This window comes from Python bivittatus, unplaced genomic scaffold (assembly GCF_059951505.1).
Source record: "Python bivittatus isolate LINGU-HERP-01145 unplaced genomic scaffold, Pbiv_v1 ctg000690_np1212, whole genome shotgun sequence".
Classification (NCBI taxonomy): domain Eukaryota; kingdom Metazoa; phylum Chordata; class Lepidosauria; order Squamata; family Pythonidae; genus Python; species Python bivittatus.
Genome location: NW_028277096.1, coordinates 11,135,806 through 11,681,106, shown reverse-complemented (window position 1 = coordinate 11,681,106; position 545,301 = coordinate 11,135,806). Strand labels below are relative to the sequence as shown.

General features: G+C 40.1%; 2 protein-coding genes across 6 annotated transcripts; both read right to left on the bottom strand.

The window, feature by feature from the left end:
- Positions 1–9,024: 9,024 nt before the first annotated feature.
- SH2B2 (SH2B adaptor protein 2) lies at positions 9,025–72,409 on the bottom strand. Of its 4 annotated transcripts, none has more exons than XM_025174138.2 (10): positions 71,576–72,409; positions 63,003–63,148; positions 40,249–41,133; positions 31,522–31,623; positions 27,391–27,482; positions 24,715–24,887; positions 24,123–24,302; positions 20,196–20,389; positions 17,192–17,363; positions 9,025–13,458 (listed from the first exon to the last, which is right to left on the bottom strand). In XM_025174138.2, the coding sequence occupies exons 3-10, from the start codon at positions 41,104–41,106 to the stop codon at positions 13,142–13,144; spliced, it is 2,088 nt and encodes a 695-aa protein (XP_025029906.1). In that variant the 5' UTR covers positions 41,107–41,133; positions 63,003–63,148; positions 71,576–72,409; the 3' UTR covers positions 9,025–13,141. The 4 variants fall into 4 exon arrangements, with proteins under 4 accessions (XP_025029906.1, XP_007421837.1, XP_088008405.1 ...); XM_007421775.3 differs by having other exon boundaries at positions 24,715–24,809; XM_088152279.1 differs by lacking the exon at positions 71,576–72,409 and adding an exon at positions 67,909–68,004.
- Positions 72,410–104,917: 32,508 nt separating this feature from the next.
- Positions 104,918–422,203, bottom strand: CUX1 (cut like homeobox 1). 2 transcript variants are annotated; one of them, XM_007421772.4, is made up of 24 exons: positions 421,982–422,203; positions 355,878–355,988; positions 289,182–289,229; positions 277,671–277,749; positions 264,346–264,483; positions 261,681–261,804; positions 259,897–259,973; positions 258,496–258,562; positions 232,634–232,682; positions 228,958–229,062; positions 226,222–226,410; positions 223,456–223,514; positions 221,136–221,184; positions 219,540–219,639; positions 217,769–218,440; positions 213,840–213,905; positions 208,248–208,349; positions 205,113–205,942; positions 203,204–203,369; positions 200,124–200,180; positions 170,068–170,370; positions 159,760–159,948; positions 152,416–152,680; positions 147,264–149,984 (listed from the first exon to the last, which is right to left on the bottom strand). In XM_007421772.4, exons 1-24 carry the CDS (start codon positions 422,042–422,044, stop codon positions 149,279–149,281), a joined length of 4,614 nt encoding a protein of 1,537 aa, XP_007421834.1. In that variant the 5' UTR covers positions 422,045–422,203; the 3' UTR covers positions 147,264–149,278. The 2 variants fall into 2 exon arrangements, with proteins under 2 accessions (XP_007421836.1, XP_007421834.1); XM_007421774.4 differs by lacking the exons at positions 147,264–149,984; positions 152,416–152,680; positions 159,760–159,948; ... (5 more) ...; positions 213,840–213,905; positions 217,769–218,440 and adding exons at positions 104,918–107,060; positions 107,685–107,749; positions 111,393–111,473; ... (4 more) ...; positions 120,102–120,168; positions 120,567–120,703 and having other exon boundaries at positions 421,982–422,144.
- Between the last annotated feature and the right edge of the window lie 123,098 nt (positions 422,204–545,301).

The following is a 545,301-nucleotide window of genomic DNA, read 5'->3' as shown; positions in this document are numbered from 1 at the left end:
AGTATTAAAGAAATAAGCTGGGTGGGAAAGGAGGAGATGCAACGTATTTTAAGGGTGTCTGTCTTTTCCCAGTCTAATCAATGTCTTTTATTGTTTGATTTGTTGCTTTCTGATGCATCACATATATTGAATGTATGTATCATTTGTTTCTGTACCCTATATAAAGACTTGACACACACACACCCCACTTAATAAAATGCTTTTCACAATGCCTGACATACTTGTAGTTTCAATAGAAGAGAATATGTGTAGCTCAGGGTTGAACTGTGGAGTCCTTGGGAGTTCTCTGAGCTTGGTTGTTTTCTTGCAAATGTTTTGTTACCAGGCTAGGTAACACCTTCAGTGCTAGAATGGGATGGGGTTTGCTCTCTGTTTATATACTGTGGCGTTACCTGCCAGTGTTGGTGGGGGTGGGGGTTTTGTTTTGTTTTGTCCCCCCCCCAATAGTTCCTTAATTGGGGTATTGTTTACTGCTTGCTTGTATGTTTGGTGATAATCTTGATGTTAATCTCTGCCTATTTGGGTGATGATTGCTGGTGAGGAGATGTTCTGGTCTTTTGTTTTCCTTTCTATTGTCTCTTGAATAGTGTGTAGATGTTGTTTATATCTATATGCCTGTTGATGGCTTCCTTGTCTGAGTACCAGACTTCCAGGAATTCCTTTGCATTTTTGGATTTAGCTTGGTCTAAGATGCTGACAGTTCCCCAGTTGAAACTATGGTTAAGTCTGTCCATGTGTTGTGAGATTAAGGAGTTTTCATTGTGTCTTCTGACTGCTAGTTGGTGTTCATGGATGCCTCTGCCAGCCTTCTGCCTGTCTGTCTTACATGGTGTTTTTTACAGTCCTTACACTGTATGCTGTTGTTGACTCCTGTTTTTTCTTCTTGGGCTACTGGGTCTTTTGGTTTGCTTAAGATGTTTTGGAGGGCTTTAGTTGGTTTGTGTGCTAAGAGATGCTATGTGGTTGTAATAGTCTGTTGGTAGTTTCTGAGACATTTCTGATGTATGGGTGATACAGTGGGGCAAAAAAGTATTTAGTCAGCCACCAATTGTGCAAGTTCTCCCACTTAAAAAGATGAGAGAGGCCTGTAATTTTCATCATAGGTATACCTCAACTATGAGAGACAAAATGGGGGAAAAAATACAGAAAATCACATTGTCTGATTTTTAAAGAATTTATTTGCAAATCATGGTGGAAAATAAGTATTTGGTCACCTACAAACAAGCAAGTTGTCTGGCTCTCACAGACCTGTAACTACTTCTTTAAGAGGCTTCTCTGTCCTCCACTCGTTACCTGTAGTAATGGCACCTGTTTGACCTTGTTGTCAGTATAAAAGACCCCTGTCCACAACCTCAAACAGTCACACTCCAAACTCCATTATGGTCAAGACCAAAGAGCTGTCAAAGGACACCAGAAACAAAATTGTAGACCTGCACCAGGCTGGGAAGACTGAATCTGCAATAGGCAAGCAGCTTGGTGTGAAGAAATCAACTGTGGGAGCAATAATTAGAAAATGGAAGACATACAAGACCACTGATAATCTCCCTCGATCTGGGGCTCCATGCAAGATCTCACCCCGTGGGGTCAAAATGATCACAAGAATGGTGAGCAAAAATCCCAGAACCACATGGGGGGACCTAGTGAATGACCTGCAGAGAGCTGGGACCAAAGTAACAAAGGCTACCATCAGTAACACACTACGCTGCCAGGGACTCACATCCTGCAGTGCCAGACATGTCCCCCCTGCTTAAGCCAGTACATGTCCGGGCCCGTCTGAAGTTTGCTAGAGAGCATTTGGATGATCCAGAAGAGGATTGGGAGAATGTCATATGGTCAGATGAAACCAAAGTAGAATGTTTTGGTCTAAACTCAACTCGTCATGTTTGGAGGAGAGAGAATGCTGAGTTGCATCCAAAGAACACCATACCTACTGTGAAGCATGGGGGTGGAAACATCATGCTTTGGGGCTGTTTTTCTGCAAAGGGACTAGGACGACTGATCCGTGTAAAGGAAAGAATGAATGGGGCCATGTATCATGAGATTTTGAGTGAACACCTCCTTCCATCAGCAAGGGCATTGAAGATGAAACGTGGCTGGGTCTTTCAGCATGACAATGATCCCAAACACACCGCCCGGGCAACAAAGGAGTGGCTTCGTAAGAAGCATTTCAAGGTCCTGGAGTGGCCTAGCCAGTCTCCAGATCTCAACCCCATGGAAAACCTTTGGAGGGAGTTGAAAGTCCGTGTTGCCCAGCGACAGCCCCAAAACATCACTGCTCTAGAGGAGATCTGCATGGAGGAATGGGCCAAAATACCAGCAACAGTGTGTGAAAACCTTGTGAAGACTTACAGAAAACGTTTGACCTCTGTCATTGCCAACAAATGATATATAACAAAGTATTGAGATGAACTTTTGATATTGACCAAATACTTATTTTCCACCATGATTTGCAAATAAATTCTTTAAAAATCAGACAATGTGATTTTTCTGGATTTTTTCCCCCATTTTGTCTCTCATAGTTGAGGTATACCTATGATGAAAATTACAGGCCTCTCTCATCTTTTTAAGTGGGAGAACTTGCACAATTGGTGGCTGACTAAATACTTTTTTGCCCCACTGTATATACTTGTAGTTTGTATTGTCCTGCGGGGAGGTGAAAAAGCCACTTTGCAAATGTATTGAGCGTTTCTCTCTCAAATTCAGGGACTAGATTCTTTCCAGCTCCATGCCACTCAGGTGCCTCAGTTTTAAAGGCAACAATGCCAAAAAGAACCCAAAATAACAGAACACAACACTTCACACGATTCCATCTGTATGACTCCAGTACTGAACCCCAAACTGATAAGTATCCAAATGAATTAGCAGAAGAACATTGCAGTTGCTCAAAGCAAGCCACCAACTTTCTAGCTCCCTACCTGCAACACTTCTCTTTCTTTTAGATTTTTTAATCCCACCTTTATTTTTTTTGTATAAATAACTCAAGGCAGCGAACATACCTAATACTCCTTCCTCCTCCTATTTTCCTCACAACAACAACAACCTTGAGGTGAGTTGGGCTGAGAGAGAGGGACTGGCCCAAGGTCACCCAGCCAGCTTTCATGCCTAAAGTGGGACTAACACTCACAGTCTCCTGCTTTCTAGCCTGGTGCCTTAACCACTAGGCCAAACTGGCTCTCTTTTTTAATAATTTTTATTAAAGAAATCTTTAACAGAATAAAAAAATACAATTTTTTTAATTGAAAAGAAAAAGAATAGGTTATTCAACAGTCTGACTGAATAACCTATTCTAATCAACAGTTTGCTGATTAGATTGACTATTGAATATTTTTCATAATTCGGTTACTGTTTAAGGATGAGAAAGGGGATGAAGGGGGCTTTTTAAAGTAATATTAGAGAAGGTGTTGAATTACTCTTAATGCATATACTTATTTGGAGGGAGGGGGAAGTTGTCTTTTATATTTCTCTTTTTCTCTTTCTTTTTTTTCTTTTTGTTTGTAGGTCTTTTAGTTTTGTATTAGTTTATATATATATATATATATATATATATAAACTTTAATAAAAATATATATTAAAAAAAGAGAAAAAGAATAGGGAAAAGTAATTAGAAAGTGAAAAAGAAATAAAGCAAAAGTAACAAAAATAAAGAAAAAGAAAAAAGAAAAAATAATAAAGAAGTCGCTTCCAATCTTCTTAACAACAGTTATAAGTACATTTATATTTTACCCTCTCTAAGGCTACATCTTAATTTCCTTCTTTCCATAATCTACGCTTTCTAATCACCAAAGCATAAATCACTAGTTTAATTCTTTCTTTTTTCAGCAAAAAGTCCATAGGAGTTTCCAGTCACTAATATATGTAGTCATTGATCTTTCTCTAAGCAAAACCTACCTCCAACACTTCGCAATGATGGTTAGAACGTGGGCTTGTGGGATCTTCCACTGATGTCGTCGTGGAAATTGGTGCAAACACATACTTAGAATTTAAACATTCCAACCTCAGGCAAATATTTTGATTTCCAAGACTGACTGGGACTCACAGTCCTGCACAAACCCCCACACATGGCAACTCCAAGCTTTCTTAATATCAGCAGTATAATGTCAGGAAATAGTGAGATTAATTTTGCTGATACTTTTGTAAAATCATTGGGATCCTTGTTATTTTGCTGACATTTACTTACAGACCTACCTTACTAGTTGTTCAGTTGCTTTATTTTATTCACAGAATTTTCCTGGAGATGGTTAATATCTTCATTTGTAATTCTGTGTTTTCCCACCATTGCCTGAGAATTTCAACTGCTGATGCCAAAGGAGTAAAGGGCCCTTTCTCCCCCACTGCCAAGTGAATCTTATTTCAATGCTGTCCAGGATAGGATCTTCCGCCATATTGAAGAAGACAAGTTTAGGGGATACAACCCTTCCAGCAGAGCAAAACTTGTCAGGTAGTGAGACATTGGAGAGACACTTGAGAAGGTGCAAATGCTGCTTCCTCCCATTATCTGCCACCTTGTCACTCTAGGCAATGGCAGGGCTGGTTCTACTGTACTGTTAAAGAGGGACAGACAGAATATGTCTTTTTATTACAAGCGTTAGGATTGTCTGAAAGTACATAATTTGAACAATCCCATTTTTCCCCATGAGATGGCACTAGTGCAGTTCTAAAATATTCAGCAGTGTTAATTATTTTAATTAGATTGAATATATGTTCTAAGAACTTTCCCTTTATTTTATGACCTTTTAGATCAGAAGAACAACCACAGTGCAAGACTATCCATTTCTTAATGCAAATGCCTCTTTTCCAAAAGTAGTATATTATAATTAAGGCTAGAGAAATATCAGGAGTCTGGGAGCACCTTTTCTGACTAACAAATCTTATTAAAAAGCATAAGCTCATGAAAGCTTTTAGTTTGTGAATTATAAGAGGAGCTACCAGACCCCTTGTGATTTTTTGCTGCCATAGACTAACACAGCTATCCTCCGATAATAGAGAATAAGAGATAGGAGAATACAGTAATTTAAGTCCCATCTCAGTTTCAGTGCTGACAGTATAAAACCTTTCCCCCTCCTAATTTAGTTAATCAGAAATTATTATAATTTTAGAAGTTTTTATTCTGTTGTTTATGAAAACAACTGGAGAAGAGGGAGGCATGTGCACAAGTTATGCTGATAAAGTACAGTAGCTGCCACACTAAATATTTCCAATAATTTCCAAGAGAATTGAATCAAAATTAACAGATCTGAATAAAAATTAATAAAGGTTCTTGTGAAAGTGTCCATAACTGTACCATATTTTTTCTTTCCTGGAACTGTAATTACCATAATCCTGAATTAAACAATGGCCAAATTAGTTTTTTATAAGTATTGTACATTACTATAAGAGAATATATTCACACTTATTGTTTAGGGAATTGTGTATGTTTTATGCCTATGTATCAATTTTTTTCAGAAGATTAGCAAGATATTTTTGTTTTTGTTAATGTTAAATTTTAAATATTCTTATCTATATTTAGACATTTCCATCTGTGTCTGATTGTTACTCTTAATTTTAATTCTTTCTGCATTAATGAAATTTCCATCAGAGTTGAGTAAACAAAACTAGGGTTTTAATTTACTAACATTGTAGTGGAAGCCCACTTGACAGAGAGGCTTTATGGTCCTCTTTCAGTTATTTTTCACTATAGCTATAAAATCTACATTGCTGAGAACCTGAGTTTGCATTTCAAAGGCACACTTCCGCTTTTCTGTAAGTGAATAATTAAAGGCTTACATGAGTGCCTTTCAAAAATTCTGAAGCAAACCTTTTTTAAAAAAGTTTTGCTTATGCAGTGAAATAATCTCTGATAACATCCCTGGCTACTTTACTAACCCTGCTCTTAGCATTTATGCAATGAGCATGAACTTCTGAAGAAGGAAAATTTACATACATTGGTTTCTGTGTGCTTAGACTTCTCATTGTGCAGGGTTTCACAGCAAATAGAAATCTTTGCATGCAAGCTTCTCTCCAGGCATATACTTCCAATTTACACTATTAGCTGAAATGGTATAGATATGGCTAGAAAGTAAGACATTCTTTTTGCAATCCTCTATCCATTTTTCTGACTGCTAACTGCTTTGTCTAATGAAGTTTCTGTTGTTGTTGTAGTCACATCACTTTGCTGATTCATATTTGATTTGGAATTAACTATTACTCCAGATCTCTTTCAGAAATAATGTTGCTCAATTAATGTCCCCCATTTTATATCTGGGCATTTGATTTCTGAGTCCTAATTGAAAAATGCATTTTATTTTAAGCCCTTTCAAAATTGCTATTACTGTTTTCTTCCCTTTTTTGTCATTTGCAAATTTGATTAGCATTTCCTCCATCCATTGAAGAATAGAGGGCCCAGGGTGAACCCTGTGACACCCTACCTGATAACACATTATGGTTTGATGACAGAGTATTCATGAAAACTCAGTATGATCTTCAAGCTAAACATATACCCATTTCTCATTAGATTGTTAATTATATTATAATGGGATATTTTGTCAAATGTTTTATTGAATTAAAGAAATATTATGTCAAGAGTATTTCCACAATCTACTAAAAAAATTACCTGATCAAAAATATGAGATGAGGTTAGTCTACCAAGATTTGTTTTTGACAATTTCTCTTGACATCCAGTTAACACCACATTTGTTTCAGTGCTTGCAGACCTTTATGAACTGTTCTAGGTATTGGTGTGGACTGTAGTTCTTCAAGTTAAGGCATTTCATCTTCCTCTAATCATTTGGTATTTACCTAAGATTTCTCAAGGATAATACATAACATTTTGGCTACTCCATGTGGATAATCTTTCAGTATCCTAGGATACAACGACTGGAAATTTAAAGTCCAGGTTATTACCTGACCATGTTTCTGTCAGCCTCAGTCTTAATTTCTGCCGTGTCATCCTTTTCACAACTGCCTTGTGGAAACTTTCAGAGAAGAGAGAGACAAAATAGGTGCCAACATTTCTAATTGGAACTGTTTGCAATTGTATTACAGGTAGTCCTTAACTTATGAACACAACAGGGACCAGAAAATTCATCATTAAGCAGTGCAGTCGTTAAGTGAGGCATCATTTTAATGAAATTTAAGTGACTGCATCCAATTTAATGAAACTTTTTTTGCAGCGGTCATTAAGTGAATCACCGTGATTAAGTGAATCATGCAGTTCCCCATTGATTTTGCTTGTCAGAAGCTGGCTGGGAAGGTTGCAAATGGTGATCACGTGACCCCGGGACACTGCAACTGCCATAAATACATGCCAGTTGCCAAGTGCCCAGATTTTGATCACCTGACTGCTGGGACACTGTGATGGTCTTAAGTGCGAGGACCGGTCATAAGTCACTTTTTTCAGTGCCATCATAACTTTGAACAGTCGTTAAATGAATGGTTGTAAGTCAAGGAGTACCTGTATTGGTGTTTCTTTTTTTAGGAATTCCCATCTAATTCTGAACACCTTATCCTATTAGATTCTCCTACCATATGCTCCAAGTTTATGAAAATCTGTTTTCTTGAAGTCCATGATATATGTTCAACTACACCCAGCTTTGGTTTGTCTTAAGATCAAGAATTCCCACATTACTTGATAACTTTCCTGTGTTCCTGCTACTTCCACTTCTTTAACCAATTTTTTCTCTTTTGGTTAAAAGGATAGTTGATCCTCTTATACCTTCCATCTTCTAAAGGACAAAATGGTTAGGAAGACAATTAAGAAAATTTCTGGAAGGAATGCTCGGCAGTTTGTCGTCTAACAGATTTTGAGATGAAGTTCCCCAAGACTACTACCTCATATCTTTTTGAAGGAACTAGAGTTTGCTTTTGGAAAACATCAACATTTTCTCTGGTGGAGTGGATGCCCACAAACACCAATATTATTTTTATCTGTTCCTCCGTTTTTAAAATCCATGTATTTTTCTCCAATTTAGTGGAGACTTGTCCTGACCCTTAGGCAGCCGCCTCAGGTGATGGGTACCAAGGTGCACAGCCACACCCTCTTCTTGAGCTAGGAGGTGCTGTTTGTCATAACTGAACAACTGCTAATGTGAAAGGAGACAGGTAGGCAACCAGCTACGTTCATGCACTTCTTAAAGCATCATGTAAATGATTACACTGCTGTACTGATGGGGTTCATATTGGTCCACTACTGCTTTATTTCAACATCTAGTTCAGTGGGACAGCAAGCAGTCACTAGGCAAAATTATGAGCAAATGATGGCCAAGTCAGAGGACAGATCTGGCTATCTGCAAGTTAGCATATTGTCCTCAGGTACAGTAAAGGACAGTATCCAGTTCCAGTACTAAAGAATCAGATGCTAATCTGATTGGGAACAGGAGGCACTGATTTTGTTCCCACAAATTGGCTACCAAGGTTAACTAATAGTTTACTCAATTTTCTATGTGCACATAATACATTCAGTCAGACTGTCACACAGGTTTGGTTTGTAAAACATGCTGTATTTGACTAGTTTGTGGTTTAGTGAGTCATGTGAACACACGTTATCTTGGTCCGTTTCAAGTGGCAAATAGTCTTGGCATAGTTCTGTGTAGGGCTTCTGGATCTGATTCATCTATCTATGCCTGAACTATAGGCCACAACTTTCACCATTGCCATTGGACATGGTGTGTGAGGATGAATGTTATTACACTGGACTACACAATTCAAAAAGAATGTTATAAATGTTCCTTATCAGACCTTTTAAATACTTTAATCTTAGAAATAAGATTTCAAAAATAGTAAAACTTTACAAATAACAATTTTTCAACATGTTCTGCAGATCTCCACAATACTCATAGAAAAACATCCTTACCATTGCCTCCCTTGTTCCTGCACACTACTACTGAATTAGAGTTTCCAAGATTACTAAACCAGCCTAAACTATGATGTAATTATGTGTCCTGTAATGTCCATTTACATTTTTATAGTATTTTCAATGCACTCAAGTGTTTAAAGACTTCATTTTCAACTCCCCCCCCAAAAAAAGGAAAAAAGAAAAAAGCTGAACCATTATTTTTCCAGATCCTTTACAAGTTTGTAAATAAAATTTATTCTACTGCACATTAAAACTTTTTCACAGTTTTTAAAAAATTGTATTTACAAATTAACATTCAGTTTGCAGCTTTTGGAGCCCTTTCCCCCCATTGTTTCAATTGGCACAGAAAAAATTAAAATGATAAAATTCTGTAACTTTCTTGTTACCTGGTTAATACCACCAAATGATTCTTCATTATGGAGAACATAGATGTTTGGTACGAGCCTCAATAACATCACGTGTGTCATGAGATCATCACACAAATGACATGAATAATGTAATCACGGTGTCTATGAAGGTAATCATTGCTTCCTTGAGCACACATTTATTTAATGAAAAAAGAATCTGAAAAGTAAGCCTGTGTTCAAAAATTTCCCTTGTGTTATATCATGTTCCATGTATGAGTCTATAATACTTTTATTTAGAGGGAAAAATATGGGTTTTGCTCTGAAAATCATGACAGCATTTTTTCAGTATTGTGTTGCTCAAGAAGCATCATTTGTCTTTATCAGTTTCTTTAAAAGAGACATACACTTACCCATCCATGCATTCTAACTGCTCATAGCAAATAATTTTTTCCAAGTTTCCTTATGAAGCCAAAAGCTAAGAAACAGAGAATAGTGTCCAAAATAAAATGAATTTGGTTTATTTTAGGCCAGAGTTGCAGAACCTATAGCCTTCCAGATACTACTGAATTAAAATTCCTAACATCCTTCACTGTCTGATTTCATGCCAGATTCAGCAATAAATCTCAGCTCTCCAAATACTTAACCCCATTCTCAGGAACCTGCTAACAACTGAAGCTCACAAACTAGATTGGTTGCTTTATTACAGACAAGAAACAAACCATATATATGAAGCTCTGCCTATGGCAGAACACAAAATCAAGCACTCTCCCTTTCTTTCTCTCTGCCTACTTCTAGCTCTAGGCCTTTTCTTTCTGTCTTCCACTTTGAGCATGGAAACTATCTTCTCAATGTTTAGATTATTTTGTATAGTTTCAGAAATGTTGGTTCCTGCCCTGCCAGCTTCAGCCCTTATACTCACTATTGACAATGCTGGCTTAGAGATGCTGGGAGTTATAAATTAGCAACACCTGGAAAGACTGGGTTCCCCACTTTTGTTTCGGATTTTAAGTTGTTGCTTTGTTTGATTAAACAATCATTTTAATAATACCTAACTTAATTAAATGCTCAACAGTCATCACCTGATAACTAACAATTTTGTACCATTTAAAATAAATCTTTATTAATCCTTAAATCATCCGAAAATTTATTTCAACACAGTCTCTTTATTGGAACTGTTAATCTAACATTGATAATAAAGTTTAAAGTAATATTAATATTTTAGTATTTTTTTTCTTTTTCTGATTCAATCCCTTTTTCTTTTTCTCCTTTATTTCATATTTAATTCAATACCAGCTCTGTTACACTCTGCAAAAATCTTGATTTATTATTGGTTTATAACCCAAGAATTAGATATTAGTCATAGCTCGGGGGGAAGAAGAATAAAGCAGAAAAAAGTGAATTCCAAGCATTACCACATTGTTCTTTCACATTAAATCTGGATAACCCAGCAATTCTGGTTTATTGTTACATAAAAATGCTTTCACAGATGTATAGGAACCTTATTTTTTTGTAGCAATTTATTCCTTTCACCTAGAATTTTTTTAACATTATTTTTTTTACAATTACTTTTATTTAATTAATTAATTAAAGGATGTATAAGGGTGCCCAACTCATGATGGGCAGCATACAAATGTAAAACCAATCTGAAAAAACCCACAACATACATATATAGCCATGGCTGTATGCTTTGAACTTACGGTAATGCTTTAAATATCCAAATTGATCTAAGGTACTGTATTATGGAGGTTCACCAGATATTTTTTATACTGGAAAATTGAGGCGTGGTCCCAGGGTGAAACTCTGGGCAGTTCACAACACCTCTGCAAAAGCAATGAGCCTGCAACTAACACATGTATGTCTGGGCACATCTATTTTTTTATCTCTAGTCATTTGCCAATGACAACTCTGCTTGAGCATTCAGGGCATAACGTCACTAGCTTTGTAATTAGGTCTAGCAGCCTTAGGCTGCATCTCTTCCATCTTTAACTTGTGAACTACTAACAGTGGCTTAGTCTGCAGTCCATAAGATCTACTGAATATAGTACTTAGCCAAAATGGGTAGCATTGCACTAGTTGTGTTTTGAATTTAATACAGTACTGTGGTTTGATTTGAATTTCAGTGTTAAGCACAGGTCTTAGGACAGCATAGTGATTTCCTCCCCATCACCAATCTCTAATCCCTTGCAACTCAGTGGATTCACAGCTATTCTGGTTTATATGTATTTTATAAAATAATAACGGCTATTATTTCAGATTAAATTTTGCTTGCTTTCAACTTTCTTTACTAGTACTTTAGTGACTTTGATATTGAAGTGTTGTCTTAATACAGAACTATGTAATCATTTTAATGTAAATCAATAAGGAAAATTCTGCAAACTAGCCAACTACAGATTTATTGGAAAATGGCTACATTTTTCTATCTCTTTGTTACAAGCAAGTTTTATTTTCTTAGATTAAGTGATGGAATACACTATATCAGAGGTTTCCAAAATATCTAAAATATCAAATAAAACTTTTCCTAGGGCTCTCAGTTCACAGAATTCCAGTGCTCCATGCCACTACTTACTTTGAAGAATATATTTCAAAGTTTTTTTATGTAAACTCAGACTTTTTTTTCAGTTCAAAGGATATTTAGGGGTTCTTCTTTAATTGAAACAATTGCCATTTCATTGAGGAAGGAGTGGTAATGCCAAATTAAAATTAAAAGGCAACATTATGCACTTACTAATATTATATTTTTCTTCAAATCACATGGAAAATCCAATAATGAAAGCTACTCAAATTAAGTTGAAACTAAATGCTTTCCAAAAATAGAGGATTTACTAAAAGGAAGTTACATGTCACAAATGAGAAGCTGCCCATTCTCAATATGGTTGTAACAAAGATTCATTCTTGTAAATCATATTTAATGCAAATGCTAGATAGCTATCAGCAAATAGAAACTTATAAACCAACTTTCAGAACATGTGGTGTTACATCCACTAATTGATTGTATCTGTCCAAAAATAAAATCTGCACCAACTGTAAAGCTGGAAGCCTTCAGATCCTCTTTCTACCAATCAATATTAATTGGAATTAGTTTGGTGGAAAAAGCATTGTGACATGTCTTGTGAAGCACAGTGGTACAAAATAAGAACAGCTAAACTATCTGAAGTGGAGTCAAGATACTGACTGTGGTCCATCAACACTGAAAGGCAATAGTTGGTGCTGATTTTTGGAGAGGTGTGACATTTCATACATTTGGGCTGGATGGACCTGTGTTCTCACAGCAAGTTAGGCAGCTTCTTATGTATGCAACTTACATAACTGCACTCCAGACACTTACCATTTTGTTTCCAAGGATGTAAAATATGGGGTGAGTGTACAGTTAAAAGATGAACAAATAAATCAATTTACAGGGAGGATGCATACAAAACATCACTTTGCTAGTGTTTCCAGCATTGGCCTCTAAGTACAAACCTTGACATTGCTGATTAAAGGGCAATATGAACTTTTAGCAACAATCAGCTACTAGATTGCCCAGCTTCAATTCACTTTTTAAATTACCACTTCCTGATTCTAACTTTCTGATTTCATCCAAATCAGACAGCCAGGATAGAAACAAACAGGCATAATAACCTCACTCCATAGAGATGCAGATTTTTCTCCATAATTCTGGATTGTGCTCCTGGACCCAAAAAGAAAGTAAAAGAGAAAGATTGTGTTTCACTCTGAAGTTCTGTAGCTGTGTGAAGTCTACCACCACTGTACCTCCTCAGGAACAGAAAGAACTATCTTTACTTTCTACTGTGAAAGAATGCAAGGAGGTATTATACACATATTCACAGGCCTGGAGAAAAGCAATAATAAATGCAATATGGAAGTAGCCAACAAGGAGGTGACCTCAACAAGCTTCTCAATTCTCTTCTCCAAAACTACTGATCCAAATGAGAGGGATGCACTGAAAACCACTCAATCAGCAAAGTCAGTAGAAAGAGTATTGGTTTTCAACTGCTCTGGTTCTGTTGCGTGAACCTTCACTTTCATGGTAATCTTCTGTGCCAACAGCAGCCGAATCGAACAACCGCTCTGTGCTGTTACTTCGGCTTCGGGCACTCAGGGTCCCTTCCATCCTATGGTAAAGTGAATGGCTGGCTGAGGAAGAAGAGGAAGATGTAGTGCCCTCTGATGGAGATGCTGGCTGAAAAGTGACTGGAACAAAGCTGGAAAAATAATGTTGAGACTGGAGGTCATTTCTGCAAGCGGGCTGCTGGGAAGCCACAGCTGGAGATGGGGTGAGCTCTGAATGGAAGAAGAAAGAAAAAGGCTGCTGAAACTAGTAGAAACATCAGCTTTCTGTGCTATGAAGATTCCAACTACCATATACTTTCCCAAAATTTCCTACCAACTGCATTTTCATATGAGTTGTTTCATTTATTTCTGTTGGTTTTAATACTATGGTTTCTTTTCTAATGTCACCTTGCATTTATTTATTTACACAGGTTTTAATAAGTTTCCCACTTCTTAAAACTCAATAATCTAAAATCAAGTTTAATAGAAATTTAACTTAAATTTAAATGTAAGTGAAGACTCTAACATTCTTTAAGCAAGAACACAATTGTTTGCTGGGTTTACCCCCAGCATAGCATCAAGTAAATCAAGGATGCTAAATTAGCAATAATTGTTCTTGTTTCTTTCCATCCAGAATGGGATTTCATTGTAATATTAAAACCTAAAAGTGAAATAAAACATTTGAATTAGATGCCAACAAAAAAGTGAAACTAGAATTAGATACCAATGAAATACAAAGCAGCAATCAAGTTTATTAAAATTGGGATAAATTGCTGTTGTGTTTTGAGTATCAATGGTTTGATATACTGTAGTATGCAGAATCTATACCCGTCAAGGCTTTTAATGCCTACCAAGCCCCCTTCTGCCACCATTTTTAGTGAAGTAAATTAAAATTAAAGTTAATTTTTAAATTGGCTAAGGTTGGAAAAGTGAAGGAAGGAGGGACCCATTAAAAGTGGGTGGAGTTATTTATTTATACCATGTTTATAAATTACTCCAATCATTTAAGATTCTGTATGACAAACAAGGATAAAACCACAAAACACAACAAATAAAATAGTCCACAATACAATAAATAAGAATACCTTAGATGCCCACAATGAACTAGGGAAGAAAGCACACTGGAGTAGTAGAGCTGTAATAGCCTTGCAAAATTCAAAGAAGAAAGGGGCCAGACACAGGGGAAGGATGTCAAGCGTGGAAGCTGCCCAGAATGCCTGCTGCCCAGCCCGTACACAACTTCATGCAGGGATGGATCCTCAGCTGGCCCTCAGATGTTCAAACTGGATGAGCGGATTTGATCCTGGCAAGGCAGTGCCTGATATACCCTGGTACTACACTGCATAGGGCTTTATAGGTGATAACCAGCAGTTTGAACCAGGCCAAAAAACAACTAGCAACCAACGCAGTGGCCTTAGAATTAGCGTATTCTGCAATGGAAGAGTTGTTCTACCAGGAGTCTGACAACCCCATTCTGTATCAGCTGCAGCTTCCAAATTGTCTCCAAAGGCAATCCCACAGCGAGTATGTTACAGTAAACCAACCAAGGGGTTATCCCAGCATGTGTTGATTCTTAACTAGAAAAATGTTAAAATATGGATGTAGTCTGCTTATGGAGTAACTGTATGACTTGTTTAACAAGCGTGTGAAGACTGCATCTGTGCCTGACAATTAGAGGAAGGTCATTGTTTTCTTTACAAAGGAAAAATAAGAAGTGAAATGCAAAATTTAGTTTGGAGGATTAGTTTGTTCAGCATGCTTATGAAAGTGTTTGGTAGAATTCTAAATGAAAGGACATGAGAGATGGCAGTGAATAAAATGTGAAAAGTGTTAGGCATGGGCCATGCAGATCAGATTTTTGCTCCACTAACGCTTAACGTTACTGTTAAGTATATGCGTGTGAGAAAAAAGGTTTACTGAAACATCATTTAGAGAAAGTGTATGATGAAGTGGAACAGCTTGCCTCCTGGAGTTGTGGGTGCTCCATCGCTGGAGGTTTTCAAGAAAAGATTGGCTAACCATTTGTCCAAGATGGTAATGAAGACTCCTGCCTTGGGCAGGGAGTTGGACTAGAAGACCTCCAAGGTGCCTTCCAATCCTATGATTCTATAAGTGAGTACGCTTAAATTATAGGATTTTTTTTGTTGTTTTTTATCCAGCCTTTATTTTTATAAAAAACTCAAGGTGGCAAACATATTAATACTCCTTCCTCCTCCTATTTTCCCCACAACAAGGTGAGGTGAGTTGGGCTGTTTTGTGCAAATATGAGTAGAAAGTTGTTTGTTGAACGCTACAAAAATGCTATATGATTAAAATAAAGCATTTGTGAGTAAATGGACCATTTAACAAATGGTTCAACAATGAGTATAGTAAGACAAGGATGTTTAATGCATACAGTATATGGATAAATGTATAAGAAATGCTTGTGATGACATTAGAAGTATACTGCCTAAGCATATGAATATGTATTTTTGTAAGCAAATAATGCTATGTTGTTGGCTGAAAACAGAACAATTCGCTACAAATGTTGCATATATTGCATGATGCAACAAGGAATATGGATCTCAAAGTTAACATACTAAAAACAAGATAGTTGTATTTGATGGAGAAAATGAAGTGAGCAATTGCAGGTTGTACATATGTGGGGAAACATTAGAATGATTAAATAAAATTTTGCCTGTGTAGAATGAGTAAATGGAAAAATTTTAAGATGGGCAAATATGGATAGAAAAATTATGGGTAGTATATGGTCTATTACCCAGAATGGCTATTTGTCAAAAGAAGTTAAAATGGTTATGTATAAAATGTGCTTTTGCCCACTTTGTTATATGGCAGTGGGAGATGAATTATATCAGGAGGAACTTAACATTTTAATGCAGTACAATTAGATTACAGGTGGTCCTTGTTTAATGACCATTCAGTGACCGTTCAAACTTATGTCAATGCTGAACGAGTGGTGGGTACGACTGGTCCTTGGAGTTCTGGCCATTGTAGCGTCCTGCAGTCACGTGATCACAATTTGCGACCTTCCCTGCTGGCTTCCCACAAGGGAAGCCAACAGGAAGTTGGAAGTCATAGTCACATGAGGTCTTCGTTTAACAACCCACGCAGTCCTCACTTTATGACAGCAACTGAGGCTGCCAGAATTGCTGTTGCTAAGTGGCACAGTCATGTGACATTGTAGTTTACAACTGCGTCACTTAGTGACGGTAATTCTGGTCCCAATTGTTGTTGTTAACCAAGAACTATCTGTACTTAAGAGATAGCACAAATAAGTTATTAAGATAGGGTCCAAGAATGTATTTTTGTATTCATGATGAATGAATACAAAATGAAGTACAGTACTACAGAAGTACTTTGAAGCGGTATGGCCATATAGAGAATAAAGGAGGACTGAACTACAAAACACGTATGAAAGAAGAATAAATGGGTCAAAGGAAGGAAACACCAAGAAAGTAATATTAGATGAAGTTGATGAAAGACTCAGAAAGAGAGAGCTAAGACATTTAAAAAACAAAAAACAATATATAAACTGTGTATGAGCATGGAAAATGCAACAATGGTTTGCAAGGACTAAAAGGATGGAGATGTATAGCAAATGGTGTAGATTTAGTTTCTTTGCCTCTTACGTTCTGCATTAACTTCTTTTGCCAGTTATTTCCCACTATTTTTCTGAACTCTGCATAATGCTTCTTACCCTGGAAGTGAATACCAGGATGGATATGAATGGGTGTGTGTATGCATGCATGCTGTGAAATAGGTCCAAATAATATTTATACAGCCTTTTTGAATATATCTTTACTTAGTAAAACCTACATTTCCATTCTCTGATTAGGTCTGGGTTTTTGTTTTTTGTTTTTTTGCACATGAACATGCCTCAAGTATTGTTTAAGTATTGCTTGGTTTTTGTTCTTTGCTTTGCCCAGTTACAAAGTAAAACTGCAAGTACGAGAACTTAACCCACCTGGCAATGGACTCTGGGCCATTACATAGCTGCGGAGGGTTATGTCAGCAGAACCACCTGACTCCAGAGGGATGGGGTGCATATGAAAATGCCGCAGCATATCAAAAATGCTCTGGAACCAAAGATGTTGGACGTGACATTGACCATTTTCATTTAAGGACAAACGCAGGTGCTGAAAGGAGAATTAATTATTTTTATTGACTAGTTACCACAGTCCCCATTTAAGAACTATTTTAACACATGAATTACCTGACACAGATGCCCCCAAACAATATCTTTGCAGCAGTTTGATCTGTTTTTCCCTTACCATTTCCTTTCTTACATAATCATAAAGTTGGAGTATTTAGGCTATCAAATTTAACTCCTACACAATGCAGGAGTGAAACTTTCCAGACAGATGGCTATTCAGCCTCTGCTTGAACGTATCCTGTAAATGGGATCCTTCTTTCCTCTCAAACTGATTCCACTGTTAAACTGTTCTTATTGTTAGGAATTTTTTTAATGTTAAACAGGAATGTGCCTTCCTGTAAGTTAATGCTCATATTCCATTGTTTTGCACTTGGGATGCTAGAGTAGAGGTCATGGACTATTCAGGCCATCATATTCCTTTCAATCCTATTTTCTCAAAGCTAGAAATATACTGAGTAGGCTCAATCTCTCACTGTACAATTTAGTTTCCAATCCTCTGATCATTTGTCTGAATTATTCTTAGTGTTGTGGACACAAATGGGCATAATACTCAAGGTCGCATGTGACTAATGCAGCATAAAGTGGAACTATTAATTCCCATGATTAGGAGACAATACTTCTGTTGGTTCAGCCTCACTTGCCTTTGCCTTTTTAGCAGCCATGTCATACTACTGACTTGTATTCAGTTTGTCATCAGCTACTAGTCCAGTATCTTTTTTACACGTATTGCCAAGGCAGGTATCCTTCATTCTATACCTGTGAATTTGATTTTTTTTTCATAAGCAAAGATCATTGCATCTATCTCTTCTAAAGTTCATTCTATTATCTTCAGCCCATTTCTCCAACCTATTAAGAGATTCTGAGTTTTGTTTATGCCTTCTTAGATATCAGTTTTCCAATTTGAGGTCATTTACAGATCTAATGAGCATTTCCTTTAGCTCAACTATTCTAGGAATTAATAAAAATGTTGAAGAGTACTGGGCCCAAGGCCAAAATCCATAGCAGTCAGCTTGATAGCTCCCTCCATTTTGATAAGACACATTCAGAGACAGTGCCACTATGGAGGGAATCTGGGTATGAGCTTATGTACTCCATTCCTTTCTGCCTCTTTTTAGTGATTAAAAAGACACAGAGCTGCTTGAGAACTTCTCTTTTCATGGAACTTCTCAAGGACTTTGAAAACAGTTTCAGCCTGCCTCCGCATTTTAGTTGTCTAGATCAGCTGTATGGGTTAAGGTGCTAGTATAACATCCTTGCCTCCTCATGACTCAGTTATATGTGTAATGTGAACAAAGCTTTTAAATACAATTTTCAAGCCTTTAACCCATGCTTAACTTTGTCACATGCCAGCTATGAGACTGTTAATCCATCCATCCATCCCTCTCTCTCTCTCTCTCTCTCCCCCCCCCCATCTAGCCTCCTTCCACAATCTTTGTTGCTTCCATAGGTTTACTAAGTCCACTCCCAAAGGTCACCCACTGGTCATTTACAGTTCCCTTCCTCAATACTCCAAGCAGAGAATGCTTGTTTTCTTTCAGCTCTGACTAGTGTTCCAGCCTCCAGGTGCATTCTTCTCTTCTTTTCCTTTCTGAAAAATGCTATGGGCTCATGTGACTCCCAAAGGCATTCTGGGCAAAAGAAAAGCAGAGAAGCTGGATGTCGACTGCTTTCCAATCCAAGAGTTAAAACAAAATAAAGAAATGCAGTCTTTTTTAGTTTAGGGAGGGATAGAGAGACTTGGGTGGCATTAAAGGAGGACCTGGAGGCATTACTGTATGTATAGGAACCATATCACCAACTGCAGGTATGAAGTAATACAGTTTACTTTCTTCCAATCAACTCCTATAGACAAGTGCAGCAGGTAAAGATAATTTCATCTGCTTCTCTGTATTGCATCCAGTTGTGTCAGCACCTTCCAATGCAGAGATGTGAACAGAACAATGTGGCAATCTATTGCATCTCTCCATGCAGTACAGTACACTCAGAATTGTGACTCAGGTAGTTACATAGGGGGCAATAATAATTATAAGCTAGAAGTAAATCTTTGTGAGTAGCATGGCAACAGCTTGTTTCCAGTTTTAGCTAAGAGAAATAAAAGGTGTCACAGCAAGCAGAAGATTGGCAGACACAGATCCAATATGTTGGATCAGAAGAATGAACCTGTTTACAGTACCAATCAAAGAACAGACACCAAATGTATAAAGGGCTGCTATTTTAAAACATTTTTTAAAAATTCCAGATGGCAGCAAAAGAAAAGAACAAGAGAAAACCCTGTGTTGATCTATTTATGTCATATTTCTGGCATATGGATACAAAAACTGCCGCACTGTATCTGTTCCGTGCAGACACAAACGCATAATCTCCAACAGTTGTTGCCAGAGCACAGGATCAAACTCCACTGTATTTTTAAAACAAATTCTGTCATTCCTACCATCTCCCCTTTCCTGTTCAAATGAGTAAGCTACACAAACCTGGTTCCCACATTCCATTAAGCTGGGTTTACAGAATACATTAAGCCAAAATCAAACAAGCCATGATGTGTGAGCTTAGTGTCCTGAAATACTGCCAATTTTCTTTCAATTGGCAGTCATGAAACATTGCACCCAGGCCAAGGTGGTTTCTAAGGCTTTTTACTTATTATTTTATAACTATATTCAGCCTTGCTGCCATGTTCCACTAAGGCCCTCTGACCAGATGACCTAATTTTCAAGGTAGATTAAAAACTAAGGGAAACCTGCCCCTATACCTCCTATGGTTTCACTTTAAATATTAGAAGAAAATAAGAGTTATCCATTCATAAATAAAGATCACTTGCCTTGGCTTTTCCCTGGAAGTTAAAGGTCAGCACATATTCACCGGGCCGGGTTTCACTCTGCCGAATGACAAACAATCCATGGCTTTTGGCTCCACCAAAGAGAACTAGCTGGGCTGCTTTGACCCGTGATAGCGTCCCATGGAACCAAGGGAACTCCATGAGATTGATTTCTGTTTCCAGCTCACTTTCGTCTCCTGTCACAGTAGGGAAATAGGAACAGTAGAACACAAAAGCTGAATGCCCTACATTCAGCACAGCATTACATTCACTGCAATGCCATCTGGATGGATGCTTGGGTAGAGGATGCAGGAGAAATTACTGAAGGCTCTTCCACTTACAAAGACCAATATACGGTTGCACCTAAATGCTCTTTCAGCAAAGAGATATGGCTAATGCTATCTCTTCGGTGAATCAAATGTATCTGTAAATACATTACAGTGCATACTTTTCTACTTCTCAGCTCAAATTATTTAGACATATACTTAAAAGCCGTAGTGTACAAATCAGTGCACTTTATATCTGGGAGAGCTAATTGAGAGAGCTAGTAGGAGTTTGGTTGTGAAATTCAGCAGGAGGAAGAGGGGAAAGAAACCAAAGAACTGTTTTCTTAGGGGCTGTGTGCTCAGTTGTGTGGAATGAAAAGATTATCTCCTGCATAACTGCTAATGGCAAAGATATGTCCGGAGAGCTGTTGATGGCTCATGGGGGGGACTGAGTGAATGCTTCATACAAGTCACTCAACAAGCAGAGGCTGCTGCTGAATGAATATAAGGCAGACCATTTTCAAACAGTGAACAAATAGGGAAAGCTAACAGGAGTTTGGCAGGGGAACTTAAGAGGAATCTCCCTAACATATTTTTCCCTAAGTGGTCAGTAGGTATTCAGCTAACCTAAGACTGGAACAAGAAGAAATAAAAAACCTGTAGTCTTTAAGAAACAGAAATGAAGAGGATTGGACACACTCCACAATTATGACCTTCATTCTTGAAATATGTGTGTCTAAAAACAATGTGTTATACATATGCAGCAAGTACAAACTTGCAGCTGTGCATGAATAAAAAGCACAGCAATTGGCAACACTTAGTGGCAACACTTCAGCTCATAAAAAAGGACAAAAATTTATTAGCCTAGTAAAGATTACAATGAGAACTGACAGAGGAAACATCCCTCTGTAAGTAAAACAACTGAATAAAGGAACAAAATGGGAGTAACAACTAGAAATACATCTTCTGTGCCACTGAAAGTCAAAAATAGCTTTGAGGCCTTTGTAGAAAAAACAGGTTTTAAGTCTTCAATGGCAGAAGAAGAGATACTATTGAATAGAGGGCGTATTTGTGTAACTGTGCCCTGCAAGAAGAGAGTCTTTGTAGTTGGTAATTTACAACTACATTGAACAAACCTGCTGACTGATCTTATCAGCTCATAGAAGGCACTGTCAGCCAGAATCAGAGATTAACTGTAATGGAATAACTTCTAAGTCTTATCAATTCTACTGACAATTATCTTTTCCTGCAACTTGGGTCTGAGTTTTCTGAACAAAGGACTGCTGGCAGGAGATGTTGCACCTCATGAAGACTTGGCAGATGGTGTTGTCCAAAGCACATTAAACTTGATTAAGAGGGATTTAAACTGACTCTTGTGGGGATTGAAGATACAAGTCCTGAAGTAAGGACTTTGGATAATGATTTTTGCACTGTAAAAAAGAAGTGGGAGTATTCCCTATTAAACCATTCAGTGAAAACTCAGAAGGAATATTGGCTCATAAACATCATCAGTTTCAGTGTCTGTACATTGTTACCATATGGGAAATAAGATGAGCCTAAACTCATAGTACAGGAAGTAAAAATGATTTAACATATATAACTGAGAATCAGAGTACAAGTGGTCCCGGGTTAAGAACGCCCGGTTTAAGGATGACCCATAACTAAGAATGGAGCCTACTATAGCAAAATTCAAGTTAAATACACAATGATTCGAGTTAAATACACAATGCAAATTCATTACACAATATTACTTACACAGTACAGTATTATACAATAATACTGTTCTGGCTTACATACAAATTCAACTTAAGGACAGACCTTGGGAACGGAAGTCATTCTTAAACTGGGGACTACCCGTATAGCAATTGAAGGACAAAATTCATTTAAAAGGAATCAGTATTCCAATTCGCAGTGCTAATGAAATGCTAACAGATAAGAAAGGTGAAACTACTGAATTCTTACTGGGGCTCAGTCTTCTCCAGCATGAGGTTATAAATAATTGTGAAGGAGCAGGATCAAAAACTGAGACTGATAAACCTTTGCACATTATCTCTGAGAAATCTTGGAGAATGGGTGAAATGCCAGATGATTGGAGGAGGGCAAGTTTTCTGTTTTCAAAAAGAGAGAAAAAAGAGAATCCAGGGAACTACAGAGCACTCACAAACCTAGGAAAGCACTAGACCAAATAATAAATGATTAAACTTTAAGCACCTGAAGAAACAAAGCTGTGCTTACCAGAAGATAGCATGGACTTGTCAAAAACAAGTCCTTATTACACTAGCTGTATCTCATATTTTATTACACAACTTCCTTATTAGGTTGTGGGAATGCTAGGGATGAAATATATCTTGATTTCAGGAAGGCACCTGACAAAGATATTCTTCCGAGCAAGTCAATTCAGCATGGGTTGGATGGCATGTCTATAAGATGTTTCTACAACTCATTCAAAAACTAGTAAGTGTCATCAACAGTTCTTCATCTTCAGACGAAGAAAGTATAGAATAGGATGCCACAAGATTAACTTCTGGGGCTTGTACTCTTCAGCATTTTTATTAATGACTAGAATGAAAAGATGGAGAGAATGCTTATCAGATTTGAAGATGACACAAAATTGGGTAAGATAACTGATACAACTGAAGACAAAAATAAAATGCAAATAAACTTTCTAGCAGTATGGGAAGCTCAATAGTGGAATCAATTGCTCAAAGAGATGATGAAATTCTCTTCACTGGGTATCATCTTGTGGAGGCTTCAGAGCTCTCAGGCTTCACACCAGGCATGGGTGTAAATCTCAGCTCTCCAGATATTTAACCCTTTATTGTAGACTTGAGTTACTTGGCAAAAGGCTGTCATATTGACTAGAGAAGACTTGTCTCTTCATTACTGACAAGAATTAAGTCAGATACACACAGAATATTTATCTACTGAAGTACATAGAAATTATGCTTATATAAGGGTCTGTACTCCAGGATTTACATTCTTGACTTTTTCCTCCTACCATCTTGGCTGTTCTCTTGATAGCCTTGGAAGGTATCTAATCTATGCTGACAATGTTTCTCTCTAGCCTGAGAATCATAGGTTCCTATATTACAACTTTATTCATTACAAAAGCCAACTTGTCGATATGTTTTTATTTCATTTTATATTTTTTTACTGTATAGAGCAGAGGTTGGACTTGATGGTTTAAATAAGCCTGCCCAACCTTATGATTCTGTCATGCTAGACTGTTTGCCCATATAGCTCATTATTACTACCTAGTCTCACTTAGCAGCTCGTTCAGGATTTCTAGCTGTTCCTAGCCATTTGTCATAAATAATTGGAACAACTCTGAAATTGCTAAGAATGTGAGAAAAGAATGGGTGTTGATAACAAAATGTAACTTTTAGCAAAATTGTTAATTGTTGACACACATGATTCAATACTTTGTGGTGTACACAGTGCTAGCAATACAGAAGGAAGGAAGGAAGGAAGGAAGGAAGGAAGGAAGGAAGGAAGGAAGGAAGGAAGGAAGGAAGGAAGGAAGGAAGGAAGGAAGGAAGGAAGGAAGGGGAGGAGGAGGAAACAACATGCTTTTTGGATGGGAGAATGAACAGCTGATCTTTTCTAAGCTGTGAAAAAAATAAAATTCTAGCTCCAGATCATCAGAGGAGCAGAATTACAATACCTGCTGTGTGACTGCTGTTGGCTGGAGACTCCAGTGTCTGCAAAAAGTTCTCTAGTGGCACATGTGCTCTATATTCCCCTGCAGAGATCCTGCCATGTGGTGCTGTGACAATTGTGGCAGCATTTGATATGCTATCTGAGGCAGTCGAGCCAGCACATCTATCCTGACACCGGGTCACATCTGCAAGACAATTTTATTTTCTTTTTTTAAAAAATGCATGCTGCTTTTCAAAATCACATTTTTCTATGACAGATGACTTACAGGCTCAAGGCTCCCAATTGCCTCAGATCATTATTTCTTTCATTACATTTTTTAAAGGTACTGTTTCAGATCCTTGAGTTACCTGTTTAAGCCAGGGATAATAGGACAAAAGAAAAGTTTATGGATGCCCCAGGCTCTTTCATATCACCTGCATTCTGCTACAATAAAAATTAGTACCTCTGGTTGGAGACTGGCAAAGTTCAAACAAAACTTTTTGCTATGGTGGGTACCTAAAAATTAAACTTTTACCAAAATCAGTGTTTAAACAAAATAACAGAAGTATGATCTAATTTTTAAGAGAACCCTTTTTTTAAAAAAAAAATCTTATTACCATCAGCCAGGAACTCACAGCTACAAGATGACACTCTGCTGGGCAGGCATGCTCCTTGGGTGCAGGAAGAGAGTTCAATGTCATCACCACTGTCCCTGGAAAGAAGAGAAGAGTGGGCATTTGGACAGGGGGTGATGCTGCACCAGTGAGTTTCTGCAGCTGTATGCTGAGCACTGGAAGGAAGGGTAGAGCAGAGGAGGGGATGCAAAGTTATCATTCACCAATTAGAGAGGATTCCCATAAAACATATATTTTTAAAATCTTACTAAAGATCCAGAGATGGTAACCTTTTTACCCGGAATACTGCTACATCTGTTCAGAGTGATGGGAAAGCTTTCCTTTGTCTACTCACTTTCACTTGCTCACTCATCTTCACCCCATAAATTAGGACTGTGAGAGGGGAGACTGACTCTTCCCTACCCTTCCCAAACCTGGAGAAATATTATCCTGGTTTATATGTATGGTGACTATTATAATGGCAGGAGGACTTAATGCTTACCCAGTCTGTGGGGAGACCTGGGCAGCATGGAAAAGGGGGGAGTAGAGCAGTTAAAAATGTGCACTTGCTACTCATTTCCTTCCTAAAAATGTGTGCTTGCCACTCATTTCCTTCCCTTGCTGACTCTTATAGAAAGCTAAAATAGAGATCTGACAATATCTATAGATTCAAAGCATTTTTCTCCCCTTTGGGAAGGCTGGGAGAAATAGAAGTTTATAGGTAGTCATGAGTATAGAGGCTCTCCCCTATCATTTGTCCCTAGCAGTTGGCAACACAAGATAGAATACCTTTGGACACTGAGGTTCTAATCCTTACTATCATGGCTAATAAGAGCCCTGCTGAGTTGGAACAAAAGTTTATTTAATTTGTCATTCTGTTTCTCCAAATAGTCGACCACATGGTTACAGGAGAAAACATCCTTTAGATCATGGATGGGCCATCTCTGGCCCCAGAACTCTAGTGAATTTCAACTCTTCTTACTGCAGAGCCTCCTCTGACTATAACTACTGAAAACTGATGCCACAATTCCCCACCCATTCGGAGACAGCAAACAAATGAATACTATAGTATATAGGTACACTTTAAAAGGTAGCATAACACTGTGACAAAGAAAACTCCCAATGGGCACAAACAGAAGGGAAAAAATACTGGCAATTTTCAGTATAGAATACTGTAAATCAACTAGAATTCAGAGATCAGCTTCTTCAGAGGCTTGGTAAGAGCAGAAAGGGCTACCTGCTGTCTCTCTGTATGAAAACATTGTACGTTTGCCTTTCAGCCAATCAACACAGGGTTTGTGTCATTGCATCAGATAATCATTATTGATTGAAACTACAGTAGAACTGCCTACAGCTTGTAGTTTCTAGAAAAAGCTTTCTTCTTCTAGAGGAGACTATTGTCCATTGTAACCATTACTTAACCTGATCCTTTTATTTTTGTTAAATGTGAATTGAATGTGAGAACTTCTGTATAGAAAGCACATACTTTAGGGCTACCAGATCTAGGCTGTAAATCTGGACAATGGCTAGATGGCTGAGAAGAGAGTTTCCTGTAATTCTCTGCTGCCTTCTAGTGGCTGTGCAAAGTTTTGCAGCACAGATATGGTGGCCCTAGTAGACTTGACTAGTTCAGAACTGTAGCATTCACAACAGAGAGGGAGGGGCTCACCAAAAGCTAATCACCCCAACTTTTACACAGCTGAAGGAAGCAGTAGGTACCATTCTATTTGCATGTATGCATGCGTGTGTGTATATATAATCTTTGCACCTTTTGATTTCATTTTTTTAAAAAATAAACATCAAGTTAAATGGTCAGCTGGAAAATGTCCAAGAAAAATCCCATTGTTAATATTTTGAGGAAGTTTCTGCACCCAATAAAGTCTGACAAAGCAAAAATGCTAGCTAGCTATAACCTAGCTATAACCTGGTCCACTTGCCCAGAGAAAAGATAACATGGAGTGGTAAAGAACATAATGGGAGCTAATAAGAGTACTAAGAAGATATCTCAACATCTTCTTAGTACTGCTAAATGACTATTTTGTGACTGCCATACCCACCAGTGTCCATTCTGCAAATAGGAAGGCCCTCTATGAAAGCCATTTTGTGGTCACACCTGTTGTACCTTCTCAACATTTCAAAATGTGCCCAATGGCCGAAAAAGGTTTCTACTCTTGTTCTACGTGCTTACCTTTTCTAAAAAGGAATTTAGATTTACAAAAGAGAATAAATACTTAAATATCCCCAGCGTACCCAAAAAACAGCACCCATTTAAAATGGATAGTAAAAGGTTTGCTAAATACTCAACAGTCACCAAAAGTAAGGCTTCTTCAATCTGGGAGAAAAGTTTGCAGAAGAAGGAGCTAGACAAGTGCATTTTTGTTCGACAAATTCATCACAGAGTGACAGCAGTGCACAAAAAGATCCAGTCTTTTCAGTACTCAGTGCCCACTTGCCAAGTCTTCCAAGGTAGTAACTAAGAGCAATGGCTCTGACACCCTTCTTAAAACCCAGATAAATGTAAGCAATACCGAAGACAACCTGATCAGAAGATCCAAGGAAATCCTTGGGTAGCAGGTTGCTACTGATCTGTGAGATATTCTATTTTCCACACTGAGCTATTCTAGCAATTCAGGGACACTTGTTAAGCATGCTGAATATCAGGTCACCATGTCATCTTACCCAGGATCTATGCAGTCTTGTATGTCCGCCACCCAGGAATGTTTCTGCAACGAATCAATTGTTTCAAGGATATATTCAGCACCATTTTCTACCTAGATGGAAAACGTATACATTTATGAACATACCAACATTACAGAAAGCCATTGTTTTGGATACTTTGTGAGCAACAGAAAGGTAGCATAAAATTAGAATCCTAGCTCCCAAATTCTTGATTCTGTAGCAAAAGGGATTTTTGATACCTCCTTTCCATCCAGTCTGGTATAAAATCTATTACCAGCTCAAGCATGATGAGATAACAGAAGGGCTACCAGATCTGTGCTGAATAACTCCCGACAATCGCTAGGTGACAGTAAAGAAATGCAGAAAATGGTAACTCTTTTCTGTCATCTATCCATTTCCAAAATCTCGGTCTTTAGTTCAGAATCTCTCTGTCTCTTTTTAAGAACATGGCAATTGTTTTGCTGGGTTGGGCTCAACCTGAGCTCACATATAGACCTAACATTACTACATTTCTGTTCAGATTGTATTCAAAGTAACATACAACCATCCATGTTCATTGCAGAATGACACCATGGGAGAGGCTGGGATATGAGGTAGGTCACCTATCCTAGATCATTCAGTGAACTTTATTGGATTTGAATCTGGGGCTGCCTGGTCCTGTTTTAAAACTATCTGCCACCATATTGCCTAAAACAGTATCTCTCAACCTCAGCAATTCAGTTGAAGACTACACATCTTAAAGTAGATAGGGTTGAGAAACACTGCAAATGGAGGAACACTTGTGAAAGCCCCATAATGCTAGTAATTCCTTGCAAACAGAAAGGCAGCTAGCAGGCAAACAAGTATGTTAAATACTTGTAGTGCCAACTTTCTTTTTACGGGGTGCTCTTCTTCAGACTTAGAGAGGATTTACAACTGAACCTGGAGATGTTAGCATAGCTAATATGTGGCTACCAGATATAGGCTGCAAAAATACAATCACCGGATGGGTGAATGGGTTATAGTTTTAAATATTTATTTATTCATTCATCATATTTATATAGCTGCCCATCTCACACAAGGTGACTCTGGGCGGCGTACAACAATTAAAAAAATAAATACATAAAAACAATTACACATAAAAAACTGTAAAAACACACAAAACAGCAGGGGATAAAATTAATAAGGGAGCCATCGTAAAATCTCCCGGGTCCCCTGGGAGCCCCAGGCCTGATCACATAGCCAGGTCTTGAGGGACTTGTGAAATGTTGAGAGGGATGGAGCTAATTTCACTTCTGATACCTCTTTGTTTCCTTGTCATGATCACCCAGATTTTTGCAACCCAGATATGGTGGCCCTAGCTAAGAGCCACCGGGAACCATCTATTAACTTGTCCATTCCTTTTACTAGAGGAGGGAGATTCAGCACTCTTCTGTTAAAGTCAAACTTTATCCACTGTTTTCTGTTGTAAACTTGCTGTATGTGTGAACAGAACAAAAAGGTGAAAAGCATTTTGTAGCAGTGATGTCCTCAAGTTAATTAATACATCAGCTCCAGAAGTACTGCTTGCTTGGATCAGTGACAGTGCTAATTACTACTGAGAGCTGAATTAACTGATACTGTTTGTCCTTTACAACTTTGCAGAATTAAAAGCAAATAAATCACCAGCCCAGGAACTGGATCTGCAGTGAAATCAATATCTCTTTCCCCACATGCCCAATCTGGCTCCCCCTCACCTATTTTATGATAATAATACAAATTACATAAAAAATGTTACGTTTGACTTTGAATTTTAGCAGACTAAAAGTCAAATCAATTCATAAAAGGTGCAGAGGAGGAAAGACTGACTTTTCAGTCAACAAAAAACCTGATAGGCAAGTATGTTCACCACCTTGAGTTAGTCAGAAAGATAGACAGACAGACAGACATAAAATGTGGGATAAAAATAATAACAACAACAACAACAACAATAGCAGCCAAATCCAGTCTCAGCATCTGGCTGACTGTGTGACTAATAATAATAATAATAATTATTATTAAATAAATAAATATTTATTAAATTAATATTAAATATTATTAATATTAAATAAATATTATTATTATTATTATTATTATTATTATTATTATTATTATTATTTTATCTTGTACTAGATCAACCTTCCCCAATCTTTAGATATGTTGGAACAAGAGTTCCCAAAATTCCTGGCCAGCAAGAAACACAGACTGGGAATTATGGAAGGTGTAATTCCAACATATTTGGAGGGCACAGCTTGGGGAAGGCTCTGCCTTTATTTCTATGAACCCCAGACAATTCAGAGAGCCAGCATGTTTTTTGAGAAGCTCCTGAAACAGAAAAAGAAATTAAATTAAATCCAGCACCCAGAGATTTCTACAGACAAAGCAAACACCAAGGTTCTTGCTCCTCACAAAAGCCCCTTTTATTCTCCCTGAATTGGGAACTGGAGCTTGGATGGAAGTTTGTTGATTTGTCAGAAAACCGCTCAGGCAGCAGCTAGGCCAGTTGCCATGGCAACAGCCACGGCCACAGGGCATCCTTTCAGTCCAGTTAATTCAGGGCTTATACAGCAATGCTGCAATTTTAATGAAAAGGGGAAAGGAAAGCTCATTAAAATACATAAAATAGAAGGGCGAGAGCTGGGCAAATGCTTGAAAACAGCTCTGCACTTCCTGTTTTTAAAACTGAGTACTATTGTGATCTAGGCATAGAGGTTCTTGCTCTGATACAAAGCTCACAGCCTGAATGCATCTCTCTCTCTCTCTCTCTCTCTCTCTCTCTCTCTCACACACACACACACACACACAGAAGCTTTATTACTACAAAAGCCAAAAGCCTTGTGGCAAGTTAAGGTTATCACAGTCTATGCTTTTGTGGCTATAGCCCGCTTCATCATAAGCGTTAAACGGACTACAGCCTATGGAAATGATGCTATACGTGTATTTTTAACTGAAAACTTTATCTTGTTTTCATTGCAATGAATATGACTCCCTTCCTGAAACCCTAGCCTTGAACACTGTTGCAAAGATAAGATGTTCTGAGTTCCTTTGAGGCAAGGGAGGGCAAAATAAAGAGAAATAAAGGAGAGGCAAGCAAAGCAACAAAGAAGGAAAATTCTGTGAATGCATTACATTTGGTGGTCATCTATAGAAGGGTTCCTCAACCTCAGCAACTTTAAGATGGGAGGACTTCAACTCCCTGAATTCCCCAGCCAGCTGGCTGGGGAATTCTGGGAGTTGAAGTCCTCCCATCTTAAAGTTGCTGAGGTTGAGGAACCCTAATCTATAGTTTTTCCAAATATAAGCCCACAGACTCTATTGTGTATTCAGCAGCTCCATGCAAGCACAACGAAGTAAAGACAATACAAGTGAGAAGACAACTCAGAAATCTCAGAGTTCTTTTTATTTCTAGTCCTAGGTTGAGAAGCATGGGCAATTTCTTCTTCAGGAGGGGCTGGAGCAAAGGACTTACAGGAAGGGCATCCCAAGACTGGATTTTTATGCTGAAAGTGGACTACAGTACCTATAAACCAATGCTCCTTCTGACACAGCACACACTCCGAAGAAAACTATTCTATGGGAAAGAAACCTCTTTGCAGCAAAAGGAAGAGTGGGGACATTCACGGTTGAATGGTAGTGGCAAGATCCATTCCATGATCTGGGTTTAGGTTCTGCTGAACCATGGCTGATAGGAAACTGCTTGGCAGAACGTCCAGAACCCAATGATCTGTTCTAGATTCAAAACCAAACATTCTTCCCGTTTCATCACACTCCTATTTTATTCCCCTGCTTTACAGCCCTTCAGTTTGCTGGAATTGTATACTCCTTATTCAGACTTTGTCCTATACTTGGTCTTCGTTATCAATCCACTCTGCAGGAAGATGAAACAGTGCTTTCAAAAGACCCACAATTAAAAATCAGCCATCATGACAGTTCCCGATATGAGCCACTGGACCTACAGCAACGTTACTGGGGCATATGAAGAAAGCTCAGCTTTTGCACAGGGTTTTTTAATCTCACCAGACCTAAGTCGACCAAGATCTCCAAGATGCTCCTGCTACTTGTTTGTAGAATGGGTCATTTGGAACACATGGAACACACATATTCTGAGATGCTTTGCAGGCCACGCTGCCTTACCTTCAGCACAAAGGTGTTGTCCTTGTCTGGCATCTCCAACGGCATGGTTGTGCGGACCTCAATAATAGCAGAGAGAGGTATGCTGACCTTTGCTTTGGAAGCCTGAAAGGCCAAACAGATACCAAGAGATTTAAAGAAAACCTAATGACAAAAACTAAAAGTTTGCTCTGAAGCATACCAAGGCAGTTAAAAAGAATGCAAATTTTATACTGGCCTGTGCCATTATTAAAACATATCACTTCCCTTGTGCTTTCCAGTAACTCCAAATGCTTTTAATTAAAAACATGGTATCCAGTGGGAAATAGAAGTTAATATATTTAATTTTCATATCTCAGCACAGTGTTGTATTATGGCTTCAGCATCCACCTTCCCTAATTTTCTTTCTTTCAAAAATAAAATCTTGATGTGGATAAACAGAATGTAATTACTTTCAATTTCTATTTTAAAAATAATAATTAAAGCAGAGCGAGCTATGAAAGAGCCAAAGAAAGCTAAAGTTAAAGGGTTTGATAAAGACAAGAAAGCTGCTGTTATAAATAAAATGGCTCAGATGGTGCACTTCCCGGTAGATTATACGCACAAATGAATTCCACGTCAAGCTCTTTGAATAATACACTTTTTAAAACAAAAGGTATGTAGATTGCGAGTCCACGACACAAAAGGGTTGAAGAGATTGGAGCCAAAGAACCTCAGAAGGCACAAGCAGATCTTTTATTCTTGCAAGTAGGGAGATCTTCTCAATGGGAATTTCCAAAAGGATACAAATAAAGGCAAAATATTTATCCAGTCTAAACAGGAAGTGATATTGCCATATTATTCAGTATCCTAGCGGTAACTTGTAACCGTTAATAATTGTTTATAGCAGTTATGATTGCTCACTTAATTGTTTCTCTGTTCCCATGCTCAAAATAACTATGTTTCTTAATGCTGGAAATTGCCAGTTAAGCCAAATCAGCAGATCAGTTAATTAGGCCAGAGATGAAGGCCTAAGAAAAAAGGGGATAGCATTCACTAAACTTTATTCTAGTTCAACAATTTCCCCCCTTTTCTGCTTTTTAACTCAACCTGCTTGAATGAGAAACTCTATAATCCACTCTTGCAGAATTGATACAATAAGGTAATTAATACAGTAAATGGAATTCTAAAATATATTAACGCTTCTAAAATACTGAAGTTTTCTGTGTTGTTCATACTGGAATATGGCGTACACTACATCATACTTCATGCTATTTCTCCACAGGAAGAATACAACACATCCCATTTCACAGAAACAAGTGCAGGAGTAGATCTTAATCTGGGGAGGAGTATGGAGATAGCCTTGAATAAGGTAGAGGTAGTCCTCGACTTACAACTACAATAGGGACCAGAAAATTCATTGTTAAGCAGTGCGGTCATTAAATGAGGCATCACGTGACCGCACCCAATTTTACATTTTTTGTAGTGGTCGTTAAGCGAATCACTGTGGTTAAGTGAATCATGTGGTCATTAAGCGAATCATGCGGTCATCAAGCAAATCACACGGTTCCCCATTGATTTTGCTTGTTGGAAGCCAGCTGGGAAGGTTGCAAATGGTGATCATGTGACCCCAGGACACTGCAACTGTTGTAAATACATGCCAGTTGCCAAGTGCCCGAATTCTGATCACATGACTGCAGAGAAGCTGCAATGGTAAGTCACTTTTTTCAGCACTGTCATGAATAGTCCTAAGTTAAGAACTACTTGTATGTGGCAGCTACTAGAAAAATAGGAACTTAGCTCGGGAAAACAGGAAGGCATGGGGAAAAAAAACTCAGGATTGTCCCACCTCAACTCTCTTTAATGTAAGAGAGAGGGAAGAGGAAACATGATCATATTTCAAGATTCTGTTGTTGTAGCCTACATCAATAAAATAGAGTTCTAGTATTTCCTGTGGTGTTGATTTCCTATCCTGGTCTACCTCAAAGGATTGATATAATCTGCGCTAGGGCTTAATCCTTGACATCTACTTTTTTTAAAAATATATTCGATCAGTACAATTCAGCATGTCCTTTAAACAGGGGCAAGCTGCATTCTTAGCAGTGAGTTACTAGAGGAAAAGTCCCCACATCATACCAAAGCAGAGGTGAGAACATTTTTGTGGCCAGGGATAAATGATTTTATATTTTATATTGTATTCAGGGCCACAGGGCCCAGCCATAATGTAATGATATCTTTTTAGTAAGCAAAGATAGGAACTATTTTCCCCCAAACTGTTTCTGGTGAATTAAGTCTAATGGAAACTTAACACACCTACTGTAACTGACTTCCTGGCCAAAGGTGGCAGGAAATTGCGTGCCTTGAATGGTGCAATGTGGAGAAGTGGAGGCAAGGAGAAGAACAGCGCTGCCTCCTTCTGCATCAGAAGAGAAGCATCTGTGTGATGACAGTTGCTTGTTAGGGAAGAGTTTTTAATGGGGTAACTTCTCTGTGATGGTCTCCTAACTTTGGGATTCTCTCCTGAGAGAAATAAAAGTGGTGTTGACCTCATAATCTTTCTGGGACCACTGAGATTTATACATTCACCCACACATTTTAAAAGCAATTTCTTTCATCTGCTCTGCTGGATTTAAATTGTTTCCACACTGTTTATTGGTTTTATTCATATTTACTCTATAATTCTCTACTATCTATGAAAATGCAGGGCAGTGTAAGGACATATTTATACAGACTTATTTTCTAGAATAAATTAAACATTATCCTGAACCTGCCTGAAGAAACCACTCTTTCCAACTACAACTTGGCCTTTCTTGGGGAGTAAGGAAAGGCTCAGAAGGGGAGGGAATGGAAACAAGATCTCTTGCTTGTTTGGTGCCATAAAAGGAGTTCACCTGAATGGGATTTTCCATGCACCCTTGTCCGGTATGCTCATACTTGCAAATTCCCCTTGGCTCAATTTTCAGAGATCACCACGGCACGAAGAAGGCGCTCATATAAGACTGTTGAGTTCAGCATTTCTATCCACTCACCCAGGCTGCAACCCTCAAACTGCTTACGATATGTTTCACACTCAGCTGCTTGGACAGCTGGCCTAGCAAGAGTTTTGCAAATCCAAAAAGGAAGCGCACTTCACAGCTCAGTGGCATCAAAGCCCTCCAGTCGTAGGGTTGTTCCTCTATACCCACAGTTGGCAAGTGCATGACAGAAAAGGAACAGAAACAACTCTGGAACATAGGAAGCTTCTTTCAAGCAAGTCATGCTACCGAGTCAACTTTTATGGGAGGGAGACCTTTGGCAACTGCCCTGATAACACCTGTGTAACTCAACATGCATTCTAGACTGACTGGCAACATGAGCCTTTCTTGACATCTTTAACACATAGGGCCTTGACCTTGGAAACTGCTGGCGTGCAACATTCTGTGTTTCACATTTGTTCATTTGCTTCTAAGCGAGAAGCACCAATGTGAGGTGGGATGGTGGTTTATTTGCAGTAACACTCCCGTAGTTTCCCAAAGCTCCAGATATTCCCAACCCTTCCACTTAGGGTCCACAGTACACAACTATTGTGAGAGCACTCTTCTTTTTCTGTCAACAAGAAAATGTACCTCATCCCTTTAGTCACAGAGATTTCTAAGGCAGATTTACTGTGGAGCAGAGATGCGTCAAATGCGTCAGTAAAAGACCCTTGCTGAAATGATAGGAGCTGGATCACTGGCTTAAAGGCATTTGCGGTGGATCAGAGGAAGGGAAGATGCATAGTTATCCCAATGACTAATAACACCAGAATGAGGAGGAAAGGAAGGAGACAATACTTCAACAGGTATTGTACCCTGCCATTCCAAGGATGATCTTTCTATACTTTCCAGTTTTTAAAATATTTTAAAAATATCTCTCATCCTCTATTCTTTTTTTCATTGCATCCTACATCTCTGTAATTCTTTTCTCCATTTTTGGAGGACCCCGAGCACCAGTTGTTCAGCAAACAAAAGTGAGTGGGGAAAGCCAGTATAATGAAATCCAGAAATATTCGGGATTATATTTTCACTTGTTAGCTTTACTGCAGTTTTTACTGCAACCTTCATTCATCTGATCGTTTCAAATACTAACCATGGTTTGAATGAGCCATGTTACATGCATGGGGGCTAGAAAAATTGACCCCCGTGCCCCCTTCCAAAGTTGCCTACCAATCTTTGCAATTTTCATAAGAAATCTCAGTATCTGAAAGAAAGGGTATAGACTGAGTTGCTTTTTCACCATTTAACTGGCCAACAGTATCATCAAAATAGAAAATTCAATATAACCAATAAAACCCAAGTAACAACAATAATGACAAACTGGAAAGAACAATAGTAACAAACAAACAACAACTATCCAGAATTAATATTAATTAATAATGTGAAATCAATACTAAGCACTGCTGTGTGGATTGTCCTATTGAGGATGCTATCCAGCCAGGTTTTCTCCCAAGATGCTTTCTCATTTATTTAAAGTATTTGTACATAATTACAGAAAATCCAAATTAGTTTACAATAATCATAAAAACAGCATGTAAAAGCAATTAGAAAGTAAAGCCAAAGAAAGATACTTTATTCTCATGCAAGTTTTAAGAGAAATTAAAAGCTGGGAAAGGCTAACATAAAAAGGCCAATTTTTAAAATACACTTTAATGAAGTCAGTGTTGAGGTTTGGTGTACCACAGAGCAAAAGCCACTGCACAGACTGAGATCCACCACAGATCCTCCACAGATCTCCGTTTCACTAAATAGCCATTTGTACTACTGGCATCAGGGCTTCCTGGGAAATTCCTAGATGCCTACAAGGCTGATTTGATTCAAGGCTTTTTTACGGTAATGTGATCCCTAACTCTTTAGAGCTCTGCATACTAAACCCACACCATGAATCTGTCTTGGTAACAGACTGGCAACCAGTGCAGATCTTTTAGAACAAATGCAATATGTATACAATAAGATGCTCCAGAAAATAACTTAGCCCCAGCATTCTGCACCAATTGTAGATTCTGGAGCAGTCCCCAAAACAGCTCCAAATGCAGAAATGTCATTTTATCAATGCATGAATCACAATGGCCAAACTATCCACAAATAGGTACTGCAGTCTACTTTGATAGTAACTGCTCCTAACCACAGGTGATCTAAGGGTTCAGTAACAAGGATGGATCTTAGAGCACCCCCAAACTGTGGACCTGTTCCTTCAAAAACAATGCAGTCTCATTCAGAGCAGGCAATTCCTCCAGTTCTTGAATCTAGAAACACTACTAGATTCAGCTTCAGCTTACTGACCATCATCCACTCCACTACTCTATTTATGCATCGCTTTAAGTTAGCTTCTCCTGTTTCAGATATTGGGTGGGCTTTACTGCAGATCATAATTTCATTTTGATTGAAATTTTGATTCATACCATGCTGTTCATTGCTCCTGTTATTTGTAATCTGCGTGGAGGTCAGTGGTTATTTTCAGGTTTTTAAATTATATAGTATATGGTATATTCAGTTACCTTCATATATTCATTGAAAAACTGCAGTTTTATCACGCTTGTAAATCCCTTATTTATTCACATGATTCTTTTCTTTTTCCTTTTTGGGGGAGGAGGGTTCCCCTTCCAGTTATATATCTTTTTTTAAAAAAAGTTTAATAAAATAAATCTCTCTCTCTCTCTCTCTCAGAGAAAAAGAACATGGCAGTATTTTAATTCAGTGATATTTGTAATTTACTAGCTTATGGTTCCCAAGAACCTTGAATCCCAATCTGCTTAGTATCAATTTATATTGCTAGAATACACTGTACCTTTCCCAATCCTCAGAGCAGACACTCAGAGGAAAAGTGCCTTATAAGGCATGTAAAAGAGAACAATTTTGAGAGAAGATGCCACAAGGGGAAAAGGGAAGAATAAACAAGGTATTTTATCAATCATCATTTCCCAAACCTTTAAAAAGAAACAATCAATTAAGAAGGTAGAATGTGTATATAGACACATTGCTATGCAAGAATGCAATCACTCACGCCCTGGTCAACTTACAATTGAACTATTGCAATTTGCTCTACATGGGGCTGTCCTTGAAGACCATCCAGAAGCTAAGCTGGTTCAAAATGCAGCAACACGAGCAATCACAGGCACCTCACACTATGCCCATTTGGCACCGCTGCTATACAAGCTGCATTGGCTGCCAGTTAACTTCTGGGTGCAATTCAAGGGGCTGGTTGTTACCTATAAAGCTCTTCAAGGCATAGGGCCTGGTTACCTGAGGGGCCACCTATCTTCAATTGTTTCTGCCCACCTGGTACATTTGGGCAGAGTGGGTGCACTCCAGGTCCCCTAGATTAAACACTGTCATCATGTAGGACCAAAAAAATGTGCCTTCTCTGTCACAGCCCTGCCCTCTGGAACAGTATCCCCCCAGAGATACAGATGGCGTCCACGTTCCTGGGGTTCCAGAAAACCCTTCAGACCTGGCTTTGTTCCCAGGCCTAGGATTAATGTATTTGTGAGGGCCCTGACATATTTTTATTGTTATGGTTGTTTTTAGTCTGGGCAGTCACATTCTATTTTATGTTTTTATGCTTTTAACTGTTTAAACAGTGTTATTATGATTTTGTAAGCCGTCCAGAGTATACTGTAATGGGCGGCCATAACAAATTCAAATTCATTCATAAGTAAATAACACAAGGAATGCAAAGATAAAATAGGAGAATATTCAACAGAAGCACCACATGGGTAAATCTGGGAAATGGCTAGAATAAGTTTGCTTTTATATGCCAGCTTCCAATGGTCTGGCCACTGCATAATGAAAAAAAGTCATATTCTATATTAAAGCACTTGCTTTGCACACTCAAAGTCCCGAACTTAATGCTTCTATAATAATAAGAATTTCGGGCAGCAAAGCTGAAGAAAACTTTTGCCTTATGCTTTGGAGAGCTACAAGTACTGCAGCAGATATTACTAGGTTGAATGCATCAAATAACCTACTCACAAATACAGTACCTCAGGTTGTCCCAAGAAATGGTAGAGTCTAAGTTTTACATGCAGAAGATCCCAGGTGGACCCCACTAGAAATGCTAATGGAAATTATTTAGATCAGGGAAGTTGCTAATTCACTTCTTGCCAGAAATAGCCTGGAGAGCCACCTAGTCAATATTGTGCTTGATGGACCCATAATCTGATTCAGTACATATAATTACACAGAAACAAGGAAGATGTATTTGAAAGTAAAAAACAATCATTTGATCATTGTAGGAATGAGCCTAGGGGAGCCCTGAGCTCATATGTTCTCTACTCCCCTCTCCTCCTCCAAAGCCACTGCAAGGAAGAGATGGAACAATTTTGCTTGCAACTTAGGAATCTGCTTTGCTTCATTTCATTTTGTTCTTGAGAGCTACAGTCATCTTTTCTGCCAACAGATAGCAGACTGTTTAATCTTTTCCAACCTGGTGACCTCCAGATGGATTAGTACTACAGCCCCAGAATTTCTAGCAAGCATGATCAAATGCTGGTGGGGAATTCTGGAGGTTGTGTGGAAAGCACCTGAATGGAGAAGACTTGGTGCAGTGAAGTCTCAACTGTGGTTTTCTAAAAAAATTAGCTTTACCAACCAGGTTAAGATTCAGATGCAACATTAAATTGCTAATAAAAGAGGTTATCCCATCCTGACCATATATCCCATACAAGCCATATATAACTGCAGTGAAACATGAAAATAAAGCAGATTCAGAATTGCTACAGAGAAACTGAGGAAAAAAATAACCACTACTCCATTTTACCATGAAAGAAGTATTCAGCTATCATCCAGGATCTGCACAAAGTATCCATATGGCTCGCAAAAAAATCAACATTAATCATCTCATGAAGCTCAAGACCTCTCAGGTTCCACTCTGCACTATTTTTGAACGCTGACATCTGGAAGAGCTGCACGCCAAAGCAGCTTGAGAAGGAAGCATCTGATACAGCTCTTACTAATTTCATGGACAACAAACTGGAAGTTGCCAAGACTATGCAGGGCTCCAAAGAGCAAAGGCTGGCATTATCGATCACAGAACAGTCAAGTCATCCAAGAATCTTACGGGTGCTGAAATAATGAACAACTAAATTAAGAGTGCTCAGATGGAGGTACTAGATATAGAATGGCTGAGATGTGAGTAGCTACCTGGTCCCCTGCAGAATAAATATATCATCTGAGCCACAGAGATCAAGGCCTACTTAATTTTAATCATGGGAATAGCAAAACATTTCCCCACAACCTGATTTTTAAAGTAAAGGATAGAAGAAAAAAAAATGGCAAAGATTGCCCACATGTTAATATTACATTACAACTCTTATTTCTATCATTCATACTTCAGCTACATTATATCAGGAATACCCTGGAAGTTGGGATGCCTTTGAAAAGTTATCCAAAGTGATAGTTGATTCAGAACATGTCCCTCAGCTGTTGAACAAGTGCCTCTAAGCACACACATATCATGTAACAGTAGATTTCACATCTGTATATCCATGACATGAGGCACTTTACCATCAACTTAATTCCTGACTTAGGTATGCGCAAGCCTTACATATGTTGAAACAGTAGTTTATATTCCTGCAGATATCAGATAAAAGGAACTCCTGAACCTCACTTCTCAATGGAAGTTGACCACATGAAGGAGTGTTTGATTCTCCACTGTTCTGTACATTTTAATCAGCTGGCTTCTCTATGACTACCAGCAAAAAACCGAGTAACTAGAAAAACTACATGAGAAGAAACTTTCAGTAATGAAGATTGTTACCTTAGGAGGAACGTAGAACTCTAGAAGGAACCTTTCCCCCTCTATCTTTATTGCTTTCCTTAGCAGCAAACGGCACTTTTGCCACTGAGAGCTACCCACACAGTTTGTATCATCAGCAACCATGTAGCGGAGGGTTCCCTCTCTCTGAATGTCCACTAAATCCACTTTAGAAGATTGCCCCTTTGAAAGCCAGAGCTTGTGGGTCCATTTCTCTCTGGAATCACTATGTTCTTTGCTACCAGGAGGACAGTGTTCCCTGTCAGACTGTTTGTTTTGCATGGCTTCTGCGCCTGGCTCTGGAGAAGACCGCCGATGCCACATCTCCTTCATGCCATCCACCACACACAAGCTCATGTTCCTCAGAGAAAAACCTTTCTTGAATTTTGTCTTAGAGGTACTGTGAACAGAGACATCTTCTGAGCTTCGGGACTGGCCATAGGAGGAGACTTTTCTTGCCTGAACCTGTTGAGTTTGACTTAAATACCTGGTGGAGGTGAGTGTGTGGTCCATACTATCTAGAGATTCCACGGAAGTCTGTTCTTTCCTTGGCAAGAGATCCCGTCCATAAGGCATGTGGCAGTTCTGAAGGCCCACAAATGGCACAATGTTATATTTAGTAGGGGAGTTGGATACAAACACCCTGTTGACCTCGAGGCTGAAGATGTCCAAGAAATTTGCTGCAAAATGATGAGAGAAGGAGGTCTCTGCCCCAGGGGTGTCGTAGTGGGGATTTTCCTTCAGGAATTGGCAGAACTTCTGAGCAAAGTCCACTGCAGCAGCCTGGGCATGGAGCTCACAGAATTCCCTCCAGTCAGGAAGCTGGGAGGGAGGTTCTTGACAAAGGGCATCACCATTCATGACTGTTCCATTCCACCTACGACCAAGCTGCCAAGAGAAAGATGGTGAGAGATAGATAGACAAGCTCTAACCACCCACTCATTCTCAACTACAAAATAATCTGATTTGTTGCAAGGGCTACTGGTTTGTCATGATGTTCAAACCCAGTTTGTACTGGACTACTTCAGAAGAAGTGGGACCTGGAGTAGGAACAGGAGCCATAAGAGTAGTAGTGATTAAAGCTCTCAACAAATTCAGGAAAAACATTAAATAGCCTTTTTAAGGTGTCTAAAATCAATTACACTGGCAAAATACCTTCCCTCTTTCTCTCTCAATTTTTAAAATGGTATTTTTAAAAAATCTACTGTCCAATTAAGTTCCAGCACTTTTAATCCAGCCTTCCCCAGTCTGATGCCCTCCACCTGACTTGCGGGCACAATTCCTGGAATTCTTAGCCAAAACATACCCCGTATATCATTTGGGAATTGGAATTGGGCTTGAAAATCTTAGTTTCTCAGTTTACAGTGGGGCAAAAAAGTATTTAGTCAGCCACCAATTGTGCAAGTTCTCCCACTTAAAAAGATGAGAGAGGCCTGTAATTTTCATCACAGGTATACCTCAACTATGAGAGACAAAATGGGGGAAAAAATCCAGAAAATCACATTGTCTGATTTTTAAAGAATTTATTTGCAAATCATGGTGGAAAATAAGTATTTGGTCACCTACAAACAAGCAAGATGTCTGGCTCTCACAGACCTGTAACTACTTCTTTAAGAGGCTCCCCTGTCCTCCACTCGTTACCTGTAGTAATGGCACCTGTTTGACCTTGTTATCAGTATAAAAGACACCTGTCCACAACCTCAAACAGTCACACTCCGAACTCCACTATGGCCAAGATGAAAGAGTTGTTGAAGGACACCAGAAGCAAAATTGTAGACTTGCACCAGGCTGGGAAGACTGAATCTGCAATAGGCAAGCAGCTTGGTGTGAAGAAATCAACTGTGGGAGCAATAATTAGAAAATGGAAGACATACAAGACCACTGATAATCTCCCTTGATCTGGGGCTCCATGCAAGATCTCACCCTGTGGGGTCAAAATGATCACAAGAATGGTGAGCAAAAATCCCAGAACCACATGGCGGGACCTAGTGAATGACCTGCAGAGAGCTGGGACCAAAGTAACAAAGGCTACCATCAGTAACACACTATGCTGCCAGGGACTCAAATCCTGCAGTGCCAGATGTGTCCCCCTGCTTAAGCCAGTACATGTCTGGGCCTGTCTGAAGTTTGCTAGAGAGCATTTGGATGATCCAGAAGAGGATTGGGAGAATGTCATATGGTCAGATGAAACCAAAGTAGAACGTTTTGGTCTAAACTCAACTCGTCGTGTTTGGAGGAGAGAGAATGCTGAGTTGCATCCAAAGAACACCATACCTAGTGTGAAGCATGGGGGTGGAAACATCATGCTTTGGGGCTGTTTTTCTGCAAAGGGACCAGGACGACTGATCCGTGTAAAGGAAAAAATGAATGGGGCCATGTATCGTGAGATTTTGAGTGAACACCTCCTTCCATCAGCAAGGGCACTGAAGATGAAATGTGGCTGGGTCTTTCAGCATGACAATGATCCCAAACACACCGCCCGGGCAACAAAGGAGTGGCTTCGTAAGAAGCATTTCAAGGTCCTGGAGTGGCCTAGCCAGTCTCCAGATCTGAACCCCATGGAAAACCTTTGGAGGGAGTTGAAAGTCCGTGTTGCCCAGCGACAGCCCCAAAACATCACTGCTCTAGAGGAGATCTGCATGGAGGAATGGGCCAAAATACCAGCAACAGTGTGTGAAAACCTTGTAAAGACTTACAGAAAACGTTTGACCTCTGTCATTGCCAACAAATGATATATAACAAAGTATTGAGATGAACTTTTGATATTGACCAAATACTTATTTTCCACCATGATTTGCAAATAAATTCTTTAAAAATCAGACAATGTGATTTTCTGGATTCCCCCCCCCATTTTGTCTCTCATAGTTGAGGTATACCTATGATGAAAATTACAGGCCTCTCTCATCTTTTTAAGTGGGAGAACATGCACAATTGGTGGCTGACTAAATACTTTTTTGCCCCACTGTATTTAGCCAACTGATTCAGATATTGCAAATTAACACCAACCAAAGCAAAGGGATCAGGATGCAGAGTCTGCAAATGGCATTTTGTTGCAATCCTGAATCCTCCAAGATCATAGTGCTGAAACCTAATGCCAAACTGCTATATTCAATTGCCCAAATTGTAATAGGAAATGAAAGGAAATGGGTAAACAGCTAAATAGACCTACAAATATTAAAAATACTACTACCAACTTTTGAAAAAAGCATGAAAAACTGGGCCAAGCATTCTGGCCTGTTGCCATGGCAATATTACTACCTCGTCTCCATGTATGTCTTCGGCATGAAAAAAGTGATTTCAAAAAGGCTGCAAAAACACTGCCTGCCTTTGAGGCATACACACATAAACGCACTCACATGAACATTAAATCACCAACTATGCTTTCCTAATGTCTCTTTTTAACCAAAACACAATGCTGAAAGAGAAGAAAACCTTCTCATCCCTCCAAGGACATTCACACCGAAATTCACCTCCCTTCCCTGGCTCTGAGGTGGCCTGTTTCCTGTGTGTTCCTGGAGGACGTGTCCTTCTTATGAAGCTTCCATCTCACTGCCTGCCTGTTGCCAAGGCAGGCTGGAGCTGGATCAAGATGACCCATTTCTGCTAAGGCTGCTGGACAAAAACAACCTCCTGGAAGCCTTGTCCCCTCAGATCATGGGAATATTGACGTGTGGAATACCTTCCACAAGTCAGTCTTCCCACTGGGAAACTCCCTTGTCATCCCCATTTCATTCTTCTGCCTGCCTATCAGCCTCTCTCCCCTCCAGCAGCACTGGAAACAACACACTTTCCTCCCATTTTGAGCTCCGCCAAATATTTAATAAATTTATATGGCCACCCATCTCGTATACCTGATTGGGTGGCTAACAATTAAAAACAGAATAAAAACACAAGCAAAATTGTAAATAACATAAAATAGCAGCCAACAACACTCACAACATGCCACAATCAGTATAGGCAAGTAATAGACCAATGACAGTACAGTATCAGCAGGAGAATGGGCCAGTGATGGCCCTTTCACCTTGTCAAATGGTACAGTCTCCTTTCTATGCTTTCAAGAAGGAAGAAAGCTCTGAAGGCAACATAGCCCTAGTTTCTGGGAATGGAATGGTGATTTTAGTGAAAGCAAAATCCTTTTTCCCCTCCATGGATGCGTGGGAATGGAGATTGTTGGGTGTTTCAGCTACACGGACAAACGTGCTAATGTTTGTCTTTAGGAATGAGACTTATGAACTGTTTGGGTGCATTCAAACCCTGCCTGTCATTTGCCTGGTTTGGGTTAGTAAGCGGGATTGTAGTTTATTACCCCTGGATTATTTGCATTACATGCAAACCATGACTTAGCACAAGGGGTGGACCCAGCCAACCTTGAAGCATTTGGTATATATTCCAAGTATTTGGGAAGAGGAATGACTGTAATGAAGGCAAGACCACCCTGAACTGTCAAGCCAAGATCGGGTGTAGGAGCATAACGGAACAGGGAGGAACCTGACTGATCCACTTGAGTCACCTGACACCTGCAACATCATCCTCTAATTGTCACCAGCAATGGAAGTGCTCTCACGCTAGCAGGTTCACACCAAGCTGCTAACAGAGGCATAGAGAGTTAGTGAATCCAGCTTATGGATAATATGTGTTTATTCTGTTAATCATTTACTCTGTAGGGTATCTTGGCTAGTTTAAATCAGGTTTCCTTTATTTCGTAAGTTCCTTTGACTTATGCAGAAATAAATTGCAATTTAAATATTTTTACACAGAGAAGAAGAGCACCAGGATGAGCCATCTTATACAAGATACAGTGAAGATAATTTTTCATCCTGGCACTACTGCAAGGTATTTTAATAAAATCAACGTTGCAGCAACTTTTAAGTCGTCTTTTTAGTTCAACCCTGAAACAGGCTCTAGTTTCTGGCCTATGGTCATTTACCATTTCAAAGTATGACAGACAGCATGCAAATTTGGGTTATTATTTGGTGATTCTAGAATAGTTAGGCTGGTCCTGGGTTGGGAGGGGAAGAGATACAGGACAAGGCAGAGACAGACCTCTTGGGGGTGGAGAAGCAACAGGACTGAGCACATGCATATAAAAATCTCTATACAGTATTTATATTTAACCTCTGATAAATTCCCCAACAATGACTGTGTGATGCCTTCATAGCCATAAACCAGGGTAAATTAAGAACAAACCATAGTTATTAAATCAGAATCTGGGCCTGGGTCCAGGTCCCAATTACACAGTAAGCAAAAAACAATATGACTTCATAGACCACAGAAACACTTCGTGAGCTTTGCTTTAAGTTAGTGTGATGGATGATCCCATCTATTATGGCTTAGTGTAATTTGTGTGTGAGATCCAGGTGACTATAGCATATCCAACAAATCATGGTTTAAAAATCTTGCCCTAGCATTGTGTATGTCTCCAGTCACATCTTCCTTGCATGGCTAAATGTGTAATGCATATTGATAGACTATTGTTATCTGTACCCCAAGACTTCGGATTACTCTCACAAACCAATTGGGTTTAACCCTAAAGAAAAACAATAATCCAAGCAAAGGTTTGGAGAAAATGTTGGCCAAGAATTGCTGAAGAACTGTAATAATTATGGGTTCTCACTACCTAGTATATGATAAATTAACTGATGTACATGCATGACTGTATCGCCGAGAGGGAGAGTCAATCTCCCACCCACCAGCATTTGTCGTATTTGCATATTTATTGCAGGGCTGTAAATTTTAGCTGCACTTTAAAAAATTACCATTGCTGCTTTGCCTATTACATGGAACTAAAGTTGTCAACAGAATAGCATTTAAGGTGTCTACTATTTTGATGAACTAGAGGAGTATTTGTGCCAACTGAATACCAAGTTTGCAATCAAGAATTGAATCTCTTGGATAAAAGGGAAAACGTTTGGCTACTTTAATTGGAGTTAAATTAGGCTATTTTTATTAGCACTATATTTGCTGTTATATCAATTTGTTCATGGCGGTTCGTTGTGCTTTTGTACATAGTTTAATGCAGCTTAAATCCTGCATCCCCCCACCCCACAAGCAGAAACTACCCTTTCATGTGAAATTTGAAAGTGAGATTCAAGAGGTGACGATCAGCTACTGACAGTTGCAGGGAGGTCTGCATACTTCCTTTCTTTTAGAGACAATGCTATCTCAAGCATTAAAACCATCCACTTTCAGTATCAGCTTCTTTATTGCATGGAATTGTTCAGAAACCTTCTAAACTGCAAAGCTCACAGGGTCTCGGTGCCAGAAAAGTATTTCTGTTTTGACCGAGGATAACCTTCCAAGCTGACAGGGCATAAAAGCTTATAGAGAAGCTACAAGATATAAATGTAGGTTAGAGGATGGAGGAGGAGGAGGAAAAGGGAAAGCTTCCATTTAAAGTTCAGAATGCCCAGCTGAATAGTGGAACCCACTGATATTTTGCTGGCACAATCAACAACCAAGAAGCTGTTGCTGCCTTTTTTAGCTGGCTGGCTCCACCACTCAGACACAGACATCGTTTGACAAGTTGCCCAGCCACATTTATGCAGCTGTGAAAAAAGGATCCTGGCTATGACTTCCTCAGACAAGCCACAGATTTCTATCTGTTTAATTTTTGGATTTCGGTGTGATCCCACAACCCTGCCTGCTGTTCACATCCAGACTGGTATTCAGAGCTGAGCTGCCTCCAAGGCAGCATGGCTGCTCTATTTAACCATGACGACTAATTTGCCCATCTCCAACCTTTGCTGGCCCAGCCAATTATTCAGTTTTGCTTCACTGGTTCTTAGATAACGTTGCTCTCGTATTCTGTCTGCGTGTTCTTTCTTCTCTCATTCTAGCAGCGGTTATGAAGTTAGAGCACAAAGGGGGCCACTTATATCTTGGATTCCCACTGGGCCCGTGGATCTCTCCTTTGGCACCCGTCACACTCTGTGTCCCATCTGACATTTTTTATTAAAACAAAAGCCTTTAATTAAAAAAATAGGGGAAGATGACATGCTTGTCAAGCAAAGTGCCAGCCTTCAATATTGTTATTTCTAAGACTGTCTTTGGAAACTAAATGGCACTCATAAATCCTCTTTCAGAAAGTAAACATGATGAATTGCTGTCCCCCACTGCTTCTTTTAGAAGTATGCTCACCTACTCAGAAAAGGAATGAAAGTAAGCAGAGCTAGTAGACAGACCTTTGGGGAACTGAGGAGATTAGCATAGGTAAATGAGTGTTTTTCAACTGATGGTAGCCTCATGGTAGCCATTCCAGGCAGAGACTTTCCCCATAAACCATTTTGCACAATTGTCTATAATACTGTGCACTCTCAATAGTCTCCAAGTGTGCACACTAGTTCTTCAAATTTGGGGATCAATGAATCTGCCTCCCTAATGAATGCATGAAGCTTAATTGAAACATTTCTGAGACACAGCAGCCTCTGCCTGAATCTATCCAGAGGCGAGAACTTCCCTAGGTAATGGGATACCCTGACAGCTAAGTTCATTTGCAAGATCTCTATTCTGTGTTTCACTGACCATCAATGAGAGAATCAGTAATGGCAGAAGAGCTCTTTCCTGACCACATAGATCTAGAGCTCCAAGCAGTCTTGGCTCAAGGATAATGGAATCCAACTCCATGGTCTGGAGCACATCCACAGACATGTTCCAAGGTCTTCATCTTCAATGGGTGATAAATTTTATTCCTGAGATGCCAGGGACTGAATGCAGGACCTTTTGCATTCCAAGCATGTTCACTTCCATCACGTTATGGCATCGGACACCTATTCCAGAATACAGTTTCAGCTATGACTGGAAAAACCTATAATGGAGACAGATATTGCTTATTTCTGTAGAGGACCACAGAGTTGACCTTGAAGAAGGAATGCAAAGACCATCAGCCAAACATGAATTAACCCTGGGAAGACAAGACAGCATGAGAAAAAAACTTAAGGTTGCCCTGCCTTGACTCTCTTCGGTTTAAGAGGGAGGGAAGAGGAAACACTGTCAGCCTTGCAAGATTCTGTTACTACAACCTATATGAATAAAGTTCCAATATTTCATGTGGAGTCTATTTCCTAACCTGGCCTTCCTTGAAGGGGTGACATCAGTCTTGAAAGCTTCACTACTCTCTATTCAGAGAGCCAGAGAACCTTGCCTTTGGTTGTAGTGATGGCAGCTGACATTTTGCACTCCTTCTCCAAGGTCATCTCTGTGGGTTCTTTACTATTTTCTATCTCTGGTACAGCTAAGAGCTATGCTTAACCAGATCAGTTAAAGACTTGGCGGGTGTATTTGCACAACATGCTAAGTATGATTAGTATTATTTTGGATTCTTTTTTTAAAAACCTTTAGCATGCTGTGTGTGAACCCAGCTTGTTTACTTATAGTCTGATGTTTTGGGCAAACACAGAAAATAGGTTAACTCAATAACTAGGTTAAATGTATTCTGTGAAAATAAGTGGATAATCAGAATACGCCTGAGAAATTAATCTTTGCAAATTCCTCTACAAACTGATCTGACCCGCACCTTCTATATTAACCTGAGAATCAGAATATAGTTTGCTACCGGATTTCAAATGTTCATGGCTGAAATAATAAAATGATATTTCATAAACAGACATGTGCATGCATGACCGTGTGTATGCAAATGTCCATGTGTGCATGCACGCACATACAGAAACTTACTGGAATGGACTTACAGACCAATATCTACTGAAGTAATTTAAAAACAAAATTCAATTCACCCAGAACTAATAGGAGTTGGTGATATTTAACCTCTGTGAATATGGTTGTTCCGAAGTCATTCAGTTTTGCCATTTTTATTGGAAAAATATGCTCCCTTTTTCATGAATTTGTTATGCCTGGCTCTTGTATGAGAAAATGGCTATTTGATCTCCCAAAAGGTCCAACTGAGATTGCGGTAACAGACTCTGTGGCCCACCCGAACTTTCAGCACTACAACTCCCAGTCTCCTTGGTCACGCTGGCTGAAGCTGTTAGGAGTTGTAGTTCACCAACATGTGGGGGGCTGATTCTTCACTTGCTTCAGGAAACCCTGGTTGCTCCTCTATTTGTTCTCCAACATCTAGCATTCAGTGGAGTTAAGGATGAACCTTATTCTTTTGCTGCAGTTGAACTTTATAGTTTTATAGTTTCATTTGTTTTTATTTATCATTCGTTTCCCAGGGTCAAATGATTAAAGCAGTACAGGATTATACAATAATAAATGCATAAATAAATTGTGGTATCTATACTCTGCCATCTCTCTGAGATCTCAAAGTGACTTACACTGGGACTTTCCTAATTCTATGTGAGGTTGGCAGGGCTAAGAGAGAGACGCTGACTAAGGTCGCTTTATAAGTCCATGGCCTGCACCAGTCTTCCCATCACACAATAATAAAAATAGACACAGCTTCCACCACTGTGTCCATAAGCATCTACTTCATCCTCCCATTGCTGAACTACTTCCCTCACGTGCTCATATCTTTTACTCCCCTTCCCTCTCCTGCGGTTGCCGGAACTAAATGAGAATGACAGGCAAACTCTTCCTTGTCGGATTGATTCTCTATCAGATGAGACACAGCTAACTGGCCAGGTCATAAGGCTTTGGAAATCAACTGCCTCTTCCAGTATAATACAGAATATCTTTCCATCCTTCACTGGGTTTTCCCTTCCCATAGCGCAAGAGTGACGGGTTTCCTTGCTGGATGGTTTCATCTACTTGAAACTCATCACTCGGATGACTGATCTTAGAGCAATGGACTGAAGCATTAAACATATTGTACAGCCACCCATTTCCTGCATACAAAAAACCAAGGCTTCTAGCAAGCCAAGATTCTTGCAAATCACTTTTAAACAGAGCTCTGCTTTGGGGTGGGGTGGGGTGGGGTGGGGAAAAATATAAGCAAGGATCAACATTTCACACCAAGGCAATGCACCAGCGTCTGAATTCTTTTGCACAGAAAGTGGCCCTCTATGGAAGAGACAAAGTGGTACTGCCAACTAGAATTCCTGAGCTTCTGAGGCTTGCCCGTGTATTTTTATTTCAGTCAAGAACGATGAGGACTAGAATTCAGTTTGAGCAGTTCTGATTTATCTTGTTTTGAACAGCAAATTTACAAAAACTGGAATCTGACCCAAAACTCCTGAAGGGTTGGCACGCCTGGCAGATGGATGGCAAAAACCATCTCAAGGGGGAAGTGGGCACAGCACAGAGTTTCTTAACTGATCAGAGCAGCAAGTGATCTTCAACATTTTATTAAAGGCATGAAATTAATGCAAGATCTATACTTGCATATTGGTGTTAGGCTGTTCCCCTAAAGCTCTGGTGTTCTAATACCCTCCAGATAGCCTGCAAAAAAAGCATAAAAACTCCTCCTGGTTATTGTAGGATGTACCATCCTTGTCCACCAAACTGTTTCCTTCATGGTGGAGAACAGAGGAGGGATCACCTAGTGTCCTATTTTCCATCTCTAATCTGTTACTGTTATGCGCACAGAAGAATTGAAGCTACCACAGACCACTCCCTTTGAGAATGTCCGTGCTAATTACTCACAGCGTTGTTTCCAATGGCTCTGGAAAATTCTCTGTGTGTGATATATAGATTAAGTAGATTATTAAATTATATTAAATTATTATATGTACTCAATCCTCTGCCCTTTTATCTCTTTCTTGTTGTTCATGTTTCTCTCTCTGCTTTGGTCCCATTTTTGTCAGTTAACCTCTCTGATGTTTGCTGAAGTTTAACGAATGAATATCAAGCTATATTATTTTTTGCTAGCTGAATGGACGGCACGTGTGCTTGCTCTGATTTGAGTGTAGGAGTTGACTCCTGGGTGCAATCGAAACTGGGAATTATGCCCAATAATTTTCCAACTATGATTTGTTGCTGTGGGATTCAACAACGATGCAGCGCTTCTGAAGCTGGAAGTTCTAACTATCATACCCAATAGTTAGTGGCAGACCTTTCCTTCATAGATGTGCTTAATGTGGAGATAACTTCTTGCAGCCCCAGGAATTTGCCAAATGTGCTATCACAAAATAGCTTCTATTAAGTTGCCCATTCATAAAATGGTTGTCAGAGGAAGCAGGTCCGTTCAGAAAACTCTCATTTATCCAAAGGCAAACGGCTGAAATTGTTCCTAACCGCACTTTTTAACCCCCCAGAATGCTCCTTGCCATCCTAGCCTTTTCTGAGCACATGGCTATGCCACCCAACGGGCACTGGATTTCACTCTTCCTTTTTATCTTCTAAAAAAAATGCTTTTGGAGACTGTGTGAGGTCTAAGGGCATCCTTAAAGATAAAAGTAATGGCAGAGAGACTGGAATTCTGCTTTGAAATGTGAACATGCCAGCTTCCCTTCGTTTTTAATTAAATACACTTCACAAATTAAAGTCAAGTGCAGGGGCATTTGTGGGGGAGGTCGAAAAAATCAAGAGGGTGGCTGTGACCACCTGATCCAAGCCCCACATCACTCTCACACACACCCAGTTATGGGGGGGGGGGAATTCTTTCCCCCTTTCTTGAAACTCTCAGTGTTCAAGACTGTACAGAAGCCACAAGCAACTAAAGTGCAGTGGAGCACTTTTTCACACACCCCCCAAGTAAAACACATGAAATTCTGCCCCTCCAGTAACACTACTGCCAGATCCCTGATACCCGTGGCAGATGAAAACATTTAAAAGTTGGCCCCCGCCCCCCAACACTCCCTACCCCTGCTGTAAACAGTCTTTTCTGAATGAGTTTATATAATATTTCAAAACCTAAACCTAGATTAACAGAGAGAGAAGGTGGGGGGGAGAGAGAGGGAGAGAGAAAATGCTATGCTGATAGAACATCATATACCCAAACTATATTATGGCTCAGCATGATGGCCTGGTTCATGCAACTTGCTAAACCAATGGCTGGGTTCCCATAACTCAGACTACCGTTTTAGCCTATCCAACGGGATGCAACCCCAGCAATTATTCTGAGTCCTAAGAAATCTTCCCTCCTGCCACAGCTAAAGATTTGAAGAACTCTAATTGTGCAATCTGCAAAATGGTGTCCAAGGATACCAATGGTCCATAACCTCTCCTTTGATGCCATTCAGGTACCCTGCCCCAGCAGATTTGTTACATTAAAACACATTTTAATTTTTATAAAATGGGAAGCTGGTTTGCTGCAAATCAAAGTGTTAGCCTCTAGCCTCCTTTTCCTTTCCAATAATTTATCTGGACCCCATAAGTTTTCTTAGAAAGGGAAAATGGTTGGGCACATGCCCCCAAAAGGTCAAAGGTAAGCAGAGATCGTAGCTGCCATCATCTTGCTTCAATAGGGATGGCAGGGAGCATTCTGATAGGTTCATGCTTTGTAAGGCCCGCCTCCTCAGCCATCTTGTGAGAGCACCCACAATATATCTAGAATATATATAGAATTCTAAATGGCCTCTCCAAATGGGGGTCTCTGCTCTAACCTGTCTGATTCCATCACTGTTTTAAAGGAAAAGAAATTCATATTCTTATTTCATTTCTCCAGCCTGCAAAGGATTCAGGGCAACGTAGTAGTTACAGTGTTAAATTAATACTGGGAAGACCCTAGAAAATGACTGGGGGATTTGGGGCCCAGCCACTCTCTCTCAGCCAGATATATCTTATGGGGCTATAATAGCAAGCTAAACCCTGGAGAATGTAGTACCATGTTCCGTTGCTCAAGTTTCTGGAGGAAAAGAGGATGTAATCACATAAATAAAATGAGAGAGAGAAAACTGAACTGGCAAATATTACACTGCTTGGGGAAAAAGCAGATCTGATTTGCTGAGCAGCAGAAAGTAACACAATAATGGAGGATGGTATTAAGTCATCTTGGCATGCGAATATTAGGAAACTCTCATCACAGAATTCTTTTGTCACTCATAAAAATTCAAAGACCCTTTAAACTGGGAAGAGGAAACATAGATAAAGATAATTTGTGATACATCCCTTGTCCAAATGAAGCCCTTTCCAACACAAATCCTAACCAGCAGCCCAATTTTGGCTAGGAAAATTAGAAAGAAAGAGCTGGTTCCAGAGAAGCAAGAATTGCCAGGAAAAAAGCTTTTCAATTCCAAGAACAGCATTTAATTGAGAAGAAGGAGAGATAATGACAGGATCTCTTACTCCAATGGAAGAAGATTTCAGTTTTACACAAAAATGGAGGAATGACAACCAAGGGCTTCAATGAAGAGTCACAATGGGATTGCTTTTCAGTTACAAGAAAAGCAAGGCTTTGTTTCTTTTCTTTTCTTTTCTTTTTTAAAAAGCCAGTAAAAGGGAATTGTTGAGACTCAGAGCCTGTCAGTTCACATCTCAGCATTCAGGGAATTTTACAAGAGTTTCATCTATTAAAGAGGAGAGAGATACAAGGCGGCACTAAATGGCACCACAAGATGATTGGCTTACAGTCCAGCGCAAAGCAGTGCCAGTAAGAAAAACAGAAAACTCTAGTGTCAATTTTGGTGTTTTTTCTAGCAGTCCCTCAAATACACACCAAAACCTATAGACAATCCGTTTCAGTAAAAATCAAAATGCAAAGATTAGCTGGAAGTTTAGTCTCCTCTCCTTTTCATTCTGTTGAGTATAAACGTTGCAAAAATTCAGGGCTAAATTCTCTCTTTCCACAGGGATAGTTTGGACCAGTGTTTCTCAACCTTGGCCGCTTGAAGATGTGTGGACCTCAACTCCCAAAATTCCCCAGCCAGCACTGGCTGGCTGGGGAATTTTGGGAGTTGAAGTCCACACATCTTCAAGCGGCCAAGGTTGAGAAACACTGGTTTGGACATTTAGAAGAGCGGAATCCTGCTACCGCTGGCTAAATCTCACTCCAGTCTAGTCTTCTGCTGCTACATGGCCAACGAAAGGGAAAAAGGAAGCTCAATTCACCGCTGTGTGGTCCAGACAAGCAAGAGGCATTTAGTACAACCTTCTTGGTACATGGAAGTACAGATTTAACTGTCATAGTCCTTTTTTGTTTTTTTTCAATTGAGGATCAGAATTCTAAAAGCAAGAGAAAAAAAAACATTCAAGACATTTAAAAACCATTAAACCTACTAGAACCACCATCCTTTCCAAAACCACATAATTTTACTCTTGTTCAACCTAGGACGTTTCCAGGAATTTGTGAGGGTGACAGGAAATAATCCTGCAACCTTCTTTGGAAGAGTGGAGCAACATCTCAACAAAGGTTGCAGTCCTCATGTATCCCCTTAGAGTATTTATTTAGGAGAATTATGAGGCCCATGCAAAGGTCAGAATAAAATATATATTGTTGTTTCAAGAACAGCAACTCTCCAACTCCTCAAGAACAGGTCTGTTCAGTTCCAAGCTTAGGCTTAGAGGTGGCTTCAGTGGTAGACAGCCCTCATCATATTTCCCCTTTGAAGGTGCTAAGGTAAGGTATTGAAAGAGGCAAGGATAAAGCTATGCAGTGTGGCACACAGAGACAAGAGCTTTCTATCAAATCTCAACTTATGAAACCCAGGGTTCATGCTCAACAGCTTTTTGTTTATCTGTATTACAGATATTTGTTCTTTATTTTCTTCTATGTGGTCACCAGAAGTTGAAAATGACTTGATGGCTTATACAGTAATCATCGTCATTTTCTTCTTTTGCCCTATCAAATCCCAGCACCACCAAAAACTTGAATAGCCATGCTGTTGAGAGTCTTCCAGGATGCCTTTCTCCAGGTACAGTTACCTGGAAAAATCAAAGCAAGTAAAAACCCACTGGTGAGAAATCAAGTCCACATATCCGAACCTATGTCTCCAATTTGCAATGCTTCTAAGAATCTGGATTCTGGCTCTCAGAAATCTAGACAGAACAATTCTCAGCAAGTACCATTTTTAAGCATATATACTTGAAAACCATACAGCATCAAGTCTAAGGCCCACTTAAAAGATGCATCCTCTTCTCTGAATGTCTCCAACTTCAAAGCCATCTTTGCATAACCTGTGGCATTGGATTCCCCAGATTAAGTGTCATGCAAAAAAAATGGTAGTCTGGGCTCTGACCAAAATTTGCTAATTTTGACAGATGACTCAGAGCTCTGCTATAAAGAGAGAGGAAGAATCAGCTGTTGATGCCAAACATCACTGTGTCAACTCTGATCATGTCTGATACTTCTCTTTCCTTGCCTTTTTTGCAATTGCAAGAAAAAGCCTTCTTTGCCTTTTCTTGCAATTTTGCCTTGTTATGGAGATGCCCAGTCCATAGATGGTTTTCTGTTCCTTTTTTTTTTTTTTGTCCCCTGCTTCCCAAGCTAAGAAGGAAAAAAAAAAAAACCCAAGAGGGAGAAGAAGCCAGAGAAGGGAGTAAAGAATTGGGCAAAAAGAATGTGAGCAAATAGTGCCTTTTTGAGCAGCCATTTCGGCTGAATTAAGGCCTGTTGCCATAGTTTTATCAAAGAAATTTGCAACACCTGCCTTTTCCAACCACCATCTTTGGTCTGCTTCTAGTCAGTCATCTCTTGGACTTATACCAAACTGGCCAACCAAGAAATCCTTGTGTGTTTCAAGTTCTAATCAAGAAGCATGCTAATAAGATGGGCAGAACTTTTGCTGCAATAGTTCTCAATGCGGCCTCCTAAACAGAATGATGGTCCTCTGTCACAAAAGCACCCATCAAGGGTCCCCAATAACTTACTCAACAGCATGACAATTGATTGATGAAACAGTCATTTCATTCGAAGCACTGGAACAAGTTCTGGCCTCCCTTGAGAGCCACATTTACACTACACAAATGCAACGATCGCTGGCCCCTTTGGGGATAAATTAGATGCCTAACTGAAATGTGACGCCAGGGCCAACTTTTTGCTCAATGCATTATGGATCACTTTGACAGGGACCAGCAACATAAGCCTGCAAATACCAAGGTGTTCCCAGAACCACTAGGAAGGACAGTGAGATTTATCAGTTCAGATTTTGGTATTCTCACATGAGTCCTTGTGAAATGTTGGTGTCCCATGTGAAACCACACCATAACAAAAGGATTTGGGCCATTCATTTTTAAAAAGCAAAAATGGACACCAAATATTTGAAAAGGTTGCCAACTCCTGGCCTAAACAACCACTGCTGTGTCACTGGAGTAATGAAAGTGGCCATCCCCACCCAAAGAAACAGAAAAACTGCTTGTGTGCAGTTATTTATGTATCAGTTTGCAATGCACATTAGAAACTCTCCAGTTTCACTTTTCCTAATCTGGGGTCCTGCTGGATGTATTGGTTTGATTTAAACTAGCATCTGCTGCTTCTTTTTAACCTCAAGATTGTCCCTACACCATTGGGCATGTGAGGAGATATATAATCCTCAGATAAAAAGGCAATAAAATAAAATAAAACTAGTATACCTATTAAGATAAAACCAGAGGGGAGAACATTCATCATAATGCAGAATAGGGCATTAAAATCACTAAACATTCAGTGGAATAATATAGTCCATTGCCTATTTCAAACATAATAAGTTAGGGCAATAAACAAGTAATCATAAAAGATAACACAGGTTTGTTTGGTAAGTATTTGGTATAGTATTAAGGTTACTTGCTTATTGGGGATTTTATTGTCAATAGCTGTACCAGGTATTTGTTGTGTAAATACCTTAAGTGAACCCTTAAAATCTTTTCTAGTTTTCTGTGGTGATAATGACTCTTCATAGCATGCCATTTCTAGTCCCCTGAGCGTCCTCACTGCCTATCCCTGCATCTGGTCCAGTTTTTCTGACTCCTTGTTGAAGTGTGGTACCCAAAACTGGACACAAAAATCAGTCTAGGAAATGTTATTAAAACGGTTTAAATTGAAGTAGGGTTTAAACTGATGTGGGGGAAAAGGAGGGGAAGATAAGATGGTTATGCATTTGCCTTTTAATAAAAAATTGTTAGTCTGGATAGGTGCTACCAGATTCCTTCAGATTTTTGGATGCCACAAACTAATATGGCTCTCCTCCTACAATGTTTACAATATTCAAAGTGGGATATTATTGGGGGGGGGAATTATGACAGAATCATTTCCACTGTGGGGCCCAAAGTCTAGATGGACTCAGGCATACGATCTAGTAGGGCCCTTCTTCTATTTGTATCTTTCAGCCCAATGTACTTTAGTCCAAACCAAGAAATCATATAAACATCCAGACAAAATCGCCACACCCTTTCAGATTAAGCAGAATTGTGTAAACAGTAGAAAAGGCATAAGAAATCGTAAGCTAATAAAATTAAAGGCATGAGACAGGTGGAAAGGAGAGGACAGGAGAGGACAGGAGAGGAGAGGAAATCTAACCACGTGTAGTTTACACCAACACCATTCAAAATACCTCCCCACACCTTTTGATCCTTGCAAACTGTCCTTGTTTCCAACCCAACCGTAGGCTGGGGTGCCTTTTCTTCTCTAAACTTCTCAGCACTCTACAGCCTCCTGAATCAGCAGCTTCCTCTCACCTTTTACTCTTCCTTTGTGCATCTGTTTTGCAAATCAATCCACATTGTTCTCTCCATATGACCAAACCACCTCAAAGTACTACTTCTGCATTAAGTCACTTCTGTTTGTATTCAATTCACATTCCTTCAGTACCCATTCATTCCTGACCCTACTGCTACTTGTTCTACCACACACATTAACCCATTCACTTAAATGTAATTTAAATTACATTTATGTTTTTCACTTCTGTGTAACACAGCAGAAGCATGCTCTTAAACACAGCCATTTAGGCTTCTTTCAACAAAAAATTATTTCTTGCAAAAGGCCATATACTACCACTGCTTTTTCCATTTACAGGTATACCTCGGAAATATTGCGGGTTCAGTTCCAGGCCACCGCAATAAAGCGAATATCGCAATAAAGCGAGTCATACGAATGTTTTGGTTTCCCAGTGCACGTAAAAGTTATGTAGTCTACTAAGTGTGCAACAGCATTATGTTGAAAAAAATGTACATACTTAATTAAAAACACTTTATTGCTAAAAAAGCTAATCATCATCTGATTAATAATAATGAAAAAGTTTGAAATATTGCGAGAATTACCAAAAAGTGACACAGAGACACAAAGTGAGCAAATGTTATTGGAAACATGGCGCTGACAGACTTGCTTGGCGCAGGGTCGCTACAAACCTTCAATTTGTAAAAAAACACAATATCTGTGAAGTGCAATAAAACGAGGTATGCCTGTACAGGTTTTTCCATCCATTTTCCCAACTTTAGTACGCAGTCTACCAAGGTACACAAATTCATCTATTTGCTCTAGTTTTTCACTGTTTATGTAGAACTTCCAATTGTTCACTCCATTTTCCTGACAAACAGACAAACAAACAAACAGCAAAAGCCTTGGTCTTTGATACATTAATTTTCAAATTCATATAGCACACTGCATCGTGCAGGCTAAAATTTGCAGCTAGTCATTCAGATTCTCACCCATCAAGACAGCATCATCTACATACAAAAATACAGCAATATTCATGCCTCTGACTGACGCACCTCTAACCTCATCAAAAGCACACTTTATATATATTTATCCATAACAATAGATAAATTGTTATGTAATTCATTTACCAACCAAGCAGATATTATACATCTTTGTCTAGCCCCCTTCTCAGTGTTGAAGCATTATTCAAGTGTAACACAGATAGTCCTTGACTTATGATGGCAACTGGAACCAGAATTTCCATTGCTAAGCGATGCAGTTGTAAAGCGCGACCGCATCACTTAGCGATAGCAATTCCTGCACTCCGAATCCACGATCATTAGGTGAGGCAATTTCCTGATGGCTTCTCACAACCAAGTCAGAGGGAAGCTGGCAGGAAGTTGCAAGTCCCAGGCGGCTCGTAAGCAGGCCAGCAGGCAGGTAAGTGGCTGTTGCCAGGTAGGGAAGGGAGCGAGGGAGGCATGGAAGGGCTCAGGGAGGGTGCACGGGGGTCCGAAGGAGGTGCAGTAAGGCTGGGGAGGGTGTGCAGGGGTGCACAGGTGGGGGAGACTTACCCTAGCAACTTGTAATCTTCCCTACTGGCTTCCCCACTGACTTTCTGGGGAACCCGATAGGGAAGGTCACAAATGGCGATCATGTGATCACAGGGTGATGCAACTGGTCATAAGTGTGAGCTGGTTGCCAAGCAGCCAGATCACAATCAAGTGACCATGGGGGTGCTGGGATGCCCGGAACTCCAAGGACCGGTCATAACCACCATTCGTTCAGCACCGTCATAACTTTGAACGGCCACTGAACGAATGATTGTAAGTCAAGGACTACCTGTAGTTGAACAACTATTCCCTCTGTAGTTTTTGCATTTGCTCTTGCTACCTTTCTTTACTGGAGAACAATAACATAATTCCTCCAATTGTCAGGCACAGGTGCAGTCTTCACACACAAATGTCGTTGCACAGCTGCTAATTCAACAAATCACATCGTCACTTAAATTTATCTCCTATTATACCATCCTCACCTTCAGATTTACTATTTTTCAACATTTCATAATATTTATGAGTTCCTTTTCATACATATTTTCATCAGCATTAACAATTACATCATTCCATTCAATTCCACTCTTTTACATATCACTCTCTTAAAAATTACTCTTCTCAGCATTCTCTCACTTCAGCTTCATCCCAAATAATTTCATTATTTTCATTCCATACACTCTGCTGGAGGCTTCTTGTTTAACATCTTCACCACTTCCAAAATAATTCCTTGTTGCTAAGAAAATCACTCTCTATTTTCTGTCTTTTAATCTTAAATGTTCCTTGCTCTTTTGACATTGTTTGCCAATATATTTTTCCCTACACACATTATACAACACTTTTCTCTTCTCATTCTCTTATACGTGTTTTTTTCCCTTCTCCACAACTTTTTTCATTTCATCATTAGACCAGGCACACTTTTGCATACCTCCTACTGGCACAATTCCAAACATTTCTGTGGGCTCTGTAACATACTTCATTCTACTTTGTTCCAAGCAGCTCCCACATTCTCTTTCCTTACATCCACTTTCTGCTCATTTTGTTGAGAGAGTAATCCATTTCCTAACATTTTTTTTCTAGGACACACATCGTCACTTCCTACAGTTGTTCTACTCTCATTCTAGTTTAAGCATCATATCAAATCAAATTTATTATTACAATCAAGGATTAATGTAAGAAAGAAAATAAAACCAGAAAGATAAAATTAATATTTATAAAACTAAAATTAATTAATTAAAATTAAAATTAATAAAATGAACCCAGATTGGCAAATTTGTCACATTTACACTAACTGTTGCCATGTTTTCACTGTAGCCACACAGGATTTGGCTACTGTGTTGGTGATAGTATGGCTGGAGTCTGAAAGAAGATTAGTATACTATTCTTCTGTCCTTCCTAGGAGATGCTGCAGCAGAAATAGTAGGTTATTTTTCTGCAGATCCCTACAGAACTGTAACAAAACAATACCTATTGTATGGTTTCTATTTCCACAAAGTGCCATGAGCAGATGCATTCCGTCAGTGTGGTTTGTGTAAAGTAGTAATGCTAAAGGAAGCACGTTGCGCCTGGCTCTAAAAAAATAATTCCTCAACCTGGGGAAGGTTAATCTGTAGATAACTTGCAAATTGCCAAGTGGCTTTCACTATGAGAGTTCTGCTGTTCCAGGAGAGGGTACCGCCTGGTACGGGTAGTCTTTGCTGACTGCCTCATTTAATGACCATTCAAAGTTACAACAGTGTTTAAAAAAAAAAACAGCCGTGTAACCAAATCTCACATTTACAGCTGTCACAGCATCCCACACTCACATGATCACCATTTGGGTGCTTCACAACCAGCTTCTGACAAACAGAGGCAATGGAGAAGCTGGCAGTAAAATCACAAGTCACTGTCACGTGATGTTTTGCTTAATGACCACAGTGATTTGCTAAATGGCCAAATGGGAAGTGACGTTGTAAGCCCATCATGGTCACATGATTTTCCACTTAATGACTGTGGCACTTAGTGATGGAGTTGCTGGTCCCAACTGTGGTCACTAAGCGAGGACTACCTGTATTCAATATCATCCAGTCTTTTGAAAGACTGTGTTTTTTGGCCTGGTCAAAAGTGAAAGATAGAACTGAGTCTCCTGGAAACCTGGAGCACCTCAATCTCTGATTCCTTGCTAATATCCATGGTGAGGGGTATATTCTAGTTTCTTTTACTTTTTTCTTTTTCTTTCATGTTCATTTTTATGGGGATCCACTCTGGACACTAACAAATAATGGTCTGTCTCACATTCAGAATTTCTCATCACCCTGGTATCCATCCCAAATTCTCTCTGCCTTTCATCATAAACAATCAAATCAATCACACTTTTCAATTAATTCCTTTTCCATGCAGATGCTTGCTTAAACTATGTACCAGAAATAAATCATTTTCTAAGCAGCCACTCACCAGTCACTATTCAGAAAGACCTATGTAGGATTTTTTTTTTTTTTAAATGGATTTCAAAACGGATGAAAAGTGAAGTGGTCAGAAGTTGAAGAAGAAGTACCGGGGACAGAACTAGGAAGCTTTGCATGGCTGGATTTATAAATTGCTAGTGCTACCAGGTTTGGGCTGCAAAAATCTGAATAATCATCAGAAGACAGGAAAGACTTCTTTGGTTCTCTTTGTTCCCATCTAGTGGTCATCCAAATTTTTTCAATCCAGATATGGTAGCTCTAGATACTGTACAAAGCCATAGTTTGTTTAATAAGCTACAATGGCCTGAATTTGTTTAGAACAGGGTTCCTCAACCGTGGCGACTTGAAGATGTGTGGACTTCAACTCCCAGAATTCCCCAGCCAGCATGGCTGGCTGGGGAATTCTGGGAGTTGAAGTCCACACATCTTCAAGTCGCCAAGGTTGAGGAACCCTGGTTTAGAACACTAAGCCATAAGTCAGATACGGCAACCCAGAGTCTGCTTGTTCCTCTCCAGCACCCCCTTTTCAGCCCCCTGAGCACCTTTAGATACAGAAGAGCTAATTTTAGGTGGGGGAGGCGGGGTTGGCATATATAAGAGGATTAAAAAGCAAAATGCATGGCTTAAAAAGACACATTTCATTGCTTGGAAAATCCCAACTCACAAAAAAAGCAGGACAATTCCTTGTATTTTATGTTTAGGATTTTATACCGGTGTTTTAAGCTTCAACCACAGACAGAAGACAGAAATTCCACTCTGCCCATTTGAGGGGTAACCAAGCCCGTGCCCCCAGCAGACGCTGGAAGGCCAAAAAGATCAAAGTGGGGTCCCTGAGTGCCAAAAAACTTATCCACACCTGCCATACTTAATACCCAAACTACATCACATTGAGAGAGGCTTTCTCTATTATGCGATATGGTCTTTGGAGTTCTCTTCACTTTACCATCCACAAAATACAACTTTGAGGCTCATCCTGAAGATTTACCTCTTTACCCAAGCCTGCCCTCTGTAACTATTATGGGTCTTTTCCCTCTCCTTTCCCCTCACCTTTTAATGCATGCGTGCTTACAGTATATTTATCATTTGACATTTATTTTCATGCCATTGTTGTACTTTAATGATTTTCATCTCGTAAACGGCTCTGAAATGATTGCACGGGAAGCATTACAACAATATATTAAATGAATAAACCATGGCCTGCAAGCCACAATGGCAGTTCATACAACCGCTCAGTCCAAACCACACTGTTTCCACCTTCCCAACTTGTGTGAAATCAGCCCCAAGCACTAGTCTACCGTCCAGCTCCCAATTTGTGCGGAGTCTCAGCTTATGTTGTAAAACACCAAGCATGCTAAGTGATCTTTATTAATAGCCACTTACTTGGATGGTCACCAGTCTTACTACAGCAGGTTTGATTTCCAAGCATTTATGCTTTGAACTTCAGGTTGAGCAGAATTAAAAATACAAGCGACATTTATCTCTGGCCATGCCATGCCGGATCCGCACATCTCCTTGCTGAAAAACAGCTTTAAAAAGAAAAGGAGAAAGATGCCTAAGAAACAATCCACAGAATGTAACATAAACAGGGCATCCGTCTGGCTGTCCATGATCATTCCTGTTAAAGGCAGTTGTTAAGGTCCTGCTTTTTCATTCCATCTCCCCCGACCAAAACACCCCACTGCTTAATGTGAGTATTATGACTTCCCATTCAACTGCTTACTCTCCCATCCACCCACTAAAATCAAGTTTTGACTTCCTGCCCAGACTGGCTAAAGGGTTTGTCTGTCATTCAAGGTTTAGAAAACATTTGTCCAGAGAAGCAATAAAACCCACTCAGATTGTTTCTCTATTGCCCTATTAGGAATGGGTCCAGCTGTGTAGTAAGTAATAATGGTCCCCAAACCAGACAATTTTCTCGTCTTCCTCCTCCCTCTATTTTTTCCCCCAGCAAGAGAAAAAGAAAAAGCAGCAAAAACAGGAAATTTGCATCCAGTGCACATCAAGTCTGTTAGACCACGCAAACACAACCTGACTTCTGAACGAGAGTGTGCAAATTTATTTATAGATGCCTATGATGTTAATGGACTTTCACATGGCCTAGAAACGTGAAATTTGATACAAAAGGAGCTACACTGAGATCACTAGAGAACGCTAAAAATAAGGCCATTTCCCATTTTTGTTCTCCTGGGCTTTTCAAGTCTTTGATTTTAAAACCCCAGTTTTTATCCCACTGGTTGCCTTTCCCGTGCATTTTAGTTCATTTATGTTGATGCTACAACTACTTATTTTATCACAGTGAGCAGCTCAGAAAATAAGTTTCCTGGGCATCCAATATAAATACTGTAAAAAAAAAAAAGTGTAAGCTTTGTTAGGGAAAAGAGAAGATGTAAACCTTCAGACAGATTTTGTCCTTTCAGCCCACCAAAAAGCTAAAAATCAGAATATGCATAGATTGAAAACTAATTACTAGAAACAGGCAGGCCTTAAGCATGACATTTATCTTGCAACAGGAGAGAGAACTCTTGGGCCCAGCAGAATAAATCTCAACAAAGCCGCTTGTAAAACTGTGGAACTTTTGTGACTTTGGAGCATCTCACTCATAAGCAGGGCACAGGGGACAGACTGATTCAACTAACAGAGGGGAACAGATCCTGTTTTACTTCCTAGCAATTAACACTGTTATATTAAAAAAATAAATAAAGTAAACCCATCTAAAGCTGCACTCCCTTGTAACTACATCAACAATTCAGTTTCATCAATACTTCAGGGATTGAGCCCCACTTCCTCTTACCTTCACACTTAAGGGATAGCCTTATAATGCCCTGGGTGAGAATACACCCCCATCCTTGTGTCTCACCAACACATCTTTTTGAGATAAATTGGAACATATTCTTAAATGCATCATCTTTGTACAAAACCAGCTTTGCAAGGGGGCTTTCTCAGGGACTAGCTACTCTTCAACTTTGAATTCTGTTACCTTGTTAACTTGCAAAGTCTACATATCTTCTAGGAGCAATGAATACATTTTTATTCAAATCAGCTTTGGACCCAGGGGAAGGCACAGTTGTCTATGGAGGTTGATCCAACTTAAGTCCACAGTAGTCTAGAAATCCAGTCAATGAAGTGTGATAAAACTGATATTTAGCAGCATGGTAAATGTAAATCTATCACTCTTCAGAAAAAAATCTCTGGTATCTCACATTTGGTCTCCGCTGTGGGCAGAAACACAAGGGAGAAAGGATATGTGCAACACTGAGAAACTTTAGGGAAATATAATCCTGCCATTGCATCATGTTATAGATGCACTGCCTTAATGGAATCCAAGTAGGAAATTCAATTACATTAAACATGTAAAATGCAAGATTACACTAATTAACAGCAATGTAACAAACAGCAAATTAAACAAGGCACATTGTAGGACTCTGAAAGATCTCAGGGAGCATGGACACACACCCATGCAAAGGGTTAATCCCTTCCAAGGGTGTCATGCCACAGTATTCCTATTGCATCAGTCCATTGATTTAACTCCAACACCGCTCCTCTGTTTGGAAGCTCTTAGGCTACACCGTTTCTGAAGCATCACCCCCTTGGCTTGCCTGGCCCCTGTTATGAGCTACAAGGTAGCCAATGAGATTTTGTTTCTAACTGTTCAAAGCAGGGGTGCAAGCCTCTGCTCACTCCAATAGCCTACAGAAGTTGCCACCTTGATGTATTGCTTAATGAGCTAGCAGGGGAAATTATGAGATATATTTAATTACTTGGCATTTAATTTTAATTACATGCATACTTAAATTTTTGCACTGCACATTTCTGCCCTCAGCACGCCAATCAATGTGGCTTTTGGTCCAAAAGAAGGCTATTCAAGATTAAAGGATTCAACATGACACTTAGAATGTATATATTCTAATTCTAAGTTTTGCATGCATGCCCCCAGATCCATTTTTGCAGCCCCCTAGATCCTCCAGTATTGTGCTCCTGAAATCTAGGAGCACAAGTTTCACTGTTTTGGGTCTGTCTCCTGCATGCTGCAGCTGTTACAGGGTGAGTTTTTAAAATGCTGATGTACAAAGTTATATCCAAACGTAATTGTATGACAGGTGTTTTTAAAACCATGGTTTATTGAATAAGCCACAGTGGCCTTGTTTACACATACCACTAAGCTTTAATGGGAAGGATCTACATATCATACTAAGCCCAAACAAATCACATTATGGCTTAGCGTAATAAGCAAATCAGATGACTGTTACAAGTCATATCTAATTCAAAGGGTAGCATTTTTTTTCACCTACTAAGGGCTGGATTCCAATAGAAGAGGTTCCTTTTTGCTAGTAGTGGTTGCCAATATCTTCATGGAACTCCAAAAATCATCATTATCTGGGTTAACAAAGGAAAACAATCCATGCTTGGCAGTTTCCATCAAACATTACCATTAGTGCCTCCAATGTAGACTGGATCACCCACTACTTTAAGTACCACCAGCTCAAGAAAGACCATTCTACAGCACAGATGAATTGCAGGAGAGCTTGGCCATATATAGCTTAACACAAGAAGAGACCTGCTGAACGAGGCCAAAAGCCTGTTAGCCTGTCCTTCTGTGTTACACAGTGTTATCTCCAGATCTTTGAGAAATTTGCACATTCTGGATTCCTCCCCTACCACTGATGGATCCAGGCTTCTGTTTCCTACTTGAGAGGACATTCCACTAAATGAATGACCCGCTCTGAATTACAACCCAGGGTTATTTCTGAGCTGCATAAATCCTTTGAAAGTGGGGCTTCAGAATGTGAGAAAAGGTAGTTTTCTTGAGGCTTCATGGTTGCTTTAGAAGTGGCTCCTGAATACAGCCCTATTGACAGTAGTATGGGAATATCCGAGAAGACATCTGATCAGATAGTTCAAGATTAATTTTTATTTCCTTCCTTGGAAGCTACTTACTTTCCTAAAAAAAACTTGTTGGGTATAACCGTCTTATCTTTAAGCAGTTGGCAGAAAGTAAAGACCAGATCCCAGAGAGGTCCCAGGGAATTGCTTTGTAATAAATATTCTCCAAGATTAAAGCCGCTGGTAAGATGAGAAAACTAAGCCTATGTTCAGTCTTGTCTTGTTCTTAAAAATGCAGCTGACAATTTCTGACTTCCCTCTATTAAATTCTTTAATAAATAGATTTAATTTGATCCTAAAGTTGATTTGGTCCTTGTTCCCAGTCTGATATCTTTCCTATATGAAAGACTGATGGATGCGTCTGGTTCTTAAGGGGAAAAGAAAAGAAAAGCACTGGAAAAGGTGCGTGATCTTCTCTTTGTACAACTCTTAGCACTGCCTTCCGATGTGCCCAGGCTGTGAGGTTTATTAATTGCTGTAAATGACACACAGGATGGCACTGTATTTATCTCTGAAATGTGATAGGGGGTCTCTGGCCACCTGTCCTACCGCACATGCCTTAGTGCGTAGGGTTTTTCATACGGTGTTCTGACAGCAGGTTGTAGCTTTCTACAAGAACTTGATGGAGTTTCATGAGATATTAAGGGGGGGGGGAATCTTCATTCAGGCACAGCCAATTTTCTGTCACTGGAGCTTTACCTCTTGTTCAGGGCTTCCAGGAACTTTTTTTTTCCTTCACTAAAAGATTGCACAGCCTGAAAACCCTGCCTTTGCTGATTACACCCCCCTCCATTTCTTTTCGGCCCCATTGCACTTGTCCCACAGCCTCAATCTGTACAAATATCCAGAAGTAAGGTGTTAAATAGAGAAAGCTGCAGTATTTTCTTACTTGGGGCTGTGCTTGCCTACCTCAGAAAGGTAGGCGGCAGCATCAGGAAGGTGAAAGAGCCCTTTAGGGAATAATAGCCAACCCTGAAAGCAATTTAGATCTTTAGCCGCTGTTCCCTTATGTCTACCCCTGGTGGGGGCCTTAAATTTTCTATGAAAATGGTCTTTCAGTAAAACCACACCTCTAGAACCTCTAGAAAAGAAGGGGGGTCACAAGTGGGTAACAAAATTAAAACGAGCGTCAGAAGAATCCTGACATGCACAACTCATAATCTGACCTGGAGGGACACAGGATTAAAGTACCTGTATTTATGCAATCATGAGGAGACCTAAGTTGAGGAATATGAGTATGTTATGTTCTCTCTTCTGTTGCATTTCTTTTGATTGTTCCCCAATGTAATCTAAAATACTACACCACTTATTATCCTCTGCTCTTCTTGCTGACACTGCCAAATCATTAGGCTGGTCTAATATAAAATCTTCTATTCATTGTATGATGGTAGAAAAGGGGATTTACCTGATCTGCATTGCTGATGCTTGTATGAGGAACCAGGACAGTGATGGCAAACATCTTGGCTCGGCGTATCAAAAATTCAGAAAATGCTTGACTTGACTCTGCTGGCACGTCACCCCCCCCCCCCGCCGCTGCCCAAACAAAAGAGAAACAATTCTTTACATATTCATTTATTTGAAAAAAATACAGTCCAATCACGTGTGGTGCTATGGATTATATAAAGAAACGTCAAATAATTACAAAAATGAAAGACAAGTAAAACAAACTCAGTTTCTTTGGTAACTCAAACAGGGAGAATAGTTGGGTGTTGGTGAATGCTGGCATGCCACCCAAAATTTTGTGGCGTGCCGCCTTTGACACGCATGTCATAGGTTCGCCATCACTGAACTAGGAGTTTGGGCTCTTCCAGTTGCACCAAACTGACCCATGGTACAGCAGCAACATAGACTCAGGACCCCAAGAAGCAGTGGTGCCTGGGGGCTTAACCTCCCCCATATTGGCTGGGGAATTCTGGGAATTGCAGTCTTAACATATTGGGAGGACGCTGTGTTGGGGAAGAGTGCTATGGACTTTTCAATGGTGATACAGAAATTGAAAACCACTTTATTATTAGATTACTGCATTATCTAGTTAGTTACAAAACTTACAACCCTTTTTGCTGATGTAAGATTTTGCTGATGTAAGATCTAAGATGCAACTACTTAGATTTTTAGAAAACATGAGTTTTCTTGCACGCTGCCTTTTTTGTTTCCTGCTTTTAAGAATGGATGTCATGTGTTATACAGTGTAATGGTTTATGGGTTTACTGCTACTCTATGAACCACCTTCATTTATTTATTTTTATTTACTGCTATGAACCACCTCTGGACTCTTTGGAGAAGACCCTGATGCTGGGAAAGACTGAAGGCCAAAGGAGAAGGGGACAGCAGAGGATGAGATGGTTAGATAGCATCACTGAAGCAATGAGCATGAAACTGAGCAAACTCAGGGAGGCAGTGGAGGACAGGCACGATATGGTTCATGGGGTCACGAAGAGTCAGACACGGCTTAACGACTGAACAACAACAAAGGAAAGCATCAGGCAACAAGACTTGCAGAGTGGGGGAACATGTAAGAGGAGAGCTGTGTTAGTATAAGACAGTGTTTCTCAACCTTAGCAACTCTAAGATGTGTGGACTTCAATTCCCAGGATTCCCCAGCCAGCCATGGGAGTTGAAGTCCACACATCTTAAAGTTGCTAAGGTTGAGAAACACTGGTCTAGGATGGCAAAAAAGGAGTGTGGTGACACCTTTTCCAACTAACATAGCGTGGCTAGAGTGATGTAGGATTTAAATTAGGGTGAAGGTTTGCGGGAACCAATCTCAGAAAATCCAGTGAGGCAGTGAAGGACAGGAAGGCCTAGCGCAATATGGTTCATGGGGTCACGAAGAGTCGGACACGACTGAACGACTGAACAACAACAACATGAACCACCTTGAGAGTTTTGGCATCACAGACATGCAATTAATACATTAATAAAACACACATACCTTTTCCAATTTCTGCTTGGTCCTTTTTTTTTTTTTTTAATATAATACAAAAGGCAAACCACTTGCCAACAGGGATCAATATTTTCTCAAATGAGGATCAATGATCCATCCACAATATGCAACAAACATTGATCCTGAAGTCAAGCCCAACTTTTTTCCCACTAGGCAATCCCGAGGCTACTATAGTTCAGAAAAAGGAGGACAAGCTGTGCATTCTTAATTTCCCACTGCCGAACCACCATCTCTCCAGGTTTAAGGGACAGAAAATCCTGTTTCTTTTACACACCGCAGTTGGCTTCTTTAGCTAGAGTAGAATTAAAGCATTTTATTTCCATGTAGATCCTAAGTAGCATAACCAAAGATAACAGATCTGGGAATGCATCAACAGAATCCAACTCAGTTCTTAAAGTGGCTAATTTTACCCCTATCCTAGCAGAATCCCTGAATGTGGCTTTTCCCTCTAAAGGAAGTCACGATTCCTTTCTGGGGAGGAAAAGAAATCTCTGTGCATGGGCTTAGGGTTCTACAGTGACATCCACCTTGGACGGAAGATGTTTGCATGCAGAGCACATAAGGAGACGCACGCACGCACGCACACACACACGGTCTTTACAATGCACAATGCACTGTCGTGCACATACCAGCCAATCATATCGATGGGCCTTTTGCTAGGAAATAAATAATGCAGCAAGGTGTGGGTTGAAAAGCAGGGAGGTGGGAAGGCAAAGGAAAAGATCAGGAGATGTTGCTGTCTCTGAATAAAGGGGTTCCCTGCATCAGATCAGAGCATAAAATACGCCCAGGACAGCAGATACCTACAAGGAGGGGGCCAAGCCATTTTGCTGTTTCAGGCAGAGAAATGAATATTGTTTCCTTCCTAGGCAAGATGCAAAGCAAGGCAAATTCTTTTAGCACCTGAGGCAGAAAATCCCACCAGTACCTCTCTGGCAATTAAAATAATCCAATAAAATTAGATCATCCCCAGCCTGGTGTCCCTTCACGACACCCCTCGCCAGTTGTCTGAAGCAGCCAGCTCACTCCATCTAGCCACACCACCCTTGTCAGCAGCACAGCACGTGGCTTGGGCGAGTCATTAATAAGGAAGCCCATTGATTAAAAAGGAAGGCGGGGTGGAAATGTGCAGCCCATCCGGAACCATTCACAACCTCCATGCAGCCAAAGAATCATCTATGAGTCAGGCGGCTACTGAGATGGGAGAAATGCAATTTCTGAAGCCTGGTTCACATCCAACGCCTGCCTTTGGCACAGGTGTAGGCACAGTGGAAGGCCGAAGAGGGACCCCCCCCCAAGTTTCCCTTCCTGGCATTTTTGCATATAATTATGAATGGACAAAGGTGTCCCAGGATCCCCGATATCATTAAGAGAGGGTTTCTCTCAAGAATTGCCAGATTCACAGAATATTCCATCTTCCCACCAGGAAGATGGAAATGTTGATCTAGCTAAGTGTGTGTGTGTGTGTATCCATGTGTGTGTGTAAGGGATCCTAATGCTAAGTGAAAGGGAGGGGTGCGAATCTCCCCCTCACCCCCACAGAGGTAAATACTTGCTGTTCAAACGCAAAGAGGTGGGGGAACCAGCAATAAATTACAGGCAAAAATAAGAACACCTTTCCCCCCAAAATATCTGGCTTAACTACCACCTACACTCGCATGCTGGCAGCATCCGCTCTGAACCTTCAAAAATGAAGAGAACAAGGCAAATGGGTAAGCCGAAAGGAGGATGGAAATGTGCAGGGCGGGGGGAGCCTGGGACCCCCCGCCCAAGAGCTTCACAAGGCAGCCACGCAACACACCCGCGTATCTGTTAAGGCTACGAGGCTCAACGCCGGGGAGGGAGCGAAGCCCCGTTCGCTTTTCCGCGGGGTTCCCTTCCCCGCCGGTGCAAAGCTTCTACTACGGACGTTACAATCGGAACAGGTCAGCGGGAGAAGAAAGAAGGGAGCCCGCTGCTCTTCAGCCCGGACACGCGTCCCCGGCGCCCCCGACCACCCGCCCCCTTTGCAAAATGCGAACTCGAGGCAACAGCGGGGGGAGAGAGGCGGATTCTGCCGCTGCACCGGAGGCGAGGGGGCGAGGAGGGGGGAAAGCGGGGGGCCGGAGAGGACGGGCGCAGCGCTCACCGGGCTCGGAGTGGCATGGAAGGGGGGCTCCCGGCTCGGTCCTCCCCCAGCGGCCTCTGAGTCAGGGCGGAAGGACGGAAGAAAGGCGGCTGGAGAGACTGGCGAGGCAGCCGCGCGAAGCGCTCCGAGCGCCCGGCGGCAGCAGCAGCAGCGGCGGCGGCGGCAGCGCAAAAGGGGCGCCCCCGCCGCCTTCCAGCCTCCCTCCGTCTCCTCCCACTCGCTCTGCTAAAGAGGGTTTAAAGGGACCGGCGGGCGGCGAAAGAGAAAGAAGTCACGTGACGAGCCCGCCGCTGCTCTGGCTCCGGGGCCGCGTGCCTTCTTGGTGCAAGCGGGTCCTCTGAGCGTCTGCAGAGTGCCGGCTTCCTTAGCCGCGCGAGGCCGTCCTTCCTTTCTTAAGCGGCTTCAAACGCGCAGGTTCTTCCTCGCTACGACTGAGTTGGACGGAGCTTCTGTACTACGTCGAGGCTGCCCAGACCGCGAGAAAGTAGTCTGTACTGTATCTCCCCCGCCCGGCTCTGCCCTCTGGTGGCCGTCCGGATTTTTGCATCCTCGATCCGGTAGCTTTAATGCATACCGCCTCAAGATCCTGGAGGAAAGGGGTCATGGGAATCTGACAAAGAAATACCTGTACAGCTGCAGGCATATGGGTGCAAATGGTTTAATCCTGAAGTGTGGATTGGAGTGAGTTTCTCCTTTTCCAGAGGCAGCGTGGAAAACTTTGAACCACTCAGCCCGGTTACCTCCTTGGCCACAGTGACTGTCCCGGCTTCTGGGAGCCGTGGAGTGCTTGGGGTTCTCTGAGCTTGGTGGTTTTCTTGCAGACGTTTCATTACCCGGCCGGACAACATCTTCAGCGCTAGAAGGGAGTGGGGTTTGCTCTCTGTTTATATACAGTAGCTTGCCCTGCCAGTGTTGGGGGGGGGTGTTGTTTTCCCCTTGCTGGTTCCTCGATTAGGCTGTTGTTTACTGCCTGTCTGTCTGAGTTGGTAGTTCCTTGATTAGGGTATTGTTTACTGCTTGATTCAAACAATCAAGCAGTAAACAAAAGCCTAATCGAGAAACCAGCAAGGGGAAAACAACACCCCCCCCCCAACACTGGCAGGGCAAGCTACTGTATATAAACAGAGAGCAAACCCCACTCCCTTCTAGCGCTGAAGATGTTGCCTAGCCGGGTAATGAAAAGTCTGCAAGAAAACCACCAAGCTCAGAGAACCCCAAGAACTCCACAGTTCAACCCTGAGCTACACATATTCTCTTTTGGGAGATGGGCCATTGCTGCTGTTTTTGGAGATCAAGAAGACTCTCACTCCACTGATCTAGAGAAGCCTCAATCTGACCTCCTGTTTCTTGTCAACATCCCCATTCCAAATTTGTCATTTCTGATGATTCCTTCCTGTCTCCTTGCTGACAACTCGAGGAAACCTGATCTACTCTCTGTTTAGGAGGCGGAAGTGACCGAGGAAAGCCAGGCTTGTCCAACAGATGGTTTGCTTCCTACACCCACATATAGGTTGATACTCCTTTTTTGTGACGCAGAGATAATTTCCAAAAGCACAGTAAAGGGAATTGCCATCCGCTGGCCACACATTGGCCAACAAATTAAGTGTTCATAATACACAATCTTGTTATGGAATTAACCCTTTTTTCTGGATTTGTATAATATATTGAAATACAGTAGAATCCGTTGGAGTTGGGTGGCTAATACAGTACATTTAAATAAACTAATTAATTAACCTACAGGGCTGAGTTCACACAACCTGTTGAGCTAAAAGCAATCAGGGTTGAAACCGAACCAGCTTAGTATTTTACATGAACGCAGATGCAAATCTCACGGATCTGGTTAAGAAAGCTGTGTGAACACAGGTGTTAAGCAGATGTTACCCCTCTCTCAGGAACTGAGGTACCAAAGATTGTACTGTATTGGGAGAAAATGTGTTGAAAGTGTCTTTCATATGATCCACCTTCATGGTGCAGAACATGCTTTGCCAACCTAGTGTCCTCAAAATATATTGGGTGTCAATTCCCAGAATCCCTGGCAGCATAACTGGCCATGTTGAGTAGAGATCTAATACTTCTGGAGAACACCAGATTATGGAAGACTGGCACAAGAATTCCCAACCCCATCCCAAAGGATAATAGTGAAATAAATGTGCCCAGGATAAACCTGCATAACTGTACGTAAAGTGAAAAAGTAGATAACTCCAGATCTCCTGTGACCACATTTCCCCCCTAAAACTTATGCATTTAATGTTAACAGTTGTAGCTCCTTCTTCAGCAGGACTTCAACAGTGAAAAGTAGCTGATCATAGTGTAGATGGGTGGAAGTCAAGAAGGGGATGGGAGACTGCATTAAAAGCCCTGGTGGGGGATGAATAATCTGGACATAATCTTCCACATTAGGGAAATACTAGCCTACTCTAATCTAGTTCTGGCTGTTCTGACTGAGAGCAATGCTGCAGAATCTAAAGCAGGACATTTTCTCCATTTGATTCCTGTTTCTTTTAACTTGGAGGAGGCAAGGATTAGAAGGCAGAAGACTTCCTTACAAATTACAGGTTTGAATACAGGTAGTCCTCGCTTAACGAGGGTAATTGGGACTGGCAACTCCATCACTAAGTGACATGGTTGTAAAGCGTGATGTCGTGACCATGCCAACTTATGACAGCAGTTGTGGCAGTTCCAGTTGCTGCTGTTAGGCGAATCCTGTGTGGTCGCAGCATCCTGCAGTCACACGATCACCATTTGTGACCTCCTGTTGGCTTCCCAATTGACTTTGCTTGATGGAAGCCAGCAGTGAAGATTGCAAATGGCAATCGTGTGATCATGGGACACTGCAATGGTGTAATTGTGAGCTGGTTGCCAGGTGCCTGAATAATAATCATGTAACCACAGGGATGCTGTGACCACTGCAAGTATGAGGAACGGTCGTAAGTCTCCTTCTTCAGTCCCATTGTAACTTCGAATGGTTACTGAACGAGTGATCGCTGAACGAGGACTATCTGTAGCAAGGAATTCCTTGGACCTGAATGCTGAACCCTAAACTGTAACTTGCTAAATAGGGTTCATAGTCAGAAACCACATGGCAGCAGCTGTCCAAGAATTGGTTAAATAATGCAGACCATCTGAAGCAGATGTTGGTTGTAAATCATGAGGACTAACCCTAACCCTAACTATTTTGATTGTTATAATTAATAAATAGTCATCATACTATGTTGAACCAATCAAAGCCTTTGTAGAGGTAGTCCTTGTTTAGCAAACACAATTGGGACTGGAAACTCGGTTGTTAAGTGAAGCAGTCGCTAAGTGAAACATCACAATTTTATGATCTTACTTCAGCTTTCCTTTGCTTTACCGATCTGCAAAGGTTGTAAATGTGAGGATTGGTCACAAAGTTACTTTTTCATCACCGTCGTAACTGTGAATGGTCGCTAAATGAGGCAGTCACTGAATGAGTACTACCTGTACCTTAGTTGTTATTTTAATAGAGAGATACTCCCACAAATTCAGTTGTCAGTCTTCTGGGGAAGATATTGTTAAAAGTTTGCAATATTTGGCATTTTCAGTCCTATACCTAATGTTAATTCAGTACATTTTACTGGCATATCAAGTTTTCAAATATTTAACAAGCAGGCAGTCCTTGACTTATGACTATTCGTTCAGCGACCGTTCAAAGTTACGAAGGTGCTGAATGAATGGTGGTTACAACTGGTCCTTGGGGTTATGGCTGTCCCAGCACTCCCGTGGTCATATGATCATGATCTGGGCACTTGGCAACCCGTTCACACGTATAACTGGTTGGCAAGCGCCCCATGATCACATGACTGCCATTTGCAGCCTTCCCTGCTGGCTTCCCCAGAAAGTCAATGGGGAAGTTGGGAGGGAAGGTTGCAAGTCACTAGGGTAAGTCTCTCCCACCCACACACTCTCCCCAGCCCCTCTGCGCTCACACCACGCTGCCCACTCAAGCACCCCATGCACCCTCCCTGACCCACATGGCGCCTCCCGTGCACTTCTTTGCGGATCTCCCCACAACCCTATACCCCTCACGCACCCCTTCCCTCCCCCACCTGGCAGCAGCCACTTACCTGCCTGCCAGCCTGGGACTTGCAACTTCCTGCCAGCTTCCCCACTGACTTTGGTTGTGGGAAGCCAGCAGGAAATTGTCTCACTTAACAACCATGGGATTCAGTTAACAACGGCAACTGGGATTGCAGGGATTGCCATCGCTAAGCGATGCAGTTGCGCTTTACAACCGCATTGCTTAGCAGTGGAAATTCTGTTCTTCATTGTGTCGTAAGTTGAGGATTACCTGTAAGACAGTGTTGTCCAAACTTGGGCACTTTAAGATGAGTGGACTTCAACTCCCAGAATTCCCCAGCCAGCTTTAAGATGAGTGGACTTCAACTCCTAGAATCCCCCAGCCAGCTGGCTGGGGAATTCTGGGAGTTGAAGTCTACTCATCTTAAAGTGCCCAAGTTTGGACAACACTGCTGTAAGAGGATGGTCCGTAACATTCAAGATTAGAATCTGTTGCCTCTTTAGTTATGTTACTTTCAGTGGCATTCACAATGGTAGTCAAAAAAGTCAAGGTGGCAGTCACAACTGTGAGATCAAAGCCCCTCCCTTTTTTACACATAAAGGGGTAGGGACTTCGACCACACAGTCCTGGGTGCCATCTTGACTTTTTTGACCCCTTCATCCTGCCCATGCCCCAACTATTTTCCAAAACTGTTGAGCTTTTTCACATTATCACCACAAGTAATAAAAGTTCCCAGTTCTCATTTATACACTCATCGGGATGGCACAAAAAGGATCCTTAGGGAAACTGGTCCAAACAGCAAGCGAACTCTGATCGCAAAATATCGGCTTCCTGAATTTATCAGACTTCAGTGCTTTCCGCGGCCCCGCAGAAAGGCAGTCAATACAAGGGCAGAAAAATCCTTAATGAAATCTCAGGCTAAGAGCCTATTGATCGTCCAGCTCTTCTCTTTAAAAATGTATATGAATGGGAAAGGAATGTTTGTATGTGCACGGAGGGAGGGGAGGGCAGTAGCTGAGCAGGGGAAGTCTGATCAATGGCTCGGTGCAGCAAACGCAGACGGTACTTTGCTCAGAGGAAGATGCACGATTCAGGAAAATGCTCCTTGGAATAAGTAAAAGCAAAAGCAAAAAGCCACCTAGAATCGTTACAATAGACAGCATACAAATGTTGGCAAATAAAGATATAAAGCTATGGAATAACCACCCCTTGAAGAGAGCTGTTGTCCTTTTGCAGCAATTTGAGGTGACTGAAAATGTCAATATTGGCTATCCATCACTTAAAAGTGCATTTGATAGAAAGGATAAGTATGAACTGTAACTCATGTTCTCCTAACAGGACCATTCCTTTTCTGGACTTTCAGCTAACATCCATTCGGTGGCTGCTGATCATACTCATAAGGTTAGCTTATATACAGGTAGTCCTCATTTAGTGACCACAATTGGGACAGGCAACTTGGTCGTTAAGTGAAGCAGTCACTAAGTGAAACCATGACTGTGTTTAGGATCTTACTTCAGCTTTCCTTTGCTTTACTGACCTGCGAAGGTTGTAAATGCGGGGACTGATTGTAAAGTGTAATGGTATGTGGGAAAGCCCTTTGGGGACTGGGCAAAGAGACGCTGCCAAGGGTCAGATAAGAGACAGCATGGCCTGCAAGTGGATAGCGGACGGGGCAAGAGGCTCAGAAGAGACCCTCCCTAGTTTCTTGCTCTGCCCACTCTCCAGTTGCAGGCCATGTTGTCTCTTATCTGACCGTTCCCTTGGCAGCGTCTCTTAGCCTAGTCTCCCAAGGGCTTTCTACATACCATTACATAAAGTTACTTCTTCATCACCATCATAACTGCGAATGGTCGCTAAACGAGTCAGTCACTAAACGAGGATCACCTGTATTACTGTTCTGTGTTCTGGTTCCCCATTGTTGGCGTTTTGTTTCACCAGTGTGCTACCATCAATCTTTAGGCTTCCTGTGGGCATGATTGTGCATCCCCCCTGATATTCAGTGTCTTCATTTTGGATGAATTTCTGTTAGCCCTTGAATTTGCTAGTCAGGCAAAGAAAAAAAAATAATAATATTGGGATACGTTAAAGAAAAGATATCTGGCCAGCTGATGTCAGCCATGGCTAGCTTTGACAAAGCTTCAGAAAAGTTTGCTTAGATCAGTCTTCTTCAATCTACTCTGTCCTCCCCCACGCCTCAATGGGCTAGTTGGAAATTAATGGAATTTAAAACTAGCATATCCAGAGAGCATTGGGGTGGGAGAAGACTCCTCCAGGGACATTGTGCTGTTAAAAACACTTGCAATCAAAATATTTTTGCTGAAAAATTATAGATAAAGGCCTCCTCCCCAATTAAGCCTGGGTACTTTTATCCATCACTCAGTTGATCCACCCCTTAACTTTGCTGCCAGAGGGGAGTCCATTGGAGGTGGATGTCATGACACACGCTCATCTTTGCTGTTCTGTGGAATGGAGCCGATATATTTATTTTCCTGCTACTAAGGGCATACTAAGGGCTGTTGCCTTTGTAGCAGGAAGATGGTGAATTTGTATATGTCTTCAGTGGAGTAATGGAGCCATGAGTCGGTTCAGTGTTTCAACGTATGTCTCCTTCTTTGGTTACAGAGCTGGAATAGCAATTCCCCAGGAGCTGGTAATTCTTAGAAGCTGAAATACTATTGGAGATACTTCCTGCTCTCCAGGAACTAGCAAGTTTGCCACCTTGTCCGCCAAATGTACTAGCTGAATCTTTTGTGCATCTGATAGAAAAGATTCTGGTCCCAAGGCTCTGAATTGTTGTTTTAATGACAACAGATTCACACAGCTACCCCCTGACTCACCACCCATTTTTTTCTTTGGGGAAGACACATGCAGAGAGTCATGGTCGCAGGAGATGGGTGGCTACATAAATATGATAGATAAATAAATAAATAATAAATAAATCAGGAGGCAGGGAAAGAGGCCACCCACAAATTCTGTAGAGTTGCAGCAGAAAACACCAACTTTGCTTCAGTCTCAAATCAACTGTCCAGTAGCAATGCATGGCTGTGAGAGCTGGACCATAAAGAAGGCTGAGTGCCAAAGAATTGATGCCTTTGAACTGTGATGCTGGAGAAGACTCTTAAGAGTCCCCTGGATTGCTAGGAGGTCAAACCAGTTAGTCTTAAAGGAAATCAACCCTGATTGCTCATTGGAAGGATTGATACTGAAACTCAAGCTCAGATACTTTGGTCACCTAATGCGAAGAGAGGACTCTTTGAAGAAGACCCTGATGCTGGGAAAGATTGAAGGCCAAAGGAGAAGGGGACAGCAGAGGATGAGATGGTTAGATAGCATCACTGAAGCAATGAGCATGAAACTGAGCAAACTCAGGGAGGCAGTGAAGGACAGGAAGGCCTGGCGCGATATGGTTCATGGAGTCACGAAGAGTCGGACACGACTTAATGACTGAGCAACAGCAAAGGAAAGCATCAGGCAACAAGACTTGCAGAGTGGGGGAACATTGTAAGAGGAGAGCTGTGTTAGTATAACACAGTGTTTTTCAACTTAGCAACTTTAAGATGTGTGGACTTCAACTCCCAGAATTCCCCAGCCAGCCATGCTGGCTGGGGAATTCTGGGAGTTGAAGTCCACACATCTTAAAGTTGCTAAGGTTGAGAAACACTGGTCTAGGATGGCAAAAAAGGAGTGTGGTAACACCTTTTCCAACTAACATAGTGTGGCTAGAGTGATGTAGGATTTAAATTAGGGTGAAGGTTTGGGGGAACCAATCTCAGAAAATCTAGTGAGGCAGTGAAGGACAGGAAGGCCTGGTGCGATATGGTTCATGGGGTCACGAAGAGTCGGACACGACTGAACGACTGAACGACAACAACAAATCAACTATCAGAGACGAAAGGAAAAAAAAATCAGCTACAAAAACTGGATGAGGCCTTAAGATCACACCACGCCAGAGCCGGTTCCGAATCAGAGCGAAGCTCTCCATTGTTTCTCAGACTTGAAACTTCCACCAATGAACAGACTGGTTCGTCAATAGATGAAGTGAATTTCATCCCACATTGAAAAGGTTATCTTAAAAAAAAAAAGGCGCATTCGATCTAAAAAGAGGGGGAAACATTTAATGTTTATGTAGATAGTTTTAAAAGGACCAAAATCTCACTAAAGAGTGGGCACGCTTTTGAATTCTCCAAAATCTTAACCGGGTAAGGTGTTTAAAAAGCCTGGGGCTGTGAAAACTCCAAAGCTTAATCCAGATGTTTTCAACGGTGACGCTTGTCTTTTAAAGTCAGTCCAACCTAAAATTCAGGGACATGAAATAAAGGCTGCCTCCTCCCCCACCCCCCAGTTCTGAAAAAAACAAAAGCTGCTAGTCCTCAATTTCCCTCCTGCTACAGGCAAAGCTTACAGACTCACTTACCTATTTGTTTATGTCTTTCATCCGCTCACAGAACTAAATATTCTTTTTTCTAATTTCCTTCCTGTTTCTCTGGCCAGCAAACTTTCACGATGGGCTAGTGGTAATTGCAGCCTCAAGCACCTTTCTTCTTTCTCCAAATTGCAATTTGCAAAACCAAAAGGTCAACATGTTATTGCAAACATGTTTATGCAAACTGCGCTGCATTTGTAGAACTGAAATGGCAAAACCTCAGGTTTTCTTGGTCGAAAACACTGGGTTTTTTTCTTTTCTTTTTGGGGCACAGTGCATTCATAACACCTTCAGAAAAGTCAAGCTAGAGTGGTTGGAGATCGCAGGAGTTGGAGCCAATCTAAGTGGAGAAGTTCAGGCTAGGGCAGTGTTTCTCAACCTTGGCAACTTTAAGACGTGTGAATTTCAACTCCCAGAATTCCCCAGCCAGCCATGCTGACTGGGGAATTCTGGGAGCTGAAATCCACACGTCTTAAAGTTGCCAAGGTTGAGGAACCCTGGGCTAAGGAATGCCATTCCAGATACTCTGAGGAACCAACTGAATACTGATCATAATGTTAGGTATACACAGGATCAAAACTCAAAGGAAAATATAGGGGCAAAGGAAGGACAGACAGTAAACAGGAGAATCCTTTATACGGATGCATGGAATAGAGCTTGCCAATATTCTGAACTCAAACAAGGAGCCCTTGCAGACCCGGTCACTGCAAAGCTGAGTGGCGTCTGATAATCAGCGTTGAACTGTACATAATGACGCCTCGGTGCATTACCCGACGGGGCGGAAAACAGCTTTTGGCAAATGACCCCAAATTTCCCACACTCCCCCCAGCAGCACAAAGCACAAGAAATAGGAGGGTGGAATGAGGTAATCTCAGTTTCCGCTTACAAAAGTAAACAGTTTGTTCAACTTCATCTCACTGTTGTTTTTTTTTTCCTTTTTCCTTTTTTGGCAAACACACAAGATTCAGATTTCGGCTGGGTCTCTGTCCCTGTGATTGTCCTGGGCTGAATTCAGCCCCTGGCAAGCTCCTTGCCTAAAAACTGCACTCGATGGGCATTTTACCTTTATGGCAGTGCCACCGGTCCATGTAGACAAAGGCAAAGAAAGGAAGCTGAACGCCGGGGCTGAATTACTGGAGGGTGTGTGCGCGTTGTGGCCAAAGCAGGCTTGTTCCCTTATCGTTCATGATGGAGATGGGGTTCAGCTCAACCTGGGTTGGCGTGGCAGCTTTCCCACAGAACCCCCTCCTCCTATAATTGGACAGAGAGGCAGAGCAAAAAAGGATTTGGTTGGGATCAGTCACTTTTCCCCAGCCCAGTATAATATGCCATCTAGCCTGGGGTGAGGAGGGGGATCATCAACTGCGGGGTTGGCTAGTCCCTTAGTGGCCTGGCATTGCTGCCTTGAACCACTGGCCTCCTGGATTTTTTCCCTTTTATTTTAATGAAAGTGTATTGTTATAGGTTTCAATTGTATATTTATTTATTGTTTTAACGTGTTGTGAGCTGCCCAGAGTCCCCCATTGGGGGGAGATGGGCAGGGGGACAAATCTAATGAAAGAAAGAAAGAAAGAAAGAAAGAAAGAAAGAAAGAAAGAAAGAAAGAAAGAAAGAAAGAAAGAAAGAAAGAAAGAAAGAAAGATTGACTGCCAAAGCATGAGAGGAGCAACGCGGTTCCTCTGAGTGACCCACTTACTCAGGTTTGGTCTCAGGGGTTGGTATCTGTGGGCGACCCCTGCAGAGACCTGTGTTTCATGGGGGGGGGGGCACTGTTCCCTTTCCTCCCCTTTCTCTTCTCTCTGTACATGTAAAGGACATATGAATCCCAGAGAGAGTTAATGGTGAACTTCAAAAACGCTGAATATGTCTGTAACTAGTAAGCTTAATCATATGCAGAAGTTATTCAAACAAATACAGAATAGTAGCTCATTCTGCTTTAATCAGAATGTTAAATATCAGTGCTGATCAATCTGATACTCTTATGTCTTATACTGGTGATCAGGTCTTCTAAATACAGCATCTATAAGGGAAATGTGTATGGGCCTGAGTGATTGAGGAGCCAGAAACTTACAAATTTTGCTTTTTCAAAAAGAAGGAAGACGCTCCAATTCTCTTGCAGCCTCTTTATTCGACTTTGGCGTGCCTACGTACTTTGAAGGACAGCCTCCTCACCAAAAGGAGAACTGCATCATCCCTCGCAACTGAAACTGAAAGAGAAAGAAAGAGAGAGATCCGGAAATACTGTAATAATATTCAGTTTTAAATCAAAGCACAGTACATTTCAGCAAGGGTGCTTGTAGAGTATGGTTAAAAAAAAGCATCAAGATGGCAACCATCACACTGGGGTGGATATGTGACGCACATACGAAACAGGTGGAGCTTCAACTGCAGGGTTGTAGCTGCCATCTTGACTTTTTTGACCACACCCTGCAGATACTCTTGCATTTCAGTGTTCTCTAGATGGGTTGGACTACAATCTCCACAAAGTGTACCTGACATGGCTGGTTGGGACAGACTAAAATATCAGATTGTGGAGAGCTGCTCTAGGCCAAGGAGGTTCCAGGGAGTTGGAAGCTGATGCTCCTCTCAAAAGACACTGGTGGAGTTATGAGAAACCTGTGGGCATCTTCCATATGACAGCTCCCAGTTGTCTTAGATATTGGCTCTACGTTCCAGCAATCTGGGGCTCAATCCCTGCAATTTGGACTGCAATGTCTGAAGTTGGCTGAAGAAACAGCCAGGAGCAGCTTGGGAGAGAAGCAGCTTAGACTGCAGCATGGAATCACTCTAGAGCGGTGTTATCCAAACTTGGCCACTTTAAGATGAGTGGACTTCAACTCCCAGAATTCCCCAGCCAGCATGGCTGGCTGGGGAATTCTGGGAGTTGAAGTCCACTCATCTTAAAGTGGCCAGGTTTGGACAACACTGCTCTAGACGTTCCTCAGTCACCAATATTCTCTCCAAATGTGATGGCACTTCCTCTAGAGGATGCTATTTAAGCTTTCTGTCCAAAGAGAGCCCAAAATATTCTGTTGCACCCTCTCTTAGGGTGCTTTGCTCTGCAGTTTTAAGAAACTCAAATAATGAAGCATAATGTTGAGCGTTGGAGATTTCATCCCAAGTTTTATTAAAAGCCTTTTATATTCTACAATCACGTCCATTCTTAGATCAAGAAGTTTTATTTTTTTCCCAGTTTTTAACCCTTTCAGAACAATAAAATGCTTGCTTTAAGAATATGAAGGTGTTTTTTTTTAAAAGGTTAGATTGTATTTATCTTACGTATACATAATCCGAAATACATTTTAATGAATTAAATGAGTTAAATCAGAGTTACTTAAACTTTTTGCTCTCAGGAGCCCTTCCCACTTTTTAAAATTATGGAGGACCCCAAAAGAGCTTTTGTTTGTATAGGTTATACAGTATTTATCAATATTTACCATAGTGAAAATTAAAATTGACACATTTTAGAATATTTATTTATTGAAACATGTAAAAATAATAATATTAAACCCATTCGATATTAACATAAATAAAACATTTTTCATGAAAAAAACACTATATTTTTTAACAAATAAAAGTAATAATGAGAAGAGTGACATTGTTTTAAATTTTTGCAAATATATTCAATATCTGGCAAATAATTTTGATTTCACAGATCCCTGAGAGGGTCTTGGGGAATCCCTAAGGGTCCTCGGACCACACTTTAAGAAAACTGAATTAAATGAATTAAATTCCAAGTAAATGTGCATAGAACCATTGCCTTCTGTTGCACCTCTGTGTACAGTTACTTAAGAATAATTTCAGTCTTCCACTGAAGTTAGTGGACTTTTTTTTTTAGTAAGCATTCATAAAATCAAGTTGCAGATTGCTTTGAAACAATCACATGCCCACACCTTTGAATGTAACCAATTCTCAGTGAGATGGTAAAGGCCTACAACATTCTTCACTGGGTAGGAATTTTACACATTTAATTAAATGCAGGACAATCTAGTTTCAATTCTAAGGTAGTCCTCGGGTTACAACAGCAATTGGGACCAGAATTTCCATCACTAAGCAACATGGTCATAAAGCGCGACATCATGCGACCACCTTGCTTAGCGATGGAAAATTCCAGCAGTGCCAGTTGCCAGCATTAAATGAGGACTGCACGGGTCATTAAGCGAGGACCTCACATGATCGCAACGTCCAACTTCCTGCTGGCTTCCCCATTGACTTTGCTTGTGGGAATACGGCAGGGAACGTCACAAATTGCGATCATGTGACTGATGTTGTGACAGCCAGAACTACAAGGACCCCTTATAAGTACCATTCATTCAACACTGTTGTAACTTTGAACAGTCGCTGAACGAATGGTCATAAACCAAGGACTACCTGTACATGCTTTTGTGGGCAACCCAGAGAGCATTAAAACACCCTAGTGCTAGATTGGGAGAAACTTGGCAAAAAAGAGGCATTCAAAATGATACAGAGGCCTACATATGTTGTCCACTGACCAAAAAAGAAAAAAAAAGTAGTAGTTTGGGAAGTATTTTTATCTGCCAAAATTTATTAGCAGAGATATTTTAGGTAACTGTTTCCAGGAGTCTAATTCAACTTAAGGAGGCTTTATTTTATCACTACTTGGTAATGATGATTTATTTCTCCCCAAAAACTGAAGTTAAAGGCAAAATAACAAGATCCACTTGCAAAATTGGCAAGCATGGATATTGATTTCAGTGTGATTTATCCGAAGCATTTCTTTCAGCTGGACCAGTTTCAGGATGCTTAGTAAACTGCCACCTAACAGGACTGTTGTGAAGAAAAACTGACTCCCCCCCCCCCCCCCAATGTCTATTGCAACCTTTCTCAGCTTAGTGTCTTCCTAATGACTTTGGGTGACAGCTGCAAATAACCTTATAGACCTTGCTACCATACTCTTTAGCATGGGGAGATGGGAGATGCTAGACTACAGGGCACGTTTTGTGTCTGGCTCCACGCATTCAGCTCAGCCACAGCTTTTCCTGCAGGCGTTAGCTTGGACAAATAAGCTCAACTCACCTCTTGAGCTAATTGTTGTTATCAGAAAGCAGTTCCTTGTATCAACAGGAGTTCTATGAAAGGCTAGGTTCTTGCAAATACTTCATATACAAGCCTACAGTAGGCATTATTTTATTTCATTTTCCATTTTCTAAGTCTATATAAATGTAAACCTCAAACCTAACCCTAAATGCATTGGAACACCTGCCTTTTTAAAAGATCCAGATCTAATAACAGCTGTTCATTTCATCTCTTTTCCTTGTTCATTTTACCCACGTCTGGTGCAAAATTATTTCTTTGCTTGTTTGACTGTCTTCCTTTCTGCTTTATTTACAGTGACAGCAGACAGACTTCTATGCTTTTGACACCAAATCAATCAAATCAAAACAAAACAAATCTGATTGGGAAAGTGTCTCCTTAAGACTGCAATGTGCAAAAGCGATTGCTTGGGGCCTGGTGCAGTATCCGTTTAATGCAGGGATCAACAGACTTGATTTGCTTGCTGGAAAAAAAGCGGAGGGAAAGCATCGTGGTGGATCAGACCAAGCCTTCAAGAGTTCCTGAGGCTGAACTCTGAACTGTCCTGAGGCTGAATTTCTGAGTGGACTGTCTGCAGAGTGCATGAAGGCAAAATGCTGTCAGTGTGCAGAGCTACAAGAAATTTTCCAAAATGTTGAAATCAAAATCGGAATATCACTTTGTAGCGAATGGCTCTGATGGGCTGTTTTCAAAAATTATATTGACAATTTTCTTTCCATTTTTCTTTGCCAGCATCCTTTTTTAAAAAAATGGTCCTCTTTGTCAGTGGCAAAGAGGCAAATATCAGTAGACAGAGCTGTACAATCTCAGTGCCAAATGAAGTCACTGAAAAAAGAAAGAAAAAGAAAAGCAAAAACTTCTTTAGGACTGTTCATAAGTGAAAACGGGGTAGAAAATACAAACAAAAGTTCTTGAAGTCTAGAAACTTCCTTGAGAAGAATTATGGAGTTAACTTAGAGAATGCTCTATCATAGACATAGTGTATTGGTGACTATCAGCTGAAGTGTATTTTTAAAAGGCATTTTCTGTCAGTGATTGTGGCCATTTTCAAAGACAATATGCCATTGGCTACTAGTTTCATAATGGATGGGAGGAATGACAGCATTTGTCTGGCCACAGATGGAAAAAAAGATGATTAAGTAGATTAAGCTTTCTGACTGACTCACTGGTGCTTTTGTTCCTATTTGTGGAAATAGCCCATTTTTCTCCCATGTACAATAGATTCCTATGAAGAACTGGGATACCTTAGTTAAAATGGAACTTGGGACATTTAATTCTGTTAGGAGATTTCTGTCCCATTTCAAAGGAGGTGAGCAGACAGCTGTAACAGGGCTGGTAGGGAAGCAGTGCAAGATGCAGATTTTGGAAACAGAGAAAGGAAATGTAATGGCTCAACCTCCAATAGGTTATGACTATAACTCCAATGGGAACAAATGAATAGAAAGTTGTCCAAGGATCTTCTCGAGTGTGTGGAACATGGGGGCCACTAGATGTCGGCCTGCAACTATTATCATCCTCAACCCCCGATAGCAGTTGTAGTCCAACACGTAGAGGCTCCATTACTCCTTGAGGGGCAGGATGGATGTTGATCTTGGGATGGGTAGAAAATCTACACTTTTGAGTTGGCAAAACTCAACAGATCACTGAACCTTGGACCTCTTTCTCTGGAATGTTGAGGTCAGGTAGCAGATCAACTGACTGGAGGGGCTTATAATGAAGCATAGTTTGTACTCTACAAACTTTTCTTCAAGTGAGGAAAAGGATAATCAGATGGCAAAACTTTTATTGGGTTCTACCACACAATTGAAGGAATCATTTAAATATTCCCCAGTGGAGAAACAGACACACACTTACTAAGCTGACATAACATACCGCTGCAGGGAAGTTCCTTCTGTATCTGGAGGAAAATGCAACTTTCCTCTATTTATAAAGGATATGGTCCAGAAAATGCTTTACCACCAGGTCTTTTCTAATTACTGGAAAAACCTCCAATAATAAGGTAATCCCGGTGTCCTTTGGTGATTGTATCTTTTTGTGCCTTTTCATCTGATCTCACATAACACTTTTTTTCTCTTCACTTGCCATTGATTATGGCTCATAATATTACGTTTTCTCAGCTCAGAAATCAACTGTGGATTCCCATGCAGAGGTGTTGTTCCTGAAGTTTGATTCCTATTCTTTCACAGAATCAGAACTGAACAAAGCCATTGGCCATATCCAACCTTTTGCTCAGTTGAGGGATCCAAATCAAAATCAAGAAAGGGATGTCCAGCCTGTTCTTCAACACATACGGTGAAGGCAAATCCACCATCTCCCTCAGGAATTGGTTCCAGTGTCAAAATACTCTTACCATTCATAATGTTCAGTTGTGAGCTCATGCCCTGTAACTAAGGTTATTCCATGTCCTGCACTCTAGGATGATAGGACAGGTCTTGCTGTTCTTCTGTGTGCCCTCTTCAGGTACTTGAAAAATGCTATCAGATCCTTCTTCAATTAAAGGGTTGTCAATCCATGGCTGATGTGGGTCTTCCAGGCTGTGTGGCCGTGTTCTGGAAGTTTTGGTTCCTAATGTTAGGAACCAAAACTTCCAGAACACAGCCACACAACCCGGAAGACCCACATCAGCCATCGTATTCCGGCCGTGAAAGCCTTCGACAATACATAGGTTGTCAATCCAGTTTGACAATTTGGGGGGCTCTTCCTGTGCTTCTTCCTGAAGGGTGCCAAGCTGGGTTCTGATGCTGAACATGGGTGCCTGCTCGAGAAAGCCTGTATGTTGCACCTCCTGTGCATCTTCTTGCAGGAGGACAATGCCTCATGACAGGAGTCCAGCACACAGTGACATTTGGAGAAATCATAGATTCATTAGGTTGCAAAAAGGCTTTCAGACTCTTTACAGCTCACTGTGGGATGGTGGAGGGGAAGAGAGAATAACCATTGTAGCCATTCTTGTATGCTTGCTTTTAGGGACAAGAGAGAGGACAGTAACAGATTGATGAATTATCATTAGAACAGGCTGTTACCTCATAGAGGAAACACTCCTATCCTCACGTTTTCTTCTCAAGGCTTAACACCCCCAGGTCCCTTAGCCTCTCTTCCTAAAACTTAATTTCCAGTTCCTTGATCATCCTTGTTATCTTTGATGCATCTGTTCCAGTTTCTCTGAACCTTTCTGAAAATGCTGAGCCAGAACTGAATAGAGTGTTCCAGGGCTTGGTGGCTGACTAGGGCAAATACAGTGGAAAGACTACATCTCATGATTTGAAAACTATACCTCTACTGATTCAGCCTAAAATTACTATCCCAAGATCTTTCTCACAATTACTATGATCAAATCTGCTACCGTAAAAAGTAAACATTTGATTTTTTTTTCCTTTGACAGTGAAGAACTTTGTGTTGTCTCTCTTAAATTTAACTCTGTTGTTTTTAGCCTATTTCTATCAAACCATTTTGATTTTTTAAAATCTTATACATTATTATTCATCCTTTTTTCTGTAATCTGCAGATGCGGGAAACATTCCTTCCCCCTCTTCATTCAAGTCATTCACATAAATGTCAAAGAATAGTGTTCCTCTTTCTTCCACTTATCTAAGTGGACTCACCACTACGACCATGTTTAACTCCTTAGATTTCTGTGCAGATGCGGCTATTTTAACATGGATTGCAATGTCTCCTCTAATTAAGAAAGAAGTCCTGGCTTTCCCATAAATACCTTTCTTTTTCTGTTATGCCACATTCATATGCTGGAATTATCAATAGAAATATAACAAGCTGCCTTGTACCCCATCATCATGTTTGGCGACTGATTTCAGGGTTGTTTCCTTCATTTATCAATGATGCTCCAAAATCTAGGTTAGATAGTATCCTTTCTTACCATTTGCTTTCTGAGATCCTTTCAACCCAGGACCAACTTCATGGGAAGCGTTGTTCTGTTACTCAGCCGTGAACTTGGGGGCTACAACCTTTGGATTCTGCAAAGACCAAAAAGACAAGTGGCTCAGCTTTGTGCAACCTTCATTCCTGTACATGATACATGCAACAAAGGTTTGTTTAAACCTTTTTCTGCTAGGATAAGAGTCATATTCTCAGTCTTTAACCATTTCCACTATACTGTCTAATTAATTGTTGACAACTCTTTAACTGCCACAGTATCATCGTCGTGACCCAAGCTGCTCCCCAGCCGCTCGTGCTGATTGAAATCAAATGGTGGTGAAATTTTAGGCCACCCTTCCATTGTTATCTTGTAAAGCAGTGTTTCTTAAACTTTTTTCTCTCAGGACCCCTTCCCACTTTTAAAAATTACAGAAGACCCCAAAAGAGCCTTTTATCAATATTTGCCATATTAAAAATTAAAATTGACACATTCCCTGCTGCTATGGCTTCTCATGATTGTTCCATGGGATTTTAATGTTGTATTATTTTTCAACATAGGCTGGCTAATCATTTTGATTTTGCAGATGCCTGAGAGGGTCTCGAGGGACCCCCAGGGGTCCTCGGACCACACTTTGAGAAATACTGTCATAAAACACAGTATTATGAAAGAGTAACAAAGCAGTTTCCCCACAGTCAGACCTGTCATCCAGGCCACGGCAATACAGAACGGGAGGTGTAAAACTCCACTGAGAGTTATTCCCAGGGCCAATCTGGATGCCTTCCCTTAATTAAAAGGGTCACTTGTGTGGCAAGTGACAGTTACATAGAACTGCCTGGCAGCGTTAATGGGAGGCTGGTGAGGCAGCCCCATTCAGTCAGGGAGGGAGATCCAGAAAGGGGAAAAAAGACAAACGTGTAACAACCCCCAACAGAGAAATCTGAGCTGCTGTAACAGTCTACAAATCAATAGTTGCAAATTCTCCCCAATGATACCACCAGATAATTTTGCGTGCTGGTCCTCTTTCAACAGCTGAGCAACCAAGACAGCTGATTCTTGCCTGTTACTGTGTGAGCAAGTAAAGCACATGGCAAGCGGGAAGGGGGAGGGAGAGGGGGTTTAAGCAGCCTCCTTCCCCCTCCCCCCCACAGCAGCCGAGTAAAGTGTCCCAAGTGATGCTTCTGGCATTGTCTTTCTGGACGCAACTTTCGTTTGTTGCTGCATGTGTACTGTGGCTGGGCTTACACATCGGGCTAAGCCACGTTTAATTATGGCCTGATAAATAAGTCACAATAGCTAAGTTCATACATCTTTCTAAGCCAGTGTTTTTCGACCTTGTCGACTTCACCTCCCAGAATCCCCAGCCAGCATGCCAAGGTTGAGAAACACTGAGCTAGGCCCCGGTAGGATATCTGGGCTGCAAAATGCTGAATGTCCAATAGGTGGAAGCAAATGTCAGAGGTTGTGCTGCCATCTAGTGGTCACCCAGCATTTTGCAGCCCAGAGATGGTAGGCCTGCCTATGCTTCCACAAGGCTTAATCACCCCCTTCCTTTCTTAAGGCCCCAGAATATGAACAAGAAAAAACGAACAGGTGAGCAAGTTGGCCCTGCCCACTTTGGCGAGGCTGTGACCTCATTGGTTACGCCTCCTGCGGTTCCCCAGATAGAGTGCAAAGGGGATGTGGGGCTGGAACCACAGTACAGTACAGTAGTGCATTGTGTCACCCCACACCCTCAAGGAGCACAAAATGATCCCCTCTTCATCCCCAAAGCTACCACTCCTCTTCTACAGAGCCAGACCAATCTGACTGGAAGCAGCTTTTGAGAGGCTCAGGCCTAGGGTCATCGGGGGGGAGGTGTCAAAAAAGTCAAGATGGCATTGGCAACCACATGATAATAAAGCAAAGAAAAAGGGTACTAAGTTTTAAAAGCTTCTTACAATTCTTCTTGGCATCTAAAGGAAACTAAACTGCTCTTGAAAGGGACAGGACCTCAACCACAGGGTCATGGCTGTCATCTTGACTTCTGAGCATCCCCCCACCAATGGACACTCTGTTCAGGTAGAAGAGAAAGAGCCTCCTCGAACATCCAATAACCGGAGGAGCATCTGAGCCATATGGCGCAACTACCTCAAAGCAAAATGTGAACCGTCCACCACCAAGTTACAGACGTTCCCCAGTCCTCGTGGGTGGTGGATGTTGAACACCTGTCATCACAGCTTCTCTTGGCCACAACTGCACTGAGGTCTCCTGTTGTCTCGCCGCCATCTTTCTGCGGTTGGCGTGTGGTTTGCCCTGACTGGCAGGAGTGTGTTTATGGGAACGAAGAGCTCCAGTTTCCACACTATGTGGTTCATTTACTCCTAACCGCCTTCATGAGAACAGATTTTTGGGAGCAGCGAGGGAAGTGGGAGAATCGTTCAGTCCTCGCCAAGCTGAAAAATCTGCCAGATCCATCTCCAGGGAAACGTAGTAAATAACAAGCAGGGAAAAACTGTTCCATATGGCGAGGCAGCTTTGACTTTCTGTTTGCCATCCAATGTCAAACCCAACAGGGAAAAAATTATTTTTGTGCAGAGATTGCCAATTGATGCTTTCCAGGACAGTAGCACGTTCTTCCAGTTGCAGGCCAAATACTATTTGTTGTAAGGGAATTGTTCCAGAGTTCTATTTTCCCTCTTCACAGTTGAGAAGCCAGTCCAGAAGTCCTATCATTTGAAGTAACTGAGCAAAACTCCAAATTGATATATTCAGATACTGTCCAGTCGCATGCACACACTCGTGACAAATTGTTGCACTGCAGAGGGCTCCCGGGCCAGCCAAGGCACCCCTTCCATTTGCCTGTCTTTTCCCTCTCACTCACCGTTAGTCAGCAGATCACACAATGGAGTAAAATCGGTTGGTTGTTAGTTCAGCCTAATTTGTTTTTGCTGCAACAGATTAACATGGCTGCCCTTCTGAAACCGGAGGGTTTCGGGCATCTCATTTGTCCTCCTTTAAATCTGTGGAAAACATTCTGTAAATTTTGGGAACTTCCATGAGCCTGCTGATATTGGCCTTGGGCAGGGCAGCACGTGGCCTTTGAAAGTAGTTCCTTAGAATAGGGAAATAGAAAAAGAATGAGATCCTGACATTTAAAGAAATTACGGTCAGCCCAAGCTGGTGTAAACAAGTGACAAACCATAGGGCTGTTAGGCCATCATTGAGCCATCGCATCCCTTGTGATCTCCTGCTGCCCTTCTTTGGAACCAGTTGAGTTGCTCCTCAGCTTCCTGCATCTGGCAACTGCCGATCATTGTCTACCACTCAAAAAATTTTCTTCACTTTGCCCTGTAATAGAGCTGACCCTATGTTAGTCCTCTCTAGGCTTAAGACTAGGAGATACTTAACTTTCTCAAGGAGTGACGGGATGCCAAACTGGTCCTGAGGGGCCTTCTCAGTAAAGGAGTTTTTTTATAGGTTAGTTGACTCCGTGTCTCACTTAGCATAGGTGGAATTCTTTGCGGGTTCTGCTTCCTGCTTAACTGTCTCCAGACTTTTGTCCTAGTTGTGTTTTTTAAAGTAACCTGGATCAAAGTAGTGCATGGAGCCTTCTTCAACCTGATGCCTCCCCCTCCCCGTCCTGGCATAACTGGAAGGAAAGCACCAAATTGGGGAAGATAGATTTCCATGTCTCTATCTACCTTGAGGAAGCCGAGTCACTCCTACATGGTACATTTTCTATATAGGAGGCGTGAGATTTACTAAGCAATTGCTTTTTAAAAAAACTTCTGCAATGTCTTTTTCTGGAAGATTTGCAGCCTTGCCTTATATAAAATAACAGATATCATAATTGTATAAGGGGGAGAAGGAGAGAGATTTTTTTCTTCTTCTTTCCCATCTCCTTCTATTCCCTACTACTATTTTGTCAATAGTAATTACAATTGATAAGAAAAACAATCTATCTATGTGGTCGCTAAGAGTCAACCCTGACTTGATGGCACATAATCAATAAAAAAAATTACAGTTGAGCAATAATCAAATTTGGAAACCCCTGAGTACTGGAGAGCACATAGGACCTTTTAAGCTTTTCCCAAATTTAATTAACAAAATTAACTGGCTCCAGGCCACTGCCCTTTCTCTTCACGTGCTCATGGCTTACATGGCCAGCTAAATGGCCTTTGGAAGAGCATAGCCCCCCTGACCCTGTTGGCCTTTCTCAAAAATCTTCTCCCAGGCATCGGGCCAGAAGAACCAGCCTGAAATGGTTGGAATGTGAATATGACTGTGGTTTGGCCTTGGTTATGCTATATTTTTTGTTGCTGTTTTTATGTTTGTTGATTCCTTTTGTCCTTGGTTTTAAGTCTATGTTAGCTGCCTAGGGTCACAATTGGTGCCTATGGAAATTGTCCAAACAGATAAATAAATACATTCTTTTCTAGGGCCTTCATGGTGCTGGTGGTTGAGGATTAAGCTGGGCCCTTAACACTTTGCCCCAGAAGGTGAAAGGAATCTTCCAATAAACAGAAGAAAAAGGGCACTCAATTTTGAAAGCTTCTTACAGTTCTTGGCATCTGAAGGAGATTAAACTGGTCTTAAAGGATGCTTTCCAGCAAAGGACTCTTCAGTTTTAGCTGTGCAGAGTAGAGGAAGATCCTGGAGGTGGGGGAGAGCAGGACTGGCTCCTCCTGAGGTCCAGTGTTTCCTCTGGACCACAGCAAATTCCAGGGTCCTTAGCAGGGTAAGGCAAGAAGCAGTGCAGATTCCCTTGCGTTAAGGTTCAGAGGAGGTCCAGGTCCAATGGAGAACAAAGAAGAGATCTGGAATGGAATCCCTCAACACCACTAAGCCATACTCTGGTATGCCTGCTTGTGATTTAGCTTTTGTATAATCCTTCCCAACCGTGTTTCCTTCAGTAAAATCTGGTCAAAGAATCATTGGCTTAGTATGTGGGTGCCTGTTGTAAGCCTTCTGGAGTTGAACTGCATCTCCCAGCATCCCTCACTATTGACCTTTCTAGCCAGGGTGCTGAGAGTTGTAGTTCAGCCACAATTGGAATGCAGATGGAGTGGACCCAGCCTTGGTCTGACTCTACCCCAAGAGGCACATGGGGGCAAAGCAGTTAAATTCAAGAGTGGAGGGTCAGCTGATCCATTACTGCCACTTGCTCTTGACCCAAGCAAGAAGTCAGAGGATGGGAAGCTGCTCCTTCATGGAGAAATAAGCTAATCTCATGACACAGAGACATGGGGAAGCCAGAGGCAGCCTATGTTCATTCAATGGGAATAAATCATTAGATGGGCACGTAAGTGGATGAAATATAAAATGGTTCTCAGTTATGGGTGAAAAGAAAGGGAAGGAAAAAGAAAAAAAAGCTATTAAAGAATTTCTTTCTGAGCTGATCATGATGGGCAGGTTCAGAGGATTTTTTCGAACCAATCATGCTATATTCAGACCTAGTTCACCCAACACATGAAATCATAATGTGATTTCTTTGGTTTTAATAGGAAGTATTATATAATTCCAACCATTTGAGTTTGTAAACCATGAGTAAGTTAGTAAATCTTGTGAAACTAGCCAATTATAGTTTTTGGTCTTAACCTATGGTTAAGCAAACCATAAATTATTACAATGTGTGACCCTGATCCCACTCTCCCCATATGGTCCATTGGGGCCTGGTGATCTGTGGGCTGTTTTGGAGTGGAAGAAATGTAACCTTTCTGCCTGACTGCAAGAACAAAACGTTGGTGTGTTAATGGTACGTGTTTGTGTGTGCATTTGTGTGATTGAATGTGCATTGTGGTGTCACATTCTCTGGTGAGAACATTAGACCAACCCCGTTGGGTCTGATTGGAGAGCAATTTTGTCTAGGACTCTGTTTCTACAAGTGACTGTCCAGAAGGTCCAATCACTCCTACAGACTACCTTTACACATTTAGGCAGTTTGTTAAAACACACTACAATTGGCTGGATTCATACAACATATTGAGCTCTGAATCATGATTTAGAATGAATATAAATATTATATGATCTAGAATAAATCTAATAATAATTTACAAATTGCAGTTGTTAAGTTCATATAATACATTAAGCCCACACCAAACTGGATTATGGTTTAGTTTATTGTGTAAATCAGACTAAGAACAATCCTACAAAAACTGGTATTACTGTAGGCTGAGTTCAAATGTTGTGCTAAGCAACCATATGGTTGTCTGTGGCTTAACACATTCCATGAGCCCAGGAGCATGTTGTTATTAATGTCAAGGAGGAGGAAACAGAAATTGGTGTCTTGAAAAACTAAAATATTAGCTCTCGTCCTACAACCCTGCTAAGCCAAAAGCCGCTCTCTTGTTTGCAGCTGACCAGGTTGTGCAAAGCCAGGCAGGGTCCTTTCAATGCAGAGTCTGTAATTTCACATCTTTTATGAGCCAGCCAGTGTCTTCCATAAAGCAAGGTTTGGCAAATCACAGTTGAATATAGTGGGCGAATACAGCTTGAAAATACAGACTAAATCAGGAGGGAGGGGGAGAAAGAGCAGGGCCCATTTCAAGAGAGGTCAGCCGATGACATAGTCTTCCTTTTCTTTGTTTGCCGTTACCTCAAAATAACAAGGGCAATCATCATCATCTTGTTTAAGTAATATGAAGAAGAATGCATCTTAGGGTTAAACAGAGCAGCCTTCTTTTGCTTGTGAAGCTTGGAAAGCATGAATCATGCCTTTCCCAGACCGGTTAGCAGAACCTGAGGTTCTGGTGGCAGAAAAGAGAGGGCAAAGAATAGTTCATTGCTCCTGGGGGGTTTTGAAAGGAACTCTCCCCACCCTCGTCCTACGCCCAGCACCGCAATGGTGGTGCCGTGATTAAAATAGCCCCATCGCTGGCTGAACGCATGAACTTCCTCCCCCTCCAGCCTCGTCTGAAAAATGCAGCGCAATTCAGAGTTTTAAATGGGTTCTTAAAGCCACAAATGGATCCTCCCACCAGTCCCAGGGAGCTGAAGCGATCAATGGCATTCAAATATAGCTGAATGATACCAGGACAAGCACTTAAAAAGAGGAGGGCAAAGTCACTTCCAGACCACTGGCACTTGCCAGGAAAGGCTCTCGACATAAATAGCGGCAGCCCGGTTGACAAGGGGAAACAAAAACCCCTCTCTAAGAGATTTATTTGGAGCATCAGGTGGCCTTTGGTAAATTCAGGAACTGCAGGATATATTTCTGCAAACCTGAAGCATTTGAGAAACTGTTTTCCCCCCTTTGTCTTCTTCCCTTTTTTCTTTATTTGCAACTCTCGGTGGCTAACGACAAATTCAGACCGAAGAACAGCAAAACCAATCAAATTAATTAAAAAAGAAGAAGAAATGGCAACCACAATCAATATAACACATGCTAAGATCCAGATAAATCCTTCCTTCTTACAATCAATAATGAACCCAAACAACAGACGGATCCACCAACAGAGCTCACCTAAACCCCCCAGCCAAAATGCCTCAGTGAACAACTGGGTCTTTAGCACCTTAGGAAGGGCCCACAAGATCGGGGCCATCTGGATTTCAGGGGGGAGGCTTTTCACAGGACAGGGGCTGCAACACACAACACAAAGCAAGGCTCTGGATCCCACCTGCAAGCTCAAGGTGACGCTTGGAAGGGAACATGCAGCACAAACGGCGTTTTTCATATCCAGGTAATATGAGTAGTCTTGTCTTTGGGGGCAGTGAAAACAATGCCTTTCCTATGAACTTCCAGACAGGAGAACAAAGGTAACTCTTCTGGTAACAGGTACTATATAGCACACTGACCAGTGTTTTGGCATTTAAAAGTAACCCTGTGAATTAGATTAATTCATCTGCTGAGTGTTCATTTGAGGCATCCCTCTGTTGGGTCTCAAAGGCCTGCCATGGTCTCAGGTGGTTCCCTGGGGACCACCTCATCCAGAGTCACATTTGAAATCCTGTGATAGCCATCCCGCTGGTCACTGGAATCGTCCCCTGGAGCATTAAGTTGTGTCTGGGTATGACCTCTATTTGGAGTGTTGGAAAATGAAGGATGGGAGCTATCACAGCCTCCTGCTGGCTGATGGGACTGGTCCGGGGCAGCATGGGAAGGGCTAACCCCTTTCTGAAGCAGCTGTTCTGGCTGAAGTTCTAGTTGCTCTACTTGATGAAGCTGATTGGAGAATGTCTGTAACCAGCCTGATATTGATTTTGTTGCTTTGGAGTTTCTGGCTCATTGACAGGAGGAACAGGTGCATTCATGTGCAATACCATCTGCGTGGACTGGGATGGAGCTGCATGGACGTTAATTTTGCTGCTACGCAAAGGCGCCCTGAAATACCTGAGGCTGGGATGCAGCTGGAAGAGGCGATGGTATTGATGTCTGATCTGTTATGTTGATGGTATTGAAGCCTGAGGTGCTTCCCACACCCCATCCCTTCTGTGGGCTGAGATGTCTCTTATCTGATTGTTGTCCTGGCTGTGGCTCTTCCTCTTCCCGTTGCTCAAAGGTATTCCCACAGACCATTACACAAGCACATACATAAGTAATATACAAAAGTTTATGCATAATGGGAGAGGCGAAATGCTGACTTAGAAACCAGGAGAACTGTGAGTTCTAATCTTCTCAGGCATAAAAGCTCAGTTGGGCAATTTTGGGCCACTTGCTCTCTCTCAGCCCAACCCACCTCACAGGGGTTTTGTTGTGGGGAAAATGGGAGCAGGAATATTAGGTATGTTCGCCGCCTTGAGTTGACCAAAGTATGCATAAAAAAAAGTGGGATAAAAATATAACAACAACAACAATGGCATATGCAATGGGCAGATTCAAACAGTAAGAATTGTATTATAATGATAAACACAGATGCTAGGGATCCTGGGAAAAAAAGCAATTTCTGAGGAATGGTGGGAGGCTCTGGCATGTTTACATGTCAAAGACAATTATCTGAAAGGCTGGCATGTAGAAGATAAGGCAGATTGTTCAGACGTGTTCCAGGAGACAGGACAAGAAATTGGGTTTAAATGATAGGGATGTAGATTTTGATCACATATCAGGACAAATGTTCTAACAGTAAGAGCTGTGACACCATGGAATAGACTGCCCTTGGGAGAGTGGGGGATTTTCTACCCTGGAGGTCTTTAAACAGAGGCTGGGTGGTGATGGTTAGTTGCACAGGTTAGGATAGAGGTAGGGGGTGGTCTAGATCAGTGTTTCTCAACCTTGGCAACTTTAAGATGTGTGGACTTCAATTCCCAGAATGGCTGGCTGGGGAATTCTGGGAGTTGAAGCCCACACTTCTTTTATATGACAGCATCAAGTGGAGGTTTGTCAGAACTTCAGTGAGGTGTGAAAATAACTTTCCAGTTGAGTCCAAAGAGAAACTAAATTTGAAATGACTTATTCTGAACAGCAACTGCAACTAAGATTAGTGGAGTCCTTGGTGCTCTCTGAGCTTGGTTGTTTGCTTGCAGACATTTCATCACCCAACTAGGTAACATCATCAGTGTTAGTGTGTGGGGTTTGCTCCCTGTTTATAAACAGTAATTTGCCCTGCCAGTGTTGGTGGGGGTGTGGTTTTCTCCTTGGTAGTTCCTTGATTTAGGTATTGTTTTCTGCTTGTTTGTCTGGTATCAATCCCTGGTTATCTGGGTGTTGGCTCCTAGAAAGGATGTGTTCTGGTCTTTTTGTTTCCTTCTTAGCTTTTTTATTGTCTCGTTTGAATGGTGCATAAATATGGCTTATTTCTATGTCTGTTGATGGCTGATTTGTCTGAATGACAAGCTTCCAGGAATTCCCTAGGATTAATACCCCAAATAAACCAGAAATTGTGGTTTATTCTACCTTTCTTATCAGTAATTTTAATTATTTTTCACAGATACTTTGACATAAATATAACCAAGAAGAAGGCACATGATTAATAATGCTTTTTTAGTATTGTTTTAATGCTGGATGTATTTGTGTTTTAGATATATTTATAGTTTTTAATGTTTTTTGTAAGTCACCCAGAGTCCCCTATTGTGGGGGAGATGGGTGGGGGAGAAATCCAACAAATAAATAAAATAATAAATAAATCACCTGTGATTTAGGAATAGAAAAAATAATATAAATCAAGTACGGTCTAGTGGTTATGGCATTAGGCTAGGACCTCAAGACAGCCACATTCAAATCCATCATCAATCATGGAAGCTCAACGGGTTACTTTCAGTAAGTCACTCTCTCTCTCTCTCCCAGCCAAAATAAACAGGTTTGTTGTGGGGAAAAATCTGAAGAAGAAATGTTATGCATGCTGCCTTGAACTTCTGGTGGAAAGATAGAAAATAAATATAATGAGGATGGATGGATGGATGGATGGATGGATGGATGGATGGATGGATGGATGAACAAATCAAGCAACCAGTCAATCCAAAATATAAAACTTTTGGGAAATGCCAAGTAAATCAAAGCTCACTTCAAAACCTGCCACAGGACCATATCAAAGGCTTTTTTCCCCATCCAAAGAAATTATAGGCATTGGATCTTATTTACTGTGAGTTAAAACAGAAATTTCAATGAAAAATCTGATCCTGTCAGAAGCTCAGTGGCTCAGAATCTAGCCTGGGCTGGATGCACAGGTGGTGGAAGAATCCAACATCTTGGATTACAGGGGTGTCTGTGGGGCAGGCCAAAATCTCCAAGATGGCAGGTGTCAGGTCATGATCAAAGCCCTGTTCCTTGGTTGAGGCTGTGCTTGTCATCTTGCCCATTTCTTGAATACCTCTGCCTAAAATTTAGGGGCCAAAGAAACTGTTAAGATCTCAGTGTTTGCATTTATCAAAGAACTAGGCCGTATAATAGCAGTGATGTCAGCCTCACTAAGAATAAAAAGGCAGGGATTTATCTGAAAATTCACTGTAATCTTCAAGTCAAATAGGAGATGAACAATAGATGTTTTGCAGCAAACAACTACCAAACCATCAGGACCAGGAGTCTTCACCAGTTTTATAGTTTTAATTGCAGTGACAATTTCTTGAAATGAAAGACGGGAAGTAAGAGTATTTATTTATTTATTTATTTATTTGCAAGGTTCATTTCGGTCTCTTGCCAGTGCTGACCGTCCTTTGTTTTTAAGACTAATGTTTGTGTTCTTTAATTCTGCCAGTTTGACTGGAATAACTGTCTCTGCACAGGCAATTTATTTTATATGCTTCCTTGGCTCTTAATTTTGGGTCCTTATTAGAGGACAGCTGTACACAGGACAATCCAGGGGTTCAAGTTCCATCCTTTGAGGACAGATCCCTTTTCCAGAGTTCTCATTTTCTGTTTGTAAGGACTAAATAACCAAACTGTATACATCTAGTAACCTGCACAGGAACAAGATTACTATCCAGCTAAGCAAAAATGGTAAGTCAGCTCTAGTTCCCAATCAATACATTTATTAAAGAATCAAGGAGTCAGAAATGCCAGTTGCAGTTTAAAATTACCTAAGACAAAACAGCTGTTACTAACTAAAACTTATCAGCCTTCGCTAGCTAAACTTATCAGAACCTTACTCTTTTATTTATCCTTACTGAGGTTTCCTTGGATCTCCCCAGCATGATCCTATCTTTAACCTTTGCATCCTCCTGAAGACAAAGCAGGTTCACAAATGGGGGTTTCTAGGTGTGTGTGTAGCTTCCAGGAAAGAACATTCAGACTGGCCAATCAATACCCTGGATGCGATCAGGTGCTGATTCCCCCAGCATAAAACTGAGTCACTGGAATATCAGCTTGGAATGTAGATTCAGGTAGGATGTGGTATAAACTTGATTAGACATGGCTATGTCACTTGTTCAGAGGATTAGTCTAACAAGTAGAGTATGGTTTCTGGATCCATCACAGAGCTGTAGGAGGCTCCAGCAGCAGCAGATTTTGTAGCATAGGTCCATAAGTAGTGAGAGCTGGAGAATCCATAAATCTGGCTCTGTCACATAAATAGATCTAAGACTCCTGATCTGTTGCTACATCACAGTTAGCTGAAGATATTACAAAAACGTTATGCTGTTTGGAGTATAGGTTCATAAGATTGTCACATATACTTAGGGACAAGAGTTCCAGTTTCATAGGTGACTTCTACCCAAAAGGCCAGCTCCAACCAAGGTTGTATTCAGTATCAGAGGATTTGCTTTGTTTGTTGAAAGTTTTAGATTGCCCATCTGTAATAAAAAATCAACTCTGATACCAAGTGTGCAAAAAGCATTTATTGGCGATCATAGAGATGTGCTCCTAATCTTATTAGACTGGATGGCTGGGGATTCTAAGGAATGAAGACCAACACTTGGTTGCAAAAAGCTGATCTATATAACTTGGGGTTCGGGTAAATATACGATAATTTCATAAGCACCACTAGACTGTAGGAGATGCCAAAAGTTGCAAATGATATAATTTGCATGATTTCCTTTCCACCCCCAGGTATCTCTTCTTATGAGAGGTGGCATCCATCTGATTTTCTGGTTGGCACAGAAATATTGCTTCTGAAGTTTTGTACGTAGCATCAGCCTATGGGGGACAAGGAGGAGGACTAAAATTAGCTTTCATGCCTATCTTAAGACTGGCCACTTCCTGAACATCTTAAAAGAGAAGCTCCTGCAAAGACAACTGAGTTCTTATAATATCGTTGGGATCCTAGATTTGGTCTCCAGTGCTGAACTTTCAGTTAAGTTCATAATTAATGCAAACGTTGCCGTTCTAACTTCTCCAAATACATTGTGGACACAGCATGTTGGAGTTCCCCGAAATTCTGATCAGATGATCATTTGGAGGAATCGTCTTATGTGAGCTGATAAGAGGAACAAGAATAGTTCTCCCTCTGTGTTCTCATATAGTACTGTTTTGTTTTGGGCTGGGCTAGAGTGGGGTGGAATGGAGAGTTACAGCTTTTGAACTATAGTCCCCTTCCTTGGAACTGCCCTCCTTTAGTCGTTCATTTGTTGATGAACGGTCTGTTATATGCAGTCCTATTTTTGGAGACCTGAGGGAGGGGGAGGAATTGGCAGAATGAAACAATTGCAGCCCCAACCTTGCCCGTGTGAGTATGTGAGTTGGCAGGTAATGGCTCCTTTGAGTTGAACTTGACTCCTGGTGAGTGACTTCATGGATAGCTCTATACAAGTTTCTTGGCAACAGCGAGGAAGTGGTTTGCCAGCATCTTCTTTTAGGATGTTTTTGGCTTCCCAGTTTATCCTGCAGCCCTGAGATTCTCGAGAGGTCTCCTTTCCAAGTACTAACCAAGTTTGGTCCTGCTTTGCTTGTAAGCCCAGAGAAATCAGCAAGAAGCTACCAAGAATTAACAGAACGCTTGCACCACTATATAAACTTTTCCTTTTAGCAGGACTGGCTTTTCTCCCTTGTTGATAATAACCTGAGGTTTACTAATGAATGAACATCGACTTTAATTACATGGCAGTTTCTATTCCTGTATCTGAAGGCAGTTTGCCCGTGGTCATATTGCCACATGCAATTTACAAGCTAATTTCATGTGGGCCTAGGGCTAATCTCCACCAGCCTCTCTGAAACTGAAAGCGCTCTGAGAGGCCCTTGCGGTGCGCTGCTTGGGAGATGAGGAGGAGGAAGGGGGTGTCAGAAGGAGGAAAGCAGTAGTGGAAAGAGAAGGAGCGTTTCCACCCATCCTTTCCATTCACCTCACTTGTTCCTTGCTTAGGTCCTGTCCATTATATGTCCTGTTGGAGAGACTAGGCAGGCCTCCATAAACTATAGGGTGCAGACTAATTACCAGCACACCAACTTTATTAATCCCTTCTTATTTTGAGTAGTGAACCCCTTCTATTTTGCTATTTTAAAAATGCTCAGGAAAAAAAAAAAAGCATAGGCATGGAAACGAATTAAGACAGGCTCCAGGATTACGATACCGGACCTGCAAAATAGGGATTTCCTATTAAATTCTGGAAGGGTAGGCTTTTGCTGAGCAGACCTATGGTAGCAGTTGCCAGATAATTTTGAGCTTTTGGAAGTTGGCTTCCAGCTGTTGGAGAAAAGCCACCGAAATGGGTTACAGTGTGGCAGTCGGAAGTCAGCTTCATAGGACTCATTTTAGAGCAGCATAATTTAAACAGGCCGTTGAGTTCACTCTAGCTGGCCGTGATTGAACATCCAGTTTGCTAAAAGGATCTTCATTTTTCTTCAAAATCTTGCAGCAAAGGGGCAGTTTAATGCTTAAAACAGTGTTTCTCAACCTTGGCAAGTTTAAGACGTGTGGACTTCAACTCCCAGAATTCCCCAGCCAGCACGGCTCAATTCCCCACATGGCTTTGGAGCTTACAGGGTGACTTTGGACTAGCCACTCCTCTAGCCTAGCGTACCTTCAGAGTTGTTATTGGGAGGATAAAATTAGGGGAGATCCCTCCCTCCCTGTAAGCTGCTTTGAGCTCTCAAGACAAGAAAAAAACAGGATATAAACGCAATAACTATAATAACAAGTTAATAAAACAGAAAACCACAGCCCAGCTCTTATTTCCGATAGCCATCTAATGGCTGAGACACTTGTTGAAAAGTTATGCAGCAAGAGGAAATGGGAGGATGAGATGTTTCAGTTAAGAGGAAGATCTATCCTGGCAAAAAATAGCTGCATTTTGCTCTGGCATCGTAGAGTTTCCAGTCCTGCGGATGTCAGCTCTGTTCCTAGGTCTGTTTTGCGTCAGTGTAGCTGCCGAAATACGTAATTCCATCTTGAGCCGCTTCTCCAAACTGCCCTGACTTTTGGCTTGCAAGGGAAACAGAAACAAACAGAAAATTCCCCCTCTTTTTCTTAAGTTTATATTAGAGGCTGGCCAAGAGTTTGACTTTGCAGGAGGAGAAGGCACGAGGAAGGGGAAGAGGGGCTTTGTAGCACAGCATCCTGTGCCCAGACGGTAGTCAGTCCCTATCATTGGATGCAAGTATCTGGTACCCGGTGCATATCCATGGAGGTTCCGTGATTACATGCACTGCATTAAGAAGATAGGGGCCTTACTGGGTGATCAGAGCTGCATCCAGGGATGTCTGCAGGGTGTGGTCAAAAAACGCTCTGCCTCAGATGCACCGTTGGAGCTTGGACTTCAACTCCCAGAATTCCTTCCATGGCAGCCCTAGGTAGAGCCTATTGCAACAGTCCAGTTGGGAAGTGGCTAAGGCCTGAGTGACTGTGAGCGGCGCCTCCCAATCTAGGGACAGGCACACAAGATGTATTTGTGCAAAGGGTCCTCTGGCCACCTGCTGCTCTTCAAACAGGAGCTGCGAGTCCAAGAAGACCCCCAAATTGTGCACCAGCTCTGTCAGAGAACATAATCCCACCCAGAGGTATTGATGGGAGATTTCTAGTTACAGGAGACCCTAAAGCCCAGAGCCTCTCAGTCTAGTCAGGACTGAACCCAAGGCCGTTCAACCACATCTGGGCACTGAGAACGCACCGCGATGGCCTTGATGGCCAGGGGCAAAGATGTATAACGGAAGTTGAAGTCTATCCATCTTAAAGTTGCTGAGAGTGAGAAACACGGCTCTGGAGGCACCGCTTGCTGTAGCAAAAAAATGATGCCAGGCTGGTTAACCCAGTGTTTCTCAACCTTGGCCACTTTAAGATATGTGGACTTCAACTCCCAGAATTCCCCAGCCAGCCATGCTGGCTGGGGAATTCTGGGAGTTGAAGTCCACATATCTTAAAGTGGCCAAGGTTGAGAAACACTGGGTTAAACAGTCCTGCCCATGTTTTGTTCAAACTCCCCACCCCACCCTGCCAAAAACATGGCTGAATTTGCACCACCCCATCTGAATCTAACACGGGGCTAGAATATCATTTCTCCAGCCATGGGCTTACCAATCAGTCCACCTTCTGTACATCATCTGACATTCCTAAATGGTGCAGATGTTCCCAACACACACAAGAAGCTCAACTTTTCGTTCAGTGTTTTTTTTTTTTCCTTTGGGGGACTGGAAAGAGATTTGCTCTGGAGAAAAAAAAAATCATTCACAATGTATTTTATGCAGGTGAAGCAATTTATTCATCATTGGAAGAGAAGAGAAAAAGCAGGGTCTTTTCCAGTCAGCACTAACCTCCCTTGACTGCAAAATTCAACCCTAACTGTGAACGTTCAGAAGTTCCTGGACTTTTCAGAAGACTACACGGTCGGTGCGCCTGGGAGAACAGACCATCTCTCCTTCAAGGGACACGATCCGTCTCCTAATTCTGCACTGTGCCCTGCTACATTGCCCCACCCTATTGATTAAGGAGCAGGAAAGGCATTCTGCAACAGAAACTTCCTGCCTCCACGCAAAAGGAAGAATATTTACTACAGCACTTCCAAAGCTGATAAGCCGTCTTTTCTCAATGTTTGTTTTTCCACTTCAGCTGGAGCCTTGAACAAAACGAGTTGTTGTTCTATAGACGCCGCCGTAGCACGCGGCGGAGTCACAGAGCTCCGGCCCCTCTCTTGTTCACACGTGATTAATGGCTGCATTATTCAGCCCCAAACTGGCCAAGGAGACCGTAGCAACTGGCTGGAGCTTCTCCGGTCGTTCACAATGCAGGAATATATAAATCACAAGAGAATTAACAAAGAATATAGGCTGTACATTTTTTTGAAGAGCATTTTCTTTTTTGGCTAAACAGACAGCATCTCTGTCGCTGTTGGTGGGTATTGTCTCCTTTCGTTAGAAGGGATTTCTTTACTTTAGAAATGCTGCCCTTGCAGAGATATTTATTTCAGAATTGCAGAATTTCACACCAGAGGTCCAACCTGGGAGGGAGCTGGGAAGTCTATAGAACAACAGTTGCATTGTGTTTCCTGATCTGCCAAACCATCATGAGAAGATGGGGAAAAGAGCTGTTAAAGGCACCCATAGGGGGAGTCAAAAAAGTCAAGATGGAAGCTATGACCTCATGATCCAAATCCTGCTTCTTTCAAAAGGGATGGGGTTTTGATCTTGCCATCTTGGTTTTTTTGACCCCCCCCTCCAAACACATCCCTGGAGCTGTGTGCGCACACCATTTCATTCCTCCTGTCATGTGTCTGGATGATTAGATTTCCTTGCTGGATAAAATCCTTTTTTTTTTTTTTTGAGCCACCCCGCATGATTAGTGCAATTGTCACAAAGCATGCTGCAAGCTATGATCATACTCTGGAAGTCTCCCTGGTTCAGAAAAGTTATGCAAACCACTATCCGTTTGGGTGTCACAGGGATGTGATTTTAGAAACCAGGACCTGTTCATTCAACTAGGCAGATGAGGGAGAAGGGAGGAGATCGAAGGATGAATCAGTGACGCTGCACAATATTTGATTCTTTCGACGATCTTAGAAAAATGCTCTAATGGACAAGTTTTAAGAAATCAATCAAATCCCCCAGTTGAGACACCTCAAACTCCAACTCCCTGGGTTTTACTCCAATTGATCAATTCACAAAGTAAAGATAGTAAGCCTCCCAGGCTATCTAGATATTAATTTCCCCAAGGAGCGCCTGCAGCTGTTTATGTGGGCAATCCAGAATGTCAGAGTTTTGATTGCCATGTGAAACAAATGTGTCTTGTAGGCAGAGCCAAAATCTACTGGGATAGTGAATGTCTGAATCCATCTGTTGAAGCTGGAGACCACTGAGCAAAGTTCAAGGACATTCCCACTCTCTAGATCAGGGGTGGACAACTTTATCATCCAAGCATCACTATCCTTGCCCTCTCCAGAGAACAGCAGGGGATGTGGTAGCAACCTTGCTAAAATTGTGGCCCTTTTATGTTTTCTTCATTCAAATGGATGTGTTTGGTTGGCCAGAAATTTAAAGGATTTACTTTGAGTGTTATTTTGCCTGGAAAACAAAACATCCTGCCACTGAAATGGGCAATTTACTATCGAATGTTGTTGGTACAATTTTGGATGAATAATGGCCAGGGGGTGGGGGACAAATATGGACTTAGAGGTCATGGGATGCAAGGTGTTTAGCTCTAGATATTCAATGGTTTTGAGTCTATCAACAACATTCTTGTAGGAGAAGAAGAGAAGGACAAGATTGAAAGCAGAGCAGCTCTGGGAATGGGGGTAGGTTTGGTCCTGTCCTGCGGGGCTCCGCCTTTACTTCCAGATTTTCCCATTCTCTCCATTCTCATGGAACTTGTGCAGGTGGTCAGCGTACCTGGAAGAAACAGGTTAAAGTTCGGATCAGCGCATTTACTACATCATGACACCAAGATTTATAGCACCTTTTCATGGACTGAAGGGATTTAAGGCAATTCGCCCAGTTAAGTAACCAGGTAGAAGATAGTGTCATGTTCTGCCTTCCAGTGAACCCTGAACATGTTGCTGAATTGGTTCTGCTTTGGATCCCGGCTCAGGGCACTCCCAAAGGGTGTGTGGCATGGCCCTCTTCCAGCACCTTGAGCTCCTGAACCGTAGATCCAAAGCAGAACCCAAAGGGGAAATCGATAAAGCAAACTTAGCTTTTGATGCTTAGGCTGCGTGCCAAAAAAAAAGGAAATGTAAAAATAAATAAAGAAAACATCTTATCTCTGTATCCCCGTTCACATCACTCCTGGGTGGGAAATCAGAGCAGCCCCTGTGCTTGGCTGACTCCGCGAGGCACGAGATTGTGGGGAGTACAGAAAAGTTCTCGGGGCAGTCACTCCTTGCAAAGTGCCCAGTTGACGTGCTGCACCCCCTTCTTCAAAAGAAAAGGCAGCTTTTGCCAGAGCAGCTGGCTTTAAAAATGTACGCCGTGTGCCGGCTCCAGTCTGCCTGGGATGATTCTTTTGGCACCTACTTTTTAGCACAATAGGCGGAACAGTCTCTTCCCACGCTCTCGCTCCAAGCTATTTTGTAGAGAACCTGGAGAAGCAAAGAGAGTCCATTAATTGTTTGTGATGACTGGGAGTTTTGCAGTTGCTTTACTATGTCTTCTGATTGGTTCTCATTTAAATGTGGACTTCCCTGGGTCTGCACTGCCATGGAGGTTGGGGAAATACGCCCTCGGGGTCCTCAGCTGCCTTTCCTGGTTGCTGCAGAGATCCTTTGACCTTCTACTTCAGTTCTTGGATCAGGAAAAATAAAAGCAAAATAATCAAGAACAAAGCAGCGGCATGCACACTGGATAGCACCATCAGACTTGGGTGCTGGAGATTGCACATCTGTCTACATCTGTCAAATTTACAACCTGCCTTTCCTTTGTAATGCTCCTTCCTGTAGTTCTCTCTCAGTAATGGTCCTGTGAAGTAGGTTGGGCTGGGAACTTGCCTGGTTAAGGGTAGACCCGAGCATCTCAGCACTGCAGCACACTGGAATCTCTCAGGTAATACCCCACATTAAAAGGAAACACCCAGCACATGTTTAGCATTGCTGTTCTGGGGTCATATTTTGCAGAACGGCAGTTTATGCCCCGTATCAACTACTCTAGACAACCCGTGGGGTGAATTAAGGTTTAACAGCTTTTCTCTGCCTGGTGCCCTTCACGTGCTAGGTAGGAATGATGGGAGGTGTAGTCTATCAAGCTGGCTGGGAAAATGGAACTAGACAGCTGGGATGATGGAAGGCCTCACTAGTGTAAAGAAGGATGAAATAAGAAGAGGACAGGGTCAGCCCTGGCCTCTAAAATCAGTATAAACAACTTGTAAAAATGACTGCAATGTAGCCAGAAAGCCAAATTTCACATAATCTGTGTGTCTGTACATGAGAATTTGCTTCTTCATTTTTATAATATTTCTGATTTTTAAAGAAATATTTTGGGTGCTCAATAATTATTTATTTTCCTCTAGGAGCTCAAGGTGGCTCACATGAATATTTCCCTTCATCGTACAAGTAGTCCTCGACTTATGACCACAGTTGAGACCGGAATTTCCATCGCTAAATACTGTGGTCATAAAGCAAGATGTCACATGACCACATCACTTAGCGACAGCAATCCCGGCACTCCCCACGGCTGTCATTAAACGAATTCCACCAGTCGTTAGTCAAGGATGCGCCCCAATCCAAGCCATTCCGAGCTTGGTCCCTCCCAGTCCCAAGCCCTAGTAAGGTAAGGGACTGCCTCCAATTCCCCCCACCCACTTATCTCCCCCCCCGCCCTTTTGGCTGCCCTGCACTCTGCCTTGCGGGCAGCAAGCAGCCTCAGAACCGCACAGTTCTGGGCCTGCTCCCCATGCCCTGAGAACCCCAGCTGCTCCAGCCTTGTCCCAGCCGCAGTCACCCTCCCCATCTTGCACTCTGAGACCCCTGATGCCCTGCACTCCACCACCCCAGCTGACCTTCGCCATCTTCTTGCTCCTGCTGCTGATCAGATGTGCCTGGCCTGGCGGCTGGGCCGGACTGGGACTGGGCTTCGCGCTGTGTTGTGGTTCAGGGGCTGTTTTTTACTTTTTTTTCCCTTTTGCAGTGTGAAGCACCCCTGTGGCCGTAAGTGCAGGTGGGCTGCCAAGTACCTGAATTTTGATCATGTGACTGTGAGAACACGGCAACGGCCATAACTTCAGGGACCGGCCTTAAGTCCCTTCATTGGTTGTAAGTTGAGGACTACCTGTAGCGCTCTACTTTAAGACCAGTAGAACCACATTCAAAGCTGGCCAAATATTTTGAACCAGACAGTCACCCTCTTTCAAGTCACTTATTTCACAGGGTTGTTGAGAGGATGAAGTGGAGGGAGGGGAAAGGAGGAGAAGGGGAAGAAAGTAAATACAGTGCCCTGAATTCCTTGAAGAAAAGACAGATAAAAGTGAAAAAACACCAACATTAATACTTTAATATAGTGTAAAAGAGCCAGTGTGGCCTAGGGCTTATGATGTTGGACTAGAATTTTGTCTATCCCAAGCCATGGGGTGTCTTTGGACTAGCCACACTCAGCACCTGCCTCTAGTCCAACAGTCAGCTTTTCCTCTTCTATTCTTAAAACAGGTAGAGCTGTCAGTGTTTAGAATTCAGGATTAGGTGATGCAGCGTAAAGCAAAAAATAAAAATAAAAGTGACCAAGACCAAACGAAGCCCAAACAAACCCTTGCAATGAGGTCTTATACCTCAAGTTTTCATGATCTTTTTCCATTTTGGACTCCAGCCTATAAACTGCCTGGATCACTTAAGAAGACTGTAATACGTTCAGGGGCGTCCACTTTGCGGCTGAAGATGACTCAGTCCAAATCCACTGCAGGTGGTAGAAAGCCGGCCGGCTCCTTGAACTGAACTCTGAAACTGGCCACTGCCAGTGAACTGGCACATGGGAAAATGGCATGTTCAACCCTTCAGTCTGGTTGCTGTTATTTGGCCTTAAGGAATGTTTCTAGCTGTCTTCTAGGGAAGCCCAGCACAACCAGCCTTTTCTGGACTGCAACATGGGGAGAAGGGTGGGATTCCCTTCTAGGACTGAGAGTAGGCCCCACCTTTATGCCTGAAGCTTTCTGTCCAAGATCAGGCACTCAGCAAGGCTCTCTTTGCAGCAATGGGTGCTTGTGGCTCAGAGGTGAAGTAGGGCTGAAACGTTTAGCGGAGCAATCTGAATGTGTGTGTGTGCGTTTTTAGAGCAGCGTTTCTCAACCTTGGCCAGTTTAAGAAGGGGAATCCTGAGAGTGGAAGTCCACATGTCTTAAAGTTGCCAAGGCTGAGAAACACTGTTTAAGAGCAAGATAAAGGAAAAAGGTGGCGCTGTTTAATCAGTAGAGGCATACTTTTAAAAGTGAAATTTGGGAAACTTGCTTAAGCTATGCATTTAATATATCATACATGTGAATAGTCTTCTTGCATTTATTAAAGAGGAATCTTAATTTGTATTATTGCTGCTTTTGAGTTTAGCAAGTTAGTTTTCGGGGTGGGGAGAATGGCTAGGCTAGGAAAAGTAAAGGCCGTTTTCTCTTTAACCCTGCTGTACCCGTGGCTGATTCTTCTTGCAGATCAGCTACTCTCAGCCTACCCCTCTCCAACTTTTTGGGACAATTCTCATTCAGTATGGCCAATCATTAGGGATGAAGAAACGTCTCAATAAGTGAAATTATTCTATGGTTATGGTGTTCATTTCTTCATCTTTAGGACTATGTTAATCTTTACTTGATAGAACAGGACCTGCAGTGAATCCACTTTGAATGCCATCATTGCAGGAAAAGGAGTCATCAACAAATCGGACTTGGCCAGAAACCACTGTGTGTGGTGTGGAGTCTCTTAAAAAAGGCATTTCCCATCTTCTAAGGGAGAATGCCTCTTTTAAGACAAAGCCTGCTGTAAAGCAAAGAAAAAGCAAAGAATTCTGGGAGTTGAAGTCCACACATCTTCAAGTTGCTGAGGTTGAGAAACATGGGTTTAGAGGACCAGGCATTTCCCTTAACTAAGCCCCAGCATCAGTTCCTTTCCTGTTGTTAAATATTTATTTTTATTTTTTATTTATTAACAAATTTGTATTAAATTATTAAATATGGTACTCTCAGCAGCAGCAGTGGGAGCCACTCCCATAACAGCTTGCAAATGGTAGACTGATGACTGGAGGAAGGAACACACTTACCAGAAAAACGAGGCAGTGCAAAAAGAGCGTGTAGAAGAATGCAACAGTGCGAGCCATCTTGTTGGAAAGGACAAGTCTTCCCTGCAGGGGCAATAAAAAGGATGACAGAGGCTCTTAGGGTTATGCATACCTGGAACCTTTGGAAAAAAAACCAATTCTGCACCAGTTTATTTCCCTGGCCAATTTATGATGCCCTTCGTAAACCTGGGATTTCTTCTAAGTTTGCTAATGGAAGGAGGTCCTGAATTTTGACTGCCAGCTGTTGGAAAAAATCTTCCTTCTGAGATTTCTGGAGATATGAAGGGTGAAAAACTTCATAATAATAATAAAAACTATATATATTCCTCACTGAACAATCACAATTGGGATTGGAATTTAGGTTGCTAAGCAATGCGGTCATTAAGCAAATTATCGTGACTGGACCCGATTTTATGACTGTTCTGCAGTGGTCACTAAGTGAATTACGTTCATTAAGTGAATCACATGGTCATTAAGCAAATCACCACAGTCGTTAAGTGAATCATGCGGTGCCCCATTGATTTTCTTGCTGGAAGCTGGTTGGGAAGGTTGCAAATGGTGATTATGTGACCTTGGGATGTTGCAACTATTGTGAGCTGATTGCCAAGTGCCCTGATCACGATCACGTGACCATGGGGGTGCTGCAATGGTCATAACTTTGGGCACCGGTTGTAAGTCACTTTTTTTAGCGATGTTGTAACTTCCAACTGTTGCTAAATGAATGGTTGTTAAGCAAGGACTACCTGTATATATATAATTCTATAACTAATAATAAATAAATAAATAAAATAATAATAATAATAATAATAATAATAATAAGATTTAACTGTGGTTGAAAAGAAGAAAGTGTGGATAATTCATGTGGCAATACCAAGGGATAGTAGAATAGAAGGCAAAGAATTGGAGAAGATCACAAAGTATAAAGATCTAAACATCAAAGTTGAAATATTATGGCACAAACTGGCAGTGGTGGTCCCAGTGGTTATTGGCACACTGGGTACCATTCCAAAAAACCTTGGACGGAGCTTAGAAAACCTGCATATTGACAAAATTTCCATCTGTCAATGACAAAAGGCAACACTGCTTTGATCTGCACATATACTACATTGACATCCTAGGTTCTTGGGAAGAACTCAATGCAAACGAAGGCCAATACCAGCTAAAGAACTGGCAGCTGTGATTTCACGTTGTTGTATATAATAGTAGTAGTAATAACAATAATAATATTATATTAAATTTATATGCCGCTCGACTCCCAGCAACTCTGGGCAGTGTACAATTGCTAAAATGTTTAAAAAAGCTGATGGGGATCAGATGCAGGGGGACCTGCCCATTGCAAGGCTGAAGGAGCAGGGATCCGACTCCAGAAAACACAGCTACACGAAAAGGTGTGATTGCTGGTGCTTAGCCCAAACTTCCTGGAGCATCTCTTTCTCCCCCCCCCCCCTTTACCTTTCTTACTCAGAAAGAGCTCCTGGTCTGGGGAACTGTGAGGCAAGATCTCCCTGAGAAGCCCATCTGATCTGCTGGCAGGGCAGCCCTAGACATCCTATGTTCCCTCCTTGCTCTCCCGCGCCCTGCAGGACCTGCCTATGTGCACCGGAGCTGCAAAGGTGCTAACAAGGTCCTGTCAGTCTTGACTGGGTGAGGCCGGGCAGGTGTCCCTTCTGTGTGAGGAATGCACAGTTGCTTGCAGCCATTACGGGATGCCTTTATATGCACCCAGGAGTGTGGCTGGAGTGTGTCATATCTTGGCTACCCTCTCTCAGAAGGCTTGCAGGAGAGGCTGGAGAAAGTGTTCCCCAGGTTCCCCAAACCATATGGAAGGATGCTGGTCTGAACAGGCTTAACCTGCTCCAGCACAGCTGCCTTTAACTTCCCTCCTGAGGGGTCCAGAGACGCATATGCCACATCAGGGTTAAGTGAACGAGAGCCTCCTGAAGTAACAGAGTTTCCTAGTTTTGCAAGACATAGTCAATACTAAAGTAAGTGCAGGCTGGGCTGGTATAACACTCTAAGTTAAAAAGCAATTGTCTAGTTTTTAGGTTGTAAAAATATAGCCATAATGTGGAAGGAGACACCATCTAATCCAGGTTGCTGTGAGATGCAGGATATCTCAGCCTAAGCACCCATCTACGTAACATTTCATTTTTAAATTGCCAGGAACATTTTTCCTAAAGTCAAACTGAACATCCCCCCACTCATCCCTCTAACTTAAGCCCTTTTGTCTTTCCCTGGAGGGCAGCTACCTTTTTCTACATGGGGGCCTCTCAGGAATTTGAGAGATGCTCTCTGTCTCCTTCCCCCTCCTGCTCCAGCCTTCTCTTTCCCAGGCTACACGTATCTTGGATTAAGAGTGGGAAATCTCTCCCCCTCCCATGGACATTCTGGGGAGGCACAAATGAATGGGGCTAAGAACCCATCCGGGCCCTATTACAGGGTGTGCATGAAGATTTTCCCTTCTCTCCACCGTGCCGCTTTCTACTCCCTCTCGGACTGCTGGTGGGGAAGAGGGAAGCCTTGCTCCCCCCTTCCTGCTGCTTTGACATTGCTGCTTCTCCAGTGCAAACGTAATGGGAAAACAGTGATGGGTCTTCTGCTCCCACCCTCAGTTGCTGGCTAAACAGCTGACCAGCAGGGAGAAGCCAGAATAGCTTTTGGCGGGACCAGCCGGCTGAAAAAACCACAGGGTAGAGTACAACGGAAGGAAAAGGGAAGAAGATCTCCTGCTGGTCCCATCGTTCAGATTGACTGGTTGCACAAATAGATTTCAGCAGTTTGATTTACCAGGCTCAGGGTGGCTTTATCCCATGGGCTGAGACTCTGGTACTTCCTCTGACGTTCCTGCAAATAAAAAAGTCACACGGCAGAGATAAAACCACTGGTTCTCCCAAGAAAGGAGCAGAAAATCAGCAATCCCAGCCAGTGAATTAATTCCAGTTCTAATCTCTCTGGTGCTGAAATGCAAAAAGATGCTGGTTCAGTTCCTTACTTGGCCTTAAATCCTCTGAGTACTTAGGGGAAGTAGGTCATATCGTACAGCCTCAGTTTGCCACTGGTAAAATGGGAATGCTGTTGCCATCTTTCACAGGGCTACTAGTCAAGGTGAAGAAGATTATTTTATCAGAGGCACCAAGTCCCATTGAAGAAACAGCTCAAATCAAGTACCATGCCATGAACAATGCTAAAATTATCATTTTACGCAGACCTGCTAGAAGCCCAGTTTGGCAAGTTCCACCAGAACCTGGCAGAAGCATTTGAGAACAACCAAAAGAAGCCTTTGCTGCTATGTAATGCTGGAGAATTATTATTATGATTTCTGCACTGTCCATTCTACTAAAAAGGTCCCTGCCCCTCCCCCTTTGGAAAGGTCTTCAGAGACCCCTACCTTTCGACTGAAAGAGGTGAATGGGTCCAGGCGTTCCTCGTATTGGGAAGAGTAACGTGATTCTGTGTCATCGCTGCCAGCCCCCTGGAAGAGAGCCCGTTCGGTTTGTAAGTGATGTTCAGTCCCTGATGACTTGCATGGATGAAAATGGTCAGTACAGAAGTAACACTGAGCAATTGTCTCCCTTCAAACATGAAAACTCAGCACAAGAGAAGTGGGGTTGCTTATGTAGCCAAAATGGGCTAGGTAGATGTCAAGTTGGAGCATAGGCTCAAACAATGGAATCCATTGGGATATTGAGTTCAGGCCCCCACATAGTGCAGGAGTCCAAATTAAGCCTCCCTCACAAATGACTATTCAGCCTCTGCTTGGACACAGCCAGTGAAGGGGAGCCCAACTGCCTCTGTGGGCAACTGGCTGCACCACTGAATTTATCTCAGGGAGGTTTTTCTAACATCAGTTGGAATCTGCCTGCCTGTAACTTAAATCCATCATTCTGCTTCCTGTGCTCAGAATGAGACACCAAGTCTTGACCTTCTCTGTGTCAGCCTTACAGGTTTTTGAAAAGCGTTATCCTATCCCCTCTCTGTTCTCAAAGTTAAATATTCATTCATTTATTTATGAAATTCATAAGGCCGCCCAACTCAGAATTTACGCAAAGATCAAAAACAATCCAAACAAAAAATCATATAAACCCCACTTAACAAACCACAATTGTCCACAAGTACATAACCAAGGCTGGGAATAACAAGCACTCACTCTCCCAGCAGGATGGGCTCAGTGAACATCCCGGCCTGACGGATGGGAGAGAAGCCGGACTTAAACAAGGGAAACTCTGGTAGGGGTTCTAACTGGATGATGGGGCAAGCAAAAGACACAATGGGACAAGTGGACAATAGAAGTCTTCTGCAGGAACAGCCTTGCAGGAAGAAGAAATAGGGAGAGAGCTGCTTAATCATTTTCAATTTAATTGGTGTGTGTGTGTGAATGTGTGTGTGCAGAGAGAAGGGATATAACTGGACTGAATCGGATCAAATTAGTGGTAGTGGGTCAAACTTTTTGCAGACTTAAGGTACTCAATTTGTCCCTTCAAACTTTCCCCTGGGGAGAAAAAATCAGTCCATTTTGCACCTTAGAGATTGCACAAAAAGGGCCAAAACATTTCCCCCCTGTCCTCTCCAAGGGCCATGGAAAATGGGGGCAGCCTGTAGGCCATGCAGTGTCCCTCCACTATTTTGGCCAATGGGACACTGAGAGCTACTCCTGAAACAAACTATCCTGGCATCAAAGAATCTTGGCAAAAAGCAGGCCAGCAAGTTATCATTGTGATGCTGGTATTCCCAAGGAAAGCAATTTGTTCTCTTTTTTCCTTCTCAGCTGCTGTTTGCTGTCTTGACAAGAGATTCTTGGATTTCTACAGCTCACCAGGGTACTTGGGAAGGAGAAGAGCTCTCTCTTCTGGAGGCAAGCGGGAGACACAGAAGAGAAGGCAGGGCAAAGACACAGCAGGCAAATTGGGCTTTGTGGGAAATCAAGCTTGCTTCTTCAGACAAATGCATGATTTTGATTCAGATTTACACAGCGCCTTCTCTCAGAGGTCCAGGATTAAACAACAGATCAAAAATGAAATCAGAACCAAAGAAAATGCTTCCAACTTCCCTTAATCTATCGCTGTCCAGATGTATTCTGATTGGAAGAATCTAAGGCCAACACATCTGGAGGGGACTTGACTGGGGGAGAATGCATATGAATGCCTGTATGGCTCTTGGAAATAGGATTCACTAGTGGTATGATCCTTTTCACTGGAGGGCTTCAAACAGAGGTTGGACAGCCATCTGTGCAAAATGGTTTATCAGATCCTACACCAAGCAGGGCATTGGACTAGATGACTTAGGAGGTATCTTCCCATTCTACAGTCTTACGAGCAGCACTGGGCTCAGTAGACTTATGGCTGTGAAGTGAGGAGAAGAGGATCATACCACTAGTGAATCCTATTTCCAAAAGCCATATGTAAATCCATATGCATCCTCCTCCAATCAAGTTCCCTCCAGATGTGTTGGTCTTAGAACCTCCCAATCAGAATACATCTGGACAGTAGTCTTTCCATGCCAAAAGTAAAGAACCTGGCTCAATAGCTGAGGGAGAGCCAGGCAGTTGCTTCAACAGAGACACGAAGTGCCTTGTTCAACAACCGATTACTACATGCTGCAAGGCCTCACTCCATAGAAAACATTTCAGTAATCTAAATGTGAGCTAATCTTCCTTACTTGTATCACAACAGGTCATGGGGGTGGAAAGGCAAACCCCCAGAGCAGATTAAGCTGGAGGGCCACTCAAGCAGGCATGTGGAATAATACACAGAGCTCTGTATGGCAAAGAATTAAGGTGGAATGGATCATTTTGCAAACACAGACCCAGCTATCTGAAGCTAGTCCTTCTGCCCTGCACACTCACCCGGCCGGGGTAGCTTTGCAAGAACTTAATTTTTTCGTAAAGTTTGATGTTGTCAGCTCGCAGGTTGTCCAGCTCGCTCTGCAGTGCTTGCATTGTGTGCTGCATCAGACGGTTCTCCTGACGCAAAAGAAGATAAAGGGTCAAAATCAAACCTGGACGCTCGAAGCCCAGCACTGAGCCAGCGCTCAACACAGGCATTCCATAATAATCACATGGAAGAAATGATGTTCTGAAATAACAATAATAGCAATAATTTATATAAGGTTCCTCAATGTTCACTTTGTCCAAATGTTTACAACATAGCTACCTCTCGCTTGAAGCTATTTGGCGAGTTCATAGTACTGTAATGCTTAGATCTGAACTAAGGACTTCCCTGAATTTCTTAGCCATTTCACTGAACAAACTTTCCATTCATGGACTTCTCCATTTTAAAGGGGAGAAGGCAGCATGACGAAGAGGCAGATTCAGTTGCCTCTAATCGGTAAGCCAGCACTGATCTGACTCAGGTTAACGTGGCTTCTTGTACTCATTCTGCAGATGAGTTGAATCCAGAAGGAAGGCAAAATTAAAAGAAGACTAGACAGGCTTACATCAAGGAAGGTATGAAAAAGATACTCAGCTTATGTCAAGTTTTTGCTCATACGTGGTATCTAATAAAACTGAATCTTTGACCGTCTTGATGTTGCTAGCTTAATGTGTTACAGCTGACATCTGTGGTTTTATTAAGCAGATTTTATACTGTAGCTTAGTATAGCAAATGAACAGGCCTGTGTGTTCATATGAAAAATGACACATGGAAAAAAGAATGAATTTGTTGATTCTGGCCCTGCATACAGCTGGCTCCTGGCTCTTGGATGGGCACCTTCCCGAATCTCTCCATTCCAGATCTAGATGTAAGAAAACTCCATTGTCTCTTACCGCTTCCAGCTCATGGTTCCGGGCTCGGAAACGCTCCCTTTGGCTGGAGATGATAGACAGCAGAGAATCCACCTGACCTTCTGGAATCTGGGTGCTTGGAGATGATGGGTGGCCTGGAAAACAGATTGCGGTTAGAGATGGAGAAGATGGAGATGGAGATGGAGATGGGGAAGAGGCCCAGGCTCGTGGAGCACTGAAGAAATGTTCTGCCTGCGAAACGCATTCCAGGGCCGGTGGAGCTCAGGGAAGGACTTGTGGCAAATGAAGATGGATGCTGCCACTTCTCTTGCTACAGGCTGACATCATTGTATTTGGGCAAAAACTTCCCTGGTTGATAATGATAAGTTGCAAAATGCAACAGCTAAAATGGAAGTGAACATTAAAAGCTTTAAAAACATAAGGACAAGTGGGGGGCTGAGGGTGGGGAAGCTGCCTACTGGTTAAGCCTCGTTCCAGTAAACGCTGCTGACTATAAGCTTGCCAATGGTGGCACATTAAACCTGGTACAGGTAGTCCTCAAGTTACGATGGCAATTGGGATTGGAATTTCTGTTGCTTAGCAATGCGGTCATAAAGCGTGATGCCAGGTGACTGCATCACTTAGCGATGGCAATCCCTGCAGTCCCCGTTGCCGCAGTTAAGTGAGGATTGCGGGTTGTTAAGTGAGCACCTCCTTGCAACTTCCTGCTGGCTTCCCACAACCAAAGTCAGTGGGGAAGCCGGCAGGAAGTTGCAAGTCCCAGTCAGCTCACAAGCAGGCCAGAAGGCAGGTAAGTGGCTGTTGCCGGGTGGGGGAGGATGCACACGTGGCTGGGGAGGTGCAGCGTGAGCACAGAGCAGCTGGGGGAGGGTGCATGGGTGGGGAAGACTTGCCCAAGCAACTTGCAACTTCCCTGATGGCTTCCCCATTGACTTTGCTTGTGGGAAACTGGCAGGGAAGGTTGCAAATCTTGATCACATGACCGCAGGACGCGGCAAATGTTGTAAGTGTGAGCCGATTGCCAAGTACCCAGATTGTGATCACATGACTGTGAAGGTGCTGGGATGGCCAGAACTTTGAGGACCGGTCATAACTACCACTTGTTCAGCACCATAGTAACTTGGAACAGTCACTGAAAAAGTGGTCATTAACCGAGGACTACCTGTAGTCCCAAATTGGCAGATCTTGCTTTCTTTAGACTCCAGAGAGCTTGGTGAGGCTAGACTTGTGGGGAATTAAAATAAAGTTGCTAAAAATGATGCACAAGATTATCCTTTGGATTAGATACCAACTGCAGGGAGTGAAGATTCTTCTGTCCCCTGATAAGCTAACATGTTGCCCTGTTTTATACTGATTTTTCATGTTGGAAATGATGATAGGAAGGCAATATCTTTAAAATAAATATATTCAGAATGGAATATACCGTGATATACTACTCCAAGGCCAAAAATATTTAACCTTTTTAGAACCTGGGTACAAATACAGAGTCTTGTGCAATGGTACCAGTGACCCTGCCAAAGCTCCTCATTTATTTGTAAATAAATACATTTCTGTATTTACGTCTATAAAAATCCCCTGCTTCTCTCCGACGACCTCATGCATCTCATGAGATGTTAGCAATCTGATTTCACAATCCTGTATCTGATCACCAAATTCTTGTGCAATTTAGCAACCTCACAAAATTCTTGTCAATGTTTTCAGTTCGCAGTAACAAAAGCAATGTATGTTTAACCTGATCTTGATGAGAGTTGCCTTGGAGGCTGCCTAGAAATGCCGTTCCCCACAAGGACATATAAGCGCCGCCCCCATGCCTTGGCCCAAAGCTCTGGTTCAGAAAGAGAGCTTTAGTGGATGCAAAGCTAGACACCAAGGAGTGGGATGTAGAAGGGCATCTAGTCTTACTCAGAGTCAGAGGCGATGGAGATAACTGCTCATGCAAGGTACACACTTACCATAGAAAAGTGCTGTTGCTTCTTTAATGGGCTCAGGAACAGTCTCCAAGTTTTGAATGGCAGCACCCTTTAGAAGACAGAGAGAAGAAAATAAATGAATGAGCAGGTGAAGAATCCCTTCTTCGCAGCATATAATTCACGACTGCATTGGTGACCAGAAGTTGAAGCCAGTAACCTTTTTGCTCCAGGCTCCTCCGCTAAGCTTCTCTTTTGCATCTGGCTTTGAACTGGGTGTTAACATCTGCTACGTCCATCGAAGGAAAGGCTGACGTTCTTGCTAATCAAAGTATTTCCTCCCGAATGACAATGGTAGGTATTCTGATAAAGACTGGGGCCAGGTTGGGAGCCAAACAGCAAATCTGGGTCACTGTGGATTATTCTGAAAAAAGCCACTTGCTCTAGTTTTACAGATGACATCTCATCTGGCTGTCTTTGCCATAAGCCAGCAGGATCTTCTCCACTCACCTCAGCATCTGGACGGTGCATTGCAGACAGCGACTGGATGGTGCTGAGATCATGTTCCAGCTTTGCAATCAGTTCTTTCTGGTCGGCGACTGCAGAGACAGCTTCGGTGAACTGGATCTGCAAGTCGGTGCAGCGGCCTGTTGGGAGAAGAGCGAGATGCTTTTATTGTTGCAAATTATCCCAGAGAAGCATTGAGAACATCCCACCTTTGGATGGCATTTCTGTGTTTCAAAGCAGCCAAACTGGATAAGGCAACAAGATGGAGAGAAGTGAAACGAACATGATAAAGCTGACCTCTTGAGATATTACCTGGCTCCCCCCAAATGGGCAGAGAAACAGAAGTGCAGAATAACCTGACCAACAAACTATTTGTACAAATGAACATACTGTACAGTAAGAAAGCAAGGGAAGGGCCTGTTCCTTACATAATGTTCTCCATGCAAAATAAACTTGTTTCAAAATTTAGAAGAGGAGAGCATTAGAACACGTGATTCCCCACCGGAGCATGAAGCACTATTATCCAGGAGCCGCCTGCTCTTGCATCGGTGGTATTACAGATTTTTGGTTTGCTTGCTTTTGTTTGGTACCTTCAAGTCAGTCTTGACTCCTGTCAACTGTCTGGACCGGTCCCTACAGTTTTCTTGGCAAGATTTTTGAAAGTGGTTTGCCACTGACTTCTTCCTAGAGCTGAGAGAGAGGGACTGGCCCAAAGTCACCCTGCTGGCTTCATGGTCTCCCAGTTTCTAGCCTGGCCTTAACCACCACACCAAGTTGGCTCTCACTATTAGGGAACAGATACTCACATGACAATGAAGTGGATTTTTCATAACCTTATTTAACAGAGAGCGTTCCATTGGAGTCTTATCTTTACCCAATGCTTATCTTTATTCAAGGCTATCATGTCACTGATAGGATCAGAACTGGGAAATCCACTATGACATATACTGCAACATTGGAGTGAAGAGTAAGGCGTAATGAAGGAGTATGTAATAAAAAGACAGGTTTAGCAAGCCAACCAACATTTTTCCCTTAACGCTCTGCACTCCCCCCCCCCGCCCCGGAAAAGCAACCAACAAATTAAGGAGAGTTGAGTTTCCATGAAAAAGTGAAACGGCCTCGAACACAACCTGGAAAAGCCCAAGTGAAGATACCAGGGCCAAGGGAAGAACAAAAACGTTCTATATCACCCCATATTGTATGATTTGCTTTCCTTTTCACTCCATATTTCTTTTTATTACCCTCTAATAGCCTTGTCTTCTACTGACCTTGATGCATGTGCACCTGTTGTCCTAGACTTACATTGTTTATCTCAACCTTATTGCTATAATGAACAGATGTATAACTTTCAAAAGGGAGGGTGAGTTGACAAATGCCAAGAAAAGATGCAGTAATATATAACAAAACCTAAAACAAATATAAAGCACAACACACCAAATGTATCAATAGACAAGAAATACATGCAAGCAGCAAATAACTGGAAATTTTCCAGACTTCCAACCCAAGATTGGCCCTGATGGGTCTTAATATTGAGAGAAAGCTAGTCTCTCCATCTAATTCAGATGAGTTTATCTGTTGGAAATACATCCTTAAGAAAAACCTGAGGAAAATTCCAGAGAGAGTTTCTTGATCCACATCTGGAGAAGTTACTGCTAACACTATGTGGGGTAGCATAAGCCTTAACCGCTTTGTCTGAGCACACGCGCAGTCCCCTACCCTTAATACCCGAGTAATTTCAAATGGACAGCCATCTGCTTCAGACTGCATGGCTTGAGGCGATCAGAGATGCAGTCTTCTTTTCTCTTGTGCTCAGCCTTTGCAGACATTAAGCAATGTCTGCATGCAAAACACACGGAGAGCTGCGTTTGCAGCTGTGATCCTCCTGACAGCTAAACTTCCCCCCAGAGTCCAAGACACAATCTGTAGCTTTGTAGCATTCATGTGCAAGAAATGGCAAGATGGTATAGTGGCGTGATCCACCTTTCCCTGGTACCTTAAAAACTCTGTATTATTCTATATCACCCCATATTGTATGATTTGCTTTCCTTTTCACTCCATATTTCTTTTTATTACCCTCTAATAGCCTTGTCTTCTACTGACCTTGATGCATGTGCACCTGTTGTCCTAGACTTACATTGTTTATCTCAACCTTATTGCTATAATGAACAGATGTATAACTTTCAAAAGGGAGGGTGAGTTGACAAATGCCAAGAAAAGATGTCTCCCCTGGAATGTTCTTAGCAGGCATCTCCAGATGTTAGATTAGATCACCCTCCCTCACATATGAAAAACTATTTAATCAAGAGACGCCAGGGTGAGATTGGGAACTTCAGTGTAGACCTAACTAGGAAGGTGCTATGTTAACTGGCACAAGAAAGTGGTTTGTCCACAATTTTCTTTGGAGTTCCTGATTGTAGAAAAGATGTTTAGGTATACCTTCTTTTGAAATTTATATCACTTTAATGAACTTTTGGGCTCTTTGCTCTACGAGTGTGTTTACTGTCTTTAATTCTAAAAGAACCTACTGGCACCCAACTGGCTATTAAGTGGTAGAACAAGCTTTCATATAAGCAAGTGGCTCAGTATAGAACCAAACTTCATGGGACCCTTTATAGATCATCTTAGCCATTGATTTTTCCAACCTGCACAAGTTACCTGCTCTCATCTGACATAGGGCACTCGCCAGACCTATTGGTTCTCCCTGTGGCCCTTGGAATGTATGTTCTGGGACTTTCCCCTGTTGTGACAGTGCATCGCAGGGACAACTTGAGCCCAGAGGTCTCTTGGCCTGCTGCTCTTCTCTCCTTCCTGGTACTGAGTAGTCATGTCTCTTCTAGTTTCCAACTCACAGGAAGTAATAGTTGCCTTCTAATCTGTATTGGTCAGACCCCACCTCAAGCACTGCATCTTGTTCTGGGTACTGCATATGAAGAAAAAGTTAGAGAAACTGGAACAGGTCCAAAGAAGGGCAAGGAGAATGATCAGAGAACTGGAATCCAACTCTTACAAGAGAAGACTGGGAACTGTGCATGTTTATCATAAAGTGAAAACAACCAAGGAGAAACCTGATGGCACTTTTCAAGTATCTGAAGGGATGTTACACAGAAACGAATCAAGACATGTCTCTCTATGGTCCTAGACAGCCTGGCAACATTCTTATATTTATAGGAAGGCAGATTTAAACTGAATGTTAGGAAAATGCTAAATGGAAATAAGGACTGAGTGAGATGGTGAGCTCTTCTTCATGAGATGTTTTCACAGCTGGGTTTGTCATCCGTCTTTCAAGAATGCTTTAATTTGAATTCCTGCTCTGCTTTTGGTGGCCTAGGTAGCCCTTTCCACCTCAAGGATTCTATGATTCTCTGGGTTTGCAAGCAGGGACCAAAGTGAGAGATAGAGTAATGCCTTCCCATTACTTTCTACAGCCTTTTCCAAGGATCCATTGGGTCTATAGCAGAAGGTCTACTCAACCAGAAACTCCAAGGGCTCCTGCAGCCCCTAAAAGCAGCCCCCTAGGAAACTCCAAAAGTTGTTACAATTAACATTGTCACATCTAATGTGAAGATGGAAATAAATGCATGACCAACATATTCCATGGTAATGTATTCAATGCTTTTTATTTGAATTAAGCTTAAAATATAATAGAAGTTAAATCAGTCATGGTTTTTTTGTCCCTGCCCTGCTCACTTAACTCTGAAGCACACCCTCTGTGACATGCCACTCAACGGAAAGGGTAGCTCTCAGCCAGGAAAACATTCAGTTTTGCCCTAGAGCAGTATTTCTCAACCTTGGCAATTTTAAGATGTGTGGACTTCAACTCTCAGAATTCCCCAGCCAGCCATGCTGGCTGGGGAATTCTGGGAGTTCAAGTCCAGATATCTTAAAGTTCCCAAGGTTGAGAAACACTGCCTTAGAGGAAGAAGGCAAGGGAATAAGCAGGGACCCTTGGAAATGGTGGTCTAACCTGAGAGCAACCTGCCTGAGGGCTCCTCAACTTGAACCTGTCCCATGAAGACATTTCTAAGCAGCTTTTGAGCAGCAGCAATTTTTTTTTGAGGTGGAGCTTGAAGGCAAGTGAGCCAGGAAAAGACTCAATCGATCAGTCAAATGCCAACCAAGGGCTTTGCTCTGCTTTCTCTTTGTTGCCTTGAGATGCTTCATCCCTGAAATGCCTCCCCACTCTCACTTTGGGGAGGATTGCTCTAGTAAGGTGAGGAGGGGAACTTAACTGGCAGAGATGCTGCAAACTTTCTCCAGCAGCCCCTCCAGAGCAACCACACTGGTTGAGATGGAGCAGGGGACAGGGACTCGCTTCACCTTTTATTGAGGAAGATGGTTTCTGGATACATGTGAGGCTGTCACCAGAGTAGATGGGTCAAACTTTTTGGTCTGGGTTTTTTTTTTTTAATGTACTTTCAATTTCGGAAGACAATTTAATGCACCTGTTTTACCCTTCACAAAAGGGTTACAAGAAATCATGGCATTTTGGGCAATTTTGCTGCTAGATTTTAGTGGCACAGTCTGGAAATGCCCCAGACTGCAAAAATAAGGCTAGGAAGCCATGTGCCACCCATAGCTTGCTTACCCCAATGTCACTATTTTCCCCTTCTTCCTCCATGTGACCCATTCTACTTGAAGAACAGTCTGGTCTAAAACTATTTAAAAACAAAACCCAACCATAAGAAAGGAAGCAATGAAGATCATTAAAGTTGCCTGATTTTAATGATCTGTCAGCCCTTGGATATCTGGCCAGCATTTTCTACAATGCTGACATGTATTATCATTCCATTTAAATAATAGCCATTATTCCTTCATTCGTATGTGTGCACCTAAACTGCAACCTTTATGCAAATTCTCTCCTTTTCAACATCAGCTGAGCAGCTATAAAGCCAGCCCTGCTGTCAGCCTTTAACAACAATGTGGGGTATCCCAAATGGACGATTCAATGTGTCTTTTACAGGTTTGGAAGGGAACAATACATTTTGCTTCAGTTGCCCAATTAGGTACCCAACACCATAATTTGGGAGAGTGACAGGCTGCCAGGTGCTGGGGACCATCCTTTCAACGTAGCATCTGGTAAGCGTTGCATTGGGGGGCTTTTCCTTGGATAACTTGGAAATACACCTTACCAGCTGTCTACCATGTTTCCAGATCTTACAGATAAGGGACTGCCCTTAGCATGTGTGGACAGGGCAGTGGCAGTAGTTGGGGTGGTAAGGCTAGAGTGGGGCGGGGGGAGGGGCCTTGTCAGATGCTGGACCAAAGCTGGGATTTTCTGCATCTTCCCAACTTGGGCATGTGTGGTGGTGGCCCTTTGCTAAGCCCATTTCTGGGCTTATCTTGTGATTTTTCAGTTGCCTACTCAAAGTGGCAGGCATCCAAGCTATCCATGTTCAACAAAGATGAATGGTGCCATGAGCAGTAAAAGAGGTTTGGGGCTGCTTGTAACTCTTGAGACTCAAGTTGCCCACCCCCTCCTATCAAGTCTCATTTGGGGGAGGGGGCTTCCTCTAGTCTGATCAAAACTGCCAGATGGTTCAGCCCTAGAGTGGAACTTTTCTGTCTCTCTTCCAGATAACAGATGTGCAGCACATGGTTTCGAGGCAGAGCCTTGCTTGGCTGTGGTGCCAGAAAGCGAAGTGGCCTTGCAGCGGCCTTGCAGTCCAGACCTCTTTTCTGTTTGCTTTTAAATGAATTAAATGAATTAAATTTTAAATGAATTAAATTTTAATTTTAATTCATCAGGGTTTTAAAAGATTGGGCTGCATTTTAACGTAGTTTTAACCCAGCTGCTGCTTTTAAATCTTTTTGTGTGTGTCATATTTTGAATTATGCTATCTTGCTACATATTGTCTGGCACTGTAACACAAAGGTGTTTCCAAGCATATTTCAAAAAAAGAAAGATGGAACGACACTTAAATAAACACTGGAGGCAGATGGGACAGAACAATTTCCATTCTGCAGTTCTTAAGAGCTGGAAAACAACGGTCATAAGAAAGTACGTATAGCTTGTATTTCCCATCCTGGCCCAGATATTTAACTCTGTTCTTCGATGGGTCACCCTTTCCTGAATGAAGCTGACATGATAAACATAATCCTAACACTGGTTGATCCCTGTAATGAAGAATAGCAGGTGCTATAGACAAACAACAAAGGAGCACCATTGTCTTCACAGCCTTCTTGGGGTCTCATGGAGATATCTGGGTGGCTGTGGCTCAGTATAGAAGAGTGGATGAAATGGAATCTTATTTTAATCTACATTTAATATTTGAAAATTATCCGTGTCCAAAAATCTTGTTGGCTGTAACAAGATTTTTTGAGCAGGTTGGGTGTGGAATAGGTTTTCTCAGCTATAGCTCCGGTTTTGATTCCTACAAATAAATAAAGCAGAGTTTTGCTTCATTCACTTCTATGGATTTTTTATAGAAATGGATCAGAAAGCAAGAAATGTAGGAACCCTGAGACAACTGTCTCTCCAGCCCAGAACCGAGTCAGTAGGGCAGGGGTTCTCAAGGAAAAAATGACAGGGAATGTGGTCCCTCTTTGGAGTAGCTATCACACATGCATCATGTTGAGCAAGGTCTGATCCAGAAAAGCAACTCTGAAGTTTTGAGTAGAGCTCCCACTGAATTGAAGTTAGTCTGTTATAAGACATATAGCAAAACCAGCCATTCTGCAGGGAAAAATCACTGTTGGTTTTCCGATAATGTATGCCTTTTGTGTGTCATCAGGTTATCTTATAAAACCTCAGCCAGCAGTAATCATCTTAGGAAAAAGACACACTCTTTACTTCAAACCCAGAAATTAATTTGTATCATGGGTTTAAGTCCCTCCTCTGGGGGGAAGGAGAGAGGGGCTGTGCAGCACTTCAGAGAGCACATGGGTAGTGACAGTTGGCAATTTCTAGATCAAATGGGTCCTGGAAGCAGATGCACCTGACTTAAGGTGCTACTGACAGGTCCCACAGGTCCTCCCTATGCACTCCAAAGGACTTTTTCCCTGTTGAATCCAAAGTGCTGTCCAGCCCTAGAAGACGAAGGACCTCTTGCAGGTATCATAATCAGAGGTGTACAAAATATTTTGAATTGGAATCATCAGGTTAATGTCCTCTTGAATGTCCTCTTTCAAGAGTGGAACTGCTCCTGTCCCTTTTGAAGTGCTGAAAGCTTGGGTGGAGGAGTTCCAAATTTGAAATTGTTCCCATTCAAAACATTTTGCACACCTCTAGTTGTATTGGTGGGAACTGAGTCTCCACCCGACCACTGGGTATGGAGGCCAGCTGTGCCTGGCCTGGCAGGACTTTGTCTTGCCACTCTTTTCGATTCTGCACAGAACGGCTTTCCCTGTAGGATTCATCACCTGTAGCAGACCCTCAGAGGACACCAATTACTTTCAGTTTTTATATGTACTGCAGTGGAAAAAAATTAAATTCTTCTCTCCAATTAAAAGAAACTATTGCTTTAATTTATCATATTTCATCACTTGAGATAAGCAAATATTCAGTTCATGCTACAATCCCAGTTAGACTTACCTGTGGAGGCCAGAGAACATAGTAATTACTTCTAAGAAAACATGGCTTTGTTTGCAATGTTTAGCTCATCGTCCATACAAGTAGTCAGCAATCTAAAAAATCTATATTAAATAACAGCAGTATTTCTACAATTGGGAGCAGAAAGAACCCACAGGAAATAACGAAAGTGGAACTTATTGGCTTTTGTGAAAGGCTTCATGCATGCTGCTGTTTTGATGCTGGCACTTCACCTGGCTTAGAGGGAAGCATGTGTTTTGGGATCTTGAGTGCAACAGAGAGGGGAAAGCACGCAGAGTGGTCCTGCGTGGCTTCTTGCAATGACCTTTGCTTGTGGTACAGCCTGACGACCAACACAAGGCAGAGATACGCTGCAGCAGATGAAATGTAGTGCGCCACAGAGCAGACTTAAACTGGTTGCACAAAAGACTTACAAAGGAATTTGTGCAAACACAGTCAATTCTCTAGATTTGGGTTTGTTTGTTTGTTTGTTTGTTTATTTATTTATTTATTAAATTTCTATGTCGCCCATCTCCCCAGTGGGTGACTCTGGGCGGCTCACAATAAAAGTAAAAGCCACAAACAGTTAAAAAATAAATACCCCCATTCATTAATTAAAATCAATCAATTAATTAAAAAGTCAAACTACAGAAACAAGCCCTATACATAAAAACTAAAAATCATTCAAGATGACAGGGGAGTAACATCAATTATCCCACAAGCCACTTCCACTGGTGTGAGCCCCTATGCGGCCCTCAGGCCATCTGGCATAGCCAGGATTTCACCCTCTTCCTGAAGGCCACGAGAGCGGGGGCACAACGCACCTCGGGAGGTAGGTTGTTCCACAGAGCAGGGGCCACGGCAGAAAAGGCCCTCTTCCTAGTCGAAATTCCTAGACAAGTGGAGTCTGCAACATGCCCCTTCTGCCGGACCGAGTGGGGCAGGCTGATATAACAGGGGCGAGGCGGTTCCTCAGATAACCTGGTCCTGTGCCATGAAGGGCTTTAAAGGTGATGACCAACACCTTGAATTGGACCCAGAAGCAAACTGGCAACAATGCAGCTCACGTAACAGTGGTGTTATATGGGCCCCCTGGGGGCATTCAGACCTGTCTGCGCTTCTGCATTCTGCACCAGCGGAAGCTTCTGGATACTTTTCAAGGGTAGCCCCATGTACAGCACATTGCAGTAATCCAACCGGGAAGTGTCCAGGGCTTGAGTGACCATGCGGAGGGCCTCCCAATCAAGGAAGGGGCGTAACTGATGCACAACACAAAGTTGTGCAAAAGCCCTCCTAGCCACGACTGCCACCTGCTTTTTGAACAGGAGTCGTGAGTCCAGGAGGACCCCCAGATTACGCACCGGGTCTGTCTGGGGTAACGTGGCCCCATCAAGAACCAAAGATGATAAACTCCTAGATCTTGAGGCTCCCTGTATCCACAGCCACTCTTTCTTACCAGGGTTCAGTTGAAGCCTGTTGTCCCCCATCCAGGCCCCTACAGCCTCCAGGCACCGTGAAAGGGTAGCTATAGCATCACTTAGGTCACCCGGGATGGAGATATATAATTGAGTATCATCAGCATACTGATGATACCTCATCCCATGGTGCTGGATGATCTCACCCAACGGTTTCATGTAGATGTTAAATAGGAGCAGTGAGAGCACCGAACCCTGAGGTCCCCCACAAAGTAGGGGCTGTGGGTTGGACCTCTCACTCCCTATCAACACTGATTGGGTTCAGCCTTGGAGAAAGGAGCTGAACCAGCACAAGACCGTGCCACCCAGCCCCAACTTCTGCAGCTGACCCAAAAGGATACCATGGTTGATGGTATCAAAAGCCGCCAAGAGGTCAAGAAGAGCAAGGATGTATGCACTACCTCCATCCCGTGCTTGCCAGAGATCATCTAAAAGTGCGACCAATGCTGTTTCTGTCCCATAACCGGGCCTGAAACCTGACTGATAGTGGTCCAGATAATCTGTTTCCTCCAAGATTCTCTGAATCTGCTGCTTGACCACCTTTTCCACCACCTTTCCTAAAAAGGGAAGGTGGGAAACTGGACGAAAATTGTCCAGAAGGGTGGGATTTAGCAATGGTTTCTTGAGGAGGGGGCGGACCAAAGCCTCCTTAAAAGGCTTTGGAAACACCCTCTCCCACAAGGATTATTTCTGTTATGCAGCATTCTCCTGTTTTGCTTTATCAACCAAGCCAAACTGCACTTTCAGATGCTTGCAGTTATACATGGATGTAGATGCTTGCAGAAGGTCTTACCAGATACAATTCATCCTCCCCAGTTGGGGCTTATCAAAAATTTCAGGCATCAGACAGTACGGTTATTAATTGATATACTGGATATAGCCAAGGATGGAATGGACTCTGCTGTGTTTTTAACGAGATGGGCAGTGACAAATTTGATAAAAATAAAATAAAATATCTTTAGACACAGAAAAAGCCTTTGATTTGGCACGGATTGAATTCTTAAAGCAAGTGATGATTAGATATTAGATATTGTCCAGTGGTTTGAGATTTATTATCTGTATCCCTACGCCAGAGTTATATCAAATCAAATGATTTCAGACTCTTTTGAGTTACAATGTGGTACTCTGCAGGGCTGCCCACTTTCACCCGTGCTAGTTAATTTGATCCCTGAACCTTTCACCACCATAGTAAGGCAATCTTTAGATATTAAGGGTATTACATTAGCAGGATGTGACTGTAGATTTTTGTATGATGATATTTTGCCAATTCTGGATCAGTACTCTACCTCTTTGCCTAATTTTATAAAGGTAGTACAATATTTTGGAATGTATTCGGGTTACAAGATAAATTGGGGTAAGTCTTATTTACTTTCCTTGGGCTCTAACATATCAATACAGCTATGGAAAGAGTTGGGTTTTTTAAAATTTCTACTGATTATATTAAATATCTGGGACTTTATATATAATATAATCAGAAATAAATTTTTAAAAAAACCTCTTTCCATTAAGTATCTGGGGCTTTATATAGAGACCCAGTTTGTCTAGTGGTTAAGGCTCCGGGCTAGAAACCAGGAGACTGTGAGTTCTAGTCCTTAGACATTCGGTTGATCTGAAAAGAAGCGGATCCTGCACACGCGGGAAAAACACTAGGAAGAAAAAAAATCTGGGGCTTTATATCCCCCAAAATATTTCTAAATATGTGGAAATAAATGTTGAAACTTTTAGAACGGGTTGAACTGGATGTTAATAGATGGGATAAAATTCCTTTAAGGTTGTGCGGTAAAATTAGTATTACAGGTAGTTCTTGTTTAACGCAGTTACAATAGTGATGAAAAAGTAACTTTGCAACCAGTCCTCACATTTACAATCTTAGCAGGTCTGTAAAACAAAGGAAAGCTGAAGTAACATCATAAAATAGTGATTTTTGATTTCTGGGGAAGAATGGCGGATAAAAGACGGCTCCTCATAAAGCACAGCCGGTGACTGTGGCTAAGAACAGGGAGCCGATGAGTAGATCAGCTCCTCGACCCTCTCTGGACAAAGAGAGGATGAGAGATCTCTGAAGCTGCACTCCATACAGTTGCTTCTCATGAGGAGACTAAAAGGCAGTGGTCTCTAGAGGGTGGGAGAACGGGGAGCCGAGGGGATTTGCCATGCTTGCTCCAGCTGCAGTCGGAGCCTTCCAAAGGACACTAAGTTTGCACTTCCTTTGCTAATCGCTTTTGGAAATGCCTATTAACTGATTTAAAGAAGTTAGACACCCTCAAAATGAGAAGGCTAGAAACACAGGGTGAATGCCTTCCATCCTTAATATAAGAAAATGAAACTGTTTCTTTAAAAGCTTTAAGAATTCAAAATAAGCAGCAAAAAGCAGGACAAAGTTTTGACTACAGAAAATTTTAAATGAATTAAGGGCTCAGAAAATATTGGAATATTTGATTTTGAATATTAAGACTTTGAAATTAATTTTAAAGAATAAATAATTCTTTAAAAAATAAAAAAAGAAATTTCTTTTCATGGGAAAGAAAAATTATTTTTGATATTGGAGATATAACAAGATAAGCAACTTATAATGGCATTCAGAGACGTTTTTGAGGAATTGCATTGGGACCATGAATCAATAGTGTCAGCTGTGTTGTGCGTTCGTAGGAACAGTCTGTTCCCAGAAGAAGCTGTTGGAGAAAAAGATTTGCAACAAAATTTATCTGAGATCAATGTGAGAAGAATTTGTCATTTGACATACCAAAAACAACAACAACAACAAAACCCAGATGAGATTTTAAAAATTAAGAAGGAAATAAAAATGCCAATCCTAGAGAGCAATTGGAATAATTTCTTCTTGCCGGACTTACAAAAGAGGCTCGTTAAAGTTTTGAAGAAATTTGAGTCAGGGATCAATAATCATCTGAATGGATTAAAGAGCAAGATTGTTTTATGCAAAAGGAAGGAACACAAAGTTGGTTTATTTGAGCAGGGTTAAAATGACACATTATTTTGGATGTTTTTGGGATTTGGTGACATCTGGACTGGAAACATGTTTTGTATTGGATTTGCTTACAGTTAACATGGTATTTAAACCTTTTTCCCTACAGTCACTTTATCTGACAGCACCTAAATTGGCTTGTATCTAATTGTCCTTTCACTTAAAGTAAGGGATCTTTGTGAGCTTCTTCTCTTTAAAGGAGAAATTGTCTCTCTTTGTCCTTAAATTTCAGTCTTTTGTTCATACTAAGATACTGGGACCACTTTATTCCTTTTAAATGTGGATTTGCTTATAGTTGAGTGTTGAGATATCAAATGATGAGTTTTACATTTGTTAATTAATGTTATTATTTTAGGGCTTTGTTTGGACTTATGACCGAAGGCAACGTTACTTATTTGATTTGCCTATAGTTAAGTTATACGATGAAGAGTATTATATCTGCTAATTAAGAGGAGGTGAAGAGATAGTGAAATTGTTTCTACTTGTTGTGATGAGGATGGGAAGTCACTTTCTTAGTTTTTTCCCTCTATTTTTCTTTCTTTTTTGTTTTCTTGCACCTTTTATTCTATTCATTTTTCTTTTTTAGTTTGTATTTTTACTATTGTAATTAAAACTTTTAATAATAATAGAAAATCATTTTTCACTTAGCGACTGCTTCAGTTAACAACCAAATTGCCAGTCCCAATTGTGGTAGCTGAATGAGGACTACCTGTATTAAAATGAATAGTGTCCTTTGTTTGATTTATGTTCTTAGAGGTATTCCTATGCTGATGTCAAATAAAGATCTCCCTTGGATAGATAAGTTCTTTAGGAAATTTATTTGGGATAGTGGACTGCTAAGGTTTCCCTTAGCTTAATTGAGACTACCATTTGAGGAAGATGGCTTTAATTTAGCTGATTTCCAAAAATATAATTGAGTCAATATTTTATCAGGGACCTGCATATGTAATGAAATTATAGTTGAATATTACCCTTTATGGGCTATGCTGGGAAGTTACTATCTATTTCCTTTGTGATCATGGCAAGTGCTTGGAAAAACATAGTAGAAAAGGTGGAGTGTGTGCAGTGAAAAATCTTTGGGTCTTATTGGGATGTAGATTGAGTTTTGATAATGAGACTCATGAATATTTAACTCTTTGGAAAAATTCTTTAAAAATTGTTAAATTGTTCTATTGGAAAGTTTGGGTGGAAGCTGGGATTATTACTTTAAATCAACTGTTACGTAACAACTGTTTTAAGGATTCTCCTGATTTCAAACTGAATTTGGTCTTCCCAATTCCCAATGGTGGAGGGAGCATCAACTTAAGCACGTGCTAATGTATCACCATGGACTAGATGCTTTGGCCGCCTCAGGCACCTGAGTTGTTCTCTTACTTGATGGAATCCATGACAGAATTAAAACCTATAAAATATCTCTATCAAAAGCTTAAGAATATTTTCAAAGTGAACCTTTCTGGGATATTTCAAACAAGGACTAAAGAACTAGAATCTTCAATAAAGCCTCATCAATGGATTCATGTCCTTAAAAATAATAAAAAGGTATCAACAGACCCGAGATTAAAGTTGATTCATAAAAAAATTGTATTTAGGGTGTACTGGACTCCCCAAAGAATGTATCTGAAAGGATGGACATCAGATTTTCTATGTTAAGGATGAGGGTTCACTGATGCATATGATATGGTCATGTGATCATCTGGTATCTTTTTGGGATAGTGTATTAATGTACATAAGCAGATTAATAGGAAAATCTTTAAATGATAAAGATGCTAACGTAAGTTTAAACTACAGGTAGTCCTCGCTATCCAACCACAATAGGGACCGAAATTTAGGTCACCAAGCGACTTGTTAAGCAAACTGGAGCTGATTTTACTACTTTTATGATGGTTGTTAAATGAATCACTGTGGTCATTAAGCAAATCACATGGTTGTTAAGTGAATCCACCTTCCCCAATGGACATTTTTTGGCAGAATTCACTTAATGACTACAGTGATTCGCTTAACAACCATCATAAAAAAAGGTCACAAATCACGATCACGTGACCACAGCGGTTATAAAGCACTTTTCCCAAGGCCATTGTAACTCTGGACCACTGTTAAACAAATGGTTCTTAAGTGAGGACTACCTGTATATACCAATGCTTTGGAAGCTGTTTATCAGGAATTATGGCTGTATTGAGCATGGGGGGGGGGTGATTAAAAGAATAATATTGAGAAATTGGAAATGTTATATTATTCCAGATGTCAAAGAATACTTGTTGGAAATGTGTGATCTATCTGTTTTAGAAAAGGCAGTATTTTCTACTAATTAAAGGATGCAGCAATATGTATTATTATGGCAGAGATTTTGTGACACTTTACAATAATATTTGGCTACTGAATAAATACAGTAGTGCATTTATTAATAAACCAGTGACTATTGATAAGTACAAAATATAAAGTATATATTTTTTCTCTGTCTTTTCTTTCTTATTTTGCATTTTTAGTTTGTTTGGGGTTGTCTCTTTTCTAATTTTTTTAAAAAATGTTTAAAGGTGGCTTTGCTAATTGCGTATATATAAAATTTTTAGAAAAATAAAAATAATGAAAATAAAACATTATCTTCATACATAAAATAGGTGTAGATTAGTTTAACGTCTGAACATGATGGTTCTCCAAATATTGCAGACCAAAGTTCATATGAAGAGCATTCGACAGTGTACAACATCAAACATCTGAATTAGACTGCAAAACTACAAAATTGTAAAACCATGGAATTAAAATGTAAGCCGCCCCACCAACAAATGTTTGCTGCTTTTGAGTTCAGCCTGTCCAAGGAAGACAACCCAGACATCACTGTGTTTGTATAAAAGATATTTACTTCAATTATCACACCTAGGGTGCTAGTGAATAATAATAATAATAATAATAACAATAATAATAATACATCATGTGAGTTTCGTACAGTGATATTGCTTCTCCATATCATATAGGGACTGTTGTACAGTGCTGAGAACATACATTGGCTAACCCAGGCTGGGAAAAACATCACTTCCCGCCAAAGGAAGGAGTTTTCTCCTGCTCTGTCAATGCCAGCCATATAAAACTTTTCTCTCTCTCTCTTTTTTTTTAATAAACTTCTGAACAAGAAATAAAATGTTACAAAAGATGAAATCACAGCAACACAACAGGGCAGCTTCTCTCAAAGCTACGTGTACAAAAAAAAAAAAGGCTTTTTTTTTGGTCAACTGGGTCTTTGTGAGGGTATTTCATTAAAATTGGTGATTCTGAATATAAGAAACGAGCTTCTAAAAACACCTAAGACTTAGTGCGTTACAGGAAAAAAATAATATATATATATCTATTTATATTTATATATATATATATATTTATAAAATACTGCTAAAAATGTTGGACACCACAAGTACACGGGGATAAAATGGAGCTTATCAATATTTTTTTTTAAAAAAGAAAATATTCTCAGGAAAAAAAATACACCTTTTTTTGTGTTTCGAGTTCATTTTTGTGCTGTGTTAGTAGTCAGGGCAAGTCCAAAGATTAGCCCAGTAAAATGGCAAGTAGTTATTGCACAAATGCAAAAAAAATAAAAATAAAAATAAAATAAAATTAAAAAAAATTCTTCAGAGCATAATTAAATGGTAAAATCTTAGGCACCGCCCTCCCCCAATTCAACAGGGTTGGAATATGCAAGACTTTCCAACTGGATTGTGCTCTTGTCATTCTCCATTCATATATATATATATATATATATATATATATATATATATATATGAATATGAAAAATACGAAAAAGGACTTTGGGGAAACAAACGAAAAATAAGCAAGGTTGCCATTTACTTTGGAATTAAAGGCCAGATCTGCACATATGACATTCCTCAGAGGTCTGTTCAGAGTAGAATACACAGTGCCTGTTTTTTTGGGGGGGGGAGGGGGAAGATCGGCAGAAAACGGCTTTTAAAATTGGAAATGCATAGACTATTCAGAGAGAAATTTTAAAAAATCTTCAACAATAAAATCTTTCTTTCTTAAAAAGTTTCTTTCCTCCAGCCCTCATCATTTTCTCTGGGTTCCAACGGCCCGACCGGGTGCGGACGAGGTGGGTGGGTGGGTGGGTGGCTTTTCCGTTGGAAGGCCGAGCGCCGGCCCTCCAGAAATGGAGGGCTGCAGCAGAAGCTTCAGGCGGACGATGATGCCCCAAAGGCTAAGTGCTAGCTTACTTCTCACTTTCAGAGCAGTGCCATGCCCCCTCTCAGAACATGATGGCATCTTACAGGCGTGCCTACCTCTGTCACATAAATGGATCTTTATTATTTACTTTTTTTTTAAACAAGGAATTTTCAACCCTTTTTTTCTTTTTGCATAAGCTGCTCTCTCTTTTCAGTATTGCCCTCGCACAGAAGAGTTCCGCACCGTACCACTCATTTGTCCCTTATTCTAACAATTCAATCTCTTTTCCTTCAAAAAAGAAAAAGTTCTCACCTTCCCCACACACATCATTGTAAATGTGCAAAGAGGGCTCATGGCCAGCGAATCATTAGGCAGAGTGGTGCACGTAGCACCATTAAAGGATAAAGCATGAAACTACTATGGTGAGAAGGGAGACACATACACATCTGCTTTAAGAGCTATTATTATTTCTGAGTTATTTTTGCTTCTAAGTTTAAGTCCTGCCACCTCCTCCCTCCATCCCTATCCAGAGGATAATTTCCTAACAAATCCCAAAGCAGGGTGAGGTGCAGCCTTGAAGATCCTTCAGTCAGCATCTCAGTCCACTTTGGGAACTATGTTGAACGTTGCTGTGCACAAGCATAGGCATCCATGTGTCCTCCAGATGCTTTGGATTTCAATTCCCATCAGCCCTGATTGCACACACAATGACAAGCAATTGTGAGAACTGTAGCCCCCCAACATTGGAGGGCATTAGGTTGCTTGTCATTGCTGTACCATACAAGGTCTAGCTCCGAGTCAACAATTAGTAGATGCAGAACTCTTAAAAACAAGAGAAGAAAGCCAGTAGGAGATGTCACTCAATGAACACAACTAACATAGTATGGTCCATGCTGCCAGACAACCCATAGTGAGTATCATGGGGATTCTCAAAAGTCATGCAAAAAAGGAAGCTTGCAAACTCAGGGTGGCAACCACACAGAGGTTAAGAGCAACCTTGGTAGAGGAAAGCCATCTTTCAGAAGAAAGTATTTCTTGCAATCTCAATACACTTTGGGAAAGGGAAAAATGCCTGTTCATGGATTCACTCCATAGGCTCAAGGAGGCTGAGAGCCCTTCATACATCTCATAAGTCTGCCTTGGACTCCTGAGCATTCGTGCTCCCATTGCTCTGTCCTTCTAAACTCTTCAGCTCAAAATATCTTTAAATAAACTTTTTGTTTGTTTTAAAAATACATATTTACAAACAACCCAGATATACAACAGTATATGGGTCTTGACTGAAGCTCATGTCCACAGTTCATTTGCCATTTATGCAGCTGAACATATTTAGATGAGAGTGTCTGCAGTGCCTTTGCCAAGAACTTTAGGGGCAAAAGAACAGCTTCACTACTGACAGGAAAGGGCCAGTGCTTTACGTAAACGCGTGCTTAACAGACAGTTGAATAAAAAACAAATCACTTATAAGTGCTGAGTGGGACAGGAAAGCTGAGCCATTCGCTTTAAGAAGTCCCAGTTAAACTGGAATGAGCTTCTCTTGAGTACCCCAATTTGAAAGACCCAGGAGTTGAAGTTAATACTTTGGTAGACAGAGAGGGTTACCCTCTGGACGTGGATGATTACCAGGCTGCTGCCAGTTTACACAACTGTATTTATCTAGCAATGCTATTGCTTCAGGAAAAAGAATTCTGCAATGCGCGGCTGCAGTACCCCAAAATATCTGTGTGAGTGGAAGAGGGCTAGCAAATTATAATTTAGTCATCACCACTCTAAGTGCCTCTCTCATCTATTGACTGGAGCTCTGTGAAGGGCTTAGAGTCTAGAAGTGAAAGAGAATGGATGCAAAGCATTTATGGAGTGGAAATGAAGTTACGGTGTGCAAGTAAATAAACTAGAAACCCTTCCTGTTTTGTCAAGAATGTCTAAAAAAGTTTGCCTGTAAGTCTGGAACAGACTGAAATAGGAGGAAGATTTGACAAGCTAAAGGGTCAAGAGGAGAAGAGCACAAGAGGCAACTGTAAAGTCAAGCATCTTTGCCCCACAGGTGGTGGGCATGTGCCTGACCCTAGTTTTTAATTACAAAGGGCCATATAATGCCCCAATGGACATATATTCAAAACGGCTGGGAAGGAAAGTCTAAAGCAAACATACGTATTACGAACATGTTATTTTCTCTCAAAGAAATCAATGGTAAATGGTCATGGCAAGATCCTTCTTTTGGCCATCATGTGCCAAACAACAGTTGGTTTACACTTTAGCATGCCCAGGATTAAGTTGTTAGCCTCCCTTACTTCTGAAGAACAAGGGGACAAGTTCAGTCAGTTAACATTTATTCATATTATAGGCAATTCTATCATTTAAATTTTTGCAGGGATAAAAACAAGGGATGCTGATTCCAGCTCAGCTCTTCTAGAGTTACACAGAGGAAGTAGGATGTATCTTGAATCTAATGTTCAAATTAGCCAATGCAAGCCTTTGATCTCTGGAAATCACAGATTCTTTCTTTTCTTTTGAGAGAGAAAGAGATGATCTAGGCACCTGGTTTCATTACTCTTTTACAAGCAATACAAGGATGGATTACTGATTTGAGGATTTAGAACAGGGGCCCTTCAGATGTTCTTGGGACTCTGATCTCCATCAAGCCCAAAGAACATGACTAAGACAGAATGCTCAATGGTCAAGGATTATGTGCAGTAAGGTACAGCAATATCTGAAAAAGGTTCAATCAATATTCCTGCAGTTTTTCAATTGATTATCTAGTATGTCAATTCACCAACAAGTTGTAACTGTCATTAGGACTGTCTAGAACAGCCCTCCCAATATCTTTCTGGTTGAAGACTATGGGGCATAGCAATAGGGTACAAGCTGGTCTAGGAAAGCAGCAGGACAATCCCACAAAAACATGCGGTTACTTCAAGGATTTGCAGAGTGATCCTATGTTGTGCCCTGGAGCACATTTCTGCCTTTGAATCCAAGAGCTGCACAGTCAAAAGGAACATTAAAGATTGTCATAGTCCTATCAGATCCTTGAACATGGTGTTTCTTTCTTAGGATAAAGGAAGAGTAGTATAGTTTCTTTTGATTTAGTCAATGCATTAATTTATTACTTAGCACAATGTATCAGTTTATCACATTCTGCCTAAACCATTAGCTATGTTCAGTGCATTTGGGGAGGTATTTTTTTAAGATCTCAGAACCCTTTGATGGCTACTAGGTTCACTGAGGGCTGAAACTCAATGTTTTGCCAGGTGCTCTGATCACAAGCCTTCAAATGAACAATTTTGCTGTGTAAGAATTATATTGCTGTCTTATTTATGTTTACTTATTAGTTAGCCCCACTGAATTCAGTGGGGCTTACTCTTGGATAAGTGACACAACACTGTACTTTTAGAGCCCCTTATTCAGTTTCCCATATTGGCCAACCAGGTGTCTCTATCCACAAATTAATTGGATATGCAGCTGGAATTTAACCAAGATGGATTATACATCTTTACAGCACAGCAAGGCCAATAAAAGAAAGATGTCATGCAAACAAGTAATATACAAAAACCATCTATGATGCAAACAAAACAACCCAAAATAAATTGCTGTGTTAAGACACCCATACCTAGTCATTCTATATTGTATCATCATACACCAAACCTATTTCCACTGGAGTGAAAATCAAGCTATTGAGAAGTCTTTTGAATTTGCATCCTATTTACAGAGAGACTTCCTGGTGGCTGTAGATACCATTTTTCACCACAAAGAAAATGAGGCAGCAATCAATTTATGTTGAGGATCTTATTTTCCCTGAACCTGATTTGTATTTTGCACGTGACAAAGAATTGTGGGTCCTTAGAAAAGAGGCAATCCTCAGCTGGTTTATGTCATCACCAATTAATTGCATGAAAATGCCACAGTACCTAGGAATTGTCTCAGAAAGCTTTTTGTCATTAATCCTAGATGGGTGAGACTTTCAAAATTCATTCTGCCTTGTTTCAGGAGATTGTTTCCACGCATCTTTTTTTTTTTTTTTAAAAAGAACAAGGGATTAGTGATGGACGCACCACAAAGCAGCAGAAAACAGGAAGTTGGGGGGAAAAAAGGAGAAAAACAATAATCATAATCATAATTAAAAAGGTTAAAGAGTTATACTATTCTGCTAGTATAGCAGATACAGAGGTAGTCCAAGGAAGCAATCTGCTCCCTGATTGGGACAATTGCTACAATCCAGCTCTGCCAGATATTCAGTGCACCTGAGCTTGAGCAGCCTCACACACCCTGGACCCCCTCAACGTGTGCTAGGAGGATCCCTCCTGATGTTGGCTTGGAATTCTGGGATTTGTAGTCCTCATGCACCACACACCTGCAGGAACGCCTAGTTGGAAAAGGCTGACCCAGGAGTACTCAATAAAGCCCAAGAGACAGTGGGCTCATTTCAAAGTCTGAGCAGGAGGAAAAAAAAAATAGCATCTATGAGTGCTTGTACATCAGTAGTTCAAGGATTGTTACAGATCTTATGTCCCTGCTTGTTGGAGGTTGCTTCTATAAGCATTTCACTTTTGAACTTGTCTATAGTGCTCTGTTGTAAAATGTAGAACACCTTTTACAATGTAGAGCACACCTGCTCTATTAATGGAAGACACCTTTCCACATGGATCCAACTCAGTCTGGTTGGCTTTGCTATCTGGAATTGGGCTGAACACTACCATTAGTAGATGTTTGTCCAAGACTGTACCCAGCAGTCAGTGGGGAGATTGGATCTTGGGGTATAATCCCCATTCTTGAATAGCTGTCTTTTTATTGCTATCTTTTCACTCTTGAACTACACCTACACCAATATAATGAAAAAGCACACACACATTGTTCATTAGAAAGAAAGTCCTTTGACAAATTATATTTATGTTTTGTTTCCTTCCCTTGGAAAGTATGGTACCTGCAAGTCCAAATACATATTGGAGTGGGAATGCAAGGGGAGAAGAAAGAAAGGATCGATGGAAGAATTCACCTCCAAAAGCCATTCCCAGCTCGGTGTCCTCCAGATGTTGGGTTACAGTTCTCATCCTACTTGGGGAGCATTCAGTTGAGGAAGGTGGATTCAGACAAAAGTAAGCATTGCATGTATGTGTGGAAATCACATTTCAAAAAAGGATGATTCCATGGTATTAATGGCACTGTTTCATAAAGAAAAGAACCTGAGCACAAACAGTTCAGCCCTGAATGAACCTGGCCTCTTTGGCCTCACAGACAGAAGTGATCCTCGATTGTAGTCAAACAGTACTCGTCACTGCCTGCAGCAGGAGCCAAATGTTTAAAACAAATCTTAGAAAATTAAACAACTTTGAGAGTTTTTGTAATGATTTATCAGCAAATTAACTGCCAAAGTTTCTCTCTATTTTGGGCTGAATTAGGCATCTGCCAAGCAAAGAGAGTGTTGGTATTATTTTGCTAACACTTTTTGGTGGGTGGAAAGGGTTGCTTCATCTAACCGAATTAACACTAAACATTTGCCTCTGAATCTGCTTTCACAGAAAGTCGGATTTATTGTTCACTCTGTTACTTTCAAAAGCCTGTACTAAGGGAACCAAGGAATGGAACCAGGGAATCCCCTTTACAACACAACAGCAGCCAACTGCAATTTTCTAAGGCATGATGACTTTCACAACAGGGGCGTACATGAAGGCCTTGCTCCATATTTAAGCAGCCTTCTCCAACACAGTACCTTCCAGATATGTTAGAGTTGCAGTTAGCAGTCCTAACACGTCAGGAACACACCAAGCTGGGGAACACTGATCTTGAATTGCCGAGACACTTTAACCGCAGTATCTGAACTTCTGCTCAACCCATGTTCTAGAACTGTTCTTTCATGTGGTTTCCTCAGTTCTTATTTTGAGCTGCATATTTAAGGATTTACTTTAAACTATTCTTACATCCAAACACACCACAATGTTTAAAATAACAGTGCTCTGCTACCTGTCAAAACCACAAATTATTGCCTTATTTTAAATAACAGGATTTCTACATGCTGAAATAGCAAACTGAAATTTAATACTGGTAGTTTCTTTTGTAAAGGTTCTTTTACTTGGGTGACACTGTGGCACCACTGGCTTTTCCAAGCCACAGCCTAGAGAAACATCGTGACTGGCAGACTTTGTACTAGGGCTCCTACATACGGACTACAAAAATCCAGATGGCAGCAGAGACACAAAATCTCTCTTTTGTTTTTATCTAGTGGTTAACCGCCTGGAGTTTTTGCAGTCCAGATTTGGTAGCAGTAGTTTGTAGGTGAGATTTCCCAACTTAGTAGTTCAATTTATTTGGATAATTCTGTACAAATAAGATACTGCTTTCCAGCACCGTCCTTCATATTCTCCACAATCAAACACATAGGCTGTGCCTGCCCAACATTTACTATAACTTAACTGTGTTTTATAGAATTAACCCAATTTTGGAGACTTGCATAACACACAGAACTATAAACCAAATCCATGGAGTGTTTTCATACAACACGCTAGACTAAAATGTGGTTGATAAGTTTCTGGTTCAACACATCATGCAAACATAGCCATTGTATGTGATGTCTTCCTCTGCTAAGTTTAATGATTAAAAGAACAAGCTGAAGTGTCTCCTTGTGAGACAGCTTGACCTCTCAAGACTGCAAGCTAGTTTCCTTCCTTCTTCAGATAAATGCATTTATGTCAACTACTCTGACACCAGAGAGCATAGGAAGAACTCAAATTATCCCAAGGGGGGCTCTGATACTCCTGTGCCAATTTAATTGTAGGTTCAATTCAATGCAGGTTACTTTTGCTAAAACCAGCACAGGGTCAAGTTGCAATTTTCCCTTTTCAAATTCACTCCAAGAAATCCAAAGCTGCTGTTGCTGCTTCTACTCAAGGCTGCCTAATGCTGCATTGCAATACACCCTCTGCAAAGGGAAATTCTGCGGTAGAAATGGAGCAATGTGGAAACAAAAGGATTCCTTTCCAGAGTACCTAGCTCAATGGCAGTGTTGAGAGGAAGGTTGCTCAGCCGTTCTCCTTGCTACTCGAAGGCTGAAAAGCAGCTGAAAAAAACATCTGTCTTTGGGATAGGAAAGCTGCGGTCCTCTGGCTATTCCAGCTGTTGTCAGCTCCAGCCCACATAGGCAAAGTGAAGGATGTGTCATCTACTCACAACTGCTCTAGGCCTGACTGAAGCCTTGGGCAGATTTGAAAGAGGGCTGTGAAATTAATACAAATCTCTAAGGGGGCTCAGAGGAAATGATTACTGTGAGTAGCAGTCTCCAAACTACCTATGGCAGAAGTATGACTGCACATCAGCCATGGAATGACAGCGTGTTGCTGAGGATTCTGGGTATTGTCTGGGAAAGAGCACTGGCTTAAGTTGGGGGCTAGGCAGGCTTGCAGCTTTTCATTGAATGGAGAGTAAATGCGCTGCAGGATAGGTAGATGGGGTGAGCTGCTTGTTCAGAGAAACCTGCCTGACATTATTGACGTTCTCGTCAGAGTCCTCAGTAAAAGAAGAGTTTCCTGGACCAATCTGAAAAACTCTCTGCCTGTGTGCATCCATATGTGTGGAAGATAGATGGATACACACCAAGAATCTTCAAACACACAGAAAGAGATTGCACATTGTGCTAAGCCATGGATTGTTTCAAAACGGTCTGCTGAATCAACTGCCACTGGCTAGGTTTGCACAAATAAAATAAGCCAAAAACACCCCCCCCCCGAACCAATCAACATAATAACTTAACTTGTGAGCCAGGCTGCAGAAAGTCTACCGTTAGAAATAACAGTCACCCTATCCACTGATTAAAAGTGTATATGTGTGTGGAGGGGAAGAGTGGTTTACACTGCAAGTGGGCTAACACCCCCAGTCTCCTCAGTGGATTGTGGACCAAGTGGGCAGTGAGGCTACAGTGAGCAATGGACCAAGCAGCCAAGTACAAAGCCTTCCTCAGTGGCTAACAAGGGAAGACTGTAGAAGGGCCTGGCCAGTTGCTCTATATAGAGTAAATCTTCAGCCAATTATTCTGACTGGGTGATGTACTTGTGCAATTTAAGGGATGGAATCAGGAAATATACATCTACAGAACAGGTGCTCCCTTGTTAACTATAGTTCTCTTGTTCTAGGCATAGGATAGCCTCCCACCATCCAATGAACTCAAGATGCATTGGGACTACAACTCATAGAACCGCTAGTCAACAGCTAAAGACCACCAGGATTGGGAGACACATCTTTTCAGAAAGACACAAAGAAAACCCCCAAATGGTACCCCATTCTCCAAAATCTCCTGGCCCTCAGTCAGAAAACATAGCATCAGGCAAGCTGCCAGGACTTTGTACATTCACTCTGTATGACAGAAATCTCCAATGGCAGAACGGCAGTCGTTTTTCACAGTGGTGAAAGAAATAGGGGTTTGTAATCTTGATACAGCAATTTTACTGCTGGCGAAGAATGGGGGTAGATCTACCCATAGAAAGTAGAGCTCAGCCATACCAGGCCTAGATGGTAATCAAACTGGTAAGACCAACATTGGGGTAACTAATGGCACCCTTATTTGTAAAGTATGGATTTTTGAGAAATATTGGCCACCCTGGTTTTCTCAATTATAGCCTCTTCCTTCAGATTGAGAAGAGAAACGATCAAGAGAACCAGAATATTATTAAAGTGCCAAATTAATAAAATCTCAAGAAACTTCCTGAATTGAATGTGCAGCTGTGGGCCGAGCAGTACCATCTTCATTTGATCTAACTGGCTTCAACTCTGCAAAGACTATTTGTTGCAACAAACCACATGTTCTTGAGTAGGCTTTTCCCTTGGGGACGAATAAAACAGTACCACTCTGCAGGAAGTACGGCCCACCTTGAAGGGAAGGGGTAAATCTGAATTTGTAATTTGTTTGCTAAAATCCAAGCATATCTGGATGGGAAAGCACATGAAAGACAAGTAAGAGTATATATTTTTTTCAAGGCACTTAAATATTGCTTATTAGGGCAAATGGCAGAACCCCAAGTGCTAGGCTGCCCTGTGTCACATTAGTGATATGTCTCCATGATTTATGGAGAGGAGGCACCCAAGGATGGTGATCGTATGAAATTGAGGGAGGTCTTAACTACAATGGCTGACTGAACCGAACACACTGGAAGGTATTTAGGAGGAAGACCATAAACCAGAACAGGATATTGCTCCATTGTGTAAAGAAATATACAGACACCGGAAGGCAAGAAACAATTCCTGTGCTTGCTGAAAAGCTAAAGCCTAACGGAAGTGAAGAAAGGCAAGAGTTTTTAAACGTGGTCCGAAAATGAAGAGCTGCTTCCAGTTTTGGAAAGGAAGTGGGAATTTCTCATCTTATGTGGAAGGCAGGCCTTTAGTTTGAAGCCACATCACATGTTCTAATTGAGTGTGCGGGGACCCAATGGGCAGCAGCTATCATACGAACTTTCTAAGCCAATCTTCCAGAAAGAAAGGTCATGCCGAAGCCAGAAAGAAACACCCTCAGCAGCAGGCCTTAAGTTCTCAAGGTGCTCTAAAGCAGCATTTCTCAACCTGGGCAACCTGAAGATGGGTGGACTTCGACTCCCAGAATTCCCCAGCCAGCCATGCTGGCTGGGGAATTCTGGGAGTCGAAGTCCACCCATCTTCAAGTTGCCCAGGTTGAGAAATGCTGCTCTAAAGGGAAAGTGTCACTGTCCCGTTGCTGATTCTCAAACCAACACTGCCCCTAACCTTGCCTTTATTTTTGTAGATTTGCACCCTCAGGTCGTCATGGAATGAAATAAGAGCTCTTTGTGCATCTTAAACATAAAATTTCATACCCCCCAAATAGCCAGGAAACCATAAAATTAATAGCAAGAAGTGGAAAAAGCAAACCTGCCTTCCAGCCTCCTAGAGCTTTTGTTCTGGACCATGAAAAGGCATTTTTTGTTGTTGTTGCTGTTAAAGCTACTGAACTCTTAATTTTGTGAAGACTTGAAATAAGTGCTGCTGTTGCATATTGAAGACATGGTAAAAACCTAATTTCATTTTTTTAAATAAAGAAAAAAAAATATGCAGGGAAGGTGATTTCACATTTTACAGTACCCTCCCCTCCCCAAAACAGACTTAGTGACCAATTAATACAACTACATTGAGGTGTAATATTGGGAATATATCTTTAAGTCAGAATATCTCTTCCCCACCCCCTCCCCCAATATCATAAAGTAAATATTAATTAGAACATAAGTCATGAATGCACCATTAAAGTGTCATCAAAAGATGTTGACCTAAGAAGTTTTCCATGATACACAATACGGTCCAAAAAAAAAAAAAAAATCTGTCAATAATATACAGTTTGACAACTACATCTTGTAAATTAAACCCAATACTGCCGGCAGTCTATCCCTCTAAAGAATATTTGCCCCTTTTGTCCTTTCCTAGTAATCAGATAATAAAATACAGCACCTATAAATAAGCCAAAAAAAAATTATATTTTTATATATATATATATATATATATATATATATATATATATATATAAAATAAAATAAAATAAAATAAAATAAAAAATCGAAGTCATCTATTGTTAGTTTTAAAGATATGGCAATAAAGGAGTCTAAATCAGCAAATTTGTAGAAGCCATAACTGATAAAACAGCTTATTGAAAAAAGGTGGCAGTAATGCACTCTATGCGTGCACAAGTACGTAAGAAAATACCAACGTATAAAATTGCACACATGCACACACACACACGCACACTCATTCCTCCATACACCTCTATGCTCACACATATACACATAGACAACAGGAGGAGCTAGAGACAATTTGGAAAATCGATTCTGTACGTTGATCGGCCTTGTGGCTGTCATAAAATAACAGGAACAGTTGAAATTTGGGAGAAGAGCAACAGTTTCCGTGTCCACTTTGGTTAGCAATTCTGTAGTTTAACATTATGATAATCAAGGGCTATGTACTTTTCCTCCAGACCCACCCTCTTTCAGTACAGAAATATATATAAAATCTCCCCCCACAATTAAAAGTTATAGAAACCAGTACTTGCCATGGGACCATAGGTAATCATTAAATCGTTGCTTAAGGGTGCTCAAAAGAGGCTGAAACAGTTGCTGTTATTCTCCATGGTAGGTGAGACCAGAATAGCACAAGGGCTGATGAAGTGCCACCGCCAAATCAGATTGTACTAAAGGAGCCTGCCCCAGTGTACTATTGTCCTACCAAACGTTGCCAGCTAGAAATGATGGAAACTCATCTTGTTGGGTAAGGCTGTTCTAATGGCTTCTCACTGTACCACCACACCCTTTTTGAAACTGATGCCAGGTGAACACTTCCATCTTTCTTGCCAACCAATTCCTCCCCCCCTCAAAAAACCCCCAAAAAACACCACATGGTATTTTGTGTAGCCATATTATCATTATGCCACCCACCTGATTGCCTGGGGTGCGTTAAGGACTGCTTCCAGGCGCCCATGTAATTTTTTTTTCCTTTCAAAAAGCTGGTGGTTCTTTTCTTATAGGTCACAAATGATTAATGTAGCATGTGCAATCAGGTGGGCTGAGGACTAGTAACTTGTATGGACTTGTTGGCAAGGCTGGCATAATGCAATTCAATCTGAACCGATCAAGTACATCCCTCTTCCAAGCTGTCTCCCACACCTCCCAGAATGAGGTCTGATCCGCGTGCTCTGTGGTTAGAGGTTAAAAAGCAGATTATAAAATACCTAGATTTCAGAATTTTTCTTCTTTTTTCTGTCCTGATTTGGCCTAAAATGGAGTGTATTAAACAAATTCCAGCCGACAAAGAGACTAGAATCAGTTAAAGCTATGAAACAATGTGCACTACAAGTCAATTTTCTATTCCACTTTACAAGAAAAACACTGAAGTCAGCTACCACAAATTAAGATGTTTTCCTGATGTGTCTTTTTTTTTTTTTGTCTGTTTAAAAAATACATGGAGTAAATGCGTTTTTTAAACCCCAAGTTTCAAACAATACTCTTTCTTGAAAATATTTAGGAATTCAAACTAGTGTGTTTAGAGTCGGGTTGACTGTGCAATCTCTTAGTGGCAACTGAAGAGCTACAAAACAACTTTTTTTTTTTAATCTCAAAAAATCTCCCCTCCCATCTTTTTGTTTTCCTGGTTAAAGAAGATAATAGTGTATTATTATCACTCTGTTTAGCCATTAGATGGCTGATAAAAAGCCCCCCTTTTAAATATGTGGGTTTAATTTTTTTTTTCTTGTTTGTATATATATATATTTGTTTTAAAGCCCACACCAAAGAGGAGGGCAGAAGGCAAAAGCTGTATGAGTTTTTTTTTTCTTCCCCAGAAACTGTGGAAATCACTTTAGGGCAATTAATAGAAACACTTCAGGGTACAAAAAGCTGGACACGTTTCAGTTTTCTTCCTTGAAAACACAAACATAGAACTGGGCTTAAACACTCCTTTTGTTCTCTATATGCACCTTGGCCTATGGCATTTTTTGCCCCGTGGCCTGCAGGGCGGTAAGTGCGGGACACAATAGAAACCAACAGAGGTCCAAGTTTTAACTTCCCCAGCTCCGTGGAGCGGGGTGAGCTTAATCTCAAAACTCCCATTCAACGGGCTCCTCTCGACTTGCAGCCTTCTCCAAACGGTGGATTATACTGTTCAAATTTGCTGCCTTCTTTTTCCTCAAGGTGTTGTCCCGTGTGTTCTTGGAGCACGCTGCCTCAGAAAAGCTGAACAAGCTCTTGAGTGAGTTGGATTTCTGAGAGCTGGTGGCTAGCGTGGAACTGGTACTTGGCACAATGGGAACTTTCTCCACACTTTCTCCCCTGGGCTTGCAGGAGCTCTGCCCCGCAAGGACTGAGGTAGAGGCATCTTCTTCTGGAGCACAGTTGGGCCTGGTCTCCAGAGTTTCTCCTGAATGTTGAGAGCTCAGTGGAGAACCCTGACGCGGTGCTTTGAGCCTTCCCTCGTCATCTGTGTCTTCCAGGCTCTCCATTCCCAACTGGAATGTCTCCGTTTTCTCCGAAGATCCGGCGTCTCGCAGTGCCTCTTCCCCTGCTTCGAAAGCTGACGCTGCTCGCCCTCCCTGAGACTTCATGGTTGCATTGCTGTACTCATCTGCTTCCAGGCTGCCTTGTTTTGTGTCGGGTGGGCCTTCTGTGTCCACCCCATCACAACTATCTCCTTCAGAGCTGTGAACTGCCCGGCTGCTTCTAGCTGAAGGAGAGTCACTCGACCCAGCCTGGCTCTGGCCTCCAGCTTGGATTTCTTCAATAAACAGCTCTCGACGAATACGTGACCTAAAAGAAGAAACATGCGAGAAAGGAGGGTCACCGCTGGTTGCAGTTGAGGTGATACAATAGTTGCACCTAGCACTTCCTCCAGGGAAATCAAATGGGTGTATCTTGGACAATTCCATGATCATTACAGAGGTTGCTTAGGCTGAGAGGAAGACGGGCAACCTTTCTGGCTGAGGGTGCCACTAGGCTTTTGGAGTAAAGTCAGGACAAAAGCTAAATTGGAATTAATTTGAACTGAATTTATTTATTACAGTTAATATCATAACTTCTCCATATATTTAGTAACTCCCTGATTCTGTCACATTAAAAGTTACAGTTTAATAGAGACTGCATGCAACCTTGAGGACAACAAGGTTGTACATCCTGGAGTTAAGAGACTGTATTAAGCAAGCTTAGAGATTCATGCCTCAGTGTAGAGTCTGAAATAAAATTTCACTAAAGAAACTTTAATTAAAATCATACAGATCATTACAGAGCAATGTTGTCATTCTCCTTGGAATATCCAGTGTACGATGCTATAAGGCTCTGAAAAATTCAGCATCCTATTCCACATTCCAGGAGTAGAAAGGAAATGCTTCAGACTAGCTTAAGAGAGCAGACAGAGCAGAAGTAAGAGCCAGTATATTCACTGCCTCTCTTGGAATACTGTCTGCCTTTCTTCTACCACATCATTCCTCCCCTTTTTCCACTGTCTATTATTGGAAAACGTGTCTGGAAGATAGGTTGGCGGCAGAGAGAGATTTTCTGAGATCAGTTTTTCCCTTCCAAAGTCCAATCTTGCCCTCTTTCTGATCCCAAAAGGAGACTTCCAAATTGTCCTATCATCTTGGGGAGAGCTTCCCAGATACCTGAGTCCTACAGCCTAAGTCAGCGTAAGTTGAGATTTAAATTGCATTTTCTCATATGCAATATATGGCATATGAGGAAGAAAAACCCAATCTTATTCAAAGAGCAAACTTTCTTTTAACGATTTCAGCTGCCATGCAGTGAGTTAGAAAGGGATTTTTCTTTCTAACTCAGGAGGACATGCCTCTCACTATTTGTAGGTTTTATAAGTATGCTTTTTAAAACAAAGCCTTATACAGCTATTTAACAGTGAAGTCCTATTATGTACTTGAGGCTTTTTGATCAAAATGGTCTATTCACTACAGATAGTCCTCAACTTATGACGGCAATTGGGACCAGAATTTCCATTGCTAGATGATGCGGTTGTAAAGTGTGCCTGCAGTCCCAGTTGCTGTCATTAACTGAATTCCACAGCTGTTAGGGAGGCAACTTCCTGCTGGTTTCCCACAACCAAAGTCAGCAGGAAGTTACAAGTCCCAGGCCTGCAGGCAGGTAAGTGGTTGCTGCTGGGTGGGGGAGAGAGCAAGGGGGTGTGCGGAGTTGTGGGGGAGGGTTGGGGAAAGTGCAAGGGGGTACACAAGAGGTGGTGTGTGGGTTGGGGAGAGCGCACGAGGGTGTGCGAGAAGTGCTGCATGGGTTGGGGTTGGTGTGTGAGTGGCCAGTGTGCCACGAGCGCAGAGGGGCTAGGGGAGGGTGCACACATGGGGGAGACTTACCCCAGTGACTTGCAACCTTTCCTGCTGGTTTCCCCATTGACTTTCTGGGTAAGCCAGCAGGGAAGGTTGCAAATGGTGATCACATTTGCGGGGCGCATGACAACTGGTCGTAAGTGCAAATGGGTTGCCAAGCACCCAGATCATAATCATGTGACCACGGGGATGCTGGGATGGCTAGAGCTCCAAGGACCAGTCATAGCCACCATTTGTTCAGCACCACTGTAACTTGGAATGGTCGCTGATCGAATGGTCATAGGTCGAGGACTACCTGTACACGGCTTCTGTTAGATATAGACCAAGCTACACAGCCTTGTAATTTGATAATTTAAAATAACACATTCACTTCTTCTCAAAGGAAAAAAAGTGTGTCCCTTAACATAGGGGCATTGTCTTTTTGTCAAGGTGGACATGGCATGCCACAAAACTTTCATTTTCTAGAAGGTAGACACTGAGGATGCTCTCCTTCTCCCACTGCAGCTGATCTTTCTCTTTTTCCTGGAAAGGTGGGCAGACTTACAAACAAAGCACTAGGCTGCAACTACATATTTGATTTTTTTTTTAGAAAAAGAATGCTTAGAACCCCAAAGCATTTCTGTAAATAAATATGTTAGAAACTGGTGCTTTGCTTTGCAGTGTGCTACGTTCCTATTTAACTTTCTTCTGGGTTAAAATGATGTTTTATTTTTCTTAAAAGTCAGGAGCATTGAGCAGCCTGGCAGGAAGGTACACTAGTGGCCACAAGCATGAGACTGAAAACTCAGCTGTAGCAAAGCGACTCCCATTCCAAGGGGCTTTTTTCGAGGAAAAGGACAAAAAGGTTGCTGGTTCTGCACTAAAACAGAAAACTGGAAAAACTCGGAGCTACCTACCTATAATTGTGGAACCAATTAATGACGGTGCTGGTCTTCAAGTTGAGCTGTGTGGCAAGTTCCTCAATAGTTTTTGGTGATGGGTATGGCTTTTGCTGATAGGCTCGTTTCAGAGCTTCTTTCTCTTCTGGAGCCAAGACAACCCGTGGCTTCTTGAGCTGATGCTGTGGTTGTGGACTGGCCCCCTGACTGTAATCTATTCCAGTGGATGATGATTCTGAAGGCTGGCTGTCACTGACTGAGCTGTGCCGCCGTTTCATGTATGCTGGAAAACAAAGGAAGCCATGCTGTTGGTCAGAGACAAAAGCAGCGAATGGGGAAAGCTGGTCCTTAGTGAAAAGAAGGTTTTGTAAGCCTATGAGGCATCTGAAGTCTGCTTAAAACTGGTTTATTTAGCCAGATCACATCTATTGAGATGTGTTTCATGCACCAGATGTTTCTAGCCATCCTGTAAGGTATTGTGTGGAATCTGAAATGTGCTCAGAAGCTGATAACCAGGATCATATCTCACAGATCAAATCAGAGTGGGTAGAAGATCAGTATCTCCTGGAAGATCTTTGGGTGAATAGCAAAAGACAGCTGCCCCCTAACAGTTTAACATTTGCAGCGATACTCTCTTTCCGCATTTAAGTATTGAAACAATGTTTGGCTTCATCAACCTGTACGAAGGGTTGTGATCTTCTGCCTACTTCTGGCTTAGTCCACAGGAGGCCAGGCAGGTTGGCCTAAGGCAATTAATCTCCTTCAAAGCTAGGCAAGTTGACTATGTATTGTGTGAGTTACAAATCTAACTTATCTGAAAAACATCTGATTGAAGGAAAATGCTTTAAGAAAAGGGGTGCTTTCTATACTGGAATTCCAGTCTGAGAGAGCCAACTGGTCATCTGGCATGCCTCAAGAGAAATCAGGATATACCAGCCCCCATGAAAGCCCTTGTAACTGAGCCAGATTTGTCTACCTACTGCTTCTGTTCCCTGATTGATGCTTCAGCTTGCAATCCTTTGTGCCCCTGGCTTTGCATCTGCTTCTACCTTTCAGTCCTCTTTTGTTACTTTGGAACTCAGCGCTCAGCCTGATTTAGACTTTGGATGGCTCCTGGACCTTTGCCTGAGGATTCAGATGCCTGATCTGCAGCCCATCTCAGACCGCATTTATTGGTCCTGCAGCTAGCCCAAGGTCCCATCTATCCTACCTGAGATGTTGGAGGCCATATTGGAGGATTTCTGCTGGCAAAGCATCTATTTCTTTGTTATAGCTCCTCCTGTAAACATGAGTATCCTTGAACTGCCATTTCTGCCAACCATAAGCAAGCTACCTCCTTTCTCTAGAGAGAACGCAGGGGACCCTGCTTTTCATTTGTATTTACTGTTAAAGACTGCAAAGCCCTTGAAACTTCATTTTACAGCAGCAATTATGTCCTGTATAACTATGCCCCAGGTAATTTAATATTATTAAATTAATTAATAAGTTAAATCAAATAATTTAAATAATAAAGCTTAACTTTAGTAAAGATGACTACAAACCCTGCACATATATCACACACAAAAATGGGGCTACCCTTGAAGACCACCCAGAAGCTTCAACTGGTCCAGAATGAAGTGGTGGGGGCAGTGAAGTCACTGCTTCACAAGCGACACTGGTTGCTGGTATGCTTTTAGGTGCATTTCAAGGTGATGGCTATCACCTATAGAGCTCTAGATGGCACAGGTTATTTGAGAGACTTCCTATCTCCCACTGTTTCTGCCTGTCTGGTAAGAGCTGGCAGAGTTAGCACTCTCCAGTCCTTTTGATTAAACAATGTCATCCTTTGGGACCCAAGAAGCATGCATTCTCTGTCACGCCACCTGCTCTTTGGAACGAGATCCTCCCTACAGATTTGTATGGCTCCCACCCTGATGGCATTCTGGAAGGCCTTGAAAACCTGGCTGTTCTTCCAGGCCTTGGAACAGAGTAGATGTGATCTGCTTGCTGGATGGGCTTTTTTTGGATTTAGTGTGTGCTTTTTAGACTGATGTTGTTTTTCTGTATTTCATCTTATACATTATATTTGGTATATTGTTTTTTTTTTAATTGTGAGCCGCATAGAATTGTGTTGGAGTCAGACGATGTCTAAATCTAATTAAATAAATAAATTTGGGTGCCCTTCATTTTTGTGTAAAATGCAAACAGGACTGTGAAAAGGGAGGACCAAAGATAATATAACACATGAATTATCTTGATTATGTTCTCATTGCTCAAATCTAAGGTCCTGAAAGACTGGGAATCAGGAAAAGTGAATCCAAGTTCTAATAGCAATGGGAGTGTTTACAAAGAATAAGGATTTGAAAAACACATGCTTATGACCTGCACTGGGAATTCATGATTCTAACATAGGGACTAAGAATTAGGAAAAAGTGTCTGAATCAGTTCAAGCCATGCAGAAAACCTGACGAAAGAGGGAAGGAAACACCTTAGCACATCATGAATGTTGGGCTATAGATTTCTAGGATTACAGAAAATTAGGATGACTCTTTCTGCTAGATCTGAGGACTTTAGATCTGGAAATGCATTGTTTCAGAGACAACTTTATTAGATACAGTATTGCCCTGAGACTACATTTGGCAGAATGCAACATGAAATTGTTAAGTTGTCTTATGCCTTTGATACAAGAAGCTAGAGGCCTCCTTGGCTGACCAATGTCCTAATTCGTTTAATATGTATGCTATATGAAGGCATGTCTGAGTAAGATGTAACCCCCAGGGCCATCTCACCAGTGTTACTGTAACAGAGAAGGGTGTCAAGCCAGTCCACATATTGGCCCCACTCTTATTCAACTTCCATATTAAGTCCATGGTGGGCTACCTGCACAACATGGATGTTCATTCCCCAAAACTTGCTGGAAGGCACATTTCTGTTCTACTCTATGCAGACAATGCAGCAATACTTTTAAGAACACCTGTTGGCCTTAAGAGCACGAGGGCACTAGCACAGTACTGCAAGGAAGACTGGCTAGGACTCAATTATCAGAAAACTAAAGTCATGGCATTTGCCAAAAGGCCCAATAGCCACTCCTGAAGCTTAGATGGCCATAAGATAAAGTAGGCCTCCTGTTTCAAGTACCTGTGGTAGTTCTTCATTCTGCCAGTAGTAGAAAAGCCCATGGGGACCACATTACTGAAAATGCACGGAATTCATCTGACTTTAAATAAGACAAGAGGTGGCCACTACATACCCACAGATCTCAAATTATTTGAAATGAAGTTGTTAACTTCTCGATGGTGCTCAGCTCAACCCCTTCTCCAATTTTGTGCTGTTAGGACTTGTACAGTCCACATTTCTAAGAGCAGCTCTTTAAGGCCCTAATGCTACCTTGAGACTGAAGACAAGCTTTATGAAAGTAGTGGCTGGAGTGTGGGTGACCCTATTCAATTATTGGCTTAGAGTATTCTTCTTTCCCCTTGGCCTTGTCCCATTAATCAGGAGCAATGATTTTCAATTCACATGTGAAGAGGCAATGGCAACTAATATGTCATCCTTGGGTTTCCCTCCAGGTGTCCTACTTAGCATGGGGATGATCAGATCAAAGCACTTATTAAACAACTTATAACGGACACAGAGCACCAGTTTCTTGCCAGTGAATCCAACTTTCTTGCCAGTGAATCCAACAGATGCTCTGCCTCCCCCATGGCATACTTAACTAAACTCAAAGTACCTAATCACAGAAGGGCTCTACTCTGGCATGATGTCATGCCCTCTCCTCAGCTGTCCTAGAAGACAGATACAGGAAAATTCTGTACTTGGAGTGACAGTGCCCTCGTGACTCTGGACACATAAAAAACAAGACAGCATGTGCTTCTCTAGTGGCTGTACTACAGAGACATTGACACTAGGCTCATCTTACCATTACAATTTTACACCACCTTGTTTCTTTCAGATACTAACTCTACTACAACACACAATGTGGCCAGATTCTGGGCATCAGTGCTCAACATTCATTGGATGAATTGTGCTTGGGGCTCAACTTTATAAACTAGATTTAATGCTTACCTAGTTTGCCATATTAGGGTGCTTTGTCACTTAATAGATATAATTTTCCACATACTAATGTTTTATGCTCCCCCACATCCATCTAATGCTCCTATATCTTTTTAAATTCTCGCTTTTTATATATACTTTTAGTTTATAATTTATTCTTCTTTTATATCTTCTAGCTTTTTATAATTCTAGATTTTACACACACACATGCAACACCTACCTGGATCTTTTATGCTTCTTTTTAATGACTGTACCCCCCCCCCCGCCCCATATGCTGGTCTATGACTGTAATAAAGATTTGACTGATTGGTTTTTGGTGAACCAGGAGATGTATTCCCCACTACCGATTCTTCTGCTTGTTAAATATTTTGAACAAGTTGTTTGAAGAGTTATCAGCATTTAGGATCACAAGAGGGCGCTTGGAGCCTGTGGAATTTCTGAGTCTGCCATCCTGAATTTAAAGTTGGAGATGCCTGCTTTGATGACTTACAAGAAGGGTTGGAAACGTACACCCCTGTAGCTGTTATTAATTTCCAGTAGTGTTAGCCGGGGGTGGGGGGAGTGGGAGGTTTCTATTTCAGAAATATATAGAAGTCCACAGGTTCTCCATCCCTGCAATTCAGCAATTAACGTTCACAAAATGTGACATGGGCTTCCTTGGAAGGATTGAAGCTTCTCCTAGAGATCACACAGATTGGGTCAGCTTTACACAGGGTCCTTGTCCTACAATCTGTGTACGTGGTGAAATCGTTTTTGAAAACTTTATGAGCATCTATTACAACCTGCCCCAATCTAATATCCTCCTGATATTAGAGACATGATAAATGTGGAAAATGATAAAAGTCAGTTTTTCTCCTGGTCTAATAGGCTCTTCTATGGAAATGAAATGTTACTAAAGAAGACAATAAAAGACAACATTTCAGATATGATGGTCAGATATTTTAAGAGGGGACTGAACTAATTCAAAGACAATTAGGTTATTGGTGGCTATTAGTCTTGATGGTTGTTTGTTCTCCCCTGAATCAGAAGCAACATTGGGCAGAGGCCAATCTGGTGACTGGGGCTACATCTTGCTAGGTTATCTGGGACTCATTTTGGCCTGTGAAATCTGAGTAAGTGGATAGGGTGCTCTCTCCGATATGTTAGTAGCTGTTTGTGGGACACATCCATGCCTCCTTGGCTCCTATGTGGGAGTGGGGGTAACTGGTACATGACGAACTGGATCCAGGAGGTTACCAGTGCTTATTCTGGGAAGAAGTTGTGCCTGTATCCTTAAAAGAGGCTGTGGTGCACCATTCCTTAAGAGCCTCTCTATCTATTCTTGACAACCACCTGGTCTCTAATCTCTCCTTTTTAGGAAGAGGAAAACTTCCTGGAAGACTACAGAGTACCATAGAGGAAGCAAATCATCTGGTCCATTTTCAGTCAGGGTTCAAGGCCTGGACATAGGACAGAGATGACATTAGTTTTATTTATTTATTTGAATTTATTAGCCACCCAACTCCAAAGGACTCTTGTTGATGACCTTTGTCAGGATTTGGCTAGAGGTAGTGTGCCATTCATGGTCTTCTGAGACCTCTCGGCAATCTTCAGGACCACTGAACATTTCTCCTTCTGCATTGCCTATGAGGGTTGGGAACTGAAAGGGCTGTTTTACAGTGTTTCTGCTCCTTCCTTAACAAGCAGTTCCAGCTGGTAGTGGAAGAGAGACTGGCTCAATGATTGCCTTGTAGGTGCTGCAGGGTTCAGCTCTTTTCCTCCTGCTGTTTAATATCTACATAAACTCACTGTGAGAGTTCTTTCATTAGTCTGGGGTACAATATCATTTGAATGTTGATCATATCCAATTATGTATCACTACTCCAGTCTGCATAGGATATGCTGTTGATGTCTCAGTATCTGAAGGCTATTGGGTGTGGATGGGACAAAGCAGGTTGAAGATAAGACATAGCAAGATGGAGTTATTGTTTCTACATCAAGGCTGTCAAACTATTTCAACACTACTTCTTAATATGTGGTACTGCCTCGGAAGAATCATGTAAGTAACCTGGACTGATGGCTACTGCTGCATGGGCAGGTGGTGGCCATAGCCACCAGGTAGAGGGGTTCTTTCTCCAGTTCTGGCTGGTGTACCATTTGCAGCCCTACCTAGAACAGGAGGAGATTGTGATAGTGACTCACACTCTCATCACTATGTACTTGGATTATTGCATGTGTTCTACATGGGGTTGCCATTAAAACCATTCTGAACCGGCTAGATCAGAATGCAGTGGCCTACTTGTTGCCTTAAGCACTTTACACCAGTGGTTCAGGCCCTGCAGTGGCTTGCTATTGGCTTCTACGTGCAATTCAAATGGTAGCTTTTGTCTATAAAACCCTACAGAGGTTGGTTCTGAGATATCTACAGGACCATCTTCTCCAACTGGAATTGAAATATCCACTTCGTGCAGCCTGGGATAAACTGTTTGCAATTCTCCAGTTTGAGAAGACAGTTAAGGCTTGCAAGCATGGCTTTTTTAGTGGCCAACCCTAGGTTGTGGAACCGCCTCCTAATGGATCCCATATAACTAGCTTTCTGGAAGCTGCTAAAAACCAAATTGTTTCAGAAGGCTTACGGTGATTGAGATGACACCTGCAAATTATAGTTTATTTTTTTATTTAATTATTGGAGTTATATCCCATCTTTTGCTCAGTAGCTTGAAGTGGTGTATAATTATGACTTATTTAATGTATTTACCATGCATGTTTTTATATTCTGCAATTGTATATATTCGTTGTAAAAAGTCTAGCTGATTGCAGTAGGCACACACTTAACAAATAAACAAACATTTATTTATTTATTGGATTTATAACCACCATTTACTCCGGAGTTCCTGAGTTCTGTGATATAGAGGTTTGCTTTTTCAGCTATTCTTTCTTTCCAACTTTTTGTCTTGGAGAATTCTTAGATAAAATGGGACGACCAACTGAGTTTAGATGTTTCTACTATATCATTGGCTGGTGGGGTTAGTTTAATCTCATGCACAAATATGTGTGCTTTTGACTAAATATAACCTTCCTGGGTCATATTAACCACTTCCTTCCAAACACACTAATCTTTTCACTAATCTGTTAAACATTTTATTAATTCATTTATTTGGATATCTAAGGCAACCCAACTGAACAGCAACTATGGGTGGCCCACAAGCTGTGGAAACTCCATGACCCAAAAGGTTATGCTCTTGACCAGTAATATTTGAAACATAGTGAAAAAATTTTTCAATAAAGTGAGAGTCCTCCTGGGCTGGACATCAATCCCCTCCCTTCTCCTGTAGAAGTGACAGAAGTTACCTTTCTTCTCCATGCGCTTCATGTCCATCAGCTTCTCCACGTTGTTTGGGTCATTGAGCCACAGCTGCATGCGCACAAATGGCTCCCGGCCCTTCAAGCTCAGTTTGTGCCAGGGCTTTGGGCGAGCAAGTAGGTCTGAGACTGAGCCTTGTGTCAGCCCCAGGATTGTCTCCCCAAACAAACGTTGACCTGCAAAGAAATACAAATGTCAAGTTATTTGTATCAAGGAAAAAACCCAAGATAAAGAGAAACAAGATTTTTAAGAATCTGCACACAAGAGATGAAGGAAGAACAATACACTTGAAGACCAGAAGACAGTTTGGTTGTTTGGGCTTTTCTTAAAAAGAGGGACACAACCCCCTTTTTAAGAAACAGCAAACAATTTATATGGAGATGCCTAATTCCTTTGGCCACTAGAGAGCTACTTGACTATCTATACTGAAGAGGAAGACTGATCACAGCTTTAGATGCTCTTCATATAAAAGGCCCAGAATTTGGCAGACAAATTCATCACAGAGTGGGGTTATAATAAAATGCTTCTGTTTTATGTAGTAACTATGAAAAAAAATTAGCTTGCTCCTTAGGTCATGATACAAGGAAAGCCATGACTCAGAAGCTCTTATTCTTTGAAAAATCATTTCAGATGCTGAGTCAGTTCTACAACACATGAAACAAAGAACAGACATTCCAGCAAAGGGTATCTGAATGGCAAGTATCTTGCAATAACAAAGAATGTCAGAGCTATACCTCAAACAGGTATTCATCAAAATAGGTGGTGAGCCCAAACTTTTCTACTTTTGCTATCAGCATTCCAAATCCAGGTGTATAGTATTTGAATTTCTGTACAATGAGAACCAGTCTGGTGTAGTGGTTAAGATACCAGGCTAGAGACTGGGAGACTGTGAGTTCTAGTCTTGCCTTAGGTACAAAGCCAGCTGGGTGACCCTGGGCCAGTCACTCTCTCTCAACTCTAGGAAGGAGGCAATGGCAAGCCACATCTGAAATCTTGCCAAGGAACTGCAGGGATATGTCCAGGCAGTCACCAGGAGTCAAGACTGTCTTGAAGGCCCAAAAAACCAAACCAAACCAAACCAAACCCCACAATGACCTAGCATTAGACAGATACTCTCATACCATTTTTTCCTGAACTGTACTCTTTCTTATGTGATAAAGTCAAATGATGACTGATGCTTTTCATTAAAGAGAGTTTATAAAGTGATCTCATGAATGCAGACATGCAGATAATAGTAAAAAAAAAAAAAAAAAGTGGGTTAGGATAGCACTGTACCGCAATCCAAATCAGCTATGATTAAAATCAGAATTAATGAGATGTTTTAAAGACTCCAGCAATGAAGTGGGATATAAATCCTAGTGGGAATTTTAAAAAAAATCCTTTTGATTCTGGAGTTCTTGAAGTGATTTATAGAAAATGAAGTTGAGGGAAGAAATGTATAATGCCTTTTGAGGGTAGAAAGGCCTGCTCCCAAGGATTTATGCCAGGGTGATATAGTTGTTAAGAGCTGGATTAGGACTAGGGAGACCCAGATTTTAGCCCTGGAAGCTCCTGGGGTGTCATGGGGCCAGCCACTCTCTCTCTCAACCCAATCTCCCTCAAAAGGTTGTTATGCTATGTTTGCTGCCTTGAATGAAAGAAAGGTGGGATATAAATCTAGTAAGTAGATAAAAACATTCTGAGATTTCATATTGCCTGCCAATCACAGGAGCTGATGCAGCACACATGTTGTGCCCAAAGCAGGGCATCTCTTCACACAATCCCAACCAATCGATCATGGTTAAGACAGCCGCAAGACTTCAAGGCTGCAGCTTCAAACCCACCAGTCCAAATGAATTACACCCAAATGCAAGCCCATAAGCAAATGTAAAAGAATGGCCCTCCCTCCAATTTCCACGAACGTCTAATTATCTGGATAATTTTGTCCTTCCCCCAGGGTTGCAGTTTTCATGGGCAAAATGACAGGATTGATTCTCCCAGCTGTGCGCACTTCCTGCTGTTCAAGGTTGAGGACCTTACAATGGAGATAATGGAAACAAAGACTAGCAGCAGACTGAAACAATTTCCAACCTGTATTTCCCTAGTCAGCTCTTGCCATTCAGCACAGCAGATGCTCAAACCGTACTGTGGTCAGGCTCCATAAGAGTGCCATTCCATTAAGCTAATCGAAACCATTCAAACAATGATCCTGGCATACCCCTGCCCCCTGCTCAGCCGCTGGCACGCCAGAGCCTTCTGGAGGGCAAGCAAATAACAACAGCTGTGAGTGTTTTTAAACTCCAAGAGCAAGTGAACTTTAGCCATCAGGGATGGAAAGTTTTCAGTAATTTTATTGATCTTGGCCTTCACAGAAACCTTCTTAATGAATGATGCTGCTTTAAGTCTAATGCTCAGTTCACACAATACCTGAACCTGTGGAAACTTAAAAGACTACTCCTCCCTGCAATTTGATGTTAATTATACAAATTGTGAAGGTTCCTAATTCCAGGCTTTCTAGGATGCTCTGGTTTATCTTTGCAGCAGTGCCTGAGAGGACAAGTATGAAAACACATCTGTCTCCCCTGTTCTCCTTCCATCCCATAAATGACATTTGTGCAGCAACTTTTTTTGCAATAGGAAATAATTTCCTTGGGCTGATTTTATTTTAGCAACCATTGTCTTACTGGAAACATGTACTGGATACCACATAGCCATCTTGCCCAACCCACCATCCTCCAGATATGCTGAGACTATAATTGGATAGGCATTCTGGAAGCCCAACCCATCTGCCAAGATGGCAAAGGCAATGGAATCTACTCACCAAAGCTCCATTAGAATAACAGAAGCACAGAACTGAAAGAGCCAGTTTGGTGCAGTGGTTAAAGGCACCAGGCTGGAAACCAGGAGACTGTGGGTTCGAGTCTTTTGACCCAAAGCCAGCTGGCTGACCTAAGGCCAGTCACTCTCTCTCAGCCCTACAAAGGAGGCAATGGTAAACCACTTCCAAAATTATTGCCAAGAAAGCTTCATGATTTGTCCACGTAGTTGCAAGGAGTCAAGACTGACTTGAGGGCACAGACACAAAACAAACTCTGGAAGGTCCTCTTTAAGCCAGCAAGCCCAACCCCCTGCTGCCTGCAGAAATCCAAATCAAACCATCTCAAATAAGTGACTGTCCAGCCTCTGCTTGAACACATTCAGGAAAGAGGAATCCACCACCATTGGCTCCACTTACTTATCTGTCATATTTTTAATACTATTTCCTATGAAAACCCATCTCAAAGCAGGTTCCAAGCTGTTATGGTGTTACATGCCAAAAGCCAACTCCTGAACCTGGCTCAAAGGCTGATGGGTAGCTGGGGTGGTCACTTCAGTAGCAAAATAACATGTGCATGATTGATGCCCAGCCCAGCAAGATGGCTGTCACACTCTACACCACTAATACAATAATCAAAAGCCTTTCCTGCTACTGGATCCCTGCAACTAGCACCCTGCTTCTCCATCTGTAGTCTCTCTCTAGCCATCATGGCCTATAGCTGAAAACTGCCTCCCCACACCCCCTACAGTTTCCTTTAACTGACTATGGCCCTTGATTTTAAAAGAGATCCTTACCTGGTGATTCATTGGTTGGTTTCAATATTTTATATTGAAATTATATTTATATTTATGTATTTAGCAATTTACTTATTATTTAATCATTAATTAATTTATATTGAATAAAATATTCTATTTGTTATTGGCTCCTATTGTTTAACAGAGGCTTTTTTAGTTTCTTGTTTAAAAAGCTGTACTGCATAGTTGATTGTCATACTGACTTGTTTATCTGTTGTGGATGGGGGAATGCTTTAAAAACATTCAAAAATCTATTAATTAATAAAGAGAGGCATATCAGCAAATTGATACATTAAGTACTATTTATTGTTAGAAGAAGCCATGATGATTCAAGAACTGGTCTGCTGCCAACATAATATGTTTTGAAGAGCTGCTCTCCCTTAACCTTTTACTTGGAGGCCCTTTCATCAATGGGGTTTCCCATCCTTGGACATGCAGCAAAGGGGTTTTCATTGGAGGCTTTCCAACAGTCTCCATGGGGACTGATGCCCTCTCAGACATTTTTTTTCCACCTGGCAGAGACTTTTCCATTTTGCTAATCTTTTTGACTTTAGATAAACTGCTCCTTCTGGCTGATGCTGCTTTTACAGAGGTAGTTTTTTAAAAGATGTACTGCATTTTGATGTATTCAGCCTTGTTCTTGGACTGAACTCTTTATGTCTGAGTTAAACTTACAATGATATATTGAACAGAAAAGTGGGGGATTGGGGTTATATCAAATATTCCCATTTCAAATGCATTCACTTTCATTTCCAATTCAAGCCCAATGAGCCCACATCTGTCTGCAGAAATGCATGACAGCAGTTTCTGAGCTTTCTAAGCAACCTTTCCTTAACAAACATGTTGAACTATTCTTGGATAAAAAGGTCTCTGTACAAAGAAGAGGAGGGGTGGGGGGTGGGGAGAAGAAACTTTCTATTTGTCCTATGGAGCTCACAGTATTTTTTCTTCTACATCTGAGCAGTGGAACAAATACAGATGAAAAGCTGGGAATTCAGTGGAGTTTTCTCTAGCTGTAACTGAAGCAAGGAGGAGGAAATTTGTCTCAGTGAAGGAAAACAAGAGCTGTGGCAAGAGGCTTCTAACCTAGGCTTTGAATTTAAGCAGGGGAATTACATCTCAGTATGCTAGATTACTATTGTTAATAAAAGAGATGCTGGATATCTATAAATGTAGTTGAGAACTTGAAACCCCCCCCACCTCAAATTTCATGAAAAAATAGGACCTGGATGTGATTATTTCACCTTGGTAACTGCTTGTGTTCAGTCATCCACACACACACACACACAATTCAAAGAGACAATTATTAGCAACATCTATAGATCTGAAAATTGCTTTTGATCCCACTAGCAGTGAGCTTTTATGGCCGCAGTTATCTAAAACTATCTATGTCTTCTATTTTTATCTTGTCAGAGCACTTTATTCTAACATGGAGGTCAGCAACACAGTTTCTGAAGATGCCAGCATGCCCACCAGTTCATACTTTGGCAATCACTATGCAATTTTCTTTTCATGCAAGTGATATTTCCACTGACCTGCATAAGGGAAAAAAACCCTTCCTCCTCGGACCTATCACTTCAGGAGACCTTCTAGAAGAGGCCTTTAGTTCTCCCTCCAGCTGATCCTCAAAAGGGGATTTCCCCCCCCCCTTGAATTTAAGCTGATGGAAAATTTCTCTATGGACTTGCATTGCAAAAGGGCGACTTCCTTGGCCAGAAAGTGGCAGAAGGGAGGATGGAAATGCATCTCCTTCCAAGACTCCATTGCTGCTAAAAGTTATGAGTTGTTAACACTGGAACTACTTAGTCCATTTGCTATAGGATACTTATTAAAAAAAAAAACATGAAATGTACTCTACAATTTTGAGAAGAAATGGAGAGTGTTATTAGCCAATCTGTGCACCAGACTTTATAAAACAATTATACTACAGAAGTTCGACTATTACTATAATTTTTTTTTTTGTATTTTTAATAGCCACGTGTACACTCTTGAAACCAATATCACAGCCTTTTATACTTAGGACTGAATTTGGCTTGCTTGGATTTATTCATCATCTTCACTACTTTTTGTAGATCTACCAAAATATTAGTAATATATTTGCTATGTTTTCCAATTAACGTTCTTGACTTAGAGTTAAAACAATAACTGGCATGATCCTAAACAGAGAAATTGGGAACTGATATGTGTACAGAATGGCATAGAAATTTGTGAATTATTACACTTATTTTAGGGGTGCAATAATAATAATAATAATAATAATAATAATAATAATAATAATAATGAGGAGGAGGAGGAGGAGGAGGAGGAGGAGGAGGAGGAGGAAAAGGAACTGAGTAGCATCACTAATCCTTCGTGTACGAAGGCATCTCATCTTGAGCAGACTCATTGGTCCACTAGCTCTGCGGCGGGCAATGTCTGCTAGGGATTCAGGGAAATTGCAGCAGCCTTTTCTATCACTGGCAGCCTTTGATGTGGAACCTCTGCGATTATTTAATATATTACCTTCTGCAGGGATCTCAGCAGTGGCCCAATTTGTACTATGCAAACAGCAATGGAACAAATGTATTTGCAATTATTATTTTGGGGATTAATCTGATTATTGGTGAGAAAACCATTAGGGTGCAAACGTCACACAAAGGCTAGAGGAATGAGAAAGAGGAGGAAGGGGATTTTGCTAATCACAGTGTCACTTAGCATGTGACATGCTTGCAATTATTTTCATGTTAAAACTCTAAATGCTAGTGATATTGGCTAAGATAGAGACAACAAGGGGCCATGAAACAGAGGTTAACTCCACCTCTAGAAAATCTAGAGATTTTGCAAACAGGGGGCACAAAGGAAATGCTGATACAGAGTTCTACACCTAATGCAAGGTTTGGGTACTTTCTGTAATGTCAGCCACATAAAAACAAAAATCATGGCACAGGGGAACTAAAGGTTTATGTAAAATAACATTAAGAACAAGTGTCAATCATTTATTGGTGACTGGAAACCTCTTATGGACTTTTTGTGTAAAAATGAAAAAAAATGAACTTGTGATTTATGGTTTTGATGATTAGACAGGATAGATTATAGAAAGAAGTAACTTTAGAGAGAGGTTAAAATATAATTGTACTTATAACTGCTGTGAAGAATATTGGAAACCACTGCTTTGTATCTTTTTTCTTTCTTTTCTATTTTTAACTTGCTTTCTTTTCTTGCACTTTTTGCTTTCTCTTTGCTTTCTTTTTCTCTTTTCTTCTTTACTTTATATTAGTTTGTATTAGTTTTTATCTTCTTTTTTAAAAATTTTAATAAAAATTATATATTCTTCCTGGAGTACAAGAGGACAAAGAATCAGGGGCCTTGGTTTTCTGTACACTCTGAAACACGCTGAGAAATATAACTTATGTGAAGTCCAGAGTAGATTTTGGAGAAGCCAAAGATGAATTTTCATTACAAATAAATAATTTTATATTCATTTCTAGCCTTCATGGACAGAAAGAAAAAAAACTGAAAAAAAAATTAAGGTAGCATCTGCTAGAATTACTGCAATTAGAAAGATTCTGGACAGTGAATGGGGGTGGGGGCAGAAATGATCTTTTTTACAACTCCCTGGTACTATCTGTCACCCACCAACAGGTACGGTCCCCTTTTTACAAATTTCATTTCTTGCTAGTTTGCAATTTAGAGTATCTCTTCTATTGTATATGGCACTGTCTTAAATTGTTAACATACCACCAAATGTTTTAATGGTTTTGTACCCTTCAACTCTGCAGCCTCAGTCAACTGGATGTATTTGTAGTTTACTCTGCTTACAGGGAACCTTTGACTTTTGGCTTTTCTGATTGCAGAATTACATACAATTAACTGGGATTCTTGCATGTAGCATGAAGTGATAATGCAAAGAAAAACCTACAGTCCCTTGTCTATAAGAACACCTTTTAACTGGGGACCACGTGATGTTGCACCAACATCATGGGATACTCAATCATATAATAAAAGTGAGCAGCTCTGCCATTCTAACAGCTTTCCATGTGCATGCATGTATATACACACCTACAATTATATTAAAAAATGTAAGCTGAATGTCAGAAAGTCAAATCTTTGGAGGCAAATTATAAAAGCATTTCAACTGCAGAGGAAAAAGCAAGCTTCTGAAATAACCTAACAGAAAAAAGGGATATCTAAAGAAGAGCCCAATTTCTGCATCCACTCTGGAATACTTTTTGATGATAATGAATTCACTGGACCCAATTTACACCTGCATTTGGCACTCTCACAGCAACCACACTTATGTTAACAGAATATCTGTAAGTAATATGGGTTGGTTAAATAGAGCCTGATATATTCAGAAATACTTAGATTTGCGGAAAGAAAAAATATAAATGTACTTTGGAACATGTATATGCAATTGATACCGAGTTTGTTCTCATCTCTTTGATCTCAGGAATTATAAGAATCATGGGGAAGATCACATTAATTGGGAAATTCCCACATTCAGGTTTATTCATCCTTAAGATGCTTTATTCATGTTTTATTCCCTCTTAATAAACAATGGTAAAATGTTACAGGTCCCTAACAGTTACTGTTTTTCTCTTCACCATAATGACCCCAACACTGAGGCAAGTTTAATAGTATGAGTTAACCATGACAAATAATGATTTTGTCAGGGAATGCTGGGTATTTCCCCTCAATATTTCTAGGATGATATGATCTGTTCTCTAGATGATGGCTGGTTAGAAATCCATTCTTAAATAATCCACTAATAAGTAAATTATCCTCTAGACTAGAGAAGCCTAATGTATTTATAAAAGTTGTTTGCTCATTCTGCACACTAACTTGATATTAGGCTATTCTAGTAAAATATGGATGACTAAACAACATGCAATTGCTGCTGTAAGAATTTACCAACATATGAATGCATACCATATAGATATAGTACCAATCAAGACTGGTTGGTCTGGAAGAAGCAGTGATGAATAAATCCACATAATTCAACCATGATATATTATACCCGGCTCTGAGAAGTTACCACATCATTTAGTTATCTGATTTTAATTACAGTTACTTTGGTCTCTCTGGGAATGGCACTGCTTACATTCTGGACAGCAGCACTGATCCCACAATCAGTGAATAAAGCTTCCATTAATGTATCTCATAAAACATGCCTCTAAGAACACATCTCAAATATCACCATATAAAGGATGGGGAGACTCTGGTGGAAACATATGCGGCATGCTGATGCCTGCAGAATCCACTGCGTCATTCCGTGCAGATGAAGTCTTAGGTCTTCATCTGGGTAAAACAAGCTGCTTTGATCTACATCTCCAGAAAGCTCCCAGCTTTCACACACTATTATACTCTTGGACATTTCACAATTTTACATTATTAAAACCTGCATAAATTGTTATTGAGAAATGACTGTTCCCAGGTTGATTTGGGATCTTTCTCTCTCTCTCTCTCTCTCTCTCAACTTACATGGCCAATGGAATATTCTCAAACAACGTTCTTCCATTTTTTCAAACCTAGAAATAACTCTTAATCAACTGGAAGCTGATATCAGTCACTAAAGGTTTGTTGCATGGGATGTGCACATCTTTTTTTCTACCTGTCTTTTTAGAAGACAAAACTCCAAAGTGGGTGATAGTAATGCAGGAACAATCCACCTGAGGCTGGGGTTTGACCCATTTTTGGCTTCTCTAATCCATCGCAATTAAAAGAGAGGAAAGAGAGAGTGTGCAACCCTGAATAATTGATTTTTTAAAATTTCCTTTGCAATAATCTTGGCATTTGGGAGGGCAGTTCTCTCAGGCTGAGGCCAGTGCTTTGTCTTCTTCTTTTGGGATGGAATGCAGGGAATGCAGAGGTTCAACAATTTCTGGGGAAGTGAACGGGTGAAGAATGAGAAAAATAAATCTAGCTAGTGTGAGGTTGGCTAGAGGGAAATGTGGGAAAATGACAGGTGGATTTGAATCTTTTGATTGTCTGTCTATCATTTATCTAGCCACCCCCTGAGCCAGTCTGGTGTAGTGGTGAAGGCACCAGGCTAGAAACTGGGAGACTGTGAGTTCTAATCTCACCTTAGGCTCGAAGCCAACTGGGGGACCTTGGTTCAGTCACTCTTTCTCAGCCCTAAGAAGAAGGCAATGGCAAACCATTTCTGAAAAACCTTACCAAGAAAACTGCAGGGACTAGTTCAGGCAGTTGCCAGGAGCCAAAAACTGTCTTGAAGGCGCAAAACAAAACAAAAACAAAAAACCACCTCTGCAAGCTTGCTGTGGCCCTGCTGCATCTATCCCCATCATCCATCCATCCATTTATGTACCTGACCATTAAATAAACTTGTGATAAAACTTAATTCTTAGTCAAGTCGTGTGATTCCTTGAAAAAGCAGCTGCAACAAAGTTTCTAAATGATGAGCACTTGGAATTAGTACCTACTGCAAGAAAGTCACTCATCATATGCGGAATGCGAAGATTGGGTGCACTGTACAAAGACCTGGGTCACTGAACAAATTTTGCACAAACCCTATTAATTATCTATATGCAAAGTATCCTCTGATTCGCTAAATAATTGCCATTGTGACTTTGTTCAGAATTAGCTATCTGACCTGGCTTTAAACATATTCCTGTTAGCAATGCAAGTGGAAAAAACAACATTTAAAACCCTTTTTCTATAACAATCAGAAATAGAAGAGAGAGAGAGAGAGAGAGAGAGGTTACCTAGGTTGTTGTCTGTGAGCACCTCCTTAACCCGCTTGGTGATGCCGTAGGTATCCAGTTCTGGCGACATGGCGACCAATTCCTGAATGCTGAGGGATGAATGGCCAGAGAGAGGCAATGGGGTTGTGCAGTGGGAATCTGAAGTAGATGCCTCGCTCGACTCCTGCAGCTTGCCTTCCTTACTGGTTTCAATGGCCGGACAGGGCTGCTGGACTAGTTCTGTCAAGCTTTTCACAGAGTCGCTGGAACTCATTGGGGAATCAGGAGCAGGACTGCAACTGGCAGAGGTCTTTGGGGTGCTTTCTGAAAATCAGCAGAGGGAAAGAGAAGGGAGAAACTTACTTTTAACAAAATAGTCCCTCATCCAGGTCTTGCTCCCAGACCCCTTGTTATTTACATAAAACCAAACAATTGCTGATGCTTGAAATGTACTCTTAACCTCTTCCCCTGTATCGGAAGTTTGTTTCCCCAATGTTTTCTCTCGTACAGCCCTTTCCTCGCACGCTATAATTTATTGTAAGATGCAGTATCTGCTCTTTGAGGTGTGTGAATGCAAGAAGTAACAGTAATAATAACAACAAAACCAAAAGCCAATGCTTTAAAGGGACACATGCAGCAATTCATGTAAAAATATACAACTTTTCAGAGTTAAAACCACCATGTCTAGCCAAGGGCTGCCTATATGTATCTGGCATCAACTCTTGAAGGCTCCAATACAGACTGGATCTAGAATGTTTTGCATGCAAAATCTATGGGCCCTTACCAATAATTTTTCCGTGGAAAATGTTTCAGGATTGTTATGCTGTATACAATAGACCTCACAGAGTATATCAGTAGTGTGATGCAAAGAAACATTTTTGAAGCCCAAGGATTTCATATTATTTACATACCAGGACTGAAGAGGAACATTCTGTTTTTCTAATTCAATAACTTTGCTTTAATATATTTAAAATATTTAAATGTATAATTCCAAAAAGAAAGATAAAGGAAAAAAGAAAAAAATTAAATCCATGCTGCATTTCATCTTCACAGATGAAGATGAAATGCAGATGAGATCCTTACCCGGCTGCCCCCACCAAATGAAGCAAAGCAGACAGCAACTAGAAAAAAGGGCTTTTTAGTAGCAGTGCCCTATTTACTGAATGGTTCATCTGCACTGCACTGGGTGAACATTTCATAATCTCCCAGAATATTATTTTGTTGATTTTAGTTGCTGTATATGGCAATGATGGTTTTTGATATGTAGACTATATTGGTTTATATTTTTATAACAGGTTTGTACATTTCTGGGGAACCGTGATTGTTGGATCAATTAAGAATTGCAGTAAGCAGATAGATTTAGATTTGCTGTTCTAAACTTTTTTTAAACTTAAATTACCAACGTTTTAGAAAAAAATATTTGTTACTTCTCTACTTCCTAAGTGTCTTTGTAAACATTAATAAGTTTCAGGTAATAACATGATGATTAAAAAGGTCTGGTCCATTCATTGATTCATTTATTGAGATATAAAGTCATCTCAACCACAGAAATAATTTCTTTTTTAAATTCCAAAAGGGAAATTTGGTTAGTGTTTTGCAGCAGATACAATAATTAATAAAATTGAATAAATTAAACTATTCTTTAATTGGTTAAGGTGCCCTAAGATTGTTATTTTCTGGAAAACACCATTTTTCAGCAAGCCCATTGAATGTGGAAAAAAAAAGGAGTATTTAGTGTCTTTTTACAAATCATAAAGTATCTGTAACAGAAGTGAATTTTTCTGTTCTGGGATAAAGCAAGAAATTCTACATTGCAAAAATGTTTATCTCGTTCTCCCCTGCTCCTGATAATATTTATCAGAATATAACTCATGTTCTGGTGTTCCTGTATCAAACATTTCTTGGTCCTTCTTACATCAGTAGTAATGTGCAGAAGGGGAAGGAGACAAACATAAAATAATGCACAAGAACATGGCCTACGTACTATGCAAGAAGCACTGAGATAATATTTCACTGACAACCTTCAGTCTCTTAATAAAAACAATCCAAAATTACCTGTTAATTTTAATGAATCAACCAGTGAATTAATAGTAGTCTTAATTACAAACTAAAACATTTTAGGCTGTATACAAAACAAACTAACAAAGCCTTTGACTTAAGCCCTAGAATTCTTTGGTTTTCTGTCAAGACAAAGAATTGCTCCCACTTACTGTGAGCAGACTCCACATATTTTAACTGCTATATGGCAGGCGGTTTTTTATCTAGTTTGTAGACAAGCTTAAAATGAAACAATATATTGCTTAATCAATCAATAATCTTTGGTCAATATACAAAAATGTGTCAAGATATTAATTTCTGACAGATTAGCAAGAAAAATGGTGTAGGAGATAGGAAAGTAATCAGGAAAATAATTTCTCATTAAGTAATCTGAGAGTGCTTTTCCCCTTTTTTGTTTACTAATAAAATATATTTATATGGGTTTTTTTTTTTAAAGTACACAGAGCTCTCAGGACAAACTGGCTGTCTGTTTTTTGAAAAGAACTATCATGGCAAATTTTCAGCTCATCTTAAACTGTGCTGATAATAAAGATATGATATTGTATATTCAAATGCTGTGATGTGTCTATACCTACAAAGGTCAGAATCATACAAGCCATGGTATTCCCTGTGACGCTCTATGGAAGTGAAAGTTGGACTTTGAAGAAGCAAGATAGGAAGAATATTGACACTTTTGAACTTTGGTGTTGGAGAAGACTCCTGAGAATACCATGGATAGCCAAGAAAACAAATCAATGGATCATCAACCAAATCAACCCAGAGTTCTCATTTGAGGCACAAATGACCAGGTCAGTTATCCTACTTTGGACACATTATGCAAAGACCGAACTCTCTGGAAAAGGCTATAATGCTGGGAAAGGTGGAAGGAGGGAGAAGAAGACGATGACCAGCAGCAAAGTGGATAGACTCAGTTATAGTGGTGATGAGTACACCATTGGGAAACTTGAAGAAATAGGTTAGGGATAGATTGTCATGGAGAAAATCTATCTATGTGGTCGCTAGGAGTCAAAAACGGAGTCAAAAACGACTTGATGGCACATAATCAATCACAAGAAAAATATTGCATGCATAATATTGTATTGTTATTATTACTATTCAATTTTGCATTTCAGTACAAATTGAGTCTGGCTATCTCAAGAAGTAATAATGAAGATTAATACACGCCTCTCCCTGAAGCAGTCTTCCACTAAATGGATCATACTAAATGTCTCGGACTATAATCCCCATCAGTGCCCCAGCCATCATAGACACTGGCCTCAAACTTCTCAAGAGATTCTGGTTAAGGACCCCTGCCCAGAGATCTAAAGGTTGACAGGAATGGGGCACAAATGTTTCTAGTCTAATACTGGCTGTGTCTTTACTGAACAAAAAGAACAGAGTGTTCATCCACTTCTTTTCCATGCATTGGCTTGATTTCCTGGCACGCTACCGGGGCTGAGAACAACACTGCTATAATTTGTGAGTGGCATTTGATTCCTCTGAGCTGCAGATTGCAAGTAAACCTGATGGAAGTGGAGTGTGGGGAAGGGCTTTGGATTTCTTTGTGCAGTTCATATTTGCTTTGGCTTGTTAGCCTTCTGTATTGGACTGAGTGAGCTCCAATAGCAGAGATGTTGCTCTATCTTGTCTATTCTCAGCAGCATCTGGTGGGATATGGGCAGGTAACAAAATATAATATACCAAAATAAATGACTAAACCTCTGCTCATCCTCAGTCAAGTATTTGCTTAAATAAGAACTTCTCATAATGCTGCCAAAGGACACAAAGAGTTACTTTGCTGTTTTTTTCCCCCCTTCTTCACCCAACATGTGGAATAATATTTACTTTGGGGAAAAGAAATGTGAATGGAGCAGAAACTCCAGATGTAAACTTCAGGAAATTGATACACATGCCAAGCAAAGTATTGGCAACTAAATACTGACAAGCTGGCTTTGTGCTAACTGCTGGAATTAAAAATCAAAACTGCAATTTTCATGTTCTATTTTTGAGATCTGTAGATATGAAACCCCAAAATAAAACCATGTATGCACACATACATATATTCTGGAGCCTCCACATGTGGCAACTGACTTGTGAATTTCACTCTAGTTGTTGAGTTCCATGCAACTTCAATCACAGGATGAACTTGTGAAACGAATGCCTTTAAAATGTGTTGCATGAGCTGGCCCTTAGAAAGCTTGCCCATATGTTACTTTTCCAATGAGGAATATGTCTGAACCTTACATTATTTTTAAAATTGTCTAGAAATAGTGACTATGAGAGACAGATGGCTCCCCCCTCCCCATTCTTGGTAGGTACAGCAATAATTTTAATACAGCAGGCAATCAACAGCACTTTCCCCCAATTTGGCACCCCCCAAATGTATTGGGGGCACCTGACTGGTTCTGAGGTTTGTGATCCAACACATGGCAGCTACAGTCCATGGAAGGCTGGGATATATCCTGAGCAGAAATGGATAAATCCTCAAGAGAGATGTGGCTTTCAAAAATGTTGGCTATGGCCCTAGAGTTCAGTGGCATAAATAAGGCAGAGGCAGCAGCTAACTTGGGCTCTCATCTGGATCTTCAATCTTTTTTTTAACCAAACAAACCTGGTTGAGGTCTGGTTGTGGGCTGACATGTACCTGTAGAGGAATCTAGCTATCTGCCCTAGAATGGCACAATGGGTAGCAAATGGAACAATAGGCAAAAGTGTGGGTGGGCATGGCAGAATAGGATGACCATTAGAGGCAGCAAAGAAATACAGAAAATTCCAACTCTTTGCTACCATATAGTAATTGTCTGATTCCTGCACCCCAAATCTGGTAGGACTAGTACTTAAGCAACTTCCCTCTCCATTTCTATTCTTCTTCCTCAAAGGCAGCTTGAATGTGCACTCCTAGGAACCAGAACAGGTCTACTCTCTCAAATATAGCCACACACTTTAACTAATGTTGGGATGGAGGCCCATCTGAAGCTTTGTTTTGGAGCCTAGAGAATTTAACTTACACCCTTGGTAAAACCCCTCCAAAAACTGTCTCCAAATTAATTTTTAAAGTGACTGAATGATTAAAAATTAGAAATGTCCATAAAACGTGTTTTGTTTTGCACATAGAAAAAAATACATTGTTCTACAAGGGTTTGGCCAAACTGGTTCTGGGCAGGTCATAGCTAGTCAAACTGAAACCTAGAAGCTCCGGGTTGTTCTAGGTTTCAGCCAAGACAAATTTTTGCCCAGTGTCTTCCCTTCCTTTCCCCTCTACCCCTAAATTCAAACATGGCATAACCAAACTGGCCAACATTTGCCTCTCTCCCCCCAAATTCCCCAACACCTTATATTTTCTTCTCCTCCCTGCTACCGTATACCTCGTATCACTGCCAGCTTTCCCTTTTCTTTGTTGCCTCCCATTCTGAAATGCCTGTGCTTGGAACATGCATGCTCTGGGTCATGCTTAGATCAAACATACAAGGTATGGATCGAAACAATGTTTTGGTCTGGGTGCATGGAATGCATAACTTGACTGTTCTGTGCATTGATTGGGCCAAGCACAGAAAGTCTGCACATTCTTATTAAATATACAGAAGATAATTGCATTTAATCAATTTAATATAATTGTATCTACATTTAATTTAAATTGAATCAAGTTTAATTTTTATCCTGGGAACACCCGTCATTTTGTCCTGACAACCTTGCAATTTTTTTCACAGGGTGGACCCCTAGCACTCCAACCAAAATGCAGTACTCTCTCTGAAAAAACACTAGACATTCCAGGTAATTGCAGGTGATGAGGCCAGATCAAAACTGAGCAGCCCACCACACCAGATCTGCTCTTGCTTTGAGAAACCTGATGAAGACTTTTTATTTCATCAAAAACCTGTCCTGTGTTAAAATTGATAGTCTACTATGCTGCTGTTACTGCCAAGTTTTCATAACAGTACTTCCAGAGGGGGGAAAAAACAACAACCAATGCAATACAGACAACGACAAACTAAATCAACCTTAAGAGGAGGAAACCTGCTCCTTAAGGGGAAGAAACCTATATTACCCCCCACCAAATTCATGTATCCCTTCATAGGGAAGTCATGCATGAACTGATTTTAAAGAATGGAATATATATAACTAATATGACGTGCTGAATATTTTATAGATGCAGCGTATATTTTGTCAAAACCAAAAGGTATGAGATGCTGTTAGTTATTCTTGACTCTATTACCAGGCTGACCTCTATGAAGCCCAGCACCCTAACTGGGTTTTCAGCCTTCAGAAATCCTTCTACCTAAGAATATCTGGTGAGGAATACTTACAAAGCTGCTTTTGAACCCAAAAGACCATAGTGAACATCCTGTTCAGGCATGGTACAAAGAGTGTCAGGCAAGGCATTTTTCAGGACAGCTTCTTAACCCTTACAGACATTCCAACTTAGGACTCAGGAATACAGTTTAAAAAACACAAATCTGAGCACAACCTCTTTAGTCACTATTCCATAGGAAGAGCCCTGGTAGATTAGTCCAAAGACCAAGCTGTCGCAGCGTCCAACGTCTTCCTTCCACCATAACCAAGCAAATGCTTTGAGGAACCAAGAACTGGACATGAGGGCAACAGCTTTTTCTTGCCACTGATTCCCTAGGAACAGTTACTGAGAAAGAACTTGTGATTATTTGCCCTCAAGATTTAATTGTCCATGTATCTACACTACCCAATCATCCTACTTTAAAACCATTTTTGCTTGTTTTCATCATCAACTGTAGTGGAGAAAACAAACCTAACTAAGAAAATGGAGGTTGTACCCTTTTCCTCCCTGCCCTTTGGACATGACCAGGGTCAAACCCAGTTCATCTCTTTGCCTAATCTTCTCAGACCCAAATTGACCCTCCCTGCCCCCAGACAAAGCCCCTGCAATCCCATCTAAACCAAAGAATAGAAGCCTCCTCACCAGCTCACAGTATAGCCCAAAGACAGCCCTAATAAGGGAATTGCAACACAGAGAATCCCAACCTTCCATCCTCTATCAGCTGATGAGCTCAACATTCCATCTCCTTTAACATGGACTTCCTCAGCTCTGCTGCCCTCCTGAAAAGCCCATTTTACCTAACAATAGAACTAACCCCAGGTACATTGATAAGGACCTGCTAGCTTCCCCAAACTAGCCAGCCAATCAGATCCCTAGGATTTCCCATCATATTGCCTTCAACTTCTATACAAATATTTGCTTTCCCATTGTTCAGGATCCCTCTTTCTTGTAGAGAAGGCACTCAACAATCATTGCAATAACCATAGCTCTTCTCCTCACTGTTGTGCTTCTTCTTTGGACTGAATCCATGATAAACACTTGTGACAGCAAATCCATTATTTGACTCAGCCTTCCCTAAGCTGGGCCCTTTCAGATGCAGAGCACATCTATGAACACCAACTAGCAGTCAGAAGACATGATGAAATCTCCTTAATCTCACAACACATGGACAGGCTCAACTACAGTTTCAACTGTGACCAAGCCAAATCCAAAAATGTTAGGGAATTCCTGGAACCTTGACATTCAGACAAATCAGCCATCAAAAGACAGAGAGATAAACCACATTTACACACCATTCAAGAGAGACAACAAAAAACCCAAGAAGGAAATACAAAGACTAGAACACATCCCTCCAGCAGCCAACACTCAGATAAGCAGAGATCAACACCAGGCAAACAGTCAGGCAGAAAACAATACCCTAATCAAGGAACCACCAAGGAGGAAACCACAGCTCCCCCAAAACTGGCAGGGCAAGCTACTATATATAAACAGGCAGCAAACCCTCACTCACACTGATGATGTTACCTAGTTGGGTAATGAAACATCCACAAACAAAGCTTAGAGAGCACTTTCAGATGCGTTTTGCACTATAGGTCCTAGAATTCTAATATGATGATGATAACAATGAAGATAAGGATGTGCCATCACGTTGGTCTTAACTCCTAACAACTGCATACACAAATTTAATCCAGAATAAACTGCCCTCAACCTGGCCTTTTAGGTCTCTCAATGGTGCATTCATTGTTGTTGTATTTGAGTCCACCCACCTTGCTTGCTAGGTGCATACTCTTTTTCTCTTTCCTTCCACTATTTCCAGCATTATGGACTTCTCAAAGGAGCTGAGTCTTTGCAAAATGTCCACAATACGATCATTTGAGCCTGGTTATTTGTGTCTTGAGTAACAACTCTGGACTGATTTGTTCTATGTTCCATTGTGTGTGTGTTTGTGTGGGTTGTATTCATACTATTCTCAAGAGTTTTCTTCAATACCAAAGTTCAGAATTATTAATACTCTTTCTGTCCTGCTTCTTCAAAGTCCAGATTCCCTCAGTTGATTGCAGTACCTGTTGTCATTAGCTTGGTCTTCTTCATATTTAATCTTACTCCTATTTGCTGACTGTGCTCCTTAACTTTCATTACTAGAAATTGAAACATGCAGATCATTTGCATTTTCAATTATCAGAATAGTGTATTCAGCATTACATAGATTATGATATTTCTTCCTCCAGTTTTAAAACCATGCTTGTCTTCTTCCAATCCAGATTTCCTCAATATATATTCAGCATATAGGGTAATTAAATAAGGAGAGAGTATCCAGCATTGCGTCTCTCCTTTGCTGACTTCAAGCCAGCCTGTTTCACCTTATTGTGTCTAGACTGGAGCTTCATGTCCAGTATACAGGTTTCAGATAAGGATAATAAGATGTTCTGGGATTTCCATTTTCCTAAGGACATTCAACAGCTTGATATGGTCAAGGAAACTGAAGGCCTTTCTATAATTGATGACACATATTTACTTCTTTTGGTATTCTTTGGCTTTCCCAATTATTCAGCATTCATCAGCCTTTTCTAAAACCAGCTTGAACATCAAACATTTCCCTTTCCATGTAGGGCTATAACCTTGTTGGATGATCCTAAGCATTAATTTGCTGAATGTGAAAATAAGAATATTGTACAATAATCTCTTAAGTTTCCTTTCTTTTCTACTGGCACGAAGGCTGACCTCTTCCAATCTATTGGTCACTATGTTGTTCTCCAGATTTGCTGTGTTGTTTCCCAGATTTGCAGATAATTTAGTTAGAACCCTTACTGATTCTTCTGTTGCTTGCCACACTCCTTTGATTTTTGTAGCCTTAACACTTGGTACTGACCAGCGTGCTGACCTAACTTCATCTTCCAGTATCAGAGGTTCTTGTAAACAGGGAATATCTTCTTAAGGGTTCTTGGATGGTGACATCCCTACTGTACAGAATTTCAGTACACTTCTTCCACCTTCATTTGATCTTCTCTGAATCAGTTACTATCTGTCCACTGGCATCCTTTAGCATAGCAATTCGAGGTTAAAACCTCCTTCTAAGATCCTTTGGAACACTGTCCTTTTTTTTCCTGTGTCTGTTTCCATCCTCAATGTTGTTATGGATGTCATTGTAATACTCCTTGTCTCTTCTAAAAGCTCTCTGAAACACTTTGTTCAGTTCCTTCCTGAGATCTTTCTCTTTCACTTCTCTTCCTGGTAATTTCTACTGTTTGTTTGACATCCAGTTAGTTTTGTTTCTTTGTTGGCAGTCTCCCTTCACATTTATCCTTAACAACATCTTTCATTTCATTCTACAGTTCCTCTGATTTCCCATCAACGAGGTTTTCAAAGCTATTCCTGATGTTCTCCTGCAGTACATTTTGAGGCTACACTCAAGACCATATTGTGGAAATTAGCAGAGTTCTTCTACTTTAGCTTTTCTTCGAACTTGCACATGTATACTTCATATATGTTTCACAGTCACTGGCCACATCTGCGAGCTCTTCCACCTTCTTGTACCAATAATATAGTCAAATTTGATTTCTGTGTGTTCCATCTGGTTCCATCTGATGTTCATATATATGTAGGTTTTGTTTAGGTTGTTTGAATAATGTGTTAGCAATGAAGAAAACACTTGCTTGTCAGAAACTGCTAAGTATTCTGCTTCATTTCTGTTTCCTAGGCCATATAATCAATCTACGTTTTCCTCTTTACTATTTCCAAGTTTGGCATTCCAGTCTCCAACTACAAGCAGCACATCTTGCTTGCATGTTCCGTCAGTAGAATTCTAAGATTGCACAACTGTAATTGCACACATTTGGAGAACGCCAACAAGAGGAGGATTGATTTAGACTATATGTTGAGTGAAGGATTTTCTTGCATCTCCAGGGGACCTCTTTCTAATCAGCATCATGTTCTGCAACTGCTAGTATTATAAGAAAGGGCAGTTGAGTGTAGGGGGATGGTTACTTCTTCTCTTTAACTATTTTCTCCAGCATACATACCATGGCCCAACTTCTTTATTTTATTTCTAAGAGGGCAAAGTTCTCGGCAAATCCTGGGATTAAGAATGTGGTAGGTAAAAAAGACTGAGAAGTATGGTAATAAAGCTACTAAAAGATTTGCATTGCTATTTAAAAATAGCAAATTATATTTAGAAAAGGTGTCTTGACATTCCCATAAGATTATTCTTAACTCAAGTAATTGCATTTTTTTTCTTCTTTAAATAGCCTATGAAAGATGCAAAGGAGATATCCTTCTTTTTCCTCTAAGCCATTGAAGTCCATATGTAATCTGCAGGGCAATAAGAATGCCACAGATCTAATTTCTTTTCTCTGCTTAGCTTCAGTTCGCTGTGCAGCTGCATCCAAAGCCCAACAAATGTTATTTCTGTATTGGAAGCAGTGAACCAGTGGTACTGTAAATTTGCCTTGATGCACCCATGCGAAGGACCAACTTGGCAGATCATCCATCTTGTTCACTGTACACTGTCAGGGATGGCATGAATTCCATACATGATAAACAGATTTTTTCCTCAGATCCTCGTCCTTTAACCCACTGCAAGGTCAAAATGATGGCTGCCTGATAAATAAAGCTGCATGCTTCTGGTTCAAATGTCCCCCACAATTTCATCCTCTATGCACGGTTATTTTGTAAAACAAACACACAAACACAAAGCACAGCTGCTACGAATCTTCCATACTCTTGCCGTTACTGTACAAACCCCATTGAGCAAACAATACTGCTAGTGGTGCTACAGAAACACGAGGAGGAGGACTGGGACACAGAGGAGAGAAAAATAAGTCAGATTACAAAGAAAGCATCCACCATAATTGCCACTTTTCAGCCTGGGTTTGTAAAATCCACAGGCAACACAACAATCTGCCTATTGCTGATTTATTTATTTATTTTTACATTACTTGGCTTTATTTCGTAAAGTCCCTGCATCAGGATGGAATGTCTACATAAAAACACTTTTTCCCCTCTTAAAGAATGTAAACATATTATTTGGAAAAAGACTGATGGAATCAATCTTCTGGGGGAAGAGAGGGATTGTGAGTTGCAAAGAAGCCGGGGGAGGGGGGACTAGAAGCTGAAAGCAGGCAGGAGCAAGCAGAGAAAAAGCACCCACAGAACGGCAGGGTGGCATAATCCAGCCCTAGGCAAGTGCAAAGCCTACTGGAATACAAAAGTACCTCTAAACGATGCTGGAATGACATCAAAGAAAGGAGGTGACGGAGCTCGTAATGCTCAGCCAATGTGATGCCAAAGGTCAGGCCTAGCCAGGCATGCAAATGTTAATACACTCCGTGCTCATTTCACACACAAAAAAATGATAATAAAAATGTTGCATTAAATCTCAAACTTGATTGGCAATTTTTCTTATGGCTTTTGGTACATCCAGGTGTTCACAGAGGATGTACAGTAGTCTTTTATATTTGGAAACCTCTATTCATTATAATTCAGTTTCTAAAAACAAAGGAAGGATCTAAAAAAGTGATGGTTCACTAGAGTGCAAATGTGTTAAATTTGAAGTACTGTAGGTCTGGCTGGAAAATGTCTTGATAACACCTTGGAAAATTTGGTTTTTGACTACCCACAGTAGTCACTGTGGAAGGCAGGCTGCAGTTCAACACATGTGAGTTCTTTTTACCCAGAATTCTTGCCTAGAAAGAACTAGGTGGGCGCTTCACTGGAAATATGTAAATAGCAGATAAGAAGTAAGATCGAGCCAAAAGCATCTTCCTGCCCAAATGGAGCTGCAATGTTTAACATGATGTTTGGGTGAACTGGTTCACCCCTTTTATGGAGCAGGGTAGCTAAAGGCTTACTCAGATGAGAGGGGAACCTTCTCTATTATTATCTTTGGAAAATGCTAAGAAATATTTTCTTTCCTTGCAAAATGCTATCTATAGTAGACCTGGATTTGCAGAATCCCTTGTCTTCTCCTGGTACAGGTCCGATATTTTTAAAAAGCCAGAGTGGTATTTTTAACAAGTTAAGAAATGATCTGCTGCCACTGCATGCCCCCATTCTTGCCATATTCTCTCCACCCCCCAAATTAAATGAACCTCTTTGCTACCTATTTTCTGTAATTTGCCATCCATGAATGCTACAAGAGATATGCAACCATTGTCCAAGCAATTCTAAGTATTTATTGTACAGATCTCTTGCTTTTCCGTGTTCTGCTATGGTTTAATTACATAACGAAAACAAATCAGGTGCTCTGTATCAGATGACCTGAATCAGTCCAATTTGCCCTCTCAGGGTCATAAGTAAGATTGCCTAGTAAAATGATCAATACTTATTTGTTCAGGTTAAAGGCTGCTACAAAAAAGGCAGTACATGAAATGATGAACTATAAATCAAACAAAGCAGAGGAGAGAAAAAAAATTAAAAACCTGAACATTGAAGACCTGACTGGTTCATTTGAATGACTACGTGAATTCTGTCTTTACTGCTTCCCAGCACTCCATCTCCCAGCATTGCAGCCCCAAGAGATGGGGTTTTCTAACATCTCCATTCTGCCATCCTTGGTTCAGGGGTATCCTAGTTCCCAAGGAAAGCAAAACCCTCCTCTCCTTTGAGTCTATAGATGTTTCTCTTTCCTTCCTCCAAGCCAATTCATTTGTTGTCCTTTGAAGCACTTCCCAAACTGCCCATCCTCTGCAAGGTATGGTAGCTCTATGGGTTGATCTTCCCTTTGTTCATGAGTACTTGAATGCTAAATTAAAATTCTCTAACAGAGTGGATGCTGGACATTGTCTCATCCTGACGACATTTTTAAAGTATTCTGTGATCTAAATCCACCTGGGGGCCATGTCTAATCTTTGGTTTTAAAGCAATCAATAATTGCTCAATGAAGAGGGCTTCTTTAGATAATTTACCTTCTTCATTTAAATTGTATTTCTAATAATAGGTTATTAGGTATACAGGTAACATACAGGTAACATTAAGTATACAGGTAATATCCCACATACCTACCTTACTTAACATACAGCTGTTTTACTATATCTTTATTTCACTTTCAAAGGGGACTTCATATTTTGTTAACACAATTCTGGGGGATTCTTAGACTTCCCATCTACAATTTATTTTTGAATCACCTCAACATCTGCCTCATTCCCCAATCTCATGGAAATTACAGAGATCCTAATGGGTGTTTTAGGTTTTGTGCTATCAGCTTTGAAGTTCTTTGGGATTAATTCTACTTCTATATTTGCCATGACGCCCCTCTATTAAAGACTCCATTAATATTAAGGAAAAAAATGAAGATATTTTAAACACCCAGTAATCTTTCCTCCAGAACACCTTTACAGAGAATGGTAAAATAATTCGTAAGATAAAAGTAGAAATATACACAGACAATTGCCATGCTTTACAGAAAAACATTACCAAAAAAAATCAAGTCTGAAAAATGAAACTGAATATTCTACATTCCTGGAACAAATATATGCCTCACCACAACAGTGTTGAACAGGCTCAGGAGTGCAGTCCAGCCATAACAGAGGCTTTTCAGGGTACATTTGCCCAACACCCATCACTCAGTTCACTTGACAAGACAAAGAGGCCAGATGTAATGATTAGAAAAGAGCAGTGGATGGAAACCAAAGGGTAGAGGCTGGAAAATGATAACAGCAGGAAAGTTGCAGTACAAAGATCTGTTGCTACAGCTAAGCAACAAAGAGGCAGATTTTTTTTTGCCAATGACATATATCTATATCTATGATGGGTACCAGCAGCTTTAAGTTTAGAAGTAATGAGGATGTATGTATCACACGTTAGCTGAGTAATGTCCTAAAATGCGTAAAACAAATAGTTCTCTGGATGAGTCTGCACGAAAAGAAATTGCTCATACAAGTATGACCCATGATTGTTTCATTTAAAAAAATTTGACTACATGTGGGGAGCCATCTGCATAAGAAAGCCGCAAGGGTCTTTCAAGCAACACAGAAATGCTACCATGAATAAATGGACTGCATGATCCTCACTTTCTTTCAGTTAAACCTCAGTGTTCTCAAAATTCTCGGCTAACAGAAATGGGAAGCTTAAGATGCAACTTGATAATCAAGTTCCTCCTTCAGAACATAATGGTTTTAATTACTAGCGGATGTGTCATTTTCTTCCTGTCTTTACAGTATCTCAATGGTTGAGCACATGATAAGCAGACAAGAACTCTCACATTTAATTCAGGGCATTTTCAGTTAAAAAAGAATTAGGGGGGCATCTACATAAAAGTTTGACACTGCAATATCTGATTCACTCTTGAGGCACTCAACAGTCTCCCTAAGTTATCTTCTGGAGGTTGTTTTCCTAAACATTCCATTTTCTCCAAGACTGATTTTAATGAAGGCTCTTTTGGAAACCGTAGTTTACATGAGCTACTGAAAAGGGTATGCTTTGATTTATGATATTATGATTTGCTTGTGAAATGATCACAAGTCCAGCTACATGGAGACATGTCATGGGGACAGAGCAGATGTAGCCCACTGTTGAATGCAATGGAAGAGTATGGCTGAGAGGAGAAATCCTTTCATCTAATGGGAAGGGTGCTATTAAGGCTTAATTTTAACGAGTTGCTAAGGAAACAAATGTTCTGCTCTGAATTGTCCTGGGGAAAGGATCTGCAACCAAAAAGTAGAGATATGTTTTATTATGTATTTACTGGAGTTATTTCCCCACTGTGCACCAATGAAGAAGCCAAATGAATGAAGAAGCAAAGCTGCAGACAGTCATAAATGTGGAGGTTAGCATGCAGTTATGGACTTAAAAAAAAAAAGCAATTTGAGGCAACAGCAATTGAATCATGCTACAATTTAGGCAAAATATATTTCCTTTGCAAGCCAAAAAAAAAAAAAAAAAAGCCTGAGAACTTTTTGTCCGTATTTATAAATGAACTGATCTAAACAACATTTTGCTGACTATATGGAAATTAGAACATAATTATCTTTTGAGCTTTTTTTTTTCTTTTCCAGAGGAAAAAATAAATTCAGCTATTGGTTCAAAAATGGCATGCAAAAATGTATACATATAAAAGAAAGATGCATACAATAATGAGCATGTCAAGAAATTCTGCACTGAAAAATAAATGTGCTATAGCATGATTCTACCCTTCGAGTCCAGATGGTGGCTTGCCTGCCCCCTTAGTGACAGTAGGAGATAGCTTTTCTCCCCAGTAACAGCTAACCCCTCTCTACCCACAGAACAGAGAAAGTTTCTAGATTATATATAAGTGGAAAAGGCTTTCTTAAGATCACTAAAGTAATGTTTCCTCACTCTTTATTTTTTACAGATCCCCAGAGACAGTAATGTGTTGGGAATCTGGAGCATTGCATTCTTAACACTTCAGAAGGGTGCAAGCATAGAAAAGGGTAGAAAACATTAAAACAATATTCCCTCCTTCTAAATATTTCAAACACAAAATGCTGGGAGAAAAAAGGTCTACAAAATCTACCTCCTTACTCTTCCTTCTTCTCAAAACAACATATAGATAACTGCCACATTCCCTATTAACTAGAGCAGTAAAAAGCAGAGCTACTGCAATTTATCAAAAACTGCCTATACTTGATATGATCCACTATTTAAATTCCAGGGAACAACACTCAATTTCCAGTAATAATAACCCAAATTCCATTTAGTGTTCATTTGAGCAGTCAGGATAAAGTCATTTCTTATTATCTTCCCACTGTGTAAAAAATAGCTTGAAGGTACGAAGTCAGCAAGCATTTTCACCAAAAAGTAATTATCAGGAGTGACATTTTTACTGCTGGCGTGCCATAAGGCGAGCCATGTATTTGGAAGGACAACTTGCTGAAGCAAAATGACAGGCAGTGCCGTGACATTCCAGCAAACCCCAGACAGTATTTTCCTGGCGGTTGGGTTTGATGGACCACTTCTCATTAAGTCCAGGGTCTAGGCTTCAGGTTCATGCCAACCTAGTCAAATCCAAGAATAATGTATAAATTAACACTGGAGGGTGGGAAGGACTGACTGGAGAGGGCAAGCAGCTGTTCAGAATGGTACCAGAAAGGTTCCAAACTCTGGCTATTGCTTCAGACAGAACTCAGGGGTGAAAAACAAGGAAGTAAAAAAAAAAAAAAAAAATTAAAATGGCATCTGTGATTGGGCAGTTGTGGCCATCTTGACTTTGGATGACCCATGGATGCCCCTGACTCAGAAACACAAGTTGAGCCATTATTTGTCAGCCCTTCAAGGTAGACCACACTAGGAAACCAAAGTCATGCAGACCAATACTACTTTTATTATAAAGTTATTGTAATAGAATCTTGCAAGTCTGAATATGCTTCCCCCCCTTCCTTTATCTTTGTGAGAACTAGGGGGGTCTTGTTTGAGATGTTTTCTCAGGTTACAGTTCTGCTCCGGACTCAGATTCCTTGTATCTGGCCACTGTCTTGGTAGTGGCTCTTCCTTCTGTCCCTCAAGGTTATTCCTTCTTCCCATTACAGTATCTTAAAGGTAAGGGGAGAAATCTAAGTGGCACAGCAATGGTTTGCCAATGTTTTCCTATGTGCACTTGATGGCCTGTCAAGGAGCCTTGACATGGCTGCCATGGAACCCCTCTGTGTCTGCAAAATGGTGGGTGGCATATCCTAAGTTGCACATGCACTTCGGAATCCAGGCTTATTACTATCACATAAAAAATTGGAGAGTGGAACCTAAAACATACCCAATATGGCTGTGTGTGGCAGGGAAAAGGCGTCAGTGGCAGACAAAAAAGTCTTGTGGAGAGGGCATCTGCCTTTACTGGACTTCCAGTGTCCCCAGAGCATAGCTGGAAAAGTACTAAGTGAGAAGGTGGGAAGCACTCTGGCAGGAATGCTGCCTTTTTCTGAAAAGTCAAATGAGTCAAGTTAAGGGACTGTGAGGGAAGATGGAGAAAAAATGTGTTAATGTACGTGTGTTTGTGTGTGTAAGGGCGGGGGAGAGATTATCAGTGTGGAGAACCCAGGACTGTACCATCTTTTTGCTATGTTATAGTTAAGATTTACTTAATGCAAAACAATGGGTAAGCGTAACGTCTCAAGCAGAACTGATAGGCAGCAACTAAATCTGTTAGGATCTGTCCCATTCACAGATGTTTGACTATTTTCTGAAAGTTCCTCTCTCTGTATTTGAAATATTCTTGCTATCTGACCAAAGCCTAGCCAGAACAAATCTTAGCCTACTTTGCCTCACTGGGTTGTTTTGAGAATACAGTATGAAGTCAGTGTACAAACTCAATGAAAGAATAAAAAAAGATAATATTACAGAATTGTGGAGTTAAAACAGATCCTACAGATGACATAGTCCAGCCCTCTGGTGCACAAGAAAATCAAATAAACCAGCTTTGAGAGGTAGCTGCCCAGCTCTTCTTGTAGACTGCTCCACTACTGTACAGATCTCACTGTAAGGAGGCTTTTCCTTACATTTAAACAAAATCTAGGTAGCTGCAACTTGTGCCCACTATTTCTGGTCCTAGTTTTGGTGGCAATGGAAAATAATTCCTGACAACCTTCAGTTACGGGACCCTTTTATGTACCTGAACATGGATATCCTATTTCCCCTCAGTGTTTGTTTGTTTGTTTCTTTATATTTCAAATTTAGATACCGCCCACCTCACAAAAAAGTGACTCTGGTGTTCCCCTCAGTGCTCAAGGCTGAACATCCTAAGTTCCTTCAATCTGTCCTCATACAGCATGTCCTCAAGGCTCTGAACCCTCCTATTCTAACATGTCAATTTTCTTCTGGAAATGTGTTCCTCAGAATTGTACACAGTAATAAAAGTTTTTTTAAAATCTATTCTGACATGTTTCACTCAGTGTGCGGGATGTCAAGTATTATTTTTTAACGACCATTTTGGGAGGACAGGAGAGCCTAAGTCCAGACGCTGTTCTGACTATAAGTTTTTGTATTCTTGATTTTTAATGTAATATATTGTTCTGTCATATGCTGTGAGCCAAGAGTCTACTCATGATTGTGGGATATAAATGTGATTGATTAATAGATATATAAATAAAATTTCCAGTTGCATGGCTTAAGCCAAGTGTCACAGCAGAGCTATGCTCATATCTTGCCACACTCTCCATCAAAATAATGGGCATCAAAAACTAGAGAAAAATTTCTACTGGTGGGACTCCATGAGTTGGAAAGAGCCATCCAAGGTATATAGACCAGCCTCCCCTGCTTGATACAAGATATCTAGATTCAGAGTTAGAGAACCCTCCCAGATGGCTGCCTTGTTTCTGCTTGGGAAAAAAAAATCTCTAGTAGGCTACCATCCTCTGAATTAACTGGTTTCATTATCAAACCAGTAGGAAGTTTCTCCAAAGTTCATCCCAAATCTATCTTTCAGGAATGTAAGCCCATAAAATGTAGTCCTGTCTCCAGAATGAACAAAGAACAAGATTCTACCTCCTCTAGGGGAGGATCCTATAAGTGGTTAAGTGTGGCTTCATCTCCCACCCAGTTCTATCTTCAGCCTTTCTTCACAGGACCTCCTAATAATATTCACACCTTCCTCTGGACACAGATTTGTCTACATTCTTCTAAGGGGCATGAATACCAACCAAGTTATTTCTGAATACTACAGCCCTCTATTCTGCTAAAAATCCCATTACTGACTTCTTTATAACTATTAACTTATCTAGTCTAGCATAATGTAATGTCCTACCTCCCCATTGGAGAGAAGATTTTACAACGAAAGGGCATTCTCATACACTCCCTGGCCACCTCAAAACCAAATGCACAGAACATGGCATCGGAAGGTCCCCTTAAGAATTTCCCCCAAATTCTCTTCTTTTTTCAAAGAAAAATTTAAAGCAAATTCACTTTTCTCAAATGGAATGAAAACTGTTAAAACTACACAGTGTAGTTCAGCGTACTTTTTTTTTCCTAAAAAAAAATTTAAAAAGCTCCCAAGTTCTCAAACAGAATCCTTTATCCAGTCCTGCAATTTGGGATTATTTAACTGGAGATGTTGGGGATTGAACCCGGAATCTGCTGCATTCAAGACAAATGCTCAGCCAGCACAGATTCTGTTCCTCCCACTTCTAGCGTTACACCCATTTTAGCTGAATGTCTAACACTTTACCACAGGACAGTGGAGTTAACGGAGTGATCTGGCTTTGTAACATTCCATGAAGTACTTGCCTTCTGGCTTCTGAGACACGGTGTTAGTTCCACAGTCTTCCCAATAGCCTAACAGATGTTCTGATACATTATTTTACACATGCTCACAGAGACACTATCCTTGCTTTCCTGAAATTGTGAAATTTGTGATTTAAAAAAAAAAAAATCTGTTGAGAGAGGGTACTTAAATGTAGGACAGTCGGTAAAAAGTAATTTATCATCTTCCTGCTTCGGTAGGCACACTACCAGCCAACTCTCTTTCCACATTCATCATGCAATCAGCCCATTATTTGCATATTAATCAGGCAGTGGACCATGAATGAACAGCATCTCAGCCAACTGCTGCACCATCTCAGGAGGAAGGCTCAGTAATTATCATAGATCAGTGTTATGATGTGGTAATTGATTATAACATCTTTCAGTTGTCCCTGGGGAGTCCCAGTGCTAGCCTAGCTCAGGGCCCAAATTTCTACATGGATATTCTCCCCCTCTCTCTCTTTCTCCCATTAAGAAAGAGAAGGACAACTGTCTTCTTTTGCTTTCCCCCTGCCTTTCCATGGGCCCCCTCCCCAACACTGGTAATTAGTGTACGTTTTAAACTTTATTTTAAATAAATCAAGGTTGAGAGGGTGGCAGAAAATTAATTCTCTCAGAACAGATTATCAAAACATAATGAGAAATTCTGCAAACTGCAGTGAAACCAATGGGAGGCCATGCAAGCCGGTTTACATCAGATAACTTCCCAGTAAATCACTGTTAAAGCTATTTATTATTTATATAGCACCTAAAGTTTCCAGGCACTGTACAAAGATTTAAAAAACAAGCAGGGCCATGTTGACAATTTTATAATCTAATTATAGGCATGAGAGGAAGGGGTGGGGGTCGGAGGAAGGCACGACAACAGTAAAGAATACAGAACAAGGCTGATACAGGACCCTCCAGTCTAGACTCCTGTTTCCTATTGTAGTTATAGTTCCTGTGGGACTGAATTTAACCCAAAGGAACACAACCCTGAATTTAAGACAAGCCTTCCCCCCCCACCCCGGTTCAAAAGGAAAGAAAAATTATCCAGGATCCCTCACCTCTTTACATTACTAGATTCTTATTACCTTTAAGACAACCTTCCCATTTTAATGTGGGGGAAAAATCTATTTTTAGATAGAGTAGTTAACAGACTTTAGATCTTAAAGATGTAACCATTTTGGCTATAGTACCTGATAGCTTTATCCTTTATGAATTGATGAAAGATGCTCTTTCAAAGCATCTAAATGGAGACCAGCCAGGAAGCTTCACCATTTACCTGTGTATTGGGAAAAGAACCCTTTCACTGGGTTTTGATATAATGAGAGACAGACAATAAGACCTATATAATGTACTACTTGTTTTGACAGTAAACCATTGTTAAGTTTCTGAGACAATCAGTATTTCTAATGGAGCTGATTAGGGCTACCATATCTAACCTGCTAAACAAACAAACAAACAAATAAATAAAATAATAAAATTAAATATAAAAATTAAAATTAAAAAAAATCCAGATAATCATTAGATGGCAGCAAACAGCTGGAGTTCTCTGCATGTTTGCTGTTATCTAATGGTCATTGAGATTTCTGCAGGACAGATGTAACAGTCCTATAAAGAGGAAAACTTTTTCACCCATGAAATTGGATCACTTGCTGCTTGTTTTCCTAGAAGTAAAAAAACCCCACAAATGTTTAATTCAGTCTTTTGCAGTGTTGGGTAGGCAAGTTGGTTGGAAATTCTGAGACATTTAGCCCAGCACATTTAGAAGTCACCACGTTGAGCAAGGCTGGTTCTAACTGCTGGTTCCTAATGAGGAAGGTGCTCTAAATTTTTAACAACTTTTACTCCCTTTTTCATTTACATGATACTTTTGTGGAGATGAATTAGCACAATAAGTAAAGATGGCTACACCTCACAATTTATATGAACAGGTTGTGTTAACAGGTCTTTGCAACAGTTAACATGACAGGATGTTCTTATCTACAATCCCAGTGAAATCAGTGATGATCTGCTACTGGATGTTGACATCTGGTCACTCTCCACCTTCCTACATTGGCTTACTGAATATGCCCTTCCCGTCCTTGCCTCCCAACATAAAATAAAATAAAACCCTGCAAGCTCTGAGGATAGTAATTGCAAAGTTTTTGTACAAAAGGCAGTTTTCACTGCTTTATTTAGGTACCAACTGACAGACTAATTCTTGTCCCTTCAGCAAAAGGGCAAACGCAACATCTGCCAGTTGATTGGCACTATTTTTAGGATCCAAGTTCCAAATAGGAAGATGTGGGGGAAGTTGGGGGGAAGGGGAAGAGAATCAGATATGGAACAAAAGCAACAGTTGAATCTATAATGATTTACGTTGGGAAAATGTAAGAACAGTGGTAGTGAGGAAAGAGAAAAGGAGTAATAATTTTGCCACTTGTTCTTAATATAACCTTTTTTCTTTTCTTTTCTTTTAAATATGACCCTTTTTCTAAAGGTAGGTGTTATTGCAGGGGAATGTGTGTGTGTGTTGGGGGGGGGATCTGTTGTTCTGAGGAACATTTGCTATGTCAAAATGCCAAAGTAAGGAGGATTTCAGCCCAATCAAATGTGTATCTCAGCTGTACCTCTTCAGATCCCTGAAAGAAGCCCAAATTCCCTGCATGCAGAAACAAGAGTGACCAGGAGAACAGTAGGCTACTATCTTTCCTGCTAACTTGCTAGTTTTCCACGTCAGAGGAACAGCGTGTACAAAGAAGCCATTAGCAACAAGAATCCAGCATACAGTATATGAAGTGTCATGGTCTAGACCAGTGTTTCTTAACCTCAGCATGGCTGGGGAATTCTGGGAGTTGAAGCCCACACATCTTAGAGTTGCTGAGGTTGAGGAATACTGGTCTAGACTGATCATTTCAGTGAGATCTCTTCTGTAAGGATAGATAATATTTCAGTGAAATAAATGGTTAAGTTGCTGCCAGGTATTTCCTCTCCAGGTATGTCTGTCTGTCTGTCTGTCTGTCTGTCTGTCTGTCTGTCTGTCTATCTATCTATCTGAAAGACTTGCCTTTTAAATACAGTATTGCTCTGGAAACTGATTTCCCTATAGAGTCAGAAAAAAGGTTTACACGGAGTCTTTTCCCCTATACAATAAGTCCCCAAAGTGGAACATTCAAAAGATGTTGAAAAGATGTAAGCTCCTATTTTCTGACTCAAATGGAAAGGATCAGCTTTCCCGTATGATTCTGCTACATATAAACTGGGGCCAAGGTATGCAGAAGAAAGTTGTAGCATTCTAGATTTTATGCTGCTGCACTGCAGATACAGGATGGAGGTAGGGATCAGATTGTTTAGATGTTCCTTTGCATCTTATTCCCCAAGTCTGTAATGGTTTGTGGGAAAGACCTTGGGGGTGGGTGAAGAGATGCTGCCTAGGACACGGTCAGATAAGAGACAACATAGCTTGCAGGTGCACAGTGGGCAGAGCAAAAGGCTCAGAAGAAACCCTCCCTAAGTTCTCAGGTTGTAAAGATGAAGGCGGGAGAAGTGTACTTTCAGACTTGCAAGATTCTGTTAATGTAGCTTTACAATAAAGTAGAATTAGTTTATCTGGTCATGTTTCCTGTCTGGTCTACCTGGTAAGTCTGACAAAGTCATAAAGTTGTAGTGAGAAAAGTTTAGTATGTCCACTTGCTACATATACAACTATGCAGGGCCTTTTTACATGGAGGCACATTTGAAGGCTAACTCCCAATTAGCTGAGAGAGACTGACAGCTGTATAGATATGTAGTGAAATCGAGTAAAACAGTCTTGTCCTGTGAATAATTCTTGCATGCTTTCAAATTCATGTAGAGGGAATAGGGAATTGCAGGAGGAAGAGCTGCAACCAAGGCAACAGTCAGATAAGAGAGGCTTGAGCCTGGGCTAAGAAATTAGTTTGAGTAAACATCTCAGACAGGCCCTTCCCTAGTTCACACAAAGATAAAGTGAGGCACAGGGAAGCACATTCAGACTTGCAAGATTCTGTTACCATAAATGTTACAATAAAAGTAGCCCTGACCTATATGGCATTGGTTTCTTGGCAAGGTAGTCTGGTCTACCTTGTTGGGCTGAAATCTCTACAGTTTCTGCCTTGAAATGGTACAGTCCTGAACTGTCCCTCTTCACCGTTATATGTTAAGTAGTTCTGAAGGGCCTAACGCTGAAACGCTTCTGGTTTTTTTCCCACTACTCGTCCACATCATTCACCCCATTCATTTGCTCATTTAATTTCAATAGTCACTGGCTTTGATGGATTACTCTGATGGGAGCTCTATACCGCTCAGTCTCTGAATTCTTTATTTTTCAGGATATAGACATAAAATTGCTTTGTGGTGAGGGAGACTCAAAGCATATTTGTAAGAAAACCAAATTCCTGACCCTGGATTACATTAATGCTTTGGAGCAGCAGGATTTAAATATATCCTCCTTTATTATTTATATATCCATATGTAATGTTTATATATTGAAGAGACTTGATTATTACTAGTCAGCTGAGAGTGTGAGGGCATTTCCATGCCATCTCCACTCCCCAATCCCTCACAAGGCAGCTTTAAGATGACCTGCAATTATCTCCCCTTCTGCTGTTTTCGAATCAGTGCTGACCAGTAGGATGGTGCCAAAAAAAAAAAAAAAATTAATTAATTTAAAAAAAAATCAATTCATCTATCTTAGACACTGGAGTTATTTCTACCCAAAAAAGTGAAATCTTTTTGTGCGTTCTGGCTATACTGCACCAGAGCTAGAAATAAACATCTTCAGTGTGTGTCCATCATAGTGATACAGGGCTACTTCCACAGCAAAGAAAAGGCCCATGTGAAAATGCTCTAAGCTGGGTCTGGTTACCAAAGATGTTTCAGATCACGAGCCACATATGTCTTTCTATTAAGAATTCATTTTTTATCCAGATCATCCACAGCCTGGTACATCTACCCTAGAGAAGGAGACAATATTTAAGCAATGGAGTCTACTCAATCTCAGAAGTCAGCAGGGAGTGGGATGGTTCTTTCCTGGCTGCATCTGTTTACAAAGCCAAAATTCAGCAGACGTGATGCCCAAACACTTCGCACACTCAGGAGCGGTACAGAGGGTTCGTAAATAGGTTGGGAAACCCCATTAAATACCTCTAACTTGATTAACTGCATGATTAGATCTGCATAAACTGCTTATGAAAAAAGCAGTAGTTTTAACACAAAAGCATACTTTGTTTTGCAACAGGGCATTTGAAAAATTATTCTTTCTTGTTTATACAGAAGGGAATGTTTCATCTTAGACAGCATTTGTCACTGTAGTTTTTTTTTTTTTAAGTATTTCTATTTTTTAAAATTCTGCTTTAGGTTGAGAGCTAATTTCTATTCAGTTAACACAACAGAAGAGAAATGTCTACTTTTAATGATTTCAAATGTTCTTAAATCAATCAGTCACTTACAGCATGGTCCCTTAAAGCAGGGATAAGGAATCTGTGGTCATTCAGATACTAATTCCCATACAATACAATCAATACCAGCCAACATGGCTAGTGGTAAGGGATGATGGGAGTTGTGTTCAATAACATCTGGAAGTTTGCAAGTCTTTCATATCTGTTTTATCCACTATGAAGACTTGGCTGTCTAAAGTATGCAACCCTTACTTTCTCAGAGCACTGTTTAAGGTTCTTCCCTTTTTTTCTACTCATAATCATAACCCTCATGTGAGGTTGGGCTAAGAGGCAAACTTGCTCAAAATCACCAAGGAATGGTAATTGGAACCTTGCTCTCTCAGAAAAAAATCTCTATATATGATATGATAACTGCTGCAGATTATTATATGCACAAAAATGGAAAGACTCTGAAATACTCACAATGGAGGAATGGGAAATGAAGATGACAGAACTAGCAGAGATGGCAAAATTGACTTGTCTGATTAGAGAAAGGACAATAACCACATTTATTAGTGACTGGAAACCCCTTACGGATTTTTTGCTGAAAAAAGAAAAACATGAACTTGTGATTTATGGGTTTGATGACTAGAAAGGGTAGATTATGGAAAGAAGGAAATTATGTTGTAATCTTAGAGAGAGAGGGTAAAATATAAATGTACTTGTAACTGCTGTTAAGAAGATTGGAAGCCACTTCTTTATAACTTTTCCTTTTCTTTCTTTTCTATTTCTTTCTTTGCACCTTTTTTCACTTACTTAATGTTCTTCTTTACTTTCATCTTTCAAAATGTGTATTGTTTTTATTCTCTTAAAATTTCTCTAATAAAAATTACACACACACACACACACGTCCATCAAAGAACTCATCTTCTTTGCTTTAGGGATCTAACTCTTGCTGACTTCTATTTCATGTTTTATTACACTGCAGTAGAATCCATTTGAAGGCACCATCCAAGAAGCAGCAACAATCCACCCTCAAAACCTACTTTTCACCCCACAACTCCCAATGCCATTGCTTATTCACACAGAAACACCTTGCAGTCCAATCAGCAAGGAGCTCTCTTATGCAACCAAGGCTAATGTATCCATGTGCCAAAGCCCTCAAACTCAAATGCTTCTCCCAGCAATTGCGAACTAAGCGCAAGGGGCTTGCTATTGTTTCCCCATCTCCAACCCCACAGTTGATCCCTGAATGTGTCTATAAACTAACAGACCCACCAGCAGATTTCATCTCGTTCTCCATTACCAAACATTGGGTTTGGAATTGCTGGCACCAGGTTGAAAGAAGTACAGACCACCGGAAAAGAAAGTGAAGGCCAGTAGGTGATTTTGGGAGCAAATTACAGGCACAAAACAAAGGTACATCTAACTGGATTTCACATTTCAAGCTCTAAAAGGCTTAGAACCAGGGTACTCTAAGGGCAGCTTGTTTCTGGGCCAAGCTACTGCATTACAATGGCTTGCCTCAGAGGCCATTTGCTGGGTCATATCTTAGATGCTAGATTCATTTCAAAGGCTTCTGAGCATATTATCTGTTTACTCAGAATTCCACAACAATCTCAGTGGAACTCTTTTCCAACATTTAGGTTTACTGTTCTAAGGAGCTTTAAAGCAGAGTATCCAATTTGTGTCCCCACTTGTCTGTAGTTCTGAGACCCTTCAGAAATTGTAAAACTTGTAATTTTAATATGACAGAAAGGACAATGATTAAATACACAAGGAACAAACATATTAACCATATTTAATTAGTTAGATAATTATAATGTCAATTTAATTTAATTTAATTTAATTTAATTTAATTTAGTTTTTGTCCTGGTCCTGCCCAATTTCTGTAGTATAGTCCAAACATTAGAAGGCCAAGTATGGCCTTCAGGCCCAAAAAGATTGCATGCCCCTATCTTAAATCATGCATTTGCTAGTATCTTATCCTCCAGCATTCATGCGTAAGACAGCATTTTCATATGCAAAGGGTTTTTACATTCTTTGTCTTACTCAAGCCTTGTGGGAAAGGATTTCACAGCTCTTGGTCTGCAAAACAACAAGTGGAGAGGCAGAAGCCTCCTCCAGGCTGTGTGGGAATGGGAAGATAGGCCTCCTGGGCCCAGAGTTAACAGAGTAACTGTTGGACGAACTACCGTTCCCCAAATAAATGTTTTCTTTGGAGTAAGAATTTCTTCTTTGCAACATTTGTGGCTTAAGTGTATTATATAAAGTGACTACAGGCTTGCAGCCAGTAATTTGGCCAGTTACTTAAAATCAAATCTGTGGTTTCTTGCCTTTGGAGGTCTTGGCCATGTGCCTCCTCTTTCTTTTTGACCCTGATCGTATCATTTGCCTTCTCCTTTCCATTCTCCTCCCTAGGTTTCTCTCACTCTATCCCTTTCCAGCTGCCTACTTCCTCAGTCAGGTATTTCTTTTCCCTTTCTTTACTCCTTTCCTAAAACTGAACAATCCAGCCAGTGGCAGCCAATGACCTTGCCATCTGACCCTCTTCCCTGTGATATCAGAGGAGTTCAATTAATCACCAAAAGGGGCTATATCAAATTGTACAATACAAATGATCTCACAGGTGTTTTTAATTTTAAAAACTCTTTAATTAGATTCTCCAACTCCTTCCCTTGACAATTATACACTTCTAAGCACCACAAAGCTTAAAATGATGAATGATACCCAGGAAGGAAGATAAGCATTTGCAAATCTCAGGAGATGCCCAGAACTGTATCCACTGATGAAGAGTTCCAATTTCAAACACAGGGAAACCCTTAATGATAACACTCCTAGACAATGGGTTTGCACCCACACCCCATCAGAAAGAGCACAGAGATGAGTGAGCCAGGCTACTTCCAGCTTTTGAAGCCTGAAGGCATAATAAAAGATCCACATGAAAACAACATCAGACACTCCCCCCTACCCCATAGTGTGAGAAATAATTTTTGAAATAAAAATAAGAAGCAAGTATTTGAGATTGCTATTGATTTTGTGGGTCAGGCCACACGGCTCTCCATACGAGGTGTATCTGGTCGTTTCAATTTTCAGGCATGCACTGGTCTACTCTGCCATCAGCCTGCTGTCCAGGATGAATGTTAAAACATGAGAGGGAAATATTAAAGATGATTTTTGATGGCTGTGTTCATACACCAGGCTAGTCTAAACTAGTTAAAATGTGGTTGGGCAGTCTGTGGTTCAGCATACAATGAGAATCCAATGACTGTCTTACATGTTGTTGAAGCAGGCCACAGTGTTAAGCCACAGGATGTTATTTGTTTGGACACAGCATGCTATGTGAGTCAAGCAGTTTCACTGACTCAAATTTAGTATGAGTTTAGCAAATACATTTATTTAGAAAACTCAAGATCAATCCAAAATATTTCAGCTTTTTAAAAACTGGCTCATATGGGCTACTTATTTTAGGCATTTCTTGTTTTGTTGTAGTAATTGATGTTGGTGTTTGTTATAATTTGTTTCATATATCACACATACAAACACAAGGACCTCAATTCTGGATCTATGGCCTGTTAAATAATCAATCTTAAAAAAGCGCTTTGCAAAATACCATTATTCAGTCCAGTTAACGGACAGTCTAGGCAACCCTGTTCTTACAGTGGCCATCCAGATGCCTTTGAGTGCTTTTAAGCAAAAGATGGAGGCGTACCCATCTCCCATCTTTATCTTCCAGCAACTGGGTATTTAGAAGCATTGTGTCCTCAACCTGGAAGTAACACTGAAAGTGAACACTATTTGGGTGATTGGGAGGCATCATTTCCTGTCTTTCAGGAGGAATGCTATGGAAGAAAAAGACAACTTTGGCTGCATCCATCAAAGGAGTAACAGCAGTTGCTGGGAGATTGCTTCTTCCCTCCCTACCAAAATGAACACTTGTTTCCAATTGACAGTTGTCTTAAACCTGCAGAAAAGCAGATTTTGCACTCATCTCCTAGTCTGGAGATGACTGCTCTTTTTGCCTCCCAGTAGAACGTCTTGGCAAGGGGTCTCCAGCTATTGCACGCTGCAGAGAATTTGCCTCAATTGCAACTTTTTCCCAGCAAGACCGCCAGCAAAGTTTAGCTGATCATAAGATGATGTGAGTGCCACTTTACCTTTAAATCTCTTATTCTGACCTTTACAAACCCGTTCTTTGCTTTTCCCTTCCCCTCTGCACCACTACCCTTGAGCATTTGTCTTTTTACTATGAAAACTTAAGTTTCCCTCTTGTTTTGTTTCAAATTATGCAAGTTATTGAGATATTTGTTTGAAAAGTGGGAATAAAACTAAGAATTTAGGGCTTCCACAACTGACTGCCCCATGCTCCTATTTAATTTCCACAGCAACTTGAAAGGTAGTGAAATCTAGATTAGGTAGGAATAGATGCATAGGATTGCAGCCTGAGTTTAGATCCAACCCATATCCTTTTTCAGTTACTATAAACCATCTTGGAAATTTTTGAATTGAAGAGGAACTCATCAATGTTTTAAATAAAAGTTGTTCAACACACATCTATAAAACACTCAGTTTTGTTGCAATGAGTCTTCCAGTTAATTTTGCTGGAAATGTCACAAGCATCAGTTTAATGAATCTATGATAAAACTAGAAAAGCTGAATTCCAATAATTTGGAGGACAAGGAGGAACAGATATACAAAAGTTGTTGTAAGGATAAGAAATCAGGAAAGAATCAATATGTATGCAAATTCCATGGAAAACTAAAAATGGGGAGGAAACAAAAAAAAATCACAACATTTTTTCTTCTGGCTGCACCACCACTACCTATTTATGCAGTGCCCAAAATGCTTCATAAGCACCCTTGTGGAGTCTTGCAGTGTTGTTTTAGAGGCTGTCTGCAGACTTTTAATTTCTAAAAATGTTTGTGATTTATGAAGTTTTAGCAATTGTGACAGGTGACACTGTGGTTCTTCCACCCACACCATATGGCTCTTTTCTATGATTTAGACATTGGAAAACAAGCTGTACAACAAAAAAAAAGGGTTAAGAGTTAAACCTGATAATTTACATAAGTACAAATAATTCCAGGAAATGGAAGGCAGCTTTCTAACACATCAGAAATAAATAGAAGTTTCCCCACCACCATCACACAATCACAACTGTTCTGTTAGGAGGAGAAACAGGTAGCAAAACAAAGCAACCGATTTCATACCTGAGCTTGCGCACCCCTGCTGAAGAGAGTCTTGCAGTGATGACACAGAGGGAAGGACTGGAGAAAGAAAAGGAGGAGGATAAGAAAGAGATACAAGAGAAGTTACAATCTGCCAGCAAAGCAAGTCCCAGGAAATGGATCAGGCTGATGAAAGGAAAGCAACACAGTAAAAGTAGCTGACCTCCATGTCCTTTATACCAGGAGTGGCAAAATCTGTGGTGCTCCAGATTAACCAGACTGCAAGTCCCCAGATCCCTGATTGTTGGCCAAACTGTCTGTGACTGATGGGATTTGGAAACTATGGAAATCTACTAATTCCCAGCCAAGCCTTAAATTTGGATCTATCCAAATTTCCTATCTATGGTCTGGTTCAGATGATCCCCACCTGTACTTGCTCTTTACAATGAAGGGAAGAGGCAGGATTGAGTTTATGCAGATACTCAGGAATCACCTTACTTGCCCCTGAAAGTCTTGGTGTTACATTTTTATAAGGCAAGGGAAATAAAATAGCGCCTTCCAGATATTGAGGGAGTAGAATTGACATTATTCCTGACTTATTGGTCTTGCTATCTTGGGGCTGATAGGAGTCAGAATGTAATACTATTTGGATAGACGTTTAGTCGTGATATAGATATATATATGTGTAATATCCAACTTCTATAGAACTAAGCTGAATTCATTCTCAATTCCAGTGATGTAAGTCATTTGGACTTTATTAGACCCAAGTATATCATACCAGGTATGGATACTCAAAAGCCTGAGAGACTGGGGGAAAAAGCAGTTATCTTGCCTCCAGCCTCACAAGGAATAGGTTATCTAAAGTGGGCCTTTGTGTAAGCTTCTGAGCAAGCCCCAGATTTGTTGGTAGTTAACCATGTGGCTGATGCATGTTGGAACTCCTCATGACAGACATTATTTTATGCCCAACATGCAGATTCTCAGCAAGCCTAGGTGGGGAATCCTCTTCTCTAATTCATTCTGCTTCTCAGAAAGGATAGGTTCTACACAGTTAAGAGCTTGACAATGTGTTTCAAAACTGACACTGTAATAAGTGTCCAGATGGACAAGTGACTTTCCTCACTGAGGACAATTCTTCTCAATTGTTGAAAGTGAGAAAAATTTCAGAAATAAAACAGATAAAGCAGACAGTGATCTCATGACTCATTGTTAAAATTTCCTACAATTTCTGCTGTTCATCAAAAGAGTAAATTATGGCACTGTAGGCATTCCCTTGTGACAACTGAAGATCTCTAGGACATATTTAAAGTATTGGAAAGGAATTAAAACTATCTGTCCCAGCCCAAATTATCGCTGAGCTTCTTGGCTTGCACAAACAAAATTGTATCTTCCTTTCATACTTCCATGATCCATTTCACTCCCAAACAGAAGACAGTTGAGTAATCCATCCCAAATGTACCAGCTCTGATTTAGTATTAGGGAAGCACTATTATGCCAATTTTCTTTTCCCAATGGCATTTAAAATCTTTTATTAAATTTTAAGGAATCTTAAAACTTAGAAATAGGATTTCTTAATACCATTAACTAGTTTGAATATAACAGGGTTTCTAGAGATAATACCCTGGATCCAGCTGAGATTGGACTCTGACTCTTACAAACTCTGGGCTGATATGAAATGGATGTACTGATTCATAGAGAAGCCTAGAAGTCCTTCCTGCTATCTGCCTTTTACCTCTCTGTGCCAGTCTTTCAAAGCTGGTTTTGGGAACACCCATGGTGGGGTGGACAAACCATGGCTAAGGAGCTGTAGGTAGCCCCAATTCCGCCCCCCCCCACTTTTTCTGCTCCAGTTGCCCAGTTTCCCACACTTGCACTATATAAACTCTCATGTCTCTTGGTACTATGTAATACTAAGGGCAAGAATGTAGGTTTCTTAGTACAAATGTGAGTATTTTAGACAGCCAGATACCTTACAGTAATAGTTGCTTCAAGGCCTCTTTCCATGCACGCAGGTGCACGCACACAAACACACTCTCCCCAATTTTGGTAAAAGAGGGAGAAAGTGGCTTTGGGTGAGGATGGTCTGCAAAATAATCTCTAGGCCTTATCCTATTTATTCTTGATGATGTTATGGAAGTATGACAGTAGATTACTGATTTAATCAGAATGGATCCAAATTAAAATCAAATAAATTTTGAATGTTTGACAAAAGTCCTCTTAATTAATCAGACATACAGAGGGCTGTTTGAAATGGGGAGGAAGGAGAATCAAGCCACTTTAAGTTAGTTTTTAATTAAAAGCAAGGCCTCCCATAGCCTAAGTCATAATTTAACAAAGACCAAAGATTCTCTTTGCAGGTTGAAAGAAAAGATCAGGGTGGGGGATGCGACCTGAATTCCCAGCAAGCTTCAAGGTTCCCAAGAAGTCCCCGCATTGAGAAGCAAGGCAAAGAAGAATGGAACCGTAGTGTTTTCAGAACATAAGCTACTTTCATCTGTCCCAAAATCTCTCAGGAATTCCTTGGGAAGCCTACTTTGCATTTTTAAGTATTTTAGGGAAAAATACCTGCCTTAATGTGGTTTCTAGAGGCACTCCAACCATTGTCTGTTTTGGGACACAGTGGATTCAAATAAAGGTCAATGGGGATAACTACAGCCCATTCCACTGTCTGATGCAACTGATACCCACAGTTCCCAGTGCACTAGTTATGTTAATGTCTTGCAGCAAAAACAATAATCTTGTGGCACCTTGGTGGGCCATGATTCATGAATGTTTATGTGATAATAAATTTAAGGGGTCACAAGGTCCTTTGCTGTTTTTACCCCTTTTATGCATTGTACACACCCCTGTCCTCATCCCAAAAAATGGAATTGCCCTCTCAGTGTAAGGAGTTGAGAGGTCTGGGCTCTAAAGAGCAGACTGGGCACAAACTGATCCTCTAAATCAGTGTTTCTCAACCTTAGCAACTTTAAGATATGTGGATTTCAACTCCCAGAATTCCCTAGGCAGTTGAAGTCCACACATTTTAAAGTAGTTGAGGTTGAGAAACACCGCTCTAAATGAAAAGTTTAAAAATCGAGAACATGGTATGATCGGAAGCCCAGTATGGCTTGTTCTTTTACCTTGGCCTTGGGGCTGTCCTTGAGATGGCAAGACCCCCTGTCCAAGTTCACCATTTAGCCAGAGCTGCATACGAATGAATGGCTCACGCCCCTTTTGCGTCAACTTGCTCCATGGCTTTGGTCGAGACAGCATGTCACTGACACTGCCTTGGGAAAGACCAAGCACCTAGAAGGAAACAACCACAGGGGAAGTAGAATTAGCAGTAAGTTTGGATTAAAATGGGAAAATCAGCTGGTCGATTACACTGGTCTTCATCCAATTTCACGACAGTCCTTATGCTACAACTCTTTAGCACAGACTTTAGACTTTAAACGGCATCAACGAGAACAAGATGCACGAGTATTTGTTCAGGCCTGGAATTCTAGATCCACTGAGTTGGAAACCATGTGCCTTCTTATCACTAGAACCAGAAGTTCATAGCTTCTTACCTCAATAAATTCATGCTTAGTTCTCCTCAGCCAAGTTTCTTTTCCAATTAATTTCCAAAAGCGTTTTAGTATTTCCTACTGCTCAATGCTCTGAAGAAAGACGTAGAGTCTAGTGCAAACCATTTCAGCTAATTTCTGCCTATCTGTGTTTTAACATATTATAGGATAGTGGAGATGGTTGTTGATATTTTTTATTGGTGCTTAATTTTTTTAACTATAACTTTTTAGTCTGAATTTCTTTGAGAGCTTTTTTACTGAAAAGAGGGGAAATAAATGTAAGGCTGGAAAGGGGATGAAATGGCCTTCCCGTGACACTCAGACCATCTCCATGATGTGCTACTCATGTGCCTTTGCTTCATTCATTTGATACACAGAATACCAAAGCAAGCAGGCATTCCAAAAGAATATAGTGGGATGCCAAGGAATTAACACTGTTAAGAATGCGAACAGGTGGGCAGTGAAAGCAATCTCACATTAAACCATCATTTCCAGCCCACCTTAAGTAACACCAATTTAACAGGCTGAGTTTCTTGCTCTACCTGTCACTACTGCTTTAAAAGCAGTGGACACATCCATTCACTCCAAACTGCCAGATGACATCATTCATCTGTGTTTGCATTGATGTTCCACCCTTCTATTCCTGCAAGTACTCAAGATGGCAACATATGCAAGTCTTTCATCTGTCTCCAATACAAAACTCTAAGAATTGCCTGCTTTTCTTTCCTTTTCTTTTCAAAACCACATTCTTGAATGTGCAGCAAAAGATTAAGTAACATCCAATTATTCCAGTAATTTGTGTAAGGATAAAATAAAACCAGTCTGAGAAGGAGACATGGGGATTCCATGGAAGAAAAGCAGAAGAAAAGTGGCTTTTGGTTTACTGCATGCATCCCAGTCATTATCCAGCCAATACTTGTGAGAGTTGCAACAAACAGCCAAGCTAAGCCACTGGCATCATTCCTCCACTCTGTAATAATCCCCACAATTCCATACCTCTCACTCCTACTAGCCTGCTTATCAGAGTGGCCAGATATGTCAGTGGGTAAGACTCCTACATCTCACACAGCTCTGCAGAAGGAATTTCAGCAGGTTTTGCTTGTCATGCAAAAATGCAAGATATATAAGAAATTCCTTCTTCTAAAGAGACATTAATGATGGAACAGCTCCATCCACTTCTGTATCTGTCTGTTCTGATCTGCAGGCATTAAGTGTTAGGGAATTGTGGTGGTGATGGGAAGAATAATGCCAATAACTTGGCCTTGAATCTGGATATGTAAAACATCATGTCTGCTTCTAATCTGCTTCTTTTCCAAAAACACCTCTAAACTCCCCAGCTCTTGGAAAATGACTGAATTAATTTAATTAAGAAATATAGATACATTTGCAATTTCCCTCTTTATGTAAATCTTAATGCAGTACTGTCAGATGTTGATGACTGTAGATGCAGAAACAACTGAAATATTCCATTTGAGATCATTACCTTTTCCCCAAATATCCTTTGGCAGATGCCGTTCTTTGCTAGCTTCTCTTTGACCTGACGGGTTAGATCTATCGTATCCACTTCTTGGTACATGTAAATCTCATACTGCTCAGGGGTCAGTGGAGGAACGGAAGGCTTAGATGGCTTTGATAGAGGAACAATGGGAGAAGAAGGAAGGGGGCTGTTCTGAGGTGTCTCACTGCGACTTGCCCCTGTCACACTCAGTTCAGAGCTCTGAGAATAGGGAGATTCTGCGTTGGGCCACTCTTTCCAATATTCTGAAGAGGAGGGCCCTTGGAGTTGCTGGTTACGGTCTGAACGAGCTTGGTTGCTGGCCTTCTCTTTCCCACTGGTGCTTTCCTCCATTTTGGGGTCTTCTGAAGGAGCTGTGTTCCTTCTGTCAGGTTGCACAGTATTCCACCAATGGTCCTTCCATACCCCACTGCGTCCCAGTTCATTTTTAACATGCCTTAGTACACCTTGTGCTGAGTCAGACATCCCATGGAGGTCTAGAAGGGAGGCCTCTTGGGCTTCCTTCTTGAGACCAGGGACAGTCTGTAGGGAAGACACAGTGGAATCCACAGATGATGAGTGCTTCTTCAAGGACAAAGCCAGGGGAGAGTAACTGGGAACTGAAGAAACTGCAGGCGTGGGGATCAGTTTTGAGGACAAGATGGACATTTCGGCTTGGGATAGAGGGGTTGTTTTTAAGGCAGGTTCAAGGGCAGCCTGCTGGGCTTCCATCTCTCGCCGAGCCTGTTGCAAAATGGAGCGAATAGCGTCGTCAGAACTGCTGCTGGTTGATGTGGAAGGTGGCTGAGCCGGCTCAGCTGCAAGGGAAAGAAAACAATGGCTGATGAGATACAGTAGTTCACATCATTCATTTCTCCAAACATCAATTATAAGCTCTTCTTTCCTTCACCACTCCTGCTCCAACATAGATTTGTGCCAGATGAAGTATTGTTTACTAGTAAATCTTACTGGTTCAGAGGTTTTTAAAAAAACATTTACAAGACTGTCATTACAAAGGTCCTTTACTGAAAAATAACAATAAGGGTGAGAACTCAACCTTATCAAAATCTTTTTAAACCTGAAATTTATCAAGGCAAGCATATTTTCTTATATTTTTATGGCTCTACAAATGTTAAACACTATTATTAAACGTAAATATTTATTACCTGAGAAAATTATATATCCTCATTAAAAAAAAGGTACAACAGTAAAACAAAACAGAACAAAAAACAAACCATGCATTCCAATCTACAAAAAACCCTGTCTCCTTAATGGAATGAGATATAGTTAATCAACTGCCCATGATTATACACAGGTAGTTCTCGACTTACGACCATTCGTTCAGCGACCTTTGGAAATTATGGCGGTGCTGAACGAAGGGACTTACAACCGGTACTCGAAGTTATGGCCATTGTAGCGCCCCCACGGTCGAGTGATCAAAATTTGGGCACCTGGTGGCCCACCCACATTTGTGACCGCAGGGGCGCTTCAACTCCCCCCACCAGCCTATCTCCCCCACCTCTCTGCCCTTTTGGCCCCCTGCTGCCCTGCACTCTGCTGTCCCAATTGACCTTCTCTGTTTTCTTCCTCCTGCTGCTGACCAAGCATGCCCAGCCTGGCCATTTGTGAGGCAGCTGCTGGCCACACAAGGCTTTCTTCCCCAGGTTGCACACAGCAGTTTCCTTGCAAGACCTGGGGAAGATAGCCTCACATGGGCCAGGCCAGGCACATCTTGTGTGTCCAGCATGGCAAGGGTGACTGCGACAGCTGTGGCTTCCCGGGGTGGCTGTGGTTTTGTGCTGCACTGCTGGGCTGGGTTGGGGCTGGGCAAAGGGATTCATGCTGCGCTGTGGCTCAGGGGCTTCTTGCAGCCCCAGAGCCGCGGTGTGCCAAGAAGCCCCTGAGCTGTGTCCTTCTGGAGGTACTTGTCACCCCGCAAGGCAGGGTGCATGGCAGCCAAAAGGGCAGAGGTGGGGGGAGATAGGCAGGTGGGGGGAGTTGGAGGCAGCCCCTTACCTTACTGAAGCTGGGGGCTGCGAGGGACTAAGCCCGGAATGGCTTGGATTGGGGTGGGTCCTCAGCTAACGACTAGTTGAATTCACTTAACAACAGCAATGGGAAGTGCAGGGATTGCTGTTGCTAAGCGATGTGGTCACATGATGTTGCACGTTATGACCACATCACTAGCGATGGAAATTCCAGTCCTAATTGTGGTCGTAACTTGAGGACTACCTGTACATATCTTACTTAGCAATGGCTCAATCGTGCCAATTTAATATAAAACAGAAAACAACATTCCTTGACTCTAAAACAGTTTGTTCCCAAGTCAGTGAGCAGGTTCATAAGCAAGCCATAAGGTTAGGAGAATATTCAGGAGTCAGATGTAGGCCACAGAGAAAAAGGAAAAGTGCTCAATGCCCTGACATTTCCAGCATATCCATTCAGCATATAAATGCTTCCAGCTCACCAGGACATATCTTCTTTCTCTTTTTTTAATGCATGTCTCTAATCTGGACCAATCTGCTTTATCCCATCTCTTCTGCCTACTGGACCTGTGCCTTGGCTACATTTATTTTATTTTTATTATCCGCTCTCCTGCCCACTAAAGTTGAACCTTGGCTATTTTCCACCAAACTTCATTTCCCTGTACTTTTAAGACTGTTTTAACCATCCTTGCCAGTATTCTTCTTTCTACCCAGTATAATAATAATAATAATAAGCTTTGAGCTTAAATGTCCACATATTCTTACTTATTGTAGCTTCTACATAAGAAACTTTGGGGGAATGTGCAAACTTCCCAATCATTCCTCTCCCTCTGTAGATTCCTCTCCCTCTTAGAAGGAAAACGTCTTGGAAAGAGCTTCACACTTTGGAGGCATCCACTAAATTTACAGATGTTTTGTATCAATACATTTCAGCCTTAAATTGCCTGTTTGGGATATCATAATGCATTGCATTTTCTCGAGATAAAGGAGAACTAAACACTCTTTAAGCCATAAACCTCTAGCAATGGAATCTACTGAGGAAAACAATGCCCCAAGGTCATTTGCTCTCTCATAAGCACTTACCACTGTTTCCATGTTAACCTGAACTTCAAAGGCCAGCACAGCAGGGTTCTCCTACCTGTTTTCTGTACCTGCAGCTCTCTTTTTGCTTGCTCCAGGATGGATTTGATAGCTTCATCAGAGCCAACTTCTGTAGCTCGGATTCTTGTGGTAATGTTACCTGAAGAGAGGAGAAATGATCAATTGTTGAGCAACCTTCTGAGCAGTGGTGACTTGACTCAAAAGCAGTGAATTACTCAATAAAAACTATAACAAGGAGATGAACCAATGAATAAAATCAACAGCTGCAGCTCTATGTTATCTTCTTATGGACAAGCAGAGCTGCCTTACCTTGTTCTGCCTTCTACTACTATTGCAGCTTTTCTTTTAGAGTTTAGAATTTCAAACATCTACTCTTTTAACTTGTCCCTGGTTCTGTCCCCAGTCACATGTCACAAATGTGTCCCTTTCCTTCATGGTCACAATTATTTTCAAAAGAATATGAAAGAGAAGTGAACTGCTCTAAGGATACTGGACGAAAAGGGACCATACCTCTAATGGACATACTGGCTGATTTCATATATTGCACCTAAACTCTAAGTGTAGACTCGGCACTATGTGGGTTGCATTAACCCAGGCATCATGGTTTGTAAATCATGGTTCACTGATTAGTGTCATGCATGAGCTCAGTCACTGAGCTGGGCTATCTAGCCTGGTTTTATCTCCTCCAAGCAGCAGAGGTTCTTCTGGATTCCCTTGCACTCTGCCCCACTTGCTCCTTTTCCCTGGATTTTCTAGGCATAGGAGCCAGGACCTGGAGCTCTAGTACTCCACTAATGTGCTTTGCCTCATCAATCTCACTACGAATTTAAGATAACATGGCAAAATTTGTTAGCAGCAAACTCTTACAACAAGGATATTAAACAATATTTTATATAGCCTCTCTTGAAAGTATATGGACCATTTCCATCCAAAGCATGAACAGTTCCTGAACACAAATCGCAAGCCTTTTTCCTTTACCATACTTTTTTAAAAAAGAAAATCTGCTAAACATTAAAAAACAAAATATCATTCCAAATATAACACGGTATTACAGACAGGAATAAAAAACAGACATAAGGAGTGTGTAGTTAGAGGGGGTAGTGTGTTTGAATTATTTTGGTCATTTTCCAAATTGGCAATATGCCAAAATAGCATTCAAATCTTCCTTTAAAACAAGACTTAGCTCAGTGCTTGCTTTTAAGACTTAAAGTTCAATGGAAGCAGACCAAATGCATGTTAATGGGGGGCCTTGCCTACAATCTTCAATTATCAAGTACCTCCCATTTTCCAAAGGCAGTAGACGTTGGTGCCAGATATAGCATTTTAACACCTGTGGTAGAAAATCCTATTGGCTCCACACCCCCCCCCAAATTAATAGGAGCACCATTCATCAGAATTTTCTGCTTTGCGCAGTTCATTGAAATGGATAGAAAGACCAGAGTAATGAGATCTATCTGACTTCTGCTGTGCTGGCATCCATCAGTGATTTCAGGACTTTTAGATACTTGGGCTATTTAGATTGACTGGTGTGTAACAACAGTAAAAGTGCAGGTGGGTGAAGAGTCCTTCAAAACATTCCAAGTTCTCCTGTCAGAGATCCTAAGGTTATGCCTGAACATTACTGTTCTTAATGTCATCCTTCCAAGAATGAAACACTGAACAGTTGCTGTAAGAAGTAGGTGAACTACAGTAGCATGTCAGAAGGAACCATTCTTCTCTGCAGGTTCATGTAATTCTATTATGGCCCTGAATTCAAAATATGAATGATCCAAGTATAGCAACCAATTAAAGAATTCCTGCAAAATGACTGATTCAGAATACATAGTACTGAGCAAGAATAACCGACTGAAAATATCAAAAACTCATATGTTCACAAATACCTCTTCTGACATAATCAAAAATATGGGGAGAGGGGCAAACTGAGGCCCAGCTTCTTCGAAGATCTGCAGGAAAGACTTCAGAATATCCTCTCCAGTTGTAGGAGATTGGCCATCTGTCTCTCTTGCGTCTTTAAGTACTGCCCTTGAAGGCATTCAAATGCAAGTTCAGTTTGCTGAAATAGCAGCCTTTAAGGGAGAGGGAGGCAGAAGGACAATCCTAACACTATCTGCAGTCATCAGAGGAAGTAATTTTCTCCCAGAAGTTAGTCAACTCCTTGTTCTACCATTTAATTAAAACAAGACACTGAACATAAAAGAGGGAATGCATTTAAAAGTTCCAAATTCCTATGTGCTTCATTACCCAGTTCTTAAGAATTTAAGGCAATTACCCTGAGTTTTAAAAAAATCAGAAATAATAGCACAACGGTGACTTCACTTTGTTTAATAACTTAGAATTTATACAACTATTTTCCTTAGGGCTCAAACGGCTTCATTCCCACCAGTCCTTAGGTATACTGTCTCATGACTTGCTTTAGTACTAAGGATAGTCCATGGAAGACCTTCTATCTAAAAGATTGTCCAGCCCAATTTTCCCTTCCAGACTGAGAACCCTATGAAGGGAGAATGGGGGATCTTGATGCTGCCCTTCTACCATTAGCAGCACTTGGGTGGGAGACTAAGCAGGCATAGAGATCCCCTGGCCACAGACTTCTACAAGGATATAAAATACACTGTGCTTTTTAAAAAATAATACAAATTAAAAATAAATGCATCAATGTACCTACGCCAACACGTGCACACTTTTTATGATCTGTGCTCTGTACTGATGATGCTGTTCCTTTTTTTTTTTTTTTTTTACAATTTTTGCTCTGTCCTCTTAAGTAGTCCACAGTATTATCATTCTTATATTTTTATTATTAATCTTTCAGTTTTGTGGAAATTACAGCCAAAATGGCTTATGGCAGGAAAGGCATGCTCTAGATACTGTCAGCTAGGGAGTGTTGGCTGGCGGGGCCCAGAAGGAGAGCCTTTTCTGCCTTGGCACCTGCCTTTTGGAACATCATTCCCCCTCAGATTGGATTGGCCATGGCTTTTCATAAGGCCTTGAAAGCTTGGCTTTGCGCTTGAGCCTGAGGCCCTGGGTGTGGGTTAGAGCCCAACTTCTGATTGTATGGATGATAGGTTAGATCATGCTGGGCTGCTATGTCCTTTTATTTTTGTTTTATATTATGTATTTTGTGTTTTTATTTGTTTTATTGTAAGCTGCTTAGAGTCATGTCAGAGGGGGTAGAGATGGGCGGATATATAAATCGAGTAAATAAATAAGGCATTCACTACAGAAAATCAAAGAGCCAGAAAATGTAAAACGCTGAACACAGAAAACAGTTCTGTTAAAAGCTGAGTTTAAAAGCAGCAGATCAAACATGTCAAACCTGCTGAAATTAAAAATAAAAATGAAAGATGAAATTGAATAACACCTGGAGAGTTACAGATTCCTTATCCCTGGTCTAAATACTCATGTCAGCTCATGTAGGAGAAAGAGGGAGTGTATAAAATACAGATCATGGTTCGCCTATCAGGCTACGCTATGTTTATGGATTAGCTGGCTGGCAAATGTTTGCTGAATATCCAGTGACCAGGTGTTGTCAATGAGCCATTGACAGCTTCCTTAGCTAAGCTATCTGGGCTGTGCAAAATAAGGATCTTTAGTCTGTTCAGCCTTGAAACAAGCCAGAGAAAGAAATCTAAAATTGCAGCATATTTTCTTGGTTCATGTCAAGAAAAGAAGCTAGTTTGAAAAAGCCATGGATGGGTCATTAGTACATAGATGTATGCAGTATTCAGATCCACAGTGGGAAAGGTGCTTTGGATCTGGTGTTGGTGTGCTCAATGTATCTGTCAAAGGCTCCTTATCTCGAAGTCATGCTTTTTTCTGGGCGTGCATGGTAGGTGCACATTCTTAGGAAAACAATGTTAATGTGTTAACTCCTTAACATGAGTTAAGGAGGCATTAAGAAGAGAGTGCTACGGCGTGACCATGTTTTGTTCACCCTGCTGCTGCCTCCTTAACTCAAATGGCTACCATGTGAGCCCCATAATAGATATAGCTTCTTTAAGGATCTAAGGAAGGACAAGCATCAACATTCATATCTGAAAAAAATGGACTTTGAGGAGTACTTCATTTCATTTTGGCCCATGTCCTGAAACAGAATTGTACGTTGCAATCTGAAACAGATTTGCTCAGAAACAATTTTCATTGATCTTGCAAAATAGATAGAATTATGACTATAGCCTTAATTCCCCTTTTAAAGAATCAATTGCACAACCAACTAAATAAAAAGTTTCTACAGTATTAGTGTAGTGATTCTACATATGCAAAACTAAGTTATAAGCCATTCTGAGTATAGTTCTAAATCTATGAGCACAAGCAAATTTCTTAAGGCCACCAAAGGGAGTTAACTGCTGAGCTATGAACTGTGAACTATGAACCTGGTTAAAAACTGGCCACATTCTGCCCACTAGCCATAGTATGCTGCATTGTTTGAATGTTGCATTAGCCCCTATTTTATTAAGGTGGTTTTTGAGTAGGAAGTATATTTAGCATAGAGATGATTCTACTTCATTCTACAGCACATGCTTCCTTACTGCCTCAAGTTCTCAAAACACTGATGGCATTTTAGCATCACATTTGCTATCAAATACTGATATATCTAGCTGAAATGGCCTTGCATTCCTGTATGCACTTCTACATTTCTATGTTTCTGATGGCAATTCAATCAATATGCACATCTATTCAAGCCCACAGAAGAAGGAAACATGGCTTGCATTGCTTAAGAGTCATAGAAGAGTCAACTCTACACATACCCCACACAAACACTTAACTTTTCATACCAATATCACTTTTGACTGTGAAACTCAGACACCAAGAAGCCACAAAGGCTACAAGAGCCAGTATGATATATCAGTTCATCACATCAGACTTGAAGCAATGGCTCTGCCATGAAACTTACCATGTGGCCACTTAGTCACTTGTAGCCTTATAAAATGGGATTATTCCCATGGGTGCTGACCTGGGCTCCTTGGAAGAAGCACAGAAAACTAGTGGGATTAATAGTAGGGGAGTCCAGCTTTGCCTAAGTGAGACAGGAGTTTTACTTGAAGGAGCCAAGTTAGTACAGCAATAGAATTAGAAGGAGAGGAAAGAGGGGACAAGTAATCTGGATGCTAACCCATGGTTTGTTTTATACTTACTGCACCAGTACAGATATAGCACTGACTCTCTGCAAACCATCATTTACCATCCCTCTTCCTCTTTTCCTCATCCAGCATCAACATGATTTTATATTATCTGTGCACTGACACCATGTGGATGCTAGTCAGGGATGACCTCAGAATGAGTGTTTGTAAACCTATACTTATTTCAAACACTGATTCTCAGGATAACTTTGGTTAGCACCAAGCATGGTTTGGTCTACTTATAACATGAAATCCTGCTAATGCAGGGAACAATGGGCTATGGAACTGATCTGGAGAGGAATAGGAGGGAGGAAGTAATTTCAAATGTAGCTTGGAAGGAGTCCATGTTATAGCTGCACAGGGCCCACTGTCTGTTTTTCTCTCAGATTCCAGGCCAGAATCAAACTGCACCCCTTTGTGTTTATAGCAACAACAATAAAGACGACACACAACTAAGCACACTTCACTTCCCAAAGATCAACCGCAAAGAGAAACACCTGCCTGTGACGTACCTTCTGACCCATTTCTTCGTTTCGGTACTTCCTGAAATAGCCTGCTCAGGTTCTGGCCTGGATTCTCTGTTGAAAAACAAGTTGGGTAAGAACAAAACAATCAGGGGGTGGTTCTTCTTATAACTTTGGGCTGTGAGATGAAACAAGAACTGCCTAATACTTATAGGGGTTGGGGAGGGAAGGAAGGAATGGATGGTGAGCAAGGGCAGCAGTGAAATCAAGCAGCTCATAAACCTTCTAGGTCTGGCTACTTGGAAAAAGTAAGCAAGGCAGACTGTTGGTTAATAAAGATTATATCTATGCATCAAAAGGAGATTAGAAAGATATAAATAAACATCTAAAAGGTACAAAAAGACAGAGATGGGCCAGTAATTCTTAAAGAACAGATGATCCCAAGAAAGGGAACATGCTGCAAGATGCTATAAACACTCCTTGGCAATGTAGGGATGCTCTGCTTCAAAGAAACACACAACACCTCCCCAAATACCCATTCCCTTTAAAGCTCCTCTTCCAAATAAAAGCACACTGATTAGAAAAGCAAGCAATTTCACTTCAGGAAGAAAGGGGGGAAAAGTCTCAATTTGTATTATTTCATACAAACACTGGCAAAGAGGTTTGTTCCAAAGTGAATATCTAAAGCACCATGTAATATAATAGTAAGAAGGGACAAGCCAACTGTACCAGTTAGCGCCATATGAAAATCAAAAGTGGGCAGGAAATGGTTGACTATCATGATCTTTATTCTATACTGTACTTTTTTAAAAAAATGCCAGTATAATGTTATCTTCTTTTAAATTATGAGTAGCAGAATTTTGGACATATCAGATATCCCGAGAGGGAGCTAAGCACGGAATAACTGGCTTTTCACTCCAGTCCCCCAAGCTCCATTTCCTATTTCGTTCCTCCTTTTCTTTCTTCTTATATGCCGGAGAATACAAGAATGAGAATATAGAGAATACAGGAAATGCCTTTTGCACATATGTAGTCTTGTATTATTGTAAGCACTAGCCAATTGTGTATAACCTTTGCGTGTTAAGGTGCATCTAACTGGGCTGCCACTGGCTACTGTATTAACATTATACACTGTATGAGAAAATTTATGTGGCCAAGAATTCATGTTTTCAGCCTTCACAGCTGTGGAGAAAAGACAACAGCTGCAGTTGGGCATTGCCCACCTGCTTTGACTCTACTGGGTCCAAGGAGGACATTTTGCTTTTATTGGAGAGAGTAGCATCTCTCCTACTTTAGAAACAAGTTCCTCCATGGAATGCATTTCCAGCATTCGCCATCCTTGGATAAGATGAGGACTTACACCATATCAAACTTAAGGGATCGTTACAAAATATACGGTTGTTTTATATTCCTTAATACAACTGGAATGCTCCAGTTTGCAGCATGTAGAGACCAGCACTCTTGTTAAGTTTCATTTCTGTCCCTCTGCAATCCCCATCCTTCAATAGCGACCCGGCAATTCCTGCTTATGAACTCTTATACCCCTCAGAATTATACAGTTTGATCTCAAATGTTATCTTCTAAGATAACATGACCAGTTTTAACCCTGTGCTATGTATAACATTTACTGCACATATAAGAAGTCTCCCATGGCCACATGTTTATACTTCTGGCTCGAAGTATGGGTGAACACATGGGTGCAAATACAGTTTCAAAGACTGAAATTCATGATGTAGGAGGACAATGGTTACCGCTAAAGAGGACATTTCTGAATCCAAGGAAAAGCCACAAGACCTGATGACCTAGTAATATTTATGAAGGTGTGATTGAGACATCATGCAATTCTTCCTTAAAGGAATACTAATTTTACCAGGGGAATGGAGCTGTCATCATTCTCTCTTCTCCCTCCTCTTCCTATTACCATTCAGCAAAGAAATGGTGCTGTTGCATTCACATCAGGTCTGTGTTTCAAAGCCCAGTGCAGTCTATTCCATTCATGCCTACACTTTATAGTCCCAGGCTACTGAATCTCAAACGCTTATGTTTTGAATTGACAATAGAAGAAAAGTGTACAGGTAGTCCTCATTTAGTGATCACAACTGGGATTGGCAACCCGGTTGTTAAGCGAAGCAGTCGCTAAGTGAATCTGTGACTATACTTATGATCTTGCTTCAGCTTTCCTTTGCTTTACAGACTTGCAAAGGTTATAAATGTGAAGATTGGTTGCAAAGCTACTTTTTCATCACTGTTGTAACTGCGAATGGTCGCTGTATGAGGCAGTCGCTAAACAAGGACTACCTGTATACTTTTCTTCTATTGTCAGTTAATATTGATTTCACTGTGTTTATCAAACTGATATATTGCCAGAATATTGGTCTATTCTGTTTCACATTTTACGTTTGCATTTTGTGCCTTCCTGGGATATCAATTTTCTTCTCTTTTATTGTAAATTGCCAGACAATATTGATTACTGGGCAGGATGTAGATTTAATATTCTAAAATAAATAAAGCTTATGATATATAATTCTAATAAAGTGGCCCCCCAAAATGTACATTTGGACTATAAGTGAACTTTTGATCTTAAGAAGTGAACAAATAGCTGTCCCAAATTTTTCCCAGCACTGCTACCTAAGATACTTTCAACTGAGGAATATGGGACCTTCTGCCTACCTTTGCTTTACATATATGTTGAGATTACAATGAGTTTGCAATCTCTCAGAATATTAGTCATTTGATTTTTTGGGAAAAAAATGTAAATTAAAATTTACTTAAATCTAAAGTCTATGAACACCATTTTGGGGGTTCACGCATGCCATAGTGCCAACTCCTGGCTTATATGATGGTCCTCTAAAGCTTTCAGTGATCGTGGTCTGCGTAAAGGAAAAGACTGGAAACTCCTTCCACCCTATGACTCTTAAGCCAATCAAATATGTTTCTTAGAGAAGTTTTATTTCTGCAATGGATTTTTGAGAGAATGGGGCTGGGAGTGGTTAAAGGGAAATAGTGCTGGGACAGAGTACATGCCTATTTCATCTCTGTATCACATGGGCAACTTCCAATCCCATTCATTAATAAAGCTCAATGAGCTTTCTATCTGTCCTGCTTCTTCCTTGTGCTGTCATACCCACCTCCCTAGCCAACCTGCCACCAGCTGCTTTTGTCATATATGGATCTGCTTGGCCCCAATACAAGGGACCATAATAAATTATTCTCAGTCTAGCAGCCTAATGGACTTGTTAAGCTTATAGGCAAGAGGGCTAGATTTACGGAAGCTCAGGAGACCCCACATGGATGCTGCAGAGAGGGTGAAATGTAATGGTCCTCAATGATTAGAATTCATTTCAAATACTATCTTTTTCATTGGAAATCAAGTGAGATTTGCCACATGAATGAGAAGTGGTCCTAGCACTAGTTTTACCTTTTTAAAAATTCTCCTGTAATGTATGCTCAACAACAACAAAAAAATATTTTGAGGGATCATGTTATGATAAAACCTGTCCTACTGTAGTTTCATCATGCAGGATACATAAAGTTTTCTACAAAGTTAACCTTAAAAAAACCCAACAACCCTCCTTTCACTGCTGCCCAATGTATGAGAGATAGTTTAAAAGGTATACTCTCCAACCAGCTTCCACAAGTCGCAGCCCGTTGAAATCTTTCTCCAAGGTCAGCCCCACAGAAATGAACACAAGCTGCATGGTGGCTTTTTTTTTTTTTTTTTTTACAGTTCACATCCCTTCCCACGGAGCTGGAGCACATCCCTTAGACGCCTCTCTCTTACTCTATTTCAGCTTGAGCCATAGCAAGGTGCTCCCTATTCATTCCACAAAACAATCTGCGTCCACTGAACACCAAGCAGACAACATCATCAGCCAGATACGCACACCCACTTGCAGTCTCTTTTGACTGGGTCTCCTATCTAATCAAACACAATAGATGTCAAAAGAGAAGCTGGAAGCCAAAGCCTCCTCACTCACCTCTCTGCCTGCCTTGGATGCTGCGCAATGCCAAGATGTTTTGCTCATCAGAAAGGAACTGCTTCATTTTATGGAATGGCTCCTTGCCTCTCACTGTCAGCTTGTTCCATGGTTTAGGTCGAGCCAGAATCTCACTCACAGACCCTTGAGAAAGTCCCAAGACGTAGTGTCCAAAGATCCGCTGTCCGATATTGTGCTTGATCAACTGCTCTTTGACCTGACGTGCAATTTCAGCTGTGTCTATCTCCTCACCTTCTGAGGTGCTGCCGGTGCTTTCTGATTGGTTGGGTGACGGGGCCAGGCCGTTGACGTCTGCGCTTTGTTGCAAGGGGCTTTGGGAAGATATGGAGTTTGTGCTGTAGGGACCTACTGAAAAAATCATGCTTGTGCTTCCCGCTTCCTGCATTGCCTTGGAGTAGAAGGACTGCATAAGTTGGCGCTGGAGGAGAGAGCTTAGTGCAAATTTTCCTGTAGAAGCCAGGGGTAAGCCGGAGCTTGCCAAGGATGAGCTGAAAAAGTCTTGACTTAAACCCGTTGGTGAGAACTGGTGTGTACCATTAGTATTGGAAGCCTGCTCCCCTGCATTGCGGGGCAACTGAGGAGGAGGGGAGGCCGGCAAGGTTGCAGGACGCTGACTCTCAGGCTGGTCTTTCCCTTTTCTCCTGGCTGACCCTACAAGGAAGGTCAAACATAATGCATTATGGGGGATCAAAAAGGAGGGGGGGAAACCAAGACCAAAATGCAGAGCTTGCCCCACGAAAGGGAAAAATAGCGCAGGTTGTGTTTTGTTTTGTTCTTTAAATAAGGGCCAATGAAGGAAGTGGTTTGGGTTTTTGTTTGTTTCTTTAAATTTTAATAAGCCAAACGAGGCCCCCAAGACAAACAACATGCATTTCATGTTTGCACCTTTCTTGTATGTTGCAGCCTGGAGAATCCCCCTTCCAAATATTAGCAGCAGAACAATGACATGAAGTGCAGTTACATAATTCTTTTGTTTTTGTTTAAAATTCATTGACAACACACAAAAATTACTTTGGTTCCTTGCACATTTGAGTCATTCCAACCCTCCCTCACACAAGAACAGACCTTGTTTGAACCCAAATGCAGCAAACATTTATAAATGCTAGATGAAACACACACAAGGCATAGAAATCATTGCTCAAAGGAAGCCACAGAAGAACACAGAAACTATGCACAAGGCAGCAATCGCCCAACTGCCCAGTGACACGTTAGGCACCAGATCTAGAAACCTTAATCAAAAAAGCTCTATTTGGAGACCCCACTCGTATTGTTCGTTTATGGCATGCAAAGCATCTCTTCCAAACAAAACACGTAAGCAGCCAAATGAAGCCAAAATTCACCGCTCGTGGAAATAAAGGCAGTCAGGATTTGGATGAATGTATCAGCTCCGAAAACAAGACAGGGTCTCTCTGAAACGCCAATCTATGTCTTGGGAAAGGTGTGCATGAGAAATAACATCCCTGTCAGACTAAACAATTGAAAGGGAAGGCAGGCTACAATGCTGCTCATCACAACATAGGAGAACATTTCTTCTTCTTAACCGTTACCATTTCTCTAAGGGCTCCAAGTCTGATTCTATCATCTATAGTATAAAAGGGGAATCCAACGTAAGACAAGATTCTTGCTCACCATTCATCTTTTTGTCATGCAGTGGCCTTGGGTTCAAATCTCCTTCCTTTTCCACATCCTCACCTCCTGAGAGCAAGCACAACCTAAATAATAATTACCTATTTTTTTCCCATCCACTTACCACTCAGGTCACTGTTTGTGATCCGCAACGTGGCATTCTCTGACTGCAGCAGGCGGTTTTTCTCCAGCAGTAAGACCTCCAGTGGTTTTGATGCAGCATCCTATGGAAATGTAGAGAGAACAAAGGGAAAGAATGGGGAGCTGGCTCAGGGTATCTTCTCAGGATGGTAGGGTGGGAATTCAAAAGAGTGCAGATTCTAGTCTATGGCAGTGCACTGTTTTGCTTAGTGGCTGTAGGGATTGTTTAAATGCTACATTACATCATGTTTTACACCTGCTTGTCTTTAGACACAGCACTATCAGGACTTATCTTCCTTGCAACATGACGTTTCAAGTGCTATGAAAAGAAGGGACAAACGAAAGCAGTAACCAAAGCCATTCCTTTCCCTTTCCCTGCACATAGCTCTCAATCATCAAAACCACTGAGAGAGTTTGTACTAAAGATGAAAGCATCCAATTTGTAACCTTTGATCCAGTGAAATGAATATGCAGCAAAGGAAGTTGGGGATACTTCCCTTTTGCACAAGATTTAATTTAGTTCAATTGTGCATTTAAGACAATTTTGAACTTAGGATTCTAGTCACTGCTTTTAGAATATCATACATGTAATGACAATGAAGTCAATGTGGAAAATCTGACACCCTTGAAATGTGTTGAGACTAATTCACGGAATTTTCAGTTTAGTGAGAGAATTCTGGGAGTTGCAATCCCAGCAGACTGGGAAAGCTGTTGTAGTTTTCAGATCACGAGATGGTTCAAATTGCCAAATCCCTCTTTCTCTCTGAAACTGAGATAATAAGGGAAACTGGAGTTAACCCCCTCCCCGATATTTATGTTATAAATGGATTGGCTTTGTTAATTATTATTCATGTAATTATCAGCTCAGTGCTCATACATCAGTGGAGAGAATTGTGTTTGTGTATAAAGTAGGGGAGTACAACCTCTTTTGTCATCTGCATTAACATGTTAAGATTCCAGAACGTTCATCTTAATCCCAGCTTTCCAAACAGTCACCTATTTGGGTAATTCCAATCATTCTAATCATCGTCATACATCTTGCATTACTATGCAAGTCACAATAAACTAGGCTTAGGTAGGTAAGAGCCTGTTGAATCCTTCCACAAATGGTGTGTGATGATGATCAAATCCTCACTAGTTGGTGTGCTAAGTGTGCTGCTCACGGGAGGAGCCAATGGGACCAAGATTTCATACGCCAAGGTAAATGTGACAAGTGAAGTAATTCTGTCAGATCATCTTATAAACCAGTGGTCACTGAAGGAGCTTGTGGCTCAGGGAAGTTCTAAACCATGAGTCCCCACTTCAATTCTTGTCTTTTCTATATTACTTTCCTCCATAATGTCATTAATACTGTTACTAATACCAATATCCAATACCAGAAACAAAACAACAGCCACATTGTGAACATCAGCTAACAGAGAGAGCAGATTTTTCCATCAAGAAGAGAAGTACAACAGCTGTGATCACGCACAATTCTTACAAGCTCTCACTACATTTGAATACTAAGTTCTACCCCAGAGTTCCCAATCCAAGCCAGCATTCAAAAAAACCATCCAGCTTTGCTCTGCCAGAAAATTACCTGGATGCTTGAGCCGTCAGATGGCGCAAACTCCATGGACTTCAGGATGCTGTAGTGGAAGAAGGGAAGAGTTATTTTCCGCTCTGTCCTTTCTTAACAGCTGTGCTAAAGGGCATTAACACTGTAATTTTCAGCTCTCCAGGAACACCCTAAGTGATAACTTTAACAACTTTTCTTTGGAATCATATAATCTGATAATGAATATAGAATAACTATTTATGCTAGTTATCAGAGAAAAGCATCTTCTCAAATGTCCCCTAAATCACTGCACAGTGGGGTCCCACTAGGCCCATTTGTAACATAAATTTAAAGGTTAATAAGGATATAACATTTTAAACTGTCAGAAACAATATAAATGTATATGTATGCTGCTTGAAGGGAAAAGGGAACATAATCACAATAAAACAGCAAAAAAGCCAACACAAACCAGGAAATCACCACCACCATCATCATAATACCCATGATATGTAAAATGTAAATCTATGTAAAACATACTAGCTCACTTATCAAGAAAACTACAGTACACACAAATTATTTCCATGGCCCAACACACTGCAGGCTTTTAAAAGGAAGACATGCTCTTTTTCATTTAAATAACCAGCTGTTCCAAGGTGACAGGACCAAATAATTGCTTGATATTTCTTATAAAACCTAGAAGGCTCATTAAACATTAACATCATTTCCAGGTACATTAAAATAATTTCTGGAATAATAGTTGTATTACTCTTGATGCAGCAAAACCAAGTGGCACCATAAGGACTCACACACTTACATGCATAAGCTTTCATGAAGTATCTTGTGACAGAGAAATACATATGACTTCGTGTACATTGTATGAATACACACTCATTGGGTGGGTGGAACTGTAAGCAGTAAGGTCAAAGGAAAATGCGAAGTAGATGGTACAGACAGTGATAATTACTTTCTTGACAGTGGACATTCACAAAACAGTTGTTAGGTGTGACACATTCTACCACCAGTAAGCCATTTAACACATGCAGAGTGATAAGAAATGGTCTCCACCTAATCCTTGAAAAATAGTGTTAAAGCTCCACATGAATACATTTCAACTCAGTTATTTCATATAAAATCAGTCTTTAGGATTTTTTTCAAGGACAACCATCTTGAGATCACTCATATTATCCCAGAGAGTTTAAGTGTTTCCTTCTCTGTATTTGGACATAACTCATTTTTGACATCAGGAACAAGTCCATTTATTTTTCTGAATGGAGACTGACTACTTTTGTTGTACATACAGTGCAGAGGAGTACTGCTGACAAATGACCACCTATTTCACACTAGAATATAAGCTAGTGTATGAAAAAGGTATTGTGGGTGGACAATATGCCAGAGCAGATAGGGGGACAGAGATGGTATGAGTACCCTATGGGCAGAAAGGTGGGATTCAAATCATATTACAAATAAAATCAGTAAATAAATCTGGATCTCCTGAAATGATTATTTTTAGAGCTCTGCTGGTAAAGTTTTATTCTTCACTTCATACTGCTTCCTCCAAAAAATATTTCTGCTTTCCTCTGTCAGTCCCTAAAATTTTCAGAGTATCTTCTCTTCCTTTTTCTACATGTCAGATCAACTCTCTTTTCGAATGGGTCCGTCTACAGTGCCTATCTGAACTTTAAGCATGTCCACAAGGCAGCTAACAAAACTGATAAATATAAGTGGGACCTACAAGAACAACAACAAAATGCAGCAGGCAGCGCCTCTGTTCAAGGTTCTAGCCAGGCTACAGGTTTTTTTCCCCCAGGTTCCCCCAGTCCACTCTGGCTCCTACCCATCGTCTCTTTAAACTTCACTCAACAGTCAGCACTTTCTGATAACTGAGCATATCCAATCCAATTCACTTACTTGGGGAGTTACTTTCTCCTTTAAGAGTTTTCCCCCTTTTGGAGGTCTGTCTGTAAAATTTGGGTCTCTACAAATCTTGACCAGATGTAGTGGCATTTTGGTTGCTTAACTGGTATTTGGAGAATATGTTTTCTATTTGAATATAGGGCACATTAAAATTAAGGACCCAAAGAGGCTCTCTTATATTTTCACAAAAACAATTCCATAAAGAGACTGAAGACTGTAGACAATGTTCAAGACGCTCACAATTCCCAAAATTTCTTTGTATATATGATGTGTACGGGTGCCATAATACTAAACTCACTCAGTATCATAGATCAATATCCCTAACTGACAAAGGGTTCATTTCTTTTCTTTTTTTTTGGCTTGGTGATTGCAAGTTGATTCTTAACACAAAACCATTTGATTTTTACAGGGAAAAAAAACGCAGCAACTCAGTGGTAGTTACACTTACTTTAATTCTTTCTTAACCTCATCATAGTCAGCTTGCACCTTCAACTTTTCTTCCAGTTGCTTATAGGCAATAAAGAAATGAAAAATAATTTTGATTAGATTCTCATTGCACAATTTGGCCTTCCTACAAAGTTAGGAAAAGAATATAAAAAAAAAATGGTAAGAAATTCTTAAGGATTCAATTTGTTTCAGTCACAAAAACAATGAGAGAAATGATATGTCTTTTTATCAACCACTATCATAGATAGATATAGTTGTTGTTGCTCATAGAGTGCCATAAACAAATTGATTTCCTGTGGTTTATAACCCAAAGTCAATGACATTGGCTCTACTTCTATATATCATTGGGAGAGATTGCGTGTCTAGATGAAATGAGAGAGCAAATGAGAAATCCTGACCTAAGATGACCTTTTGGTTCGTGGATAATTCCCAAACACAGGATTTGGACAGTCTGCCTATTCTAAATGGGGTTGTGCTTTCTTAGAAGAAACAGGCACGCATTTTGTCACGAAGGTTCTAGAGTTCTAATTTACACTTATGGCCTAAGTGACTCTTGTGATCAGGAGTACCTATTTTCTTATTTAGTTAATAAACCAATGATATCCTTTCCTGAATGGGTGCAGACTAGCAAACGTTATTTACACACTGGTAGACTCAAGGGTGGATTATTATGTCTCTATTTATGCTTGATCTGAAAACTATGGATGATCCTGAATGAAGTGCCTGGTGGTACTCACATTACATCTCTGGTGAAGCAACTGCACTGGTTGCAATGATCTATCAAATTAGGTTTAAAGTTCTGCTTTCAACATATAAGACCATAAGCAATATGGGACTTTCACTGTTAGACATCTCTAGTATTCATCCACAGATGAATCAATGATGTGATTGAACAAGGATTGAGTTGTTATTTATTTTTTTTAACAATACTGTCATCTCTCTGATCCGTTGACCTACTTCTCTCTTCAATCTAACTATCACCTTCTCCTCAAATCTAGGGCTTCTAGGTCATTTCCAAGACTGAAAGTTGTTCCCCCCTTTGAACATGCAGATGCCCATCATCACAGGAAGAAGAGAAATCTAAAAACTGACTTAGAAGGGCCTTTGACAAATATGAAACTCTGCACTCCAGCCATTTAGACACTGAGTGCCTCCACAGCCTGCAACAGTTGTGGAAAAAGATTAGCATAATAATTGTCTGGAAGAACCCAGTGAAATGCAAAGTGGAACAAAAGGTTCAAGCTGTGAGACAATCTGGAGGAACAAATATCTGGCTCTAACTATCAACTTGGTTCTTTTTCAGACAAAATAAAAGGCATGTTTCTAATGCCATGCAAGGTCTAAAAATACTCCTCTACGAGTTTGCAGATGATGCATTAATAGAAGAGGGATGGGAGAAACTCCTATGCAGCAGTTAAGAAGAGTTTATAAAGAAGCCCATCTAGATGTATTAACCTAAACAATGGGTACAATAAATGAATGAGGAAGATAACAAGTCTTCCAGCTTTTAGTCTTAAGTCTCATATTTTACTCATTCACTCTGCATCAAACTTCGCCTCTTCCCCCAAAACAGAAACAAAACAAAACAAAACAAAACACCACACAGCTCTGAACCAGGATTTTATGTTAATAATATCCAACCAGATGCATACTGGAGGCAGAGTATCAGGTTGCGCTGTCTTTTCCCCAACAAAGGACCATATTCAGGCATACAGTGACTAGACTTCACCTAATTTCTCAATGCCCCTAGGAGGGCACGTATAACACCGCTGTTGCGCATTGGTTACCAGTTTGTTTCCGGGTCCAATTCAAGGTGTTGGTCATCACCTTTAAAGCCCTTCATGGCACGGGATCAGGTTATCTGAGGAACTGCCTTACCCTGGTCACTTCAGCCTGTCCCACTCGGTCCAGCAGAGGGGGCAGGTTGCAGACCCCACCGGTCAGGGAACTTCGATTGGTGGGGTCTAGGCAGAGAGCCTTTTCTGCTGTAGCGCCCGCCCTATGGAACATCCTGCCTCCTGAGGTCCGGTGTGCCCCCTCCCTCGTGGCCTTCAGGAAAGGGATTAAATCCTGGCTCTGCCAGAAGGCCTGGGGGCTGGAGGGGGCCCCGCACCTGTGGAGATGGCTGGTGGGATGATGGGTTGCCCCCCCCCCAGCATCTTACAGATTTTTATAGGGCCAAAATTAGAGGAGGTTTTTTACGGTATTTTTAATATGTTTTTAAATTATTTATAGTTTTTAGCCATCTTGGAGAGAATTGTATTTCTTCGTTTTTATTGTGAGCCACCCAGAGTCACCCGTGGGGGAGATGGGCGGCATACAAGCTGAATAAATAAATAAATAAATAAATAAATAAATAAATAAATATTTTCAAATTTACATACTTCATAAGTCCTATCTTCAAAGAGATAGGACTTATGAAGTATGTAATCACTCAATCTTTGCTTCCCAATCAGCAAACTCCCCCAAGACATTGCCCTCCTGGTCTTATGAACTCTCAAAGACCAGGTGTTTGCTGGGCAAACGAGAAAGTCTCAAGGTTCTGCCCTGTGAGTGGCAACTAAATTTCCTGATGGGGAATAAATGGACTGTATCAGCCTACTTATACTTCTCTTGGATGCTTTTTTTCTGACAGAACAGATCTGAATTCTAAATGTGATTAACTGGTTGAAAGGACCTGCCACAGCACTATACAACTTGCCTTCCCCCCAGATCCTATCTGAAACAGTGAGGAAACTAAACTGCTTGCTGAGAAGGGATGGCTTACTTTGAGAGTGCTGTTCTTGGCAGTCAGCTGCTGCTCGAGTTGCGAGATCTGGCTGGTGGAATTTTCCCGAAGTTTGGTAAGGTTGCCTTGGAGTCTCTGCACATCTTCAACCAGCTGAGCAATTTCTCGCTCTTTGGAGGCCAGTTCTACTTCCAGGCTGGATCGTGTCAACACTTCAATGGCCTGCTCCTAACAGACAAAGGGAATTGGAGGATGGAGGAGACAGAAGAGTTCATACACTGGCAAAATAACATGCCAAAGATTACCTGCAGCGCATTAAAAAATGATGGAGAATAGAAATGAAGAGTTAGGTATTAGATTATAGAGAATGGACAGGCAAATCTAAAATCCCCAGTATCAAATTTACTTCGTTTGCTTCTGGAAGGTAGTGAAAACATGCTAGAGAAAAGGTTGGCAAAACCTTGCTTAAATTGGTTACATCATCATTTCAATCTTTAATCTGATTTAGTCCATAAGGCATTTTATTTATTTCACACAGGGCTGTTTTTGATCCAAAATACAGACTCTGAATATATGATTCACCCAAGGATTCCTGGTGCCACAAAACTAAAAACTCTCCTTAGAGTCCCTTTTCCATTCTCTAATTTTAATGGTAATTAGGGGGTAAACTCAAGGGACAGAATCTTTATAGTGCTGCCTGGACTATAGTATCTCCTCTCTAGAGTGATCTGCCAGAATTCCTCTTTATCGTTGTTTTCAGCTTGACTACTAACATTTCGCTCCAACAAGTAATTTGTACAGCTGAATTTACAGAGCGGCCAAAGAATGAAACACATCTGAAGTCAGCTGATTAACGAAAATTTGTAGCATCAATCTACCTCAGTAACATTTGCATATGTGTAAAAAGGGATCAACTCTTTGCAAATTAAGAAACAGATTTAATAGAAAATGCATAATATGTTCCAGATTTCAGTGAGAAGAAATGCCTCTTTTAAAGATATTGCTTGCTCTCTGCATTTTTAACATGATTTTGTATTTACAGATATAGACTTGCTTCTGATTGATTGGGGCTCTTTTAGAACTTTTTAAAAGGATATTTAATTTGAATTAAAGTCAATTAATGTAACCAATTTTTCAGTCAGCCCTATTAATCAGTGCAGTTAGTTTACAAGTTTGATAATTAAGTCTGCTTTTTGGTTTAAGTCAGAATTTATTATGCAGCCGAATTTTTGTATTTCCACACAATTTCTTATTTTATTGCAATGGAACTTCTACACAGAAAATCTATCTGGAAATTTTCAAGGCTAACAGCTAGTACAGCCTTCCCTAGCCTGGTTCTTTCTAGATGTGTTGGGCTTGTAACTCCCAACCATATTGAGAAGACAACAAGGTGGGAGAAAGCTGGACTTGTAAAATAATCCCGTTTGGTGACTATCCTGTACCGCTATTATTATCCCATTTTATTTTATTGTGATGTAACTAATAATTGCTTCAATCATACTTTAGTACTCTACTATGTTCTGTTAGTCACTATTATTTTTAATGGATTATAAACATTCTTGGATGCTTTGGTAGTGACCTCTTGAGCCTTCTGGAGACTGTTTCCATGGTTCCTATGAAACTTTTAGCTAAGGCAGTATTTGAAATCCCCCAACCTTACAGAGGCTGCCTATGCCTTAATCCAACCTTGGAACTAGTCATCTATGTGAACTTTCAGGAAGAATGATTGGGTTGTAATTATATACAAACCAGAAATCACAGTTTAAGACCAACTCGAATTCAGTAAATATGCTACCCAAATAATCCAGGGCTTGTAGCTTGCTTAGCACTTAACAAGAACTAGCAATTAACTAGAAATTGCCTTGACATGATTCCTGGTTTATGAAGAATTGCAATCCACAGGCACAACAAAATATAACTAAGCCATGATTACAGAAGTTTGCAAAGGCTTGTCCAAGGTTTCACTCAGACTTGCAGAATCTTGCTTATGCAATAATGCTAAATCCTATGTTAAGACTACACGTGATTTGGGTCAACATAAAGTATTCCTCCTTTGTGGGAATATCACATGCAGAGTTCTCTATGTAAAACCAAATTAAATTAAGTGCCTAGATCCATCTTATTTCTTGCAGTGAATGCCCATACCCAGAAGTGTTAGGATATGCAAACAACAAAAAAAAGCTACATTATCTGGGAACTAACCATGAAAATCATGCAGAACCTATTCTAAGGCCTACATATCATATCAATGCTCACTGCTCCTAGAGGTGAAAAGGTGGTTCGGCAAGGGAGAGGCCATCCGTTTTTGTATCTTGCTAGCAGGCAATTGGTACAAAATAATTAGAGGTTTGGCATAAAATTCCATACATCCCCTGCTCCATTTCCCATTCCCATATTAGTTGTAAGCTGCCCAGAGTTGGTTTTAAGATGGGGGGGTTATACAAATGTTTTAAATAAATAAATACAATTCCAACAATCTACTAGCAGAAGGAGAGTTATTGTTAGATCAGCAAATCTTACCTTATAGCTCCCCTAGGAAAAAGGCAGGGTTGTTAATACATGCTTCCCCCCCCCCCCCAAACACCCCAGTCCTGCAATGTCCAGTTCCAAGATGAACAGATGAAGTAATTCTATTTGAAGGCACTGGAGGAGAAGGAGATTTCCAGGGTACATGATTCTGCTAAATAATTTAGCTTTACACAGGAGGCAAGTATAAGAAGTTTGACGGCAGGCACTGCAGGAACAGGATTACTGGGGATAGATGCTGTCTCTTACCACATCCGGTGCTTTCTGAATCTGGTTAGCCAGCTGGAGAGATTTGTTTGCAGATGAGAGTTGCTCCTTCAAGGAGTCAGCTTCTCTTTGAGCTACCTCTGCCCTCTGAAAAGGGGAAAAAATTCAGGAAGTGAGGTGGGGGGGAGAGGGAGAGAATGTACATTTGATTTAACAACTGGCAATTATTGCACGAACATTCATCAATTCATGCCTGACTGAGTATAATTGATTTTCCTAAACACTCAACCTAATAAATGATGGGGGGAGAACCTCAGAATGTGATGGATTTTTATTTTAAACAGTACAAGGAAGAAATAATTGAGCGATTATGACAGTAATTTAACGCTAGGAGCAAGGAATCCCCTGCTGACACAAATGCTGCGGCCCACTGAATTTCCCAGGCTGGATGAATGCGAGTGGAAATGGATTCCTTTGATTCAATTGCCTTCTGTATTCTGAGCCAAAGCAGGCAGAGTTGCATGATTTCTTATGGGAATAATTCTCATGAGTAAATGCTGAATTAAGAGATCCTCAGCCTGCTTTGCCTGAAATAATCACAATGGCCTTTTGTTGAGTCTCTTTCTTCCATAATCACGTCTCTCCTCTGCATACATACACATAGTGAAGCGTGCAATATAGGGAGAATGGTTACATGCTTAATCCAAAATATCTGATTATTATTTATCATTATACTTTTATCCTGCCCTTTTAAAACAGGATGCAATAACCTCTGGCACACCAGAGGTTGCTGAATATGATTCTCATCAGCCCAAACCAGAATGGCCAATAAATAAGCTGATGGGAATTGTGCTTCAATATCTAGAGAGCCATCTTCCTCCGTCCTGCTCCAAGGCATTCTGTGAGATGCAGAATAGGCTCTCTTATCCTTACAAAACCCATGATAAGGAAAAAGAAGAGAGCCAATCTGGTCTAGTGGTTAAGGCACCAGACTAGAAACGGGGAGACTGTGAGTTCTAGGCTTGCCTTAGGCATGAAAGCCGGCTGGGTGTCTTTTGGCCAGTCACTCTCTCAGCCCAACTTGCCTCACAGGGTTGTTGTTGTGGGGAACATAGGAGAAGGAAGGAGTATTAGGTATGTTTTTATTACTGTTAGCCACCCAGAGTCACTGGTCTGAGATGGGCAGCTATATAAATTGAATGAATGAATGAATGAATGAATGAATGAATGAATGAATGAATGAATGAATACTTGCAGCCTTGAGTTATTTATAAAAAAAATAAGAAAGTTGGGATAAAAAAAAATCTAAAAAAAGAAGAAGAGGCCATCCAATCTATAGGATCACAAGTATCTGCATACTGCTTACACCTACTGGGCTGTTCTATGCATAAAGGCAGCTCACTGCAAGGGTATGATATTTATGGGATCTGTTCTTATAAACAGCTTGAAGATTAAACCCAGGCTGCCCAATAAACATTCTGGCTTTGAGAAGAGATGCTGAATCAAGTTCTTCTTAGTCAAAATCTGACACCTCAACTATTCCACATTTGTTTTTAATGAATACATGATGCAAAAACAGTAGCATCTGGAGGGAAAAGAAGCATTTGAAAATATTAAATTATAAATGTACTTGTTGGAGCAAATGCTACTGTAGAAGCATCTCCTTTTGGGTGACTCATTGCATGTGGTGCTTACTGCCCATAGTTTACTGGGGAGAGAGGAAAGAGGTATTTGTTCTTCCCACAGCTCTCCAGACTGGCTCCATAGATAGCAGATTCAACAAGGTCATGAAGTGGCTAAAGCAGAAAGGCCTTGCAGGTCTCTCCAAACCCAGCTCCAGAAAAGCCGCAGCCTTGGCTGTCTATATACTTCAGCAGCCAAGTTTCAGGGTTTCCAATGATGGCTGCCTCTCTCTCCAAATGGCCTCAGAATTGGAAGCATGATATATTTTCAGTGTATTGATTACAGTCATTTATGTGCTTCCTTTCAGAACAATATTCTGAAAACAATTTCTAACCTATACAAACACCTGCAAATAAAAACTCAATTATTAATTAAAAAGCAGGTGAGAGATCAGCTGAGTAAGTTTCTGTAGCATTGTTGTCTAACTTCCTCCCTCCCTCTTCAGGGATCCTTCCCACGGAGCAGTGGTAGTGGCTTGGGGTAGAGAAAGGAGAATGTCCAACTAATTAGGCTTCCGCCATGGTTGTTGCTTGTTTCCCTCCCTCTTTTCAGGTATCATTTCCATTAAGGCAGTTGCATATGTGTGAACGAAGCCCTGCAATGAAACACCAAGCCCTGTGGAGGGAGTGCTCTTGTCATCCACTGAGACAAGAGCACTCAACCTCCAACTGGAGCAGATAACCCATCCCAATTATCAGCCTCCAAGGCTGCTGCAGAGATGTGCGTTCAGCTACAGAAGAAATGCCCTGAAGGAGTGGGGGGAAAAGGTTCCTTTCCACTTCTGCTATAAAACTCCTCTAAATTACAAAAGGACAGCAGAATGTAAAGGATCACACGACAGGAAATAAACTTAAAGAACCATATTTGCCCCGGCTTCCCCAGCAGAAGGAAAGCAATAGTTTCCTTTCAACCTGCTAAGAGCTGGCTTATGGCTCATCACTGCATGCTACTCTTGATTTCTGATAATAGATATCTGTTAGAAGCCACAACAAAGTTGCATGGAGAATTTGCATCATTTGCACAATGAGATCATGATGTCATGACATCCCTTGTCCCCTTGCAGATGCCTGTGCTTTTAACCAACATCCAAGGATAGGTGCGTGAGGGGCAATTGAAGGCATGGCTTTTTCATGATAATGATAGTGATCTGAATCATAATCATAATGTTTCTGCAGAACATGGATCTATCTCCCCATCTCAGGAGACCAAATCTAATAATTACTGCCTTTCTCCTTAACTGCTGGAATGTTAACATGAGGTGCACCCAATTCACTGATAGGATGGATAATGATTCCTATCAAAATATGAAACTTATATATGTAACACTGGTTTAAGAAATATGGCTTTAATGCAGTGCTTAGCCATGTTCCTTCACCAATCTTACATTTTAAGTCTCACCCAAGGCTTGCACATTTCCTTCATTTTCTCATCCCCTTGGTGTTTAAACACACAACGGTTCCATTAAAAGAGATTGAACGTTTCATTGAAGAACTCAGTCTGCAAGTTTTCATTCCTATTTTGCAGAGAATTTTCTCCTGAGGAGTTTCTTTACTTGGCTCTTCAGGTAAATAGCTTTACTAGGGAAAGTGGAGGCATGTAAAGGAAGATATGCTTAAATGATCAGGTGTGTTGACTGGAATAGGGAATCCATAATGCCCCTTCTCTCTCACCTGGTGCACAGACCTTGCCACTAGTTTACCTGTGATTAACCTCAGAAACTTGAACAAGTCTACAGCCAGCACTTGATAATAGAGGAAAAAATGGACCAATGATCTGACAACTGGGCATGGACAATAGCAGTGGCTGCTCTACCTGTCATTCCTCCTTAATCAAGTCTTGAAACAAGGTTTGCAAAGCTGCAGGTAAAGCCAATGGTAGTAATTTATACTTCCAAAGCAAGAGTGAATGGCTGCTTTTAGTTCCTTAACTACGACTCAGCAATTTTGATATCTTCAAAGATGATGACAATGAAAAACAAAAAGAAGTTTTTTCAGCAAATCTGAAAAGAGGACGCTATCCAACTTTAAAATCTTACCTGATTTGCTCTTTCAAGGTCTGTCATGATCATCTCAATTTCATCAGACCTATAAAGAGATAGAAGCAAGGTCTATTAAGCTATGGAGAACAAGTAAAAACAAATAAAAACCAATAAACTAGACTTTTTTTATGTGTACAGTTTTTGTGCATAGCAATATTTTCTTCAAGAATCTTAAACGTGATTATCTGATTTTATACCGAAACATTACAAAATTAAGAACATAAGTTAGAACTTTCATAATTCTAAAAATAACGTCTGGGTCATCAAAACAATTAGCCAGAATAAATGGCATATTATTTAATTGTTAAAGTGAAAAAATAAATGTAATAAAGATTACAACCATTTCTATTTTTTAAAATTCTTGGTAGGCTAGGACAGAATCCTCCCATAGTATCCAAAGATTATTACAAAGACCCCTACATTGTCCAACCTATAGTAAATAGGGTCTATGTAATTGTTTGGTAGGCTACACTTTACAGAAGAAAACTCATTGCAGAGTTGGAGGGGACCACTTAGGCCAGTATTTCTGAAACATATGGATTTCAATGCAACATTGTGCTCCATATAGAAACCTAAACTAAAGCATCACCAACAGGTATTCTGCTTGGACATATCCAAGGAAGGGGAGCTCACTATTTCATTGGTAATTAATTCCACTGTCCAATCGCTTTTACTTTTAGGAAGTTTTACTAACATTCAACCAGAATCTGCTTTCCTGTAAATGAAGACCATTATTTTGTGTCCCATGCTCTGAGGTCACTTTCTTCTCTGTGTTATACCTCCTAAAGTATCAAAGATGTTATAATTCCCATCAACCATTTTTCTTAAGACTAAATATCTGTCTATATTTTGCTGTCAGCTTTGGGCAATCTTCAGTAGTTTACCAGAAGATGAACACAATAAAGACAAAAATAAGGATGGTACAGCATAACCTTCCATATCCATTAGGTTCTAATGCCCTATGGAAGATTTCTTTTTTCAAGATGTTTCTAAAATATGCTAAGGTAGGTGCAATCTGAACTTCTGGATGAAGGCTGTTCCACAAGGTGGGAACCACAACTGAAAATCATTGACAAGAAGTACTTTGGGATCAGTAGAGAGACTGCTTGGAGGCAATAATATCAAATACTCTAGTGACCTCCCAATTCTAGAGGTCAACCAAATGTTCAACAGAACTAGGCAGGTCCCTGTGAAAATCTCCAAGCACCTGCCAGAATCCATTGGGTTCATAAGGCATTTGGGATGAACATCTTAATGAGGCTGCCCATCTTCCAGAGTTCTTGGGTGGCAATTGTCCTCATCCAAACCAGAAAGTTATCTGACTAGTTAAACTCAAGCAATGCCTTCCACATATACATCAATTGCTCTGAGGCAAAAACATCTAAGTTAGGCCAGCAGTTATCTGAGACAAGTCCATGGTCACCATGGAGGCCATGAACTCCTGACCCTTCCCAGAAACTGTTCACAGGGCATGGAGATTGAAATCTCCCTATGGCAATCATTGGGAATTCCAACACTGGTCCAGAGATGTGATCCAAGAGCTCAGTCACATCTCTACCCTCCCTCAGCCAAATTTCAGTAATGCACACTAGATCCACTACATGAGCATGTCTTATTACAAAAAGATCAATTTACCAATAGCAGATTAATGTCAAGATTATCAGTGAACTGGCCAGCAGGATCCTGGGACAAGGCAGGTGGGGCAGAACCAAACTATAGGTCCCCCATAATCATCAGCCCAACATTTCTCACCATATTGCCTCTACCCATCATAGCCACAATCTACTCTCCCTTTCCATTTCCACCTTATACTTCCTGACACATGGAAGGCCAACAGGCCCTCTTAAGTCACTGTTGCCCCAACCCCAACAAAATTTTACACACCTAGTACAGTGCAGCAACAGCCTGGCATAAGTCACTCTAGCTGCACACAGGTTTCCTCACACTCACACCTGTTGCCTTCTCTGAACTTCTTTCAGTTTCTCTAAATCTTTCTTAAAATATAGGGCCCAGAACCGAACTCAGTACTTGAAGTAGGGGTCTGAGCAATGTAGAATAACTATTATTCTATGCTTGGAAATAATACTTCTAATAATGTTTTGGAAATTATACTTCTAATAGTATACATCCTAAAACTGAATTTGCCTTTTTACCAGCTATATCATCCTGCTGACTCATATTCGGCTTATGATCAACTATAATTCCAAGATCTTTTCCACAAGTATTATTACCATACAAGGTATCCCCATTCTTTAACCATGTATATTTGATTTTTTTCCTAACTGAGGGACTCTGCCTCTATTTTTATTAAATTTCATTCCTTTTTCAGCCCGTTTTCTTTATCTATTTGATTTCTGCAAAGCTGACAAATATTGCCTCCCACTCTTTATCCAAGCCATTAATAAAAATATTGAAGAATATCAGGTCGAGAATGGAATCCTACAGCGCTCCAATAGATACCTTCAGGCAGCTTACAGTGTCAATATATCACCCCTTAAACAATAGTTCAAGCAACCCTAATAAAAGATCCAATATTAACCTTCAAAAGTTAAGGAAGCAAATGGTAAATAAAATCAGATTAGGGAAAACAATGTGTTGAACAAGCCTGCTGAAGTAACACTATTATCTTCAAAATCTAGCTTAAAAAAAAAAAGATAATAGAAGCATCAGGTATTCATAGAGGTAGTCCGGATCCATGCATCAGCCTATTTTGGGAGGAGGGGAACACAGGAAACCAGAAGCAAAACTGCTAACAGTAATCTTATTGTTTTATGTAAAACATTCCAGCAAGCCTTTCCTCCAAAATGGTTAACAATAAATTTAAAAATTAAAATAAAAAGAATAAGCAGGTAGAGGGAAAGCTTTGCCACATCTCTTAATCTGCCCTCTGAGCCATGTGGATCGTGGGAGGTCTGGTACAGTTTTAATCTTATCAGTTTCTCTGCAGAGCGGCTGCATCTAGAACAATCCCTAGACAGATTCATCAGATTTGATCAGGACTTGTCTACACTCCCCCTTCTTATCCCAATACAGCTTCTCTTCTGTAAACTTTGAACCTCATGAAGTACTACAAACTTGCCAGTAGCTTCAAAAGAGATCCACATATAACAAGCTGAACATCAGTGAGGTCAGAAATGTTTTAGTCATAAATGTTTTAAAAAGCAAAGTAATGAATTGGTACAATGTTCTGTCCTTAGGCAAGCTTGAACAGAATTGAGGAAAATCTTCAAAAGGCTCAGTTCTTTTCATTGCAAAAGCTGAAATGCTGCATCAGGGGCTGGCACTTGGCACCTGAAATCAGTTATTTCACAAAATCTCTAGCTACATTTATTGTCCATAAAACTTTATTATAGAACCAGTTCTAGTTCACTTTTATGAGGTTCAGCTCACTCCAGTTCTCAATCACTCCAGTTCTCAGTGATTAACAACAGACGACTAGCTGGTTTTCTCAGGCTTCAAATCTTTGATTAATCTCCCTTTTGATAGAGAACAGAAATATCTACATTTAGCACACATAAATCCCACTTATTTCAGCTTAATTCTCAGAGTGCATCATAAGTGCCTTGGAATAGATTAGGGGTCTCCTATATTTAAGGTTTTTAAGTTGCTACATATGGCCAGGTGGGTAAAAGGACATGAACAAAATCAGGACTCTGAACATTCCCAGTTAAAAACTTCAGACTTGAAGGATTTAACATTTGTGAGATTGTTAAAAAAAAAAAAAATTCCCACAGCTACCTCACAATCAAAAGAGTAACTTTTCATTATGTGTTAATTTATATTGCAGTGTAGCCAATTATATTATTCCAAAGGGAGTGGAAGAAGGAGGAATGTTGCACCCAAAAGACAATAAGGCACAGTAGTTATTTTATATATAATTCCCAGTGCATTTTCCCTGATCTTTATCAGGGGTATGCACTCAGCCCTCAGAGACTGCATTTCCTGCAGATGAGTCAGTTTAAAAATGCTGGATTCAGACTTATTTGCTTTTCTATCAGAATGAGATTGAATGGATTTCTTTAAACTGTTGAATAAATTCCCCTGACGAAGATCAGTGAATTAGGCCAGACAATTCTTTATTAATATCTGAGGTTTACTGTCTTTGCAACACTTTTTCTAGTCTGTAATCCACAATTATCCTCTACTGAAATGTATTATGCTATATTTTGTATCTCTGCTTGAAATATGTGGTCATTAACATTTCTCAACTTGGTTAAAAGCAAAAGTTCCTTTCATATTAACTTGAAAATCTTTCTCTTTTCAGTTGAGCTTACTCACGGGTAAATGTGTCTGGAATATTGCAGCCTGAATTTTTAAGGGCTTCTTTTTATAGTTTAAGAATATTACTAAAATTGAACTGCTTAGGAAAGATTACGCATGGAAGACGGGGAAAAAAAAAGGGGGGGGGGGAGAAGAGAAAAATCCCAATGGCAAATATACAATAGGAGCACTAGAAGATCTGAAATGCTGTGGCTGACTACAGCAACAGGATTTTTTTTTGAAGATTCTGCTTATATGGCTTATTATAAAAGTCAACATCTGCATTCACAAAAGTGTGGCAAAAATAATCTCGATTTCTTTCATCTGAATGGCTGATTTGGATATTCTAAAAGTTGCTACTGGCAACTAATATCATATATTTATTATTTATTTACTAAACCAATTTATATAGCCGCCAATCTCACCACAGGCGACTCTGGGCAGTGTACAACAAAGCTAAAAACAGTTAATAAATACACTAAAAATATAAAAATCAAAATAGAACAGAAAATTTATTAAACCAATTTATATAGCTGCCCATCTCACCACAGGAGACTCTGGGCGGTGTACAACAAAGCTAAAAACAGTCAACAAATATATTAAAAATATAAAAATCAGAATAGAATATATATTCAGACTGGGGGTGGGAGTGAAGGAAATATGTGTGTATCTATGCCAGAGGAATGATTCTTACACCTTTGGTTCAACAACATCTGGAAGGCCACTAATTTTCCTCATTCCTTATCTTTACTAACAAAGCTCCTTGAATTATGCCTTCTTTCTGTGAAATATAGGTTGGTCCTTGTTTTTTAGCCTTCTTAAGAACAGTTTCAGCAATATATTCCAATATATTTCACCTTAATCCTCCTAATTCATTCAGGGGAATTTTAAGTAGAATATGTGTGGACAAAAAGTATGCCGGAGTGCAAATGCTGTTTTGAGGATTAAGGCAATATGCCTCAGTATGTCGGTTTGAAAAGTATGTTGGCTCTAAACATGGAAGTGAAATCTAAAAACCATGATGAGTAATCCAACTAACTTCCCCCCCTTAAATAGATATAATACGGAATTCATTGTCACAAAATAAAGGATGTCTGTTAGCTCTGAGAGTCTCAAACATGTTTATTAGTCATGATGGCTACATAAGAAATAACTCTTTGGAAACAATTATCAAGAGTACAGTACGTTAAGCCTTTTATGCTTGCTTTTGGAGTTGCTAAAGATGAAAGATTTCCAATGATAAACTTCTGGTCTCATCAAAGAAGTCTTCTTATATCCTTTATTTTAAAGGCATCTTAGAACAACTGAGTTTTATCAGTTAGTTATATGTGATGTAAAGAAGTGTGTTACTTTTGATCAACCAGAATCAAATGCAGACTAAGAATAAAGTGATCACCTGAAGCAGTGAAAATGTCTCACCTTGCTTTTTAGTAAAGATAGAAAAGGTATAAACTAGGTTACCTATATTAAGTGCAACTGCTTGCAATGGATAAGGGCAGTAATAGTCATGTTTTTCCAGTATGGCACAAGTACCACCGAAGCCCAGTTTTGCCCCAGGCAAGTTTTATTTATTTATTGGATTTCTCTCCCATCTCCCCCACAATAGGGGATATTATTTTATGCAAGCTGGGATTTCTAATTTAGAGACTACCTTGTAAGCCAACATACTGTTGCCCACAGTCCACCAACTTGGAGATGTAAGTGGTATACTTACACACAGGTGTTTCTTTTTAATTTGTTTGGCTTACTATTTCTTACTCCTTTCCTGTGTTCTGCATAGCTTTGCTTACCCCAAGAAAAAAGTGTGATACATATACATGTAAGTATATCGAACAACATCAATTGAAACATCAGTGTGTCTAATTCTTCCTATGACATTTTCTAAGCACACATTTGTTGCCCCTTCCAAAAAGGAGAGATGCTGAGTTCTTTACATGCAGAAGAACTGAAAGCCTTCAGCAAATATATCTGAAATATATTCAGAGACAACAAATCTGTTAGACAGAATAACATTTTGGTGAGAAAGAAAAAAAACATGTAATGTTTTCCTTTCACTGTTTTGTTCTTTTTATTTTTTCTTTGTATGAAGCCACAAGTGCTTGTAAAATTGAACTACTAGAACTTTTATTAGTACGTTTTGCAAATAAAATCTACCTGTTTGATACTGGGAAGCTATACAATTCACTTAAATAAAAGAATTACATTGCATCACAGACTTCTATTGGCAATCATAACAAAAGGGCAAAAGAAGATTTTAAAGAGATGAGCAGCTTTTTGAAATCTGGAGTGCATCATTTCAGTGATATAGAAATAAGCAGCATGAGCCAAAGATCAGAACAGCTGATTCTGTGCTCCCACAGATTTATTTTATTTTACAGTTGCTTGCAGCATTTGTATGGCCATCTAATAACCCTTTTATTGAAGTGAAAGTTTCTTAAATTGCCACCCCACAATGTTGCTAGCAGCAAGCTGCTTCTACAATAGTGAGGAGTTTCAAAAGTTGTTTTTAACATCATGTTAAGAGGTTCAAGAGAAAAAAGGAATATATGTAAAATCAACACCGTTTTAAAATTAAGAGTTAGCATGAAATCAGTGGAGTAGTCAAATGACCATTAATGTCCATTGCAGTATTAGTTCAGTTCACACATTAAGCTAAGTCATAAGGTGATCTGCTTGATTTTAGTTTATGGTGTGTGAATCCAGCTATTGTGGTTTGTAAACCATGATTTATGGCTTAGCATACACCCCAGGCATTCTGGCTTATATAACAAAGCACAATTAAAGCAATAATGGCCTTTTGTGGAGTATAAGGAAATAGGTCTGGAACCAGAATCCAGTTGAATTCTTGCCCGGTTTAGGAGCAACTATATTTGCCTCCTTAAAACTTAAAGGTGGGGATTTATTTGAAAAAGTTTTACCATATACCTCAAGAAATACAGGAGTTAAAAATCCAATATACTTAGTATCAGAGCTAGGAGTCTTCCCCACTTCACAGATTTCATTATAGTGACAAGTGTATGAAGAGAAAGAGGTAAACATCACTTCCTGTAAAAAAGAATCATTTTTGCCTTTTACTGATAAAAAATTGTTGTAAACTATATATACTTTCTTTTTAAACTGTTGAATAATAGCTCTGGAGCCTGCATATGTTTTTTTTAATATCTCAAACAGATGGTACAATATTACATTGCTTAATTTGTTTGATTCTGAAAACTAACAACCTACTAGACTCTGCTCCTTTTTCCAATATTGCTGCCTGATGTGATATAATAACAAGCCTTATGCTTTCAAAATAGAGTTCTTAAGTTCATATTTAGCACAAATCAAAGAACTATATTGGTGAGAAGATGGGTGTGAGCATTAAGAACGAGAAACTTTTAGTTTTCTCCTGTAAAATATTAACTTTAGCTAACTCTTGCTTCTCTTTTATATGAAGTATATGGAATAATTCAAGTTTGAATAAATGCTTTGATGGTGTCTCATTCCAAAGACAGTGAGGTAACTAAATTCCAGTTAATACAAAAACAAACCTACCTCAGTCATTTCCTGTTCCATCTGTTTAAGAAAATATTTTATTGTTCAGCAAACATATATGCAAGAGCTATTTATGAATGTATTTAAATGTTTATCAAATGAAATAGCAAGTTTCACTACATTATAATAGTCTGAAATTATAATTCTGCCTATACCTCATGCTTTAACCTTAAATTTAAAAAATGAGTTATCGGGAAATAATCTAGCACAGAACAAATTCAGTGTACAGAAAAAAGTATTCCCATTGGGAAGGATTAGGAGAACATCAAATATCCACTAAATTAAATTCAGACACGTAATCTTGCAAAGTATTATGAAACCAAGAATAGAATTTGGGTGGTGGAGTGTGATTTAAAAAGCGATTCAGAGTTTGATTTATTTAACCTTCAACTAATATGTGATCCATTGACATATTTTGTTGCTGAAAATACTTAAGTATTTCTGTGACTGGGCCATACAAATGTAGGAGTAGTAGATGCTGATTACTCAGTCTGACAATAAATATTGAAAAGTGACCTTCTCAACTGATGTTTCTTCTTCAACAATCAACTTAGAAAGCTTACTACCTCTTGCGTGCCTAGAATGATCACATATACCTTCTCTATAGAAGCTGTGTGTCTTTGGGGAGAATATGGTTCTCCTTCAAAAAAGCAATTTCAGTTCCTTTTTTTTTAAACGTAACATCTGCTTATACTTATCTAGAGTCACCAATAATTTAACACTCCATGTTACAAAGCTGATCACCATTAGTATTACAGTAAAATATTATCAGTAATGGGCATAATAAAGGCATATGGCATACTTGGACCATACTGAAAGAGCAAGCCTCCCCCCACTGCTCCCCAAATGAAATGGGAAAGAGGGAAAGTGATCATTCTGCATTAAGCAAGGTTCTTCCTTTCCAGAAAATTGATAAAATTCATGGAAGCTCTCCAATGTTTAAATAGGTTATTGGAAATCCCAGGAATAATTCAAATCGTGTGCCATAATTCCCTCAAAAAATAAAATGGTTGTACACAGAATTATGTGTTGCTATATGTTACAGCAATCTACAGTTTGCTTTCAGTCCCTGGACTTTTCAATCTTTGAATAGGACAACACTATTTGAAGTCCCCACCATTTCAAAGACAACACAATGGCATAATGTCCTTTCCATGTATTCCAATTCATCTCTATGATATGTCTCTTTTTTCCTAAACACAAAATCATTGAATAATACTTTATTTATTTATATATCAAATTATTTATTTATTTATATATCAAATTATTTATTTATTTATATATCAAATTTGTCACCGTCCATCTCGCTGAAATGACTCTGTGCGGTTTACAACATGGTTAAAATCAATTAAAATTACAACTTACAATCATCTTAAATAAATAGAAAATAAATAGATCCAAGAATAGATATAAAATTGGCAGTCACTTTGGGAGTGTCATTAAGGCACCAGTCACCCCGGGATTGGATAAGATTGTTGTCATCCCATGCAAGCTGGCAGAGCCAGGTCTTTGATCCTTTCTGGAAAGCTGGGAGGGTAGGGGCCTGCCACATCTCTGGGGGGAGAATATTCCAAAGGGCGGGGGCAACGTAAATTACATATTTACAAAGCAAAGTAGACATAGAGACATCCTAAGAGTGCAGTACAAATTCCAAATGGAAGCTCAGATGTGGACTATAGGATGTTCAACTCTGGACTGGCTATAACCTTTTCAGCACTAAGCCTAATGGGTTTAACTTTTGCAATGGAATGAGGTAATAGGGCTCTGACATGGAAGAATGGAATTCAAGAGAAATCACATTTGAAGAAATCCTTGCAAGCAAAAACTCTCACTATAGGGAGTACAGGGAGTCCCCAGTTTAAGAACGAGTTCCGTTCCCCAGGTCTTTCCTTAAATTGAATTTGTATATAAGCTGGAACAGTATTATTATATAATACTGTATAAGTAGTATGGTATAGTAACGAACTCAAACCATTGTGTATTTAACTTGAATCATTGTGTATTTAAGTCAAATTTTGCTGCAATAGATTCTGTTCTTAACTATGGGTTGTCCTTAAACTGGGCATTCTTAACCCAGGGACAACATGTAAGCTGAGCTCAACACTGTGTTAGGGTTAGGGTTATCCATACAGAAATCCAAATTGGAATGGACTATAATTTAGAATTAGACCTTATGTTTTGAAAGCAAATGCTAGCTAGGTGGCAGTCCCAGGCATGTGCAATGCAGGTCATTTTTTTGAGAGTTATTGCTGTAGGGGTTACAAGATTTGTGTGGCTGGGACTGTACCTGCTTTTTTAAGCAGGCTTCCAATTGCCATAGGGGACATGGCTGGTAATGTAATGACGTTACCAGTGGGAAATTTGGCAGTTTTTAAAAGATAAAGTAAGTGCCTTAAGCTTTACAAAGCCTTAACTCCTCCCTAAACTGGAAAAAATAGCCATTAAAAATCCAGCTGCTCCCCGCCCCCAGCTTCAAATATTTAGCCTTGCCCCAAAGGGTTATTGAAGATTGCAAACAGCCTACAGGTTGGGTACTTATGTTGTAAGGAATCACGGCTTTGGAGAAGATGACTCTACACTGCAGCAATGATTGCGTACAAGCTGGGTACAAACACTTGATTCTTTCTTCACAATAACAGCATTCTATACCAGACAATCACTATGAAAAAGAAGAATCAGTATCTTTGTATGTATAAGATTATCCTATATAGGTAGTTCTCGACCATTTGTTTAACAACTGTTTGAAGTTACAACAGTGCTAAAAAGCGACTTATGACCAGTCCTCACACTTATGACTGTCGCAGTGTCCCTGTGGTCACGTGATCAAAATTCAGGTGCTTGGCAACTGGCATGTATTTACAATGGTTGCAGCATCCCAGGATCACGTGATTGCTATTTGTGACCTTTACCAGGGGGCTTCCAACAAGCAAAGTGATGGGGAAAGCTGGATTCACTTAATGACCATGCAATTTGCTTAATGACCATGGCAAAAAGGTTGTAAAATCAGGCATGACTCACTTAACAACCACATCACTTAGCAATGGAAGCTCTGGTCCCAATTGTGGTTGTAAGTTGAGGACTATCTGTACTCTTAATTCTCATGGAGTGACCTTAAGAGGATGACTGGCAGCCTGATTGTGTGGGAACTGAATCATTACTTACGCCTGCAAATGGACAGAGGCTTTCCAAGAGACACCACTGCTTTTTTTTCTTTTAAAAATTGTGATCCACAGCTACTACCTACAGTACTGGCATTCAGTATTAACAAGTTGGGTAATGATAAAAATAGAACTGATTCTCATCCAATTCTACACCCCACCCCACTTTTGCCACTGGATCCAAATGCAACCATTTTCCACCTTTTTTAATTCAGCATAGAGCAAGGCAGGGAAAATACTGAATTACCTGCAGTTTGGCCTTGGGCAGTCTAACACAGTGTTAATTTTCCAAATGCAGTAAAACAAACAATACAGTAGAGAGCAACACAAATGCAAGAGATGGTCTTGCATGTGTCCTAAAAACAAACACAAATCATAGTGCAATATGTGACCTAAAAAAATCAGAGGCTTTTGTTCAATGATTGTTCAACTTCAAGGGGAAAAAAGCACAACAATCCATTCTAAACACTGCAGCTTGGAGAATTAAGCTGGGTGCTACACAGTTTAATGTCTGCTATTTCAACATGCCAAAAAATAAAGGACTTTTTTATTATTCAGCCAACTACCACATATGCAATTTGTGCAGCGATTTAAAAACAAAATAAGGAGAATCAGAAATTCTGAGAAAGAAAGCAGTCCTCGTAAATATCAGTTTTAAATGAGCTACACTCGAATGAGCTATTTTGTTGCCTCAAAGGACTTCTGAGACACGCAGGCAGGGTTTAAACCAAGGAACAAAAGAGATATTATGCTAAGTAGGATGATAATCCAATTAAAGATATCTTAATCAATGATCTAAAATTCATCTGATTAATTTAGATAACATATACTGGATTTTTAACAGGCATTACTTTAGAATAAGAGAAGGGAGAATGCCAAAGCTCTTCAAATCTCTCTCTCTTTTGCTCTGTACCACACTTTAACATTTAGCATCTTGACTACAGAAGTGAATGGAAGGCCACTGTGGCCTCTGGCCACAAGGAGACCAAGATCCAGTGGTGGTGGTATCCCCGCCATTTAGAAGAATCCCAGAGCAGCCATCCAAGAATCCAAGACTTATTTCTCTTTAATAGAAGATGCTTGAAGTACCTTTTGGATGCTTAGAGTACTCTCTGGATAGAAAGGAAGGAAATAATAATTCCAATAGTCTTGGGATTTCATAACTGAAGAGCAATCCCTTCCAATACTCCAGGGACAAAGGAGTACTAATGCTAATGCATATGTATGTGTCATATTACATTGCTTGAGTGAGAATCATCTGATACAAGATATTATTTTACAAAATAGGAGAAGGAAGGAGTATTAGGGATGTTTGCTGCCTTGAGTTATTTGTAAAAATAATAAAGGTGGGATAAACACACACACACACACACACTATATATATATATATATATATACACACACACACACACACACACACACACACACATATACATACATACACACACACACACACACCAGTAGCTACGCTATTTTATTACTGATAGATAGATAGATAGATAGATAGATAGATAGATAGATAGATAGCGTAGCTACTGGTGCCAGTAAGGGATGATGCTATTACATACAGGCTGCTTCCACACCTGAACGCACAGAAAGCAATCTGGTACCCTCCAAATATTTTGGACTACAGCTTCCATATTCTCTGACCATTGTCCATGCTGGCTGGAGACCACCCCATGGAGTGCTTCCTGATTATCAGCTAGAAAGGTATCAACAAATGCCTGGGATCATATTGTTCTCTTTTCCTTTTGTCAACAGAACCAAGATAGGGTGACTCCTGAATGCAACTTAGAGCAATGTGGGAAAGCCTTACAGAAAAGCAATGGGCCTACTTCTGATGAGCCAAAAACTTAAGATATCAGAAAGTACTGATGGCCTGAATGCTGCTCGCTCACTTACCTCCTCATTACAACTCCCTCTCAATATATTTCAGCAATACCTTTAACCTGGCTCTCCACTGAAGTGAAGCTGGTAAAGAATCCTGATTCAGCAGAAAATATAGTTCATATATTTCAGATGGCAGCTTACATGGTTCTAAGAAATGCTACTGCAGGGTATATGAATGTGCATTCTGTAGCCATATAATGAGAACTGACATGGGATTATTTCAAGCAAATCAGCACGTTCTCTTCATTGGAATATTGAATAAGATAGATCACTATGATTGTTCACACCACAGAGTTGTAATATTGGCACACATATAATAGAGGAGCACAAAATAAAACCATACAGCAGTTTGTTGAGTATCTAATGTCCATGCCAAAATCATGATTAAAGGTAGGATGAGTACTAGAGTTTGAGAAATGTAGGGAGGAGATGTGCAATTCTGTGTGGCCTGCTCCCACTCTCTCCTCTGAAGTGATGACTTCCACTGTGTCCACTCCAACTCCCAACAACAACTAGTCTGCCAGAGGAATGCTTGCAATTTTAATGATCAGCCACAAACCTGCTGAAATAACAGACATAGTTCCTGTAATAAGCAGTGACCTTCTATGAAAAATTAAGAAGCTGCTGATTTAATGCCTGTTAACCCAAAAACTGGTCATTCCTTAGGAGTCCTCCTCTGGCTATCAATAGGCACAGTTCTGCTACATAAAAGGAAGGTTGCCTCCCACCAAAAGAGGAAAACAGTTGATTTGTTTTCTTGCTAATGTTTGCAGAAATGGGAGGCATTTGTAACTTGCATGAACTTTCAGCACATTGGCAGCAAACACTAAAGTTGCCTTTGGCGAAAGGTGGTTGTGAAAAGTTTATAAATACTCTAATTCATGTTCACTTTTTTCCTGCAGCCTGATATTACAATACCACTTCTGAATTGCTTGAACAGCACTGGGGGACAGGATGATGGGGGACAGAGTCATGGTTTGTATTAAATGGTCTTTGTTGTTACCTATCCCTTAGAAAGGTGGAGAAGGAAGAGATGGCAGTAGCAGTGTCAGCGATCATCTACTCTTTTTATTTATTTAATACAATTTAGAGGATGCCTAACTCTAAGATGACTCTGGGCAACTTAGATTGTAAAAGGTAAGAACAAGAGGAAGAGGAGGAGAACAACAACAAAAACAACACAAGCATCTGGAAGGTAAACTCTATATAATGAAAAACATGCTATAGAGGCCAACCAGCACTCTGCCCCAAGGTCTGGGATAATAGCAAAGTTTTCAGTGAGTTTCTGAATGTCATCAGGGTGGGAGCCATATGGATCTCTGGAGGGACACTATTCTAAAAAGCAGTCTGGCAACATCTCAGAAAACAGATATATCCCTAATTAATTCTTTGACTGGCTATTGTTAGGAACAATTTAGTGGAGCCATTTAGCAGCTAAGTCAGAGGAACAACTTTTTTTTTTTTTTAAAGACAGACCAGTTGATCTGAACTGGTGGCATTTGGCTGGCCAGAGTGGAAGTAAAATGGACTTGACAGATCTTTGATCTTCTTAGAGATTTGCAAAAAGACAAAAAGACATAGCAAATGATGCTGGACTGCAAAGACTGTAATAAGTACCACCAAATTATAGCCTTCTCATGTGATCAAAGCAACAAGGGCAAGTCAGGAAGATCCTCCAAGTCCCCTTCTTTTTGTTTCAATTTACCCAAGCTATGAGGAATAAAGATTCGCTTGGGTCAATTTAATGGCAGGACTTTTCAATGCTTCTAGAGCTGGAAAAGGCCTCCCTCATACCCTTTCTCCAAGGCTTCCTGAATATGTGCTTAAAAAATACTGATTTAAGAACGTTCCTTTAGCATTTTATGAACAAAGGCCAAATTGTGATGGTAGAATATGATGGTTCAATGATCTCTGAGCTCTTAATAGAGAGGCTGCTGCACCCCAGAACACAGTGCTATTGTAGCAACACAATACTTAGTCCCAGGTGCATCGGCATATAGGGCAGATTTTACAGTGAGAATGTAGCTCCTCTTGGCTTTCACCATAAACAGCTACTCTGTAAGAGCAATGCTTGCTCTCCACTTACAGAAGAGACAGTGCGATTTTTAAAAATGCCAAGCACAAGATTTTCCTCCATACTAACCTCCTTTTATGGGGCTTCCTCATAAATTGGCTGGCTGAGCCATCTCTCTTGCTGCTTGTGAAGTGTTATGAAAACAGTGGAGATAGGGCCAGACAATCTGGCCCCTTGTATGTGTACACATTCTGCCCCCCTGCCAAAGCCATTTTGCTCAGGCTGCCTTGCTTTGACATTTGCATTAGAATGGTTGGTGGGCTGAATCAAGGGATGTTGCTGACCTGGCATGCAACAGAAGAAAACCAAGCGGACTAAGTGTGTGAGATCTACTGAGAAAGGCAAAACCTACTCCATCTTACTCGGATGTTAAACCTACTGGCTGAGTTTGCACAACAAACTAGACTAGGTTAAAATGAGTCAAGTAGTTTGTGGTTCAATATGTTATGGAAACCCAGCCATTGTCTTGACATTATGTATGACATAGACCACTAGCTTAAACCAAAATATGACTTTGATATAATGTATTATGCAAAAACAGTAACTGTTTTGTTAACTGGGTTTAGGATATTGTGTGAACCCAGCCATGTGTATGTTTAACGCACAACTTGCAGTCCAGACCTCTGGATCATATTAATGGATTTACATACAACCCTCCCTATGTGAGTTTCTATTGTTCTATGGATGCCTTAGAGATAGACTATAAAACAGGCACGATGTAAGAGCAACATCGCCCCTGCTCCTGGGTCATGTGTTTGAAATACACAATAATTCAGTCTGACTAGATTTTTTCTTTGCATTCCTTTACATACTAGCATGGCCAAAAAACTAAATCTGAAATTGGGGTATGTAGATGAGGGGGTAATGTTATAGAAGGAGATGAGTCCAATGAGCAGGAAATGAACTCCATCTTCATTCAGTTGCATTTTCAACTGTTCAGTTTTATTCCTCCCCAATATAAATGAATGGCTGCTATTCACCACTTAAAAGTGCAAATTGCACCAGACGACCTCTTCACTGACAGTGATGTCTCTTCAATCTGCTACACTGTGTTAATCCAACCTTTACATAGCTCTGCTTGGGTGTTCTTCAGATGTGTTGGGCTTCAATTCCCAACATTTTTTCAGCCATTATGGTCAGGCAAGGAAAGTTATGCTCAGCTATCAGTTGACAGAATTACGATGAAGATCAAATCTGTCTTAAATGACTTGCAGGACTCTGTATTCTCTTCTGAAGGATTAAATCTGCCTTTAAAAGTATCATTAAGTCAGTTTTTGATCAGTCTGGTGTTGGTAAAATGTTCTTCTCCTTCATACTCTCCCACATATGATCTGTCGCCAAAACTGCCATTAGAAGCACATAGTTTTTTCCTCTACTTAAGCTCATAGGAGATGTGTGTATATTACATGTAGCTTTATACACAGAAAAGAGTAGAAAAATTTTAGTCAGGAAATGACACAGCAAAAAAGGGCTCCCCCCCCCCCCCATATGATCTGATTCAAATCAGAGCACCTTCCTGCTGCAAAAACAGAATTCCTGAGTTCAGTGATGTCAGGAAGAATTTTATGATTCAACTTGGAAACAACTGCAATTGGGGTCAGGAAACAGGGCAAAGCTCTTGCCAACTCCTTTATGAAGAAAGCCCAACTTCTCAGGCTTTCTCTAAGGGCTGAATGTAACCTATTAACTAAGCTTCTGAAGGAGCTTTCCTGTCCAGACAAATCTTTTGCCTTTTCTTAACAGCCTTTTTTTATTATTATTTTTCTCCTTGCCCTCCTGATCTCATGGGAAAACTTTTTGGCTGGAATGCAGGCCCTCACTGTGATTTAAGAAGTACAAATGCATTTCTGGGGTATCACTTTAAAGTGTGTGTGTGATTTAGAAGGGCTAAAGGCAAACACTTTAAACACTACTCAAATATAAATCCTTCAGCAAGTGCTATTAACACCTCTGCCTGTTTTGTACCCAGCCTGACTCTCTGAAGTTAACATCTCCCTCTATCACATTTTAAGTGCAGAAGACTCCTTTTACCATTATGGATAGAAACTCTACAGATGTATGTTTTTTCTCTTTGTCTCTTGTCTTATGCAGTTGTTAACATATTAACTGTGTGGCAGAAAGTACAACACCCAAGATTATTTCTGGAGATACCTTGCACCATTTCCAGAGATTTAATTATCTATGCGGGTGAGGGCATATGGCAGCATCTGAGCTAAAGTTTTGTCTCCACTAAGGTATTGTGCACACAGATGTGGGTATAGGAGTAGTTGGAATTGTAAGCCAATGTCTGAATTCTCAAACCAAAGGTATTAATCTTGCTAAGAAATTTGCTCATGCTATAAATATATTATTTATTGTCAAAAAAACATAATTGGGTTAAAATTTTATTAAAGGCAACCACATTCATACAAAAAATGCCATGTTTCTTGTATTGTATATACCTGACACTGAGAGACAATGCTAAGAATTATTAATTGCCCATCTCTCTTGTATATTTCCCAGGAGTCAGAGCAGTGTATACTCTGAAGCTAGTGAAGTTATCACAATAAACCTGTGAAGTAGGCTAGGGAGGGAGAAATTTAGTCGGGCAAAAAAGAGAAAAATAGCGGGTTTGTGGTGGGCCACGAGCTTTATGGTGGGAGAAGGATCTGAATCAGGGTCATCTCAAGTATTGCCCAACACTTCTGCAACTTTGTGTCACAGCCCATGTGTATTAAGATCACAATTCCCATGATTCCACTCAGTATGGATCACTCCTACAATTTTTGATTAAAACATCTGGAGGGTACCAACTTGGAAGGGCTGCTTTAAGTGGTTTAGAGGAATGATGAAATCTGAAGTTTGAAACAAATTTTGCATTACTGTAGATTTGTAATGGGGATACCAACAAAAACTGCATGCTGCAGTGACTAATTCCTTCTACCCATACCATGTTGGGAAGTTTTCCATGTGTGGATAAAAGCCATTAGGTGCAACTCTCTATGCTCATCCCACATTACCATTGGAAGACTTGCAACTGATGAAAAATATGTCTCTCTCTGTGGATCTAATTTGGGGTGAGGGTGGGAGACATTAGCGTGCCATGCATCTTTTGGAAATGCTGCTCTAAAGAAACCTTTAATTAACCCCAAAAGATGTTGCATACATACATTCAAGCATTTTTATGTAGCAGAGGTGACAAGGATGAAAATATGTTAAATGCAGCAAAGACACATTAGAAAAGCTAAGGCTAAAACGTCAGACATAACGACACTCAATTTACTAAGTCTTTAAGGTGTCACATGACTATCTTGACCCTGCTGTGACAGACTAACACAGATACAACTCTGAAAATGTCTAAGGTTAGAGATTCTCATCCCTCATTAGATACACAAATAAAAGAACAGCAAAGAAAGGAAGGGCAGGGGAGAACTCTAAAGGGCTGTTATTAGTCCCTATGATGACATTTCTTGAAGCAACGCCTCCAATGAAACACCCAGTACTGGATGTTGTTATAGGAGTAGACTAGTGTCAGCTTAAGGACAATCCAAATTGTCCAAAGAGATGTGTTGAGACTCAATGGAAGAGACACCATTGGTTTGATTCAGTGGAAAGCCCTTGTATACATTCATCCTTGCATAAGCCCTATACTTCTTTAAAAAAAGGTGGGGGAGGAATCAGTTCAAAAGGAAGGAAATGTTCTAAAATACCAAAAGAATGTAGCAGCTGATGAAGGTATCAATGCAATCAAGTGTGCACTGCTAAAATGTAAGCATTCAACACTCAAACAATTGAAAATGTTCTCCTGCCCTTTCTCTATAGGGAAATTTACTGCTCTGTGCTGTGGAGGCAAGGGTTAATGCTGGTTCACATGGACTACCTAGAGCCTGGGCTTTGTTCATCCAAGCATTAATTCTGAAAGCTCCAGAGAGGAGAGCAACCGCTATGCTGCAAGACCGGGGTATTCTGCATTAAAAATGCATGTCGCAGGTTTGCCACGATCCTCAGCTCTGGCCGAAAGGAGCACTGGTGGGGAAGTATATGACGCCCCACCATCTCAATGGCAATTGGAGACATTCCTCAAAAAGCAGCAGCTGAGGAAAGGAACAGGGTAAACCATGAAACAAATAAAAAGAGTTCAATTCCCTCCCTCTTTGTTTCAGGAAGGAAATCTTTTTCTGATCTGAAAGCTCATTCACAGGCACTCACCAGCAGTTGAAACTGCTGGCTACACTGGAGTAGTATGACATTTACTTGGATGGGAGGATGGGGAGGAAGAGAGAATGTGTGTACATGTATGTATGTGCATATACACACATGACAGCACATCAACAGGAACTTATATTATGGAACAAGCTATGTTCTTATGACATTATTCTTCCCATTCTCACTTTCAGTTTCAGATAAGGACCAAAATTTATGCTTAATAATATTGTCATCCTGCGACTGAAGTAGTCAAACTGCACAGTAAGCACCATCTACAGATGCAGGACATATTTAGAAATCCTGCTGCTGATTAAATTTTGCTTGCCACCACAATTACACATCTATTTGTCTGTATATATGTACAAAGAAATACACATATTCTTAAATAAAATGTGTACACAGATGTGCCCACATTTTACAAGAGTGACCAAGCAACAGCAGAAAATATTTGTAGAAGGGGACACAACAGCAGTACTGAGCAAGGGAAGAGTAGAGACATATTCAGTGCTCATACGATACCAGCTTATTAGCGCTCTGTGCAAAACAGGGGAACTTGGGCATGATTTGCACAGAGCTTGTGATTTAGGTGACCAGCTCACCGTAAAATTACAGATCTTCAAGTGAAACACTGTAAAAACAAAACTGAATGCATGTCATAAAAATTGGTATTTTAAGCCTTTAAAGAAAGAAACATTACCATAGGGTTTCAGAAATTGAAGCCAAGGGAACATATGTGCACAGAGGGGTGGAAAAAATGAGAAACATCTGAACAACAGAATTTGACAGTTAAAAGGGGAAATGTGAAATTTGCTCTCAAGCACACAACAAAATGGAATTTCCCTGAACAAGGGACAACTCTGTAGATTCCTTTCTGATTGTATGATCCCTAACATTCCTAAGTTCCTAGCAACATTTCTACTATAGCTAGCAAGCATATATGTAAGTCATCTGAGCCATTAAATCATAAATCTGAACTGCGATGGTATTGAGATTTGAAGCCCGCCCAACACCTCCCTTCCAAAAAAATATCTTTTTCTTGGGCACTATAATTTCTGACTGTCCTTGAATAGAGTTTTGTGAATTTTTTAAAAATATATTTATGGAACTCATTTAGGTGTTACAACATTTCTACAAACTGCTTGTTGACCCAGTTCAGGTAGATATGCTAAATAAAGCGGATTTAATCTCTACATCTCAAACTCCATATATGATAAGCTACAACCCTTCTGTTTTATTGGTGGCTTGGCCATCAATTCTGAGGCTTTGGCTTACAACCTGCTTCCTCCTATCATATGCATGAAGTCCTCCTTCCTCATTTCCTTTCTCTAGGTATTGCTGTAACATGAGTTTGCTATGATGTTTGAACTCTGCAACTAATTGCCAGTGCAACTAATTCATCTCTTAATCAGACCTGAAAACCTAGATGCCCCTTGTTCTGGACTGCAGGAACCTGAAGCCCGCCCAGGATGTCTAAATCATAGTTAACCCCTGAGATTTTAGGCAGGTAGAGAAAACAGTTATCAACCTCAGTATCAGAGTACTGTAAATAAAAGCACTACAAGAAAGAGAATTATTTCATACCAAATCCATTAAAAACATTTATGGGTAGATAAATGTTTCACATATTGAGCTGTGCACTGTAGAATGAGTGCAGACAGGAGTACTGAATGGTTTAAACAAATGTTGATCATCCTTAATCTGCAGGGCTTGTAACTAAATGGCAGCCATTAAAAAAACTTGCACTGAAAACCAGATTTCAGACCTATCTTTGATCAGTTATGGACTTATAAATCAATTTCAGATTGATTGCTCATTAAAAGCAGTACAGGATTAAAAAGGAGCCAGATGGATCTGTCGTACTATACTTGACAATCCACTTTTTCTGTTCAGTGGCCACAGTTGGGCTTTAAGTGACATGCCAAGGGCCATACTTGGAAAACTCGGCAAGGCCAAGTCAAAACTGAAATCTAAATTTAATTTAAAATTCTAAAGGGCAAATCTTCAGGAGGTATGTATTTGGGGGGGCAGGGGCACATGTGACTTTGGGGCTTAAGACTGTAGATTCCAGATGTAAATATGTATGTACATGAAGAGGTTCTCTAAGCATTGCATATAAAGCATTGACAGCTTTTCTGGACATGTCCCATTGCCCAACCCTTCTCCCTTCTAGCATTTTGGAAGTGTTTCCCAAAATTATAACTAATATGCTTCATTGCAATCTGATTCCACTGCTTTGCATCCTTCTGTTGAGGCTGTTTCAAACATTTGCCCTTGTTTAAATCCTGCATATTTTGGAATTCGGGCCTCAGGAAAAGTGCCTTTCCACTTGAAAATTATATCATGGTTCATGGATAATGGCAGATGACCAATTTCCAAAGACCATATCCTGAACCAAATATCTGTGTCCCAAATATGGATATCTGAACCAGCCCTAAAAAGATGATAGAATCTAGTATTCATTAACTCTATGTGGCAGATTCCTGCTGTTATCCTTTTAATTGGAAATGCTAGTGATAAAAACTGTGGCTTACTGCAGGCAAAGCGATTGCTCTAACATCTATCTAAAATAAGGATCAAAAGGACAGTACTCATAGGCACCAAAGCCTCTGTGGCATCTACAGGACCCCCAAATTAAAGGAAAAAAAATATAATGGCAAAAAATCTCAAAACATCACTGAGTCTCAGAAGATGTCATTGTTCTCACATGAGAGCTTAGGATGATACTGAAATTTCATAAGATTCCAGCCATTCTGTTTATTGAAAAGGTTGCTGATCCCTGATCTATCATGTTTTGCTTGGAAATCAGCCCATGTTTTATACCACTGTTTCATATTGTCTAATTTGACCAAGTAAAGTGCTGCAAGGTCTTAGCCAAAGAATGGGCTTTCTTGATTACTATTTAACTTGAGGTGTCAAGATCAAATCTGGATTCTTCTGCCTGCAAAATTCTTTGCCACTGAGCTACTCTGCCCCTTCTTTCTCCATCACCTGGCAAACAGCCGTATCTCTCCTTGTCCTGTCCCCCGCTTCCCATGAATTTGGTGTCAACTCTCCTTCTCACTCTTGATTCCTCGAAGTGGTCACCATTTTTGCTGTCTCACTCTCCTGCTCAGCTTGCCTCTAGTATGAAAATACGCAGTTCCAACATCCAATTTTTTAATCCAGAAACAGCCGCAATCTGAAAACCTTGAAATTCTCTTACACAACTGTTTTGGCAAGCCCCTCCATGTCCCAACAAACATTAAACTGTGCTTGCCATTTGTCTCAGGAATCCTGCATTAATAAACATGAAGAGGACCACTTTTTTACCTCCCACACTCAGTGACAGAAGAAAACAAAGACCAGCTGTAGTCATCAATGGACCCTTGTTCTGCACATAAAGCCCTAATTACATTTTATTTCAAGCCTACACATGGAAAACTTTAGTGATGGCGTCTTGTCGATTTCAGCTTCTGAGATCCCAGCTGACATGCTGGAAAGCCATTTTTATTTTGGCCATTAACACCTTCATTTCTAGAGATGGAAGGATGTTCTACAAGATTTTGTTTGCAGGTATTGTTAATAATAACAATATATAAATAACTAATCATCATTAACAATCATCATAAAGAGCAGGATATCTTTTCTATTAAACAGTTAATGTCGCATATACAAGCTATAAATTGGTTTACTGAATAAGAGATAAAAAACAAATTCAACATAACTGGGAATTAAATAGGTCAGAGGCCTGGCACAACAGCGAAAATCTTAATTGCCAGCATATATCAACAAAGATACCTAAAGTATTATTATTATTGTTCTCTTAAATTATCATTTACTATTTCTGTGGCTTGCTACTAAGTTACATGGACAATGAAAGCCCGTCCCAGCCCTCACCCAGCCTGCAAATTAAAATAGAGAGAGGAAAGAATGTGGGCTAATGCCATCATATGTGCTTAAAACAGCCTTCCCCAGCCTGGCAGCCTCCAGAGATATTGTGATTACAGCTCTCTGAATTCCTAACCAAAGACCAGGCTAGGTGAGAACTCAGGGAGCTACGATCTACAGAGCATCAGGTGATGAGAAGTTAACTTAGCATTAGGCTTTTTTATTTATAAAAACATATAAAACAGAGACATGCAACTATTTTTCAACTGAGAGCTGCATGTGGCATGCCAGAGACTGCAGTCCTACAAGTGGGTGAATGGGCCCAGGATGACAAAATTAAACACAGTTTAATATTGCTTATTAATTTTTCACCCTGAACACATTAAAAAGTACTAGTCAGCAACTTAGGTTTCTGGGGACCATATCCAAGCTGTAAGCTATGTATCCCAAATTTGTAAAGTGCCACATAATTCTATAATATTGAAATCATTATCATCATTATTTTTGTTTTAGAAAAATCTCTCCTCAACAGCACTGCTAGAATTCAGAGTTTTTATTCTGCTTTGTGTCTTAGGGTGCTTATGAAACTGAAATAATGCACCTTAAAATGTGCCTGAAGAAGGGCAGTGGCTGCAAAAAACAAATCCTTGAAATCCTGGCAGTTTTCTATCTGCACAGTAAAACAACAGTGTGAGAAAACAGCCTAGCCCCAGCCCCTGCCATTGTACCCGCTCTACTTTTTATTTCTTTGGTTTATTTCAAATCTCAAAATGGAGGACGGATTGTCCTGGAACTGTTCTGGATACTAATCTTCCACTGCTACTAGTGGGCTAATTGTATAAACTACTTTTAAAAGGGGGTTGGGGGAGAGAAGCTACTATCAGCTTCTCATCCCTGTAGCCAATGAAAGGCCAGTGGACAATTGCTCATCTGCAACATTTCCATGAATGCTTTCCAAATACTTATATATTGCAAAGGATTCTTAGAAGAGTTTTACACATGCCTGATTTCATCGGTCTGCCTGGCCTCCATAGAAATTAAGGCATTTTGCTGCTACAGCTATCTTGCCAGGAGGATAGCTGCTTCTTTTGTTCCTCTCATTGAAGAACCTGTCTGCTCAATTCCTGGAAAAACAACCTGAAAGGGTACAGCATCCTTCAAACACTGACGTTTCTAAGACACTCTCCATTATGCAAGTCCACTTCCAAACACAATTTCAGCCCAGATTCATTATGCACTCAAGAATTAAAACCACAATCAATTCTCCTTTTATTGAAGGCTGGCAGATGGAGAGACGTAGTGGCTACAAATGGTGTAAACCTCCAGATGTGCCAGAGAATAGGTCTGATCGCTCACTCTCTCTCACATACAGAGCCAATGATGAGAGTCATCATCCAGCACATTGGGGAAGGCAGGTCTCCACAAGCAAATCAGCAAGCACATGTAGGGCCATATTGAACTGCTCTCCTGGGAGAACCGTTAGCTCAAAGATCAGGGTAAAATGAAATGGGGGCTGGAAGTGGCCCAACTGGGTTAGCTGTTTTGGCTGCCACCTGTTTTATAGAAACTTTGTAATGGCTCTCTGAGTGGCTGCCACATATTCTCCTATTACAGTAAGACTTATGTCAGCACACAGCATCATTTCAAGAGAGGTTCTAGGGAAAAACATTTTGGTGTCCTCACTCATGTTTTTTCCCCAGACACTCAATCAGGACAAGGTTGTGTATTGATGGACCATCCTTGTAATAGGAGATTCTCAAGATACACACAGCAGCTTGTTGCTAGCAGCAGCAACAGTGACAGTAAGCCGTACCCTTCGATCAACCAAAACTGGCCACATACCATTTTGACCTCTGCAAATGGTAACAAAATCAGGAAAAAGATCACTGAGGGTCATTGACTGGATGGGGCTGAAACTTTGGAATGTTCTTTCATTTTTTTATTACAAAACATTTGTTTGGCCCCTTGGTCATTATGAGTTGGCAAAAAATGTAACAAAGGTAAAAGAAAATAAATATTATGCATACTGAAATGATTAGTATGTAATAACTCTTCTGAAACAACAACCTTAATCAGTAACCATAAGATTATTACTGTACAAGCAACCTAGGCCAAAACACCCATCACTTTTAGTTTACAAGGGAGATCTAGAAAACATGGACTTGACAGAGTTAAAGAAAAGGGAAAATGGGAAGTGGTCGTGCCACCAAAGGAGGACAGTAGAAAACGGATGGCAGTCAATCACAGAACAGCAAATTCCTTCTGTTTTAACATGGTTTTCCCATGATGGGGATATCTTAATTTCTCTCCTCCTGGGGCTCAAATATTACACATTAATTTAATGAAGAACACTGACTTAAATATTAAGGAGTGACCATAGCTCAAACGCAGAATATTTGCTTTGCATGGAGAAGGCCTCTGGTTCAACCCCTGGTAGCAAATAATGGGAAAGATCTCTGCCTGAAATCCTGGAGAGCCAATGAATAAACAGTACAGGGCTAGAAAGATCAATAGTCTTGTACTAAGTCATCTTTGAAAATTATTATCAAGTTAATGTTGCAGGGCTAGTTGCCTGGTTATTTCCCACGTCAGCATGGACTGGAGCACATGTCTTTGTAAGGTTAAGTCTGTCTTCAAGGGCATCAGTGCCAGGCAATTTACATGAGTCACTTGTACACAAAGCATACAAGCAGAGCCTGGTTCATCAGGAGGCACCATTTCCAAAGTTAGGAGAAATGGCACGGTCATAAGTCTTTCTATGTTCTCAGTCCACTTGCACAGTTGCTTTAAGAATCAGCCAACATTTCTAGATTTCTATTTTCCCTTGCCCTCAGAGACAGCAGAGGATTAACACAAGTCACACGTATTGGAGAGGAGTTGAAAGGTCTTACTTTGCTGTCATTTCCTCATCGTATTTTGTCTTCAGGTCAAATAATTCCGTCTGTGTTTTTTCCAAGGCTGAAGGATGGAGAGGGAAAAAAACGTTTTTTAAAAAGCAGCAGCAAGCTGCTACTCAATTACTATTGAGCTATGAACTACTCTTTCTCTGAAAAGTCATCTTACATTAAGCCTTCTCCCTGACCAAACAAAATCACACTGCAGAAAAACAATGCTTAAAAGCATTTTCAAATTCTTTCCTTTAGAAAATACACAGACACACATAAAGAACCAAAACCCAACCACCATTCTCTCTCACAAATGGTGAAAGTTTCTAGATCTTGTTCTGCACCATCCAGTGAAATTCTATGTTGTTTACAGATGGGCTCTTGTGACATGAACCACTTGTACACATTTATCCAGGGACCTGTTTCAACTTCAAGTGGGAAGGTAACTGGGACAGCACAGCTCTGGTAGGTAAGCATAAGCTAGAGAGAAGCTCGGTAGAAAGGGGTGAGTAGGAAGAAAAGCATTTATTTTCTGAATGAAAAATCCTTCTGTTGCATCAAATCAGGGCAAAGTTAGAGAATTTCACCACCTCACTCCAAGCCTCTCTGTGATCCTGAGATGAGACAGATACTGTTAAATGGCATCTCCCTCCATCTGAGGCCCTTAATGGTTCAAGGATCCCAGATGTTTACTGAGACCGCAGCATTCAGCTGTCAGTCCTGACCACCATTACATCACTAAGAGGTTTGTAGCTGCTACTACTGAATATTCACACGTTATGTTTTTGCAGATGTAAGAATAATTTTCTTACATGTTTTATGTATGTATGCATGCATGTATGTACAGACTTTGCTGTAAGCACATCCATGTTTGCCCCTAAAGCAGCCACAGATCAACCTAAAGATTTCTGTTGGGAATGCAGAAATGAGAATGACTTCCACTCTGCAAAAATACAGCCCAAATTGTTTTAATGACATTTATGGGCCAGACCTTTGAACCACTTTCATTCCATCAAATCAGTGGTCTACATCAGCTGCTTAAAACACTTGGCTGCTCATATGCAGTGGCTAGAAATGTTGATGAGCATCCCCGCTAAAGTCTACCGAGATATAAGGGTTCTCAAGTCACGGCTAAGAGATGTGCTATGGGTTCAAATGCTCCCACCCCCAATTCTCCTTCCTCATGTGAACCCTGCTTCCTAGATTTTAATAAGAATGATTGTAGAATATTACTTTTGTAATAAACACTGATCAATCAGCCTCTGTACCAGTTTCAAAATGTATTAGCATTACAGCTGCTCCAGGCTGAAAAGCTGAAGCAGCACTTGCATGGATGAACTCCCAAGCCTGCCCACTCCCTTATTTTTCTCCATCGTTGTCAGTCACAGGAGGGGGAAACCAGCCAACCTGTTTGTAACGCCTGCAGTTTGTGTTCAGCCTCCTCCAGCTTTGAGGCCGTCGACATCTGCGTTTCTTGCAACATTCTGCAAACAGAGAACCACATTCACACCAAGAATCTGAAAACATGTTTGATTCTTGTAGAGTAAGTTGGGTATGTGTGTGTGTTTAGAATAAATAATAAACACCAGTTTCACACATGGAGTTACACCAAAGGAATTCTCCCACTGGAAGGAGATCATCTTTGGATGGAACTTGTTATGAGTGCATTACGTGACATAAGTTTTTGCTTACCAATATGAAGCTGTCTTCTCTGAGTACATCTGCAATGTTCTCTTGGAGCAGTGATGAGCTTTTGGGCTGAGTGGGTGTGGTCTAGAAAACTAGAACACGGCCTTTCAGCCCACATGCTCATAACTGCTTCATTGATGCCAGTCGTGAAAATCTACACCAGTATATTCTGTCAGAGCCTCCATAAAATGTAAAGACTCTCATGGTAAATCCCTGTGGAAAAAGTTAACCAAAGGGACAAAAAAATCCATAGAAATGGCACATGGGTGGTAGAGGAAGGGTGCACAACCTGAGACATAATGCCTTCAAAAGTTCTGGCTACTCTCCCAGAGCTCCTCCATGGAATTGTAATTTTTAATAAGGCAGAAGGGGAAAATTGCAACATTCATGTACTTATATTAAATTGTATTTCATTAATTGCATTCAACCCAAATTTAAACTAAATAATGTTCAGTTTTCGTCCCAACTCTATCCACTTCTTTGTTCTGGTGTTGGGAATTCAGCCCTCAGCATGCCAGTCAGGCAAACGAGCCCTGCATCTGAAAAAGTTGCACTGATCTACATTGGAGAGTTCTCTTCTTTAGCTTTTTAAAACTGGGTTGCTCTGAACAACCGAAAGCAGAGCCAGTTCAGAGTCATTGTTCACACTTTAGCTCAAGCTTTCAAAATGTTCCACCAGATTTACTGTGTAAATCATTTGGCATTTATTATGAGGCCACCTCAATGTGCCACCCATCTCTCAAAGGAGTTCAACATGAAACCCTAATGGCCAAGCAATTAAGTGGGAGAAGCTGGCTGCCCTGATAGGCAAAGAGGCCAACACATAACAGCATATGCCACAATAGTTCTGGTTACTTGTAGCTCAGGGTAACAGTGTTATTTTTACAAACATTTATGCCATGATACTGAGCTACAGCTGGCTGATTTACAAGTATTTAAATCAAAGAAAATGTGCTGATGCTCACTCTGGCCATGAAGATAAAATGGGGGTGGGGGCAGATGCAGAATTTATTTCCAGAAATTATGCTCCCCAACCTATTCAAATTTAATTTTTAGAAATGTGGTATTTTACCAAACTTTAAAGATGTAATATAATTGTTTGCTGGCGGATTATTTATTTATTTATTCAATTTATAGGCTGCCTGGTTCCATCACAACTCTAGGCTCTCACCACCTTGTCAAATGTTGTGTTTTATTCATATTTGTGAGTGTTTATATAAAACGCTCAGAATATTCAAAAGATGTCAAATATGTTACATATACTAATTATAATAGCCACATTAGCAACAATAATGCTGGATGGAGATATGCATACTGAGTTCACACTCTATTCAAGATGCTAAAGTCAGATTCAGATTTTAAAAAAGGACAGGGAAGAGGAGGAATGGACCAGGGTGGGTGGGTATATTTTAATCCATTGCCAGCTGGTACCAAATCACCATGCAACAGCCGCTGTTCTACTTGGGCACAATTTGTTTGTATGCACACGTATGTTAACATACCTTTCTTTCTCAGCAAAGTCATTTTGCAACTTTTGTTCTTTTTCAAGAGCAATGTTCTCTGCTTGATTCTTCAGGGTCTGCTCATATTCCCGAATCTTCTCTTTAAGTGCTTTTATTGTCACCTCTTTGGGGGGAGGGGGGGAAGAGAAAACAAGCCAACAGGAGAAAGAAAATGAGTAGTAAACCACCACACACGGCTGCACAGCAGAGAGTTCTCCCTGCCTTGCAGTATAGCAACAGCAGCAGCAGCAGCAGCAGCAGCGTGACTTAAAACTTTAGCTCTTCAACCCTGACACAAAATCAATGGCTATGAGTCCCTTTGGAGATTTTTATTCCCTAAATACTAAATTGAACTTTAAATGTTTAAGGTTTGAGCAGGATCAATGGACTTTGTCAGGAAGTGTAGCATATGCTTCTCTAACGCAAGTGCACAGAAAAATGAAACAGCAGCGATACCTTGTAATATTATCAATGACCCCTGAATTAGGCTCTATGCTGAGTAAAGATGAATAATCAGAAGCTTCCATACAATGAGCCAGACCAATCATCAATTCAGTTACTTCAGTACTGTCCACAATGACTGGCAGTGGTTTCCAGCCTTTTGGTAAGAGGAATTCCTAACTCTGCCTAGAGATACTGGCAACAGGTATTTTGCACACAAAGTAACTGCTCTACTATTGATCTGTGGTCCTTTTCTCCATCCCAAGCCCAAAATGTGTTCCTGAAGCAAGATCATCCAAGTGGAAGTTCCACTTGGTGAATGGTGAAAATCTAAGGAAGTAGCCATTTCTTGGCATTTAATGTCTTGCCAACAGGGTGACCCTGCTGACTTAAAGGGGCAGAACCTGTGAGGGATAGAAGGAGCAGCAGAAGCCAGGTTAGAGAAATGCACCTATAGAGTGGAGAAGCAGACAGGAGCAACCAAAATATTTGGGGGCCTAGGACATTTGAACAGAGATCTGTTATCATCAGGGAGAACGATGCCCCCTCACCTCATCTCTGCCCTCTCATCATGCTAAGCAATGTCAATATGCCAGTACTTGCATGCATTCTTTGTTTAAGGGAACAAACATCTAGTTGATATCCAATACATTTTCCTTCTGCCACCTTTGGCATAATCCAAGTTCCTTTCTTTCTTGATAGTCTACTCAGCTCTCTAAGCTTGGGACAATGTAAACCAAAAGGCTGGCTTGTGATTAAGGGCATTGCATTTTTTATTTGTAGTTATGTTGCTGTTGTTTTACCTGGGGCATAGTATATGTGCGTGCTGATTTACAATGAGCACAGAACACACACCAGCAGGGTACATTCTCCCATGTTTTCCCCTGGGTATGAGAATGGTTGACAGGCTCTCCCCCTCTGTGTCCTTCCTTTTCTAGGGGGAAATCCAGCAGGCACAGAACAGACTTTCTTGTTCTGGAACATCCATTATGTTATTCCCTTTACTTTGTCTAGTTTCTATCAGCAACTGAAGAATTTTCTGCTCTGACAGGCAGTTACAGATCTACACTGTTCAAACTATTGCTTTTTTTAGCTAAATGTCGCTAATTATTGTGTGAGAGAGAAAGGATGTGGAATGTAAAAATACAAACACACATGATTTGTTGGGGAGGGGTTGTTCTCACATTTCTGTTGTTATAAAGCTGTATTCCTTGTGAGAAAAAATGAGTAAGGAAATGCTATGAAGTAGACTCTTCATTCTTGATATTTGATCACAGACCTAAAAGTTTAAAATTGCTACTCATCTTTGCAATTGACCACTCTCACGCCTGTACGTACTAAAATAATTTGGCCGCTGTCATAATGGCCAGAATTGGACATTTTCTGGGCAACCTCAGGTCTTCTGTTAAGGGAGAATGGTTTTTCCTGGGATGGGTCCTCTTCTCGTTGCTGGTTCAAGATGTGCCTTGCTCCAAAGGCACATATACAGGCATGCTCATCAGTTCCCTTTCAGCCTCCTCCAACAAAACCCGGAGCAATATTGGGAGATGAGCGCTTACTCCTTGAGATAATAGCCTTTCCATGTACAGCAGTTTGCCCATCAACAGTTTGCCCATCCACTTAAATAAGTAACCTACATTACTTCACTATCTGTGTTCTGCCCTAGGGATAAACAAACTGTGACTACAGTGAAGGCTGCAAAAGGTAGCATCACAGATTATTCTGGAGAGAAAATGGTGCATCGCTTAGCTTTTGTTGTGAACAACACGTTTTGTACGTAAGAAAGTTGCTGGAATCATAAAATATAAATTAATGCACTGGGTTTGTCTTAATATTGGCTACCAGAATGTCAAAAAGCAAATGAACAAAATATCAGCTGAATCATTAAAGAAAAAAAAAGACAATTTAATCCTATTAAACAGATTCACATGGAGGCCATACTCTGAAACTAAACTAAAGGGGGCCTAAAGCATTACCAGGCTGGAATCTCAACCTGGGGAGCTCTGCAATCCCAAAGAACTGAGCCTGCCCCTACTCTCCTCCCCTCTGAGAAAATTCTTTTTAGATTCTGCTTCTTGGTCATGATACTTGAGAAATTCGGGTTTTAGTTCTTCTTTACTAAAGCCTAACTTAGTTAATGTTTTTCAATGTTCTGGAAATGAAGGGAAGGGGTTTTTTTGCACATAATTGGAAAGAGCCCTCCCTGATGCACATCCCAGCTTACCTTGATTCTTCACTTCTGTAAATTCTTTGTTGTATTCCTCAAGGGTTTCCCTAAGTTTCTGGTTCTCAGTTTCAATATCGTGCATGCGCTGGACTTTCAGCTGGAGCTGCTGCCCCAGATCTAGAGCTGAAACAGGATCTAAATGAGAGAAATAAGAAGTTGGATTGATTTCATTTTCCATGAAAGCAAGCTTATTGGTGAAGCTGCACTTGCTAAAAGCCAACTGTAAGTGCAGGCATGCACACGCAGACATGCACACAAATGAAAACACAATTATATACATATGTTGTCAGATCATGTTCCCTCCAGCAAAACCAAGTCTATCACATATAGCTGCAAATCTTCTACACTTTTTAACAAAAACAGAAGTGCACCAGCCCTTCCAAAGCTAGTGGTAATGCACTCAGCACTCTAAATTTTACACTTTTGTAATTTGGGTGTAGTTTAGTGGTACAGAAGCAGACAAATGATTGCCCTCCAAACCCCAACTGGCATGCCCCCAAATTGAGGGATCCTGGGACCTGCAATTCAGCAATGCCTGGAGGGCCACAGATGCCTCAGTCCAGTTTTACTGTGTGGTACCTGTACTCATTTTGTCTTCTGGAAGTCGACAGGATTGCCATTCTTCAAGGTTCATACCACTCCCAAGCTTCTCTAAGAGATAACATTTCAGAGTAGAAGGGTAGAACATTTAAGCTCTACAGTGAGAGAGCTGATTTTCAGAGTCTAATAGCCATTTCCAAAACAATCAAAAAGTGCAGTCTACCTCAACTTCATACAGCCTACTCCCTTTACATTGAAAGCATGCAAGAAAAAAAAAAGCAGAACCTTCCGGCCCTAATTTGCCCATATATAACCTTAGTGAAGTTTACTAATCAGAAATTAGAGATTCATTTTTGGGAATCCCTTCCAATCCAGGCCGCTATCTGGAAAACGACACATAGTACACAACCTGTGAGTTTTTTCATGCTAATGGCAGCTAGTAAAGTTGATAGTTTGCCATAAGCCAGCTTCCTCCAAATTATGCTCTAACATCTAGCAATCCCAGAATAGGCAATAATCAGAATTATGCTAGAGAACTTTCTGGAATCATTAATGGTTATGAGGAGGCTTTGTGAAGCAAGATTTAATATGAGATGCAGATAGGCCTCTATTTTCCATGTATGGGCTGCTGCAAAGTAGGCAGCCATCTGTACACAGTGGAGATCTGCAGTGATCACCAGACCCTCAGTAGCAATACATCTAAATAGCCCAATGTGTGAAGCATTCCTAAAGAGGTTCCACAATGCACCTGCCACATAAAACTACAGAAGAACATTTAACAGAGATGCTGAGTTGGTTATGAGATTGCCAATCAAAGCAGGAAAATCCTGGAATCCAAGAAGGTCTCATAAAACAGGCCTGTGTACATTGCTGCAGTGGGCGCCAGCATCACTTGTGAAATGGCTATGAAGATTTAGTCTCCCACCAAGGAATTTTAAACACACTGATCTTGGTGGATCAACAACAGTACATATTAGGGAGCTCACTTAATTTGCAGCTGCCACAATCATTAATTTTACAGACCACCCTCAGTTGCTGGAAACACATAATAAGCCCATTGTACCTCTCTTAACACAGTAAATGCAAGCCTGGGCACTTTGTAACATGTCAGTCCAGTGCCAGAGTTTATAGAAGAACAGCGCTGGGTTATGTTGAGGAGAAAAAGGCAGGGTGTGCTGCATTGTGTTACTTTGCTCACCAAGGGCTTCCTACATTATTACCTCCATCATGCAAGGCATAAAAAAAAGCAGAGCTGCTTATTGTTTGTCCTCATAGCACATGCATAGTTTATAACTACACTGCTTTCTCATTTGTGGTTTTTAGGCTAGGCTTGCAGTCTTTCACCTCCCCTCTTCATTATTAGCACTGTTAAAATATTAATCTTACATTAGATTTAATTTTTTAAGATACAGTTTAACTCAGAGAGGATTTGGAAAGCAATTAGAAAGTGGCAAATTGGGGAGGCAAAGACTCTAAATAAAGGATTGTCCAGTATCATATACTGTAGATATATGGTTGGCTAAAATAGATCAGCTTGTATCAAGCTGGTGCAAAACCAAAGACAGAAACATTTGGAACAAGACATGGGAGGATGTTTTCCAAACCAATGTTCCTATTACCCAAGCTAGAGGCATGGATGCTGTAAGAAGTACAGACAAGGAGGGTTTGGTGATAGTCAGGGGAAAGACAAAACCCTGATATTAGACAAACAGAATCTTGATCAAAAGTTTACTCTACCAACGTGAGCTGGGAATCAGTACTTTTGGATAGATGGAGTCAGAAGTGTGTGGATTCTGATCCACTGTCAGGCCTTAAATCCTTCTTATGTCTGTTCAACAGTATCCCAATGTTTATAATTTAATATTATTCGTAACTTTTAGCTTGCAGACCATGGAATAAGGCCTTCTACAATTCATACATAAGTTCCATCTACAAATACGTCCACAACGTGCTCTAATGCTGGACTGTGGGATGAAATTCAGAAATAGCATCATAAAGACAGGGAGATGGGATATGAGATCTATTACCTTCTTGTACAATCCTTGATCAGCTTGGCTGAATTGACTGCCCAGCTGCAACTTAACAAAATCCTTTAGTAGAGTGAGAAGTTCCAAGAAGTAATTGAGAGTTTGTCTTTGAGGAAACCCATCTTGACCTTAAGAATTGCAAAATATTATCTATTTGGGCAAATCAGAATCAAAGAAGTGGAGGGGGCCATTTAGGTTGCTAAGCCCAACTCTGCTCAGTACAGAAATCCAAATCAAAGCATCACCAATACATGGCTATCCAGTCTCTGATTAAACATAATCAGCTAAGAAGAGCTCTCCATTTTCCTCAATAATTAGTTCCACTGCTGATCTGCTTTTGCTAATTTTTTTTTAAATATTCCATCAGAACCTGCCTTCTGTTAATGTAAATGTTGTGAAGCTATTTGAATGTTAGTTGCCATACCGTGCTTGGACCTGCTTTTAATGGTGAAAAGCAAGATAGAAATGCAATTAATTATGCCACTCTGTGCTCTTAAATGAGAATAATCATCTGATCCATGTCAGTCTAGTTTCAGGCCTGTTAAATTCGGACAGGTCTGTAGTCCTATACCAAAGGATGGAAGGACAGGGTTAGAGTTAGCAAGCTTAATTCTCTGGGATTGTTTGGTAGCTTTTGATGCCACTGGACAGCCACTTGACAGGGATGCTTTAACCTGGATTCCTGAAGTAAGTAGATAGTTTGACCCCTTCCCACTCTACACTTCTATTTCTTTCCAGACAGGCACTCTGATCAGAGAGTGAGAGGCACATTATTCTGGTGGCTCAGCTCCTTTCTAAAAGGCTGGTTCCAGAAAACAGTGTTGGGAGAATTCTGCTTGGTGCCTCAGCCTTCATGACACTAGGTCCTGCAAGGGTCTTACTGCGTGGCTCATGCTTTGATCATCTGCATGAAATGGCTAGGTGAGGCTGTGTCATGTTCCAAAACTCAGGAAAGCCTAGCCTCAGACCATGCTATCAAGTACACTGGAGGGTTGAGAGGTGATGAGTGTTTATTAGAGCAAAACCAAAGGCCCAACCCTGAAGCTTTTTAAAATATGTTTTATCCCTTTGCCTAAGTAATACAAGAAAAAGAATTTACCTCTCATTCATGTAGCTATGCATTCCTGCATGAAAGCAAATATCCAATCTGGAGAATACAATAGTACTACTGGTGGGTTCTCAGGGCAATGTAAGCCTGTTATGGCAAAACCAACCAAGACCTTTGAAGCACCTTAACTGCTCAGACAGGAAAAGGTGCAAAACTTTATGTCAGAATCAACCTTCTCATCTTTAAGGTACTACAAGAGTCTTTGGCATTTTTATCAATGGATAGTTGATCAATCCATGGAAGGAGGGATTAATCTGGTCTAGATGCCTGCTCTTAAAATGTCCTCAGAACCATCACTCGAGGATCACATCATGCCAGTAGACCAGTGCACTGCCTTGACTGATTTACAAGCACAACTAACCCTGTTAGTAACCTACTAACAGTAAACCACCCTGAATCTTAACGGAGCAGTGTTCTAAAAGGTATTCTAAAATACAGACACCTCCTAGAACATGTGCTTATTCTTAAGGCACACTGGAAGCAGAGTTTTCAGAATGCAGCACATTTGCCAAAAAGTTAGTTACATCTCTTATCATTCATTTAATTTTATGGTAGCCACTTATGTACACTGAGGCATTTCCAAACCAAAACTAGGTATCAGGAAGAAACATAGAGGCAAGAATTTGCATTTATTTCAATCATGAGCACAGAAATAGAGCAGTTACAGGAATCAAGATGCTCTATCGAAGATGCACACATACTGTATGCCCGGTGCATATCCAGTATATTTATTTGAAAGGTTCACACATTATGTAAATCAGCAAGGCTTTCCTAGACTACAATTAACCAGGAATTTCTATCAACCACCAGCTCCCTCCCTCCCTACAACTACATTATAAAATGAATAATGACTAAACCTTTAGTCAATAAATTTCCAAATCCCTGGAAAGCATTATATCGTAAGTAAAAATGTTGGCACTCTCATAATTATTCATCAGGATATGTATATTTAATTTAGCTCTATTAAAGGTTAATGTCAAAGAAGCAAAACAGTCACAGAATAAAGTATGAGCAGAATGTTAAAACCATCTCCTTGTATTAAGCTCCAAACTTTGCTTAAGCTGAGATGAATGATTAAAATGTCAGCAGCTTTGAATACTGTTTTGGGATATGTTAAAGAGGCTGTGCTGAAACAGACTTCTCCACTTTAATTTGTATAGCTTCTCTTAAAAAAAACTTAATTAAGCACAGTTATAATGACTATGGCATGATTTCATTTCCATGCTAGCCTGATGACTCTGATGCTTCAAACCTCAAAAGGCAAGAAGTGTTGAAGAAGAGGTATGGGGGTACCTAAAATTAGTTACGCAAAGGGCCTTTTAATATGTAGCTGTATAAGCATTGCTATACTAAGAATTGGGTACATGCAAACAACCCAAGGTAGAACAATGAGTTCTCTTACACGTGTAACGTCGGAACCTAAATGTACCACTGCTCATAGAGCATACTCTAATGTTATAAGCTATTATAAAATGTATAAACTACAATCTTTAAAAGTTGCTCTGCAGCAATCACGTAAAAGCCAGAGACTTTTCCTGGTGCCATTTATATTTTCCAACAAAAAGCTAAAAACGTTTTGAAATGGGGTAGGGGGTAGGGGAGGAATTGAGAGAGAAAAAAGGAACATCTTTTTTTCTCTCCATTTTTCTTAGAGATACTAGGCACAAAACATGGGGATTAAACTTGCAATAAAAAAAAAAAATACTATCATGAAGAGACATGGTTTTGACACATGCAAAACCATGGCATAAGAACTGGTTGCCTGACAGACTGCCTATCTCCAATAGTTCCTGCTAGTCCTATACAACTGGGCAAAGTGAGCACACTCCAGGTCCCTTCCATTAAACATTTCATCTTTTGAAATCCAGGAAGTGTGCCTTTTCTGTCATAGTGCCTGCCCTCTGGAACAGCATCTTCCAGAGATTCCTACAGCATCCACCCTGATGATGTTCAAGAAATCTCTGAAAACCTGGCTGTTCTCTCAGGCTTTGGGTTAGGATCCACGTTGAGCCCTGTGCAGAGGGTTTTTAACCTATTTTCCCATGTGTGGAAGGGCATTTTGTCACAAACTCACATTTGCCACCCAGACACAGTATGACCATCTCACTGAAAACAAGACCTGGAGCGACTGTCATACATATCAAGCAGATTTTTGTGTGGATGCCTCAAGGGTGGAGTATCCTGACTTAGCCCCAAAATCCTAGCCATGCTGTTGAATGAGTTCCTTTCATTTATTTTGAACACTCTGGCACAAAATCTGGTACAGTTAATCAGGGTTCTTATGTTTAATTTTAACAAGCCAAAAGTTCCAATAAGTACAATTAGCTTATCATTTTTGCCAAATGCTGAGCTTCCTGAAACATCTCATCAACTTGGGCTTTAGAATAGCAATCCTGAAGCTCTGCACCAAGGTATGTAAGTGTGCCATGACATCCCCTTCCTGTGCCTGGAATGGGAAGATTTTGGGATCCCTTGAGGGCATTAGAATGGATAAAGTGGGATCCTCTAGTACAGTGTTTTTCAACTTGGTAACTTTAACGTGTGTGGACTTCAACTCTGAGAATTCCCCAGCCAGCATCTTAAAGTCCACACATCTTTAAGTTGCCATGTTTGAAAAGACTGCTCTAGTGAAAGCATGGAGGGTTGCCCAAAACATCATTCTCCAGAAAGCAGTTCCCATTTCCAAATGCTGACTGAATAGATAACAAGGAGGCCAACAGGCCAGAAAGCAGACAAACTTTCCTGCCAGTTATTACATTTGTTTTATTTGGTTGATGCTGCCCAGAGTCACATTTGGTGAGATGGGCAGCTATATAAATTTATTTATTTATCAAATAAATAAATAAATAAATAAATAAATAAATAAATAAATAAATAAAAAAATAAGATCGGTAAATGGTCTCATATGATGTTTAATAACAGTCTTCTAAATAATTGGTTGCTGGGTTTTACAATTGTGTATGAGCTTTTCATGCTCTGCTTTTTTTTTACTGAAATATATCATCCTCATAAACTGCCTTGAACTCCATGAGGAAACACAGGGTATCATCCCCCACCACCAAATTAAAATATGAGATGTACAATTTTATTTTACTTTGCCTAAGGCTGAAGCATGCCACCCATTTTAATCGAAGTAAGAACACACCCCAGCATGCAAGAGGGTTTACAAAATTGGCAAAAGTGAGTTTGGGGGTAAAAGGATACAAAGTTTGGAAAAATCTTCTATACTCATGGCAAATGCCCAAAATTAGCCTTTCCCTGGCCTGGTATCTTTCAGCTGTATTACCGCTGCAGCTCCCAAATGTCCAGAGTTGGGTGCCTGGGAATTCTGGAAGCAGTCTCCCTATATCTGGAGGGCTCAGATTGGAGAAGGGTGCCTGAACTATATAAATGCTGTAAAAGTGTTTACAAAGAAAACACTGAGCTTGCTCTCTCCTGCTCCTTCCCCTGCCTGTGCTGTTAGGTAAAGTGTTTGATGCGCCTCTTGTGAGTCCTGCTTCCACAATGACATCACATGCCCACGTGGACTGCTTTGCACTGGGGCACTTTAGGCGAATGTAATCATATGATTACATAATTAACCCAGCTGTCTCATTAAGAAAATCAACTGAAATTCAGGGCATAATTAGTCATACAGCAATTAACATGCTGATGAGCAAAAATGATGACAATCCCTCAGGATGGGGAGGATGCTGGGACCACCCATGTCATTGCCAAAAAGAGAGCAATCCTATCCCAGCAGAAAGAGGAGATCTGTATAAAACTACTGCTTCTTGGATTGTTTCCCTGTTCCCTTAATCTAAAGGGATGAAGAGGAGGAAGAAAAACCCAACCAAAGACTCAAATAGCAGGCATCGTTCATACATTAATAAGACCTGCCTTCCAGTTAGGTTGCTGTCCAAAAAGACAGTTAAAACAGGCTGGGGCAACTGGGAGACCAATTCTGAATCGAAAACTCCAGTTCACATTTTACAGCCGAGCCAACAGCATTTAAAAGCAAGAATGAGCTGCACACAATGGTGATACATCAGGGAGAAAAACAGAGGGAGGTGGCAAAAAGTAGAACCAATGGTGAGGGTGGGTGGGTGGGAGAGAGAGAGAACGAAGAAGGGTCAGTTCTAGACAGGGAGGAAAGGGGACACATAAATACAGCACGAATTGGAACAGCAGAGAGAAGAGGGTTTTGGGGCCTTAGCTGAAGGAGCTGGTTTGTGGCAAGAAGAACCTGCTTCTTCTAACCTAGGAAGGTAGCTTATCCTGGGTTAGAGCATTGGCCAATCTGCCCAGCACTGTCTCTTCTAACTGGTAATGGCTCTATAGGTTTTTCTGCAAACAGAGAAGAGATCTTCCTATCATCAGTCACCCAACCGTGATAATTCCAGGTACTGAATATGGGGTCTTCTGCACACAAAGCATGTGCTGTTACCCACAGCCACCTAGATGTTGATGGACAGTCATGTGACTGAAGGTCATTCCATTCAAAACAAGTCCCTGCAGGCAGAAAAATAAGCATTTCAGAGAGAAGGGCTTTAGCTTATTCATTGCCTAATGCTCCCATTACTCAATGGGGAAATATAAGCTCTTCTTTTGCTGTTCAAAGTTGTGCCATCTATAAACAGTTGTGCTGTCTCATTTCTAGTTTCTGAGAACTTGGCTCAGGTCTACTAACGGGAAGGAGAGAGGAATTAATCACAATGGAAAATGCTTGAGTAAGGCCAGAAAGATCTATAACTATGTAAAGAATTCCAATGGCTCAAACAATCATTCAGAACTATGTCCTGCTGCCCCTCCTCACTGATGCCTGTTTGTCTGCCCTGAGTGAGCAAGCCATTATCAGGGGTGAGAAGATGAAGGTGTAAACCCTGATCACTTCTGGGAACTGATGAAGTCTAAGTTCCGAGAAACGGAGTACGTGCATCTTCCTTGTCTCAGCTTAACAACGCCTGGAATACAGCAGGTGAGAGCATTCCAAGGCCTCTTCTAGAAGACTGCACCACCCTACTGCTTTGGGCAACGACAGCGTTTCTCCCACAGAGACTTTCCATTGGCTGGTTGGACATTCTGGCACTCCCAAGCACACTAGGAGGCAGAACATGCTCTTTGGACTCTAGCAAATAGCCTATCTCCCTGTGCTAATGGAGTGAACTGGAAATTAAAAGACTGGAGTTTGCTCAGCAGAACCAGAAGGCTGTTTAAAATATCTTTCCCATGGATTTTCATTAAAGCAGAGCTATTTTATCAGGGTTTGTTTAAAAAATACCCCCTCCCCCATGTAAAATACTCATTTATACAGAAGCCTTCAAATTTCCAGTATCTACACTTAAACTGTGGATCTGCAGTTGCATCAGCAGGGCAAATACTGCGAGCCATCCCATAACCAACATAGCTGTAATATTTTTGCCTAACTGCAATACACGCTAGATGCACAAAGCTCTAATGCAACAAGGCTGGCTATCTCTATTTATCTTGCTAAATTCCAATTTGCCAAATGGTAACTCATTCATCTCCTGGTGTTGGATGGGGATGCGGGGGGGGAGGGGGGGCGCTGAATGCTAAAACAAAAGGACTTCATTATAGGCCTGTGTAACACTGACAACAGTCAGACAGACCGTTATGAAACATGAGCAGAACCACACAGGCAATTAATATTTTATACAGCTGGTAATGTGCTTCCGAAGAGCTGGCTCTAAAAATAATTCATTCTCTGCGCTTCGAATCCTTTCAGAGAGGTTGTATCTGCTTTTCCAAAACCAGGTCTTCAAGCAAAAGTGGCTCAACGCCTGCTTTCTTTCGAGAAATCTCTCTCCCACACAAGAACTAAGGAGGGGGGTAAGGCTGGGAAAGAAGAGATGGGGAAGAGAGTATCCTCAAGCAAGTCTTTTCAAATGCATAAATCAGCAGCACTAAGAGGCATAAAGGGGGTCTTAAGTGACCCTTTATTCTGCCCTCAGGAGTTCTCAACAATATCCATAACTATGGCAGGCTCACACACACACACACACACACAGACACACACAAAGACAATATAGCAAAGATAAGCAAAGGAATGCTCAACTAGAGCATTCTCGGGGATGATGCAGAGCAGAGGACAGGATATGTTGAGTTTAGACCTGGGACACCAGCTTTGGCCAACTCACAATTCCTCTGCTTTATTTACTTTACAGAACCATCATGAGGAAGAGGAGAGGCAGGCGTGGAAATACACAAATATTGCCATAATAAGCTCTTATACATTCTTCCACAAATGAAAATGCATCATAGACCAAGTAGCATAATTATACTGCGGCTTCTGAATATTCAAATGCCTCCTGATATAATTGATTCATTAATTATTTCCCAGAAAATTAATGAATCCACATTGCCCAGAGGGTCTTTTGTGAAGAAGTTGCACTCTCGCCACCTGGCAATGCCAGACTAGAGACAAAAGATTATCCATGATGGAGGAACTGCCAAATTCAAAGCTCTGCCAGGCTCATGGAGTTGAAGAATCAGAAGACGTCAGGGGCATTGCGTGTCGGCAGGCTTGGAGACTAAATGTTATATAACATATAATAAGCATTATGGCAAACTCTTAGGTTGGTATAATTTTCCCCTGAATTCCATGGAAAGGTTTCAGATCCTCTATCTTTTTTTGGCCTTATCACCATCAGGGCACTGATGGTGCAGCAACATTGAGGGTGGAGCGTTATTGTTTCTCTGAGATGGCTTGCCTAGGGTGGATCAAATTTTCCACCTCCTTGCCCATCAGTGAAAAGATACAAACTACACTGATTCCTCCCCTGGATGTCAGGATTGCAGCTCTACGTTTTTTAACCTACTAAAGACTACAGAACATTAATTTTGTTTTGTCCCATCCCTAGATCTGCTCCTTAGAACTGTTACTACTCTCAACAGAGTTCTTCTTTCTGGAATGGGAGCTAGTGAAGAATAATTATTTAATTGTAGAAGTTTTCTAAAACAGGAATGCTACAACTCTTTAAATCAGGAAACTCTTTGGTCAGAAATGCTGCCTGAAACGGACAAGTTTGTGGTGAATGGTATTCAAAACCATGCTTGCACAAAGCAAAAGGGAGGCCTTGAACTAAACTGAATCCATGACGAAATATGAGCATAGGTTTGCGAACCAATTAAAACTGGTGCTTTATATTTAATACATTTATATTATAACTGAACACAGGCAACTAGGAATGCAGGACAAGGACCAAATTATAATAGGGTCCTATCTACTGTCAAACAGACATTTTTCTTGGAGATGGTTTATCCTCAACAGTCACCTTTGTATCCTTGCAGTGATGGCTTTGTCAGAAAATAATAGCTCAAGGGGGTGAGGAAGAAAAAAATTATTAGGACAATAACAAAAGAAAAGTCAGATAAATAGTTGGGGATAAACAGAAACCACAAATCAGCTAAAAGTACCCCAAATCTGAGACTGGAGCTCTGGCCTCATGACTTACTAAAATGTATCATGCAAGTACCAAAAACAGGATAGAAGTGGTTTGTGCTACAGTTAAGGTGCTCAAAGTCTTAAAACTGGAAACATGGGCAACCTAATCTGGACCCCTTATTCCTTTTGCCACAATAGTTGGCAACAACTTGTGTTTATTAATGTGTTGCATTACTCGTTTATTTTATGAAATAACACATTGACATACTGCTAGATATGAAATGCTGCCTTACCAGCTCAGCAGAGTATCAGATGAATATAACACGGGAGGTCAATGGAACATTAATCACCCCAAGAAATGCTTGCCAGTTCACTGATTTACGTATTTATTTCAGTTAAGTATATCACATCATTGGCTCCTCAGGAGAGGAAAAAAACTTGAGGAATTTATATAATGTGCAAAATTACCCCTCCCCCCCCATCCCTTACTAGAGACATAAACATGCTCAGTCAGTCACTGGAACTCACCGCCACAGAATACACCACAAAAGTGCCAATCAATTTTTACAGCAATAACAATTTGTGGGGGCAGGGGGAATGATGAACATTAGACTTTTAAACATTTAAGAAATGGTACAATATCATTACATGTTAGAGCCTGGTATGCTTAAGAAATGTACCCAACTTCCTGTTCCAAACTGGTTTCCCAATAGGTGAATGGACTTTTTCTTCCCTTTATCACTATGGTCATTCCCACCCACAAATAAGGATAATAAATGTAATAATAACAAATGTTCCCTCCCAAAATGCTTGGATCTAGAGCAAAAGGAGAAAAAACAACTAAACATAGCCATAATGTCAACAACAGGATTACAGAAGCGTATCGTTAAAAACTCACTACTTTCCATTTCAACAAATATTCCCAGGATTCAGTTACTTATATAAGTGGTGTGTAAATACTCCCATGGAATCCATTCTAGCCTCTGAAAGCATATTTTGGCACCCATCCAGCATGCCTGTATCCCAGTGCTGCCAGGTATATGTATATGCTCAGGCTTTATGTTAAAACGTTCCTGGTTCAAACCCCACCACCTCTAAGGTAGGTTGGGAAAAGACTTAGTGTTTTGCTTGTTTTACTGATTTACTGTCAGAGACCAAGGAAAGACCCCAGTAACTGAAATTACTAGGCTACGGGGGCTGAAAAAGGTTGAGTTGGTTTAAGACAGCTTTTTATCATCCTAACTTTCTTAGAGGTCTACTTCTATAAAATCCAATCCACATAGGCCAGATTTTAAGTAGGATGATTACAGCAGAGTCTGGGCCTGTTCATATCTCTTGTGCACATATGCTCTAGTCAAATATTTTCCCCTCTACGAAGGCAGGATAGTACACTGGATAAGCACAGGCTAACCTATCCCACCAATTAGAAGGGCTGGATCCAGGCAAACCATGTCTGCCATGGCCATCTGCATTTTCAAACATTACTGTTCACTGGTGAACAGGTTATATACTATTAAACAATGAGAGAGAAAAACCATTCACAATAATATTTATTACTGGGTGCATTCCAACTAAAATCTATCAGTAAAAGGCACAGCAGAATACTCCAAATAGTGTTTCAATGCTTGCATTACAAATTCCTTTTATCTCTGATATGGATACAAGTGGAATTTACAAGGAGCAGCTATACTGAGTGGCCTAAGAACATCCCATACATGAAATATAAGTAGAAAAAGGGACAGGAGCCCGGAATTTAGAATGCTAGGAATAAAAGCCCAACACCCACAGGAATACATCTTGCTTTATAATTATAGTAAGCCACATCAGGGAATCAAGGCTCATTATTTCAAGATACATTTCCTAATCATGTCAATCTCAAGATTGGAGAGCAAGCTGGAAGGAGGCATATGAAAGTGTGCATTGTTAGATAAACTTTCCGGTGTCTTTTGTATCTTCAAAGGCTATGCAGCCATCCATACTCACAGTAGCTCCTAGAAAATGTCTGACCTTGAAAGAACTGAATATGAACAGAAAAACTGACAGAGTTAAAGAATCAGTTCTCTAATAACTCAGCTAGCTAGCATCCCCTGCTTCTCTCTCTCTCTCTCTCTTTTTTTATCACAAAGTGTTTCAGGCAAGGCAACAGTTGAGTAGAAACACCTCTTAAACATGCAGCCAACCACCAGGCAAAGGTGAAAATGTCCAATGGAACTTAAGCTATAAACATATTTACTTTTCAGAACAGGACAATAAGTCAGCATACCTGGAACATCAATTAATCTCTTGTAGACATTCAGGAACGCCGCCTCTGCTTCTTTGCTTCTTTTGCCTAATGCATCAATCTGGAAAAAAGAAGAGGAGAGGAGAGGAGAGGAGAGGAGAGGAGAGGAGAGGAGAGGAGAGGAGAGGAGAGGAGAGGAGAGGAGAGGAGAGGAGAGGAGAGGAGAGGAGAATGAGTCTTGGACCAGTTCCCAAATCATACACAAATGTATACTATGTAGCTGAATAAATGACTGCAAGAACATTACTGGTGCCAATGGTTCATTTCAAAATTAAAGTGAGGAACTGAGAGCTTCCAGTTGGAAGGCCTTTCATTTACTTGGTGCAAGCACCTAATTTTAGGATACCAATAAATCTTTCACTGCTATAGTTGACTCCTGTCATTAAGAGGAAACACAAAATAGGGGCAGTGGAAGGACCATCCAGAAAAAACTGCTTTAGAGAAGCTTCTGAAATGCCCAACACTAGGCATTTTACTTGGGCTAGAATACTGGAAAGACCAAAAATAACTTGGATTCCCAGTTCAACAAGCACATGGCTTAACTTATGCCATTCATGGCTGAATGCATTTTGCATTTCTAGGTATAAATGCAATCAACACTTGTTCTTCGCCATTCACATCCATCTTCATCTATAACAAGGCGATGTGCTCTCCAATTATTTTGGATTCTAACTCCTATAGGACCCCAGTCAGCAGGTCAACAATTTAAGTCAGCCCAACAATTCTGATGACAAACCATGATCATCAGACTCCTGCCTCCTCCAACTATCATTTGGTAATAGCTACCACTTCAGTCACCAAGGGACAGCTGCAGCAGCATGCCTTCAGCAGCCGTTTCCACGAGAAAGCCTAGAGCTACTGGCCATAGTGAAGATTTAATATGGGCACCCCAAACAATTGCTAGGAACTCCTGCAGCAGCTAGTCCTTGGGTTTTGGAATGCTACTATGAAAATCTACAGATGAGAAGTTTCTAACACTGAATTCCAGAGAAAACCTCTGGGGTACGTATATTTGTATTTCTGCATGGTTTGCAATCCTGTAAGGCCCCTTTTCTGAAAGGCAGTTTAAAGTTAAGTCAACAAGCTTTATGCACACTGATGGTGGACCACCACCAACAGGATCATTAGTATCATTATAGCCCTCAAACGCTTTAGGAAAGGGTGGCTTTTTTTTTTCCTTCTCAGGAAAAACAAAAGAAGATCTTTGCTGAATCTCTGAAAACCTAAAAATTTTCTATCACCATAAAGCTAAGACAAATGCCTCTTGGTGAGCTCACTTTTGTACTTCCAGCACCAGGCACTGAGAGGCACACTGCCTCTAATTGTTGCCATCATGTCTAGCAGTTATTAGTACTTTTATCTCTATAAATTTGTCTAATTTCCTTTTATACCCACCTAAATTGGAGGCTAACACTATCGTGTGGCAATGATTTCCATAACTCACGGTTTGACCAGGAGTGCCTAAACTGCAAACAACTGTAGCTGGGTATTCTATGAAGGATAAAGGGGTTATCAATCCAAAAGTAGTAAAACAGATAAAGACAACTTCCACATTAGAATTAAGAACCTGGAAGAGGCTATTTAGACTAATGAGTCCAGCCTCCTGCTTAGTGCACAAACCCAAACTAAAGCATCTTTGACCAACAGGATGTCTAGCCTTCATTTGAACAGATCCTCTTCACTAGGTAATTGGTTCCACTGTTGAACTGGTCTTACTGTTAGGAAGCCTTTTCTAACATTCAGCTGGAACATACCTTCCTCTAATTCAATTTCATTCGTTTGCGAAATTATTTTAAAAAATGCTAAAAAGCCTGAAGTCATCATTTCACCCATCTTTTTCAAACACCACCATGATACACCAAGAATAAAAGAAGCAACAAGATGTTATTAATGCCAAGCACCAACACGGCTTATAGTTTGGAATCAGGTTTGTCTCTCACTCCAGCCATTAACACATGAGCCTGAGAAGTGATACAGCCTAGCAGCTCCACGATAAACAATCCATGCTATAAAGCATGATATACCATTTACTTACTGGACAGGTACAATATCAGCTGTGCTGCAATCAATAAATGCACCTTTTTGCTTTTAATGCCAACAGCGAAACCTACATCATGGACTATTAGGCCACAGTGTGTGCTTTATTTATCTCAGGAATGAAAAGAAAAGAAAAAAAAGCAAAGAGAGAGCAGCTTTCTCCTGATTCAACTTTTCTGAATGAATTAGAAATGAACACCCAAAGACTGGCACTACTTTTCCAGCATTTTCAGGTTTTAAGAGCTAGATGAAACCTGCAAGTTGGGCAACACAACGGGAAATGCTCTTTCTTGTAAAGTGCCAACTGAGCCACTAATGCACATGAGAAATGGAACAGGTATCAAGGCTTGAGAAGGTCATTGGTGGCACATACCCTGAATGGAAAAAGAGCAGGAATAGAGCCACATCATTGGAAAATGAAACCTAACTGATATTTCCAACATGTCTATTTCAAAGGCACCTTGAGGAAGATCTCAGTTTTTCAAAGACTTGCAGTTCCAAAATACCATGATGGAGGGAAGCTACAAATAAGTCTGAAACTGAAGCAATAAATGTAAGGTATTTTGAAGATTTTGATTTAAAGGCTTGTAGCTTTGCAATGCCACAAAATATAGAGGCCACCAAAATACCCATATACATGACAATGCCATTTCCCAAACATAATGTGCCAGGGGCAAATGATAAGGTAGACTCATTTCTCTGTTACAGAAGGAAGAAAGGTATCTTCTCTAGAAAAGCCAAGCTTCTCTGCTGAACCTCCACCGTTTTCCAACTTATGGATTGGAAAGATGTAGCTTTCCATTCTATTTCAGAATATGAGTAACTTCCAACTGTTTCAATTTAGGAGCTGTTCAATACTTTAAAGAGGAACCATGCAACCTATTGTAACTTTGTCTGGCATTCCTTGAATTACCACAGAGTTGTCCGGCTAAGGTGAAGACTCTCTCAGCCTCAGATTAGCTTTACGCAGCATCATATCAATCATAGGCTGTTTCAAAAGAGACCTACAATTCCACTGATTATTTCTCACCCTACTCCATATGGCTAAAGGATCAATTCAGATTCATTTCTTAAGTCAAAGTGATCATCCACAAACGAATGTTCCTCCTCAATCTTCAGATTTTGCAATGATTTAATAAAATTATTTAATACTCTAAATGTGCAAATATGCATATACTGAAAAAATATTTTATATAATAAATAATTGTTATAATTAATAAAACAAACTACTATTTGACCTTGGGAATAGTTTATAATGAGAAAATTACAAGCCTTGGGGTAACTCTTTCACCTAAAAGGAGTTATATTCATGGACCCTTCTTTCATCACTCCCAGCCACTAAAAGGAGAAGAAATTTACAACTATAATGGGAACTATGTTTGCGACAGCAATGAACTCAGCTAGAAGGCAAATCACAACATGCAATTACAGCTGGTCCTAGGGGATCATTAAATGATATCAATTATCCTGTGGATCTATCAGATTTGCTCCAAGATTGATTGGGGTTTATCACAATGGCTGATGGAGACACTGTAATCAAAAGACTTCAAAACCTGGAGCCTAAATCAATGAAAGAAACTCTTTGGGATTTGGTTGTATGCCACTGACTTCCAGTGTTTGGTGCAGTTTGTAATCACTGAGCTCAGCAGTTGCTCCTCAGAACTGCCCCTTCTGCACAACCTGCATTGTTCCTGATTGTTGCACTACATTTAATCAACAGCAAATGCAGCTTTGTGGCTTGAAGAGGTTAAATTCTGGAGTGTTTGGCTGCTCTCCAGCCCCTCTACTCAAAATTGGGCTAATGCAACAGCACAAGAAGCGCCCAGACTGGCCATGATTAATAGACTGCCAAAGACAGTGCTTTCCACAAAACACACACTTCTCATTCCCTTGCTTCCATAGATCATGGACTTATCCTCAAAATATCTGACTGAAATTGAATTTGGCTTCTCTCTCAACCGTTCATTTCCTATGTTATGCAAGGTTATATCCTTTTTCTGCCTGAGCAGAATCAAACCAGCTGCAGCTCTTCAGAAGGAAAATGTGGTTCCAATTACAAAAGCTGGCTTAGATATTGAACCACAGTTCTGATGCTACTCTAATTGAGCCATCATGGAGCAAATGTAAAGTAACAAAATTGGATTAATTAGGTTTGCAAAGTTCAACACAAGGAATCTTGGCAATGGGGAGATGGGGAGTAGGTACTTAATAATGGAGGAAGCGCTACAAAACAGAACAAGATTAAGTTGTCTTAGTCCTGGAGCATCCTACAGTCAGTAACTTTTCTGGTTACACTGGTATATGTGTTAAAAAAGAACAATGCAACACAAAAGCTTACCTTTACTATGCAATCCAATCTGGTCAGATTTTTATAGGCAAAACTGTATACTCTATAATATCCAGAAACAGGACGAAGAAGGAATTCCCAGGCATTTAAAACACAATTTTAATCTTCTTTAGAATTTCACTGCTTCTCTGCTATTGTATGGTAGTCCTTAATGCTATTGTTGTTGCTGATGTTGATTATTAATCTTGCTTATGCTGTTTCTTATGTTGCTGTTAATACTGTTCTTTTTATTAATAAATTAATAATTGCTTTATTAAGTAAGTTCTACACCATCCAGGGAATTGCAGTTACTAGACTATATAAAAGTATACAAAATCATTAAAGTAAGGAACTGTTTTCATTAATGCTTAGTGCTATAACTAAGCTGTGCTGTAGGATTTCAGAAACTATTAAGTTTAGGGAGAGAAAGTTAGATAAACCAACCATTCTCATATCTCCTCTTGAAACATGTAGGAACGTCCAGATTACTCCTTCCACACATCTTAACCATCACTATCACAGAATCACTATATAGATCTATTTGTGAGAACAAATACATTTATTTTATTGTCCAGCATTCATCAATGAACAATGTAGGATTTTGTGACCCTCATCAACAATGTGAAAGGTACGTGCATCCTCTCTCCTGCACAGTGTTAATCATCCAATTCAACACCCCTTCCTGCTAAACTAATGGGTTTCGCCCATCAATGTTGCAATATTTTTAATGGAAACCTCCTTATTCAAAATAACAGGAGAATTTAGCCTGACATCCCCTTGCCTTGCCAAATGCAAACTCAAGAATGGTAGGCACTGCTAGTCACATTTTTTCAGAGTCTCTGCCCTCTGGCTAGCTCCAAATTAGCAACTCCTCTGTTGCTCTTGGATGGCCCTACCATGCCACATGAAAAGAATATTGATGACCTCAGGAAATCCTTACCCAGTTTTAAAAATAGCTGCTTCATGACATCACAAAGACAAGTTCAGACACTCCATTTCCTAATATTCACATTTCCTTAACAATAGTCAGTCTGGCCCAGATTTTTTTTTAAAGTCATGACCAGCTTATGTAAATGATTTTCTCATTAATAACTTTTCAAAACTGTGTCCCAGCACTGCTTAGAGGATTGAATTCCTTTTGAACTATGATAGTCCACAGCATGCAGTGTTTCTAGACCCAATATAAAGAACTGTTTTTAATAGTTATAGCTCTAGAAGGCATGGCATATTTATCTGAAAGCATGCCTTTTCCTAGTTGATCCTACATAAACCATAAGATCCTCTTCAGATACACTGCCCCACCATCCAGACACATAAACTAAGGGGATGTGGTATAGAATCTAGGACAAATCTGCACAATGTCTGAAGGGCTACAGGCAAAAACTCATCCTTCTTCCCTTTTGGAAGGCTGCAAGCAGAAACCTAGTGATTGCTGAAAGGGGGCAGGGGGTCTATTTGTGGTCTATTGTTGCTTTTGTTCTGTTCTGGGGTTTTAAGGATAAAAATGGAAGTGGGAGATCTCTGGGAAACTAGCCCATTCATTCCTTCTATTGAAATCCCTCAACTGCACTACAAAAAAAGCAGCCTAAAATAAAACATTGTGTGAGATGGGGTGGATTTTGGACCATATTTCAAGATGGAGAGGAATTAAGGATAGGAGAGGTGATTGCCTCCCATTTTCAACTTTAATTGGGGGAAGGGGGCAGACACAAGCAGAAAAGCCAGCCATATTGTTGCCAAAACTGAGTGGCATAATCTCAGGGTACAAGCAGATCTTGGGGCTATGGACTGCCCACCTTAGTGGTACTGGAAGTAAACCTTTTTGTAGCTGAGGGCTTCATTTTCCATTTTCTTGATATCTTCAATCTCAAAGGTCATAGGGGGCATAGCCAGTGACATGGTGATGTAACTGGAAGCTAGGCTGAATTTTTTTCAGGCTTTTGGGGTAGGTGATTTAAACTCAGAATGTTAGCAATATATCACTTTTCAACTTGTTTGGGCTTAACATTATACACTCAACTGTTGAAAAACAATAGTTTTCTTCCCTCATGAAATCTTGGCAGCACAATTTAAGGTACTTGGGGGAAGAGGGGCCTGAGGAAAGGGCCCTTTTGGTAATAATGCCAGTTATGGGATAACTTTTCAGAGAGGCTAATCTATGGTATTTTAAGACAGTTCCACAGCTTTTAGCACATAGCCCTTTGAAATAATAATCTCAGTCTCTCAACAATATATTAATTAGGTTCTAGTTTACTGTGTTCCTTTTTATTCTTGGTACACACAGTTCTATTTCTAACAAATTTAATTTTATTCTGCTCCAGCTCTCTGCTTTGAAGAGGCATTCTTTCCGAAATTAGCAAACGGCTTCAAAGATCAAGGCTATCTCAGTGATCTCACTGTCATCCCCAGATGACAATGCGTTCGCCCACCTTTCTTTCTCTTTCCTACACACAATGTTGGGAAGCTAGCAATAACTTCCTGTTCAGGCAGGTATTGAAAGGAACACGTATACCTCTCCCAAAATGTTGAGGCAGAATGAGTGAATGAATGTGTGTGTGTATATTTCTAGTTAATCTAAGATGAACCTCTTATTTAAAACAGAAATTATCTTCCTTTCAGGTAAATACCAGTAGCTCTGGGAGAATTTGTTAATGCGGCTATGATAAATTGCTCTTTAAACGGTTGTGCATTCTTAATACTTCTTGTATCCTGTATGCTTTTAATTTTCTTTAGGATACCTTGAGATCTCATGTTTGGGCTACTATCTGACTCCAGACCAATTCTGGGTGGCTCACAATATATATGCACAAACACAATATATACTTACACATAGAAAGAAAGAGGTGACCTAATCAGAAACAGAAGCAGTCAGAGCTATAGAATTCAGTCTAGCTTTGTACTGAATCAAGGTCTGTTGTTATAGAAGCAAACATGCCATTTCAAACAAGAGCTTATTCAGGATTGGTCAGTGTTAGCAGATATCTCAAGAGCAGGGCAATCTTCTAAATCCCTCACTAAAGAAACCTTGGATAATTTATATCTCTCACTGCATCACATTAGGATGCAAAGTTACAGTGTATTCAACAGCTGCCTGCAAGAGGTCAGATGTAAGAAATAGATCAGTGCTGCTTACACACGGGACACACAATACTCAGATCTTTTCACTTCTTCCCTACCTCCCTGAACAGCAGACCTTACTGCAGAACAGGAAACCTAAGACTCCAGATTTTTTTTGGCAACTCATTCAGCCTCATCACAGTCCAGCCACTGCTGCTGAATAATGATAGCATGTTGTTCTGCTGTTTTAAGGCAGGAAACACTTGAAAGGCTTTTCCACTGCTTATCCATACTTCCACTAAGGAATGCCAATATTCTCATGCGTGGGATGTCCAATGCCCTTTCCTGGGGAGGTTACCATTTGCTTCTAAGAGAGGTCACCCAAACTGGCCTCTTTAGAAAAGCATTCCTTCCTTCTTTTTAAACTCCTGGTTTTTGTGCATATTTTAACAGTGAGTTGGCTCACTGGATAAGTTTTAATTTTTTAACGTACTGCATGCTACTTTGTGAGTTTTAACACTGAAAGGTGATCTATATATAGAAAGAAGTGAATAACGAATGAGTGAATTAATTACATTGGCCTGGATCCAAAGAAACATGATGGAACCAATTGGTTCATTCCAATGACCCAGAGCCAATTACCCAGAGAAGGTGATAGCCTCTCCTTCATTGGATGCATTCAACCAGATAGCCATCTGTTAGGGATGCTTTAATTTGGATTCCTGAACTGAGCAGGAGGCTGGATTCAGTGGCCTAAATTGTCCCTTCCAACCCTATGATTCTGTGAAAAGAGATGACATATTTCCTTTTTACAATGAACTCCAGCATAGTACACTGTGCATATGAGACAGCAGTTCTATAAGAAAAAGTGCAAGTAAAGTTGTAGTACATACACTCTAGTGGGTCACAGAAGAAATGTTCTAGACCTGAGAGTCACTTTTATCACACTTTTATCACTTGCCTCTTTTCTCTATGTTGAAATTGCTCTTCTTACACAAGGGGTTACTGTATTCCACCAATAGAAAATGTACTGCAGTTTGGGAGAGAAGTAGTTGTGGATAGAAATGATGTCATTATATTGAAGCTTGTTTAATGTTTCTTCAAACTGCTGTCTGAACAGATAAATGTATTGCTGCAGGAGTAGGATGAGGAAAAATGCACTCCCTACCGGAGCAACTCCCTCCAAACTTTGAAGTTCCAGGAGTGGATCAAGGAGCCTGGGCCAAGGAATGTGGGCAGGCACATCAAGTAGAGGTGTCACATTTAAAGTTCAGACATCCCCAAGACTTCCACTGTCTTGATATTTCCTGTTTCAGCTATGAAACGCACAGCCATGACATCTTTTGAAAGCCTTCCTCAGCTTCAAAAGTCACGTGCCAAACTTGGAAAAGATTATTGCTTTTATGGTGGTAGAACATGCAGCCTCAGATTCAAATCCCTGGCATTTCCTATTTAACATCAACAGCAGGTGATGCGAAAGGAACTTCTCTGTCTGAGACACTGAAGAGTTTCTGCCAGTCAGAATAAACCAAGGATAGAAGAAATGTGCCTCTTCCAATGTTGCTGAACATGATTACTAGAACTACTGAGAGGCACAAATCACCATGACATGAAGGTCACAAGTTCTTCATGCCTTCATCTGAGGACATCTTCTCAGAAGCAAAAGCAAGTGGTCAGGCAATCCTACTAGTCTACACTAGGCATCTGTAGCCACTCCTTACTAGCCTGAGAACTTCCACTGAGGACTTTGATCTAGACTCTCTACTGCACCCAAACAATCCATGGGAATGGTACTGGTACTGACATTAATATCAGAATGTAGAGAGGCAGGTTCTTGTCCCGTTTTTGCTTGTCAAAAGGTTTTTAGGGGTCTTCCTGGACTCACAGCTCCTGCTCAATGAGCAGGTGGCAGTTGTGGCCAGGAAGGTTTTTGCCCAGTTTCATCTGGTGCACTAGTTGTGTCCTTTCTTATATCGGGGTGGGGAGGGGCTTCAGACAAGTCATTCATGGCCTGGTCACCTCATAACTTGACTACTGCAATGCACTCTACATGGGGCTGCCCTTGAAGACCACCCAGAAGCTTCAGTTGGCCCAGAATGCAGTGACGTGGGCAATGATGGGCATGCCTTGGTATGTTGATGTAACACCTCTGTTTCACAAGCTGCAGTGGTTGCCATTTTACTTCTGGGTGCGATTCAAGGTGCTGGTAACTACCTATAAAGATCTACATAGCATAGGGCCTGGTTACTTGAGGGATCGCCTGTCTCCCATAGTATCTGCCTGACTTGTTCAATCTGGCAGGGTTTGCACACTCAGGGTTCCACTAATTAAACAATGCCACTTATCAAGGCCCCAGAAGTATGCCTTCTCTGTAGCAGCGTCTGCCCTCTGAAATGAAGCCCCCCCCCCCCCCCCCGAGATTCCAACAGCTCCTACCCTACCTTGGTGCTGTTTTGAAGTGCCTCAAAGATGGCTCTTTGCCCAGGCCTTTGGAGAAGATGACTGATGCCTCTTTCCTTCCTTCCTTCCTTCCCTCCCTCTCCCCTCCCTTCTGGGTTTACTTTCTTTGCTTTCATTGTTCTTCTCTCTTGTGTTGTGTTTGTGTGTGTTTCCTACTGTTCTTTATTTTTAAATGTTTTAATGATTGTAAGCCACCAGAGTTATTGGGAGTCGGGTAGCATATAAATTTACAACATCATCATCATCATCACACCAACTGATTACATCTGAGGCAGGCAATAACTTTTTGGACATGAGACTTTAACACTAGTGGTGGGCAAAAAAAGAACAAGAGCCAAGAGGCACTACAGACTTTGCTTGCAAGGGAGAAAGCCTAAAATCTACTCAAGAGTAGCCCAGCATGCCTAGGGAACCTTGCAGCCACATTATGGTTGACAAGCAGGGCTAAGTTATGGCTGCTAACTGAATACATCTGGATAGCCTTGCAGCAAGAACAGGCTTAATGAGCACCAGCTGAGTAAGAGCACGCTAGCTACAACCTCTCATATAAAGTTGTATGTCTGAGAATAGCTCAATAGTAACTGAAACTGGTTATCCTTGTACTCTGCAGAGGGTATTCTGATTCACTGAGTCTTTGCTGCCTGAATTCTAACCTTTGTTCTCTTATCTTTGCCTTCTGGAGCTTTGCCTAGAATTAGAATGCTTTGGCTTCTGACTTCTGGACCAATTTACCAACTAATCTTCTGTATGTCTCCTTGGCCATGACTAACCCTTTTTGGAATTTGACCTTGGATTATGTGTGGACTTGGTAGAAGGCGGCTTTCTGCGCGCTTTTAAGGCATGCAGTTTGTAAAATCAATCCTAAACCTATTTGAGTGATCAGAACTAGAACATATGTTCTAATAGCTAGATGAGATGTGCAAAATTTGTCAATGTGGGAACAAAACGTTCTGTTTCCCTCTGAACCTCCTTCTGGTACATGCCATTGGGGGTGGGGGCAGCCTACCACTGGAATAGAACATTCCAGAGGGAAATAGAATGTTCTGTTCACAGATTCACAAATTTTGCACATTTCAGATATTTAACTATTCTTTAAATCACAGGATCTCAATCATTTTGGGCCAATGTAACATTCAATTTTTCTAAAAGGTGTCTTAGGTGTTGCTAAGGGTCGTGGCTAGTCAGAATATTTGGGGAGCATCCCTGTTTCCTGACTGTGTGTCTGCTCTGTTTTCTTTCTCTCAGCTTTCACATATATTATTTTGGGCCCCTAATGGTAATGGTGATATGTTGCAAAGTTCCATAGTGGCGACTGAATTTTGTGCTGCAAAATCTCATGGTTGTCATATCTTCACTCTCTGCTGCTTTTCAGTAGCCATCTGGAGCTTTGCAGCCTTGCAGGAATACTGTAGAGTGACAAATGTGTAAATGACAAAAAAAGTTGCCACATTTTCTGGGGTGCAATTTTAATTGAGCCAAAGAAAAAGTAATGACTAGTCATAATATTATGCTAATAACAGTAAAAGGAATGTCTCATGATAGGGAATCCCAAGCCCTGAAGAATCTTTCAGGCAATGTACTGTCCTGAAAAGAAATGGGAAGAAAGAGCTTACCTCGCCCTGGAAACTCTTCAATAGTGGAGCTACCTGTTTGCGTAAGTCCTGGAAGATAAAAGCAAACACATAGGTTAAGAAATGGGTCGTTAAAGAAAAATGGCTAAAAATGCAACTGCTTCAATATATTTGAAATGTTTTCATCAGCTATTCTTATCTCCTTTTTTCTACCAATTCTATCATATTAGCTGAAAGCTGATAACATTTTTAATCAAAACATTGCTATGAGCAAGGAATGTAGCAAAAATCCATTTTTAACCAGCTTATGAATCTCGCCTGATATACAATTATGATTGTCCCAGAGGAGGGGAATTAGTTAACAAAAGCCTGTAGTAATATTGGATAATCAATGAACTCCTTCAGTCTAACAACTCAACTGAAACAGAGCAGTGAATGACTAATGGAATGTAAAACATGTGAAGCCACATGGAAAGGGATCGAGCTAGACCCCTGTTTGAAGCACAGCCTTCTTCTGATGTGCCAGGGATTGGACATTATTTATTTAATATGCACGTAAATCTCAATATAAGAGAAATACACGGCATTAGCAATTTACTTGCTTACCAGTATATTTATCTTCAAAAATCAATTTTTGAGCAAGTCTTTAACACTCCTGTCCCAAAAGTTGGCATCATTGTATTTATTTAATTGCTAGAAGAGAAATTATAACTTGTCTTTCAAAAGATTTTTTTCAAAATAGGAAATAAAATATAAAGCCATCAAAAGGAATGGCAAGCATGGGGAGATTAAAAATGGCAGCCAGTAAAAGAAAATAAAATGATGTGATAATTATAAAACTGATCACGGATGGACTGATCCTTTAAAGTTTCTTAAAACCTAAGAATTTGCAAGGCAGCAGGTTCTATAATCTGGGGACTCTCACTAAAATGCATTGGTCAATGATGACATAATCAGTGGATTCTCTGGCTTGTATTTTAAAGAAATGATGCCTATTCTTGCTAAATGTTCCACGTATGATGGCAGCCAAAAGTGTCCTATCCTTTGGCACCTGAATAGCAATTAATTAAATTGGCAGTTGAGAAAACAGTGCCAGCCCTCACCTTGGACTCTGTAGGAAATCAATGATCACACATTATAGCTCTGTACCAAAAGGTACATAGCACTAGGGATGAGTAGCCAGGGCTGGTGTATTCCTTCTATCTATACCTATAGATGCACATCTGTAGGAGAGCCAGGATGGTGTAGTGATTAAAAGTCTTGGACTGGCACTGGGGAAACAGGTTTGAATTCACCCTCCACCAGAGAACTTCACCATGGGACTGTGGCCCAGTCACTATTAACCCAACCTAATGGGAAAAATGGAAGGAGGGAATGTTATGTATGCCATCTTTGGATAGTGTAAAAAAGACAGGATATAAATCTAAGAAACAAAAATAAATCCTATTTATTTAAATCTAACAAAGAAAAATAAATCACACACACATCCCCCCTTCCCCCCCCCCCAGATCTCTATAAATACCCACAGAAGGGCCACATCATCCTGGGCACAGAGAGAACTGCTCCTGTCTGTGCTCCTGCACTCTGAAGATGCCGGTCACAGGTGCTGGCGAAACGTTAGGAAACAAAACTTCAAGAACACGGCCACACAGCCCGGAAGACCCACACCAGCCATCACACACACATACTCTCTCACTCTCCCACCCACACACACACACACACACGTGTAAGTATATGTATTCATTCCATAGAAAAAGACTGCAAGATTGAACTCCGGAACAGACAATGGCTCAATAAAGTTAAAAACCGAGAAAATAGGGAAGACTGAGAGAACCAGTATAATCCCTGTCATTCCTCGGAATAGATTTTTTTTTCCACTTCCCAGAGAAGGATGAACAGAAAAAATTTCAATCCTACTATTGTTCATCCCATCACCAATCTGCTGGCAGCCATATATCCAAATTTGTTCCCAGCAAGATTCATGGTAGAATTATCTCTACATGACACTAAATATTTGAACAAGTACTAGTTAACACAAATGACTCGAATCATTCAAGGGTATCATAAATTAAATTAGTAGCATCATTCTTCAAAATATGTGTTGGCGTTTGCCAGAAGGAAACAAACAACAAACAAAAAATCAAGGTTGACAGAAAGGGAAGATTGCTGGTAAGTGAATAATAAAGCAAGTAATAAGAGGGATATGCTAGTGCATAAACAGATACCCTTCTGTGCAAAAAAACAAAACAAAACAAAAAACCAACCCTAAATTACAGTGACAAGTTTCAGGGACAAATTAAATGTAATGTAAATCTTTATTTTTAGTATGCATTGATTTTTAAAAATGCAAACAGTTGATCCCATCGCACCTAAGCAGGACTAAGATTATGGAGGGAAAGACTTAAAAGTCTGGATCTTTTAATAATAACTCCAATATTATAATAATAATTATAAATATTATACTATTAATATTAATTAATAATCCCAATATTTTAATAATAACCCCAATAATAATGGACAGTAAATAAATAAATAAATAAATAAATAATTATTAATAATAATAATAATAATAATAATAATAAACAATAAAATAAGGAAGGCTTACAGAGTCTAAAAGAATGGCAAGAACGAAAAAGAGCCTCTGGATCAGACAACAAACATAAAATCCCCTTTGTTCATTATGTTTATTATAGCACAATTCAAAATGTGAGAATATGTAGTTTTCCTAGAACTATTTCTAGAATTTTACAACACCTTTAAAAATACATTTTTATCACATTATGTGTGTTTAATTTTTTCCTACTGAAAATATTTAAAATATGCAAAATGTTTGGTTTGAATCATGGTGAAAACATGGCCATAATTCATTACCTGTATGAATTATTGTATCACCTCAAATCTAAAATTTCTTAGAGCAAAACAAGAATCATTTTATCCCTATCTTAAATCAATAATCTCTCTTTACAGTCATTCAGACTGCTGATCCATTTAATCCAGTATCACATATTCTCAAGGGTAGAGGTTCTCCAATACCTTGCTTGCTATGAGAGATACCAAAGACCAGCTTGGGACTTTGGCAGGAATATCATTATCCAAGCCTTTTCACATACGCTATGGCTCATATATTTACCTTGAGTCACACAAACATACATTGGTGCTTAAAAGTTTGTGAACCCTTTTGAATTTTCAATATTTCTGCATAAAAACAATTTTCTTGTTTAGTAATGTTTTATATAGTTTTTATGTTTTATATATTTATTGTTTTAATGGGTTTTGTGAGCCGCCCAGAGTCCCCCATTAGGGGGAGATGGGTGGAGATAAATTTAATAAATGAATAAATAAAATAAAATAAATATGACCTAAATCACTGTCCCAGTGATGCACCCATCACCACTATAATCAAGGCCTTGCTGCTGGTTGTCCTCTTCTTCTCTTTCCTTCCACTTTCTCAGAATTATGGACTTCTCAAGAGAGCTAAGTCTTCACATAATGTGTCCAAAATATAATTTGAGTCTGCCCATGAGAACTTAGGATTCATTTGTTCTATAATCCATTTGTTTTATGATCCCAGCTGCCCAGCCAAAGCAAGCAGGCACCTATGTCGGACAGCGGCGATACAGGAAGGTGCTGGAGGCAGATGATGACAAGCAAACAGTAGCCATATATCACACAGGCATTTAAAATTAGCCCAAGCTTATTGTCATTAACACTAAACTGTCTGTTTGAATCAAGTCTTTGAGTAACTTATCTTTCAGAATGAACCACTGATCCAATTCCTTAAAGCTGATTCTATGAAAAAGTATTCATGATTAGAATGGGCTAGCACCTTTCCACTGTATTTTTATTACCAGCCATGGATCATTCCCTTTTAGGATTTAGTTGGCAGTTTCTGAGCACCATTGCCTCTCTCAACAGTTTCATTTTCCTTTGTGACTGAACTGTTCTGGTATATATATCAATACGTTTTGTTTTCTAGATTTCTCCAGCTATTGGCAGGCCTGATTTAACAAAACCATACTTCTGAGATCTCATGACATAAAGAGCTACCGTCCATAAGGTGGATCTGTAAGCAAAATCAAATTAGAGGAAAGAACCAAATTCCTTCCTTGTGTTTTGTTTCCTTCTCCTCTATGAATATTTTATTTATTATTTTATTTATTTATTACATTTATATGCTGCCCATCTCCCCCAGCAGGGCGGGGCGGTATTAGCCGGGTGAGGAGTTGAACAGCAAAAGTCTCTTCACATCGGCCTCAGTGCCGTCATTGTTTCGGCTGTTGTATCTGTCTGTGGAATCATGAAAGACACTCCAACTTTCTGCCTATTCTTTATTTGCACTTCCTCCCTAGCTAAAAGATATTTTTAAAGGAATTTAAGGAATAACTCTACACAGAAAACTGCTGAAGGCTGAATATTATGATTTTAGATGCTTTGGTAATCTAAATGTGAAGAATTTTAGAGTAATTTATTGAGGGGGCAGTGTTTTGGATGACTTGCGCTATACCAAAACCACTATGTTCTCTGTAGGGCAGAGAGGTGACCAAGAACAATAACAGCAGCAACAACAAAATTGCATGAACCTGATGAAATAGAAGCAACTTTGTTTTTATAATACATCCAAAGTTGTTAGCACAGCATGGACAAGTAATAGTTGCTCACAGGACAGTGCAATTTGTATATTTCTGAATGAATTACTAGTCTGTTTTGTCATAGTGAAAGTCGGTATGTTCTCAACAATAACTCATGCCAAGACTCAATGGGCATCAAATGCTCAATGTCCTCTATGTATTGTAACTTTGCTACAGATGCTCAATGTCCTCTATGTATTGTAACTTTGCTACTGATCAAAAGATGAATTAAATGAGCCACTTGATGGTCAGAATTTGGATTTGGGCTGTCCAAATGAGATAGGAGTGCCAGAGAGAAGGCAAGGAACAGTGGAGGCCAGTGGCTTGACTGTGGTGACCAAGAGAATTAGAGGTCAAAATCTCAGACAGCAATCAGGAAAGAGAAAAAAAAAATAGTCCTCACAACAAATATAAATTATTTAGGCTCAGCACCTAGCTCTGGGGCTATTTATAACACCTTATATTCAGGCAAATACTGCAACTATATGGGATTTGTATAGCACAGTTTTGCCTGCCAGGTTTAAAGAAGGGTAGAGCCCTGGAGTCTGAATTCAGAGACCCCATTTCACTGTACAGTATCCCCACATGATGCCTTAAAGCAGAGGTAAATGTTGCTCTTTTGATGTCTTACAGTTCCTATAATGTCTGGTTAATGGGACTCATGTTTGGAACTTATGGGAATTGTAATCCAAAATATCTGGCAAGTATTTTACACTTGCCCATAACCTGAAGACTTCTATTCTTGCAAGGGAAATGCTTTCCTTTCTCTCTCTCCTAGAATCTGCACATGATAAAGCTTCTGAGAATCCAACTTTTATTACTATATTACTTTTACTTTACTTTATTACTTTTATCACTATATACAAATGGATGTATATAGTAATGAAAGACTAACTGCTCTCATGAGAAACTGCCCATTCCAGTGAGATGATCATCTGTACACCTATTCTAAGTGACCTAGTGGTTAGGCAGGTGCATATGAGAAAGATGGCTTTTTTGTGTATGTGCTCAACCCCCCCCCCCCCAATTCTTTCAATTTACCTGCAAATGCTGCTAATCTTTCTAGTCCCTGGCTAAAACCATGTTTTCTCTGGGGCTTTGTGGGCTGAACATACTGATTTGCTTCTTAATTGTAATCTGTATTTATCTCTGCTGCTTCAAGTGTTTGGATATTTTTTATTTTATTTTTAATGTAAGGTTCAATGCAGGGAAAGAACTGCTTCAAAACAAATGAGTACACAGAGTGGATACAAGTCCAGCAATACTTACATCCTTTCCCCAAAGAAAACCAAATACTTCCTTTTTTCCATAGGCAGCAACTAAGTATATCCTAACAATAACCAGAAGGTGCTTAACAGTAAATGTTCATTAATATTAAAAGATGTGCTAAAAAATACTGTTTTGCTGCTTGTAAATGGAATGGCCTTCAATGAAGAACACACACTGGGAGAATTATTTAGACTTTCTAGGTGTCTATTTGCATATTTACAGGTTAAGAAGGAAAGAAAAAAGAATCAGGCAGTGCCTCCCCACAGGGCAGAAGGAGCCATTTTGCCATTCATTAGTACCACTCAGTAAATGCCCAGTCTTTCCACAATCAGTGCATTTACTCTGAGGTTTTTTATTTCCATGAGAACAGCTCACCCTAGAAATCCACTATGGTGTTACCACAAAATACCCTAGTTTTCAATTACATTTAGGAGAATGTTGGTATCTATCCCTTCTGATAAATAAAAAAATAATGACCTTGATTTACAGCAGCAGAAAAAGAACATACTGGTGCATTAAGAATGACTTTAGCACAGAGATCTTGTGAAAATTCCATTAACTTTAATTATTTATCACAAGAAAGGTTGGATTACTGTTCCTGACCTATTTTTTTTCCTATCATGTTGGCTTGCCCAATAAGCAAGGCAAAAAATGGCATTTATAAAGGAGGATGACTTACTGTGGTTGGGCAAATCTGGTAAGAACAAATCAAACAATCATGTGTCAGGATGCTACATGGTTCTCTTTGAAAGGTGGAGAGAAATTCCATCCTCACATTTGACCCCAAAACTGTATTATTACATTTGCTCAGACACAACAGGACAATCTCCTCCTTTGTTCCTGATCTACAATCTTTAGGCTTAGTTATTCAAGTCAAAATGGTTCAATTACATCTAGGTCTTGTGAAATACCAAGACAAGATGAGGTATATACAACTGGGGATGTAATTTTGCAATTTCACTAAGTATCAAAGATATTATTCATGGCCCATTTTCAGCATCTGACATGACTGGAAAGATCTGGAGCCACTAAGCTGACAAAGACGACTTCTTCTCCCTCCCCCCCCCAATGACTTATTTTTAATTATCTTGAATTCTACAGAGGAGTGCTGAATGATTAAGCCTTCATCTGCCTTCTACTTAAGTCTCTAGACCTGAGCCTCTCCCAATAGGTTGGGGGAGAGGGAGAGACACAGGAAAATCAGGAAAATCAGGAAGCAAGCAATGATGGTAGCCCAGTATTTCTATTTATCGGTGCTCTGGAATGAAGAAGTATAGGGAAATTTGATCCATATTACTTTAAGCACTACCACTGTTCCTCATTCCTACCTTCTTCCACTTAACGGGAAGGTCCTATGGGCATATTGCCGAGTACGTTACCAAGAACCCTGTCAAATACATTGAGCCCTAGAAATATTGTAGGATATGGATGGAACCAAAGTGTATTTTCCTTTTTGCTTCACAGACCAAGGAACATATGGGGAGAGAAGAAGCAAATTTCCTTCTGTCTGATGATTGGGGATGGGCTATTTCATATGCTGCCCCATTTGCTGGAAAGAACTTTAAACAAGGCTCCCAGGGAGTCTGAGAGACAGCAAAAAGATCCAGAAACAGAAAGCAAATGAAAGATGTTATTCAACAGGCCCTCTTAAAAAATATGTTGATGTAGGCTGCCAGAAAAAGAGGATCCCGGCCTGTGGTAAACAATTTTGGTAAACAAGTCCTAAGTTCTCATTTAGCACCTGAAAGCCTTAGAAACACACCCCAGAATCCCTCCACAAATAATAATTTTTAATCCATTTTATTGAATTAATAGGAGGAGGAAAATGTTAACTATGTTATTACATTTTAATTAAATTTAAATTCAATTAAATCAAATTTAGCTTCTGTCTCTTCCTACTAACATCTCTGCCATGGCCCTTCCTTCCTTTTGAAATGTGGACCCTATCATTTCTTAAAGACCGAGTTTAATCCTCAGCCTGAAAATGTTCTGCGCCCTGACCTAGACACTGAAAGAAATCTTTTGTACTTCTGTATTGAACAAAACATTGCAAGAATCTTTCAATGATGCAAGTAACAGACAACATTAAAGATACCACAGGAGAAAACCATTTCTGCAATGATAATTTTGCAGGTTTGGGAGTTTGCTTGTTTGTTTTAAACAATGTATGGCCATCGATAGTTTTACAGGAAAGAGTACAAATTAATCATAGTTGCCAAGATTTCTCCCTTAAGAGGGTGAGATCTACTAACTTCTTTTGAAATATCCAAACCCTTTCCACAATTCTTATTGCACTCTATGGCAGATCTTTTATTTAAAAAAATGTTCAGCGGTGTGCAAATATTAATGGACTGCCTTCACAATTGTTTACAGAACAGATTGTGCGTGGAAAATGCTGTTGCATCCAGTCACATCAGAATCAATTCTTTTCATATAACTACAAGTCAATTTTTTTCAAACTGCACATTTTTCCGAACACGCTAATATTGTGCTATCAGTTATGAAACAGCAAGTTAACACTGTCCAGAAACAACAGAAAGGGAAACAATTTTTTCTGTTCAATCATTTACTGAAAATGTCAGGGGAGAAGTTGCTTTTAAAAGAGACTACTCAAACCTGATCAATAAACACATTTTTTTTTTCAATTGAGGAAGATACAGAATTCTCCATTTGTTCCATCCACATGCCACTCTCCTTCTTCCATGCCTATTTTTAACACAGAGAGGGACAAACTAGATCTGCACAGAAAAGTGTGTAACGAAACAGTTTCTTCTTCGACTCAATGAAAAACAGCCTTGGAAAGTTAATTTTGGATGGAAGAGCATGAGGAAAGGAAGACCATGACACTTAATCCCTTTCTGACTATTTATCTCAAAATCCATTCCCCCACTCAAGCACTTTACTATATGTGTAACCATCTTATAAGAGCAAAGTGTGATCCCCAATTCCCTGTTCTGAAATTAAGTTAACAATCTGAGTATCAGATAATGATACAATTTCTAAACAAGCAAATTAATGTATCAGTAAATATACAGAGTGTATCTGACTGTATGTGGATTGTGAATACCATAGAAGTATGGCAAAAACATTAGGCTGTGCAAAACCCACTGCAAGGAAACTGCAGGGAAAAGATATACAGTAGATGGTACCTTGAACTTCTTACACTCGCAGAGTTTTCTGGTAACTTCTTATACCCAAGTGGGGGCTATATTCTAAGAATGTCATGAAAATAGAAAAATGTGATAGAAGACATCTTGCATTTTTAAAGCTTCTTATGGGATCTAACGATTGGTTATTCCTTCCTCCGTCACTGTGGCCCATGTACTTACAGGTAGTCCTTGACTTATGACCACAATTGGGACCGGAATTTCCATCACTAAGCAATATGGTTGTAAAGTGAGACATCACGTGACCACATCACTTAGCGACCGCAATCCCAGCAGTCCTGGTTGCTGTCATTAACTGAGAATCACCAGTTTTTAAGCAAGTACCCACCCCAATCCATGCCATTCTGGGCTTGATCCCTCCCAGCCCCGAGCCCCAGTAAGATAAGGGACTGCCTTCAATTTCCCCCACCCACCTATCTCTCCCCCCATCTCTGCCCTTCTGGCCACTCTGTACCCTGTCTTGAGGGTGAGAACCGTGTGGCTCTGGGGCTGCTTGCCATGCCCTGGAAAGCCATAGCCACCCCAACCTAGTCCCAGCCACAGTCACCCTCACCACCCTGCACTCCGAGACCCCTGCCACCCTGCACTCCGCTGCCCCAGCTGATCTTCTCTGTCTTCTTGCTCCAAAAGGCCCCTTTGCAAGAAGCTCCTGGGTAGCGCTTTTTGGAGCAAGAAGACTTTTGGAACAAAAAGCCAAAAACCGAGCCCAGCCCTGCCCAGGAGCTTTTCGCAAAGGGGTGTTTTGGCATGCTGCTGCCCAGGTGCTGCTCTTGGCTTTTTTTTTTTGGCGATGCACAAAAACCTTTAGCTCTGGAGGGCTATGGCTGGTCCAGTCTATCCAGCAGCCAAAGGCAGGACCAGTCTACCCATCTTCCTAAAAAGGAGGACTGGTCTACTTGCCAAAAACGGAAGGGAGAGGGTTGAAGGGGGCTGCAAAGGCCAGTCTACCCACCTATCACAGCCAGAGGATGTTCCCAGGAGTGGACTGGTCTGCCTGGGGGGAAAGGGGGGAAAAAAAGAGATAGGAAGGGAAGAAGGGAGCGCTTTTTTTCCCCCGCAGCATGAAGCAAATGCCCAGCCCAGTCCTGCCCAGGAGCTTTTTGGAGCAAGAGGATGGTAAAGCTCAGCTGGGGTAGCGGAGCGCAGGGTGGCAGGGGGCCAAGAGAACATACATAGGGAGGAGATAGGCAGGTGGGGTGAGTTGAAGCACTCCTGTGGTCATAAGTGCAGGCAGGCTGCCAAATGCTGGAATTTTGCTCACTTGACAACGGGAACACTGCAATGGGCGTAACCTCAGGCACTAGTCATAAGTCACTTTTTTCAGCACTTTTGTAACTTCGAACGGTCACTGAACAAATGGTTGTAAGTTGAGGACTACCTGCAGTAGCTTGCTAATTTCTTAACCAATGCCTCTGCATTGAATGCTCAAGGTATTTAAGACTGAGATTACATAAATAATAGGATCAGTGCAACTTGTGACAAATCTCATTCTGACAGGGTATATCCTCCACCCCACCCCAAATGTCTTCTATGCCCAGAGCAAAAAGATGCATGTACGCCTTGCTTATGGCTTCCCATGTGAATTTGGGAGTAGAATCCTGGCTAGGTAGACCTTTGAGCTGATCTAGGATTGCTTGGTTTTAAAACCATGGAGCCCCACTACAGCAAAGTACCTGAAAGACAGACATGGTGTCAGCAATGGCTCTGTTCTATCAACTGTGGTGGCCTGTTGGTCCACACCCCTTCTGAAGTTTGAAAAAAGGCCACTGCATTGCAAGTTACATGTATGCAGAATGGAAAAGGAGAGCAAATACTGTCATTTCCATTAAAAGGGCCAAATTACTTCAACATGGCTCTTATAAGAATATTTTGAAACTTAGAAATCCTACTTAAAAGCCTTTACTATCAATTATCATCTCATAAAAACCCTGATAACATAACTGGATATCTTATGCATTATACTGCATAAAAGGCACAACATGGCCTTAAAACAGCAAGCAAATGAAGTTAGCCATACATTTTACAAACTTTCTTCCCCATTTCAACCAACTGCAGAGAAGAAAGTTACTTCATACATATATATGGCTTCAGTGAAAATGTCAAACACTTGTGTAGCAATGTAAAACAGGATTTATTCTTTCAGTGTAGGGAGTGATAGTACATATACATAAACATTATATTTTTTAGAAAAAGTAGCAAGTGTCTCTAAAGCAGGGATTCTTAACCATTTTGGGTCACAAATCCCTTGAGAGTCTGGTAAAACCTATGGACCCCTTCTCAGAAAATAAATGTATTTAAATGCAAAAAATAATATACATAAATATATATGGTATTATAAAGGAAAGCAGTTATCAACACATACGAAATAATAAATAGGTAATATAGAAATATATGTGCTTCTTTATTTTTTTTCCCCATCCAAGTTCACAGACCCCCTGAAATCTATCTAAAAAACCTTAGTTTAAAAACCCCTGCTCTAGAGAATTAGGCTTATTCACATATTACTAGTACCTTTAAGTATACATTTTATACTTTCTAGTGTAAATAATATGTAGGGTTATGGGACAGAATATTTGGGTTTGCCTCTGTGTTATGTGAACAAGCCTTGAGGAAAGATGGTGCATTCCAGCCTGGCAACCTGAGGGAAGGGTGGGCTTCAAAGAGATAAAATTAAGAGAAGGAATCTAGAACTCAAGCTGCGTGATCTCCCAGTTATAAGTCACAAGTGTTCCAAAGATATTGTAGGAAAATACCAAAAAAGGAAATACTTTTGCAAGTCTTGTACTCACTTTCCTCCTGTCACTGGAGGCATGCATGTTAAACTATCAATCAACAATTTTCCAGTGCGAAATAAAACAAGTTGTGCTTGCCTGGACAAAGAAGATACAACTTTAAAAAAAGAAAAACTGTGTCTCCCTGCACTTTGTGTGTACATATATACATGCACATACACAAAACAAATTTATTGCCACCAAAGCACACTCTGTTCCCAATGGTCATCAGTGCCAGTTATGAATAAATGTTGATACAGCTTACAGTTTTCAGTTTCAATGACATCCATATATTCAAAGCCCTTAGCAGCTTGCCTGGTTTTCAAATTTCAATGAACTATTTCTGCAAGCATAATTTAAAAACACACACACACACACACACACACACACACACACACACCTCCCTTTTGCTTGGCTCCACAGCAATTCAGAAACTTAACACAGTCAAACAAACACTCTGTCTTGGCCACAGCTCTTGGCTCAAGCAGATGAATCAGCAAAGTCCATAAATGTCTAGCCAACTTGGACAGACATTCTGAAGACAGCCATATAGGGAAAGCAGAGATACCAGTACCTGCAATCTTGAATATACAGTAATGATGCTTCTTAATTAGTGAAGCTGCTGACCAGTCCTGCCAAATCTCCATATTTTTATAAAGAAAATTACCCAGGACATGGCCATAAAGTCACCAGGAGGGAGTTCATCTCAAAGGTGACTTTACCCATTTACTGTCCTTATAACCCAAAAGGTTGTCTTTGCTATGCATGCCACTGCTTCATTTCCAGGCATAACATCAAAGATGTTGGTACTACCTTTGAAAACCACAAGACCATTAATCAAATCTCGTCCTCATAAAAACTGAGGAAAGATTTATTTTGTCAGCTCTGCACTAGGACTGACCATCTAAATAAAAAAGCATCATGTGCCAGTGAGATTGGCTTTTATTCTATTTCTATTCCTACTCAGAAATGTTTGCTATTGCAGCAGATGCCCATTAGGAGTGCCTTGCTGTACAGTTAGGTCAGCCTGTGACTGCAGCAAAGCTAAGCTTCATTACTAGCCCTGCTAAACCACAGTCCCATAATGCAACACAAAAGTGGACACAATTGCATTCTGGGATTAATGGAACAGCTAATGTTATGTGGCAATGGTCTGATCAGAGGTCAACTGACAATATTTGACGAGCCAATGGATCACCTATTTTCTGTTTTATTCCTTTTGCTCTTAAATTAAAATCTATGTCTTCTTTGCATTACTTTATCAATTACATTTATCAATTTAAGATATTTACATTTATCAAAAATGTAAATGTCTTAAAATAAATTATCAATCTCACTGTCTGTAGTATTAAATGTTTCTCTCTGTGTATTGTAAGGAACCTTAGCCTTTTTGTTCATGGACTGCTGTGAGCATATGATTTTTGACTCCTATTACTTAGTATTGAGAGACTTGGGGAAGGGCAATACTGATGACATATATGAGCAACACTTTGCCAAGGCAGTGCTGATGGGCAAGAAGGAGTAACAAACAGAAACAAGAAGATGAAAACAGAAACTATACAGGTAAATCTGGACAGTTGTACCCTTTCCATAATATTAATCCTATTTTGAAGAATATAACTGTACTAAACTGGTCTTTTTCAAGTATACAATTCTACATACTAAAGTTTTCCACTCTGATGAAGCATCACCTCCTGCCTAGAAGAGCCCTTGAGATCCAGGAGCAACTGGAATCAATTTAATAGTCTGATGGAGCAATCAAGGCAGACAATACAGCTTAAGATACAGCTCTAACCATGTCAGCAGCCAAATCTCAAACATTTTCATCCCTTGCCTAAAGAAGCTTGCGTGTATAAAAGATAAATGGAAAACATGATTCAGAGTTCCTGCATAAACAAGTGCCAGGTACAATCTGAAGGGATGTAGTACAAATTTAGTCACAGCCATTAAATATGGAGAACTTACTATGCTGAATACATGTTTAAATTTCATTGTAGTGTCTAGGACAATATAACATGTGTGCTTAGAAAAGATGAATACAGAATGGATTGCTTCAAAGTTCCAACTCATACTTTTCATGCATATTAATGTATTATGTTAGAGAAATCAATATTTTAACTTACAGTAACCAAAGGCCGTGACAAGAAATTACCATATTTCTCAGTTGAATCTCCAAACTGAACAATTCTAAAGGGTCACAATGAGAATGACACGTAATAAAAACACAAGTATTTGACAAATTTGACAAATAAACGAACACATATATTCTCCAATAATATAATTTTGTATTTTAAAAGGTGTTTGGAAAACCAAAGTCACAAAGTGAAGAAGTTGCTCCAAGGAAAGTTAAGTCTCTCCTGCCAGCAGTTAGGCAGCAAATTTCCCCCAAAATCAATGAGTTGGTTATTTCTTTCAACAAATAACAAAAGGAAAGGCAGACTACTAATGTTTAGAAAAATTATTTGCTAGGCTAGTTTATACTGATGCAGATCCTCCGGCCTCTAGGATCAGTGACAAGAAAATCAAGTTTCTAAATTAATTTTACAGCATAGTCAAGAGATTCAATGGTACCATTCACACAACTTGTTTAGCTATGGCTTGATGTTTAAATACAGCATTTCAATGTCTCATATTTCTTAAGTATAATTACGGTTTGGTGTAAGTTTAAAACTCAAACTGACTGTCTACAACCAATCAGCAACCAAAATCTAGTTTAAAAGGGATACCAAACCATGATTTCATGTAACCAGGAATGGGGTGGGGTTCTCAGCCAATTCTTATGGAAAACCCCGATATTAAGCAGATAAGCTTATCTAAGCTATTGCATGATTATGGAGTTTGACCTCAACCAATATTACGTCTATGGATTGGACAAGCTTACATCTATTGTAAATGGATGAACCAATTAGCTCAGGTTGTTAGTAATGTTTTTGTGTCTACTTTTTTTTGCATATTTTTTTGCTCTAAAAATATGTCTCAAAACCTAGTATCAGAGAATGAAACTCTTGTCTTCATAAGAAAATAGAATCAACAGGATTGTGCATCGCTTTGATCCTGAAACCAAACGGTCTTTTTCCAATCTCACAATCTTAGGAGATGCTGCAGCTACTTTAAGGATTTACAGCCAGGTTCTGCTTGCCCCACCTCCCTCCACCTTCCAAAGCATCTTTTTACTTACTCACTTATTCATTTACTTATTGAACAAATTTATATAGCTGCCCATCTACCAGAGTAACTTTTTGCCTCTGAATCAAGGGTGCTGCAAAGACCTAATGACTAATACCAGCTAATGCAACAGTGAAGAATACAGCCATGTCACAGCTCAATGAGGAGTACAAAAGAACATGTTTGCTATACAATCAGCCACTCTGCAGTCATCAATACAAACATGAAAAATGCAAGAAACCTGCATAATTTGCTGTTTGATTTGGTGGGTTATAAATACAGTTAATAAGTATGTTAAAGAAAAGGAATAACATTATAACATGGTGCTACAGGTGCTCCCAGGTTCAGCTTATGGTCACTCACTCACAGCCTGTTGAGGCATGCGGATCTTGTAAGCTCCCCTTGCTTTCTACCTGGGCTTTCCAGACAGGGGGCTAGAGCAGACAAGACACACAGCTTGGGTCAACAGAGCCAGGAAATAATTAGGGACACACACAAATCACTTCCAACTGAATGCTGAGGCACAGCAGGTTCATTGGAATACACAGAGACCCAGTGAATTTAAAGTAACAGCAAAACTTTACTGGTTACATTTGCTCTTTCTCTCACACACACATCCACACTTACCCATGCCCTTCTCAGCTAGGCTGCCAGCCACTAGCTAGAGGGGCAGAAGCCACCAAGTCTGGATCCAAAGATGACTCAAAGAGTGGGCAGGCTTCAGGACCCCTTTTATCCCCAAAAGTCCTTGCTCTGTTGATTCACAAGACTGGCAGCTATTCTTGCCAATTTACAAATCTGGTAGCTGTTGGTGGGATTAGGGCAGGTGGGGGAGGCGGGTTCCATGTACTCAGGCACAACTTCCTTTGTCAGGTTCAGGTGACTTGTTTCCTTCCTCCCTGAAATGATCTTTTAGACAAGTTTCCTGGCTTTTTGTCCTCTCTGCTTAAGTGCCTGCTTCATCTTTAGTTATGGCAGCTTCAGCCTAGTCTCACAATGGCTTGGACAAAGACTGCACTGAAATTGCTGTGGTATGTGTAGCAATTTAACAGCCCTTTGGTAAAATGCTTCAGCATTATTTGGCATACAGAAAAGGTTTCTTGAGTATTCAGGAGATGGAAATATTTCTCAAGCTGAAAGATGCTCAGACTGGGCATTGTTATCTTCAAGGTATTGCGGAACAACTGGAAATGAAAGGAGGAGAAATTATCCTGCTTCTTTGTATATTTAGCGGATATGGAATGTGTAACACAGGCATCATCATGAGACCTTAAGATAACATAGGGCCAGGCTTGCAAGTCACATATTTCCCTTCTCCTAAAATATTCAGTATTCCTCAGAGGGAAAAAATGACAGACACTTATCTGCACCTAATGCATCTGGAACATTAAAAAAAAATTTTTTTTTACAGGACTTCTAGATCAAATATTAATTTTTTAAAAGTTCTATGAATTAACAATGCCTATTTCCATGTCATTGACTCTGAAATGTGCCAATGTCTCTCACCAAGTTGGCAGAAGTGCAAACATAAAGTTGCATTATAGCTATGGCAGCCCACAAAGAAGCCTCCATGTCCAATAGAAAGTTCTGTTGTCCCAAGTCAGGAAAACAGAGTGATTCCTATGGACCCTAAAAAGCAGTGTTCCCCAGTCTGGCACCCTTCAGCAATGTTGGGACACGCTGAGGTCCAATACCAACTTCATAGTTGAAGAGTAGCATGCTTGGAAAAGGCTAGTCCGGAGGTCCCTGGGTCAATTTTACTTGTTAAATCTGGGAGCAGGGCTCTGCAAGCCACAAAGACACCCACATGCTCATAAAGCAGACAGAGATTTGCAACATCTTTTCAATATTCCAAATAAATGATTTCCACAAAAACTCTCAATATTTCCAGTATTCCACTGCTTATTCTGAAAACATTTGTTCTTGATACCAATCCAGTTCTATTTAGACACAGACAGGAGCTCTGGTTTTGAAAGGAAACAAAACAACATTATCTTACTGAGCCCACTTGAGATGAGGCCAACCATGCCCTGGACATTTCCATACAGACACAACTAAGCAAAACTGAAAATAGCTTTGCCTTAGAAACACTTGTTTTTCAAAGCAATTGCAGTAACCAGCTCTCTTGCTCCAGATGAATACATCATAAACTGTCACCCAGACTTTGAGCACCATTTGTCACCCAATGACAATGCAGAAGAGTTTTCCTCTTTCATGCAGGTCTTTGTCTGGCAGCTGCACCAAGTCCTGTTTCTGGATATCGCACACATAAATCAAACTAGAGAAACCTTCTTTATTATGAACTCTACTCACTCAGAGTATTTGGATTGTAAGTAATCTTCTGTAACAAAGAGTCAATAAAGTTCACAAGTATTTTGGGCAAGGACAAGTCAAGCTGACAGAGGCAGCATTGCAACTGTATATAGGCAGGAGGCTGTATATGGCTGCATCTCAGAACAAAAGCACATCTAAAAATGGAAACTCTGGCAAATTCTAGTTCTATGAATCTTCCTGATCAATAAAAACTGTATCTGGCTGCATGATTGTCCCAACGAAGTTGTCCTTGTAGTATTATTTTAAACCTTGATCCTGTAAATTGAAAACAAGGCTGATAGTGCAAGAAACTGGATTTATCAGTAGCTGCAATTCTCTGAGTGCTCACCTGTGATTCGCAGAACCTTATTTGGAATTTTCTACAGTTTACTGAATTGGACAGTAAGAATCTTGCTGCCCATGCATACCATTTGTTGCTGTGCAGCTCCCAGAGAGCCCCCTTCAGTCCCTGACACAAGAGATTCAAAGGAACAGTGAGGTTACCTGATTCCAAGCAGGATAGAAAGGCAGGTTGTGTGAATTCAGACACCTGCTCAAAGAATTGCAGTTACAAGTACCTAACCAAAACCTTTTCACCATACTTTTTGTGATTCACACACATGGGTCAGTTGCAAGTTTCTTATCTGGATGAGAGTGTGGTCATCATAAAGTGACCAAAGAGAGACAGTCCTTCCAAAGGTTGCAAACCTTTGGTGCTGGAGGTCCAATCTTAATGCTGGATGAAGGTGACAAGCTTAGTCCAAATGACTGCCTGGCATAATTCCAACAGGGGAACACTGCAAAGAAAGGTTGCCAGTGTTGCTGATGCTCTTGCAGAGTAAGCACAGATTGGAGGGAAGCAAGGCTGTTTTAATCAATGACGTTGAAAGTTGCCGGCCAGAGGTCGACGCTTCAGCGGTTCGAGTCCAGCCTTCGCGTTAAACAGGGTGAGCTCCTGTTTCCTCCCCAGTTCCTGTCAACCCAACAGTTCGAAAACTTACGTGAGTAGATAAATGGGGACTCTCACTCTGGTGGGAGGAAAAATGCTGGCGGCGCCTTGCAAAAAAGGAGTTGGGAGCAGTTGCCGGTAAGCGCGAAAAACCGTGCACGCCCGAAAAGGGCGCGAAGCAACGGAAACCCCGCCTCCTGCGCTCGCCAGCTGGGCTCTGCTCTAGGAAGGAGGCTCTGGCAAACCACTTCCGAAAAACAGTTGCCTTGAAAACTGCAAGGACTCGTCCAAGCAGTCACTGCAGGGTCAGCAATGACTGAGCGCAGACAAAAAAAAAAAAAAAAAAAATCCATTTGCCAAAATTCAGAGGAAAAGAACATGTTCTTTAGATGAGCCTTGGAAGGCCAGAAATAAATGTTGGTCCTGTTCAGCTAGTATTATCACTGTCCAGGAAAAAGTCAGGGTACAACATTCATCTAAAGAACAAATCAATATTTCTAATAATGTTGAGTAGTTAGGAAAATGGTAAGCAAGATGATATCTTGATTAAAATGGAAGGAAGGGACCAATACCCTGGACCAAGAACTATTTTGACCCTATGCAAAATTAACAAATGGATCTTTTGTAAAACTAACAGTTCTCCAGCTCAATGATTTGATGTCATGGCAACCGAAAAGCTATGTTCCATGAGGGGAGCTATGGTCTCAAAAAACTTCAATATTAATATAGAGAACAACAAGGGAGAAGTTCCAGGCCAAAATGGGCAAGAATGTCAGACGACAGAGATGTATCAGGCTTTTTATCAAATTCTTCACCAATATGTGAAGTACTGCTTGACAAAGAGAGATGGATGGAAGATCTATTTTTAATGAAGAGCCAGGCCTAAGTCAGATGCAAGGGAAAAGCCAAAACATGATGAACATTGTATTACACGGGAGTAAGCTGTGTTCTCATATGAAGTCCTCAAGGTATTTCTGTTAAGTTACATAGAAGAAGGAACTGTAGAGAAAGGGAGATGAACTTGAGGGAAAGTGACAAGAACTGTTATATAAGCAAAGAGGGCTGAAATATTCCTTAAGTGCTGGGAAACAAGATAGTATTTGGAAGACACTAGGGCAGGCTCCTCCCTGATTCACTGGGATATAAGGAGGAGGGAAGGTAAAGCACAATCAGGCTTGCAAGATTATGTTATTCTAGCCTATTTCAATAAACTATAGTTAAATTCTTCCAGTGGAGTCTGTTTCCTGATCTCATTTACCCCAAAGGACCATTTTGTAAACAATCTCTAGATGGCCATAACACAAAAGTCAGAAAATTGTTGCTACCAGTCTTTATGAAGCAAGAGAAAGAAACACAGGATTTAAAACCTTAATCTTTGTGAAAGCCAATCTTCATCATTACTGCATCAGCAACAAATGATTTACCATTCTGTCCATACTTCATCTTTGGTTTCACATGAAAGCTTCAGAGAGGGTATTAGAACTCTTGGAGAGAGTGACTGCAGTGGCCTGGATTAAGGCTTGGCATAAAGTCCTTGTGAGAAGCTTCTCCACTTTACCCCAGAGGGGTTGTAGAATCGAATACATTAGCCTGTAAGATGGAGAGAATAAAGTTCTGGATGGAGGACATCCCTGTTGGATGAAGAAGAAGTTGAGACAGCTTGGAAGGTAAAAGTATTTCCAACAAGTGAGGTGAAAAAACAGGGCAAACCACAACTGCCAAGGCCTTCAAGGTGTGATAAGAGTGCAGTCTTCTCCAGGAGTCTGATCAGCATGGGATCATCTCCTCATTTCCCAACGCTGGATCAACTATTGGTTTTAGGTGGTCCCACACCTGCATTTCTAATCACTGTCTTTATTTGAAATGAAGACTAGATTTCCCCTCCCCCCAGTAACTGAACTTCCATATGGGAGTATCATTGAAGATTTACTAAGTATATGGTATAGCAGCATATGAAAGTTTTTTTGGGGGGGGGGGTTTCCCTATCTAATCTTTCACAGCAGCATCTTCTCAGGCAAATGCAATATTTAGCCTCAAATTTAGATTGTTCATTACCCTTTAACTCTCATCTCCAATACCATTAAATCCCTGTTTTGGTTTTCACTGTTGATCCTGAACTCTGTATGAACTCACTAGTCCCAGTCTGGGGCACAAGCTCCACCACACACTATAACATTAACTATAATTAGGAGAAATTTGAGACAAGTTATGAGAGTTTTGGAGTCTGTGAAGAAAAATGAATCTATAGTCCCCACTGCATATTAGATACCATTCTCATGGAGGGGAAAAAGCCATCTGTCCTTCAACTTAGGTATAGTCCCCAGTATTTTCTCTCTGTATCCATCAGAATTAGATTCTCTAGATTTCCCTTTAACAAAGTTGGGATTGTAAAGTAGACTGATATAATTCAGGTAGCACTGAATATAGAGATATGGTTGCTTCATATACATCAGAACAACATTTAATCTAGGCTATTAAACTGGTGACTGATGAAAGCTCTCCTACATCCTTGGTCATGCACCATGAAATATTTCCAACTGGATATGTTAAATGTTTAACCTGGGGCCTTCAATATGCAAACAATGCATTCTGAAATGCTTCAAATGTCTACTCTGAATTCTAGACCATTCAATCTGGCAATGACTCTCCAAAGATGTAGACCACCACATGCATATTTGCTTGCAGTGAGTACAACATTATAGATGAACAAGCAGCAAAGTCATTCTAAAGCAGAAGGGAATTTGACCTTCCCCCATACTTTAGATCATCAAGTTTCACAAACTATGAAATGAGACATGGATAGAGGATTCTGCAATCTGCCTTGGCTTTACCCTCGCTTGCCAAAAAAGTCCTTTTAAAAATATTATTTCAATTTCTCTAGAGAATTTAGAGTTCTCTGGAGTTTTCTTTTTATGTGGAATGGGAAAGGACTATAGAACAGAATCAAAATTTGGACAGTGCAAATTACTTTCACCAAAAAATGCAAGTACATATTTGAGAAGCAAATACGAACTGCAGATTTTCTATCCTGCAGGTACTATTGTCCAACATAGTCTGGATTTTCATGAGAAGAAATACTCCTGCTTGTGTTTCCTTTTGTTAACAATTTTGCAAAATGGCCACAAAAGATTACAGGCCACATGACAAGTGATGAGGCTGTTTTCACAATTCAGTATAAAATGGGAATTTGTTCCACTGGTGAGGGCAAATGGATGTCCTCTTCCAATACCCTATAAATACCAGGAAATGCTTTGAACATACCAGGGAGGGGAAGGAAGCCTAATGAAGCTAGACAGCTGCTAGCAAACTTCCTACACACCAGACCTTTGAACTTTGGGCTTGTTGGGCTCTTTTATCAGATGACAAACAATCAGCAGTGAAACTGGCTCCTTTTGTACAGGAATGCACAGGCTGAAAAGCAGCAGAACTATTCTGGTTCCCTACAGAAAGCCGCTGGGAAGTGAAGAAGAAAACAAGAGAAAGGAGACGTTGATGAAAAAAGTGTCATTTAAGAAAAGCACAACAGTAGAAGAGTATCTGACAATTAAGAAAGACAATAATGGGATTTAAAGATGAATACATCTTAGCCAATTCAAAGAGCCACATCTTGGCTCAAGGGCAGCTCATTTAGCTATGTCCACTGATTAAACAGCTGTATTTCAATCTACATAACAGGATTTTACCAATCCTGTGTCTGTTGCACTGTTGTTTAAACAAAATGTATACATGCCTATGCAGTCTCTGTTTTCCCTTGTAAAAATAACAACAGTGGGGTCAAACTTCATTCTGAAACATTACATTTTGTAAACATACTTTTGCAAAATACAGGCAGTAAGAAAATCAGTAAGGTACTGTCCATTAAAATTATTTCTGGGGGATTCTAAGAGGATCAGAACAGACGAGATGAGCACAAGTTGCTAAATAAAACTAAAATGTAAATTATTGGAAGTTTTTAAATGCCTATATTTAGATGGCTGCTATATATAAAATTTGAGAAACTGTGGAAAAAAACCCCCAAATGCTGCTGAAGCTTGGAAAATTCAACTGGAAGAAGAGACCTCTCTTTTAGTAAGACAAGTAATGTAACTCTTCTAGAATTAATAAGAGTCTGGATTTCTCCTCCCAATCCCCTACTTCCATAATGCAGCACTAATGAAAATTAAACACTACATTCTTCTTTCTTTTCCAAGTTTATTTTCAGTGTTATTCCTTTCCTTTTTACAATATGCTAGTTTTTAAAAAATGATTAAGAATATGAGCTGAAGCATTTTGTCTGTTGTTGTTACTGCAGCCTAATCTGGATATTTTTTAGGAAGTTGTTTCTACGCAAGACTAAATAAAACAAGCCACTATGTTGTCAATACTCCAACACAAGAAACAGGTGATGATCATGATAATGATCATCTTCATCATCATTTAAGTGACAACCTTCAGAAATTCACTAACATTTGAAGACAAGAAACAACCCAGACTGACTCAAAACAGAACTAACATTTGGAGGCTTTAGACTTATCACATTATTGCTTTTGGAAAATATGTCTTTGGCACTCTTGAAGCCTACTCTGAAGACTCAATTTCCTGTTCTCATCAAGGCAACCAGATAAATGCACAGCAGGCAAAGATTGCTTGTGCATAAGTGCCGTTTTAGGTACAAGCATCAGGCAGAGTTCATTATTTGGGGCACAGAGTTAAGTAACTGAAAAATCCAATTCAGCAAGAGACTATTTTCAACTGAAACTTCTAGGGGAAGAGCTATGGCCAGCTGAGAACTGCTTCCATAGCACTGCAAGAGATGGCAACAAGAGTGATCAAACCATACTTTTCAAAGGGCAAAAGATTTCACAATTCAAGCCTTCTGATCCAGTCCAACCACACACAAAATGGTAAACATTTAAATCAGTCTAAAATATTCATAAACTCATATCATGGTATCAAAATAGCTGCATATATAGGTTCACCTCCTGCTTGAGATCTTTTTTCCTACCTAAGCTGCCAGGGACTGAACCTGGGATCTTATTTAAACAAAATACATGTTCTGGCCCGAGAAATAATCCTGCCCAAAAAAGGTCATAAACAGGTCTACCAGAAAAGAAACACAACCTGTGCAATTAAATATAATATATGAAAATGGACCAATATTAAACAGGAACATTTTTTATCCTACATTTTGCCAAACTAATTTATGGTCTGGTTCATCACTAAGTTTGTCTGAGAGACTGGGATAGTAATATGCCAAGTGTCATTATTAGTACCAGCCAAAAGACTGCTTACAAGTCAGCTACATTACTGATTCACAGTTGCCCAACTTGGATAATATCCTGACCTCTTGACTATTCCCATCTCCAAATCCTTGTTTTAAAAAAAGTTCCAGCTGCTGGTCCATCAGTGGAGGTTTTTGGCAAAACAAAACCAAAGTGAACCACACAATGCAAAGCAATACAAAATCTGCTCAATAAATTTACTGAACTTGCCAAATAATGTCTGAAAAGGTAACTAAAGATAATGAAAAACTGATCAAGGAACAACCTGTACTGTCACTTCCATTCAACTCTTTATTTTTCCACAGGGGGGGCCATTGTGAATGTGACTTATTAGATAAAAAGGTGCAAGCAATGTTAATTATAGAGTAACTTCTACATAAGGAAAAAATATAGGATAAAGTAGTATACACATCTGCTGCAGGAATGTGGACTTCTACTGTTTTGACTTTCCACTCTAGCCTAAGCTCTGGCATACCATGATAGTCTCCCATCCAAGTACTAACCAGGCCCAAGCCCAATGAGTCTGAGTCCAGAGAAGGCTGCACATACATTAGGCCATTAGCTCCCTGATCACTGTCAGAACATGGAGAGATTCTACTCCATTTTCTATTGTTGTTGCCAATTCACTGTGTGGTACTTGTCTTTGAATCTCCATTTAAAAAAAAACAAAAAAACTTCCTGTCAGAAATTAAGTTGGTTCCTTTTAGATACTATCTTAAATACCATTTCAAAAATGGGCTACGGCAATGTAGAGGGAGGAGTTTCATTTGAGGTGCCAATGTCATAGGGTTCACTGATAACCACTGTTTTTAGAGCTTATTTTAGAATTGTTGGGTTTAATTGTTGAGTACTTTATAAATTACATTGGTTAATAGATTTTCTTATAATAAAGAAAACCTCCTAATCATTGCTTTCTATTTTCAATTTACAAATACTTATCATACCAAGACTTTTATTCTTTATCATCTCAAATAGCATTACAAAGATAATCAATCCTGTTAATTACTAAGAAAAAAAAAGGAAAAAAAAAGAACAACCGAGTTTTAACTGTTCTTTAAGTCTTTTGTTTCAAAAAATATCTAGAATATTTTGACCAAACAATTCTAAAATAGGATGTCTGCAGGGCTACTCTGTTTCTCTTCACAAATGAACACACTTTGGTATAAACCTTTCTGTAAAGCCCCAAGAAGTGTGATTATAAATAGACCTACTTATTTTAAACAGATATTCCAATACATTCAGTTAGTATACATTGGAAGCCTGGTTTTATGTTGACACCTTCAGATATCAACATTACATCTCCATGTTTATATGAAACAGTGATCAAGCTCATTAATATATAAATGCAGCCAAGAAAGCAGAATTTGAATCAAACAAATGAGCCAAATAAATAATCACTGTGAAGATTTTAACAAAAAACTGGCAGCCTTCATGGTTCCACGTCAAAAGGTTTTACAGGGTAGATTCAGGCACATTCTTAATCACTTCACAGGATTGTTTTTCTTCTCTATGTACTACATACTGCACATCAATATATTATCATTTACTTTATCTTTTAGTTAAAATGGCCATTGGAAGTTTATTAGATAACAATGTTAAAAGTCTGCAAACAACAACACAAATATTAGAACCATCTTGGCGTGGGAGATTAACAGGCTTTAAATCTGACCCCCAAGAACAAACCAGTGCAGTACAGAAACATCCAATCAAATTCCAGGTCTTTGTCTTTAAAAGGTGTCCAATCAACAGCCAATAATATGCTCGGTAGTTGTTTTACTCTCTTTGCCCAAAAATGCTGAAGGGGTGTGTACGTGTGTCTGTGTTAAAAAGACATTTCCTTCCACTCTTTTATGTTTTCGTTTTGGGCCTTCACATCTCCAGAAGGTTACTGATTTTATTTTAAACTGAATTAGATCACACTGAGGCAAGCATCAATAGCATTAGTTTCAACACTGTGTCCCTGAAACTGAGGAATTACCAGTAACGCCTCTTTTTCACAAACCTATGCTTTATCTTTTGAATCAAGGTCAGCTCCTGCTATCTTACAGGGACACATCCATGCACATTCATTGACATAATACAGAAGGGAGTTTCCACTGCTTTCTCCAATGATTTTTTCTTTTTGACTACCCAGACTAGTCTGCTACAGCCCTGGACTTCCCAAGTAGTCTCCCTTTCAAGTACTAACCAGACCTGACCCTGGTTAGGTTTGTAGATCAACCAAGGCTAATTAGATGAGAAATAGGGAAAGCCTCCAAAGAAAAGTAGCCTCCCAAACCTGTTCTTCAGAAGTGTTAGATTATACTGGCCTGATGGGAATTGTAGTCTAACATCTCTGGAGAGCACCAAACCGAACAAGTTTTCTTAAAGCAGGTAAAATACATCAGAAGACAGAGGAGAAAAAAGAACCACAGAAAATGGTAGAGTTGGGAGGTTTACATAGCACTTTTAAATAACTACTAAATATAGCAATACATTTTACAATAAAGAAACAATCATCTAACCTTAGGTTGTGGAGAAAATATTTAAGATGTGTTCTAAGCATTTAGTACCTGGGTAGTAAATGTTTAGAAACTAGATGTAGTCTACCCGAGCTTCCTCTATGAATCTCAGTTTTGCCCATAAACTTCCCTATTTCTTGACTCTTTATGTGACAAAAAGGCCACAAAAATAAAGTGTCAAGTGCAATAACCCATTTCCTTCCCCCAAAAGCCTGTCAAAATTAGGGCCTCAGTTATGAGGACCAAAATTTTCCGTGCTTTCCTTAGGGGATATAAGATCTGGATTCCCTCCCTCCCTCCCTCTTTCTCTCTCTCTCTCTCTCTCTCTCTCCCTCTCTCTCTCTTTCTTTTCTTTCCCCAATCTCTGGGATTCAGGACTTGGACTTTCCTTATAACAAACATCCTTGTAACACACACCACAGAACACAGGACTATGAACAATTCAACCAAGATTTTTTGGACATTTCCTATTACACACCTCTACACTCACTACTCCCCTTAAACTGGTACAGCAATTAAGAAGCAGAGGGCTGCAAACACAATCTAAAATGAGGTGGTGAAAAGATGGGTCTGCATTTGATGGGGAGAGTACAAGTCTGATAAGAATAAACCTATCCTGAAGGACCTGTGTTCTTCCTAGCCAGCCATATGCTGCAAGCAGAATTCACTGTTCATGTTTCAACAAAACATTTTTCAGCTTAATGCAGTAGCAGCCCTTGCCATACCTAAAATTAAAATGTAAAAGGGGGGGGGGAAGAGAGGGATGTTCTGTACTGATTTATTTTCTGATTATCCAGCCCTCTCTTCCCTCTTCCAAAGCTAAGACATTTCCTTTATTTTTTCTGTGGTTTGATTCAAGACTGTTTTGCGTAGAAGGCAAAAGGGTCTGAAAGCCAGCTCTATATACACAGCAATTTGTTACTGTGAAAAACCATCTGTTTCTTGGTATTACAATCCTCAGAGGGCAAATTATAGCCAGCGTTCAACATAAAACATCAATTTAAACCATCAACTATTCATAATTTCAATTTTTTATTGGAAACCAAGGACATAAATGTCAGGGAATAAAGCAATATTTCTTTTATTAACTGTTCCATTCATCTGGCTATTAAATAAAACCAGGACTCTAATAAATAGCATTACCCTCTGTACTGACAGCCACCTCAACAGCTTCACAATTTCTCAAATTCCACCCCCCCTCCACCCCCCATTATCTCACTAAAAACATATAATTCTCTTTACAAAAGCTATGCAGAAAAAAATGTTTGGGCAATAAGCATTTAAAATATTTATGAGATTTCCACTGTACCTCAACAACTCATCATTTTAATCAAACTTCAGATTAAACTAATGTATTAAAAAAAAAACACCAATACAGTATCCAATTCTGTTTATGCCAACTGAGCTTCTAATAGCCAACACCAACTGAGCCAAAATTCAACATTTATGTAACATGCAAGAACACAGATCTTGTATGCCTCACTGGTGCTAAATGGGATGGTCTTTGCAAATTGAGGAATTTGCCAGCTCAACCTCTGTCTGACTTGGCAGCTTGAGGTTTTCATCCTACTGCTTGTGGGAAAAGAGCAACGAGGAAGGCTCTGTAGCACCCGTAGAATTTTACACATGCTATTAAGACTGGCATGCTTTTGGCTGCAGTGCACCAGCTCTTCTTATGAAGGGCCTGGAAATCAAGTGGAAAGAAAAAAGGGGGTCCTGGTAAACTAATACATCTTACTGCAGCTAGACTGCAGAGCCTTCCAATGGATTCTTCCTCTAAAATCAACTTTCTAACTTCAGCTATCTATCTCTATCCCTATCTCTAACTGAATATCCATACTTGGAGAATATCTGGGTATGCCTGGTCATTGGGCATGCACCATTATTTGCTTCTCCCAGGTGCCACTCCCTGTTGCCACCTAAAGACTAACTCAAAATATTTGGTTGGGGAATTAGGAAAGAAGTGAAGGCTGTATGTAGAGTGTTAATTAACTTGCAGAGATTTATCTTGGCAAGTAGAATAGGAAGGAGAAGCACAGTGACTTCCCCTAAATATCCTCTGAGATTTAGAACTGCACCGTCTATTCTCTGAACCTCCTTATGCCTCCCTTTCTCCTCACTTCATCGGTAAAAAGCATCAGAGGTGAGACAAATTACTCCCCTATCATTACAAGCCATATGTGCTTCTGTAATAGTTTGGCTGAAAAAACATCAAGAATAAATAATTATATGGAACTGGAGGGTCCTCAACAATTTCCAGTGTACTTGGCACAATGGTAAAATGCCATATTATTAAGATATTACCTTCTTAAATATTCTATCACTTAAAACTCAATGATGAGGGAGGTAAGTAAGTCTCCCTGGGGAGTACTGTAACTGAGGCACCAGCACTGGAAAGACCCTGGTATGCATAGCCACTAACTACATCTCAGGAAAGCTGGGGGGTGGGTAGGGTAAGTATGCATGTAAGTATGCATGTGTGTGTGTGCGCGCACGCACCTTAGGGCTCCGCTCTCTACCCATTTCTGACATTTTTGTCATTTGTTGGTGCAGAGTTAAATGTCATCAATATGTTGGTGAAACACATCTGTACATCATTGCTTCTGGCTGACCATGTGATGCTATCTCAGTGCTTTCCAGTGTATGGAGGCTGTGGATGTCTGAATGGGGGAAAACAGGCTCCAACTTAACCCCAACAAGACAAAGTGGCTGTGGATTTTGGACCCCTCAGGATCCATATCTGGAGGTTTTCCATCTTTGGTTCTAGGTGGGGCTGCAGTCCCCCACTCAGAGCCTGTGTAGAATGTGGAGGTGTCCTGGATTCATGACTCCTGCTGGATTCATGTGGCAGCCATGGTCAGGAGGGTGTTTGCACAATTCTATCTTGTTTACCAATTGCTGCACCCATTTCTGGCCCTGTTCGGTCATTTGTGCTTTGGTTCTCTCCTAGTTGTACCTGCTGCTGTACATGGGGCAGTCCTTGAAGATCACCCAGAAGCTACAACTTGTCTAGAATGCAGTGGCATAGATAGTAACGGGTATACTTCCACATAACACCACTACGGTGTGAAGTGCATCAGCTCCATTTAAGATTCCGAGTGCAACTCAAAGTTCTGGCTATCTTCTGTAAAACCCTATATGGCATAGGGCCACCTATCTTTAGCTATTTCTGCCTGTCCCACTAGGTCACACAGAGTTGCCAGGCTCCAGGCCCCCACTGAGATCTAGGAGACATACCTTCTCTGTTGCTGTGTCTCTCCTTTGGCATGAGTTCCCCCCTCCTTCTGAGATTCAGATGACTCTGATCCTATCAGTCTTTTGTAGAACCAAGAAGAGCTGATTTTTCTCCCATGCATTGGGCCAGGATGCTATTTAAACCTATTCTGCTGTGAGGGTAAGTCCATGTTTTGCCCAGCTGTGGCTATGTGGGTGATTGTGCTTTGTTATATTGGTTTTATGTTATTTTTTGAGTTGATTGTTTTAGAATTGTACATATCATAGATTATGAACTGGGTGGCCTTATAAATGCCGAAATAAATACATGGATTCCATAAGAAAATCTAAGTCATAAGCTAGATTCACAAACAGGACTCATACATTTGTAAGTCCTATTTATAAATTAACATAGCTTCCCCAATCTGGTGGCCTCCAACAGTCCTAACTACAAATTATAGAAGTTGTAGTCCAACACAATCAGAGAATACTGGATAAACAAAGACTGGATTACATTATGGTTTGACCTTACATCTTAATGTACTGATTTACTTAGCTATTCTCCTGCAATCTGCCAGATAACAATCTCTTCCTAAGGAATGCACACATCCCTTTTATCTGGCTGCTTGTCAGCCACACTACACTTCCTTTAAATTTACCAGCATGGGGTTTTTAAGATCATCACAATGAACACCCCCACACACACACACAAACCAATTTTCATCACATCGCTTTAATCACAGAAATAGAACTAAATTTAAGAAAACTGCAGAGCAGAAGTGAGAAATTAATTTTCCCCTGTGGAGATTAAGAAGCCATAACTTCTAATGTCTGTGTGTGTGGGGGGGGGCATTATATTCTATCTCCTCCTCCATCCAACATGGGTCGGAGCACAAATTCCAAACAGCTTTTCGCATTTCAATTAATGCATCAGTAATCATTGTTTTGATTATGAATGCACTTCCTTCCGCCCATAACAGCGCTTTTAAAGACCTCATGCTGGAACATTTCAAAGGAAGAAAAATCTTCTTAAGAAGAGATAATGGACAGAATATATGCAGCATGGGAAAGAGCGTGCATATCATGTGTTTTAGCTACAGCCATACAGCCAAACTTTTTTTAAAAAGGCCAAAAATTGCCATGTAATAATTACAATTATTTGTAATTTGCCTGAGCCAAATTTGCTTCACCTCCTATGAAGCATAAATCTGAATCAGGGTCCAAAATAACAGGCTGAAAAAAACAGGAATTCAATGAAAATTAAAAAGCAGGAGAAACTCAAGAAATGTAATCATCTTCCAAAGAGAAACAGGAACCCTCCCCATTCCAACATGCATACTAGACCCTTAACTGAAGGAATATCTTTTCACTAGGTTTCTTACCCCCATAAAACCTGCTCCAATTCATCTCAAGGAATTACATCACAGAGGTAAGAATATTACCACAAGGAAAAAACAAGCTTGTTCTTGGCATGATTTCTGATGCCCAATCATTCTGAAGAGCAAATTACTTTCCAGAGCATGGATAAACTGAGCATGAACAAAACCTTTAGAAAGTAATTATGGTATAAAACCATTACTGACAATGGTACAGATACTTTATTTTTCTGCACAAATTGGTTTTGTAGGGGAAAAAACTGAATCTGTATAACTATTATATCACCCCAAAATCTCTAAAAGATTATCAGCTGCAAAAGAGATATAGAGAGTGTTATTTATAAATTCCTCTTCTGTGTTACTCCTTTCCCCTTGGCCTTGAACTATATCTTCAAATTTTCAAATGGAAAAGATATCTAAAGCTACCTTTAATTTGGCTACCCTTCTCTTCTTCCTATCTACGTGGTCACTAGGAGTTGAAAACGACTTGATGGCACATAATCGATCCATCAATCTCTTCTTCCACCTTCCTTTCCCCAGTAGTCTCATGGAATTTCTGCCACCTTCTCTTATCTCTGTCAAGAATGGTTCTTATTCATGGTCAAGAGGGTATAAATCTAGAGGCAGAGTAACCCAAATTTGGTACTCAAAAGAAATAATGCACATCAGTATCTAGGTTTACAACTGGACTGCTCAATCTTGTTACAAAACTAGAATTCAAGGAGTTCCAATAGCTAATCTAGTCATTGTTTTTAAGCTGCTTTACAAACAGTCCTTGAAAGTTTATTACAGTTATACTAACAAGATCAGTTTCCCCAAAAAGATAACTGTCAATTATTATCTTTCCCTGTAAGTAGAGAAGGTGGGTGTAATCTCACTTTGCAATGTCCAAAAAGACATGCATTATACATGTTCTACACTGCATGAAGCAGAAGTACACCTTAAAACATCCTAAAATGTATGAACCGGCTAGGGATGATTTGTGTTGCAATGCAACATATTTAGAAAACATCTAGTTGTGAAAGATAGCCCAGAATTTGCCTAAGCAGCTTTTCCAAATGCATACGTTTTGTGGCAAACATGTCTGTATGGAAGAAAGAAAGAAAGGAAGTTTTTAACTAATCATTCAGCCTTCCCTGTCATTAGTCCCCCCCCCCCATATTTATATCTATGTACTCAAAAATCACATAAAATACCTATTACAGATGCCAGCCTGACTTTTTTTTTTTTTGCCCAGCTGATTCCATTATCCAAAGTGTCACATCTTTTCTCTGGTACACTCCTAGAGCTTGGCAGGTGCCTCTGAAGGGACTTGAAAGATTTTGATACCATAATGCCAAACAAACAGATAATAAGTGAAAGAACATCTTACCGAGAGCTGAGAAGCAAAATTTAATCTGTGTTCTGTGGGAAAACTGTGATTCCTCTGCCAGTGGCTATCTATGGCTTCAAAATCTCTTTAATACTGCCAGTCTAGTCCCTTATCACAAGTCCTGCTGTCTGCACCTTTTACTGGAGGCACAGAGGAAATGGATAATGATATTAAAGAACTGTTTCTTTTGGCCAATTGCAACCTAGACATCCAAAGGCAACATGATAGTTATCTGATGATGGGACTAGCCCAAACATCTCCACTGAAGAAAAATACAACAGGTGTGTTAATGCAAAATCACTTCTTTGGCTTCAATTTAGTAACACTTAAATAGTTTTCAAAGGAGGCTGTGAAGCAGCAGCAAGGTTCTGCTCATCAACCATCAAAAGTTAAAATAAGCTGTAATTTTTTCTCCTGTATTCCAAGCTTCCAAATTGATCTAGAATTTTTAAAATGTTCATGGTATCCAGAAGGAGCCATAACTGTGCTCATAATAAGATGACTGAGAAAAGAGACAACTTTTCAGATTTAGAGGATGGGATTATTTCTGCAAAAAGAAAAAAAGACTTCGAAACTGAAAGCTAAAGCACAGGAGAGGAAAGGAAAGGAAACAGAGGAGTGGAGGGAAAATAAAGAGTAAGATTCATTAAACAAGAACAAACAGATAAAAGAAACATACAGAAGTCTTTTAGCACCAAATAAAGAGGAATGGAGCCCAATAATTAAAAAAAAAAAATCTGAGACATGTAAGTAGAAGTAGGCTTTGTTATTATTTGGGTGTGGACCAACTACTGGATGTAATTACAGAAAAGCAGAGAATTGCTGTGTTTATTTTTTTCATTTTGCACTTTCCCTGCCCTCTCCCCCTTTGCAAGAACAACTCTCAAAACCTCACCCACCCACCACACCAGTTTCAATCTCCTCAAAAGGCAACAGCTCTTATGAATTTCAGATCAAAATGTGGCAAGAGTAAGCAGACTATATGTATTACTATTCTGACTCCTAAATGGTATCTTTAACACAAAGTGATTATAATCAACCCATACTGACCATTCTGAAAATTTCAAACTGTATATTAACCACTTTTTCAGATCAAAAGAAACTGATTGTTGCTTTTTATTGCTGAAACTGCCACTAATGTACAACAATACACTGACTGTGTTTCATACACACTGACTGAGATATGAAGGTAGGCCTTTTTGGTATGAGTGGAACTTATTCCATAGGAAGAGAATCTTGAGTCATCTTTTAATTATCATCAGTTAGGTTTTTTTTAACTGCTCCAAACTAACTCTTACACCTGGTTTTAGATTTGTTTTATGGAGAACTTTTAATGCTCTATGATTTAAACTATAGCATTTTAATCTAAAACTCTTAAGTGGATCTTGTAAGGTCCAAAAGGGAGTATAGATTTAATAAAGACCGAAGGTGTAATTTCGCTGTTGTGCTCCCCAGATACTTAACTGGCCTTGACACCCCAGCATCAAAATAAACTTAATCTTTTCTGCCTTTCCTGGAAAAGACAACTATAACTTAATACTACCAAGCCAGTCTAAATATTACAGTTGCCCAGCAATATGTCTTGAGCTAGATGGAAGCTATGGATCATTCTTATATTTTAATTTGGCTGCAAATGTCTCAAAACCCAGCACTGTTGCTGGAATGATTCGAAGCAGAGAATCTGCCTCCAATCATGTATAAATGAAAAAAATTGGATATGAGCAAAAGTAGGTGACGGAAAAATTCAGCTAGCTATTGCTAGCTACAACAGCACTGGTACACAGTAATAACAGTCTAAGGGAAAGTTTACATTTAACCAATCTTATTATAGAAGGAGCAATAAGCTATACATTAAATTGGGCAGTCCATAAGAAACCTTAGAGTGGACTTACTCAAGATGAAGAAGAAAATATTGAGTTAATACTTTTGCAAGTGCTCTCACCCAAACACAAACATCAACAAAAGAAACAGAGCATGTAATGTTAACTATGGCCTTCATGTGCATATTAGCAAATCATAAATAAATGATGCAAATCTTTCATATGCCATAGCTACCAAAAAACCCCAAATCAAAACAAAACTGGGAAAAATGGAAGATCCCTTAATGGACTCTTAGCATCAGACAAATATGCTAAACTTTGGAGTTGGGCGGCTATAATGAATTTACATAAATAAATATATAGTTCTACTTCTCAGCTCTAGATATTTCTTTTTCAAATTGTACTGTACATCTCATGAGGCTAAAACGGGCAATTTGTTTGCTTATTCTAGGTATACCTTGCTGCTTTTCCATCCCAGAAATGCAGTCTGACCTCAAATGCTGCAGATTTGAACTAGTGATGCACTTTGGGAGATCCAAGAACCACATTTTTTTTAATTCCAATCAAGTGTATTTGAATTCATGTGTATGTGGAAGCAAAGCGTCTCCGAAAAAAATCCAAAAGGATGTCATCACAGGCTTACACAAATGTTTATCACATTAGAGAGGCCTTGCTGACAAGTTAAAAATTCACAATCACCAAGTTTAGGTGATATTGACCCAAGAGTTTTTAACAGCCCTCAAGTGTAGAAATCTTCTAATAAATATGTAACACATTCCTAAAGTTAGTCTCTGCACCATAGACTGGAAAGCAGCCAATGCAATACCTCCTTTAAAAAAAAAAAGGATCAGGAAGAATTTCAGGAAGTTAAAGGCCAGGATCTATTCCAGGAAAAAGTGATGGAAAGCACAATTAAAGATCAAATTAAAGAGTCTATTTGGCTTCAGGTAGCAGGTCAAGTGCATAAACAAACAAACAAACAAACAAACAACAACCAAATTGTTTAATATTGCTGTGAGCTGTCCCGAGTCGTTGAGAGTTGGGAGGCATACAAGTTTAATTCATTATTTTTATTACTATTATTATTACTACTACTACTACTATTCTTGGCAGCCATGGAATAAGAGAGCAGGCCCTCTTATGGATGTGTAACTAGTTAAAGAACAGGAAGCAGTAAGTAGGAATAATAGAAGGGAATCCTGAAAATCTTGCCAAGAAAACCGCAGGGACTAGTCCAGGCAGTTTCCAAGAGTCAACACTGACTTGAAGGCAAAAAAAAAAAAAAAAAAAAAAAAGCAAGTAATGCAGGTTTCTCGTAGTTATTGCTGGGATCAGGTCAATTTAACTTGCTCCTAAATGATCAAGACTTAAGTGTGAGTTTTAAGATGGGAAAGTTTGCCAATGATGGTTAAAACAAAAATACTGTGACCTCTAAAAGAATCCTTCCAAAATAGACAAATAAGCAACAAAATCTTAATGCAAGTGAGCATAAACAGTGCAAAATGGCATTTTAAAGAAAGTATCTTGGAGCCATGTTCAATGAAAAGTTTGATCCAAAATACAACAGCTGAGGAAAAAAAAATCCCATGCTAAGAATCATTAGAAAAAGACTGAAAATAAAATTGCCAGTGCCTTTATGCAAATCTGTGGTACGACCACACTTGGAGTACAACTCAGATCACTGCATTTCAAAAAGTTAATTATAGAGCTAGAGAAGGGACAGAAAAGGGCAAACCAAATGATCAAGGAGTTGCGCAACCCCCATATGAAGGAAGGTGATTTTTAGCTTTAAAAAGGCAACTAATGGCAGATAAGCTACAAATATATAAATTATACAAGAGAAAAAATGATAGGGAATGTCTCCTTTTTAAATAAATCTGGGACTACAATACTAAGATATGAAGGGGCAGATAAAAGCCAGCCCTTCTTTGCACAGTGCATAGTTAAACACCCTTCTGGGGACTTTCGGAATCTTGGAAATTTTGAGGAAGTGTTGGGGCCGCCACAGTTTCTATGAGGTGCCTATTTATGTAACTGTTACTGTGGAGAGGGTAGCCAGTCAAGCTCCCACTTCACAGAAAGGAAAATTCAACACCACTACCCCCACGCCATCCCAACTTTCTCAGTCAACTGTAATGGGACCTATCCTGGAACATCTCCTCTAATGGTTGACTTCATTTTCCTACAGTGCCCAGATATATTCAGTGAAGCAAAGAAAGCAAGCAGCTGGGGGTCAATTCTACATGCTGAGGCACTCTTGGCTGTCCAATTTATTCTTTATTTTTGAAGGAAGTGTAATACAGTGATAAACATGAAAGCAATACTTTGCAGACACAGCAGAAGGCTTCAAGACTTCTATGGTGCCCATTCTGTTTCTACAACATGGCAACCAAAGTATATTAGAGAAATTCCTGAATAAAACTTTCAAAGGTATCTGATCTGTATAGAAATATGTTATCTTTTTAATATAATGGTTATATTTAATCCTATATTAACCAACTATCCTTTAAACATATAACATTATTTGATCCATCAGCTCTCACAAGAGAGGGGGGGGAGGGGGGAGGGGGGAGGGAGGCCGGCTGGCCGGCCCCCATGGCCAACTCCTGCCTGAAAAAAGTAATCTGTATACTGTTGTCTTCTGAAATCTTTCTGTACTCATCCTTTTTAATTACTGGAAAGCACGGCTGATATGTTGGCCAATTAATCTAAAATATTAGCTTAAATATAGAATTAAAATTAAATAAATATTTTTAAACCTGCTTTTCAGCAAAAGAAAAAGTTCCCAGAATAGCTTATAGAAATCAGAAATAAGACAACAAAATTAACAATCAGAATGATGATTCATGCTATAAAATCATGGTTAAATAATAGCTCTTTGCAAGTTAAACCCAGGCCAGATGGCAGTTGACGAATTATGTCAACGCCCAGTTACCTGATTTCTGAAAACTTCTGAAACTTGACATAATGTTATAATGTTTTATAGATGCTGTTTTTAAAATACAACTATATATTCCAGTTCCTATGATTAGAACTACAATCTACCCCTAAGTACACTGTATTGTTAACATTTTATTGGGAGAGGAGTTAACTATTAGTGAACTATATTTGCCTAATTGTTAGCAATACCAATAAAGTCTACTACCTGGGGTTCAAGAGATTCTGATTTCATATTGTAGTCAAGTAAAAAAGATAGGAAACAGGATGCTTTGCTCACATGTACAAAACATCCTATGCTTAAACCTGAGCAATGCCAGTTAAAGTAACTCAGATAGCAACTGCAAGAGAAAGATCTCCTCAGAAATAGGTCAGCCTTTCCCAAATCTAGATTCTCTGATGGTGTTGGACTACAACTCCCATCATCAACTAGCCAACAAGTCAATTGGTCTGCCATGGGGCAAAACATGATCTAACACCTCATAATTAGCAGTATAAGTGCATAAGTAAATCTGGGACTTCAAAGTCAGGAAAAGATATACTGAGCTAGCCAGACTAATAATCACTTGCTATATAATCTCACTCCATATATTTAACATTCCAAATTGGTGCATCCACTATAGTTTTAAATAAATTTATCTCCTCTGTTATGGTAATCTCATGAGGGGAGATCCACATGAATAAAATCTAGATTCCCTAAGCATGTAATCCATGCTGTTTTACCTCAGGTTGCTAAGGGGGGCAGGGGGGAGGAGGAAGTAGTTTATAGATGTGGACCCTGGCTCAAAAAGCATGGATTCCAAGGCAAATCTGCAAAACTGGTATGTGAGGAAGAAAAACTTCTTGTACCATTGGCAGATCAAGGAACTAGCATTAAATTGTTTGGTTAATCAGCCCTACAAAGTGTCAAGGCTATAGTTACAATAAAAATATGATATGCAATATGATTGCTCACACATCATATTTTTTGAAACATCCACTTTGTGTTTGACAAAATGCCAGTGATGACAATTTTTATTCCCACTATTAATCAGTAGAAACAGGAGCCTCCCAAAAGTCAAACAGAAACAACAAAGGGGATGAGAAAGACACACAGAGAGAAAAGTACAATCCATATGTATAAAAGGGGGGCGGGAATGAGCCCATATAATATAGTGTTTTTGGTATTGGATTAGGGACTCCCTGGTTCAAATCCATTCTCAGCTTGAAACATACCAAACAATTCTGGACCAGTCACTCTCTCTCAGAGCAATGCTGAATCGTTGTAGAGAAGCATGGACGAGGTAGTGTTAGATACACAGTTTTGAATTTTTGGAGGAAATGCAGATAACAACAAACAAACAAACAATGGCATAACAAAGTAACAACAATGGTGCACTGGAATACCTGCAAGAAATACCATTTGCCTGCAAGCAAGAACTGGTGGGACCACAAAACAAAGTAATAGTAAATGAAGAAGCTAAAGTGCTCTGGGACTTCAGAATTCAAGCAGACAAGAACCTGCCACACAACACCCCAGACTTAACAATTCTTTAGCTTCTTTATCACTTCTATCACCCCATGAAGAAAGACAAAAAAGTCTGGATAGTGGACACTGCAATACCTGGAGACAGCAGGATAGAAGAGAAAGAACTGGAGAAAATCACAAAATATAAACACCTGCAAATAGAAATTTGTGGCAAAAATGACTGTGGCAAAAGAAAGCAAAGACAGTACCAATAGTAATAGCTGCCTTAGGTGCAATCCCAAAGCATCTGGAGCACCACTTGAACACCATCAGCATTGACAAAATAACCATCAGTCAATTGCAAAAGACAGCTTTACTTGGAACAGCTTCCATCCTGTGACAATACCTTTAACACCATCAAACAACATCTGCCTACCCCAGATCCTTGGGAAGGACTCAATAGGTGGATAAAAATGCCAAATCCAGTCTGCCTCTTTTTTATATATTTCATTTTTCAAGGAAAAACTAAGCTGACTTACTTGATCCTATACAATAACTGATTGCTTGGTTCAGGGGGAAGCACATCTTTTCTAGTAGCACAGCTTGACTCACTATCATCATCAGCATTTGTGCTTCAAGGCATCATCCCAGATGATATTCCAATGCAAACAAAGCAGAACTGACCATACTCTGTGCAAAATGAATTCTGCCACCTGCTAAGTGGGTTGAGGTTACTTTGAAGAGCATCAGGGACTGAAGAGGGAAACTGAATCTTTGGTCCCTTGTTGAGGGGGCATAAGAGAAGGTTCAGCTTCTTTATCACTTTTATCACCCCATGAAGTTTTAGTCATCTTACCCATTGGCTGGAACTAGGCTGGGAAATAATGGATGAGTTCAAAAAAAAAAAAAAAAAGGAGGGGAAGTCAGCAGTATTGAAATATATAACCAGATTGACTATTCTTAACCTAAGTATTGTATTGGTAAACATTGTATGAAGAATTCCAATTTCACGCTGCCTCTTTGACCCTGCACAGTACAGCATCTTCTATTTCCATCTGCCTCTCCTTATAACAAGAATAAATGAAAACTGTTTTACTCCTTATGTTAATTTTAAAGTTTGTTTTGCAATTTTGCTCAAATTCAATCTTTTAATTTAAAAAATTAATCACTTTCATTCTGTTCAGTTTAATTACTATATATTTTAATAAAAGTATTTAAGCTGCAACTTCCCACAATATTTAAGTAGAAGAAAATGCAGCTTAGCCCTATCAGCAATTGCTCACCTGAGGATGTTTGACCACTTCTTTTGTTTAGGGTCATACATTCTCCAATTACATTTTCTGAGTTATCACACTGTATTATTAGAAGCCACTATTCTATTAATAGATAATAGTCACTCCCTTCTGGAAACAGCATTTGTTGCTCCTCCATTGTACAGGATTTTATTATTTCACTAGTTAGAACAGCCTTTCTGGTTTATATAAGGCTTCTCTAGCTGGGAGCTCTCCGTGTGTGTTGGGACTTCTTGGCCATGAAGGCTGCAAAATATAGGAGCTGAAGTCCAATGAATCCAAAATGCACCAGTTTGGAGAGGGTTGACTCATAGTATTTAACTAGCAAGGGCAATTTTATAGTAATGGAATTAATTTTAAATTGCAAAGAGGAAAAAACGCAGACAATTCAGGCAAAACAAAGACGATTTTTAGTAACTCTGGGATTACAGCGATAGTAGTTTTTCAGAGCCAGCAAACCTGAACTTTAACAACAAAGCTAGAGGATAACAAATGTTCACAACTGAATCAGCTTTGAAGGTTGGCATCATCTGCAGACTTAGGCATCACAAATGAAGGTTAAGGTGCATAAAACAGAAATGAAGAAAATTTAAAGTGGTGTTGTTAAGTTACTGCTCAAACAGTGAAAGGAAAAGTTAATCTAGATCAGTCTGGCAATATATTAAAGGTATTTGACAACAACAGTAACCATCTTGGCAGCCAGCTTCCCTGTTTAATCTTCCAGAACATGAAGAATAATTATTTAAGCAGATTTCAAAACCTTTCAAAAGAACAGGGTGGTGTCCATTTTAAAAGCAGATTAAGGAATCTCAAAGGTCTGTGGAGAAACTGGGGTTCACAAGCAAAGCATCAAGGGTAGTGATCTTAGAAGTCCCATTAAAACAATCACAGGTTCCAAATCATAACACTGATGCTGTTCATGCTCAAGTTTGTATTAAGCTGACCAGGTATAAAAAGCAGCATTCAAAGATCTTTTACATTAAACAATAACCAGTGACAATCCCTTTGTTTCCCTTAAAATTTGTTTTAGGTATATCAAAGAACAAGAACTAGACAGTTGATGCTCACTCTTTTTATGAGTATCTGGCTGTTCACTATCTGAATTTTTGTGTAAGTTCCTTACTATTCATAACTGGACCATTTTACAAATGTGGAGGAGGGAAGAGACAGACAGACTAAAATGATAGTATCTTGTATGGAGGGAGTCTGAGGTGATGGTACTGAGGAAATTACCATACAGTCCAGCTTTCTTCAATCTTGGCATCTTCCAAATGTGTGGATTTCAATTTCCACACTGAAATTCCACAATTTCAACAATGACTAAACTGGCTAGGGAATTCTGGGATTTGAAGTGCATATATCTGAGGAGCACCAAGGCTGGGGAAGACTGGTCTATGCTGACAGTATTCCAGGCTCTGACCCAGTTCATGCAGAAACTCACTAGACAATCTTCCTCAATCCAATGTTCTCCAGATGTTTGTTGGAATTATAACTGACCACGCTAGCTGGGAACTGTAGTTCCAATGAATCTGGAAACTACAGTGTTGGAGAAGGCTGCACTAGACTGTCTTAGCTAAGGCAGTATCCTATTCCCATATGCAAAATGAAGATATCAATACTTGTCTATCTTAAATTACCATTACCATTTTAAGGATAATATGGATATAATAGAATGTTCTGATCTCATTGCTTCAAATATAAGATTTAAATGTGAGAGAATCAGCAACAGTTTTAAAAGCTTAATTTTTCACAGGCTCATTTTCATTCCCTCCCCCCAAAAAATCTTCCCTAAGTCTGCTGCCATGCCCCTTTGCCACAGATACATAAGTATATTTTTAGCTTGAGTCTGCAAATGGGGGGTGCAGGGTAGAGAGCACAATGGGAGGAGGAAGAGAATATAAAGAATGATTAAAGGCCATGCATCTTGATGGATACTTTTACATCAAGCCAGTATAGAAATAAAATTGTAGAAAGTTTCATCACAGGATATTTATGAAAGGAAGGGATAGTATCTATCATTCACTTGAACCAAATGAAATTTCCAGCAGTAAATCTAGATTGTTAGAAGAGGAGAATCAAGTCCTTCCTGGGAGGAGAATCAAATCTCATGCACAATTTCTAGAATATATTTGCTTTTCATACATTGCAAAACATAAGAATATATTATATTTACCTACTGCAGTGTTTTTATTTTTGTTAGCAACCTATGAGTCATGTTTTCAGAAATAAAGAGTATTTGCTTTTAAATTTGTTTAAGATATCCTAAAGATCCATCCCATATTCTTATTGCCCCACCACCAAACATGGAAATATCCTTTATATCTGTATGTATAACATCATGGTCAAAAAGCACCTATTTCTCATTTGTCAGGGCATGTAGCAATTCTCTGCAAACATCACCATGGATCCTTTCAACATTAATGCTAGGTTTCTTGCCTTTACCAAAGCCATCCATACCTTTCCTTCCACCCTCTCTTATTTCCAACCATGTTCTTGCCCTCGGGCCTACCATTCATTCTTCAAGCATTAGCAACCTCAGGCATATCAAATTCTCTTTGCATCTTCAGTTTCTTGTTCCTCCCACTTAAATCTGGAGCTTTCTTAAATAAATAAAAATGATGGGCAGTTGCAGTCCAGTGCTTAGTTTGGAAGTATGCCATCTATCCAGAAAAAGGACAAAAAGCAAGCAGGAATATCCTGCTGAGAAAGGGAGGTTAGAGAATATGTAGGGGGCATTCTAGTAAATTGGTGTCATGGTTATATCCCCTATAGCAGTCACTTTATGAATGAGCAAGCTCCCCACCAGCAATCACTGTGGAAGAACAGAACACCCACAGTACAGTATGCTCTTAACATTCCAAATATGCTCACTAGCTCATAAAGGTTGGGTCCCTTTTCTGTTTCTTCTTTGTTTTCTTCTTTTCTGTGGTATCTCCACCACCACCACCACCACCCTGGTCGATACAAACTCCTTGGGGCAGACAGTGACCTGTTTCTTCCCCTTCAGATTACTCTGTGAAGGGTCATACATGGCAGTGATTCTATAAGAATATAATAATACCACTGACCTAAATCTAAATACCCTTTCAGTTACTGCAACACAGCATAAGCAGTAATAAGAGAGAACAGCATGTGTGTCAATCTCAAAATTAGAGATGAAAAAGAACAGCATAACCTTGGGGTCTCTAGTGCTTCTCTCTGAATCACTACAATTACCAACCATTTTCAGAAAATTCTCATCAACCAATTTCATGTAGCCAAAATAATGGGAGCAAATATCACAAATAGAATAGGGCACAAATGGTAATTTTACTTACGGGATGTTGGGGCTTGCCATTTCCAATTAGCAGCAACTGTGAAGTGGGCATTACTGGCAATGTGAATATAGTAATTGGGGTTGATTTCATGGCGCCTGGCCAAATCTGGCTGACTAGCGCCTTGGCGAGTTAATTATAGCTCTCATCACAGAGCGGGGACACTTTGCTGTGAAGCTGAGACATAATTGAGCAGCAAAGTCTATAACAAAACAACCTTGATGTGTCATGGTGGCGAGTAGGGTGTGTGTGCGTGCACGTGTGTGTGTGTGTGTACATTTTGTTCAGAAGTTGCAAAAGGAAGAGCACCCTTGACAAAGCCTGCCAGTTTCCATTGCTACATAGATTAGCAAGTGCCTCCTTCCCAAATGTCATTTGAAACCATCAAGAAAATCAAAGCTATTAAACTCAGAATCTAACACTTATAACCAAGATGCTTGGACAAAAATTATCATTTGTGATAAATAATGCTCATGTGAAGCCTGTTGGTCGCAACTCTCTACTTTAGCTTTACTGTATGCTCTTGTTCCCTACATGGTACAGTCCAATTCCACCCTTCCTTTTACTCAATGGTGAGATTTACTTGGACGTAAGTCTCATTAACATGCATAGGCTGCATAACCTATGGATCACAACTACTCTGCTAGCATTTTTTTTTCTAAGAGAAAAGGAGCAGAGAATGTGGTCAAACATGTAACTTTGCAAGTACAGTGGTACCTCGGGTCACGAACGCTTCTGTTCACGACCAATTCGGGTCACGAACAGCACTGTTCGCAAAATTTTCCTTCCATGCGCGAACTCCGCATCGGGTGACGAACAGGATCCGTGGCCATTTTCCCTGCTGACACACGTGGTCATGGCTTCCTGTAGGGAGGGGGACTCTCCCTCCAAACAATAACCTCCTCCCCACCCACCTTCCTGTCCTCCACGCCTCAAGCAAGGTTAGTGTTCTCTCTCTTCATACTGTACTGTACCGTACTTTGTGTCATATTTTTGTGGTTTTAAAAAAAAAATACATATGGTTCAGAACGGATTAACCGTATTTACATTGAACCTTATGGGAAAATTTGATTCAGGTCACGACCAATTCAGGTCGCGACCAGAGTCGCAGAACGAATTAAGTTCGTGACCCGAGGTACCACTGTATTTAAATAATGGGAAGACAGAATAAAAGCATTAGACAATATCTGACATACTATAATATATACAATATAATATACAAATTACAGAGATTACCTAAAGTATTTACAGCCATTATTTTTTTGGTTTAAACCTTCAATACCTCTTCATATTTCAACACCTATATTTATTAAGTCTTTAGAATTTTTCCATAGAGACAATATATGTACACTTACATTTATTAAAGTTTCCAAGAATTACATGAAATTAAAAATATACAAATACATTTTCAGATATAACTAGCTTCTCAAATTTTGTAAAAGAAAGCTTCTTTATTTGGAATATTTTTTACTGTTTTAGTCCTGATATGTTTCTGATAGAAGATGAGCAAACTGATTATTATTCTGCATAGAGAATTATACTTTTTAAGCTGGGAGTTAAAAGCTGGGAATTTTGCCAGGATGGGAAAGTCTGAATCCTTCCTATCTGGCATAGCATTTTATTCCACTGGTACTGGTTCTCTCTCACACATACACATATACACACACCCTACAGATGGTGCAGGGCAATTATCTATAAGCTATGCACTTTTCTTATTGTTTATTCTCCTTACCTCCTAGCTAGAGGCTATCAGAAGCTCCAGGTAGGAAGGGTGGCCACCAGAGCATTAAACCCAAATTGGGCTGGGGAACAACTCCCACTCTTGTTATTCATTTAGCTTGCCTGGGCACATTTTTATTCCAAAAGCCATTCTTCATAGCATACATAGCATGGGATGACTGTCACTCTTGCAAAGATTTGTGTGTGTGCGTGCACATGCGTAGTTAGATAGATACAGCAGTTATATGAAAGGTGAGACTATTCAGATGAAAGAGAGGCAGCTTTTAGTTCTGGGAATGTGATGGTGCCCATCTAGGTGCTTCCCCTTTTTCTTTTTAAAGATTGTCTTTATCATAATGCCATGGCTATACTACAGCCAAAAGAGTCAGAACCACAAGACCCTATTTTGAAGAAGCATTACTTTGTTTTAGGCATTTTGGACATCCCTCTCCTATGCTTCCATTCTGATAAGAATTCTCCTTCCCATTAAAATCAAGTGGCAACACTCCAAGACACAAAAATGTACTTGTAAGATTGAAATTTATGAGAACCAAGAAAGAATAATCTTCAGGTCAAATATATTTTAGCTTTACCACAAGCAGTTAAACAATGAGATAAACTGATATACACAACAGATATACTGTCATTGCTGCCAGCTAACTTACACAGCTAGAAACACCCAGCCATCGGAAAGATGTCATGGTCTTCCTTCTGCAGTATTGGAGGGTAAATATAAAAAAAGTACCATTGACTGAAAGGCTCTGCCCATGATTCCAGAGAGGTGGAAACTACAGAACATGTTCTTCTTTGTTGCTCCTTTTATGGAAACTTCAAACCAGATTCATCCTGCCTTTAACTAGTATATATCCTGGTTGCCCAGACTCAGCCTATGTCCAGATGCTGCTCATAGACAAACTGCTTTCTGTTACAGCACAAGTGGCTAGGTTTGTGCAGCAGTATGGAAGATCCCCTGGACCCTGATGGGCCAATTTCCTGCTAGCTAAACAGGCAACTGAAATCCACTTAAATTTTAGATATTATCACTTTTTTGTAATTTTAGATGTTATTATATTTTATATAATTTCAGCATCTATTTTATAACTTACATATAGACTGTATCCTGGATCTCCTTCACTCATAGACAATAATTAGGTTGTTTTATAAATGTATTTTAACTTTCTCTTAATTGTTTTTCATTTAGTAGGTAGGTAGGTAGGTAGGTAGGTAGGTAGGTAGGTAGGTAGATAGATAGATAGATAGATAGATAGATAGATAGATAGATAGATAGATAGATAGATACTCACAGAGTACTCTGCTTGTACTGGTCTATGCCTGCAATAAATAAATTGATGAGATAAACTGAAATTAAGATATCTCTGTCATTTCTTTTGACTATTAGTAATAATAAAGTAAATAACAATAATGAAGGTGAGCGTGGTTTTAAAACTGGAGGAAGAAACATCAATAACCTGCACTATGCTGATGACACTATTCTGATATATGAAAATGCAAACTATTTGCAAGCTCCAGTAACGAAAGTCAGGGAGCACAGTGAACAAATGGGACCATAAAGAAAGCCAAACTAATAACAGGCATAGTAACCAGCCTTAGAATAAACAAAGAAGACCCTGAAGTTGTAGATAGCTTCTGCCTTTTAGAATCAACTATCAACAGTAAAGGAGCCAGCAGTCAAGAAATATGCTGCAGACTAGAATTTGTAGAGAGCCATAAAGGCCTTGGAAAAGATATTTAGATGCCCTGATTTGTCTATACCTACAAAGATCAGAATTATGCAGGGAAAGTTTATCCTGTGATAACTCTCTGAAAGTGAAAGTTGGACTTTGAAGTAGCAGGACAGAAAAAGAACTGAAGCTTTTGAACTTTAGTGTTGGAGAACACTTTTGGGAATTCCACAGACAGACCAAGAAAACAAACAAATGGATCACAGAATCAATCAACCCAGAGTTCTCACTCAAGATACAAATTCAGTTCAAATTATCATATTTTGGACAACTATGCAAAGACCCAGTTCCCTTTAGAAGTCCATAATGCTGAGAAAGGTGGAAGGAAAGAATAGAAGATGACAACCAGCAGCAATATGGATAACTCAATTGCAGTAGTGATGAGTACACTGTTGGAAAAGCTGAAGGGGCAGATTGAGGATAGATCATCCTGCAGAAGGCTTGTTTATGTGGTCACTAGGAATTAATATTGATTTGATGGCACATAATCAATCAAAAATAAAGTACCCAAGAGAGATAGAGATATAGATAGACACTCACACAGACACTCATGCATTCATACTGAACAACTGTTACCATTTACAATCTACTTCCAAAAGTTAGCCTTCCAAGTTGTGAGATTTGTCATTATACTTACTGTACCCCAAAGTTTATTAGACAGTGAATTAAAAACTAAAGTATTTCAAAAGGCTGAACTTGCCAACTGGTTAAGATAACAAAGTCCCAGGGTTATCACTTCATAATGAGTCAACAGACATAGCCTTTGAAGTCTTTGAGGTTTTAATGCATTAAATTGTTAAACTATCTTCCAAGGAATACAATTTAAATGACCAGTTCAGAAATATTGAGGGCAGACAGCTTAAATAGTTGTATTAAGTAAATTTTACCTCAAAGACTGGATTAAACAAATAACAGTTTGAAGACTTGCATCTGCAAATATCTAAGAAGAAATTTGTGTATGCTGATGCTAACAGCCTTGTTGCCATATTCTGTACCAGCTACAATGTCTGAGTTGTCAAGAGAAAACTCACGTAAAATAAACCAAATGGAAGACTAGAATTGGGAGGACACACCATCCCTTTCCAGGAACAGTCACAACTGCCAGACCAGGCAGAAATTGATAAATGCACTCTGCATCACTAAGGCTCAAGTGACAGAAATTAATCCTGGAGTATGTAAAGCCTGTGCCTCTGCTCCTTCAGGGGAAATGCAACTCCATCCAAAATCAGAAACTTAATTTCTGGACTTCTACAATATCAAACTACAGTACCTCTATTTTGTCAGGATTCAGCTTCAGTCTATTGGCCCTCATCGAACCCATTAAAGTCCTGATCCAACATCCTCACCTAACTCTGATGACAAAGAAAAACAAAGCTGCATATCATCAGCATGCAGAGGCAACCAACTCTAAACCTTCTAATGACCTCTCACAGCAGCTTTACATAGATATTAAAAACAAGGGTGGCAGAACAGATTCCTACAGGGATGAACAGAAACTCCAGAACTTAACTTTGCAGTTGACCATGGAAGTAGGATTATAACCACTGAAGAACAATGTTTTCCATACAGCCCTAGGTAACATGACACTGTGGTCAATGCTACCAAAAGCCACCAAGAGATCGAGGAGGGCCAACAGAGTTGTGGTCTCCCAGTCATTCCCTCAGAGCGGATAATCTGTCAGAATGACTAAGAAAGTTTCAGTGCCTAACTAACTCTGAAATCTGACTGGAATATGTCCAGATAACCCATACCCTTAAAGAAAGCATAAAGCTCATCAGCCATCATCCTCTCAAGTACTTTGTCCAAAGAGGAGATATTTGCAATACAGCAATAGTTTTCAAGTATCTCCAGGTCCAGTATGTCATCTTTAGGAGAAGGGCCATATACCACCTCTTTATATCAGAGGGGGATCCCTCTGCCTTGAATGAGACCTTGTCCATGCCCTGGACCAACTCATTAGCGCCCTTCTGCTAGAGCATAATAGCCTAGACAGGCAACAATCAAGATACATGTCATAGGCATTAATCAAATAATGCATTGAACTCATTCTGGTAGCATTAACACCCAGTAACATAGACCTTATTTTACAGCACTTTTTGTTTACTGTAAAATTCAGGATAAAATATCCAACTCAAAAATACACATTAATTCCAAAAATCCCAACTAAGAACTATAGAGTTGTTTAACACTGCTAGTTAAGAGGTGATCTTTCAAGCATGTGTCCTTATATTTGCAGCACTGTGTTCTTTCTTTTAATAGCACTGATAAATCCAGAGTGCTCTAGGCACCTCTATCCTGTTTACAGTAGGGTGGGAAGTTTTAGATGCTTATTATATTCAAAAAGGGATTTGCTTGAAGGCTGCAATGTTCTAATGTGTACTTCAGACTGTCAAATAGGTCAAATTTGCACATACCTGATATAGTTACTAATTCATCATAATATTTTAGCCTTCCCTTGATGACTTCCCCCCACACCCTGCTGTCAACAAACTGGGTAGGAAGGTTTTTTGTTTGTTCAATATTGCAGTGCAAAATGTTCCAAAACTTTCAAAACTAACCTGAGTCAAAATACTTTCACTCATATATTACATTGCCCATTTACACTTTACATTTATGAAATGGAGTCTCTCTTTGCAAGCTGTCCAAATTTTTTCCAGGGTATATTCTGGAAAATACTGTGCTGTGAGTAGTTGGATTTTCTAAATTTTCTAAATTGAAAATGCAGATTGTACTAATTTATTAATTTACATATATCATATTCTACATTAAAGTTAAGTTCCTAGAACTAACAGATTACTAAGAAACCAAACTATAAAAGAAATAGAAAGTAAAATGAAAACATCAAACAAGTCAATTCAATCAGACAGTAAAATCAAAGATATTCTGAAGCTAAATAATTAACGTTAGCAGCCGTTAAAAACCTGGGAAAACAAAAATGGTTTTGCCTGCTGTCTAAATAAAAAACTAATTGAGGGTGACAGCCTGGGAAGGGGCCATCCCTGGAAAGTCTTTCTATCTGCCCATTTAAGTAGAATTAAAGGTGCACATAAGATCAATTAATATGTCTAAATCAAATCCAGTAAGTTTATTACAGCCATAAGACCAGACAACATCAACATAAAACCTAAAAAGTGAATATAAGTATACAAAAATGTCCGTTTATAAGTAGTAAGTATAAATATAGGATATATAACAAGGAATAAGAATGAAAGGTAGAATATAAAAGTACAGAAATAAAAGTACAATAGTGATAGGATAAAATAACATAAAATGCAAGTAAGTAGATAAGAATTAAAATCTTCAATTTGTTGTTCATCCATTGTCACTGTCAATGAAGACCTTGACACCATTTTTTTTAAAACCACGTTAAGACTAGATACGGTGTGTCTGAAGATGACTGATCAGGCCAATTTGGGCATACAATGTTCTCACATGTTGGACAGACATATGTAGGCACTGTAGTTGTTGTGCTAGTGACTCTGGTCTTACGCAGCTCTCATTTACAGTGGGGCAAAAAAGTATTTAGTCAGCCACCAATTGTGCAAGTTCTCCCACTTAAAAAGATGAGAGAGGCCTGTAATTTTCATCATAGGTATACCTCAACTATGAGAGACAAAATGGGGAAAAAAATCCAGAAAATCACATTGTCTGATTTTTAAAGAATTTATTTGCAAATCATGGTGGAAAATAAGTATTTGGTCAATATCAAAAGTTCATCTCACTACTTTGTTATATATCCTTTGTTGGCAATGACAGAGGTCAAACGTTTTCTGTAAGTCTTCACAAGGTTTTCACACACTGTTGCTGGTACTTTGGCCCATTCCTCCATACAGATCTCCTCTAGAGCAGTGATGTTTTGGGGCTGTTGCTGGGCAACACGGACTTTCAACTCCCTCCAAAGGTTTTCCATGGGGTTGAGATCTGGAGACTGGCTGAGCCACTCCAGGACCTTGAAAGGCTTCTTACGAAGCCACTCCTTCATTGCCCGGGCGGTGTGTTTGGGATCACTGTCATGCTGAAAGACCCAGCCACGTTTCATCTTCAATGCCCTTGCTGATGGAAGGAGGTGTTCACTCAAAATCTCATGATACATGGCCCCATTCATTCTTTCCTTTACACGGATCAGTCATCCTGGTCCCTTTGCAGAAAAACAGCCCCAAAGCATGATGTTTCCACCCCCATGCTTCACAGTAGGTATGGTGTTCTTTGGATGCAACTCAGCATTCTCTCTCCTCCAAACACAACGAGTTGAGTTTAGACCAAAACGTTCTACTTTGGTTTCATCTGACCATATGACATTCTCCCAATCCTCTTCTGGATCATCCAAATGCTCTCTAGCAAACTTCAGACGGGCCCAGACATGTACTGGCTTAAGCAGAGGGACACGTCTGGCACTGCAGGATTTGAGTCCCTGGCAGCGTAGTGTGTTACTGATGGTAGCCTTTGTTACTTTGGTCCCAGCTCTCTGCAGGTCATTCACTAGGTCTCCCCATATGGTTCTGGGATTTTTGCTCACCGTTCTTGGGATCATTTTGACCCCACAGGGTGAGATCTTGCGTGGAGCCCCAGATCGAGGGAGATTATTAGTGGTCTTGTATGTCTTCCATTTTCTAATTATTGCTCCCACAGTTGATTTCTTCACACCAAGCTGCTTGCCTATTGCAGATTCAGTCTTCCCAGCCTGGTGCAGGTCTACAATTTTGTTTCTGGTGTCCTTCAACAGCTCTTTGGTCTTGGCCATAGTGGAGTTTGGAGTGTGACTGTTTGAGGTTGTGGACAGGTGTCTTTTATACTGATACCAAGGTCAAACAGGTGCCATTACTACAGGTAACGAGTGGAGGACAGAGGCGCCTCTTAAAAAAGTAGTTACAGGTCTGTGAGAGCCAGACATCTTGCTTGTTTGTAGGTGACCAAATACTTATTTTCCACCATGATTTGCAAATAAATTCTTTAAAAATCAGACAATGTGATTTTCTGGATTTTTTTTCTCATTTTGTCTCTCATAGTTGAGGTATACCTATGATGAAAATTACAGGCCTCTCTCATCTTTTTAAGTGGGAGAACGTGCACAATTGGTGGCTGACTAAATACTTTTTTGCCCCACTGTATGCTGTGCTTCAGCAGTGCGCCTTGCTTCATAAGCTTGACAGCCGTTGTAGATGAGGCCACACCAGGTAGGGTGGTTTTGTACCAGCATTTCCCAGGTGGTTGCATCTATATCACGTGACTTCAGGGAGGCCTTTTGTGTGTGTTTGTAATGTTTCTTCTGCCCTCCATGTGAGTATCTTCCAGCAGAGAGTTCCTCAAAAAGGAGCTGTTTGGTTATGCACTCGTCCAGCATATGGGTGACATGACCAGCCCATTGATTCTGTGCTCTCATCAGCAGTGAGTGGACTGATGGTAGGCATGCTCTAGATAAAACTTCAGTGTCAGGTACTTTGTCTGGCCATCTGATGCCTAATATCCTGCGAAGACAAGTCGTGTAAAAATGGTTGAGCTGTCTTGCATGCCTTTGATACAGAGTCCACATTTCACAGGCATACAAAAGGACAGTAAGTACCAATGCTCAGTAGACCTTCAGTTTGTTACTGAGCTGATTCCTCGACATTCGCATACAGTGCAGCACAGTCTACCAAAAGCAGAGTTTGTTTTTGCTATTCTGCATTTAACTTCTGTATCAATAGTCACTGCTCGGGAAAGGGTACTGCCAAGATAATTAAACTGGTTCACTGCCTGTAGTTTCTGCCCTTTGATTGTAATTTTGGATTCTGTGTATGTTGCATGAGGAGCAGGGTAGTGCATGATTTTTGACTTTTGGATGTTGATAGTAAGTCCAAAGTTGTCACAAGCTGTGCAGAATTATCCATACTGACTTGCATCTCTGGCTCTGAGCCAGCATTCAAGGAGCAGTTATCAGCAAAGAGGAAGTTCTCAGAACTATTTCTTTCACTTTGGTGATAGCTTGAAGTCTCCTCAGGTTGAAGAGGTTCCCATCCACTCTGTACTTGAGGCTGATTCCAGAATCTTTATCCTGGGAGGCATCATTCAACTTGCCGGTAAACATTATGCTGAACAGTGTGAGTGTGAGCACACAACCCCATTTCACACCATTAGTGACTGGAAGTGCCTTAGAGGATTCTCCACCGTCCAGCTCCCAGGCCATCATGCCATCATAGAACTGGTGTGCCATTTGAATGAATTTGGCAAAGCAGCCGAACTTGGAGATGATTCTCCAGAGGCCTTGTCAGCTAACAGTGTCAAAGGCTTTCATGATGTCAACAATGTTTGCGTAAAGTTCACAGTTCTGCTCCTGACGCTTCTGAAGTTGGTGTGCGACAAAAATCATGTCAAGAATCAAAATCTTCAGCTATAAGTAAGGCAAATAGCACGTACTGAGGCATAAAACTGAGGAACCTGGGAAGATATTCTTGGGTTCTTATCATATAAGAGGAGCAACAAATAGAAGTTGTGCTCTCTGCCTGGAAATATTTTGAGGATGGGATAGATATGAGTCATCCCAGAATCCCTGTAAAGGGAACAACAAAGGAGGATATGGCTCAGAGACTCTATTGAACTGAGCACAGGCACTGGTGCACTGGAGTATCCTTATAGTGTCCAAAGAGGACTGCTGAGGGCAATGCTTCAAGCCTAAGGTAAAAGCCCTACAAAATTTCAATATTGTAATAAATGATAAATAGCAGGCTGGAGCAAACTTCCCCAAATTATAGGACTAGATACTAGGCTTAGATTAGATTGAAAGCCCATGTCCCATATCTTTGCTTGGGTATTCTTCAGGCATTTTCAAAATTTAATGAGCAGAGGATCTCCAATGAAAAACCCAGTAAGTGGATATTACCAATAGCTTTCTTAAGCCATCTTGATTTAAAGCAGCGCCTAAAGACCAAACCTCTAGAGAAAAAAATTAACTTCAACCAAAAATTGATGAGTAAAAACTAAGCTTTAGCCTCCATAGAAACCAAGCCCATCTCCAAATGTAAAATGGCATTCTTAATACATTTTGGGGCTGCAAGAATGTCTCTAATAAGGAGTACTGAACTTAGTAAGAGTTCAGATTTGAGTACCATAGTGAAGCTGAGGAACAGCCTTGGCCAAGAAAACCTTATATGTTGCAGGGATACAGTGAGCTCCCTTTGAATGAAAAAAATCTCAGAATACCTATGGAACTATGCTTAGCAACTTCAGCCTGGTAGGAAAGATGTGCACTCCAAGATAGAGAGGCATGGAACAGCACTCCAAGATATTTATACTGTAGGTACCCACCTATGATATGTCTAAACTAGACCTGGATATGCTTTAATCCACTCCAAGGGCCACTCTGCATATTACAACAAAACTTAATGTTTCCCCTTCACACTGACTGTATTTATCATACATTTAAAGTATTAATAAACCCTATTTTAAAGAAAACTTTGCCATAATTTTGGTAATGATGGAATATTTGCAGAGGTCAAAATGTTTAGTAAACATGAGATGCCCAAAGAACTCCAACAACTAATTTGGTCCTAGTCTTCCCACCTATTTGCAACATGAGGTTCCTAACAATTTCTTATCCTGCCAGGCTTGTGTAAGAATTACTGAGCTAACATAGGCAAAAATCTGTGAACATGTTTTAATATAATGCACAGTGTTTTTCAAACTTGGCAATTTTAAGATATGTGGACTTCAACTCTCAGAATTCCCCAGCCAACGTGCCAAGTTTAAAAACACTGGTCTAACATGAAAACTCTCCCCACAGAGGTGAGGCAGGCCCCTACTCTCCCAACCTTCCAGAAAGGGGTGAAGACCTGGCTCTGCCAACTTGTGTGGGGCAAGAAAAGGGGCAACCAATCCTGATGGTGGCTGGCACTTTGAAGATGCTCCCTTAACCTTTATTTACCAACAGTATCTTGGAAGCCATTATTTATGTTTGAACATAGTTTTTTATTGTATTTTAATTAATGTTTATTCTTGTTTTACTGTAAACTGCCCAGAGTTGCTCTTGAACGAGTTGGATGGTGACAGACAGACAGACAAATAATCACCACCACCCTAGCTTCCTATAGCCCCGGAGGTCAATGTAATAGTGTGCTTCAATGTATAGAAAGTTGCATTTGTCCTATTCATGATCATATTTTTCCTTTTACAAAAAAAATAAAGGCATCATTGAACTCATTACCGGAATACTGGCAAAATATGTGTCTAGGGAGATTAACTGATTGAGAAGAATAGTTTATTAGGTAACTATTCATAGTTAACAAGAAAGAGAAAATCATCATGTCTTTGCATAGAGGTACTTCCCCTGCCCCCGGCAAAGCAAGAGGGATGTTGGCACTGATAATATCCAGGTTTCTTCTTATCCCTAGGCCAAACAGAATGTCCCTTGGACTGCTGTAAAACTACCCCAGCATATTCACAGGAAGTGAAAGCATCCTTCCATTCAGTTAAGTATATTCCATCTATTTTAAGCAGTCTAAATGGGTGTTTACAACAGGAAGCATAGCCAATCTTCTAATTGGTTTCAGAACCAACTAAATAAAGCTTTAGTTTCTCCCCCCTTTTATTTTTAAAAGCATGATGATTTCTTCACAGGAATACCAAATATTCCAAACACACCAGGAGTGGGGTGGGGAACCTAGACCACACACACACACCAGTGATGTCCTTCTGCACTGGCTAACATACAGTTATACATACACACACACACACACACACACACACACACACTTTTCATTTGCAATAAATGTAAGACAGGGCTTGCTATAACTTTCAAACCCCTCAAATCATACACCAAATGTTCTGCATGGGTTAGCATGGCCAAAGTATAGCTTAATCTTTTCTGCAATACTCAGAAAGAGATGCATCCTGGCTATGTTTCAAGATGTGTACTCCCATTCAAACACAGCAATAAATACAGGTTTGCAGTTGCTGATGCTTGTGCAAGCTATGTTTATGCCCCAAATTCCTCTTCATAGAGCTAGTATGGTATAATGGATATGTGGATGGAGGATGTAGAGATCCAAGTTTAAGACTCTTTTCCACTACATAATTCATTTCATAATAATAAGTTAATCAGAGAAAATCACAGCTCAGTGGTGAAACACATCTAATTGACATGGAAGCAGCCTCCACTATATCTAAGTAGTGTTGGTAAAGAATCCTGTTTAAGGTCCTGGAGAGTCACTGCTATTTCCATGCAGTTTCCTATATTCCTATTACTGGGCTTTTTCATCTCTCCTTGAGGGGACCTTCTGAATTGTACTAATGTGGAAAGGACTTCTTGAGGAGAAAAGATGAACAGCACTAAATGACAATCTGTAATCCTAAACCAAATAATTAACCAATTCATAAAGTCATGCATCTGCGGAGCATCAATTCAATGCTGTTCATCATAGATAATCCCAAATTTGAGTAGGCTGAAGAGAGTACAAAACAAAATGTCTACCTCCAAAAACAGAGAGGGATTCGTTGGTGTGCAGGCTGGAATTTAAAATAGAATACTGGGATTCTTTCCCCACACATACAAATATTTGGAGCATTCCAAAAGAGCTTCAGTTTCACCATCTTCTAATAGAGAGAGATAAAATATTGTCTATCCCACCTTCCCTAGAGTCTCAAGGCTGATTACAATGCAACATTATAACCATAACATTACAACAAACCCCAAGATTGCATTAACAAGGCCAGTTTCTCCATACATAGGCAACTCACATACTTGCTTTGAAGACCTGTTTTTCTTGGGAAAAAAGAGGCCACCTCACAATCACCTCAAGACCAGGAAAACAATATGGAATTGTTGTTACTCCAAAGCTGCAGGGAAATGTTGTGAGGGTCTTCTTTCCTGATACAGAGAACTACACATGCATGTATCCTTGATCAATCAAGGGAACACGCAATGTCCTTTGATGTTGCTTTCAGCGAATGGGTAGGTTTATAAGTCAGAGGCACTCTACAGTTTGTTCATGTCTACTCAATAAAATAGGGTGGAGATGGACAATTCTTCTGGTGTGAAGACTGCATTTGCAGGACAAGATAAGTGGGCAGTCTGCTGGCCTTTGAGAGAAAATCTCAAGAAGCAAATCTATCCTACATTTAATTTCAAGAGTATTAGAGAGAACTAAAAAAAAAAAAAAAAATCCTAAACCATCAGAAATAAATCAAACAAAATAGTTTTTTTTTAAAAGCCTTTCTCAATTCCTATGATTATTCTTCTCCATAGTCTGTATTTCAATAAAGATTTCCCAAGGATAGAATAGCCTCCCTGCTTGGCCTCCATTATAGAATGCACATTTGTACTCTTCCACCCAAAATCTGTTCTTATTAAGAATCAGCAAGCTGAACAGTACGTTAGCCATTATATTAACTGGTTTTCTAAAAAGGAGAGAATCTACCTACCCAAGATCTATTCCCAATGCATATGGTCAAGTTGGGGATGTCTTTTTTTTTTTTTTTTAAGATCATTCAGGACAATGTATCTGAGGATAATATTCTGGCATTTGCTAAGCTCATGCAAACTATTTTAAATTTATACAATTGCTTCTAACAAAGACACAAATTTGCTCCAGGCCTTGACTAGAAAATTGAATGCACAGTATATTTCTTCTCATCATTGAGGCTGCATAGCCTATTCTAGAGGATTGTCAATATGCTTGACAATTAACAAAATACTGAAGTCAAGATTCTATCTAATTTAAGCTATGTATTGTTTAAAATAATCTGTGTGCAAGCATTTCTGCAAAAGAAATCAGAAATAAAATTATTTTTTGTGAGTAGTAGCAATATATATGCATTTTTCCACACCTAATTATGGTCAAGAACAAAAGCACAGTATTTTTTAAAAGCCCCTGAATCCCTGGAATGATGCTTGCCAACTAAAACATCTATTATGAATTTACTAAGGGCCTATGCAAACATAAATTATGGGGCCAGACATTTTAAAAGGGGGAAAATGATTTATTATCACTCTGGAGACACAGCAGGATAGCAGTGCAGTTTCATTTTTCCATACATTCATCAACACTAAAAATGTGTTAATTCAAAAAGAATCCAGTATTAAAAAACTGTGTTTCTCTACCTCTCCCATACACTTTAATTTGATTGTAAATAGTTCTCAAGGGGCAGGTGTCATATAACGCAGAAATAGAGTCATTTCGGGTGGAGACTCTGAGTATAGTTGGACTATAGTTGGTGGTTTTCTGCTTCCTTTAAATATTTCAAAATGTTTTGAGGAAACAGAAACTTTTATGTAATTAATTTCCAAACAGAGGCATTGCCAAATATTTGTGATACTAAAAAGACAAATTTGCACTCATCAACACACAAACTTGAGAGACAGATTCCTGAAAAACTGATCCTGTTGACAGGATTCTTGAAGTAGTCTGGCTATTTTTCTCTTTTTGTGATCTTACTATTCAAGTAACTGCAAGATCCTGAAATTTTATCATCTGTTTCTGTGTTGCCAAGACAGGGAAATATACAAAACTGCTACCCATCTTTATCTAGGAACAACAGAGAAGGGGGGTCAGGGAGAGAAAAACAGCACCAGAATAAGCTCCAAGACCAAGGTTATCTAAACTTGATGAAAAGCACTACAAAAATATACTTCGTTAACCAGGTAGGCTTAAAAACAAGACTCCACTGAATTATTATCTATACTGGGTGACAATATGATGGTCTCTCAAGCCTTAAGGAAGGCTGATGGAAAGAAATCAAACCAAATCTTTACAAAGCAACCCCATTTGGCAAAGCTGGTCACCTTTTCCTTCATTTCATTGTTACCACCCAGTTCAGTGTTGCTCTATACTCAAATTCTAAAATCTGGCTGAACAGCTTAGAGCCAAGATATGTCATTTGCTTCCATAGGAAGTTGTCCATTCTATGCACTTATGAGGTATACTTCAAAAGCTAACTTAAAAAAGGCTTTTCAGTTGCAGCACCAAGAATGTTACACTTTCAGCCCCAAGAGAACAATCCAACTAACAACTGAGGTTTAAAACAATATCTCTGGTTTTGACTGTTTTACATACTGCTTTTATATACTGCTTTATGACTTGATTATTCTTGTTTTATAGTTTTACTATTGTGCTAGTTACCTCAATCACTTTTTTGAAATAGGAAAGTGCTACAAAAATCTCCTAATGAACTTGTAATCTACCTTTCAACAACTGTGGTCAGAAAGAAATTCAACATATGGTTGCAAATTTCTTTTAAAGCATACAAAAAACTGCTGTCCTCCCAGTTTGAAGATCAAATTCCACACTCAGATTTTATGTTTCTGCCATGCAAATGAATTCATCAAACAAATCTCACCTACACATCCTTTTTATCTGCAAATATATATACTAGTTCATAGTTCCCTATAATAACAGGCATGGGGAATCTGCAACTCATGAGGAATTCAAGGCTCTGCTTCTTCTGTCTGGCCCAGCAACGAGAAGAAAAGGGCTTGCTTTTGAGCTATATTATCTAAAATAAGTCATTTTTTTCTCTTGGAGTGCCAAGCAGGGAAATTACCCATCCCCCCCTACGGATCTGCATAGGTCAAAAGTGATGTGAATGGGAAAGATGCGTCCAAAAGTATGGATCTGTATGGAAATGGGTGGTGGTACATACATTGCTTTGGTCACACTCCTGGCAGAAATGTCTTCTTCTAGAAGGAGATTAGAAGTTACATATCACATGCTATACTTAGAGGCTGTTCATCTCCTTCAAGTGTGAAATGGTCACTGACCCAAAGATTAGATACAGGAAAGAATCACTTTACCTTGATGTTCACCACCCATCTCATAGCAGCAAGAGTGCAAAGTAATGTTTCTGCATTCATACAGTCGTAGGATGCCATGAAATTAAATGTGTGAGTATGGGCTATTGTACAAATTTCCATAATGAAAAATTGAAGCATGAATAAAATCTGCTGTTATGAATAAGCACTTTCTGACAAAAGTTAATTGAATAATGGCCAAAACTAGAACAAACATAAACAGAAGGTAGTGCTGAGAGACATGAAACATACTTATAGTGTGTACCTGTTAAAAATTCTGGTAATTGTAGTCTAACACATCTGGATAGTACCAACTTTAATTCATATATTATAAGAAATATAATTCTTTTCTCTCTTAAAAAAATCCAAGTCAGATAAGAATTCCAATCCCATTAGTTAATTCCAGTGCTATCACACTGAACAAAAGCAAATATATACTGCATTCAGTTCAATATTTTAATTGAATATTTTTATATGTATTTGTAAACCCAGTATTCTGGTTTGGGGGAAAATCTCTATGAAACAAGACAGGAAAAAAGCTTACATATTAAAAAGTGCTTTAAATAAATTATTGCTATGGTACAAAAATATTTTAGAAAGAATTTACAAACAAAACAAGATTTAATCCATCATATAAATCAAGCAGCTGCATCTTAGGTAGTTCTAAGCTTAGGAAAGTGAGATCATGAGCTTTCTGGAGAAAAAAAATATTCAAAATAACTTCATGGTTCAAAATTTCCATTTCCTTAGGAGAGAATTTGGGGGTTAGCAGTGGGCCATCTGAATTCTACAAATATTAAGGACCTCTGCTTGAGAGCAAATTTATTCTGTCTTTTACCAACTTGCAAGTTTTTCTTTTTTCAGATTATTTAGAAGCCGTTTGTTCTCAAAGTGTACTTACTGGCTGGTTATTCTCCATGGTTTACCTTAGATTACAGGTGGATTTGACAACCAACATCAAGGAAACAAATGACTGATGAGTATTAAAAGACTGCCTGTTACTTTGGAGTTTTGTCCATGAAACGTATTTCCAGGCCAGAAAGAAGAACAATAGTGAAACCAACAAAACTTTCAAGGCTACATGTAGGAGAACTACTTGCAAGTACTGCCGGAGAGGGAACCAAATTTACATCAGCTGTCAGATGGTCAGACTGTCAGATAGGGATGATACAGATGATATTAATCACTACAGTTATGAATAACCATTTGGATTTCTGAAGCACTTTTAGAGCAGAAAATATGACAGACAGATCCCAGCCCCAATTGTATAATGCTCTACACTTCAGTGTTTTGGCCAAAAAGGTATGCAGTAACAATTATGGCCTGGCCCACGGGTGGTAACTGCAGAGGAATGACTCAATAAGCAAGCCTCCTTTATATTGGCAATAATTCTGGGACATTTCAGCTAAGCTAAGTTGGTCTCACTGAATTCACTCCCGGTGGGGGGAAAAAAGATATCCAAATTACCCATCCCTAGAAGAGCAGATTAAGAGATATAATAAAAACAGTCACTCACACAGATTATAGTAACAGCTCTCCCTGGAGGTAGGTCCTTGAACTCTCAAAGGCACTGTTTATTACTTAAAACTTCTCAGAAAGCTGAGTCTCATTGCCAGGTTGAAGGGTCTCTATATCTGAATTCTGCATCCAGATAAAACCTTAAATAGCTATTGCTATGAATAGCTATTTAAATGGCTAGCATTTTTACTATCCATTTGTAGCTGCAATGTAAATCTGCTTTGAACATAAAGTACTATAGTGAGAAAGAGTCAACTCAGTTTCCACTTCTGGTACTCTCAATTGAAGAAATAAAAAGACAAGAAAAAGTTTTAGCTTCTTGGTCCACATTAAGCCTCCAAATTCTCATTTCTGATGTTTTCACTGGCAGACAGAACAAAGCAGCTTACGGTCATTTGTTAAAGCAGTTATTCTATAGGCAACTCTGAAGAATTTCAGCTCTTCTGAATGCCTGCATGACTCTAAATGATCAAGATCAACCACATTTTCAAAATTAATAAAGAATGCTTAGATGCAGATCTACGGGAACTGCACAGCTGGCAAAGCAAAATGCCTTATTTTAATTAAAGCTACACACACACTTTTACATTTCTGGCAGCTTAATCCTGTAATGGCCAGAACATTCAGTAATTAACTATTATATTAAAGAGACTAACTGCAGACAATTCAAATGCAGGCTATCGTCATTATGTAACAGAATCTAACATACAGTCTTAGCAAGGCCTTGTCCAGAAATACCATCTTTTGTCAGTTATACTGAAAGACTAACAGCAAAGCAAACTCATAAAATTTCCCTCAAAAGGTTGGTGATTTATTTACAATGGGACAAAGATTTGCCAAAGGATCTACTGCAGCAAAGCTCTCTTTTGAACTTCTAAAAAAAAACAGTGGTGTTTCCATAACAAGGATGTAAATGAGAACTTGGGAAGAGGTAATCTAAATTCTAAGTCAAGTTTCATGAAAAACCAACAGATGAACAAGTATTTTGCCAGTACAAAAGCTATTAGTTGGCTTTTGACTAGAGGCAGATTTAGAGACAGGCAAGAGAATTGAACACTCCCTCCCTATCCAGACTCCCCTTTTCCTCAAACATGTGCCATGCATCATAGTGGCATCAGGCTACCCATGACTCATCATATTAATGTAAGCAGCAAGTTTCAGAATGCTTCTGCTCATACATGTTGGTGTTAATTGGGGTTTCCCTAACAATATTAGAGGAGGACAAAACACATAGGTCTTTAAATACGTTCATCCATTTGCTCCTTTAGTGGGGTACACAAAGGAAAATGGATTTAAGCAACAATGTCCACTTCTGGAGGATAACTCAGATATTCAATAGCTGCTGATTATTTAAGAGGGCTTGATTAGTCTAGAAAACATTGGGGATGTGTTATTATACCCAAGTTTGCTGACTCCTGGGGACATGTTACTATACCCAAATTATTCATATTACAAAACTAGAAGTAAACATGATTCTAGTCAGTTGAGGCAATTCAAATGTAAAATTTACAATTGATTAATTTAAATATTTCAAATGGCTAATGAAACACTTGCCTATATACTCTTCACTTACATTAGCCTATATACTCTTCACTTACATTAGCCAAAAATATATTTAACAAATGCAAGGGATGCAAGTCAACACTACTGCCTTTGACAAGGTTTATTAAAGCAGCTATAAGCATACTTATGGTAGCAATCACTACCTCACTTCTGTTTTAAATTATTGAGAGATGTGGCCTCTGGCTTCTGCAACTGACACTACGCTACATTAGTCCTCAAACAGAATATGGTGCCAGATGTTTTCCAAAATAAAGGGGGGGAAACCTGGAGGGGAAGGATCAGCAGAAGAAAACTTAAAGGCATAGAAACCATTCTTTTACCCTCAATGGTTCAATGCCTGCAACAGCTTTTCATATTATACATGTGATGTTAACATGGCCAACGTAAGACCAAAGCATCTGAGTAAATCATCACTGTAGAACTGTGCCATATTTCTCCAGCAAGAGCTTATTTTCAACACGTGTTGGTTCTCCTGCTAGAGCAGCTGTCCCAATACCAAACCCAGAGGTGGCTAGTATTGGCTACTTCTGTTCCTGAAGGCATCTTAAACCCCTTATGCACGTGGTAGCATTAGAAGCCAGAACATACAACAGGAATTTACTAGGAGTCCTACCAAGAGAACTTACCTAATGGACTATTTTTCCCATCTCTTAAGCAGTTTAACAGCCCAGTCTACACACACATTTCAGTGTTGTAACTGCTACTGACAGTTGAATAGGGTAGAGGCTCTGCTCTAGGGCTCTTCTAAATACCAATTTACTCGCAACAGATTTTGAAAAGGTTCTTTGGCATCTTGGTCAGCAACAGGCAGAAAGCTAGGAGCCAAGAGACACTTAATTTCTAACCTATGGCAAAATCTATACAAAGAAAGAATGAAAGTTATTCTAAAGACCTCAGACGCTGACTGCCTGCTGCATAAAGAATCTCAAGGAAGCTGAAGAAAGACACATTATTACTGCTATTCATAGAAAAGTATGTCCATGACCCTAGCCAGGGATGTGCAGGACCAACCTGATGACTCGATTAAATTAAGATATTTACAGCATTGTGCATTCTATAAAATACTATTAAGGATTTGTGTTCAGTGGTAGCTGCAAAAGTAGAATCCTCAAAATGATCTCTTTTAATTCCCCTGGGCATGAATAACCTTTCTATTTAGAATTTCAGAGAGACTTAGTGACTATGTTTTAAAATAGTAATGACTATTTTTTAAAAAGATATGCTTTAAATCTGTTTGCTGTAAAGCTGGAGATATTGCCAAAGTACAACTAACTTTATCAAACGCTTGTCATATTTGCAGGCATTGAAAAACAAAATTATAATCTGTCACCAGTAGCCACATTTACTAGGATTACCCATATGTATCTCACTTTCTAACAGAACCAGGAATAACCACTTCTCTTTTTTTTTTCACATATAACTGGTGATATAATTAATTTGTTCTTGGATGGGGGAGGGGAGAGGAAGTATTATTATATTATTCCTTTAAACATTTGTTATAATTATAGATTGACCTTGACAGGATAGCTGTCAAAGAGAAAAACTGCTCCCTAAAATCTTTGGAGAGCTGCTGCCAGTCTGAGCAGGCAATACTATACTATCATGTTCAACCCTAATTTAGTATAATTTATTAAATTTGCTTCAGCCATCCACTCCATTACACTCTGTGTAATGGAAACAATTAAACACTCATAGTTTGCCTTGGTACTACTTTTATTTTTACAGAACTTTCCAGAATTTTACTTACTTTTTTGTTTTTGCAGTTTTTTAGAATTTTAAAGATTGGGTATGTTTTTAATATGGTTTCATAAAGGAGCAAGATACAAAGCTGTTATATATAGGTAAATTCTCCCCAAATACAGTTCATTCAATCTATGGGCTAAATATTAAAAGAAATTTATTATTAAATTAATATTAAAAGGCCAGACTTTGCAAACGTTTCAGGTGAACTCATTTTTTCTTTGGTTATGTCAATGAAAATTCTTAGTGATGCCTGTAATCACCTGAGAGAGCACAAGATGGCCCTGTCGGTTCTTGCTCTTGGAGTGATGGCCTTAATCTTTGCAAGGCATGCAGTAAGTACACTGTCAAGCAAACTGTAGTTGTTTTAAACCATTCCCATTTCTTTAATTTAATTTTTAGTTCCTAAATGAACCTACAACATCAGAACACAGATGTAAACGTTTTCACTGGGGTGTGTGTGTGTAAAATATTTTTTAATCTTTGTTAGGTGCCCAGGGTCGCATTAGTCAGATGGGAAGCCATATCAATTGATTAAATAAATGAATAAATAAATGACAAAACTCATGAAGACAAAAAGGTGAATTCAAGAAGTTGATAAGATTTTCTTGGAAGCTGATCAAATGAAAAGCCTAAGACTTACAATGAGCTGGATAATCCTAAAAGGGGGGGGGGGGGAGAGTAGATTTTTGTTTTAGGCCTTTTGAATCGTAACATAGTCAAGCCCATCCCAAGAATCATAGACAGATGGCTGCAAGGCCATGACATATTAAGCATTAAAAACTCAACTGAAACTCTCCAAAAAGAAGCTTGTGTGTTACTGAACAAGAGATCTAAATATCTCAATCATTTATACAGGCTTATGTGAAAAGTTGGCCTTCATAACAGGGAAAGCAAAGGAAGATGTTATACTGGAATTTCTAAAAGACCCCACCTTCAAATATTAAGAACAGAATTTGAATGCCAGGATAACTTTTTAATTATTATTTAAACAAGTATATGTTATTTTTCTTCCATTCTTCTTATCAATGTCCAATTGCTAACATGATGTTCACTGATTTGCCTGTAAAACGTCCCTTGGCTCTTGCCAGGCTCCATGTCGTTTTTTAACTTTTAAAAATTATATGGCAAGCATCCATACTCAAAGCAAAGTTTTACACTTTATGTTATCTTTGTTCTTTTTATCTCTGGTTGCTTTTATTGTTTTTTATTCTATTTTCCCCTGGAAGCATGTCTAACAAAGATCTGTTTCATACGATCAGGAATTAAGGGCGGAAAAAACTTACTGACGGCAAGCTACACACTTGAGCAAAACCCACCATTTTGAAGCCTTCCAGAATCCGTATCAAACCACAGAATATATATCTGCAATCTAACATTTTGCCAGATAAACAGATCGGAAGGCACACAAAGATGCCTTATATGTAGCCTAGAACCGCCAAATCTGAAGAACATCAGAGCTCTCCAAAGAATCAAGTAAAGTATTTCCAGTCCTTATTATATAAGACTCCTCTAACAGAAAAAGTGGGGAAAAGAAGCAAGAATTTTATACAACCAAAATTATAATACTGATCTCACAACTTCCTGCTAAAAGGCATACAAATGAGAGACAGAGAGAACAGCGCAACTGCTTAGCTGGAATTTGCTCATGTTGCAAAAACCATGTCCTCAACTATCTTTCTAGTTATGATGGCAAAACAATTCCCACTATATAACATCTTAGCATTACTACATGAAAGAACATATATTTGCTAGCCATAAAACTGTGTTATCCTATTTCGTGCTATTAAGAGGATGAAAGAAAGTAACTTTCCCATGGCATTGTCCTTGCACAGTTCTTACAGGCCACAGCTCCTTATCAATATTCACTCACCCTGGACACCTTGTGTTGGGCACAGGACCGGAAAAGTAGCCAGCTATTCTAGACATCCATTGCATTTAAATGCTCTCTTTTTAACAGCAGCAAATGAGAAGAACTTAATGTCAAATGGATATAAGTACTATGAATATGGAGAAATCATCCAGAGAAACAGAAAGAGATTTGAGATTTCCAGAATTGGAATTATTTTTCTGACATCATAAACTAACCAGGATATTATCTATGGTAAGTGGGAATGGATGGAAACCAACACACGAGGAGGTGCCAGGTGGGAAGCGGATTTAGTATGTTTATTGGACCTATGTTTAAATAAGCAAAACTAAAAAAGTATGCCAACTTAGCTTTACATAATGTATAAAAAAATATCCTGACAGCCTTCCAATAGCCAAAACCATTTAAATTAACATTTAAGAAAAAATAATAATACAGCACATTTAAATATGGTATAAATGCTTCTTTCAAAACATAATGTTTCTGGGATTCTTCCACAAAATGTTGAGATATTTTCATGCAACAGCATAACCTCCCTTACATTATAGAAGTCTTAACTGAAAAATTATGACACTGAAAATGATTGACATATTCATTTCAGCATGCCCAGAGTTTTCTTAAATATAAAGATATTTAATAGTAACAGTAAACTGAAGAAGTTCATTAACATTATGAAACTGCCACATTTAAGGGACATTCTATTTTATTGTGCTTCTAATCAGTTTGATGAAATGATGGTTCTTTTTAGAAATTCTGCAAATAAAGTGATGTTGTGCAATTTTTTTGAGAAACCCTGATAAATCCAGTGCTACTGTACAAAGCCAGATAATTAAAGATTCTCAGAGAGAGAGAGAGAGGGAGGGGGAGGGGGGAGAGCGCGTAAGAGAGCGCACGCGCACTTCCATTTACCAGAAGAAGTCTAAGAAATAACCTGGAAGAACAGCCCATTCCAGCTGATTTCAACAGATTAAAAAAAGTCAATTTCATGCTATGAAAAATAGCTCAAGATTTGTTGAATTTGTATTGCAACTTACTTCTGGAGTGTTTTTCTTGAACTCACGGCTTTGTTCAATAAGTTTCTTTCTTGATTGTTCACTTTCATCTTGTCGGTTAGCCAATGCTGTCGCTGTGGTATCAAGTTCTCGCTATCACAAAAAAGAAAGATAAAGCATAAATTTAAGCAAAAAGCAATTAATGAAAGTATTTTATATCCCCCTTTTAAGTCATTATTACTTTTAAATATCCCATTACCAGTCCCTCACCAAAAGTTACAACTGGCCTCTGTAAAGTTCCTTTTTTGTTGTTTTGAAGAAAGAAAATTTAGATGCTGAGAATGAGAAATTACATCTGCTGCAAGCATTCTCCTGCACTGCACTAGAACTACTTTATTTAGTTTGTCTTTTGACTATCATGAATGATTGCTAAACACAAAGGTATTATGTTCCTTGATTTTTCAGATTTTTCAGGAATTTGAAATGACTCAATAAAAGTGTTCCCTTCCCAATTCACTTTTATCATAAAGCATTTTTCCTAACCTACTTCTACGCAATTTATTCTTAGAACTAAAACATTCCTCTGAATACACTAATTTTATTTTTACTGAATGAATGATCATTCATTCATTCAGACCAAAGAGCCCATGTCTATTGGTACAGTCTGGCAGCCCCAACGGGAAGAAAGAAGAGATTAGACAGGAAGTTACGGAGCTCAACAACTGCATGGGAATCAGCCCATCACGACTGATCGGGGGGGGGGCAGGGGGCGGGGAGAGAGACAGAAAAGCAAGCAGCATTGAAAGGAAACCATGGGCTGTGCACCTCTGAGCCAGAGAATGGCACATTCCATTTAAAATCTCGTCTACATTTTCCTGACCATCACACTTCAGGCTTTGGGGTAAACAACTTAATGCAGAGTGCGTATATAACCATCAGGCTACTACTACATTTGGCTGATTTTATTTTGCTCCTGACATAGCCAACTCTCATTTCCATAAAACCAAGTGGGAAGAAGCATGCTCTTATAGATAGCCGTTTCATCTTTCAAGGAACATTCATTCCTCACCACAGACTATATATTACTCCCTATGTTTCTATTAGCAGTTATATTTCTTAAAACTTCCAACTGTTCTGCTATACTGTCCCTAGAGCATAAGATACAACTATACCAACTTCTGGATTCCTACGTTCATACACACCCACAATTACCGAGATGACACCATACCATTCCTGAACTTTTAGCCCTTTCATTCATGATTATGTCTATACTTTTATTTCCCAACATACATCATCAACTCCATTCCATCATATGAGGCATTCTTCATTCAGGTCTATTACATCTTTTCCCTTCATCCAGTTTTATTAATTGTTAAGTTTCAGAGACACACATCTATTTTTCTTTCATTTCATCCATTAATTCAAACTCTGTATCAGTTACTCCTCTTACATTACATTACAATTTTCCATATGACATTGTTATCTCCAGATGGCCCATAACTATTGACCTCCATTACCAACCATGGCTTTGGTCAAGTGAAGCATTCACATAATGCTTTTTAGGAAAACATGGGAGATGCACACTAGATTATCTGCTTTAGTCATGCCCATGCCACATTCAGCATCCCTGCTAATTGTATGGACAGTCAATATAATGGCACACTTTGGCCACTATATTGCTACCATAACTGAAACCGTTTCAACTTAAGCATGCTTGCATCATTCTAAGCAACCTAGGACTGCTATTCTAGAGATGACCTTGCTGGCCAACATACTTCTGCTCACCCCCCACTGTTAGGAGGTATGTGAAGTATACTGGCATACACTTGAGATACTCCTTTAGTAACCATTATCATAAATTAGTGGTAGAATTTATTGCAATTCTGAGGTGAGAAAAACTTGAAAATTGTAACATAAGCCCTAAAATAGACTTGCAGTTTAGAATTTCCCTTCCAGAAGATCACTGAAAAAAAAAATCATGGCCTTTCCCATATGCATGCTGCTGCCACTTTTCCTTTGCATATTCCCACCAACTGCACTCTTTGCCCTACCCCAAAAATGTTAAGCATGTTCCTTGGCTACCAAAAGACTGCCTGGCACTGCCCTTTGGCTTTAAAAAGTTTGAAAACTCTAACTCTAGATGTTTTCTTCTAGTGAGAAAGCAACATCTTCCCAGCACTATATATTCTAATATGTTGACCTAGCATCATTTACCTTCCATATGTGCTGTATGTCAACATCCATAAATGCCAAACCAGAGATTAGATGTTATGATTTGTCAATAAATTTCACTGTGTTCAACAAAGTAATAAAACTATACCTACACAGTTAATGAAATAACAACTTTTAATAATTATCATAATTCAATTTTATGATTTCAGCACAGGCTAGAAAAGCCTATTTTACATCTGAGCTATGGGCACTCACTCCTCAGCCCAGATAAAAAAATGCAAGAACAAAACTGCTCAAGAGATATCCATGTATCTTCTAATAATGATATTTATTAATCTGAATCTTATTCCAGGTATGCTTTGTTTATGCACCAAAAAAGCAGTTCTGAAAACACGTCTGAGAGAATGTCACCATCCTATCGTCCACATGTACCCAGTGGATGATGTTACCGTTACGCAGCACAAGTATTGGCATTCCAGTTTTGCTTCTATTTCTGCGTCACTATACAACGCTTTCATCATATTGCTGTTCGCTCTATTTAAGTACTAAATTGAAGTATGTGCACTGCATCTCCGTGAAGTCAATAGAAGTTGTGTTATGTACCTTTGGGGAGAATTTGCCCGTAGATTTTTCTTTACCTGTAATCGATTTTCTTTCTTTGTGAATAAATTTGACGTTCATGAGAAGTGAGAAAAACAGCTCACTAGTGAGACAGGATGCAAGCAAACTGCTGGGGCCATTTGCTCCAACAAGTCACTTCTGGTCTTTCCATTAGAAAAAGAAATTAACAAAATTAAAAGCTTTCAAATCAACCAATCTAAAGAGGCAGAGATTTCAGATGAAATTAGACAATGTTTAAAGATCCCAAACCAGGCAGAATTTCTTTTGCTCAGGGACTTCATATATGAGTCATACAACATACAGTTTTTATATGGGTACAAAAAAAGAGCAAATACAGAAGAAACTAGGCTTCATGCATTTTCTTCCCACAACATTCCTCCTTCCCACTACTTCACTATTTGCAACATTAATTACAGTCAAAGCTGAAAAAGTTCCTTGCCTACCCAAGTTCCTTAACCAAATTCTTACTACAAATCCAGAATAAACAAAGAACCAAGCACACTTTAACAATAGTTAATAGAAATGCTAAGGCAGAAGGTAGGAATTTATTTCATAGAGGGAACACCAACAATGAGTCTCTTGATTAAAATTGAGATCCATTCTTCCCAGTTTTGATGTGTACATCCTTAACACTTCTAGAACACCAACATTACATTTCCGCAATGGTAAAATAAATCCATTTAGCTATTGAGAAAAAAAATGTTTGAATGGTATTTGTAAGTTTTGAAGAGTTGCATGATATAGGGCAGTAAAGTAAGTAGTCTTACAGAGAATTAACTGAAACAAGCAGGACCCTTAGAGATTTTATTTTCTGGTACATACAGAGCTGTATACAGCTTCCAAACAAGTACACTAATGCAATGTTTCTGTTCTTCTGCCACCTCTCAGAAATCCAGGGGAGAAGTAAGTGGTCAGAGGCTATGTCTTCTGGTACAATTAAAGATGGATGTCACAACTAAATGGATGCTGGGTGGCTCTCAAGTCATCCAAACCCAAGACGACACTCATGGGATATAGAAAAATATGCTATTTTATAGCTACATGCCAATTAATATGATTTTTAATTTTATGAACTTCAGATAAAAGTCAGTTGATGTGAAACATACATTTGCAATCTTATCCCTAATTACAGCAAGTTGATTCAAAACCTCCCTGCTATCATAAAATTTTTATTCCAAACCTTGTTGGAATAAAACATTCTAAGTCTTGTTCCAACATTTACTTTTTACCATTTAATCTTTGGTTAACTAGCACAAAGACTAGGGGAAACCTTGGAATCTAACAAAACCCTGCAGGTTATATAAAGTGATGCCATGAAAATATATGCTTTCTGCCTCAAGATCATAGGAACTGAAATTTTAAACAATTTTTCTGAAATCTTTATTTTAAATTCATCCCATATTGTTAGCCTATAGCCCCAGTTCTACATACAGTGCTTTGTGAATTAGTAGGGCAGAAATAGGCAATCTGGTATCCTCTTGATGTCTTAGATTTCAACTTCCATACGCCACAACCAGCCTTTCTACTGGCCATGGATGTGGGAGTTGCAGGTCAAACATCTGGAGAAGATGAGGTAGCCTAACCCTGAATAGGGTTACTTTCCATTCTCTTTCTTTATAAGGTAAACTCAAGACAAAATGACATACTAAATACCATAAACCACTCAGAAAAGTCTACCATTTTGCTGAATATACAAAGAAAACAACTCAGGTCAGCTAATTCTGATATAGTTAATACAGTTGAAATAGAAAAACTAAAGGAAAAAGAACAAAATGCTTAACAGTTGGGAAAACAAATCTTGAAATTCATCCCAGAGTCAAGCAGCCAAAAAGAAAATGTGCATGTGTGTCTGTGTGTGTACATACTTATCAGAAACCAATATGGCTAATACTTAGGCATAAGGCCCTCAACAACACATTACCAAGCAATCTGTTAGAAAGCACAAGACCAAAATATACAGCTCCCAGCAACCCACACTTTAAAATATGGGAGGATTATTCAGGAAGAAAATCAGACTGAAAAGCACTAAAACTGATTTTTAAAAAATCAAAAGATAGGGACTATACCGAGAAGCATATGCATTTCAACTACAACTGGAACCAAATTTGATTAACCATTAGACTTCTATTGCTGTCAAAAGTTCTGAGTGAAACTAATGAACCTAATAGAAACTAACCCATGTGCAACTCTTCCTTCCATACAGATCTCATATTTCAACTTCAGCTGCGGGGTTTTTGTTTTTTTTTAACTTTCTCTTGCTTGATGGAGAGATCTGAGAAGCTTGCCTGCAATCTTATGCATATATGGTTGGACAGTGGATTTTGAAACTTTTCTTCCTGAATTAGCATAACTTCTTTAGGTTTACTTAAAAAAACAAATGGATAAACGGCAAATCGTTAAACAGAAAAAGATGAGAATCTCACTCCCAGTTTAGAGTTTTTAAAATAGGTTCAGTACTACCCACCCTGTTGCCAAACAGCCTCCTGACCAAGATGGTCTCAAGTGTAATTGTGCAGATTTCAGCATTCATTCTGAAATTGTTCTACCAAAGCCCACCAGTTCAATGAAAGTAATGGGTCCATCTCAAATTGCATTGGGCAAACACATAAGGCAAGGTCAGGGCACACCCTCAATTCAGTTCTATTTCAGGATGTGAGGATTTGAATATTTGGGGGGAGGGCACTGTTACCCCATTGTCATTAGACTACAAACAAATGAAACTTATAGAAGATATATGAAATCTGCTTAATTCTTCGTGTACTGGAAGAATTTCCAGAAGTCAGAATTAGTGATCCTGCTGTGGTCCTTGTTCACCTATGGAATAAAGAAACAGACAGGGATAGGGACAAGATCAAATCCAAGTGTCCTATCCAACACTGAGGAGCCTATGGCTCTCTTTGGTTTCCTGGGAAGCTCTAAAATCTAAAAGTGTTGTAGGACTTGCCAAGGGGCCAATCAGACATATTATTGCTCACAGTCACGCCCACTGTACTGCAATGAAGACCACAAGAATATTTATATTCCCTGTTGCATTTTCTGCAGAGCTCTTTAGAGCAGTGAAGGGCCAATTGTTATCAGTCCTTTTTTGAAGAAAGCAGCAGCCCACCTTCTCCTAAGTTCTCTTTGGACCCAGAGAATTACACTAAATGTTACTCTGTTGCAAATACTTCTTTTGAGGGCAAGATGCTTGAGTTGGTTTTGCTTAGCATAATTTTATTTATTTATTTAATATGGCTGCCCATCTCAAGTTAATGACTCTGGTTGGCTAACAATGTTAAAAAATATAAAAAACAGAACAAACAAACCCAAACCCACACATAATACAGCAGCCGAGGGAAAAACAGATCCATCTATAACAATTCATAGCCAATGCACAGGCTCAACCCCCACCTCCTGACCCCCAGGCCCAGTGACAGAATTCTTAAGACAACATTGGTTATCTCACCCCTCTTCAAAGCAGGTTCAGATTTGACTTTAGGACAGGATCAGCCACAGACACCCTGATTCCTAACCTCTTACAGGAGACAGACAGACAGACAGAAAGGAAAGCTAAGAACCTCAAGTTTAGATTATTGCAATGCACGCCATAAGTGTGGCTATCTTAGTGCTCAGTCTGGAAGTTGCATTTTGGCAACCAAGTTGCCAGCTGGACATCCGTTGAACACATTTTATATCTCCACTGAAGTAACCTATTGTTAAGAAGCTACTAACTCAAGTTCAGTTCCACTTTTGATATATAAAACCCTAAACAACTTGGGAATGGGATACCTGAAAGACAGCCTTTGCTGTTACAGCCCTGGTTGATGCTAAGATCATCAAAGATAGCCCTGCTGTGTTTGCTGAGAACCACAGAGTGTCATCTTGTGATTACTCATGGGAAGATCTTCTCACTGATGACTCCTGCATTTTGGAATGCTCTCCTCCCTGAAATTTATGAGGCGCCTCCATTAGACCTTTTAGACACCTGTTGAAAACCTCTCTCTTTACCCCAGGCCTTCTCTGTATGAATGCCAGATGAATGGTTTCTGTTTTGTTCTTACTTTCTTCCCCACCCCAAACATATCACTGAATGGTTTTATATTATTTGAATTTATTGTTTTTATTATTGTATTTAACATTTTTATTATGTGCTTTCAGATTCAATTGTAATGGTACTACTATAAAAATACAGGGACTAAAATAATTATTTAGATGAAATATATCAGTACAGAAATGTTCAAAAGAAAAAGGCTACTTAAGCACAATTTCTGCAGGGCTAGGATTCACTGCAGTTGAGTTTGTGCAAAACTATTTCCCAGAGGATTGCATATACTGGGGCTCTCAGGAGACACAAGACATCTGCTCTTTGATTACTCTTAACTGGCTTGGACTCAGATATCCAAAGCATCACCATCTCCCACATTGTAATCTTCCTCAGAAGTCTGTCTTCGAGTCCTTCCTCCACCTCCCCTCCATACACACTTCAGGAATCAAGAAGGCAGTGATGGAAAGCAGAGGTTTTCTGCTTTGTTTCCATATACACCCTTTTTCACGATGTTCACCTGGCACCAAATGTGGTATCTATTCAGCACCAGAATAATACCTATTTCTCTGGACTTCTAGTATTTTGCTTTTGGGGTTGGGATATGTGAATGCATCTTTTGAAGTGAAATGGGATCTGCAACCAAGTTGCAGAAAGGAGTGGTCCTGCAGAGTTCCACTGAGTCATATCACCTTCTAGAATACTTCATTCCATCTCATTTCATCCTTCCATCTCATTTCATCCTATTTTTCCATATACTGCTTTTTCACCAACCATTAGTACTACCTGTAGGTAATCTTCTGTAGATTTTCATACTACTACATATCTTAAATGTTCATTAATCTCCTCCCTTTAAATGGTGTTTTGCCTAAGTATCCATTACTCTCATAGGATGCATTTCCTCAGCATGCTGACCTTGGAAGCTTTTCTGGGTTTGCATAATACATTGAATCATAAACTAACCAAATAGGCTAGGTTTACATAATATACTAAGATAGCAAAAAGCTAACCAGGCTTAGCTATTGTACAAATGCATTTGCTATAAATTTCATTGACCTGGTTAAGTGTACTGTGCAATCACAGCCAGAGAATGATTTCACTCTTGGTATATTACGTATACTACTGCCAGAACTGGTCTGAACCCTAGCAGCACAGTCTTGAAAGAGGGTTTTAAATAGCCATTCACCTAAATGCTTGTGGCTAGAATCACCTCCAATTAAATTATTGGGAAGTGAAGGTTCTAACCTCCTGACGTAGATGTCCCACTTACTCCTGCAGGCTATCAATATGCTACAATACTAACTTAAGTACGTCTCTGCCAAACTAAATGTGTCTCCTCTGCTAAATAACCACAGTATGGTCTGGAGGCCCACAGTGCAGTGACCTTGCTGAAGCTCAGTACACCTACATATGCTTAGTATTTTGAGAAATTACCTGCAAGCTTCTATGAGTTCCACAGGAACAAGCAACTAGGTAGATCCTATGTCATCCTCCTAATACACAAGAACACAAGCAGCATCTCGCTGGATTGGAACCCTGGCCCATCTAGGCCAGCAGTCTGTCCTCATAGCGGCCAACCAACTGCCCAAGAAAGACCACTAGTCTCCCAGTAGATGGTCTTCAGAGGCAGTCGCATTGCCATCAAGGGGAATATCCACTGATCCCCATGACTTCCAGGAACTGGTCCAACCCTTTTTTGAAGCCAGCCAAGCTGGTAGCCAGCTCCTATCTCATAGTAGTGAATTCCAAAGTTGAATTACACATTGTGTTAAAAAAAAAAAAAAATCTGTCTTTCTTGATTTCATTGGGTGACCTCTGGTCCTAGTATTTTGGAAAGGGGTAAATAGTAAGGTAAGGTGAACTTTTATTACAGTCTTTGACCAACATGTGTACTCATACAGTACTGTGTAAAAGTTTTAGGCGGGTGTGAAAAAATGCTGTAAAGTAAGAATGCTTTCAAAAATATATATTGTAATTGTTTGTGTTTATCAATTTACAAAATGCAAAGTGAACGGACAGAAGAAAAACCCAAATCAGATCAATATTTGGTGTGACCACCCTTTGCCTTCAAAACAGCATCAATTCTTCTAGGTACACTTGCACACAGTTTTTGAAGGAACTCTGCAGGTAGGTTGTTCCAAACTTCTTGGAGAACTAACTACAGATCTCTTGTGGATGTAGGCTGCCTCAAATCCTTCTGTCTCTTCATGTAATCCCAGAGAGACTTGATGTTGAGATCAGGGCTCTGTGGGGGCCAAACTATCACTTCCAGGACTCCTTGTTCTTCTTTATGCTGAAGATAGTTCTTAATGACATTGGCTGTGTGTTTGGGGTCATTGTCCTGCTGCAGAATAAATTTGGGGCCAATCACACACCTCCCTGATGGTATGGCATGATGGATAAGTATCTGCCTGTATTTCTCAGCACTGAGGACACCATTGATCCTGATGTCTCCAACTCCATTTGCAGAAATGTAGCCCCAAACTTGCAAGGAACCTCCACCATGCTTTACTGTTTCCTGCAGATACTCATTCTTGTACCACTCTCCAGCCCTTCAGTGAACAAACTGCCTCCTGCTACAGCCAAATATTTCAAATTTTGACTCTGCAGTCCAGAGCACCTGCTGCCATTTTTCTACACTTTTGCTCAATTGTGCCCAAGCAGCTTGAAATGCCTTGCCCTATTTGAATCCATAACTAAAACATGGGTGGGTGCTTCTGTCAGTGACCAATCAGCAAAGTTAAAATGTAAGCAAAACATAATCTGGAATGTTGGACTTGAGTGGCTGCTTGAGGTTTTACTCCTCATTTTAGAAGCTAGTGCATAAATTTGCTTATGTATGCCCTATCCTTTAGAAAAGGTCCCTTTTCCTCTACCTTCGTCTGTACAAACACACACGCATGCAGATTTATAAATATGGGTAAATAGGTGACATGCAGTAACCGAAGTCTCCAGACAAGAAGAATTTCTTATTTTGCATCCACAGAAATACCCAGAAGTTCTCCATAAACACAGCAAGTAAGCAGGCTGTAAGTATCAACTGCGCAAAACTCCCAGGCCATTCAACAAGCCTCCAATCCAGGGAAGCAAGGCACAAATTCAGTGCCTTGCCCTGAGAGCAATAAACAATAGTTCTGCAAAGATGTGTGTTCCCAATCGCTCCCCAGAGCATGCAGCTGTCTCAATCAATGCTGATTGTCTGTTAATTAGTTCAGTGTTACAAGCTGATGGAACAGATGACTTCATCCCCCCTCCCAGGCAGAATAATTTCTCTTACCAGATGCAGCCACCTACCATATGCGGAGCGCTGGGTTGCAGTAGGAGCAGTAGGGGCAAAGTGAATCACTCCACAAAGGGCTCTTTTTTATCTTATTCCCTTGGGGCACTGTGAGGTCATGTTCTCAAAAAATGCTGCAACTCCCAAAGGCTAGTTTGCCATGAAAGGCTCACACATGCTTCTCTATCTTGGGTTAAAGGTTGTGTGAACAGTTCTGCATGCCCACAGTTAAATGACATCTTTATTTTGAAGGATTTGGTGGGTTATTTTTTTTTTTAAATGTAATGTTTAATTCTGAACTGTAAAAATACATCTTGAAATATATCAACATTCCAAGACTACCCTTCAGTCTTATATCCCAAAAGATTTACCTTTATGGAATGTTAAAAAGGCAAATATTCAAAAAAGCCCACCCATTTGTATAACTCACAGTTCTGGGAATGCCATCTGACTAGAAGGAACCTTGGTCAGTGTTAAGACTAGTGCATGAACTGCTTTGGACTAGTTATTTGAGTACTTCAGATCTACATCCAAGCATTAAGCCTTGAAGACCATACACTACTTGCTTTCACTGAGCAGCTGAGTTCACACAACATGGTAAAACTTCAGAACGCAACCGCTGTGTTAACATAACTCATGTGCCCAAAGAAAGAAATCATATTATGATTTAACAGCCTGATTCCCACAACACGCTAAGACAATGGCCAAGTTCCCACATATTGAACCATAAACCACAATAGGATGGTACTGAACTGTAATGAGAACCAACTATTGTGTGATTGTGAGATTTCCCTTCCCAAATCCTAACTACTCCTCACAGCAAGCATATTACATGCCTGAATCTTTCAATGATGTGCCTTTTGACATCCTTTTTAGTGACATTTATATGCCATTTATAAATAAGAATATAGATCAATAAAACTTATATAATAATATTATGAGGTGATTCAAGTCCAATGTATTACAACAAAAATGTATGAGTTACTTTTAAACAAAAGATACAGATTTTATTATAGCTCTCTCCAAAACGGTATTTGAGAGTCAGCAAACCAAGGACCATTTACTCATACAAGACAAATATGGGAACAATATTTGTATCAACTGTTACTGTTTTGCATAACAAGTCTGCTACAATGGCTCAACTTCTGTCCTACTTTTAAAAAGAATATGCTTTAAAATTAGACTGATGGAAAATCAGAAATATTGGCTGTGGAAGCAAAGAGAAAAGAACAAGGTGATAACCAGAACATTTAAATAGCAGTAGACATTTCAGGTTCTACTGCCAATGTGACAACGTGGCTCAAATTTAATTATGGGGAAGGAAACTAACTTGTCCACCACATTCAGAATCTTTTGAAAAAGAGCACCAGAGTAAACAAGCATACCAAAGGAAAAAGAGAAAAACGGATTTATGACATTGCATGCAGACACTAAAAGTGATACTTATTTCAGAATTCTTTCAATATCACCCACCCACATCATTTATCTTTTCCCAGTTCATGGGGAAAATGAAACATCTGCCATTGATTTTGAAGCTGTCAAGATATATATAATAAAAACTTCCACTATTTCGACCCAGCTGAAGATAGTACGCACAGTATCTGAAGACAGCATTCACAAGAAAGGTGTGAAAAATTCCCACTCTAACGTGATATTTACATTGCCAAAAAAAGGAGCAAAAAATATTAAAGCATTCACAACAAATCAAAGCCATACATTTTAGAGCATCACGTCAACATATGTTCTGCACCTGGCCTGTGTGATACCACTCTGGAGTTTCAATGCAAAAGAGAGAAAATTAAGCTTGTTCAAGATCACATTTGCCCTACTCTTTCAAACCATCTGCAGTGAACTCTGCCAAGGTTTCCTTTATACTATGTCCAGGCTACAGGAAGAATAAAAAATTGAAAATGACTTCTGTTTCAATGTCCCTCCTTTCTAATGTGCCAACATTTATATTGTGCATTTTTGGGGGTTTTTTTTGGGTTTCCCAAACAGAAGACACACTAAAGTTTTCAAAGATCATAGTAAAACTGATATTCTTATGTTGTCAAACTTTATACTAAAACTGTAAAATGTGAGGAAGGGAGGGGGCAAGTATAGCTTCAACAAAATTAACATCAAAGCAAAATTAATTTTGAAGCAGAGAGGTAAGAGTGTTAATATTTTGTTCCTACAATAAATAGCAAAAAATGAAACCTAGACAACCTAAATTTTTATGTTGCTATGTTCCATTTAATTGATCAATGATTAATCACTTCAATTTGCATATGAGTATAGATGAGGAAAGAAGTTTTTAGAAGGAAAGGAGAAATCACCCATCATTTTAAAAGAAAGAAAATTTCCCTCTTATCCCTCACACAGGAGGAAATACCTCTAAGAAGCTGCTTGGACCCCAAAAGTGTTTGTTACATATGTGACCAAGTTTTTTTTTTTAAATGAAGAAAGATGCTGCCTGATTAAGCAAGGGGGCCTTTTCCATTATTCAAACATTTTAATTAGCCTTAGCTAGTAACTCTGTGAAAGACTCTACACAGACACAATTGCTCCTGATCACCCCTCAGTTAAATCATAGAAACAGATCAGCCCCATTTTAATCCAGAGAGTACAGGGCAATGAAAAAATAGGCCAATGATTAGAAAACAAATGGCTGGAAGTGATAATTGTAGCAAAATGAAAAATCCTAGCAGAGCTGTTCTGAGTAATATTTTTTTTAAAAAAATTCCATATAAATTTGGTGGATATGGAGGTAACACTCTCAATGATGTAGGAGGATCTATTTGCAGTGAAAAAGCTATGTCTTTTCCTGGACTCAGTCCTAGGAAAAGACACATTGATGGAAGGAGGTGCCAAGATGCACTCTGAATCACCTCTTCCCCTTTGAATCCAGGTGGTCACACTGCCTCAATTAACAGGTTTCTCATAATTTAATCAACTATAGATACACCAGATTAGGTGGGCATATCCCTCACTAGTAACTGTACTCTAACTACCACATAATGCCTTTGGCTTCCATTCAAGAACTTTTGTTCCACAGTCTCTTTCTCTTAATACCCAGAATGAGCGCCAAATAAATAAAATAGAAATTACTATAAAGTTTGCTAAAGGTCATACGCGCACAAGCAGTTCCTAAAACTGTCACATTCTAATATGACCAAGAAACATGCCTTAAAATCAGCTTTTGCAGATAGTGACAACTTTGATAATTTCATTTCCAGATGTAATTAACCCTTCCCCCAATGTATAACACCAATTTAGTATGTAAAGTCTCTATTCTAGACACCAAGCCCACATCAAGAAACAGGAAGCACAGTCAATCTCCACATACCTGCTTGAAATCTTCTCATATTAAGAAGTATCTTCTTAAGAAAAAAACAAGAATATTAATACAGTAGAGGGCAAAATGTTCTGGTCCTAGCAGGGGCATATCTTAATATTTGTACAAATAGATGCAATGCAACCTATCTTTAAACTCTGTGCACTGCCATTCCATTTTTCAACCACAATCACATCATTACTACCTACTGGCATTACAATTACAAAATAATTAGCTTTACATGGAATGTGGACAAGCCATGAAATCCTCTGGAGAAGATGAATGGATAAAAACTGCCCTTTGTAAACTTAACATGAGCGTTGTCTTGAACATAATGATCTCAGGTGTTGTTTATATCAAGAGACATCGTCTTCACTAAGTTTACTAGAAAGAAGTCACACCATTCCCCATCTCCTTCATACATACAAGCACCAAGGTCAGCCTGCCAAATGACTTTGACATTCAAGTCAAGAAGTTCTGGGCAGGACAAATCCAAGGTAACATTGATGTGCCATTTATTTACAGCATTTCTGCAAAACATTTCAAGCTTCTAACTTGAATATATAACTCACACAGCACCAAAACTTTCGAATATCCATAGGAAGAATTTCATTTTTACAGACAATAAACATTAATTCTAAAGGCCTGGAACATAAAACGTGTTTTAATGCCACATAAATCACTTTTCCCTAGACAAAGTAAACCCTCTGACAGTTTTAAGGACTGGGATATAAATTTTTATGGCAAATTATCTGCATAGAAATAATCTGTCCAAGATGTGTTTTAGTATTCATGTCTCATTTTCATAATGCTACCAATCTTTGCAATTGTCAGCTGCAAGCCAGATCAAACACATCAGTGCTCTGGTTATGCTTTTCTTGAGTTGGGAATTGGCTGGCTGTAACTGCTGCTAGATTTTGATCCACTTCAGAAGCTTGACTATGGACTTGGCCCTCAAACCTTGCCAGTACTGAGATAAAAGAGAGTAAACTATGTCTTTGTTTTAAAAAAAATTCTGGCTTTATTCTTGTCATAGGCTTGATCATCAATATCAACAATACATTCTCTTATTTTAATGACACCTTCTTTGTCATGTTTTTATTTTGTTTTAATCTATTCGTGAAAAATACAACTAAGAGCATATACAGATAATCCTCAGTTAAAGACAGTAATTGGGACCATGAACTCCATTGCTAAGTGACACAGTTGTAATACGTGTCATTATGTGACTGTGCCGACTTACAATGGTAGTTCCAGTTAGGTGCAACTTCACATGATCGCAGTTTGCAATCTCCTGCCGGCTTCCCCATTGACTTTGTCAGAAACCAGCAGTGAAGGTCACAAAGGTGATCACATGACTGTGGGACACTGCTACCACTGTAATTGCAAGCTGGTTTCCAAGTGCCTGAATCACAATCACATGACCATGGGGACATTACGACAGCTGCAACTTCGAGGACTGGCTGTAAATCTGAACGAATGATTGTTAACTGAGGACTACCTGTATACACTGTTCAGAAAAAAATTCTAAAATTTTAATTCTAGAAAAAGTCTAAGGAAACAAGTATCTGGATCCCAAACTACTCAACAAATTGGCTGGTGTGGGTCTTCCGGGCTGTGTGGCCGTGTTCTTGAAGTTTTGTTTCCTAACGTTTCGCCAGCACCTGTGACCGGCATCTTCAGAGTGCAGGAGCACAGACAGGAGCAGTTCTCAGGGTCACATCACCCTGGGCACAGAGGTGCTGGCGAAATGTTAGGAAACAAAACTTCAAGAACACGGCCACACAGCCCGGAAGATCCACATCAGCCATCGTATGCCGGCCATGAAAGCCTTCGACAATACATACTCAACAAATTGTTGGTATCCATTGTTCCATGGAGGTGTCAGTCTTCTAAAGCAGACCAGACCAAGAAACCAATGTTTCCTAGGTCTAAAACTACTTTTATTGGAACTGAATCTTGCAAGTCAACATCATCTCACCTCCCTCACTATCTTCATGTAAATTGGGGGGGGGGGGGCACTTGTCTGAGACAATTTCTCCAAATTGTTTCTTGGAACAGACTCAAGCTCTGCTTGTCTGACCATTGCATCGGTAACAGCTCTTCCTCCTGTTCTTCAAGACCATTCCCTATGCCTTCTACAGGAGGAACCATTCCTATTGATAGAGTTTGGATGCTAACATAATTTACCTAATAACTTGGAAGATATTGCCTACATTCAGTGTTTCATACCATAGGCTCATATATGCTATTCATTATCCATACATACAGTCCAAATGAGGCAATATATAATTTGCATCAGAAATGGGCAATGTTATCACCACCCTCAACAAGGTATTACTGGTCTTAGCACCAGTAAGCATGGCTAAAGTGACAAATGTTGAAAGCTGCAGCCCAGTAATGTTTGGAAGGCCACTGTACTTCTCTTGATGTACATCAACCAGCATTGTCCATAAAACAAATATCCCAAGCATCAATTAAATCTTCATTCACACAAAAACTATACAGTAATTAACCTCATCTAGATAAACTGAAGAATTATAGTTGGGCACTAAGAGCAGAAACTTCAGCCTCTCCTCCTGCAAAAAAAAAAAAAGATGGAAAGAGAGAACGGATCGCATGAATCCAAGTACATTATTGCATATTCTCAAAATTACTATAGTTAAGCAAAAGAATAAGCTGGAATGAAATATAAATAGAAAGTTACACAAAAGTACCCCTTGTCTTCACTGTGAGAAGACAACCCAATATATGAATATATTTATATAATGTGTGTCAACAGCTCATTGAAATATGTATTTCAAAACTAGATATTTGCTTACCACAAATAACATGTAATCTTTAGGCAAAATATCTCCAATTCATATTGGAATCCCAAGCTCTGTCCTCAGGAACTATTATTATGGGCATTAATTATTCAAACATTAAGGGCACATATTATCATGGTGCCAAGAAATGTTTTAATGAGAATAGGAGGAGAGGGAGTTAAGTGCTATTTAAATCTGATTAAAACTTATATAGATATATGTATTTGCTGTGACGAAAGAAAACTGCAGCTAAGAAGCATTGATTGCTCTTAAATATGCTCACACCTTTAAAATACTGTACTACAAAAGAGTATCTATTTTATAGAAATTGTTATGTCTTTCTTCAAACCTGCAGGAGAGCTAGGGAACTCAGGAGCCATAAAACAATTTTATCTACCAACAGATTGGCATGACAGTTTTAACATAAACCTATGGAATCAACTTTTCTGCAAGTTCTGGTCAGAAGCAAGTAACAGGCACAAAATAGCTGGTCAGATCCAATTTTGCTGCTATCCCACCCTCTACTTTATTTTTATATATACACATACACCAGTTAACTTGTACTGGCTGAGAACTCATTATGGTATTAGTCTTCATGAAGGTGGTAACTAATATTATGGGTCCATTTCACAATGGATGTATTTACTACCAATTCTGCATACATTGCTGTCACCTTCAATCACTGAGAATGGGTCAAATACATAGTTCAAATTATTCTATAGAATCAATTAGATAAATTACTTAACTTCTAAAGCAAATCAGTGGCAAATGGATAGCACAAAAAGCTATAGCAACAGTGTATACAAAAGCTGGGACAAGAATACAGAATTAGCCAGTTGCTTCTCCATGATGGGGGAAGAGAGTTTTTCAAGATAGAATCTTATAGCAAGAACAGATGGCTACTACCTCAATTAATGAATAGCTGCTACCCTAGGTGGCACTACAGATTATAATTATTTACTCTGATTAATTACTCTCAATTTATAAGCTTATAGAACTTCAGCATCTCAAATTTTTACCCCTTGGCACTGGAGGCCCATCAAATTAAAAATGCATTGCTTTGCACGCTTGTCTTAATTTCAGAAGAAATCTGCCTTGGTATCTCTTTCATTTAGAATTGATAATGAAGATATCAAAGTGGTACATAGCTTCTGCCTTTTAAGATCAACCATGAACAGTAAAGGAACAAGCAGTCAAGAAATACATTGCAGACTAATACAGTGATACCTCTACTTACGAACGCCCCTACTTACAAATTTTTCAAGATATGACCGGCTCCAGTCCCCAAAATTTACCTCTACTTACGAACCGGATCCGCGGCCATTTTCCCTGCTGCCATGTGGTCGCGGCTTCCTGTGGGCGAGATCGCGGTAGCAAGGAGACGTTCGGTGAGGCTTGTGGTGTGTTTTGTGGCGTTTGGAAGGTTTTTGTAGCATTTGGAAGGTTTTTGAGGTTTAAAAATAAAATGCATATGTTTCAGAACTGTTTAGCCGTATTTACATTGAACCTTATGGGGGAAATTTACCTCAGGGTGCGACCAAATTCGGAGGGCGGATTAGCCGTATTTACCTTATTTTTCCAACTATAAGACGATACTTTTTTCTAAAATCCTTACCCTAAAAACTGAAGGGCGTCTTATTCAAGGAAATCAGCCGAGAATCGCACGGTTCCAAACTGCCCATACTTTGTTTCTGCAGAGAGGCTTCCTCCTATTGCTAGCCTCCAATCACGAGTGAAATAGCTTGTCTCCCAGACAGACTTCCTCCAATCACGAGCCTGATGTAACTGACGTCAGCTGATGCTGAACAAACCAATTAGAGGAAGGCTGTTTGCACAGACAAGCTATCTGCAGTTTCACTCGTGCTTGAATGTAATCAGTTAAGCAAAGGAGCCTGGAAATAGAGCTGCAGAGAGACGGTTTGGACCTCCTCCCACTGAGTGTATCAGGTCAATGTTAACTAATTACTAAATAAAAATGTGTTCTGCACTATCTTTAAAATATTGATTTTTTAATTTTGGGCTGGAAAAGTGGGGGTCGTCTTGTACATGGGGGCGTCTTATTGTCGGAAAAATACGGTACATTGAACCTTATGGGGAAATTTGCCTCGTGGTGCGACCAAATTCGGAGGGCGGAACAGATTAACCAGATTTACACTGAACCTTATGGGAAACTTTACCTCGACTTGAGACCAACTCGAGTTGCAACCAGAGTCATGGAACAGATTAAGTTCGTAACTAGAGGTACCACTGTACTTGGTAGAGCAGCCATGAAGGTCTTGGAAAGGATATTCAGATGCCGTGATGTGTCTTTACCCACAAAGATCAGAATACCATAAGCAATAGTACTCTCTGTGACACTCTATGGAAGAAATCTGCCTTGGTATCTCTTTAATTTAGAATTGATAATGAAGATATCAAAGTGAAATTTGATATCTATGAAATTTTGAATTTGAAAATTTTGCTCTATGGAAGCAAAAGTTGGATTTGAAGAAGCAGGATAGGAAGAGTATTGGTGCTTTTGAACTTCATTGTTGGAGAAGATTCCTGAGAATACCATGGAGAGCCATGAGAACAAACAAATGGATAATCAAACAAATCAAACCAGAGTTCTCACTCAAGGCACAAATGACCAGGCTCAAATTATCCTAGTTTGCATACATCATGTGAAGACCTAGCTTTCTAGAAAAGGCTCTGATACTAGGAAAGATGGAAGGAAAGAAAAGAGGATGACCAGCAGAAAGATGGAGTCAGTTACAACGGCAATGGATACACCACTGGAAGACTTGAAAGACCAGGTTAGAGACAGATTGCCATAGAGAAACTCTATGTGATTACTAACAGTCAACACCAATTTGATGGCACATAATCATTCTCTTTCCTACTCTACTTTACCAATGCCCTTCAACCCCTCAGATTAACCATTCCCCTAGACATCTCTATCTGACTTTTGAGTTTATTTCTAAGAACTGTAGTTAGAAAAATAGTCAACCTTGCAGATCTCTATGGCTTTCCTTCTTTTACCACAGTTAAGCAACTGGGAATGGAATCAGCTATGATAAAAATCATAAACACTGGCTATGGTGTTAAAGTTGTCCAAAAAAGATGCTAGTAATAAAAAAATGTAACCATAATTTTCAATAAAATAATATTCTAAAATGAATGCTTGAAATTTCCTCAGGTCCTGTTCGTACTAGTTAGTAATAATAGTGCCAGGATAGATTTATTTTTCAAAACAAAAACATTTTAAATAAAAACCATCAATGAAATATTAAACTGCTAGTCTAAAAATGAATAGATTCAATTAAATCTTACCATGAATGTGAAAAATTTACACTTATCCTCCCATAAAGTGATTGGAAGACTCTATCATGCACATGCTTAGCCTAAATATCAGATGGAGTAAAATCAGCACATGCAAAGACAAAGAGAACTGAGATGAATAATACAGTACAGAGATAACAGAGGAGAAGCCAAATCCTCCTATAGAAATTTTAAGATTAATAATGTGATGACTTTTTTTGTAGGGGCTTAATAATGTTTAAAAAATGGTAAAAGGGTTACCATCACCTCAGGACACTGCTTTAATGAGAAAAATTAAATATTAATGCAAGATGTAAGGTTTAACTACATAAATAAAAATATTATATCATGGTATAATATAATGATTATGTTTAGTTCTTACTGTTCCTAATGAACTCCTGCATCTGCAACTCAGATGTAGCTAATAGATTACCATAAACTACTTTCTAAAAATCAAGTTAAGAATTATATAAATTGTACCATTCTTAGTGATACAAATTGCTGCTATTCTGACTTGTAAATTTTTAACTTTTAGATTTCCACCTTTACTTTGGAAGCATATGACATAGTAAAGTTCTCTTAAAACAATAATTTAAATCAGATGTTTCTCTTGATTCAAATCAATAACTTAAATCTCTCTAATTTTAAATCATTCCACTCAGGTAAATCAGTATCTACGTTGAGGGCAGAGGAATGTGCATTCCAAAATGTTGTTTCTTTGCTAATTTCAGTTCAGAGAAAACTATTATTTTGTCTCCACCCATTAGTTATTACTTCCAAATCTGGATGAAAACCTTCATATGCAATTTCAAACAACCTCTGTATGCCAGATAGATTAAATATTATCTTATCATAGAGATTTTCAATCTCTACTCAATATTGAACAGAAAAGAAGGATAAAGTACAGGCAGTCTGTAATTTTTTAAAGCCAACCTATGCAATACTGCATAAAAATGTCTGATTTCTGAATGAAAAATGGGCAAGTTACTGATCTTAATAACTCTATTAGAACTATGTTGTCTGCTTAATCAAGAAACATTCTTCCTAGCAAACTTAATCTTCAGACTTCGACATTTCAAGTCCACATCTTTTTCCAGTTTGAATGAGAAACAATTAATTTCTTGGACCAAAGACTTCTGAAAAGGACGGCTTCATAAATTTTTTGTTATGGTATACACCACTGTTGAGAACAAGAACATATTATGAAATCTTAACAGAGAGATAATAATCTTGTACTGTTTGTTCAATGACAGTACAGATGTTGGCTTCCTAATAAACTGGCAAAACAATACTAACCTTTTTCCCCATCAGGTTTCTCTTTTTCTTTTTTTCAGAATTCATTGAAAAAAAAGTCTGCTTTTCTAGGCGCATTAACACTTTGACTCTACTACTGCTGGATGAGCCACACTGACAAAACTCTTTTTTCACACGAGTCTTCATGTTTAACTTGGCTCTGCCTGTATGTGGCATAACCCTATTTTCTCTATTAAAGGAACAACCTCTTTGGTATGGCCTCTCCTATGCAAACGTTTAATGAACTAAAGGTTTTTTAGTGACAATAATTCGTTCTTGGCATGGCCGCACTTATTCCTTTCCCATATACAGAGATTCTTGAAAACCCAAGAAAGGCACAGCTAAACTTTTGCTTTTGCTTTTTTACAGTAACATGCATGTTAACAGGCCGGCAATGTTAATGAAAACAATTCACTGCAAACTAGAATTTGCAAACAATGGAGAAGAAAAGAGGGAAGAAAAAAAACATGGGGAAGCCAAGGATTTGCTTTTGATGCTGGAAAGGCTCCAGTAAAAACTGGTTTGTACATGGGAACATGGTGTCAGACTAAAGAAGAATCATCTTGTCTGACTTGTGGTTTATTTGACAGCATTCATCTTCTCTTGGCCCGATACAGAGCAATTAGTGCTCGTCAGCTGAATCATGTGTTAAGATCATCCAGGCATTTTTTAATTAGGGTTAGCTAAACAGACAGCAAACAAAAACTTGGGCAACTTAACTTTATACTTCCTTTTCCACGAGAGCTCCCTATATCTTTGCCCCCTCCAATCCTTTGTTCTTATTTCTACAAGCAGATACATGTACCTTCACAGCATGTTCCTTTTCCCAATTTTAGGCTGCCTCAAGTTGTTTCAACTCTTACTATTTGATTAAGTCAGTCCACTGAGAGGCAGAGAAATCCTTCAAATACTCCCAAGCAGGATCTTGCTAAAAGAAATGTCACCAAATTCACAGGGTACTATTGTTTCAAACGACACCCTGAGAATGATGTCAAAATCTATCTAGTTTTGGTCAGACTGTTCTTTCACGCTGAGGCATGCAAAAGGTAGAAGTACTGTACGGTACTTCTTCAACCCATGCATACTCAGAACTCATAAGAGATCAAGGGGCCAATTTATCTAAATGGCTCTTCTAAGCAGTTAAACAAATTTGTGGATATGTCTCAGGCAGTTAATGAACATGACTAATGAGAATGCAACCTCCATTTGCAGAGGCAGTCTATCTCTTGATACCTGTTGCTGATGAACAAATAAACAACCAAGAGAAAATACTTCTTGGGTCTGCTTTTGGACTTTGTGGACACATCTGGCAGGCCCCTGTATGAAGCACTAGGTTGACAGAACTTTAGTTCAATCTATCCAAGCAATCTTTATTTATAATGATTTCCAACAGGAAGCATTTCAAGCACCTTCTAATGTGGAAATACTCAGTATCTGACAGAAAACTAATGAGGAATGCAGAATGCTTGGACCTTAGTCAGAATTCCTAGATTATCCAGAGTTAAAATCTAAACGAGATAAGAGAAATGGAATGCATTCCCAAAAGCTTGGTTATAAACTGAGATGTTTTCCTTAACTATCTTTTTTCCTTTTCCAAATTTCCCTTCCAGATCTCTGTATCTATAGAATGATAACAGAAACAGGCCAGTGTTATTTAAGATAATTTCCTTTATAGGAATGAGGACAAGAAAATATTCTCTCTTAAAATTAAAAACCAGGAAACATTCCTGCCAAAGACTAGCACAGGTACATAGCAAATCCTGAAACATTCAAAGCATTTCAAAACCCCACAAACAAATTAACAAGCTTATCTGTTTGGAGAGAAATCATATGCATGAATTCCCACAAAGTCAAGCCTGAAATACATTCAAAGGCTTATGACAGATTCTTCTATCAATATCTAGCAAAGAAAGCTCAAAGAATTGTGTCTTATGAGTGCTATTTGCTTTGCAGTGAATGGGAGAAACAATGTTTGCCTGTCAGCAGCAACTTTCCATCGTAATCCAGTTCAGTAACGATAAAACCAGGAAATATTTAGGCCTACACAGTGGAACTGGTTTTGTACTGATGAACCCAGGCAATGATTCAGTGACTGATTCATTAAGGGAGACTGAGATGGAAGTTTTTTCAGCAACCAGCCCTGCCACAGAAGGTTTGCTAATTATTCACCCTGATGGTAGCAAGCCGAAGATAATTCAGTAGAACTGCACACCACTGAAATGTCAGTGAACTGCTCTTTTGGACTATGTTCAGATGAATGCAAACCGCAAAAGCACAATGCAGGGAAAAGAACTTGGTATAGATACAAATGAACTTTTGACATATACAAACTATCAGTAATCAGTAAATCTGCTCACTGTTTTCAATACGGCAAGCATGCCTCTTTTCTTCTTTAGGAACAAAAAGAGACTGGTCCTTCAGGAAAGGTCAGCAGGAGCAGTGTTCGGGAAATTTGAACTGGAAGGATTTGAAGCACCTCTGGCTAGATTTTCCCAATCCAACATACTGCTTCCACCAGCTTTTCTGCTAGGAAGAAGGGCAGCCTTATCCACTGTCTAGAAGATATATACACACATGCATATATCACAAGCACAGGCATTTAGCTTTGCCAAAAGGACCACCAAAACTTGTAGAACTTAAGCATACAATCAGATTCTTAATACCCTAAGTCTGCAGTGGCCCTTAAAATATTATCCTTACATTCTCTTTCCATTTCTTAAAAATGTGAAGGCAGTGAATAAAAGACTTTTTAAAATGAATTATTAAATTAACAACTATGGTTACTGAGATATTGTCAGACCATATGAACTTTGGTGAGTAGCTTAGGCCAACTACTGATTGTTTAGTCCATATTTAAAAATAGCTGGCAGGCATATGCCACACTGTAAATATACATGTTTCTGTACTGTTTTACAAATTAGACTTGCCATCCCCATGTGGAATTCTGCCAAGCTCCCCAAATTTCAAAAGGATATCATAGGACAAAGAGCTCTAAGTATTGGAGAGAGATGTCCTGGACACACTTGGGAGCTTGAACATTATTTTAATTAAACTTAGAAAGTGGGAAATGACAACATACATTTTTTTCTACATCCCTCATGAGAGTGACATGTTCTCTCAATGCCAGCATCTCCATTTGGAGTTTTGTGTTAGCACTCTTGTAAATATTTCCTTCATAAGCATCTTTGTTCACTGACACAACAATGTTGAACACTGGCCTACAGACCTAGAACATAACAATACAGTGAGGAAGCTATAAAGACAGACAAAGTTCATTTGTAATATAAAAGAAAACTCTACAACAATAAAGTTCACCTGCCCTGCAGGAGGAAGAGGAAAAAGTAGATATTGCCAACTTGCTCCTATCCTTCAAATCACATTCAGTTGGCCTTGAGAGATTTCCTGCAGGAGGCAAGATGGGACTACTGAAATGTTTCACCATGTCTATAAATTTTCCCCTATCAATAAATGGAGATTTCTTTGTAGTAATTAGTAGACAGAAGCATTGTTAGGGAACTTCTGAAACCTTTGAGGAGTCCTGGGAAAAAAAAAATCCAGCCATCTGACAGTTCAAGAAAAAAAGGAGCAGGCCTTGAAAACCTGAATTATTTTTTTTTCCCAACCAAATCCATGAAAAGATTCAACATTCAAAGCTATGTGCTTCATGCAGAGGAAAACCTATGCACAAAGACTGGTTTAAAAAGCCTTTCATCTAGCTGTTTGGTGTGTGTTAAATTTTTTACTAGATGAATAAGTAAGAAAAAAATATCACAGCTATGTAATACAGTGGGGCAAAAAAGTATTTAGTCAGCCACCAATTGTGCAAGTTCTCCCACTTAAGAAGATGAGAGAGGCCTGTAATTTTCATCATAGGTATATCTCAACTATGAGAGACAAAATGGGGGGAAAAAATCCAGAAAATCACATTGTCTGATTTTTAAAGAATTTATTTGCAAATCATGGTGGAAAATAAGTATTTGGTCAATATCAAAAGTTCATCTCAATACTTTGTTATATATCCTTTGTTGACAATGACAGAGGTCAAACGTTTTCTGTAAGTCTTCACAAGGTTTTCACACACTGTTGCTGGTATTTTGGCCCATTCCTCCATGCAGATCTCCTCTAGAGCAGTGATGTTTTGGGGCTGTTGCTGGGCAACACGGACTTTCAACTCCCTCCAAAGGTTTTCCATGGGGTTGAGATCTGGAGACTGGCTAGGCCACTCCAGGACCTTGAAATGCTTCTTACGAAGCCACTCCTTTGTTGCCCGGGCGGTGTGTTTGGGATCATTGTCATGCTGAAAGACCCAGCCAATGTTTCATCTTCAATGCCCTTGCTGATGGAAGGAGGTGTTCACTCAAAATCTCATGATACATGGCCCCATTCATTCTTTCCTTTACACGGATCAGTCGTCCTGGTCCCTTTGCAGAAAAACAGCCCCAAAGCATGATGTTTCCACCCCCATGCTTCACACTAGGTATGGTGTCCTTTGGATGCAACTCAGCATTCTCTCTCCTCCAAACACAATGAGTTGAGTTTAGACCAAAATGTTCTACTTTGGTTTCATCTGACCATATGACATTCTCCCAATCCTCTTCTGGATCATCCAAATGCTCTCTAGCAAACTTCAGACAGGCCCGGACATGTACTGGCTTAAGCAGGGGGACACGTCTGGCACTGCAGGATTTGAGTCCCTGGCGGCGTAGTGTGTTACTGATGGTAGCCTTTGTTACTTTGGTCCCAGCTCTCTGCAGGTCATTCACTAGGTCCCCCCATATGGTTCTGGGATTTTTGCTCACCATTCTTGTGATCATTTTAACCCCACAGGGTGAGATCTTGCATGGAGCCCCAGATCGAGGGAGATTATCAGTGGTCTTGTATGTCTTCCATTTTCTAATTATTGCTCCCACAGTTGATTTCTTCACACCAAGCTGCTTGCCTATTGCAGATTCAGTCTTCCCAGCCTGGTGCAGGTCTACAATTTTGTTTCTGGTGTCCTTCAACAGCTCTTTAATCTTGGCCATAGTGGAGTTTGGAGTGTGACTGTTTGAGGTTGTGGACAGGTGTCTTTTATACTGATAACAAGGTCAAACAGGTGCCATTACTACAGGTAATGAGTGGAGGACAGAGGCGCCTCTTAAAAAAGTAGTTACAGGTCTGTGAGAGCCAGACATCTTGCTTGTTTGTAGGTGACCAAATACTTATTTTCCACCATGATTTGCAAATAAATTCTTTAAAAATCAGACAATGTGATTTTCTGGATTTTTTTCCTCATTTTGTCTCTCATAGTTGAGGTATACCTATGATGAAAATTACAGGCCTCTCTCATCTTCTTAAGTGGGAGAACTTGCACAATTGGTGGCTGACTAAATACTTTTTTGCCCCACTGTATATTGTTATGCTGGTTACAGGAATTCAAGGCAGTTTCCTTAAACAATTGTTTAATTTAAAACAAATAGGGAATGCAAAACTAAAAATACCTTGCTAAAATTGCAAGATGAAATACAATAAAAAATAAGGTTGTATCAAAAGACGGGGAACTCAAGATAAAAATGATCTTAATGCACTAGAAATTATGGGACAATGAACATTTGTGCTCTTGCTGGGATATACATAGCTACTTTATACCAAGCCTGATTCTTGATCCACTTGGTCCAAATTTGCCAAGTTACATTACTCAAAAATCCTAAACACAGATTTTTAGCTGAAAATGTCAATGAGTGAACTTTTGTGTCAGCCTCACAAGTTAGACCAGACCAGGAAATCAACTCCACAAGAAGACTAAAACCACTTTCATTGAGAGTGGCTATAACAACAGAAACTTGCAAGTCTGATTGTGCTGTACCTCCTCCCCTTTGTTATACTTCTATGAATTAGAGAAGTGTCTGTCTGAACCTCTTCTGCATATTTTCTATCTGTTCTGGACTTATCTTGTTTCACCCTTTGTCACTTTGATAACACATCTTGCGTATCTCCATCAAAGTCATCTTCCTTACTCTCCACAACTTGGGACATCTACAGGCAATGAAGTACATGGTGTAAGGAGTATGGTGTAAGACCAGTGCTGATGCATTTTCTCAGAAGGTCAAGCCATCCATTGCTGTTACCCAGATGATTTAAATAAAGCCCCTGTGTTGAATATATCTTTTAGTACAATTCAAAAACAGGATTTGTGAAGAAAAACATATTGTAGAAGTGAACTACTTTTCAAAGCAGTGTGGAAATTAAAGCTGGTCCAAAACAGATTACTAATTTGTCCATACTACACCTGTACTTTATCAAATGAATTACTAACTCCCACTGCTTTTGGGTTCTTTTTAAAATTCTGGCATTAATCCCTATAGCCCTGAATAGCTTGGAACCAGATTACCTCAAATACTACCTTCACCCATATGTGCCTATGCATCTTCAGAGATCTTTCCTTAGAGTTCTTCTGCCAAATGAAATAAGGCATTTAAATTTAAGGAAGTTATCAGGGAGGGTATTTTTTGACAATAGCATCCTAATTGGTAAACTTTTCTGAAGAAGACTGTTCCCTAAACAACATCCCTGTGATCTTTTTAACACTAGATGAAGACCTTTCTGTTCATGTAGGTCTTTGAAAAGATTAGTATAGGCTTCTCACTTTTAAAACCCATGTGTTTTTATCTGGAGGTATTGTGAATTTATTTTGTGGCTGTATTTTATATTGTGTGATCTTATGTTCCATTTTGCGATTAAATATATTACGAAGTACAAAAGAACTCTGAACTGGGAAGCATCCAAAAATTTTAACTGAATATATAAAGTATATCTTGTAGCAACTCCACCCATTCCCAATTAACACAAGGATGGGATATCACACTTCTATGGAACAAGGTCAGAATGATCTGGGGTCTGCAATTTTCTGGAAAGAACTTCAATTCAAAACTTTGCACTTTCTATTACATGGGTCTGTGACAAGCTATGAATCAAACAAGCAACTGCTAGAATAGCTTAGAATCACCAAGACAGTTCGTTGCTTTGCATTTATCTCAGTTCTGTTATTACTGGGTAGGTGTAACAGTAGTAAAGTTAGTTTTCCAACTTTTGAAAATTGTATTTTAACCTTTCACTGAAGTGTATGAAGAGTGGCAACTCTCCAACCACAAAGTACACCTCCTGTAAGTCTTGGCAAGTGAGTGGTCTAAGTGCATTCTTCAGATTGGAAGGAGGCTGACACCTCATACAGCTTTCCCTGAGATCAGGCAACTGTGCCCTGGGAATAGCTAAAGAATCCAATCACAATTGCAACTGATTGGAAGGAAACCTCCTCAAGAGCAGCAGTTCAGGCAGAGCCACAGCAGACACCTCTTCCGAACTATGAATTCACATGGTTTTTTAATTTGATTTGTTCTTGAAAATTCTCTTTATAGCACCTGACCGGGAATTACGAGTTAGGTAGAAGATGCCTAATTTACAAACTTAAGAATGTTAAGCTCTCTCAAAGAGCAACAGCTACCGAACCCATCATTTCTTCTTAACCTCTACATAACCACAAGCTGTCACCAACTGAGACACAGCAGATTTTGCAAATCATAACTCTTAGTTCAAACAGGACTTGTACCAGCCACAGGCTTCCCTTGCTTTATGCTAGAGTTATGCTCTCCCCAAATCTCACATAAAGCGAGTTCACATAAAATGAGACACTGAACCAGTGAAAAAAGAGTTGCCATGGTGCCAAATTTTATAACTTAAATAAATTGACAAATGTGCTCTTTAGAGATTCATTCTTAAGTACTACATTACTTAAACGTATTTTCTTCCTTGTATTGTGTTCTATATAGTGAAAGCATTTTCTCCATCTTTTCTACTGCTGGATTTCTAATAAGCATGGCTATCATGGCACACAAAGAGGTAGAATGTGTCACAGCATTATGAATTTTATTAGCATTCTTCATTATGTTGCACACAGTAGATTCATCCAGATTAAAAGCTCATCCTAGGGCTGAAGTTGCTTTACCAGCTTCAGCACAGTTTCGTTTCTAGTGTTAGAGAAGTCCTTTCCCTTTTTCTTTAAGGTAAGGGTGTTGGACAAGATTTTGATTGCCATTTTGATCCCACAGTAACAGTTTTGCAGGTGTGGAAGTAAGTGGGAGACAGGATGCACAACTAGAATAAGTAAACATCCATGAGTGAGGGCACAAAAGGGGTTTGGCAGGAAAATGTTCAAGCAGTTTTGGCAGGAAGAAGTCTTAGATGTTTCCAGACCTTTGGGACAAATTGATTATGCTGATATAAATAGCATGATAACTTTTTTTTTTTTTTGCACATAAAGCAAATTCTTGGATGAAAATGATTGATTGCATAAAGCAAAGGAAACCTGTATATGGAAACCTCTTTACTCCAAAAAACCTCTGAAACAAATCCTACAGTTATGTGGTAAGAGCTCCTAAAACAAGAAATACAAAGTTGAAATAAATATAGATGGCTTTCCACAATGGAAGGATTGGAGTGCTTATTATTTTTCTATAACTTAACTGAAATCACAGACAAATCAGCATCACTATTACAGAAATAAATCTAGATATCAATTGCCAAAAATCAGAAAAACTACTATGAACACTTCCGTGTGACATTTAATTGTATACATGAGTATTAACCCAATGTATACACATGCTTCCAGTTTTCCCTACATATTATACAGACATATATGTACATGTACAAGCACATATATATTATAAATATAGAATCAAAGAACGGAAGTGTTGGAAGGGACCCTGAGGATCAAATAGTTCAACCTCCTGCCTAGTGAAAATAGAGGTTAATTTTCCAACAAGGAAGGGATAACCTTAGTAAAATAATTAACTAGTAATGGCCTTACTTGCAGATGAACTCAGGGTCAACAAATAATCAACCTAGGGAACTAAGTTGCCCCAGAGATGTTAAATAACTGCACAAGATTTCAATCTGATCTTCGAACAATTAGTCTATTAAATTGGTAATAGCTATAATATATCTATGTGAACAGTAGTGTACCTTTAAATGACTTAAGCAGAATACAAAAATAAGGGAAGACTGCCTTTATCATTCCAGGAGGACTAATGCTGAATAGATCCAAGTCCCATCAGTCAATTCTTAACATTCGAATCAAGACTTCTAATCATATTGAAACTGGATTATCTAAGTAGCAAATATAATTTTTCAAGCGATATAGCTAAACTTTTAAAGAATCTGCTACCAATTAAATATGCAAGCCACAACAAATTTATTCATATATACTTTTTAAGTAACTCTCCACTACTTGTTCCACCTGCTGTTCTTCTCACCTTCTACAACAGGGCAGAAACAGTTCTCCAAGCATCTCTACTAACATTTTCACTTCCTATCATTTGGGCAGCTACAAAAACATGCAATACTGTATTAGCATGATAGGAAATTTTATCTTTAATCCTAACCCAGGGAAAAACAGATCCTCTAGCATTAAATACCAATCTTCTCATGATGTGGGACAGAGCTTGAGGTTTGCTCACTAAAACATGCAAGCAGGTCAGGTAGCTGGCCTTGCACAAAAATACAGAATTGGAGCTATGGAAAAACTGCTGAGGATCCAAACCAAACAAACATAGAATCTGAAGCTATAAAGTGCAGTAATAATGCATGTGGACATGGGCCCCTACCAAGCTAATTAAGTGCCAACTCCTAAATGGCCAGGGCCATGAGCTTCATCAGAGAGATGCCTGACCCAAAACAACAAGTGGGAGGTAACTCTACCCAACATCTTTTTTTCATGTTACAGGAACAGCAGCAGTCAACCTAAATAGATCATTTAGTATGCAAATTATGAAGCAAGCAAAATCTTAAGCAGCAAGTCGAAAAAAGCACAAGGGGAGATCTACAGGAGGGTCAAGAAAAGATGAGGAAATTGCAAGTGCATGTCTGAACCAAATGTTCAATCTGAAATGGAACAGGATGCAACTAACAAAACAACTATACACTTTACACATTTTCACATAAAAGAACCTGAGATAGAAATGCTGGGAAAAGCCAATGAAGAGCTGCTGCCAATCAGAATAGACAAAGCACAGATCTGACTCAACGCATGACTGTTTTTGTATGTGAGACTGAGAAGTAACAGGAGATCACAACTAACAAGTGGCTAAGCAAGTTAATGAAGTATGGAGGAAGGAAATCAGGAAAACACTTTCAGGAATAAACTTGCAACAAAATACAAGGAAAGACCTTGATTTCAACTGATCTGGAACAATTAATTAAAAAAAAAAGTCTGGCGCAAATACTAAAACAGACTATGTGGGGTGAGGAACCTCAGAGAGCTATACTACTGTTTTCTCTTCACATAGAGAACTATCTCCATATCTCATCCTACATATACAACACAAATCTCAATTTCAAGAAAAGTGTTCATTCCAACCTACAAAAATAGGTAAGACATTATTAGTAAGGGTTGGCCAGGCTATCAGAAGACCTCTTCTGACAAGACCCTTTCCACAAAGCAAAAACAGTACCAGTAATGCCATTAAAATATTTCTAATGCCAACAGCCCTGAAACATAAATCATTTTAAGACAAAGCATATTCACAACCACATAAGGATTCTTACCTAGGAGAAATGACCATGATTTTCTCTGGGACTTTCAAAACTTATTTTAATAGGTGCCATTTCTCAAAAAGAGATTTCTAAGTACAAAAGACTAGAGACTTGCCACTTGGGATATTTAAGTATCTTTTAAAAGTGGCTAAAAGTTTCTTGAGAAACTATATTAAACCAGGTCTGGAGTCTTTAGAATGTTATTTAAACATTTAAAATTGGATTTTGCAGAGTGGGTTCTGTAAAACTTGTTTAATCAGGCTACTGAAATGAGGTTGGCAATAAACTGAAACTAAAAATAATAGAATATTTGTGCCAAAGGTTATCTGCCCTCATTGTATGGTAGCTTGCTTTAAATCAAGAGAATAACCTCTCAGTCAAACTGCTTTAATAAGAAAAATAACCTGATTGTTTATTTACTTATTTAATAATGAAATTATCCTACTTCAGATACAGTATGCAAAGACCCAGCTCTCTGGAGAAGGCTCTAAAGCTGGGAAAAGTGGAATGAAAAAGAAGAAGAGGATGACCAGCAGCCAGATGGATGGACTCAGTTACAGTGGCAATGGGTACACCATTGGAAGACATGAAAGACCAAGTTAGGGACAGATCACCATGGAGAAAATCTATCTACGTGATTGCTAAGAGTCGACAACAACTTGATGGCACATAATCAATCAAACAATTTGCTGCAGTTTTCTATAAATTTCACTCCTCTGTGTGAGTATATAAATAATAGATCATAATAAAAATTACAGCAACAGCACAATATGAAACCTGGTAGCAGCCAGTAAAAAGAAAACATTGACCAAAATAACAATTTTTCCAGGTCACAAAACTGGAAGAAATGAAAGAGCCTGAAAGGCCTTCTCAGTGTCTTCTGTTTCAAAATGAAACAAAGGAAATGTTAGGGATCTGCTGTATAACAACCCTATTTTGCTTATGCTGGGCAGCCTAGCACCAAAGATGCAAGATTACAACAAATACAGCTGCAGGCAGGGCAATCTGGCAAATATGCTGAACTATTCTAGGGGTGTCACATGAAATTGAAAGAGGGACTGACTGACTGGTCATTTTCAGGTTACATGTAACCATACTTTATCATTTAAGGGAAAAATCTTTGCAAATCTGATAGTGGCAGGAATGTAGTATCATTTTTAACAATTGCACTTCTAACTGGCTGGTTGTTCACAAGGATGATTCCCTCTTTTTTTTTTTTTTTTGTAATCCCACTTAATATTTCTCCAGGTAAGAAAAAAAAGGGGGGGGAGACTTAGGGACTTTCCGATATAAAGGTTTCGCATCTATAGGTATCTTCCGGTGTTAGCCTACATTTTACATTTTAGGAAGTGCTTCATCTAATCAATCAGAAATGCCATTCCATTGTCAAATGTTTACCCCACTTCAATTTCCTCTTTACTAAACATATTATCTAGCCACAGAACAAGAAATGTCATGTCACAGACTACAGCCATCTGCAGAACTTCCTGTGCTGCGACCTCCTCAATATATTATTGCCTAGTTTAAGCAAATTACTTCATCTGAACGAATGACTAAGGATTTGAGAAAACCCTTCAAATTTGAATTTGAAACAGTGTGCTTACTCCAATGAGCATGATAGATCTTGCAAAGTGGCTACACAGAGAAAGGTCCAACAACTTTAGTGTGAAAATATAGCCATCTCATCCATATATTTATCACATCTACAGTACATACCTCCATGTTTTATACTTGTATTTACAAGACTGTAGCTGACTTTAATGGGCTGATTGCAGACAACTGACTTGTATATTTCTTTTTGCCATTATTAACAGCCAAACAAAAAACAAAAAACCCTGCACATTTTCCAAAGCTATAAATAATTTGTATAACTTGAATGCATCCTCCACCTTAACCCTAAGGCTGAGTATGTCAGTACATCAGTGGAGTTGAATAGAATGAACACACAAAAGAACACAGAACAGAAAGAAGTAACATGGCAGAAAAAGGAAATTTAGCTCTTTTTTCCTTTATCTAATGATAAATTCATTAATAGAGAAAATGGTTTCTCTTTCTTCCAGCAAAGGTTTACCAATTTATATCCTGGTCACCTGAATTAAAATTGTGGACCAAATACAATTCTGCAACTTATAAAAATGAAGGATATTCACCTATATTTGTTTAGATATTTTTAGGGCCCAAATGTGTAATGTTTAGTGTCTCTTCAGACTACTTAATTTAAAAACTGTTAATCAATTACAAAGGTACCTCAGATTAAGTGGACAGATGGATTTGTTTCAAAACATATAGTACGCTTAAGTAATTTTCATCAACTAAGTAACTGGCTAAAATGTGTATGATTGCATACATTTTTAAATTATTGTATTTACTGAATTTATATCCCACCTTTATTTGTACAATTCAAACAACATGCATAATGCTCTCTATTTTTTCCCACAGCAACAACTCTGTGAGGTAGGTTGGTCTGAGACTGGCCACCTTCCATGCCTAAGGGAGAACTAAAACTCACAAACTCCCAGTTTCTACTCCAACACCTTAACCACTACACCAAACTGGCTCTCAATTAGTAAAGAACCCTGCTTATTTTGCAACAAACTGCATCTGTGTGACAGATGGAAATGAGACAAGCCACATCAGATATAGCAAACCTGCCCTCTGAGAATCCAACCCTTCTTCATCTGACATCAGAAAATTTATAAGAACCTTGCACATCTTTAAGTTTAAAGCCCTCATTCTTCTAGATTGTGACCTAGTGTCACATTCTTTATTACCATGGAACACAACATGCCAAAGCTCTATACATGGTCTCAGAAGTTGATCACTTTTTAATTCATGGGTATAGAAGGGAGGAAATAAGATCATTCACTGAAATGGTTACAACATCACAGAAAGAATTATAATAGATGCATGGCTCATGATGTCACTGTCCATTTATAAACTAAAGTGGCCATTAGTGAAGTGAGGGTACCTAACCAAAGGTAAAAATGGCTTCATTTTTCATTATTCTTCCACTTAAGGCAAAAGCTTTGCCTTTCTTTCTTGGCAGAACTGTAGCTTTGATTTGCTTAATGTTCTCAAAAACTATAGGAGGAAGATTGCACTCGCAAATGTGTAATATTTTGAGTTCTCCGCCCTCCATTTTTTAAAAAATATATGGAGTTGGAAACCAAGAACACTGAAAAGTAATATCACTTTATTTGCCTGTTTCTCTTATCTCTTTTCCACTAGTACAATCTTGACTATACTAGCACCTCCAGTTCCCCTGGTTCAAAATGCTAATCATTCCTATCCATTGGGGGCATGCTGCACATGGATGAGAGTTGACTGAGGATGCCAGTTTGGGAACGACTGCTCAAAAATGTGAGGCTTATAACTTCTTTTGATTTAAACATACACACACACAAAAAGCACTTAACATATGATTATAACACAAGTATATTAAATGCACAAAAATTGCCTTTGGGGCAACAGCCATACAGTAGCACACCTGTGGTTTGGAAATGAAAGAGAAATGAGATTAATGAATGCATCAAAATAACCCTAAGCACCAACACTGCCAAGTATATTACTGGACCTCTAAATAGCTTTCAGTTTGTATCAGGAAGCAGAATATACTAGTGTATATTAGAGATTTTCTTTGATTTCCAGTAGCTATGCAAAAATGTTCAATATGCATCAGCATTTAAAATCTGATTTACAAAATCCACTGGGGCTCTAAACTATTCCCTTTGCTGCTGCCATTAATTGCATTGTACTATGAAACCCTTTTCATTTTATTAAATCCACTGAAGTGACCCTGGATACAAACTAATGAAACATTTCTATATAAGTGAGAGTAATCGTATTTTTTAAAAAGCTGTGCAATCACAAACATGAAGTTCTGAAGTATGCATAGATTATGTAGAGACTATGTATTATGAACTGATTTTTTAAAACTAGTTTGTAATATGATTTAATCAGCAAGAAAATAGGCAAAATTTACCCCATCAATTTACATGTCTATCCATTTACTGGATAAATACTTCTTAAATAAAAGTGCTCAAGAATTGGATGAACTTAATAGAGCTTTTATACAACCTCAAATTATGCAGTATTATTCAGAAAATGCACACACTGAGAGACACCAAGTTCTGTGAAAAAGTACTGGCTCCTTTTGGATTTTCTAAAGTTTTGCATATCTTAGATTATACCTTCATAGTTAGTTAGGGTTAGGGTTTTTTGTTTGGTGCCTCCAAGTCAGTTTTTTAACATGAACTACTCCTTTCAGATCCTGCCAAACATTCCTACAGGGTAAGTGTGGACTTTGATTTGGCCATTCCAGAACAACGGATCTGTTCTTCATCCATTCTCTTGTAGACTTGCTTGCATGCGTGTGATCACTGTTTTGCACTTCACCAAATATTCTCCTGATACAAAGCAGAATCCATACTTCCTTCAATGATAGGAAATTGTCCACATTCCAAGGCAACAAAGTGTCTTCAAGTATGGTGCTTCAAGGTGCTTTCTGACAACCTTCAGAGAAGCATCAATGTTCTTCTTTGCGAGCCATGGCTTCTGCCCTGCTGCTCTCCCATGCATTCCATTTTTCTAAAAACTTCTGATGTTGGAGAAGTGACAAGACGAAAGAGGCCAACAGTTCCCTGGGCCCTGTTCTGAGGTTCTTTGTGACTCCCTGGATAATTCTATGCTATGACTTTGGAGTGAGACTGACAGGATGGTGATTCTTGGGAAGATTCACTACTGTCCCAAATCTTCTCCATTTCAAGACAGTATCTTTGATTGGGGACTGGTGGAGGCTCAGATTTTTAGAAATTGCTCAGTAATCTTTTCCAAACTGATAGCTGTTATTTTTTTATGGAGGCTTTCAGAAAATTCTTCTGAGATGGGCATGATGTGTCTCTAGAATCTGTAGGGTGAGAACTTCACCATGATGAGAAAAGCTCAAATTTAGTAGAGTTACAAGGGCAGGATTGGTTCAACTCAGTCTTGTTTGCTTAATGAGGTACTCACACAACAGGCCCTAGTTTACTCTGTTATTTTTCACACTTGCACATTGCATGCTGGACAACTTCGTTTATGAAAGAAATGAAGCAAACACCAAATGTTGATGTTATTAGTTTACAGACTCCTTTTGTATATCAGTGGAATCCACATGAAACATTGCTAAAAGTCAGTGGCAAAGATATGCAAACATTCAGAAAACCTGAAAGGGGCAAAAAAAAATTTCACAGACTTCTCTGTGTGCATGCAAGCATGTCTAAATTCATTCCATTGCTTTTTTTCCCAATAAATTCTTACCACAAACCTGACACTCATCAAAATCACAATAACTTATATATTATATCACAAGAATAGGCCAGATATGGTTATGTTAATTGTGGCTTGATTGGATTTTTTACTTTGCCTGCCAGTATTTTATTTTGTTGTTGGCTGTGTTTTATTTTGTTGTTGGCTATGTTTTAACTGTTGTTAACTGCCCGGAGTCACCATAGTGAGATGGGTGGCCATATAAATTGAATAAAATAAATACAACACTAAGAATCAAATTAAAACTCTATGAGAATACAAAAAAATATCAGATTCCTTGACTAAAGAAGGTTCGTAAGAGCTACCAAGTGATTATACACCGGAGGAAAAAAGAGTACTTATGCTATTATTTTATCTAGTTCTGAGAGCAGGGGTAAAACATGAAGGCAAAACTTGCGGATCTCCGATACATAATTTTTAAACCTGTCTTTGCCAAGGGTTAACAGTAAAAATAAAACATTGCTGCAACACTTTGAGATCTTCCAAAGCTCTTGATATCACCAACTTCCATGTGCTAGAAAGCCAGTATGCTTTAGAGAAGGAAAGCAGAAATCTACAGGAGCTGAAAAATTCACATTTATGGAAAATGCAGTCTCTTGTTTCCAAATCTTCAAAGAGATCCTGGTTACAAATTTTCCTCAGAACTGTGAGAGACTGAAACTTGGTGAGGCTGTTTTGCAAGCTAAAATTCACTGGATGTTAAATCCTGCACTACCTACACAGGAAGCAGACCTCTCCGCGTTTGCTCCCTGGACTGCCAACAAGCAAGTGTTATCACAGCCTGCATACAAGAGAGACAATCCAGCACCTATGAATTTCTGCTGGCAACAAATCAACAGGCACTGATAAATGCTGCACAAGGTACTTGGCCACATACCAAAGCATTTCCCACCCACTCCCACTCCAAACTAAGTCAGTCAGTCATTAGATCCTTTATGAAGAGAAAAAAAGCCATTTCAAATAGGGCTCTATTACTGACAGCTGCAGTGTCATTACAATTCCTGCCCAAGGGTGCTATCCGCTGCAGTTAAGTTCTGCTGCTTTCAATAGAAATTCAGGTGATTATCCATGTGCTGGATTTTCAACATCAATCTCAGCACTTTCAATCTCATCTAAAAGACATTTGGATATATTCAAACCTTCAGCCTTTTCAAATCCAGGGCTCAACCCTAAGCTGCTGATTGCAATATTATTTATCTATTTGCTTACATACCTGCATACATCTATACAAACTGTTTATGCTGCCTATTCCAGAGGCTCTTGTTTTTACAGCCAGCCTAAAGAGATGAAATTGGTAGCGTTAATGTATGAGCAGGGCTCTCAGGTGGCTACTAGACTTGAACAGTAGGCTGAAATTATTAGGCTGAAATTAGCATGATAAAACAAAGTTCTGCATCTGGATAGGAAAAATGAAAGACACAGCAATAGGATGGAGGAGACCTGGCTTGGCAGTATGACATGTGAAAAGGGTCTGGGCGTCCTTGTTAACTTTAGCAAGTTAAACCTGAGCCAGCAGTATGATGCAGCTGCTAAAAAGGCAAAGGCTATCTTGGAGTACATTAACAGGAACATAAGAGTCCAGGTCACAGGAAGTAATTGTTCCAATCCACAGCCAGACTTTGAAGAAATGTGTCCAGCCCTGGGTACCACAGTTCAAAAAGGACAGGATCAAATGATGAGCGGTCTGAAAACTAAGTCCTATTGGGGATGATAAAAGGAACTGGGTATGCTTAGCCTATAGAAGAGATTACTGAGAAGAGATACGATAATAATTTTTAAATATTTGAAGGGCTGTTGCTCCAGAAGGAAGGACCAAAATTAACAGGTTAAAACTACAAGGCAGTAGGTTCTAGATGTCAAGAGAAACCTACTGATTGTATGAGTTGTCAGCCAGTGGGACAGGCTGCTACAGGGGCTGGATGGTCATCTGTCTGAGATGTTCCAGTGGCACTTGCACTGAGCAGGGGAAGGAGTAGATGACCTCTAAGATCCTTTTCAAGTCTTATGATTCATGACGCTTGGGGACCACTGCAGCAAGCTTTTGTACAGTGTACTGAATCCTAAAACAATTCGTTTACATTTGGCTTAGCATAATGTATGAATCCATCTATTGTGGTATATGAGCACACCCACTGAGATAAATATTAGTCACATTCATGTAAAATACTGTTGGGATTGCTAGACAATCTGGTTTACCAATAACAAGGAATGTGCCGAGGTACTGCTCAATTGCTCCTGTTTGGCTCCCACTGCAAACTGGAGCAGCTAAAGGAACAAGAAACTTACTGAGGCAGAAAATGTTAATATTATGCTTGAAGCTGGACTCTTCTTTAAGAGTCTGAAGCCAGGGTTTCACATTGGCTTTACAGATCCAGACTTATTACAGGAATTATGAGCTTAGGTCCAGGTCTGGCTGTAAACTAAGCTTTTCCACTTTTGCCAAGTTCTTGTTGTTCCAACCCAGCCTTCTCTTTTCTCTGTCTGTTAGGGCCAGGCTGGTTTTCCCCTTATTATGATAGCAGGTTACAAATGACAGGAAATACCTCTCACTTCCGGAGATCCTGAAGGACTGCTAGACTAGTTAGTGAACAACTATCTCACTCGGTATCAGGGAACTTAATAATCTTTAAAAGAAGCCACAGTAAAGTTTTGACTTTTACTGATTGCATGAACATGTCTATGTAGTTTCTTTGGCAACAATACAGAAGCAATTTGCCACTATTTTTAGGTTTTTTCACCTTCCTAGTCTAGCCTAAAGCCCTGGAATTTTCTGGTAGCCTTCCAATGAATGAAGTACTAACGAAATCTGACCCTGCTTAGCTTTCTGAGATCAGTCCAGAGCAGCCCGATGCTGTCTTAAAGACAGGCTAACAAAGGCAAAAAGCAGCCTAGATAATTCCTATAAACTCTTATGAATCATTCATTACCAGTGAGTCCAAAGAAACAGAATCCTGATGACCATGCTAAATATAAAATATTACTTTCTTCTGCATGCAAACACCTATTATGATGGTATCTCTTATTAGTGTTTGTGGAGCAATGTAGTAAATTACCCATACCACCACCATGATTTATCAGTCATACATCTATTTATGACAGCTCATATTTACCAGTTTGGGGTTTCTTTGTTTTTTTCCTGGAATAAAGTAAGAGTAATGCGGTCACAAATTCCAATCTTATTCAGTCTTATGCAAGACATTCTCTCTAAATGTTTGTTTTTTAGTATAAGGATATTAGTGGCCTAAATTACCAGCTCATTGTAAGGATTACTATATCAATAAAAGTTCAGTAGCATTAAAATGTTTATTTACTGAACTTAAGTGGAAGTCTTCAATGTACATTCCATGTAGGAATACATATATTCCATTTCTCCCAAATATATCTGCAGAATCTCCATCCAAAGGGTTGAGAATAGTACCACTTATAAAATGTCACTGAACTCAAGGAGACTTACTTCTGACCAAACATGCTTAGAATGCTACTATATGCTTGAAACTATCAGAGCTACAACTGTTTCCATATAGAAAATTTAAATAAATGCATTCTCACTGGAGTATGATTAAAATTAAAATCTGAAACGACATAAGAAATCAGGAAAAGAATAACACAGCTCCCTCTCATTAATTATATGGTCCAATCCATCTAACCCGTATTCCAGATTCTGTTTACATTTCCTACTGATGGGGGGAGCTGTTACAACCTCGGATCTTAAATCCTATAACACTTATTGACTCTGGCAATGAGAGGTCACCCGGCTGGGGGTGGGGGGGGCGGGGGAGAGAGGGTGCCTGCCAGTACAGCACATAATGTTTCAAAATACTTATCTCTTATCATCATTATATGCCACCAGGCAACAGTAACCAGAAATACAACTGTTGCTCCTCCAGCACACATCCCCAAATGTATCCTTCGCAATCTCTCACACAAAGGCCTTGGAGCTATGGGAGCTCAGCCAGGGAAACGAAGTCAGAAGAGAATGAGCATGTACTAACTTCAGCATACATGTTCGTTCCTCACTGCATCTCTCTCTCCCTTTCTCATCTCACCTTTTACTGTCTCCAGCTTTCTGCTCTTTTCCCCAGCCCTGACTCCAGAATAAATTTTCTCTGCCTGGGAGATGTCTCCACTCTTTCCCTTCTAATCATATTTTGCCAATAAAGAGCCAAACTTTCATGTTCCTTAAAGCCTTAATCATCAGTCTCCTTCTCTCATTTACATACATGCCCATCTGCTTAGCTTTGTTCTTAAAAGATACCAATTTTTGAAAACTGAAGAGACCAAATATGGGTCTGGGGAGAGGAAGAAGCTGAAGCTGGGTTTTCTTCCCCCCTCTCCTTTCATTTCCTGTGACCACATTTCTCCTTAGCTTAACTATCTCCTTCACATATTGGAGCTACCAGGTGATGGATGCCATGTTGTAGGTAAGGAAATCTGGGTCTCATCAGTGCTTCAGTGAAGATTATCTAGCAATCCCATGAACATTAAGTCAAACTGAAATTGCAGCATCTCAGTTTAAAAAGGTAAATAGCTGACTCTATGTACTGATTTAATTACTGCATATAGAAGCAATGCCAGTTTAGAATGAAGGGAGGCAGGCCTTAAGTAGCAACAAGGAAATGAAAAACTCTCTAAGCTCTTCAGGGACCCTTGAAAAGCACAAATAACAGCAACACTGGGGAGACTAACTTTAAGAAAAGGAAAACAACAACAACTAAGAATGTAAGAATAGGGAACAGGTCGACACCCATCTAAGGCCAGCATTTTGTTTCTCACAATAGCCAACCAGATAATTTTTAGATGTTCACAAGCAAGTAATATAGACATAACCCTCTTCTGTCATTGTGTTCCTCTAACTGCTGTTTGGAGGCATGATGTCTCCAACCCAGAGGTAACAATGAGTCTGAAGACTACTTGTTCTGTCCTCTATCAGCTTATCCAACCCCCTTTTAAAGCAATTTAAGTTAGTGGCCATCACCATGTCTTGTAACAAATTCCACAAGCTAATTATGTGCTGTGTGAAAAGTACTTTCTTTTGTCTGTTCTATACCTCCTTCTAGCTTTATTGGATGACTCCTCATCCTACCACTTTGAAAAAAAAAGTTTCTCTTTATACTCTTTCGCCATGCCATACATAATCATGTACACAGTGAGCATATCCTCTCTGTTGCTAAAATTTCCCAACATTTTCTTGTTAGGATGGAACCTGAACCCTCAATCATTTTGGTTGTCCTCTTCTGCACTTTTTCTAGCTCCATTGTATCTTCAATCATGGCAACCAGAACTACACACAAAATCCAGGTGCAGACATAGTTTGTTAGGTGGTTTTGCACCAATCTGTATCACTTTACAATCACTTAAAATGAACCACATTTGTCATTTGCTTAGCCATTCATTTCAACTCCCTCTACAATGTAACTTGCAGTCTAGGGCAGGGATAGGTAGCCTATAGTCCTCAAGACATATTCTTGGAGGCCCCTTTTTCATGTCTACTGAAAACTGACGCCATTATTTTTCAAGATTTTGTGTTGGGAAACATAAAAAATGTAGTATATAATCTAAAATAGACATATCAGGTTTAAAAAAGCAAACATTCCAAATTCCTCTTTAAAAAATCAGCCTCACCCAGTCATATGATGCAGTACCACAAATTTTGTGGCCTTCAGTCTCCTCAAAATATTAACTGCAACCTTAGCTATCAAAAGTTTGCCCACAGCTGATCTGGGGAGAGGAGAGTTGCAAATCTCACCGATCAGCCACTTCAAGAAGAACCATGAGATATGTGGAGATGGGTTGTTGCTGTTGACTACCTAAGCCTCAAAATGCCATACATGCTCCACTTGGACTATGACATGGGGCCACTGCTGGCCAATGCATATGTAATATATTCAGAAAATGGAATATCATGCAGGCTGCCTTTTCAAAAACCTGCTTTACTGCCATACATTTTCACTGTGAATTCTTGAATATGTTAAGTTCTCTACAGTCATTAATAAGGTCACCATTCACAACAGGTGCCACTTTAATAAATCAACTAATAGTTCTGTTCTGCAACCATCACATTCCCCTGTGATTCACCACCAATAGCTTTGGGGCATTCCAATGCAGGTTTGCATGCAAACCAATAAGCTACCAGTATTCTTATTTGCCTATATATGTCTCTGTTAGTCACTGGGGCCTGTTGATGAGCTGAAAGAATTAGAGCCATAACAGTCTACTTGTTTAAAATTTTTCTAAAATATTCCATGTAATACAGAGCATTAATCTGTTCATGTACTCCATCACCTGGAAAATATGAGTAAGAAATAGACATACCCTTTTTAAAAGGAAATATGATTACTGTGGGAAAAGAAAAAACATTTGAGCAACAGATCAAGTGTAACTCTCAAAAATAAGAGAAGCACAAGTCAGGCTGATACACAGTCACTTCCACATTTTGCTGATCTCATTTTTTGTAATTTCCTAGAGCTTGCACATAAGCATTCAAACACACAAACTTCCAGCACAGAAATATTGTGTGCCTCCACTGTAGGCATATGTGCATAGCATCATTTTCATAAGTATCACCCCCAAATGAAGAGGGTTATGTGAATTTGGTTGGCAGTGTTTCTTACCATTCATGCAGAAAAGTAAGTTTTTCTGAATCACGAAGCAGAGGAAATATTCAATGTGAGTTCTAGTACAGTAGGGGAGGCAGGCATGCCTAAGATGGTTAGCTATGTTTAAGCACCAGCTGCTTGATCTACCTTTGAATACTGGGTGTTTTTAGGTGGGTAAGTTTCTATGAGGAGCAAGTAGATGTTTGTTATGATATTTCAAAGACTATTTGTTCTAAAAAATACATTTTATGAGTATGACCAATATATGACACCTGTCAGCTTTGCTCAGTTTATACAAGTCTTTAATTATACATTTAACTAGAACATGACTGATCTAATTACTTAACATTTTACAATACAAACTACTAAATACATGTGGTTGGCAATTGGCAAAAGAGCTTGTGAAATAAAATGTGCACACAGTCAGTTATATGTTTAACCAGAACTCTTTAAATATCACCTTTCCCTCAACACCTTCCAACTGCTTTTCTTTCCCTTACTTTATTCTCTCTTCTACCACACCCAGGACCTTTCCATTCCATATTCTTTACAGATTAAAGATAGCTTCTATATATGGCAGCTCTGCAGAGAGGTAGAAGCTTATGAACAGCCATTTTGTAACTACAGTAGAGTCTCGCTTATCTGACATAAATGGGCCGGCAGAACGTCGGATAAGCGAAAATGTCGGATAACACACAGTAATGGTTGAGTGTGGTAAAAAAAAACAAAAAAAACCCGATCCGCTGCGCCTGTTGCAATCGATTTTTGCGTTGCGGCGCCACACCGTCAGGAGTAACAAGAAAGAGTACACTCACGCTCGCAAACAAGCAGCACACTTTTCTCATCGCCGATTTATGTGTGCTCTTGTGTTTTTTTTAGGGGCGTCGGATAAGACAGAATGTTGGATAAGCAAAGGTCGGTTAAACGAGACTCTACTGTATTACCAATCGCCTCTTTACCAATCCTAAAAACCCAAAGAAGCAGCAATACCATGTTTGATTAATTTAGTCTACAAATTAAGAACACAGATGTATTCATGTAGCCATATTGGTAAACAGACTTCATTTTATAATTGTTAAAGTATGCATAACTTGCATTGCAAGTTTAGGATTCAGGTAAATAAAAATAAGAAATTCTATAAGAAAAAAGCCCTTTTCCCAAACATACACACCTTAATATATTTATGATGGTAGACATATCTAGAGTTTTGAGAAACTGATGAAAGCAGTCTCACAAAATGCTGCTGGATAACTTGCACATTTACAAAATGGAGGCCATACAGGAATAATTAGCTTTAAAACAGATTCATCAGAATGCTACCTGTCTTCCTCAGTAGCTTCCTCTCTCAATGGATGTTCCCTACTATGTCTGCTGTTTATTGTTTTTCTGGATAGGTGGGCACAGTTCCAAATGAGAGGCTGACTTGCAAATGGCCATCACATTAGAGAAGTTCATGAGGCTGATTTAGGATCCCATGGAATTGAGATACCCAGACCTATTAAAAGTCACCTATTGTTTGCCACAGGCTCTATTGGGTAATTTGAACTGAATAGTCTGGTGATAATACCTGTTTGAGTTTTCTGGCTCCAAGCCAGATGGAGACTGCAAAGTCATTCCACTATATCACACCAAAATGCCAAGATACCATAAAGAATACACAATCCTGTCTGATCCAAAACAACAGGAACAGAGCTCTTCCAAAGATGAAGTACCTCCATTCAAATGTGTTTTAATCTTAGGAGTAATCCTTGGTCAGAAAGTCTTTGCCTTAGGCTTGGCTGTCTGCCAAGATGATATAATCATTCCACATCCTGAGGGCTGAATGAAAAAGGAAGGTGCCTCAAACACAAGAACCTGGTAGTATGACTTGTGCTTTGGAGACCAGAGGCAACTTTGGTCTTTCTGCCTTGAAACTACAATGGATTGCTGCTGGGAAAACGGGCGCTGTTGCCAAGTTTTCTAAAAATTCTTACTAAGGACCAAATTCTTCCTCTCAAGAATCAGTTTTTCATCTGTCTCCACATTTTTTTAGTAGGCAGGTAGAAGACAGCAAGAACCACATGCTAAGAACAGCAATGCATTATAGCAATGCTATCTTCACCAAAGCTATTTTAGAGGCAAAGACTATATGCTGAGGAGCTCAAGCTGAAATTTAACCTCAGCTACACGTGCACTAGGACTTGCAGTAAATTTAATACTGCTGGTAGAACAAACCCCAATGTTATGATCAGGAACATTCTAGGTCAATCTAGATGCTGTATTAAAACAAAGTTTGCCATTACACAAGTTATTTGCATTTTTGGACATTCCATTTATTTTATCTTCTGCATTCTGATTGTCCTCTCAGTTGTATTACAGGGATAAACTATGCTTTCTTATTACATCTGAGCTAGGCAAATTGTGATTTACCACAAAAGTAAAAAGGAAACAGTGGAGTGCTGTTTCATGAAGCATGGCATTTCGTCTTACCTGACCCTCATGTGCTCCTCTTTAACAGACACTTTTCCTGCCTTTTTCAGAGCTAGCTACGGCTAGGTACATATGCATTGACATTTTTGCTAAGAACAGTATGTTTGCAAGATGTGGTTTGGTGTTTTGGTTAGCAAAAGAAACTTCAATATGGATATCACATAGTTCTGAAGAAGGGACAGTCTTGCGTAGGCAGAGAGGAAGCTTGCAGGGCACTCCTGATTGCTAAACGTTGGTACATGTTCACACTGAGCCTAGGTAATCTCCAGCAATCTGCTATTTCTCAGCTTCAGCTATATTACAGATAATACCAGTCTACTTCTCTGTGGTAGAGGTTTTTAAGATGATGTATGGGAACCACTTTAAAACATTTAAAGTGTGCTATGCAAATGCTATGTACTGTTTGATATTATTTAACACAGGCCTGTCAAAGCACACTGCACAGTTATCCCTTGAACCTCCAAATAATATCTTCTAGCCAGCAACAGAAAGAACTTCTGGTGTTTATTTTTCAGGACTGCAATAGGTGATCCCGGAAAAAATACCTAGCTTATGCAAACTACTTACGTATTACTCATGCAAAGGGACAGAAACTGACTTCCCTTGGTATACTGTAAATTCATCTCCCAGAATATTTCTTTCTGAGCACACAGCTGCCATTCACAAAGGCAGAAGAATAACGTACTTTAGCAGCAGCATCTGAGACAGATTTTCCCAAGCCAGCCATTCTCCAGGTATATCAACTTCAATGCTCAGAATCCTCAGCAATGGCCGCAATGCCTAGGGAATTCTGGGAGTTGAAGATCCAAGCACCCAGGTTGCAGAAAGGTGGTCTAAAGCAGCATGCGATGGGTGAAGTGGGAAGACAGATATTGAATCTGCCACCTGTCTTTCCTTTGACGAAATGTCCTGCAAAACTCCTTGCTGACTATGGATTTACACCTAGTTTAACATCAGCATTCCATATGAACAAAGTGTATCCTTTAAAACAAAGTACAAGGTAGTCACCCTAGGGAACATGTTACTCTGTACAGCGTAAGCTTTGACACAATACCCCCAACACAAAACAGAACACTAAATTTGCTTCAGATGGGATGCAACAGAAAAGGCAATTCTGGGGAAGCAGGTTACTTAAAGAGATAGAATCCCATTTTCTACAGCCTACCACCTGTAAACTTAAGTTGAGGGCCAAACAGAAACATTTAGGACTTCTTCAGTTGCCACTGTTTCCTATAGTGCTTTACTGGCCAGCATTAACCACTCCTGAATCATTTTTTCATAAGGCAGATTCATGTGCAAAATCCAAACCAATCTCTCAAGCTTTTAGTCTGGAAAGCTGGGACAAAGATAGAGAAGGCCTGGTTCATACACTGTGCTAAGTCATGGTTGGTTAGTCAAAATTTATTGAATAACCACAACTGGCAAGGTTCATACACCACACTAAGCCATAAACAAAGATTTATAAACTAAAATGGCTCACTTTGCATGAACACACTAAGCCAACTACTAAGGATGTGAAAAATATTCCATGCATGCAAATATTCCAGGCAGTGCTGGGGTTCCAGACCCAAACCAAAACACACCTTTTCATCTGGGCTTGAACCCAGAAAACATACACTTGGTCCAGACAGACCCAGAATACATCTGCTACGAGCAAAGATATTCTACAGTGGGAGAGCAGGAAAAATGTAAAGTCATTGTAGGAGGAAAGTAAGGGAAAAGGTGTGGAAAAATCAGGGAGAAAGGTGGGCAAGACATTAGGTATGTGCATCAGGGTACAATAATGTACAATAATGTACTTAAAACATGCAACTAAGGGGAGGTAAGGGACAAGAAGGTGCAAGAAGATGAGGGTAGAAGTAGACACGCAGACCATGAGGAGGACAAAAGAGAGATGTATCAGTCTTGCCCTACTCACCCCATATGACCCTTACAGATTTGTCTCATCCAAAACCCGAAACAACCAAAATGGTCTAGATACCAGTTCAGACAGACCACAACCCTTCCCCGCTTCAGAATGGTCCAGCCAAACTTTCAAGCTACAATGTATTTCTTCCGTGCTTGGAACAAAACACATGTTTAATTTAAGACACATCCCTACAAGTGCATTTCAAACCAACTGTATTATAATTTCATGTGAGAATGATTCATAAGCTTTAACACAAAACACTACTTGTTGAGGCTCAGGTGGCTTTCTAATCTAATCCTAAGAACTACTCCAGAATAGCCCCACGATGGTACTGAACCACAGCAAACAACAGGAAAAAGAAACCCAACAAAAAATGGGGAAGCAACTGTTTATAAATTTGGACAAAAATACATGTATATCATCATATCTTAGCACACAGTGCATTAACCAAACTATATATGGCCATACACACTACAGCCCAATTCTTTTTTTCACAAAAAACCCATGAGTGAATAAATGCAATGAGTAAATGCGTTAATACAATAGAAGCAATTTTCTTTTGAGATACGCTTCCTATCTTACCAACTTCAGTTTAATACAGTCATAAAATAAGCACTGTTCATATATGCAATGAAAAATAGGCATAATAAATAGTTACTTATGAACATATCCCAAAGAGATGTATATTCAAAGAGGCCCTTGTACTATTTTTCAGTCCTAGAGATTCCTATTAGATGCAGAACTATTACTAAAGTAATACTTTTCTAGGTTCATAAAAGGGACAGCAGAGGGAAAGAATGCCTGGAGAAATGTAATACTTCATCTTTGCATGACACTTTACAGGGTTTGAGTGCATCATACACATTTTCTCAGTAATTGTTACATAATCCTGTTAAGATCATAAGAAAATACTGAATCATATCATTGATCCATCTAGTTCAGTACTGTCTATGCTTGCCGAAACCTCCCTCAATACTGGCCAGAAATAATTAAATGGGATGCTGGCAGCCTGGCAGCCTCCAGCATCATCTTTATTTACAGAAATGCCTCTGGGCCTCACATATATTCCACAAGCACTCTTACAGAATAGAAATACTGGGTGGTTACAGCCTAATGTTTTGTTTGGAAATGTGCTCACCCACCCAGGAAAAAAGGGGCATTGGAATGTTTGGGAGCACAGAAACTTTGCCAGAACACAATTTGGTGAACAAACAATCCCTCTTTGGGAGTCATTTTGAGAGGACACCCAACACACTAAAAATTCCACGTAAGCCCACTGGCCTATACTGACTACCTGAAACTTCCTGCCACTTCTGACAGGAAAGGCTAAGGACTGGACATGGAGCCATCTATATGCAAAACATGTTTACCTATGCACAACTAAGTTTTCTCCTATAAAAACTGAATGAGCGCTCCCATTTTCCAACAAGACCAACTTGGCCTTTTCTCCCTAATAGCTGAACTATCTTCCATACTGCAGATAGGTCTGATGCCAACTCAGTGAAGCTCCTCAAACCATCTACCAACATCATAGCTAAACTTAGAGTTGAAGCAGTAGACTCCTGGCTCACAACTCACTCTCACCAGTGTATTACATCAGCTCAAAATTTGTGCTGAAATCCTTGAAAGTTACTCAATTTCCCTGAACATATTTATCTCATTTTTCAAGGGCACGCAACTAATTACCACAAATAAATGAAGTACCTGTGGATGCACAAATATATTCAGAATGTATTTAACTGTGCTGTTTCCCCTTCCCAAATCTTAAAAGGTGCTTTCGTTTTTAACTGGATAGTCGATTATATTTTTGGTCACAGTACAGTTTTAACTGGATACTTTAAAAGTTCTTATAGATTTCTTATCTCAATTATATTATAAGGAGAAAAAAAGGCAACTAGAAACCTTAATGAAGCTTTGATACATTTTAAGACATGATACTTTATGGTAAAACCAATCTTCCAAAGGTATGTTACAACTTATTTAATAAGTAATGGACACTGAGCCATACTCTTATCTGCTTGCCAGATGCAGTCTGCTGAAAAACTCATACTCTTCCATTTATGTACTGCCTTCACTTATTCCATCCATTAGGAAAACAAACCAGAAAACCCACTCACTTAAAATAAAGTTTATACAGTACACAAAACAGGAGGGTGTTCTACAGAGAGACTGCTAGACTCAGATTAATTTCAAATCAACTAAGGAACAGAAGTATGGAAACTTGACATCAAATTACTGAATTTACCAAAGCACTATTTGTACTGTGGCAACCAGGAGTGCCATATTTATACTGGTGTTCATAGATCAAAGAGCTATGCTCCAGACCAAAACAGATCATAATGTACATTTAAAAAGACTGTAAATATCACAATAGCAAGGAAATGTCTCACAAAACAAATGACATGCTAATCAATTGCCAAGCCCAATGGCTGGCTTTGTTTAATACTGTCAAATACATCATTAAGCCAGACGTATCTTGGGGGATGGAGAGAAAACAGCACAATCTGGTGGCAATTTAAAATATGAGGTATACCACAACACATTTCACACATCTACTGAAGAGAGCTCTAGCTTACAAAAACATATATCTTAATAAACCTTTTAAGTGCCATGCTTCAAGCACTGCTATCCCTCTTGAATCAGTGTGCATTGGTATTTTAAGCTAGATTATGGTGTCAGAAGCAGAGCCCTTCCTTTCTCACTCAATTTTAAATGACTCGTTTACCAAATCATCTTCCAGAGCAGAAGTAACCTGTCCTTTCATTCCTTCCACATAAACCAGAGAGCATTAGCATGGAACTGTGCCCTCCCACTTTTAAAAGGGGACATAATCCATTGATATGCTTCTGTTAGTAAACTATTGCGCTGAATTAGAAATGCACATCTCAGCAAATAAGAATGCACATTAAGCATGGCAAATGGGTGATTTTATAATACACTGTTATTACCAGAGCACCTTCAGCTGCCATAAAAACAGGAAACAATTTTGGAGTTATTTCTGAGCCATATTCTGTAGTAATTGAGTGACCTTTCCACCTTTAAAAATGTAGATGAGAATACTTATACAAGTTGGCTGTGATTACTAAGAAACGCAAGATATAAAAGGAATGTTGTCAATATTGGAATGATGTAAGCAGAACGTTCTGAAAATTCTTTCACAGCTTTGCTCTGCCACATTTTTGTTATTCCAGCTACCTATATGTGCATCCTACAATATACAGGGTATGACTCCCAAAACAACCTGACCAAATATAAGCCTGTAAGCAACAAACTAAAGATATTTGTAAAATCAACACCTGACTCTTCTTATGCTCCATCACAAAAGTTTCACAAATAACATTGTCTCTCCTGAATCAACACTTTCATTATAGTTCAAAGCTTTTTCTTTTAATTCTCATTACAAAAATGATTTGTTAAAATATCTAAACCATCTACTGCAGCAGCAGCAATAACAGTCCAACAAACTCAGTAAATGCACACAGAATTGCCCCTCATCCTCAGGTACTCAGTTGCAAAAGTTTACTAGGAAGCAGACTGGGGAAAATCCAAATATCTTGCAGCCCCAAGTGCCTAAAGTCCAACCATAACATTTACATATGTCATGAAATAATTATTTTATTGTGGGGCTTTCAATGCAGGTGGAGAAGAGATCTTCAAAGTGCCAGAGAAATGCTGACTGTGCAGCCCAAAACATTTGGACTTCAGGGACACTAAGTCCAAAAACACTTCTCCATCTAAACTGAAAATCTACCCTGTGTCAAATGACGTGAAAGAGTCTAAGCCCTTCTGGATAGTTGCAATTACAGTAAATTGCCACAAATAGGCCCTGATCATGTGACACGCTGAACTGGGTCATGGGCTGTGGGGATTATTATAGCATGAACAACAACAAAACAGTTCTGGCAAGGAAAATAAAGAAATAAAAGGGTTTAGAGCACAACTGGATAAGACACAAGCCCTATTCAGGTATGAGAGCTTCAAACCAGGCAGACTTTATATTGTAGAAGATAGAGAGAACCAGGGTTACAACCTTCCACATCCATGCATCCCACCCATCCTGCCTCTTGATCTCAACTGTCCAGAAATTGAAGACTGAAGGGGGAGATGTACTTATGTTTAACTGTTCACTGAACTACTTAACTGCATCAATTATTTACAATCTGGCACTCTGCTTTATTAGGCTTCTGGACCATGCAGAGAACTGGGTCTCAGAAGGAATTTGGGACTGCATGCAATGCCACACATTTTCCAAGTCCTCATGGGTTCAAAAGGATGGTTGAATAGGACTACAGACCAACCAGGGATTTAAAAAACAGCACCTAGACCTGCCCCCAGTGAAGATCAGAACTATGCTACTAGAGGTAGAGGCAAGATGGATCAGAGAATATGAGGAGCAAGTGATAGTGTACACAAAAGGGCGGAGGATCCCACCTCCCCAAAACACAGCCTTAATCTGAATAGGGAAATCACCCACATCATTTCTATTTTTAGTTTACTTTGTTTTTAGAAATTGGAAGATTCACATTATCAATTTTTATACATGACTGGAGTTCAAGTAGCAAAAATATAATTTGCTTACATTATTAAAAGTTGTGCCCTTTAGTATCACTGAGGACTGTAACAGTTCGTGTAGCCTGTTACCATATGAAGGCTGGTAGAGGGGGAGGATTCAAAAGAGAAATGCAAGAAGCTTTACATGCTGTACTGTGAAAGAGCAGATCAGAGCAAATCACCTGATTTTTAGTCATAATGCTTCAGTGTCAACACTGATAACATAAATTGCTTGCAACATCTTCTACCACTCATTTGTTAACAACTCGGAAACAATTGGCAGTAATTACAAAGGAGCTCTTTTTTCTATCTAAGGTATTCTCTCTTCCCATGCTTCCTCTGGAGTGCTGAAGATGGCCAAGCATAGCTACAGGCCAGCTGTAAAATTAATATTAAGGTGACATGGAAGTAATCCATCTCTTGAAGCCCTGATTGATGGGCCTATTCTGTGTGCTTAGTGTCCTTTTAAGCTCCATATTTGGAGAACAGACATGATACTTTTCACATTAGGTCACTCACAATTTATAACCACATTTTAATCTTGATCTTAAAAACAAGTACCAGAAAGTAATCTAAAATAGTCTTAGGTCATAGAAAGCAATAGTGATCCAGAATTATTCTACCATGCCTTGTTATTAACAAATTTGGAACAATCTGCTGAGCTGGTAACTCAAAACACTTTAGCTCATATTTACTTGTAACAAGTAAATGCAGAGTAGTGGGAAAGTGCGTGTGTCCATCTACTTCAATAATTTGTTCCCTACAGTGACTAATCCTTAAAAAGCTTGAGAAGATACATAAGAATCTCTTTAAAAGGATTGTTAAAACCTGTAGAAACACTTACACATACATGTAAACTTTCTCAAAAGTTGCCCATGAAACTGAACTGAAACTAACATTTATTGTTGTGTCACTCTGGGCTTGTTCACAATTTCTTTTTCTTGAATGGACACTTGACTCACACTTGTATAACATGTCATGTGAATTGATAATACACCTTGCAACAATTCCTTACTATTTTGGGAATCAAGCAAAACCTGACAATTTACACACTGGACATATTTGCACATAATACTGACCAATAACTTACCATTTACAGGTGACTTTCTGAAAAACCAAGCAAAGTCTTAGACTAGAGCCTTCCCCCTGCATGGTCAGGAGAACAACTCATATCCTTTTGCTATGATTCATAACTCAAATCACAGTTCAAAATAAACTGTGGTTAAATTATCCAAATGAACTCTGAACCATCATTTGGATAGCTTGTTTAATAAACTAGAGCTTTTTTAATAATAAATTCTACTTTATATATAAATTCAAAGCCTGGAACTATAGCAGGTAAAACTTAATCCTTGTTAAGTCCTTTTCTTAGGCATGCAGGAAAAAAAAGGCTTATCTATGTAGCACAATCATGCACCCAGTGCTAAATCAGAGTGTAAAAGCTACTGGTTGGTTTCACACATTATGCTAGGCCATGGTTTGCTTTAATCTTTGTTTGACTACAATGTCAGGGTTCATCAATAATACTAAGTCAAATATTGCACTTTACAAAATGCAATGGTTTGTTTCACACATCAGGCTAAGCTAAAACCAAACTACATGATGGCTTATCCATCTTATGGATGGATGGATGGTATATGAATCCAGCAAATGTGCTTCCCAGGTAAGCAAAGGCATAGCTATGACTAAGGGAAAAAAACCCAACACTTGACATCATTACTTTAAGCTTTACTAGGCTTGATGCATGAATTGGTTATAAACTCAAAAGTCAGGGCTCATAGTATCATGGAGGCATACACAGCATTTCCTCCACAGTTATCTATACAATAACTGGATAATAACAATTATATATACAAATATTATAAAATGTTAAATGGATTCTTTCTTTCTCTCTTTCTCTTTCTTTCTTTCAGTATGGTCCCCATTTTTTCACATCTCTTTGGATGAGCTATGAATCTGTTTCCCCAAAAGCTAGTCTTTGTTACAAGCAATCTTGTTCACTTAACCACTCATTTTACATTGTGAACAAAGCAAATAACCTATATAACTACACCAGAGTAGTTACAGTGGAAAGGGTTGTGTGAATAAGGGGCAACATTCTTAAATGCCACCAGATGTCTCCATTCCACAGTCACTCTCATTAAGAACTCTTATTAAGCTTTTTAATGAAAGTGCATCAGTAAGGGTATTATTTTATTTAAAACAAAGGACAGAAACAAGTAAAAAACTGTATGTCTAACCAAATGCTACAAAAAACTTGAGTGTGGTATCAGCAACTATGTATTTGTTATGCCAGACCAAATATACATATATATCTTACACATACTGTACCTTTAAACATTCAGGCACACATTTCTGATAAAATAGAGCCACTCAAGTTTCCCAAACAGTTTATAAATATATTTTTGGTGCTCTCCATTCACTGTGGGAAAAACTTATCGGAATTTCTTGATCAGTCTAAATGTGCAAAGCTATCCTTAGTAAGATGACAAGAGAATAAGACTTTTAATAACTATCTAGAATAGAGAATTCCAACAATTTTAGCTCACACAGGAAGCTGGAGCTTTCTCCCAAGAGGCGAGAAGAAGGGAAGGAAGGATTTGGAAGTCCTTTATTGAAACATATTGAAGAACCTATTATAACTGATCATCATATTAGTATTGTCTGTTCTCTTTCCCTTGTCTCTATATTATAGAGGAAATAGCACCGGGCTACTGGAAGAATTCTCAAAATGGCACTTGGAACATTCAGAGAAAGCATTATATAAATGCTAAGCATTATTATTCCAGTTCTTTTCAAAGAAACCTACAAAAAATCCAGAAGAAAAATATTAAGCATTCTTTGTCTCCAGATATGAACCACACTACTTTGTCAAGACAAGACAGATTTATCATATTGAAGGAACAACCAGAATCTGGGGACTCTGAGGACCTTTCCTCCCAATTCCTCCCTATTAATAACATTCCATGAGAACTTATTCAGGTCTCGCAAATATATATTTTGCAAGTACAAATATATATTGTGAAAATGTTGACTTTACCATAAATTGTTTTATGCTTCTTTTTTTACAAAATTTATATTCCTGCTGCTGTAAAAAGATATTTTCAAAGCAGAATGCTATTTAAAAATGTTTCCAAATTTCTATTTGTATAAGAAACTAAAAGGCTCACATACTACTAACACTAAAACTTAAACATTTTTGTAATCTGCATGTTAAGTATACACAATCCTTTATCTTTAATGAGTGGAATGAAGGTAAATTTTAAACATGAGCTGTGAATCCTACATTAAAACATTGATGACAACAGGCCACAATGTGACACTAACTGGGTTCACACATCATGCTAAGCCATAAGCAAATCATAGTTAAAATGTACTAAACAGTTTAGTATGAAGTGTGAACACAACTACTATGGTTATAATACATCGCTTGCAATACTTTACAGTGTGAACAGCCCTTGGTTAAAATAAACCATGGCCTTGTCTCCCATTCAACCAGTGATATCACTACAAGGAGATCATCACAGATAAGGGGAGAAAATGTTTCTTGTACACTGAAGAGCCATTTTACTGGGCTAGGTTGACAAATGGCCTGACTTAATATAAGAGGCAGCTTCCTCTATTCAAATGAACTCATAAGATCTCACAAATGGAAAACAAATGGAAAACAAATGCAGATTTGCCATGCCAGCTTGCCTAATACTTGATGCTTCAGACAGACTGGCAGCAAGTCAAAGGAATAATGGCAAGGTATGTATCCTAGAGAAAGCTTTCAAAAGCAGACTGCTATTTTCATGGAGCAAAAATAAAGAATGGATTGACTTGTACGCTGATTCAGTCCTAAGCAAGATGGTAGATCAGACTAGGCATGAGTATCTCTCAGTCTTTCCATACCAATGCGAGCCATTATTGTGCTGCTATATAGAGTTGCCATGTCTTCTAGGGGAAAAAAAAAAGGATATTTCTACGCATTATTCTAATTCCTATATAGAATAAACCACCAGACAAAAATGGTTCCTGGCAGTAGTTCCCACGTTCCTGATGTAATAAATATGCAGTGTAATCTAGCCATAACCATAGTAACACCAGGAGCTGTTCACGTTCTTTAATACTATAGCCCAACACTTTAACTCTCCACTTAGGTATTAAAAGCCAAGCTCATCATGATAGCATTCAAGTGTCTCTAGGGTTTTGTCTGCACTACAAAGTTTATTATTAATCCAATGACTACCCCCTTCAGCCATTATTAAATATGATTTGGCAACTAGTTACTGTGTCAGCAGTGTTCAATACCCAATTTAGAAAGTGTAATTGGCCTACAACAGACCTGTCTATGGCTCAGCCTTCATATCTGGTTTCCATGAGCAGGGGAGCCCTATATTCTATCCAGATATATACTGATCTGTAAAACAAGGGGCGATATATTCTTATGTTTCCCCAATAACTTAAAAGTAATGGAGAAACATTTCAATACGTAAGAGCCTTGACTTATTTTCTCTACTCCTGCCAACAACCCATGGAACATATTGTAGTGAAGCCTCAGTGTAGCAGACCTCAATGCAACAGATGAAATTCCTGTTGCACTGACATCTGCAAAATAATGTGATTTGATGTAAATTAAAACAAATGACAAATATATGCAAATTATGTAAATGTCATCATTTGCATGATGTCATCACATGTATATACTCTCTGATTTAATAGATAATTGGGTATAACGGCGAAAGTTTTACTAGTATGCTGAAACAGGTTATTATCCTAGTCATTATTCTTGCTTGCTTACTTTCAACAAGTCCTTTCACTGCACACCTTCCTCGTGTGAAGAAAAATCAGGACAAATAAAAATGAATTTTTAAACAGGGCTCTGAATTTATTAGATAAATTGGGTTAATGCAGCAATTAGAAGGCCCCTAAATACAGAGGATCATCTGAAACTCCTCACATTAAAGTAATCAAGGCATACTGAGCAAACAACAACACTCTTCCTATACAGTACCAATTCTCCAGTTTCATCCTGTGAATAAAGTAACATAGAATAAAACTATTGCTTATGTTCTGGTATGGAACATAAACTGCACTGAAACATAATTAATTTGGACACACAGCACCTAAGTTACAAATCCTCAGTGATCCATGAAGGTTACTGGACAGGCCTTGGGCAAGTCCCTGATCTGATCTGCACATCACAGTAGGCCATATTTTGTTTAACCAAGGTTTACTGAATAAGCACAACTGGCTGGGTTGAAACAATATCCTAACTCAAAGCCAAGCAAACCACATTCCACATCAGGTTTAGGTAATGTGTGAATTCGGAGTAATACAGCCTATAATTGACAAACAATAAACTCCCAGAAGACATATATGTGCAAATACAAATGTTTATATACGACCAGTACACCTGGATAATCTGTGAAAAAAAGGCAAAGAATCCATGCCAGCAGCCTCATTAGATGTGGATCACTCAAGTTAAATATGGGTTTAATTCAACTTCAAATTACCCATTAGTTTCTGAAGCAAAAGCATAGTACTGCCAAGTGCAAACTGTCCATATCCAGGAGACCCTTCTGTAATACAGGGGATGGAAGGCAAAATCAGGGGGAAAACACTCAAAACAGGCTTTAGATAAAACTGGAGGCCAATACAAAATCTGCATCAGTGGGTCATCCATTGAACAAGTCTGAAATTAACCTTGACCCACCAACCTATGATACAGGACTGATAATTAAAGGGTGAGTAAACTTGCTGAGTTTGCTGGTAGCTTGGAACAGCAAAGAAGACAAATAGGAAAGGCATATAGAAACCAAAGCTAGTGGGCTCTATTGTAATTGGCTTCAAGAATCATGACTTGTATGGACTAAGTAAAAATGACTCAAGAGATGATAGGACCAAAAGTATCAATGAAGCAATTTGGAATGCTATGCTGGTTTCAAAGCTTTTCATATTGAGCAGTGCTTCTACCACTATACCAACCAAGCTTAGGCTCCAGTCTCACACAACCAGCATCTGATAATAACCTAAAATGTTTGAGAAGCACAATTCTGGATAGCTGCCTCATGAGTAAGCCTCTGCAGTTAACAGCCCCAGCCATCAAGACTCTCCCATAACAGTGAGTTCATGAAGCAGAGAGCAAAGGAGGATGTGTCAACCCCACACTATGTTCTTGGCTTTTTAAAAATTCACACTGATATGATCTCAAGTGTAAGACTGAGGAGCCTGGAGCTGTATATTATGATGCAGAAGAGGTTGGAGCCAGAAATCTGCCTTTCACTGTCAGGTATCTGAAGGGGCAGTTACCAGCAGGCAGCCTATGTACCTTTCTTAGTTTCTTATCTCCCAGCAGCAGCAAAGTTTCTTCTGACCTCCTTATAGGTTTTCCCAGGAAAGAAAAGGAATGAAGCAGCAGTGTGGAACTGATATGGTCTCACATCTAGCTTCAAGTAACCAATGAAGCCTCTGGAAAATTGAGCACATGGTAGTCAGGTATATACAAACTACCACAAATGGGGCAGAAAAAAAGAGGGGGCAGATGGATTGCTAGAGATCCATTCCACTTTATGCCCAGTGCAACCACAGAAGAACTCCACTGCATATAATAATAATTGAGATCTGAATCAGATTCTCCAATAACCAGTTGCAACCAGATACTGTTTTTCCCTTTTAGTTCTTTCAGCCCATAAAAGGAAATCTGACATGAATTCAAAGGACATGACAATTCAAGCTGACAGGTTTTCACTTTAGTGGGACTATCCCAGAGTAGGAATTACAAATGAAATCCTGTGTCATATTGTTAACTTTTTAAATGAAGTGCACATTCTAAGGCCTGCACATGTCTTTGTAGCTGCTGGTTTGAACAATATACAGTGCATTCGGAAAGTATTCAGACCCCCTTCACTTTTTTCAATTTTGTTATGTTGCAGCCTGATACTATAATCATTCAAATTCATTTTTTTCTCATTAATCTACACTCAGTACCCCATAATGACAAAGTGAAAACAGAAGTTTAGAAATGTCTGTAAATTTATTAAAAAGAAAACACTGAAATATCACATGTACTTAAGTATTCAGACCCTTTACTCAGTACTTTGTTGAAGCACCTTTGGCAACAATTACAGCCTGAAGTCTTTTTCAGTATGATGCGACAAGCTTTGCACACCTGGATTGGGGGATTTTCTGCCATTCTTCTTTGCAAATCCTCTCAAGTTCAATCAGGTTGGATGGTGACCGTCGGTGGACAGCCATTTTCAGGTCTCTCCAGAGATGTTCAATAGGATTCAAGTCAGGGCTCTGGCTGGGCCACTCTAGGACATTCACAGAGTTGTCCCTAAGCCATTCCTATCTTGTCTTGGCTGTGTGCTTAGGATCGTTGTCATGTTGGAAGGTGAACCTTCGGCCCAGTCTGAGGTCCTGAGCGCTGTGGAACAGGTTTTCTTTGAGATCTCTGTCCTTTGCTCCATTCAGCTTTCCCTCAACCCTGACCAGTCTCCCAGTCCCTGCTGCTGAAAAACACCCCCACAGCGTGATGCTGCCACCATCATGCTTCACTGTTGGGATCATATTGGGCAGGTGATGAGCGGTGCTTGGTTTCCTCCAGACATAACATTTAGAATTGAGGCCAAACAGTTCAATCCTGGTTTCATCAGGCCAGAGAATCTTGTTCCTCACAGTCTGAGAGTCCTTCAGGTGCTTTTTTGCAAACTCCAAGCGGGCTTTCATATGTTTTGCACTGAGGAGAGACTTCCGTCTAGCCACTCTGCCATAAAGCCCAGATCAGTGGAGGGCTGCAGTGATGGTTGTCCTTCTGGAACTCTGTCCTATCTCCACATAGGATCTCTGGAGCTCAGTCAGAGTGACCATCGGGTTCATGGTCACCTCTCTTACTAAAGCTCTTCTCCCCTGATTGCTCAGTTTGGCCAAGCAACCAGCTCTTGGAAGAGTCCTGGTTGTGCCAAACTTCTTCCATTTGAGAATTATGGAGGCCACTGTACCTTCAGTGCAGCAGAACTTTTTTTGTAGCCTTCCCCAGATCTGTGCCTTGCAATAATCCTGTCTCTGAGCTCTGCAGGCAGTTCCTTTAACCTCATGGCTTTTGCTCTGATACAGTATGCATTGTCAGCAGTGAGGCCTTCTATAGAGAGGTGTGTGCCTTTCCAAATCATATCCAATCAATTTAATTTACCACAGGTGGACTCCAATCAAGGTGTAGAAACAGCTCAGCAACAATCAAGAGAAATGGAAGGCACCTGAGCTAAATTTCAAGTGTTGTTGCAAAGGGTCTGAATACTTATGCCAATGTGATATTTCAGTTTTTCCTTTTTAATAAATTTACAGACATTTCTAAACTTCTGTTTTCACTTTCTTATTATGGGGTACTGAGTGTAGATTAATGAGAAAAAAAATGAATTTGAACAATTGTAGTATCAGGCTGCAATGTAACAAAATTGAAAAAAGTGAAGGGGGTCTGAATACTTTCCGAATGCACTGTATCCATATATCCCAGCAAGGTGAGTGTCATTATCAGACATTCTCCATAGCCACAGAGAGAGAGGGAGAGAGAGAAAAGCTACAAAGCCAAAGAACAGCTAATGTAAAGTGAAGCGTTTGGCATCATTGACATTCTTTTCCACTTCTCAAGAAAAAATGTGTGGCACTACGCAGAAGAGGGCAACGGTAGCCGCTCTTCCTTAAAATACAAGACAAGAAGAGTACTGCAGAGTAGCTTGTCAGCCACAACTCTTTTAGTATTCATCAGAGTCAACAGTATGTACAAGTTCATGAAGATTTCTGAGTATATCTTGCCTTGGGAAGAGAGTGGCAATTATATCTATATTACATTATATACTGCATCTCTATGATAGATGAACTGTTGCAGTATCATTATCTTCCTAGCAAGGCAGCCAATTAACACAAAGCCTGGCTATACACAGCATAAAGGAATTTTGTGTAAAAAATTATTAATCAAATAGAACTCTCCGCCAATATTGCCAGAAGGTTTCAACAAGAAATCTAGCACTACTGAGAAGAGGGTCACATTTAGTTTGACAAAAACAAGATTGAAGTTTATACAAATGTGCCAAACCAAGTTTTACAGTAGGCTCAGGAATTAAATTGAACTATTTTTACAAAGCAATAACAAAAAAGATTATCAAACTGCCATTTGGCTGCATTCTCTGCTATTCTAACATTTAAATTTACATATGTTTACACTTTGAAATGATCGGCTTTAATCAATATAGCTTTATTTTCACAAACACAGTATTTATAGTACCCATGCAGTAGCAACCAAACATTTTGGGATTATTCTCAAGGGATGTGCACATTTTTCCATTCAGAGCAATTACAATACATAGGCAAAAGTGAAGTCAGCTACAATTAGAGTTGTCAGATCATGTTTAACTACATCTTAATCTAATCCATACAATTCCACATCTGGGTCTCATTTCCTGAATTCCTGTAGGTATTTTAGCTCACTTTTAAGAACCCTTTCAAGTACAGAGAGTTCAAACAAGTCTACCTTAATCTAAAGATCTTTTTTAAAAAACAGAGCAAATAAATAATTTGCCTTATCTTTTAATCTTTTTCCAAGTCAAAGAGCAGCAGCCCCTTCCCTCATGAGAACAAGGAAAACAGTTGAACAGCACCTTATATCCACAAGCCAGAATGTTTTTCAACAGTTAAACTCCCAATTGACAAAACAGCTGGGACAGTACAAGCACCATCCCATTCCACAACTCACTCACTCACTCTCTCTCTCACACACACACAACCAAAAACCAGTGTGCCTTACTATCACTTTTATTCTCAGGACACCTCAGAGGAATACACACCCCAGTTTAGCAACCCATCTCTAATGCCAGCACACACAGAGAGAGCCCTCACCTTTACTTCCTCTTCAGCTGTGCCAAACATCTATGTAAGCACAACTTCCAGCTCTTTCTGTGCTGAACTATCCTCACACCAACATGGGCATTGGCTGAACAGACTACTCAGCAGGGGAGAGAGGAAGGGAGGGGGAAAGAGCAATTCTCTAGCCAAATTCATTTACATGTCAGGCATTTATAGAGGCTGGACAGTTTCCTGCCCCAGATCAACCAATCCATGCCACAAAAGCACTGATCGACAGGGAAAGCTCCTACTGGTTTTTTGTGCTCTTCCCACTTGTCATTCACATTTATTTACACATGCACACACACACACACCTGAGCTGTGTTATTAAGTAGTAGATCTGCAATCTCATCAGGGAAACACCCACCCATACAAGGCAAGCCATCTTTATCTTGTCCATTTGCTCCCCCCAACACACTTCTTTAAATATGACTTCTAAACATAAAATGTATGTTAAAAATAGAGAGAAGCATGCATCAAAATACTTGATATGGAGATTGTTATGGCAGTGACCTCCCCCAGGCAGAGGCCTTGTTCCTGCCAATAATGAGAACCCTGAGATAAGGAAGCAAGATAAACAATTCCCCCCCCCAACCATAAGAAGAAAAACAACAAAGAGGGATCTCCCTTCCCTCCCATCATCTAAATACCATGCACTAATATAACTGTTCCAGAAAAAGGGGGGTGGGTGTCTCTACAAGGGCCCAGGAGGCTTGCAGTACTGTAGTTCTCCCTCCTCCATTAAAAAAATAACATCCTTAAGGTCATTGGAAACCCCCACCGGGGGCAGTTATTAATTAGAGCTTTGTATAAATACCCACACTTTTTCCAATGTATTCCCCCAAAGTCAAGATGATCCCATGGAACACAAAAAAGTATAACATGCCCTCCAACACTGCTATCAACATCACAACAGATACCACATATAGGACTTCCCTGGCCCCCAACTTTGCAGAAACAACTTCTACACAGGCATGGAGTAACAAATGGAGAATGTGTGAAGGGACAGGAGTAAGGTTACCTCTGTTGATGCAAGGAACCCCCTCCTCCAACCTACAATCCAGCCTCTTAAAATGTATGAAAAGGCAATGTTTGTAAAGCTAAATAGGTGAACATACGCACACAATCCTAGAGGAGAGACATACACACATATATCTTGATTTGAGGGAAAATGACAAAGTGAAAAAAGAAACAGCTCCTGCTATTGAGTAGCCTCCACCCACTCTCAAGGCTGCCTCTAAAGATTCAATTAAAACTTTGAAATGAAGAGTTTTCCTAAACAAGAGTACATCCCCTTCTTTCCACAAAAGTGCAGATGACACAGAAAACAAACCAGGTTGGGGGAGGGTCAGTTCTAGCCTTAAGACTTCTTGGCTGCAACCAGGGAGGCATCCCATTCTTAGGGAAAAGCACATGTGGGTGCAGGAAAGAGATCCTTTCAAAAGAGAAGATCCCCCACTTCCCTTAAAGGATGGTAATCCAGCAAAAGTTCTCCTTTTGCCCCTTACCCAAACACCCATCTCCACAAGTAAGCAGAAGACCACCTCTTAGATTAACTTGAAGCTGAAATCTTAAGCATGAAATTTACTTAAGAGTAAACACAGGATGGTGAGATTTATTTGTTCACTCCCCTTCCAATCTACCTAAAGAACTGGGGGTTTTCATGGGAGGAGAACAGCCATAGAAGACTTGTCTTGTCCTCCCCCATTACAAGATCTCCATCTCCCTCTTCTTTCTCTCTCTCACACACACAATAACATCAAAGGTGAACAGTGGACCCCATAACATACAACAGGATAAGACAAGTCCTCCCCTGACCTTGCACATTCTCTCTTCCTTCCCACACTATGAAAGAAGAATCAACTAATTCGACCCCTCCCCCCCTTTTAACTCATTCTGGGGGAATTGGGGAAAGGAAGAAGTGGGAGGAAACGCTTCCTCCCCAAATACTGGGATGGGAGAAAATGAGAGAAGTTGGTTATTTTGCAAAGGGACTTAAATGTCCTTTTTAATAAAAATGGGGGAGGGGGATGAGTAGAACTGCAGGGATAGGACTTACACAAATACACCCATTATCAATTAGTACTAGCCAATGCTTTCCCTCAACCCCCCCCCAAGATGCATTATAATATGTAGGTAGGGTTTCTTCAAAAAGAAAGGCAATATTCCAAAGCTTCTTCCTCCCCCCCCCCCAAGATTTGGCTGAGGTGGAGTGAAATAGGAAATCTTGCCATCCATTAAATAAAAAAGCAAAGAAGGGGGAGTCAAAAGTCACTTTTAAGGAACCCCTCCCCACAAAATAATGCAGAATCTTAAAGAAGCTAAATTCAGTATTAAGGCAGCTCACATTTTTCCAGCTATATACATTAGTTTACCTTCAGGGAAAAAAAGCATGTTTGGAAAGGGGAGAGGGTGAAAAAAGTTGGCGATCAGTGCTTCAATGACAGAGGAGGGATAAAAATTGGAGGGGGGGGTCCCCTGGCCCTCATAAGGCAGCTTCTGATACTGGGGAGGCAGAAAAAAGTCACTCCTTCCTAGCAGCTTTTCCCCCTTCCCTGGTCAGTTATAAACTCCTTGCAAAGTTTCCCACGAGCTTCAATTTAGTGTGCATTTGATGTGCGTGTGTTGTGGGGGGGGGAATTAAGTACAGAAGCAAAAATGTTTTTTTGGATGGGCCAGAACAGAGAGAAACATATTACAAGATGTGCACATAAAAACACATCTACAGGCTTTTCTTTTAACACTTCTTCCCCCATCCCATAAAATTTAGTGACTGTTAAGAAGAGAAGGGACTCATTCTAGCAGAGAAAGGGGGGGGGGTTGAAATAAGTGAAAGAAACAGGTCAAACTCCCTACATTACAGGTTATTTTAATATTTCTCCCTCCACGTAAAAAAGAGGGGTTTCTTGAGAATGAGAGTGTCGAAGAAAAGAAGCAACCCCAGAACACCCCCTTAACACACAGCTTTGGAAGGGGGAATCAACCTAGAAAACAGAAAAAGCAGAGATCCACATATGCATCTATTTTTAAATATATATTATGATGATTTTAGTTCCTTATTCTTTCGCTTTATAAAACTGGAGGACTGTTATAGAAAAGGAGAAAAAAAAGGTAGGGGGTGTCCAGTGGGGGAAAAAAAAAGAAAAACAAGACAGCCCCCTCCTTCACAAGTTACATTTCCTTAAGTCTACCCCCCTCCCAAAACTGTGGGACTGTTTAAAGATACTCATCGTGGGCTGTTGTTAAAAGAAAAGTGTTGTTAAAGCAGGGTCTGTTTTGATGGGGGAGTGCAAAAATAAGTAGAAATCAGGAAGAGGGGGCAATCTCTCCAGTTATTAATATAACCCTTCACTCTTTTTCCCTCCCTTTTAAAAAAGAGACTAGTCGGAAGGGGGGGGTTAAAGAAAAGTGCTGTGGAAGAATTAAATGCGTCTGGGTTTGGGGGAAGGGGCTGCACAAATAATCAAGACTCAAGGAAGAGAGGGCAAGCCCGCTCCCCGTTATTGTTATTAGTATTATTATTAACCCCCCGGTGACTCTCTGTCCTCCCTATTTATAAAACTAAGGCTGCGGGGGGAGGCTTAAAGGAAGCCCAGGTTCCCGGAGTGATGCTGTTTTGGGGAAGGGGCGCTTCGGCGCGGGAGGGGGAAGGTGGCGAAGCGGCTCCTCCATCCCGGGACAAGCCACCTCGGCGGCGGCGGCGCCATCTTGTTGGGATCGATGAATTGAACAAAGAGGATCAATTTCTGATCGCGGCGGCGGCGCCGGGTTATCGATGGGAGGGAGAGCGGAAAGAGGCGAGGGGAGGCGGGCAGGGCTGGCGGCCGCCACCGCCGGGTCTCAGCCAAGCTTGGAGGGAGCGGGGGACCCTCAGGAGGGGGGGCGCTGCTTCTGCCGAGACTTTTTTCTTGAGGGGGGTGGGAGGTTTTCTTAAGGGGGAGGACAAGGGGGAGCCCCCCGGGGCACCTCCAGGGGGTAAGGCAGGAGAGGGGGAAGAAGAGGGAAAGGGGGTCCCACGGAGAGGGGGAGACCCACGCGCCAGCGGACCCCGAGCCTGACCTGCAGCTGCTGTAAATCAAAGCGCTTCCAATATTGAAACATCGATCCCACATTGGCCGCCATCTTGAGACATATTGAGACAGAAGTGAGCGGCGGATCGAGCGAGAGAGAGAGAGAGGGGCTGGAGAGTGCACGGGGAGGGAGGGAGGGAGGGAGGAGGAGGAGGAGGAGGAAAGGGGGAAGAGAAAGAGAGGGAGGGAGCGAGCGAGCGGGCGAGACGCTCTCAGAGAAGAGAGAGAGAGAGAGAGGCCGGCAGCGAAGCCAGGCAAGTCGAGGGCGCGCGGAAAACCCGGACCGGCGAAACAGGGAGCTCTCGGAATGGCGGGCTGGACTGCCAGCCCAGGGAGAGAACATTAATGTGGGTTCAGACATTTTATCTCTACAAAACGCGCACTCTTCCTTTGTGCCAGCGACAAGAAAACACACTTTATGCGGTTCTCTTTTGGACTTTGGACCCAAGTTATTGTGTTTCCACTTGCGCTGCATATACACTTGCTATATGTAATATGGATATGTGCATTGAAAAACGCGCGAGCGCGCTAACACACGCACATATATGCACGCCCGGAGTCATGCATAGAGGCATAATATTTTGGAGGGAAAACAAAGTATCAGAATGAAAATGGAACTGAATTCATTTTAAAAATCATGACATTTTTACATCCCTACTTTTTGGATAACTTTAACAGCGATAGTTTTCTTTGGCTTTTCTCTAGAGTTAAATTCAGCTTGTGTGTGTGTATGGATATATATATATATATATATATATATATATATATATGTCATTTTATTTGTGCATTTTATAAAATAGAGCAATATATGGAATAGCTGTACTGTAAAAGTATTGTTTGGGGAAAGCTTGAAGCATCTTACCAATAATAAAAATAAAATGCACTTAATTTTAGGCACAATAATAGTTCTTTCCCTAAAAAGGCTAAGGAGAGAAATCCTATTTTAAACTTTTGGTATATGGTGTAAATAGCATTCCATCTGAATACTACAGACATTTCGATAGTAGTTAGTGGAAGTACAATAAAGCCTTCATAAGGTGGCATGCAATAGAATTATAAATAAAACTGTAAAGTATAGAAAGGTACATTTAAGGATAGACGCATAGTATTCACCTAGTCTTCACCTTCCTAATTTGTATTTAAAAGACTGCAACAGTAAATACATTTACCTTAAAACAGTGGGATTTACTCTTGTGTAAACATACTTAAATGTTGCAGAATTAAACGTGGTTCATAAATCAGATGCCTGATCTGAACACTGCCCCCCGAATCCGAAAGCCTTGGGAGCAACCACTGCGCCTTACCATCAAATAGAAAACGTTAAGGTGAAAGAAGAGAAATATTAAATCAATGGGAAGTAATCACATTAACTATACTGTATTGAATTAATGGAATTTGATTGGAATTGAACTGAATCGTTCTCCTGGCCCTGCCTTCATTCTAGAATATGTGCCTCTGCATATAACCCCAAAGTCAAACTCCTTGACCTCCCCCAAAATGCTATAGTCCAGCCTTGACATTAATAAATGGAATTAGGTACTTCCTTCTCAAGGTTGTCTGGATTTTTACAGCCCAGAGCTATAGCCCTAAATGGGATGGCATGGGAGGATCCCTTTCTTCCTCCCCACCCCCACAAACATCCGGAGGCACGCTTATTCATATTAATGTCTCACATGTCATGTACAGAGAAGCTTTCTGGTGTAACTGGAACCCCAAATCAACTTAATTTTGAATTGTAATCCTAGTCCTTTTTCGTCAGCAGCAAATACGCATGACTTTGGTGGAATTACGCTCCTTGAATATGTGTGCACAGGCATACAACTTAAGCCGTGGTCATGTAACTAAGCCTCACATTCTTCTGAGCTGCAAGCGCTAATGAGTTTGATGGGGCAGGTAGCACAAGCCTAAGCATGTTTATTCAGACATGTCCCACTAGTTCCATGAATCTTACTTTCTAGTAAGACTGTGTAGGATGTCAGTCTGAGTTTCCTCCAGGCACTCTGTAAGAGTGCGCCTATCCTTCTTGCAGCACTACCAGCAAACTGCAATTAATGGGAACATTAGTTGTTATGCAAATGGAAGCTTTGGTAAAGGCAGGGCATATTCTAAATTGTGAATGGACTGAAGTGAGAGTTTAACTCTTTTACTCTTTACAACAGTCTGGATAAAAACATTCTCCTCTAAAGCTGCCATTTGCATTTCAAGAGAATTTTCCAGTGACCCCAAGAAGGCTTTACTTGAATTGGAAACGGCTCATCTCAGCCTAAACTACGGGGCTCAAACTCAAAGGAGCGCCACATGAGGACTAGTTCATTAGGCCAAAAGCCAGTCTTTTCTACCTGTGTGTGTGTGTGTGTGTGTGTGTGTGTGTGTGTTCGTATCTTTGAGTCAGACTTAACTTCTGGCAATTGCCTGGACAAGTCCCTGCAGTTTTCTTGGCAATGTTTTCGGAAGAGGTTTGCCCTTTCCTCCTCCTGCCTAGGGCTGAGAGAGAGGGACTGGCCCAAGGTCACCCAGCTGGCTTCGCGCCTAAGGCAGGACTAGAACTCCGGGTCTCCCAGTTTCTAGCCTGGTGCCTTATCCACTATTGTACACCAAACCAGCTCTCACAAACGTCTCTAGGGACTCAGAAATGAAGAAAATTAAGACTACCACAGTATGCCATTAAATATGCATTAAATTAAAAAAAAAAAAAAACTACCAAAGACAGCTACTTGTAAAACAGGGCCATTTTTCTTTGGTCACTTAGCTGGCAGCATTTTTCAGCATTAACCAAAACGCTAACATTTGGTTTTATCACTGGGTTATATGTAATATTTTTCGAAGACCATGCCTAAAAGGATATAAACTAGGAAACCCATCCACTAAGAGCTGCACAAATTCTGCTTTTTCTTCTCTCTTCTAGCTGAGCGGGGGTCAGGGTCTTTGTTCTTTTTCTCCTTTGCTTCCTTGCTTTTATTTCCTCCTTGCCTGGCAGAAAGACCTCGTCTGCATGCTTGCTGTCTCTCGCCCCTTGCCCAGCAGAGAGACCCTCATGGCAGGGCAGCCAAACCCAGGCCGCCTTCTCTCCCTTGGGAAACGCCAGCCCCCCAGCCTGTCTTCCCTATTCAAGCCCCACTTTCCTGCCGCCTCTGGACAGAGAGCCCAGCATCACCTCAGAAGCAGTGCTCACCACAGGCACAAGGGTGGGCAAAGATTCCCAGGGGCCAGTGCTGCTGGGCAAGAGCCTCAGGGCACCAACCGCCTCACAAAACCAACCAGGTCCTGCGGTTGTCCAGAGGCCTATCAAATCAGGCTGGGGTTAGGTGCTAAGCCATCTCCACCAGGATGGTCCTCTTCCTGGAGAGCTTCCCCTGGCCCAGCCTGTACTTCTAGTGTCATTCTTGCAAGCTGCAGAAAATGGCTTGGAGTTCACAAATTGGAAAGCCCCACCCTCAACCCTATATGACTGCCACCAGTTGGGACATACAGAGTAACAAACTAATCAGTCACATCTGAAGCTAGTATTTTGAATGAGCTCACCCATGTGGTTAATTTATAATGGTAGGTGGGTGTGAGAAGCAGCAAATTGGCTTGACTACACCTTGGTTAAAGGAAGCAGCAGTAAGCAAGTCATGTGAACACAACCAGTGTACAGGTAGTCCTTGTTTAGCAACCACAATTGAAACTGGCAACTTGGTCATTAAGTGAAGCAGCTGCTAAGTGAAACTGTGACTGTGCTTAGGATCTTACTTCAGCTTTCTTTTGCTTTACAGACTTGTAAAGGTCGTAAATGTGATGAACAGTCATAAAGTTACTTTTTCATCATAATCGTAAATGCAAATGGTTGCTGCCTGAGGCAGTCACTAAGCAAGGACTATCTCTTTAGGTCTGATGGCTCAACAGCCCTCTCTGTATAAGGCAATTCCAGCTTGCATGGACGGAGAGCTACTTTCAGACTTGACTGGGGAGTCAAAAAAGTCACAATGGCGGTAATGACTATGCAATCAAAGTGCTGCCTCTTTTTTACATTTGACACTTATAAATGGGCAGGGCTTTGATTGCACAGTCCCAGCCACCATCTTGACTTGAAGTCCCTCTCCTCCTCACACACCCCAGCTGTTTTGTTTTTGTTCTGCTTTTTTTCTCTCCCTGTGGCCAAGTTCCCTCAGGGGTAATTTCTGGAGGGCCACAGCGTCCCCAGAGCTGAGGAAAAAACATCAGAGACAAAGGTAGGAGACCCTTCTACACAATCCCCCCCCCTTGCTTTCTCCCAAGAGCAGGCTGCGGAGGAAGGGCTGATGGTTCTTCCTATCAATCTGAACTGATCCCTTGCAAAGAGGTTTGAAAGTAGGACAAGGGCTGCCCGTTGTCCAGCGCTTGCTATATTGCAAAATGCAGGGGTACCACAGGCCCGCAGAGGTACCGCCTTTCACACATACGTGCAGGCAAAACACTTTCCCATTCACAGGCAGCATCGCAACTAGCAGATTTAAGCAGCTGCTAGGGTTCAGTGAGGTTAAGCTTGTGCTCACGCCGGGCCCCGTCAGGTCAAAGGCAGTTCAGATAGTGTCTGCCCTTAGCAAAGCATCTCCCTTTGGGGCAAGCGTGGACCCCGTCATTGCTGTCATGTAACAAGTGTTCCCGAGTGCTTCTTTTATTTTGCGTGTCTCAGTTTCATCCTGTTTCCCTCCACCTCCACCCCCCCCACCCTGCACTGCAAAAGCCTCCCTCTTTCTCCTGACTGGGCTGACTATTTGCAAGAACCCAACACAGATGGTTGGTTAGTTTTCAAAATGGGAGGAAACAGGAAAGTAGGGAGCAGAGATAAACTGAAACATGAAAAACAGAATGGATGTTGATTATTGGGATCCAGGTCACTGCTATACACTGAAATAATGGGTTGTATATGTATTATTTTTCCTAATTTTTCTCTCTGTCTAGTCAGTTTTATTGTTGCCACTGTTTTTTAATTGTTGGGGAAAGTGCTTAGAAGAGTTTAGTCTTTGAGTCACTTCTTAATCCCCTCAAGGACATTCACTTATTTGGAATATAGCAAATAAATATGGTGAGACTTATCATACCGAGCACATTGAGCGTAAAAAAAGGGGTGCAGAAGAGTTCTGAAAGGATCTCCCCAAACTTGGGGAATTGATGACCTGTGCATTTTGTGGGAAAAGCACTGCCTTTCATCTATCTGAATCTCCAACTGAATGGTCCCAGGTTCTAGTATTTGCACATTTTAAAAAATTTCTTATTTGATTCCATCTCCATTAATTGCCTTTTTTGGAATTAAAACAATCCTGAATTGTTGCAACATTACCTTTCGATGCAGTTCTTTAGCCCCCTGATAATTCTGGATCCACTTTCCTGTTTGTTGATATCTGCTATCTAAATCTACATTGCGGTGCCTGAAATGCAAAATTGGAGAGCATTTGTTCATGTAGTTGCACGGCATTCAGCCCGACTCAATGGCACCTAACTAATAACTCTTATTGAGAGTAGGTGAGCACTTAGTATAGAGCAATTCCACAGAAAGACGTTTGTTTGCTTGGGCAATCCCATGATGACTTCAAGACCACCTAACCCTAATAAAAGTTGATTATATGGTTTTCCATTTTTATTGCTTGATTTTATTGGATATTAATGTTGTCACATTCCTATATTTTTAATTTTATTGTAATCTGCCTTCTGCAGTACAGTAAATATTATGAAACAGTATAATTTTGTTGAAATAAGCCATCTTCCCCAGTCTGGTGTCTCCTGTCTAGGAATCATGAAAGTTGAAGTCCATTGTATTTGGAGAGCATCAGGAGTAGAAGGCTGCTTACGGCAAATCAAACTGGGCAGTGAATAAGGCCTCAGTATTCAAAACCTTTAAAGGCTGTCAGCAAAAACAGTGAAAATGAACTATTTACCTGGGTGACAGCAAGAATGACAATAAATAATGGAATTAAGAGGCAAAATGCATGTTTAGAGGAAGCAAGTGGTTCAGCCTGGTGGGATTTTACTATTTCAGGGGGCAGGGGGCTACTCACATAGCTTCTCCCAACCAATACAGAACTTAATATCAGACAGAAAATTAAACTAAACTCAGATTTGAATAGCTCAACATTTTTGGTTTCGCGATGGGTGAAGAATTCCATCATGCTATCGCCCAGTCATTTTCATGAGTAATCAGAGAAGACTAGGCCATTTGATTCTTCACCCCCTGCAAAACCAAAAGGTGAAGCAACATCAAGACTGGCCCTATCGTTCAGCAAAGTGAGGCATTTGCCTCAGACAGAAGATTCTGTGGGGCAGAGAGCTGGGATAAACGATTGGAGCCTTCTCCTCTCACCCCATCCCATAAATGAGGCTATTCTATATAGATGCAGTGGAAGATGCAATCCCACTACCATGCTTTAAGTCAGTCTACTGAGTGATTAGTTTCTTTTCTTGAGATAGTAGAGAAAGGCATCTTGTTTAAGGCAGCATGATGCCTTGAGCCATGCCCAAACTGCATAGATCCATGATCAGTACTGGGAAATGTTTCTGGTTATTGAACAATGGAACTCATCCAGGAAAAGCCGCAGGATCTTTTTTCCTGGAGGCTCTTAAAGCAAGACAGGATTATAATCCATCATGGTTTACTTAATTCTGGGAATTGTCTGATAGCAAGAGGGTTGGGCTGAAGGAGTCTTAAGCTCCCTTCAAATATGATGCTGTGATTCAGACATGGAAAAACATGATGAAGAAAAGTAAGTTAAAGACAGAGACGAGAGGGAAGTGTAAAATTTAAATGTAAAATGTAAAGAGAGACAATATAAAAATTGTTAGATGATCATAATGTAGAGAAATAACACAAATAAAAAGGGAATAGGTTTCATTTTTTAGCAAAGCTCAGAAAATAGTTACAGGCTCACATACAACTTGGAAAAGCACCAGGAAAACCCTGTTTTGTTTATTCTTGCTAAATCATGCACTTTTCTAAGAATAACTCGTTTGGTTTTTGCTTAGAGCAGTGTTGTGCAAACTTGGCCACTTTAAGATGAGTGGACTTTAACTCCCAGAATTCCCTAGCCAGCCATGCTGGCTGGGGAATTCTGGGAGTTGAAGTCCACTCATCTTAAAGTGGCCAAGTTTGGACAACACTGGGTTAGAGTGTTGTGTGAACCCAGCCATTCCAGAATGTGAACCAGAGCTAATGATATAGGGCACAAATGGGGGCCGCTGGAGCAATCTTTAATGTGATGGAAAAATTTAAATACATAGGGAACAGGCCTATTTACAGTATTTAATCAATGTAACTGAATATTAATTAAGCTTATATTTAAATGAAATGAAACCATATTTAATTTTTGCCCTACTGATTTTTTTGGCACAATATATTTTTCAGTAGGCACCCTGACATGACACTTATATGCCAGTGAAATGTCCAGCTCAGAAAAAGTTGCAGTTTATGGTGTTATGCAATGTAGGAATCCAACCAACTGTTTATTATTTCTAATCTATGTAAGGGCAGAACTGTCTTGGCAAAATGTCTGATTCCAAAGGGCTGGTTACTATGCAAAAGAGAATAAATGGCAGTGACATCCTAAGGAAAGTGTACGAATCAGTCAAAATGCATCAGGGTGTGTAGTGGAGCTTGTTACAAGATCCCTCAAATGGAGCTCATGTGTTTTCTGCATTTTTAAAAAAAATACACCTCTCCCTGGCAATAATGAGGATGAGCTATTTTAAAAAGACGAGGTGCTAAGGAAGATGGATATTCTTCCAAGTTTCAAATTCTGCATAGATAGAAACAACCTTGGTCCCAATATATCTGTTCCTCCTTCCTTCTGTATGTATGGCTATACAAAATGGAGTTCCTCCTAAGAAGGAGCTTGGATCAGCACACCTAACATGCTTGTTTCAGTGATGTTAATATACTAGTAAGAAACTAAGGCTGAGGACAGGTCATCCTGGAGAAAATCTATGTGTATGCTAAGAGTCAACCCTGACTTCATAGCACTTAATAAAAGAAACTAAGAACTGATTCATACACCCTGCTAAACCCTAAGTGTGTTGCTTGCTTCTGTCTTACTGTGATATACAAATGGCCACTATGGCCTCCTCAGCCAACTTGCTCATAAAAAATCCTGGCTTATTATTAGGCAAGCCAGGCCTATATGTCCCATAAGTAGATAAGGGGTCTACTCCAACACACAGAATCCCCCAGCAGATTTCTACTGACAATATTGCTATTATTGATGGATAGGTTCTAATTATTATTAGTTGACTTGAGCATTCCATGGAAAAGTGGGGCAGAAGTATTTTAAATAAATAAATAGTTATATATGAATATGCCAGACTAGATCTATGAAGCCTGAAGGTATTCCTGTGTTTGACCCCACTTTGGATTTCACATTAATGCGAATGAAGAGCTTTGTGGCACCTTAAACACTAATCAGATTTGTACTACATAAACTTTTGTGGATCACAGTCCACTTCACTAGTTTATATAATAATAAATCAGTTGCAAAAGATATATATATGTATATGTATATGTGTATATTGTTGTTGTTGTTTCAAAAAATAGTGTAACTTCCCCTCTGGAAACTCATTCATGGAAACCTTCCCAAAACTGTTCTCTATGTCTTCTGGATCTCATATCTAGCTTTTCTTTGTTTCATAATGGTTTGCAATTTTTAATTTGTTGTTGTGGAGGAGGTGTATATTTTGTTCAGTTTGGGGAACTAAATAGAGACAGGGTAAAATAATAATAAACATAAAAATCTAGAACATCTAACTGCAGTATTTCCATATTCTTCTTTTGCCACAACTCTGATTGACTTTATTGTATTTGTATGCCCTTTGAAGAAAGAAAATCTGATGGCATTTTCTAAATGATGCCGTTCCCTTGGGACAGAGAATTATTTTCTCATGTTTTATATATGGATGGTATTATTATCAGCCTGAATCAACCCACTGCAGGATGAAGGCCTCTTCACTGAAGGATATGTATTACAATCTACCATGCTGGTTCAGTTGGGTTGGATGTTGTTCGACTTTCCAGTCTAGGGTGAGAGGGAATGACTGGCCCAAAGTCATCCAGCCAACTTCCATGCCTATGGGATAACTAGAACCTGGGTCTCCCAGCTCCTGGTCCAGCACCTTAACCACCACACTGGCTTCAGATGGTATTATATAAACGTATAAATAAAAAAAAATGCTTACTGTGTGTCCTTGGGGCTGGCTGGGTGTGAACTATATGTATGTGTACATATATGTAAGTGTATTTGCCTGTCCATGTCAGAGAAATGTGAATAGCTATCCATTGACTTCACAGGGCAAATTTTAGAGGATTGTATTTTGAAGACTGTGTCAGAAAAATTGATCAGTTATTTTTGTAGTGTAAGATCCAGGAAAGTAAGCTCAGTTAACATCAATTTTATGAGGAAAAAAAATCCATCCACCCAACCTCATCCGGCCTTTGGTTTGAGTCATGCCTCAAAGATAATGTATAAATGGGCATTTCGACAAATTCAACCCTCTGTTTTTTATTTATGTTTCTTTCAAAAAGAGATTATTCATACACATTGCTTGTGAAATCAATACTGACCTTCCCACTGAACCATTGCATTGAAAAATCATGGCAAAGGTTTCCGTGGCTGTATTTCAAACTCTATTACTGGGGCGTTGTATTCAGTCTCCAGATTTGGCTTCATTCATATTAACTTGGCTGAGTGAATTTCCTTCAGAGGCATAGTCTATTTGTCGGGTGCAGGTTGGGCAGGCATATTGACCTGCGGTAATCTCAATCTCCTGGCACTTGTCCCATGCTCATCACTGTCCTGGGTACCAGTCACAAGAATGAGCAGATGAGAACTTTGGCAGAAAAATTAAGGCCAGGCAATAGGAAGTGAATCAGCACTTGGGGGAAAATATTAAGCAATTTTCGTAATAATCCCTCTAGTTGTAAAGAAATCCTGCGTAACAGTCTTACTTTTGCAATAACCATGTGCAATAGCAAACCTGTCAGCTGTTAGATGGGGACCAGGAAGAAGGCTCATTGAGTGAACCAATCAACACAGAGAAGGGAACAGTGATAAAAACAAAGCAGGATTACTGTATATAAAAGAGTGGGTAACAACGAGTATGCTAAGACTCTAAAGTCTTAGTCAGTTGGGTAAAGCCAATCAGTCAGAAAATACCATCTTTACCAAAGTTACATACAGAATTTTTAGAAGCCTATTTTCAATGAGGCATAAATCTATATGGAACTTTTAGGAAAAACGGCATCATTCTAGCTGATGGAAAATTCCCAATGTACTTCAATGGATTCACCATCAATCCAGGCACCTAGATATGCCTAGAGAGCTGAAGCCTTTTAGAAGCACTTTGAATGTAAATATCCCATAATACCCGATGGATCTGAATTGGATCTGGATTCCTGAGTCTTTGGTTTAATACATTACATGGCAAGACTGTAGCTTTGACAGTAACAGAATGGTGCAATTAGGGGTGGTAGGAAGACATACAGAAGATGTCTTTCTAACATGAGCCAATTTGCTGCAAAAACATCTGGTAAAAATTCAGGGGTTTAAATCTACAATAATGTTTTCTGCAGTAATATTTTAGAAATACATTTGGTAAGTATTAAATTGCTATGTTGTAGCTGATAATATTTATGATCGTAATGTGTTAAGCAGAGGTTTAGAGCTGTCAAGAGAAAGAAATGATTGTCATATGGCCTAACAAATGAGATGAGGAGGCAAATTACATTTTATTATATTTTTAAGACTTTATTGTAATCTTGTTCAAAAGAGCTATGTCTTTGTCAAGTCATTGCCTTTAAAAAAAAAAAAAAGAATAGCAGCATCAAGTGGTACCTTAAGCTTGGGAAGAAGACAGAAGGCTTTATTGTGGAACTGGTAAGTGCTGAGCAATTTCATCTCTGATGGAAGATGGATCAGACAACGTTGAAGCAGAAATTGAGAAGATGTTATATTTCTAGATGAAAATTCTGCCAGTACTTGTTTCTAGCTTTAAGAGCAAAATGGACCCTCTATTTGTACAGGTTGGCCTTATAATTTTGATGCCAGAGATAAAGGATAAAATGTGTCCCCCACTCCTGGTTCTGTGTACAGTATCTGTAAATCACTGATAGGCAGCAATTAACTAGGCTTGTCGTATGTCTGAATTTGACCAGGATTTTCCTGGTTTTAAACTCCAGTCTGGAGTTGTTTAATACATGTAATGTATTAAACTCCAGTCTGGATCTTCCTGGTTTTAAACTCCACCCTGGTTAGTTTACCAAAACATCCCAGAAAGTAGGGCTGTACAGGAGTGGAGACCTAGCCATCTGCCTCAAAACACAGCAGACTTGTTTAAAGCAGTGTTTCTCACCCTCAGCAACTTTAAGATGGGTGGACTTCAACTCCCAAAATTCCCCAGCCAGCCCTTTATGGCTTGGCAACTACTTCAGGTAGAACTGACCCATCTTGCTTTGTTCATCCTGTATAGGCACGTTGAGATTGGCCCCCATGAAAACGGGAAGTTGGGGCTAACCACCGGGAGTTCTCAAGGACTATAATGGGCTGTGAAATAATCTTGAGAGACAGGAGGAAGAGCCTCAGCCTAGACAATGGTCTGGAATGGGGGGGTGGAGAAAACTTCTCAGAACTGACTCTCTCTAGTTCTCTGAAAAGTAACAGCAGGGGAGGGGGGACGCACTTTCAGACTTGCAAGATTCTGTTGCTGTAACCTTACAATAAAGGTAATATTAGTATTCTTGGTTTTGGTTTCCTGGTCTGAACTCCCTTGAAAGGCTGACAAGGAGTCAGTGGTACAAAATGCTGAAATCAATCAATCAATGAGCCCATTCTCTAAATTCAGACAATACAGCGAACCATGGATTCACACAGCACCCTAAAGTCAAACAAACTAACCCAGGTTAACCCTATCCAAGTTGAGCATGTTGCATTCATGCAGTGTCTAGGTTTTCTTGATAGATTAAGCACCTCTGCCATGCCTAAGTATGACTACTTGTGTGGTATACTTAGTCCTGACCCCAGCACTTTGACAGTGCTCCCAACCCCATTGTCTACCATCTCAATCAAACTAATGAGAGGGCCTATAGAAATGGAGAGGCCTCTCTCCACCATGACCGTAAGTTCTGCTTTACAAAAGATAGTACAGTGGTACCTCGGGTCACGAACGCTTCTGTTCACGACCAATTCGGGTCACGAACAGCACTGTTCGCAAAATTTTGCTTCCGTTCGCAAACTCCGCATCAGGTGACGAACAGGATCCATGGCCATTTTCCCTGCTGACACACGTGGTTGTGGCTTCCTGTAGGGAGGGGAACTCTCCCTCCAAGCAGTAACCGCCTCCCCACCCACCTTCCTGTCCTCCACGCCTCAAGCAAGGTTAGCGTTCTCTCTCTTCATAGTGTACTGTACTGTACTTTGTGTCATATTTTTGAAAAAAAATGGTTTAAAAAAAAAAATACATATGGTTCAGAACGGATTAACCGTATTTACATTGAACCTTATGGGAAAATTTGATTCGGGTCATGACCAAAATCGGTTGGCGACCAAATTCGTAGGGGTCAGAACAGATTAACCGTAATTACATTGAACCTTATGGGAAAATTTGATTCAGGACGCGACCAAAATCGGTCGGCGACCAAATTCATAGGGGTCAGAATGGATTAACCATATTTACATTGAACCTTATGGGAAAATTTGATTCAGGTCGCGACCAATTTGGGTCGCGACCAGAGTCGCAGAACAAATGAAGTTTGTGACCCGAGGTACCACTGTACTGTGCTTGAAGGGCTATCAGAAAACTATCTCTGTTTGGTAGTTTCCTTTTTTGGAAGGCTTTCAGTCCAAATCTGATTGTTAATAGGGAAGACTCACAGGAATGGAAAGCAGGGTCTCATGAACTGAAAGACCCTGAAGAGCAGCCTCCTTCTCTAAGGTGAAACCGATGTAAAGAGAAACAATGTCAAATTTGCATCTCTAAGTAGTGCAGGCAAACATCTACTGTCCTGAAAGGAAGGCTCGCCCTATTTCATGACATCAGCAGCTTCCTGGAGGCCCCTGGCCTGCCCCAAGCTGGAAACAAGCTGATGGAGGAGGTTGTCCCTGGCTCTAAAATCATAAGAGTTGGAAAGGACTATAGAAGGCATCTAATCCAACTTCCTGCTCAGTGCAGGATCCACTAGAACAGTGTTGTCCAAACTTGGCCACTTTAAGATGAGTGGACATGGCTGGGTGGGGAATTCTGGGAGTTGAAGTCCACTCATCTTAAAGTGGCCAAGTTTGGACAACATTGCACTAGAACATTTCTGACAATTACCATCTAGCCTCTATTTGAAGAGTTCTAATGAAGGAGAACTCATCATGTCATGTGGCAACCTGTTCCACTGGCTGACAATTCATATAGTCAGGAAGTTCTTCCTGATGTCTAATCTGAACCTATTTCCTTATAGTGTAATCCATTGGTTTGGTCCTGCTCTTGGCAACGATAGAGAATAAGCCCACCCCCTCTTCTGTGTTACAACTTGTAGAGAGTAAGGAAGATGATCTTGACAGAAATTTGCAAGAACCATTAACTAGGTAAAGGTGTGTCTGTGTGTGTGAAACATTTTTTATGCCCTGAGAATTGAGATAGTATTAGGAAGCAGATACCTCCGTGATTCACTAGAGTATAGGAAAGGGAAGAGGTACAGCACAATCAGACTTGCAAGGTTTTGTTATTATAGCCAGTCTCCATAAAAGTAGTTCTAGTGTTCTTGTGCAGTTGATTTCCTGGTCTGATCTACCTAGTGAAACTGACACAACCCTTCATATACTTGAAGACCACTATCCTATCTCCCCTCGGTTGTCTTTTCTATTGAATAAACACACCCAGATACTTTAACCATTCTTCATAGGGCTTGATTTCCAGATCTTTCACCTTCTCAATAGCCCTCCTTTGAACCTGCTCCAATTTGTTACCGTCCTTTTCGAATTGTGATGCCCAGAACTGGGCACGGTACTCCAAATTGGGCAGAGTAGAGAGGAACCCTAACTTCTGTAATCTGTGCCATACACTCTTATTAATGCATTCCAAGGTAGCCTTTGTGTTTTTAGCAGCTGCATCCCACTGCTGGCTTACATTAAGGACATCCAGATCCCTTTCACATAACAGGTCACCTCTTATTTAAGAGAGTTATTGATTTATTTATTAAATAGATTTATATGGTGCCCAGTCAAGCACACCATTCCAAGGCATTTTGATGCTAAGAGGAGGAAGTTAATTGCACCCCCAATCCATGTGCAGGCCAGAACACAATGGAACCTTTTTGTCAACCTTATCAATTAATTTTTGCTCAACCACAGCAATAGAGTCCCATTCTTCGTTGCACCTATAGGCAACAGTGTGCCATACAGATGACTTCCACAAACACTTTGCTCATGCCACCCAGCACCTGCCTTCTCACACCGCCTAATGATAAAGCAACCCAGAACATTAGCCAATTCATTCATGGCTATTAACTAAGAAAGTTAAATGGAGCTTCCATTTTTAGAGGCAGTATATCTCCAAATACTGGTCACTAAAGACAACTGAGAAGACATTGCCTTCATCCTCTGCTTAGAGCAGTGTTGTCCAAACTTGGCCACTTTAAGATGAGTGGACTTGAACTCCCAGTGCTGGCTGGGGAATTCTGGGAGTTGAAGTCCACTCATCTTAAAGTGGCCAAGTTTGCACAACACTGGCTTAGAGGTAGCACGCTATTTGGATATTGGGCAAAAAGAAGCTTACACTGCATTGGCTTTTGTTCTGATCTGTTGGAGCCATGCTTAATTAACCTTTTGAGTAATTATCTCCAGTTCCATGGAAACTGTAGCTGTCATATGCTCATCTCAGGAGTGTCAAGTTGCTTTCTGTATTTATTTAGTTATTTGTTGTATTGCTTCTTTTCTACAAGAGCTGAAGGCACGGCGCATAGCATTCCTTCCTCTATTATTCCCCACAACGATTATGGGGAAGACTGGGCTGATCCAAAATCACCCAGTGTGCTTCTGTGGCTGAAGGTGGACTTGCACCTGGATTTCCCCAGTCCTTGTTCAAAACTTTCACCACTTCAATAGAAGAGAATATATGTAGCTCAGAGTTGAACTGTGGAGTCCTTGATGCTCTCTGAGCTTGGTTGTTTGCTTGTAGACGTTTCATTACCCAACTAGGTAACCTCATCAGTGCTAGTGAGTGTGGGGTTTGCTCCCTGTTTATATACAACAGCTTGCCCTGCCAGTGTTGGTGGGGCTGTGGTTTTCTCCTTGGTAGTTCCTTGATTAGGGTATTGTTTTCTGCTTGATTGTTTGTCTGGTGTTAATCCCTGCTTATCTGGGTGTTGGTTGCTGGAGAGGATGTGTTCTGGTCTTTCTGTTTCCTTCTTAGCTTTTTTATTGTCTCTTTTGAATGGTTTGTAAATGTGTAAACTTTCACCACTATACTACACTACACTACACTACACTACACTACACTACACTACACTACACTACACTAAACTGTACTTACTCACTGTTTGAAGTGCAGGGTTTTTCCCGCTTTCTGGTTATCTCAGATATACTGTATACTGTGTATATACTATGAGGCATTCCAGGACTATTGTTACTAAGTTTAGCAGCACACCAGGTTAGTGAAAGTATACAGGAGGGCTGAATTCACACCTAATACTAACTCATGATTTTATATTATGTTGAACATGCTGAACTAAATTCGATTGCATGTAACTCTAAACTAACACACACTTTATGGATTATGTTATACCACAGCCAAGCCCAATAAAGACAGAATATTTTTTTAAAAATTAAAATGGTAGAACAGAATAACTTCAGAACAAACGAATGAATGTTGTGTCACAGTTGAGAGAGTTAGCTGTGAGAGTTAAACAGAAACATTTTATGAACAAAAGCTGCTTTCAAGGGAACTAGGAAAAAAAAACTTCGAACAGAGTTCTGTAACTTCACAAGGAAAATGGAGTTGGCACCAGATATGACAGGCTCCATCTATCCTTCCATAATGAAAAGCAAAATTTATCCATGCCATATAATATTGTTTTGTTATGCTGTCCTGGACTAGTGCTGCTCTATCCATAAGGCATAGCTGGGCTGAATGCTTTCTGAATTTGCAAGGCAGGAGACCCCCTTAAGCCATTCCTTGGGAGTTGCCAGAATCTTACAACTGAAATTAATTCAGAATCCTGTTCCAAAATGACTGCATTTCAGCTAAACTTAGGGGCTTATTTTACCCAAGCCCTTTTTTTTGTAAAAGTTGCTTCCCAGTAGCCTGAATAATAACAAAAGAATACAAAGTTCTGTTCCCAGCTTGAGAACTGCCGACTTCCTCCCCTTTTGGCTTCTGAAAAATTGACTGTATTCAGATAGCACACTAAACTATAATGTAATATGATGAAAATGTGCCATGGTGATCTTCAAGCATGCATACTCCTTTCTTAAAGCCAGATGCATTCATTTCTGATTTAAAGTCATCTACAAGCAAACATGTTGTAAACTCAGATTTGAAGCTGGCCTGTTTCCACCAAAGTAAAGATTAACCACAATTGGTTGGATTTAGGCAACAGGGCAAATTTTTACTTCAGTGCTGGGATGGGGGATGGGGGGGTGAGGGGAGGATGGAATAATAATAGTCATATTAGTCCAAAAGGAAAAGGAATCCCTAAAGCATAGTCAGGTAATACCAACAAACACAGCACAAATGAGTGTACACTTTCTCCAAACTCTTCATTGGATAAATTGTTTCCAAAAACAAGGAATTGCCAAGTTTGAAAAACAGTGGTCTAGTGGTTTAGGGGGAAAAAATCCTTTCAAAAGGCTATTCTGAGATGGTGGCAAAGGAAAATTAGTTGTAAAAATGTAAGTGGAATCATTGAAAAGCTTGTGTGGAACCATGTCTGGGTTCGAGAGCCTCAGTAGCCCAGGTTTTATGGAGAGCATGCCAACAAACTTATTTTCAAAATCCATGTCTCTTGGAATGGCAGCAACACAAGCAGAATGTTATTAAACAAAGGGAGTCAATGAAGGACAGCTTTAAACCATTCATACACAAACTATAGGACGTGGAAAGCTAATACCACATCTGCTTCATTTCACAATGGTTTCATCGAGAAAAATGATCAAGCAGCACTGCCATCAGGGTGGCAAAAATTCCTTCTAAAGGTAAACAGACCACCCCATGGGCCACAGAAGCATGACTGAACTTCTCTATATATACTAACCAACAAAGGCAGTACATTACAGACATTAAAGGTAAAAATTCCTTTATAAAAATAATGGGGGGTGGGGAGGAAGTCACATACATTGCATTAAAGATAGAGTGTCTATTGTATCATGATAACTGCCGGTAAATGATGCATTCAGTTGTGGAAGTGGCTTAAATCTAAATTCACATTTTAAGGTAGAATATTCCAAAGTGTTCCATGAATATTATATGAGGGATTTCAGATACTTTTCTCCAGCTTGAGGCCATAGGATGTTAAAGTACCCAGCCTACATGTCTAGAAATTTTCTCTCTGCAGCATTGTATGCTCAGATGGTGTTTCTTGTATCCCACACGTGCCCTCATCTCAGAAGGCAAGGATGTGTGTAGAAAGCCCCTGAAGTTGATTTCAGTGCACAGATACATTCTTTAGGGAGAAGATGGCCCTTCAGACATTCCTGCCTCATGCTCCACATTGCTATTAAGATAAGGACTCCTTTGAATAGTGTTCAGAAATAGACTGGAAATCAGTGCAGTTCTGCAAGTACTAGTAAAAACCAACCCCAGTTAAAACTATTGTTGTATTTCAAAATTACTGCGATTCTTGAGTGGATTTCAAAGCCACAAACAATGCATTTGAAGTATTTAACTGTGGAACAAGGCTTCTGCATATGGAAGAGTAGGTTTGGTTACTTTTTGATTATTCTAGTGGTTTTCAAATTATATGCCAGAGAATCCTGAGTGATCAGAAGATTGCTAATGATTCCTCAGTGTTTTCTGGTATCAAAAGAGTAACAGCAGAAAGAATAACTTCTTATTCAGGTGGACATTTTGCCAGCAGGATAGGAACCAAATCTTGGCTTTGTTGCTTTAGTCACCAAAATCTAAAAGATGGGGAAACATGAGATGGAAATGCCCTACTCATCCTTAGCATAACTACTGGGGAGATAAAACATTTCATATTGATTGATTGATTATATGCCATCAAGTTGGTATTGACTCTTAGCGAACACATAGATTTTCTCAGGAGGATCTGTCCCCAACCTGGTTCTTCAGGTCTTCTAATGGTGCACCCATTCTCTACTGTAACTGAGTCCATGCACCTTGCCTCTGGTCATCCTCTTCTTCTCTTTCCTTCCATCTTTCCCAGTGTCATAGACTTCTCTATAGAGCTAGGTCTTCATATAATATATCCAGATTATAGATCATTTGAGCCTGGTCATATGTGCCTCTGGGTTGATTTGTTCAATGAATCTATTTCTTTGTTTTCTTGTCTGTCTATGGTATTTTCAGAATACTCTTTCTATCCTGCTTCTGTTTTATTCTTTTGGGACTACCATTGATTTTAAGCAATTAAATTGAAGTTGTTATATACTGTATTAGGTTTTTTTTAAAAAAAGTATCAACAATCCCAAAGCTTACAGTATTATGGGAATGGTATGTAACATTTTCAGAAGAGATATACCTTCTCAGAGAGCGGCTGGGTTCAAACACACTGATCTATGTGAACATAAAAGAAACTCTGCCGGCTTTGGCCAAGGGGCCATCTATGCCATTCTTTTGTGTCAAATCACAGATAGACATATGCATTTGGGGGATTGTCGAGCATCACTGAGAGGGAAGAGTCCCCTTCCACTGTTGCTCTCCAGCAACTGATATTTAAGGCTATCTGTAATTCAGGAAGGGGTAGATATACAAACATCTAGACTAGCAGTAATTAATGCCTCAGTCTTCCATGAATTTGCGCAGTTCCCTTTTCAAATAATCTCAGTTGGTGGTCATTGTCACTCATGTGATTAGCACACCTTTCATAGTACAAGTATGCATTGCACAGTACAAAGAAGCACTGCCTTTTCTGGGTTCTGTATCTTGCCTTGTTTACTGTTAGTGAATGACCCCAAATTCTGAGATAGAGTGAAACTACCCCCATTCATATTTTCACTACCACCCCACGTTTCCTCTTCTTTGTCTTCACTCTAAGCCAAATACCCTTAATGCTTGGGAAGCTACTATGGCCCACTAGTAATTTGTTTGATCTTTTCTTGCATTTTTCCATACCTGCAATATCATTTTTGTGGAATGGTAGACAGCACTGTACACTATTCCAAATACAGTCCTAACATAGACTTATATGAAAGTATGACTAGATTGACAATTGTATCTTCAATTTGCCCTTGTCAGTGCAGCTACAAAATGGGATATTTTCCATAAAGTCTCTGCTAGGGCTCCAAGTTTCCTTTGCTGACCAATTACTGATAACTCAGACCCACTTTAGCCCCAATTTGGAAAGATCCTTCTGGAGTTCTTTGCAATCCCTTTTTGACTGATTAAACTGAACTATTCAATGTCATTAGCAAACCTGCCCGTTTCATTGCTCATAAAGTTATTTAAAAACAAGGTAAAATGTGTAAGTTCCAGGATGATTCCTGGGGCACACACTTTCTATACCTCTCCAGTGTGGAAATTGTCAATTTATTCTTACAGTTTCCAAATCAAATGAGTTTTCTTTGATTTTGGCTTAGAGTGAAAGGTAAACTTGGCCACTAAGGTAGCTAATTCCTTTCTTTCTTTCTTTCTTTCTTTCTTTCTTTCTTTCTTTCTTTCTTTCTTTCTTTCTTTCTTTCTTTCCTTCCTTCCTTCCTTCCTTCCTTCCTTCCTTCCTTCCTTCCTTCCTTCCTTCCTTTCTTTCTTTCTTTCTTTCTTTCTTTCTTTCTTTCTTTCTTTTTCTTTCACAAAATTGTGAATTAGCACAATGAGTAAACCCAATACATGGGGAGAGAAATCAGCTTTCCCTAATCTGGTATTCTCTAATGATTATGATGGCTGGGAATTATGAGAGTTGTAGTACAACACATTTGTAGATCACAGAATCATAGAAGAATTGTAAAGGTCCTTGGAGATCATCTAGGCCAGGGTTTCTCAACCTTGGCAACTTTAAGATGTGAGGACTTCACCTCCCAGAATTCCCCAGCCAGCCCCCAATTCTGGGAGGTGAAGTCCACACATCTTAAAGTTGCCAAGGTTGAGAAGCGCTGATCTAGTCCAATCCTCTGTCCCGTACAGGAATCCACAGTTACAGCATCCCTGACTGATAGCCATACAGCTTCTCTTTAAACACCTTTAGTGAAGGAGAATCCAGCACTTCTCAAGATAGTCTGTTTCACTGTTGAATTACTTCTTTGTAACCACCCTGATGTTTCAGAGATTACCAAAATGGTCATGGAGATGACATCCACACTCTCCTTTAAGACTCTCAGATGCAATTGGTGAGGAACTGGAGATACAAATTTGTTCATGGTAGCCAGGTGTTCCTAACCATCTCTTTACTTACCTTGGATTGCCAGTCCCTCTTTTTGTTAATTGTTCTGCTTAGGTCCATTTGAACACGGTTCCCCTTGGGGAGAAAACTGAAGCAAATACGTCCTCTGCTCATCACCTTTTATTACCTTATGATCTTCTCCCAGCAGTAGGCCCACCCTTTCCTTTTTCCTCCTTTTACTACTGACAAAGCCAAACAAGGCCTTTTAGTTGCTTCTAGCTTCCCTTGCAGACCTAAGTCCCTTTTGCATTTTAGCCTTCCTTTCTTTCTGCAAACGTTTTCTACTTGTTTGACATACCTTCTTGATGATTATACCAATTTTCTATTTCCTGTACACATCCCTTTGAACTGTTAGCTAAGTCCAAAGCTTCCTATGCATCCACAATGGTTTCCTAAGCGCTCCCCATTTTTTCCTCATTAGAATGGGGTACAGTTGCAGCTCCACTATCTTATTTTGAAAAGTCCCCAACGCTCCTGTGCTCTGTTTGAACCAAGGATTTCTCTCCATGGACCCACCTAGTACTTCTCTAAGCTTGCTGAAACTGGCTCTCTTGAAATCTAGTACGCATGTATGACTATGCTCCATTTTCTCTTTTTGTGGTATTTTGAACCCTAAGATGACATGGTCAATTCCTCCCAAATTCCCACCGCATTGACCTCTTCAACCAGCTTTCCCTTATTGGTTAGGTTCAGTTGAGGAGACCCGATTCCCTTGTCACTCCTTCACCAGGTTGGAGAAGACAGAATGAAGGTCTAATGCTGCATTAAAGGGCCCTCGTAATGTAGATATGTTTATGGATGTCAACAGAATCCCCAGAGGATTAAATAAATGTGTTCATAGCTGTCCTATGCTGTTTTATTAGTCAAATTCATGGATCACACAAGTGTTTCACAAGAAAAGGATTCATATTAAATTCACACATTTTTAAAAAATGAAATATGAGGAACCCTTTTCCTTTTTATGGGGATCCTATAAAACCTAGATCATAAAATCCTGCCTTCCTGTTCCTTCCTTATGTTTTATTTTCTTTTGTGTGCATGTGGACCTTTGAGCATAAAACTGACATGGAAATATTATTACTTAGGTTATTTGACAGTTTGGTCACCAATTAAAATTAACCCACTAACTAATGAGAACTGGGCTACGAAGTATTTGAACCTCTGTTAGCTGTTCTTGCTTTTTATTCTGTCACGTGCATGCTACTTACATAAACTGATTTACTAGCAATTTTGTCTACCTAGGAATCTCTAGGAAGCAACTGCAATTCTTTGATGAAAAGTTAGGAGTGACAAAACAGACTTTCTTCAAAATGAAATTTCCAGGATTTTATGAGAGCCACCATGGCAGCTAAGCTGGTATATACATAAAACTAATCTAAGTTTGCATTCGCAATTGTTTTATATTTCTGCATGGTTTTGTATTTCTGCTTTGTGATGAGACAACGGTACAGTCCTAGGAGTGATCAAATTGTTAAATAGCAAAATATCTTGTCACATTACAGATAAAAATCCTGCAGCAGAAAGGAAGAAGACACGAACAAATTGGTCAACTGTTACTATGTTTTGTGATAGGTTATGGTATCTTAATTCAAATTGCAAGGTAAGTTCTCAATTTCAGGGGGTTCTCAGCAAAATGTCTTCTGATAGGTTGTGGTGAACATATTTAAATGTGTTTTATACTATCAGCCCCTTGGCCAGACAGTTCTTTCAGTTTTCAGGGAAGTCTTTTCCACCATAGCTGGAAATAATTAGGGATTGAACTGAAGACCATCTGTGGGTGTAGCAGTGCTTTTCTACTAAATCAGGGATGGACGGTCCTTGGTCTGCAAACCATATGGCACTCCTAGCACCCGTTTTATTCTTCACACAGCATCCTCTGATCATGTTGCTAAAATATGGCAGTGAACACTATTTGGACTACTGGGCAATTCCTCGGGTTTTAAACATCCCTCGCACCCTGAAATGGCTAATTTCCCTAGGGGCAAAATCCAATTACAAAGGGTTACAGCACTTCCCCCCCCACCCCATTTTTAACCCCCCTGCAGTATTCACTACCCAAATATTTGGCCCTAATCAATCCAGTGGAATCACTGTGTTACTGGCACATTTCCAAGGACCTTAGAAGTATTAACACTCAAGCAGATGGTTGCTACAAGTGGAGAAGACTACTCTTTCTCCATCTGTTACAATGTTCTGAAGAACTTGCCTCTCCTATATTTGAACAAGGATTTCATTAATGAGAGTCCCATCTAGAGAATTACCTCTCTCCCCCTCCTGCACAACCCCAACTCCAACCCCAACCCCAGTTTGGCCTTCTATCATTGCTTTGCATAAAGTGTAAGGGATCAATTGCCATCTCATACATTTTGGATTGCTCTTTCCAATGGTGGGGTGCTTGCAGTCCCCAAAAGAACTGTGAAATAAAGAATTCCAAGCCAATTCCTCAAGTTCAAATTCCAAATCATATAAAAGAGGCTTTTTTGATACAAGATACTTTAAAGATGGTGCCCAAAGCATGGGATATTTGTGAGGGGGGTGGTCAAAGTATGAAGATAAGAGGAGGAGAGAATTTTATGGGTGTCTGGCCACATCCCCCATTCATCTGGAGGCAAAATGCAGTCTGGGTGAGTGATGACAGAGGTGATGACGAAGGTAGGTGGTATCTGGCAGATAAGGAACCATAAAGGTGGTTGGCTTTGGCATAATTCAGTAAGGCACACAGCCTCCTCAAGCACAGTGAAACCCACAGCCCAGCATATCTTGGCCTAGCACAGTCTGAAGATGATGCTAGTTATTTTGGCTGCCCACTTTGGACCTTGCCAGCCACCCAGGCACTATTTGGCTTGTGGTAGGTGCCTGTCTATTGCCATGCAATTGGCCCTCAGTGCAGTTGACTGGTTCCTGGCCCCTGACAGTGTTGATTGGCTGGGGTGGTATGAAGGCTGGTAAGATTTCTTCCTTTTATTCATCTGGGCAGACATGTCAGATCAGTAGGACAACAATGATGGACTTCTGTTTCCCAAGGTGTTTCATTTCTCCAACGGGGAGCAGAGCGGTTACCTGATCTCACCTAATGTCCTAGAGTGACTGTGGGAAATTAAAGGGATGGCAGCTAGAGATGGTCAAAATGCTAGGATAGGGGGGAAAATAGGGCAAGGAAGGACAGGCATTAGCAGTGGGCTTTGCCAGGGTATGATGGACCCTGGAATTGCCCAAGGATGCCAAAGGCTGATGGCAAAGATTATCTTGTCACAATATGTATCTTAAAACCAATTCAGTAATTATTTACCCTTGGAGGTAATTCTTGGAAATGTAATGAAAGTAATATTCCTCTCTTTTTTTTTTTTGGTCTCAGAAATCAGTCCTATATGTTCCTCTCTGCACCATCCACAAATTGTGAAGGCTCCAAGGACAGAGGACAATAATAATAACAATAAATTTAAAGCAGAACATTGGATAAGAACTGATCAGAAGATGGAAATGAACAATTAACGCTGACATTCTTTGTTGAATGTTTATCCAGCAATGATGAATTTCGGGTTTTGAGTCAAGTACTGCAACTGCGCCCTTCCCATAAATCTCTCATCTCTGAATTTCACAGTCATATATTTACAATTTACAGTTTCACCCCAGATTTCAACACAAAGTATTTTCAGGGTAACTTGGCTGGGGTTACTTTTTCCTTCTAAGGTTACAGAGTAAAGAAGAAGCCATAGTACAAAAATTGACTGAGGTATATGCTGGTCTTGGGCAGTTTTTGGGTGTTGGACTAAGTCCAGCTAGATCCACCCTCAAGTCTGCCTTCACCCATGGAAAGTCAGTGGATGACTATGGAATAGTCACTATCTCTCAGCACAACATAACCTATATGAGAAGAACCAAAAGAAGGAAGAACTGGAAGAAGAACCTTGTTGAGCTCCTGGAGGAAATAGGGAATATACCCTTAAAAAATAGACATATTCCTTTAGACATGCTGCTGTATTATATACATTGCTTGTGGCCTCTCTTAATACTTCTAATTCCCCTCCTTTCTTGGGTGCGTATATTAAAATAGGTATATCCCACTTCTCAGCCCCAAAGGATCCATAAGGCAATTTATAACATAAGTTTAAAATATCCCAAACAGAATCTGTAAATAACTGAGTTACAATTTCCATCTGAGCCTCAAGCAAGTCATGCAATAAAAAATAGAATGGAGGACGACTGTTTCATGTTCAACTAACTAGTTATGCCGTCTCTCTGAAGATGCATTTCCTTCCCTCCTCCCATTTCTTGAGTCTTCTATTTATTTACCTCAAGCAGAAAGGCTTAGTCCTTACTCAGCCACTGCAGGGAGAGGAGAGCCCTATACGTTTTCTTAACCTAAAATGTTTTGACTAGTACAAGTCTAGCTAGAATTTCCTCCAAACATGCCCATTATTTTACTCTTCTTTCTTAGCACTGGACTGCATTTGCTTGTCAGTTTCTATATTAATTAAATCTGTTAAAAAACAACAACAATTCAGAGTTCATAGCTGAGACTGTATATAAAGTGAGGCCCCCATGCTGCAGTATGGAGAGTTCTGTTCAAAATTTTAGTTAATCTGTCCCATGCCTCCTCGCCAAGTAGGACACTGTCTACTGGTCAGTCAATGTTCAGTGCATCTTCAATATATTCAGTTGTCACTGAACTGTTTGGGGTATGTATCTGGGAGCAGCAGTTGGAGACAGACTCAGCTACACTAAAATCCTTGATTTCTCCAATATATCTGGAAGGCACGTGGTGGAAGAAAGGCTATAGCAAATCAGAATTCAGCCTACCAACTAAATCTGGTCCCTAATTAAAACTATCTTCCTTTGTCTTTATCTGATCTTCTGTTTAAATTGGCCCAGCATATTTTCACTGTCCATACACCATATTGTAAAGAATAATTTTTCTTATCTATGCCTCAGTTCTTCCTAAATGGAAATGAGAGGTTATTACAATTCCTTCCACATTTTTTTTCTCCTCAAAGATGCACATGGATTTTAAGCAAACTTTAAGAGAGACAAAGCATAGCTCTGAGCAGGGACACCTGTCACTTGAAGGGAAAATATATATTGATTGTTATTAATGGTTCAGCATTTAACTGCTCGGCCCTAAACCAGCCAGAGACAGTGGAGCCAAGCTGTCTGGGACTCCCTGTGATGTTGTAAAATGACAGCAAGGCAAACCGCCTGGAGAAAAGGTGTAACCAGAATTTTAAACTTCATCCCCACCTCAAATGTTCCTATTTGGCATATCACAACAAAATGCTTGGGAATGATGTCAGCTGAGAAGGGAGAAAGGATCCAGAAAGGGTGACTTGTTACATTGCTAAACTGGAGGCTGGAAAAAAAAATCCGATTGTCCTTTTCTCTCCAGAAAAGGTGGTACTTCACAATGCTAGTAATCCATAATAGGGCATTAGAATATTGGCTCCAATTTTGGGAGGGGGCCTTCACAAAGCTGCTTGCCATGGATCTCTTCTCTAAACATGCTTGCTCTGTCCTCTTCCTTGCCCCTCTCCTTTCATTTTGCTTCTCTTTGGGGTCCTGCCTACGCAAACTATAGGGAGAAAGAGCAAAGCACTCAATAGTTACAGTTCCTTGCTCTTTTCTTCTTATCGCTCACTTCCTTGGAGATGACAAGCAATAGCCAGTGACCATGACTAGGACTTAGAGCAGTGTTTTTCAACCTTGGCAACTTTAAGATGTGTGGACCAATTTCCAGTTGGCTGGGGAATTCTGGGAGTTGAAGTTCACACATCTTAAAGTTGCCAGGGTTGAAAAACACTGACCTAGAGGCTTGAGAGATTGGCAGGAGTCCCTATTAGAGTGAGGTCTTTGGTAGGGGCCCAATGATATTGACCCCTGGGATAAACTTTGGATTATAGGAAAAACGCGACCTTCTCCAACCTGAAGCCCTCCATTGCTTTTGTATTGTAACTCCCTGGTCACAAAGGTATATAACCTGGAAAGACCGAGGTTAGGAAAGGCTGATCAAGAGAAATAATTTGATTTCATTCAGAATAATGGTATTGGTTGGTATATCTCTGGTTGGTATAAAGCTGTGTTTCCCAACCATGGCAACTTTAAGATGTGTGGACTTCAACTCCCAGAATTCCCCAGCCAGCATGCAATCACATAATATAGACATAATCACATTGCAAATTGGTATTTTAGAATTTGTGAAAAAAGTATGTGTAAAAACACTTTATGCCCCAAACTATTATGACCATAAAGTTTAAAAAACTCCTTCAGAATGACCATGTAAAAAAATTATGGGACCTCTGAATTCAGAGGAACCAACATCTAGAACATCACATAATGCCAGACATCACAGCAGCTGAAGACAAGCAAATCTTACTTATAGATGTGCCAGGGTAGCTCAAAGGGAATTGGAAAAGATAGTAAAATATGGGATCTAACAACTGAAATACAGAGATTATGGAATAAACTGGCAAAATTTTTCCCCATAATTATTGGAACTTTAGGAGCTGTAATCATAGAATTGTCAGTACAGCTGAAAAAATTAGAATTATTTGACCTCACAACATATAGTTTACAAAACCCAACTTTGCTCAGAACCACATATATACCATGACAGTATTTGGAGAGTTCTTAGACTTTGGGACAAACCTTGAGTTGACCTTAAATTGCCAGCATTTGTGAGCATTCTTCAGAATGTGTGTCTTCTGTCTGTCTGTCTATCTATCTAATCATAATGGCCCCTTCTGCACTTGCACATATAAATTAACATATGCCCCTTCTATGCAAGCTCACACTTCCTTCTGTCCTCTTTCTTTTTCCTTTCTTTTTCCTATTTTTGGTGACAATTCTTTTGGGGAGGGGATGTATAAATGGTCATCTTAATCTACAGTCCCTCAATGAAGACTGTATGAACTCTACACTACCGAAATACACATAGATACACATTGCATATAGCAACATTTTGTGTGCATGAGTTATCCAGACTCTGTCCCAGATGAATGCCAAAACATGCAGGCTGTGCATGATGCATAGTGGAAAGATTTGGGTAATTTATCTATTCTGGCCACTTGACTATTGTGCTACTTGCGAGAAGGGGCAAAAAGATAATATTCAGTGCACTGAAGCTTTCAGTCACTGACAATTATATTCAGTATCTTCCCCCTCCCCTGCCCCCTCCCCGAATCTTTGAGATTTCACTAAGCACACTGTCACATATATTTTCAAAGCTATGATGGCTAAACTTCCTTAAATACCCAGCCACCCCAAAAGTTGGGAAATCTCAGGAAGCTGGATTTTGTGGCCAATATCACATTCAGTGATTGCTCTGAAGTGAAATGGCAAGATCTGTAATTTAAAGGCTTCCAAAGAATCAAAATCCAGATGCAGCCAATGAAGCTCAGCTACTGACAGACCACAGAAGATCATCTCACTTCCTCTTTCCCACCCTTGAGGACTGGTTGACCTCCTGTTCAGCCTTCTAATTGGCTGGGAGGTCCATTTAGATGGAGGCAATACCTCCCTTGATGGAAGTGGCTGGGGAACACAAACAGGATGGTGCTATTGCTTTCATATCCTGCTTGTAGACTACTTGCTGGTGGCAACCGTAGAAAGAAAATAGCCTCTTGGCTCTTATGGCATCATGGCTCTAATGTTCAAATTGTAACTTGTCAGGCCTAGTTTCATCTGTGATCAACATGCCAGCCTTTTTTCTGCCCAAACTTGTTCACTTTGCTGTCCTAAATCTTACTTGCTTCCTTTGCCCCCTTTCATTCAAAGGATTTCTTCCCTCAGTATTAACCCCAGCATTTTTCAAAATGATCAGTAGCTCCCTCACCTATAAAAGTCTTTTGCAAGCCTTTCCCCCAAATTGGCACAACCTGATTGTGATGTGTGGGCCCATATCCAGTTGGGTTACAGAGTTGGCCAGGATCCTGAGAGTGTTGAAAGTGGCTTAAAGGTTGCTTGACTAAAGGTGCACAGAGAAATTTAATTCTATATAAAGAGGTGAGGGGGCAAGATCTGCATCCAAGGAATGGATTGTGCATTGAACTAAATAATAAAGTAAATCTCAACTCTTGGTGATTACATGGACTTATCAGTGGCTTCTTCTTTGCAACCATACCAGCTTTAAACTTGTTGACTTCAAGTGCTTAGACCAGTGTTTCTCAAACTTGACAACTTTAAGACATGTGGACTTCAACTCCCAGAATTCCCCAGCCAGCATGTTGGCTAAGGAATTCTGGGAGTCGAAGTCCACGTCTTAAAGTTGCCAAGTTTGAGAAATACTATCTTAGATTTTTTTTAAGGAAAGGAAGAGAGGACTCACTCTTTCTTTGCATGCCAAAAGGATCCTGGTTTAATCTCCAGCATCTCCAAGTAGGGCAAGGAAAGATTCCTGTCTAAAACTCTGCCTGTCTGCAGGCCAGGCTGCAACATTATTTTGATGGCCAGCAGAACTTGGCTGCAAAAATCTGGACAATACATTGCAAGAAAGAAATAATATTGCTCTGTCACCTTGTTGTATCCAGTGGCTGTTTGACTATTGCAGGCTGGATCTGGTATCCCTATAATTATTTAATCCATGGAACATAATCATCCTCTTCTGTGCAAAATTATAATTTGGTGGAGAACTGTTGCCAGTCAGTAAAGACTTTGATGAACTCAAACTTGTTTTCTTGCCGAAGACCCAAGCAAGTTTCAATCCCTGGCATCTTTAGGCAGGGTTGGGAAGGACTCCTGAAATTCCAGTCCATATCAGCAATAATGAACTAGATGGACCAGTATTTTGACTCACTTGAAGACAGCTTAGTATATTTCATCTTTTTTCCTTAGGTCTTGCTTCGGTTTCATTTATTTATTACTCAGGCTTCTAGGCCACTTCAATCATATCCTAAATGGTGTACACTCCATTTCTGTAACCAGGACTGAAACAACAAAAAACATCAATACTAATCAAGAACTTTAATGTGCTGATAATATGTTCTTCCAATACAGTATAAGCAACCACCACCTGAAGGGTATCTATCTCCACTTCAGTCTTTAAAGGCTTCCTGGAACAACCAGATCTTGAGAGCCTTCCTGAATTCCAAAAGGATCGGATCCATGGCAGCCACAGGGGGAATGCTGCTGCATAGGTGAGGAGCATTTCCCATGCTTGTTCATACTCCCCCTGTGAATTTGCAAATGTGTCTCAAATTTTAGGATAGCCAGGTAAGTCTGGATACAATATTAGCTCCCATAATGCAGTACCAGAGTCACCAACCCACTTTAGAACAGGTCAGTCCAACTTTTAACCTAATGGGCCATTAGGGAACTGAAAGGCCTTCTGTTTCAGCAGTTTCAAAGGAGCAAAAAAGAAAATCAGGAAAACTATCAAGCACAAGGTAGAACATAATACCTCTCTGGTGCATTTGGCTGGCTGGTTGTGCAAACTGGCATTCATCTGTCAAGCTGGGTAATATTCAGACGTAAATCTCTGCATGGCTATGTGCCTGACACTGGTAAAGGAATGTCTCAGTAGAAAGAAAATGATGCCTTAACATTTTTAAAATCTTAATGCTGGGATACAACACCAGCTCTGGCTTTGCTTGTCCTCTCTTGACTAACTTGCTGTTTCTGCAAGGCTTTCTTGAAAATCTGGAGGTGCGCTAATGGTAACTGAATAGTATTGGGAAACTGTTGCATTTTCAAATGGCACATCCTTGTATGAAAGATGCCTGAATCACTTCATCTCTAAGTTCCGCACAGGTTCTTAAAAGGAAAAATAAAAACTTTTTGGAATTGTTCAATTAAAAAAAAAAAATCACAGGAATTTTAAGCAATAAGAACCTTTCTTCAAACAGGTATATAACACTGAGAACAAGAGGTGCTAATAGATATGTGTCTTTACTATCTGATTTCCTCCAGGATATTTCTCTATGTGTGTGTATGTATGTATGTATATAGGTATATAATTATTGTCTGTAATTATAGGCTGATAATTATATAATTCACAGAATGTGTATCATAAGTGGAAGACTGGGCAAACTGGCAACTAGGAAGGGTGTAACCTGTATCATAAGTTAATAAAAGAGAAAATACAACAATTTTTTTTTTTTTGATGTAGCTCTGATCTTCCCAGTCAAGATGGCACGGTGAAAAAAAAATCATGGCAGTTCCCATTAGATGAGATAAACCCACAAGCAGGATGGGTAACTGAGATCAATGGCATTCTCATAGGGCTAGAAATGGGATGGATCGGCAAAAAAAATCTTCCAGATATTTCTTTAAAACCTGAATTGTAGGCTGTAAAATATCAGAATATCTGAAATCATAGAGGGAATACAAGTGCACTCATGTGCAGGTTGACTCAGAAGCAGGGCCTACTGAATTCAGTGGATCACCCAAGTTAGAGAGTAACTGCAATGCAGTATCTACTTCCCTAGGAGTAAGCCCAACCAAATTTAATTGACTTGTTTCTGCATAGAGATACATTGCATTGCACTATGGAAGTAGTGCAAGTTTCAGCTTCAGACTTCCAATACTGTGGACAACCTTTTACTTATTTATAAGTTTAGCTACTTTACCTCTTGCAAAGCACTCCGATCTGACAGATGCTGGGTTGTCATGGAATGTTTAGGTAGTACCACTATAAGCCATTACCCAAGAAGTCAATATGTACTTTGGCAGGGAAATCATCTCTCCTATAGATCTGTACTCAGAAATAGGTTAATTCAACTAGACATACTCTCAGGTAAGCAGGTATAGCACTGCTGTCTCACAAACTAATTTGTATTCTGTCAGTTGATAAAAGCATACTTTGCGATTTCTGCATTAAAAGAGTAAACCAAAGTGTGGGGGATTTTTGGCTGGCTGGTTGGGCAAACTGACATTCATCTGTCAAACTGGGTAAGAGAGCAGAGAGGAAAAAAGAAAAGAGAAAAAAAAGAAAAACAATGTATTTACAGGATATACTAAAAGTCAGGCCCCATAGGCCAATCACAATATGTTTTATTAAATAACTTTCTTTTTCAGAGAAAATGTTACTGTACTTAGGAGTGTTCAAAGGCCATGTGTCAAATGAGTAAGGAAGCGTTTAGAAGAAATTGGCAAACAATTCAAACATTTAATGTAATTTATATAATGAATTGTCTATGGGGCCTGACTTTTGGTACCCATCCTGTATAAGGGTTTCTCATGTGAAATTTCATGCCTATATATGCATAACTGTTTCAATAGAAGATGATCATATTTCTTTGTAATCTTCCATAGATAATATAGGTCTATAGGCAACTAACTCATAACTCACATGTAACATCAGGTCTTCAATTCACTGGGTAACTGGGGCCATAAATTTGCCTTTCCAAGGTTGAATAACTAATTTCTTGGCAATAATAAGGGCATGGATAAGAATCCATTGCCAGTGTCCAGCTGTCAATTGCCCGGTAGAAGGTATGTCGTTCAAAAGAATGTGTGCATCTGAAAATATGAAACTTTGCCTCAAAGTCAAGTTAATAAATGCAATTGCCTTTTCCCAGAATACAATACTTTTACGACATTGCAAAAAGATGTGTTTAAATAGCAAACAATGTTTTTTACAGAATCACTCCATTACCAGAAAAAAACCTGAAGGTCATCCAAAGCAGCATTCTGCAAAAATGCCATCCAGTATCTGCTTCAGTACCTCCAGGAAAAAAGGGTTCACTCTTTTCTGAAGTCATGGCGGTTGTAGTGTGTATCCCAGGGAAAAATACTCATCCTTGTTAACAAAACGCAGACAGCCAGGGGAGGGGAAAAAAATCTGCAGTAGCCCAGTCATTGTTAAAGCCAGGAAGGAGAGACTTACCTATCCCACCTTGTTTGGTCCTTGATCCACCTTCCCACAACAGAGCAAAAGGGTGGGGAGGCAAACTAATAAAAGGAAATCATCAGAGAGGTAATACCAAGATCCTTTTGTTGCAAGACAGTTGCAAATGCTAGTCTTTGTGCCAGCCATTCACCTGAGCATCAGACAGTTTAGCACCACACCCAAACTAGGGGTTTACATTAAAACTAACTCTAACTCAACAGCTGTTGATATGATGTGCTAACCCTGCCCATGGCCCCATTATGGGTGTTGTAAAGACAGTCAATCTGTTCTCCTCTCAAATAGCTCTTACCATTAAAAAGCTTTCTTTAGTCAAAAGGCACTGCAATTTCTTTACATTGGATTTAGTAAGGCTGGTATATCTGTGCTGCAAAAATCTGGATGAACCCTAGGGAGCAGTAATAAATTACCACTCGGATAAGATTGACCTAGATTTAACCTTGACCACTAGAACAATAGCGAATGAGTCTATCTGATCTTCTGTGAGACAGTTCTTCAAATATTTGAAAAGTGTTGCTACATTTAATATTCTCTTCTCTGGGTTAAACATACTCAGTTCCTACAAACCAACCTCATGGGATCTGTCTTCTCTTCTTCTGGTCACCTTCCTCAAGACTACCTTAACTTTGTTGGTTCTAATGTTATGCTGTCATTTGCAATAATATATGTTGGTTGTTTCAAGAGTCCTTTGAATAATGTTGCATAATTTTGCATAGTAGCTGCTGAATATGGTGCAATAATTAAAACCAATCCAGGCAAAAGGATTAAGCAGTTGTGGCTGATGATTCAACCAAAGCTAAAGCTATCTTTCTGTTGGACTTTGACTAGGTAGCTCTTCAAACAGTCCTATAAAATGATTACCCAAGGTGTAAGGAAAACAAGTAAATTGTATGCCTGATATTTACATGGGAATATAGAGTACAGGTAGTCCTCAGTTTAAGAACGAGTTCTGTTCCCAAGGCCTGTCCTTAAGTTGAATTTGTATGTAAGCCAGAACAGTATTATTGTATAATACTGTATAAGTAGTATTGTGTAATTAACTCAAATCATTGTGTAGGCTCCATACTTAACTATGGGCCATCCTTAAACTGGGTGTTCTTAACCTGGGGACTCTGTAACTCTATTCCAGACAGAAACAGAATCTAGAAACAGAACCTGCAAGCCATAGAATTTCTATCTTGTCCAGTGCTTCGTGGGGAGATGGCCTGATAAAAATTAATACTATAACCCACAATTCTATGCTTTCTTTGCTATCATATTCTTCTGTCTCTGATCAGTAAGAAATGCCTGTCCAGGGAAAGATAGTTCAAAACTGGCTCTGGCTTCACAAACTGATCTACAGATGCATTAGTGAATATGATACTTATACAATAAAAGGTGGAAACAGACATGTCTGCGCCCAGAGACCTTACAATCTTGTAAAGGAAATGAAAGAAACAAGCAAGAACATGGAGAAGCTGGAATGAGAGAAGTACAGAAAACACAGGTTTAGCTAATAAGGGAATTATGGGAAATTAGATGACATCCAACAAAGGCCACGAAATAGATCTGGCCATTCATTCCACTGGACATCCTTGATATATAGAAGCTTAAACGCATATCTGATCAAACCTGTTCACTGAATGAATACTGTGGTACTACTTCTAAAGCTGAGAATTGGCTACTCATACGTGAAACAGGTGCAAGTGTTTTGTCCATATCTTCCTGTTCTGATGGCACCTTTGGTCAAACTGGTATTTTACTGATGCTTTAATAAAAACCAAGTAAATATTTCTGTTAGGCTTTCATGACATTCTGTATTCTTAGAATGTTCAAACATCAAACATCAAACATTTGAGAATTTGCCAGATCTTGAATTGTAGTAAAATTTCATTTTAATCTTAAAATTACTTGGGGGGGACGTCTATACACATTAAGTTGCATATACTCATAGAAAAAAAAATTCTAAAAATCCACAAAACAAAAATGGGTAGGCTTTCTTTTTTCTTTTTTATTAATTAATAAGGTTTGATGAGGTATTTAAAATTACCTTTAATCACTGTGCTTAACAGGGTGGGGCAGCAATTTTGTGCTGAGGCAGATCATATATTTTCAGAACGTTTGCTTAATGCCAAGGGTTACAAAATGGAGGGATAGCATCTCATTTCAAATTTCCTTTGCCTTGATAAATTGGAGAGTGGGGCAGATAACACTGAGGCAAAATACAGCAGAGATAAAATGAAGGTAGAAACTTGCAAGAAAGATAAATCAAATGCCTCAGAGGGATAGGATAGCAAATTAATATGTGCCAGTTTGAAGGGAGGAGATGCTGTGTACTTAACCTTGTGCATCCCACTCTCTTTTCCATGCCTGTATTTTGATCATTTGTTCCTCGTTTGTTCCAAAGAAGGGCCTTGGTTTGGAAGAAAAGGGGGCAGTTGCTGTGTTAGACATAAGGAAAGATATAAACAAGTTAATTGGCAACTGAATGATGGAATCATTCGGTTGATCCTTCTGGAGCCAATCTGAGTAGCATTACATGCATAAGAGGCCTCCCTACTACACCCACAAAAGTGCATGCCCTGGTTTATACATTGTGCTGAGCCATGGTTTGTTCAACTTTGCTTTATTGCATGAACCACAATTAGCTGGGTTTGCTGCATGATATATTATGTCTTAAGTTTTGGACTATAAGCCATAACTGTAAGTTCAAGTCGAAGCCAAATCAAATCATGTAATGATGTAGTGCACTATGTCAATTCAGTCATATATTTATTTTAAATAAGATCTCATATTTTACTGGCTGCCTGGGTTCCTAAACCTAGAGCAGTCTTTTCCAATATGGATGGCCTCCTGATTTCTGAGAGCAGAAGTCCTCAGCTAGCAAGGTTATTATTGAAAATTTTGGAAATTGAAGAGAGGCCAACCTAGTAGGTTCAGCTACGACCTTCAGATTAGTAAAATACCCAGTACGCCAATAACAACCCTGTTCACATTTTGTACAGAGAGAACCCAGGACATTGTGTAGACTAGAGCCAGTTTACTGACAGAGCACATGCTTTACAGGCCAACATTACCAGATTCACACTTCTAGCATCTCTTGATAGGGCTGGAGAGAATTTTGGTCTTTAAGTCTGGAAACCCATTACAATTGGTGCACAGTATTTTTGGGATCAAATGTCACATGTGAATTTTTTGAACATCAGCAGCAACGCATGGACAGGGCAAAGGGGAAAGCAGATGAGGTCAAGCAGCATAGTCAGAATAAAAGAAATCTCTAAATCTCATAGATGAATTGTTCTCCCCATTCCTTCTTTCCTCCCTAATCCAGTTTTACTGTCTAAATGAAATGTTAACTTACTGAAAAGAGGAAACAGCTTCAGAGAAAATAGGAACCACCCACCCATCCTCTACCTTTGGAAGGATGCAAGTTGAACATCCATAAAGTATTGAATTTGATGAACCAATGTTCTAACAGCTAAAAAACAGCTTCGTATCTTCCTATCTTTTGAGCTGTAGCCCGGAGGTCCAATACAAGCTTTGAACATAAAAGATCCTAGACTTGGGGCAAATAGAGCTAGAAAAATCTTCTGACTGAAATCTTAGAGAACTACCACCATTGGATGGATTTGTGGTCTGACACAATGGCTTGTTCACATGTAAAGCTAAACTAGGACATTTAACCATGATTTGTTGAGCATGCCACAGTAGCATGGTTTCTACCTAACAATAAAACACAAGAGGCAGGTTTTTACATCCAGCTAAGACAAAAAACAAACAACCCATTATGGCTTAACATTTTGTGGTACTCTCCCCAGAGAGGCTAGTCAAATATTTTTCTGTATCTTCAGGCAACAGATCAAAACATTTTTATTAACGCAGACCTTTTAAATGCTTTAAACATTCTTGCCGTTTTGAACAGCTGCTAACTATCTCTATGAAAATAACACTTCATTTTTTTAATGTTGCATTTTATTATTATTTTTAATTGTATTTTTTAAACAACTTGGAAGCTATCCAGAGAAGTTTGCTTATCGGTAATTATATTTAAATTTGATACATCAAATAAAACATTTTAAGAAGTGGCAGAAGCGTCTGCGGGGGAGTAAAGAGAGTCAAGATGGCAGCTGTGGCTGTGCAACTGAAGCCTGCCCCTTCTTAATATGGGTCTCATGTGCCATTGTGACCTTTTTGATGTCTCCTGCAGATGCCCTTGAAAAGTGGGGAACCTGGTATTCCTTCCAACAAATTTAAGCATTTGTCCTTTGATCTGAAGTATCATGAATCTTTCTGATTTGAAGAGGGTTATTTGGCTTTGCACATAGTTTTGTGTAACTTTTGAAGTGTGCACACTAGGCACAGGTCCCTATTGTAAGAAAGCTTCCACTGAAAAAAATGACAACGGCAGGGTAAGATCAAAGGAAGGGAGGATGAGACATAAGGAACAAATGCCAAGGAGAGGGGTGGAGCGTGCATCGAAAAGAAAATGATTAGCAATTGGCCCTAATAAAGTCGTTCTGCTCCCATTGCTTAAGGAATTATTATGTGGATTAATTTTGGGGAGAAGGCTGATATATGGAGAATCCTGCCTTGGGGAGAAGGGTTGGTAGTTAATAGCTTCCTGTCCCTTTACAGAGTGTGTGCCATAAAAGATGAGTCCAGACAGATCCTAGCCAGAAGCCGGTTTGTTTAGTTTTGGTTTGGCACAATGCGTGAAACATACCATTGAGGCTTAGGATTCATTATGGACAAATCAAATTTGTACGGCTTTTTCAACAAACCAAGTTAAATTTAGAGCTTAGTACAATGTGGGAACCCTGTTACTAAGAAAAGGAATACAGGAATTAAATTATTGACCCATTTACCTCAGCTTTGCTTTGCTGACTGACAGATTTTCTGGCATTTCAGTGAGAACCTTACTCCTTCCCACCTTCCCATTTTTTCCATGCTGAGGATTAAACCTGGGGATCGCCTTGAACAACAGCAATGTCTGCAGAGAAGGTGTCAAAAAAGTCAAGATGGTGCTCCAGCCATATGGCCAAAGCCCTGCCCTTTTTTACTTGTGCTCGGTTGGGGCCACCATCTTGATTTTTTGACCTCCTGTAGACACCCCTGTTGTGCAATGATCCTTTTGCCTCTGTATGCAATCAGCATTACCATACATGGAGATGACTAAGACTGATGGACCCTGCGCAACTCTCACAGAGGTGGCAATGCAACGCTCAGCATCACAGACATTTCCTGCAGAGAATCCAATTCCTCTTGTTCCTCCACCTCATGTTCAGAAGCAATGTGTGTGTTCACTTAGTACTTCTTCCTTTTATTTGAGGATATAGGAATGGCTGCCCAAATATGGGGCTGTTATGCCTACCATGTCCCCATCTGTCAGCTAGCTAGGGAAAGCAATTTTCAAACCACTCATACCAGAACAGTCAACCATGCAGTTTCGTTCCTTGTTGGGGACACCTTGCATCCCCAACAAGTTGTTGTATGTCAGGGTTCATGAATTCTAATCCAGTATTATGATAGCATCAGACAAGATATGGGATTGGATTAAATGCTCATTTAGTCTTACTTATCAACAATAAAGGAACCAGCAGTGAGGAAATATGCCACAGACTAGCATTTAGTGGAGTAGCAGTGAAGGCCTTGGAAAAGATATTCAGATGCCAGGTTGCTACATCTACAAAAATTAGAATTGTGCAGGCAATGGTCTTCCCTGTTTATAGAAGCAAACATTGGATTTTGAAGAACCAGGCTAGAAAGACTATTGGTGCTTTGCAACATCAGTGTTGGAGAAGATTCATGAGAGTACAATGGACAGCCAAGAAATGGCTCATTGAACAAATCAACCCAGAGATCTTGAGGCACAAACGACCAGATTCAAATTACCACATTTTGGTGACATCATATAAAGACACAGCTCTCTGGAGAAACCTACAATGCTGGGAAAGATGGAAGGGAAGAGAAGAAGAGGATAACCAAAAGCAAGGTAGATGGACTGAATTACAGCAGCAATGGGTATACCAATGGAAGATCTTAAGGACCAGGTTGGGGACAGAGAATCTTGGGAAGAAAAACTATCTATGTGATCATTAAGAGCTGACACTGATTTGATAGCACATACTGTAATCAAACAGTATCAGATTCCACCAAATCCTAGAGGATGTCAGAAAGACAGTGATGGGCTTGGGAAAGAAGATCCATGAAGAAACATGGAAGGAATTGAAACAGGAACTTTAGCTTGGAAAGAAAATTGAGGTAGACTACAATAGTACTCTTTAAAATCTTGAGAAAATAAGACTTTGCTACTCCTGGAGGCAGTAATATGAAGGTAGATTTGGTTTGAATAGTAGGAGATGCTTCTTGGCTGTAACATCATTTTGCTGCTAGGGACTTAGACCTTGTTCTAGAGTCATCCTATCATCACTGTGCCAAGATAACAATAATAATGAGGCTTTATACGGACTCAGTGATGGCTATATGTGGAAATGTTCTAAGAGTAAGCAGGTAATGGACTCACTTATCTATAGGGATGGTGGGCTCTCAGTGACTAGAAATCTTCAAGAAGTGATTGGACCGATGGCTTTCAACCAAGGGTCCTCTCTCTCTGGGTTCCTACATGGAACAAGGAGTTTCACATAAATGGCCTACCAACCACTCCACATTTTTATATCTGTGTTTCCAGTATACTAATCTAGCCCATGTGCTAAACTATGGTTCAGTATGTTTCCTGAACTCTGAACACTTTATTAATTGAGAAAACCTGGCTCAGTTAACCGTGAGTAAGCATACTGTATATACACAGTCCCTGATTCTGTGCTCACTTCATTTGTCACAGTGACCAGTCAGATCTGTAATGCCCACAAGCTATGGTAACATAAACGGAGAGGCTGGATGGAAAAAAACATACTTAACGAGGCCAGTTAAATGGTTAATGGTGGCAATTGCATAATATTTATTTATTACATTTCTAAAGCACTGCAATCAAGACATTCTCAGTGTTTTTCCCCATAATCCAACATTAAACGTCCCATCTTGCTATCCTATAATACTCCCATCAATTTTATAGTTGTCATAATGAATGTCACTGCCTGATAGGTTGTCTCTTCTGTCCTGTTTTGGGGTGGCTGTGTCTCTGTAGATAGCTTTGACTTCAAAGGAAAAATCGAGGCAACTCAGAACTTGTCATCACGGCCAACAGGTATGGCCCAGTGGTGTGCAACATTAATTGGAAAGTCAAGATCCTGTGGGTTTGAATCTTGCCACTAGCAGCTCCAGGCCCTGTACAAAACAGGTTTGATTGCAGACGGGAGGGTTATATCATGAAAAGAAGGGATTAAAATGCCATATCAGGAACTGTCTGCACTGGGTTAACTTTTGTACTTCCTTGTCAGCCAATAAAATTTGTTTTGAATGACATTAAATATTTTCATCCTCAAGTAAAGAAGAGGACAAGGAGAAAATTGGCAGGTCTCCAAGATAGCTCTGATGTGGTAACTTACAATCCAACTCAGAAATCTCATATTTAGTATTCCGGAATGCCCCTCTTATTCAAAGGTGTATCATATGTGAATTAGCAACCTGGTTTTTAAAACAAGCAAAAAGCTGATTCTGGGGATTTGTATAAAGAAACATCACTTTTGTCTTTGCTGCCTTCATCTCACAATGCCTATGCCAATTTATAGGTATTGTCTGCCCTGCTAGAGAGAAGACAGGCACTGTGTTCCTATGTTTCTATTTATTTCTTCAATCCTGAGAGCATAAACCTTTGCCCATTACTTTGAGGTGTTGTGAGGATGGTGTAGCTATCTCACGCTCATAAAATATTCCGAAGATTAAAGGCCTTCTGTGCTCTAGCCACTGCCAACTGTTTTATATGGCAATGATTATCAAAATCTTGGGAACACACTGAGAAAGCTCCAGCAGCTTAAACTCACAATTTTATGTTTAATACGAACACAAGGATTAACCATTTCTTTGGAAAGCAGAGGGGAAAAAGTCCTTTGCAGGGCACAGTGCTGATTACCTATTAAAATTATGGATTTGACTGTGAGGAAAACTTTATAGGGACTTTCCCATATCCTCTGGAAGCAGATGGACCTGGATCTGACCTTTCACAAAGAGTTTCCTCCACTGATTATGTACCACGTGAGGCAACATGTTTTAACTGATGAATTGATAATCTTTGTCATAGCAAAAGCTACTACCAGTGCCTGTCACACTTTGTTGAAGGCATTATCCTACTGTCTTCTATTATCTATTGTCATTTGTTCTATTGATTTACTCTCTGGATTCTTATCAACCCAACTTACTGTTTATTTAATAAGATTTATCAAGTAAGCCACAATTGGTTGTATAGCATAACACACTAAGCCAGGAGAAGGGCACATTTTGAATTTTGAGCGCATGTGGCGAGCACACTGTATAAAACGGCTGTCCTTGGAGACTTCTCGGTTGACAAAATGACTACCATGGTGGATATGCCAAAACGAGCACCAAAGGTTGTAGCCTGTTCACGGAATGGTTATTTATAGCTGATCACAGATCATGTATTTACTAGAAACTAAAGAGATCCCCAGGATGCTCTTTTTCCTGTTGGACCCAACACCAATGCTACAAATAAAAATAATCTAGTGGTTGATACATTATTTGCAGCTTATCATCATCCTATTCAGGGGCATCCATGGGGGGAAGGGTGTGAAAAAAGGCAAGTTGCTGGTCATAACTGTGCAACTGAAACCGTATCCATTTTATGTATAGTTGAAGGCTTTCACGGCCGGAATACAATGGCTGGTGTGGGTCTTCCGGGCTGTGTGGCCGTGTTCTGGAAGTTGTGTTTCCTAACGTTAGGAAACAAAACTTCCAGAACACGGCCATACAGCCCGGAAGACCCACACCAGCCATCGTATCCATTTTCACTGATGTCATACGTGTGAAGTGCACAAAAAGAAGTGGGGCTTGATCTCACGGTGACAGGGTAACAGCTCCTATTTGTGCCCTATTTAATTTGTTAAATTAAGGTTATATTTTTAAAAGAGGATCAGGTAAAAAAGTAAAAGAGGGAGCCTCAGGGCTACCAAGGAAGGGGGTTTAAAATGCTTAACTTTGTGCTAAGCCTTCAATTCTTGTTTTCAAGCCACAAGTAAATAAGCCAGTAAGCCAAGACTAAATAAATGACATCATGGTTTAAACTGTTAGGTGAACCTAGCCATTACTGTTGGTAGTGGTAAAGCACGCTCGTAGCTTAGCATGTTGCCAAATTGTGGCTTATTCAACAAACCAAAACTCGCATGATGTGTGAAACAAGCCACACAGTGGCCTCCCTCAGTTAATTAAAATCCAAATAGTGTTCTTTGGATTAAAAATGTAACAGAAAAAGAAAATGCAATTTTCCAGTGTTATACTGTTATCAGATATTATATTATTCAGAGAGAGACAACTGAACTTCAAGAACAGCAATCCAAACACAATTTTCAATTGCATTGTCTGGTGGTTATGAAAGATCAGAAATTCAGTCCAGGTGAGTAGTGGACCATAAACTCAAGGACTGATTTGTTACCCTTCTACTTGCCACACAGAAAGTAATTTAACTTTCTCTACTGTTGGTGGCTCATGGAAGAATCTGTTAAAAGAGTTTATCCTTCTAGCCCAGTGTTTCCCAACCTTGACAACTTTAAGATGTGTAGACTTCAACTCCCAAAATTCCCCAGCCAGCATGGCTGTCTTGGGAATTCTGGGAGTTGAAGTCCACACATCTTAAAGTTGCCAAGGTTGAGAAATGCTGTTCTAGCCAGTCTTTCTAGTCTATCTCTTCTTTTCTCTTAGCCTGTTACTCTTATCAAGATCTCTTATCAGTGTAAAGGTTGGTGAACAGCTGTGGGGAAAGGAGGAACAAGGCTGCCTTAAGCTATTAATGAAGGTTTAACAAGACTTTGCCTCAAAGGCAAACACAGAGCCAAAACTGAGACTCTGGTGCAGCACTAAGTGTATCAGATTAAAATTGGGATTACCTTGTTTCAAGTCTTTCTGGCCACCAAATTCACTGGTTGATTTTCTGTTTCTCAACATCTCTCTCAGTTTATCAGAGCTGGTGGGGTTTTTGTGAGAAAAATCCAGGAACAGGGGACTTAAAGAGAAGGTCCTTGAAGGAAGAGAGGGATAAAAATGGAAAAGCTAAATAAAGAAGCAGTATTTATTATTGACAGGAACTGGAAATAGGGATGGTTGAATTCTCTGCCAGTGGGAAGCCAAGTTGAATCGGTGAGCAGAAGCTGAGAACAAACTTACATTCTATTTGTTCTGATTTTGAGCAAACACAGCCTGCATTGCAAGTTGTGAATGGATCTGGAGCAGGTCTTTCAAGGAATATCCTAAAATAGGAGCAACTTCATGTATGAGGAAATAGACTTGGTTATTCCCAGGACCACCTATTTTGAGGATTAAAAGTATTTAAAAAGTAACTTCAATGAATGCTTTTAAAACACTGTTAGTTTGTTAGTTGGCTTGCGATGGCTTAAGATACCCATGAATTTTGCTGCAAGAAATTTACTATCCCTACAGAATGGTGCCTTTTCAGACTCTGCCATAGCAATGGGGGGCAAGGGAGACATTAATCGTTCAGCCTTTTTGCAAGAACCTCTTGCGGGTTTATTGTATTTAGAAGGGAGTGTGGTGCAACTTGGGTTACTGTTCTGGTGAGATCTCTTAGCACCTAAAGATATGGCTTGTTGGCTTTTTTGGGTGGAGGGCAACTCTGGAGACAAATCATCCCTGAAGATTTGAAACAGAAGGCTCTTTTTTGTTTGTTTGTATCACTTATAACATGTTAAAGATTTCCAGGAGGCTGCAGACCAATCAGACCTCTTCAACTGGGTGGCCAAACTTGATTTTTGCCACCTTATTCTTGATGCCAGATGTCTTGGATCTGACATTCTTTAATCTGAACATTGGAGGCTTTGCAGTCACAAATGATAGATAACCTCTTTGATGCTGTTAATTACTGTGTAAAAGTAGAAAAACAAGGATCTCTAATCAAGAAAAGACATATATTCCTCATAAATTTGATTAGTCTCCTGGAAGAGATGCTCATAGAAATCTGATCAAATGAGTGCACAAAGAAAAAAAACCCATATCTGCTGATTTCTGACATGCTGTCTAGGTACATGTACAGTAGTTGCACATGTAGAATAATCAGAAAAACAAATGGGTCACTAGGGGAAAAAGAATAACAAGGAGTTGCATAAAATTTGCAAATGCTAATTTATATGTATTGCTGCAGACAGAGTTAGAAGTGCTATAACTTAAATATGTAATTTCCCCCTGTCCTGAATAAATTACCTGTAAATTGAGGGTATCATTTTACATTGGCTGATAAGAATAGGAGAAGCTGTTGAAAACAAAGGAAGGAGCAAGAGGGTCCAAATGGCTGCAGACATTGTTGCTAAGGCTTATGGATGCCTTTGAAGTTTAGGATAGTTTGCAGGGGCATCCATGGGGGGTCAAAAAAGTCAAGATGGTGACCATGACTGTGTGGTTGAAGCCTTTTTTACATGCATCACAAAACACATAAAAAGGGGGTGGTGCTCCAGTCAATGGCCATGGCTGCCATCTTGTGTGTTTTGCCTCCTCCTAAATGCCTGTATTTGCTTGGAAGGGTCTAGCTCCTGGCGAATAACTTTTCTAGCAATTCCTTAAGAAGGCTTTCCTCTCCTCTTTCCCCTTACATTTTTTCCTCATCTCATCTCATCTCATCTCATCTCATCTCATCTCATCTCATCTCCACCCCACCTGCTTTTGTTGTCTCCTTTCCCTGTATGTACTTGCAGGCTTCAGTATGAGAAAGTGGTTTATGCGCATGGGAGAGAACGCTGGAAAGATGCCGATAGGAGGTCCATTAATTTTGTAAACAGAATATCTCTTTTTTACAGACAATTATTTTTAAACAGTGGTTTTTGATTGACTTTATATTGTATTAGCTTTTTCCTCAGACTTTGGGCTTGTCTTGGAATGTGGTTTCTGGCAAGTGAATATACACATAACATATGAACACATGCATACATTTATGAGGGGAGGGGACATTTCCATGGTTAGCTTCAAGTGGAGTTGGTAACACTAGATTGGGAAAATTGGGTATTATAGAAGATTTCAGTCCATGTTTATGAGTTTTTCTTCTCTGCCTTTTCTTGCATCAATCATCTTAAATTTAGGGGCATTTTCCTTTTAGTTAAATGCTGTGGCAATACAATACAGTATATCTCAATGTGGTGGGCAGGCCATTATCAGGGCTTTCTATAAGTCTGATCTGGGAGTATCAAGAGATGGTCAGCTTCTGCTCTCTCCTGTTTTTTTCTTGGGGTTCTTCTGCTTAACAAGGAGGTGGACAGGAAAATCTAACCCTCAAAAAAGCTCTCAAAAAATAATCATCCCCTTTAGGGAAGTTTATGGGGTTGTCGGTAGGGCATGATAATCTCCATATTTGACTCACTGAATATGTGATTTTATTCCTATAAAAAGAACTGGAGTGAGATGATTAGGAGAGATTTGTAGATCTATAAATTTCGATCTGCAGTAGCCTATTCAGACCAGCAGCTGAAACAGCACTGAGATGGTTCATGGCCTCTGTCCCAGAGTGCCTGGACCTCCAATCCTTAAAATAGTTCCTTTGTTGTCCCCACCCCACCCCACCCCTCCCCCCATGCTCTTCTACTTCCAGGCAGGGAATGAAGTGTTGCCCTCACCATTCTGAGACAGGAACATTTATGCAGAACAAATGGAAGGGCTGTCTTCTTTGACATCTAATGAGGATTTGCCCATCCGGCATTCTGATCCATCAAAGGATGCTTTTCAAGTTGGCACCATGCTTCTTGAATTATGTATACTTACATGAATGATTATGGAAGGGGAGAGACAGGCAGTTAAATTCGAAGGCTGGGTTGTCGCCTCTCTCTATGTGGCAGGGTGACACCTACCTGTAAGTCACTCTTTGATCGTAATGCAATGGGATGAGCTCGCCATGGTGTATTTAGACTTGAGTTGGTAGAAAGATTCTGACAAGGAGTGGGCAGGGAGGCAGGGAAGAATACTCTGCGAGACCCTTTGCAATGATAAATAATGTGTCAGGATGGTATTTTTGCCCTCAGCCTTTCTGACAATCCATGCACTACAATTCTCTTTTCATTCTAGGACAACAATTCCAGGAATGTTTGTGACTCCATGGTGGGTGGGGGGGAGACAGAGACCAATCAAAAGATCTGGAAATAAGGAACAGGGTAAGGACATTTTTATGTTACCTGTTAATATTGGAACAAAGCCACTCTTTTTATGGGATCCAGTAGAAAGAGATCCCATTTCTAGACTTTGGTTAGAAAGCATGTTTCAGTAATAATAATGGTTGGTGGCTGTTAGGAGCTGAGCAGGTTTGGAGGAATTAAAGGCTAGAGAGAAACTGTTAGCAATTTAAATATGGCTAATGAAAGAGACAGATGTCTGAATGTGGCAGCTAAGTGTTTATGATGAGTGGGGTGGGGTAAGGCTCTTTTCAAGAACAATATGGTAAACCATAATGCTTGCACACCCCTTTATGCTTAGCTTGTTGATTTGTAAATAAAATGCTGTACGACATTCCGATCTGATCTTCACTGGTATCACTAGTGAAAACTAGGGAAGAAGCATGGGAGGGACTATTAAAGGATTCCTCCCTCAGCTGAAATTGTGCCCCAAGTCCATTTTTTAATCAAAAATGCATTTGGTGAAGACCCACAGTAGGTTTTCCATTATGGCAATGGAGTCCTCCTGTGGAGGACAATAAAGATTGTCTCTGTCAGGCCTTATGTTGACTGGGCAAGTTTAAAGAACAGATCATATCACAGAACCTGTGATATGTTTTATATCAATTATACCATTTCCTAAGATATTCCATTCCACTCCATCCCATTCTCCCTTTCCTACCTATTTCTCTTACCCATTTCAACATTCCTTGTCTGTTGAGTATGCGCAGTCATTCTCAGGCAGTTTTGAAGACCACTTCTTTAAGGATTTATCCATTTTTAAAACATATTTCTGTAAATCGGTAGGTACTCCTGAGCCTACTGCTAGAGCTCTTCGGGAGACAGCATCATTCCAGCTGCATAAGAATTCATATTTAATGAATGAATTTAATGGCAATGAGAGGGGCAGGATAATTCCAATCCATGACCTAGAAGCAATTTTTGAGGGGGAGTTGTTGCTGCTGAAAAGAGCTGCAATGTCTTTTGAAAAATTCTTTGATAGCACCCGTGGGAGACTTTTCCTAACTGCTGGGGGGGTGGAGGTAGGGGGACATGTATATTCACAGCTGGGAAGGTTAACTAAACCACTCCTCTATGCTGTAGTTAAAGTTTGGAAATAGATTTCCACTGATTTCAAGGAAGTTTTCCAAATCTAACAGCAGCATGACAGAATCTTTACTTGTACGTGTGTGTGTTTAGAAGTGTGCATGGTGTGAGTGTGTTTATCTGCTGCTAGCATTGGGGTCCCCTTCCTTGAGCCCCTTCCAGTGCTGGAATGTTGCCCCAAGAATTGGTCAATGAATCAATGCAGCCCTTGAAACAAAAATATTATGTGTGGAACCTCAAGTTTAAGATGTTAATTACAAACTCAGTCTCCAAGTGCCAGTGTTGATATCATCCATGCACAAGAGGGAGATATCTGTTGCCCTGAGGAACCTCTAAGTTTGCAAATGCACAGAGATAAAAACATAATAAACATTGTCAGGGGAGGGGGAAACAATCGTATATGAATTGAACATTCTCAGTGGACGCAGAGTGCTGAATATTTATTGGATGCAAACGCAAGCAGGAGAGTTGGAGGCTCCTAGAAAAGCTCATGAGCGTCTGAAACACTGGAATCCTAAACTGTCTCACATTGCAACGTTTTGTTGCAGGTCTCATTTCTTCCTATGCTCCAACATTTGCGAGGCTTTTGCGGGGAGGGAAGAGATTGGATAAGCTGCTGAATCTTTGAAGGAGACTTTTCTTACCCTGTAGCAATCTAGATTAATGAATTAAAATCAAGTCAGTGCTTGGCTACAAGTGGAAAAAACTAGTTAATCTGATTTCTGCCATTCACGTTCAACCTCTCTCCCACCCATCTCAGCTGGAAGGCGGGTCAAGAAGGCCTGGTCACCTCTGCTTTAATCGGTTGGATTACTTGTGAATTTGTCTTTAGCTACTTCAAAGGAAAGGAAAGGGCAAAGGAGAGAAAGATACCGTGCTGAAATCAAGCTGTGATACACAGACTTTTACTAACATAGAAGCATTTATTTCCTGTTACAAATACAGAGCTGTTAGACAAGAACTAGCTACTGCTGTTGGCTTTTACATCCACTTTATTTATTTAAAAGAATGTACGTGGTAGCTTTCAAAACGAAAGTGTTCCTAAGACAGCTAGCAGTCGCTACCAATCTTCCTAAGCAGGGGTGGTCATCCTGCAAAATTAGGGACTACTCGCCACCCTCTGACTAATTTCATGCGTTCCTTGGCCTAATTTCAAAAATTCTCGGCAAAAAATCTGTTCGGACTCTTTCTAAGAGTTCTTTGTTCCTTCCTGGCAGCCTGTAAGAGAGAAGAGAGTGTCAGAAGGGGTGGGGGGGAAACCACAGATGACAGATAGAGCCCATTTCTTCACAAGTGATTTATAGCATTTTATACTGCCATTCAGCCATCATAGTGGTAATATAAAACTGTCTTCATTATTGATATATTGACCCAGTGATGGTTGGACAAAGCTATAAGACGCCAGTCTATACATCATGAGGAAGGAAATGGGGGTCTGCATCCAGTTGGGGCTCTGGCCCTGCCCCCTGGGGGCCACAGCCCGCCCCCTGGCAAAGTTATTTTTTTATTATTTGTGAGATTTGTAAAGCTGCCTCTCTCACAATGGGTGACTGTGGCTGGTGTACAACTATAAACATTTTTTTAAGAAAAAGAAAGAAAGAAAGAAAGAAAGAAAGAAAGAAAGAAAGAAAGAAAGAAAGAAAGAAAGAAAGAAAGAAAGAAAGATTATACAAACCAAAATCAGAAAGAAAAAAAAACGTATAATCAACGCATAGTTGAAACTGGCAGTAATAACATCCACTGTTGTGGCATAACAGGCTCTGCTATCCTGGTTCAACTCAACAGGAGAGAAGATGGATCTTTATGGCTCTTCAGAAGGCTAATATGGTTGGGGCCATCCAAACCTGAACTGGGGGAGAGCTTGTTTCAACAGGCAGGCACAGTATCAGAGACGGTTCCTTAGGTGGCATTGCTTCAAAGAAGGGAGCTGGAGTATGCCCACCCTGTACAACCTCATGGGACAGGCAGAGACCACTGGAGAAAGGTGCCCTCAACCAGAAAGTAGTTGCCCACCCCTGATCTCAAGACTCTTAGATCAGCAGGGCAGATTTCAGATTGTGGTTTTAACTCTTAACCTTTTAGACAAAACTTTGGATGTTCAATCCAACATGGAGGGGCAGTATAACTCTCAAGTTCTACCAGTGGTGTAATTGAAGAGGTAGTCTTCAATGGTAGCATGACTGTCTGCAGCTGGAGCTCTATTTATGTCGCTTCCATATGATCTAGAACCTTAGCTTCTGCCTTGGAATGCATAATCTGTGGGTCTGGCTTTAATTGGAATCCTGTCTTTTCTCCAGGAGCTCAAGGCAGCTTAAATGGGGATCTTCCTTTATTTTATCTTCATGCAATAATCCTGAGAGGTAGGTTGGGCTGAGAGAGACATTCTGGCCCTAAATCCTCCAATGAGCTTCTGGGACTTGAACCTGGGTCACTCCACCCCTAGTGCAGCACCTTGACCACTGTATCCACTAATTTTAGCAATATGTATTGTCACTACAGATAATCAAAGTGTGAACATGGAGACCATCTGCTCAGGAATGTTACTTCTTCCGTGTTGACTGGATAGTGTCTGGCTTCCTGACAAACCAGGCAAGTCTTTGGAGAATTCCTTCTATAGATGGGAACATGTCCTACTTCACATGGTTAAAATATGGTAACTCAGCCATGCTCTGTATGAAGACTCTTTGGTTCATTCTATTGAAAGACAGAACTTGGATATCTGCCTTACAGCTCTACCCTTGATGGAACCACTGTCTAAGTTATTATTGGATGTTATGGACTGCAAGCTTGCCACAGCAAAGCATTTACTTCTCCTTTCTTCTCTTCAACCTATCACATTGCTAATCCCACTTGATGTACTGCTTCCATGTTTTTTCTCTTTGCAGTGGCATTCATGTTCCACCATTCCAACTACCACTGTTACTTACCTCAAACATCCATGCCTAAAATCATGGGCTCATCCATTATGCATCAACATTTATTTAGGTTTTATTCTGCTTGAACTCTGGTGTAGCTTCTCACCAAAGCATCCTGGGCATTGTAGTTTGGCAGGAGGCCTACTAATCTCTCTGTCACATTCTCACCCCAGCTTCCCCAAATTCCATCTCCATTATTTTGAAATTCATCAAACGAGGCTGGTAGCTTTTTTTGTTTCCTGATTTTTTTTTTAAATCACCCCATCTACTTTTTATTGTCTTCTAATGAGATTTCTCTATACTGAAAAACATTTCCTTCAATCTATACGTATTGCTGCATAAATAAAATCTCTGGGCAGGAAAAGGAAGTTTATATAGAAACAACAAATGAAGGGCAGGGACTGATCCCATATTGTTTCATGAAGGAACATGTTTCTTACACATTGATTCTCTCTGACCAAGGATGGCTGCTAGATCTCTCCCCTATTTTCCTCTACTACACGACAGAATTCCACTTCTGCATACCATGTTCATTCTTTCATCCTGCCTGACACCAGCTGAAAAGCTGGTGGATATTTATCCTTTTGATTAAGGGTAAACTACAAAAACAAAATGGTTGTAAAACAGGTTGAATAGTTTAAGAACAGAGCAGCAGGCACGGTCATGCACAGCGCATTAACACTTGGAATGTGCATGAATGCTAATGCAATCCTTTTGTTAATAACTGGAAAATATTATTATTAAATAGTAGAATACAAAACAAAGTAAGAAAAAATATAGTGGAACAAAAGAATAACGACTAAATATAGCATTAAAAAAAGCATAGTGAGAAAGCTCTCTAGTAACACATCTTCCCCATTCCTTCCACTGGTGTCCCCAGTTGCTAACCACAGTTTAAATATTTGTATTTTACACTGAACACTAATTGTTATTAGTTTCTCTTTTAAGTCCTAGAAACCATATTCCATGTGTCTAAAGCAGCCTTGCTGTGTAATGTGTTGTATATAAGGGAATCATTCCTGCTTGCATTTGGTTAAAGTTCTGTTATAGATATATCCTGTCAATTTTCCCATTACAGCATATTCTCCAGTTCTGTTCTCTCAGTCAGCAAAGTGCTTTTTTTCCAGTGATGCTCCAGGTTTGTTCTTGCTGCTGTCAAGATATATCTTAGTAAATTAAGATAATTTTCATTTATGTTTTCTGGAATTGTATCTAGTAAAAATATCTGTGGTTTTAATTCAAATTTTATTTTTAGGATATTTTGAATATTTAGATATATTTCTAATGCTTTTGAATTTTTTTGCATAACCACCACATGTGGTAAAATGTTCCTTCTTTGTTGTGGCATTTCCAACATTTATTGTTGTATACTTTGTCTATCTTGGCAATCATTTATAGAGTTATGTACCATCTGTAGAACATTTTGTACCAATTTTCCCTTAAATTGTAGCTTGGAGTAAACATTACTGATTTTTTCCATAACTCTTCCTATTGATCCACTGTGATTGCTCCTCTCAAATTTTGCATCCATTTTACCATACAGTTTTTAATTATTCTGTCTCTGTATAATAGGTCAATCTCAATAATAGTTTCTAAATACATCCTAATACAGTAGATGATCCTCAAAATTTTGTATAAGCATTTCAAAATTTGTCATCTTTCTCAAGGTCCCTCCTCTTTTTTTGAGATCACTTTTCCAGTTATTTACAGATACATTAACCATGGTAAATTCCTTCCTTCACTGAGCAGTTCCTGTTGTATTTCTAATCTGTTTTCTGAATCTGAATATGTGATGTTGGCATATGTAATTAAGTCTTTTTTACTATAATTTTCCTTGGAGTAAAAAGCACTTGACAGTGATGCTAATGGTGTGATTGCTGGACTTATTCTAGAATAAGAATAGAAGATTCCAAATTTTTAACAAACTTTGTCTTATAATATGGCCTTTTAAAAGAAAAAGGCCATATTTTTTGTACCATAAATACCTGCGAAGTCCATTAGCCAGGCCTGCTCCTTTTATTATTGATGTTCTGCTATTCAGAGATTTTATCCATTCTGTTATCCACAATAGGCAACTTGCTTTATAATACAGTATAACATTGGACATGCTAGTCCACCTCTTTCTTTTGAATCTTCCAAAATTTTGAATCTTACTCTTTTTTTTCTTGCTCCGTATAAATCTATTAATTGTTTTTGCTAGTACTGCAGATTTTTATCTGAAATTGGAATCGGTGCCATTTGGAATAGAAAATTCATCTTGGGTAGTACATTCATTTTTCTTATCGCAATAAGTCCTAACCAGGAAATTGTAAATTTTTCTACCTTTCAAGGGCTTGTTTTATTTTTTTCCCATAACATGTTGTAATTGTTTTGAAATATGTCTTAATTGCATCCTGTCAAATGGAGTCCTAGATATTTCACTGAATCTTTTGTTTTCCCACAACTGGTCAATGCTAAAGCAACCTTCTATGTACTCATGTCCATCTCAAATGGAGATGCACTTTGCATCCAATCTGTATGTGCTGAGATGGATATTTTGATGCAACTTAGGAAAATATATTCTCATTAAAAGTAATGATAAGAGGTTTCTGAGCGATGACACATTTTTTACATAAATCCTCTCTCTGTGTATGTTAATTCATTTTCATATATGATAAATTAAAAATAATTTCAATAATTAATATAGCAGTATCATACTTCTCCCCCATGTTCAGGTGGCCATTGTGTCCCCTCTGTCTGCTGTCCAAATGTTAACTGTTGATGGGCAACTTCAAGCCCTGTGATCATCCTTTATAAAGTTCTTAATCTTGAAGGTCTTGAAACAGAGCTTTGAATAGACGGCCTCTCAAATAAAGGGCTGTTTCCTGTAAACAGGGTCTCATGGCTACCCTGAACATTTCTCTGGGCATTATGAAAAATTAAAATGGCTGCCCAGTTTGGCTGCAGCTGAGTAAGTCTATAATTAAGAGTCCAGGGTTGTCTATACCAAGAATCTTTCAAGGTCCTTGAGAGGGAAGAACCACTATTTAGAATTCACAGTAGTTAAGAAATTGATTAAATAAACTCTAATCAATAGTTAATTGATGGGACATTGGACAAGAGTTAAGTCTTTTTCTCTTCCAGGTTTATCTTTTAGTAAATTATTCCTAGTTACCCTCCTGGTCTTGCTAATTTTATTTTATTTTATTTTTTCACTTAATGTTGTGGATGATACAGAATGAGAAATGCTTAATATAATCTTTAAATTCTGTGTGTCTTTCACATGAGATTGATCATGTGCAACAGTGTCAGAACATTTGGCTGTAAATCAAAAATTCCCAGTATGGCATCAAGGATGCTAATAGATTCCTCCTGACACCAATCCGGTTTCCTGTCCTCCCTGACCTTTTAGATTTTTCAAGCTTTTTTAATATTAGAAAATGGGAAACTGCTATTCCACAAAGCAAAGAGTCACCCTCTAACATACATTTTTTAGAAAATAAAACTAATGGGTAGCTGCACCCCAATGCTTTGTTTGGAAGTGGACTCACCTGTCCAGAAAAAGGACAAAGTTAAGGAAGATTTATAGCAAGTGTTTTGCAGAAACAGGTTGATGGGTTAGGTAGCATTCTGATAAATTGATGCTCGGCAACTGGCTATATTCCCATGGTAGCCATTTTGAAAATGGCAAGTTTCCCCAGCAGCCATTTTACAAAAATACCTACAACATGTTGTCAACATTCAAATGTACCCAACCACTTGAAAACTTTGGGTCTCCCTTCTATAAACAACGAAAATATGGTTTATTCTGAACAGAAGCTATATGTAAATAGATAGTGTTGTGGGCAGATTTCCTGAATAAAATGATACATATACATCTATTACCTAGTTACACAGAGGTATCCTAAAAGTGCAAATGGGAACAGGAGCTGAGAAAGCATTTTAAGTCACTCATGACAACGTTGGCATTCTATGAAGTTATTCCAACATTCATTGATCTGAACATCCTAAACCAGCGGGTAAAGTTTGGTGGTAAAATTTGGTCACTAAATGACCTGTAACTTAACCTGGTTCATAGTTTATCTTTGTGAGGAACTTCAGTGTCAAGATCCATACTATACTATGGGAAATTGTCAAAAGATTATAGTTTCCTCAGAGGTGAGTAGTATTCCTTAAGTAACTTTGAATATTAGCAGCATAATGGCCTGAAAGCTGGCACCATCTTCTCACAAATTTGATAGTACAGATTTTTGGAACCAGAAGCAGCTGGGATTGGTTGGCCTCAGCATTTTGAACACCACGTAGAAAACACCTGGCTGCAACTATTGTGAAGTAGATTTGGTTTTGCACAACCACAGGACGTTCGTCATCAGACTGTCTCATTCTTTCTGGAATTCTTCAGTAGTATCTGAGCATAATGGTGAAATTTCTCTCAAGTCAAGCTCAGTTTTTGGTAACTGAACATGTCTATGTAGTTTCCTTGGCAAAAATATGGAAGTGGTTTGCCATCATTTTCTTCTGGGATACTTTTTTGACTCTCCAGGTCTGGGGTTTTCTTGTAAGGTCCTGAAAAATATGTTGGCTTCTTGAATTATGATGTCCCATGGTTTCTAAGAGTTTGTATGGGGCTCTACTCTGTTCGGTTTTATCTTCAACATTGTCATGGAACCTCATTAAAATGGGAGAGAAATAAACAAACTGACAAAGAAGTTGAGATGATAAAAATATCCTTTAAAAGAAGTACTGATAATTGCAAGTTGGATTCCTTTTGGTGAGAGGCCCAGCACTGACTGCTTCACTTTCTCCCTTTGTAAAGTCTGGGTCACCAGCATGTTTCCTTCATTTTTCCTTCAGCCACACCTCATAGATCCAGTTTTCCTTGGGCACTGTTGTTATCATGCCTCCCTCTTGCATTGATTTATTAACTGGTGCAGGGCTGTCAAATTATGGAAACAAAAGCCTGAGGAGTCATTATTAATGTTTAAGACATTTGTTTCACACTAGAATACTTCTCCCTCTTTCTAACAATTTACAAGCCTTCTCCCTCCCCCCCCCCCCCCGCCTTCATCCCTGGGCCCTGTTTTTTGGCTCCCAGGAGGGCAACAGGAAAGAGAAACATGGTATTTCACAGGTCATTAGCACAGGGAGATGAAACTTGTGGCAGAAAGTCCTGGGAGGAATTCTTGAAATGTCATATTCCTTTGAAGGAGAACATAAGAATGCAAAAAGTTCCTGCTGATTAGACCAAAGGCCTGTTTAATCCAGCGCTCAGTTCATACAGTAACCAATCAGTCACCTATGGAAAGCTCTCAAGCAGGACGTGAGCAAAAACATACCATCCTGTGATCATTCCCTACAAACTCATATGGAGAGGTATCCCACCTCTCAGACTGGGGTTAATAAATAGCTATTATGACGAGTAGCTATTGATAGCTTTATTCTCCATCAGTTGTCAAATCTCCTTTTAAGTCCTTCATTGGTGGCCATTGCTACAGACTGTGGAAGCGGATTTCCTAGCTTAAATATATGCTGAAAGAGCCTTTCTTTTATCTCTCCTGAATGAGAAGAGGTTGACCCCTTTCCGTGAGAATGACACTTCAGAAGAGATGACTTCATCAAGAGCCTGCCTATTTTTCCTAAAACTGATGGCAGTTCCGATACATAGCTTTTTTTTTTAAGGGGCAGAATCAACCATTGATTATTTCTTGAAAAATCTTTGTGGCAGGCTGGGCTATCATTGGCTAGTAGAATTAATGGCTATATCCCATCTCCAGACTGAAGGGCAGCAAATCTTAAACTACATTAGCTTCAGAGCAACAGTGGAAGAAGGTTAAAAACTTTAGGTCCTATTTGTAAGTTTCTTGGATGCCTCTCATCACCCCTCTATGACACATAGTGCTGGATTGGACAGGCCTTCAGCTTGATCTAGGGGAGCTCATCTTATATTCTTCAACTCCATCTCAATGGGCCTAGAAAGAATCATGAGTTCAGCTGAAATGATCCACAGGTGTGGAGTCCTTGGTGCTCTCTGAGCTTGGTTGTTTGCTTGCAGACATTTCATTACCCAACTAGGCAACATCATCAGCGTGACTGAGGGTGGAGTTTGCTTCCTGTTTATATATATGTAGTAGTTTGCCCTGCCAGTTTTGGTGGGGGTATAGTTTCCTCCTTGGTGGTTCCTTGATTAGAGTCTTGTTTTCTGCTTGTTTGTCTGGTGCTGATCCCTGCTTATCTGAGTGTTGGCTGCTGTGGTCTAGTCTTTCTGTTTCATTCCTAGGTTTTTTATTGTCTCTTTTGAATGGTGTGTAAATGTGGTTTATCTCTATGTGTCTATTGATGGCTGATTTGTCATGATCTACCAGTCTTGATAAGGCATAATTGGAATGCTTTCAAACTCCTTCCAACTTCTATTTTAACATTGTGATTAAATTGTCTGGAGTCATCTGGAATATTGTGGAGCGCATAGGTGAGCTATAAATCTTTAAAATAAATTAACAGCAGCTTTTTTTCTCCCTACCAAGCTTTGTTTAATTAATTGCAGGAAGAATTTCAGATAACTCAGAAGCTTATACAGTGTTCTGTGACTTTCCAGTTAGTCGAATAAAGAGATTGCTTCTAATATGGATTTTGGAAATATTTTTCTGGCCAATATAATTGCTCGATAAGCTGTTATGTAAACATATGCAAATGCCGTGCAAACCCAGGTTTCTGCCTCCCCATGACCTCAGAGCGCACAGAGTGCACACATTCTCAGTCCAGCCAGGACACTGGGTGATTGTTGTGGGGATAACATTAGGCTTGACAGCCATACATGTCACCTTTTGCTCCTAGAGAAAAAGGAGGATAGAAATGTAATAAATAAATTGCACACTGAGTCAATGCCTCTGTGTATTCTTTTGCTTGTCCTGCTGTAATAAAAAAAAAGTTTTGTAGAGAAAGAAATGAAAGCTTGAAATAAAAGGAGAGTCAGCTACAAATCTAATTCCTCCATGTAATGACTTTGCACTCCTCAAAAAGGAGGTGCAAAATTAAAAGCATTGCAATGACCAATACATCCAAATGCATAAAGACTGTTCTGAGTTTTAGATTATGGTAACGTATCTTTGGTCAGCAAATGCACTTTGTACATGAGAAGTTGGATCAGCCCAGTTTGCCACATGCTTCTGAAAAGGGACCACTCTGCTTGTTTCTTGCTTTAATATTTTATTTTATATTATTCATGTTTTAATTTACTCTTCTTTATTTTGTGTATTGTCATTTTTTAATTGCTTTGAATTATAAGTCCTTAAAAGTTCATTTTGAACAATGAAGGGAAGTGTAAATCAAGTAAAACAGAATTCTACTATTCACCTTTACATTGCTTGTTCCCTCTTGCTGCTCACATACAATCCCCAGACACTGGCCTTTTGCGTGTGGCTGGCATATCAGTTTTGTACAGAGTATCCATACTTAGCGTTCCACAGTAAACTAATATTTCAGTAATATCATTTAGTTCGTTTTTTGCTCAGTTCATTCCCCACAAGAGCAGGCAGTTTTATTTGCTTGTAGCCTTTGTTATGCTGACAGTTGTTAAAACACTGAGAAGTTGTGCAGTTTATAGAAATTTCATCGTATATCAGCAGTTGATCCAGAGGACTCATTTCAGCTGGGAAAAGACAGACTGACACATTTTAAGCCACTTTAAAAAATGTCAGGATGGAAGGAAGGATGGAGGGATAGATGAACAGACAATTGTATGGGGGTATCTGTTGTGGGTGAGGGTGTCAAAAAAGTCAAGATGGTAGCCAGGACAAAATGATTAAAGCCCTGCCCCTTTTTAATGTGTACAAACTGCTTTGATCATGCAGTCCCGGCCACCATCTTAACTTTTTCAATCCCCCCTCCCCTCGCAGATGCCCCTGAATGCTTTGGCATAGTAAACAGCATACAAATATTTCATCTGTTTATTTATTTATTGACACATGCATATGGAAACCCATCTTAAGCAAATAATTCTGGGCAGGTAACAAAAAAACCTGGATAAAATAACGCAATACAAAAACCATAAGGCCACACAGAATTTAAAATAATAGTATCTGAGGCTCCTAACAAAATTGTCTCACAACACAGAACAGACCACACTTACCAGGCTCCACTAACATCCTGACTGCTGGACCCAAGGAAAAATCCAGGTCTTCAAGGCTTTCCAGAAGACCAACAGGGTTGAGGCCATCCAAATCTCAGGCTGTTCCATATAAGCCCATAATATGGCTGAGATGGTGGGACATAGTCTAATCAGAGGTGTTATCTCCATTAGCCAACAACTGGATTTTGAGCAGACCAAGGGCAGGGCAAACCCAGCAGCATCAGATGTGGCCTACAAGACCTCACATGCTCAGAGATGGCTTCTCATGGGGTGCGTGTGTGTGAGAGAGAGAGATGGAGGGAGGGAGGGGGAGAGAGAGAGAGAGACCTCATCCCACTCAGCTCTCTGGCCAGAAGAGGCAGCACCCCACCTCATACTTTGTCCCTGGTGCTTCTGGGCTGGGGTCCCCAGGTACCTTAACCCTTCTAAGCATCCTACATCCCACCAAAGGTGGAGTGAAGAAGCATCCTGCCCTCTGCAGCGAGCCAGTTGCCATTCACAGGCCATGAAAGAAGCTAGATCATTGCCTGCTTAGTCCTTTAAAAAAATATAACAATCAATTTGCATGAACTGGACTGAACCTCCTAGATATTACTACAGCTGTAGGGCACCAGCTTGGGAAAGGCTGTTTTAGAGCACTGGAATTTAATCCCCGTTCAAATCCCTGTTCAGCCATGAAGATCCCTTGAGTATTCTTTTCCAACCCTACTGCCCCAAAGTGTTGCCAATAAGAATTGGAAGTGAAGAATTCTGAATGCTGTCCTGAGCTTTTTGAAGGAAAGTTCCAATGCAAATTTAATACAGGGTTCATAATTATTTTCCTTTCTTTTTATATAAAGTGTAGACCTACCGTATACCCACATGCACATCTGTCCCGTCACATAAACTTGGCCTTCACACTGACCTTTGTGCCTTTTGTTCTCTGAGACAACATGGTATCCTCACACACGTGTTTTGGGGTGTCTTCACCACTACTACAGAGCTGAGAGAAACAGATTAGCTTAGAAGATCTTACAGTTCAGTTCTGTTCCCCATTCCCCACTGTGTCTAATGGCAGAGCTATCTAATGCCTATCAAGTGGCCAGTTCCTGCTTTTCAAAAGAAATAAAAAGGATATAAGAAAACCGAAATGGGCATTGAATGTCCAGGCACCTTGGCATGAGGGTGCTGCATCAGTGCAAAAGCATGTCCGGATTGCTGTGATTCTACAACACTGGCTTTGCATGAAAGATGAGCCAAGTTATTTCAGATTCAACTGTGGTGAATCTGAAAGCCCAGCTAAGCTAGCCTTTTCTTTTGCAATACTTTGAAATGCTGAGCTTGTGGGTAGTCTGGTTTCCCCATTGTCAGGAACTCTTACCTCACCTCACCTCCTTCCAGCTCCTGAACTCAAGACAACCATTAATCTCTCACGCCACCCGTCCCACCCCAACGACACAGTCAGCTTCAGTTCTGAGGGAACTTCCACATTAAAACACTCACTCCGAACATTTCAAGAAGCAGCCTGGTCCTTTGCAGCTGGCTGGTCCCTGCAAAGGAGAAGGGGTGAACAGAACTATTTGTCAGTTGCACCCTTGCTCGCTTTACCTGGATTCCTTGCAATCTAGAAAAATTGCAAGAATCTGCAAACAATGAAAATAGCCTGGATCGATCCCAGCTTTCCCCTGTTTTTGCCACCGTGGTCACAATACCTATGGCGAGGTATTGAAAAAAGAGCTGGATTGAGAAAATGTCAACATGTTACCTTTCACTTTTACAACTCATGGTGGCTTTTAAACAGCATCTGATGGTGAGTTTGTGGCAGGATAGCTTCCTCTCATAGCAATTGCTTAGACTGCTTTGCAAACATTCAGAAAAAGCACACAGTATGTACTGAGAAAAACAGGAGGGAAGGCACCAAATTCCTTTTCCTTTCCTTTTCCCCATGCCTGACATCTGGGCCAGGCCCCCAAACAGAAGTGACTGGAGGGGACAGGGCAAAATGAGGACCCAGGATTAGACACTGCAAACCGATTTGTAGAGCTTTAAGTTGGGGAAGAATTGCATAACACAGAAGCCTGACAGATAAGTAAAAGGTAGAAATGCATATCTGAATAAATCAGTGCAATAACTACATCAAATGCAACACATTCTTTTGCTTCAACCCCCAACTACGTTTTAAAAAGTGCAGCCTATTTTTCCAAGAAATGCCTACATGGTTTAATTCCAGTTTTTATGGTCAGTTTTAATGTTGCATAATTGTGCTCCCTTCAACAGCCGATTCCCTTGAGAATGAGGTGACTGATGCTCCTTTCCCTTGTATGCATAAAGAAAAACCCAGGAACACTTGGCAAAAAGGCATATCTCACAGTGCAAAGTAATAGACGTGGATTGGAAAATGATGAGGAAGATAATACAATTTCGGTTTTTCCCAATTTCACATGAAGCAGTGTAGGTTTCACCGCAAGGGGCAGATCTGTCATTCTTTTCCTATAATTCATCTCTCTCTCTCTCTCTCGCTTTATATTTATATATCCCAACTCCCTGATTCCTCAGAATATATTAGTAACTCCTAAGAGAAGACAGCTTGTGTGTGGTGAAGAATAAATTAATTAAATAATTTAAGGCTACTGGGAGCTCATGTGTGGCTGCTTGCTGCATCCCTGGATGATATAAGGCTGCTCCGTGTTTGCCTTCTTTTACTCAGTACTGTAAGCATATTAAAAAAAATTACTTATTCAGAAGCAGAGGAAGGAGAGGTTTATGGAGCCCAGCCATAGCAGAAATATAAGAAATCTTCAGAGAAAATGAAATCTTTTACAGAAGGGAAACAACCAACTGCCCAGTTGGAATTTACATTCTCCTAACCACAGAATCCATTGGGGAATGGAATATCACGGAGAAATTCCTCAGTGACTGGTTGGTACTCTGGATGGCAGAACCTCATGCTGCAATAAGTAGTAACAGATCCGGCTTTATTTTGGGCCCTTCCAGAGTGCAATGTTCTCCTAGCACTATTGATCAATAGTCATTGGCCCTGTTCCCATTACGCACTTAACCCAGTCAGCTGTCAATCCATCCAATGTTACTTACTAGTAGTTCTGGCAGTATACAATCCCATGAACTATATCAAAAAAAACCCACTGCCTTAGGAACACAGAATCCCTGCCCACTTTCTCTAGGAAGTGCCTGGGGTATCCCATGACCTCTTTTGCCAGAGAGTACTGGCACAGCTTCATGACATCACTAAGCTTCCTTATTGGCCAGGCAATTAGAGATTGGGTGGTATCTTCTGTGCTATCTGTAATGGGCTGTGAGAATGACCTTGGGAGACAGGAGGAAGAGCTACAACCTAGAAAACATCATGCAAAAGATATCTCAGCCCACAGAAGGAAAAGGGGTGTGGGAAGCATCTCAGAAGAGACTCTCCCTAGTTTTCTGGAAAGTAAAAGTAAAGGAGGGGAGAAGGATTTTCAGACTTGCAAAATTCTGTTACTGTAACCTTACAATAAAGGTAGTGTTAGTGTTCATGGTTGATGCTTCTTGTCTGGATTACCACAAAGGGCTGACACTACCAGACCTTGGCAGCGGGTTCTGTGCTGGACACAAATTTGCTTTTTCAACCACTCTTTCTCTGCATCTGTATCTCTATTCTTTGGAGTTCTAGATAAGTGATGGGAGTCAGTTGAGTGAATTTAGATGTTCCCACAAACAATTGAGTGGAATTAGTTTAATCATGTCTATGGCTGATTTGTTTGGGCCCAAATTTAACCCTTGGGGATTAATTGACTGGGTCAACTGATCCTTTTTAGTATTCCACAACTCACTAACACCCCCATTAACGCAGTTAAATGGGCACCATTCTATCTTTTCCATTTTGTCTTTGCAATTCTTTTGAATGCAGCACAGGGATTGGATTAAGCTGAGCGCGTCATGTTTCCCCTTTCCAGCATCCCACCTTTTGATGGCCTGGTTTCTTCTCAAGTTGGAATTCCTTTCGCCGGGAGTTCTCCAAAAGGCTCAGAACTTGTAACTCTTTTATTACTAGTTACGGGCCAGCCTGATCATACATACCAAGGCCCTTTTGAAACATCCCTAGCATCGTGGGCATCTCAGTGTTATGCTGCTTGTGTTAGAATGACAAAGACCTTGTTACAGTGCAACTCTGTCCCTTTCCCATGTGCATCATGACACATGTACAAAAAGAGTCAGAGCCTGCACTGCAACACCGTGACACTGCTTTTGTCATTCTGCCCCCCTTGCAAACCTCAACTCCCCAAATAATCCATTTTGTTACACAGGTCCCACAAGCACCAAACAAATACAAATAATTAAACAACAGTTAGGAGTCAGGGAATGGAGGTACACACTACTTTTTTAACCACACACATTTCCTCGTTGATGCAGATTTATTTTTTCAGCTGTGTAGCCCAGACAGTGTTAATTGTGAGGAGATTGAGGAGGAAAAAAAAATAATAAAGTACAGCAGCTGGATTTCCCCACCTCTCAGTCTCTAACAATTTCTGTCAAGCACAGCAAGGTCAGTTAGAGAAATGTGCTGAAAATTAAAGGAATCAACAGAGAGAAAACCAATTCTCTTAACTTAAGAAACAGAAATCACCACACAGGAAAACAATGAAGGATTCCTGTCTTGGTAATAGTACTTATGACAAAGGTTTTGCATAATAGTGGATTGCAAACTGAATATGAGTCAGCAGTGTGAAGTGACGGCAGAAAAGGCAAATCCAGTTTTAGGCTGCATCAACGGAAACATAGTTTCCAGATCACAAAAAATAATCATTTTTCTTTGGTCCATCTCAACTACTGGGTACTATTTTGGGCACAACATGAAGAAAGCTGAGACACATTGGAACAGGGAGAGAGAACAGCGAGGATAATCAGGCCAGTGGTCCTGTGAAAAGAGATTGAAGGAATTGGGGATGCTTGGGCCTGAGGAAAAAAGAGTAAGAAGGGATACTTTTTAAAAATGTTTTATTTATTTTATTTATGGCTGCAGTCCAGTTAAAAAGTGGACTATAAACAAGTAGAATAAATTAAAAACACATTGGATTGAATAACATATATGGATAAATCCAATAATACTTTAAATTATTGAAAGAAATAAATTTAAACTATTGAAAGAAATAAGGCAGTCAGTGCCATATTGCCATTTTAGTTCCATAAAGGGCAGCTGGCAGATCCAGGCTGGGGTGAGCTTAACTTTGGATGGTCCTGTCTGTACAGCAGACCCTTGCCTTAAAAAACGGAGTACCACTGACTGAAGTAGATCACGCAGAAAATGGCCCAGGCTATCATTGCAGAAGGCAGGACATGAAATAACAGGTTCAAATTAAAGGAAAGTAGATTCAGACTGAATGTTAGGAAAAAAACCTCTAATAGTAAAAGAACCAGTTGCCCTGAGAAATAAGGTTTCCTTTCCCTTGAAGGCTGAACAACCATCTTTCAAGAAGGGTTTCATTTAGACTCCTCCAGTGAGCAAGGGCTTGTGTTTGGCAGTGTTTCTTAAATCGGCAACTTTAAGATGTGTGGACTTCGGTTCCCAGACTTTCCTAGCCAGAAGCTGGCTGGGGAATTGTGGGAGCTGAAGTCCACACATCTTAAAGTTGCCGAGTTTGAGAAACACTATGGTCTTTTCCAGCTGTATGTTCTATGACAACTTTTCCCCATCCTGATGTTCTTCAGGCATGTTGGCTTATGAAGCTCAGGATTCCAGCTAACATGGCTAGGATTTTCAGGAGTTGTAGCCCAACATAGCTAGACACTACCAAGCTGGGGAGAGGTGATCTAGAGAACAGAAGGAATCTGCAATATAGTCACATTCTAAAGAAGAAGCAGGAGAGAATGGGGCTGGATAGGCAAGGAAAAAAAAGATACTGATTTGCTCTTGTGCCCTAGGAATCAGCTGACAAGGCTTTTCACTGCATGTGGATCATAGAATCATAGTGTTGGAAGAAACTGTTACTAGCCAGTTCTGCACAGGGAAAGAATCCAGATTAAAGTGCTCCAAGAAATGTCTACTTAGCCTCTCTGCCTGAAAGAATCCAGGAAAGGGGTAGCCACCAACTTCCTAGAAAATTGATTCCACTGTTCCTACCATTAAGAAGTTTTCCTCAATATTCAGCTGAAATCTGCCTTCCTGAAAGTATCATTATTATTCCATGATGGAGGAAAACCATGTTAATCTATGGTGGCAAAAAATCAAAAGGAGTCTGGTAGCATCTTTTCCAACTAACAAATTGTGTTAAAAGGCATAAGCTTTGTGAACTGCAGCTCGCTTCATCAGATGCATAGAGTGGCTAGACAGATGTAAGACAGATGTAAGGTTTAAACTGGGGTTGGGGGAAATGGAGGGGAAGAGAGTTTGGTTATCCAGATGCAGGTTACATGTGAGACAGATTACAAGTACCTTATCAATGAACAATTATAATGGGTTAAAAACCCATTGTGTTTGTTGAGAACTTTGAAGATTCCCAAAAACTTTTGATGAATATGAGTTCAATAATTTCTCACTGGAAGGGGCTGCTAAAGTCCCACTTTTCGAAAACAGTCACTTTGAAATTTGTCATGGAGTGTCCTGGGAGGTTGAAATGCTGTGATATTACTTTGTCCTTTTTTGAATCCTGATGTCCATTAATTCTTTTGTGCAAAGTTTGTCCCATTTGTCCTACAAGGAATGCAGAGGGGCATTGCTGACAGATGAAGTTAAACATCACATTGGATGAAGAGCATGTGAACACACAGAGCTCTAATCTTGCGTGTGTATTTATTGGGGCCTGTGATGGTGTTGTTTGCATACTGTAGATGTGGGGGAAAAGTAGACATCTGGGTTTGTTGCAGGGTGTAGTTCCCATGTTGGCACCATTGCCCTGTTGTTGCTTATCGCTTGTGAGAATCTGCTTCAGGTTGGATGGTTGTCTGAATGCAAGTATGGGCCTGTCACCCAGTGCCTGAGAAAGTAGTGTTGTTGTCCAGTATGGGTTATAGCTTATTAATGATGCTTTTGAGTGGTTTGAGCTGTGAGCTGTAGGTGACAACCAGTGGTGTTCTGTTTTTCTGTCACCGTGGTCTGTCTTTTAATAGGTCCTCCCTGGGAATTGATCTGGCTCTATTGATTTGTCTATTGATCTTGTTGGTGGGTTGTTTAGTCTCCTGAATGCCTGGTTTAATTCCATCAGTTGAACATCTCTGTCAAATAGATCAAAACAAATGCAGTAGTAGTGTAGAGTCTGGCTGTAGGTGATAGATTTGGTAGTATGTTCTGGATGGAAGCTGGAAACATCTAGATATATATGGTAATGTATAGGTTTCTTCTTAACATGATGTTTATCTGTCCATTGTGTAGTTTTACAGTGACATCAAGAAAGTAGATTTATTCTGTAAATAGGTCTAGGCTGAGGTTGATTGTGGGGTGGAAGTTGCTGAAGTCATGATGGAGTTTGATGGAGATTCATTTCCATGGGTCCAGACATTGAAAATGTCATAAATGAATCTCTAGTAAAGGAGGGGCTTCAGGTAGTGAGAGTTAAGAAAGTGTTCTAGGTGAGCCATGAAGATGTTGGCATATTGAAGAGACATGCATGTGCCCATGGTTGTGCCACTGATTTGGAGGTACATGTTGTTGCCAAAAGTGAAGTAGCTGTGGCTGACTACAGAGTCACAGTCTGGTGACAAGGCATGCTGTTTTGCCATCAGTGATGATATTCTCAATAGCTTGAAGTCCATGTTTGTGGGGAATGTTGGTATATAGTGCCTCAATACCCATGATGGCTAAAATTGTGTTGTTAAGGAGATTGTCTATGGAGTTGAGTTTTCCTAGGAAGTCAGTAATGATTCTTATGTAACTGCGAGTGCTGGTGGCATAAGGTCTGAGTACAGAGTCCCTGAAACCTGATATTCCAGTTGTCATAGTTACAATGCTTGAGACAATGGGATGGTCCAGATTGCCTGGTTTGTGTATTTGGGAATTTCTTTCATCCAATTGTGTGGTTACCTCTGACATGATATTGTAGGATCTGAAAAGTTGGTAGAATGTGGTGTTTTGTTTTTTCCGTGTCCTGAGATCAAGTTGGGACAGGTGTTTTGTACAATGGAAAATATTCTTTGTACTCTAACACCATTTGCATTGCAGTGAGTCTCATGGCTGCCAAGGTATTATCATTCCTATTGGTTTAAAAACAGTTGCAAGAGGCTGGTCTGAAAGTCTGAAGGTCTGGCCTCTACATGGAAGTTGCTGGAGAGGTGGAAATAGGGAAGATCTCCTGCCAATGGGAAAATAGCTTGCTCCTAAGATCTGCAGAGCTTCAGCACTTCTGTCAGAAAAGAAGTTCCAATGCAATTCTTGATATGCTCCATCTGAGCCAGAAATAAATTGGCTCAGTTGCACAACATAAACAACGGCATGTGAACACACAAGCACAGAGCTGATCTGGGAGCAGCACAATGTAGTACAGGAAAGCACTCTAATTTCAAGTTGTCTAATCATGCTTATTGCTCTTTGAGTCTGCTCCAGGTTATCAGAATCTTTCTTAACATGTAGTGCCCAGAATTATACACAGAACCTGAGGTTGAGTGTGCCCTATCAGAACAGAGTGGAACATTGCTTCTCATACTTTGGAAATGATAACTGAAAACAAATCACTGCCTATCAAAGAACCCTCAGAACACATCTACAGAAATCATTTCAAACACTAGAGCTGCTGGTTTCCTGAGACAGAACACTGGCAATAGCCATTTGGAGATTCTCCTCCATGAATTTGCATAATCCCCTTTTAAAGATATTTTAAGTCAGTGACCATCTTATCATAACACCCTGTATGATGAAGCTCCATTCATTAATTGTGTGTTGGGTTAAGAGGCATTTCTGGTGGTCTGACTTTAATTGAATTGGCATCATTTTGTGGTTGTTGTTGTTGCTGTTGCTAACTTCAGGTTAGGGGGGTGGGGAACACCATCTCTGCCAACTTTCTTATGCTCTATTTAATTTCATACTTCTCTATTCTTCCACCCACAAAGGCTTCACTTTGGTAAAGTAAAATGCCCCCAAGTCATTATAAGATCTTTTGATGACTCTGGTTGGCATTCTAAAATACTTTTTACAGTCCTTTTTGGGACAACTAAAAATGTACATAATATAAATAGGTTGCCATGATATGGGAAAAGAGAAAGGCTTCAGAGAAACTCATGGTGGGGTTCACACACAAAACAGTAAGCTAAGCTAAAATGGGATAGTTGGTGGTTTAGTATGATGTGTGAGCCAGACCATCATATTAAACCATAGTATAGTTTGTGTGTTTGGGTATAGCATGTTCTGTGAACACAACACAAGACATAGGACTGTTTTGCTCACCTGTGTTTAAGATTTATTGTGCTGTGGGAGTTCAACTACTTTAACTTAGCACAGATAACATAAACAACATCTGCAGCAAAATACCGCAGTACATTGTTCTCATTTTTAAGCAGTTTTCTGCTCAAGAAGTGTTGTGATATGGTTGTTTTATCTCAAGCCATTTCTCAGTGAATCATCTACATTATGATATAGCAAAAATTTCCTTCCAATGACCAGTCATAGGCAGCTATAAGCATTGAGAATTTGAGCCTTTTCAGCTTTGTACTTTTCAGACTTGATTTCTGACCAGCTTCTAAACCAGAGGAACACAATCTGAAGCCCTAGGACTGTTGTGGCCCCTGAGACCTCCAATAGTTGTTACTTAACTGTAACTTTTAATGAGACCCGGGGGGATAATTATTACACATACGTTGCTCCACATTAATCATACTAACAATAGTCAAATGTTTAGTATGTAACAATGTTCAAATGTTTAGTATGTAAATGCAATGAAATGAAACTACATTTAGTTTTTGTCTCGATCCTAGGTAGTACTTGTCAGAATAGTATACAAAGGCTCAATGGGGCTTTTGCCCCCCCAAAAGTAGCACACTCCTGTCCTGATTTTTGCCTCTTGCTTTGTATTTCAGTCCTACCTTATTCTTCAGTTTCTAGAGTTTCACAGCTTTCTCTCCCTGCTCTCAGGTCAGGCACCAGTGCTCTCCTGACCATATGATCATAACCGTGGAATTTCAAAATCTGGAGATGACCCTAGTACCCTAAACAGGGTGCTGCCACAGAGACAGGGAAAAGAATGAACATAGCCAGCAAGTCTGTCTTTATAGTATTCCAGGAAATGGTAATCATATAAAGTAATTGACCATTTCTGAGTGAATGGGAAAGCTGTGTTAGAATTTATACCTGGTCCATTCTCAACCCCTTCATGCTCTGTAAAAGGGCACTGCTCTTTCAGAAGAGGAGAGTTGATTCCCTTTATCCCAGCCCTTGTAGTGTCTGTTGATGACATATGCCTGTCATATCTTCTCTGTATTCTTGCTGTCTCATTCTTGCTGTCTCGTTGTCCACCATTAGGCTGGAATCTCCCAGCCCTAACTAAGTTGAGAGGGGTGCATTGCTGATTTTACCTCTGGGTCGTCTCTGGGTTGGAGGGAGACTTACAATAGGACAAGTGACCAAGGTAAAATTAAAAAAAAAACCCTCAGCAACAGAAAAAGGATCATGGTTGAACTCCTTTCCTTGAACAGCCTGGAAGGGAGGCCAAGGCCTTGAAACTTCAGGACTTATCTCAATGCCAGGACTTTCCACCAGTTACTATCTTGACGTCCAAACCTTCAAGAGGAAAGTGGTGCTGCAAACAATCCTATGACCTCTCTATCATCTTGTGGATTAAATATTTCCAGCTACATCTTGTTCACCTGTCACAACTGTGTGCGACCAGGTGGAGCAGTGACATCCTTGTGGGGCAAGATACCAAGTCAAGCAATGTCCATCAGGCCTGTCTGCATCGATCCAGAAAGCCTAACAAAAAGATCCCTTGTGCCCATGTCATGACAACAAGACTGATATTTTTAAAAGAAGCTCTTTTATTCCAGCTTTAAAACAGCAGTGGGAAACAGACATTGCTGCCTTTTCTTCTTCACCTCCAACCTTAACTTGTCATCTGTCTGATGAGCATCTCATAAAACAAATTGAGAGGTTTAAATCTCCGAGACAAAAATCAATAAGAGGATAAGTAAAGAATAGGAGGAAGTCAGGCAGCTGAGATTTATTTCCCTGGAAATGTTTTTTCAATGGATTTACTAATAAATCTAAACTGGCCGTTGCTTGGACCTTTGATATACAATCTCTCCCTTTACTTAGATGAAAGGCCCACATGGAAAACGAAAAAGAAAAGGAAGCTTCACTTATTGATTTTAACAAGGGTATAAATCAAGGAAGTCCCACATGTTACCACTCTTGGCATGTGCTTGGAGAGGGATTCCTAGCATACACCACCCCGTACACACACACATGGACAACTGCCGCAACTTCCTCCTCCTCTTTTTTAATTTATGACAAGAGAAAATTAGAGATATAAACTACTAACAGGTCAAACAGTTGTTGCTAAATGCTGTTCTTGGAATGTTATTATTGCAAGCTGACTTGCATTCATGGCTCAGATTTTATCCTTCTGCCTGAAACATTTTCCCATCTTTGTCCTGGTAAATTCAATGGCACTTCAACCATTCCTTCAATAGCCACTTAAAGTGTCTTCTGACATCACGTAGCCATTCCTGAAGTGATAGAAAACCTTTTTACATTACTGTTATAATGGCACATCAATGAATGGATGATTCTAGAAGACCTCTATAAGTGACTAATGGGTATGGCACCTTTGCTGGTATTCTAGTTTGTGATAATGTTAAAATGAGTGATGAGCAGAAAGTCTACCAAACTTTTCCTGCTGAAATGGTGTGTGTGTGTGTGTGTGTGTGTGTGTGTGTGTTTGTTTATTTATTTATTTATTTATTTAAACAATTTATATAGGCACTCAGTCAACATATGACTCAGGGGGTGTACACAATAAAAATCATATAATAACCAGAAAAAAATGTTAAAATAAAACAAAATGTGCCAAAGTCAACTTAATCCAATCAAAAATGGTTTTTAAAAAAACAGTCAGGATGGGCACAAAATCTCCCCACTCAGCACCTTGGGGGGGGGAAAACAGGTCTTGAGAACTTTCCAAAACATAGGTAGAGCCAAGGCCATCCAAATCTTGCAGGGTGGGGGTGAAGAATGCTGTTCTAAAGGCCAATGACAGAAAAGGCACATCTCCTAGGTTCTCCCAAATGACACTGCTTAAATAGAGGGACCTGGAGCATGCCATCAGATCTTACTAGACAGGCAGAAGTAATTGAAGACAGGTAGCCCTGCATATAACCAGGCCAAGTTCCATGAAGGGCTTTATTGGTCACAACCAGCATCTTGCAGTGCATCCAGAAGCCTACTGGTAATTACTGCAGCTTTTAAAAGAACAGTGTTAATTTGGCATCATGAGGTGCACCCGTAAGTACTTATGATGCTACATTCTGGACCAGCTATAGTCTTCAAGGGCAGTTCTCATTTCAGTAGTCCAGATGAGTGGTGACCAAGGCATGAATGACCACAAGTAAAGCCTCAGGTCCACGAAAAGGTACACAGCTGTGTATAAGGTGGATTTGTGCAAAGACCCTCCAAGTCATAGTCGCCAAGTCATGAGTCCAAGAGTACTCCTAAATTGCACACTGGGTCTGTCTGGGTAGTACGACCCCATCCAGAATCAAAGAGTGATTCTAAATGGTCCTAAATTCGTAATCACTTGGTCTTGCTAAGATTGAATCTGAGACTGTTCTCTCTCACCCAGATACTTACAGCCTCCAGTCATTGGGACAGAAACTTAATGGCTTTGTTTGGCTGGCCAAAAATTGAGATATATAACTGGGTATCATCAATGTATTGATCATAGCAATATAATGCTGTACCTGACTATTGACAGGTTGACAGCACCAGTGTAATCAATGTTCTGGGCAATATGTTTCTTGTTATTTATATTATTTTTATTATCTTTGACAGATATTTTTATCCTCCTTTTCCAGTTGAAAAATACTTAAAGTATCTGTAAAATGTTACATTTCTTGTTATCTGAATGGTTAATTGAAAAAAATAAGGTTCAGGGTCTACAACAGAAAAATAACATAGGGACACAAAGTATAGAATAATTATTTAAATGAAAAAAAGAATACTAGTGTTTATATGCTGCTTTTCCTCCTAAAGTTGCCCAGAGCAATGCACAAACCAGTAACAGTAAAATCTTGGAGAATAAGTGTAGATAAGTAAAGGAAGGTAAAAATTGTCCCTACTGTATTTTTAAAAAGGGGTCAAAAGGAGAATTGAGGCTAGTCAGCCCACCATTAAATCTTTTCTTATTTTTTTGATTGGGTAGCTTCTTTAATAGATTGTGGGAATGTTTTGAGGATTATATATCTTGTTTTCAACATTTCTGAACAGTTAAGATAGTTTAGAATGGATGATATGACTACTAGGTGAATCCACAGCTGGCTTAAAAAGTATATACTGACAGCTGGAGTGTTCATCAATGGTACCTTGTTAAACTGGGGTGAAATATCTATCAGGTGGGATGCAACCGCCCTGGCCTTCCTAGATCTCTTGGTGGTGTTCAATACCATTAACCATGATATCTTGCTGGTCTGGTTCTGGTAGTTGGGTGCCTTAGGGCTTGGATAACTTCTATATGAAACACTGGGGGGGGGGGTCATTAAATGGCATGGGGTGCATCATCATCATCATTATGTTGATGATACCTAGTTATACATCTCCATCCCTGGCCAGGCAGATAATGCTGTTGCAGTGCTCACTTAGTACCTGGAGGTTGTAAGGGTCTTGATAGGGAGGAACTGGCTCTGACTCAGCTCTGGCAAGATGGAGTGGCTTTGGGGTTTTGCCCCCACCCCCAGGGTGTGATAATGTGCCATCTTTGACTCTAGATGGAGTGACACTTCCCCAGACAAAGCTGGTGTACAATTGGAGGTCCTCCTAGACTCAAGGCTCCTGCTAGAGGAGCAGCTGGCAGCTGTGGCTAGGGGAACCTTGGCACGGATTCACCTTATGCACCAATTATGCCCATTCCTGGACCAGGAGGCCTTGTACACGGTCACTTGCACCTTGGTCACTTCCCTATTGGACTACTGCAATGGGCTGTACATATGGCTGCCCTTGAAGATCCCTAAGAAGTTACAACTGGTCCAGTATGCAATGGCGCGCCCAGTGTTGGGTGCCCAAGGTACATCCATGATACACCTCTGTTGCATGAGCTGCACTGGTTTCCAGTTTCTTTCCAGGTGCAATTCAAGATGCTGGTTATCACTTTTTAAGCCCTACATGCTCAGGACATGCTTCTCCCTGAGGGTATCTGCCCATTCCAGCAGATTGGATCGAGTAGCCATGCTCCAGTTCTGTTCCCTTAAATGTTGCCATCTGGGGGGACCTAGGAAGTGTGCCTTTTCCATAGCAGTTCCTGCCCCATGGAATACCCTTCCCCTTGAAATCTTGCAGGCCTACCTGCCCTCTTAACCTTCTGGAAGGCCATAAAGAGCTGACTGTTTCCCCAAGTGCTGGGATAGGGTGGGATTGGAGCTTGAAGATAGTGGTGCAAGCTGCATCAAAGGAGATTGGTTATGATGGCAGGTTTTGGTTTTGGTTTTATTGTTTTTTGTTTTTATTGTTTGTACGATGTTTGGTTTTATACAACTGTTGTGAGCTCCCCAGACATGTTTCTTAAGATGGGTAGCCATATTAGTCTCTTAAATAAACAAATAAGTTTGAGAATGGGGAGTAGAGTTCTGGTCTGTAAACCATATGCATGTCAATGGACGCACATGAGTGTTAAGACACTAAGTAACCAAACAATCATAGCGTCTGCTCTGTTTCCTGTCCAAGTACTGTTGGGCATTACTAAGTTCTTGGCTCTTTTTTCCTTCTTATGGTTCCTTACCTTTAACCCAGATAAGTTTAAATGGACATTTAGAATGGACAGTCTGGCTACGTTCTTCTCTATTTTCAAATAGCAGAGTGACAGCCATTGAAACAGGAATTGTCCTATGTAAAATATACCATATGGCCAACATACCTCTGTTTACCTTCTCATTATCTTTTTCTTTAAAAACATTTTTTTTAAAAAGGGAAATATAATTTATTCCCATAGTGAGACAAGACTCACCTTGGCATAACAAATGGTTTTGAGTTCCAACCCAGCAGCTGAAGACTGCAACCGGGTGAAGTTCTTTGACAATTTAGTTCCAAATATATAAAACAATAGCTTACGAGCAACAGTGAGACCTTGAACCTATCCCCACACTGCATATGTTCCCAATGTGCATCTTCCAAACGCTACCCCAGAATCCTTTACAAACATGACAGATTTCCTCAGCAGATAAATTACTTTGGAAAGATTCCCCTCAAAACAGTGAAAGCTTAAGATCACTTTAAGCCTTGAACTGATCAGAAGGAAAGCCAAAACAACTTCTTTCATTCTTGTCACAGGAAGCCAATTTCCTGGTTACAAAAATGAATTTCCTGTCAATATTTCTAAAGGCTGGAGTCATCAAATGCTTTGCCATCTTGAGAAGCTTTGTACAGTCAGTCATCTACCCTGCAGAGATGAATCCTGTTTCTCACAGAGAATATTCCCCACTTTGGACACAGGATTCTTAGCCTTCTCTCCAACTTCAGGATTAAGATGGCCTGAGAAAGAGAAAGCTTCTTGAGCACTGCAAGGGGCTTCATGTCTGGACTGGTTCCAGTGTAAAGGGGGCCTTGATAAGGATACCTAGCATGGTGTGTGTGTGTGTGTGGAGTGATAAGGCTGTAATTTTAATGTTTCCTAACAATGCTACATCCAATAAACTGTGGAAAATTCAAGTGGCAGATGGGTCTTGGAGCCATCCGTGGATGGGAGTGTCATGTTCTGGAACTGGCTGTGCAATTATTGGGCCAGATTGAAAAATGGGAGCTCCTATGTCATGCTTAAGTCTGGCTTCTTTGCTTTTCATGGTCTCTCAGAAATATCCACAGGGTGTGCGTGTGTCTAAAATGTCAAGATGCCATGGTAGGTGCAACTGCATGATCAAAGCCATCTTGACTTTTCTAACCAACCCTCACCCTTCATGGAGCCCCTGTGTACCCCTGTTTTTTTGCTCCCTCCTTCAAAGTGCCAGGCGGGTTGGTCTCCTTTTTATCATTTGCGTTTGCATGTTGAAGCTCATTCAGCTCAATTGTTATTGTTATGAAGCCCAGCTCATTTTATTAACCTGAAATTGGTCTATGAAAAGTAGGGAGGCTTATTTAACTGGATTTTGACATCATTTAGGAAAAGGGGGCAGTCAATACAGCGATTGCCTGATGGGCTAAATGGGCCACAAGAAGAGCTTGCTTCAAATTGGTACCTGCTAGACATGCTGGAATTACACCTCTCAAAATTCCTAGCCAGCTGGCTGCTCTCTCTTTTTCTCTCTCTTATTTTTCATTACTTTAAATCCACCTCTTCTGTAGATCAAGCAATCCAAACTATATTTTTCCCCCACAAGAACAGTCCTGTGAGGCAATTTGAAACTGAGAGATAATGACTAGCCCAAAATCACTTAGTGAGCTTCGATGGATGAGTCTGAATTTGTCCCCTACTGTAGCTAAATACCGTATCACTCCACCATATCATCTCCCTATAAAGCCCTGATTCCACATATAACTTTTCTTTATAGAGAAATTACTCAAGATTATCCATCAGTTCAGTTATTCTTCTGGCACCTTTTCCAACTCTACAAAATCCTTCTCAAATGACCAGAATTATAAACAATATTCCAGGTGTGGACATATTGTAGATTTGAATCAAGTCATTACAGCATTTTCAGTTTTATTTTTTTATTCCATTCTTAATTTTACTTCTTCATAATAGTTGAGCTAAACTCAACAGCTGGCTGAGTTTACACACTGTGTTAAGTCATTGTTGCTTAACCATGGTTATTGAATTAGTTAGAATTGGCTGGGTTCACATACTAAATTAAGCTAGATTCAAGAAAGCTACATTATGACTTACTGCAATATGAAAATACTGTGGGAAGTATTTATCAGGGCCACTGGCACTGAAAAAAATGATACAATCTTAAAGTTGGAAGGGGCCATCAGGCTACCAAGTCCAATCCACCAGTTCGTGCAGAAATCCATATTACAGCATCTCCAGCATTCCCCCATTGTTCAACACCTGCTTAAACATATCCCCCCTCATTGTCACAAACCCACCCCAATAACTGCTTTTTCTTGCCATGTTGTCATGATGTTGCCATTGTCTCATCTTCAGCAGAGTCATCCTCAGATGTTCTAGTTTTAAAGTAGTGTTTTCCCTCTTTCCCCAACACAGTGTTGGCGATGAACTGGTACATTTCACCAATGCTATGATTGCTGACATAGTCAGGAACTGAGTTCTGCCCAGATCCTATTGGCCAACAAGGCTGCTGTGGAAGACACCCCCCCCTTTAGTCACTGGGAACTTTCCACAGAGGCATCAGTTGGCATCATGCCTAACTAAGACTTTACGTAGTACTTGTCAGGTCTTACACAGCTCCTTAGAAACACAAGTTGAGCATTGTTTTGAAAGAATGCAAGACCTGTTGTTTTAAATACAGCTATAGCTTTCTAAACATGGGTTTATTGTTCAGGGGAATGCTAGTACTATGCTGCACAAAAGATTGATTTACACTAGGAAAGAGAGCCTGGTGTGTGCTGCTAATTTTGTGAACACTGGGTGAGCTACAGGTTTTCTGCAAACATGGGGGTTTCATATGGCATTACTTATTCTGTTTTATTACTTTGGGGGGGGGGAAGTGCCATTCTGTTAACTCCATACCAGCTTTGGTGGCATGATGACTGTCATTATTGTGCACAGGCCAATGACAGTTGTGTGTTCTCCATCACTGTCTAGTGGCCATGTCCAGGTCCTGCCAGTCATGAGGTAAGATCTCCTTGGTCACCTGCTGCCACACCAGGCTATTTTTGGGCCAAAGCTTAGTGCTCTTTCAGAAGAGCATTAGACCCGCATTCTGAAATAGTCTAACTGACAGTGTTACAAGTGTGGAGTGCCTTAGCATCTGTAGGTGCAGAAGATAACATGGCCCTCTGGTTGCCCCACCCAACTCCACTACCTCCAATAATTAGTTCCACTGCTGAACTTCTCCTATCCTATTAGGAAGTTTTTTCTGACATTCACCTGAGATCTGCATTCCTATATTCTATACTCCTAGACCATTGCTTCTCAACCTTGGCTATGGGGAATTCTGAGAGTTGAAGTCCGCACATCTTCAAGTTGCCAAGGTTGAGAAACACTGTCCTGGACAACAGGGAGCAGGTCTTGAGTTACCTTTCAGGTCAGTCTTTCTCCACCTTTTAACCCTTGAAATAATTTTCAGGTCTCAGGGAAATCCCGGCATAAAAATCACAAAACATATAAAAACTTCACAGTGCAATTCTAATTCTGATTCTAATTCCAATTCCAATTCTAATTCACAGTTGCCTATGGCTGCCGAGAGGTACACCACAAAGCATCTCACTCTGCCTCTGAAGATGCCAGCCACAGCTGCTGGCAAAACGTCAGAACAAAATAAATCTAGACCACGGCCATCCAACCTGAAAACTCATTACTGTTTCAATTCACTTCTAACCCACACAATCCACATTTTACCATGTTCACAACAACAGCAAAACAGCAGGCTGGCAACTGAGTTGTGGCACATAAAAATTCCCACCACAGCAAGTGCTGACATTGCACAGTGCGCAAAATAATAATAATAAAAAATTCCAGTCACAAACTCTCATGGGATTGGCAGAACCCCAGTTAAGAAAGGCTGCTTCAGATAATTGTAAAGTGCTATCATTATCCTGTCAGTCTTCCTTTTTATTGGTAAACATACCCTGTGTCAGCCCTTTGATGTAGGCCAGGCCAGGAAACCAACTCCATAAATTTGACTGGAATTCTACTTTATTGATATAGCCTATAGTAGCAGAATCTTGCGAGCCTGACTGCATTTTCTCTTTTGTCCTTGAAGATGTGTGGACTTCAACTCCCAGAATTCCCCAGCCAGACATTATCCTACAGGAGTTTAGTGTGAAACCAAGGTAGGGTTACCAGATACCAGACATGGTCAACTGGAAAAGAGGACAAATGGGGCGGGAGGGAATGTTTAACTTTCTTGACATCCATGACAAAAATTACAGTGAAAAACTGCAAAAGAAAATGTACTGGGGCCTACATGTATATGAAATTACTTTTTCTAGCATCAGAAAGACTGTTTTTTCAATCACAATATTTTCCCAACAAATCTTTATTTTCAAGAATATATGCTAGCAATAATATAGCGTTGATGACGACATGCTTTCCAAATTTCACCATAGAAACGTATGATGAGTCATGTGATCTACAGATTACAGCAATCATAGATTTGAAGGGGCTGGATTGAGGCTGATTGCTGGAATCAGGAAATAAATTAAATAGTATAAATGTAGGCTGTTGAGTTTGTCAATGGACGAGGGAAAGAAGCAGACAGTTTACAAGGTCACAATACCCAAATGTTTGAATGACTACTGTTGTGAAAACAGTCCAACAGTAAAAACAAACAAACAAACCAAAAACCAAGAAACTCAAAAAGCCAGAAAATATTTAATTTTAAGGCTATGACATAAAGGCAATACATGAAGGACATGAGGACAAAAAGGAGGACATGTCTTCCTTTGGCCTGATGTCTGGTAACCCTATACCAAGGAGTCTTTATACACAAGTCTTATCTGAAGTTCCTACTTTGAAATTTCATTTCTACTACAGAATTTGGTTTAAAGCCCTCCTGATCAAGTTTGATGTACTTCAAGCAAACACAATCTTTCCAGCTTGGTGAGGTGTGACCTCTCTAGTGCCCGCAGTCCATCTTCTAGGTAACCCAGATTGTGATCCTAGAAACCAAATCTCTCCTATCAGCGCTATTTCATAGCCACTCATTCACATGCCACACCTTCTGTGCAAAGAAAGAAGGAAGTGTTAGAAGCTTGCTCCAACTGGAGTCTCCATCACATCTACCAGGGCCCCATTACCACCAAGTGCTCAGTCAGAATGATTTCAGAAATAATTATTTATATTTTTCAAATATTATTTATTGTGCTTTTATTTGTTAGTACTGTTGTTGCTTTTAAGCTACTTTGGTGGAATTTGCATCCTGAAAGACACAATACAAATAACAATAAACCAGGCAACGAATCAGTCAATTTAATTTTTATTAAAAATAAAATCCAGCCACTGAGTCAACGTTTTTACTGGGCTATCTCTCAGCTCTCTAGTTTCTTTTCTGATCATTCACTGCTATCTCAGTCCCTCTAGCTTATCCATAAAGTTAGGAATTTTGTCCATCTGGTTATATGCATATGACACAGCTAATTGAATCATCTTCTCCCCTTGCCTGTTTATTTATTTATTTCATATATTTATATACTGCCCAGCTCCCAAGATTCCAGGTGGTCTACAATAATCAGGATTAAAACTACAACATAACCACAGCCGATGAAAAACAATAATCATAATATACGAAACTTAAAACTTCTCTGGTCAACAGCAACTCAGCACAACTCTAATAAAAAACATCAGTCCAGGGTCACCATAAAATCTCATAATAGCCTTAAAAACCATGGCCCAAACATCTGTTTAAACAGAATAGTTTTAACAGCTCTGTAGGTGATCAATCAGAAAAGTCAACTGATCCACCTCTATGTGCTGGCATTTCATGGTCACACATAACTTGATCAGTCACCCATTGATTGTTTTTCTTTTTTTTTTAAATCTCCCTAGCCCAAGATCAGAGGCTGTTCCTGCCCCCTTTCCTCTCCCTGTACAGCTATGGAGAGTAAACCAAAACTGCCACAGAGATACAGTAGAGTGCCCAGAGAGGGTGTGGGACCTCTCTAGGAAATTTATCTCAATCATGAAGGAGAAAATGTTCAGGTAACCGTCTCATTAGACATTCGGGCAACATGGCTAACCATGGAGATCTGATTTAACCACAAACAGATGTAGGAGTCTTTAGGGCTAAATCTAATCTGTTTGGGGTTAATTGACAGGGTTTATTGACCCGGTTTTCCTGCTGCATGACATACTGTTCCTTTGTGACCCAGTTAAGTGTGTTATGCAAACAGAGCCTCTGTCTATCTGTTTATATCTGTTTGCAATGAACTAAGTAAGCAATTGGCATTTTAATGCTCATTTTGGAGAAATCCTATTGGAAGATCTTGCTCCCAAAGAGTCTCTCTGATAATTCTGGTTGGTTTACCAAGGAGGTCTGGGAGATGAAGGGAGGGAGACAAAAAGTGAATTTGAGTGTATATGCACTGTGTATATGTGTAACACACAAACACACACACAGTAAAGTTATATGTATGTATGTATGTTTGTTTGTTTTGCAAACTTATACAGGAGTTTAAATCCAGAGGTTTAAACACATATATATGTTTGTTGTGCAAACTTAGGCATAAGCTTTAATCAAGTTTGTTAGTTGGAAAAGGTGCTGCCAGACACCTTCCAATGTATTATTATTGTTGTTGATCGCACAATCAGCCAGTTGTTTAGACTGGAGTTGGCATTTTTATCCACCTATCGAGTCCTTCCCAAGGACCTGGGATAGGCAGGTGTTCTTGTATGATGCTGTTAAAGGTATTGTCGCAGGATGGAAGCTGTTCCAAGTCAAGCTGCATGGACTGATGGTGATTTTGTCAATGCCAATGGGCTTCAAGTGGTGCTCCAGATGTTTTGGGATTGAACCCAAGGTGCCTATTACTGTTGGTACTATCTTTGCTTTCTTTTGCCATAGTCATTCTATTTCTATTTGCAGGTCTTTGTATTTTGTGATTTTCTCCAGTTCTTCCTCTTCTCTTCTGCTGACTTCAGGTATTGCAGTCTCCAGGTATTGCAATGATCTGGTATAGGTTTCTGCAAATTACATCTCACCATATTGTTTATGGGAGAGACACTCTTCATCTGGCTCCTCTGATGAGTCCTTTCCAGTATGGTTGAACTTCTGACATAGCTGTCATCCTTCTCGGAGCATGCAAGCCCCACAACCATGTCAAGGTAGTGCCTCACTGGGGGTCTACCACCACCACCATCATCATCATCATCATCATCATCGTCATTCTTTGTTATTATATTATTTTACTATATCTACCATGGTCATTTTAGTTATAATTATATGTTGATTCATGTATAGTGGATGTGTTAGTTGCTGCTGTTAACTGCCAGGAATCCTTTTAATGATTCAGCAGTATAAAAATGCGATCAATCAATTAATTAACCAGATATATTTTTGTTTGTTTTTGACTGCATTTCTAATGGTAAAGCACACTTTTTTTTAGAAGTAAGTTCTAAATGTACTAAGTTCACTCACAACAATGTTAAATTTAAATGGTAAGAAATAGAAAGCACAGCAGGGCAAACTTTTCAAAAGACCACTTTGTTTTAACCAGTCATAAATCTGGCTTGAAACCCTTAGAGCAATGTCTCCAACCATCTCTCCTAAACTTTGCACAAATCATAATGTCCAGGTCTTTACTGGTGGGGTCATATCAAATAAATCAAATCTAGCATTTGTTAAGAAACCTACATTTTAGATAGCTGAAGTTCAATAGTCAGACAGCTGCTGCTGCTTTTTTGCATGATGAACGCTAATCAGTGGGATCACAAGGGAGTAAAACCACCTTCTCTGGCACAGGGAAAGCAGTTTCCATGATGCCTATGTGAGCCTATCATTATTTCTCTCCATATTTCCCTGAGCAGGGAGGGCTGGATAATTTAAAAAGGCCGACACTGCAACTTGCAAGAGGCATCAGCTTGTTTTTATGTGACTTAAAATCTCATCCTCTTTTCTCCTCCATAGTTTTCACCCTCAAATCAAGCTGCCATTAAACTCTGCTGCCCCAAGCGTCAACAGCACAATTAACAGCGCAATTATTTTTATTTACTCATTTGCTTATGCGCGCGGCACTCGGCCAAGTAGGAAAGGATATCTCACTGCCCTGAGGAGTTTACAATCTTATAATCTACACATCTACATAAATGAGATACATCATAGATCAGCTTTCCCCCAACCTGGCACACTCTGGATGTATTGGGCCTGTAGTTCTCCAGATCCCCAGCCAGCATGACTCTGGAGGGCACCAGGTTGGGGAAGGCCCTAATAGAGAAGGGTTGCCTGGTAAAGCATTTAAGATGATGCTTATGATGCCTTGGTAGACAAGACTTGAGTTTCCTTTTTTTTTTCTTCAGAGTTCAATTCCCTTTACCAGGTCTCTATAACAGTGTTTCTCAATCTTGGCAACTTTAAGATGTGTGGACTTCAACTCCCAGAATTCCCCAGCCAGCTCTCTTGGTTGATGTCCACACATCTTAAAGTTGCCAAGGTTGAGAAACACTGTTCTATAAGTTAAGTTTGTGAATGACTGATAAGCACAGCTTGATTCTGATCTGCTAATGGCCTGCACAAGAATAGGAAGGCTAGCCCAGGTGGCCTTCTGGTACAAGTATATCCTCAGGGATCTCTTTTGTACAGTTGATCGCCAGTTGTAAATCACTTAGGATTTGCTGGGAAATCATTAACCCAAAGAAGCATCAACTTCCCTTTCAGCTTTCCACAGGCACTTGCAGAGTGCATAGCACCATTCACCCAATGTGCCTAGCCTGGTTACTGATTTAATCCATGTTCTGACTTTTCACAATATGATGAGGCATAAACTGACCACCCAGGGTGGGTTTGCACAACATGTTAAATCACCAAAAATCCAACCAAGACTAACCTGCTCATCAGATAGAGAGAAAAACAGCTTGAAGGTACTTGTTTCCCTGTGTTCCAGCTTCCAGTTGCCCTGAGGCTCCAGAGTCAAAAAGTAGGACATTATGATCACACCAATCAGCCAGTAGACCAGGGCTTGCAACCCTTCTTTCTAAGTATGGCCATGAACAATGGAAATTAAGCAACTTTAAGATGGGTAGACTTTAACAGCCAGAATTCCCCAGCTGGGAACTGAAGGCTGCCTGTCTTAAAGTTGCCAAAGTTGAGAAACACTGACCTAGACTGATGTGGTCATTTTGGGGTCCAGGAGCTTAGTGCTGCTTGCCACAGCATCCTTTCTAATAATTATTTTTAAAAAATCAGCTTGGTTGGAATGCTATTGGAGCTGCAAATGCTGTATTGTCTGGTCTGCCTGGACTGGTCAGCTGCTGTAATTGATACTCTTTCTGTCCATTAATTGGGCGACATTGCAAAGACACACCAATGCTATCCCTTTAACTGACCTCTGGCTTGACCTCCCCACCCAGAAAATGAAGGGTTGGTTTGTATGAGAGCTAGCCTTTAACGCTCCTTCTTTAAATTGCATAACAAACTGTACAGTGTGCTTATGATTTTCAGTTCTGTTTTGCAACTTATTATATTCTCATTATATTCTAAATCTGTATATAAAGAAAGACAATGCAGATTGCAATCCTATGCACACTTATCTGGGAGCAAGCATTATTCAACTTAGCTAGGGGTACTTTAGCAGAAATATGCTAGGATTGTGTTTAAAATGATTCTATCACGAACTTAACTGATTGGTTGGTCTGTAGTTTCAATCAACTTATATATATTTGTGTGTGTGTGTTTGTAGATAGATAGATAGATAGATAGATAGATAGATAGATAGATAGATAGATAGATAGATAGATAGATGCTTTCTTTGGCTTTTATATTGTATTGATTACGTTTACCTTGTACACAGTCCAGAATCACTATGAGTTAGGTGGCCTGTAAATTTGATTTATAAATAAATCAATCAATAAATTTCCAGAATATGATTCATATTTCGGCATGCTGAAAGGTGAGCAATATTCAGCCCGTGCAGCAAAAAGAAAATCTACATGGATTGAACTATCCACTCCAATTTGTGTGAATTGGCAGGACGAATTTCCTGGAACTCTGCATTTTTAAAATATTGAGTGCACAGCTTCTTTCATACTTGATAATAGATGTTGAAAACACAGCAAGCATTAATTATTGCTTTTAATTGCTGTTTATTATGATCAGAATCTTACTTTTATCTAAATGGGCTTTCTCCTCCCAATTTAATAATAGCAGTCTGGATTTCTACAGAGCTGGCATCCAAGGATTATAATGTACTTTGCAATCAGACCGTCTCCCAACATCCCTGGAAGGTAGGAAAACCAGTTTTAATTTTTTCCTGCAAGATATATAGGAGACTTCTGCCACCCCCACCCCCTTCCTGTTCCTCCATCCCCACCCCTGTTATCTTGAATTGAGACTATGGGAAAAAGTTTCAAAATCTATTGCATCTCTTTCATCAACAATTGAGCTTCTTTTCTAAATACTGATTGGGAAATGTGCAGGCACCGTTTAACAACAAAAAGAACCATTGATGGGTGAGCCAAAATATTTCCTCCAGGCCTGGATTTGTTCAGCATAGCAAAAGAAATTTTAATAGCAAACTATGAAATGCTGAGCGCATGTGAACCCTTTTTTTTTCTTTGCAAAAACCCTCTCACTTTTCTAAAATTAAACCTCATCTTCGCATGAAAGTGGCTGGGTGACTTTGGGCCAGTCCCTCTCTCTCAGCCCAATTCACCTCACAGGATTGTTGTTGTGAGGAAAATAGGAGAAGGAAGGAGTATTAGGTATGTTCACCGCCTTGAGTTATTTATAAAAAAATAAGAAAGGTGGGGAAAAAAATCTCTCTATTATCTATCTATCCTGTGCCTTTCCTGGACTTCTTTTAGGTGACTTAAAAATAAATGTGTAGATTTGTTTGTGTAATTCTGTAATTCTGCTCTGCTCCTCAATGTAGCTTGGCCCACAGACACTAGTAGGCAATAATACTTTCATTAGAGATTAAGCGTCAAAAGACAATTCTTTCAGAGAGGAAGGTAGCATTCCCACTGCCTGCTAAGTAGAAAGGGTTGAGATTTATGTGTGCGCACATTTTGTATGAAGAGATAGCAGTAGAGACCACTTATTTTGTTCAGAGGACAACATTAGACCAATAACTGGAAACTGAAGGCCAGCAGGTCTTGTGTTAATGACAAAAACTGACCTGAAACAAGTGGGGAGGAGGCTTCTACTTTGCTAGAGGATTAAAACCAAAACTAGCCGGTCCTCTGCCAGGGGCGCTGCAGTGATGTCTACATCACAGGATTGGATTAGATCAATGTTTCCCAACCTTGGCAACTTGACGACGTGTGGACTTCAACTTCAAGTTGAAGTCCACACGTCGTCAAGTTGCCAAGGTTGGGAAACACTGGACTAGATGATCTCTGAAATCTCTCTTAACTCTGTGATTCTGATTCTGTGTGAGAAAGAAAGGGACAGAAAGTCCAGAAGCATACAAGTAGTGAGGTACAAGGTATTCTCTGGAGATAAGATGCAAGGCGGGGGTTTGGTTGCCTGATAGAAGAATTAGACCTGCTGCTTATTTCCATTTATGTTCTACTTCTGTCTTTGTAAAGAAACTAAATCTGGTGAAGGAGGAGGAGGAAGAGGGCAGATAGGCAGCTCTGCTCCAGAAGTTTTCATTGCTTGAGGAAACTAGGAGCTCATAAGAACATTGCTTTGCTGCCCTTTTGAATTGGCAATGTTTTGTCCTTGTGAAATATTTAGAGTTTTGGTAATTCTAGACTGCAGCTCAAAGAGGAATGAGCAGGCTCAGTTTTAAATTCTTTTTAAATTTTTCAAGGCGCAGTGACCCAATTTTAAGTTCACTTAGAAGTGGTTGTATTTTTAGTGCAGCCAGACGGATTGCCCAAATACTACAGTTGCATTGCTTCCCTCCTGCTGCTCAAAAAACTTTTCTTCCCTCAGGCAGCTACTGTTGCTTCTCAGAGCTGTTTTCTCTATGGTCCTCACCACCTTGGAGTTCCTGACCACCTTGGGGTTCCTGCAGCTGCTGCTGTTTTCTTTTGGCTGTGGTGACCCACATACAGTACAAGGTGTGGTTGATGAGTTTCCACTGTCTCATAGAGACATGACAGCTCAGATGAAATCATGCAGACACTAGATTTGAACCAAAGTGTGAGTGAAGGTCATTGAGGTCAAGGACCTAAGTTAGGAAACTGGGCATGAGATAAAATGTATTTGTTTATACTGGGTAACAATAGCCCTTGGGGATATTGATAGCTGAACATTCCTTGGGGTTGACAAAGGTGGCAAAGGCCTTGAGATCAAATTGCACGAGAAAATGTTGGAGGAGTTGGAGAAATTCAGGGACAAGGAAGTAAACGAACAAGCAAATATTTTCAGATATTTTGTTGTCATTCATGGGCAGATCACTTGTCCATTGCTCCAGATCAACCTTCCCCTAACCTAGTCACCACATTTCCAGGTTTGGAGAAGGTTTCCCTGGGGCAACAGAAAACAGATATATTGGGACTAAAGCTAATCTAAAACTAAAAATGATTTAGATATACTCTGGGAAAATATTTATGACAGTAGGAACTGTTTGATGGTGGATCAGATCATTCTTCATTAGATAAACATTGGTCAACCACCTAGCAGGGGGGCTGCTCTAGCCATGGGTGCCCTGTATTGCTACTGGTGGGGGTGAGACTAGATGATCACTGAGATCCTTCCAACTGGGTTAAATGCTTCTAAAGATTTAAAAAAAAAAAACAACCCTAAGACCTGGGGACTGAAAAAAGTGTTATGCTACAAACTAAACAAGAAAGGGAAAAAGAGTGGTGAAAGCTCTTAGTATTTGGGGCTAGTTGGACAGATTCAGGTTCAGGCCCTTGACCAGCTTTTAAGCAACCATTAATTGGGAGAATAAAAGGAGGAGGGGATCTTCGGCTCCTAAATACTGTGAAATAAGGTTGAAAACCAGGGCTTTTCTGTCACAAGAAAGAAGCCAGCAGTAAGAAAGAGTTTGGGGTTCCTTCCAAAATTTTATTTTTGGATAAAGCAATTTAAATGAGAAGTTTCTGAATGTCCCAAGGAAACATTAAAAGGTGTAAAAGCGCGAAACTCTATCTATATAAAAAAAAAACTTAAATGTTGAAATAAAAACCATTTCTCTGACAACCGGAGCTTAAAAAAACTTTTAAACTTGATGGATGGAGTTTGTTACTGTCTCACTTCACATTAAGGCTGGGTTGGGGGAAGACCCAAAGTGTATTTTCTTTGGATTGGCAAATGCTGGCAACTGTGCCTGGTAATAGTATTTTCCCAGGTTATCAGAGAAGACAACTTAATTGTTGAAGGACAGACAATCTGTCTCCACTGCTCAACCGCCTAGGGATCTGTGCGAAGGACTCCCTCCCTGCACACACCAGTTTAGTCTCGTTGCTTTCTCAAACTTGTCCCTACAGATTGTTCTTCTCCCTCCTCCCCCCTTCCAACCAGTCCCTTTTGTGAAGTTTCCTGATAGCCACTGGGATTATTCAAGGCTGCTGTTGCCCTTACCAGCACCTTTCATGTTATTTAGGCTAAAGGAGGCCAAGTATGGGATGGCGATGACAGTCTTTTTCTACAGCACAAGCGGTTGCAAAGCAATTGCTTTGACAAAAGAACAGACAAGGAGAAAAGAAGCACACAATATCTAGAAAATTGGCGAAGTGCCAGTCTACATCATTGGCTTAAAATAGGTAGATGTGCAAACACCTGCCAAGAAATAAAACCCTGTTCAATCAGATCTACACCCACCCTCCAAAGCATTCTTTAGAGAGTTAGTTACATGGATAATATTAAAACTCTCCTTACCCTCCCTGGGTCTTTTGTTGTCTTCACACTGAACCCTTAACCTGTTTGTTGAATCAAGCTGTGTCGTAGGCTGAACCCTAAACTAACCAAAAGAGATGGGTTCACACAGCATGCTAAGCCACAAGAAGACCTAGCCAAGGGGAACCTAGTGAGGTTCAGCACATAACGTAAAGGTAGCATCTAAGTGGGTTGTCTGTACATCGTTTATGAGAAGCAGTGCGATGGAGCTTTTCAGGTGATAAAGCTCTGGGGAATTAAGGCACACCAGGGAACAAATGGTAGACAAACTGCAGGTAAAAATGGAGAATTTTGGATTCCCAGTGGTCTGACAATAGCAGCCTCTCTCTCCTCTCACCCTCAACACATACATACTGCTAGGCTGCTAAATCACAGAAAATTTGAGAGGGAAACCCAGCAAAGGATTCTGTTGAAAGAAGAGAGTGAAAGAAGACAATTTCATGGCTCAGATGAAACATCACAGCTGAAGCCACGTTTGAGCAGGGACTTCTTACTATCTCAGCCACTACATTGCACCACTTCAGCTCTCTGGCTTATTTTAAAGCTGATTTTAAAAGTGTCTTTACAGTATTTAATTTCCAGTTAATATTTCCATGTCTGGATTCTCTTGTCCTTTGTAGTGCCCAGGGTGGAATTACATGTACTTCTACTGCAGGAATAACTGCTGATCAGATAACGTGAAGGGAATGAGTAATACATGCTAATTTGCATTTGAGAGCTTGGTCTTGCTTGTGCAAATGCCTGCTTTCTATTGCTGTGGTATCAACTGCCATGCAGAAAGGCATCTCCTGATCTATTCGCTGAGCTCTGTTCACAAGCTATAAAAAGGAGGAGATTCTCGAGAAACATGGTGCTCCTGATAGCATCTTGCAAAAGAGATCATCAGTGAGGATTGCATGTGCCCTAGGGACTGACTCCTGTCATGAGAAGTCATTAGCCTTGTTGTTTCCAACTTTCTCAAAGGCAGATGCAAGGAAATAGTGGCAATCTCAGGCCAGAGATTTTGGGGGCTTGACAAATCTTATTAGACTGTCACCATGATTTAGGGCAGCTAAGTCAAGAACAGGTGGGGTGTGGATATTTACCTCCAGAGGGAGGGCCATTATGGAAGTGCTGTGTGAAAGGCTCCTGGAATATGGGTACAAGGAAGAAGATTCTACCCTACCCAGGTTTCTCCAAGTTATTTTGCTGCCAATGGGGAAAGAACCTGTCAGAAGCCCTTCAGGCTGGCCACTGAATGTTCATATTGGCCAGGCAACTGTGCCCTACACCATACCTAAAGCGGCTGGTTGGCTTAGTGAGCTAAGGAGAAGTTAGGATGAATGCTCAGCTTTTATTTGCAACTGAAAGGTACAGGTGGGAGACAATTGGAAACTGCTGCGAGGTCTTGAGGAGGAAAACAATGTATAAATACTGTAAATAAATAAATACCCTCCCAGCCTAATGCCAAGGCTGTATTCTTTTCAGGGGGTGGACACCACAGCATGATCATCAGACTGAAGGAATATATCAGGGTTAAGATGGCCATCTTTCTTTCTCATGTGTGGTTACTGAAATCTCACACCATATCATGCCAGGAAACTCTGGTGGGATTTTGGTGCTCTTCCAAGGCTTCAGCCATCTTCATGTTTCCTTTTTTACAATTAGATCATTAGAGACTTAGCAGAGGAGGAATAATATAGCAGTCAAGAAGCTGGACTTGGGCTGGAGAGACCCAGGTTCAAGTTCCCCTTTGAGCCTGGAGATCCCTGGGTGACCTTGGCCAGGTAGAGCATTCAACCCAATCTACTTCACTGGGATATTGTTGTGGGGGTAAACGTAGGGGAGGCCTCCAAGTTATGCTGCCTCGAGCTATTCAGACAGAAAATAAGTGCAATATTAAATAATAAATATATTTTAATTTGGGAGGCTCAAGAATGTCATCTAGGAAAGTTGCAGCCTCTCTGGCTCCTATGTATACTGCTTTGCTGATTCTGGCCTAATCATTTGGCAAGACTCATCCTGCCCTTTCTTTCCCACCTCCAATTTTGCAAGCAAGGGGCTTTATCAATCCTAGTCCTCCATCAGCTACTCTCCCTAGGCTTTCTACTGTGGAGCAAGGAAGACAAGCTTTTTGTAGCATCATCCCTGCCTTTGCTAGATGCAGTGCTGCTATATATGCCCACAGCTTTTAGGTAGATGCTTAGGAATCTCCAAGAAGAAGTAATACATCATTAGAAAAGGAACAGAAGTAGAAAAAGAAATTTCATCAGAGGTGCTAATTCAGATATATAGATGCCAGCTTGGAAAGAATGATTTTAATTTTAATAGAAAGTAAATGAAATGCATCTGTCTCTAGCAAGAATACTATAACCAGGTGATCCAGGTGCTCACTCAGTCACTGTGAGATCCAGATGATGAGTGTTAACCAGGTGCTAAGTGTCAGCATGCCCCTGATTTCTTTTTTATGGTACTTTATTTTAGATTTAGCTGAGTAGCCTGTCAAATAGGATGCCTTCAAATAGACCACTCTTTCCTTACAGCCCCCGAAAAGGATCTTCCTCTAGGAATGAGGGTAGACCCCACAACCTCCCGTGAGACAAATAGGTCTTGCAGTCAGGGCTACCATACCACCATGATTTTAATGATGAGCTTCATCCAGCCTCAGCTACCAAAGGCCATCTCTCTTGGTTGCACCTGGGCTTTCCTGTCTGTTTATCCCTTCCTAGGAGATCTGTTGTAACCTAAGGTTTGCTGGCAAAGGATGGGATGTTGAACTTGCAGCTGTGGCAACATAGACTAGGCCCAGATATGGGAGAAGTGAGACATAATTTCTTCCCACAGTGAGGTCAGTTGGGGAGCACCATCCTACATTCAGTTCAAGGGTGTTTTTTCGTCTCCAAAGTCAAGCTCTTGTGAAAGGCGATTCTACATCTAGCTGAAGTGGTGATTGGCTAGCATTCATAACGTCTCTAACTCCTCATTTCAGTGGCTGCATTAGGAAATGAATACATTGACTACTGTAATGGGCAGAAGGAATAAGCTTGAGGAAGAGTCACAACCAAGACAATGGTCACATAAAATAAATCTGAGTCCAAGCCAGAACTGTAACCTGAGAAAACATCTCAAACAAGATCCCGCTAGTTCTCATGAAGATAAAGGGAGGGAGGGGGGAAGCACATTCAGACTTGCAAGATTCTGTTACTATAACCTTATAATAAAAGTGGTATTAGCATGCATGATTTTGGTTTCCTAGTCTGGTCTACCTTGAAGGGCTGACAACTTCCTGTTGCTATCCATTCCACCTGATGCATTGTAGAAGAGGAGCATTATTGAATCCATGCTTGATTCAGTGGTATTTGAGGGCAAAGCCAGGAGTAAATCTGTTTTTCTTTCCTACTCCCAAACTACATATGTTTCCATCCAGAAATTATTTAAGTAATTTAAACTTCAGGCATCCTGGTCTTGCAAAATAGAGCAATGGATATAATCAATACACAGCATAATATCTTACTGTTGGAATAGGTTGGCGACACCTGGTCAAACTTGTCTGGGCTTGGAAACTAAGTAGGGTTGGGCCTACTTAATACTTTAATGGGAGACCACCAAGAAAAGCCTAGAGGCTAGACTGGGACATTTTTTTTAAAAGACTTCTGGAAAAAATCAACAGCAAACTTCTTCCATACTGCATGGTTATGTCCATGAGGTCACCAGGAACAGAGTTCAACTCAAAGGCCTACTGTAAGCCTCCTATTCCACCTGTAGAGGCAATTCAAAACTATAGCATCTCCATCAGAGAATGTTCAGCTTCAGCTTAAAAATCTGACCAATTGCAGCTAATTTTCTCATTACCTGTATTACCAAATTGCTCTCCCCATCAAGAAGCTTCTCTTCAGGTTCAGCCAATATCCTTATAAGTTAACTGGAATGGGGTAATGATCAATGGTGTGCCACTTCCGTCAGCTCAAGAACCACACCAGGTTTTGCATGGTTTCAATATCTTAAGCATCTGCAAGGTTTAAGGCATACATGTTTTCCATACAACTTGGTTGCCCTCTAACAAGGTTAAGTAGCCTGCTGCTCCAGAGCCACATGCGGCCCCAGATCGTCTTTGTGGTCCTCCTGAAACTTCCCCTGATTATTGATAACTGATGGCACAGTTTATTACCATTGTGAGGTGGGAAGCCCATTAAAAACTTTTAAAAAGGCTTACCACTATTAAAAAAAAGTACAATCTCCAGTTAACCCCAAGAAACTAGCTGTTTACATATATTAAGTGGTTAACATCTACTGTGGGATCCTCAGCCTCTCTGCAAGTATTAACTGTAGTGTTGACCACTAAACTCCTGATCTAATAGATATCTTGCTCATTAACCGGTAGCATCCAGAATTGGATGCAATAGTCTAAATGAGGCCTGATTAATCCAAAATAAAATAGAGTAATTGTTTCTATGACTTAGAATCAGAAAGACTCAAAATCAATATCCAGCTGGCCCACGCAGTGGAGGAGTTAAATTCAAATACCCTTGACTGTTGTTCAGCCTCTACTTGAACAGATCTCTAACTAATGGGTTTCGGTGTTCTTACTGTTACAAGTTTCCCCTTTAATCCCCACCTAGCCAGTTTTGTTCATTTTGCCTTCTCTTGTTTGGAAGAGGAACCTATACCTGACAGAGCTTAATTGATGCACTGAATTTGGCTTTTTCCACATTCTTCTTCTGAAGGGCTGATAGAACTTGTTTTGGAGAAAGCTCCCCTGATCCAGTGGCAAGCCCTGGTATGTCTGAGACACTCATATATTATCTAGCTTACAAATCATGAGTAAATCTCTCTATTTATCATAAGGGTTGGTCAAAAACAGAATGTATATAGAATGAAAGGAGGAAGATTTAGATTTTATTAAGGTTGCTTTTGAGTTGCTAACACTTGTTTTTAAAATTACAGTTCCCCCACTCCCACCCCCACCCCTGGAGAGTCAAAGGAGTAGAACCAAAATAAAGTCTGGCAAGTCAACATTTACTTAAATGGTTACATGTTGGACCCTGGAAGAATAGTCCTGGAGTTTTGGCAAAATCTTGAATTTAATTGTTTTTCAGACCATGCCATTTCACCCTGAAAAGACTCAATGGTCCTGGGTGTTGCATAATACTTTCAGCAACATGAATTGGGATAGGGAATTAGGATAATCAGTGTTGTCATCAGGGCAGGACTTTGGGGCTGAAGTCTGGGCCCCCACTGATCATAATGAGGAGAGAGGGTCCACAAGCACAGCAAGGTTGCTCGACTGTGTTTTGAAGTATGAGAAGACCACCTATGAACCATTATAAGGAAAGCAAAGGCCATGAAGCTGTCCATCAACATTTTATAATATGTAATTATTTCTAAATGTACATTTCTATGTAAATTATCATATGCACATTTTATGCAAAACTATGTACACTGTTGACCTCTGTTTCGGTGATGTATTCAATTACCATAGGTAGTTTGGTAAATTAAAAGGCTTATTCCCAGATCCATCAAAGCAAAGCCTCTCTTTAGACAACTAAATTAAGAAAGAAAAAGCTTCCCAGCAGAGGGACCTTGGCTGGAAGTCCCCGGAGCCTTTGAGTTAGTCTTCCTACACTTTTCTTAACAACCTCTTAATACTTTTGAATGTACAGAATTCCCTTTTGGAGGTGAAGATGAGTAGAACATCTTGAATTCTCATACTAATGAGAATTGAGATGCTACAGTCCTTCATCTCAAGACATCACTCTGAACAAGGATGTTAGTTCCTTCTTCTCCCACCAAACATCAATGTTGTTTTTACTGGATTCTGCAAAATGGAATCATTTTTTTATAGTAACTTTAGGGGAATCTCACTTTGTCAAAGCAGAAACTTTCCTCAGGGTAAACTTGACAGAATCATCCCTGGAATAGCCTATTGAGGATTGGATAGACTCTAGTCATTTTCCCACTAGCAGATTCTAGGACCTTCTAGAGTCATCCAACCATCTTTGTGCCAAAATAGCATAAACTGAGTATGGGCTTTATACTATTTAAACAATGTCTGGGTGATGCTATGAAAAAGTTATTAGTGGGGAAATAACCTCAGTGGGCAGAGAATAATAGTTTATTCTTGGGAACAAAGAAACAGAAAAAAACAACAGCAGACCAAATGGAACAGAATAGCTTGGAACTGATCATGACCTGGAAAAGTGAAAAGGAGCATGACAAAACACTGGAACATTTTGTTACAGCATGAGATGATGATGATGATGATGATGATGATGATGATGATGATGATGATGATATTGTTCAGCACCACATGAAAAAACTAGATGAAAAATGTTTGCTGATTTCTTAAAAGCTTTTGGGTGTGATCCTGGGGCATGGATGATTCATGCATCAAAATTATAGACTTACACAGGTGTGTGCAAAGTTAGGGTGGGGCTTTAGGAAACAAAGAAATCGAATGTGGCAGTAAAAATTGGCAAGTGGTATTAAAGACATTTAATCAGACAAGAAGTGACTTCCATTTATTTGAGAAGGGCTAAGTAGGTACTGGATTGATGTCTTCGCTAGGGAAAGACACATCCTGATCCTCTAAAGGTGTTCCAGAGTTTCTGAGGCTGTACCTAGGAACTCAAACTAGCAAACTAATACACTAACAAAGTTTGGCTATAGCTTACATAAGCCTATGCCTTTTAATAGAATTTGTTAGTCAGAAAAACTACTACCACTCTTTTGATACTTGCCTACCATAGACTAAATGTCAGCCTTACCAGACAGGAAACACAACCAGATAAGCTATTTCTACTTTATTGTAAAGCTACATTGACAGAATCTTGCAAGTCTGAAAGTACCATTCTGCTGTCATCTCCTTTACAGCCTGAGAAACTAGGGAGGGTCCCTTTTGAGCCTCTTGCCCCGCCTACTATCCAGCTGGAGGCTATGCTGTCTCTTATCTGACCATTCCCTAGGTAGCATCTCTTCACCCCATCTCCCAAAGTCTTTCCCACATACCATTACACTAATACAGCTCTCCTCCTACAAGTCTACAGTAGGAACTCAGTGGTTCAGAAGCTCTGGATATGAAGCCCAGTAAGTCAGTGTCTGCTAAAGTCTCACACCCTCTTCAGGCTGGAAAGGGAACAGGCAATTGCTATAACTCTAACATCTGGGTCCTCCAGGAAACTGCCCTTGCGTGTTGCCCCAGAAAGAATTTGAGGTTGAACTGGAGGGATCTTCTGGTCTGGATAAATTGCCTGAACAATCCCACCGGCAGGTCAGAGAACATCCAACAGAAGAGAATAGCTGTAGCTCAGGTTGAACTGTGAAGTCCTTGGTGGTCTCTGAGCCTGGTTGTTTGCTTGCAGACCTTTTATTACCCAACTAGGTAACATCATCATGACTCTTTAGAGAACATCTTCCAAGTAATGCAGCATTTGTTTAGGGGAAACTACACTCCATGTGTGTTGTACCCTAACATCTTTAAGTCTGTTGCCATTGTAAAATAATCTCAACTAGTGCCTCTGAACTGACCCTGTGACTGAAGTTTTATGCTAAGATGGCATGGCCTGAATTGCACAGTAAAATCCTGATTCACCCTCCTCCTTTCTCTCTCAAATTCCTGGTTTTATAGGAATGTATTAAAATGTGCAGTTGGTGTGGGGGAAAAAAATCCCATCTAAAAATAAAATCCCTACTATTAGCCCTTAAAACTAGCAGCAATTAGAGACTGATTAATTTGAGGGAGGGCTGTATCCTTGGGGGAAGGTACTGTACAGGGTTATCCCCTCACTCCCTAGCATTAACCTCCGTGAAACTATCCTGTTCATGACAACTGCAGTTTTTAGCACCACTAAGGGTTTTAAAAACTGAATTTCGATACTGGTGGTGGATTCTTTCAAGGTGGGTTGAAGCACTGGGGCAGAGAAGGGGGTGGGTAAGCCATCATAAACACAAATTTACACTCCACACCCCCAAAATGCCTCCAATAGAAAATTCTAAATTGACACCTGTGGAAGCTTTAAAAGCAAAACTGCATTTCCCAGATTAGAGATAAGGACATTTTCTTGCCTGGGGTTAAGGGATAAAGCCTCCATGAACAGCAAGCCCTTTTTAAGATTCTGAGAGGCTCATGGACAGAATGGTAATTTTGACTCCCGACCTTTTACTCTCTTTGATCCTTGTGTTGATGGGGTTTTTTTCCATTGGTTTTTATTGTTGCTGTTGTTTTTGCAGTTTTAGGGTCCACTGAAATCCATGACATAGTCAATGTGTATGACGAAATGCCAGATCATTTCTGAACAGATTAGTTTTAATACTTGGAATAAAAACTACCGTTCGTTTGATCATTTCCAGTAAGCAATCATGGTATGTGTGTGTGGGGGGGGGGCGGTTTCCAAGGAGGGGTGAGCAAAGAATGCTGGGAGTGTATGTGTATGCCAGACAGGGTCACCCAAGGTCATCCCAGCTGCCCAACTAACACAAGCTGGCACCTACGTTGGGCAGCAGCAATACAGGAAGATACTGGAAGCAGATGATCACGTTAGTGACAATGGTAAAGGCAACATTTCATACTGCTCAGGAGAGGGTAAAATTAAACCCTTCCTGTATTTTACTCAGAAAACCATATGGATGGACAAGACAAACAAACAAATAAATACTCAGAAGAAGGATCAGATCCTAAATTAGAAGCTAGAAGGCCAGAGAGAGAATTCTTGCAGGACAGACAGAAGTTTCCCATGTCTGTAGTGGACATTCTTATGTTTCCATGCCAGGACAGTTTCTGCTTTAAAAATTAAATACCAGCATCTTGAACTGGCTCCAGACTGAATAAGCAGCCAATTAGATCCCATAAGTAGTGGAATACAATAGAGGTCTGGAGGGATCAAAGTTTGTGAGATGAGTTTTAGTGGATTCAGGGAGCTGTTAATGCTTCTCTTTGCAAGAGAGGTGGTGATGCCCAGGACTTTGAGGGAAGTGATGGGCCCTCTGGTTTTTCATAACTACCATCTAGAGGCAAACATCTCTTTTTGGGGCAAGATGATCAAAAGGAAAGGATGGTGGCTGCCCATTACAAATATACTTGAAAAAAACTGATGATCAAGACCTATTTTAGTTCTGCTTCAGTTCTCAATATAGCACATGGTTGGCGAGCCAGATTACTTCTATTGAGAGACAGATATGGGAAGAGCTCTCATGTTGATTCTACTGAATCTCTCAGTGGACTTTGATACCATTGGTCATGAGCTATTTCTGGAAAAACTCCTCAGATTGGGATTGGGGGCACTACCTTCCTATATTTCCACATGGAATATAAGAATACCGTGGAATGGAATAGGAGAAGATAGTATGGTGGGGAGAGAAGCCAAGTTTGCAATAAGAATGTGGGGTGCATGCATGCTATGATACACAGGTTATCCAGCCATGCATAATGCTAAACTTTTCCAGTCTCTACTAAGCAGGGTGGAGCTATGGTTAGACTGGGAAGACAAAGGTTGTTCATGAAATTAACTCACTCTGACCTAAGCATCACTACTCCATCTAACTTCCTACAGGATTGTTTCAAAAATAAAACTGAGAAGGGAAAGTACTGAGTAAGCAATAGGTCTATCATTTTTCATGGCCATGTTAACCTGAATTTCTACACAACATCCTTTATATGGGTCTAGCACTCTTTTTAAAAGAGCTGTAAACCTATGTATAGAAGATGTTCACATAAGTCATGAGAAGTATCTTGGGAAATGCCATTCAGACATTCTGCAGACAGATATCTCTGCGGAAGCCCCAAGGCCAATCCTTTCTACAACCCAAGGCAAAATGGACATGGAGAGCAATGCACAGTGATTACAAGAACTAGGGTGCATCTGCAGCAGCTTAAAGTAGATCCCAGTCCCTGACCATGTCTTCAGCCACATTGTTGAAGAAGCTGCTAGATCACGTTCACAGTGAAAATTGTATAAGGAGAAAATGGAAAACACTACTTTAAAGCTGAAACAGCTAAAGATTACTTTAAGCTGCTTCCGTTATTGGCCAGGGATGCAAAAAAGACAACATCATGAGGACATGTCATATAAAAATGGTTATCTGGCCATGTTTGTGCCATAATTAGAGAGGTATGAGGATGACCCCGTATGGGAGCAAAGTAGATCCATCATTAAATTCCCCTTTGCTAGAGCAGGATGCTGTTGAGAGTTTATAATTTGAGGGGAGAACTGAAATAATTTCTGGAAAGATCATTTGAAGGAGCAGAGGCCACTCAAGGAGAAGCTGTGTTGGCTTCTAATAGGACAGAGAATTTTAACCAATCTGATAAATTCCATCAAGGATGTGAGCATAAGAGCTGGCAGGTCTATAGCAGTGGAAATGATGTGCTTGGACTTGGAAGCGGTTTTTGACAAAACAGCCCTGCAAGCAAGATTAGAAAACGTAGGTGGGAACACTTGTGGGAAAACTCAATTACTGGAGTATGGATTTAGTTTCAACCATTGGGGGCTGGTTGAATGAAGGCAGAAGAAAGGAAGCAATAAGCAAACTATGTAAGTGTGATGAAAGACGCAGAAGGAGCTGAAGCTGATCTTTTGCAGCATAGGAAAACTAAATACTGTAGAAACAAAGGAAGAGGGACAATGCAGGTTCACAAAAATGCCTCCTGTGACTACATTTTGCCTTTGGAAGTTCACATTTGGAACAATGGATGGCTCCTTGTCTTATTCTAGGTTATAGTTCAGTACTCCAGCAAAACTCCAAATGGAAAAAGGGAAATTCTGGTTCTCTCAGAATAAGCAGGAAAGTAACAATTTTTGCAAAAGCCTTTTGAAAAAAATCTGCAAAACAATTTAAAAGAGTTCCCCGGTTTAGAGTGAGGACTAGAAGCAGTGCTGCCATTTGGTAACGTCAGTTAACCAGACTTACTTGGCTATGTGTTGTGACAAAGTCATCGCACTCCTGCAAGAAGACGGCAATGTTTGGTATAAATATCATACTCTTTCTTTCTTTCCCCTTGGAACCCACATCATACCTGCATGTTGCCTTTGATTTGCCTTCCTCAAATCCTGCAAGAAAACTTTTCTGTGAAGCTTTTCTTAGCCCTAAAGGTATATCTCTGCATTTATCCTGGGTTCCAGTGGTTCTATAGCAAACGGTGATAGTGCTAAAATGATGACACATGTACAATGATGTCATCCCACAAATACAGCCACACAAATACAGCCACTACATGTTTGTGGCCTAATATCAGATGCAAATGTATAAGTGGGGGTATTTGTGTGATGATCTCATCATGCACATGTTGCATTCCTTCCCCCACCTCCCACATCCATACTTTGCTTATTTACCTGTAGGGATAAACTATGATGGCAAGAGGGATGTGCATATAGGGTAACTCATTCCTTTAAAAGATCTTCGTGCATGTTAGCTGACAGCCATATCCAAGATCTGAGAATCTGCCTTACTGGGCTTTCTGATTGCAGAGAGAGCCGTTATCGTGTTCAATCATAGATGCGTACGATGCACATGAAGATTGTCATGCTAAATGTGTCAAGACTTTTTCAAGCATCCGAGAAATGGGGGGAACTTGCCAACCCCCCAACACCCTTTAGCCTTATGCATGCCTGGACCAACACTTTTTGCTCCTGCATTATATTTGCATATCCCAGGAACTGAATATGGATTGCTTCTTCCCCTTTGCTCCTGCATTAGAAAGCTGTTTCCTCCTTTTCTTCAAATTTAGCAACTTTCGTCTTTGATATTATTTCGTGTTTATGTTTTCTGCTTATTATTGAACGAATGCAAGCTTAATAATACTGTAAATGTAAAAGATGAAGTCTCCTTTGAGTCAAGCTCAACCCCATTTGATTTCATGGACATCTCCATACAGTTTTCATCATAATATGAAGGAAGTTGTTTCACACTGCTTTCTTCTAGGTTGTTTTTTTTAACTTTCTAGTATAGCCTACAGCCCTGGGTCTCCTGTCGGTCTCCCATCCAAGTCCTAATAAGGTTTGACAGTGCTTAGCTTTTTTAGATTATCCAAGGTCAGCTAATCCATTTGAAAATCTGCTTCAAGAAGGGAAGGGTGACTTAATGTTTCTGACAAGGGCTAACCAATCAGCACTGTGTTAACTCTTATCCTTTCTGGTATGTTTTGCCCCAAGAGGCAAACAACAGCTTCAGGGTGGGGAATTAATTAGGGGAACAATTCAGACAGGAGTTAGGTGGGGGCTTACTTTTCTAGCATCCTTGTCCTGACTGGATTTCAGTGGAAGGGAGGTGACCAATCCTGCAGCTGCTATTCGTTTTTTAAAAAGCAGCAGGAAATCCAGTAACAGATATGATATCACGTCTTCAGTAGTTTTGGTTTTCCTTAGAACTTAGGGCTTGGCTCGCTCTCTTCCTCTCTGACAAAATGTTCAGCCTGCTCCTTGAGGATTTCAACACGTCTGTGGAGAATCTGCCTAGCCCAACTAACTGCCTCCCCATAACTTCCGTCTTCTTCAACCTCCGCCTTTGGATCATCTCCCAAACACATCCATCGTCTCAGGTAACCTCTTGATCTCATCTCCTCCAAGAACAGCTCTGTCTCCAGACACTCTGCTGTTGAATTCTCTCTGTCTGGTCATCGCTCAGTTTCACAGTCATTTCACGTTCATGACTTTGCTTGGATTCACTGCACCTCCTGAAGAGGGGTGTGTTAAAAAATAGATCAGGATCCATTCATAAAGGATTTTGAAGTGATCTTTAGCAGGGCAGTTGGATCTCCTGATTACCCATTATTATAACACAATCTTCCTCTACCTTCAAATACATTGGACATCAACTCCCACTATATTTTGATTAAGCTGGATGGGGATTCTGGGAATTGATTCAAAACAGCTGGAAACCAGCATGTCAACATGAGCAGTAACAAAAGAGTTGCAGCAGTGCTGCTCCAGCTCTGCCCCAGAAACACCAAAAAATGATGTGATGGAAAGCTGCGTGTGGTCCTCTGCTTGGGCTGATGCTGGTGGTCACACCACCCTTTCTTCATTTTCTGAAAAGAGCATCTTGTAGTTTGAAGAGCAACCACCCAATATATACATGGATAATAATAATAATAATAATAATAATAATAATAATAATAATAATAATAATATTCCTAAAGGAAGTAGGTTTAACATTAAAAAGGCAAAAGCAGACTTCATTGTAGTCATGATGGAGCAATAATTTCACTTATGTTTAAAATGCAACAGTGTCCATGTTCAGAGTATTTCTTCTTTCTTTTGTTTTTAAATCAGGCTTCTCAAATAATTTCATTCCATTTTTCTTTTGGCTTAATGTATAAGGACTGTGGAAGTTGTAAAAGAAGAAATGCTGGAAATAGCTGAGACTTGTATATGCTCTGAGCACATGTGGATTCCAGTTTGTGCATTTACTGTAGTCCTTGTTAAATGGCCTGTATCTGTAAGTATTTATGTTTCTTGCCATATTTTAAACTTATCTCAGATGGGAATAGGTGAAAGACATAGAGCCCTTTCCCTAAATAAATAAAGTCCCTAACCAACCTACTGAAAACAACAGAATTTAATTCTGTGGATTCTTAGAGCAGATTACAATGCTATTAAAATCACCATGACACAATCAATAAATATAAATACTAAGAACATATAAATCAACCTACCAGTTGCTAGCATGGCTAATAAAAATGGATGAAACCAAATCTAAAAGGCCTGAAAAAATGTGAAATGTGATTCCATTACTTGTCCAAGTGAGGTCAGATTCAGTAATGAGTGATCTCCTGGGAAGGGATCCCACAGCTGGGTGCCACTGCTGAGAAGACCCTTCCTCTTCTTTCTACCTTCCTCACCTCTGATGGAAAAAGGCTGAAACTGATCCTAGAACTTGATTAGACTTGCTTGAAAGAAGGTTGTGCTTTACATCTTAAGTCTGCAAAGTCAAAAACAGCACATTTTGAATTAAGGTCAGAAATGGTTTGAAAGGAAGAAGGGACATTTTAGAATTGATGAGAAGTAATTTATCTAATTGGTCCCAACAAGGCTGGCAAAGATTTTTGCTTTTTGAAGCAAAGTACAAAAGAGTTCCCTCTCCCTCCCTATATCAATGCTGATAAGACAGAAGGATACATCTTATTTCAACTCAAGCAATAGGATACTATTTTCCAACAAGCTAGTTTAGGCATGCCCAGCAGGCTGACTGGCACATATTATTCTGCCCTTCAGCAATTCATAGCTGGATCCTGTTGCCCTTCTATCAACAGGGCTGGCTGCTTGTCAAAGTCAATAATTTTCCTGCTGTGTGTTAGATCAATTACCCTCCAAAGGTAGTACTCCAAAAAGGATGCTACAGAGGATAGATAACTGTGACCAAACTACTTTTGCTCAGGAGAAGGAACTGGAGAAGTTATTCCATAAGTGGATTCCTCTGCTTAACAGAGAAGTTTTATAAGTGTTATTTATTTGTAGGAGGAAGCAATGATAAGCAGAAGCCAGACTACAAAAGGACAACTAGATTCGGACAAGGGGGAGCTATCAGAAGGCAATAAAAAAAGAATGGAAAAGAAAGAATATGTGCCAGAAAAAGGGGGAGAGGTGTTCCTCTGTCCATCTTTCTTATCCCATTGTCCTCATCTGGCTCACGGGTTCCAGTAACACCAGGATGCACTTGAGTGGATAAAAATTCTTCCTTCCTAAGGTAACTCTTTTGGCGTCTTCAAACTGGGTGACATTCTGTCCTCAGGATTACATAGCATGTTCTCAGAAAAGGTTTACAGGCTTCGGACGAATTTGATTAATTGTGTATGTGCAACTATTAGTAAAAGGGCGAAGTTGGGTGTGGATCCATTTAAATACCAGAGAGAAAAAAGAGAAACTTAAAGGTGCCGTAGGGAGTGAGCTGGATAATGGGTGCAAGATCTAGGGAGGGACAAACCAAGAAAGAACTGGGAGGGTTGAGAGTTTAGTTAACTCCATGCCAACCACCTTGAGAAAACCCCAAAGAGGGAGATTTATGTTCATCTCCTAGCATTTGATCTATGATCAAAGTAAATACATGATGAAAAATTCCATGCGCGCGCACACACACACACCACACACACCACACACATTCTCTCTTCAAAGCTTTGCAACCCAATGTCTTTCAAATATCTTGAACTACAATTCCCATCACTCCAGGCCAGCATAGCTATTGACTACTTTAGCTGGATGACAATGGGATATCTGGGATATCTGCAGAAGCTCAAGATGGGGAAGTTCTTCTAGATCAGTGGATGTGCAGGCTGTAAACCAGGATTCTCTTGTAGAATGCAACAGGCCCCCAAGGCATCTGAGGTGTAGGAAGGAGATAACAGAGCAACACTGTCAACCATGGTATCCAGCAACATATGACTAGCCACACCATCATGGTTACTATTTTGATAAACCTTGGTAGACATTTCGTGTGAGCACAAAAGGCATGCTTTTAAAATTCCAAAAGTGACCTAAAACCACTAGTAGATATCTAAGAGATACAGAAAACTGTAACTCTTTACTACCATCTAGTGGTCATTTGGGATTTTACAGCCCAGATATGTTCCTTCAAACCATAAAATCATAGCATGTATGATAGACTATGAGGAATTGTCAGTCCTCCAAGGTAGACTAGACTAGGAAACCAAAGTTATGAATGCTAATACTACTTTTATTATAAGGCTACAGTAACAGAATCTTGCAAGTCTGAATGTGCCTCTCCTCTCCCTGCCTTTGCATTCAAGAGAACTAAGGAAGGTCACTTCTGAGTTGCTTTCTCATATTACCTTCCTGCTTTGGACTCAGATTTCTCTTATCTGACTGTTGTCTTAAGTGGGTCTCTTCCTCCTGTTCCTCAAGGTTATTCTTTCTGTCCATTACAGGAACCCACAAAACTGTCCCCAATAAGTAACCATCCAACCCCTATTTGAAAAACCTCAAGTCAGAACAGAGCTGAGTAGCACTGTCAATACTGCCTGGCAACCACATTCCCAGGCCTTGGCAGGAGTCTTTCCATCTCCACTTGGAAATGCTGGGGACTGAACCCATGAGCCCAGCCCCCTGCATTCTGCTGCTGAGCTACAATCCTTGACAATACAACTCATGGTAGTGGGAGTTGAGAAAGCAGATTCTCCCTTGGTCTTGGGAGCCCTTCATCCTATGTGATTTGCACAAGGCATTCTGCATACTGTTAATGAAATGGTTGAGAACCACAAATTAAGGCTTTGGAAAGAAATGATCTCTGGATGAACATCCCCAAGGAGCAGCAGGTTCTTCTTGCGATTTCAGCTACACTAAAGTGAAATCTGGTTTTAGCCTGGAAGAAGGTCTAAATCTACCCAGAAATGTGGTGATCTTAAAAGCTCTGAGAGAAGGGAGAAGAAAGGAGCAAAGTGCCCCTGAGGGAGAAAGTCATTGCTATATTACCTGACTAATCTTCTGTGTTTTTCTCTGATGTAAAATGGGGTTTTTAAGAAACGATGAGGTACCCTCCACCTTTGATTTTCTGATCTCTTTCTTTCTCTTTTCCTCCTTAGAAAAATGTCCAAAGAGCTCCCTGGAGCTAAATTAAGAACATTTTGAAGTTTGGTTTCTTCTGTTCCTCAGGAGAGTTCAAGTAATTATGTATTGGCAGAATGTTAAGATATTATTATGAATTAAGGAGGGAGTTAACTAGAACAGAAGAGGAAGGGTTGGTTGGTTTGTGCTTATAGAATCACTGAAGGTTTGGAAGAGTTTTAGAGATCATCTGGTCTAACCAGCTGTTCAGTACAGTGTAAGAGAGGTTATAGTATCCCCAAACGATGGCATTCCATCTTCTACTGAAATACCCCCACTCCAGCTCCATGTCTGGAACAAGTCCCTCCAAGGCATCAAATAATGATAATAGTAATATTAAATATTAGGGTGAGGATAGGATACCAATTGTTATCCATCAGACCTTAATGGTTTTCAGAGGCTCTGCTCCACAGATCACTCACTGGGTATGAGTTCCTGTGGTTGAAGTTGGTCTCTAGTTGCTGCTCTACTGGCCTCCCTGCTGCACAGAGACATCCCTGCCTCAACTGCTAGATTTGTTGGGTTGGCAGAAGAGTCCCCAAAGCTGATAGTTCTTGATGACTTCAATCTGCCCTCAGGTGGCATACAGTCTGGGGCAGCTCAGGAGTTCATGGCTACCATGACAATCATGCACTTGCACAAGTCATCAAGGGCCTGACCCATACCAGGGGTTGCAGATTAGATCCGGCTTTTGTCTTGGGCAAGTTGCAAAGTGATCTGGGAGCAGAGGGCATTACCATTAGTACTTTGCCATGGTCTGATAACTCTCTGATTGCTTTTGGCCTGCCGGTGCTGCCCACCCTCCAAGGAGGTAGAATCTATTAGTTTGATCTGCCCTAGGTGACTAATGGACCCTGAGGAGTTCCAAAGGGAGCTCGGGCGTGTGTATGGGTGTGTTTCCCTGAGGATCTTGGGGGGCAGTTTGACTGAAATCTTAGTTACTGCCTGGAATGGTCATGTGATGCAAGTTTGGGATCATATTGCTCCTATGTGGCCTCTTGCAGTTCATCAATCCCTGAGTGGTCCTTGGTTCTCCAAGTAGTTCTAGGAGAAGAAATATGCCCAGAGTGCCACTAGAGAAAGATGAAGAATGAATCCAAGCAAACAGAAGTAAGACCCCATATTAGGGATTGCATAGTGAAAATAAGGCAGCAAATCATTATTTTTCCACTCATATCATGTGCACAGATAGCTGCCCACTGGCCCTTTTTAAAAGGTGACCTGCTGGAGAGGGACAAGCCATAGGATCATCTGCAAAGCCATTGTGAAGAATATTGTAGGCATCTGGCAGAAAAAGTTGCTTGGATTCATTCAGATCTGGACTCTGACTCACCTCAATATTGAGGTGACAGAAGCAAGGTCCTACATGGTTAGCTGGGATGAGTTTGAATCTCTAACTCATGAGGAAATGGACAGGGTCTTCAGGACTGCTAACTTGACCACCTGTCTGTCAGATCGAGACCCCTCCTGGGTTGTGAAGGCTGCCCGTGCAACCTCATTTAAACAGCCCCCAAAACTTGAGCTAGAGTAGGTAGTGGGCCTCATATAGAAATGTTGTGTGTCCAGATTGTATGCTTTATTGCTCGTTCCGTGCATTGATTATTATTTTGCACTTGTTATATTGTTTGAACCTTTTACATTGTTCACTGCCCAGAGTCGTTATAGAATTGGGCAGCCTTAGCAATCTGATAACTAAAGTGATTATGTGTACGGAAGTAAAACTATCAATATAATAAAAAGGCAAACAAAAAGTCAACAACATATAACTATAATTATAAACTATAATTCAGCCATTGCTTGTTCTCTTGAGCCATGCCGTTCAGACATTAATAACATGGCTGCAGAAATAGGGCAACGCATCAATTAATAGCTTTTCAAAGCAGAGACTCCTGAAAGAGAGGGGCCCTTAGGGGCTCTTACTGAGAAGGCCCTGCAGTGCAAAGTGCTTCGGTTCAGGGTTATTCAGACTGACCCCGCCTTGTCTTCTCCCCCTTTCCAACTATCAACCCACATTCCATGGCTAAAAACCACACTCAATGCTTCATTGAGCTGATTGTCCTGCACTCCAGCCTGGGATCCTCTAGAGGTATTGGACTGAAACTCCCTTTGGCTGTGCTGGCTAGGAATTCTGGGAGTCGCAGTCCATCGTGTCTGGAGGGTGTCACACTGGGGAAGACTGGGTTCCTTTTTCTCTTTTGCTTCCAGCCCTCTCTTCCTCTCATAATTAAGGAATGGGCTGTTGCTCTAAGGTACGTAGAAAGTTTCAATTTCAGTCTCTGGCATGCCCAGTTAAAAGGAGGATCAGGGAGCATCTGATGATAAACACCCATCTCTGTATGAAACCCTGGAGAGCTGCCGCAGGTCAGGAAAAACATGACTGAACTATATAGGCACATCCTTCTGACCTGGTATGAGGAAGCTGCTGATGCTCTTCTTTACTTTTGCAACAACCCTGTAGAGCAGGCGATGAGGAAGGACAGTGATCCAGCGAGCTTAATGGGTAAATAAGTATTTAAATCCAGCTTTCCTAGTCTTAACCCAATCACCATCCCAGAATGCTTTTCCTGACCTGTCAAAATTTAAATTTCACCCATGGATTTATTTATTAATAATTTCTACTCATGCATGATTCTGGGGAGCTTAATGTGGACTTTTAACAATCCTTAGCAACTGCCAAAAGAAAGTAAAGAAAATTATGGAAGCTTTGTATATATTGGGACTGTCAGGAGTAGATCACAAGTGTAACTGCCCATGTCTTTGAAAAGCCTCTGCAAATGACCACTTTGGAGATCTGGCAAGGGTGATCTGACCCTCCTTTAGATGCCTCCAAAAGGGAAAGGAGATGGGGATGTAGGGAAGAAAGAGAGAGTAAGGATTTTAACCAGAACAACAACATTTATTTAACTAAATAAAATTATTTTAAACCAGGGAAGAGAATTGTAAATAATGCATCACCTAAAATACCTCTGTGATTCCCCAACTTTTCAGTAAATCGCAGATGGAGAATCTATTCTAAGGAGTTCCTCCCAAGCTCATGTTTTGCAGCCGTCCAACTTCCTGCCACCAAAACTTTGGAACCTTACTTGCCTCTTTCTGGTGGGAACCATATGAAAGCTGGAGTGTAACTCCTAAATTAGGTTGAGCATAGTTATACAACCAAATTAAAATCCCAAACTCCCTCTTGTTCACAAGACCTAACGGCAAGCCAAAACAATCCACAGCTCTGCCTATCATCCTCCTCCCAGCCCGCTCTGGCTTTGGACCCTCAGAAAAACGTTATGCAACCTACAATGTACAAAAGACGACTTTTGAATTGATGAGTTATTCCTGGAATACCTAAACAAGGCAGTCAAATCTAAATATATGCAAGGAAAAAATGTCTTTGATATACAAACAGGAAAACCCCTGTGGCATTTTTAAAGTAGTCTGAGTCACCACCATGCCCTGTGTTGCCATCTTGATGCCAAAAATACTTATCAATTCTTCTCTTGGGCTAAAAGGATACACAGGCACGCGCACACACACGCACTGCGGAGTCCTTGGTGCTCTCTGAGTTTGGTTGTTTGCTGGCAGATGTTTCATTACCCAACTAGGTAACAGCATCAATGTTAGTGAGTGTGGGGCTTGCTCCCTGTTTATATACAGTAGCTAGCCCTGCCAGTGTTGGTGGGGCTGTGGTTTTCTCCTTGGTAGTTCCTTGATAGTTCCTCTTACACACACACTGTATAAAAGAACAATAATTGAAGCTGGACATCAGCTTCAAAATTATCTTTAAAGGATTGTTTCAGGCTGGGGGCCTGAAATTAATTACATTCCTGCACATGTGCAGAGTGAACAGCCATAGTAGTGCCAAATCTGGAGTCTAACAAATCAAGGTACAGATTGCAAGGGGTCACTCAATTCTTGGCCTTATGATTACAGAGAGGCAAATATGCCAGTTTTGGAGTGATTCTTTTTTTTTTTTTCCAGCTCTTTATAATCATCCACATCAGTTTGCTTTTGACCTCAGCTTTTGTGGACTGAAGTGTCTGAAGAGATTCACCCATTTTTCCTCACTGGGGGAAAGACGGCTACTGCACAATTCCTAAAGGGAATGGAATTGCTGGTGAAGAAAGATGGGAGTTGTTTCATTTGGAAGGCATAATCATCTTAAGGATGCGACTGAACAGGCATGCTTGCACAACATGCCTATCCAAGTGAAGTGCTATTCATGGATAAATTCATGAACTGGCACAAGATAATCAAGCCACTCAAGGGCTGTTCTGATTATACAGGGAGCAGCCATCTTTGCTGATATGCCAACCACCTTTGCATCCGCCACTTCCTGTTTAATTACAGCTTTGCCTCCCTTTGCACTTCCATCCCACTCACAAACCACAGGTCGAGGAGATGGCACAACTTGAGAATCGCCATTTAATGGACACTCTGGCCTCCCATCTCTGTCCCTGGAGGTGACAAACAGATGTTCCCTTCAAAGGAAACCTCTCTTCTGTGCTCAGATGAACCAGAAAGACCACACTGAACATCTCTTGGGAACAAAGCTCACCCAGGTCTTTTGCAACCTGGTACCCTCAGGCCAGTCCTGAGAACACGGCACTATCATTCTGGGGCTGAAAGCCCATCTCACCTGGAGGTTGCCAGCCTGGAGAAGACTATTAATAAACCCCCAGGTGAGTCCAGAGTGCCAGGAGTACATAACTCCGCCAGAGGCACTCCGGTGTGCACGCTGCCTGCCTGCCGGTTCACCAAGTACATTGCATTGTATTCTTCCCGGACATTTTGACACCTGGGTGCGAGAATCTATGTTGTCCCAGAGAAAGCAGCAAAGCCAGAGGCTCAAGAGACTGCGAGGCACCTGAACGACGCCACAGAGCAGCAGGAGCAAGTCTGCTTATTTATGCGTCTCCTTTGCTGATTAATTTAAAGAGAGATGCCAGTGTCTTCCATTGATTAGATTAAAGGAGCTGCATGCAAATGCCTGCTTGATTGCCAATTCCCCACCCTGCCAGCTGCACAGCTCTTCCTAACCCAGATGAGTTTGGGACTAGAAATCCATCCCTCTCCAAGCTTCCTGCCTGTGGATGATGGGAATCATAGACCCGCAATCAGGGGAAGCTAGATTGGCAAAGCTGCAACATTTAATTTTGGCAGATAGTAAATAGCTATATCCAGCAGAAGGAACGCACGGAGGAAGAAATACAAGTTAGGAGTATCACTATTTAGTATAACACACTATAGTATTAAACTGTACTGTAATACTGTAGTATAGTATTAAAGTATTTATGAGGCTGGTGCTTGCATGAAAGAAATGTAAAGATAGGCTTTATTTAGAAAATAACACGGTGATAGGTCAGCCTGAGTTATTTAAGTCTGTCTTCAGCTAAGAGCCTGGAGGGTGCTGTCTGTTTTGAAGAGAGAACAAGTCAGATTAGTACCTGAACTGCACGGGTCAAAAGAGAGAGAGAGAGAGAAAGAAAAAGAGGAAGAGGAAGAGAAAGAGAAAGAAGATTAAACTGGGAAAGGAGAAAGTAGTAAAAATCACAAGAGGGTCAGTCAAGCCAGTATGAGGCATGTTACATACAGTGTGGTCACAAAAGCAGCATCACAGCAATTCTACTTGCATTGTGACCTTGCACACGTGCCCCAAAGGGCTGGACCTTGCACTGTGACGCTGCTTTCACCATTCTGACGGACATTATGGGAATCTGCAGGTGCTGCTGTGTTGCAGATGAGCCAAGGAGAAAAGGCTGCAGAATCCCTCTGCTAGCAATCTCTACAGCTGTTGCCACTCGTGGTCAACAGTGTTATAGGTGCTGAAAGTACATGCTAAATGCCATTGCGGCAGATTTATGGAATGACACTTAGATCTAGCTTGCCACTCTCAGGTCAGGTGGAGAATGCGGTCCCACCAGTAGTGGCCAGCTCCCGCCGGTAGTTTAGTGGGCCTACATCAGCCCTACAAGGGTAGAACAGACCAGGAAACCGACTCTACAGGAAGATTAGAACCTCCTGTAGAGGTTATTATATAACCTCCTCCCCCTTTATTAGGGGAGGTTATATAATAACTGAATCTTGCACATCTGATTGTGCTTTACCTCCCCTCCCTCTTATATCCCAGTGAGTCAGGGAGGAGCCTGCTTGAGTCTCTTCCAAACACTATCTTGTTTCCCAGAACTTGAGGAATGTTCCAGCCCTCTTTGCTTATGTCACGGTTCTTGCTGATTTCCCTTAGGGTCATCTCCCTAACTCTCTACAGCTTGTGTAACTGGGATAGTTGGGGAGGGAAGTCATGCCCAGGGGTAGATCTTAAGGCCAAAAAACCAAAAAACAAAAATGCCAGGATGGTGCTGCTGGGATAGAAGCTCAGAGGGTCCTAAGACAAGATGAGGGAGGAGCAGGCAGTCTATCTGCCCTGGGTTTCAGACCCCAAGGGATGTCACATTGAGGCCTTTGCTATTTTTTAATTGAAAATAATTAAGTCCTGCTCTGCTTTGGCTGCCGTGTTTTGTTTCAAGGTGTTGGCATTTTACATTTTATTATGGCTAGGGGGTTGCAAAAGATGGAAGGGACCCAGGCTTCTTGGATCTCTACTGCCTCCTTCCAATATGCCACTCTATTTAATGGTAGAGGCATCCCTAGATCTCCTTCTTATTAGAGCGCAAAGCCTTTATCCTGTTTCTCCAAATCACACTTCTCATCATCTGGTTCCTGGGATCCATGCAGAGATGGGCTTTCTGCATACAGAGCAGAGACCAGGGCCTTTTAAAGAGTCTAACAGCACAGGCATCTGCAGTGTGTGTGTGTGTGTGTGTGTGAAAAAAGTCAAGAAGCAGCTCTCGGCCCCCCACCCCCTTCACACATGCTCCTGGACCCAGGGCAGAATGTTAATGTGATTGCCACCATTTTTTTCTCACTGAATCCCATATCAGTGTCATATCCATTGTTTTTCAACCTTTTTTGGAAGATTAATGAACCCTAAGAGTCAACACCAACATGATGGCACATCATCTATCATTCCAAAGGTAAAGGGTCTAGTGAGTTCTCCTTTACTGGTTGTATGTGAGTAGAGGCTGACATGGATGCTTTAATTTAACAGACTTCAGATTCTTGTCCCAAACGGAGATGGATGCACTAGCCGAAATGGCCCCTTCCAAGCCTATTATTATAGCCCCATCATTATCCTTCCCACTCTCGACTAAGAGCCTGGCAGAGGTTCAACCACAGAACGACAGTTTCCCTGGACATATTTGGGCCCCTTTTACAAAAAGGCTTTTTTTTTTTTAATTGTCCTTGGAAAAGTTTTAAACCCACTTTCCTTTCTTAGATCCTCTGATGTGTCTCTTCTGTTCCCAGCCCCAGTGACTGGAGAAAAGAGAGTGTGTATAACCAAATATTAAAAGGAACTCAAAGAAGAGAACATCCAGTGAAGTTCAGCCGATAATAGCAGGAACTGTTCTCAGTAGGCTGCAACATTTTTGCAACTTCAGGTCTATTTGGGTATGTTAAGATGTGTCCCATGCCAGCCTGCAGGGAAATAAATTCTACATGTTCAAATTTCAGGATTTATTCCAATGCTGAGAAAAATGGTTCAAAGCCAGAGTGGAGATCTCAGTTTTTCCAAAGCGAGTTCTTTATCAAATAGGTGCCACCTGGTGTCAGATGTGAGTATGGTCAAGGGGTGCACATTATTACTAACCAGGAAGAAGCACTTCCCTTATTAGATACTAATAAAGCAGGAAAACTCGTAATTTACCTACAGCAGATGCTTTATGAATAGAGGAAGCAGAGCAGATGGCTAAAAGATGATATCAGGCACAAAAATGAGGTCTTGTCTCAAAGATATGTAAACGCAGCTGACATCCAGGAAACTGGTTAGAAGTATGTTTGGGAGATCTCTTAACATCTCTTGAGCTTTCAAAAGAATAGTTGGTTGGTCCCTATCTGCCAAAACTTATGTTAACTTTAATATATTTTGTTGGTCTTTACACAAAAAGAGCCTTTAAAAGGAGGTTCTTCTCCCACAGATTAGGGCACCCTTTGAGCTCAGTTTTATAATACTTCGTAGTTTGGGCAAGGTCTACTGTCTGGGTTAAGGAAGTTTTCTTCTGTATATAAAGACTTTTCCACTTGCTTGTGATGGGTTGCACATTTGATAGTGGGCTGTCTGGAGTTGGGCAGCCTCTAAATTTAAATAAATAAATAAAGGTTTATTATTAGACATGATACTGTCCTTGGATTTCTTTTCAAGAAAAAGCAACCTTGGAAATCTGTAATTGGGAAACAAGTGATAAAATTCTGCTTAAACCTTGCCTAACTTAACATTTACTAAAAATAATCACCCCAAGTTGCTTTGTCAGCTGTAGGAAAGCCTTTTGAAAGGTATTAGAGAAAGATATGGAATCCTATGACAGGCAGAGTTTAAAGCTCACAGTGTATTTTTTTAAAAGCATACCTAAAATCTTATGTACAGGTAAAACACAGTTCCATGCTGTAGGATCACGTGAATATATAATTTAATGACTAGGTGGCATTAAATTTAAGTTATACCTGTTTGGATGAAAGAGTTTCCTGTGACTGTTTCATGGTGATTGGAAAGAGACAGCAAAGTCCTAACCTAGCTTGTGGCTGGTGGGACATCAAAGCTTTCAACAGCTCATGAAAATGTGTGTCCTGCAGATAGATCAGATCACTCATCAGATAGCTACAAGTCTAAGCATGCTACACTCTCCTAACTCACAATTTCTCTCCACATTTCATTGACATTTGGATTGTTCCAGGGATGGAAAATATCCTGCAAGCATTTAATCCAGATGTGCTAGAATTTTGTGATAGCAGAGGTTGAAACCATCAGACTTATTTAGATACAAACATATTTGTGTCTTATCAGAAAAAACCAAAACCCCAGAAAACCCTGAATCCTGTTGGCTTCTTCGAGAATAATTGCTTCTCTTCTCTTTCCTCTCCCCTTCCTCAGGAAATCCGTTCTGCTTTCCTCCGGTTGTTGAGCCTCTCTGATGATTTAAATTTATGTGTGTAATCATCTGTGTGGGAATAGCAAGCAGCAGGGCATCGCAGTCACTTACCCGAATAACTGATTTTCCTGGGGGGAGAGGGGAGAATGTCGCCAGCTACTACATCAGACTTACCTCCCAGATGAACTTTGAACATAGTTCAGGGAACAAATGACAAATTTTTGAGCATTTCCTTCCCTCCCCCCCCAGCAGCTATCAGGACACCAGCAGGTATTGCCCTGTTGTATGGGCCAGGTGTGCATCTATATCACTTCCTTTTAATGGTGAATACAGGTAAGTAGCATTGACAGAAGTAGAGCCAAAATGGAGCCCCACTGAAAGGAGGCATCAGCTGATCTCTGAATGGGAGCATTCCTCTTTGAAGGGGGGCTAATGGGGCTCAGCAACATTTTGTGTGCGCTCTCTTCCATTAAAAAGAAAAAATCAATATTTTATGATCATCTGTAAAACCGTTCCAAGGCGTTGTGGATATGTGATTTGTTTGACTGTTTGTTCAATGGATAGGGCTCTCTAACTGACATGACTCAAGGAGTTTTTGTCTGCCAGTTGATGAGATTAAAAGGTGCCTGATATGGCCAATTTCCCAAAGCTTCGCATTTTGCAAACATTAGAAATACATTGCGAGATCCTGATAAAACCAGGTAGTTATTGATTTGTACTTGTAGAGCCCTGCCTTTTCTTCTAACCATAACCAAAGCAAAATTCACTTCCGCATCTTCTCAGTAGGAATACCTTTCTCATACCCTTCCCATTAGCCTTTTCCAAAGTCATAGTAGGAAAAAAAAATGCTCTAGAGGCATTTGCAATGTATGCCCAGTTTTGGTAAACAATCCAGTTCTACTTGGCCTGAATTCCCAGCTGGCTTGAAAATTGTTTTCAAAGAGGACTCATTAGCAGTTCTCCATCAAACTGAAATGAGATATCAAGTAGGAGCCACAGGTTCTTGGCCCTCTAATCTTCAACTTTTTAAATTAACAATGTGAACGAAGAGCTGCAGGACGTGCTTTTTAAATCTGCAGATAACTCAAAATGGGGTGGGATACCTAATCCTCCAGGAGACAGAAACAAAATTCAGAAAGACTTTGATAGATTAGGGCTGAAAATAAATAAGTAAAATTTGATAGAGACAAATTATATCAAATGCACATGTACAGGATCTACCTGGCCAGATAATATTACATGAGAAAAGGGTCTGTAGTTGAAAGAAATGATTGTTAATCAAAAGCTGAACATGAGTCAGCATGTGACTGCTAGAAACATAAACACAGTTTTAGGCTACATCAATAGAAGTTTAGTTTCCAAGTCATGGGGTGTAAGTGTCTTTCACTCTATTCTGTATTGGTGAGACCCCACCTTGAGTATTGTATCCAGTGCCGGATGCTATATTTTAAGAAACATTCAAAGAAACTGAAACAGGTGCAAAAAAGAGCGATGAGAATGATCAGCGGACAGGACATAGAGATTTATGACAAGAGATGGAGGCGACTGGATAGGTTTAGCCTTGAGAAAAGATAATTGAAGGAGGACCCGGAACAGCATCACACAGAAAGAAGGCCAAGACCTCCTGTCCTTTTGGAGGACATGGAATAAAGCATTTTGGTTACAGGAAGGCAATTTCTTATTGAATAGTAGCAAAAGCTGCCCAAGTGAGAGCAATTTGGGGCGGAATCTGTTACCCAGAAAAATGTAGGTATCATGTCTTCTTCATTAGGTGTGTTCTAGCAGACGTTGGATAGGAATCTGTCAAGGATGTTTTAATTTGGAGTCCTGTACTGAGCAGAGGGCTGGACTCAGTAGGCCAAAAGTCCTCTTCTAACTTTGATTCTATGAAGTCCCTTCCATGTGTGAGACCCAGACAGTGATGTCAGCAGGAGGAATCAAAAGAGTTAGTCTGACAGAAGCAACGTTGCTCTATCATGCTGAAAGTCCCATCCATTTTGTACATCCATCATGACATCACATGCATGTCAAAAAGGGTGCGCACAAAAGTGTGATGCTTCTTTTGCCACATTGATGAAAGCAGCAGGAGCCTATGAATGCCCAGAGACCCAGAGCAATTGCCCCATGCTTGTCCTCTCATTTCTTACCTAAGATCTTGGCAGAGATCCAGCCACTGGATCCTCTATTTCCAGAAATATGAATGCATATGATCTATGAATTTGGAGGGCCAGAGAAGACATCACAGAAAGGAGCAAAATGATGTTTGTGGGTCTCTCAAGTAGGGTCATTCAAGGAGAAAGAGGAGGGGGTGAGCAAAACAGTCAATATGGCGGTTGCAATCGTGCACTCAAAGCTTTAACTCTTTTGTATGTACATTGACAGCGGATACACTTACAACCAGTGTGGCTGACATTGCACAGTTGAAAAGCCTTCCAGGTATTTAAGAGTTTGCCTCTGCAAGGCAGACTGCTTTCATTTTCATTCTTAAAAAGCCCTCAATCTTCCCTCAAATGGACTGAATTCACATGAGCCTAAATTGGGTGGGAAAATACCTTGACTTTAAATCAAATGTGCCTTTCATCCTAGCCCTGTCCACTTATTGGTCTTGCAACTGCCTGTGGTTAGAGAGTGCCTCCTGACATGCCACTCAATGGCTAAATGTGACCCTCTGCCTAAAAAAACAAAAAATGTACAGCCCTCGCATTTTGTGTAAATGTATAGTGCAGTGTCTCTCAACCTCAGCAACTTTCAGATGTGTGGACTTCAACTCCCCGAATTCCCCCCAGCCAGCTGGCTGGGGGGAATTCTGGGAGTTGAAGTCCACACATCTGAAAGTTGCTGAGGCTGAGAAACACTGGTCTAGTGGGTGACCCCGACTAGTGGCTGAATCTGTCTTAAGGGCATCATGGCTGGCTGCACAGCACACCTGGATCTTCTGCCCCTCCCCTTCCTAACAGCAGGGCCAGCCCAGGAAATAGCCTATCACTTGCACCAGACCTGGAAGATCCATTGCTGGAGTAAATTGTACTTGGATGTGCATGAGAGAAAACGAATCTCTCCCCCTCAAAAGGGATTTTTTTAATCTCCAGCAATCCCCCTTAACATTTCAATAAGGATTTCCCAACCTTTTCTCCAAAAGCAAATTCAGAACAGCCTTTAGAGAAAGCAGGACCATTGATTATTTAAAGTCAAAGATTTTTAAAGAATTATTGCAGATCAAGAGAGGCTGCAGAAAGGCCGGATTAGGAAGCATACTGGAATAATTATCCTATTCCAACTTTGCTTTATGTTTTCAAATAAATATTCTGAGAGTGGAAGGACTAAGGACTAAGACAGGGCTCCTCAACCTCCGCAGCTTTAAGACGGGTGGACTTCAACTCCCAGGCTTGCTGGCTGGGGAATTTTGGAAGTTGAAGTCCACCCATCTTAAAGTTGCCGAGGTTGAGGAATCCTGGACTAAGAGACAATGGCCACAGGGTGGTTAGGCCTCTGCTTTTAAGAACACCATAGAATGGATGGATCTGGAGTCCCTACATGGGAATCAGTAAGCCCACAGGCACTTCCTTTGCTGCCTTCATAGCTCACTTGTCCTACCTGACTTCTTTGTTTTGTAATGGTCACACCATCATGACCACCATTTTATAGACAGGCAACTTCCTCCCTCCCTCCCTTTATTTTCAAGATTCGTAAGGCTGCCCAACTCAAACAGTGTGACTCTGGGCAGCATGCAGCAAAAACACACAATAAATCAAAAAGAAGAAAAAACAAAGAAAAGCATATAACAATAAACAGACAATGTATAAATACAAAATGTAAAATGGCAACCAGGCACACAACAAAACAACCACAGGGGGGACTCCCACTCAACTGGCCCCTAATGCCTGGAGACAGGGTCCCATAGCACACACATAGAATTCCAAAGGCCAGAAGAGAGAATGATGGTCCTGACCACGCATGACTAAGGGATCCTTTTCATACCATATGACTGGTAGCTCAGTCCCACATCACCCTATGTTGTTTTTCTACACCTGCAACCTATCAGTTCAGCTAACAGGAATGGAGGAAGGACACATGGTGAAGAGGAAGGAAGAGAAGTAACTGAGGGAGAAGGCAAAAGGGTGTAGGAGCAGCAAAAGTTCCCCCCCACACACACACATACACCCAGTAACATGCAAAACTCCTTGAAAAAATTCATTAGTGACAGAACCCAACTGGCAGAACCCAGTTCTCTTTCCTAGTTTAAATTGAACTCCTACACAGCACAGGACTAGCATGTTCCCCAAAGACTAGTCCTGTTTTTAACCACAAGTCCAGAGCTCTTTCAAAAATGTGTTACACCTATATTTAATGAATAGGTCTAATTTTCTTTCTAAAGAGTGCTACACCTATGTGTAGAAGGAGTTGGCATAATGTCTGACTGGTGCTTTCCAAAGTGTCCATCAGGCATAATGCGGGCAGAAGCATAGTGTCCCATCGTTCCTGCACCCTGAGCCTCCTCTAGTCCATCTGATAGAAGGGGATGGACATGCCTGTTGCAGCCTAAAGTGGCCAATGGGAGCTGGGCAGATCCTGCCCTCTGAGTGCTTCATCTCCAACATCGTCCATTAGATTGTAGATCATGTCCATGGCAAAATATACGTTGAGAGAAGCGGGAGAACACTACTTTAAAACTGGAACAGCTAAATACAGGTTTAAGTGGCTTCCAATATGGCCTGGGATGAGGCAAAGGTGACATCACAAAGACTTCTCCTCCAAACAGTAAGCAGGACATGAGGATGAACCAAGAGATTGGCAGGTTATCCTAAACCTCCTTGGTTTTGCTTAACAATCAGACGTCCTCCCCACTTTGTGAGCATCTTGTACAAATCAGTGTTAAATCTCAAGAAAAAATAGTTGCCCATCTTCCACATCCACCTCAAACCATCCCACCAGCCCCCAACCCAAACCACCTTCCCACCTCTTCTCCATTCTTTAAGTGGTAACCATTCAATCGTGGTAACAAGAGCAGAATCAGAGGCACTTGGAGGGTTTTTCCCCTCTCCTTTCCCAACTTCCTTTGAATGGCAGTAATATACGGGGACTCTGGGAACCAGGGCCCCTTGGGAGATGCACTTCCCCTGGCCCCAGTTCCCTGGCGGTGGCACATTGTCATTGTGATTATTCTGACACAAGAGGATCAGGAAAACAGAGAGCAGTGGAGCTCTTTCCTCTCTTCCTGGCCTGTTTCCCTCCTGTTTTAACCTGCCGGTTAAAGGAAGCCTTGAGGGTAGGGGTGGGAAAGGCTGGGGAAATGGGTAAAAGGCAGCGGCATAGAAAAACAAGGGTCCTTATTTGGTGTAGATTTTGACCCCAGCTGGAAAATGGTTCAAGGCCTTGAAAGCTCATCTCTTGTGGGCGGCCGCTTTTTCATAGCCGCTGAATTTTGATTCCTATGTCTAGTTAGGAGAATTCTGTTGTCATCTCCATTTTTTAAATGAAGCTTGACTTGCTTTGAAATATCTCTCTTCCCAGAAATATCACTTACAGCTATAGATATGTAGACATGGATTTTATCTTTTTGCCAGAGCGGTTGAGAGCAACATGATTATTGATTCTTCAGAGCACCTCATTGGTGTGTATGGTTTTTTTATTTTTATTTTACTGATCACTGATCACAAATACAGACTTTGTCTTTGAGCATCTCATTGACTTGAGACTCTGCTAATACCTGTGTTCCTCTTCTTCTCTCCATCTCCTCTACACATTAACTGCATTCACATGATTTGCTGAACCTGCTTACTTAATAAATTTAATGACACTAACCAAATGGGATGCTTTTCACAAAACAGTAAGACATAGAGACTAAAACTAGCCAACGGTACCATATTACGTGAATATGACCAATAGGTTTTTAATTTACCTTGTTAAGCATATTGTATGACCGCAGACACCGTTCGTTTCTCTCTGTCTCTTTTTCTGTCCTTCTCTCTCTTTTCTCTCACTCTGCAAATTATGGGGCAAATTCATTTCTTCAATTGGAACAAACATGTCATTTGATTTATCTTACAGAGAATCTAAAACTAATTCAGAAGGATAAGAAAGGGCCAGCGGTATGTGTGTGGGGGGAGAGATTTAAAACCTGACCCTGAGCTTTTGACTGGGATCATTTATCATTTCCTGTCACAGAGCGGAGTGCGAAAGGCTTTATGGCATTAGGCAGCAGAGTGACAAAACTACAAATGATGTCGTGGCATCTTTGTGTCAGCTTTCTTTTCCTGACTTGTACCACACCCCCATGGCTTTGTTTCTCCTTCGTCTGGCTTTGTGATTTAGCTTCTGCCCACAATTTGGCGGCAAACAAGCAGGAGTATCTGCAGAGTATGGTCCAAAAAATTAAGATGGTGGCCACAATGGAGCATTGTCCATAAAAAACAGGCAGAGCTTTAATAGCACCACTGTGGCCACCTTCTTGACTTTCTGCAAATGAAATTTGGAAATGTGGGTCATGGAACTTCATGGAATGATCGTGATCCTGCCTCTACTTTAGGGGTCAGGGACCTTTCATTATTTATCTTATTTGCAATATTTATATACCAATAGAAGAGAATATCTGTAGCTCAAATTCGAACTGTGGAGTTCTTGGTGCTGTCTGAGCTTGGTTGCCGACGTTTCATTGCCCAACTAGGTAACATCATCATAACTGATGATGTTACCTAGCTGGGTAATGAAACGTCGGCAAGCAAAACAACCAAGCTCAGGGAGCACCAAGAACTCCGATATTTATAAAGTGCTTTATTCCAGTATGACTCACTGTGGTTTACAAATAAAGCCTAAACCTTTGCTCTCTAAAGCCCACATTTCTTTTCAGGATGACTGATGGGGCTAGAGCCAGGAGGTGATGGAACCAGAATTAAAAGTGAGCAGGCCATTTGTTCTCTCTCTTTTGCCACCCATTTTCTTTCCATCTTTCAGCCATCCCCCTTTTCCTCACTGGTCTTTCCATGTTTAATTGACTGAGTCATTTATTCATTCATTCATTCGTTGAACTTGTACTCTGCCACAATCAAATGATTCTTGGCAGCCAACAGGGCATGCAATATATGTTGCCCATCATTTTTCTTAACTTGAAGTGTAGCTTTTATGAACATGTTGAATAAAACAACAGTTAAAACATCCATGGCAGAGATGTCTAAGTGGGTGCAACACACATAAGAAACAAGCAGAACTTTGATTCCAATGTTGTGACTACTATCTTGGCTTTTTTTTTTTACCATACCATGCAGATATTCCTGATCCACGGTTAACTCTAATCCATGCAACAAAAAGCCTAAATGAAAACAGAAACAACAGCCAAAATAAAGTAAACTGAAAAGGCACAATATGTTAAATCACAACACTCAGTTTTCAGTAATTCCCTGAAAAGCAGCAGGGAGGAAGTGAGTCTGATCTCCAAGGGGAGGCTATTCCAGAGTGACAGTCCCACCACAGAAAAGCAGCACCATCTGTCCTTGTTACCCCTTACCTCCTGGAAGTGTGGAACCAGCAGCAGCTGTTCTCTACAAGATCTAATGGCCAATTCTGGTGGGAGCAGGTGGTCCTGCAGCTATCCAGGTGCCAAGCCATGGACAGCTTTGTAGGTCAACATCAGCATCTTAAATTGTATCCGAAAACCAATTGGCAGCCAGTGCAGACCCTGCAGAATTGGTCTTATCCATTGCTGGGAGCAAGTAAGTAGCCAGGCTGCTGCATTCTAGACCACCTGCAATTTCTGGATAGTCTTTAGGAGCGGCCCCATGCAAAGTGCATTGCTACAGTCCATGTGGGTAATAATGAAAGCATGAGTTATTGTCGCCAGATCCTCCTGCACAGGTAGGGTTGCTATTGTTGCATCAGCCACAGCTGGGCAAAGACCCCTCTAGCCATGGTCTCTACCTACCTTTCTAGCAGGACCCAAGAGTCTAGAAGGACCATCACAAACCTACTCTTTCACAGGTAATGCCTGACCATCCTGGTACAACACTGGTGTGCACAAACAATACTGAAGTACAACACTGATGTACAAACAATAACTCCATCTTACTTGGGTTCAGCTTCAGTCTGTTCTCTCCCATCCCCTCCAGGCACCAGAATAAGGTGTCAGCAACCTCTACCTTATGGCCTGGGGTGGTGATATTGATGTTACTGCACCTTGAACCATCAGGTGACTTCACTCAGAACTTCATATAGATGTTAAAAAGCAAGGGAGAGAGATATGACTCCAGCACTCCAAATATCAGAGGCCATCAGGCTGACCTTTCATCCCCCACCACTAAGGAAAGAGTAGAACTACTGCAAAATGGTGCCTCCAATTCCCAATAGGTGGTCCACTGTGATATCATGATTGCTGATGGCAAAAGCTGTTGAGAGGTCCAAAAGGATGAGGAGGGGTACACTACCCACATCCAAGTCCCAACGCAGGTCATCCAGGACAGTGGCCAATGCTGTCTCTATCCCATATCCAGTCCTGACTAAAAAGACTCCAGATAATCTGCTTTATCTAGGATGTGGTGAAGCTAGTCTGCACTAGTGCCTTGACAATCTTCCCTAAAAAGGGAAAGGAGATTGGATAATAGGTGTCCAAAACCATGGTCTTTTTGGAAGGGAGATATATCACAGCCTGTTACAAGACCACTGGGAAGTCCTCTTCTTGCAAAGAGACATGACAGTCTCCCAGATCTAGGTGGTTACTTCTCTACCCACTCCATGCAACAGTTAAGTATGGGCAGGGATCCAAACAGGAGGTGACAGATAACAATCCAGAAACCATTCTATCTACTTTTCAGGTAACATGGCAAGACAGTAACCCAGGCCCCACCAAAGACACTGCCTACACATAGTCAAGGCTTCAGCGAACCTGTATGACTTTATCAGTGAAGTGCTGGGCAAATTAGTCACAGGAGCCAGGTGGAAATTCTTTGTGTTTCCATTTCCCCAAAAGGGAGTTGGTCACCTTAAATCAAGCCATTGGATAACAGCCTGCTGATGCAATAAGGAAGAAGAAGCAAGCATTCTTTACCTCTCTTATTGACATAGTATAAGTATGAACATGGGCAGATTCACTTCTTGTCTTCCTCCACCGGTATTTTATACATCATTTCTGTTGCTTCATTTCCTGGAGAGCCTCAGAATAACAAGGCGTCAACCAAGTTTTTCTTCCTCCACCCACTTTTCTCTACCTTCCTTTTTCTGTTGCCGTTTTTCTCACCTTTCTTTCTTGGACTGTCTCATTTTTGTCCTTTGTTTCATCTTTCTTCTTCCTGTTTTCTTCTTTCTGCTACTCTCTTCTCTCACTAGCAATTCTACTGCTCAATCCCTCAAAAGCAACGTGAAGATAATCTGGGACAGTTTTCACTTCTGCTGACCTGGAAATACTAAGAACAAGGAGCAAAAATTGCCATTTAACTACATTCTTGCCCTGAGCTGCTCTAGATCTTGTAGTAATACAAGTATCCTAACCTCGTTCCAGGCAAACAGGAAATAAAATACATTGCTTCCCTCACCACCTCATCAGCATCTGTGTCTGATGTTGTGTGTGGTTGTCTGGGTGAATGAGGGGGAGATGCAGAGCCATCAGTCCCCTGTTGCCTTGAAAGACTTGCTAGAGTAGCTGAAGCCCAGATGCCAGCAGGCAGGGCGAGGCACAATGGAGAAACAGGCTGCTCACAAACTTCACAAATTTTCAAGAAAAGGTTAATTTCACTGCTGTTTCAGGTACACTGCAAATGAGCCTGAAATAAATTGGTTGAGCTGTGAAACACAGGTGACTTTGTGAAATCTCATGGATTTACTTACTTAGTTACTTACTCATATGGCCACCTATCTCATGTAATGATTCCAGGTGGCTCACAACATCTATTAAAACATAGCTGAAAACAAAAATATCCTTCTCCCCAGGCACCAGACTAAACACCCCAACTGGATAGGAGCTGATTATGGACTCCGCATGGAAGTGCCCTCCCTCTGTTCCTCCCTCCTATGGGCTATTGCAAGAGCAGTAACTCCCTCCAACTAATTCTCAGGATCTGAACTGCTAGAGGACTTTACAAACTAGTTTGACTATTGCTGGTTCGTTAATATTTTTGCAAGTCTCCCCCAGTTCAGTGTCTAACTTTAAACAGTCTCCACTGGAAAGTTGTGCACTAAGAAACCTTTCTTAAAAAGTGTATCTGAAGGAAAGGTGTGTATTAAAATAACAGTGAATTTGATACAGTTAACACAAAGCTGCTAGAGGAACTCATGGATTGATTGAATACATGCAGACCAATCTAGATTGACTCTTGCTTATTCCATAACTAAAAATTTCTACTGAGGCCTTTTGGGTATGTCTTCTCTTTCAGAGGTGAAGCTAATATTGGCCCAAAGCAAACTAGATTTGGAACATAACAGTTTGGAGATGGCCTCTCTTGGGATATTTGCAAAGGGCCTGCAAGTGGAGGGCACACTGAAGAGCTGCAGACACTAGCAGGAGGAACCAGTTGGGTTTCATCCACCACGAATCAGTTCATTCTGTGTGAATCAGGTTGCTCCAGAATCCTTGCTCAATGAATTGCTTTTCCATTCAGTGTGTAAAAAGACCCCATGAAAAAGCATTGCATACCTCTTCTCATAGGGTCCTTGGCAAAACTGAATGCTGGAATGCATACTCAGTCCTGGACTGATTGATTGGTTTGAAATTTATTTATTTATTTGAAATGTATTCATTTGAAATTTATTGGCCACCCAACTCTAGGGGACTCTGAGTGGCGTACAAAACTAAAAAACATAAAGCAAGAAACATTAAATCAACAAGCAACCCAGACTAAAATATTCTACTAACAAAATCCACAAAACAAAACAGGGGTGATTAAACAATGACAAACATCAACCCCAGGCCTGGGACTGTCCAAGCAACAATCAATTGTTGCAACTATACTATGAGAAGAACCAATCAGTGCAATTTCCTTGGTGCTTGGGTGGCCCCTGGGGTGGTTCTCACTGACTTCCTTAAAAAACACATTCTTTGATTGTTCTCCATGAAAAGAACAGCTGAAGGCAGCCTATGAAATTGGGGTAATTGGAACAAATGGGGTAATGCAGCCTTCTCCAAAACTGTGTCCTGCAGATGTGCTGGGCTACAAATCTCAGCTTTTCCAACTTATGACCCACTGAAAGTATTTTTGAGATTGTTTGTTGTCTTTTTTAAGACACAACATGCTTTACCAACATATGATATTTTATTTGTTCCATCTGACCATTTTGGAACATCACAAGGTGTTACACTTGGGGCTGCCTTTGAAAATAGGCTGGAAATTTCATTTAGTTTCAACACAGAGCAGTTAAACTGATGGGTACA

What these genes read in the sequence shown, in the direction of transcription:
- SH2B2 (XM_025174138.2), bottom strand. Translation starts at nt 41,106, where the DNA reads ATGAATGGTGATGCCCTTTGTCAAGAACCTCCCTCCCAGCTTCCTGAC. An exon ending in AGTTCTACGTTCCTCCTAAG is followed by an intron (nt 31,624 to 40,248) that starts GTAACAATCTTC and finishes TTGGCCTTTCAG; the next exon opens with GCTTCCAAAGCAAAGGTCAG. An exon ending in ACTTCCAGGGAAAAGCCAAG is followed by an intron (nt 17,364 to 20,195) that starts GCAAGTGATCTT and finishes TTCTCCTTTCAG; the next exon opens with CACCTGCGTTTGTCCTTAAA.
- CUX1 (XM_007421772.4), bottom strand. Translation starts at nt 422,044, where the DNA reads ATGGCGGCCAATGTGGGATCGATGTTTCAATATTGGAAGCGCTTTGAT. An exon ending in ACTGCAGGCGTTACAAACAG is followed by an intron (nt 258,563 to 259,896) that starts GTTGGCTGGTTT and finishes TCCATCCTTCAG; the next exon opens with CCTTGGAAAAAACACAGACG. An exon ending in CTGACGGCTCAAGCATCCAG is followed by an intron (nt 219,640 to 221,135) that starts GTAATTTTCTGG and finishes ACATTTCCATAG; the next exon opens with GATGCTGCATCAAAACCACT.